At 39.5% G+C, this 576,716-nt stretch overlaps 4 protein-coding genes, 1 long non-coding RNA gene and 1 pseudogene across 24 annotated transcripts; 1 reads left to right on the plus strand and 5 right to left on the minus strand.

Annotated features, from left to right (window-relative positions):
* Nucleotides 1-454: 454 nt before the first annotated feature.
* Nucleotides 455-192,313, minus strand: MYO5A (myosin VA). 4 transcript variants are annotated; one of them, XM_025472761.3, is made up of 41 exons: nucleotides 192,159-192,313; nucleotides 126,325-126,435; nucleotides 122,815-122,986; nucleotides 120,389-120,533; nucleotides 103,296-103,452; nucleotides 97,975-98,118; nucleotides 95,514-95,595; nucleotides 95,053-95,160; nucleotides 93,155-93,261; nucleotides 86,427-86,692; nucleotides 85,309-85,390; nucleotides 80,050-80,190; nucleotides 77,657-77,782; nucleotides 76,298-76,381; nucleotides 73,566-73,727; nucleotides 72,281-72,378; nucleotides 70,122-70,208; nucleotides 69,926-70,034; nucleotides 67,040-67,251; nucleotides 65,968-66,124; nucleotides 61,865-62,104; nucleotides 60,649-60,897; nucleotides 57,260-57,353; nucleotides 54,894-55,042; nucleotides 48,639-48,752; nucleotides 41,686-41,829; nucleotides 41,388-41,441; nucleotides 37,395-37,622; nucleotides 32,301-32,401; nucleotides 29,807-29,887; nucleotides 27,768-27,966; nucleotides 25,400-25,474; nucleotides 24,064-24,157; nucleotides 18,870-19,016; nucleotides 16,693-16,847; nucleotides 14,441-14,530; nucleotides 12,728-12,878; nucleotides 10,109-10,391; nucleotides 8,418-8,592; nucleotides 7,136-7,216; nucleotides 455-6,648 (listed from the first exon to the last, which is right to left on the minus strand). In XM_025472761.3, the coding sequence occupies exons 1-41, from the start codon at nucleotides 192,183-192,185 to the stop codon at nucleotides 6,496-6,498; spliced, it is 5,634 nt and encodes a 1,877-aa protein (XP_025328546.1). In that variant the 5' UTR covers nucleotides 192,186-192,313; the 3' UTR covers nucleotides 455-6,495. The 4 variants fall into 4 exon arrangements, with proteins under 4 accessions (XP_025328546.1, XP_025328550.1, XP_025328549.1 ...); XM_025472765.3 differs by lacking the exon at nucleotides 29,807-29,887; XM_025472764.3 differs by lacking the exon at nucleotides 25,400-25,474.
* Nucleotides 192,314-201,990: 9,677 nt separating this feature from the next.
* Nucleotides 201,991-224,718, minus strand: ARPP19 (cAMP regulated phosphoprotein 19). 7 transcript variants are annotated; one of them, XM_049104243.1, is made up of 5 exons: nucleotides 224,599-224,718; nucleotides 224,350-224,404; nucleotides 215,633-215,725; nucleotides 212,782-212,904; nucleotides 201,991-206,067 (listed from the first exon to the last, which is right to left on the minus strand). In XM_049104243.1, exons 2-5 carry the CDS (start codon nucleotides 224,392-224,394, stop codon nucleotides 205,897-205,899), a joined length of 432 nt encoding a protein of 143 aa, XP_048960200.1. In that variant the 5' UTR covers nucleotides 224,395-224,404; nucleotides 224,599-224,718; the 3' UTR covers nucleotides 201,991-205,896. The 7 variants fall into 7 exon arrangements, with proteins under 7 accessions (XP_048960200.1, XP_025328539.1, XP_025328541.1 ...); XM_025472754.3 differs by lacking the exon at nucleotides 215,633-215,725 and having other exon boundaries at nucleotides 224,599-224,714; XM_025472756.3 differs by lacking the exon at nucleotides 215,633-215,725 and having other exon boundaries at nucleotides 224,604-224,686.
* An 8,320-nt stretch (nucleotides 224,719-233,038) lies between these two features.
* On the minus strand, nucleotides 233,039-354,083 carry ATOSA (atos homolog A). 11 transcript variants are annotated; one of them, XM_035708809.2, is made up of 13 exons: nucleotides 353,862-354,083; nucleotides 317,640-317,756; nucleotides 257,938-258,122; nucleotides 256,438-256,640; nucleotides 256,045-256,170; nucleotides 253,071-254,901; nucleotides 251,193-251,312; nucleotides 248,642-248,721; nucleotides 247,841-247,949; nucleotides 243,311-243,469; nucleotides 238,262-238,330; nucleotides 236,061-236,260; nucleotides 233,039-233,618 (listed from the first exon to the last, which is right to left on the minus strand). In XM_035708809.2, the coding sequence occupies exons 2-13, from the start codon at nucleotides 317,653-317,655 to the stop codon at nucleotides 233,465-233,467; spliced, it is 3,252 nt and encodes a 1,083-aa protein (XP_035564702.1). In that variant the 5' UTR covers nucleotides 317,656-317,756; nucleotides 353,862-354,083; the 3' UTR covers nucleotides 233,039-233,464. The 11 variants fall into 11 exon arrangements, 10 of the variants coding, with proteins under 10 accessions (XP_035564702.1, XP_025328538.1, XP_035564701.1 ...); XM_025472753.3 differs by lacking the exon at nucleotides 353,862-354,083 and adding an exon at nucleotides 319,124-319,242; XM_035708808.2 differs by lacking the exon at nucleotides 353,862-354,083 and adding an exon at nucleotides 318,976-319,090.
* Nucleotides 354,084-393,493: 39,410 nt separating this feature from the next.
* Nucleotides 393,494-436,486, minus strand: ONECUT1 (one cut homeobox 1). The gene is made up of 2 exons (XM_025472746.3): nucleotides 434,896-436,486; nucleotides 393,494-399,190 (listed from the first exon to the last, which is right to left on the minus strand). The coding sequence occupies exons 1-2, from the start codon at nucleotides 435,998-436,000 to the stop codon at nucleotides 398,898-398,900; spliced, it is 1,398 nt and encodes a 465-aa protein (XP_025328531.1). The 5' UTR covers nucleotides 436,001-436,486; the 3' UTR covers nucleotides 393,494-398,897.
* A 65,776-nt stretch (nucleotides 436,487-502,262) lies between these two features.
* Nucleotides 502,263-506,511, minus strand: LOC112675529 (glutathione reductase, mitochondrial-like; annotated as a pseudogene).
* Nucleotides 506,512-507,052: 541 nt separating this feature from the next.
* Nucleotides 507,053-526,396, plus strand: LOC125754047 (uncharacterized). Its single transcript, XR_007407304.1, has 3 exons — nucleotides 507,053-508,371; nucleotides 524,614-524,721; nucleotides 526,056-526,396. It is a non-coding gene; the product is annotated as an uncharacterized LOC125754047 (long non-coding RNA).
* Nucleotides 526,397-576,716: the final 50,320 nt, after the last annotated feature.

Here is a 576,716-nt window from a genome sequence, read left to right on the forward strand (position 1 = left end):
GTAGTTTAAGATTTCTTTTTAAATCCCTGTTAGAAGTGTGTTAAGGGGTGCCTAGGTGGCCCAGTTGGTTGTGTCTGTCTTCGGCTCCGGTCATGGTCTTGGGGTCCTGGGATCCAGCCCAGTGTCCAGCTCCCTGCTCAGCAAGTAGTCTGCTTTTCCCCTCTCCCAGTCCCTACCCCTCCCTCATGCCAGTCCACATGCATGCTCTCCGTCTCAGAAAATTTTTTTAAAAATCTTTTTAAAAAGACTGTTGTTTAAGCTCCAAATTTGGGGATTTTCCAGCTGTTTTTCTAACATTAATACCTAGTTTAATTCTATTGTCATCTGAAAGCAGACACTGTATGTCTCTTAAATATTAAAAGTGTGCTTTTACAGCCCAGAATGTGTTCTACGTTGGTGTGTGTCCTGTGTTCTTTGTGCTGTGAGTTTATTTATAAGACACTAACAAAAATCCTTTATTTCCATATCTTTATTTGAACAATTTTCTATAATAGCTAGGAGAATACAGCATTAATGACACACATTTACTAAGGACAACATTAGACAGCTACAAATTTAGAGCGTAAATGTCGATCTGATATTGTTTTGGTTTTCATCCTAGCACTAGATAACAACTAGTGAAAATGCATGTTTCAAAGGCTCTTGTTGACAGGAGCTGAATTATTAACTTATTTTTTAAAATTCCATGTGAGATATGCTGGGATGGTTTCAGTTTAAAACCAGAGTTGACTGATAATATCTTTCACTTCTCAGTATTTCTGCTTCTTTTCTAATGGATGAATATGTTACCTAAGAACTTTTCAAAGATTAACTGTATCATGTTTTTCTGTGTAGAACAAAATAGAATTCCTTTTCCAGATCCAACAAGGAAAAATATTTGAAAACCTGCAATTTTCAGTTTCACTGTAGTTAAATGGCATATCTGTTTCACAGTAACTTAATAATTAAAGTTAACAATTAAAATACAGTATGTTAAATGTCATGAGCTCATTTCTGTGTAACATTGTTAGAGCAATTTAAATTTTCCAAGGACACAAAAAAGTGAACATTACTCCAGGAGTCCACAAAAATACATAACTAGGAATCATAAATTACAACACACATATCCCACATTTAAGAGAAAAATTCACCATTTGTTGGAAAATATTAAATGACTCAAGTGATTTAGAGAGCCTGAAATGTAGGCTAAACTTTTCTAACATATGGTAACAATAAGATATTTGAAACTGTTAGCTGAAAAATGCATGAAAATGTACTGACCTACCAAGCATTTAATTATACATACCAGTTTCCACTTGAAAAACATTTTTCTTTCAAATATTTCAAGCTGTATCACAATACTAAGGAAACATTAGTCATTTTCCTTCATTTTAGGAAGCTAAAGACATTCATTCAGTTAAGCTAACGAACATTTTCGCTAGACCAAATTATAAAATTAAAAAACATATAAAATGCATTTGACAGCTATTTTACAGAGTACCTTTCAGTTCCTGATCTATTGAGAAATCTGCTGAATATAACTCCAGGTTGATTTAATTTAGGGTAATACAATGGATTAGAACTTACAGAACTCTTCCCAGTTTTCATTCAAACTTTTATATATAGTACAGTACAGGGTTCCTAAAAAACATTCTAAAGCATGTCTATGGAAGGTTTTACAGTTGTACCCTTTACCTGTATTAAGAAAAAGATCAGAGAAAACAAGCCATTTAAGCATTACTAAGAAGCTAACTTATCTCTTTCTTCTATATGTTCATTTGCTTACTTGTGACACAAAGCCCCCCAAATTCAGGAACAGTCTCTCAGCGCGCATTCACTGGCTCTGAGACTGGTGCTGCCTGAGTTCTATTACCTGTTTGGAAATAACAGAAAAGAAAGGAAGGCAAAGTCACAGAAGGAGAGAGTCATGCAGGAAGGGAAGAAGGGAATAGTGGTTGGAGGCCACACCCAACCAAAACCCTCACAAAACCTTGAGAAACACAGCAAGATTATCCTCTCCAGGTAAGTCAGTCCCTTACAGAGGAAAAGTTCCAGAGAACTTAAGGCAGCTCTCAGAGGGAAGGGAGCAGGGGTTAAGGCGGTCCTCACAGCACAGCCTGAGAAGGAATCACAATGCACTTATCCATGAACAGAGGCCACAGCAATACACAGAGCCTCTCTAACATGCATGCACATAGCACACCTCCTAGCTCCGAAGTAAACACTGGCAGCATGCACACACTGTAATGTTCAAACACACTGACTTGTATATGGCTTGCCCAGGGACAGGCCTCAGAAGGTACCTGGGGGTGGGGGTGGGGGGAGGGGGCTTGGCTGCAGGATGCACAGCTCACCTGGTGGCTCTAGTGGTGGCTCTGGGTGTGTGTTGAGAGTGACCTACCTCTTAACTTGTGGGAGGCTTTCACTGCTTCCAGTCAGGTTGAGACAGCCTGCTACTAATTAAAGACCTAAGCACAGAGCACTGTACCCTCTGAGGGAGCTCTGACTCATTATAAAAATCAAACCAGTTATAGCAGGTAACTGACAAGAAGAGAGCCACCAGGCTCTGGGCACTTCATCTCGTTAGCACAAAGAACCTGGAACTTGGCACTTGCTCGGTTCCCATATGCCAGTTGCCAGTTCCGATAAGAAAAAGAAGAAGGAAAAAAACACCTCTTGCTGACCCAGGGCACCCCACAGGTACCAGGAGAAACAGAATGTCACCTGGAGACTTCAGTCTCCTGCCCCCACCTGCCACATTGCCACTGCTGCATGCAGGGAAGTGGCATCGCGGAAGGTTGCGTGACCTCAGCAAGTCGCAGACCTCTTAAGTTATCATCAGCAAGTGACTGTAGTAGCTACCCTTCCTACCTTCCAGTGCTGTTGTGAGGATACAATGAGGTAACAGAGGAAGTGAGCCTAAGAAAAGCATCGCCAGGTGCAAGGTCCTGTTCTGTACTACTTTCAGCAGGAGAATTGAAAGGTCACACACTAATTTTTGCTTTCTGTTTTGTCCTCAACAATTGAAGTTACCCAGAGGATCCTTGTTTATGCCTCCTGGGGAACTCTACATTCTGGTGACTCTGTGTGTAAGTGTGACAGAGACAGAGAGGGAGGGAGGAAGGGAGGGAGGGGGGAGAGAGAAGGAAAAAGAGAAAAATAAAGAAGGCAGGCAGGCAGGCAGGCATATGAATATCGTGTGAGGATTTCTCAGGATAGGACTGGTGCCCCTTTACCTAGGATTACCAGAGGAGTAATTTCTTAAATCACTACATTGAAATTCCAATATTTTCATAGCCTCCCACACGTTAAAAGATCTGATCTATATAACCCATAATGACTCACTCAGAAAGAGCCAATTCTCAATAATCCACTGAAACAAAGGAAATAAAGCAAACCATACAAACTGACCAGAATCCCCAAATTTCCTTTGGTAGGCTTTGGAATATATCTTTTTGTACTTTTGCACTTGACAAAAGAAGTCTCGGTACGTGGAGATTTTCCAAAACTTCCAAAGGAATCTCTTTGTGGATCTTACCTTCCGCTTTATAGTTACTCTCAGGTCAGGGAGACCAAAGCCTTAACCTAAGAAAAGCTACAAGGAAAATTGCTCCTAGTTTTTCAGCCTTGCGTTCCAAGACATGAGCTAAGTACATATGTAAGGTGTGTGGGGAGACTGTTGAGAAGGAGCTATTAAGACAGAACCAGGTTCTTTCAAGATCTTTCTTTGAAATGCTACTATGTGTCCCAGGGGAATTATGAAAAAACAAATTAGTGACAATGTTAAAGAATGTACTGCTGAGTGAGAACAACAAACATTGGCCTGAAGGTAGGCCAGGGTGGCAACCGAGGACTGACTCCATCCACTGCCTTCCACAGCCAGAGTGGGTGAGTAGGCGGCTGGGGAAGGTAGGTTTGAAGCTGGGTGAGAAAGTGTAGTTGGGAGAGAGGGTGAGCTGTCCTCAGAGGGGCTAAAAGAAACCCTAATCTGCAGATTACTGTTGTATCCTCAAGAAAGTAGCAGAGAGTCTTTTACCAGGACTTGGGTTTCCCTGGTTGTAAGGTATTCTTGTTAGGACTAAAGATCTTTAGGCTGCTAGGAGAAATTAGTTCAGATACCCATCTGGGGTCCTGGCTAGCCCTCAGAGGAAACTGGAGCCTGGAATAGTAGAATCTTTGTGTGACCATCACTGACCGGGAGAGATTCTGGCCCAGGTGTGGAAAGGAGGAGGCCCCAGCACTTTCCAGCAGAAAGACAGGAGACAAGAAAGAGACATTTCAGGATACAAGCTGTCAGGGGTAATATAAAGGGCTGCAATGGCAGTAAGAGCTACAGTGTGCTCTTGAAGACATGGCAGGATTGTGTGCACAGGACATGTTGCACAGGGACTAAACTATGGGAGGGCCTGGGGGGAGGATTTCCAGGTCTGAGGTGGAAAGTCTACAGCAGGGTGGCATCTTTTTAGCATCTCCCTTATGCAACAAGTCAGTACTCTGGCACATTCAGTACTAACCAAATGGTTTTAAGAGTTCATTGCTCATTGAAAACCACATTGACAACTGGGGAAAACTAAGAGAGCCTGATTGAATCTCTAGTATTTTTGGTGGATTTTGCAAATAAATAAATGTATCCAAACTGAATACGGTAGTACATGATGCAATAAAAATTACTCAAATGAATTTACTGTCTAAAAGGATGTATGTAAATCATGTACATTTAAGAAAGGTTATGGTTACGTCAACTTGTGATTTTACATTTTATTAATCTCCCAGAATTAAGAGGCAGCAAACACTGCTCTTTCCATTCGAGGGTGAACTCACTGAGTAACTGCATCTAGTTTCTCTATGGTTCAAGTGGCAAGAGGAGAGAATTTTAGATGTGTAAGGGTCCAACCCTCTTATTGTATAAGTGCGGAATGTGAGGTCCAAATAAGTTAACAGACAGTGTTTGTCCTTTAAAAACAATCTTTATCATGATTTGAAACTGTTTGACTTCCATTAATATTGCACGTTTTAATAAGATGTCATTTTTCATAGACGATCTAGCAGTTAAGTTTACATAAATCTATGAGTGTAATTCAGAACCAGAGTTTCTAATGAAAGCTAAGATTTTGCTCTCGTACAACTTGCAAGACTTACTACTGTCTTTCTAGGAATTCCAGGAAAAATTGAGAATATGTTTAATTAGGATTTCAGAATGAAACTTATAGGATCTGGGTCTTAATGAAACAAGTCCTCTGCAAAATTTAGCAATCTTCTTATATTTCTTATATAAGTCTTAAAGTATTCGTAATATGATGCTCCTTAAAGTATCTAGTGGTACCGAGAACATTTATAGAAGTTGCAAAGCCTAAAAAAAAAAAAAAAAAAATGGAACCATAGTATTTGTTATATACCTTCTTTTGCATAATTTATAGGATAATCAAGGTTTTAAGACCTGAATCATGACTATGCTGACAATCTTCTCTAGATAGTAACTGAGATTAATTCTTAATAAATTAAGAAGAAAGAAAACCTGTCAGGGCTGAGAATATGCAGTGCAGGAATCCAATCCGGGAACTAAAAATAAGTCAATTTACAGAACACTGTACCCTGATGTGATATCCACCCAGGGAAAATTAATGAGCACATCAATGTAATACATTCTGAATAAATAATGACATCAACAATAGCCACTTTGTCTAATCCTATCCCTAAATGTCAAACATTTTGTCATATTACTACATGACTTCCCAGTGTCTGCTACTTATGCAGGTGAATCTGTATATACTTGCACATAATCCAGTTAAAACTGATCTGATTGAATTGTAAACAGAGTTGATAAAAGAGAAGCTTATTGTTGTAGTGCCTAATAAGAGTATCGCTTATATATTAAAGAACACAGTATGTAGCAGCAATTTAAAATGCTCAGTAAACTACAGTACAAATGGACTTCTATGCTATATGGCAAACCAACATTCTCTTAATATCTCTATATCATAGTGACACATATAAGAAGTTACTTGACCAATTACTTTATATATTGCCAGTTTATTTCTTTGATCCAGTTTGACAGTATCAACATAATTTATTCCTGAACTGATATGATATGTACTCAATGGCAATTTTTCTTTCAATTCTTCTGGTCCGCGCAGAGAAGGCTCTTTGTTGGTGCCTTCCTAACAACAGCTCATAGCTGGCATTTACATTCTTACCATACCAGTTAGATGCAGTGCTAAGGATTTATAGTAAATGCCGGCAGCTGGTGACATTTTTCCCCCTTCCTTCCATCATTTACCTGCATGTACATACCTTGGGAAACCTAACTGACCCAGGGTGAGTGTTGCTATTAAGGTAACACAGCACAAAGAAGCCTATTGTTCTTTCCATGGTGATGAAAGTACTTAGGGAAATTTCCAGTTAATAAACTCTTGTTTGAAAGATAATCAGTACTTTTTCTTTAAAAATGTCTCTTCAGTAGCTCACTGGAAATAATGGGTTCTTATTGTCAGTGTTTGCCTTGATATCACATCACTTTCAGACCCGTGATATGAATCCCAGGCCCAGGCTGGCTGGGATCTGGATGGTTTCTAGTGCAAGGGAGGATGGGTTAAAAGGAAAGGTGACAGGAAAGATGTGTTTAGCATCCATGAGCAGTTGAGGAGAGTCTTTCCTGTCTCGTAAACGCATCTGAGATAAAAAAAAAAATAAAAACAGAGCATCAGTTCTTTGAATCTATAAAGATTATTTCCCCGCACCAAAAATCTACCAAGTCCTCAACTAATAAAGAATGTTTTCATTTGTTTTAAAATCACTTCATTTTTCTAATAAGCTGTTATCAAAAAATTAATGCATTGTTAAAATTAGAGATAATACAATTTAAAAACACATTTTCTTTCAAACACTATAAAATTTTCATTCAAAAAACCGTGTTTGTGAATCAAAGAAAAAGAAAGCCGGGACACCTGGGTGGCTCAGTGGTTGAGCGTCTGCCTTAGGCAAAGGGAGTGATCCTGGAATTCCCGGATCAAGTCCCACATTGGGCTCCCTGCGGGGTTTCTGCTTCTCCCTCTGCCTATGTCTCTGCCTCTTTCTCTGTGTCTCTTGTGAATAAATAAATAAAATCTTAAAAACAAAAAAACAAAAAAACAAAAAAAGAAAGCCTAGGAGATCTTACCTGTATAGTACGAATAAATGATACAGAGACTCTTTCTTCAAACTCATTAACTGGAGTATACAAATTCAACACTTTGACAATCTGTGAGAAATGAAATGATTAAAGTCTTCAGCATACTATCAAACACACACACTAGGTGCTTACAGTCTGGAAAACTAAAAGGATCTGTGCATACAGTTTATAATTCTACTCAGGGCTGGCTGGGATAAGGAGAGAGAGAGCTGGTCTAAAAAGGCATATTTACCTTTATCATGTGAATTTTTAAAATAGGAATGTATTAATGGAATATTTGAACATTTTAAGAAGCAATATAAATTTGGAAAAATAACCAAACCATACAAAAGAACACAACATGAAGAGTGTCCCCACTCAATCCTCTCAGTCTACCCAAGCAGCAACTGTTTGTTAATAGTGTCCCTCGTTTCCATCTTGCTGCTTTCTATGCATATTTTATGTGTAATCTTTATAAGCTGTTTATAGTATGAGACATGTAAAGACCATTAAGAAAGCCCAGGAGTCGGCAAAGAAATAACTGGCAAAAGAAAAACGGGCATGGTTTATACCAATGCCTTGCCTCATGCTGTTGCCAGCATCCTCAAATTGCCCTTCCCCTCTTTTCACTTCCTTAAATGCAGTGCCCAGCTAATAGGACCTTCCTTGAACAGAGTAATATCTTCTCAGCATTTCCTTTAGACATCTTACTATAGAATGCTGGAACCTCTTATAGTAGAATCAGTTGGGTACACCTCTCTTGCCTACTACACTGGAAAATTCCTTTTAGGCAAGGGCTGTTTCTTATTGTTTGACGTATTTCCCCCAGTAATAGGTATGGTGCCTTGAGATAGGCACTCAATCAGTCATTTATTGAAATGAAGGAACAAGAATCATCTGTCTTAGAACTAGAGAAGTCTAATATCATTCAATTATCAAATAGTATGGAAAATTATTTTTTGGAATACAGGCTCCATAGAACGCAGAGAATGTACACCCCCTGGAAGCAGGGACGTTGTTTTGTTCTTGGTTGCACCTCAGTGCTTGGGAGTGTTATGCAGAACACTGTACACAGTAAGTATTTGCTGAATGTGGACTGTGGATGATTGTGACTCTCACCCAAATTTTTACTTTCTGGTAAAATCTCCTTTAAGATTTGTATAGATATAGGTCTTCTCCAATCACATGAAGTCAGTTCAGAGACAAGAGTCATGACTGAGGGACCTCACTTCCCTAAGTGTCACCCCTTGACAAATACTACACTAACTCTCAGCAGGGAGAGGTGCTTCACCTGGGCAGTGGTTAGAGCACTGCACATGGAACAAATGGCTTCTGCATCATCATCTGTCTTCTTTTTCACTTGCAAAAGCTGAGCAGCCTGAATGAGAGGTTCCAGGGTTTCTTTAGCCCCGCTATTCATCAGATTCTTGTCACGCAGCCATTCTTCCAGTTGACTGACATTGTACCTATGCCAAAAAGAGAAAGAGGGAGAGAATGCAAATTTACAGAATGTTGTCATAAATGTCTTAATTTTTTATGTATGGCTTTGTCAGGAATTTCAGTTAAAATGACAGGCAGTATTTTTGTTCAATTTTCTTAAATCTTACCAGCTGTGCTTAAGGTTTTATTATAGCCATGAGGTTTATAATCATAATTATATAAGAGTAAATGACTAGAGGATATAATTAACTTCAATGGAAAGCAGAAATACAGCCATTACAGCAAAAATTACAAAATAAAACTTGCTGAAAGACAAAATAGAACATAACACGGCCGTGTTATTATGCAGCTGACCAGAAAATGCTTTCTAGCTTGTCTTACAACATCAGAGGAGAGAATCAGTAACCTTTGAGTACTTTTTCCTTCTTATGTCAAAATCCAAGGTAGTCATGAGAAACAAGATCCCCCCACATAGGCCTTGCACTCCAGCCCTCTTTAGGGAAGAGCGTGGGTGATGGAGCTGTGGCCTAAGGAAGCTCAGGGATGGAAGGAGACAAGGTAAGTGGGGGGTGAGGAGCGCTGGGAGAGAAAAGGCCCCAAATATGGAGAGAGATGTGGAGACTACACAGATGCTGAGGTTGTAAGAGGCAGTCAAACAAGTGACAGTGGTTCTCATGCTAACGCACTAAATGGATACACGATCAGAACTTCGCAGTCAGGCAGATAGGAGGCAAGATGATATTACAGTAGGGCTTCACAGGTGTAAACAAACCTTAGAGAAATAAATTCTACTACCAGAGAGGGAAGTATTATCTTTTTAACGTTAACTGTAATGGCTGTGTATCAGAATGAAAAATTTGAAAAGAATGCCAAGGTTTCCTGAGATTTAACTAAAGACTTATGTAGGAGAGATCCTTTTTCCCTCTCTTGGTGAGTATTCTGTTTTAAAACAAATGATTTGCAAAAAAAAAAAAAAAAATCAATTTTATTATGATAATGGGTTATGCCAAGGAGCAGCTGGGCAGACCATTGAGTGCACATTTTCTTAAATGTCAGAGGGGCATGTTTTAAGTTAATAAAGATTCTATTAGACATGCTCTTGTAGCCATGGTACAAAAGGTGTCTTGTCAAAATAAATTTCTAAAAGAAATCAAACATTAGGAGTCTTCATCATAAAGATATCTTGTCAGGTATAATTAAAACACATGCAAGAGGTGAGAAAGCAGCTATCTCAACTCGAAGTACTTTTCATCTGCTCTGTGTCCCCTCAAACAAGCTAGTGTCATGGGGGAGCAGAGTTCCCAAACAGTGGTGGGTAGAATGTGTTGAAAGGCAGTCAGGAGCAATACCGAATGAGAGGGGAGAAGTCCAGCCAGGCAAGAGGAAGCAGCTCCAGGTGTGGGCAGCCCTGGCTGCTTGGCTGCTTGGCAGCAGACCTCAGGTGCGTTGCCCTCAAACAAGCCAGAAGGCCCCTGCTCCTGAAGCCCGGTCAGCGTTTGGGCAGTGAGTGGATGGTGTTGGGAGCTGTGGGCGGCCGCTCACCTGATCTGCATGCCTTTACTCCAGGAGCACATGTCCTTCCGCAGGAGGAGGTTGTTCAGGGTGATGGCCCCGACGATGTAGAACATCTGCTTGACCACCTGCTTGATCAGTTCAGGGTCCATGCCATGCTGACACATGACCGAGTGGAACGAGTTGAGCTGCCGAAGGATGGAGTCCAGTGTGTAGGTGCCCTCATCTGCAATGCTGGAGGTTCGCTTTCTCAGCCCTGTGGGCTTCACCCCAGACACACCCTGGATGGTTTCGTGCTCCAGCATGCCAGACACTGCAGGGGGAGTTCACGTGTTAGGAGATGCCTGTTTCATGCGTACACATGCCTGCTCACACAATGCATGCATTTACTCTCAGACATTCAATTTAGGAAAATAATCTGAGTCTCAAGAGAGGGGAAAACAACTTTCCAAAAAAGGGCTTCCAGATTTTGAATTTTAACGAAGGAATAATTCTTAAATGAAAATATTTATGAAATTAAGAAATCTTAATGGTGCATTTGATAAAATATGAAGCAGCAGCCTTATAATAGCACAAGCCTGGGATATCTTGGGAGGGTTTTTGAGCAAATGCAGCAGTTAGGGAGAGGATAAGTTATTTTCCAGGGATATCTGAGCCCCACAGGCAAACCAAGTAGCAAGACCGGCAGGAGACTGGGCAGTGGTCATGGAGAAGCCTTGGGAGGGGATGGTTGTGTGGGGCTGGAAAATTGGGCCCTTCCTTGCCCTGAGCTTTCCTTGGTAGCAGGGAAGCTTTGGGTTAGCCTTAGCATCCCAGAACTCAGTCTTTTCAAATCTGGGGCACTGCTCCCTCTATTGTGTCCTCACAGTGTTTGACTTTGGCTTATGCCTCCTCCTCCAGGATGGTTATGGGATGATTACTCCCTGGATTGGCAGCCCCTTGAGACCAGGGGCCAGTTCTGATTCGGTTTATATCTCTTATTCATTTTATTTCTCACAGTGCTAACTGCAGCTTCCACAGAACCTCAGGCTGACACAAAACATTGGCAGTTGTTATCAAATGACTGGGAGGTGGGGGTAGTAGTTTACAGTGGGACATCTCAGAGCTAAGCTTACTGTTTAGTCAATAAAAATAGGCAGAAATAACAGAAATATTAGCTGAAGTTGACCTTCTTTGCATCTGTGTAGCTGACCTACGTTGCTTTGAATACACAACCATTAGGGGACAACTGAAAAATTGACCACTGAGGTGGTACCCTGAAGAAATCACTGCCAAGAATCTCCCATGGCTTCCTCAGCCTTTTGTGACTATGGTTGGTTTATTGTGGGCCTGCAATGGAAGATGGGAGTACTAAGGGCAACGAAGAAGTAGAAATGTGGAAGACACACACGTGGAAAAAGAAAGGGTAGCTTGGGAGAAGCCTTAAGTAGCTGCTGATCATTTGCTTGAAGATAACAGAGTTTGGTAACTTAAAGCAAATTTAATTCAATTCATTCAAAATTAGCAACCTGCAATTTATATATGCCTCCTAATTCCTACTTTATATACGCTACACATTCCCAAGGAATATAGGCAGTACAGTACAAAAATACACACCCAGGGTGAGTAGACACATCTAAAGAGAGGTATGTGGACTCACACACCTAGCTGAATACACATATATAGAAATATACATACACGTGCACACCCCAGTCACTTATATCCAATGAGAAACCACTACTTTAAAACCAAATTACCTTTAACAATTCCATAGGGGCCTTGAGATGTAGAACTCATCATGGAGTGTCTGAGACCTATTCTTGTTGCCATGGTACCCCCAACCCTTTTATTGTAGCCTAGCAGGAGAAATGTAAACTCTCCCCAACTTCCTTAGTTTTAGATGGATCCCCCCCAGGAAGCCCTGTGTTAAGAGTTTTCTAGACCAAAGTTTGTTTGTTTATTTATTAAAGATTTTATTTATTTATTCATAAGAGACAGAGAGAGGCAGAGACATAGGCAGAGGGAGAGACAGGCTCCTTGCAGGGAGCCCAATGTGGGACTGGAACCCAATGTGGGACTGGAGCCCAATGTGGGACTCGATCCCAGGACTCCAGGATCACGCTCTGAGCCAAAGGCAGATGCTCAACCCCTGAGCCACCCAGGCGTCCTTAGACCAAAGTTTAAAGTGTTTTTGAGGGGTGCCTGGGTGGCTCAGTCAGTTAAGCATCTGCTTTCGGTTCAGGTCATGATCCCAGAGTCCTGGGATGGAGCCTGCCTCAGGCTCCCTCTACCTGCTGCTCCCCCTGCTTGTGCACGTGAGTGGGCTCTCTCTCTCTCTCGACAAATAAGTAAAATCTTTTTAAAAAATAAAGTGTTTTTGAAAATTGGACAAAGAATGAGGTATATTGCTGGGTATAAAGCATAACCCAATCTCAAGGGAAAGGCATCACACTGGGGAGAGTCACTAGAAACTGCCCTTTCAATCATGTGGAAGCAGTGATTTTGATGTATCCCAATTAGTCATGGCTGGGGTCCTGGGATTCCTCAGCTAATTTCAGGACTGAGTCTTACAACTTTATGTTCTTCATATGAAGATATGCCTCAAAACAAGTGCTGCTGGTGGGCACGTGAGGCAGGCAGACCTTGATGTCGGCCAAGCCCTCGCCTTACCGATCATTGGCTGAAGGATGTTCTCTAACACCCGCACAAGCTGCTGGTAGATCTGAATAGCCAAGTCACTTAGCACCTGCCGGTACTCAGCCAGGTCAAAATTGGTGAGACAGTGTTCATTCTGGCGAGATGTGTTGTGTTTCATAAAGCCCTGGTAGAACCAGAAAGCAAAGTTAATGAGACCCATGTGAAATAAAATGTCTCTTCTAACTCCTTTGTTTATTAGATTCCTTTGCTGTCTTTCCTCTGAAGAGTTTCCATCTGTTCCACGCTTGAATGCCAGATAGTCATTCTCAAATGCTCTGTGTGTTTGTTTCCTTCGTATCCCCCTTCCACTCCTTATTAGTTTTTGAATAACATCTAAACTTGGCAAGCTAGCATTTAAGCCTTTCCAATAGCCATGTCAGTGAAACAATTCGGGGGAACATAATTTGAAAAAAAATTAATGAGTGTTTTCATTCATGATGCAGCAGGTTTACTGCCAAACATCAAGTTATCTAAAGTATTAATCTCTTAACTTCAATTCCATTAAATACAGTCCTATTTATAAATACTGCCTCTGGAGGGCACACATAATCTGAAAATAGACCAAGAGGTTGATCAAAAAATTAAAAAATGCCCTTTATTACATTTCATGGTAATGATACATGATACATGATTTTCCATCCAGGATTAGAATGGAATTTTTTGGTGGTATTAGTTAAAATGGAAAAGCAACTGTACAGGCAGGTACTTTTGTCAGACATTGCCTGCTTGATGGATTCTACCCACAGTCAAGCATCTGCCTCCCTACAAACGACCTAACATGGTCTAGAAGTGGAGACTGACAGGATAACTAATGGCCCCTTACAGCAATTCTAGTCTGTCTGTCCCATGTTCTCACGGGCTGTATCTTACTCATATTTATATTTTCCATCATTTGCCTCTAGCCTCTGGGTGCCTAGAAAATGCTGCTGGTCAGCTTCTCTGCCTGCCTTCCAGGCAAAAAATGGAAGGCATGGGCAGCAGTGGGTAGGGGCACAGGCTGTCAGAGGCAGGCAGGCAGCCCCAGATCCCAGCTCTGCTCCTTCTGACTAAGAGGACCCAGGCAAATTGATGAACTTCACCGAACTTCAGTTTCTTCATCTGTAAAACTGGGTTATAATTTCTATCACAGAGAAGTTGTAAGAATTAAAAATCATAGTGTACAGTTCAGTGCTGTCTGATATTCACTGAGTAGGCCTTAATAAAGAATATTAATATATTACATAGTTTTGAAGTCTATCAAGTACCTGATGAACCTATCACTGCAAATAAAAGCAAAACGGGTTTTTGGACCAATCTAAAGAGATATGCCTCAGCTTAATCACCTTTTATGTTTTATCAAAAGCCAAAATTCTTTAAATAGTTCAATATTTTTCATATCAGTCCCCAAAAAGCCCATTTCCACATACTGACGAGGTTTCATTGCTCATTATAATTCATTAACCAATGCTCACTGTATTTCTGCTATGCTTTCTCATAATACAAACTCTCAGAGGGAAGAAACTATGTTGCTCTCTAGTTCACTGTTTCATAAACAATGGACATCAAACAAAACTATGAGCTTCCAAGCCACTTCTGAATTCAGGTTTCTAAATTAACAAATGGTTAAATGTTTTGTGCTTTAAAATTTTTCCTTAAAGGGGTCAGAGAAAATATATCATGCTGGTTTTGTAATCAAGGTTTTCTCACCTCTTCTCCACTGTACTGCTTCAAACAGTGCAAAAACCGGCATGTGTTAGAGAGCCAGAAGGAGACCGTTTCGAAATCATCACCTCTTTTCTGAAGGAGAGAAAAAGGCTACATTCACTTTCCTTAGGGAGATAACAACCTGAAAGGAACTGAACAGTTACCAGAAGGCCCACTTCTCTCAGTTACATTATAATTACAAAAATAAATCAGACTGCAACTGTAGTCTTACATCATTGCTAGAAAATTTCAACCCCATATTTGTTGGTTGGTTGTTACTTTGCTTGGTATCTATTTTCTTGCCATTAGAAAAAGATGCCCGATCATTCTGCTGGTATTAGCTTAGCCTAAGTCCCTTTCGGCAGAAAACAATTCATTCAACCACAGCTTACCCCACCTCACTTCCCTCAGGGTTACTGAGAGGGTCAGAGGGGACTAAAGCACAAGAGGGAACTATATACCAGGAAGTGCTGAATCCCAGATTAGGTTAGTTGTATCAGTGATACAACTCCTGAACAGAGAATCCGAGGTGGGGTGGAGGAAATCCTGGGCAGAAGAGGAGAGGGGGGAGCTGAATGGCTCTTCGTCAGGACTAGGGTACATGCCAAACAACTGGCTGCTAAATCAAAGGCAAATATACTTCAATTCAGAACTGGGATGAGAGGCAAATTCACATCAATTTTGAAGGGCATCAAGAATGCGTTGTATGCTAGTACCCACTCCTTTTTAATTTTTTACCAAGAATACATGGTATGTCATGAGTATACTATATAATGATCAGTTAAATTAGAGGAATGTCTTCCTGCAATTAGGATGAGAGGGAGAAAACATGATTTGATTTTGCTATCTTCGTAGGAATTGACTTACAAATTAGTAACACTTGCAGGCTAAATGCAATACAGCATCAATATACCAAAAATGAAATGGGTTACATCAGAAGACCTCCAACAATTTTTTAAAAGATTTTATTTATTCATGAGAGACGGGTGAGGGTGCAGAGACACAGGCAGAGGGAGAGGCAGGCTTCATTCAGGGAGCCTGACGCAGGACTCGATCCTGGGTCTCCAGGATCACACCCTGGGCTGAAGGTGGCGCTAAACCACTGAGCCACCCGGGTGCCCCCTCCAACAATTTTTAAGTGTGAAATCTTCAAAAACTCCATGCTTTGGTAACTATCGGGAAACTAACTACATAGAATATCTGCATAGCAGGGACGGAGAACCAGCATTTGTCAAAGGTTCACCACCAGGGGCTGCACAGAGGGTGTGTTTAATGAGAAGAGAACTTCAGGTGGAGAACATGAAAAAGTTCTGGGGGTGGGCAATGATAATGGTTGTACAACAATGAGAATGTACTTAATGTCACAGAAACATGCACTGAAAAAGTGGCGAGGTGGTAAATTTTATGTTTTGTGTATTTTACCACAGTTTTTTAAAAAATAGTTAATGAAAGACATACTAGATTTGAGAACGTCCACTGGGCATGTTAACTATCCACTTATCTCCATCCAAAAAGTTTTCATCCAACTTCAGTTAGATAATCAGAAAGCAAAGTACTCGGAACACATTCTCTTAGCTCCTCACAGAAACGTGTGAGTTAAAGTTAAGTATAATGTTCATTGTTTTTCTAGAGAGGCAAGAGGAGGAGGTGACACAGTGATTACTGAGTTATGCAGGTCTTTCAATTCTATTACATAATTCTGCTGCCTTTTCCAAGCCTTTCCTCTCTGCTTAGTATCTGTTGCTTCTCACATGGAACCAGGCATTTCAGGTAACAAGGAAAATTATGGGGTGAGTTGGAGAATAACAGGAAGAAAAGTTGGAAGAAAAAATTTAATGTTTTATCAGCCATCTCGTTTATGAACAAGCCATGTCATGTTGAACTTACTTAATACCTTTTTAACTTTTTAACTAGAGCATCATATTCCCTATATATATGGACCACACTAAATATTTTTAATTTATTTGTAAGATCTCAAAACAGACTATTTCTATTTTGTTTATGAAGAAATTTACTCTGCAGTTTAATGCAATTATATCAAATTAATTTTAATTACTGTTAAACCTGAGCCCCACTGTACAAGAAGGCATATAGACATGTTGCAAGGAATGTTGTCGACAGTGTAAGTTATCAGTTAAGACTGGAAAGTGTTCACATCTGGCAATTTAGCTCCAATCTAAGAAAGGAAAATATCTTGGTGCAGATTCTGTCATCATTAAGGTTCACTATGAGAATTTTGTGGAACATGAACTGACCTTTAATACTTTTTTGATGCTGTTAATTGTTGATGTTAGCAACGACCTTACTTTCTGATCATCATTCAGGTAGTCAGCATGTCGAACACACATAAATAGGATATACGCTGGTAACCCTGGAATCAAATTGACTGCCACACCACGTGGCTTCAGTTCTGAAAGGGAATGGAGAAAAATAAGCTTATGTAGCATTGAAAATATTCATGAGGAATGCTTTTATGAGATATAAAAGCACAGTTCTCATGAAAGAATTCAATCATTCAGGGTTAATAGGTCATATTAAAAAAACATATTTCAAAAGCTCAACAAGTGGAGAAATTGTTAAGGGTGGGGACATGTGAATCTTACAACTCCCGAATTTTTATCTCTTGCCCGGACTTCTCCCATGAACTCCAGGCTCATGTATCAACTGCCTTCTTGACACCTCTGCTTAAGCATGTCAAATTGAGTCTGTTTCAAACAGAACCACTGATTCCCTATGGAACCTGCTTTTCTAGGAGTTGTCCCCATCTCAGTAAATGGCTGTTCCAGACTTCTGGTTTCTCAGGTTATAAACTCTGTCAGTATCTTTGACTCCTTTGTTTTCTCACACCACATGTCTAATTCAACAATAAATCCTGTTGGCTTTACCTATAAAACACATTCGGAAACTTACTCTACTAGCTACCCTAGAACAGGCCACTATCATCTTCTCCTGGACTATAGTGATGGCTTCCAGACTAGTCTCCCTGATTCATCCTCTGCTCTCCAGTAGCACAGTTTTCACACAATGACTGGATTAATTCTGTACACAAACGCCACTCGTGTTCTGAAACCTTCTAGGCTTCTCTTCTCAGTCATTTATAAAATCAAAAATCTTCACTATGTCTATGTGATCTGGCCCTGCTCCCCTTCCTCAGTTCACAGTGCTCTAGTAACACTTCTCCCTCTCATCCTAATTGCACAGGGCTTACGTACTTACTATTTTCTGTCTAAAATGTTCTTTCTCAGATACCAGGATGATTTGCTTCCTTGCTTCCTTTGATCGCTGTCCAAGGATCAACTTATCAAAGAGAACTTTCTTGACAACTTTATATAAACTAGTTCACTTGCCTTTACTCTTTATCCTTTTACCCCATTATATTGTATTATTTTTTCTCTATTCCCCCCATGCCCCAATGTAATATCTATAAGAATAGGGATCATGAATTACTTTATTCATTACCCAGTACCTAGAAAATGCTCAGCATTTGGTAGGAGCTCACTAAATGTTTACTGAACTGATGAATCTTTGTTAACTCTATGCTTAAAAATCACAGGCTTCTTAACATTTTTGCTAAATGAAGGTCATGTTGAAACCTAAGTGCCTCTGCTCCTATATATAGTACTTGGTTTAATGCCACAAACCCCAGGAATATTAAATCAGGTATAACTGTCAATCGCATTGCTGTCAGCCTACACCTGCTGGGAGGAATGCTACACAAAGGCTGAACACAGAAGTTTTTCCCTTTTTCAGTTCATAACTTTCAGGCTGTGTGCACTCCCAACTCATTTCCCACCCTCCCTTAAAGAGTCTTCTTGCAGAACTAGTGGGCTTACACCCCATCTTGCCCCTATGCTGCTCTGAAATGCTTCTTTCATGTCCATTTCATTTGTCCAGTCCTCTCCCCTTCCATAGCTGGAATCTTTTCCTTAATTCTTTGGTTTCTTCCCTATTACCAAAGTGTTATTCTTGACACATTTAGTTGTGAAAGAAAGCAAGGGAAAAAATGAAACTTAGTAAGTTAAATGGCCCAGAGCAGTGGTGTTCAGCTGTGGCTGCACTTCAGAATTCTCTGAAAGATTGAAAAAAATATATTTGACATGGTCAGGCTCTTCCCTGTAGAGATTCTAATGTAATGAGTCTATGGTAGGGACCATACACCAATACTTCTCAAAAGCTTCCCCAGATATTTTAATTTGTAGCCAGAGTGAAGAAAGTCTGGCTTCAAAGGATCCTTATAGGTAGATCCTACATAAGTCTCCCTGTAGTTTGATAAGGCATGACGTGGTCAGGATGCTACCGCAGAAGGATAATGCAGTTTGCAATGATGACTAAAGAAACCAGTGTTGAGTATCTTAAAAATTAGTGACTAGTCTTTCCCATCACTGACTAGATGCACCAGAAAGACCTTCTATTCCATGCAGAAAATACTTGCCCAGAATCAGGTTCTTGACAAGCTTTTGCTCATCTTCCTTCTTGTATTCCAGCATTCCTTGGAAATCCTTTTCTTTCCTGGGAATGTTAACTGGACGGATAGGTTCATCAATGATCTGTCCTGGGGATATGTTCTCCATCTGGCCCACTTCATGAGAAACAAAAAGGAGAAGAAAATATTTTCCAGGTAGAAAAGATACAAGGGTTCCACATTCCAATAATTTGAAATGAACTCTACAGCAACATAAACTTGACATATTTGCCACTTAATTATTTCCTCTTTAAATACCCTTTTCTCCTAAAATTAGGTGGATAGATGGCAAAATTATATGGTAATGTCACTCCAACAGCCACTAATGCCTGGCTACTATCAACATCAAAGAACCTTACTTGCTGTAAAAACATTTTTTTTTGTAATAAAGTTTCCTTTGTCAAAAGTAAGGTTAAATGTCCCCAAAGTAAGTGGTTTAACTTCTTGGTTAACCAATCAGCATCATCATAATGTTTAAGATATTTAGACTTTAAGTCACAGAAAAACAGTATTCTACAAAGAGGCAGCAAGAGTATCAAAGATTTCCCCTCACTTTGAGCTGTATGAATCCAGTCATTAAAGAAAAAGAACATTTGCTTTAAAATGTATCATTGCAATCAGTTCAAACCACATCAAGATAGCTGGTAGATAAGTATTTCTTCACACTAGTTGATGTGAAATGTATCATTTTTCACAAAGGCCTCATAAGGCAAAGACCTAACTTTCTTCTGCTACCCTTCATTCTCAAAGAAATTATGAACAGATAAAGGCTTTTATTTAATATGATTTCCTAAATATTATTCTGTTTTTTGCTTGTTTGTTTTTAGTCAAGTGCTTTAAGTCTTAACCATGAAGCTGTAACCATTAAAGTACAAGCACTGGTTAATGGCCCTGTGATGTTAAAAATGGTCACTATTGTTAATGGCAAGTGCTAGAGAAGGATTACGCTAAGAATTAAAAGAAAAAGGTCTCCAATTTCATTGCAAAAATTGAGAATTAAATGAGAAATGCAAGGGAAGGTAAGGGAACATAGAGTTATGATGGTGTTTGTGAAAATATATGCTACTAAGCAGGTTTTTAAATTCTTTTACCTATAGGGAGGGGGCAGTTATCTAGGGATAGATTGAGTTGAATCTGTTGCCAGACACAATGCAGATCAGAAGCATTAGAAAGTTTAATGTTGCTGATTCCCCAAGGTATCAGTAGTTCTTCCCCGGTCACTCTGGGTAATTTCCTGTGTTAGTTCTGGGAAGCCAGTTCCGCAGGACAAGGTTATCACGGAGAACACCAATACCTGCCAGTATTCTTGCTTATGTGGCAGAGAGCCAGCCTAGTGCCACCCCGTCCACCTCATGCTGCAGCATCACACACCAGGATTATCAGCGCTGAAAATCACCACCGTCCATCAACACTATAATATCTAAAGAGTGACCACATTGTGACTGGACAAGTCAGGGCTGTGGCGTCTAGTGCTTCATATGCATGGTAAAATATACGTCTCTATACAGGAGACAGGAGATTCAAGCCATTTAGTTTTACAAAGATTACTTCTGGAGTCAGTTTAAAAACAACAACATGAGGATCTCAGAATTAGCAGACAGTGACCTTCACAGCTCATGTACACACTGCATGTAAAGTACAAAAGAGTAAAATCCCTGGCATCCATGTTACTAGTCACTTTGAGCCACAGAAATAATTCTGGGAGGAAATAGAGTCAACATATTTTCTTTATCAATAAAAGTACCTATTTGGACTCTAACCCCAAGAGAATGTTTTAAAGCCCACTGATTTCATCCACTGGTGATGAGATATACCATTATTTTACATAACACTAAAGAAGGAAAAACACTGCCAATTAAAATGCAACCTGTCAATAGTTTCTGAAAGATGCAACTTAATTTAAGATGTTAAAATGTAAAAATTTGAGCACCTCAGAATTTATGAAATATGGTGAATATTTTTACTAGGAGATGTCACATTTTAAAAGAAAGCTTACTTTCTTTTTACAAAACCTTTAACCAAGATATTTTTGGTTCTGCACAAAAATGTCAGAGATGGTTTTCCATATTTTCATTAAAATTTTCTCTCTGCTTTTGAATTGTCTTCAGAGATTTGAGTTTTCAAAAAAAATTCATAGATAAAATATGGATGTCAACTCAACACAATTCTGATTTTTTTAACAAGCCATCTACTAATTAAAATGTCAGTCTTTATGTATGCAGCATCAGGAAATTATAGGGCCTGAAAGAAAGAAGCTGGGACTGCATTTCAGTTTTCAAAGACTCATAAGACCTTAGGGGTCATTTGGTCCAATGTTCTATTACAGACTTTCTTCTAAAAAAACCTGAAGCAATACCTATTTTCATTTTCTGGATTCTTTATATTTGTGGGAAAAATATTCTTGAGCCTTTTTGTCCTGGAAAAGGAAAGGAAATTGGGCGTTTTTAAAAAAATTTAATTTCCCCACTTTGGAACCAGAAAGATCTTGATTTCAGGTTTAATGGAGACAGGTGAATAAATTCCTATAAGTAGAGAGGAAAATTGGAAAATATGACAGTAAGGAGAGAAGTCAGTTGTTCCTAGAGGCTTGGGTTCTAGTTCCAGTTTGGCTACTCACTGGCTGAGACCTTGGCAGTCCCTTATGGTTTCTGGGCCTCTGTTTTTTATGCCTATGAAATAATTAACTGATTTCTAGAATTCTTTTAGGTCTAAATTCCCTGACTTTATGAAAGTTGAGATGGAACACCCACTCCTGGATTAAAATATAGCACAAAGCCGATCAAAATTTGAAACACTCTCTATTTAGCTTTATAATTTCTGCTAAAAATTATATATGTTGGCATTTAAAAAAAAATGAAAGGCTTCACTGGCTTCTAAAAAAGTCTCCTTAATTAAGGGTAGCCCATAGAAGGAGATAAGAATCTTGCTATTTTAAACCAGAAGAATTTAAGTATATTATATTTAGAGAAAAATACAAGAAAACTTAGTTTTTAAAAAGGCTTTTGTTGTAGAAAGTTCCCTGTATTTCTGTATAATGGATGATAAGGAAATAGGAAGACAAAAGTGTTAGAAGAGCTTGTTACCTTAGTCTCTAATTTAGGGGAGGAGTACCCAGCATGAGCCCAAGTCATATACATCTACTTCATTTTATTCTTTAATTTTGTGTTATTTAATTTCAAATATAACTTTTCTTAAGAATATGATGTCCTTTTGTTTAATCTATGAAGTGCCTTCTCAAATGCTACTTATAGGTTTGAGAATACAGCTGGTGAGATAGTTTAATTTATGAGATTGATTTCTGATTGACAATAGCTTAAAATTGCTGACATCTTGAACTGTAACCTATCTCAATTAAAATATATGTATCAAAGAAAGCTGAGTAAAAACTTAAAATAAGTAGCTTTGCTATTTATCAAATTTTACTAATGTATTACAAAGAAATCATTAGAAGTTTAAAAAATAATCTACCAATTAATATCCTTAAAATCAGTTCTTTCAGGCACTCTTGTCTAATTATCATCTTATGATATAATTAAAGTAGAGTTAAGGGCATAAAGGTTTTCTGAATAAATATTTTTTAAAGTTTTATCAATAGACATTATAGTCCATGTGTGTGTCTTGGGAGGTTCAAAGTTTTAGTGTAATATAGGAGTCATGTAATGCTAAAAAGGTTTATAAATTATGACTGCAAAGTAATTTGTCTGATTTCTACAAAAATATTTCAGCATTTGTACATCCAAGAGAGTACATTCAAAGTAAACATCTATGCCATCATTCTAAATATGTTTGGAACTTATTCATTCAACAAACATTTAAGGAATGATTATGATAGGTCAAACACCAAGCTAGGTAATACTGGTGCTATGAAAACAAGAGGAAAAAAGATGTGGACCCTATGTTCAGAAAGCTCATGTCCACTGAGGAAGCCAGTGATTCAAATGGAAAAATTGCTAACTGTGGTCCACAGAGCCATAAAGCCTGTCTCAGTGATCAGGAGAGGCTGCTCTTGAGGATGTGACATATGACTCTGGTCTCAAAGGATGAGCAGGACTTGACCAATTAGGAAGACCAAACAGAAAGGACAGTTGTGACAGACCTTGCATGTTGAGAGAATGAAAACCATACAGAGTTAACATGGTAGATTCTTCCAAACACTCCAAACTATGCAGAGTGACATTGAGAGACTAGATGGGTAGTCAGACTACAGAGTATCATTTTTGGTCAAAAGTGTATAGGTGTGAAGGCAATTCCAAAGAGGGTCTCTAAATCTCTTGAACAATGAGAACGTTGTTGAAATAAACTTAAAACCTGGCTTTATCTCCATTCATTGCTATATATCTGGCAGCTAGGTAAATACTTAGTGAAGGAACCAACACACTAATCCAAAAGACAAGATTCATTTGTATATAATTACAACTGATATTTGATCATTTTTTTCAAGCTGTTTTCCCATTATCATATGTAAATTGTGAAATGTTAAAAAAATCTTATTTCTTTGTAATCATAAATCATTTTTTCTCTTTTTTCTCCATTACATTCTTTGAGGACACAGACTTGTCTTACTCTTCTTAGTATCCCTAATACTAATTGTAATAATAATAATAGTTAAGTTGAAAAAAAATAATAGTTAAGTTGTATACAGCATTTACCATGTGTCAGGGAACACACTAAGTATATTACACACATTAATTCATTTCATCCTTACAAACTGTCAGGTAGATGCCATTTAACATAGATCATTCCCATTTAATAAGTGGGAAAACCAAGGCATAGAGAGGTTCAATAATTTTCCCAATATCTGTGCTCGCTTCGGCAGCACATATACAATAATTTTCCCAATATCAGATGACTAATAGAAGAGTTGGGAGTTGAAGCCAAAAAGCTTGGCACCAAAATCCATGTGCTAAACCTCTATGTTATATTTGCCAAGCCCAGTGTCTGGCACATAGAGGATAGTCACTAGATGCTTGTTGAATGATTTCTCTCTCTTCGTGAAGAACATTTTTCCCTACCTAGCAATGGATATTTCCACTCCACAGAGGTCAGATTTGCTGAAAGTCAATTTTGTTATCATCCCTAATATTCACATGCAAACCTGTTAGACCACTGGCATAGCAATACAAAATCAAGATGCCGCAATTGTTGTAAAAACGTGTTAAAATACCTTCTAGTTCACCAATTTTCTTGGCAAATACTTTCAGTTGTTTTTTCAGTTTCCGAACTGTCTTATCTTGTTTTTCGAGTTGTTCCATCAAGTCCTAAAGATTAAAATGAGAAATATAATAGAAAGATCAAAATAGGCCTTCTATAATGCACAAAAGGAAAGCAGACACAAAATCACAGGAACACTGTTAGTTTTACATAAAAGCTCCAGAAAAGCTCGCTGGTGGAGCCACCACCTGGCTAAAACTGGCAGGCATGGGAAATGCAGCTACAATAAAAGCCAAATGTTAAAATACACACTGCAGTAAAATCCTTTACAGCGTGATGGATAGCGGGCTCACTGGGGAGTCTTTTCCAGTAGACTCCTTGTGGGTAAAACAATTAAATGCTTGTAAAATGTACTGCTTTTTTCAGTAGAATGCTTTCTCTCAAGGGGGAAGAGGCAAAATAAATTTTGACAAGTGCTCAAAAAGTTCTGTGGGAAGTTTTAAGGATGGCTGAACTTAGGTCAGGGCTCTTGGCTGACCCCTGTGTGTGAGAAGCACGGTCTTTGAGACCTACCCTTTGGAAATGTCGAAATTAGTCCTATAACTTAAGAAGTTTGGGGGAAATAAAAGGTAAGTTGAAAAAAAAACACAGAGAAAGGATAAAGAGTGGTCTGCTGACCTAGGTCCAAGTGGCAGGTGGTATAACACACCCATAAAATTTCACAGGCGATATAACTTTGCTTACAGAAAAAAGGGGGGAATTCCAAGTACTTTATATGCAAAAAAAAGGAAGAAGAAAGCCAGTACATTCAAGGGGAGAGGGTAAAAAATGTCTCTGATGGCTAAAATCGCAGACAGAGTTAAGACATCAATAAGTAAGAATAAGTGGGTAACAGCAGACTCAAAGTTTAGGAGCGAAGTCAGTCAGTGCTATGTCTGGTTGCTATGCAGGTAATGGTGCAAATATAATGGTATTTATAAACACAAATACTCATTCACTTTCCAGTTGAGACAGCGCAGATTTAGAAACTAGACTACTGATTCGAAGGAAATAGGTGCTAACATTTCAAAGTGTTCAGTTGTGCTTCTTGGATTTTACTTTATCTTTCCAATCACATTTTGCTTCCATCACACTGTAAGCCTATTGTTAATAACAAACCCAACGTGACAATGGACGCAGGACACTGACAGAGGTGACACCATTGGCTACAAGACAGCTGTGGGGAGAAATAGGTCTCGTGAAAGTTTTTGAAGAGATTCCTGAGGAGGGGTGGGCAGCAGTGTGCTCTTCAGTAATAGAGGCTACAAGTAGCAAGGGAGACAACAGAAATGCACTCTGAGTTTACATACAATCATCCGTTTGTAAAGTGAAATCCGATATGACTGATACTTCTTAGGGTCATCTGCATATAATTCCTCAAAATACTGAAAAAACAGGCACAATGGATATTTGTTTTTCTCTGTGTCTTTGAGGGGAATGTGACCTCTCAGCAAAATAAATTTTAAAATATTTTACAACACAAATAATGACAGTTTATGTTCTCAAAAGGCTGATTTGTCATCTGCCCATTGCCTTCTGATCTTCCCAGTAGAGATGATTCTAATTTTATATAGATACACACATACACATATATTTTCATGTGCTCAAGGGTAACAGGCTATCGCTCAGGTGCCATCATTTAGCAGGCTACACAGAACAGAAAGCTGGTATTTCACTCCTCAGACCTCCTCACAAGTTGTTGTACTTTTTTTTTTCTCCTGTGGCCAGCAGCAGTGACAAGGGTGAGGAGGCAAATAAAATGAAAGTGAAAATTAAGGCAATGTTGGCACTCTTGCCTGAGGGTGAAAAGGCTGGTGAGAAGCTATGTGTCTTCCTTCCATAAAGGCAACATGGGGGAGGCCCATGGAGCATGTTCACAAGTGGAGGAAGGAAAAAAGGCCATCTTCGTGTCTGTGTTGGGAAGTAGGTGGGTAAGTGGGTCATGCAGGATAGAGTTCCCAAGAACACTAAGTGTAGGTCCATTGGGCTTTACCATTCTGTTCAAGTGTTTCAAAGAAATGCACAATTAAGAAATTATATCATGGTTTTGAAAAGTGCATTATTCCCTATACTTAAGTTTGAAACTATTCTCCAGAATTAGTAGTCAGGTACGGAAAGTAGCTGACCTGTAGAGGGTGTCTAAAACTCAGAGAAACTCATTAACTAGACTCTACCCCCCTAAAATTTCAGAGCTTTAATTTACTTTTGTATTAGCTATGAAAAACTGCCAAGAAAATTAATAATGCAGACAAGATTGCAAAATAAATGATTAATCAACTTAGTGAAAAAATTGGGAGTTTGCCATCCAGAAGCATCTTGATTTCATGGTTTCGACTTGTATTTTAACAATCACTTATAAGCACAGAATTTATATACACTGATCAATTGTTATAATTCAGTATATTTATCGATTCTGAGGCATTAAAGCACTGTTAGTTTAATTTAAGCAACAACATACTTGAGAGAATAATGACGTTTCAAAAATATTCCATGATTCAAAACATTTTCCCCCACAAATCTGTGATATTTCAGTCACTATGTAAAGAGTCCGACATATGTTTCTCCCATTCCTACAATGGAGCTTCACATAGCAAGCTGCCTTCAGAGGGACAGAAGGTGAAAAGAATACTTTTGGGTTTTACATCTAATTAATACAAAAGGTGGTTAAATAGAGGACACTAGAAAACGATCTGAAATATAAGTGATCACTAATGGAGTTGATTATAATAATTCAGACCGTTAAATATTCAGAGAAAATCCAAACTATTTTATTAAAGGTCATTAAAACTCTGAATTTAGGAAAAAAAAGAAAGACAAATCAACTATCAGTTCCAAATAGCTTTTCTCAAAACCAGGCTGGCACTACAATATAGTATTTTCTATAGAAATGCAGAATTATAATTTTTCAATGACTTTTAACTTAATATACTTATCAAACCTAAGTAGATTTATGTCTATAATAAAAATTATTTTGTGACAAAAATATTTCAGAACATATTTCCTGCTAAAGAAAGAAAAAGGAGGAATAAGAAATAACTTGGATTCTGTGCCAGCATTCAGAATCTGGCAAGGGAAAAAAAAATCTCCTCATTCACTGCACTTCTGTTAGAATCAAAAGCATACAGACTTAAATCCTGATATCCCTCCACCCTGACCTGGGAGGTCTAGCCAATGTCAACCAAAAGCCACCGCTTGGCTTTGCCAACCACCTTCCCCACCATAACTCCAACCCCTGCCCATCTGCTCGAGATGGAGGCAGGAATGGCCTCGGTGGCTGCCTGGGGACCAAAGATTAAAGCTCATCCCTAGTCTCTACTATGACAACCAAGTAACACAGCTCCTTAAAATGGCAGAGAATCTGCAGCCAAAGGGGAGGAAGCAGGTGAGCCGAGTTCTCAAGGATGTCAAAAGCCCAGCACACAGTTGGGGGAGATCTCCCAGGCTCCCCAAGGGAGGTCTAAGAATGCTCAGACAACCCAGAGCCTTCTGTCAGATACACAACCTGTGCTTGGGACTTTTTCACGTCAACAAACACAATCACATTTTCCTTACTCTGTCTCTGCTATGGAGTGTGGAGCAGCAAGTTTTTTCCCAGCCCATACAGATGTGTCTGACGGAAAGGAAACAAGGCCAGTGCTGCAGGGCCAGGCGCTGCACGCTGAGGAAAGCATGGCTTACCAGGTTTTCGTTAGTCAGCCTGGTGATCTCGTGCTGCAGGCTGGCCTCAATGCGGGCCTCCGGGGGCAGCTGCAGGTTCTGCGCCAGCAGCTGCTGCTGCCGGTTGTTCTCCTCCTTCAGGCTCTGGATCTCCCCACGGAGGGCTTCAGCCTCGTTCTCGTGGCTCCTCTTCTGGGACTGGAGCTGGGATTCCAGGAGCCTGGGGAGAAGTGCACAGGTAGGAGAGGGAGATGGCACCTGTGTCTCTGCTTGCTGGGCATGAGGCTTTATGCTCGCTCGCCAGGGCAGGAAAAGTGGGGAAGCTGTAGTGTCTGTGTAACTTCTGACTTCTTTCAAGTTAAGAAACGCAAACAAGCGAAGTGCTCTCACATTTGCATCTTTCTGAATTATGGAATGCTACAAATATAACATTCTCAAAGGCCCTAAGAAATAGGAAAGTTTAAGCTCTTTTGAAAAGTTTATTAGAAATGGTGACTAAAATAGTCAATTAAAAAAACATACTTTTAATCTGGCTTACACTGTTTACAAACTAGCATTTCAGTTGGCAAAGACAGCATCTTTGCCACAGAATAATTCTGCAGTGTAGGACAAGATTACAAACTCCCTATCTCATTAAATATGCCTGTAAGAATTTCAGTGTTACTAATTTCAGGCAGAGTATGACCAGGGTCCCATTTCTACTTTCAACTCTTATCTCTGAGGGACAGAAAGGCTGGTGTGACTCTGAAATAGATACAGATTTATCCAAATCCACACAGGTCATTCTGAAATTTCACATACGTGTATTTTGTATTTGTCATCTTTTCTCTCTCCCATACACTTCTATATCAATAACATGTGATTTTAGAACATAGATGTTATTTTTTTTGTGATGTGATTTTAGAACATAGATGTTATTTTTTTTTTCATAGATGTTATTAATAGGATGGACAAAGTGGTTGCAGCTTCTCTGAGCAAGCACCCAAGTCAGCTGTGCCTGTAAGCAAACCAGGGCATCGACTGCGGGAGTACCAGGGAGAAACGGCATCCTCCCTTCACCATGCACCCCCACTTCTATATTCACCCCCTTTCCAAACACAAAACAAAGTTATGGTTAGGAATTAACTAACATGAAGAAAGGAAAAACATTCTTTTATTCTAATCCCCTTTGTAATCAACTGCTGGGCAAAAGTTCCTGATGCCATTGCAAGCAAACGGTTAACAGCAGACTAAAAATATTTTAGTGATTATAAAATTTCAAAGACATTTGAACCAATAACACCACAAAGTTAATGATAATGGCTTGTGATTACAACAAAGCAGAATAAGCAGGAGCCCCTTGAACAAATAGCTAAGTATTTTTTAAATTTAATCACTAAAGTGGTATTTTTAATGAGACTTTAAAGATACAAATACCCCAGAGCAGATGAGTATCTGTGTTAGAAACCTATTGCTGTTTCAGTTTTATTTGCTTTCCCCTAAACACATTTAATGTGTTGAGTTATTATTTTGAACTGTAGCAATACAGGAGACCCTTCTGGTTTGTGGTTTCGCACATCTGAATTTCACAATAATCACACAGAATGCCAAATTAGGCACTCAACACTGCAGTTAGGCAGCATGATAACATATATAAGAATACAGTCTCATAGGTGATACTTTCCTTTAGATTGGTCATTATTACAAATAAGAAACTACTAAATAATAGGTATTATTCTTTCCCACCATAGTTTGGGCTCTAATTGAAAGGTTTGTTGTTTTGTTTTGTTATGTTTTCCAATCCCTAGTGATATAGCCAGAAATTTTAGTCTATGAAGAGAAGATCCTTCACTCACAGGCAGCAACTCTTAAATTCACTATCAATCCATTTCAGCTGTAATTGCATCTCTTAGTGGAGAAAATATTTAAGAAGGTACTTGGCTGAATGTTCTACATTTTACTGAAATTTACCCAGGAAGACAACTAATGTATAAGAAACACAGAAATTAAAGTCAGAAGGCCACTGTTAGTAAGAGAAGCAACAAGTTAATAACATTCCATTTTGAGGAGACAAATATAACCTGTTGGCTTGTTTTAACCCTTCATAAACCAGCCACAGCTCTCCATCCTCATTCAACTCATGGCAATCCATAGCAGGTGATCTTCCATGCAAAAGGAACAACAATGCAAAACACAAAGGGATACAGGATGGTCATGAGATGATGATGGTCAAGAGTAGCACGCGGTATTTCAATTTTTCATTAAGGCAATAAGATTGTTTTTATTAATTACAGATGGCGTTAAGACATTATCACAAAAATTACTTTTGGTTAATTTTGTACAAAATGGGTAACATGTAACATCACATGTCAATAAGTAGAAAGAAGAACAAAACAATCAAGGAGCTAGAGCTACTTTTTTCTGTAAAGTAAGAAATGACTGAAAAGGTGAAAAAGAAGTTGTTTTCAACATTTTATTCAGCTAGGAGAGTGATCTTTATGTCACATATTGTATAAGAGACCAAGATCAACCATGATAGTCACACACATATAGAATGAAAACGTCAGCTATTGTCTTCATGTGGCAACCTTCATAGTCCAGTTCAAAATGAAGTTTTAAGTCTTCTGAGTAGAAACTTGTTTTCACTTAATAAAAACCACTTTCCTATTTTTAAAATTGTGTTAAGAAATTCCTATAGGAGTGACTTATAAATAAGAATATGTCCAAAGCTCTCAACTTTTATGATACAACTGTTACAAAGATTTTTTGTGTCAAAATTAATGTTAGATCTGGGGAAACTGCTTTTATATTAAAGATGTGACATATTTTATTAAAAGTATATATAGGGACACCTGGGTAGTGCAGTCAGTTGAATGCTTGACTCTTGATTTCAGCTCAGGTCATGATCCTAAGATCATGAGATCGAGCATGGTGTCAGGTTCCACACTCCACACTCTCTGCTGGGCATGGAGCCTGCTTAAGATTCTCTCTCTCTCTCTGTCCCTTCTCCCACCCCACTCTCTCTCACTCGCTCATATGTGCTCTCTCTCTTAAAAAAATTATAAATAAATAATAATGACAAAGTTGATTACAGGCTTTTTCTATCTGGGGTATAAAAATAATATTTCACAGTATCTGCTATCAGACACTGTTCTATATCCTTCCACATGTATTATTTCATTTAGTTCTACTAACCCACTGGGTATCATTTGCCACATTGCAGACAAAGATACCGAGGCTTAGAGATAAGATACCTTGGAGGCAACACACTGGCAAGTAGCAGAGCCTAGGGCTATCTGACTCCAGAGCCCAGGTTTTTACTCTTCTACAAGACTTTTGTTGATATGAAGTGTACAGAAAGCACATTCCAGAGAATGCTCTTCTATTTACCATCTCCCCCTGGAGAGTTGATCTATTTTCATGGTCTCAATAGTATTTACACTAGTGACTTCAAAATTTATATCTCAGCCCACATACCTCTCTAATTCCAGATCTATATGTTCAACTGCCTAATGGATTTCTCTCTTTGGGTGTCTTCCTAGCTGCTTACATTCACTATTTATAAATCTACTGATTATCTCCACCTTGTGCTTCCCCACACCACAGACCCAGGGTCACAAAAAGCATTACTATATCTAACCAAGTATCCACAGCGGACACTCAAGAGCCACCCTCTATTTAGGATTTTCTATTCCTCACCTACACATCTCAGAAGCCACAAGGCTTTTTGATCTCATCTTATGTATCTTATGTATCTTTCAAAGTGTCCCATTTCTCTCAATCCCAGCTGCCACCAACCAAGTCAAGTCACTGTAATCAGTCATGCAATTACAGAAATAGCTTCCTAACTGGTCTTTATGCCTTCAATATTTTTCTACTATAATCTATTCTCTAACATAAAAGTCTTTGATAAAGTTTCATCATTAAATGGCTGTGCAAACCTTGTACCCTCAGTCAGCCTACCCAAAGCTCTTAGGTGCACAGTGACTGAGCTGCGTGCCATCTGAAACTTCACTTGTGTTTACAGTAAATAGGATAAAACTAGAATTAGGATTTTCTCAAAAGACCTTAGGAAATGTGACAAATATTTGATCTTAAATATCAGAGTCCCATCCTAGAAGTCATAGTACCTTTGTAGAATGATATGGCCAATACTGAGGTGATTCCAGATACTTCACCACTTCTTTCCACACTAAATTTCGTAACTGAGAGCTAAAGTTATCCCTAAAAACTATCCCAACCATCCTGGACAAAAAATGAAAGACTAACCAAGATAGTCCAACAGTGAGCAACTGGTTTTCTTCTCAAGGCTAAGACCCTAAATATACAGAAATATAATCCCTTGATGTAAAATGCATTCCCCTTGACACCTCACATCAATAATGGTACCTTATATTAAAAATGAGATCTTAAATGGGAATATACTGGAAACCTTGAATTCCCCCTGAAGGTTAGCTGATGTCTAATAAAGCAATATATAAACACTTTGACTTACTGCGCAAGAGGCTGGCTTAAAGACTAAAGATATACATGATTAAGATTAAACTAAAATGATTGAAAAAAGAATGGACTTACCTGTTCGTTTCTTTCAAACCAATGTATGCTTGTGCTATTTCACCTTTATCTTTCATTTTTTGTACATCTTCCAAAAGTATTGTAGAATCTGTCATTGTATTCTGAAGGGGAAAATGACACATTTCCACATTAGCAGTCAACTCAAAAGCTTTGGACCAGAGAAAACATTTTTCTTTCCTCCAGAATAGGGAAGTTTACATGCCTTACCACACCTCTCCCAGTAGAGCCCCAGCTCCAGCCCCATATAATAGAGAGGAGGGTCAGGCACAGGCAGTTAAGAGAAAGAGGTGTCTTCAGTCCCTCTATTAAAAGGGTGGTGATATTCTAGAGTACCACTGCCCTGTAAATAAAATCACTGATGGGCAATGTGTGTTTTATATTATGTGGGGTGGGGGAATATATATATATATAAAAGTAGCTCCTTGGTGTCCCTGCCTGGTAATTGTTATTCTTTTTATTTTTTTAAATTTATTTACTCATTAGAGACACACAGAGAGAGGCAGAGACCGAGGGAGGAGCAGGCTTCTCACAGGGAGCCCAATGTGGGACTTGATCCCCAGACCCGCGATCATGCCCTGAACTGAAGGCAGATGCTCAACCTCTGAGCCACTCAGGCGTCCCTTGCCTGGTAATTGTTCTAATGCTATGTTATAATATAAATATATATATTTCAAAGTCTATATATACATATGTGTGTATATACTTTATATATAAAAACATAGATATATTTCCAAGTATACATAAAGCATTAGAAAAATAACCAAGTAAAAACACTGAGCAACTATTTTTTTTATAAGGTTTTATTTACTTATCTGACACAGAGAGAGAGAAAGCACAAACAGGGAGAAGCAGACTCCTAACTGAGCAGGGAGCCTGACTTGAGGCTCAATTCCAGGACCCTGGGATCATGACCTGAGCTGAAGGCAGACGCTTAACCAACTGAGCCACCCAGGTGCCCCGACACTGAGCAACTACTGAATGAAAATAGAACAAAAGCTATTCTTCCTACTACTTCCCATCTAGTTATACTAAAACAAATGCCCCAGTAAAACACTGTGAAGTTTGACATAAAGCTCATTTTTCCATTAAAAATTCTGTACAAAAAAGGTAGATGATATGCTTTAGCAAAATTAGTTTTTTTCTCACACATTTATATATATATAATATATATTATATATATATATTCCCATATAAATGGGAAGAATTTAGCTCTTTGTAAATATCCACCATCTGTTGTTACTCAATTTTTCTTCCCTCTGTTCCATTATAGGATGGTACATAATTTTTTGAAATACATTTCTGGCAGGTCAGCATTACTAATGATTTTGTATGAAAAGCACTTTTCTGCTCACATTTTTACCTCCTTTTTTATTTTTCCTTTTTGGTCAGTCTGACAATCAATGTAATTTCCAAATCTTGCTTCTATTCAGCTACTCTGTCTCTCCTAAACCAGAGCAAGAATAGATTAAGAATTACTGCACTATAGCCTTTAGAGAATAATACATTTTAGAACCTAAGGGCCCATTCTATCTGTCTAAATAGTGTATGTCTGATCTGTTAGTCAATGTTTGTTCGAAAGGCAGGTCTCACAATGAAGTGGACTTAATAGAAAACACTTCAAAAACCATGATCTTAGAGACCAGTTCTGAGATAAGTTCAAGACCAGTTCTTGATCAGAAACATACTTAAAAAAAAAATCCCACTTTTCTCCTAATGCTGTCTTTTTGTGAGCTTATAAATGCATCCTCAAAGACCAAATATAATGGGATCCCTGAGTGGCTCAGCGGGTTTAGTGCCTGCCTTTGGCCTGGGGCATGATCCTGGAGTCCTGGAATTGAGTCCCATGTCAGGCTCCCTGCATGGAGCCTGCTTCTCTCCCTCTGCCTGTGTCTCTGCCTCTCTTGCTCTCTCTCTCTGTGTCTCTCATGAATAAATAAATAAAATCTTTAAAAAAAAAAAAAGAGACCAAATATAATCTGATAAGAGCTTATATTTTACTAAATTTTAAAAATCTTTCCCATAAATGCTACACAGAGCTTTCTTTAGCTATGATTTATATATATTTTAATATATATTTCATAGAAATTTTTTTTATCTTTCTCTGAAAGAAAATTTTTCTATTCTACAATGGGCTATACTCAGATTTTTAACTTTTAAGTAGTAACTCTCAAAGACCCAATCCCAATAGTAAATAATGCTGTATGTATTGTCTGATATCTGAAAACCTGTATGATGTACTTTTGAACTTTAGGTAAATTAGGTAACTTGATCCTATTAACTAGTCTAAAGGAAAGATAAACTTCTTTATATGGTGTTTTCCTTATAGTAAGCAGCCAGGCCTTCCCTTATCTGGCCTACTTTAGCTAAGAAGTAGTGGCTGGAGCATGGGATCAGACTTGGACCACTAGCATTAGGAAATTCCTGACTCACTGCTCAAAGTTTGTCTCCCCTAAGCCAGTTCAGAAGTTTAGAAAGGGCTGCCCCATGTAGGAAAATCCTACCCTTCTCAAGAAAAGTGTGCTTTACTCTTGAGGCTCCTTCTCATCCTTGGCCAACAAATCCACAGCTGCTAGAAAAGAGTGTGGGAAAACCTGTGCTTTTGGGTATGTTCCAAATTAAGGGACTCCCATCCTGGGCCCCTGTGCTGTGGATGGCCTACCACAACTACTATAGTGAGTCGGAGAGCTGACTATGAATTAGAAGTCATGGTGACCTCCCTCTGATCCAGACTGGAGCCTACTATATCTATTAGTTTTCCACTGATAGAGGGCTCAAATAGGAAATTAATTTGTAAATATCAAAACAGACTTGGTGGTCAGAAGCATCAATTGCATATACTGGGGGAATACTTGTATGGTAAAATTTAGGATTAAATAAAAGTATTTACTAAAAGTTTTTTAAAAGTTTTATAATTACCTTGTCATCCTGAAAATCACAAGTCAGCAAGCACAAAAAACAAACAGAGAAAACAATAAACCCTTAGTTCCATAAATAAATCCCATCAATGAACCCCATCATAACAGAAAAGCTAACTGTAAAGACCCAAAAATTAGTATTTGTGGAACCGGCATAAGGTGGACATTAATATATATTTATGTGATAATTCTTAATTTTCAGGAACAAGTGCTTGAGATTCTTTTTGAGTTGCTTTGGTTTTTTAAGTTGTGAGTAGGTGAGAAAATGACCCTCCTGTTAATGTATATGCTGAAAGTCTTATCCTAGGTCTGTGAGAGTTACAGTCAAGCTCTGATAGGAAGTCACTTGTTCAAATGGAGCCTTTCAGAATACTCACAGAGGTGGAGCAGATGAAGTAGACTTGGCTGGGCTGGATTATCACCTACCTCACTGGGTGTCACTCACTACTGTCCTGCAAAGGAGCTGTGAAATGATGAGTCTGTTGGACTGGAAACTGAATGGGATAGACAGCCATGGGTTCGAAAGGTCTCAATCAGCGTCGTGGGCATTTTTCTTAGTAAAGAACAAGCTATTGCCATGTGTAGGCTGAGAGCAGAGGCCTTGGTGAGACAGGACCAGCCAATCTGAGAGGCTAGAGAGGAACTGTAAGCTGGGTGAGTGAGCGCATCTGATACCAGAACCCTGCGCTGTTAACTGGATTGTTTTTTATGTCCCTTGATTCATTTTATTTTTTCCTTTCCCTTAACTTTTACTGAAGTTTCTTGTGAGAATACCACTTTGTCACAAGGGAACCAGAGAAAGGAATTATGATTTTGGACTCTGCTCCAGCTAGCATAAAGAGACAGTCTTCTATCTTAAGGCCCAACCACAGCAGTAGTCATGAAAACCACACTGAGAAAGCCTCAGGAAAGGAGAGACTACAGGGCCAGGCCAAAGGAGAGATTCCCCTTCCAGAATCTCCTCATTTCAGCCCGAATGGGTTTGTGATTTAAAATAAGAAAGCCCATTTCTTTATATAAATCCACTCATTCCTGGGATATTTTTTCCTTTCAAGATTAGTCGCAAATTTCTTGTTTTCAGAATTTGGTATTTTCTGGATCAGTGTCGACCTCAGTATGAGCTATCTTTCTCAAAACCAAATGTTATATGCCAGATTCATTATTTTAACCACATGCAGAACTACCATTTCAAGGAAAGTATTCTCAGATCTTCCAGTTCATTATATATTATAGTCATTTTTTATATGGTATGTCCTGAAGCTGGAATACTTGATTGTCTAATTCTTGGTAACACTTCGTTTGCTGCATGAACATGGATAGGGACACAGGCCAGGTTTTATGATGATTACCCAGAGTCTCTACGATGGCAAATGACAAAAAGGCCCTTTATCACCAACACATGGCAGCAATGGTCTCAAATTACCCGAGCGCAGGAAGAACTTTGAAGGGTTACCTCTACCCTGTGGCATGGGTCCTTTCTGTTGACACTACATGCAGCCCCTCCCCAGTTGAGACAGCTCCCCCTATTAGACAGAACTCCCTAAAATGAGCAGAAATCATCTGCATGGAACTTCTACTCACTGATCTCATTTCTAACCCTTTTATATGTTGTCTTTCCAGTTAAATGGGCTATTTTCAACAAGTAATTTTAAAGTCTTATTTAATGTCTTCTCACACAGCAGGACAATCTATGGATTTTTGTACTTAACAGAATTTTACTTTTTAAAAAAAGTTTACTTATTTGTTTTATTCATTTAAGTAATTTTTATACTTAATGTGGTGTTTGAACTCATGAACCTGAGGTCAAGAATCACATGCTCCTCTGACTGAGCTGGCCAAGAGCTCTGGATTGTACTTTTGATCAAAATTTATCATGGCCAGATTACTACTTAAAGATTAATTTTAAAAGCCCTTTGTTAATGAGTGAGAAATGGGAGATCATTTTGGTTTTCATTTATTTTTTGCTCACTTTAATTGGCATTTATAACAGTTTTAAAGCAACATTGAGATTTTTTTTTTAAAATGACAATATCATTTTTTTGGACAATATCCTTTAAACTAAATGCTAATTAGATAAAAAATGCTCATAAGTGTTTGGTTCATTATAAATTGAAGGGAAAGGATAGAAAGAAAGAGGCCAGTCTCCAGACACCCACTTTGGTCACTCACTCATGCTTACCTTGTGTTGGATGGCCTCCTTCTGGCTCACCAGTTGGGACCTCAAGATGAGGACCTCCTCCTTGCGGACATCAAGCTCCTCACTTACAGAGGTCAGCTGCTCCATGAGGACACGGTAGGCTGGTGCACCTGGAGCAGTCACCTCTGGGGCACTTTTCTCACTAAGGGCCTTGCGAAGTTCATTTAATTCATTTTTCAGTTTTTTGTTTTCTGATTCTAGCTCTTGACGCTGTATGAAGAGACAATAGTTCACTGCTGTTATCCTCAACTTTACACTGGAATGCTCGTGTTCTCCTAAGATGGTAGAATTCTGGTGGGAAAGATCACCAGAGCTACCCTAGTAAACAGCTTTCCAGGCTCTACTGGGAGCTCTGTTCTGCAAATCAAGGAAGCTAACATCAAGTGTAGCTGAGCAAGGCGAATGGCAGTTTGCTTCATCAACCCAGATTCCAGAGCCACATTTATTCTGGGCCTGCCTAGGGTGTGTTCACAGGCCTGGAGAGACTGCTGAGTCCTATGGGGAGAATTTAGCCCATTCCTCAGAAGCCCAGGTTTTCTCTGCAGGTAAATATAAGGCAAGTATGAGGGTTCAGCTGGTCAGGTTATTTCCAATGAATAGTTCAGATGAACAGAACCCTGAAATCTTGAGTAGCATCTTCTTATTTCCTTTGTAAAACAGAATGGAAAGACTATTGAAATCTTAGACTTTTAACTTCTAATAAAAAAATTAACATATCACTTAAACTAATAAAATTCCATTTAGTGTTTTGATGACAACAAACAATGTATTTTTCAAACTACTTTGACATGTGAATGACAGGCTTGTGAAGTTGCTGGCAGAAGTCTTGGGAAGTGGGAGGAAAGGATGGATTCCTTTCCCACCCAGATGGCCAAACTCATCCTTTATCCCTCCATACTTTCACAAACTACCAGACATCCTCATGCCACCAGTTAGCTCTGCTTATGCAAACTTTGCTGAAACAATGGTAATGACAACCCAGAATAGAGTTCTGACGCTAGAATAGAAATGTCTCAGGATACCGGCTGGGAAACGGTAAAGCAGACAGGCCTCTGAAGGCACCATGCTGCCTTGTTTAGCACATTACACAAGGCCTTATGACTGTGGAAGTGAGATACTTTTGGGTATAAGATAAAATATTTTATTGTTTCTTCCAGACAAGCCACCTTGGGTTTGTAGCACCACATCAGACCTCTCAACAGTTATAGTAAAACTATTTATAGTCTTTTTTTCTAGTATAAGAATATATAACCCTTTCTTTCACGTGAATTAATCTATTCTTATGGAAAATGAGTAAGCCTTCCTATCCCCAGTCTCCCACCAACTGATAATCAGATTCATATTGCTCATTTCTGCAACAGAAAACATGAGTGTCTTTACTTGGACACTAAGCTCCGATGCGATGTTTCCCAAACTTTAAAGTGCATCAGAATCACTTGCAGACAGACTGCATGGCCCAACCCCCAGAGTTTCTGGTTCAAAAGGTCTGGTATGAGACCTACAAATGCACATTTCCAACAAGTTACTAGGTGATGCTAATGCTGCTGGCCAAGGGACCGTATTTTGAGAAATACTGAGCTAATATACTTGGGAAATTAGTGATCTGGGCTTAATTTTTTTTTTTTTAATCTAGGCTTCACTTTTAACATATTCCAAAGAATGTCTTATTTGTTCATTTTTGTGAGGCAGGAAGATGGGAAAGAGTTGGAGATGACAGTCCTATTCCCCTTCCATTGGCCTGTGCCATTCCATCTCATCTGATTCTTTTCTTATATGACCCATATCATGAGTTGGTCCTCTAGACAAAAGGTACAGAAGGCATCAGAGAGTCAGAATAATAGAGATGACACTTTGCTGCCACTCTTTTCTTTCTCTGCAAACATAAATATTACCTGAGAAGTACTTTCACTGAAGGAGCAATAGATTTATTCATGTTATAATTTAGAAAGGGTAAAAGGGTTCTCTAGGGTATTTTAAAATAGTGATTTAAATAAAAATTAATTTTCAAACAAGTGACAATAGGAATCAATGCTGTTTTGAAAGTTTCCTTCTGTCTGGAGACCTAAATTCAAGACCAGACTCTGTTAATCTCTTAACTGTTCTCTGCCTCAGTTTAATAATCTTTAAGGAGGAAATAATTTATCTCAGAAGTTTGACAATGATTAAATAAGATAAGGTGCAGGAAAACTTTTCAAACTGTAAAGTAAATACAAGGTATTATTAGTCAAGTGTTTATTAAATGTCAGTGGAAGAGTTCTATCTTTAAGGGAAGGGGTTGATAAGGGAACTGTGGGTTGGACAGGGGTGGAGGACAGGCATTCCCTGTATCAAGCTGCCATGTAGCCTCAAAAGGAAGCAGTAATCAGCAGGTCTGGACCATAAGAAGTGGAAAATCCACAGAAGACAGGGTTCTACTAACACAAATTCACGTAACACTGTTAGGAATTAATATATCAGGACCAGACTTGAAGTAATATTACTAAAAAAAAAAAAATACAAAAATCCTTATAACAGTTTAGGGAGACCCTCAGAATTCTCAAATAGACATAAAAAATTCTCTTTAATGAGTTTTCTTATGCTATTTTGTGGCTTTTCTAATTCTTAGCTTTGGTTATAATCATAAATCTTGCTATAGTTTTCTAGTTATTCCAGACTATTGTTTACAAATGGAGAAAATAGTTAAAAATAAACACAAGCAGAAAATGTCTGAGAAAGATAAATTTAAGACAAATAATGTATTAATAACCTAGAAAAAAGCTGGGGGTGTCTTGATAGCTGATAGCCTGATAGCTCAAACTTCACAGGGCTCAAAAAGTTCTGATTCTGGAAAGCTAAGGAAGGAGCTGAGTGGAGAACAGCCTACTCTGATTTTATTTTTAATTATTTTATTTATTTATTTTTTAAAGTAAACTCTATGCCCACCATGAGGCTCGAATTTATGACCCTGAGATTAAGCGTCACATGCTTTACCAACTGAGCCAGCCAGGTGCACAACCTACTCTGTATCAAGGAATGGGCTCTTGTTTGTTTGTTTTAAACCTAAACTCTTGGGTTACCCAAGATACTTTGTATTTCAGAAACTTCTGTTCCTTCCTAATCAGAGCCTTTTCCTGTTCAACTGCCCAGAGACACATAGTACCTGTTAATCAGACACTGCTTTTAACCATTAAGGAGAAAACTCTCTACCTTCATCTTCCTCCTCCCAACAGTTTCTAAAATAAGTTAGAATACATTTTTACTCTGATACCTAGAAAACTAATACTGAGCTATCTTTCTCTACAAGTGGGGTTTGGTGGTTAGGGCACAGGCTTTGGAGCCAAAGACACCTATGTTCAAATCCTGTTCCTGTCAGTTTCTAGTGGGGTGATCTTAGGGAAGTTACTTATATTTCTTAGCTTCAATTTCCTCATCTGTAAAATGGGAACTAAAATACTTACTTGCAGGATTATTTTAAGAATTAAAGCTGATATGTAAAGTACAGGCATTAAAAAAAATGATGAGAATAATGACAGGAGCCAACATTTGCTGGGTACTTACTATGTGCTGGGCACTATTCTAAACAGTGTACATGAATTACTTCATATAATCTTCATGACAGTCCTATAACATAAATAGTATTATTAACCTCACTCTATAGATGAGAACACTGAGGTATGGAAAACATACATAACTTGCACACAGCTATATGGTGGCAGATCTAACATTTGAACCCAGGCCATCTGACATTAGAATCCATGTCCTTGCCTACCTTCTAGAGCCTCAGATGGCAGCTACTCCTCCTGTTTCTGCTTAGACTGAACTTTAGCTTATAGGAAATAGAATCTATGAAAAGAAATAACATGAAGCTAGAAGTAATTCCTGAATAAGACTGAATTAAGGTGTCCTTAAGGATGTTCTCTGAGAAAAAGAGAAACTCTAAGCAGGTCACTTGCCAAAACAATATATTCAAAGCCTTGGGCTGAAGCTTCCCATTACCTTGAGTGATTCATATTCCAGTTCTGCACCTCTAATTTGTGGTCTTTCTTCTTCCTAGGGAAAATGTAAAGTTAAAAACTTTATAAATAAGTAGTTATACTTTAATTGTCACATTTTTCCTCAGAATATTTCCTTACTCTGCAGAAAACAGTGAGGAAAGTTCAGCCCTCACTACAAGAACCAAATGCTGCTTGGATAAAGTACTTCTGGGCTGAGTTTCCATTAAAGAAGAGAGTGCAGAAAGTCCCACTCAGTGCTTGGTTTGGGCACGGCCCTGGGGTGGGGTAGCACTGCGTACCTTTGCCTTGCTGCGGAGCACCTGCTCCTCCTTGCGGTCCAGCTCATCCTGCATCACCTGCTTCTCCTGCTCCAGCTCTGTGACTCGCTTCTGGAGCTTGAGGAACAATGACATGTCCAGAGGCACCTTCTTCTCACTTGGCTCCTAAACCCCCAAAAATCATAAGATGGTCAAGATGATCCAGAAGATGTACAAGCCAATGAGAAAATAATGAACAGTCCAACAGAAATATAGCAAGCTTATAGAAGAAATATAAATGGCGAAGTAATATACAAATAACACATCCACCCTAGCTAATGAGTAGAGACATGCAAATTAAACAGTGAGGCATTACTTTACCCATCAGATTGGCAAAGACTGGAAAGATCAATAATGCCATGTGTTAGTAACAGCATCTTATATAATACTGGTGGAAGTATAAGTAGGCCTTTTAAGAGGGCAAGTTAGCTGTATTTAATAAAATTTAAATGTGTATACTCCTTAATCTAACAATATACATTTAAGAATTATCCCACAAAAAGTCTTACACAAGTACACAAGAATATGTGGAAAAAGATGTTCATTGCAGCATTTTTTGTAATTGTAAAAAACTGGGGGAAAAAAACCCAAATGTCAGTCAATAGAAGAGCTACTTAAACTGTAGTATAGTCAAGTTAAAATATTTCATAGTTGTTTAAAAAATGAAATAGATATACACAAGTGGGTATGTCCTAGATAAAAGTATTAAGTGAAATATACAAGTTGCAAGGAAGTATTTACACTATGATTTTATTTTTGTTAAAAAAACAAATGCCCATGACTTTTAAATATACCCACCATACAGCATACAACAATCTAGAAGGCCAACAATGGTTATCTTGGAGAATGGGGGGGTACTATGGGAAAGTTTCATTTTCTACTTTACACATTTCTACATTGGAATTGTTTACAATGAGCATGGACTACTTTTCAGGAAAAATGATTTTTGAAAAGGTGAAGTGCTAGCATAAATATACTGAGATCAGACAGAGAAAACTGGAAAACTAAAATATACATAGCCCTTAATAAGGTGAAAAATAACCTAGCAGCATCTGACAAGTATGTCAGTTGGTTCTAGAACAGAAGCATGGTGAGAACTACTAGTGTAAACAGAGATACACTAAAGCTGAGCAAAGGGAAAGAGAAACCACCATCATGGAAGTTGAGACTGCTATAAGTATTATACCTTGCTTACTTCAGGTTTCAACTTTTATTTTTTTTTTATTTTTTTTTGCCCCTATTTTATTTATTTATTTATTTAGTTGATTATAGTAGGAGGTTTGAACTTTTAATGAGGTAAGGAGAGAAAGTTGTGTCATTAGATTTAATGGAAACAATCGTCTCTTTTTGTTAGAGAGAGAACAGCAATAATGAATGGTCAAAGTAAAATTCTTAATTGATTAGTGTGCCTCATATTTCAGATTTTCAATTTTTTAAAAGGCTTTTATTCAGACATAAAAGCAAAATGAGCTTATTTCATTTTAAGAGAGAAGGAGGAGGGTGGACAGAGGGAGAGGGAGAGAGAAAATCTCCACTATGTGTGGAACCTGATGCAGAGCTTGATCTCACAACCCTCATATCATGAAATCAAGAGTCGGACACTTAACTGACTGAGCCACCTGGTGCCCCAAAATAAGCTTTTTATAAAGTTTAGGAAATAAGTACAAAGAAAAAAAAATAAAACCATAATCATACCCCCAGAGAAAACCTACAATTTTGTCCTCCTTTTTTTTAGATTTAAGTAATTGGAATATTTTCATTATAATGTATTGTCTTTTAAATTTAGTATTATATCACAACTTTTCCAAATTTACAATATATTTGGAACCATAATTTTTAATAGCTAAACTGTCATGTGTACCATTATTTACTTAGCTGTTACCTAACTGATGGGCACTGAAGTTGTTTCTAATTTTCTGCTACTGAAATATACTAAAATAAATATCCTAGTACATAAATACCTAAATATTAATGTTTTTAAGCTAAATTAGTTTCCACTTCCATCCAGCAACCACCACTTTGCCTGGAACAACAATGACTGTTATTTAAAAAAAAAAAGGCTCAATTGATAGACCAAAAGTGTGTTTAATTATAGTTTTAATTCACATTTCTTTGCCTTTTGTTGAGGTTGAATACTTTTTATATTTGTTAGCTATCTTTAGTCTTTTGTGAATTCTTGTGCTGAATTCAGTGTTGCTTCAGTTCTAAAAAGACATCTCAGAAGAATCAATTAAACTATGTAATGGGGCATTTATCTGTAGGCTATTGGGGTCATTAACCCACAGACTAGCTAGACCTGGACTGTTTCTTACTGTCCACCCTTGTAATGTTCAACAGTAAGAAAAAGTTTAGGTATAAGATCTTTGCCATAAAGTCTGTCCTGACTGAGCAGAATAGATACAACATCCTGCCTGAATGTAAAATTACTATAGATTTTCATTCATATTAAAACTCATTTCTATACATCCCACAAATATTTGCAGTTCAGCTTATTTACAAGGTAAACATTCTATTCATGTGTTTTTAATGTTTGTTCATCTATTAATGAAGTATGTGTCCCTGAAAATTTTAATTATTTAATCTCTTTTTACGCTATAATAGACTTCACCTCACAACTTCATTCATTGTACCTAAAACGTCACCATTTGGGAATCATCCCTCTCAATCTTGAACAGGCATTTCATTTAAAAGGAATCTTCTCATTAAAATGGGATGGGGTGGGGTGCCTGGGTGGCTCAGTTGGTTAAGCATCCAACTCTTGATTTTGGCTCAGGTCATGATCTCAGGGTTATGAGACTGAGCCGGGTGTCGGGCTCTGTGCTAGGTGTGGAGCCTGCTTATGATTTTCTTTCTCCCTTTCCCTCTGCCCCCCACACAGCCTGGGCTAGTGTCTGCTCGCTCTCATTCTTTAAAAAAACATTAAAAATGGGATGAGGTAACTCTTTAGATATTAGCAAATACTACATAAAGAATTAGTTGACTGCCGGATAAAAGCAAAACCCTGTAGACAGGAATACTAAAATAGGAGATGAAATAATACAAAAAAAATAACATCTGACAACTGCAAAATTGCTTGAGGCACAATGACTGGTAATTATTTAAGGGCGCTCTGCACAGTGCCCATTCTTATCCCTAATGATACATCTAGTTAGAGATACCACTTCTTCTCCATGCCACATGAGCAAGAGGGAATATTGGGCCACCTGGCTGAGACAAGTTTCTGAGGTTTTGCTTTGCTTTCTTTTTGTAGAAAGGACTTTATCATCCATGGCTTTTCTAAAAGAGTGAAGCTTTGAAACTGACCTAAAACATCATGGTCTCTCATCTGAGGAAAATCCGGAAGACAAGAGAATTTATTCACAAAATTACCAGCGTAGATCTGCAATCATTCTGGAATTATTGCTAACAACAGCTGAGAGACGGTTGTGGTGACCTTCTCCCTAGGTTTGACAGGTATGAGGAAGCAGAAGGACGGAAGCAGAACTGGGATAGTTAGTCAGTGACTACTAAGAAAGCTGCACGACAGCAGGGAGAAGCAAAGGTTCCAAAAGAATGCCACTCCAGACCATGAAGATGCTGTGGGTGTGGGAGGGCTGCACAGCAGGTGGAGCTGGCAGGTGAGTTCTCCAGAGGGAAACAGCAATGGAGGTGCCAGCCCAACTTGTGAACAACAAATCACAGGTTTGGCAAAGCTAGAAAGACATCAATACTTTTTTTAACATCAAATTTTGCTATCATTACATGACTGAGGTTGGAATTCCATGTTTCAAAACAGTATGAAAAATTCTTCTCTATTTTAATAAAAAAAGAAGAATCAATTCATAACCAAGAGTGGGCCCATTATTTTCCTGGGACCAGATTCTGAAGGAACTGCTTGGGAATACTATACATAGTAGAAATGCTTCTTTATTTTGTTAGGGGCAATTTGTAAACCTGGCCATTACAGAACTAGTTGCAGTGAGGAATGCAAACCTGGAGGTCAAAAGTAATCAGAAGTGCAAATGCACAGCCATAGTCTTAGTCTGATACTTCTCTCCCATCCAACTTCCTTTCTGATAATCAATCTCTCTTCTTCTATTGCCAGTTTTATAGATTTCTATCTTTCTGATTCTGACCACACCCAATCAAAACTGTAGGATAGTCACTGGAAGCCTATTTATTAGAACAAAAACATGGATTTATTGAATGCTTACTATGTATCAAACATTGTTAAAAGTGCTTTAAAAGAATTATCTCAATCTTCAAAACATCACTCTAAAGTAAGATAATAATCATAGCATATCACTTCATAGGTGAGGAAACTGAGGCACAGAGAGGCTGAGGCTCAGGTTATGGACATAGTTCCAAGGAGGAGAGTTACTGTAGTCTGTCCAATAGTCAAGACAACCCTTCTAACTAGAGCCAGCCACATTTCAGATGCATACACTTAGTAACAAGGAATAATATGACTAGTTCAGTGAAAAGCCTTTCCCATTATTGAGAGATTTCCAGGTGCATGACCTACTGCTGATGGTCAATACATATGAAGGACAATACACAGTATTCCAGATCTGTCTGTGACTTCTGCAGCACAATTCATGCTTCATTATTTAAAAGAGATGAGCAAAATACTATATCCAACTCTAAACTAACTTTTTTTTTTAAGTAGGTGCTATGCCATTGTGGAGCCCAACTCAGGGCTTGGACAAACGATCTTGTGATCAAGACCTGAGCAGAGATCAAGAGTTGGATGCTAACCAACTAAGCCACCCAGATACCCCTAAACTAACTCTTAATTTGAAAAAAGATTCAGTGGAAATATGGGTGAGAATTAGAAACAAAAAGGTTAACTCTCCCCTCAAATCTGTAAGAATTAGGACACAACTTGAAAAGAGTAGAGACCCCAACAAATATCATTACTAGTAAAAATTAGGTAAAGCACAGAGGAGTTTTTGAGGTTAAAAATGTAATGTCCTTAAACAGAACTATCAATAAGAAGCCTCTTTGCCCTAATTCCTTTTTTTTTCCCTAATTCTTTTTTAAAGATTTTGTGTATTTATTTTGGAGACAGAAAGAGAGGAAAGGAGGATAAGCAGGGGTAGGAGCAGAAGGAGAAGGACAAGCAGAGTCCATGCTGAGCACAGAGCCTGATATGGGGCTTGATCCCATGACCTGAGCTGAAATCAAGAGTTGGATACCCAACTGACTAAACCACCCAGGCAACCATGCCCTGAGTTTAATACAAAATACTCTGCAGCAAATACACACTTTTTGTCATGGTTTTCCCCTCCCTTGCAGGAACTGTTCAAGTTGTATTACACTGAAGCCAATAGTTTGTAAACATACTTCCCTCGGACTGCTGGGAGTGAGTGCTCCCATTAAGACCAACTGGATACAATCCTAAAACTTTCATATCCACTGGAGGCTGAGAGGCTATAATTTTGAAATCTTCAAGATCTAACTTGGTGGTAGTCTCCAAAGATGGTTACAAATGATTGCTCCCAACACAACTGTCTTTTCTCCCATCAAGAGATGAAGTCCACTGCCTTTCCCCCAAGTCTGGGCTGGCCTTGTAATTTCCATGACATAGACTGTGGCAGAATTAGCACTGTGCTGGTTCTGGGCCTGGCCCCAAGAGCTCTGGTATCTTTTGCTCTTACACTTTTAGAGTCCATTCAGCATGCCACTGAACAGAGAAGTCACCTGGAGAGGCCCGAGGTTCTCTTCCTTGGGCTGGGATGCAGGGAGGTGCTCCAAGTACCAAGAGTTTACAAACTATTGGCAATACCACGTAAAGCAGAAAAACTGTCCAGTCAAAATCCAAAGAGTTGTGAACATTAATAAATTGCTGTTGCTTGAAACCCCTGCAGTTTGGGATGATTTGTCACAAGCAATGAATAACAGGAACAACCTCTATCCTGCTATATGGTGGCCATAAAACTCTATCAACAGTCTACAGTTTAATGTTAGCAGTAGAGAGAAGCGACACTGCAGCACTACATGTAAAACCCCCGCATGGGAGCAAGTAGAGTATGGAGCGACCCACAGACCAGCCTCAGTTAGAATACTGGCTCAGCCACTGACAAGCTGGGACCTTGGATAAGTTAACTTAGGGTTCTTGAATGTATGATGCCAACTATATGACATTTTTCCTTAAAATAAACAGAATGAGATGGCAGAAACTTTTTATTCCTGAGTAAAACTAAGACAAAGGAAAGAATCATTCAATTTTCTTCACCGTTCAGCCAGAAGCATTCTATTTCCGACTTGGCCATTTTCTCAGAACATAATATAAAAATAGAAGAATTTTGCCTGAATTACCCATTAGTGAAACTAATATCATATTTGAAAAGAAGATCTGAGAATTGGTTTGGGAACAATCTACCTTAAAGTCACTGTACTCTTGGAGTTACAGTAATGTATCATTTTGATATCATACCACATAACACAAACACTAAGGCAGATTTATAAGCTATTTTTCTTGCATTTTTGTGGACAAAAATTAATTGGTAAAAACTATTATCAAACAGAAGCAGCAGTTTTGTTAAACTCTTGGGCACTGGTTATTTATAATTTTCAAGGACAAAAGCCTTACTATTAAAACAATTTACCTCAGTCTGAAATAAATTTATGATGGGTTATGTTTTTTTGTATTAGGACATGTTAAGATGAGAAAGGGAATTACAAAAGGGAAAATCTTGTCATCAATATTACATTAAAAATTAAAATGTCTATTGGCCAAAAAACATATGTAATAAGTTATGTAAGTACATATAAGACAATATATGTAATAATTAATAAGCTAATTAAGCACCCATTGGTGATTTATGAAATATAAAGAGTTTGAAACAACTGTTACATTTATGGGCAATGAGGTCCATTCTGCAATGGAAATGCTTTCTGTTAAGAACAGCATGGTCACATCCTACTTTTAGTGATAGGTATCTAAAATGTACCTCTGTCCTCAAGGGCATATCTTCAGTTTCTGCAATTTCAGAGCTAAAGGTGTATTCAGACTCATTGCTGCTGTGGGTGGAGTCTGTTCTCTTGTGTCCAGGCTTAGGCACGTTCTGCAAGGCAAATAAACCAAGTAGAATTAATACTATATAATTAAACCAGTTATAGCTAAGACAGCATCCACCTTAACTTGGTTCTAACCCTCACTCACTGACTTGTTGCTCTTTTGCCCAAATAGTCTGTTCCATTTTGTCCTTATAAACTCTTACAAAAGGGTTACTTTCTGAGCTCCTCAAAAAAAGAGAAAGATGCGCCAGCAGGGCATGACAAAAATAGTCAAAAAAACCAAGTGCTCAAACAAAAATCACCTGTGATTATTAGCAGAGTCCTCTTTGGGTTTTTTTTTTTTTTTTTTTAAGATTTTATTTATTTGAGAGAGAGAGAGAGAGAGGGACACAGAGAGCATGAGCAGGGGGAGGGGCAGAGGGAGAAGGACAAGCAGACTCCCTGCTGAGCAAGAGAGCCTGATGTGGGGCTCAATCCCAGGACTCTGAGATCATGACCTCAGTTGAAGGCAGATGCTTAATTGACTTTAGTCATCCAGGCAGCCCCCAATTTGGGTTTTTATTTTTTATTATTTTTATTATTTTTAAGATTTTATTTATTTGATGGAATGAATGAGACAGCAGAAGCAGGGGAGCAGCAAAAGGAGAAGGAAAAGCAGGCTCCCCACTGAGAAGACAGCCTGATGTGGGGCTCGATCCCAGGACCCCGAGATCACGACTCAAACCAAAGACAGACATTTAACCAACTGAGCCACTCAGGCGCCCCACTCTTTGGGTTTTTAAAGTTGTGTGTGGCCCATCAAACTGGATGAAGTGTAGGTATAAGAACCTTAGCAACCAAACATTGATTTCAGTGTTGCCATTAAATAAAACTTAATAAAAAAACTCATGAAATATGTTTAATGATAGCATAAGCATTTTACTGCACTGTATTTGAGCATAAATAGAAAAAAAGGGGGGTTCTACATAGGTGATGATAATTTCTGTCACTTTTGGGCATGAAGTTGAATCTCTGGAGTCAGCAATGGGAAGGATGAGCAGTGCAGAGGCAAGAAAGCTGCTCCAAAAACCTTCTGAAGTCCTTGGGTTATTAATTCATGGAATCCAGGTGACATATTTATGACATGTGATACCAATGAAATTAGCATTCAGAAAGCTTATGAAGAAACAAACAATCCAATCATGAAATGGGCAAAAGACATGAACAGAAATCTCACAGAGGAACACTTAAGACATGGCCAACACGCACATAAGAAAATGCTCTGCATCACTTGCCATCAGGGAAATACAAATCAAAACCACAATGAGATACCACCTCACACCAGTGAGAATGGGGAAAATTAACAAGGCAGGAAACCACAAATGTTGGAGAGGATGCGGAGAAAAGGGAACCCTCTTTACACTGTTGGTGGGAATGTGAACTGGTACAGCCACTCTGGAAAACTGTGTGGAGGTTCCTCAAAGAGTTAAAAATAGACCTGCCCTACGACCCAGCAATTGCACTGCTGGGGATTTACCCCAAAGGTACAGATGCAATGAAACGCCGGGACACCTGCACCCCAATGTTTCTAGCAGCAATGTCCACAATAGCCAAACTGTGGAAGGAGCCTCGGTGTCCATCGAAAGATGAATGGATAAAGAAGATGTGGTCTGTGTATACAATGGAATATTACTCAGCCATTGAAATGACAAATACCCATCATTTGCTTCAACGTGGATGGAACTGGAGGGTATTATGCTGAGTGAAGTCAGTCAGTCGGAGAAGGACAAACATTATATGTTCTCATTCATTTGGGGAATATAAATAATAGTGAAAGGGAATAGAAGGGAAGGGAGAAGAAATGGGTAGGAAATATCAGAAAGGGAGACAGAACATAAAGACTCCTAACTCTGGGAAACGAACTAGGGGTAGTGGAAGGGGGGGAGGGCGGGGGGTGGGGGTAAATGGGTGACGGGCACTGAGGGGGGCACTTGACGGGATGAGCACTGGATGTTATTCTGTATGTTGGTAAATTGAACACCAATAAAAAATAAATTTATTAAAAAAATAAATAAAAAAAATAAAAAGAGAAAAAAAAAGAAAACAGAAAAGTTAAATAATTGCAGTCTGTTCCTTTCTGCAGGAGAGGGGGTTAGAGAATGACTTGAAGAAAGAAGGACTAAAAAGGCTGGGTTTTGTGCCCTCGCTCCTAGGGTGCCCCCTGCAAAAAGAGGTGGATAGGTTTAGGGGCCTGCATCTCATAGGGTTACTGATTCTGGAAACTTCAGACAGACCTGTGGAAGCTTTTCTGATCTGCCAATTTCCTTTACTACTTCTCCCAGCTGCAGGAGGAGCCAGAAGTCACAAAGAGCTTCTTTGCTTCTTCCTCTTCCATATCCAGGCCCATCTATATGACCAAAGGAAAGCCAGCATCTAGGAGCAGGTGAAAGACTCCCGGGCCATCCCAACCTGTACTCCCAGTGCATAAGGAAGACCCAAGAGCACCAGAGCTTCTGAAATTACTGAGCAGGCAGGGAGAAATCAACCCACATAAAGTCAAAGGTGCTCAGATTTACTGTTTGCGTACACAGGCAACCTTACTTAAAGTTCCTACCCCAGCCAACAATTGTATGGGAAAGTATTTATTAATAAATTGGTTGTGTCATTATGAGAAATAGGTAGGTCCATATAAATACCCTCAAAAAGGTTTTTAATAAGCTTATTAAAGATGAGTGAGACTTCTATTTTCCCTCATGTATGTGTTACTAAGCGAGAAGTACCTTAAGGTGTGACTAGAAGCAACATTATATATTTGCTATTTATTGTAACTTTGGGATACAGGGTAGTGGTAAAATGTTCTGGGTCTGAAGTAAGAGAGAGCTGGGTAGGAATTCTAGGTGTGCCACTTACTTGCTCCTTACCCAACTTCTCCAGGGCTCAATTTCATTAATGGGGAAAAGGTGAATAATAATATTATCTACCTGATAGGGTTTATGTGAGGGTTAAACTATCAATGTAACAAGGACTCAGTTAATGTTGAGTGATGTTGCCCTAGCATTAGGACCCTGCAGTGATGTAACAACTCCGCTGTGCGCGGCCTTCTGTTCCCCAAGATTTTAGTCCGTATGCCACACAATTACAAGGACAGACATCCTACTTGATCATCAAGTACCCCTTCAAGATCTGCATCTTGTACCTCCTCTTTTAATCTGTTATGTCTCCAATAATTCCTTCTCTTCTTGAATCTGTTTTACTCCCTTTGTCAAGGTTAATGACCCCATTGTTGACATGCTGGACTCCCTCCTTACTTGGGGTGAATCTTCAAACATTTCACAAGCCTGCATTCCTTTGCCTCATTTATCCTTTCACTGTCTGCTTGAATTTCCTTGGCCCTGGATTTAGTGTTTTCTTCCTTGCCTCTACTTTACAACTGAATGTTCATGGGGAAAAATCCTACAACACTTCTTGGTACCAGGGCCAACAAATCTAGTCCTTTGTAATCAGTGGCATTAACTTTGGCCCATGTTATCACATAGATTACCGGGAGTCCTGAGGCAGTCTATTAATTCCCCTCCTTAAAGTTTCCTGACATCCATTTGAGGAATCTATTTACCACAAAATGCTTCTAAGCATTGCCACAGTGAGTGCCGTCTGCAGAAGAGTGTCAATGAAATATTAGCCAAGTACCCATCTATTAGTCTCAAAGTTTCTACCTAAACATTAAAATAGGATATTGCTATTATTTAATTAATCCTAAATTATAAAGTCCATTTTTAAAAATTCTCTGTAATTCTTGGCAAACATTTTCTACAGATTCCAGACTATGTCTGGAGCTAGGAAAGGAGACTTAATGAAGAGCTGAGTAGGAAGCAAGCAGATTCTGATCTTCCTTCCTCTGTTATTTTCCTTTTCTCTCCCTCTGACCATTTTGTTAACCAAGAGGAGTGACAATGAGTCACAGGCATATAGTGGAGAGGATTATAGGCTGAGAAATCAGAAATCAAGCAGCTGAACTGCCCCTGGAACTAGATTATGTCTTTCTTTTTCCACAGCACTGCAGGAACAGAATAGCTAGCAGGCAGAGACTTGCCCAGCAAGAAGGAATAGCCCTGCTAAGTTGCTGGAGGATGGCCATTATTACTGGAGGGTCTTTTCTTTTTTTCTTTTTTTATAAATTTATTTTTTATTGGTGTTCTATTTGCCAACATATAGAATAACACCCAGTGCTCATCCCGTCAGTGCCCACCTCAGTGCCCGTCATTCAGTCACCCTCACCCCCCGCCCACCTCCCCTTCCACCACCCGTAGTTCGTTTCCCAGAGTTAGGAGTCTTTCATGTTCTGTTGGAGGGTCTTTTCTAGACATGGTTACCTCTTTAAGGAGGAGACACATTAATCTCACAGAGATTTCTGGGCATGTTCAGAAAGTGACATATACATGACGTATTTCTCTCGTTTTATTTTCTGAGGTTCATAAGGCATGCAGTTTTGTTTTGTTTTTTACAAGGCATGCAGTATTAAAGAATCCAAGAAATCCTTTAGGAAAAAAATCTGTTTCTCTCTGTTTCAGCTAGTGCTTCCCACATTTATTTGACCCTAATCATTTCTTTGCCCAATACCACTTCTTAATATCCTAAGTAACTCTAGAAACACCTCATGGGACATGAAACTTAGCTCTAACCATAACCAAAGCATAGATTAACCAAAAATGTTGGCAAGGTTATCTGGTAAGAAGAATACACCCAAGAATGGAACTCTGGGGAACATGATATTCAAAGACAGAGGAAAAGGACTCTAGAAAAAGCTAAGAATGGGAGAATGTGAGGGAGGAAAGATTTCAACAAGGCCAAGTGCAGCAGGGAGATCAAGGAAGACAAGACATAATGAGAGTCTTTCTGGTTTGTCAGTAAGAGTAATGGTGACCTACTCCTACTTCTAATTTCACTTTGTCACATATAAATCAGGATAGAGTAACAAGGTTTGAAATAACAGTCCAACTGTGGCATTTAAATTAGCTTTTTAACTTCTTTGAGACTAGTTTCCTCTCTTCCAGATGACAAATTTATTTCATTTCTTTTGTGTTACATAATCTCCTTTATTTTGACTTTTTATTTATTTATTTTTTTTAATTTTTATTTATTTATGATAGGCACACAGTGAGAGAGAGAGAGGCAGAGACACAGGCAGAGGGAGAAGCAGGCTCCATGCACCGGAAGCCCGACGTGGGATTCGATCCCGGGTCTCCAGGATCGCGCCCTGGGCCAAAGGCAGGCACCAAACCGCTGCGCCACCCAGGGATCTGGGATAAATGCCACATTTTAAAAAACATTGTCCAAGGATCAAGATAAAAGCAAAAGTTGAAGCAAATATTCTATGCTACAGATATCAAATTATCTTGTTTTTTATAAGAGGTATTTCAGAGCATTTCTAGCCATCTGTACCATTAGGTTACCTTCAAGGCCGATACTTACAGGGAACAAGAGAGCTAGAGAACTCTTTGTTTCCTGACAGTAGGTTAAGTAAAAGAGAGAGGCTATGTAGAACTATTAAAAATACAAAAGGTAGCTGGTAGATAAAGAAGAGTTCTTGAAATAGATAATTTAATTACAAATAGAAACTGAATTTTCTTTTTGTAGGAATACAACTTTGAAATTATAATAAAAACTAGTAGAGGAAATAATTACATAAATATATGCTTTCTGTGTAAATTTTACATGAAGTCATTCAATACGTAAGACAAAGTCTTTAAAGTGTTTGACTTTACTAAGTATTCATGAATAAAGTCATATGATTCATGGGATTTGCTTTACAACAACTCAATCCATTGGATGAGGTAGGTAGGAGGAATAGAGTAGGGGTAGAAATGTGTTGACCATTTTAAGTGTATAGAAATGCAACTGATTTCTGTGCATTGATTTTATATCCTGGCACACTGCTGAATTCCTGTATGAATTCTAGCAATTTTGGGTGGAGTCTGTGATGTGATGAGCACTGGGTTTTATACAGAACTGATAAATTATTAAATAATACATCTGAAACCAAAAAAAAAAAAAAAAAAAAAGAAAGAAAGAAAAAGAAAAGAAATGTGTTGACCATTTTAGAATTGGGTAATGAGTACATGAAATACATGGGGATTCATTCCACTATTTGCTTTTGTATGTGCTTAAATGTTTTCATTAAAAAAAAAAAAAAAAGCAAATGTTTGACTCACCACCATCAGAGTCATCTCTTCTTTAAGGTCATCATATCGTTCTTCTAAGCGACTAAACTCATTCAGAAGGTTCTGATACCTCAGTCTTTCATCATTAAGATCGAGTTCCAGTTGTTTTGTTTCTTCCACTAACTTTTTCTCCATAGTCTCTGAAAGAAAACAAAAGGGAAAAGCATAACAAAGATGGCTCTACAGAACTCAAGAGTACAAACATGTATGCTGACTTCCAGTTTCTCTACAAAGGGTTTTACTTTTAGCACCATGAACTACAAAGAGAATGTAGAGAAAGAAAACATCATGACAAGAAAATATAATAGTTTGTTAATAACAATCATCTACTGAGGTCTTCCATGTACTATGGATTTAGTGCCATTAGCTCATTCACTGTTTACAGCACATTACAAGCTCCACTACTCATTGTTTAGTATTTTTTATTTCACTATATTTCAGGCTCTTATAAAACTCTTTTGTCCAAATTAGCATACTCTGTCAAAAAGTCAGAGATACTCCTCACATCTCTGAGGGTGGCGACTTCCCAGTGAAACCAGTTGTCCTATGTTCTGTGTCAACTCTCTGCTCCGTCCCCAGGCTGAGATCTTACAATTTTTCTACCATGTCGAATCACCCCCTCTCCAATCACTCCCCCATTTCAAACCAGATAAAGCCCCCATGCCTGGTCATTTGTGTCACTACTTCTCTTGTGTGCTGCTGGGGGCACCCATTTACCATCCCATTCTGCTGTCTCTGTTGCCAGCAGCTTGCATTTGCCTGGGATGTCATCTGGAGACGAGATGAGCCCCTGACTACAGATAAAGCAAAGCAAAGAGCCTCAGATCTCAGCTGTATGTTTTACCTAAATGAGCCAATCAGTCACATTTATAAATGTTAAGCTTCCTAATATTGATAAGGCCCATTTTATTCTCATGTTTTGGAGCTAAATATTAGCTGCCCTGCCTGTTTCGCCTGCTTCACCATTTCTTTCCCTGTCCGCTCCATAAGGGTGTGGGCAGCAAGTATCCTGTCACAACTGCTTCCCTGGTGCCCACCACAGTGTTTCCCTAATGTAGGGCGTCAATAATGTGTAAATGAATGAATGAATTTCTTCTCCTCTAACATTCTATAAATTGCCTTTTATTCTCACCAATTTGCAGAAGCTGCATAAAGCTACCAAGAAATTTTCCCTAGGCAAATCCAATGTTAGCTCTTTGTTCTTGTGATCCAATTTCAAGTATTCTCCTCATTCTGGATCTTCCCATCACATTCTGCATCCTAGCAGCCTCCTTTCCATGATCAATGACTGTTTTTAATATCATTTTTTTTCTAGTTTCTTTTCTCCACCTTATCCCTTACTTGTGGTCATCCCATAAGGCTTAATTCCAGATTTCTTCTCTTTCCATTATTCCCTATAATTGGGAGGGAGAAGGTAGTGGGGGGCAAAAACACAGAGGGCTCTCTTACCATCATAGCTTTAATGGATACCCAAAGGCCTATTTCTTTCTGTCTCTCATCTTTAATCTCAATTTGTTTTCAGGACATCTCTACTTGGAGGCCTACCTGACATCCAAAATTTAACACTGTAACAACTGATCTCATTAATTTTACTCATAAACAGGTACTTCCCCCCCTCAGTTTCCTCATCAGTAATAACACACCATTATTGTTGTAATACCTCATCTCAAAACATCAGGAGATTATTATTCCTTTTCTGAATACCACATCAAAAAGGATAATATTCTGGTGATTTTTTTTTCATAAAAATATATCCTCACTCCAACCCATCTCTTTCTCTCTGTCTTTACCACCAATTACTATAGCTTTGATCTTTGTATCATTTAGCCCACATTTATATATATGTGGACTCCTTGTTAATTATCATCATTCTTATCTATCTCACAACTAGCAAATAGAATAAATATCTACATCTAGTTAGTTCTCTATTAAAAAAAATTAGAGTTGCTTTTTTGGGGGGTGGAAAAGAGTTACTGATCTTGAAAGAATAATAACCATTTTTTTAGCAAAAAATAAATACACATAGACATATACATATTAGCTCACGATTTCTTCCTAGTTCAATAGAATCCTATAAGCTATAACTAATATATCACAAAGAACAAATTAATTTTTAAAAAATTACATAGGATTCTGACTGCACATGAATTCACATTTGTGCAAAGAAAGACCAGATGACAAGTTCACCAACTAAATCAACCAAAATATTTCCAGTGCTTGCCTCTTGGAACTTCATAAATTTACTGATGACAATGTCAACTTTTTAAAATATTTCAGCTCTAAGCAAAGTTGTAACTTCTAAAACCTTGGTCTGCATTTGGCTGGAGTACAGTAGGTTATGCCCACCTGAGCCTTACCTGTCATCTCCTTAGCCTGCTCCACAATAAGATGATTGAGAGCCTCTTTTTCCTGCTTCAGCAAAGTGTTTTCTTCCTTCAGATTTGACACCAGCTATCAAATAAAACAATACACTCAGATGGCAGTAGTAGACAGGGGACGCCCAGTACTGGATATAAAAAGCATACCGCAGGCCCTCCCTACCTCCATGTCTCTGTGCCTCATTTCTTTACCTCGGTCCATGTAGTCAGTTTTTGAACTTGGCTCAAACATTGCCCCCTCCAGAGGGTCTTCCTGGAAACTCTCTCCAATTAGGTATCTCTCCTACAGGACCCTGTATGTGTCTCGTCATAACCCTTATAAATGATTTACTTCTACTTCCCTCAGAAACTAGAAATCTCTGGGAGATGGAGATAATTGCTGTTGTTTTACTTTGTACCTTGAGCATTTAGCAATTGCCTGGCACCTAGTAAGCGTTTGCTCTTGAAGGAATGAAAATGCCTTCTCACCTCAACAGCCTAACACAAAGCTTATGGGTACTCATGATTCAGGTATTAAGAGAGATTAAGGAGGTTAAGAAAGATGTGAAAGGCATTTTGGTTCTGGAATTCACCGAATTCCTTCTGAAGCTCCCTGCTACCTGTCTTGAGAAAGAAAACTGCCCTTTTATCTCCTCTTAAGAGTTTTAGAAGGTTACAAACTAGTCCTTTTAGTCCATGTCTAAGCTCTGGCCTTACAACAGTGTGAAAGTACTTAATGCCACAAAACTGTACACTTAAAAATGGTTAAGGTAGTAAATTTTATGTTATGTATATGTGTATTTTGCCCCCCCAAATCAGACACATACACATGCAAACAAAACATTTCGCCCTTTCACTTTCCAGTTCCCAGTTGGATGAGGATCCCAGGAAGCAAAACTCAAAACCAAAGGTTAACTCTGCAAAGTTTATGGCTTACTCAGTTCACCTATGAAATAAATGTGTGCTTATGATGACTGAAATCTGAATTCCTTTCTCTAAGCATAAATTCAAGGAACTCTTAGAGTGATAGCTTGTTTTCCTTCCCTCCGTCCTTCCTTTTTAAGGTAAGCTCTATGCCCAACATCAGGTTCAAACTATAACCCCAAGATCAAGGGTCACATGTTAATGCAATAGCTTTAATAATAAAGAGAAGGTTATCAGGAGTTCAGAGACAGAGAAAGGGAGCTCTGTGACTAAGGACCCCTAAAGACCAGGGAATTAGATGGGAACACTGTGCCACAGCAGAAGTCGGTCCAGAAGGTATTCTTTCTGATGGCCCAGTCTCTTCCCTCCATACTGAAATAGCCTTAACAGCTGCTCTCACTAGAAAGGGTGGAACTCCTGACATGCTCTTGAGAGAAACTGCTCTTTGTCAGCGGTGTGCAGCCAATAAACTGTGGTGCTTTTACAAAACACATGTGCCTCCCCCATACTTCTAAAGCCTGGGCAGCTATCTTTTTAAAAACTCTTCAGTAGATTCAGATACACACTCCTGGTTACAAAGAAGAGTTCTAGAGTATCTTCTAGGCTCCTTGATCAGAATGGTTGGGAAAGTAGCTTTCCTGACCATAAAGCTGGCTGTCAGAGTGAAATTTTTTTCATTTTTCCCAATTACTATACTCTGCTCAAGAGAATTAATGGTGGTATCTATAGCTGTCTCTGGGAAAAGCAGAAGATAATAAAAGAGAAAGGAAAAATCTGAATCTCTTCAAGTGTGCCATTCTTTCAGACTAGAAAGGTATCAACTTGACTTTGAATAAGAAAAGAGAATACTCCTTTTCTTCTTTTTAAAGATTTTACTTATTTGAGAGAGAGAGAGAGAGAGAGAGACAGAACACAACAGAGAGCACAAGCAGGATGGAATAGCAGAGGGAGAGGGAGAAGCAAGCTCCTCTCTGAGCAGGGAGCCTGACGTGGGACTCCATCCCAAGGAGCCCCTGGGATCATAACCTGAGCCGAAGGCAGACACTTAACTGATTGAGCCACCCAGGTGCCCGAGAAGAGAATACTCCTATCAAGCTTAAATACTCTTAAATACTTCAGATTCCTCTTCAGGAATCTGAGAATCTGAGACTCAAGAATCTATGAAGAGCTTCTGTAGACTCAAGAAATGAAAAAAAGAGTTCTTAAACCTCAAGAGTATCCCTCTGAATGCCTATTTGAATTCTGATGAATAAGCTTACTATGTCAAAATAACATATTAATGCCATTGCTATTTCTGTATATGGAGCCCAGATCTGCTAGAGATACAGGAAGAATTATTAAGACCCTGAACACCATGGGAAAATTGCAATTTTATTAGCTACACTATCCCATCTGAATTGCACCTAAGTGCCTTCTGAGGTTCTCACTGCATACACTGTGTTAATATTCAGAAACCAGTACAGGGGAGCCTTGGTGGTATGGTTGGTTAAGAGTCCGACTCAGTTTGGGCTCAGGTCGTGATCTCAAGGTTGTGAGACTGAGCCCCGCATCAGGCTCCACGCTCAGCCTTCTCCCTCTCTCTCTCCCTCTGCCTCTCACCCTACGCTTGCACACTCTCAAATAAATAAAATTTTATATATATATATATATATATATACACACACACACACACACATATATATATACACACACATATATATATCAGTACAGAAAAAGTACAGGAAATTGGAAGCCTTGCCAGTAGTTACAGCCAATAGTCATCTCTGTTTTCATTTGAAGGTGGTAATACTAGCAGAATTTATGAAAATCTATCACTTTTTTCAAGTAAGCTTTATGTTGAGGTACTTTTATTTTGCTTAAATAACACATTGCATTGGTACTTAAGAACCTTAATGTTTTCTGTACTTAATAAAGTTTTGATGTAAACTTTGATATAAATTTGTAATATAAAATCACCAGTCTATAAGCATTGTTGTTGTTCTATCTGAATACCAGCTCTTGGCTACAATCAGTGTTTCGACATTTGGATTTCTCCCACTTGGACTTCTTACACAGCCTTACTGCAGATTTCCATAAAGATCTGTACTGTACTATCAGCTAGTGACATTTCATTGCTTGACTGACTTCTTACTCATTAACTCTTTTGATGAACAAGATGTCTACACTTCATCCAGATCTATGTATTTAAAGGAAAAGAGGACAGAGTAGGTACTTGGCCATGAATTCTCACAATACTGCTTTGCCTCTGTTCTTACTAGAGTCAAAGGTTCTACTAAAAGACCTACAACTACTCATCCATCATGTGGGAGAAATGCTTGGAAAACACTAACAATGAACAGTAAACAAACTGACATTTGTATTTTACCTTTGATTGAAACCAACCTTGAGCCACATGGGCCAGGTCATGATGACAGCACATTTCCTCTGTGAAAGGAGTAGATGGGGTTATAAAAAAGAGCTCCTACCTGCTCAGTTTCCTGTTTGTATTTATCTGCACGTTCCTCAATAGATTTTTTCTCTGACTGAGTTTGTTCCAGGTCTTTCCGGAGTTTGGCGATTTCTTCCTGCAGACTGAGGACCCGTCCAGTAGCAACCTTAGCCTCCTCCTCACTTAGTTGAAGACGCTCTAAGTCACTTCGTAGTTTCTCAGTCTCTGAGTTATATATTCCTTCCAGAGTAGTCAGTTTCTCCATGAGGCATTTGTAGTCTTTGTTCTTTTAAACACACGCATAAGTAACAATAGGTAAATATATATATCAAATGCATTTTGAGAAAACCATATTTATTCATCATATTCATGCTATATCATCATAGCACTGCTGTAGTATCTAACCAAAATACTAACCACAACCTTTACAATCAATACCCTCATAATGATACAAAAAGGAAACAGGGAGAATTAATTCTGTTTTATATCATGAGCAACATGGATAGGATTCTCTCATGGTCACAAGGTGAGTTACCACAGTGAATTCTTAATTTCCTGATTCTTAAACCAGAAATAGATCTACACTTGCTTTTGAAAATAAATCAGTGTTCTACCAAAAGCCATATGCTAGTCAGGGATTCATAAAAATGATACAATGGCCTCAAAATCACAAGTTACTTACAAAACTCTTTATTACCTCAAAATTCCTCCCACTCCTCCCTCTTCCTGATGAATCCTGCTTTTATTATGTTTTCCCCTCCTCAGTATTTATGTATCGTTAATTAGCATTTTATCATTTTCATGTGCTAAAATATTACTTAGTAACTATCTCTAGGAAATAAAACTAGCCCTGCAAATAGACTATCTGCTTCTCAGAAGCATGGACATCTTCCTACCTCTTTTACCATATCTCAATGTTAAACAACTTATATGTAAAAAAATACTTTATGCAAATGAGTAATGATGATGAAAGAGATTTATAAAGTATAAAGTACAATACGACTCTTGGTCATAAATAACTTGGAGTGCTAATAAATCTGGCTGTATTCCTCAGAATAATTTCCTCCCTTAGTCCTTGCAAGTATAACCTTACCTATGAGCTTGTCACTATTTCCATAATGACATTAGTGTCATTATTATTTTACTTTTTTGCTATGATTGAAAAGTAAAGCCAAAGGCAAACACTGCTGAAATTAATCCCAGTGGAGTTCTTTAGGCATGCCCCATTCTCAGGGCTTTTGAATAAAACACACCTGCTCATCAACTTTGCGCTGCAGCTGCATAATCTTGTTCTCCATGCCGATATGGAGCTTCTTATAGCGCTCAACAGAGCGAGCTTCAATCTTGAGCTTCTTCAACTCGCGCTTGGCCATCATCCGCCGGAAGCAGCACTGCAGGTAGATGATGGCATGCATGCTTCTCTTGTAGCGGGTGCGAGCCAGCCAGCCCCGGACCCACTTCTGAATGATAACTGCTTTGTGCTCACGGAGCATCTGCAGAGAAGGATAAGTACAGGTAATGTCAGACCCTGGACTAGACTCAAGGTTCAACATTATCAACCCACATATGAGGAGGAGAATCCATAAACTGCCTAGGTGGAAAGATACAAAGATTGAACCAACAATACACTATTTGGATTTTACATTTCACAAACTTATGCAGGCACAAAATTTTTATTTTATTTTATTTTATTTTTTAAAGATTTATTTATTTATTTATTTATGAGCGAGCGAGAGAGAGAGAGAGAGAGAGAGAGAGAGAGAGAGATGGGCAGAGACTCAGGCAGAGGGAGAAGTAGGCTCCATGCCTGGAGCCTGATGTGGGACTTGATCCCGGGACTCCAGGATCTCGCCCTGGGCCAAAGGCAGGCACGCCAAACCGCTGAGCCACCCAGGGATCCCCCACAAAATTATTTTAAAAGGCGATTTGAAAAGTAGAATTTAAAATGTGATTTGAGAACCATACAGAAAAATGTTTATTCATGTTATATGTTTACATATGATGATAAGCAGAGTATATACACAGAAGCTGTCTAAATTAAAGGCACTAGAATACTAAAAGGAGAACAATTCTAAAAAGAAAGGAAAAAAAACATTAGGTATCTTATTGGTGTATGATTTTTGTTAGCAACAGATGATCCCCTGTAAAATGAACAGACCTGTGTGGTATTAAAATAAAAGACTGACCCACCACCCTTACTCCTGATACCATATCACTGTTCATTGGGTGTATGCTTGAAGACATGAGGTATGAGTAGTAAGCTGACTATAGAAGCCAACACTAGGGATACTGCAATGTCTACTACTAATTTACTGATTCTTCCTCTAAGAAACAAAAAAATGACACTCTTGTTTGCCATATTTGAGGAACATTATTTTTAAGGATTTCCCATTGCTATTTCAAATGTAGCAGGAATCCACTTATGAAATTAAAGGTGGTAGGGATGGAGCTTTAAAAGAAAAATAAGGGCAGCCCCGGTGGTGCAGTGGTTTAGTGCCACCTGCAGCCCAGGGCGTGATCCTCGAGACCCTGAATCGAGTCCCACGTCAGGCTCTCTGCATGGAGCCTGCTTCTTCCTCTGCTTGTGTCTCTGCCTCTCTCTGTGTCTCTATGAATAAATGTCTATGATTTTATGAAATGACTCTTGTATAACTGATATTTAAATATATGCATTTGATTAAGTATTAGCAATTATGACAAATGGACATAATGTACCTCTCATGAAACTTTTTACATGTAAAAATCTATTCAAATAGTTTAATAAAATCATTAAAAGAACAAATTTGGTTTTTAGACTATTTAACAAAGAAAAAATGTAACATTCTAGAAAAAACATTTAAGAAATAAGTGGCTAAGTCTTTTTTTTTTTTTTAAGTAGCTAAGTCTTACATACAAAAAAAAAAAAAAATCATAGGTGTTTAGGAGACCTTAATCATCTGTTTGGCAATTGAAGGCTGCCCTTTCCAGCTGTTCTCCTAATGCCAAAGCAGCCTTCAGCTTCCACCCAGTGCAGTCACCGTGCATCCTGCTACAGTGAGACCAGCATTCTGAGCTCCCCCTGAATGTCACAGTCCTGAGGGAGCCCTTTGTCTTATCTGGGTGACTAGTGACCAAATGGATAAGAATCCGTGATGGAAACTGAAGGCTTTCAAACTTTAAAACTCAGAACACAGTGGCAAAGCTATTAATACCAGTTTTCCTATGCCATTTCCTTCTCTCCACGTTACTTTGAGCATTGATCCATTTCTGAAATTTCAGTCAAATGGAAACAGTATATAATTAGAGCTTTCACTCCCAAACTCAAGTCCATCAGTGAGTCAAAGAAGTGAATAATACCTGCTCTCCCTTTAAGACCCCCAAATCCCATGAAGGGGAAGCTTGGACTGGACACAGCTAGAAGGAGAACTGACAGGGGTGCTAGTGGCCTGTATGTGAGCTTGTCTCTACCTGCCACCCCCACGTGTCCAGTCACAGTGGGGATTGAGTTGGCCAGAGTCTGTCTCTGCTAAACTGATGGCCTCCTAGCCCAGTTCAAATATTCCTGAGGAAAACAAGAGGGGAACCAGTTTGTTGTATCTAAAAGGTCAAGTTTAATAAGGCTTTTCCCCTCCTTGAAAGCTCATGCCTATACAGAAAAAGCACCAGAAGGTGTGGCAGAGAGAAAGACCCAGAGTAGCTGTCTTCAAATTTTCTTCAAAACATAGCTATAAAATATGCTCATTTAAGCATCAACTTTCCATATTTCTTTGTTGTCTAAAATTATTTCAAAATAAGAGTAAAATAAACACATAAATGAGACTTGGCCACGCCCATGCACTGCTTGTTACCAGAGATATGTCCCTCAAATCACTCTGATGCTCCTTCTAAAGGTGATGCCCACTGAGCTCTAAGATCTAGACTGTATTTCTGACTTATTGAGAATATACCCTAAAGGACAGACTCAAAACCTTGCCAAAGTGAGAGATTAAAATCTTCCATCAAGGAACGCCTAGATAGCTCAGTCAGTTAAACATCTGCCTTCGGCTTAGGTCATGGTCCCAGGGTCTTAGGATTGAGCTCCATCCATGTCGGGCTCTCTGCTCAGTGGGGAGTGAGCTTCTTTCTCCCTCTTCCTCTGCCTGCTGCTCCACCTACCCATGATCTCTCTGTGTCAAATAAATAAATAAAATCTTTATTATAAAAAAAATCTTCCATCAATTAGATCATACACTGTCAGAGGTGAGATTAAGATTAATCTGGTAATCTATTATCTAGTCATTTGATTATTGCTAGATATAAAGATTACTTAAAAATTTCTGGAGCATCATATTCTAGTCAATACAACTTTTAAGCACATTAATGTAATTTATTTCCTTTTCACTATGCTAAATTCTTCTAAAGTTGTTTCATTCTTGGTACAATCTTCTACCCATCTATCATAGTAGTCTACCTATTCAAAACTCATCACAGTCAGCTGAATAAAGGCCCCCAAAGACATCAGATCCTCATCCTTGGAATCTGTAAAGATGATCTTATTTGGGAAAATGGTCTTTGCAGATGTGATTAAATTAAGGGTCTTGGGGAACCTGGGTGGTTCAGTCAGTGAGCTTCCAATTCTTGATTTCAGCTCAGATGGTGATCTTAGGGTTGTGGGGTTGAACCTCACTTTCTGGCTCCATGTTGACTGCAGAATCTGCTTGTCTCTCCCCCTCCCCACGCTTGTGCACGCATTCTCTCTCTCTCCCCCGCCAAATAAAAAATCTTTTAAAAAAATTAAGGATCTTGAGATAGGAGGATTATCATGGATTATCTGGGTGGGCTTCAGATCCATCACAAGCATTCTCATAAGAGATAGACAAAAGAAACAATGTTAGACACACAGAGAAGAAGGTGATATGGAGATGGAGGCAGAGGCTGGAGTGAAGCAGCCACAAACACATGGCTATTGGCAGCTGCCTGGCAAAAGTTGGAAGAGGCAAGAGACAGATTCTCTCCTGGAGCTTCTGGAGAGAGTACAGCCCTGCTGACATCTTGATTTTGGACCAGGGATCCTGATTTTAGACATCTGGCCTCAGAACTTTGAGAGCATAAATTTCTGTTTTTTAAGCTACCAAAAGCTTAAAATTGGTAATTTATTATAACAGCCACAGGAAATTAATATAGTCACTTTTTTTCAAATTACACAGATAAGGGGAGAAAGGTAATTTTTTCTACTATTCTATTAATATATGCATTTAATACTTAAAAATATATTTTAGTTGTTGGTTGTCTCCATTCAGTTCTTATATCCACAGGAACTCCTGTGGTATTTTGTTCAGATGTAGAATTTGATTAATGTTAATGGAATGAATAAACAAAATTGGAAATAATGCCTCACCTTGCGATACCTATTTCTGGCTAAGTAGCCTCGCAAATAAGACTGGAGAACAATAGTGGCCGTTCGTCTGATCTTGTATTTCCTGCGGACTATATACATGCGCCAGTACTTCTGAATAATCGTTGCTGCCTTGGTTCTGCGCAGGAACTTAGCATAGCTGGCCAAAGAAAAGGGTGGTGCATTGTCAGTAATTAGAAAAACCCAAGAGTACATTTTGCAGAAACTTAAAGCACCAATATCTTCAGCATAACAAGTAGTACCTCCATTGTTATAATTCTAATATTACACATGTAAAATCACTTATATTCATATAGCAATTCATAGTTCCCCCAAATATTGTTGCATTCATTATCTGATTTGAGTCTTCCCTGAATAGTAGGATGTCCCATATTACCTGATATTACAAAAAAGATTTACAAAAAAGAAAGTGAAGCTCAGAAGAGTTCTCTCTTTCTAGGACAGTGTTTATTACCTCAGCTGTGTCTCCTTTACATCAGTGACTGGCTATCCACAGTAAGCCCATATTTACTTAGCACCAGCTTTCTTACATCTAGCCATTGCTAATGTGTGATGTTTCTCCATAATCTACCTGTTTGGGCAGAAGTTCTTCATCATTAATTCATCTCTACTGACAGTTCTAAATTAAAATCATCCTCATATGTAATCATACTAGGTATCATTCTCCTCTAGATCTTCTCAGTTAATTGCTCCTGAAAACTCTTCAATGGAATCATTATTAACGAGCACATATTCATGACTGTTTTTAATTTACAGAAGATTTCTTCAAGCCCACATAAAAGTACAAAAAGTTAAAAACACCAAGGACACAAGTAGGCAGTAGTTTGTAATTTTTTGGTAGATGAATCTAAATGATTCATAAGGGTGAGTGAAATTTCCTTCGATTTAATGGTCTTGTGAGTAGATGTTATTCTTTGAAACTAGGAAGACGCAGGGTGTTGCCTTCTCAAATAGGAAGACCACTGAAAACTGTCCTCAGTTGGACAATGAACCAGATGAGCTCTTTGGGCTCCGGGGCCATGAGTCAGGCTGGACAGGCCACCAAGAAACCTACCATCGGGCCTGGTAGCCTCGCACATATCTCTGCACAGTAATGGCCGCCTTCCGCATGCGCAGGTACTTCTTCCGCAGCAGCCACCCTCGGATGGTCTTCTGGATCCGGATGCAGGCAGCCCTCAGCTTATCTGCCCTCAGTTTTTCTAGATAGGCCACTTGACCAGCACGGAAAAAGATCTTTGTCTTACCAAACTGGTATTTGTCCTTGTCCTATGTTTTGGAAGAAATTGTATACTCAGAAGTAGAAATGTTGACCATATAAATGAACTTCTAAAAGAGGAAAAAAATGTCTACAAGCAGAATCAGTAAAGGGATGACTCTATTAACTAAAACTTAGACTACATCACAATTAACTAATAAAGTCAGACTGTTTAATCCTATGCAAGTTGAGCAAATAGAAGGGATTTTAAGGAAAACTGCAGTTTTTAATTAAGAGTTATTTTCCAGAATCATTCTACCTGAAATTATTATCTGAGGCCAAAAACTTGGTTGTGGGTTATAGGCAGTTATTGTTTACATGTTTGCATTTTAAATATCTCAAGGAAATGGAGATGCTGACACTCCCTCTGACTGACTCAGGCTGTAAGCATTACATCAGGCTGTATGTTCCATGAGAAAGCTGAAGGGACAAAAAAACACCAGCATGAAGAGTCAGGCAAGAAGCCACGCACACAAAGTAAGAATTAAACAAGAAACTTGCGTGTTCACATCAGGAGTTAAATTTGCAACAGTTATCTGTTGCTTTTATCAACAATATTTGAAAATAAACACATCTCTATAAATGTATCTAAAATCCTTCTATAAATTTCAAAACTCCTTTTATAGGAACATAATCGCTTATCTTGCTCATTGCCTTTGGATTACAAGCAGAGTCCAACATAAACATGCATGTTATTTTTGGTCTATCACATTCTTATGTACCTCCTCTAGAAGGATGCAGGTTATTAACCATGCTCATATCAAAAGAAGAGTGGAATTTATTTATAATGATCACTACCATGTTCTAAAATTCTAAGGGAAAACAAAGAAAATCACTTTTCAGTGTATATAGTCATCTCCTATCTTGTATACGAACCAGAAAAATCAGAAATCTCCATATATACATAAATCATGTAAAATTATTTTTATTTAAATCAATAAAGTTTACATAGGAAGTCTAGCTGAAGACATAAGCTGAGCTAGAAGGTGGCTCCTCTCTCCCTCTCCTGCCTCAGTTTCCCCACTCCACCCCTGCTCTCCTCTACCATGCAGCCTCCTCTGTCAAACCACCCTGCGCATCCCTGAACCAGGTCTGATGTGGTCTGGGTGACGACGTGGTCTGGGTGTAGGACTGTCCAATTTTGCTTTCTGTTCCCACCTGAATCTAGGTTAAAAAGGAATTGCTCCAAACCCAAAAGCAGGATTCTTTTTACACATTACTAAGAAAGTGGCCTTAGCTCTTCCCAAGAAACCAAAAAATGTTATTACCAAAGAAGAGATATTACATTTAGTTAGTAGTCAGTAATTAAGACTAATTACCTCAAAGTGAGGTAATCTGTTCAAACTATTGTCAAACAAGTGAAAATATTTTTTTAAAATATCTTTCATGAGGGGCAGCCCAGGTGGCTCAGCGGTTTAGTGCCACCTTCGGCCCAGGGCGTGATCCTGGAGACCCAGGATCAAATCCCACATTGGGCTCCCTGCATGGAGCCTGCTTCTCCCTCTGCTTGTGTCTCTGTCTCTGTCTCTCTCTCTCTGTGTCTCTCATGAATAAATAAAGTCTTTTAAAAAAATCTTTCATGCATCTTAAACTCTTCATAAACTATATCATTGGTTCTCAAAATGGAGTCTTCAGATGAGCATCAGCATCACTTAGGAACTTGTTAGAAATCCTTATTATTGGGCCCATCCCAGAACTACAGAATTAAAAATTCTGCAGGAAGGGGGTGCCTGGGTGGCTAGTGGTTGAGCATCTGCCTTTGGCTTAGGCCATGATCCTTGGGTTTTGGGATTGAGTCCCTCATCAGGATCCCCGCATGGAGCCTGCTTCTCCCTCTGCCCATGTCTCTGCCTTTCTCTATGTGTCTCCCATGAATAAATAAATTAAAAAAAAAAAAATTCTGCAGGATGGAACCCAGCAATCTATTTTTTTTTCTCCAGCAATCTATTTTAACAAGCCATCCAGGTGACTGTGATACATTCTGAAATTTTAAAACTCTCTAGTTTGGCATGCATGACTTTTCAAACACCAACCTACATTTTTTAACCATATCCCTACCGTCCCATATACCAATCTTATACTGCAAACAAAACAGTTTACTGTTTTCTGAGCCAACTCTATGCTTTCCTACTTTTTCATACATTGCTCCCTATTAGAATGTCTTTCTACTTTTTTACTATCTTCCCAATTCTTTAAGGCCTGACTCAAAACACACTTCTTCCCTGAAATTATTCCTCCTTCCCATAGCACACATGGCTTTGTCTTCCTCTGATTTCTTTTGTGTGTAATAGACCTTAAGGCATATTATACTTACCTCTAAAATGCATGAATTTCCAAGACAGACTATGTTACCTTGGGGCAAGGCTTATTTTTTCTTAATCACACAGTATATCTGGCCTGATATCTTCTGTAAGTACAAGATGACCTCTAATTGATAATGATCAAACTCTAAACAAGTGTATCTGAGGTCTGGGTCCAGGCCTCACCCTCCTGTTTCCTAACAGTAGACCACCCTCCTCACAAGGGGGCCTAGCATCCTAAGCACAGTATGCCTTCACCTCTAACATAGTATGCAAAATAATCTGCATTAGTAGTTTATGAATTTCCCAGGGGCTTCAAATATTACAATCACAAGGCCTTTGGCCAATACCTGTTCAGGTAAAGGTAAATGGGACTCTTTCTTACCAGTATCAGTTTCTCTAACACATTCTTGCATGTTTGCTTTCTGTCACTCAGCACATCCTTTTGCTTCATTAGGACACGGTAACGGCTGAAAAACTCTTGGTAAGTCCACCTGTATAAAGAAACTCACATCAGCTTACTTGAAGGGGCAAAAATCTCTCCCAGAAGATCCCTCATATTTGAAACCCGCCCAGCTGACCGTGAGGGGAAGCCCGCAGCACTGATGCGGATGGTCTCCAGGACACCGCAGGCTCTCAGCTGCTGTACTGCCCTCTTCTCGTCAAACCTACATGTCAAAGAAAATGGACATCAGTGATATATAAAGAAGCCTGGCTAGAGCCACAAATTACTCTCCTCGGTCCAGAGAGAAAATTCTTTTGTAAGGAGCCAAATGGATAAAATAGAAAACATTCCAAAGTTGGAGCAGATATCAAAATGGAAAACTCTGTGTGACAGTGGGGAAGAGATAATTAGCAGTAAAAATAAAGAGCGGAGCCATAAACATTATTTGTAGTTCATGCCACAAACCTATAAGAAATACCACTGGGCATATTTTTAAAAAACCAAAATTCTTCACTACTTTGCCCATATTCATTAAATGGCTTGGTCTGATAAGTTGTTCTCTTAATCTTTACCTCACCATATATAGCTTCCCTGGAATAAAGACTAGCCAGCTTTGCAGATTCCTCTAAATTAAATATTCAATTATTTGAATTGAATTCAATTATTTGAATTCAATTATTTTTTAATAATTCCATTATTCAATTGAATTTCTTTAAATTCATTCAAATTATTCAATTCAATTGCATTCATTCAATTATTTTTCTTTAAATACTGGTTTTCTAAAAGTTCTATTCAACTTCATGTGTACATACAAAGCATTTAGTGTCCACACCAATACAAATTATTTTTATTTTGTACTATATCTTTTATACTTTGTCTATTTAATGCTAGACAAATAGCATCTTCACATTATACTGACACTAAGAAAAGAAATAGCGAGGCCTGCCCCTTGCTGAATGATCACTCTTGGTACTCTCCCAGTTAAGCCCTGAGCACCCTCTCTGAGCCTTCTGCTGTGCTGTCTTCTCAAGTGTTCTGTTGGCCATAGGTGATGGGGTTGGCTGATGGAAGGTAACAGCCCCTAGGGTTATCCAGAAGAGTGGCCCAGGCTGTGGCAGCTCTTTCTGTCTCCCATTTCCTCCAGAAAGAGCTTCTTGGCTATCAGGAGGCTGTACATCTTTCAGAACTGCCCTGCACCTAAGGCAGAATCTCAGAGGGCGGGATTGGCAGAGCGTAGGAAAATGAATGCTCATACCTTACTGGGTGGGAGTGGGAGCTACAACCTTTGGTAAATGTGCCTCATCTGACCCAAAAATTCCTCTTCTAGAAATATATTATCCTAAGAAGATAATCAGGCAAATATACAAGAACGTTTGGCAAAATATATTTATCATAGCATAGTTGGGATAACCTAAATGGTCATCATTTAGGGAATAATTTGAATAAATGATGTATGTCTATACAGTGAGATACTATATAGTCATTAAAATGATGATGTGGATTTTTATTTACTCACATGTAAAGCGTCCAAGTTTATTAAGTTAAAACCAGATACAAAACAGCAATTACAGCATAAGCCCCTCCCTTTTATTAGTGTCTCTCTTTCTTTCTCTCTTTCTCTCTCTCTCTCTCTCTCACACACACACACACACACACACACACACACAGAAACACAGCAGGGAAGGAAGAGATGTTGGTTGGTTAAGAAGGATTTATGTGAGTGAATATCAGCTTTTTTTCAGGGTATAATGAATTTTTAAAAATTATTTTTATGATATTTTATATTTTTCAAAAACTGTCTTTACAATGCACATGCATTACTTTTAAATTTTGAGAAAAATTTCCATTTTGAATAAAAAAAACTTCCCCCTCACACATGGTGTTCAATGTAGGACAAGACATTTAGTAATAGTAGACAGGCTCTGATGGTTTCAACAGTTGGAAAGTAGCAGGGAGAACACTGAGCCTCCACCAAAGCAGCCTTACCCGACCTGATTCTGGTTTTAACTAATGGCCAAATTAACAAAGCCCCGAGACCTTGAATTAAAGTAAATTCAAAATAGAAAGCAGAACTAGGAATGCTTGGTTGACCTCCACTTTTAAAATCTTCAAAAGGTCAGCTACTAATTTGTTACATATTCTCCAAAGAAAACGAAAAGAGAAAAAAAAAATCTATTAACTAGTGATTTCCCTCTACAAGTCATGAAGATTTATCCAAATATTTTTCCTTCTGTTGGTATGGGAATCCCTATGAAACTTGGACATTTTTTAATTCAGTAGTTGAGAAATGCTTACGTGAAAGGGAACTTGAAGTCATTAGGCTTAATGCAGCGCACGTAGTGAGGGGTAGTGGCATTGAGGGTCTCCATAAGCAGATGAAGGGAGTTTCGGAACTTCATGAAAAACAAAACAAAAGGAGCCATCAAGGTTTTGTCAAAGTTGACGTATAATAACTTAAAGTTTTCCAATGACACTACTGGAGATGATTTTGCCCCCTTTGACCTGACACAACCTCAGAAGTGGGGGTGTTCTAAATAAGAATGTAGGGCTTTAGGTTAAAATTTGCTTAAACTCAGCCATTTATATGCTTATTCTACTAAATATACATTTGTTCTCCTCCCACCACATTTCCCTCATTCCGTTTTTAAAAACTTGTTTTCTTAGAGACATTTTAGGTTCACAGAAAAATTAACTGAAGAGGGATTTTCCATCTGCCCCCTGCCCCCACACAGGCAGCACCTCCCCCATTATCAGTACCCCCAACAGAGGGGCACATTCATTATGGTGGTCTGACAAATCAGTTACCTGAAGTCCATCATTTACATCAAAGTTCAATCCCCCCCTTTATTTAACACAGGCTCCCATAGCTTTCTATCGTGAATGCACAATTCTGACTAAAAATATCACCTTACTTGAAGAATGTTAAGTCCATTTATCGTGTACAGTAGGAATTCTGCTACAAAATACTAAAAACATAGCAGGTGACTTACAAGAGCACAGGAAATGAGCAGGAGGGTGGGAGAGTGCAGCCAGAGTGGGGCTACCATCAGGGACACAGGTTCCAGCCTGGAGGCTGTGCATCTCTATAAGGCCCTGCTTCCTATTTCACCTAGACACACAGTCCCCCACACAGGAAAGCAAGCTGACTGGCTTCCTGTCCAGAGCCCCCAGCCTTGTTCAGGTACTATGCCTGTATGTAGGATTTCCTACTCCCCATAGAGCTGAGGACATCAACAAGAGAGGGCCCTGCTCCTGCACCGAGGGAGCTGGCGCTCTGTACAAACCCACAGAGGGAACAACCAGGGGACAAACTGAAAGCAGCAGTGGTCTGTGAAGGATATATACTACAAGAAGTAAGAGCCAAAGAAAATTATTTGGGGAAAGGCTTCCACAGAGTCATGGGTCTAAAGCTGGGTGGAGAGGAGCAGGAGGGGATGGTGTGACATGTCCTCACAGTAAAAGCTCTATCTAGCCTTTCCCCACCTGAGGACCCCATGTGGGGCTTCAGCTGAGCCTGAAGGGAAGACCTGGGGCTTCCCTGAGGAGAAGGAGCCCTGCCATGGTAGCTCCTTCAACTCACCTGGTGCCCCACAGTTTTCTTGTGTTCTTTGGCTGTCTGGCCTGGTCTGCCTTTGGTGGGCTTTGCAGGAGTGCGGCTAAGGGGCATGCGCCCTGATGAGGTGGCTGATGTTGGACTGATGGCCTTCTCATCATCTTGAAATAATTCTGGTAGCATCTTAAACTGGGTCAGAAACAATAGAAGATAATTACACTCTAAATTAACTCAAATGTAAACCTTCACAGAAGACCTGGAGTCCATACTACTTCCCTTCCTTAAGTAATCCCTTTCAGAGTCTCATTCCAGAAGTAATCAATATCTATCTGTGTTAGGAAACAAAGATATGAGAGGAAGGTGACACAAATGCTACAAAAACATAGGAGGAAAAATTTGGTGATTCTACAGCCATGTTTGGGGAAAACAAAATCAAAACTACTTCACTCAAGCAGCCCCTGTGGCACAGCGGTTTAGCACCGCCTGCAGCCCAGAGTGTGATCCTGAGACCCAGGATCCAGTCCCACATTGGGCTCCCTGCATGGAGCCTGCTTCTTTCTCTGCCTGTGTCTCTGCCTCTGTGTGTGTGTGTGTGTGTGTGTGTGTCTCTCACGAATAAATAAATCTTAAAAAAAAAAAAAAAAACTACTCCACTCACACTGGCAATCCTAATCTACAGAAATGTCCATTACAAACATATTACTGGTCTTGAACTACAATTATTTTATGAGCAAAATACTAATTGAAAGTCTTATTACCTTTCCTCAGGTAAGGTAAAATGCTTTATCATTATGCTTCATTCATCTACCTACTAACACAAATGGTGAGCACCAGCTAAAAAAAACTCACTGAAAAATCTCAGCAAGAAGGGTGTCATGAACTAGTTCTCCAATATTATAAGATTGAAAAATAATCACGAATTAATTTTTGAAAAATAACATAGATTTATAAGGAAAACAATTAAAAGCCCTATTCTTGTCCTGGATGTAACCTTTTATATTTGTTTTCAAGGGATTGATAACTTGATTGCATAATTTCTGCAATCAATTTTGTGTTATACCAGGTTAGCACTATGAGAGACTATTAAAAGATCTGGCATTTAACAAGTAGATGGATGGTATTAGTCAATATGGTTAGGAGAAATTTTATGGAATGAAAGAGACTTCAAACTAACTGACAGGAACATCTTGAAACCTATGTATCTTCAACAGTGACACATTCTGCATAAAATTCTTCAAATTATAATTGCAACTACTAATTATTTGTCTAACAACTTCAGAAATAATTTTCTTAGTAGAGTTCTTTCATTAAAAAACAAAATCAGAGAACTCCATTTGCTCATAATGTGTATATTTAATCATAAGGGTAATTTAAGAAATAACTCATGATGTATAAAACAAATTGTTATACAAACATACCAATAATGGTTGCTTCTACACAAATGAATATATCCCTTTTACAGAAAAAAAATATACATATATCCTAGTTTATTTAGCTGCAAAGAGGAAAACATGTAGTACCACTATCTTGTATTACAAGCTGTGTTCCAAGAGAAAAAATAAGAGTCCCTAATAGATTTGAACCCCAAACCCAAGTTATGTGTATCATGATGCACCATCTCCCCGCTTTAGCTGTAACAATGCTGCATAGACTGCAATCACTCCAAATGATTCCCCAGAACACACAGCTACCTTCTGATAATTAAGGATCTACTAGCCATCAGAAAAGTTAGTCAGAAGAAAGGACTGATTACAAGTGTCTAGGGAATGAGAACTTGAGAATGTTCCATTTAAGCTAAATTGCCTAGGCAGAGTATTAGAATGTTATAGTTTCCATCACTATTCGTAAATAGAAACGATTTATACTCTAACTGAATACAGCACGCTGAGGGACTGGCACCATGAGAGATTTTTCTTTTATACATCATTCCTCCTATAAGCTATAAAGCATTAATGCCCAGTGCTTATGAGTGTAAATAAGAAACTGACTTAGATACCGAACTGACTTTCAGCTCAAGTCATGATCTTAGGGTCCTGGGATCAAGCTCCGTGTCATGCTCCCCACTCATCAAGGAGTCTTTGTCTCCTGCTCCCTCTGCTTCTACCCTACTATCTGTCTCATGCTCTCTCTTTCCCTCTAAAATAAATAAATCTTAGGGCAGCCCGGGTGGCTCAGCGGTTCAGTGCTGCCTTCAGCCCAGGGTGTGATCCTGGGGACCCAGGATGGAGTCCCACATCAGGCTTTCTGCATATGTCTCTGCCTCTCTCTCTCTGTCTTTCATGAATAGAAAAATAAAATCTTTTAAAAAAATAAATCTTAATTAATTAAATGATTAAATGATGCAGCAAAAAACCTGTTTTCTCTCATCATTTTTCACAAAGGCACAAGAAAGTCTACAACCACTGTGGAGATAACAATTTCACATAAAACTCAAAATATTGCACAGTGGTTAAGAGCAAACTCTGAGCAAGTCAGCCTATGTTTTGTCTTGAAAACTTATTAGCTATGAAATCTCTGTCCTTCAGTTCCCTCTTCTGTAAAATGTGATGATAATATCACCTCATTATAAAAATTACATGAGTAACATTCGTAAGGCATTTAAAACAAGAATTGACACACACTGTTATGTATCTGATAAATTAAAAACTAACAGTAAAGCTAATTTTGTTAGAAAACTCATTATTGTTAAAAAGCTAATGTTTAAGTAATTAACACTTTATTGAATATATCCTGATTGAAGAAAGCCTATACACTGTTACCTTGCTTGATTTCAGAACTTTAATTTGTTCTTCAAAAACAGTGTCTTTATTCTTTTCCAGAAAGCCTTCACACTGGTATTCCACCTGAAAACACATGCAAAAATGTTCTTAACTAACAGACTTTTTGAACAGATATTATTATCATCAACAACAAAAGTACGTATTAGGCTCAGGATCCTACTGGCTCTCAGCAAATTGGTATCAATTTTATTCTACGAAACCAGTACCATTCTTGGGAAGAAATACATGAACTCTAGAGTAAAACTCCTCAAATACTGTTTTTCCCTAGGGAAGAGTGGTAGTGCTAATTAGTTATGGTCTGAAAGATCCTCCCAATTCATAGGGAAGCAGACTCATAAGAAGTTGACCCTCTTCTTCCATGCTGGCAGAAGAGAGCTCCTCCGTGGCCAACCCAACGTATCTTCTTGTGACTCACATCACTACCCAGGAAGGGTAGTTCTCTTGGGAGAGAAGACACTAAAGCTAGAGAGAGATCAGAAGGAACAAAGAGCTGTCTGACAGAGGGTTGAGGTGGTACCTGGGTAAATACTGTATGATCTGGTAAGTGAAACTACCTGAGAGTGTACTTCTTGCTTCCAAAACTCCAGTGACTTAGGGCATCTACCACTCAAGTTGCTCCCCAGCCTATAACACAAAGCCCTTAGGTGACCTAATGTCATTCCCAGGTTTCCAGGTAGGATTAAGGAGACTCAGAAGATCCTCAATTCCTGAAGGAAACTCCAGGAAGTTTACCCCCAAAAGCCTACCCACGTTTCCTTTAAATATAAAAAAATATAAATCTCGTAGCTCCTGATTTTCTGAGTACACCACTGAATTCATGAAGTAGCAAGTCTGCATACCCTGTTAGTAGGTACCCAGTACCTCAGCCACAGAGGCTGACACAAGCCCACAGTCTCTATTCTAACCCCTCAAAGACATCAGCAGTCTGAGGCAGTGACCTGCAATTAAACACATTAACATTTTTTTTCACATTAACATTTCTACATTGAAGTATGTAAATATCCAGCATAACTGAGATAAATAGACTATACACAACCTCGTGTTAGTTCAAGTCAGAGATTAGGTTTAGCCATAAAATGAATTATGAAAAGACTTCTTAGTTTTCAGAGTTTCTTGGATTTCAGAATTATAGACGATTGTAGACTCCTATTTATTTCATAATATAATTCTATTTAGGCTAAAGGAAGAGAAAACCAACAAAGCACACTGAAAAATACTTTTCCTATAAGACCATAAAGAATGCAAGTTTCAGCAAAGATAAAAATATCTCGACTATCACTTTTTTCCTTCTTTGAACTTAAATATTCAGAAAGAAAAAAGGTAATAAAGCTTTCTTACTTTGTCAGCAAAATGTTGGATGATGAAAGCTTTGTTTGATAGACGGGGCTTTTCAAAGAGTGCACATTTGTTCAAATGTGTGTTGTACAGTTTTTGGGCCCAAGTGTCATCTGTACCTTTAGGCATCTACATTCAGGGGAGAAAGGAAAAAAAAACAACAATGGAAACAAGGTGAATATTTTTATGAGACTCTTCTGATGAATCAACCAAGGGCCATTTTTTGGCTTTTCTAACAACTTTTTTATTCAATTAGGGACTCATTCCTTCCACATTTCTGCTAGATGCCAAAAATTAATTGCTAATGAAAAGCAAGGATTGAGACCTTCTCATGGGTGACTCAACCCAATCTTTGGGCAACTCAATCTGCCTATACCAGGAATCATCAAATAAATATTCTGTTTTTAAAACAAGAGCCTCGCAAACAAAAAATGAACTATCATGATGTCATGTATTTTTTTTCTAGGTAAGCTATGTGTCCAATGTGGGGCTTGAACTCATGACTCCTGAGATCAAGAATCACATGCTCTACTGACCTTGCCAGGTGCTACATATCACATATTTTTAAAAATTTGTTAAATAAAGGTAACATCTGCAGAGAATGAAATATTTATATAATTCAGAAAGGTTTAAAATGAAGAGTAGGGGCACCTGGGTGGCTCAGTTGTTTACGCATCTGCCTTTGGCTCAGGTCATGATCATGGGGTTCTGGGGTCAAGCCCCACATTGGGTTCCCTGCTCAGCAGAGTCTGCTTCTCCCTCTCTTTCTGCCTCTGCCCCTGACTTGTACTCACTCACTCTGTCACTCAAATAAAGAAAATCTTTTTTTAAAATAAATAAAGAGTAATCTCCTTTCACCATTTCCACCAACTTTTTTATCTTTCTGTCTAGAGGTATGAACACAAGTAGAATCATTCTGTAAGCTCCTTGCACTTTTTTTAAATAGTAGCAGTCTTGTATTTATGGCCATTAAGCTGTACTCATTTTTTGTTCTTATAAAAATGGTCACAAAGGCTTCTTTTACATATATACCTTGGATACTTTTGCAAGTATATTCATAGGGTGAACTCCAGCAGTTCACCATTGTTAGGTGCAAAGGTACCTGTGGTTACAAATTTGATAAATATTGTCAAATCTCCTCAAAATACGTTGTATTAACTCACGCCCTACTATCAATGAATGGTACTATCAAATTTAACCCTACCTATCTGTGGTGTGTGGTGGCTCAGTCAGTTAAATGCCAACTCTTGATTTTTGGCTTAGGTCATGATGTCATGATCCCAGGGGTCCTGGGATTGACCCACTTGTGCTCCACATTCAGCGTGGAGTCTCTTGAGATTCTCTTCCTCTCCCTCTGCTTGTCCTCCCATTCACATGGGCACCTCTCTCTCTCTCTCTCTCAAAATAAGTAAAATCTTAAAAAAAAAAAAAAAAAAAAAAAAACCCTTGCCTATCTGATAGGTAAAAAGCAGTATCCCATTTTTTATTTGAATTACATTTTTATATAATTTCAAGTGAAACTGAACATTACACTCATTCTTAATGTTGTAGGGAATCTGGATGCTTAGGAGGATCAGTCTATGGTAAGTTGTAATTTATGGCATATAAACTAAAGAGGAGTTAAGAAAAAAGATAGGTTATTTGTCTAAGATCACTCAGCAGTAAAGCTGGATATCCATTATTTTCTCAACATGCTGTGTCTTCAAATATTAAAGCTAAAATTCCCTTTCTACCAGATATATTAGTAATAAAGAATAAGCAGTCAATTTAAAAATTATAGATATTTAGAACTATTATTCAAAATATATTTTGTATGATTTCTTGCATATCTTTAAATATATCATACCACTGAACAAAAAAACAGTACCAAATACAAGCATATTGATAACAAAAGTAGCTAACACTGGTGGTAGTTGTGTCTAATGTCAATTTTTCACATAACTTAGAAGCAGGTGAAAAAAGAAAGGAAATTCTCCAAGTTTCTAATTTTTTTAAAAAAAGATATATTTATTTACTTATTTTCGAGAGAGAAGGAGAGTACGAGTGGGGGGGAGGGGCAGAGAGAGGGAGAGAATCCTCAAGTAGACTCCCCGCTGAGCATCAAGCCTGACTTGAGACTCAATCCCAAGGACCCTGAGATTATGACCTGAGCCAAAATCAAGAGTCAGCCACTCAACTAACTGAGCAGCACAGGTGCCTCAAAATTCTCCAGCTTTCAATTGTATTTGGAAACCTTTGGGTCTAGTGACCCTTTGGAATGTAAGTGGGGTGACCTCTCACTTATTGCCACAATGGCACTTCATGGTATACTAACGAACCTCTACTTGAATCCACTAACCTTCTGACCTTGACATAGCTCTTTTGATAGACTAGGTACATCTGCAAATCATATTTACCTTGCATTCTTCATCCAGCAAATCTAAAATGCCCAGTTTAGATTCTATAAGATTAATGCAAGGCTGATTATCATAAAAATCTATGAGTGTCCATGGAATTTGTTCTTTCATATATTCTTCTTGTTCTAATTTGAAGACATGCTGAAATGAAAAAGACAAAAAAGAGCTGGCATTATTGAACAGTACAAGTAATGTTAGTCAAGAAACAACATTTATAGAAAACAACTTAGATTTTCTAAGAGGATATGAACATAATTTGAGATAGTCCATGGCATTCAGCAACCATAATCTTGTGGGAGACACATGATTTACACATGGAGAATAATATAAGAAGCAAATAAAAACCACAGATAGTAAAACCTCAGCTATACAGGATTGTTGGTAAACAAGATTTACTTAGTAAATCTAAGTACATAGATGCATGCGTTAGACAACTGACAAATGTAGCAGTATTTTATATTTTTTTATGTATACATCTAACATTGCACTATATACTTTTTGGCCTCAGATTATTGCACAGTGCTGCTAACGATGCCTTAGCTGGCCTTGAACAACTATGCAGAGCAGATGCACCCTGGACCACTGAACCAAACTGGGTGATGCTTACAGCATAGCAAAAATAATTCTCTTAAGGGACAGTGATGTTGGAAGTTCACGTGCCTCAGAATTAGATAACAGCGTTTTATGTCTGCTTCCATTATCTTCCATAGTCAGGGAATCTTTGGCTCAATTTTCTGGATTCTTCATCCAATGCTACAAGTAGCTGCAAGAAATACCAATTCACTTCTCTTTCTGCTAAATGCTTCTACCACCATCCTCACCATTGCTTCTAATCTCCATTCACTCATTTACGCAAAAATACATATCACCTGTCTACTATGTGCCAGTCACTGCATACAATTAACAAACTAGACATGGGTTCTGCCCGCATGAGTTTGGAGACTAATGGGAAAAACAGACAGAAATAAAATAATCACAAACTGTAGTAATGTTACAGAGGAAAATAATGCAAGCTATGAGAGCAAGAGTCCTCATGAAGTTTAGATATATGGTGGTGAGGGAAAGCTTCCCAGAGGAAAGACTGTATGAAATCAGCTCTGCAGATGAATGGATTTCAAGTTACTCTAGGCAGAAGGGCAATCCAACCACTGATAGAGTTCTTGCTTCAGGCTGCCCAGCCAATGCAGCAACCCACAACTTCTTGTCTCCACAAGATGTTAATGACCTCTACTCATTGTTCTTGGGGATTTCTGTTTTCCTTTGTCTCTTGTGTGTCCTTGTTCTCTCACACATTTTGATGCTTTTTCTGGAAAGAACAGCTCTCTCTATGACCAGACAACTCATATTTTCTAGGACCCCAAGCCCCATGAAACTTAGGTGTCACCAAGATTTCTGATACATATTCTCCTTGTGCACCTGGAACTTTCTCACTTTATTCTGTACTTATTATAATGCCCCTCTTGGCTCATTTGCAGCATTTACCAGCTGCAATAAGCTTTAATAATTAAAAACAAACAAACAAAAGGGTCACCCACATGAATATTTATATCATGCTAACCAGAAAGCAAATTTATTCTGCTCTCTTGATGAATGAGAAGGCAGATAGGGCACCATGTGTCAGCAGGATGCCTTGCCTGATGGCACCAATATTTTACAAAACAATGAGCCTTGTCTTTTTTTAATTCAATAATTTATATGCCGTCACTGACAACAGAAACACTGGTCCAGATTTTGTATGGGCTTGATTCTTACACACATTTCTATGCCTAGGTGGGGAAAGTCCATGAGGCCTCAAAAATTCTGGATACTTAATTGTCAAAAAGACAATGTGGGCACAAGGTTCAACATGGCTAGAGATCCTTGGTCAATCTATAATGCCTCCAAGCACTAAACATGCCAATAACCATTTTGATCATGCCCACTGCCCCACCCATAATCCCTGCCAAGGGACTGGCCCAGAGCAGCCAAGCTCTTTACTATAATACCCCATGTTCCTAGTCACAGCTGGTCAACTGCTAGAGATCTCTGAGAGAAAAGTGAACAAAGTTATGATTCTCTTTCTCAGGTGGAAGAATTTGGAAATGGGCAATTAATAGTGCAAGCTGAAGCCAAAAGAAGTCAAGATGAATGGGGATTTCAAAGAAAATTAAGGGGATGAGAGGAGTAAGCTAACCACTGCTGGGTTCGTAGGAAGCTTGAAGTGAGTGAGAAAGTTGAAACCTTGAGAAAATATATACATAAGCCATATGACAGTAAGAGGGAACAAACACTGTGCAGAGAAAAGATAAGATGCAGTATAGTGTGTGTGTGTGTGTGTGTGTGTGTGTGTGTGTAGAGAGACAGAGACTGAGACAGAGACAGAGAGGAGAAACAGATGGAAAGAGAAACAAGAGAATCAGAAACACACATGCAGAAACATGGGGTCCTTATAAAATAGACAAATTAGCAAGTCCCTAATGAGGCCAGTGTTGGTTCCTTATATTGATAGTCATGTTGTGCCAAAATGTACTTGGAAAGAGCTCAGGTTGTGGCTCTGATTAAAGTATTAAGAAACTCAGTAAAACCTTGAGAAAAGATAATGCTTAATTTAATCTCTGATAGGTTTTTATGTTTCTTTTTTAAATTTTTTAAATTTATTTTTTTATTATAAATTTATTTTTTATTGGTGTTCAATTTGCCAACATATAGAATAACACCCAGTGCTCATCCCATCAAGTGCCCCCCTCAGTGCCCATCACCCAGTCACCCCCACCCCCCGCCCACCTCCCCTTCCACCACCCCTAGTTCCTTTCCCAGAGTTAGGAGTCTCTCATGTTCTGTCTCCCTCCCTGATATTTCCCACTTATTCTTTCTCCTTTCCCCTTTATTCCCTTTCACTATTTTTTATATTCCCCAAATGAATGAGACCATATAATGTTTGTCCTTCTCCGATTAACTTATTTCACTCAGCATAATACCCTCCAGTTCCATCCACATCGAAGCAAATGGTGGGTATTTGTTGTTTCTAATGGCTGAGGAATATTCCATTGTATACATAGACCACATCTTCTTTATCCATTCATCTTTCGATGGACACCGAGGCTCCTTCCACCCAGGGCAATTTACACATTTAATGCAATCTCTATCAAAATACCATAGACTTTCTTCAGACAGTTGGAACAAATTATTTTAAGATTAGTGTGGAATCAGAAAAGACCCTGAATAGCCAGGGGAATTTTATTTTATTTTTTTAAAGATTTATTTATTTATTTATGAGACACAGAGAGAGAGAGGCAGAGACACAGGCAGAGGGAGAAGCAGGCTCCATGCCAGGAGCCCGATGCAGGACTCGATCCTGGGACTCTAGGATGGCGCCCTGGGCCAAAGGCAGGCGCCAAACCACTGAGCCACCCTGGGATCCCCAGCCAGGGGAATTTTAAAAAAGAAAACCATATCTGGGGGCATCACAATGCCAGATTTCAGGTTGTACTACAAAGCTGTGGTCATCAAGACAGTGTGGTACTGGCACAAAAACAGACACATAGATCAATGGAACAGAATAGAGAATCCAGAAGTGGACCCTCAACTTTATGGTCAACTAATATTCGACAAAGCAGGAAAGACTATCCACTGGAAAAAAAGACAGTCTCTTCAATAAATGGTGCTGGGAAAATTGGACATCCACATGCAGAAGCATGAAACTACACCACTCTCTTACACCATACACAAAGATAAACTCAAAATGGATGAAAGATCTAAATGTAAGACAAGATTCTATTTATGTTTCTTATGCAAAGATGAAAAATAGAACAATCACATTTTTATGGAAATAGTCATAAGGCTAAGGTTTGAAGATCACCTCTGCATTATTTCACTGTGTTAAGTAACTTAACTTGCTAAATACAGATGGTTCAAATTTTCATCAGAGTATATGCAGTATTTTTTTTTAAATCAATCAATCAAATGTTTGATGATGACAAGCAACAATCCCTTGTCCCATCCCTCAATCCAGTCTCACTCTCTGGAGGAAACCATTTTTAACTTCCTTAATTATTTCTTACTGATACTTACCTCTAAAGAATATGTGTACTTCCCGTTTTTTAAATTTGTCCATTGGAAACATCATCTATTGATTTCTTGATGAGACAGACGAGGCTAAATTCATATATACCACCTCTCCACTGCCCTTCTGCTTTCCTCCCAATATTATTACTTTTGGTTCTTCTTTTGATTTTTACTAATTTTGTAACTTAAAACTATACCTTTAAACTTCTTTTTCTTTATCATTAACCATGCCACCTGACCTCTCTCTTATTAAGATGAGGATACTAAGGGCTCTTTTCCTATCCTTCAGCTAGCTCTCTTCTCTTCCATCTTCAATTCCTATGGGTGACTTTTTTGTTTTGTTTTTTGGGTGACTTATTTTTAATATCCTCTTCCATCAGTACTAACAACCATCCCAAATCTTGCACTTAGAACTGTGCCTGGCACTTTACATACTCTAACTCATTTACTATATACAACCATATGCAGTAGGTACAATCATTACCCCCATTATACAGATGAAGAGACTAAAGCCCAGGAAAGCCAATTAACCTGTCCAAGGTCCCCTGAATATTCAATGCAGAATGGGATTCCAATCTAAGCAGTTTACTTTTGAAGGTCTGTGTTCCTCACTATTGTAATCTACTGCCTCTCATTTTTAAATATCTTGAAACCCCCCAATACCACGATAACACTTGAAGATACATTATTACTTCACAAGAGCCATTCTCAAAATATGCCCATTGCCATTGTCATGGTGAATGTCTCAGTCTATTGAAAAGAGAATCTGTAAAAGAATATGTAAATAAAATATGCAGAAAAGAGTGTGTGTTCTGATTTTTCATGCTGGCATCTTGCTAATACAGCAAGTGAGTTAAGACAGTCTTAACTCCACAGGGACAATACACTGAAGGATATCCTAAGCTCAAAACTTCATACTGCCTATGTTACTACCCATCACACTTCCTGCTTCCATCACTCAACTTACTTCAACTGAGTTTTTACTATTTTCAGACTGTAATCTGAAAATCATCTTGAATCTTTTCTGGGTCGTAATCATTTCTTTAATATTGCATTAATTTATTAATTGTAAGTTCCTCAACAGCTCAGTTGTTCTAAAGCCTAGACAATTATTGCAATTTACAACCTCATTTCAGAAACCAGACTTTAAACACAGTGTAGGAATTCAAAAGAATAATTTACAGTAGAATATTAGTTAAGAAAGAAAAGTCTTACCATATTGAATTGTTGCTGTAGTTTTTCATTTGCATAATTTATGCAAAACTGTTCAAAACTATTTATCTCAAATGTTTCAAATCTGTAAAACCAAAAACAGTATGTGAAGAGGAGAAAAAGAAATAGCTTTTTTAAATATTCAAAATGTGCCTATTAGAAAAAGAGAAAGAAAGAGAGAGAGAGAGAGAAGAAATTTCCCAACATTGTGAAACTCTCCACATCAGTGAAGGTAAAGGTTTATAAGTCAGTTACATGGAATCTGTATCCAGCAGATAGGCATCAAGCACATAGCAGAAAGGTTTTTTTTAAAGCTCTTTAAAGATGTGTTCAACAGTATGAGTTTTTGAGAGCCAATTCATCTCCAAGTGGGGAACAATCGAATTATGATAAAGCTATTGATCTGGTCAATTTACAGATTCACAGTGTCTACATTCACATAACAGGGAACAGAGAACAGAGATCAAACAGGTTCTTTTGAAAAACTAAACAACAGGGCAGCTCAGGTGGCTCAGCGGTTTAGCGCCACCTTCGGCCCAGGGCGTGATCTTGGAGGCCCAGGGTGAGTCCCGCATTGGGCTCCCTGTATTCAAAAGGAGCCTGCTTCTCCCTCTGCCTGTGTCTCTGCCCCTCTCTCTGTGTCTCTCATGAATGGATAAATAAAATCTTAAAAAAAAAAAAAAAACACTAAACAATAAAAAATTAGACATCAAAAAACAAATGTAGGGGCAGCCCGGGTGGCTCAACGGTTTAGTGCCACCTTCGGCCCAGGGCGTGATCCTGGAGTCCCGGGATCGAGTCCTGCGTTAGGCTTCCTGCATGGAGCCTCTTTCTCCCTCTGCCTGTATCTCTTTCTCTCTCTCTGTATGTCTCATGAATAAATAAAGTCTTAAAACACACACACACACACACACACACACAAATGTATATGAAAGGTATTAACAGTTCAAGTGGGCACCCAGAAAAGGCAACTAGCAAACAAAATAAGGTTTTTAGAAATGCTCTCCTAGTTTTCTTTTCTCTTTACCAGTAGGAGAAAGAATCTAATACACATTTAGAGTTATTAGATAATCTCTAGAAAGAAATGCTCTATGGCAGACCACTAAGCCAAATACACTTACCCGTATATGTCTAGCACTCCGATAAAAGAGTGCTGTTTGACAGCTGAATGGAGGGCCTGATTGACATGATCTACAATCCAGTTAAAGAGCTTGGCATAAATGTGCTTGGCTAAAGCATCACGGGCATTCGTGGCCTGCAGCTTAGAGATTGGTTTGATATATGTCTCTGTGGCGGTAGCCAGTTTCCGATGGCAGAGCCAGTGACACATCTCCTCATAGTCCACGCCCATAAGATCAGAGAAGATGCTGAGGGGTTCATGCTTGGGCTGACAAAAAGAGAGTGGGTTATTTCTTTTGGCCAAATCAATCAAATATTTACTAAATTTACTAAAAAATACTAACAAAGAGGTAACAAAATCCAGAAATTTCTTTGTTATAACTAACACAGTGCTCATGTGAAGTGGTCGGTGATCATAATCATAACTGTCCATTAGACTAACATCCAGGCAGCATTTTATAATCTCTTCTAGGGCTCATTTCACAAGCTACATCTTCCTTTGTCTCTTCACTGTATTTGTTTTTAATCTGTCTTTAGGCTCCTTCAGTTGATCAGAGTATCTGTCAGCTTGTCAACAAGTATTTACTGAATGCCTATGATATGCCAGTAAATAAAACCAGACATGGCCCCTATCTGCCTACAACTTATAGTAACTAGAGGAAATGGATATTAATCAAATGACTGTTCCCTAACCTGTAAAATTACTGCAAAGAAAAAAGGAGCTATACTCCGATTCCATGTGAAAGGAGTGTGCCCTATTCAGGAGGCAGAGGCCAGTTGCCTTGAGAAACAGAGCTGAGATCTGAAGGATAGGAAGGTATTAACTCAGTGAAAGGGGAAGAAAGGGTCTTCAGGCTGAGGGAACAACTGGTATACAAGTCCTGTGGTGGGAGTGAAACTAGTAGTATGAGAGACTAAAGCTGAGTGAGGGAGAAAATATCTGAGATGAAGCCACAGAGACAGGCAGGGTATATACCATGGCTGGTCTTCATCCTGAGAGCAAAGGGAAGCCACTGAAGAGTTTGAAAGAGATAACTTGATAGCTATTTGCATGACTTCTTAGATTAGAATCTCTTTAATGGGGGTGCCTGGGTGGTTCAGTTGGTTAAGCAGCTGATTCTTGGTTTCAGCTCAGGTCATAATCTCACAGTCATGGGATAAAGCTCCATGTTGGGCTCCTGCTCAGTGCAGAGTCTGCTTCAGATTCTTTCTCCCTCCCCCTCTACCCTTCCCTGCTTGCACCCTCTTCCTCAAATAAATAAATAAAATCTGTAAAAAAAAAAAAAAAAAAAGAATACCTTTAATGACTTACATATCTCTATTCCCTATAATGTCTTCCATAGGCCTTGCATTGAGTAGACATTCAACAAATACTGGTTTAATTTAATCCACATGAGTGCATTATATTTTTTAATATCTTCATTCACATGTTTCAATTGAATCTGATGACATTCCTGGGGAACAGGCAGGATGAACATTGCTATCTCTGACTGAAACCCAAGAGGAGAGCTTGGATTTGAAACATCACATGACCAATTTATGTCAGTGTTGTCATTAGAACCTGGGTGCCCTGACACCCTCACCTCCTGACCCTTTCCACTGAGGAAGTTCTTCCTTCATCTTACCTCTTCCCAAATGATCACTTCAGATATAAATCAGCACATTACCAACAGCATGTCACAACTCTCTTAAATAAGCAGCTAATTTCATTCATGTAAATATGAATGATTTGACATCATTTAGAAGTGGATCAGTACTCTCTAAACATATTCTATTTGGGGAACCAGGGTGGCTCAGTGATTGAGCGTCTGTCTGCCTTTGGCTCAGGTTATGATTCTAGGGTCCTGGGATCGAGTTCCAATTTGGGATCCCCGCAGGAAGCCTGCTTCTTTCTCCTTTTGCCTATGTCTCTGCCTCTCTCTCTGTGTCTCTCAGGAATAAATAATAAAATAAAATTAACATACTCTATGTCAATGGCATTACTTTACTATTATATCACGGCTGTAAACTTTTTTGTTCAAATTTTCTGTAACTTTACTTCTATCCCTTTTTATCTGAGAGAAGTCAATAATCTCCCACTATGATAGATCAATTTTTTCTTGTAGTATCTGTTGGTTTTTGCTTTATATATTTTAAGTCTATGCCATTAAGTACATTAAAGTTTAGAACCATTACATCTTCCTGGTGAATATAATCTCTATCATTATATACTACTCTATTTATCTCTACTGCTGCTTTTGGCCCCAAACTTTATTTTGTTCAACATCAATACAGGGTCTGCTAGGTTTTATTGTAGCGATTATGGTATATCTTTTCTAAACTTTTTATTTTAAAACTTTCTATACCTTTATGTTTTAGGAATGCTTATTTCAAAAGCATAGAGCTGCATTCCTAAACCAGTTATCCAGTTGTTATCTAGTAATCTACTTCTATGATTTTAGGAGGAGCAGGGGCTGATGATTTATTTTTTTAACTTTTTCTTCTGAGCTAGTTTTAGACTAACAGAAAAGTTACAAGAGCAGTACAAAGAAGTCCCTTCACCCAAATTCCCTAAATATTAACATTTTACAACACTTGCTTGTATCATTCTCTTTCACATATGTGCACATACACATTAATTTTTAGAACCTTTGAGAGTAGAGTGGGAAAAAAAAAAAAAAAAACCTTTGAAGGTTCCAAGCATGATGCCATTTTAGTCCTAAATATTTTAGTGTGTATCTCCTAAAAACCAGACATTATCTTATATAACTATAATATCATGAAGAAAATTAGAAAATTAGCAATGATACAGCTCTATTACCTAACTTACAGATTTAATTCAATTTTTTTGATTGAGCTAATCAATTTCTGCACAGAGGTGAGGGAGAGATTTTTATAGTCCAGGATCCAGTCTGAGTTCATATACTCCATTGAGTTGCCAGTTTCATTAGCCTCCTTTAATCTCAAGAGGTCTTTGCTCTTTTTTAGTTGTTGTCTTTTGTGTGTGTGTGTGACCTTGATATTTTTGAATAGTATGTCCCTCAGTGTGGGTCTGCATGATGATATCTCATGATTAGATCTGGATCATGCCTTCTTGGCAGGAATACCAGAAAAGTGATGTTGTGATCTCAGTACAACATATTAGAAGTTATATAATGTTGAACAGTCATTTCTCCAAAGACGACATCCTGATGGCCAACAGACACATGAAAAGATGTTCAACACCACTCACCATTAGGGAAATGCTAACTAAAACTATAATGAGATATCACTGCATACCTGTCAGAATAGCTAAAATTAAAATCGTAAGAAACAAAAAGTGCTGGCAAGGATATGGAGAAAAAAGAACCCTTGTACACTGCCAGTGGGAATGCAGCCACTCTGGAAAACAGGATGGAGGTCCCTCAAAAAGTTAAAAAAAGAACTACTCTATGATCCAGTAAGCACATTACTATTTACCCCAAAAGTGGAAAAACACTAATTCGAAAGGATACATGCACCCCTATATTTATTGCAGTATTATTTACAATAGCCAAACTACTTAAAAAGCCTAAGAAACAGACTCTTAACTACTGAGAACAAACTGATGTTATCAGAGGAGAGGTGGGTGAAATAGGTGATGGGGATTAAGGAATGCACTTGCTGTGATGAGCACTAGGCATTGTATGGAAGTGCTGGATCGCTACACTATGCACCTGAAACTAATCTAACACTGTATGGTAACTATACTGGAGTTAAAATAAAAAACTTAAAACATGTTCTTTTTTAAATTTTTTTTAATAATAAATTTATTTTTTATTGGTGTTCAATTTGCCAACATACAGAATAACACCCAGTGCTCATCCCGTCAAGTGCCCCCCTCAGTGCCCGTCATCCATTCACCCCTACCCCCCGCCCTCCTCCCCTTCCACCATCCCTAGTTCATTTCCCAGAGTTAGGAGTCTTCATTCATGTTCTGTCTCCCTTTCTGATATTTCCTACCCATTTCTTCTTCCCTTCCCTTCTATTCCCTTTCACTATTATTTATATTCCCCAAATGAATGAGACCATATAATGTTTGTCCCTCTCCGATTGACTTATTTCACTCAGCATAATACCCTCCAGTTCCATACACGTTGAAGCAAATGGTGGGTATTTGTCATTTCTAATGGCTGAGTAATATTCCATTGTATACATAAACCACATCTTCTTTATCCATTCATCATTCGATGGACACCGAGGCTCCTTCCACAGTTTGGCTATTGTGGACATTGCTGCTATAAACATTGGGGTGCAGGTGTCCTGGCATTTCATTGCATCTGTATCTTTGGGGTAAATCCCCAGCAGTGCAATTGCTGGGTCGTAGGGCAGGTCTATTTTTAACTCTTTGAGGAACCTCCACACAGTTTTCCAGAGTGGCTTAAAACATGTTCACTATAAACTACAAACCAGAGAAATAAATATATTTAAAGGCTTTTTAAAAGCAAACAACAAAAACAACAATAAAAAAAGAAGTTCTATGATGCTGATTGGTCTCACTACTGGTTGCGTCAATTAGAGACACAGAATGTCAAATACAGAAGGGAATGCCTGCCAAGTTTCTCCAATGATAAAGATGACTATCTTTCCCTTTTTAACTACTAAGTATTTGTGGGGAGTTCTGTCTTTTCCAGCCCAATACACCATTCATTATTATTACTATTATTGTTTTAATTAATGATATTTGATCTATTTTGGCACGTGCTTTCCTAGTTTATGAATCCACCATTCATTCTCTCCTTTTAGATCTTGGGTCATTCTCCTTCTGCCTATGTGACTTCTATGCTTCTTCCTTTAATATTTCCTTCAGTGAGGACCTCTTGGTGACAAAATCTCCCAATTTCTTTCTTTTTTTTTAAAGATTTTATTTATTTATTCATGAGAGAATAGAGACAGACCCATTTAAGCTAAGTTTTCTGTATTTAGCTTTCTGGGACCAAGTAGGAACTATAAAATCAGTCTGGGAGTAAGTGTGAGGGTCGGTTGACTATTGTAAATTTTTAGGAACTATTTTCTCCTCCAGTTAGCAACAAGGCTTGCTCAAGCCAGATCAACTTTTCTTTGTACTCTTGGAGTAGGTGGTGGGCAATTTTATGACTAATTTCCCATTTAGGGTCTCAGCTTTAGGCAGTGATTCCTGTTTATATGAGCCCAAGGCTTTGTCTTTTGTACTCTACTTGGCTAAGAAAACCAAAGCTCATGGTCACCAGGTTCAGTAAATGCCCTAACTCCAGGGCTCTACTTCCTATTTTTACTTAGCTTCTGGCCTCTGAGTAGATTTTGCATATTTATTAATTTTTTAAAAATATATAATTTATCATGGGGTGTCTGACTGGCTCAGTCAGCAGAACATGCAACTCTTGATCTCAGGGTTATAAGTTCAAGCTCCACATTAGGTATAGAGATCACTAAAAAACAGAATCTTTAAAATATATATAAGTAGGGGCACCTGGGTGGCTGGCTCAGCAGCTGAGCATCTGCCTTCGGCTCAGGACCTGATCCTGGAATTCTGGGATCAAGTCCTACATAGGGCTCCCCACAGGGGAGCCTGCTTCTCCCTCTGCTCATGTTTCTGCCTCTCTCTCTGTGTCTCTCATGAATAAATATATAAATATTTTAAAATATATATATATTTATATATATATATATATATATATATATATATATATATATATATGTAATTTATCCAGTGTGAAGATCAATCAGAGCACCTAGTCGAAAACTGCTGGAAAAGATAGTCTCATTTTACAGACAAGGAAAGTGAGGTTCAGAGAAGCTAAGTAATTCACCCAAAAATACAGTGAGATTAAACAATAAAGTAGGGATTGAATCCAGGCAGAGACTGAAATGTGCATTTCAAAACTAACATCTCATTTATACAAATTTAAGTCAGTCACAAATTAATCTACATGTAGATCTGCTAAATATCAACTTGGATATCTGAAGAGTGAAAAGAGTGAAAGTCTTTTTTTTTTTTTTTTTTTTGAAACAAATCTTAAGACTTTCCTATCACAATCTTGAGCAAGCAGGATGGAAAAAGAATTACATTAAAACTTCTTCCACTCTAATAAAGTTTAAAAATACCTATATGTATGTATATATGTGTGCGCATGCATATGCATGTGCTTGTTATATTTGATGATGGTGATCAGCAAATATTGCAAATCATAAATGCCCAATGAGGACAATCTGAGACTACCAGGTTTTGTTGCAATTTAAACAAACATTTCATATGGAATTGGGTTTTAATTCTCAGTGTGCAGTTATCGCTATTCATGCAAGAATACGCAAATCTTAGTGAAGATACCCAAGCCCCCAGCCATCTAGTTCCTCTTCTCAGGAGTAACAACTGCTAATAGTTGTTTCAATAAATTTTAAGCCATATGAAAACTCCATAGCTGAAGACACAAAGTTTTCAATATTTGGTACTTGTGCCATGGGCCAAATGAACCCTCCTCCCTAGATGGCCCCAATACAAGTTTCATATTGAATACTTCCCACCTCTGTTCATATGGACCAGACATGTATCCAAGTTTTCTCTTCTCTCTTACCCCTAACACACACAATCACTGTGCACCAGGGATTAGCATCCATATTTTTTACCTTCAGTTCAAGATTCTACTTGGGATAATTTATCTGATAATGTTAGTAGAGAAACTTCAAATATACTGCTTCCTTAAAGAATCAACAAAACTGAAATACAAGCTATCACACTAAGCACATTCTAACTTACAGGTATTGTGCAGCTATCTGAATCCCGAGATGTAAATGCAACATTGCCTAAGTGAAGGATGCCAGCAAGTATTCGGAAAATTCCCATCTGATAAGACTCACTAATTCCTGAAACAACAGAAAAATGAACAAGTGATTACAAACTATTACAGTAGACAATTTTAAACCTGTTGTTAACTCTTGAATATTGCCAGATGTGCAGATGGTACATGCCATAGTTAACAACATTCATCTTTGTTGACATTAACACATAAAACAAGGCAGCATCATGATTGGGAGCATGGGATGCAAGAACTGGGCTCAAGGGCTGGCTTTGCTTCTGACCTGCCATCTTTTAGGTAACATCTGGTTAGGTAACATCACCTTTTTATGTTTCATCTGGTTAGGTAACATCACCTTTTTATGTTTCAGTTTTGAGGTATGAGAAGAGTAGTGACGGTCTCCAAAGGCATCCATGAACATTAATAAGAAAATGCACGTAGTCATGCAATATACTTAGCACACTATGGGACACATAATAAATGCTAAACAAATTATCATACATACACTGGATTTAAGTATTTTCTTAACATTATAACCTTTTCTATTCCAAATGCAAGCTATCGCCCAATAAGGCTATTTTAAGTCAGATTATTTTAATTACTTCTTCTAACTACAGACCAAGTGTAAATTAAAGAGATCGCAAGATTAGAAGAGTTTGGGCTCGTGTTATACCCAGCCTGATGAGGGAATACTGAAATGCAGTACTGGAGCAGCAACTAAAGGACGAGGCAGTATGAGAAAGCTGTACAGCCCTTGGTGTTTTATCAGATCTGGCTTCATTTTTCAACAAGGTAAGAATTTCCTGAATATTAGATATAATTATGTGGAAGTAAAAATAGTAAAATTATTTCCAAATATGTAATCATATACAGGATAATTGAAAGTTGATCTAATAATGAATGTTTTTCCTATCTCCTAATTATGGCTTTTCAAATTTGTAATTTTCTATTTACAAATATATTTAGCCCTAGAAGTATAGCAGTATTTTTTAAACTTAATGTGCAAATGAATCACCAGTGGATCATGTTAATATACAGATTCTGATTCAGTAGGTCTGAGATAAAGCGTAAGTTTCTGAATTTTTGCAAGCTTCATTATGGTCCTGGACCATACTCTAAATAGCAATGCTTTTAAATTAAATTAACCCAACTCATAGTACTTATCAAAATACCATCACATGCTTTTAGTTATTTATATTTTGAGATTGTTAAAATAAATAATTCACCACTAAAAGTTGTACACTGCAGTTCTAAAGACTGATTTACTTGTATGTAGACTCCATATTTTTTAAATCTCAGAAACTAGACAGTGACATCTGAGCCATTTTTAAAACAGTGGAAAAATATACATGTAATACAATGTTTTGTCACTACACCAGCTCAACCATATTTCCCAACGACAAAAGACCAAAACAAATAAACAAACAAAAAACAAAAGTGAAAAAAAAAAAAGCAAAATCCTACAAAATGTGAGCTTGTTCAGGAACCCATTTCATTCAGCCTTAGATGTCAGATTTTGTGAAAATTTAAACAAAAAAATTAGTTCTACCTCCCCTAAGACCCCCAATTTGTTTTAAACAGCTTTACTGAAGGATGATTTGCACACCATAAAATTCACCTGATTTAAGTACAATTCAGTGATTAGTTGTACAACCATTACTACAAACTGAATTTAGAATAGTTCCCATCACCCCAAAATAAAACGTCATGTTCATTTGCTGTCCAAAGGTGTTTTATAAAGAATGAACATTCAATCTCCCAACACTCACCAAGTAATACAAAGCTTAGCCAACATTCCAAAGATTGCTTGAATCAGAGACCTACTGCTCATAAGAGCTCAAAAATAAAATTATGTTACCTAGCAAAGTGCACGCCTGCCTGGTATGTGCCATCTCCTTGGTATCATCAACTCCTTCAATCACGGGACTGCCACCCTGCTTCGTGTAATGAAAGTTATCTGCATTTCCTACAATTAATGAAAATAAAAGATTTGCAGTCTATGAAAAAGCCTTGGCTTCTACCCTTACGTTCACTCTAATGCAGAGGCAGTGATAGCACAGTCACGTGTACTGAGTCTGGAGTTCGACTGCCTGAGTACTCATCAGTCATCTTAAACTCAACTCATGGTCAATTTTGCTCCATGTATGCAGCTATTCACCCCGTCCCCATCCCTAGGTTATCATGAAGCCAACTGCAGACTTCTTATGATTTTACTCATAAATATCTTAGCATGAAATAATCTCCTTTTTAATAGGTTTATGAACTCAGGAATTAACAGAAAGCAGTATCAGAACGATAAATCTAATACCATATTCATACCTAATCGCAGCATTTTAAATTCAGGTAACTTTGCTGAAGCACAAAGCTGATAGAAGATATGATAGTTTCTCTCCTCTTCTGCCTTTGAAATAAGAAGAGTTTTCAATTATAGCATTTTAACCTAAAACTCCGAAAATTCAATCGTAAAATAATTTTTTAAAGATTTATTTATTTGAGAAAGAGAGAGGAAAAAAAGCAGGGGGAGGGGCAGAGGAAGAAAAATCTCAAGCAGACTCCCCACTGAGCAAGAGCCTGACTTGGAGTTGGATCCCAAAACCCTGAGATCATGACCTAAGCCAAAATCAAGAGTCAGACACTTAACCAACTGAGCCACTCAGGCACCTCCATAAAATAAATATTTAATTATCTTGATGCAAGAAGTTGTCCCTTCCCAAATTTTCTAATACAGGTTTATCATCTTATGATTTATTAGCTATGTGCAAATATATATATATATGAATGTGTACCTGTTAGTCACATTCAACAAAAAATATCTGATAATGATGCTTTTGAAGTAAAGAACAGCTTGATATATGCCACTGTCATAAATGATTACCCTTGGGGAAAATTAAAACCATGTTTTTGAAATACAAGTATCCCCTGCTTTTTTTTTTTTAATTTTATTTATTTATTCATGAGAGACACACACAGAGAGAGGGGTGGGGGGCAGAGACAAAGGCAGAGGGAGAAGCAGGCTCCAAGCAGGGAGCCTGACATGGGACTCGATCCCAGGTCTCCAGGATCATGCCCCAGGCTGAAGGCGGCGCTAAATAGCTGAGCCACCTGGCTGCCCTCCCCTGCTTTTCTGAAGTTTGCATTATACCATGTCATTCTAGCAAAAGGCTTACATTAGTACCTGTTTTGCTAACCAAAAGAAATCCAGAGAGTATTTTTTAAAGAAAAGCAAAAAATAGTGTTTAGTGTTTATTTTGTGGAAAGCCACTACAGAGGCAGGACACCCCCAGCAGCAACCATGAGACCACATCTTCGCATCAAGCTGCCATAGCTTTCAACTGTGTCTGTGAGCATCTGTGCTTCATCTTGACTTATTTCGGGTATCTGTTAGCAAGATGTATCCTAAGGTATAAGAAAAACCTAAGGGAGGTTATTTTTGGGGTCTGAGGATGCTCAGAAACTTTCTCATATAAATTAATGGTAATGTTTTTCCTCACTTTATACCATTTCAGCCTATAAAAGGTTTCATAGGACCAATCTACTTCTGGAAAGGGGGATAAACCTGTACTCAATATTTTCTCAGAGTACCACTCAGGTTCATGGTCTTCCTAACACTTTAAATGAAAAAGAATATTCTATCTTTGCCATATGTCAGATCAGATCATCTACTGTGGTTGGTTGTAAGAGATCCACAAACGTTGGGACGCCTGGGTGGCTCAGCAGTTGAGTGTCTGCCTTCAGTTCAGGGCGTGATCCTGGGGTCCTGGGATCAAGTCCCATATCAGGCTTTCTACAATAGAGCCTGCTTCTCCTTCTGCCTATGTCTCTGCTTCTCTCTCTGTCTCTCATGAATAAATAAATAAAATCTTAAAAAAAAAATAAATCATGTACAATTTTAACATAACAGTATTTTCTTTTTTTTCATAACATTATTTTCTGACAGTCCTTTTTCCACATACATACTTTAAAAATGCAACTGTAATAATATTGTTCATACAAAACTGAATCCTTATACTCCACCAATCATATCCTTGAATTCTGCAGTGTATTTATTTAGTTGACTAAAGAACAGTGTGGCCTGAAGGTCAGGTTTGATGCTCAACAGAACCTTATGTCTGGAAAAGGAGATTATTTATCTTCATTACATTATTCTATCTAAATAATAATCAGATTGTAAGAGAGGAGAAAGAAGAAAAGAAGACAAGTAACTAAGTTCAAACTGTAGCTCACTGAAACACATGACCCAATGTCTTCCCTATCAACTGGGAAATACGAGAGTTAAGACTAAACTAGTAACACCTCTTAGGTTGCCTACGTGGCACAGTCAGTTAGACGTCCGACTCTTGGTTTTGGCTCAGATCATGATCTCAGGGTTGTGGGATGGAGACTCATGTCAGCCTGTGCACAGCACTGAATCTGCTTGGCATTTTCTCTCTCCTGCCCCTCCCCCTACTCATGTACACTCTCTAAAATAAATAAATAAATACAATCTCAAAAAAACAAACAGCACCTCTTTTTAACTAAGTTTTTTCTACGACAATCTGCAGGAAAAAGTCAGAACCATTAAACCTAAACCAGTGCCCATTCCCATAGATTATTAGTCTAATAGATACTGCCCTGCCTCTGACAGGTACCAGTTTACGTATTTCTTTCCAAATGCAGTCTGTAGCAATACTGTCATAATATGCTCAAGAGTATCTGCAAATAAAATACATACCAGCAAGCATGAGCTCTGGAATTACATGGCAATCTAACACAAATATATATGTGTACCCGCCCAGCTTACCTGGAACACCACTCTGGATTTCTCTAAAAGGTAAGTTCTCATATTGGCACCAATGATTCGATATCTCTTATCAAAACCAATTTCAATATACTTCCCAAAACGACTGCTATTATCATTCCTGGTTGTCTTAGCATTTCCAATGGACTAAGAAGGGGAAAAAAAATAATATTTTAGAAGTACAGTTCATGACATGACATTTACAGAGTCTGTTCAGGGAGAGAAAGGACACAATGTAACACAGCACTTTAAAACTGATTCTTTTAAGAAGAGAACCAATCTTGCCCCTGCAGGCACCAGTGCATGTATGCTTTGCCCACTGTACAACCACACAGTTACCCACTAATAGTTCATATCTGCCTTCTTATTCTCACACAAACTATCTTCAGACACAGTAAATCTGAGCCCAGTGGCTGGGAGATTTTCACAGTGTTTGTGGTATTGGAACACACTCATTCAGGTCAATAAAAAAGGAAATGGACAGGACTGCCGAAGCATAAGCCCTCTTAGTTACACACTCGGGTTTGCATTTCCTGAGAACTCAGCCTGTTTTATGTAAATAAGCTGGTTAAAACAAATAAATGTCTTTATGGAAATGTTGTTTGATGTTGAATCTCTTTAGCTAGAAGTTTCTATCATCTTATCCTGTGACAACAAAGGCCCAGTTGGGTTAGCAGAATCTTAGTAAGTTTCTGCTCAGGTCAAAGCCATTTTCAGAAAACAGACATAGTAAAATTTGCCTTTGGATTTTGATAGCTGTGTCTAACTTGTAAAACATCTGCTATAGATTTCAGAGAATGTAACTTTCTGGTACATTTTTTATATACTTTTAAAAATTAAATAATGTATATACTACTTATTGACTTAGGTAACAGCCATCTAGAAATTTTTCTTCCAAGGCAAAAAACAAAACAAAACAAAAAAAAAACATGGTGTAGAGAAGTAGTCATATAATATATTGTATTAAATGTTTAATGAAACATTATACATAAGATTACTATAATTTACTTGTGCAAAGCTCCAGACAATTAGGACTAGTATATTGAACTATATTGAAACCATAGCAGAAAGAAAGACAGGAAAATGCTCTGGAGTGTTAAAAAAAAAAAAAGATATGCAAACATAAGTGATGAAAACAATAACCACACAGCCACAAAAAAATCAACTCATCAGATCCTCTGATCAAAGAAAGTATATTTCACTCTCTGAAATACAGGGCAGGTATTGTCCTATTTTGCTCTGGCAGTGAGAACACTGCTACATTTCAGATTAACATTTTAAATGGAAAGAATGACAGAAAGCTATCCTCCCAGCAAAGTAAGAGTAATGTAGCCTTAGACAATTTAACAATACATTTACTTAGATATTCCCGTTCTTTTTTTTTTTTTTAAGATTTTATTTATTTATTCATGAGAGACAGACAGAGAGAGAGAGAGAGAGAGAGAGGGAGGCAGAGACATAGGGAGAAGGAGAAGCAGGCTCCATGCAGGGAGCCTGATGTGGGACTCGATCCCAGGTCTCCAGGATCACACCCCAGGCCGAAGGCAGATGCTTAACCGCTGAACCACCCAGGCATCCCAATTCCCGTTCTTGATATGACAAAAAGTACAACATAAAGTCTCCATATATTCCAATTATTCTTATCTAGAAAAGGAAATTAAAGTACAAGGTTTTCTTTCAACACAGAATATTCTGTCAAAGAGCAGATGAAAAAGATGTAGTAATTGTGGCAGTGGCAGTAATAGTCACCAAGGGTTTATCAGGCACTGTCCTGAGTAACTTCCTGCCAGCAAGTAAGCAAGCTAGCAAAGGGGGGCCACAGCTTCTCCTCCTTCCCTGACTCTATTCCACCTTCCATATGCCACCCCTTTCCTATCTACTCAAGAGTGAAGGTCAGAGTGGTTGAGCTGCCAAAACAATACTACACCCTGTAAGAAGCAACAGTGAGTAGGCCAGGGTTGAAACAGACCCTCCTCTCTGTCTTTGAGTAAAAGGTATTTACATATAGAGCAAAGAATGGTAGAAAGAGCAAATACCTGGGTATTAGACCAGGCCCTCCTACCATCTTGGCAACATTTCATCCTCTGAGGAGCAGTGCCTCCAATTGAAAACTGATTAGTTTAAATGACTCTAGGCAGATGCTTGAGTGGCTCAGCAGTTGAGCATCTGCTTTTGGCTTAGGGCGTGATCCTGAAGTTCCGGGATCGAGTCCCATATCAGGCTCCCTGCATGGAGCCTGCTTCTCCCTCTGCCTCTGTCTCTACCTCTCTCTGTGTGTCTCTCATGAATAAATAAATAAAACATTTTTTAAAATATAGATAAGCTCTAGGTTCCTTTTCAAAACTAGAATTATATGATTATAAGCCTTGAACCTGATAAGGAAAGAAGGTTCTACACATAAACAATACTTTTTGTCCATTCCCCCTAATTGCTCTCTCTGCCTTATAAGTACTGTATTTACAACAGGCTCCCTTGATGCTATTTTCATTTCAATTAGCAAGTAATTGTTAATGAAAAAAGTTTTGTGGTCTTGATTTTACTATTGATTTCAGTGAAGTGTTGTGTGAGTTATTCTTTACTAAAAGCAGATAAAAGTCTTTAACTATGGTTATTAAAGAACTATTAAAACTACTATGCCCCAAGAATCTTTCCCTGTCCCCATCTTTGGATGAAAATTTCCTAGAGGAAAAGGAGAAGAGGAAAACATGATAAAATGAGCAAAAAAGAATCATTCACCTGTGCATCATTCATATTTTGCAAAAGGAGCCTTTGCTAAGGATGAGGATCTTGCTTTCTAAAGGATTGTATACAGATTCCATTAACTACTAGGCTGTGATGTTAACCGTGTAGGGTGCTTATTATCTAGGGAGGAGTTTCAGATCACTGGAGACCTAGATATGTCATTCTGGACAACACAGTAAAGGACTCTGATATAGAGACACAGTCTTGAGGCAGGTTTAAAGTCACAAACATTCTAGGCCACATACTCAGTATTTCATCCATGTCTTCTTCCTATAACTGCAAACCCTTTGTCACCATTCTTCAGTTCCCAATTCTATTCTATTTTTTTTTAAGATTTTATTTATTTATTCATGAGAGACACAGAGAAAGAGGCAGAGACAAGAGACATAGGTAGAGGGATAAGCAGGCTCCCAGTGAGGAACCTAATGCCGGAACTTGATCCCAGGACCTCGGGATCACAACCTGAGCCAAAAGCAGCTGCTCAACCACGAAGCCACCCAGGTACCTCCCTGATTCCATTTTAATCTTTCAAATTGGGATGCTCTCATTTGTGGTTATTGAAAATTAGTTCTCGGGGTGCCTGGGTGGCTCAGTTCGGTTAAGCAGTAACCTTTGGTTCAGGTCATGATCTTGAGGTCCTGGGATGGAGCCCCATACCTAGCTCCTTGCTCAGCAGGGAGTGTGCTTCTCCCTCTCCTTGTGCCCCATCCCCCCGGGGCAAAGTGCTCATGCACACTCTCTCTCAAATAAATAAAATCTTAAAAAAAAAAAAAAAAGAAAGGGAATTAGTTCTCTCTTTGTCAAATTTTCTTAATCCAAATTCCTGTAGAAAAACTATACAACAATATAGAAGCACAACTGATGTCTTTATCTTTTTTTTGTTTATCCTAGAAAATAAGGTAAATTCCTTATAACTACATATTAAAAACTAGTATCAATGGCCATTTTAATCTCTCCTACGAACACAACTAAAATCTGTATTGTAGAAAAACCAAGGTAGTTATTTTTTGAATGAGAATATAGTAAGGTCATAAAATATTCTACTAGACATTCTATAAGATTCATTCCAGGCTTGTATTATTCTATGGTCCAGGGTTAGAAGAGGTGGAATTCCCTGATGCCATCACAACCTAGACTGGAATATTCTAATATTAGGGACTAAGAATTAACTAAACTATTGCCAAATACAGAGAATTTGTCGTTGTGACCAAAAATAGTCAATCTAATGGTAGGAAGCAAAGCCAAGTCCTGTTATTTTCTGACCCAAAACCCAAACTGGCTGTACAGATTAGATTTCCCCAATGCTAACACTGGATTCCAGCACTATATCTGTAGGTTGAATTGTTTCAAAATCTTAATATTTGCTTAAAATGTTGACTACTCTTTTTAGCACAAACCTCTGTTTCCCCCAGTCTCTGCTATTTTAGAAAACTTCTCCAGTTCTCTTTCCAGGGCACCTAGCCCAGGAAGCCTCTTAACTTCCCCAGCAAATCCTGTCCTCTCGGTCCCAAGAACAGAAGTCCTACTGCTCTGGAGGGAAGCCCTGCAGGCAACGGATCACAACACTCTGTTCTGAAGTGTCACACACGGCACTGCAAACCAGGCACAATTACCTCTGGGCTGATTATTGCAAAAACCACTTGTATCCCAGGTACACCAGGCCAGTTCTAAACTCCGTCTGTGTTTGGGGGACAAATAAGGCTTGACAAAGGAAAAACACAGGAATAAAAAATGCTGACTTGAATTTTTAATAAGAATGGTTTGTTTCTCCCTCTCCAAAATAATTTCTCTCCATTATTAATGAGAATTACTTTTCTCCATTTAATGGGACTATTTAGAAAAATGTGACTTTTCTAAAAGCATGTTAATAGACAAATAATTTTCAAGTTACAAATCCTGAAGTACTCAAATTTTCACAAAAACATTTCCACTTTGTATACATATTTTACTTTTGAAAGGACATCCTTTCATAGTCCTTCCTTTCACATGGAATTTATAGCTACTGAATCCCTTTTTCTAACCTAAAGCTGTGTGATGTGCTCCACAGAAACAAGAAGAAAAATGTTTACAAGATCATCATGATTTAAGCCTACAGTTCAAATCTGGAAAAAAAAAGATAGAAACCTACAGCTCAACAGGTTGTACTAAGTATAGAAAATGAAATATGGGCAGAGGGATGATAAAACTCATCATGCTTTAGTGAATCCTATGAACTCAGAACTAGGGGGAAATGAACATACTTCTAGTATAAGGAATAATAGATGAGAGTCAATTAACTGGGAGAATAGAAATTAAGAAATGAAGTACCACTGTCAGTTATTTGGAGACAATTCAGTGGTAGGTTAAAAATGCAGGATTATGAAATTAAGTAGATGCTTCCATAGCTGGGCTTTACTCAAATGTGTATCTTACTGCCTTTCTACTTTTCATAGGTCTCTTCTTACTAATATGCGGAGAGGTATTTTCTTACTTTTAGTGGTTGGGAGAGCCCAGACTTTTAACAATATATACTGTTTCAGTATTTCTTTGAGTAGGTTTCTTAAGAGAATATAGTAAGAAGGCCATGGCTGCTGCTGTCTTACCTCCATGATGGGGTTGGAGGCCAAGACCTTTTCTTCAACATTGGCTTCACTGGCAGAACCACTTACAGTTGCAAAGTATCTCATGGCATACTTAGCTGAGACTGTTTTTCCTGCCCCAGACTCTCCACTTACAATGATGGACTGATTTCGTTCATCTCTGTAAAACAAAGAAGAGTAACTAACAGTGCTGTCCACTCCTGAATGTGACTAACACTATTTCCTCTGTGTTCTCATCAGTGAGCCATGGTGAATTTCTTCTGGTTCATACCTGGAGCAATGTGGAATGATATTTCCTAATAAAAATAACTTCTTGCAAACTAGCAATGGACAGGGAAAAGAAGATATCAAGCATCAAATTAGTGTTACATCTAAGGATGAATCTATAATAGGAGGTCTCTGAATTTTTGTGTGTATATATCTCAAACACATTATTTAATTTCTAGACAATAATTCTGGTATATTACAGTACTGTTGTCAACCACCTCAAAAAAGAAAGGAGCCACAGTTAAGGCATTTAAAAGAAAATCCTATTGAAATAAAATGATAAATTGTCTAGTAGTTAACAGCCCATAAAGTCATGTCTTCCACAAACTCCAGCTCCTACTGAAAGTATCTTCATTAGCAGAAAAGAAATGGTTCGTGTATTTGTTGGCTGACTTGTTCAAATATGTCAGAACTCAAAGACTATCTACTATTCTATCTTTAATTCATTAACACAATGACTCAAAAACTCTAAGTGATATACTTGTTCACAGGACTATCATTTCTTTGGGGATAAGACCTAAGTCATCTTTTTTTTATTAAAGATTTTATTAAAAAATAATAAAGATTTTATTAATTTATTTGAGAGAACAAGGGGCAGGAGGGGGAGAGGCAGATGGAGAGGAAGAAACAGATTCCCCACTGAGCAGGGAGCCTGATATGGGGCTCAATCCCGGAACTCTGGGATCATGACCTGAGCCAAAGGCAGGCACTTAACCCGCTGAGCCTTCCAGGTGACCCCTAAATCATCTTTATATTTAATATCCAGCACCTAGTGCAGAGCCTGACACATCACAAATGCTCAATAAACGTATATTGCTTACAAGTAAATAGAATTTCAATGAGCAAACTAGCCTAAGATTAAATCTGCTTTACTTTTAAAATTTTTATTTATTTATTAGAGAGGGAAAGAGAACAGTAGAGAGAGAGCAAGCACAGGTCCACGGCAGAGGGAGAGGGAGAAGCAGGCTCCCCACTGAGCAGGGAGTCTGACCTGGGGCTTGATCAAGGACCCCAGGATCATGATCTGAGCCGAAGGCAGATGCTTAACCAACTGAGCCACCCAGGCATTCCTAAATCTCTCTGCTTTGACTATGATTTCTAGCAGGACAGAAGTAGGAAATTGCTACTGCCTGAGATGGAACCAGCAATTGGCTTTTCATCAAAATAACTGAACAATAAAACATACATAAAAGTGGTATCATTTGTGCCCTTAATTTACAGAGACTGGATCAGGATGACCTCAAAGGTTTTTAGTGAAACTATCCTCTAAGACCACAAGATGGGGGGGTTATTCTACATTGGTCATCCATCCATGGATGGAACATGGCATAGTGACAGTTCAGGTTGTACAGATGACCAAGAACCTGATCATAAAGTTCTTACATGAGATGTTAAGGAATGTGAAGTTTACCTCAAGGTAACAGAGTGTCTATTAATAGGTAATAGAGTTTTAAACAGAAAATAATACAACCCAATTAGTAAAATCAGTCTGGCAGCAATGTGGAGGATGAGTGGCGAGGGTCCAGATGAAAAATTATGAAAGTTTAAAAAAAAAAAAAAAAAAAAAAAAAGAAAAATTATGAAAGTTTTAACAAAGGTTGTCGCTGTCCTGATTGAGAGCAGTAGATAGCTTTAAGAGATACCAAAGTAGTAGAATCCACAGTACTTGGCAATAAATTTCCAAAGTAGAAATTTAGGACTTTCTTTTTCCCTTGAGAAATGAAGGTTAACTAGATCTTGAAAAATATAGTGAGAGTATACAGTAGCCTGCTCCTGACACTCTGACTCTAATATTGTGGGGAAAATGAGGAGGACCTAGGTGACACACTAAGGAGTGTTTAAATTTTATAGTACAAGCTTGCACATAATCCTTGTTTTTATGAAACAACCTCCTCATACTTACACTCTCATTTTCTTTTTATTTGAATTTCTCAACAGAACTGGACACTCCCATTGCCTCTGTTCATTCATAGCTAATTAAAACATAAATCGTCTAATAAAATAGTTTTTATTGTGGTGCCAGTGTCCTTTCTTTTAGTCATTTAAAACATCCTCTGAAGGGTGCCTGGTTGGCTCAGTCAGTTGAGTATCTAATGCCTTTGGCTCAGGCCAAGATCACAGGGTCCCAGGATTGAGCCCCACTTTGGGCTCCCTGCTTAGTGAGGAGTCTGCTTTTTCTCTCTGCCCCTCACCCCACTCATGCTCTCTTTCTCTCACTCAAATAAATAAAATCTTTAAAAAAAAAAAAAAAGTCCTCAGAATTCACCTTTTTCTATATATTAATCAAGCAGTGATCAGTAGTTTTGGATTCCCTTCTACCAAATGATTAAAAAAATCATCTCTTCCTAATTCCTGCATGATCAGTTCTATCACTATGCCCTGTGTAACACCACTCCTTCCAACAGCAAAAGACGTAAGGAGACTTCCACTAGTCTGATGGAAATATTAATGGGAACCACTATTTAAATTGTGCTGCCCTTAGGCGCCTGGGTGGCTCAGTCACTTATTTGTCTGCCTTTGGCTCAGGCATTGAGCCCCACAGTGCATTCTGGGATCAAGCTCCACAGTGGGTCCACTGCTCAGTGGGGAGTCAGGTTCTTGCTCTTCCTCTCCCTCTGCCCTTCTCTCCGCATTCATGTTCTGTCTCAAATAAATAAAATAAAATATTTTAAAAAACAACACTGTACCGCCTTTAAAAGGCTATTTCAAGTCTTAATATCAAGATGTTGTATCAAAAAATATAAAAATGCATATAGCCCTTTCCTATGATATATGGAAGAAGAAAAATATTAAAGACTACACAGCTTTGAGTAGTTTGTATGACCTCTCTGCTCCACAGTTTTCTCATCTTTAAAATTAAATAGTACCCAAAGTCCTACTCAAATTCTAAAGTATTACAATCTAAATGTCTAACTCTGGAATTGATTTTTCAGATGCTGGATGGACAATAGTTTGCACTCTAAGCTAGGGTAAACTCTTGCAACCAAGAACAATTGGAAAAGGACAGGCCCACAGATACTCAGGTGGTCTTGAGTGGCCATATTTGAAATGGGCAACATTTCTCCTCTGGAGGACTCCTGAATTTAAGATGGCCAAAATCAATAAAGGGTTACAAAGAGTAAAAATGTAAAATAATCAATTCACGTGCTTTTAGCTCAAACATGAGAAGCAGAAATCTTTTTTTATTTATTTATTTTTTAAGATTTTATTTATTTATTCAGAGAGAGAGAGAGAGAGAGAGAGAGGCAGAGACACAGGCAGAGGGAGAAGCAGGCTCCATGCAGGGAGCCGGATGTGGGACTTGATCCCGGGTCTCCAGGACCACACCCCAGGCTGTAGGCAGCGCTAAACCGCTGCGCCACCGGAGCTGCCCAGGAAGTAGAAATCTTTATAAAAAGATTTCATAAAAAGATACAATAAAATCTTCAAAATGTTTTCCAGTCCTACGTAGCCATAGGAAGAAATGCCAAAAAGACAGAACAAGAGCAGAGATAGGTGGAAATGGGGAGCCAAGCAGAGACACAGATGAGAGAAGGACAACAGATAATAAAGACACACAAAGGCAGAACAGAAAGAGTATGACAAAGATGAGGAGAAAACAGAAAAACAACTAGGATAAAAATTTTATGGTTCACACTTGCTTATATTATACACAAAAATAAATTCAAAATGGATTAAAGACTTAAATGTGAGACCTGAAGCCCGAAAATTTCTAGAAGAGAGCATAGGCAATAATCCCTATGACATCAGCCTTAAAAATATTTTTCTAGATATGCCTCCTTTGGCAGGGGAAACAAAAGCAAAATTAAACAATTTTTATTTGTCAAAAGAAAAAACTTTTGCACAACAAAACAAAAAAGACAACCTATTGAATGAAAGAAGAGATTTACAAGTGATATATCCAATAAGGGGTTAATATAGAAATTATTTAAAGAACTTACACAACTCACCACCAAAACCCTCCAAATAATCCAATTTAAAAATGGTCAGAAGCCACAAATAGACATTTTTTTTCAAAGAAGACATCCAGATGGTCAACAGACAAGTGAAAATATGCTTATCATCATCATCAGGGAAATGTAAATCAAAACTACAATGAGAGGGGCACCTGGGTGGCACAGTGGTTGAGCATCTGCCTTTGGCTCAGGTCATTATCCTTGGGGTCCTGGGATCAAGTCCCACATCAGGCTCTCCAAAGGGAGGCTGCTTCTCCCCCTGCCTCTGTCTCTCTCTCCTTTTCTCTCATTAATAAAGTCTAAAAAAAATACAATGAGATATCACCTCACACTTGTCAGAATGGCTAAAATCAAAAACACAAGAAATAAGAAATAAGCATTGGCAAGGATGTAGAAGAAAAGGAACCTTCATGTATCATTGGTGAGAATGCTATCTGGTATGGTTTTCATTTGTGGAAAGAAATATGGAGTTCCTCAAAAAGTTAAAAATAGAATCACCCAAAAACTCCACTACTGGGTATTTAACCAAAGAAAATGAAAACACTAATTTGAAAAGAGATAGACAGATATAAATAGATATATTTACTCCTATGTTTATTGCAGCATTATTTATAATAGCCAAGTTATGGAAATAACCCAAATGTCCATCCACAGATGAATGAATAAAGATGCAGTATATATACACAATGGAATGTTACTCAGCCATAAAAAGAACAAGATCTTTCCATTTGCAACATGGATGGACTTAAAAGGCATAATGCTAAGTGAAATAAATCAATCAGAGAAAGACAAGTACCATGATTTCATTCACATGTGGAATTCAGGAAACAAAATAAAAAGGAACAAAGGAAAAAAGACAAACAGAAAAACTTACTTTTAAATACAGAGAACAAAGTGGTGATTACAAGAGGGGAGGCAGGTGGGGGTTAAATAGGTGAAGGGGATTAATAGTACACTTATCGTAATGAGCACTGAGTAATGTACAGAATTGTTGAAATCATTATATTGTAAACCTAAAACTAATCTAATACTGTATGTTAATTATACTTGAATTTAAAAAAAATTTTAATTTATGGTTCAAAATGAATACCAGAGTCTACTATCTTCTATTCATTTGATCTGTGAGCTTTAGATGGTTACATATATATAAATAATAATTTACTGTTCTTTGAAATTTTGCTTATCTGATCAGCCAATATTTATAATCCTTCAGGTGTTCTTTTCTTATATTACAAGAAAGAACTTTCTACTTTTGGGATATAGCTATCATTTCAAAAGCCTGATAAAACCAAGTTAAAGAAGAGAGATTCTCTACTCTTCATCATGGACAGATCAATCTGGACCATCTTAAGGACGCATGAACCAAACATTTATGATTTCTGGCCAATTCTCTCAAGGGCATCTACAGTAATCCTTTTTTTTTTTTTTAAGATTTTATTGATGTATTCACGAGAGACACAGAAAGAGAAGCAGAGATAGGTAGAGGGAGAAGCAGGCTCCATGCAGGGAGCCCGATATGGGACTCGATCCTGGAACTTCAGGATCACGCCTTGAGCCAAAGGCAGACGCTCAACCGCTGAGCCACTCAGGCGTCCCTCCAGTAATCCTAAATACCTGGATACTGGGTGCCTTGGAGGTAAGCCCTTCTGACCTGTTTTATCAATGGTGGTTCCAGAGGCTCTGATATGAACTAAAAGCCCCCACCTAAAAATATGGCTTCATTCATTCATTCAACATGTAATGAACAGTCACAACGTACCTACTATTTTATGAAGACAAAAGACTCTGAGGTCAAAGCCTATTGACAGAGACTGAAAGTAAAGTTAAAAATGGAGTGAAGTAATTGCTTAAAAAGGAGGTCTAACCAGGATACTATGAAACAAGGAAGGATATGGAATTGGTAGATGTGAGGAAGAGATGTCAGGAAATGCTTTCTTAAAAAGGTGATGCTTTCATTGATATTTACATGATGATAAGGAGAAAACTAGGTTGTATGGAAGAATGCACTAGGAACTACACTATGTAGAGGCACCTGAAACATCAGGAAAAAATTATTCAAGAACAGAATATATGCTCTAGGTTGATGAAAGCAAGGAGTTACACTTTAGTCCATTTTCCTCCTTTGGTACCTGTATATATTCAGTTTCTCTATCTGTATCTATTTGTTCTATCCAGGCTTTTCTTATACCTACTAAGTTTTTATTTTGCATCAGGTGTATTCTTTTACAGATTTTCCTTCTGAACTTTACCGTTTAAAAAAATGTGATCTCTCTAGCTCATCATAGTCATACCAAATACTATTCATATTTTCTAAGACCATCAACTTGCTCTCTGCAAATTTAATGAGCATATTTTCATTCACATCCTGGTCATTCATGACTAAACTAAGTAATGCCAATCTCAGATCTGACTCATGTGGAATACAATTTAAATTTTCACCCATGTTGATGTATTTTTTTAAAGATTTTATTTACTTATTTATTCACAAGAGACACACACACACACACAGAGAGAGAGATAGAGAAGCAGAGACACAGGCAGAGGGACAAGCAGGCTCCATGCAGGGAGCCCAACGTGGGACTTGATCCCAGGTCTCCAGGATCACACTGTGGGCCGAAGGCAGCACTAAACCGCTGAACCACCCAGGCCGCCCGACCCATGTTGATATTGACTCTCTGATAACCACCTACTGGGTGCTGCTGTTTACCTTACTTAAGCATACAAGCACCTACATCTAGTATTTAGTTTATAAGTGAACATCTTTGCATGAAACAAAATCTAGAGTTTTACTTTTTTGCAGGCAATCAATCTGAAATCCAGCATTGCTTCTCCCTATTTGATCCCTTGTTAAAAGGAAAAAATATTAAGTTCATGTGATAAAAGGCTTTCTTCAAAAGCTGTGTTTTTACTGTGATGACTTAAAAATGTGGCTTCACTTGAGACTATAATCCCTATCTCTTTTGTTAAGAGGCATTAAGTTTTTCTACATCATTATCACTCATCAAAATCAAGCTGCTATGCTATGTTTTCATGATTTCTGCTTTTGATCAATCTCAAGAAGAAAAGATTTTTAGTTTTTGTTTTAATTCCAGTTAGTTAACGCACAGTGTTATATTAGTTTCAGGTGTATGATACAGTGATTCAACAGTTCCATACATCACCCCGTACTCATCACAAATTTACTCCTTAATCTCCATCACCTATTTAACCCATCTCCCCACTCCCACCCCTCTGGTAACCATCCGTTTGTTCTCTATATAGTTAAGACTCTGTTTCTTGCTTTGTCTTTCATTTTTTCCCCTTTATTTTTTTTTATTTCTTAAATTCCACATATGAGTGAAAGCATATGGCAACTGTCTTCCTCTGACTTATCTTGCTAAGCATTATACTCTCTAGCTCCATCCATTCAAGAAGAAAAAATTTAAATTCTAAAGTGGACATTAGATAATAAATTAACAATGACAATATTTAGTATTATTTTTCAAGTTAAATATTTCCTATAAAACAATGTGCTGGCAGACTGGTGAAAGCTGTGCTTTAGAGAGGCAGAGAGACCATTCAGGAAATGAAAAGAAACGTTCCCTAAAGATACATGCTAATGCCAGTCAGTTCCTGCTGAGGAAGTAGTCACATGACTATCAAATCTTCTCAGGTCAAATGGACTTCTCTGTTCTATCACTAAGGAGCCTGTAAGATTAAAATAAAGATGCCATAACAGAAATACCCAGTTATATATGTTTAGAACTTTTATAGACTTATATTTACTATGGTTTATTCCTTCTACAACCTTATGGGATAGCTAGCATCCATTAAGTGCCAAATTCATATTTTGAAGAATTCTAAAGAACAATCATATACCAGGTGCCGAGGTAGTCTCAAAGTAAAACTTAGTGGAGTCATGGAAAATAAATAATAAATAAATAAGGATAAAAGAGCACAGAGAAAGATAGTCTAGGCTGAATAAAACGTGCATAAATATAAGTATGCAATGTTAATTTGAGGGAATAGATGTCTCAGAATAGGGGAATAGGGTTGAAAAAAAGAAAAAGAAATGACAAAGAAGAAAAGATTTGGAGTCTCAAAGTTAGAACTACATCTCAGCTCCCAGATACTATTTATTAGCATAATAACCTGAACAAGTTATTTTCCTCAGTTTCCTCACCTGTAAAGCACAGGTGATGATGTCTGCTCCCAGGGATATAATGAAAATTAGAGGTAACATGCCTGACACCATGCTTGCACACAAAGGCATCTAAACATTCTAGCTATTAATTAATAGAAGTTAATCCACCTTTATATATCATACATAAAAATCCTCATCAAGTAGGAGATATTACTTCAAGTCTATTTGCATAAATGGGATACTCGGTACCACGGGGCAGCCAACTCACTGTTGGTAGCAGGAGAGATTTTATAATCTAACAGCCAGCAGGCCAATGAGCCTCAGCACAGTGAAGCATTCAGAGACTGCCTAGCCAAAAGAAAGAAGGAGTCACCCTAAGAAAAGGCCTAGCAATAAGCAGTCAAGAATAATAAACCAGATGAGAGGCTAAAGTGGATGAAAAGAGAATGCAGACATAAGACTTCATAACAATGACTGAGGACAGTAACAGCCTATATTTAAATACTTAGCATTTTTAAAACTGCATACTTTTCAAATTTTTTACTTAAAATGTTATATTCATATTTATATATTTCATATATATTCATATATTCATTTCAGGTGTACAACATAGTGATTCAATAAGTATGTTATGCTGTTCAGAATGCTTTTATTTTTATTCTAAGATTTTAATTATTTATTCATGAGAGACACACAGAGTCAGAAACATAGGCAGAGGGAGAATCAGGCTCACTTCAAGGAGCTCTATGCAGGACTGGATCCCAGGACCCCAGGATCATGACCTGACCCAAATGCAGAGGCTCAACCACTGACCCAACCAGGCGTCCCCAGAGTGCTTTATGTTTAACATCTAGTATAATTTTCACCTGTGAAGTATGCATGACAGGTATTTTTTTTCCCTTGTTGGGGAAAATAATAATATAAAGAGGTCAGATGGCTTAACCAAGGTTAGTGCAGAGATCTATGAATGACATCACATACATCTCCTGGTTTCCAAGAAATTTACTGGGGAAGAATCACTTGTGTCAGCTTTGCTTAGAGGATAGATAACTAAAATGAAACTCCAACTCTTTCTTCTCCCATACTTCAACCCACGTATACAACCTGCTCTTCCTTCAATGTCTTCTGTCTCAATAAATAGCAACTCCCACCTTTCAGGTGCTCAGAACAAATACCTTGCCGCCATCTCTGATTCTCTTTTTCTCTCATACCCTCACATAAGCAAGCCTCTGTCCATTCTTTCTTAAAAATATATCCAGAATCCATTCATCTACTTTTATTTTCTCCATTAATATCTTCTTCAACTAGACAATCACTATTTCTTGCTTGGATCAATACAAATACCTCCTAACTAATCTCCTGGATTCTCCCCTTGTCCCACTATCAACTGTTTCTTTTAATTTTTGCTTTTGTTTGCAAAACCTGTAAACTGAACTCACCTATATGCTTTACTCAGATTCACCAATTGTTTAGGTTTTGCCTGTTTGTTTTCTTAACACCTCTGTTTCTCTTATTTTCATTTTTTCTGAAATATTTAAGAGTGGGTTACAGACATGATGCCTCCTATATAATTTTAGAGTACTATATTTCCTCAGAACAGTGATGCGCTTTTACATATCTACAGTAATCAAAATCAGGAAATGTAACATTGATATAACAGTATTATTTAGTCCACAGTCTATATATTACTATTTTACCAATCATACAGCAATGTTCCCTACATCATTACCTTCCCTCCCTTATCATCATGGATTCAATTCAGAATATTCATTTTAATTGGCATGTATCATTCATATCCTTTAATCATAAACAGTTCCTTAGCCTTTGACTTTTTTTTACTTTTGTAATTTTGAAGAGTATGTACAGATATTTTGTGGAATGCTCCTCATTTTCAGTTTTTCTAGTGTTTCCTCCTGATTAGATTCACGATATGCATTTTTGGCAGCAATTTATGGTCGATTTTTATCATAGCTGCAAGATCAGGCCATTCCTCTGCTCCAAATTCACAACCAGAGAAGTCAAATTTGCTATGATACCCCACATGGCCTTTTAGGGTCCTTGCAGCTGATGATCTCTCTGCCTGGAATATTCTTCCTCAGATATGTAAATTACTTGCTTTATCTTTTCCTTCATGTTATTACTCAAAAGACAGCTTTATTTTTTATGGAGTTAGATAAGTTTGGTATCAAAGTCTCTAAGGAAAAACAAACCTCTGAGGACACCCAGGAAAATAATGAAAAAGAACAAACAAACTATGAGAGAGTTTAATGAAACCAAACATTAAAAAATACTATAAACAGGTGCCTGAGTGGCTTAGTAGTTTAAGTCTCTGATTCTTTTTTTTTTTTTTTAAGATTTTATATATTTATTCATGAGAGACAGAGAGAGAGGCAGAGACATAGGCAGAGGGAGAAGCAGTCTCCCTGCAGGGAGCCTGATGCGAGCGAGACTCGATCCCAGGACTCAGGATCACAACCTGAGCCGAAGGCAGACGCTCAACCACTGAGTCCCCTGGTGCCCCTTACTCTCTGATTCTTAATTGGAGTTCAGGTCTTGATCTTGGGCCTATGAGTTCAAGCCCCACACTGGGCTCCACATTGGGCATGGAGCCTACTCAAAAATAATACTATAAAGCCACTAAAATTAAAACAGTGTGGTACCGGGACATGAATAGATAAAGGGAGGTCAAAGAACAGAGCCAAGAAATTGACCCAAAAATATGAGAAAACCTAGGATATGCTAAGCAGCATCTGAAATAACTGGGACAAAATGGGTTTCTTAATAAGTGATGCTGGGATAACTAGATAGCCATTTGGATAAAAGATAAATTTAGATTCATATCTCATATCATACAAAAGAATAAACTTCAATGGAATCAAGGATCTAAAGGTACATTATAAAATAATACAAAGACTATAAGAAAATATGGATGAATTCTTCTTCTACCCTGGTATAGGGTAAGGTTTTTAACAATGACTTAACATCCAGAGTAATAAAAAAAAAAAAAAAAAAGACTGATAATTTTGCATCAGAAAAAAAAACAGCATAGGAGCACCTGGGTAGCTCAGTGGTTGAGTGTCTGCCTTTGACTCAAGTCATGATCCCGGGGTCCTGGGACTGAGTCCTGAATCATGCTTCCCACAGGGAGCCTACTTCTCCTTCTGCCTACATCTCTTGCCTCTCTGTGTGTGTCTCTCATGAATGAATAAATAAAAGGTTTAAAAAAAAAACAGCAAAACAAAATGTAAAGAAAACTTATAAATCGGGGGGGGGGATATTTGTAATATATACCATAATCAAAGGGCTAATATCCATAATATATCTTTTAAAACTCTTCACATTTGGGATCAAAGGACTAAAAACACAATAGAAAAATTGAAACACACATGAATGGACAATTCACCATTAAGAAACAAACACATTAATAAAATGGTTCTTAAACATATGAAAAGATGTTTAGACTCACTCATATTTAAAGAAATACAAATGAAAACAATATTGAGATACCACTGGAGAGTGAAGAATTAAGAAAGAAAGACTACACGCTTTTTGTTGATGAGGCTATGAAAAAGAAGGGACTGCAGAACAATTGTGGCAGAAATACAAACCAGTACAACTCTTCTAGAGGGAATTTGGTAATACCTACAAAACTACATTTACACCTACATTTTGACCTAGCAATACCACTTTTAGCAACTTACTTGAAGCTACTTTCTAAAAATACAGAAATACATATGTACAAGGTTACTTATTACAGCACTGTTTATAGTTGCAGAATGTTGAAAACAATCTAAATGACCACTTACGAGAAAGTGGGTAAATAAACTAATAAAGTGGGTAAGATAATGGGCAGCCCCGGTGGTCCAGCAGTTTAGCGCTGCCTTTGGCCAGGGCATGATCCTGGAGACCCGGAATCAAGTCCCATGTCGGGCTCCCTGCATGGAGCCTGCTTCTCCCTCTGCCTGTGTCTCTGCCTCTCTCTCTCTTTCTCTTTGCCTCTCATGAATAAATTTTTAAAAATAAATAAGTAAAATATGTTTTAAAAAAAGTGGGTAAAAAAAAAAGTGGGTAAGATAAGAACTAAAGTAACTTTGGAAATCAGAACTTTATATTCCATAAGGCTAAAGACAAAATGAATTGGACACAAATATTGTACTTGAGTGGTAAATTTGCTTTTCACAGGAGTATGGGTTACTATTTCTGAAACTACTTTATGAATATTCTAAGATTCAGCAAAGAAGTAAATATACTGTGGATAATAAGAGCCAGGTTTCTCAAGAACAAAGAAAGGAGATAAAAGGAAAAAGGGAAAGCAAAAATTAAAACTGCGGTGTTTAACTGGAAGTATCAATATGAACTAATGTTTCTTAATATATATACAGATAGACATAAACAGATATAGATGTTTGTGTATGGAAAGATATGCAACTGTCTCATATTTAAAGAAAGGCAATTTAAAACAAAACTAGGATACCATTTCTTACCTGTTGGTGTGGCAAAATTTTAAAAGTAAGACAACACATTCTGTTGATGAGGCTATGGGGAAACGTTTATTTCCTAGGTCTGTATACCGAGCTTAGAAATGATGCCCCAGGGATCCCTGGGTGGCGCAGCGGTTTGGCGCCTGCCTTTGGCCCAGGGCACGATCCTGGAGACCCAGGATCAAATCCACGTCGGGCTCCCGGTGCATGGAGCCTGCTTCTCCCTCTGCCTATGTCTCTGCCTCTCTCTCTCTCTGTGTGTGACTATCATAAATAAATAAAAATTAAAAAAAAAAAACACTTGAAAAGCTTTAAAAAAAAAAAAAAAAGAAAGAAATGATGCCCCAGCAATAATGAGCACACTTAGCAGCAAATCTTGGTTTCTAAGTATACATCCCCTCAAAAAAGGAATCAAGGGTCCTTGAAGAAGTGGCTGATTCCAAGGTAGGGGCAAGGAAATTAGAAAATGAGCTACATGATGCTAGAAAGTAAGGAAAAAAATAAAAAAATAATGGAGGACAGGTGAAGGGACACTTGAAAGAGCTCCCAAAGGCCAAATTTGAGAAAGTTTGAACAAAATAATGAGAGAATAGAGAATAATCCACAGAATAAAATAAATATCTATGAGTCTATATTGATACAAATAAAAAATAAATAAATACTAAATAAATGGAGAAAAGTAATAATTCTCCCTTAGAGTAGAATTACTATTCATACCTGTAGAAGAAATGATGGAAATAGCAAATGACCACTTGACAAACACCACAGTATTAACTGTTGCAGGCAAAACTCATCAATGGATGTTAAAATTAGTAAGTGAAAGTATCATGAGAAACAAGGTGTTTGCATGGTCTCAAAGTATTTTCCCATAATATACTTATTAATTTAAAGTTTAGTAATTATAGTAATCTAGTAGATACTTCCATAACCAAGTGATCAAACTTAACATTCCCAATAACTGGCACCTTATATCTCCTCTGTATGATGAAGGGTACATCATTTCTATAAGATTCCTTACCCAGATGCATTGTTAACCTCAATCTAATCAGGAGAAAACCTTAAACTTTCCAGAGAGGAAGGATTTTTACAGTCTGCCTAATTTTTCTACTGCTGTGTCCCCAGGGCCTACGAGATAACTGGCTAGTATTCTTCCAAAGTGCCCAAGCCATGAAAGAAAAGAGGACTAATGGACAGTCCTAGATTGCAGGAGCCTAAGGAGATAGAACTAAGTGCAAAACATAATTCTAGATTGGATCCTAGACCAGAAAAAGGACATCAGAGGGGAAATGATGAACTGTAAACAAGGTTTTAAGATCACTTAATATTATATTAATGTGAATTTCTTGGTTTCAATGATTGACTATGGCTACATAGCATGTTAACATTTAGGGAAACTGTACGAAAGGGTATATGGTACCTCTGTATACCATTTTTCCAAGCTTTTTGCAAGCTTAGGATTTTTTTTTTTCAGTTTAAAAAAAAAGAGGGGAGGCAGCTTTACAATGAGGCTTTCCCTGAGCCTAGTACATAGGCTTTCTACTAACATTCCTTACCTACTTCCCTAATTTAACTTACCAGAATAGCATTTATTAATATGTGACAACTGTGTATCTTATTTATTTTTATTGTTTATCATGGCTCACTTTGTGAGGTTAAGAATTTTTGTCTATTTTGTCTCATTTGTTTGCTGTCCCCCATATCCAGGACAGTGTCTGGATGGTGTTCAGTGAAGGTCTACTGAACAAGTGACTATATCTTTCCTGAAGATGTACATGGCCTCTGGGAATACTGATAATGTGAAATTCCAGGATTCACATCTGATAAATAAGACACATCTCAACTTGGTGAGGAATAAAGTGACAAGAAAGGATCCTGCAATACCTATCTGGATGCCTAGAAGACACGGTCTATTTAGCTGCTGTAGCACATTTTGTGTGTACAGATTTTTTCATATAAATGGTAAATTTATCAAAACTGATTGAAGCATATTTTAAAATTGCCTTAAAAAAACAAAACTGAGTAAAGGGAAAAGAAACAAGCCAATCTGTAATAAAGAAATTACACTGATTGGCTAAGTCACAGGGGAATGATGAGGGGGGGAAATGTTAGGAAACCAAAGTAAATCTAGGGTTGAAAAGCCAGAAATATTCATATAAATCTAACGCTAGTCTCATGTTTCCTGTACCAAAAATGCTAAGAAGCAAACGTTCATATTTAAGGTCAGTATTTAAAAAAAAAAAAAAAAATAAGGTCAGTATTTTTGAAGAAGTCCTCTAATTCTCTATGAGCAGTATAATATTCATCAGAGACAACTTTTAGGTCCTGGCACTCCATGCAATTCCCTCTCTGCCCAGTAGTTCTCTGGCTGTACTTGTGTGGTGCTAACATTATACTGCAATGCTCCAATACTATACAAGTCAAATACTGGTGGGCTTTCTAAATTTACGGGGAAAACTATGCTGTTAGGGATGCCTGGATGGCTCAGTGGCTGAGTGTCTATCTTCGGCTCAGGGTGTGATCCTGGGTCCGGGCATCAAGTCCCACACTGGACTCCCTGTGAGGAGCCTACTTCTCCCTCTGTCTATGTCTCTGGCTCTCTCTCTGTTCTCTCATAAATAAATTTTAAAATTCTTTCAAAAAAATTATGCCGGGACTCCTGGGTGGCTCAGCAGTTGGGCCTCTGCCTTCAGCTCAGGATGTGATCCCAGAGTTCCAGGACTGAGTCCCACATCAGGCTTCCTGTGGAGAGCCTGTTTCTCCCTCTGCCTACGTCTCTGCCTTCTCTCTGTGTCTCTCATGAATAAATAAATAAAAATTTTTTAAAAATTATACTGATAGATGGAATTTAAAAGCCTAAAAAAGTAACATTTCTGGGGCACTTGGGTGGCTCAGTCAGTTGAGTGACTCTCATTTTGGTTCAGATCATGATCTCGTGGGTCATGGGATCAATCCCCCCCACCCCACCCCGTGCAGCTCCACACTCAGTGAGGTATCTGCTTGAAGATTCTCTCCCACTGCCCCCCTCCCACTGCTTGCACACACGTGCGCTCTCTCTCACAAATCTTTTTTTTTTTTTTTAAGTAACTTTTCTTACATTTTTGTCTCTCGTTCCCATTTGATAACAGAATCTGGTATAATACAGCATGTTATGTAGTACAAAACTATATTTAGTCATTTTATGTTTAATATGATAGTATTTCATAGTGTTAGACTAATGGAATTTGAAAGCTAGTCTTCCTAGTTATGTGGCCTTAGGAAAGTTAAATAACTTCTCAGTGCTTAAGTTTTCTCATTTGTAAAATGAAAATTAATAATAATACCAACCTCAGAAGGTTGCTATGAGAATAAAATTACTTAATGAAATGGAAAGCAATTAAGCAGTGCCTTGCACAGAGTACTTAATAACTGTTAAAAGATTAATAACTTAGCAATTATTAGAAGTAATAGTATTTTATTAATAAAAGGGCATAATGACTTCTATGGACTCTGTCAATGAAATAATTTGAAAATTTTGTCACATGCTGGCCCAATTATGTACAAACACTCTCCCTGGTTGGAAAGGAGAAAATAAAACTTCTGCAGTATTACTTTTCTCTCCACTTCATAAATTCCTTGAGGGTTTTCCACATCACATTTATATATGCTGAGTCTTACCTGAAGAATGGAGAAATGAGTTAAATGTATACTATTCTATACATCCACAGTTTTGATTTACATTACATTATTAAGAGTATGATCTAGTCTTGAAAGTAGCTTTTTTTCTCTGGTTTTCTACTCTTAAAATGTTAGGCTTCCGTGGTTAATATCAAAGACATTTTACTGATGCTCTTCAGGATCACTGGTCTCTAGATCATAAGAGTAACATTATTAAATCAGTTTCCTTGAGGTTTAATTCTCTAACATACTGACAGATTTCTTCTTTTACTTAGGCCTTTTATTTCTAGTCTGCCACTCATTAGCTGAAGGATAGTAGGCACATCACTTAATACCACCAAATCCTTAAGACCTCTCATCTATAAACATAACATCTGTCCTTGCATAGTCACAGGATCAGGAGGAGATTCCAAAGGCAGTTTTTAAAACTGCATATCCTTTTATAAATATGAAGTTATTTTAATAACGCAGACCATCCAAAATAGTCAAGGCTGTTTATTTAATAATAATTTATCAGTTGCTCTTCACTGTATTTTAAAATAACTGTGACTCAGCAAAGAAGAAATTATCACATCTAGTAAGAGTCATGAAAGAATAAATCGAGCTTTCACCAACCTGGCCATTTGCTTGTACGCTTCTTCAGCTACCGCAAAGATATGTGGATCCATATCACCCATATTCTGTCCACTATATGCATTAATAATATCTTCTCCATAAATAGGCAGCTGTTCATAAGGATTTATAGCTACTAGGACTATACCTGTGGGGGGGGTGTAAAAGCAAAAAAAGAAGTCAATGATATATTAATAGACGTATCAAACTTGCTAAAGTGACCACAGTTAACACAAATTTCAATCTCAATTAATCTTGAACAAGTTGTTAAAGATCAAACTATGTTACAGGCTTCGCCTCTGGGCCTATTATACCTTGACCTAACTTAAACACCATTTAATTAATTAATTAATTTATTTATTTATGATAGTCACAGAGAGAGAAAGAGAGAGAGGCAGAGACATAGGCAGGGGGAGAAGCAGGCTCCATGCACCGGGAGCCCGATGTGGGATTCGATCCTGGGTCTCCAGAATCACGCCCTGGGCCAAAGGCAGGCGCCAAACCGCTGCGCCACCCAGGGATCCCTTAAACACCATTTAAACACTGATCTAGGGGCAGCCTGGGTGGCGCAGCGGTTTAGCGCCGCCTGCAGCCCAGGGCGTGATCCTGGAGATCCAGGATCGAGTCCCACGTCTGGCTCCCTGCATGGAGCCTGCTTCTCCCTCTGCCTGTGTCTCTGCCTCTCTCTCTTCTGCTCTGTATCTCTCATGAGTAAATAAAATAAAATAAAATCTTTAAAAAAATAAAAAATAAAAAAATAAACACTGATCTAAACTAAAAATAAAAACTATTTTCATAATATTTAAATAAAAAATTCCACTTCTAGAAATTTATCCAAATGAAATCATATATTCAAGCAAAGATTTTTTTCATAAAGATATTTATCGATATTTATATTTTTACTCAAGAGAGTGAAAAGTAGAAACAAAATATATAATAAAGGAAGAGTAACCAAATATTTTGTTAGACCCGTATGACAGACTATTATACTACTACCACAAATTATGTTTTTAAAGAATATGAAATGTTGTAGGAAAAAATGACATAAAAGTATATACAGACCGATTCCAATTTCATACCTATTTATACTCTCTCACATATGTACAGATACAGGATGTGTTAACATAATACTGGTTATTTTTCAGTAGTAAATTACATGTAGTTATTTTTCCTTTTTTATACTTTTTTTTGTATTTCCTTAAATTTTATAGTAGTTGTATATTAATGAAATCCTTCATTCAACAAATATTTATATAGCTTCAAGTATGTATCAAGTCTTTTCTGAGTGCTAGATTTATAACAATAAATGAAAAAAGACAAATCTTTATCCTCATTGATTGTATATTCTAGTGGGAAATTCAGACAATTAACAAGATAAGAAAAATATATTTTTTTAAGATAAGAAAAATATTATAGGTTAGATAGTAGAAAGGAAAAAGGAGAAAAATTAAACAGAGAAAGAAGATGGAAACTAAGGAGGGGAGAAGGGGCTTATTATGACTTAGATGTGGCAGGCAGGGAAGGCTTCACTGAGAAGGTAATGTATGTGCAAGAAAAAAACAAACAGAAAAGTGAAAATTGAGGAACAGAAATATTTGGTTCATAGACAGGGAAGAAAACAGTATCAAGGATATAAGATGTGTAAGTTCTTTTAAGAAGAGAAGATAGCTGTCTCTGTCCAAAGCAGGGGAGTAAGGAAGAAATAATGAGTGGCTGAGTTGGTCACACGGAGTAAACAGACTTGGAAGGAAATGAATGAAATCCCAGACGTGAGCTCAGGGGAGAATGATCAGGGAAAGAAAGATAGGAAGTCAGTACTGAGAAGAGCCAGGGACAAGAGAAAAATGAAGGTTAAGAAAAAAAAGAGAGAAAGACAAGAAAAGGAAAAGGGGAAAAAACTCAAAAAAGTACACAGTGCTTCACTTCTAAGAGAAAGAAAAAGGATGCTGAGCTGGTTCACTGGCAGCTAATACCACAGCAAGCTGGGGCCCAGGCCAGTGCAGCAAGCAAGAACAGCTACTGTGAGTCGTCAGTCCTGCACTGAGAATAAGAGAACACTAAACTTCTCAAACCTGCACCAGAGATAAGTCTCTGGACATCTACTCTTCAAATAGCAGTTTTCATACGAGATGAAAGTAACTGGCAAACTCACTGAATTTGGCAGACAACTTCTTTAGGAGGAAGAAAAGTCAAAATATGGGCCCAGTTCTGTCTTTTTTCCTGAGCAAAATGACGATAAGTTCAAAGAGCTTATTCAGCACAATATGCAACTAGCTAATGAACATGGGAAGTTTTTTTGATAACTCTGAAGTGATCTTCTCCCTAGGAGGAAATCCAACTGCAGCCTTCTTTCCCCACGCACAATGTTTCCATGGCTATGTCCATCAGAGGACAGAGTTCATTCCACTCAGACAGCAAGACATACTTACCACAATATGTATAAATAAGTTTGGAGTCAATAAAGCGGACTCTGAGATTGTGGAGCACAGCAGGTTCATGAAGATAGCTGAGGGCTGTGAGGTCATTTTCACCCACAAGTATGTCAGGGTTTCTCAAGTGAGGCAGTTCCTTGGTCTTTGGATCTAGACGATACTCCAAATCCTGAAAATGCACAAGAAACAGCATCTGGATAAATCATGGCAATAAAAGTAAAAAGGTCTATGCATTTTGCTTATTTGTTATTCCTGATTTTCTTCTCAGCTATTAAATGCATTCTTTTCCTGGCATCTTCCAAAGCTACAGAAACTGCTGGAAATGGAAGTCTTCTTTTTCACTAGATGTATTAACTTGTATTTATAATTTTTTGCTAATATAGTTTAAGAAGCTTAGACTTTTTTAACCCAGTTACTGAGCCAAAAGTTTTTGCTTTTTTTTTTTTTTTTAGGCAGGCTGCATGATCAGTGTGGAATCCAACACAAGGCTTGAGCTCACTATCCTGAGATCAGACCCGAGGAGAACAGAGTAGGATGTTTAACCAACTAAGCCACCCAGATGCCCCTGAACCAGAACTTTTTAATCTTTCTTTAAATGACCATTTTCTTCCCCATCCCTCACCTGTGACAAGTGAATGAGCACTAAAGAATGGTTAAGAGCTTGGCTCTAGGGCAGCCCCGGTGGCGCAGTGGTTTAGCGCCGCCTGCAGCCCGGGGTGTGATCCTGGAGACCCGGGATGGAGTCCCACATCGGGCTTCCTGCAGGGAGCCTGCTTCTCCCTCTGCCTGTGTCTCTGCCTCTCTCTTCGCTCTCTCTGAATGAATAAATAAATCTTAGAAAAAAAAAAAAAAAAAAAAGAGCTTGGCTCTAGAGTCAGATCAACCTGGGTTCAAATCCAGAAACTGGTACTTCTTTTGTGGTGTTGGGTATGTTACTGAATCTGAATCCTTCATTTGTAGAAAGGGCATAATAGAAATAGCTCACAGGAGTGTGATAAAAATTAAATGAGGCAGTGCACGGCATGTAGTAAGTACTTGGGAACCCTAAGAGGTCCAAGAATCTCCTGAAATTAGGTATAAATGTGTATTTGTCAATATGTATAAATACATATATATATGTGTGTATTATTTTTTGGAAAGACAGTCCTTAGTTTCATTTGATTTTTAATGAGGTAATTGGCTCCAAAAGTTAAGAAGTACTACTCACTTTAAAGCCAAGGTTATACAGCTTTATGGCAAAGCCAGGCATGCAAATTGCTACTCAACTATGCATTAAGGGCAAATAACACCTGACAAGTAAAAAGGGAAAAAAATGAAATTTAATTGTAGAGAATAAACAGCTGGTTTTATAAAAAGTCACTTTTCTTAACATTGCAGAGATACAGAGCTCAAATGTTCAAAACAGGTTGGGATGAACCATGTTAAATGGAGAGGAATTTATCATCTGCCCCTCAACTTCTTCCTGCCTGTTAGGGATATTATGTCCTTTCCCAAAACTGACTAAAACTTGCACTGATCCCTGCAATACACAAAAGCCACTTCTGGCTATGCAACCTCAGGTGGAATTAATGTCTCCAAGCCTTGGCTTCCTTAACAGTTATAATATTACCTACCAACCTATACGATTGTTGTGAGAATTAACCTAAGAAAATATAGCTCACGGTGCCTAATGTGCGTAACACAGAGTAGTTGAATAAATTAATTCTTTAATTTGGCATTCACGGCCCTCCTAATCTGGCCTAATTCTTCCCTGCCTTCTTCCCAACTAATCTTGCCTCTGTTTTGCTCTCTTGAAATTCATCCTCCATGCGACCACCAAGGAGTCCTTTCTAAAACACAAATCCAGCATCCTTCCTCTTTTAAAAATATTATAATCACCTCCCATCACATACCACTTGAAGTCCAAGAGTTTTAGGATGATCCCCAGGTGTGATCTGGTTCCCAGCCCCCAACCTCTTGCCAGTCTTGTATATCCTAACAACATGGAACTTGTGTAGTTCCCCAAATGTACATTACTGTGCATACCTCTCTGCCTTTGCATGTACTTTTCTGGATTCCTGAAATGCACTTCCCCTTGTCTACTCATTCTTCAGACCATGCCTCCCTGAGCCCTTACCTTCACCAGACTGTCTGACCACTCCCCACTCTGTCCTACTTTTGTTCCTTGCTTTTATATCATATGCCATACTATTCATAAATATATCTATTTCTCTTACCTAATATTGATGTCAGAGAGCACCTTTTGCCACTTAACGTGCTATACAGGAAGTACGTTAATATGCAAGCCTAGACCTAGAACACACATCTTTCTAAATCTCTTGCTCCAATCAATTTGTTATATTCACTATCTCCAAAATACATTCCAAACCTCAAAGGGTCTACCCCCTTTCTCTTTGTCAATCCAAATTCTATCTATCTTTTAAGATTCAATGAAAATTGTTCTTTCTTCTTGAAGCCTTCCCTGACAAAGCAGCCCATCATGAAATTTCTCTCTTAGGCATCCTAAAGTCATTATTATCTTTACAACATTGCAGAGTGGTTATGAGCACAAATAATGAAGACAAATTTTCTGCCTTAAAACCCCAGCTTCATCCCTTAATACCTATACAATCTTGAGCAATCCCTCTGAGCCCTCATTTCTTCACTCATAAACTGGTAATAACAGCCCCACTTCATAGGACTGTTGTGAGGATTAAATGAGTTAGAGCAAGTAAAACACCTAGAACTATGCCTACCACATAGTAAGTGTTCAATACATGCTAACTCTCAGGATAGTATTACTCATTTGGTAATAGTTCATCATAATCTTTTGACATCTTTAATACTGTGGTGTTGAACTACTCTTTAGACTCTATGTCTTATGTAACTTTTCATGTATTTGTTCCTAGTTCCCTTGGCTAGACTATAAATTGTTTATGGAAAAATTAATGTCACAAAGTTTTTTAAGAAAATAGTATGGCATGCCTTGTCAAGTGCCGTGGAGAAATAAAAAAAGGTATATAACTAAGATGTGTCTACCCATGCCATGAATGCAGACGGAAAGTACAGAAATTAGAAACACAATTGGTTTTATATTTTTCTAGTTACTGGCAAACTGCTTTATGCATAATAGCTTGTCAGTAAATATTTTTCAAATGATTAGGTCCAGCAAGTATCAAATCTCAGACTGGCTCCTTAAGCAATGTTTTCTTAGTCACTACGAAATTAATGCTAGCCTAAACAAAATAAACAGGTATATTTTTGGGAGGAATAGAAATGAATCTAAACCTAATCATAATAAATTCATAGACCACAATAATGGATTTTTAAAGTTCTGTCATTTTCATTAACCCACTGGTGTAGAAAATTAAATTTACTATTTTGCTACTTTTTTTAAATTTAAGTATAAATATTAGATTAGTTCAAAACGTAACTTCCAGCTGAAGTCAGCTATGCCACAGCAAACTCACACTTTTGAATTCCCTTCACTTTATGCGAATGATAACAAATAAAAGCAAAATTTTTTACCTTTCCTTCCTCAAGGTGAAGCAGGAGGACTTTATCTCCTGGTTTATAATCTTTGAGCAGCTCTGCTGACTTCCAAACTTCCTCAGGATCAGGTATCCAAACTCTGGCAAACTAGAAGACAAACAGAAAAAAAATTAAACTAGCAAATCAATTACTTTATAACAATCTATAAACATTATGGACTTACTTATAATTAGAAACAATTTACAGAAGAATAAATCTTGGCCAATATTAAATTTAATATTTATTTATTTGTTTGTTTATTATGATTTTATTTATTTGACAGAGAGCTAGAAAGAGCCAGAGTACAAGTGGTGGGAATGGCAGAGGGAGAGGGAGGGGAAGAGGCAGGCTCCCTACTGAGCAGGGACCCCGATGCACGATCTCAGGACCTCATGATGGTGACCAGAGCCGAAGGCAGACACCCAACCAAGTCACCCAGGTGCCCTGAAATTTAACTTTTAAATTAGTAGTTGAAAAGTACTTTAGTCCCAGTAGTACCATCATGCCCATATTATTTAAAAAATATGCTCTGCCCGTTACCTGGGTGATGGGCACTGAAGAGAGCACTTGATGGGATGAGCACTGGGTGTTATGTGTTGGCAAACTGAATTTAAATTAAAAAATGTAAAAATAAAATAAAAAAATAAAATTCAGTTGACAATAAATAAATTAAAAATATGCTCTGTACTGTGGTAATAATTTTATACTGCATGTAAGTCAAATCATTCTATTTTACACCTTAAACTTATATAGTGCTGTATGTCAATTCTATCTCAAAAAAATTGGAGGAAAAAAAGTTACTCTGAATAAACAGCTACAATTAAAGTTTGAATTTGCTTTACATAGTAAATGCTACCTGAAAATGTAATTTTAAGTAAAAATGTACAAATAAATCTATTTTTTCACTGAATGTTGAACTTTTAAAAATGTCAAAACATGAATGTGAAGCTCTGGTATTAGTGGCTCTGCCAGCTTCAACAACATAGCTCTCTTTTTATGGCAGGATTTACAATTTGAATCTTTGGTTGTGGTTTTCATCCTGTGTTCTGCAAAGACTTGGTGACTTCTCAAGTATTCCTTAGGGACCATTAAGGTGTGGAAAAGAGGAGAATAAGCTTGTGACCTGGAGCCACAGCTGTTTTATGGACTGGGCATCTGGAATTTCCTTTGAAGAAAGCTCTGCTGCCAATTGAAAAAAAAATTAAGAAAGCAACATTGTCTAGTATTTTGCCTTCATTATTATATAAAGAAAAGTGAAATGGTATATCTGATTAGCAGTAAGTTTGGCTCTCAGAACCTTAATATCATGAAAGAAGTATGGTAATCGGGGATCCCTGGGTAGCGCAGCGGTTTGGCGCCTGCCTTTGGCCCAGGGCGCGATCCTGGAGACCCGGGATCGAATCCCACATCAGGCTCCCGGTGCATGGAGCCTGCTTCTCCCTCTGCCTATGTCTCTGCCTCTCTCTCTCTCTCTCTGTGACTATCATAAATAAATAAAAATTAAAAAAAAAAAAAAGAAGTATGGTAATCAATCATCAGGGCTTCCTGAACCAGCAAATCTTTAGCCTCAACTAGACATTCTCTGGACTTAAGCCAATTTGAGGCTTTGGGTCAATTTTGAAGAAAAAGAAAAATATACATTAACATGAGTGAGTCCTCCAAACACCAAACCGAAGAAATGTTTTATGATTGCTTGGATTCCTCAGGAAGGAATCTCTCTTTATGTACATTAAACCTTGAAGCTCATTTTCAGGAGTATATCACATATAAAAATATCACCACCACCAGCCTTTCTCTATTTTATTTTCTTCAAGCTCTTATTATTACCTGTACTTACTCACTGTTCTATGATTGCTTGTTTATTTTCTTTTTTTATTTCTCCTCCTCCATTTGAATAAAGCTCCATGTCTGCCTTGTTCAATACTACATCAAGTGTCTACGTACATAGCCACTTCACAGCTGGGCACTTAGTATTTAATGGAAGAATCTCAAAATAAAGGGTATCTTCTTAAATTGAATAGAATTTGTATGGTAAAGAAAACTTGTGATTTCTTTACTTTTCTCTTATTATTAGATTTATAAAAACTTGTCTGAACAGTTTGCAAAGAAAGAGTACTGAACTATGTTATAAAGTCTAATTCCCAGGAGTACCATACTGGCATCTTAGCCTTTATTTCAGGCATCTGTAAAATGGGGATTATAGCAGTACTCATTTAGATCATCTCAAGGGCTTTCATACAAAGAAACCTTGTGAAAAGCATAAATCAATATATGCATACAGGTTGAGATTGTTACCAAGTGTATATTCCATAAAAAATGATTACTAATGCTATGTCAAATATGCTACAGAAATTTGTTTTATAATTTCTGTCCCAGATGCACAGTCCATTAGCTGAGTAATAGCTGTTACTAAATTCACTAGAGGTTACTAAACCTTTACTAAAGGTTACTAAAATTTTACTCATTCAAGAAACATTTCTGTGTACCAGCGGCTCCCACTCTGAAGTTCACTTTAGAAAGCCAGTATTTACATAACTTTCTCTGGAAGGATTGACTGGTTCCAGGAGAGATATGCAATATATGAGATTCAGAGACATGAAGTGACCTATCATCTTGACGATGAAAGCACAAAAAGCAAAATGGGTTCAAGTGAATTTGCAGAAGCATGACTGACCTGCTCTAAATATGAGGATATTTTCAACTAAACCTAGAAAGAAACACCTTCCTGTTATTTAACAATACCAAGTTCTGGCTCAGGTTTCCACAAGTGTTTTGGAAACACTTTGAGTGCATACTTTGCCAAAGGCTAGATTTCCAAGAGCTAGCAACACTTAGAGATAGCACAGAGAGGCCAAGACCCTTAACACTCACCACGGGCAAGATATTTAAACATCAAACATCACCCTGATAACCAAATTCCCCATTATCCTATCTCTATCTCTTGGGAAAGTATCCAAGGAGAAATAGGTCAGAACTCCGTCTATTATTACCATTGTCTTTTTATGGTTCTTTTCCATCTTAACCGAGGAGATTGGTGACTCTGCAAAAACAACTATACTGGAACTGGGTCAGTCTGGGAAATAAATAAATAAATATTTTTTCCCAGCAACTTATATACATAAATATAATATATATATATATATATATATACACACACACACACACACATAAAGCATATACATATATGCCTTAGTTGCTGAAAACGAAAGAAATTCCAACCTGACAATGCCCCCTTCTTATTGCCTCTGTCACCTCCAACCCTACCTTCTACTTTTTCCCTAGGTCCCCAGTAAGGATACACATAGCAGCCCTGAGAAATAGGACTGAACTTGTCCAGCCACAGCCAGTGGCAAGAGACTGCCAGAAGACTGCAGCGGGAAGACAAGGCCTCAAGATCTTATGAGAAACCTGGAAATGGAACACGACAGCAAGAGTCAGACAGAGTCAGAAACAGGAGTGGACACACATACCCACTAAGTCTGTTCAGGATTTCCTGGGAAAACAGAGCAGTTAGGAAAAAGATAACCCTAGCCAAAGTGAATCAGACTGGACACAGCTCCCAGCAAGACAAGGGAGGGGCCGATGTCATGCAACTCTGCTGTGTCATCACTAGCTAGTAGAGGGTGAGACTCTCCTGCAAGGCTCCTCATTCCCTTCTCCTACTCACACTACTCTAATTTTGTCCCTCAAAAATCTCATTTATAATACCTCAGACCTTATTTTAGTTATTTATGGATCTATCTACCTCCCACACCAGGTTACATACTCCTTAAGGCCATTTTGGAATCCTCTATAAGGTTGGTCAAGATCCTTGCCCATGGTTGATGAGCAGCACATCTGTGTTGATGTAATTTAAGACAGAGGTAGGATAAGGTATGGAAAAAAGATGGGAGAACTGGGAGGAGAAGCAGCAGAGGCAAACTTCAGAGGCCTACCTCAGGATTTTTCCTGAGGCCACAAAACACAGTTGAGATGGGACAGGAGTCAGAGACCAAGAGAGATCCTTGAAGTAGTAGGCAGAGTAAACATTGCTGTAGGAACCAATAGGAGAAGGGAAAGCAAAAATTTAGTAGGACCTGAGGTACTGTAACCAAAGCCAAAAAACTATAGGAGATGAAGAAAAGATTAAGAGGCTTAAAAGAGATAATATTAAAAGGTAAACATATCAAAGAAGATTTATGACAATTCAAAGGAACACCTCATTAGAAAGGTGAGTAAGGACAAAAGAGAGATGGGCTAAATTTTATGATGATAGGCAAAATCTGAGTAAATAATGCTAGCACAGATTTAAGCTGCATAATAGCTTACAAGGAAAATCAAACCATCTGTCCTTCTGTAGTACAGTTTAGTAGGGCCTGCCTGGCAATGAAGAGGAAATACTGACAGAGTCCAATAGAAGAGTACTGGAGGGATCCCTGGGTGGCGCAGCGGTTTAGCGCCTGCCTTTGGCCCAGGGCGCGATCCTGGAGACCCGGGATCGAATCCCATATCAGGCTCCTGGTGCATGGAGCCTGCTTCTCCCTCTGCCTATGTCTCCGCCTCTCTCTCTCTCTCTCTCTCTCTCTCTCTGTGTGACTATCATAAATAAATAAAAATTAAAAAAAAAAAAGAAGAGCACTGGAAAGGTGGGTTTGGGGGACATGCCTGCACTGGCACTTTCAACGAGGGGCACAGGCAGTGCCAGCTCAGCCTAGCATGGCCCTCCTACCTTCTTAGGGATTACGCCTATCCCTGCAAATGTAAAGAGGTACCAGTCATCTTTCTTTTTGTGTCCTCTTGCAACATTCAAGAGGTTCCTGATTAATGCAGATGACTCACTAGAAATTTCGCTAACTTGCACTTTGTCAGTCAAGGAATTCTGAGGTGTGGGCCCCAAGAGCAGTTTTTCTGAAGCATCAGACACTTTGGGAATAAGACTGACAGCACTAATAGAGCAAATGATCAGTCCCTGGAACCCCCAAAAATCTGACCCATGTGATTCTCTCCCCTCTCCCAAACTCCCACATACATTACTCACTTCTCAGACAGCACATGTGCACATCTTTCCTAGCTCCCCCATTAAACCATAAGCAGCCTGACAACATAGGATCTGCCTTGGTTCCTGAATGTCTACAAAAATGAATGCTTTATGTGACAATTTAAACAAGGCTATGACAAATAATAAGTGTCCTCCTAGGATATGAACTGAAGCAGGAGAAAAATCCTGAATTATCAACAGCCCCTCCTCTAAATTCTATACTAACATTGATACTTACATGGTTACTAAGTAACTCATATAACCCTTAGGGTATGTTTTGGTATAAAAAAAAAAATCTGGCAGCCCCGGTGGTGCAGAAGTTTAGCACCGCCTGCAGCCCAGGGCGTGATCTGGAGACCCTGGATCGAGTCCCACGTCAGGCTCTCTGCGTGGAGCCTGCTTCTCCCTCTGCCTATGTCTCTGCCTCTCTCTCTCTCTGCATCTCTACGAATAAATAAAATCTTTAAAAAATAAAAATAAAAAAAAATCAAGTACTACTACCCTAAAGCACATAATGCACATATATACATATGTATACATACACACACATGCACATATATACATATATTACATATATGTATATTATGCATATAGATTGTGTTCCAGATGGTGGAAATATATATATAGATCTGAAACACAATCCCTCCCTTTTTCAGCCAGCAAACTCCTATTTATCCTTCATGTCTGTGTTAAAGTACCACCCATCTCCTCTTAAAAGCCGTTCCTCACCTTCGGCACTCCATTCTCAATGTCCCCATTACTTCATACAATCTTCACTAGAATTCTTATCCCACTAAATGAAAACTTTGCGTGCCTAATATCGCTTCAGCAACCGTGAGCTCCTTGGAGGTAGGAATATATCTTCTTTATCCTTGTCTCTTCAGCACTTAACACAGGGCCTGCCTATAATAATTTGTGAATGAACCTTTGTTATAAGAATGTTCTTGGCCTCAGACATTGTACCCTAAGACGGTAGACTAAAAGAAATACTAGCAAAAGGTCTCAAAATCTTCTAGAAGGGTCTATAAGTTCCAGAAATAAAGAAAAATGCGAGCAACATTAGATGGTTGAGTTACATAGGAAATCACAATGTGATGATAGAAAGCAAAGAGCCAGGCATGTAGGGAGTAAAGAAGTAATGAAATACTCTTTCTTCTTCCCCATCACACAAACTCATGCCTCCATCCCTTCATGATTCATATGTTTAAAGTGGAAGCTACTCCTCACTTCTAGAACAGACTTCTGCACTCCCAACCCTACCACAGATTCCTCACTCAGAAGGTGAAGGAAGTATTGTGACCACCGCTTCCACCAGCCATCTGCTGGAGCAACAAAGTGGGGGAAACAGACAGGAAGAAAGGTAAACCAGAGTATTACAGCAGGATAAGGGGTCACACTAAAATGGCAGGAAAGAGAAGAGATGGGCTGGGGGTGAACACACGGTGCATCCTGGGTAGGACTGGAAGTGAAGGGCAAACATGTTCTGTGCCCCTGCTGGAGCTCCATAACAATGCTGTTGGTGAGGGAAATGACAAACACCAACCTTGCTTTGTGGAACTTGATGAAGATTGTAAGGAATGAGAGCATTTTTTCTCTGTCAGTAGAGGCCTAGATATTTTACATCTATAATTTCATCCGATCATCACCATAACCTCATTACTAACCCATTTTAACAGATATTGAGGCTCAGACCTTAATAGTAGGTAGAGCTATGATTCAAATCTTTATTCTAAAAGCCAAATGTTCTTTCCACTTTACCATGTTTCCCCCTTGTTAATACAGATCTTATTAAGAAGAAACTCCCCTCCTCCATCCAAAACTGTTTCTCTTGGTATCATACTCAAAAGAGCTATTAAACTGATCCATGTCATCAAGTGAAACTTAAGAATGTCTCATCTAAGATAATGTGTCAAAGCCACAGTAATCAGCATGGCATCCATTCTGCAGTATTCCAACTGGCTCTGACCAGAGACTGAGGCTCTGCCAAAAATAAGTTTAGGAAATAATAGCAAAAAATCATCTGAGGATGCTAAAGACTAAAATTTTAATAGGTGAATGATTCCAGCTTCACTTACTTCTATAAATGAACAAAATGATAAGGTTGATTTATGATTTTTTATTTTTGTTACTCTTGAAGTTACCCAGCATGTGCTGTGAAATGTGCATGGTTTAAAAGTAAATTGAATTTGTCAGTTTCTAGCAGGTATTGAAATTATTTTAAACTTATGAAGAAAATAAGAACTCTTCAAATTATTGGATATGTTTTGTTACCATCAAGAGCAAAACTTAAATAATCTTATTTTTCTAGAATTTTATATGAGATGGCAGAGCTTTGGAATGAATATTTTTAGACACTGTAGTTCTTTAACATCTCTGTAAAGATTATTTTTGGAAGTAGGTCTCACTTTACAAGTGCAGTCTTAATATGTGCATCAAGAAAAAATAACTATTTTCATCTATAATTAGCTAATGGTATTTGAGGATAAATTTTAAATTTTTAAATAAGTAAAATAAAAGTAAAATACAATCACCAACAAAGAAAGGAAACATTGATCATTTTCATCACAAGGCCCTTATTTCGCTATGCTTTGTTTCACTTTCCTGTCTTTTACTTAACTCTTGCAATAATCTTTATAATTGTTATTAAAGAGGTTCCTCATTCAATAAACAGCCTGAGAGAGGTTAAATAACTGGTCCCAAAGTCACTCAGCTAATAAGTGACAGAACAGAGACAGGATTCAAACCCAAGATGATCCTGAAGTTCAAGATGCTTAGAATGTACAAGGAAGAATAAGATCAATGTAATCCAAATAAATCACTTTCTCCTGATTGTGACCAAAGTTGCCCAATTAAGCAAAACTCACACCTTCCTACCATTTTCAACACTTGCTCCCAATTTAGAGACTAGTATACAGGGTCATGTTAAATATGTATAGGCCTCTGGATAGATAGAGGTCTTCCTCCCACACAGAACATCTATCATTTTGATAAATGATTTGGTGCTGAAAGAAGTCATGGATAATTTTTAAATCTCAAGTAAAATGTCTCAAAGAGATAAATTTTGAAGGAATCAGACAGCATATAAACTATATGAGACAATATAGTTAAGTAGACATCGGTATGCAGTTCCCTCCATTTATAACAGGTGGCTCCCTTTGTTTTGCTCCCAGCTTTGGGGACAGACACCTCTGGCTAAGATCATGGTCTGTTGCTAACTTGGGACACATTACAGGTCTTTCATAATCTAGTCCCTGCCAACTTCTCCAGGCTCATCTCTCATCATTCCTGGCTTGTCCTTCAGCCTCTAACAACTGCAAGCACCATGCGGCTCTCCCCTATCTCTTTTACTTCCCAAATCTGGGAAACCCCTCCCCCATCCTCATCAACCACTTCATGCCTATGTGTCCTTTAAGCACCCACCTTTCAGCAGCTTTTGACACTGACCTTAGCGCATACCTGGAACATTTTTTTACTTGGTTTCTGAGATACCCCATCTTCACGGTTCCCTCAAATCATTCTCTATCACTCCTTTTCAGTCTCTTGTGCCAGATCCAGCTTCTCTGTCTTACCTCTAAATACTGGAATTGCCCAGATCCCTGAGCTGGCTCTGTTCTTTCTTCTAATATAGTATTAAGGGTTCAGGCTATAGGACTAGACTATTCGGATGTTATTGTTTACTAGCTCTGAGGTGTTCCTGTGCCTCACTGACAATGAGAGTAACAATAACACCTACTAACTGGAGTTATCATAAGGATTTTTTAAAAACATTTTTATTTATTTACTCATGAGAGACACAGCAAGAGAGAGAGGCAGAGATACAGGTGAGGGAGAAGCAGGCTCCATGCAGGGAGCCTGATGTGAGGCTCGATCCCAGACCCCGAGATCACACCCTGGCCAAAAGGCAGACGCTCAACTGCTGAGCCACCCAGGTGTCCCATATCATAAGGATTAAATCTGTTAATATATGTAAAGTATTCAGAACAGTGTTTAGCACATAGAAGGCAATAAGTATCAGGTATCTTCTTCATTAATATTAATATTATTAGAAATCACCATTTTTATATTTATACTGTATTCCACCCACCTTCATGAGTTTATTTTTTTTATTCCTTCATGAGTTTAAATACCAATTTTTTCCCATATTTCTATCTTCTAGCCCAGTTCTTTCCATTGAACTCCAAATCCACAGACCCATATAACTAGCTAAGATTTCTATTTAGATGTCTTATAGGTATTTAAATTTAACAAGCCCTAAACAGAAGTCTTTGTTTCCACATACTTTTAAATCTGTCCTTCCTGTAGTATTCACATCTCAGTAATAGGCATCTCTACCCAGCTAGTTAGATGCTCTTGGGAGAAAACGGATACTCTCCTACACTCTCCTGCATCAAATCCATCATTAAGTCCTACCTCTAACATACAACTAACTTCAATCCATCTCTCTCCACCTCCACTGCCAACACCCAAGTCCTAGCATCATAATCTTACTCTGATGCTGGAAATACTCTCTTATCAAGTCTCTCCCACATTCCCAATTCAGCAGCCAGAGTAGTCGTTTTTGTTTGTTTGTTTAAGATTTTATTTATTTTTTCATGAGACACACAGAGACAGAGAGACAGAGAGAAAGGCAGAGACACAGGCAGAGGGAGAAGCAGGCCCCATGCAGGGAGCCCAATATGGGACTAGATTCTGGGTCTCCAGGATCATGCCCTGGGCTGAAGGCAGTGCTAAACCGCTGAGCCACCCAGGCTGCCCTAGAGTGGTCGTTTTGAAATGGAAAAATATGCTAATGTCTCACCCTTGCTTAAAACCCTTAATAACTCAGGATAAAGCATTCATATAATCCCCTAAGGTCTTGCATTACTGGGTGCCTATGAGGGCAGGGACTGTATTTATTTTGCTCAAAACTGATACCCAAGGCTAAACATAGTGTCTGATCCGCAATCGACGCCCAACAACCATCTACTGAATAAATGAACATCCTATTTCATCAAATCTAAGACACCATCAATGATAAAATGCATTCCTAATGTGAAAAAACAATGTGTATTTCAAAACTGAGTAAATATATCGGATCATTATTATATACATTGTTCTTACCCATACCTCTGACTTTATGTCTCTGATGTTTTTTTTCTTCTAATTATTAAACCTTTGTCAAAAGAAACTTTTATAACCTTTCTTGAATAAGGCAGACCTTTAAAAATACAACCCACTTTATTTTTTTTTAATTTTTTTATTGGAGTTCAATTTGCCAACATATGGCATAACACCCAGTGCTCATCCCGCCAAGTGCCCCCATCAGTGCCCATCACCCAGTCACTCCAATCCCCCGCCCACCTCCCCTTCCACTACCCCTTGTTCATTTCCCAGAATTAGGTGTCTCTCATGAACAACCCACTCTAAAAACTCAATTTCAGTGTCATGACCTCCAGGAAGCTTTCCTGGACCACCATGTAAAGGCAGGAGCTCCCACTTGGACCATCCACAATATCTGGTTTTTATCTCTATGTACTTGCCACATTCCATTATTATTATATTTATACATGCCCGTCTCTTTAACTAGTTGAAACTTCCTTGAGGACCAGATCTGTGATTTATCCACTGGCTTCGCTTCCATTCCTGGCCCAATAGTTAGCAGATAGATGCTCAAGAAGATGTCTGTTGAGTGAATGAATAAATGAGTAGATGAGTCTGTAGGAGCCACAGAGCTTCCACAGATTGGAAATGTGAAGGAATGTTATGCAGAAAGCCAGTCAAGACAGAAGCAAGAAAGAGATTTGAAAATAATTTAATTAGCTACCCAACTACAAGCATGAGTGGAAAAAAATAACCCAGTCATCCACACTTCAAATTCAAGCTGGTTTGCCCAAATGAAACAACATTTCTCAAAAGGAGGATAGGGATCCCTGGGTGGTGCAGCGGTTTGGCGCCTGCCTTTGGCCCAGGGCGCGATCCTGGAGACCCGGGATCGAATCCCACGTCAGGCTCCTGGTGCATGGAGCCTGCTTTTCCCTCTGCCTATGTCTCTGCCTCTCTCTCTCTGTGACTATCATAAATAAAAAAAATAAAAAAATAAAAAAAAATCAAAAGGAGGATACTTCAAAAACGAAGAGAACATGCTTAAACATGAAGAGCTTCTAAGGTTCATAAAATGTGTTCACATTTATATCTTACGTACTACCTATCCCTCTGCCTGTAGCTTGAGTAGACTTTGATCAACAGAATCCCCATAAAAATTGTTCAAACAAAACCTACAATTTTCATTTTGTAGCATTAATATTTTTAAATGCATATACAACAGGTTAGGCTAATTATATAAGGCCACAGTGTTCATTTGATATATAGAAAGCACAACTAAATGGATGCTAAACACCAACGAGGCAGGTGGCCCCAGAGTTACCCTAAAAGAAGAGGAGAGTTGCACAAGTGATGCTTGTGCCTTCAGCATGATGAGACAACTACTAGAGAACCAAGAAGCAGAAAAAAGTAGATATTGAGGTTATAAAGCACTATCTCAACAATTCCCAAACTTCTAGAGAGAACAAGAGTACACTCTTTTCCCTCAAGTGTGACAGCCCTAAGGTGCAAAATAGTATTACTGAATTGACAAAGAAGACCATCCAAACTGACTGGTTTGAGTTCTCAACAGGACTGAGAGGAACTGATAGGACAAAAGGGATAACAGAAACATCAAAATCAACTTCCGCTAGATTTTAGGTAGAAAACTCTCATAGTTTATGAAAGAAAGGACATCTGTTTTTGAGCAAAAACTACTTCAACTGTATATGCTGAGAGAATATTTTGAAAGATAAATGCAGCACAGGCAAACTGAAGTTCTGACAGAACTTGTGCCTCAGTCTTTTATTCAGATGTCAAGCTGGTATCCTAGCACTGACTTGACCACACCCTTCTAGAAGACTGAGATGAATCTCCCTGTCAATTAGAATTTCTGTCTACGGTAAGTGAGGAAGGATATTCTTTCCTTCTATCCCCCCCACAACCACTGGTTCTCATTTAAAAAAATCCAGGGATCCCTGGGTGGCTCAGCGGTTTAGCGCCTGCCTTTGGCCCAGGGTGTGATCCTGAAGTCCCAGGATCAAGTCCCTCATCAGGCTCCTACATGGAGCCTGCTTCTCCCTCTGGCTGTGTCTCTCATGAATAAATAAATTAAAAAAAAAAAAAAAAAAACATTCATGAGGGGTACCTGGGTGGCTCAGTGGTTGAGTGTCTCTGCCTTTGGCTCAGGTCATGATCCCTGGGTCCTGGGACTGAGTCCTGCATCAGGCTCCCCCTGGGGAGCCGGCTTCTCCCTCTGTCTATGCCTCTGCCTCTCTGTGTCTCTCATGAATAAGTAAATAAAATCCTTAAAAAAAAATCCATGAGTTTATTTCTTAATACACAACTAAAATTTTTGAATATTGCAAAATTATCACACACCTAAAACTGTTTTCATTTTTTATCATACAGAGTTAATTTCCCCTTTCTAATTTTTCCTAATATTCTTATTTAAGTTTTTATTACAGAAAATTTCATTGATATTTTAGTGCTCTTTATACAAAAGAGGTTTTGTCTAGCTAACTCACTGTACAGCCTTCATAAAAGTTACTCTAAATTTACTTAACTTTCAATCTGTATCTGGGATAATCAGCTTCATATATTTATTGTCCATTGTGTAAAAAGTACTTCCTTTTTTTTACCTATAACTACTTCTTTGAGCTGCAAAAAAATGCCTCTGAGTTCTTATTTATGTAATGAAGTCCACGTTGCCCTCTTCATGTGCTTCATAGCTTTCTGAGCTTTCACTAGATAAAAAGTTCATTCTTTATCCTTCCAGATGGAAAGGTTCAATTTTTTTTGAACAGTGCCTCACATCCTCCTACTCATTCTAACATATTTTTAATCTCTTTGAATTTCAATTTTCTCACTTACAAAATAAAGCAATTAGACAATGTAGAATCCAGAGTCAAGGTTAAGAGCATGGGCTTTGGAGTCAGACAGACCCAGTGACTCCAACACTTTGCAATGGCGTCACCTTGAGAAAATTATCCAACTTCCTCTCTCAGGATCCTTATTCATAAAACTGGTTATTAATAATACATATGTCAATAGTCAATGGTACTGTAATTGGGCTGTAGAGTGACAGATAGTAGCTACACTTGTGGTGAGCATAGCATAACACGAAGACTTGTCCAATCACTATGTTGTACACCTGAAACCAATAATGTAACATTGTGTTTTAACTATACTTCAATAAAAATAATATGTACATCAAAGGGTAGTTACCCAGATAAATGAGATAAAGTTTAAAGGCCATAACATGGTATTGTCACTACCCCTATGCCATCCTACCTCCAAATTTAAAGACCTCATTGTGCTTCATCTGTATTCTTTTACTATATCTACAACGCACTGTGTGCTTTAGTTCCTGCCCCCTTGGGTTTAGTATCACCTCACTAGCATCTTCTCAATTCTGAGTTCTCACTGTGTCAGCCTAGGACACCCCCAAACTCTAACTTCAAAGGCTATTACTGAGCCCACTGCCCAGAGCATCCTCCCCTGATCCCCAACTCTCCTTAAGGCTGGTTCCTTCTCACACCTCAGGTCTCAGTTTAAATGTCCCCTTTTCAAAAAAGTCCTCCCTGGCCACCCTGCTTTGTTTTCCTGGGATTATGTGTCTCTCCATCTAGCCTGAAACCCCTGTTAAGAGAAGGGGACACCATTAATTCCTGAATCTAGAACAATACCTGTTAGGCAGTACTAGTTAATAAATATGTGAGGAATCAAAGTGCTCATGATAGTGCTGAAAAAAAAATAGGTTAAGACCAGGATGTGAAAGAACTCACATGCCATGCTAGGCAGTTTGACCTTTATACTGCAGAAGACTGGAATTCATTAAAGGTTTTTAAGCAGAGTAATAAGTGACCAATGTTTCTAATAGCTTAGTTCTAATTGGAAGTTCTTTAAACCTGATTGAAAGAACATCTTGTACAACTTCTGCTTGTGATTAATTATTCTCCCCTCCCCCAATTATGCATGTCTGTAGACAGGATTAATCTAATATACACATAACTGCTTCCAAAACGTCATTCATATTAGACAAATGGGGCTTGCGCTGGAGGGACTGGGAGTCATACAGCCTCATGAATGATGGGAGCTAGAGGGGAGATTCTTGGCCCTGGAAATAAGAGACCTGGGAGTAAAGAGCAGGGAGAGGGTAGGAGCCAGGGTGTAGGGGAGACCCTGTAGTGAGCCAAGTCTGAGGGCAAATGAGCAGGACACCTCATAGGCTGTTGAGTCACCTAAGAAAAAAAATCCTGTTGGCCTGCTTCTGAACTGAAGTGTTTACTCTTGGGCTCCAGGATACCTCCTTATCCTATCAGCCCCTCCTTTTTTTTTTTTTTTAAAGTATCTTTTTACCTGAATTTTAGCTGTTAAAAGGAGCTACAAAAGGTGGCCTAGGCCCTACATTTGGAAGAAAGGATAGCCAAAAAAAAATGTTTACAGAAAATTTAAAAACTTCTGGGTGGCAAAATACATCATAAACAAAGTCAAAATACAAACTGGCCAAAATAATTTGTAACAAACTAATTTCCTTAATTATAAAGAACTCTTACAAATTAAATAAGAAAAAAATAAACAACCCAGTAGCAAAATAGGCAAAAGAAAATAATAGGCAGGGGATCCCTGGGTGGCTCACCGGTTTGGTGCCTGCCTTCGGCCCAGGGTTTGATCCTGGAGTCTCAGGATCGGGTCCCAAGTCAGGCTCCTTGCATGGAGCCTGCTTCTCCCTCTGCCTGTGTCTCTGCCTCTCTCTCTCTCTCTCTCTCTCTCTCGAATAAATAAATAAATAAAATCTTAAAAAAAAAAAAGAATACACAAATCACAGAAGCACCATTAAAAAAAGTTAAACATAAGATGTCCAATCTCATTAATGCTTTAAAAAAATTCAAATTTAAGATACAATTTAAAATTTTGTGTACTGAATTTGAAAAGATTGAAAGGGTTGTTAATATGGGTTGGGAAGAAAGTAGACAATCAGGTGTTTTCATATATTGGTGATGAAGATAAGAAGATGCAATGTTTTTAGAGAGAAACTTGGTAATTTCTTTCACAACATAAAATATATATTTCAGGGATGCATACCAAACTGGGAAGGCGGCAAACTTTTGATTTTGTACTGTATGTATTTCTATATTTCACAATTTTTATATAAAAGTGTTACTTTTTAAATAAAACCAAAAGTTTATAAAATATGCATATCTATGACTCAGAAAATCTATATCTAGATATTTTTCCCATGAGACACTAAAAAAATACACATAATTCTTTCCAAAGTTGTTCTGCAGCATTGTTTGTAAAAGTGAAAAATTTAGAAATGACACAAAGGTTAATATACATCTACATTAATAAAAAGGTTAATATAACTATAGTAATATATAATTAACAGATTAAGGTACATCTATACAATGGAATACTAAAAAAGAATAAAGTAGGTCTATATGCACTGACATGAAAAGATTCTGTTAATTTAAAAAAGGCAAGTTGGGAGCACCTGGATGGCTCAGTGGTTGAGTGTCTGCCTTTCGCTCATGTTGTAATTCTGGGGTCCTGGGATTGAGTCCCACATCGGGCTCCCCGCAGGGAGCCTGCTTCTCCCTTTGCCTCTCTGTGTCTCTCATGAATAAATAAATAAAAATCTTAAAAAAGAAAAAGGCAAGATGCAAAACATCAACATTTTATGATTATATTTGTCCAATAAATATGTGTATATATATATGTATATATATATACACACACACATATAATAGAGTGGCTTGACAGTCACAGATTTGTATTTATGGTTACAATCTTTGTGAACAATGCTGAAAGTCTACAAACACCTGAACATTGATCTTTTTGCCCAGTCATGAATGAGTGACACCCTTTGTGAGACCTCTATGGTGAAGGGAGACCAGAGCTGGACAGTGGGCCTGGCCTTGCCCTGGGCTCTATCTCAGTGTGGTTTTGTTCTTCCCCACTAGTGTGTGTGTATACTTTCTATGTAGGAGAGAGCTGTGAGAGAAAGGCACCTGTTTGCACCTGGTGATGGAAGAGAAGCTTGCGTAGAGGTCTCTGAAATTGACTGTTGTAACCATCCATGGTCTCCTCTACCCCAGTCCCCACACCCCGACCCAAGCCTTGGTCTACAGAGACACAGCTCCTGCCCACCTCTCCAGCTTCATCTCTCCCCATACTCCCACCCCTTGCTTTTTTGTGGTCCAACACCACTGGCCTTCAGTTCTTCAAAACTGCCAGACTCTCTCCAGCACAAGACTTCTCAAAGTCTGTGCCCTCTGCTTGGGATTCTCCCCTCCTTTCATTAACAATTAACGGTGCTCAGCACAGTTACTACATGACATTTTTTTCTCTCTTCCCAGGAAGCTCCAACCTGTCTATTTTTTCATTGTTTCATCTCCATCATCTACACGACAGCCTGGCATACGTATGAATAGTATGTGCATATATGGATGTATAATTATGGACAATACATTAAGCACACAATATAAAAAGTTACCACCAGCAATGAACAAGGGGAATTTGAAATTATAAACACAATACTATTTACCTTAAAAACCCCTCATTTTGAGGTATAAATTGAAACAAGACATGCTAAAGATTTATATGAGGAGAACTACAAAACTCTGGTGAATAAAATCAAAGAACTAAATAGGTAAAAAGGTATTCCACATTCATGATTAGGAAAACTCAATGCTGTCAAGATGCCAGTTCTTCCCAACTTGATCTACAGATTTAATGCCATCCCAATCAAAATCCCAGCAAGTTATTTTATAGATATTGACATACTGATTTTAAAGTTTATGTGGAGGGATCCCTGGGTGGCGCAGTGGTTTGGCGCCTGCCTTTGGCCCAGGGCGCGATCCTGGAGACCCGGGATCGAATCCCACATCGGGCTCCCGGTGCATGGAGCCTGCTTCTCCTTCTGCCTGTGTCTCTGCCTCTCTCTCTCTCTGTGTGTGTGACTATCATAAATAAGTAAAAATTTAAAAAAAAATAAAGTTTATGTGGAGAGACAAAAGACTCCTTTTAGCCAACACAATCCTGAAGAACAAAGTTTGAGGACAGACACTATCTGACTTCCAGACTTTACTATAAAACTATAGTAATCAAGACACTGTGGTATTGGTAAAAGAATAAACAAATAGATCAATGAGACAGAACAGAGAAGCCAGAAATAGATCCACATAAATACAGTAAACTGATGTTTGACAAAGAACATGATAGCGGTAATACAATATAGCCAAAATGGTCTTTTCAGTTAATGGTGCTAGAATAACTGGACATCCACATGCAAAACAAACACACAAACAATCCCTCTCAAAAAAAAAAAAAAAATGGAACGCAGACCTTACAACTTCAGAAAACTAAATTCTAATGGATCACAAATCTAAAATGCAAAGCACAAAACCATGTAACTCCTGGAAAATAACACAGGAGAAAATCTAGTTGACTTTGGGTATGCTGATATCTTTTTAGATACATCGCCAAAGGCATGGCTCATGAAATAAATAATAAGTTGGGCTTCATTAAAATTAAAAATTTCTGCTTTGTAAAGGACTGGGAGAAAATATTTGCAAAAGACACACCTGATAAAGGATTATTATCTAAAATAGACGAACTCTTAAAATTCAACAAGAAACAAACAACCTGATTTAAAAAATAGACCAAAGATCTTAAAAGACACTTCATAAAAGAAGATATACAAATGGCAAATAAGTATATGAAAAGATGCTCCATATCATATAGCATCAGGGAAATGGAAATTAAGACATCAAAGAGATACCACTATATACCTATTAGAATGGCCAAAATTCAGGACATCGTTAAGGATGAGAAGCAACAGAAACTCACACTCATTGCTTGTGGAAACGCAAAATGGTAATAGCGAGTTTGGAAGTCAATCTGGTTGTTTCTTACAAAATGAAACGCATTAAAAAAACACACACACACACATTCTTACCATATGATCCAGCAATCACAAACCTTGGTATTTACACAAAGGAGTTGAAAATTTAGGTCTACACAAAAAACACAGATGTTTATAGTAGCTTTATTCATAATTGCAAAACTTGGAAGCAACCAAGATACCCTTCAGTAGGTGAATGAATAAATAAACTGTGGTACATTCAGACAATGGACTATTATTCAGTGCTAAATAGAAATGAGCTATCAAGCCATGAAAATACATGGAGCAATCTGGAAAAGGCTACACACTCTATGAGTCCAACTATATAACATCCTGAAAAAGGCAAAAGTATGGACAGAGAGAATAAGAATATCAGTGAATGCTGGGGTGACAGTGGGGATGAGCAAGCAGAACACAGATGATTTTCAGGGCAGTGAAAAAACTCTGTGTGATGTAACAATGGCTACATGTCATTACACAATTGTCCATACCTACAGCATGTATAACACCAAGAGTAAACTATGGACTTTTGAGTAATTATGATGTGTCAATGTAGGTACTTCAACTGCACTCTGGTGGATGGGGTGTTGATAATGGGGGAGCCTATACATGTGTGGGAGCTGGGAGTGAGTTATCTCTGTATCTCTCTCTCAATTTTGCTGTGAACCCTAAACTGCTCTTAAAAAAAATAAAGTCCTTTAAAAAAAAAGCCACTTTGTTGAAATTTGTCATTTTATGTATTTATTTTTTAAATTTAAATAATCTCTACACCTAACATGGGGCTCACACTCTTCCAAATGAGCCAGCCAGGTACCCCTGAAATTTGTTATTTTATAAAAATGAGGCCTGTCTCCGTATCAATCACAGAGTTCATTCTAGGATTAATAGCGACTATGACAGGAAAAGAAATGGATTCTTTTAATGTTTTATAGCATGTCCATTTTGTTTTTCATGTGTGAAGAAATAAGAACTAAATACTAATCTCCATGGAAATTTGATTGTCAAACAACTGCAGTCTTTAGCTAAAACTCAAAGAACTTGAACTGCCTCATCTACAATTCAATCTATTTATATTCAGCTTTCAACTCACCCAGGAAACACCTGCAGAATTCAGGAAAACCCCTAGCTATTTCAAACCACAAAGAAAGTGTGAAATTTTAGAACCAGAAGAGAGGTTAAAAATTATTTGGTCCAAACATCTCATTCATAAGCAAACTTTAAGCTCCAAGGGCAATACATCTAGACTGCAAAGCTGGCTCAGGCCAGACCCAGCACCAGGCTCAGAATACCCTGAGCCTCAAGATCTGAGATTCTCTTTGACTCCTCTGGCTCCCTCTCTCTCTGCCTCTCTGTGTCTCTCAGTGTCTCTCTCTCTTTCTCTCTCTCTCTCTTTCTCCCACTCTTTTCCTCCCTTCCTGCCTCCACCTCCTCATTCTGGCTCTCCTTCTCACTGAATCTCTCTTTCTCTCTGAATCAGACCTAATAGATCTGTAAGAAATTGTACAGCTGCACACATAAGGAAAGCAAAATCAAGACTCAACAAAAATTGTATTTCATTGCTGCATAGCTTAGTTTCCCATTCTCTTTTCCTAGTAGAGTAAAGGTTGGAGACTGGTATACAGAGGCCCACAGGAAAACTTTTTCCTTAGCATCATCTCTCCTTAGCTTTAACCGTTAGCTGTGCCCCTAGCACAATTTTGATTGTCCACAGAATTACAAGGTGCCAAACCATGGTTTCCTTTACATATAATTGAATACATTTATTCTAATGTTTCACTCATTCAGCAAGTATTTACAGAGTACCAGTTCTATATTAGACATAGGTCTATCTAGGTCCCAGACAGGTGGACTTATGCTTGGTTTCCCTTATACCCATCCACTTGGGGTATTGGAGGGTCTGTGAGAGCCCTGGCATTTGATTGTGGGCTGGACCACACTACAGATACTCATATTAAGTCTTTAGGGGCAACAGGGTGGTTCAGTGGTTGAGTGTCTGCCTTTGGCTCAGGTCATGACCCCTGGGTCCTGGGATTGAGTCCCACATCAGGCTCCCCATAGGAGGCCTGCTTCTCCCTCTACCTATGTCTCTGCCTCTATGTCTCTCATAATAAATATATAAAATCTTTTTTTTAAAAAAGAAGGTCTTTATAATTATATCCATTGACTGACTTCAGAAGTTGGGACAGCACTACATTCAAGCACATTTCTCCACACTGGCAAAATCCTGGTCAGCCCTCATACAGTAAAAACCAGGTGGTGTGGGATGCCTGGGTGGCTCAGTGGTTGTCTGCCTTCCACTCAGGGTGTGATCCCAGGATGCAGGATGGAGTCCTACATCGGACTCCCTGCATGGAGCCCACTTCTCCCACTGCCTATGTCTCTGCCTCCCTCTCTCTGTGTCTCTCATCAATAAATAAATAAATAAATGTTAAAAAAAAAAAAAAAAACAGGTGGTGTTCCTGTAACTCATGATTAACACATTGTTACAACAGATGCTAAGGTCATCCTTGTTGGAGACTTGGGTAAATGATCTCCAGCAATAAAAAACAATGTTAAATGTAACCAAGGATTGCCTAGAGATTCTACAATATTTTCTATTTGACATGCCATGACTGATTCTATGTAGTTCCACAAGTGTTTACTATATATATATTCTATAACATGCACTGTTCTAAGAACTGCAGAAACAAAAATGAGAAGGTTTTTGTCCCTCCCCCAAGGGCACAGATAGAGTCACTATGAAATGGTAAGTGAAGATATGCATAAGGTGGCATGAGAGCCCAGTAGAGGCAAATATCACCCAGCCTGAGTAAAGAAAAACAGTACAGAGTAGCTTCCCAAAGGAGAGTGTACATAAGTAGGTAACAGAAGGATGAATAGGAGTTAGCCAGGTAAATGGGGGAAGCATGTTCTAGACAGAGACAACATAAGTGAATGAAGATATAAAAGATAATGAAATATTTGTGAGGAATACAAGCAGTTTAGAATTACTATAGCAAGAAATGAGGAAACCAGAGAGATACCCAGAGTTCAGATCATGAAAGGTCTGGCATATGGTAGGTATTCAAGAAGTACTTGATGAAGGAACCATCTAGAACTTTCATCAAGAAAAAGGTATGATGGGGCAGCCCGGGTGGCTCAGCGGTTTAACGCCTCCCTTCAGCCCAGGGCCTGGTCCCTTCGGTTTAACGCCTCCCTTCAGCCCAGGGCCTGGTCCCTGCAGGGAGCCTGCTTTTCCCTCTGTGTCTCTGCCTCTTTGTGTCTCTCATGAATAAATAAATAAAATCTTTAAAAAAAAAAAGAAAGAAAAGAAAAAGGTATGAAGGATGCCTGGGTGGCTCAGCAGTTGAGCATCTGCCTTCAGCTCAGGGCATGGTCCTGGAGTCCTAGGATCGAGTCCCACATCAGGCTCCCTGCATGGAGCCTACTTCTCCCTCTGCCTGTGTCTCTGCCTCTCTCTCTCTGTGTCTCTCTCATGAATGAATAAATAAAATCTTAAAAAAAAAAGGTATGAGTATGCAATTATGCATGTTGGGCATATTTTGTATATTTGTTTTATTAGTGGAAACAGAATATAATACGCCAGTAGAATTATAAGGACATGACACAGTCAGCAAGAATATGGCTCACTCAGCATGATACTTCAAGACGCAGGCATCATAAAGAGGAAGTGGCTGGACAGTTTTGATATTCTTGTGATCACAAGAGAGACGATCCAGGGTGTGTCTGCATAGAAGACACAGGCTGAGATCATATGGGGAAAGAAAAAAGGGGGATGCTCAGAATGTGTGAGTTTCTTGGACATAGCAAACATCTCTTATTTTCTCCCACTGGTCTAGACACAACCAACATAACTAAGCCAAGTCGCTCTGTGACTCCACTTGCTATTCCTTAAGACATCTTAAAGAAGAAACTGAATTGGGAAAGAGTAGAACTCATTCCTCATGTTTATTTTTGTGAGTGGGCTTGAGTCCTTTACTATTGCTGAAAAAGGAAGAGGATACCCAAGGCTAAGAGAAAAGAAAGTTAACATGATCCATACCCTAATAATTCCATACAGAAACACACAGGAACTCTAAGTCAGGGTAGGTTTGCAATAAATATAAGAATATAGAAGGTGAGGCAGGGGCACCTGGGTGGCTCAATGGCTAAGCGTCTGCCTTTAGCTCAGGTCGTGATCCCAGGGTCTTAGGATCAAGTCCCAAATCCTTTTCCCTCTGCTTATGTCTCTGCCTCTCTGTATGTGTCTCTCATGAATAAATAAAATCTTAAAAAAAAAAAAAAGGCAGTAAGGTTAATAAGGGAAGCAGGTTAATAATGAGGTTAAAGAGGGGACTACTGGTCATAAATTCTAAAAACCTTTGTAGAGTAACACCCAACTCAATAAGATGAAATTTCTCTTTGATTTTTTTTTTAAGGATTTTATTTATTTATTCATGAGAGACACAGAGAGAGAGAGGCAGACACACAGGCAGAGGGAGAAGCAGGCCCCACGCAGGGAACTTGATGTGGAACTCAATTCCAGGTCTCCAGGATCACACCCTGGGCTGAAGGTGGCGCTAAACTGAGGAGCCACCAGGGCTGCCCTCCTTGATTTTTTTTTTTTTTGTTCATAGTGTATGTGTGTGTGTGTGTGTGTGTGTATAGTATTTTGTTCGTACATATATGCTATAGTATTTTGTTCATAGTATATATATGAGTAAAAATAGACATATTTTACCTAAAATATATATTTAAAATATACATATAAATATATTTTAATAAAATGTGTTCTATTTATGTTTATATTATACAAATATATATTTACATACAATATAATTGTTTTATTATAATATTAACCATTATATTTTATATTATAAATATATTTATATTATATGTAATATATTTTAAAATAAAAATTCTGTGTATGGAGTCGGAATCAAGGGTATATTGGAACTTTCTGTACTTTCTAAATTCTCCATGAAGCTAAAACTGCTCTAAAATGTAAAATCTGGGTTTTTGTTGTGTTTTTTAAGGAAACTTGTCAAAACACACACACACACACACACACAAAACTTGTCCATTAGTATAGAAGTTGAAGCAGCTCACAGCTGGGAGCCTGAGTCCCCATTCCTAATCTCTTCCTCCTGAGTTGTGACTGATCCATGATGTCCCTAGACCACCCACTGTTTTTTGCTCCTATCAGGCATCAAAGGGCCTATGATTCCAAGTGGTTGTGACTTACTTATGCTCATGTAAGTGAAAGATAGGAAGAGCATATATTAAGAACACAGTGGAAACAAAAGAATAACAAACGAGAGAAGGGGTAGGTTTCGCAGAGGCCACTACTGAAGCATAGCTGATTCTGAGGCAGGGCCAGGAAGCTAAACAATAGGGATCTGCAGCATTTCTAATATGCCAATGCAATGTGTTCATCATTGTACACGTGTCTATACCACACTTCTCTGGTTTATCTTTTCTATCCTTCTCAGTTGCAATTCCCAAAACAAAACATCTGAATGGCTCAGTTAAATACTACTGCCTCTGTTTAGACTGAACTTTTGAGACTAGCCAACATCATAAGACCCTTGCCAGCCTGTGAGTGAGCTAGCCTTGGGTCAGGGCCTCCCCTGATCCAGTCAGCTTGGCCAGAAGAGCTGAATCATGTGGTTCTCAGCAGGAATCCAGAGTGTTGGGGTGGGGTGGAGGGTTAAAGTTATCCTTTGAAGAGACTGTGGGTATGGCAAGCACTGTGAATTTATCTATGATACCCTGATGATGGCAATGTCTTGGCAGAAGTCTCGGGAGTAGAGATGGAAAAAGTCACACCTGCGCAGTATTAGAGACTTAGTAATATAAGAAGCAATGTGTGTGAGGCCTTTAGCAGACAAGAAACACCTAGACAATCCTGAAAAATTCATCCTCAGCACCCAGCATTTTTTTCCTACTTACTCTAATCCCATAACTTAGAAAACATCTGCTACCTTCCCCCCATATCCTATGGTCTGAAGGCATTTTAATTGAGCAAATGACCTTAAAAACACAGTGGCAAGGATCTGAAGGTCCATTCCCTGACCCAAAGAACATTTTCCTTAGCTTATGTCTGTGTCCACATCCTTATCAGAATCCCAACTGTGGCTCTTCAACTTTTATCACACAATCCAGTAACTTGAAAAAAATGACTAATGTCACACTATAGAAATGAGCAATTCTGACCAACAGCCTTGCTTCTGGTGGTGTTAATCCTGTCTAAAAGCAACTGTATGCAGCCCTCTCCCAAAAAGAAAAACACAGGGTTCACTAGAGGGCTGGAAGCCTCCCTAGGAAGTCAGTCAGAATTAGGCTACTTTTTAAACCTCTCTTTAAAGATTGTTAATATACACTGGGATTGTTGAGCTCTGATATACAGACAAGTGAGCTAGGGGGGAAAGTAGCTGACCTATGACACTCCATTTTAATAAAAATTAAATTGATTAAATTCATTCATTAAATGACTAAATAACTATAAAAGCAGAATCAAAAGTATCCTAAAACAATTTTAAGAATTTCACGTGTGCCTCATTTTTACACATTACATTTCCTCAAAAGTATAGCTGAATTAGGATTCAAAGAACTAGAACACAAGAGGCTCTGGATAGTTGAATAGCTAGCTACAGGGGAACACACACTCACACACACACCCCTTCAAGAAAAAAGATGAACCTGTTCCTATAGCTGGAAAGAGAGGAGATGAATATTCAGGGAGAAAGCATCATACTCCCCTAGCTCTTTTTATTACCAGAAAAAGACAGGAAGTAAGTTTTAACCGTGAACACTGTTTCAGTTTTCACAGGCTTTTGCAGATTTAAATATTCCAAAGTGATCGTTGTAAGAAATGCCATGGAATAGAACGTATTTTTATGTTCCTAAATTAATAAAACTTTGTAGACAGAACCAAAAATTGCAGTTATATCCTTATTTCCCCAAATATTTTCTGATTTAATAGTCTTTCTTTAATAAAATGTTCTTTTGAGTGATCATAATAAAGAGACTGAGTTGAATAATTACAAAACTTTTCTCAGCTAAGAAATATCCATCATTAAAAATGATCTTTATTTCTAATCAGTCTTCAACTAACATAGAAGTTCCTAATACTTAAAGTACTTTAAATTACTCCTCCTCTACTAATGATCTGTAAAGATAGCACTGATCTTTAAAAAAGAATAAAATAGCAATGTGTTAGCAATGTGAACAAAGATGCAGGTGATAAATCATTTCGATGTCAAAAATGTTTTGGGTATTGAACTTGAACACAGTAGAGCATATTTTCAAATACTATTGGAAGTAAGGAGACTCCTAGAGAGTTTAAGTTTTGTCACAGGAGTAAAGAAACCAGTTTAGGGATCCCTGGGTGGCTCAGTGGTTTAGCGCCACCTTCAGCCCAGGGCCTGATCCTGGAGTCCCAGGATCGAGTCCCGCATCGGGCTCCCTGCCTGGAGCCTGCTTCTCCCTCTGCCTGTGTCTTTGCCTCTTGCTCTCTCTGTGTCTCTCAAGAATGAATGAATAAAATCTTAAAAAAAAAAAAAAAAAAATTAAAGAAACCAGTTTAAAAGAAATTAGTTGATCTCTAGGGGTGGCTGGATGACTCAGTCAAGCACCCAACTCTCAATTTCAGTTCAGGTCATGATCTCAGGATCATGAGATATAATCCCACACCAGGCTCTGTGCTGAGTATGAAGCCTGGTTGGGATTCTCTCTTTCTCCCTCTGTCTCTTTCTCTCTCTCTCGCTCTCTAATAAATACATAAATCTTTTAAAAAAAAGAAGAAGAAGAAAGAAATCAGTTGATCTCTACATGAAACTTCCTATTGGATCATGAGATACTGAATTCTCAAATAACAAGGTGTCTTTTGGGATGCCTGGACCACTCAGTGGTTGAGCTTCTGCCTTCCACTCAGGGCGTGATCCTGGGGTCCTGGGATCAAGTCCCTCATCAGGCTCCCTGCAGGGAGGCTGCTTCTCCCTCTGCCTGTATCTCTGCCTCTCTCTGTGTGTCTCTGATAAGTAAACAAATAAAATCTTTAGAAGAAGAAAAAGAAAGATTGTTGTCCTGTTTTTTAATATTACGATAACAAAATTGAAATTTCTTAGATATTTCCCACAACAACAAGCAAATCTATCTGTCAGCTCTGAATGTTGTTCTTTTGAAAACACTATGGAAAATTCTTTGGGGTGAACCTTAGAAATGTTTTCAAGAGCCTGGCATTAAGTAGCTATATAAAACTATCTTAAGTTGATAATTGTCACCATAAACAGACAAGAGGGAAGATATAGTCCTACCAACATTTCTATGGTAAATTGATTTTAATTTTTATGAATTGCTTAAATCACATTCTTCTTCTGTATTTTTCTTACTCATTTTCAAATGAAATATTAATTCTATATGTAATCATTTAGTCCCTCTGTTAAGAAGGTTTTGTGTTAAACTGGGGTGGAAGTAAGGGAGAGCGTGGAAAAAAGGAGGACCATGGATGGCATGGTCTATTCCCTGCTTGCCAGAGCCAGGCCTCTTTTCCCGTGAAGGTCAAAGGAGTAAAAGAACCAAGGTCCATTTTGACTTGACAGCCCTATCATTGAGCATTGTACCCCTGTCTTACAGATGAAAAAACTGAGATCAGGTGAGGTAAGGTAGATTGGCCCAGATGACATGGCTAGTTAAGAGGAGGAGCCAGGACCTGACCCAAGTATGTTTAGCCCCAACTTTTGTTCTCTCTCCATTACACCATGCTGTTAGTAGGTTTCTTAACCAACCTCAGGTCAAGTATCACCTTCTGAGAGGCATCCTCTCTATACCAGAAGTTTCATTTTCTTCACATTTTTAAAGAGATTGGAGCCATAAACTGTGAGAGCCTTTTCCAGTTGAAAACAAACAAAAGCGTTTTGCAGATTTTTTTCAAATAGTACCTTAGGTAAAATTCCAGAAATAAGAGAAAAAGGAAATGAATACACAACACAGGCAAAAATAAGGATGACGTTAAAAAGAAAAAAAGAAATTACAGTTTCTTCTTATTGCTTTACTAAATGGCTAGGAGGAGTAGGGGCCGGTTCTAAAGGCCAAGTGTGCACACTTGACTGCCATCATGCCCGTGGAGTCATCAGATGCCCACAATTGAGGCTCTGTAGAAGATTCCCAACAAAGATACACCCCTTTAGGCATGTGGATGAAGTAGAAGACATTCAGAGTTTGAAATGTCATCATGGGGAATGTGGGTTATCTTAAGAAAGTAATATGTTAGTATTTGTGTTATATATGAATGTTTTGTAAATACCTTTACAGAAGACTGTGATAAGAGTTTTTACTTCAATATTTAAAATTTAGGGCCTTGGGGCACCTGGGTGGCTCAGTCGGTTAAGTGTCTGCCTTGGGCTCAAGTCATGATCCCAGCGTTGTAGGATCAAGCCCCGCACTGGGGGGAGGGGATGTTGCTGCTCAGTGGGGGGGCCTGTTTCTCCCCTGCTGCTCCCTCTGACTGAGCTCACTTGCACGCAAGTGCTCGCTCTCTCTCAAATAAAATCTTAAAAAAAAAAAAAAAAAGAGGCTCTCAGAGAGGAGAAATAGGTTAAAAGACACAAAACTATCTGAGGCATGTACAGAACAGTATGCCAAAATGGGTTTTACTCCATGGCTTTTCCTGGTTTCAATTTTGCCTTGTCTTTAACCATCATTTTTGGGTTTCTAGACCCTACATATAGTCTTTGTATGTCCCATATTGAAGGAACTAACTTATGTGCATAGCAAAAGCTCTCAAAACCTCTGGCCCCACTCAATCCTACCCCTCAAAATTACCAAACAGTCCTACTTCAAAGAGCCTGCTGAGATGACCTATCTGGAGCCCACCTTTGGGTTCCAAGAGCACTGGATAATAAGGCAATACAAAGACTAAGAAGAAAACTCTGACCTTGGATGAGGCCTCTGATTCTCTCCCAATTTAATGGTCATGTGTTGCTGAATTCCTAACTTCCATATAGTGCTGCTTCTGTATCAAAAAATTCCCAACTTTACTGGACTTTATTAAATTCTCCAGTTCAAAAAAAAGTAAAGAATTGAAAGAACAATAGATCAGGTGGTTGATCTTGTTACATAATATCTACTAGGACTCAAAATATTGAGGAAGAAAGTAAAAGAGGGAAGGAAGCATTTTTGTAATCTTTCCTGTGAGTTCATCATTGTAGCAGTTTATAAATATTTGTATTTGATATCCGTAAATAATGAGTTCTTGGAAACTACATTCTAACACGGGGTACTAATAAAGCTGTTTTTCCAAAAGAGCAATGCTATAACTGAAGTTTGAGTTCCTAAGTCTTCAGTAGCATATTAATTGCAGATATGCTCAAAGAAATGCCATAGAGTAAATATGTAAAATTATAAAACTCTAAAGCAATTTCAAATATCAAAATTACGCTGCTGATTCTAGTCCAAGGGCTTAAAACAAGATGAACTGATTATATGGTTGACCCTTGAACAAAACAGATTTAAACCGCACAGGTCCACTTGCACATGGATTTTTTTCAATAAATACAGTACTGTAAATATATTTTCTCTTCCTTATGACTTTTTTTTTTTAAAGAGAGAACATGAGCAAGGGGCAGAGAGAGAATCTTAAACAGGCTCCAGCATGGAGCCTGACATGGGGCTCAATCCCACGACCCTGAGATCACAACCTGACACAAAATCAAAGGTCAGACGCTCAACCAACTGAGCCTCCCATGCACATTCCTTATGATTGTCTTAAGAATATTCTCTCTTGACTCCTAACTCTGGGAAACGAACTAGGGGTGGTAGAAAGGGAGGTGGGGCAGGGGGTGGGGGTGACTGGGTGACAGGCATTGAGGGGGGCACTTGATGGGATGACCACTGGGTGTTATTCTAGATGCTGGCAAATTGAACACCAATAAAAAATAAATTCATTAAAAAAAAGAATATTCTCTCTTTTCTCTAGTTTATTGTAAGAATCATTATATAATACACGTAACATACAAAATACGTGTTAATCAACTATTTGTGCTATTGGTAAGGATTCTGGTCAACAGTAGCCTATTAGCAGCTAAGTTTTGGGGGAGGCAAAAATTATGTAGTTGGATTTTTGCCTATGGGGAGAGTCAGCAATACTAACCCCCACAATACTCAAGGGTCAACTGTGCAAGTATCCTATTATAAAGTACAGAAAAAGTACATATTTGATTAGAAACTGGTATGCTTACATTAAGCATATAAACAATAAAATAACTTGGATTTGCCTAAAATACTCCAGAAAGAAAAATAGCTAGGAAAGATAATAATTGAAGCAAGATGTGCAAAATGCTGATATTTGTTGAAACTCTGTGCTTGTGAATTTGTTTTACTATTTTCTTTTATGTTTGAAAACTTTTCATAATAAAGTTTAAGAATCTAACTAAAAATTATAAATAATTACAGCTTAATAAATAGTAAGCATTATTTAACAATTTCTCTTTCTTAAAACTCACACTCTGGTGAAAAATGAGACAGGTCATAACAACTACCCATAGGAGAAGGCATTAAGGCAAGTTTCCCACAGCAAGCAGTTGACAACAGTGTAACTAACTTGAGAGCCCTCCCCTCACCCTTGAGATGATGTACTCACCTATCAGTAAGCCAAGTGTAAAAGTGTAACTGCAGGGAGTGAAGTCAGTCCCTAATCTTATACTACATCTAAAAATTAACTCAAAATGGATCAAAGATCTAAATATAATAGCTAAAACTATAAAAGTTTTAAAAGAAAAGACAGGAGAAAAGAACCCTGACATTGGGTTTGGCCATGATTCCCTGGATATGACTCTAAAAGCCCAAACAACAAAAGAAAAAATAAAGAAATTGGACTACAACAAAATTAAAAACTTCTGTGCATTAAAGTACATAATCAAGAGTGAAAAGGCAACCTGGAGAATGGAAGAAAATATTTGGAAATCATAAATCTACTAAGGGGTTAAAAATCCAGACTATATAAAGAATTCCTATAATTCAACACCAACAAAAATAAACAATGTGACTAAAAAATGGGCAAAGGACTTGAATAGACATTTCTCCAAAGCAGATATACAAATGGCCAACAAACACACGAGAAGATGCTAAACATCATTAACCATTAGAGAAATGCAAATCAAAACCACAATGAGATAATACTTCATACTCATTAGGATGTCTGCTAAAAAACCAGAAAACAACTAGTGTTGGAGAAGATGTGGAGAAACTGAACGCCTGTGCACTGTTGGTGGGAATATAAAATTTCCAGCTGTAATGGAAAACGGTATGGAAGTTCTTTAAAAAAAAATTAAACATAGAATTACCATCCAATCCAGCAATTATATATATATATATATATTTGGATATATATATATATATATATATATATATATATATATATATATACCCAAAAAGAACTGAAAGCAGGGTCTCTAAGAGATATTTGTATGTTCATGTTCATAGCAACATTATTCATAATATCCAGAACTGGAAGTAATACAAATATCCATCAACAGATGAATGGATAAACAAAATGTAGTATATCCATGCAATGAAATATTAATCAGCCTTGAAATGGAAGGAAATTCTAAAACATGCTACACCATGGATGAACCTCAAAGAGTATTATGCTAAGTGAAATAAGCCAGTCACAAAAGAGACAAATACTGTTATGATTCCGCTTACATGAGGTAACTAAAGTAGCCAAATTCATAGACAGAAAGTAGAAAAGCAGTTGCCAGGGGGTAGAAGTAAGGGGAAACAGGAAGTTGTTTAATGGGTAGAGTTTCAGTTTTACAAGACGAAAAGAGTTCCGGAGACTGATTGCACAACATGAATGTACTTAACATTACTGAACTGTACACATAAGATGGGACATTTTATGTTGTGTATTTTATTAAAATTTTTTAAAAATTAAGTGTACATCTGTATTCTAAATATTTATTAAATGCCCTAACACACAGTCCTTTCAAAAAGGCAGATCTCCAAAGATGACCTATGATAACTACATTGGACCCTTGCTGTCAGATTATTCCTATAGAGTTGAAGAAGAATTTAGTAACTCATTAATTAGAATTTAGTTATTGAGATTACTAAGGATTCTGTTGCATAGCGAATTGCTACACGGTAGAGCTTACAGATTTTAGTGGGGTTCTAATGTTTCCTATCTTAAGTTTTAGGGTCCTAAAAAAATAGTAAGATTCACTTTTAAAAACTGTATTTCCACCTACACATAGTATCCAGTCACCACAGAATTGTACCAGCCCTAGATAAAGTCAACTTTAGCTCAGGGAACTCTGCCAGGTTTAATACCTGAAGGACAGGTAAAGAACACTAAGCCATATACTTTTGATTGGATTCTCTAAAGACAGTGAGTCAGGCTCCAAATATCAAAAGATCTAGTCTCATGCTAACGAAAGCAAAGATACTTTCTGTTAGAATTCCTTTTATCCAAGAACCTCAAAGTACTTGGCAAACAATCAAATGGAAATTAAAGCATAGCCTCAGGACACATGAAGGCATTGGCATTCAAACACTCATACAAAAAGCCTCTAGATCCCACTACCAATTTCTAGAAGAACACAGTAAACTACACCATGGCAATATAATCAGCAAAAACCAGACTGGGAAATTCTATAGGACAAATGACCCAGTTTCTTCAACAAATAAATTTCAAGGGAAAAAGAAAAAGAGATGGAAGGGGAGCGTATAGATTGAGATTTAGAGAAATACCAACTCCAACATCTGAACCTTGATAAACCTTGATACAAAAAAATTAAAAAAGATTATGACATGGATGATACAATTGGAAATGCAAACTGACTTGAATATGATGATGTTAAGGAACTAAACTAAAAAGATTATGACATGGATAATACAATTGGAAATGCAAACTGACTTGTATGTGATGATACTAAGGAATTTATGAATATTTTTATGTATAAAATGGTATTGTGGATATTTTAAGTGTTTATGTTAGAGATATTGTTTCAAAGATCTTCATGAACACTCCAAGGTTCAGTGATTTCTTAGAGAAATTTCTCGGAACTCAATATATACTGTACTCAGGCTAGGATTTATTAAAGCAAAAGGACACAGAGCAAAATTAGCAAAGGGAAAAGATACCTAGGGTGAAGTCTAGAGGAAATCAGGTGCAAGCTTCCAGGAGTCTTCTCCCAGTAGAGTCACATAGGATGTGCTTAATTCCCTCAATAACGAGTTCTGAAATGTCATCTACCAGAGACACTCATTACAGTCTTGGTGCCCACCATTTTATTGGAGGCTTGTTACACAGACCCTCTCTGCCTAACATGTACCAAAATTACAGACTCCCAGAAAGAAAGCAATTGTTCAGCACGAACCATGTTGTTAGTACACAAAGTTTAGGGCACAAATGAGCTGCTACAATTAAGGTGGCAAAAGAACCCCCTTGAAATCCAAGTTCCTACATGCTGGCCAAGGGCCAAACTTGAAAGCCAATCTTTGAAAGGACAGCAGTCAGGCTTGAGGGAATAATTCTTCTCTACACAGATACATACTGAAATACTTGGGATGAAATGACAGTATGTCTCAGATTTCCTTCAAAATAACATAAGAGGAAAAAAAATAATATTGGAGGGTGGAACTTGGCATGGATAGAAGATTAGCCATAATTGAATTGCTGAAGCTAGAGGATGGACATGTGGGAACTTATTGTACTGTTTTTCCTACTTTAGTATATGTTTTAGATTTTTCCATAATAAAAAGCTGTGTTTGTTTTCAATCACAGAAGAAAACTCAGAGCCAATGCTTAGGCTGTGAATTAAGAAAATGAGATGGGATGAAAACTGGAGCTTGTAGAATCCTCAGGCTTGTTATCAAGGTCTCAGGAAAGAGATGTTGTCCCCGGTCACATGTGACTAGACTTTGAACTCTGACACTCAAGAGTCAGTTACCATGTTCGGGGAGAAAGGGACACAATGGCAAACTGTATATCAAGCCAAAATTTTGAGAGTGATTTAACTGTAGCCACAGATTAAGTGGCTGGCAAATCTTAAACAATCCATACAGTTTGCAAATCAGATTTCTTATACTTTTAGTCATTAATTACTGAGCCATAAAATAAATATGTAGCCATTTTTTCCCACAACATGTTAGCAAAGAATGGAGAAGGTCTCTTCCATTTCAAAACTGTGTTCTTTAGCAAATAAACATGCTACTTACTCACATATTATGCTCTGGAAAACATTATGCTCCTCGGAGTGACTAAAGCCTTGGCAATAGTTCCAAACACCAGAAATATTGAGCATTCTGACTCACTGCTATACAGCCTCCACAAACATCATTAAATTCTGGTTTACTTAGGTAGGGTATGCAGAAGGTGAGGGAAATATGGGTAAAAATAGATCCTTTCCACTAAAACTAATCTGTATTTAATAATAAATTATTTGTAACACAAATATAATGAAACTATGTTTTAGCTTGCATTATGTAAGGCTGGAAAAAATAACTAAAAGCCCAATGGTGAACTACCCGCATAACAAGTTTCACTGACTGGCCCCTGGCTCCAATACACAATGTGACAACTCAACCTGTAATAGAAAAGAATGAGGAGGGGAGGACCAGCCCAAATCAGCAATACAGACTCATACATCTTCCCTCTCTTACATGAAGAAAACATGCATTCATCACTAAGTGGCGCCATCCCTGGTTCCCAAACAAAAGACATTTTGACTCATCATCAATGACTCATCACCAATAAACATTCCCTATTAGTAGGAATGACTTTCCACTAATTCATCCACACTATAATCCAAATGCTAGTACTACCAAAAAACATAAAATGAAATCTCTAGGCTGGGGATCAGAACAAAGCCTACAGGGGCACCTGGCTGGCTCAGTCAGAAGAACATGTAACTCTTGATCTCGGGGTTGTGAGTTCGAGCCCCATGTTGGATATAGAGATTACTTATATAAATAAACTTGAAAAAAAAAAAAGAATAAAACCTACAAATGAACAAGGAAATGGCCAAGGGTCTCCCTGATTCTGTACTAAAACCCTCAAAGCTTTCCTGACAATGGGAAAACCTATCAACTCCATAAAGCACATCATAATCACTTAGCAGTGAGTTACAAATAAACTGCAGTATTTAGTCAGAGTTCCTTCCAGGTAAGTGTTATCAAGGTAAAACTTACTGTGATTAAACAAAAGATAGAATGTTACTTCTTGTACTGTTTATCCAGGTACTAAGCTCTAGGGAAGTATTAATGAGTCTGCTGAAGTTATACCTAGAAAACCAACTACTGCAGAGACTTTTAAATAAATGTGAAATGTTGACAATTAAATAGCTCTCAATAATATTCAATTGGCAGGATGCCTGGGTGGCTCTGCAGTTGAGCATCTGCCTTCAGCTCAGGGAGTGATCCCGGTCTGGGGATCCAATCCCGTATCGGGCTCCCTGCAAGAAGCCTGCTTCTCCCTTTGTCTATGTCTCTGCTTCTCTCGGTTTCTCATGAATAAATAAATAAAATATTCTTTTAAATATCCAATTGGCAAATCAGTATTCCTTATGTTATTCACAAAAGCCAATGTTAGCCAATAATCCCTGAGATCTATGTATTAAAAGGTATATTTCAGCCCAAAGTACTAAAAAAAATTAAATTGATTTACAAAATGGCTATATTCAACTATCCAGAACACTATTCAGAATAAAAGGCAAAAAAGCCTCTGAGTGTTCAAAAGAGTAGAACCCCTTGCATTCACTAAAGCTTTACTTGAAGGAGAACCCCTTAGAGTTTTCGTTCAGACTCTACCTGTAGTCTTATTTTACAATTTTATCTGTTCCAAGTTCACATCAGTTTAAAGATGGAAAAGTAATACCTAAGTAACAAACTAATTTGAGTTAATTAGGTAGGTGAGGAGGATTTTGAAGCTATGGAGCTCTTCATGAAGCCTAAGGAGAGGAATAGGGCTTCAGAAAGAACTGGAAACAAGGCTCAGAAAGCTAATCAATCCCTCTGTTTCTCATCTCTTGCTCCTCTGTTCACATCTGCAACCTCTGCTTTCTGGGGCCTAGACTGATGAAAGATGCCCTATCACATAACTCCCAAGTTTCAAGTCTATATAGATCTAACCATAGTGAGTAAGCTACCCTTCTCTGGAAAAGTGGCAGGATATGGACACAGAATGGCCAGGGTAGGAGATATTGCCACCCCTGGTCTAGCTGCATGTGCCTGAGGTGAGAAAGGGTATCAAGTTATACAAAATGGCTAGGGATTTAAAGAAGGTTCCCAATCTAGGAACAATCTAGGAAGACTCTCCAAAGAGTATCTTTGCAGATGTGAAGCTGCAAAAATTCTAGGAACTAGAGAGTAGCAAAAAGTCAGATTTTATAGTCTCATAATGAACAGTGCAGGCCCTCTAAAACTTTTGACTTGAGGTAATATGTATTAGCATATAGACAACATCCTACACACTTTAGTAGACTATAAGAGCTTCACAGTACTACTTGCACTATTAGTCACATTTATTATGCTGGCCCATTTACTCATAAGAGTTCAAGTTATATTCAATATCATCTCTTTGAAAAAGAGAGATAATACTTATACTAATGGGATACTTGGAGGAGGACACTGATATACTGCTGAGGGGAGTATAAACTGGTACAGCCTTTTGGGGAAGCAATTTAGCATTATATACAAAGCACCTTAAAAAAATTTAGCAACTCTATCTTTAGGAATTCATACTATGAAAATACTCCAAAATATAAATAAAAATGTATTTAATATTCAAAACACTATTTATAATACTCAAACTATAGAAATAACTTCAATGTCCAGTGATAAAAGTTAAATAAACAATGTTTATTAACCTATACTTATAATCTGAAAAAATAAACTTTAAATAACAAGAAAAAATATTCATGTCATAAATACTGAAAAGGGCTGCACAGATACATATATGAGAGATGCATATATATAAAATATTCTCAACTATATAAAAAAGTATGAACAGAAAAAGCTAGAAAGGGACTGCCATGGTTTGAGTTCCCTAGAAAGCATGTTCTGAGATGGTGATTAATACACAGGCAGTTTATCAGGGAGTGTTCTTGGGATCTACAGCTATAGGAGGAAGGGAAGAAAACATGACTGGGCACAGGGAGAAGCCAAATTGCAATGCAGACCTAACAAAGACCTCAGTCAATTTCATGTGGAGCTATGAAATTGAAATGGCACAGGGAATACTGGGATACTGGATCACCAATACTGGATCACCCAGCCAGGGTAAGCCACCCAGGTGCCAACCCTATTTTTAATAATAGATTTTAGAAAGATTTATATCCAGTATACTTACAATATAAAAAACTAAATTTAAATTTGCCTAATGGCGGTAAGTTAGTATACATAAAATTTAGTTATAGAAAAATATATATACATTAGCTAAGGTTTGGTTAGTTTTAAAATTTAAACAAATTAAAGTGATGTGATGAGTATTATATGTTGGCAAACTGAATTTAAATTTAAAAAAATTGGGGATCCCTGGGTGGCGCAGCGGTTTGGCGCCTGCCTTTGGCCCAGGGCACGATCCTGGAGACCTGGGATCGAATCCCACGTCGGGCTCCCAGTGCATGGAGCCTGCTTCTCCCTCTGCCTATGTCTCTGCCTCTCTCTCTCTCTGTGTGTGTGTGTGACTATCATAAATAAATAAAAATTAAAAAAAATAAAAAATAAATTTAAAAAAATTGGCTCAGTGGTTGAGCATCTGCCTTTGGCTCAGGTCATGATCCTGGGGTCCTGGGATCGAGTCCTGCATTGGGCTCCCTGCAGGGAGCCTGTTTCTCCCTCTGCCTATGTCTCTGCCTCTCTCTCTGTCGCTCATGAAAAAATAAATAAAATCTTTAAAAATAAATACTTATACAAATTCAAATATATATCTAAGACAATTATTTTAAAAAAGCAAAACATGGGGTGCCTGGGTGGCTTGGTTGTTTAAGCATCTGCCTTTGGCTCAGGTCACAATCCCCAAGGTCCTGAGATGAAGCCTGATGCTGGGGGGAGTGGGGGGGGGGGTGCTGCTTCTCCCTCTCCCTCTGCCTGCCACTCCCCCTGCTTGTGGTCTGTCAAATAAATAAATAAAATCTTTGAAAAAATAAAAAAATTAAAAAGCAAAATAACTTTTTCATAAATACATCATAACTCACTACTAGCCAAAATTAAGTTTCCATTTTGCATGCCAAATAGCCAAAAATAACATGAAAATTCTAAAAATATTAGGAAAAAGGAGTTCATTTTAAAAATGGAAAACCTATTTTATAGTTTACTTTACAACCATACACAAATCTGCTGAATTATACATGTTTAGAATGAATCATAAGATAGCTGAAATAAAGTTTTTATAAATTGATATTTTACCTACCAGAATGGTTCTGCAAAATGATTTAAAAGAAAGTTTACATTAAGCCATCTGAAAAATTCCTGCATCTGTATAAGATAAGTACTTAATATATTTATAGAATTGCTTACCAAATGACTTCTGGTTCTAAATAAGATGGAGAAACTTGCATCAGAATAACATTCTCACTGAGAACTAAGAAAGCTAGATAAAAATGCAGACTAAGGTGATGGAGAGCAACCAAAGAATCATGATTTGAGGAGTCAAGATCCTATAGAAAAGGGAAGTGCACTGAGATGAGGCCTACAGTTGCTACTACACCTTTTCCCTCAGGTCATCTGCCAAGCCAACATATAGGGTATGGAGACTGAGTTCCATATGTTGATCCAGAACTTGTGGCAGTCTCACAGGTCTAAAAAGACAAAACTTGGCTGTACCAATACCCTTGAACTCCAAAGTGACAGGGGGCCAGATCCTGGAAAAAAAGTAGTTTCTCACAATTTCCCTTTGGAATATTCTGTCAGTTTCTAAATTGTAGATATGCAGGAAAAGTGGCTGAAAAACTAAGCAAAAAGCAACCATTTAGAAGCTAAACAGCTAAAGAGAAATTATGGCACCTCAAGTAGTAAGGAAACAAAAATTGGAGTTTATGGCTAGGAAGGAAAAAAGGTCTGGGGAATATATCCCAGCTCTCATTTGGTATCCTTAAAACATTATATGTTAAGATTAAAGCCAAACTAGAAATTGACTATCCTTACAAAGCCTGAAACAGTGGAACATCTTAATCCCTAACTGGACAAGACCATCAGTCTGTCTGCCAGGAGAAAATTCAATCATTTCTACAAGAAGATATCACTCAGAGCCTCTATAGAATGTGCTTCATTCAACAAAAAATTGGCAGGCATGCCAGGAGAAAAAAGATGAAATGACCAAAACCCAAGAAAATATACAATGGAAAAGGATCCACCAGGGACCCAGATACTGCAGTGATCAAACAAGAGACTTTAAGAGAACTATGACTGAAATCCAAGCTCATAAATACAGAGAACAGACTGACGATTGCCTGGAGGGAGGCAGAAGAGTAAAATGGGTGAAGGGGATCTAAAGGTACAAACTTACAGTTACAAAATAAATAAGTCATGGGGATGTAATGTACAGCATAGTGACTATAGTTAGTAATACTATATTACATATTTGAAAGTTGCTGAGAGTAGATCCTAAAAGTCCTCATCACAAGAAACAAATTGTAATTGTGCATGGTGATGGATGGTATGTAGGCTTATTGTGGTGATCATTTCCCAATATATACAAATATTGAATCATTACATTGTGTACCTGAAACTAAATGTTATAGGTCAATTATAACTCAATAAAAAATAGTCACTATGTTTAATATAAAGATATGCAAATAGTTGATAACTTTCCCAAAGACCTTGAATATCTTTTTAAAAGCATGTAGAACTTTTAGAACTAAGTAATATAACAACTAAACTTAAGAATCCAGTAGATGAGGGACGCCTGAGTGGCTCAGTGGATGAGCGTCTGTCTTCAGCTCAGGGCATGATCCCAGAGTCCCAGGATCAAGTCCTGCATTGGGCTCCTTGTATGAAGCCTGCTTCTCCATCTGCCTATGTCTCTGCCTCTCTCTGTGTGTCTCTCATGAATAAATAAATAAAATCTTAAAAAAAGAATTCAGTAGATGGACTAAACACAGCAAAAGAGAAGATTTGTGAAGTGAAAGACATCTCAGCAGAAAATAACCATATTGAGCCCAAAATAGATAAGATAAGTAATAGAGAAAAGACAATCAGAGACATATGGTCTAACTTACATATAACTGAGTCCTGAAAGGAAAGAGAGAATAGGACAGAACTAATATCTGAGGAGATACTGGCCATATGTTTTCCCAAATAGATGAAAAACATTAAGCTAGAGCAAGAAATCTTGCTCTAAGGGATCCGTAACAGACTAAATGAAAACCATGTGTGAATACAACATAGCAAACCTGAACACAGAAAACTAAAAACAAAGAGAAAAAGTTACTTAAAAGTAACCAGTGGCAGGTATAATGGAGGGTTGGGATGGCAAGTCTCAATAATTTCAAAGAATGTACACAGATGTCATTTACAGCATTAGTTTTTTTTTTTTTTTTTTTACAGCATTAGTTTTGTTTTAATAATAGGAAACCTAATGAATGTGAGGTATTATCTCAGTGTGGTCTTTCTTAAAGATTTTATTTATTTACTCATGAGAGACACACACAGAGAGAGAGGCAGAGACACACGCAAAGGGAGAAGCAGGCTCCACGCAGGGAGCCTGATGTGGGACTTGATCCCGGGACTCCGGGATCACACCCTGAGCCGAAGGCAGACGCTTAACCACTGAGCCACCCAGGCCATGGAATCATGCCCTGAGCTGAAGGCATATGCCCAATTGCTGAGCCACCCAGGCGTCCCTCTTAGTGCGGTTTTGATTTGCATTTCCCTAATGAGTAATAATGTTGACTATCTTTTCATGTACTTAGTGGTCATTTACATATCTTTTTTGGATAAATGTTTATTCAAATTCTTTGCCTATTTTTTAATCAAGTTGTTTGTTAGCTTATTCAGTTGGGAGAGCTCTTTATGGATTTTCTTTTATTTGTAGATCCTCTTAGTACCCTCCAAATCACACTGGATAGTCAGCCTTCCTCATTCTCTTCCCATACCTGGAAAATGTTCTTTATTCAAATCTAATCCAAGATACTAATTCCAACAATAAAAAAGGATCAAGAATGAAACATCCCTGTTCTGAAAGCAAAGAACAATGCTTAGATATATTATAAATTATTTTAATATATTATATACACTATATATACTTATACACCTTCAGACACCTTTTCCTAACTTAAAAAATGTTTCTTTGAAACATCTTTGTTTACACCACTTTAAAAAGAAAATACTTGTTTTTTCTAATTACAAAAGAAATATATATTGAATATAAAAATCTAAATATTATAGATATGGATAAATTAGAAGGTGAAAGTCTCCCATAACCACACCTCTATAAATAACTGTTTTCAATAATCTAAATAGTCTAGTATAAACTCTTTCAGAACATAGGCATATACATACACATACATGTACATATACTGCCTTTTGCTTTTTTTTTTTACTTAACACCATATCCAGTACATTTTTCATATCAATATGAAATGCTGTTATCTTTTATAATAGCAGCCAAGAAAGTATTTACATATGTAAACTAAAACCAAATTTTTTAAGATTCACAAAATACCAGACAGAATGGATTCTAGTAAGATCAAGAGCTCTCAGGGGTGTCTAGTGGCTCAGCTGGTTAAGCATCTGCCTTCAGCCCCACGTCAGACTCCCTGAGAGGGAGGGAGTCTGCTTCTCCCTCTCCCCCTCCCTTTGCTTGTGCTTTCTCTCTCTCTCTCTCCCTCAAACAAAATCTTTCAAAAAAAGATCAAAAGCATTCACAGTCTAATGTTGAACAGAATGAGGGCTGAGTGGGAAGCCAAGCCTGTGGTTATTCTGTATCTCCTGTGCATAAGGCCTAAATCTAATAGTACCATGGTTGCAGCCTTCTCATACCTGCCCATGGTACTTGTACAAACTCTTTCTCACTCTGTACCAGAAATAACATATTCTCTGGCCATACTGCAACTACAGAAATGTGTGATCAATAAAGCCAGCCATTTCCAAAGCATCTAGTGAGAGAACAATGAAGCTATCAAGCTCGCTGGTCAATGTAAGAGAAAGAAGAACATGTATAGGAGGTTACACGTGTCAGCCTCCATTTAAAGCATAATTCTCTCACTGTCCCATTGATAGACAATATTTTGGCTTATTTATTTCCTCAGTTACACAAAGAGTTAGTGTTTTCTTTTATGATGAGCTTTAAAAAGATGCAAAAGAGGCATTGACTTGGGAGTCTCAGCAAATGATAAAATTTAAATGAGGGCAATTCCTCAATGGAAGATGTCACTATTATGCTAATCTCATTATCTGGTCAAAATTTCTTAATCTTCTAACTACTTTTTTCTACAGAAGTTCTCTGTAGTTTCTCATGTTTTCCTTTCCTTGCCTACTTCTACTTTAAATGTTCACACCAAATGACTAACTTAACAAAAATCTTAACACCACCAGGTAATCTAAAATTTATTAAGACTGGGTTAAGCATCTGGTTGGCATGGCTTTACCATAAACTACAGATAAGAGGTGAGAGACCAAGTGCAAATGAACCCCAAAGGTGAAGGGGCTTTTCATTTCTCTAGGCCTTCAACTGCAGCAGCCACTATAACTCAGCATCTCCTTTGTTTTTTTAATGTCTTGTTCTCTTCTTCACTCATTGAAATTCATGAATGCTGAACTTCAAGATATCCTAGAAACAAGACAGTGTGGAAGACTGGCATGGTCTCTACACACTCATCTCTTAACTAAAATCATCCACCCACTCACCTTCACTCAGACCCAACTATTCCCTTCTTATTCAAACTTCAGTCCTTGTCTCTGCTGTGTTCAGGATTCTAAGCCAGAAGAAAACAAAACTTTGAAAAGCCATAGAAAATGTGGGAAAGGACTCACGAAGTAGCCAGAGAACCTAGAAATTATGACTAGAACTAGGTTATTTGACATTACTAGTCATGGTTTGCAAAGTCAAAAGATTCTCACCTCTCAGATTCTGTCCTATTCTTAGATTATTTGCATTTATTTTGTGTGTAAATAACCCTGTAGATTAGACAAATGTCTCTCAAATTTTTAAAAAATATTTTATTTATATATTGGAGAGAAAGAGAGAGTGACAGAGAGCACAAGTAGGGAGGAGAAGGCGAAACAGGCTTCCCACTGAGCAGGGAGCCAGATGCAGGCCTCAATCCCAAGGACCCTGGGATCATGACCTAAGCCAAAGGCAGATGCTTAACGGACTGAGCCACCTAGGTGCCCCAATGTCTCCCAAATTTATGTTAACTTTATTCATATTAAAGCTGTTACAATTTGTTTAAGTTGGGAATGCTTTCAGCTACAAGGAACAGAAAAGTCTGAGCAAGTAGCTTGAACTGGTAGGACTTTAATAATGTATGAAACAAGAAGTCCAGAGAAGGTTATCCTCAGGGTTGTTCTGACAGCACCATAATATCATTAAGAACTCAGACTCTTGGGATGCCTGGGTACTCAGCAGTTGAGCATCTGTCTTCGGCTCAGGGAATGATCTGGACCAGGGAACAAGTCCTGTATCGGGCTCCCCACATAGAGCCTGCTTCTCCCTCTGCCTGTGTGTCTGTCTCTCTCTGTGTGTGTTTCTCATGAATAAATAAAATAAATAAAATCTTTAAAAAAAAAAAAAAAAGAACCCAGACTCTATCTTTCTGCTATACCATCTTCAGCTTGGCAACTTCATTCTTAGGCATGTTGCCTCATGATTGCAGCTTTGCTGCCACAACTCCATACATCATAGTCCACATTTCAGAATGGAATAAAGAAAAGGATATGCATCCAAACTATTCTCTTGCTTGTTCCTTCTATCAGAAAAGCAATTCTTTCCTTGTACAGGCCCTCCAAAAGATTTCTGGCTATAACACATTAGCCAGAACTGAATTATACGGCTGGCTCTAACTTCAATAAAAGTGAGAAAAGGGCGGGGCCTCTGGGTGGCTCAGTGGGTTAAGCATCTGCCTTCGGCTCTGGTCATGATCTCAGAGTCCTGGGACTGAACCCTGCATCAGGCTCCCTGCTCCCAGGGAACCCGTTTCTCTCTGCTCAGGCTCTCTCTCGTGCCCTCTCTCTCTCTCTCTGTCAAATAAATAAATAAAATATTTTTTTAAAAAATGAGATAAGGGAATATTTGTCTTGTAAACCTCCATACTGACAAAAAAACCTATTGGGACTGGCTTTTGAGATTCGAGAAATAGTTTATGACACATGTTTATATTATGCATAAAGTGCTAGTTACCCAATTACAACAGGACACAGGACCTTTAAGAGCCTTTGTTTAGAATAAGTTCCTCCTTCCAGCAGAAAAAGGGTTGAGAATACTGATGGAGAAATTTAGAAGCGATAGGGATGAAAGCTACAGCTATGTCAGATGATGCTGACAATGTGGAGTTATAGACAGACTGTATGTGAAAGAGAATTGCTAGCCAAACTCTATGGAGGATAAAGGGAAAAGTGTAATAGTGTTCATAATTCATGTCTTGAAACCCTCCAAAAGCATTAAGAGTATGCTAAGAAGAGATCTATTAGGACTATGACTTTTTTTGTAAGCAAGTGAATTTTTTTTTTTTTTTTTTTTTTTTAAGCAAGTGAATTTTTACAAATAATTTAAAATAGACAAGCCAGGGATCCCTGGGTGGCGCAGCGGTTTGGCGCCTGCCTTTGGCTCAGGGCGCGATCCTGGAGACCCGGGATCGAGTCCCACATCGGGCTCCCGGTGCATGGAGCCTGCTTCTCCCTCTGCCTATGTCTCTGCCCCTCTCTCTCTCTCTCTGTGACTATCATAAAATAAAAATTAAAAATTAAAAAAATAAATAAATAAATAAAATAAAATAAAATAAAATAAAATAAAATAGACAAGCCAGCAGGGGCTCCTGGGTGGCTCAGACAGTTAAGCATCAGACTCTTGATTTTGGCTCAGATCATGATCTCAGGGTTGTGAGATCGAGCCCAGCATCAGGCTCTGTACTAAGTATAGAGTCTAGTTGGGATTCTCTCTCCTCCCTCTGCCCTTTCCCACTCACACTTGAGTGCACACTCTCTCTCTTAAAAAGAAAAAAATAGAGAAGCCAATAATACCAACTAAGAGTTAATATTCACAGACTCCATTATGATGTGCCAGTTAGTAAGCTAAGTGCTTTATACATATATGCATGTGTGCTTTACATGTATGTATATATATGTGTGTGTGTATATGTATATATGTATATATGACCTCTCAGCTGCCCTTTGAGGTGAGTACATTTCATTAATTTGTCAGGTCACAGAGGAAGCAGCTCAATCTAAAACAGGAAATCATGCTTTTAACCATATCACATTATTATTTGCTATTTTTTATTTGTTCTCAAGTATTTCCCATTCTTTGTACGTATTTATATGTATTTGTTCTCAAGTATTTCCCATTCTTTGTATGTATTTGTTGTTTAATCATTCAGATTTGTAAAGTTTAACTCTTTTTTTGTTCTTTACATCAAAACATTTATTTTTTGTGTTACAAAAACAAAAATAAATCCAAGCAGGTAAAGAAATAACCATATTGTTTTAAGTGTCCCATTCTGGGTTCTCTGTCCTAGAAATCAGTAAACAGTTCAAGTTTGGGTTGCTTCAACACCTCTTCTGGATTTTATGATGTCTCTATCTTACAACTATATTTCTCTAGTTCAGCTCGTAACTGACTGAAGAAGTCATCCTTTATGTTATCACCATCCCAGTTATCCTTCCAGACATGTGCATCTCCATCTTTTTTTTTTTTTTTTTATGATAGTCACACAGAGAGAGAGAGAGAGGTAGAGACATAGGCAGAGGGAGAAGCAGGCTCCATGCACCGGGAGCGGGCGCATCTCCATCTTTACATAAACCAGCCCAGTCTTTCCCAGGAAACTCCTTGAACTCCTCATTCTCCTCTAAGAGACCCAAGTCTACTCATGCTGCATTTTCTCTGACATGGTGACCCTCCACACCAAAAAACTCTCAGGCCAAGATGATAGTTGGATCTCCCACTTTTCTTCACTGAAGCACAAATGCTGATGCTGCCTCTGAGCATAAACTTTGTTTACATGATGTAAATAGGCTTTTCTCTACTTTCTTTTCATAGTATATCTGGTTCATACAAATTACTATATGGCAAAGCCATTTCAATCACATTTTTCAAAAACCTAAAAAGTCAGGTAATCTGAACAGATTTTATAAGTTTTAGAAATCTAAGATAAAAATTACAACTTGAAAGAACAACCAACCAAAATGGACATCACAACACAAAGACAATGTACAAAGGAACCAAAGTAAAAACATAACCATACATCTATATTCGACCTGCTTATTCTAATGTCTCCTGTTTCATCTACTCTGAGTTTGCTACCTCTAAAGTACAACGGCCAATTATTATTTGTAGACAAGTCACTGGTTCCCTGAGTTACTGGGCTATTTCCCTGCCCCACACATACATGGTAACACACATTTGGGTCTCCCAGTCTCAAACCGCCTTTTTTAAAGTCTTTTTCTTTTCTTTTCTTTTTTCTTTCTTTCTTTCCATTTTGGCTTCCTTTGTTTGCCTTTACATCTTTATTATTATTATTCTAGAAATTTAGCTCCTAAACATGCATTAGACCCTGAGCATACTTTCAACACATAATAAAGTCCAGACCTTTTTGTCAACAAAACCATACATCATATTATATGTTAATTTCTTCTTATTCTCTTTTTATCTACTAAAATTATAAGTAGATTAACTTTCTAGTTTGCTTGAAGGCAGTGTCCTTGAAGGTTAGGTCACAAGATGAATGCTTCTAAATGTTGGACTGGAAAACAAAGACAATCACATATAGCAAAGGATCTTCCCCCTTCTTTCCTGACTGGTTTTCCCTAACTCTAGCTATCTCTGTCCAATAATCCCTCTTTCCTTACTATTTGGAAGACAACAAACACACAGATAAACAAAAAAAAGAGAAAAAAAAACAAAAAAAATCAAACCTCATAATAGCAAGATCAACTGAAGAAAATAATGATGGGAACATACATAGCCTCTTCTTCCCTCCAATAACCCAGCAAGCAACCTGACCTGGTATTTGCCACCCTGCTTGTACACACAAATTTTTGCTTGCTGGGTCAGCTGTATTTAAACTATGACAACTATAAATAAAATAATAAAATAGAGACCATTTTTAGATTCTGACAAAGCCAAAGTTCATGGGGTTGCTCTCTTGAAAACGGTCACTGAAGTCAGAGAACCTCAAGAGAAGGTAAGAAAAAAAATCACTACATGTCCTGAATGATTTATGTTGAAATTAGAAACATCAGATGAGGACTGTAAGATACATCAACAGCTTAAAATGGTCCCAAGTGAACAATCTGTGCAATTCTCCTTCTCTAGTCCTTGGGGAAAAAAAAGTCAAAAAAAAGCTCTAAAGTCTTTTTAAAGAGACTGTTATTCCATTAATTATTTGAGGCAGTTTTTGTTTCACTGGAATTAATGAACATGACCCTTCTTCTTTCAGCTCCAGCTGCATCTGATGTCACTGTGCTACGGCAGGGAAGAATGAAAACCAAAGGCACTGAGTTGACTAAAGTGAAAAGCATGCATAGAAGCAGTTCCAGGGCTGTTCTTGAGACTGTGTTGGCCTATATATTAACCACTTTCCAAATAAACTCAATCTATTGTATTGGTCTATATATTAACCACTTTCCGAATAAACTCAATCTATTTAATTTCATAGTTATAAAACCTTAACTGATGCCCAACAGAAGAAATTTTCAAGCTGGAATCACATATTTTAAAATAAATGGCCTCTACTCATTCAGATTTATTAAATTTCACCATAGTGTAAGACAGTTACCTTATACAAATTCCTGAAAAAAAAAAACAACCAAAAGATAAGCAAGCCAAATAAAAATACAGGGGGACGATCAACTGTTTAAACATAATTATTTTAAGAATCTAGGTTTAATATACAGAATGGTACAGATTACAACCAAGTCTTATAGTTTTGTTAAATTGATACTGCCTTAAATGTCCCCATCACTTAGATTTTCATCAACTCAGATGAGACATCCCAATCCTCACTCTAACCAGTTAAACTGCATACTATAGGTTTTGTCCAGATCCTTGTTAAACATACCATAGTGGAGGCCCCAGCTCCAAAGACAAATGAAATCTCAAACTCCAGCGGGTAGTGATGAAAAAGGAAACTCTGCATGGTCCGCAGATTATTCTAAGACTAAGGCACTGCTCCTGACACAGACTTCGAAAACCCTTGGCCCCAACGAGGTGCCCCTCTGCCCCAGGGGACTGGCTATCTCAAGAACTAGGCCCCTCACATCCCTGGTCAATGTCCCAGACATTTAAGGTAGAAACTCATCATAATAGAAACATTTAATTACAGTATTTGTAAACCAAGGGGGCTTAACTGAAGTAGATTAACCAAAAGACTTCTTTTTGGAGCTTCTAAGAGCTCAATCTTATGTGTCAGAGATTATTTCCCCATTACTTCTCTTGATTTAGTATATGTGTTTTTTCTTGAATAACAATCTCTGCTACATTTTTTCTCCCTTTAGCCTAAGTCAACATTTTCATTTCTGCAGCTAACAGTTTCTGAGTAACCAGGGTATCCTGCCATTAAATACGGATATAGAGGCTTGACAAACCCTGAGAAGCTTTTATTAGTCAGGGATAGTCTCCTCGATTAATAGGAAAAAGCGAGTATATTAATGTGTAGATTACATTAAAATTCATCCTACCTACCATATGGCTTCCAAAATACTGCAGAGGAAGGGATCCACTATCCTCTCAAGTTGGAACTAACCTACAGCTTGATTCACCAGGCCCACAGATTAATAACCATAACCTGTCTACGTCTATAGTTTGGAGAATTTCCTTCTACTGGGCTGTTGTGGTTGGCACACTCCGAGATCTCAAACATTTAAGAATTTATTCCTGAGTGCTTTGATATTCCTGTGGGTTGTTCTTAACACTGACATGATAATCAAGTTTTTGTACCAGTATTGTTATATAGAAAAATGGGATGTTTTGTTAATTATAGCCAAATTCATTAACTACTACAATTGATTTCTTTGTAAAGGAACACACAAAGGCTTTGGGTTCTCTTCAATTTAAAGGTAAACTGTCAAAAAATTGGAGCTTACCATAGTGGACTGGTTGACTAACATTAAGACTAACTCAAGCAATATAACACTCTGAATCCATTAAAAAGATACTGTAAAAAAGTATGTATCGGTATGGGAAAATGTTCCTAACATACTACTTACGGAAAAATATATCACTACAAAATAGTATGCACAAAATAAGTCATTTTGTTGGAGAAAATATACATAGGAAAAAAAGTAGGACATATATCAAAATATTAAGAATATGTGAGGACAGTGAGATTACATGCAATCTTTTGTATTTCTGAATTTTCCAAGGATCTGTACACTGAATATTTATTATTCTTATAGATTTTTTTAACGATTTTTTTGGAAAGGAAAATAGTTCCCAAAGTAATTTTGCAAGTCATTTCTTATACTATTTCACATCTATTATTAGTAAAGGTAATGGAACATCTTTCACCATAGAAGATTCTCAATTTAGTTTTAATATGAGAGGCAGTTTTTCCAGTTGCCTTTAAAAATAGCAAAAAAGATTTACTAGGTCACTTCCATGTGCCAGGTTTTCTCACATATTCTATTAAAAGTGAAACATTAAGGATAGCCAGGGAGAAAATGGCCCACAATGTATCTACAGTAAAACTGTCTTATAATTTTAAAAAGACTCCCCCCACCACCACCACTGAACAAAGAGCTCAAGTCAGCTACCTTTTGCTGAGCATTTATTAGGTGAGGATTCTGGTAAGAGGGAAATATGGTCGACAAAAAGTCCAAAGTCAAGTAAAGTTGGAACACAGGCTCAAGTAGCAAGGTTGGTTCTATGTCCCAGAACAGACTTCCACAGACCACCTGCATCAGAATTCCTTACAGGATTGGTTAAAAATACAGATTCCTGGGGCTCTCAAACCTACTAACTCAGAGTCTCTGGAAGCAAGACTCGGGAATTAACTTTTTTTTTTTTTTTTAATTTATTATTCGAGAGACAGAGAGAGAAAGAGAGAACAGGGATGGAAGGGGGCAGAGTGGAAAGGGAGAGAGAGAGAAACTCAAGAAGACTCTCCACTGAGCATGAAGTCTGACACAGGGCTTGATCCCACAACCTTGAGATCATGACCTGATCAGAAATCAAGACTCCAACATTTAATTGACTAAGCCACCCAGGCCCCCTCAGGAATTTACATTTTAAAAAGCATTCCAGATGGTTGCTACATAAAAAGTCTGAGAAACCCACGTTGTGAAAGATCAAGCCAAGAGAATAGGGCTAGAAAAAGATCAAGAGTCTTAAATGTCAAGATAAGGAATGAGATGATTCCACAGTAGATAAATAGACAGAGGAGGAGGGGCTGGGGACCAGCCAGAGGTTTTTCAGCTGGAGAACAGCATGTTAAGATCTGTGTTTAGGGTTAACACTGCTCATTACAGCCTAAGTTGAAAAAAAGAACTGGAAGCACTGGAGAATTGAGGAAAGTGATCTATAATGATGCATTAAAGCTGACCAAGAGAAGAATAAAATGGTTCGCATCCTGGTACCAAAAAGGGAGATGAAAGAAGAAAGCTCATGAAGAACTACTGACAAATAGTAAGATAATCTGAATGCTGAAATGCTAAAGCCAAAAATTACAGATATGCAGAGGAAGATCTGGAGAAAATTTTCCAATGGTACTTTAACACCACCTAGTTCATTCATTCAGTCAGTCATGGAGGTGTTATTTATTATGTACTAAATACTAGTCTAGATGCTAGGTCAAAAAAACATGAAAACCACTGAATTACATACTTTAAATGAATGAATTGTAATGCACGTAAATGATATCTCAATAAAGTTGTTATTAAAACAAAACAAATGTGATACTTCCCCTCTGCTGGGGAGATAACCACCTGCAATGCACTGTTGTGTCAGGACGGATGTGGACAAAGTGTTCTATAAGAACACACAGGAATATCTTAGACAGACTAAGATCTGAAAGACATAATTCATGAACAGTGGAGAAAGCCAGGCAAGGGGAATGCTGCAAAGCAGGAAGAAGGCAACCTGGAGAGCTCTTGACTTAAACCAAAGATCTGAATGCGAGGAAGGAAAATGAGATAGGAGGCGGCCCAGGGTGAACGTAGATCAGGAAAAGCCCAGTGTATCATGGCCTCACTACTCATGGTGTGGTTGGTCCTCAATCCAGCAGCACTGGTGTCACCTAGGAATTGTTAGAAAGTCTCGGGGCCTCACCACAGACCTACATCAGAATCTCCATTTTAACAACATTTCTAGGCGATTTCAGAAGGACACCAAAGTTTGGAAAGCACCACACTAACATATTTATTCTCAAGACAATATCCTATAGAGAATCACCGAGGAATTTCAAGTCAGAGAGTGGCGTGATCAGATACGCTCATTACATAAAGATCACTCTGGTGGCAGAACAAAAAACAGATTACAAGAGGTAAGCCAAAAATTGCTTAGGATGCTGTTACAGGATCCAAGAAATAATAAGGGTTCAAACAAAGTAAGGATAGTACCAAGAAATGGTAAGTGATTGCGGTGGTAGGCTTAAATAGGAGTAAATCAAAATAATTTCTAAGTTTTAAGTTTGGGTACATGGATGGATGTTGACGCCGTTTACCAGACAGAGAACAATAATAATAATAATTACAGTGGCTAAGATTTCTCAAATATGTATCAGGCATTATGCGAAGTGCTATACATGAACTATGTCACTTAATCCTCTTAACTCAATGAAGTCGATATTACTATTATCCCATCCTATAGCTAGGAAAGTAAGACACAAAGAAGTAGGGTAAAGTGGAATGAAGAGGAAGGGGAGAGATGACAAGTTCAATGTTGAATATGCCAGGTTTGAGGTACCTATAAAGATGTCCATAGGCAGCTTTTTTGCAAGGACAGCAAATAGGTTACAAACAGGGATTTGGAAGTCATCAGCACCAGTTCATACCTAACTCTTCAGGAGCGGATCAGGTCACAGTGGGAGGGAGTGTAGGTTAAGGACAGAGCCTAGGAGCGCCAATATCCAGGAAGTTATAGTAGATGGCTAAGCTTATGAAGAAGACAAAATAGCCAGAGAGAAAGGAAAATGATAGCTACAACCAAATAGCAACAATAATAAGAGCCAACAGTTAAGCTGTATTATGTATCAGTTGCCATTCTAAGCATTTTTATCTATATTAAAAAATTTAATTATTATTAAAACCACTTGAGGTAGGTATTATTTTCCCCATTAAAAAATGAGGAAATTGGGATCCCTGGGTGGCGCAGCGGTTTAGCGCCTGCCTTTGGCCCAGGGCGCGATCCTGGAGACCCAGGATCGAATCCCACATCGGGCTCCCGGTGCATGGAGCCTGCTTCTCCCTCTGCCTGTGTCTCTGCCTCTCTCTCTCTCTCTCTCTCGCTCTCTGATGACTATCATAAATAAATAAATTAATTAAAAATTTAAAAAAAAATGAGGAAATTGAGGCACAGGGAAGTTAAGTAGTTTGGTCAAGTTCACACAGAAAGTCAATAGTGAATCCAGGATTTAAACCAGAGTCCATGCTTGACTGCTGTGATACATTGCCTCTCTTTCAGGCATTGAGAGAGGTGGAAGCCGAGGAAGGAAACAGCTGTAACCAAGTTCTTGGAATAGTGTCTAGTCCATAGTAAGACTTCAGTAAATATTAACTATTGTTATTTGATCATTATATTGCTATGAAGTCATGCATTTATGGAGGCCTGGTTTTTAGAAGAAAACCAATGACAACTAAACAAGTCCTGGTTTTTATTTATTTTTTTTTTTAAATAATTTTTATTTATTTATGACAGTCATCAGAGAGAGAGAGACAGGCAGAGACATAGGCAGAGGGAGAAGCAGGCTCCATGCACCGGAAGCCTGATGTGGGATTCGATCCTGGGTCTCCAGGATCATGCCCTGGGCCAAAGGCAGGCGCCAAACCGCTGCGCTACCCAGGGATCCCAGTCCTGGTTTTTAGAAGAAAAAAAATGACAACTAAAGAAGGTAAAAATCAAGGTTTCATGGAGGAAGAAAGCAAAGAAACTTCCAATGAGGCTAGGGCTTCTACTCGGTTTCCTATGGCCTCAATATCTAAGTTTCCACACAATCAACTTTCAACATTTGTGGCTACTTAGTCCTCCAGCAAGGCTGCTGTACACAGCAATGACCCACAGGCCTCACAAACCTCCAAATACCTTCTGAGTGCCATAAAGATTCCATTCCAGGATGCTATCTTTAACATGGGGTATATTTTGCTCCATTCTACTTGTTTTAAAGCAGGTAATGATGCTGAAGGTCTCTCAGGTTCTTGACTAACCACCGAAAACAAACTCTGACCACTCCGGACAAACAGTAATTTCTTCTAATTAGGAGGATATCTTGTCTATAATAAAATGATAACATATTTTTAGGTAATTTTCTATTTTGTGTGTGAAATTCCTTTTTTTAAGATTTTATTTATTTCAGAGAGAGAGTGCACACAAACAAGCATGAGCATGGGGAGGGGTAGAAGGAGTCCCCACTGAGCAGGGAGCCCTATGCAGACCCTGGGATCATGACCTGGACCAAAGGCAGACCCTTAACTTACTGAGCCACCCATGTACTACCTCAGGTGATTTTTAAATTAAAATTATATTATTTATACTCTTAAAACAATAGCTTTATGGTTGGTTCGCTTGTTTAATTCTAATTCAATAATTCTGTCTGGCCCACATTCCCCCAAAATCAAGGAGAAACAATGAATAAGTAACAATGAGGAAAATGGTCAGGAAAAGGAAATAGTTTAGGTTTTCAAAAGGCTAGGTTTTTTAAACAAATTCATATATTTCTATCTAAGAGGATTTCTCAAAACAAAATAAAGGCACTGGATGGCAGAAAGCATCTCACATACGCGGAACATCTGGTCATTGTAGCCCTGAAGCAATGTACATTAAAAAATGCTATCTTTAAAATGAAATAAATGTGAATACCCTATCCTGCATCAATGCAAATGACAACACTTCTCAGGGAGACTTGAAGTGTAAAATTGACTAATTCAAAGATTTATGTTCAAAGACGTTCACCATACTACCTATCTTATAATAGTGAAAATGCCCAGCAGTAAGTGGAAGATCCAGATGATGGATTATATCTAGACACTGAAAATAATATAAAAAGTTTATATTTAATAACATAAAAATTCTCACAGGGGCACCTGAGTGGCTCAGTTGCTTAAGCATCTGCCTTCAGCATTGGGCTCCCTGCTCAGTGGGAATCTGCTTCTCCCTCCGCCCTTCCCCCTGCTTATTCTCTGTCTCTTAAATGAATAAATAAAATCTTCTTTAAAAAATTAATAAATTAAATTAAATTAATTGGGATGCCTGGGTGGCTCAGCGGTTGAGCATCTGCCTTTGGCTCAGGGCGTGCTCCCAGAGTCCCGGGATCAAGTCCCACATCGGGCTCCCTGCATGGAGCCTGTCTCTCTCTCTCTATGTCTCTCATGAATGAATGAATGAATGAATGAATGAATGAATAAAAAATATATATTCTCGCAATACATATTAAGTTTTAAAAATCATAAAAATTACCATATGAATATAAATGAGAAACTTAAGGAAGTGAACTATAATTAACAGTTATTATCTCTGGGTAGTATTAGTTTATTTTTAATTTTCTTCCTTTATATGTTTCTGTATTTTCCAAATTCTTTGAGATGTATAATTTCTATAAGCAGAAAAAAAAATTACTTAAAAGCTATTTTTTAAAAGTTTTTCCAATAAATTTCTGCCTCTGTTTTTAACTCTTTCCCACTTTTTCTTACCCTAGTCTAAGCCTTAAGGTCTAGGGCAGAGGTTCTCAAGTGGGGACAGAGGGGAGAGGGATTTGGCCCCCCAAGGGATATTTGGCAATGTCTGTAGACACTATGATTGGTGTGGGGATAAGGGATATTACTGGATCTAGCAGATAAAGGTTAGGGATTTCGCTAAAAATCCTACAATACACAGGACAAGCCCACAGAAAGCAAGGATTATCTATCTGCACTATGGCAATAGTGTAGAAGTTGAGAAATCTTGGTCTAAGATGAAAAAAAATTAGTATAAACAGGAAGAGTGGGTTAAAATATAATATTAGGGGCAGCCCTGGTGGCAAAGTGGTTTAGCACCACCTGCAGCCCAGGGTGTGATCCTGGGGACCCGGGATCAAGTCCCACATCAGGCTCCTTTCATGGAGCCTGCTTCTCCCTCTGCCTGTGCTCCGGAGCACAGGGCGCCGGGACACAGCCCAGGATCCGGCCTCTCCCGGGACAGGCAGAGGCCGGGAGGGCCCAGGACAGCAAGGAAGCTCCTGCCCCAGCTGAGCAGATCAGCGGCCCCGCCCCGGAGCCTCCAGGCCCTGCAGACGGAGAGCTCCGGAGTTCCTGCGGGGGCTGAATCCAGGTTTCCAGAGCTGCACCGCCACTGGGGCTGTTCCTCCTGCGGCCTCACGGGGTAAACAACCCCCACTGAGCCCTGCACCAGGAGGGGGCACAGCAGCTCCCCCAACTGCTAACACCTGAAAATCAGCACAACAGGCCCCTCCCCCAGAACACCAGCTAGACGGACAACTTCCAGGAGAAGCCAAGGGACTTAAAGTACACAGAATCAGAAGATACTCCCCGGTGGTTCTTTTTTTGTTTGTTTGTTTTTGTTTTGTTTTTGTTTTATTTTGCTTTTTGATTTGTATCCTTCCCCCACCCCCTTTTTTTCTCCTTTCTTTTTCTTTCTCTTTTTCTTCCCTTTTTTTTTTCGTTTTTTTTTTCTTTTTCTTCCCTTTTTTTTCTCTTTCTCTTTTCTTTCCTTCTTTCTCTCCTCTCTTTTTCTCTTTTTCCCAATACAACTTGCTTTTGGCCACTCTGCACTGAGCAAAATGACTAGAAGGAAAACCTCACCTCAAAAGAAAGAATCAGAAACAGTCCTCTCTCCCACAGAGTTACAAAATCTGGATTACAATTCAATGTCAGAAAGCCAATTCAGAAGCACTATTATACAGCTACTGGTGGCTCTAGAAAAAAGTATAAAGGACTCAAGAGACTTCATGACTGCAGAATTTAGAGCTAATCAGGCAGAAATTAAAAATCAATTGAATGAGATGCAATCCAAACTAGAAGTCCTAACGACGAGGGTTAACGAGGTGGAAGAACGAGTGAGTGACCTAGAAGACAAGTTGATAGCAAAGAGGGAAACTGAGGAAAAAAGAGACAAACAATTAAAAGACCATGAAGATAGATTAAGGGAAATAAACGACAGCCTGAGAAAGAAAAACCTACATTTAATTGGGGTTCCCGAGGGCGCCGAAAGGGACAGAGGGCCAGAATATGTATTTGAACAAATTCTAGCTGAAAACTTTCCTAATCTGGGAAGGGAAACAGGCATTCAGATCCAGGAAATAGAGAGATCCCCCCCTAAAATCAATAAAAACCGTTCAACACCTCGACATTTAATTGTGAAGCTTGCAAATTCCAAAGATAAAGAGAAGATCCTTAAAGCAGCAAGAGACAAGAAATCCCTGACTTTTATGGGGAGGAGTATTAGGGTAACAGCAGACCTCTCCACAGAGACCTGGCAGGCCAGAAAGGGCTGGCAGGATATATTCAGGGTCCTAAATGAGAAGAACATGCAACCAAGAATACTTTATCCAGCAAGGCTCTCATTCAAAATGGAAGGAGAGATAAAGAGCTTCCAAGACAGGCAGCAACTAAAAGAATATGTGACCTCCAAACCAGCTCTGCAAGAAATTTTAAGGGGGCCTCTTAAAATTCCCCTTTAAGAAGAAGTTCAGTGGAACAGTCCACAAATACAAAGACTGAATAGATATCATGATGACACTAAACTCATATCTCTCAATAGTAACTCTGAATGTGAACGGGCTTAATGACCCCATCAAAAGGCGCAGGGTTTCAGACTGGATAAAAAAGCAGGACCCATCTATTTGCTGTCTACAAGAGACTCATTTTAGACAGAAGGACACCTACAGCCTGAAAATAAAAGGTTGGAGAACCATTTACCATTCGAATGGTCCTCAAAAGAAAGCAGGGGTAGCCATCCTTATATCAGATAAACTAAAATTTACCCCAAAGACTGTAGTGAGAGATGAAGAGGGACACTATATCATACTTAAAGGATCTATTCAACAAGAGGACTTAACAATCCTCAATATATATGCTCCGAATGTGGGAGCTGCCAAATATATAAATCAATTATTAACCAAAGTGAAGAAATACTTAGATAATAATACACTTATACTTGGTGACTTCAATCTAGCTCTTTCTATACTCGATAGGTCTTCTAAGCAAAACATCTCCAAAGAAACGAAAGCTTTAAATGATACACTGGACCAGATGGATTTCACAGATATCTACAGAACTTTACATCCAAATTCAACTGAATACACATTCTTCTCAAGCGCACATGGAACTTTCTCCAGAATAGACCACATATTGGGTCACAAATCGGGTCTGAACCGATACCAAAAGATCGGGATTGTCCCCTGCATATTCTCGGACCATAATGCCTTGAAATTAGAACTAAATCACAACAAGAAGTTTGGAAGGACCTCAAACACATGGAGGTTAAGGACCATCCTGCTAAAAGATAAAAGGGTCAACCAAGAAATTAAGGAAGAATTAAAAAGATTCATGGAAACTAATGAGAATGAAGATACAACCGTTCAAAATCTTTGGGATGCAGCAAAAGCAGTCCTAAGGGGGAAATACATCGCAATACAAGCATCTATTCAAAAACTGGAAAGAACTCAAATACAAAAGCTCCCTCTGCCTGTGTCTCAGCCTCTGTGTGTGTGTGTGTGTGTGTGTGTCTCTCATGAATAAATAAATAAAATCTTTAAAAAAATAAAATATAATATAATATAATATTAACTCTAGTGGGTTTAACTTTTCACTTCTATAATAAGATACATATATATATATATATAGAGAGAGAGAGAGATCTATGTAATAGATATATTCTGAATTGATAGATGATTAATCCAGGTTTTGAACCAAATTCCTCATCAAAATATGTATGTCCTGATTTTGTGACAAACATCTCTGGGACTTCTGCTTCCTGTGTGAGCATGATGCTTGTCAAACTAGAAGTGAGGTTTTTCTCAGCGTGAGCATGCAGAGACCAATTCTGGGTAGAAGTTTTTTAAGTATTGCCACAAAAATGTTGTAAAGTGAGGTCAGATCCTTAAAGAAATAGCTGGTCACCTTGCTGTTTATACTCCAGTATGGTAAAATGAAAAATTAAGTTCTAATTGGTCTAGTCTAGACTAAAAAGTAGTCTAACACAAAAATGTTTACTTGCTTAAAACATATAAATACCCCCCTACACAGAAAATAATTTATGTAAACTCATGAGAAATTACTTCCTATTGTGATGTCGGATTCAGGGAATGGTAACACAGCATAAGTACAAGGATCTGAGGAAATGAAGTTCCCTCCTCATTCTAAGTCGTCACTGAGTAACAATTCACTTAATAAGAATTTATTTTATCGCACTTTAGGTGTGTGTGCATACGAGTATGCTTGGTTATAATAAAGCACAAAAGAGCATTAGGGTGAGTAGATGAAATAAAGCAGTAAGGGTGTCAAGAAGTAGATGACAGGTGGAAGGCAAGAGAGCAGGAAAAAAGAGAACTGGAAATGAATCAAACGGGAATAATAAATTTTATAACTTATAATGAAAATGGGGGAAGAGAATAATATATTCAAGCAAAAATATGAAGAAAATGAGGGGAAATAAAGCACTAGGGAAATACAGCTGAAAAAGTTCCAAAGGAAAGGTGACATAGGGTTCATAACCCCCTGATTACGACTAAATGAAAAATATTTTTCAAATCTTCAATTTCTATATGATTTCAGTAACATTTGCTTAAATGGATTCTCCACGGCTCTTTTTTTTTTATTTTTTTAATTCAAAATGATTCTCTAAGGGAAATATATCCAATAACCTTCTGATTATGCAAAAATCTTCCCATTCTTCTGCTTAAAGATCAGAAGAGGAGAGGAGGAATTCAATCGCTTTGTCACTTTGGGTAACTCATTCATGGTGGATATTGACTATTCTTTCCAATCAGCAACAGCTGTCAGCCACCCCACCAGGTCTGAGAACTATCAATCATGATGTCCTGCCTCTGCCTGGTCTCTGAGATGAGCATGACTTGACTGCCTACACAGCACAGTGAAAGGAGAGGACACGTGACCCATAGCAAGGGCAACCAGAATTCTTTCACCAGACTCTCTTCCTCCAGGCCCAGAGCTAGAAGATCATGTGGTCTGCAGGTGCCACTGACCATCTTTTTCACCATGAAAAGAGCTGTCATGTGGACGAAACCAATGGCAGACAGCACAATCTGACATGAGAGCCAGTGACAGCCTCAGAGACCACATTCTAGCCTTGAATCCATAAACCTGGACATTCAGGTCACAGGAGCAAATAAAATCCTTTTTAGTTTTGAGTTGTGTTTCTGTAACCTCCAACAAAAACAGCTCTGGCTGGTAAACTGTTTAACACTGTCAAAGAGATATTTGTTAAGTCGGTATCTCAGAACCACGGTGCATGAATTATCCAGACCCTTTTTATTTACAGTACATCTTAGCTGTCATCATAACTTGAGGTAATACGTTTTATAAATGTAAATACGTAATGTTTAAAGTAGAAATTCATTTTAAATGACACATTCATGCCAAGATCTAATGAGTACCCCTACTAAACTGAGATTTGATATTACATACTTCTGTTATTCTTGATGTTAAATACTTCACCATTTTCCACCTTCACCTTTCTAAATTAGAGTCCTTTCTATCTTCTTTACTATCTGCTTGACCGCCACAATCATTTTATTTCTCCCAGTCTGAAATTCCTCTAGTTTCAGTGCATTTTTATCAAGAAGTAGAAACCCCAACCACACATACAGGATTCCTGGCCAGGAAAATGCAAGCTGTTTTTGGTTTGGTTTTGTTTAGTTTTTAAAGGAGATAGTTTATTGACTACACTGCAAGGGAGGTGGAGGCAGGATAGCAAAGGAGAGGCTGTCTGCCATGAGGCAGTTGGTGTGGAATAGCCCGCAAGGGAACAGCGGGTAGGACAGCAGACGAGAGGCTGGCCACTAGAAAATGCAAGGTTTGTATGAGTGACTACAGGGAGATAAAACTTGTCTTTTCAGCATCCAATTTCTCTCCAGTTCAGCATTGTGCTCATGTTTTTGGCTACAACAGCACATCAGGCCAAAGGATGTAGACAGATGGTCCTCATGAACACTTAGAAGGGGATAATGTACTTCTCCCTTAATTACAACCACGTTTGGAGCCATTATTTTGAAACCAAAACATCATCACACCATCCCTAAGTTCCACAATTGGCAAAAAGCCTCTGTTGTACAAGATGTTTAATGCTGATGGCTACTGGTTTAGGGGACTTCCATCTGAGGAGGGCTTAGAAGCGAAATGGAGAAGGTCCAAGGCATGAAGAAGCCAGGGATGTTTCTGCAATTTCAAAATCTGTTATTACCACAAACCCAGACTGACATTACAACCAAGGTAGATGGAACAGGACAACGGTTAAAAAGCAAAATTGAGTGACGCCAGGGTGGCTCAGTGGTTAAGCATCTGCCTTCAGCTCAGGGCATGATCCTAGAGCCCCAGATCGAGTCCCACATCAGGCTCCCTGCATAGAGCCTGCTTCTCCCTCTGCCTATGTCTCTGCCTCTCTCTCTCTCATGAATAAATAAATAAAATCTTAAAAAAAAAAAAAAAAAAGCAAAATTGATGGATGTCTGAGTGGCTCAGTGGTTGAGCATCTGCCTTTGGCTCAGGTAATGATCCTGAGGTCATGGGATACAGTCCCGCATCGGGCTCCCTACCAAGGGAACCTGCTTCTCCCTCTGCCTATGTTTGTCTCTCTCTCTGTGTCTCTCAAGAATAAATGAATAAAACCTTTAAAAAAAAAAAAAAAGCAAAATTGATCAAAGGGGATTTTAACGCACTAAGGACCTAAGGACCCAAGGCATCAAAAGCAGACAGCATCAGCAAAGGTAAAGGGTAAGTGTGTGAAGGAAAAATTAAATAAACCACCTAAATTGCTCTGCCATCTACTCTCACCTCCTACTGTGAATGAAACTCCACAGGAGGGGCACATGGTGGCTCAGACGGTTAAGCTGCTGCCTTCAGCTTCCATTATGATCCCAAGATCCTGGGATATAGCCCCACACGGAGCTCTCTGCTCAGTGGGGACAAGGAAGGGGGTCTGCTTACCCCCTCTACCCTTCTCCCTCTCGTTCTCTCTCAGATAAATAAAATCTTAAAAAAAAAAAAAAAAAAAAAAAAAAAAACAGGGGACACCTGGGTGGCTCAGTGGTTGAGTATCTGCATTTGGCTCAGGTCATGATCCCGGGGTCATGGAATCCAGTTCTGCATCAGGCTACCCACAGGGAGCCTGCTTCTCCCTCTGCCTAAGTCTCTAACTCTGTGTCTCTCATGAATAAAAAAATAAAATCTTAAAAAACAAAAACAGAAAAAAAGAAATCCACAGGAGAAACACCCCAGCTCAGTCCTCTATATCAAGTATCTCTATTGCTTGGACTAAAGTGAAACCATACTATACATTTTGAAAACAAACAACTCTTCCTGCTGTCCCAGTGGGCAAGCACAACTCTAGTAAACTGGCATTTATTTTTTAAATTATCATTTTAGCTACAAGAAATAAACTGCAGAAGAGAAGAAGCTTAGCATGAAGAACTCCTGAGGACGATGAAAATGTTCTATATCTTGTTTGTGGTAGTAATTACATGACAGAATGTATTTGTCAAAACTCACTAAACTGTATACTTAAGATGAGTGAATTTTTTTACATATAAATTTTACCTAAGTCGATTAGAGAGAGAGAGAGATGGAGCTAGCAGGAAAGAAGAGAAACTCCCCAGGGAGACAAATGCAAAAAGTCTGAGAAGACGCTGTAAGAAGACATGCCAGTAGGGGATGAAATGGGAGGAGTGTGGTTGCCCACATGATGTTTTTACCCAGGGTCAGGCCTTATTCCATAGATCTTCCAGGAGTTTCTACTTCTGACAATTCCTTATACTTCACTAGGAATTGCCTGAAGTAGAGACAATAGATCAAAGTCTATCCTCCCAATGGGTAATGTGCCTCTAGATTCTTCCAATGGAGGCAAAATCCATTATAAAGTTAAAAACAAGCTAAATTACCTTCTGAGATAAGATGTAAGGTAAGAGGGTTTACCTCTCCTCTCCCACACTTCCTGTGTCCAACCGTTTGGACGTTGCAGTTAAATCCAGGAACCCCACTCACAGACCCTGCTCCAGAGTTCCCCTACTTTGAACAGCTAAAAGCACCATGAAGATTTAAACTGTTTATCTGGCAGTGGCAACTCTCATTAAAATTGGAACCTCTCTGTACTCTTTTAGCCACTGGGCAATACACCAGACGTTCACACTTCAAGAAACAGTTAACAAATTTCAAGAGGAAATCATGAGCTTTCCGCTTTGCTCAAGCAGTCTGAAGAAGTATTTCTGAGTAGCTTACAAGTTCCACAGAGTCTGTAAATTCATGATATAATGGGAATTAACTTACAGTTTCCAAAGCTAGAGCTACTGCTGTTAACTTACACTGTTCCCTCTCCATCCCACCCTATATCTAATCTATCACAGAGACCTGTCTCTTGAGTTTGTCCTCTTTCCCACATCATCTGCCTTTGCCTCAGTCTCCCTGACCTGCATCATTTCACCATTTTGTTTCCTGCAACAGTTTCTTTGGCTTCCCTTGGCTCCCAACTCCCCGCTCTATTACTCATCCTGTTCAACATGCCTGAAAATGTGCTTACTTGTTTAACCACTTCTTTATACCCTGCTTCATTCCTGCAAGTAGACTAATCATCCCAGACCATTATTTACAGGAGACAGACTGTTCAGGACATCAGGAGGAAATATAGATGGAAGGGATGTGACAGGATACTTGTGGAAATCAAATATACTTGCTAAACCCCAAATAAGGCACATGATCAAGGATGAGGTTTCCGTCCTGCTTTCAGATGTTGAAAGTAGTCTGAAAAATGTAATTTCAACACCAGAATGTTATAATTTCCAGGATTGATGGTAAAGGGGAAGAGGCATAGAACAAAAAACAGGAACTATCCCGGAAAAAGAATCTAAGCCATATGGCTTCAGTAGGTAGGAATATAGTAGGAAAGGAAGATTACAGACATATCACCTATTGGCCTAAATTGCTGTCTCACCTAAGAAAGTTTACCTGGCTTCTTGAGCAGGGGTTTTAGAAGTTTTTATAGTTACAAAACTCAGCATCCTGATACACAATGGGACTCTTAATTAAACAACTTCAGGGAACCTTGACCATTCTACAGCATTTCCAGTGTTCTCTGCCTTTGGGAAGCTCATGTGAGGACTACCATGCCATTTTATTGCTGCTGGTGATCCATCTAGGCCTAATTAATAAACTCTGCTCCACAAATGCTGAATCCTTTGAAGTTACTGAAAGCATCTATGGTGACATTATGATTCACATATCCACTGGCAAGTCAAGACTAGCAAATATTTTCAAAATCAGAAGCAATGAGATATCTTGGCCATCTTCAATTCTTTTTGGAACAAGCCAGGTGGCTCTAAAAACAAATTGACCCACAACTCTATGAATATACTGAAAACCACTGAATTGTAAACTTTAAATTGGGAATGACATGGTATGTAAATCACATCTCAACAAAGCCTTTATTTTTAAAACCAACAAACATATTTCAACCAAAATGTTAGTTTCCAGAAATGTTATATCCTAGGAACCTAGCTATTGCACTTAAAATGTTTATATTGTGGGAAAACCTTACAAAATGGCAGCCCTGGTAAATTTCTGTGACAAAACCATTATCATTTTACATACAAAGAATAAACTGACCAGTCTCTTTCCTTTCACCTTAATGGAAGCTGATCTATATCACACATCAAAATCTGCCTTTAAACTCTGAATGACATTTTTTTAAAGGGCACTTTTCAGATTTAACCACTTTGTTGAATACCATAATTATGACATGTCACTAACACATCTTTCCTTGTAATCTACTCCAGAATTTCCTTCCCTGTAATCCTCTGTGAGGAAAAAATTCTTGTTTATCCAATGTTTTAATTTCTAATGATTTCCCTCTTCCTCTAATAATCACTACCCAAGCTTTTATCTCTAGAATCATTCCAACCTTCCCCATGTCCCGACCCATTTCCTAATTTCTACTTATAAATACCACACCAGCTGTCTGCCTGCTGTGGAGGTAACAACAGGTTATTTATGCTCCTAGATATTTAAAGTAGGTCAAGAATATAAGAAACAGACTGTGAGCCCTTTGAGGGAAAGGGCTATGGTGTCTTGTTCATTGTTAGAACTTCTCAATATTGGTACACCTGGGTGGCTCAGCAGTTGAGCGTGTCTGCCTTTGGCTCAGGGCGTGATCCTGGGGTTCCGGGATCAAGTCCTACATCAGGCTCCTGCGAAGAGCCTGTCTCTCCCTCTGCTATGTCTCTGCCTCTCTCTCTGTCTCTCATGAATAAATAAATAAATCTTTAAAAGAGAGAGAGAGAGAGAGAGAGAACCTCTCAATATTAAGCACAGTATCTGCACCTGGAAGGCTGTTCAATAAATATTTTGGCCCACCATTAAGCTAAGGCCCATTGACAAAAAGAATTAGTCAGCAACTAGCCAAGTGACCAGATTACACTTAGACATAAATATATTTAGAAGGCAATTTAAGCTCAACTCACTCTTGATGTCTAAACTAGTCTGTTTTCACAATGACAGAAGGTGAATTTTAAGAGTATATGATGAAACTATGAACAAAACCCAAAACCCTGCAATTTAAAAATCACAATATTTTTAAAGTTTTTTCTAAAAAAAAATTATCTTGGGAGGAAAAAAAGCTGACCCAGACCAAGAGCAATTTATCATCCAGTCTTTAGTTAAGCAGCCTACAATTAGGCAGCTCAGGGATGGACTCCTCAAGCTGCACAGGGAAGAGTGGAGGGCTATACAAAGTAAGTAAAGAATGTTTAGCTGAGTGAAGTCAGTCAGTCGGAGAAGGACAAACATCATATGTTCTCATTCATGTGGGGAATATAAATAATAGTGAAAGGGAATAGAAGGGAAGGGAGAAGAAATGTGTGGGAAATATCAGAAAGGGAGACAGAACATAAAGACTCCTAACTCTGGGAAACGAACTAGGGGTGGTGGAAGGGGGGGAGGGCGGGGGGTGGGAGTGATTGGGTGACGGGCACTGGGGGTTATTCTGTATGTTGGTAAATTGAACACCAATAAAAAATAAATTAAAAAAAAAAAAAGAATGTTTACAGACCTGTATCTCATCATGGGAAAGTGTTTCTCAGAGTACCTACTCCACGTGTTCATTATGAGGATTAAATGAGTTAGAGCAGTGCCTGGCACATAGTTAGCACTCTATCAATGTTTATTAATAGAGTAACCAAATCAGTTTCCAATTGCATTCATTCATATATTAGAGGCCAACAACGCCTAAGAAAATTACCAGGTTTACAGAGAAATTCTAACAGTGCAGTCTTTAAATCTATGGCTGGAAAGAAAGGGGTCCTTGAGAATGTTATATGCAAACTCCTCTTCTCATGGTTGAATGAACTAATCATATACCTATTTCTTGAGAAATTCACAGGTTACAAAAGCTTTCCCATCTATTCCTAGATTTGATCCTCACAACAAACAGCCTTGTAAGAGATGCAGAGCGGGTGTAATTAACTCCACTTGCAGATATGAGACAACTGAAGAAGAAGTTAAGTGACTTGCCCAAGGTCACGCAGTAAGGGAAAAAAGGCACCTGGGCTAGAAATCCATATCTTTTTTCTCATGCAGCAATTTAGGGTCACATTTGGAAACCATGATTCTTAAGATCCTAAATGGAGATTCTGCTGCCCATACGCACTTGAAGAGCTAAGCCAATTGTGTTGAGTGAAATGAAAGGAAATTAATAGTTGGCAAAACACCTACGTACGCTGGAGTTACGGTATAATAAAATGCCATGGCTACAACACGTTCACAAAGCATCACAACGCTGCCGGAGACACGTTTTCGGAGGTCTTCAAAGGGACGGTTCTCCGAAATATGCCATTCAGAAATACTGGCGTCGGTATAGGAGAGAAAGGACGCTTCCCTCGAACGCAATCCTGAAGCAGGAGGCTCGCCCGGCGGATGCTGGAGGCATGGAGCCGAACAGGGCTCTAGGGGTTGCACGCAGGTAGCGAACTGCCGGGGACCAGGGGACCGACCCCGGCCCGTGCCCCCGCCCCCCCCGGGAAGCCGGCCGCTCAAGGTGAGACTCGGCGGGCGCGGAGCGCAGGGCTGCAGGCTGGCGGGGAGGCCGGCCGGGCGGACGGCGCCGCAGACCAGCGCCAGACCCTATTTCGAGCGCCGTCCCCGCGGGAGGGCCCATCTGATGTCGCCGACGCAGCCCCGCCCGCAGCCAGGGCTCCTCCCGAAGCCGGCGGGCCGGCAGGGCCCTCGCGCCCCAGGCGCCCCCCGCCCCGCGCCCCAGGGGAAGGCGGCTGCGCGGCAGGGCCCGGGTCCTGGGGCGCGGGGGTGCAGCCGCCCCGCCCGCCCGCCCGCCCGCGGCCCCCTCACCTTTGTGTAGAGCTCGGACGCGGCCATGGCGGGGCCCCGGCGCGAGCCCCCCGCCCGAGCGGAGGCCGCACCTCGCCTGGGCGGCCGCCCGCGCCGACTAGGAAGCGCCCCGGCAGCCGGCGGCAGCGAGCGGGGCCGGGCCGGGCGGGGCGGGGCGGGGCGGGGCGGGGCGCCTCAGGCGCGGGCGGCGCGCGGGGCCCTGCCCATCACGCCCGGGCTCGCCGCCAGCAGGTGCACGCGCTCCGCGTGCTCGGGGTCCTCGGGGTCGCCGCCGCCGCAGCCCCCGGCGCGGCCGCCGATGCCGCCGATGCCGCCGATGCCGCCGCCGCCGCCGCCGCCGCCGCCCTGTGCATTGTGGGAGCGGGAGGAGGCTGCGCTCCTGCGCTGCCACCGCGGCTGCTCCGGGCTCCCTCCGGCCGCGAGCATCCCCGGCCTGCCAGGCTGCGCGGCCGCCGCCTCCTCCCAGAAGCCCGCCCGCCCCGCCCCAGCCCGCCCCGGGGACGCGTCCCCCCTGGGTCGCCCCTCTCCCCTAAGCGGGTCCGGACCGTGCGGAACGCCCCGGCCACCGAGAGGGGCCGCGATAGTTGGTGTCACTGCGTGTGTCCAGGTAAACAGTCTCCAGCTGTCTTCCTATCCTTCCAAGCATTTTTCTTTTTTCTTTTTTTTTTTAAGATTGTATTTATTTGTTCATGAGAATCAGAGAGAGGCAGAGACCTAGGCAGAGGGAGAAGCAGGCTTCCTGCAAGGAGCCTGATGCAGGACTCATCCCAGGACCCCGGCATCCCAACCTCGGCCAGAGGCAGGCACTCAACCCCTGAGCCACCCAGGTGCCCCCCTTCCAAGCACTTCTAGGGAAAGGATCTGGGAGGAGGCTTCCTCGAAGTCTAGGCTTCATAGAACAACCTAGAACTCCAGGAGAGTCCTGTTAGTAGCAGTGGGCTGGGAGCTGAGCAGTGAGGACCAGAAATCTGCCACAGAAGATCACCAAGGTCATCCTGGACACCTAGACAGCTGCCGGGGTATCATTTTTTTAAAACAAGATGCCCCCAGGGGGTAGCCCAGGCGCCCACCTCTCCTAGGCCTATGTGTTTGCAGAGGTACCACTACTCTTCTGCCTCAGTCCTCTTCTTCCACCTGTTTGCCCTAGTGACTATCAGTTTCATGATGCCACTAAAAGCTATCTGGGGGCTACCTGAAAATTGTGGGAGACTTTTGTGGAAAAGTCCATACTGCAAATTAATTCTGTATCAAAAAAAAAATTTAATTCTGTATCCAAAGGTCAAAGGTGGGGGACGCCTGAGTGGCTCAGTCGGCTAAGCATCTGCCTTATACTCTGGTCATGATCTCAGGGTCCTGGGATGGAACCCCTAGTTGGGCTGCCTGCTAAGCCCCAGTCTACTCCCTCTCCCTCTCCCTGTCCCCCACCCCCAACTCATGCTCACTCTATCTTTCAAAATCTTGAAAGAAAAGGAAGTGTCTAAGGAGTCTCAGAAGTAGCTAGCATTCAATCTTGCTGACCATTATCCTTGCACATCAAGCACAAAATGTGGTCTTTCCACCCAGTCCTCATACTCTCTTCACCCTCCACCTGCTCAGCACCCACCCACACTTTCACTCCTGGTTGACTAATCTCATATTTGTTTTATTCCAGCCTCTTTTTAGTGTTCTCTTCTTTCTCATTTCTTTGAACTCCTAACTGCCTATTCTGGCAATCTGGGATGGTTTCTATCTAGACCATGTCTCAAGGCTGGCCCCTTGGTTGTGTGTGTGTGTGTCCTGTACATGTATGTAAAGGAAGACCATTGCTGTGGGGGTTGGGGGGCACTTGGTACCAGTCCTTACTTCCTGAAACTCAAGCCTATCCTTCCTTGCTCATCGCCCACAATCCCCTCAGAGAGGCCATAAGTAATGGCTACAGAGTCCAAAGACCCACAGAATTCTCTGTTCCTTCCAATTCTACAGTCACATCTCTTTCATGTTTCGGGGTCCCACTCATTCTTTATCCAGACATTAAAAGGAAAAATGGGGCAGCTATGACCAGTAAAACAAAAAGACACTGGACTGAGATTTAGAAGGCCTGAATTCTACCCCTTATAATTTCTTCATGCCTTGTGTAAGGGGGTAACCACTGCTTTCTCACCCTCAGATAATACCTCTCGGGACTGTTGGGAAACGCTGATGAAGGAGTTCAGGGCATACACCGGAGGGTATGCTGCTTTGGCATAGAGTTCAGAGGACTTGAAAAACAGCAAATACAAGAGGGGAAAAAAATTACCCTAATTTTCCTTTTTCTTAAAAGCAGGAAACGAAAATCCTATATGAAAGATATCCTCCTTATACCAGAAGAAAAGTAATAGTCTTATCATCAAGGAGAAGCTGAGACCAAGAGAATTCCGCACCAACAGACCTTTGTTAAAATCGTTCTAATCAGGGAGACAATTATAAAGGTAGAAGGTAAAGAGGGCGAATATTTATTTGCTGGGGCTGCCGTAATAAGGTACCACAAACTGTGGCTTAAACTGTAATGTGCTGTATGATCTGGAGGTGCAAAATGTCAGATCAAAGTGTTGGCAGTGTTTGTTCCTTCTGGAAGCTGGAAGGGAGACTCTCTTCCAGGCCTCTCTCCTACATCCTAGGGGTTTGCTAACAGTCTTTGGCATTCATTGGATTCTGCTGCTCACCCCAATCTCAGTCTTCATCTTCCCATGGCATTCTTCCTGTGTGCATATGTATCTGTGTCTAAATTTCACGCTTTTATAAGGACTCAGTCATGTTGGGTTAGGGCCCACCCTAATGACCTCATTCATCTTCACATGATCATCTCCAAAGACCCTATTTCTAATTAAGGTCTCATTCACAGGTACTGGGGGTCGGAAGGACTGATGCATCTTTTGGGGATGGAGAGGGGGGACACAATTCAATCCATAACTGTATGCAATGGACAAAAACTAAACAGAGAAGACAGAATGTGGGAGGCCAGCAATTTTATTTTTAAGATTTTATTTATTTATTCATGAGAGACAGAGAGAGGCAGAGACACAGGCAGAGGGAGAAGCAGGCTCCATGCAGGGAGCCTGATGTGGGACTCGATCCCAGGATTACACCCTGCGTTGAAGGCAGATGCTCAATCGCTGAGCCACCCAGGTGTCCCAAGACCAGTGATTTTAGTAGGGTGGTCATTGCTTTATTCAAATTGAAAAAATAGGGGATCCCTGGGTGGCGTAGCGGTTTAGCGCCTGCCTTTGGCCCAGGGCACGATCCTGGAGACCCGGGATCGAATCCCACATCGGGCTCCTGGTGCATGGAGCCTGCTTCTCCCTCTGCCTGTGTCTCTGCCTCTCTCTCTCTCTCTCTCTCTCTCTGTGACTATCATAAATAAATAAATTAACTTTAAAAAAATACAAATTGAAAAAATAATTTTATGGAGTGACTATTAGGTGCCAGCACTTAAGATAATAAAGATAGAAATGAATGAAATATGGTCCTTGACCTGGGAGAGCTCACTGTAGCGAGTAGCTGCAGGAGGAGGGGAAGGGGCCGTCCATGCAGCATGGTCTGCATGGTCGTAGAAACCATCTTAATTCTTTAAGATTGGCCCAATTCTAGAGACAGAGGCAAAGCACTATGTTATCGGTTAACTAGTTGAATTTACATATGCTAATATTTAGTGTTTCAGAGAATAAGACACTGGGCAAGAGTGATGTTTGAGTGGGTGGGGAAGAATCCTAAATAGCTCACTGAAAGATCTAAATAATGATATGTATGGGAGGCCATTTATTATCAAAGGATGTATAAAGGAAACTAGGCTATGAAGTAGAAAACGGAAAAGTTAAGACTAGATGAAGACTGGGGCACCTGGGTGGCCCAGGCAGGTAAGCGTCTAACTCTTTAGGCTCAGGTCATGATCTCTGGGTTTTTAGATCAAGGTCCACATCACGCTCTGTGCTGAGTGCAGATTCTACTAAAGTTTCTCTCCTTCTTCCCCTCTCTGCTTCTCTCTCTCAAATAAATAAATCTTTAAAAAAAAAAGGATAGCATAAGCCTGACCTACAAGACTTTCAAAAGATAGAAGGCAGGCATCAGGAACTACTGGCTCCCCACTCCTTTGCTTCAATAACTCCAGCCAGTTTTTCTAGCTCCCACCCACCTGTGAATTTAGGCCTAGCCACATTTTAAGGCTCCCAGGGCAAGGAAGATTAAAAGTATAGTACTTAACTCAAAAGGTACAATTATTTTTATTCCCGGTACCTATTACTCTAATTCTAGATTCTAATCTTGTGTGTCCTAAAATATCGATGTAATCTCTGGCTCTTTGTTCCCAGTCTTCTGCCTCTGTCCTGACCACCAGCTATTTGGGCAGCTTTTGCATCCCTATGCCTGGTTGTTTGGTACCCTATTCCCCCATCAGTTGATTCTGCATCTTGAAATGTTTTCTGCTCATGTCCATAGCACTCACCTGCTTCATATTGCCCTGTTCTTCCTGAATTACTTGATTTTAAGGCCTTACTAGCCACTCTCATCCCGTACCTCAACCAACCAGATACACACCTACCTTCCATGGGTAGTGGTGGAAGGTCCTCATTGGTGAAAATGACTTAGATTCAAATGACTTTGATTCTTAACTCCAGTTCTTTTTTTTTTTTTTAAGATTTATTCATTCATGAGGAACACAGAGAGGAGAGAGAGAGAGAGAGAGGCAGAAACACAGGCAGGGGGAGAAGCAGGCTCCATGCAGGGAGTCCCACCTGACGTGGGACTTGATCCCCGGTCTCCAGGATCTCTCCCTGGGCCCAAGGCAGCGCTAAACCGCTGAGCCACCTGGGCTGCCTAACCCCAGTTCTCACTTGGAGTGAGCTACCTAGCCCATGTGAGCTTCCTTTGTTCTTTAAATACACTTGTAGGGGCGGCCCCAGGTGGCTCAGCGGTTTAGCGCCGCCTTCAGCCCAGAGCCTGATCTTGGAGATCCGGGATTGAGTCCCACATCGGGCTCCCTGCATGAAGCCTGCTTCTCCCTCTGCCTGTGTCTGTGCCTCTCTCTCTCTCTCTCTCTCTCTCATGAATAAATAAAATCTTTTTAAAAAATACACTTGTAAAGTCTCAGAAGTTTTAGATTTATAGGAAAAAATTCAAAGATAACACAGCATTCTCATATGCCTTGGGCAGTGGACTGTTTATACTCCTGTCACTATGCCCCCATTTCCACCCCCTCACCCCAGCCTAATCCATCTGTTGAAATCCTAACTCCTAAGATAACATAGTAGGAGGTGGGGCTTTTGGAAGGTGATTAGGTCTGGAACTCTATCTCTAGACCCTGGGATCATGTAGATGCTCAATTGCTGAGCCACCCAGGAGTCCCTCCATTTGATTCTTAAAGAAGTTTCAAATTGAAGCAATGATCCCAATGAAACCACTTTTAAATTTCTAGATCCCTTCTAGATCTCTGTTAATGTAGATACATGCTTTCACGAAGTTGTAAAGACCCTTCTGGATCTCAAAGTTACATTCTCTTCTCTTATACCCTCCAGAATAAAGACCTCACCACTTCTTATGAAATGGGACTAAGGTCATTCAGAGCTCTCCCCTCTCATGTCCCTTTTTCCTCCTGAACTTTAGTCCTTCATTCTGTGACTCTGAAAATGACATGCCAAGGCTGATGTCTTCATACATCCTCTCCATCCTAGTTCTTGCCTTTTTGTCTCCCGCACATCTTTGGTTTTTCTTCTCTACTTTTTGTTTTGCCTCCAACCAAACTCAAATCCTACCTACATTTAAAAGCAACCCCCCCCAAATAAATAAATAAATAAATAAATAAATAAATAAATAAATAAAAATAATAAATAAATAAATAAAAGCAAACCCAAAAACTGTACTATCATTCATGTGCCTCACAGTCTCTCAAAAAACCCACACCCTTACCACTACTTCATCTTTGGTTATCATTGCTCTTCTGTTCCTCAGCCCCATACCCACACACACATACCTTTTTTTTTTTTTTTAAGATTTTATTTATTTATTCATGAGAGACACACACAGAGAGAGGCAGAGACACAGGCAAAGAGAGAAGCAGGCTCCATACAGGGAGCCTCCACACATAACTTCTCTATTGAAACTGTTGTTACATGACCAGGGATACAAAAATCCAAATCTAGCAGGCTTTCCTCAGGTCCCACTCTTCTCATTGCTCTGCTATACTCCACACTTTCTCTTCCTTTTATCGGAACTTTTTCCTCTTTGCTTCTGACACTTCCTTTGGAAACATGAATTCCTATCATCAGCTGGCAATGTTGTAACAAAACAGAGGAGTTACAAGATATGAAACAAGTACAGTGAATAGCTCTTTAAAGTTTACATGTAAACCTAACATATGAGAAAATAATGTGGCAGGAATACTACTACATATGACCATCTTAAATTACCCCAACTGGCAAACACTTGAGCCATAGACCTAAGTTACATACAGGTATTCCAAGACATGTCTTACAAGACAGATATAGTAATTGTCAATTAAAAAAAAAAAAGCTATTATTTTGTCTTTTTAAAGATTTTTATTGTTATTTGACAAAGCGAGAAAGAAAGAGAACGCACATGCAGGAGTGCACAAGCAGGCAGAGGCAGAGGGATAAGCAGGCTCCCCCCTGCCCCCAGAGCACAGAACCCGATGCAGGGCTTAATCCCAGGACCTGAGATCATTACCTGAGCTGAAGGCAGATGCTGAACCAACTAAGTCACCCAGGCACCCCAATAATTTGTCTTCTTTTAGCAAGAACATTCATAGTAATTGGGGCTTCTCATAATATTGATATTAAAGTGGTTGAGAATAACTGAAAACATGAAAAGTGTGTGTTCTACTATATTTTTAAAGATTTTACTTATTTGAGATTGTATGAGTGGGGATTGGGCAGAGTAGGAGAAAGAGAACCTCAAGCATACTGTATGCCAGATGCAGAGTCTACAGGGCAGGGGGCAGGCGGAGGTTGGTCCCAGGACTCTGAGAGCACCATCTGGGCTTAAGTCAGATGCTTAACTGACTGCGCCACCCCGCACCCCTTGTGTTCTCTAACAAACGTAGTCTGGCAGAAAGCTGCCCACTGGTGTGTTGTCCCCCTTTGATCTTTATCCTTGAATCAAAAAATATGGCTGCTCTAAGTGATCATTTCTAAGGGTAGTAACCCTTACCCTTGAATACAGGTTTGAACTGCACAGGTTCACTTATATACATGTGAACTTTTTTCAAAACAGTACTGTAAACGCATTTTCCTTATGATTTTAATAACATTTTCTTTCCCTTCACTTTATTTCTTTTTAAAGATTTATTTATTTATTTATGATAGACATAAAGAGAGAGAGAGAGGCAGAGACACAACACAGGCAGAGGGAGAAGCAGGCTCCATGCCGGGAGCCTGATGTGGGAGTTGATCCCAGGACTCCAGGATCGCGCCCTGGGCCAAAGGCAGGGGCTAAACCACTGAGCCACCCAGGGATCCCCTTTCCCTTCACTTTAAGAATACAGTATGGGGCAGCCCATGTGGCTCAGCGGGTTAGCACTGCCTTCAGCCCAGGGCCTGATCCTGGAGTCCCGGGATCGACTCCCACATCAGGCTCCCTGCATGGAGCCTGCTTCTCTCTCTGCCTGTGTCTCTGCCTCTCTCTCTCACTCTGTCTCTTATGAATGAATAAATAAATAAAAATCTTTAAAAAAAAAGAATACAGTATGTAATACATGTAACATACAAAATGTTAGTCAACTGTTATCAGTAAGATTTCCAGTCAAAAGTAGGCTTAACTTGGAGCACCTGGGTGGCTCAGTCAGTTGTGCAGCCTGCTCTTGATTTTGGGTTGGCTAGGTCATGGTCTCAGAGTCCCGGGATGGAGCTCTGCATGGGGCTTCGGGCTCTGCTTCAGGATTCTCTCTCCCTCTGCCCCTCCTCCGGCGCTCTCTCTCTCTCTCTCTCTCTCTCTAATAAATCTTTAAAAAACTACTGTATTAGTAGTTACATTTTGGAGTCAAAAATTTGTGGACTTTCTATTGTGCAGGGGGGCAAGTGCCTTAATCCTTGCGTTTTCAAAGGTTTCAACCCTTGCAATTTTCTATCTGTAGACAAAACTGTTCCACTGGAAACATTAGCTTGTATGTGAGTTTACAAGAGTCTACAATATACTGATCAGCCTGTTATTGGTAGTAAGGCACTAAAAAATCTTGGATATCACATGGAGAATACTTGCAAGGTTATGATCACAAGAGCAGAGAAGCAGTGAACACTTAATCCATCCCTGCTATGGAAAATCAGGTATACCAACAAGGTTTATGAAAGCAAAGTTCTTTGACACTTCCTCATGCAGAGAAACAGAGTATGAAGACCTAACTCAGTGAAGGAAAGGCTTCCAGAGTTAGAAACACATTCTTTCCCTGCATCCAGTCCTTAACTTGGTTTCCCAATTACACGTCCAACTCAAGTCAGTATTCTGTTTCACTTCGTTCAATAAGCATTTCAGTATGTATAAACTGCTAGGGATACAATAATGAATTAGATCTTCCTCTGAGTAAGCTAAAAGTTGAGCTGAGATCAGAACGAATTAAGAGTCAAGCAAGCTATGAAATCAGGGGAAATGTCTAATGGAAAAGAAATATATCGGGCGGGGGGTGGGGGTGAATGGGTGACGGGCACTGAGGGGGGCACTTGACGGGATGAGCACTGGGTGTTATTCTGTATGTTGGTAAATTGAACACCAATAAAAAATAAATTTATTATAAAAAAAGAGAAATATATCAAATACAGGCAGAAAGAAAGTTGGGACATTTTTAAGTGATAAGAATAGAAACAGAGTAAGGCAGGGATGGGAGCATAACACAGACAAGGTAACAGGAGTGGAAAGTGATGTTAGGAACCAAGTATCCAGCTAAGAAATATTAGCACTATGTGTATAGGGCTAGCAATGGAGAGAGATCGACAAATTCAGTATATTTTTGTGGCTGTTGGTCACAGCCTCGAAGGAATCAAGTATGACTCCAAGGTTGGTTTGAGTACCTGAGTGGGTAAACGCATGGTGGTATCATTTACTGAATTGACGGCTGGGAAGAAAAGGCAACGTTAAGGAGAAAAATCAAGAGTTCCTTCCTTCACATGCTATGCTCTCCAACCAAACTTCCTTTTTCAGTCCACATTTTCCCAAGTCCTTGCCAATTTGAAAATAGTAATCCCTCTACTAAATGTTGTCTCCCTTGCCTGCTGCAACCCCCCTCTCCAAAGTCCCTCCTCTAACACTCCTCCCATTTATCCCCTAAATTGAATTACTTATTCCTCTAGACTGCCCATAACTTTATTTCTTCCTCTCCTAATGAATGTAACACCTTCTATCTAGTGTTAAATGTTATATAATTTTTCAGAATGTAAGCTCCTTGTCTCATCCATCTTTTTATTTCCAACAGTAGGATACTAGAAGTGCTTTGAAGAAGACCCCCAACATGAAGGCAAACAATGTTACCTTCATCACAAAGCCTTAACAAATGTAAGATCGTTAGGATGTCATTTTCATACTTTTTTTTAAAGATTTTATTTATGAGAGACAGAGAGAGGCAGACACAGGCAGATGGGAAAAGCAAGCTCCCTGCAGATAGCCCGATGTGGGACTTGATCCCAGGACCCCAGGATTATAACCTGAGCCGAAAGCAAATGTTCAACCACTGAGACACCCAGGCATCCCTATCATACGTAATTTAAAACAGACAGACTATAACAAAATTCTTTCCGCATATAGTAGTAGCTGAAATCTAAAGATACCAACTTCAGGAAATATTCCTGAAAAACAATGTAAATAAGACAAAAACTGCAAATTAAATGAATAGAAATTAAGTAGATCAATTTATTTTTTTGTATATTTCACAAGTATAATTTTGGAAGGGCTATTTGACAAATTTCAGCATTAACTGCCAACTCTATAGACATGTTCAACAAAAAAGGCATTTACTCTTGGCCCTTTTAATACAGGCAAAGTGTCCTATTGCATCACAAATGAGAGATGTGGTAACAGATCTGAGGGCTTATTAAAAGAAATCAGGTGTTTTTTCCAAACGTTATTTGGTTGATAACATAATACAAACATAACATGAATGGTTTCATGACCACCAGCAATTTGCAGAATAAAACCCGTAAGTCTACCTACTTCAAAGGCCGAAACTAGTGAAACAGTATTAAAATTGGTTTTTAAATCCTTAAATTAACAATCGCAGAATGAGATTTCTTTGATCTCAATTTTGTAAGGTGTGGTGGGGGATTAGGGGGAGAAAGGATATGGGGGGGTGAGAAGACTGGCAGTGCATGCTGAGTTGCAGAGTTGGGACAGCGGCTCAAATTAGTCATCCAGATTAGGATAGTGTTTTAGAAAATTAAACATGTGTCCTAAATGTGGCATACTGAGAAAGACGTTCAAGGATGATAATTCATCAGCCCTAAATACCATTTAATGAAACCCATCTGGAGGCTTAAATGGGGCAGGGTGAAGTAAAATGAGGTGAAAAAGGAAAATGAAAAGTACAAGAAATGTGTTTAATGCTGGGGAGTGTGAAAAGGCCACCAGAGAAACTTCCTTTAGTTGACACTCAAGTGTGCTCTTCCTATAGGCTACCTGCCTCTGGATCACCAAACACCAAATTCACAGCACAATTTAAGCAGAGATTACATTTCAGCTTTGATAAAACTTCACAAGTATGGTTTTGTTACATCAAGTAAAAAGAGCAACTAATTCCAACTTTTGAAGTAAGAACAAGTAGAGAGGCCTCACTCGGCCTGCCGTGATGAATAGTTAAGACTTATTTTTAGGTCAGCAGCACATGAGTATTGAATAACTTGTAAATAGACTGCAAACATGCTGCTGCCAGTTCATCAAAACATTCCAACAATTCTTACTATCCCAACATGCCAAGAACGGTAATTGTTTTAGTGAGATGTAACCTCCAAAAATGAAATGTTTCTCAAAGTGTACCACCAAAGTAGGAGCTACTGGACACAAAACAGGTAATTTATTCCAGACATTAGCGAATTTTCATGAAATATGTTACCCTCAACTTCAGTACACTTCAATATTCATTTGTAATAAATAAGACAATTAAAATTAGCAATTTTTCAAACCACAACTCTGAAATTAGAGAAATGGAGAATTAAACTCATCTAGTCAACATCTTCATTCAAGCAATGGTGAAACAGTCTGCAAATAATGTCAATAAACTGAGAGTTGAGGCAGAACAAAAAAATAGAAAAATTAAAAACCTCTCTATCCCAAGCACCAATAATGGAGGCTAAGCAATTATACCTACAAATTCTTGTTGACAGGTCTTTCCTAAGGAAAATCCTGAGATTTTAAGCACTGTGACTTTACAGAAGGCAGGTTGGTTTAATGAGGAAATTTTTAATAAAAAGACAATCAACAGTATTTTATTTTGGGCACTTACTCAGTATTTCACAGATCCTCAACAAGTTTTGAGGTAGGTTAAATATCAGCATTGTAATTTACAAAATAAAACTTAAGAGGTTTTATCACTTGTTGTAAACTATAGCAGGAATCCTATCATGGTGAAGAATAACATGGTCTCTGTGATCTTTCAGATTAATCATCTCAGATGTGTAAATTTAATGTTGACAGCTTGCAAGTATTCACCAAAAATTTTTTTAAAAAGACAAGATATCACAGAAATTCTACTTTGGGGTATTGCCTACTCTTAAATGGATCCCACAACGATCATACATATTGTGGAATAATCTACTTGCTCCCATCATAAATATGTTTATATATAACTGATCTTTAAAATTACAAACTAGAACATTACTGATTTCATTGCTTTTCTGCCTTTTGGGGTGGGTGGAGCAGGAAGATAATCAGCAAGTCTTACTGAGAGCACTAGGCAGCCTTTAAGCGCAGGTGCTATGCTCAAGGCACCATTTACAATGATTTGGGTCATAGGAAAGCAAGTACACAGATGGAGCCAAGATCTAGAAAAGATGCCTGGATCCAAAAAGAGGCGAGGCCCTGTGCAAGTCAAAGACAAAGAAAAAAATACTATCATCTCAGACTACTGATCTTCATTGTCATGCTATAGCATATCACCTATGGGAAGAACTCTTAAAAGAGCAGTAAATATATCCCAATGAAGTCTGTTAATTAAAATTATTTACTAACTAGATAAACCACAAGTAAGATTAAATTGATTATTTTATTAAAGTGACATCTATAGAAGCAAAATATCTAATATTTTAATGTATGTTCCACCTACCACATAAATGACTCTAAGTGTCACAAGTAGAATTCACTTAGCTTACTTATCAGCTCATCCTGACATGGGTTCCTGGGCCAATCTTCTCAAGTATTTGTTTCAGTATAAAATTCACTTTACTTAAACAAGTGTCAAATATTAGTAATTATACAGGATTAAGAGTGGTTAATTAACAACTGAGAAATTAGAAGAAAAACATTATTCTGTTATAAAATATAGAGCAAATTTTAAGAGTGAGGATATACACTTATGCTTCTGAACAGACTAAACAGCACAGCCGAACACGATCTGAGTCAAAGAGGCAAGAAGAAAAGGAGGGAAGGGCCACAGGAGGCAGAGTATCGAAGCCTTTTATTCTAGTGTCCCCCAAATTGACTGTGGAAGTAAAAAGTTTCTACATTAAAAAAGTTTATATAAATTACATGAATTGCAATTTTCATAAAAGTCAAAATGAAATGTTCTGCATAGGACAAAAGATATGCCTAAGCAACATATCATATCTGCACAAGGCCACTGAATGTCACGGATATTAGTAACAAATGAAAAAGCTTAAGTCTATGACAGACTAAGCAAAAATTTCAGTTTCGTATTCTATAAGCCCAAGATTGTAAACTACTCTTACTATACAAAAGCTCTAATGACATACAGAGTTTTGTGTAGGAACTCTTGTGCTTCTGGTTGGCACATCATCTACTTTTTAGTATGTGAAATTAATACAGACATTTGTGAGAGGTTGTGCAAAACTATTGTATTTACAAAAATGGCACAAAAGTGAATTCAAAAGTTGATGCACATGCACACTTCATTCACATCTTCAACAAAAGATATTCTAACATTATAGAACTGAATAAGAATACTAGCTTCAATGGCAGCTGTTAAGCACTAGAGTCACATTAAGTTACACCAGAATGGGCAAATATTGCCCAAGTAAAATTCTATTGTTAAAGCTGAAACAGGTTTAAGGCCATTCAAGTTCAATCACAGAGATACAAATCTTTCAGAGCCCCATGTACTTTTGTTTAAAGAATGTGACCTTTCTTCCAACTTGTGGTCTTAAACTTCTGTTTTACAAAATCCAAAAGGAAAATACAGAAGAAATCAATACAATAGAGGTTATATTAAATAAGAGTAACATACAAAGCTATAATTAAGATGAATTAAAGAAAGCCAACACATTACAATTGAAAAACTTGTTACTTGTTGAACCAGTCCTACACTAGAAGTTAGGTAATATATACAATTATTTTCAAGTAGATTATGTTGCTCTAACATGTTCTTTTATCAGTGCACTGTTAAACTAATCAAAAAATCTACAAACATATATTCCCTTACAATAGCAGCACACACTACCGCTACCTGCAAAGCTGTCATTCGCAAATGACTTAGTGAATGAAAGGAAATAAAAAGCAGAGAAGTAACATAATAAGGAGAAATAACGGGAATTAGAAGATTCATGCAGTTCAGCTCTTTTAATCAGCCAGCCAGCTTGCTAGCAACAAGGGATGGTTTCCGCTGAGGAAGATCCTGTGGAGTGGGAATGTGGTCACCAGTGACCTCTGTCTTATCCGGAGCTGCAGTAGGAAGCTGCTTGTTCTTCATTTTTGCTTTAGCCATATTGTAATCTCCAGAATCAAAATATTTTTGCTACAAGAAAAAAGAAATTGAGACTGGAATTTAAAACTTTCATATGCAATCACACTGATTTAACATGTACATGTGACCCTATACTGTCAGTATAAAATAAGTTATTCTTAAAAAATTTAAACAAAACATTAATATAGATGAAATAGCAAAGCTTTCATTTACTAACAGAAAAACCAAACTGAAATTCTTGCTTATTCTGAAAATAAAAACAATCCACAACTTGCATCTAAGATGTGCCACGCACTTTCAATTACCTTAATTCAATAACCTTATGTTATTAAAACCATTATTTTATAGCTCCTGTCATCTAGAATGAACGTTTCTGCAAGGGCTTAAAATCATTTCTTTGAATTAGCACAGTTCACTAAAATCAAATTAAGGTTAAAATATAAATGCTAGAGTAACAGAAGAGATAAACTCATTAGAAATTATCACTTAAAATGCACATCCCTATCCTACACTTCTATTTTTCACCTAAAACACTGAATAAGTGCAACTATCACTTTTTAGGCGGAAGGATGAATAAGGTAATGATACCTTTTATCACTAAAATAGAAATTGCAAAGACAGCGAAAGTTTAGTCTTAACATAGCTAAACTACATGAGGTACCTGTTTCAGAGTAAAAACAAATTTGCCTCGTTTTTAATTCCCACCTATCCTGTTTATTAACCTACCTTTACTAAGTGCCTGTTATACATGAGGCACCATGTGAGTCCTGGAGAGATATACAAAGATGCACAACAGTCAGAATCCCAACCATCACACTGTTGTAAGCACACAAGGTGCTATGGGTGCCCAAAGGAAGGTAACCTAACATTTCTAGAGTAGGCAAGAGGAATAATCCAGAAATTAAGAGGAGTGTCTCATGGACAAAAGGTGAGGGGGGAAAAAAAATCTGAGACTTCAGGGGTATCTCATGTGGTAAATAAAGTAGCTGGGAATTCACAGCTTAGTTTAAGATTATTGAGTGGCCTGGGAAAAGGTCTCAATGGCTGCCTCTCCCAAGGGACTATTCTTTTTAATAAGCCAGATCAGGCCTAAAGCCAAAGAGTCTAAAGCTAGAAAACGGTTTTTTATGTGTTACTATATGTATGTAACACACTGAGTAGTAACAAGGAAACTTGGAGCATGTCCTTTTAAGGTTTACTGTAGCTTTTTTCTGCATGTTTTAAAATGCGTACAGTGAAAAATCTCAGGGGCGCCTGGGTGGCTCAGTTGGTTGGGTGTCTGCCTTTGCCTCAGGTCGTGATCCCAGACTCCTGGGATGGAGTCCCACATCCGGTTCCCTGTTCAGAGGGTAGCCTGCTATCCTTTCTGCCCCTTTCCTGCTCAATCTCTCAAATAATTAAATTTTGAAAAAGAAATCTCAGAACTCTGAGTGTCCTATTAGAGTTACTTCTGAAATGTAGTAGCTTCTAGAGGAAAACAAAGCAGACTGCCAAATTCTTTACTGAGTCAAAAGCATAAAATGAGAAATCTAACACACAGTGCACATTTTAAGCATATTTTTCTCAAAGTAATAAAGTCAGTTTCTTATACTTATTGTATAGTAAGCGAAAATTCATCATAAGGGATTCTCACTTACTTGTTAGGCTACTCTGCTTGGGGAAAAGGAATTAAATTTATTTAATGTGGCTAGTGACAAAACTAAAATCAGTGCTAACAATTGAAACTGCTCTAGAGAGAGGAGTGAACTGAATCAGCATTTCTCACCATAAGACAGACATAGGCTAACAAGGCAATATTAGTTGTCTTTAACAACTTAAAAATTTTGAATTTTAAGTGCAAATCTTTAAAAATTAGCAAAACATGTTCTGGATCATCTGGTGACAAACTTATAAAAGCCTCCTCCTACCCAAATTTAGGAGCCACACTTACATCAGTATTTATAATTGCACTGACACTAAGTGATCACCTAAAGTGACAAATTAACTTTTTAAGGCTATTTTACTTAAAACTGAATCCTTGGAGCATCTGGGTGGCTCAGATGGTTAAGTGTCTGTCTGACTCCTTATTTCAGCTCAGGTCATGATACCAGGGTCCTGAGATGGAGCCCTGAGTAGGGCTCTGTGCTCAGTGCAGAGTTTGCTTTTCCTTTCCCTCTGTTCCCCCTCCCCAACATGTTTTCTCTCTCATAAATACATTTAAAAAACTTAAAAAAACTGAATTCTCAGTTTTTCTGGGGCTTCACAAATATGAAAAAATATGGGCCAGACTGTTTCTCGATATCCCTCCCAGTTTTAACAGTCTATATGTCAAAATGTACAAGCCACATTATGAAAAGCTTAAAATAGATGTAATAACTTTAATGAGTACAGTAAAACAGAAAGGGACTATTAGATATAAATATCTAATCAACCTTCCCAAATGAAGAAACTATTTATAACTTAAAAACTAAAACCCAAGGGCACCTGGGTGGCTTAGTGGTTGAGCATCTGCCTTTGGCTCCTGTCGTGATCCCCAAGTCCTGGTGGGATCGAGTCCTGATCAGGCTCCCCCACAGAAAGCCTGTCTCTCCTCTGCCTATGTCTCTGCCTCTCTCTGTGTGTGTCTCATGAACAAATAAATAAAACCTTAAAAAAAAAAAAAAAAAAACAGCCTCTAAAACCCAAGAACCCTGTGATCCAGACATCTAAAAAAAAACGAAACCCTTTTAAAATAGTAAGAAATAATATAGTTGAATATAACTTTATTTCCCTAATATAAAAGTGCTTATTCATTGACATTTTGGTATAATGCAATATCATTCAAGAGTTCCCTTCTCAAATTCTATGTAATTATTTTTTTTTTAACCATTTCTTTTTTTTTTAAGATTTTATTTATTCATGAGAATACACAGAGAGGAGAGAGAGGCAGAGACACAGGCACAGGGAGAAGCAGGCTTCATGCAGGGAGCCTGACGTGGGACTCGATCCAGGGTCTCCAGGATCACACCCTGGGCTGCAGGCGCTAAACCGCTGAGCCACCGGGGCTGCCCCTATGTAATTATTTCTTGATTCAAGTAGCATTTTCTCTTTCCCAACTATTTACTCCAAGATATGTATTTATAAATTCTGACTTGAAGATACTAAAAAGCCATAAATAGTTGAAGCTAGAGGAAAATTATAAAGACAACAGCCCAATTGATGGAAGAAAGCTTGTTCTTGTTGCTGTTTCTTTAAGATTTTATTTATTTATTCATGAAAGACAGAGAGAGGGGCAGAGACATAGGCAGAGAAGCAGGCTCCATGCAGGGAGCCCGATGTGGGACTCAATCCCGGGTCTCCAGGATCACACCCTAGCCAAAGGCAGACAGACACTCAAACACTGAGCCACCCAGGTGTCCCAGGAAGAAAGCTTGTTAACACAAATAAATTATGCTGGAGATTGGTAAAGGAAAAAAGTTTCCTAAACAGTTAATAATCAAATCCAAGTAACAATTTAATAGTCAGAGATGATTATATAATTTATTACATAAACCACACCTAACGGGACTATTTTAAAATTAGATTTGATGCAAATATATTCTACGAAGCTATATTTATAATATAATGAACATCTTTCTCATTCTGCTTTTCTACTTATTCCCTACATTACATTATCTTTATGCTTTTAAATAACCACAAAATATTCTATTTTGTTGACATCACAATTTAACTATTCCTCTGCTGCTGAATACTTTTATTCAAAGTAGCACTCTTGCTACTTCTAATTATAAAGCTGTAAATAGGAGCAGCCCTGGTGGCTCAGCGGTTTAGCGCTGCCTTCAGCCCAAGGGCCTGATCCTGGAGACCAGGGATCGAGTCCTATGTTGGGCTCCCTGCAGGAAGACTGCTTCTCCCTCTACCTCTCTCTGTGTCTCTCATGAATAAATAAATAAAAATCTTTTTAAAAAATAAATTAAAAAAATAAAATAAATAAAATAAAATAAAATAATATAAAATATAAATAAAATAAAATAAAATAAAATAAAATAAAATAAAATAAAATAAAATAAAATAAATAAGAAGCTATAAATAGGGGCGCCTGGGTGGCTCAGCGGTTGAGCATCTGCCTTTGGCTCAGGGTGTGATCCCAGAGTCCCAGGGTCGAGTCCCACATCAGGATCCTTGTATGGAGCCTGCTTCTCCCTCTGCCTGTGTCTCTGCTTCTCTCTCTATCTCATGAATAAATAAAATCTTTAAAAATAAATAAAGCTATAAATATCTTCAAACTTGAAGACGTTTTCCTTATACTGAATCCCTCAAGGGATTATTCAAAGAATATGAACACCTTTATAAATCTTGATCCATATCCCTTCCCACAAGGAGTAATAATTTTAAATGCTCCACTCAACAAAGAGAATATTAACTATATTCAACTTCAACCTCACCAGTATTACTGTAAGTATTTTTCTAATTTTGTTGTATTGTACTATGGTATATGATCTAATGTACATTTCACAGATTTCCATCATGGATAAACATTTTTCTGCACCTGATATTTTTCCTGCTAAAATTCTTTATCTAGGAGCACCTTAATGTTTTTCTTGAGTATCTGAAAAATCCTTTTATGTACTATAGATATTAACTATCATTTTTGTAATAATTTTCCCACTGAATTACTTCTCATGAACACAAGTTTTACTTTTTTTTAAAGATTTTATTTATTTATGAGAGAGAACACGTAGGGCAGGGAGAAGAGGTAGAGGGAGGGCAGCCCTGGTGGCGCAGCGGTTTAGCGCCGCCTGCAGCCCACGGAATGATCTGGAGACCCTGGATCGAGTCCCACATCAGGCTCCCTGCATGGAGCCTGCTTCTCCTTCTGCCTGTGTCTCTGCCTCTCTCTCTCTCTGCATCTCTACGAATAAATAAATGAAATCTTAAAAAAAAAAAAAAAAAAAAAGAGGTAGAGGGAGAAGCAAGCTTCCCACTGAGCAGGGAGCCTGACACAGGTCTCAATCTCAGGACCCTGAGATAATGACCTGAGCCCAAGGCAGACGCTTGCTTAACTGACTGAGCCACTAAGGTGCCCCCAGAAACTTTACCTTTTTATATATTTGGTATAATTCCTACCTGCCTTTGAATTCCTAACTTTGAAATAATATTTCAAAGCTGTGAACATTATTCTTTCATATAAAACAAAAAAAAAAAAAAACCTGTACTTTTTACCACTTTTAAAATTAAGTTTTTATGTATTTATTTTGAATTGCTAGAATTTTTATTAGGCGAGCTTTTTTTTTTTTTTTTTTTAAAGTAACCTCTACCCTCAACATGGGGCTCGAACTCATGACCTGGAGATCAAGAGTCACATGCTGTACAGAATGAGCCAGCCAGGTGCCACATTTACCATACTCTCCCGGTATTAAAACAAAGAACGTATGATTTCACTTACATATGGAATCTAAAAACATTAAACGTGTAAAAACAGCAGAATGTGGTTGCCACAAGCTGAGGGGTGGGGGAAATAGGGAGATACTGGTCAGAAGGCACACACTTTCAATGATAAAACGACTAAGTTCCAGGGACCTAATATACAGTAAGTTAACAATACTGCATTGTATACTTGACAGTTGCTAGGAGTAGAGCTTTAATGTTCTCACGTAACAACAAAATGGTAATTATGTAAGGTAAGGGATGTGTTAACTAACCTTACTAGTAAACATTTCACAACATGTATGTTGTGAAATCATCACACTGTACACCTTAAACTTACACAATATATATGTCAACAGTATCTCAATAAAGCTGGAAAACAATATCCTTTTGCAATTTGAGAAAATAATCATGTATAGCTATGGCCAATACCTATACATATAAACATACACATACACATGGATAGGTGTTGGTTAACCAAACAGCAGATACCAGTATGTTCAAGTGTTCAAGGTATTTACTTAAGGAAAAACATGATTTGGCACCTGATTCAATTAATAATTCTCTTCATCTTTCCCTGTTCCCTGTGTGGTAAATAAAGTTACTTAAAAAAAAAAAAAAAGAAAAGAAAAGATGGAATCCTTTGATTTTTCACAAAGAGGTCAAAAAAGAAAACCTAAGGATCTTGTTCAAGTAGCATTATCTCAATTCAGATCTCATTACTGAGCATTAAATGGTTTCTACCTCACAAAGAATTGGTAAGATTTTGAAAAAATATTTTCAGTAATTTGACCTACTAAAATTACCATGTATAAACTGTATTAGAGTAACTGTAAAATGTATTATGTAAAGGAGATAATAAGCTCTGCTTACATAAGTGATTTCATCCAAATAAAAAATATTTTTAGTCTGGCATGGAAATCATCTTTAAAACAGGTAAAAGTTAAAAAAAATATATGAGTAGAAAGATAAATGCCAGCTTCTGGATAGTCCTAACTTTTGGAAAGAAGGGGAAAGAAGGATATTTACACACATGTGGTAGGTTTCAACTATATCTACAACATTTTCTTTCTTACAAAGATAAAACTGAAGTAAATATGGCAAAATATTAACATATTAAATCTGAGGGGTAGGTACATGGGTTCTGCTATATTATTATCTGCACTTTCCACATGTTTAAAATAGTTTATAGTTAAATAAGTGATGAGTTGTTCATTCTTATACGTATTTATACAATAAAAGGTATAAAATATAGGAAAATTATGTATCTATATATCTGGTAAGATACAGAGTTATGTACACAGACACCCATTTTGTAATCACAATCAGCACACTGAATTCATAGGGTTTAAGCATCTGAAGATCATATAGAGAACTTACCCCTTTCTGCAATCGTTTCCTTAAGAAATCTGAACCTCCAGGCTTTTGTCCCAGATGAGGATACCTTGCTTTTAATTTTGCTTCTTCAGCTTTCTCTGGACTAGTCACTTTATCTTCCATTTCCTGAAATAATTTAAAATAACTTGTCTATTACAATTTACTTATTTAAAACAATTCACCTTTTAATATCTAGATCTGGACTTCAGTTGTCGAATGCCAAATACTGCAGCATCTGACTGAGAAATCAAGCACAGAAGCTTTTAAAACATCTCTGTCTTGTTTTTCAAATGATCCATGTGATAGCTCTATTATAGCTGTGATGCATGTGTACACCCCACACACTGGATAAAAATATCAAGATAACTCAGCTCTGAAGTCTTGCTTGCCATTACTTTCCAGTCATGTATAATACATTTATAGTTAGTCACCTTCCATGGAACTCATCAGTTCTTTGCCTGCATTCAGAGAACCATCTTAATACTCTTAAAACACAAAAAGATCTGTTAATCCAGATTCATGTATGATTGGAAGCACTGAGATTCTTTAATAGGAATTAACAACTTATTTACCAGAAGATTTTCCCTAACTCAATATAGAAGACCTTTTTAAAAAAAATTTTTTTATTTCTCTTAAGTCATCTCTACACCTAACATTGGGCTCAAGCTCACAATCCCAAGATCAAGAGTTGTATGCTCCACCAACTGAGTCAGCCAGCCACCCAGCCTTGGTATTTTTAAAGAGAAGTATCTTTGTCAATCTTCCTATCAGTGTATATTATTCCCTAGTTTCCCCCTGTATTTAATGACAGACCGCTCATACCAAAGGTACCATTCTTCAATGTATCAAAAATGTGTTTTCTAACCAAATGACTGTCAATATTTTAGGACTATTCTCTTTTTTTCTTTTAAAAGATTTTATTTATTTGAGAGAGAGCACCAGCAGGGAGAGGGACAAGCAGACTCCCTGCTGAGCCTGACATGGGGCTCTATCAGGGGACCCTGAGACCATTACCTGAGCTGAAGTCAGATGCTTAACTGAGGCATCCAGGTGCCCTTTTTTTGTTTTGTTTTGTTTTGTTTTTTTGTAAGTAAGCTCTACAACCAACATGGGGCTTGAACTCATAACCCCAAGTTCAAGAGTTGCATGCTTTCCAACTAGGCCAACCAAGTGCCCCAAAGCCTATTCACTCAATTTTTTTGAAAAGCACATTTAATACAAATTTTATGTGATACAGGAGGCTTCATAAACATGAAGACCAAAGATATGTTTAAACCTCATTTTTATACTAGGTTTAATCAAAAGTAGAGAGAAAATGAAAAAAATATGACAGGACAAAAAGGAACATGAGCTGAGAGTGGTAAATGGAGGAAAGGAGCAAGGCTTATTTGTTCAGTCTTCTTTGTGTCCCTCTATCTTTGAAGGTAGGGGAGTTCCTTTCCTCCAGCTATACAGAAGGCACCTCTCATTTGCGGATCTTATTATCTGCTTCAGGGGAAAGCCAAAAGTCCTTTCTGCACATGCTATTTCTCAGATGCCTTCAGCTTATAATATCAAAATCCCAAAGTGCCGTACTTTGGGTAGCATTCTTCCATTTGAAAGTTTCCCAAGAAATTTCATGGTTCAGAAACTGAGGTCAATTATCCCATAACCCAGTGAATCAGTCTCAGTCCTGGGAATAGATCAGTCCTTTCAAATAGTTGTGTCTCATTTCAGGACATGGTGGTTGTACCTACATTAGGTTTTTATACGGTATGATTGCTCATACTACTGGCATTTAAGAAGGGACATTTTTCTTGCACTGACTTTTGTCAGTTTTCCCAAGATCCCAGCTGCAGACTCTAGTGATTGGAGTGTCCTAGTGTCCTTCATGGTCAACAGAAACTACTTGTCAAGTTGAAAAAGGTCCTGTCCCTTCCCATTATTCTTTCTCCTCTTCTCAAGCTCTTCATTCCCCTTCCAAGTGGATCCAATCCCCATCCACAAGGTAGAGCCACAGGACAGAAAGGCTGAGTCCACTAAAACCCACCTCCCCCCTTTTTTAAAGATTTTATTTATTCATGAGACACACACAGAGAGAGAGAGAGAGGCAGACACATAGGCAGAGGAGAAGCAGGCTCCCTGTGGGGAGCCTGATGTGGGACTCGATACCAAGACTCTGGGATCAGGATCTGAGCCAAAGGCAGACAGACACTCAACCACTGAGCCACCCAGGTGCCCCAAACATACTTAACTTTTTTTTTTTTTAAAGATTTTATTTATTCATGAGAAACACAGAGAGAGAGGCAGAGACACAGGCAAAGGGAGAAACTGGGTCCTCATGGGGAGCCTGATATGGGACTCGATCCCTGGATCCCAGGATCTACGACCTGAGCCAAAGGCAGACGCTCAACCATTGAGCCACCCAGGAATCCCAAACCTACTCACTTTTAACAGCAGTCTTGATATAGTCTACTTTTTCCCCCCAAGAACCATACTTTATAGGGGAGCAATGTTTATCACTTTGTGGTAAGTACTGAAGAAGAATCAATCAATCAAGAAAAACAAAGCTGGGATCCCTGGGTGGCGCAGCGGTTTAGCGCCTGCCTTTGGCCCAGGGCGCGATCCTGGAGACCCGGGATCGAATCCCACGTCGGGCTCCTGGTGCATGGAGCCTGCTTCTCCCTCTGCCTATGTCTCTGCCTCTCTCTCTCTCTCTCTCTCTCTGTGACTACCATAAATAAATAAAAAATATTAAAAAAAAAAAAAGAAAAGAAAAACAAAGCTGCCCTGATAGGCAATGCTGGGCAAAGACAAAATGCACTTTCCAGCTAATGAACTCATTTCTGTATGTCAGCCAGGCAAAATCACATACCTTTGCATATCTCAATTCTTCCAGGTTGGGTGCGGGTGACTGGATGACGGGCACTGAGGGGGGCACTTGATGGGATGAGCACTGGGTGTTATTCTAGATGTTGGCATATTGAACACCAATAAAAAATAAATTTATATAAAAAAATTCTTCCAGGTTATTTATGAATGTCAAAAATGAATGAATATCCATAAATGCCAAGCCTTCTGTTCCTATACAGCAAGCAAATCATTTATGCCCAAAATAACTTACGATTTTTCCATCCATTTTCCTCAAAATTGTATTAATGCATGCTTTATAATTAGCTTTGTTGACCTTATACATTGTCAGTATTTCCCTCATCTTGACCAGCTTCCTCATGTGTTACAACATCTCATTTTTAGTCTTGGAATATCTTGAGATTAATGCTGCTGCAGCTGCTGTCAAATATACTTTTTCTATGGGGCCTCCTTTATATTGTGTGCTCCCCCTTCTGCTTCAAGTGCTCTACCTTCCTCCTTTTATGCTACAGTCTCATGTATCTATTTAGATTTTCAGTCTCTTTAAGTGGTCATATCACTCTCTTGATATACACAAAATTCAACTCTGTGTGCTCTGCCAGAGACAGAGCCTCTAAATAGTATCAGTGACTCTGCCAGTCATTCCATTCAAGAAGAGTATGACCCCAAAGAGAGCTCAAATGTGAGGTGTGTGATGCAAACCTGCCATTCCCATAATGATCTCAATCCTGGGGTTCTTTCAGAGTTGAAGTGTATCAGTGTTCCGTTTATTATTCTAGTGTTTAAGAACTCAGCCCCTAGAAATCTACTACACCTCAGCTGTCAATTAACTGAAGAATCAGTCCAGGTATCTGTTCAACCACTAGATTAAAAAAAGTGACATGTCCTATTGAGAACTGATAGGGCTATCTCCACTACGATTGGGACTTCACTGGGGTTCTTCAAGGGTATTTTAGTTACATACAATTTGTTTGATAACTTTAGAATCTAACCCCTATGTAAGGTAGGACTATACTGTATTCATCACCCAAGCTAAAGAAATAATATAAATTTAAGATTACCAATTTAGTGCAGGAAGGTGGGCTAGAGTTTCTCCTTGGTGGTTCAGCTTTCACTGTAGGCATCTGCCACAGGTCCAGCTGTATTCACAGTGGTGCTTCTCAGAGGGAATTGGGAAAAGGAACTTATTCTTGGGTCCCCTGATACAGTTGTTTTATAAATCGGTTAATCTTAAATTTGGATGTTAGTTGAAAAGAACTATAACTTGATTATAGCCTTTGAGTCCTCACACATTCAAACTAAAGGGTATTAACAGTCCTACGTTTCCAATAAAACCATCCAGCTTTCTTGGGCCTGGTAAATAAAGGCTCTTCACTTCCTTTGAGTTGAATTATCAGTTCCCTATATCTAAGAGAAATTCCTTAAAATTTCTAGTATGTGGTAGCAACTTGCCCTAATTTCCTGTGTTTCTGCAGGTTTCCCTAATTTTCAATAAAAGAGGGGAAGAAAGTTGTACACAACATACCACTGTATCTGGCATTCCTGTATTTTCTAAATAAAGAATACATTCTTGTATATGTTTATACATAATACTAAGCATGTTCAATTAAATCAAAATAGTTTATTTTAAATACCGTTTTGGGCAACAGCATCAACAGAAGAAAGTATCATTTAGGTTTGGAATGGATTTATGATATGTGTCCTAGAAAAACAATTTAATCCTTGAACTTTCTTTCCAAATACATAGATAAAAGGACAAGTGTCTGCTAGCTGCAACTCTGTAGCTGGATTCAGAATTTCAGCTGCATTTAACACCAAAAGGGGGAAAAATATGACCAAATCAACATTTCTCAAACACAGTACATCCCATCCAGACATCTAGGATACTTTTCATGGACCATACAGAAACCTTCTTAGCTTGTTGCAAATGTACAGTTATATATTTTCAACTTATCAGTAAGTTGAAATGCTTGGGACTTTCAACCTAGAGTTAAATATAATTAACATGTCAGGTGGCAGACTGTGTCCACTGGCATTCAGCCCATACTCACCCTTCTTTAAAACACTCCCCTAAATCCCTATAGTTAGACGTCAAAAACTGTATTTCCCTGACTGAATTCCTACTAGGTTCTGCTAATGACAATACACCAGCTTAAAAGGCATAGGAGAAAGAATCGACTCTGTTCCTGGTGATGGCCACCAACAACGTGAGGACAAGCAGTAGCCCAAGAGCTTTCACCTCCAGAAACATTTTCCCCCTTTATTCCTCCACCCTTCTAATAATTTGTACCCTAATTCCCTAAACACATCCCTTTCTGTTTCAAATACCAAAAGTGGTTCCTACTCTCCAGATAAAACACTAGTTGATAAAGTCAGGTAAAATAAGCAATTTATCCCTATAGTCATGTTAAAAAAATGCAAAGGACACACAGAATTTGGTGTGATTCCATGTTTCTGTACATCCTTCAAAGTAATTCCTAAACATTTATTTCAGCTAGAATGAAAATAAATCTTGAAAAAGGCTTGAGATACAGGAATAGCAAAGAAATTGGCATACATTAATGTATACTGACAAGTCACTTTGTAATTTCTCCCCAACTTTGCTGAGATATAATTGATGCATTAGCTTTTCAAATTTTAAAGTCTTAATATTGGAGGTTAAATACACAACAAAAGGGGAGCCTAGCTGGCTCAGTCAGTATAGCATGGGACTCTTGATCTCAGGATTGTAGGTTCAAGCCCCATGCTGGGTATACAGATTTACTTAAAAATAGAATCTTGGGCAGCCCGGGTGGCTCAGCGGTTTAGCACCACCTTCAGCCCAGGGCCTGATCCTGGAGACCTGGGATTGAGCCCCACATCCGGCTCCCTGCATGGAGTCTGCTTCTCCCTCTGCCTGTGTCTCTGCCTCTCTCTCTCTCTGTCTCTTGTGAATAAATAAATTAAAAAATCTTAAAAAAAATAGAATCTTAAAAAAAAAAGCCTCAAAATATATAAAGCAAAAGTTGACAGAATTACAGTAACAAGTGACAAGTCTATCAGCATAGGATATTTCAACACACCTTTCAGCAATTGATGGGTGAAAAAGAAAGTCACGATACCAGATTGTATTTCTGCACCCAATAGTTAGGAAATACATGCTCTTAAAAAAAAAAAAAAAAAAAAAAAAGGAAATACATGCTCTTCCCAAGCACAAATGGAAAAGTCTTAACCATTTTCATCCAGACCACCACCTATGACTATAGTTAATAAGATTAAAAGTCAGTAATAAAAAATTTTATATATCCCTACTATTTAGAAATTAAAATACATTATTAAAATGCTTATTAACTCATTAAAACTGCAATGTGTACAAACTTAAAAAATACATTACTGAAATAATTCAAGGTTAAAAGAAATAACAAGAATAAAAAAACACATGGAACTCACTGATAATAAAAAATTCTATACTTACCAAACTTGTGGGATATGACAAATGTCCCTTAGGGGCTTATATTAAAGAAGAAAATGAAAACTCAATGAGTTATGTATCCAACCTTAATAAACAAAGAACAGAACCCAAACAGAATAGGAGAGAAAAAAAGATACAAAAGAGAGGGTCAGCAAAATAGGGGAATGATAAGCTTAGCCAAGAAGTATTTTTAAAGATTCAAATCTGATTTCAAAATTTTATCCTCTAAGATGTTTTTGTATCATACAGTAATTTTACTACTTTGTAGAATAGATACTAGAATGTGAGTGGATTCACTCAGCTCAGCAGTTTCTATGCTGCTAATCCCTTTGGTGGGGAGAAGTATAGAAGGATCAATAGAATTCTGGAGTATTTACTATAGGCTACAAACTGGGAACAGAGAAACCCAGGATTATCATAACAAAGATATACACTTATCATTTACAAAAAAAAATACTTAAGAACACTACTTCAAATGAGGGTTACCCTTTTGGCAAGCACATAAACTTTATCTTCAATGTATACTCTATACCTAGTACACAGCCTAATATTTATTGTGAATACGGTTTTGTGAATTAATCTATTGAAATACATTAGATATCCTTTTTGTAAGTAGGTAGGGCATAAAGTATAAAAACATACAGAAAAAAAGACCAATCAGGGATTATGTAGTCTATCATGGATTGCTAATAAATCTGAATGACTGGTACTACTCTTCAGCCTTCAGCAGAAAAGTTACATAGCAATATCAACAATACAAATCTGATCACTCTAACCAAATTCTCATCTATCTGCTCAGCAATTATGCTCACTGATGCACTGACTGATGAATACACAGGAAAAGATTAACGAAGGCCAACAAATCCTAGAGGATATTGCCAGGGAAGTATCAGTATTGTTATCAACCTCTATGGGAAAACACTGTAGTCCAATTAAATCCTTACTACTTGCCCGGTAGCTGGCACTTAACAGGTGTTCAATAAAAGCCTAATGAACAAACACACTGTTTTTAATAAAGTTAAGAAACTTCCTAAACACCTTACAGTTTTACCATTAGGTTATCTTTTAAGTATTTCATGTTATAGTAGCACAGGTTCAAGAATAAAAGACTAAGAGAGGCAAGCTTAAACACTGTTGTATAGAAGCATACTTGCTAAGATAGCAAAGAGAAACATTTTAAAACTTTTCTGAGGTTTACCTCTAGATTGCTAAGAATTAATGGTTGCACAAACCAGACCACTAGGTTCTGGTTTAAAAATAAAAATTAGGGACACCCGGGTGGCTCAGCGGTTGAGTGGCTGCCTTTGGCCCAGGGCGTGGTCCAGGAGTCTCAGCATCGAGTCCCGCATCGGACTCCTAGTCCGACTCCCTGCATGGAGCCTGCATCTCTGTCTCTCGTGAATTAATATAATAAATATAATATAATATAATATAATATAATATAATATAATATAATATAATATAATATAAATAAAAATTTAAAACACCCTTGAGACTTTTAGTTACCAAAGGCAGTGGTGTAACAGCCCCAACAAATGTCAATATTAACCGCAATTCCTTAAAAACTGGGAAAATAGAAAAGCAATTTGTATCCACTCTTCAACGGTGATATATGAAAGTAATTAACATAATAGTTTTCTTCCTTCTCCACTACTCACAAAAGTACCAAGTGTTATGTTTTAAACTGACAAAAATATTTTAAGTGAGAGCCCTACTTGAGTTAGCTTCTTCCAAGACATCTTACTAACTTAACTTGATGAAATTTGTACTAAAATCTAGAAAACCTGCTATTATGATTTCTTTTAAACTTAAAAACCAGGTATATATGAAAAAATATATACAATCCTCTACTTTCTTTTTTTTTTAATCTTTTTTTAATTTTTTTTAAATTTTTATTTATTTACGATAGTCACAGAGAGAGAGAGGCAGAGACATAGGCAGAGGGAGAAGCAGGCTCCATGCACCGAGAGCCCGATGCGGGATTCGATCCCGGGTCTCCAGGATCGCACCCTGGGCCAAAGGCAGGCGCTAAACCGCTGTGCCACCCAGGGATCCCTAATCCTCTACTTTCATTCAGATTTCCAAAGTGGGTCTAAACAAAGGTTTTCGTATTACTATAGTCTATCCCTCCTCCTACTTTTTTTTTTTTTTTAAGACTTTATTTATTCATGAGGAACACAGAGACAGAGGCAGAGACACAGGCAGAGGGAGAAGCAGGCTCCTTGCAGGGAGCACGACGTGGGACTCAATCCAGGGACTCCAGGATCATGCCCTGGGCCAAAGGCAGGAGCTAAACCACTGAGCCACCCAGGTGTCCAAATCCCTCCCCTTTTTAAACTGCAGTACAACCACTGCCATCTATATTGAAATAGTACTTTGCCAATGGTTTCATATGAAAAATTCTGAGAAAATTTCATTCAACCAATATTTTCTGAATAAAATGAATGGAATGAATCGAGTAAGTTAGATGCTATGTGAGAAAAGATAAAGGAGGGTCCCTGAAATTAAGATGCTCACAATGAAAATAGATTTATGTATTTTAAGTCTCCACATGCCTCTTCTCACCCCAGAACTAGAGCGCACACCTGTCTGACTGAGCTTAGTGTTATTCAAAGTGGAATCACAGGTAACAGATCCAAGAAGTCTCTGCTTAATTTTTAATGTTTTGTTTTCACGTCAGTGATAATCTACAAGAAAAAATATAAGCATACACTAGCACATCTGAAATGCCATCTCATATTTAAGTGCCACATGAGTTCCATGTGAGCTTTCATTTATGACCGAGACTGAGCAGTACTACTCTAATTATCCAAGATAATGAGAAAAGAACAGAGCTCAATTTAAAATGTAATGATGCATTTTTGACCTTAGAGTTAAATGATCACATAGATTACACTTTAAAAAGAACTGAGTCATCATATCACTAGGGGACCATTAACCTGCCATATTGAAGAGTTCCCGCACTTTAACAATTGATACCACATTCTCAATACATTGGAAATTTATTTTCAGCAAAATACCATGACACAATAATTTACACTAATTTTGTTTGTATTTGTTTTTAATTTTTTAAAAAAATGTTTAAAGTAATCTCTACATCCAGTGTGGGGCTCAAACTCACCACTCTGAGATCAAAAGTTGCACGCTCCACCAACTGAGCCTTCCAGGTGCCCGTTTTAATTTTAAAGCAGTATTAAAGAAACAGATGCTTATACTTATTTTCAAGTTCATACATATTTAGTTAATATCCCAATTAAAAAAAGTGGTCTATACAGTTTTCTTCTCTTAATAAGGGGCACTCAGAGAAACAGTGACTTAGCTCTACTCCATGCAGGCTGATCTCTGTTAATTTTTCAGAGGCAATTGGCTAATGTACTATAAAACTATAAAGGTATTTTAGCTGAATACTTTGGCTTTAATTGAAAGGTCAACTGGGTACAGAGAGAATAATCCAGTTTTTTAGGTCATCTAACTATTCTTCCAAATGGAAGAAACAGGTGATTTGGCCCATAGGAACACAGAAGTGACTCTGCACATTCTCATGTTTAGGGATGGTATCCATGCTACAGGCACTTAACATCTACAGCCAATCCCTAATGCAAGAAGGGACACTATATTACCCCTACACTTTGGTATTAATGACAGCAGCCCTAAAACCACAGGACTTGAATTAAAATTTTAATGTAGATATTCATGAAAAGAAAACATTCAAGACATGTTTCATACTATTAAGGGTCAGAACATTAGGCTGTTCCAGGTAAAAGCATTTACATTTTAGAAATCAACACTTTACACTTTGGCAACACACTAACAAATCTCACAAAAGAAAATTACATAGCATACTCTTCTATATCATAAGTCAAAACTGAGGTTGATTTTAGTGTTTAGGACAGAACAGTATAGAGACAATTTGTTGTTTTTTTCCCGGAGTTCTTAAATCCCAAGCAATTATGAACACCACAATAAATATTTTTTAGTTAATAATTGACATTTCATGTTACTGTAATCTTTACACTACGTTTGTGTTTTTTTTGTCCTAAAAGTTCATTTTTGTTAAACATAAAAAATACCCAACACAGCCTTCATCGGAATATTCCCTAATAATATCCTAACTTGGCCTCTTATTTATACTATTGCTTTTTCTTTTTTTTAAAATAATAACAATGTAACAGATCCATCCAACTGAAGAAAACTTAACTTGTAAGAATATATGGAATGGGCTTAGAACACACTAATTAAATTTCCAACCTGATTAGGAGCATGGGTAGAACATTAAGCAGAAGCCCTTACAAAGTCCAAGCATTAGGCCAAATCCTATTTATGATAATGCCTTCTGATTTTTTTTTTTTTCAAGAAAAAGTGCTGGTAATTTTCCATCAACAATTTAAGAAACAAGGTATCCTGGGCCTTTGTAGGGCAGCCACAATTACCTAGGAGGGTAGGGCAACAGGAATAATGGTGGAACAGGCAAGAACTAGCATAGATTAAAAAAAGAAAACCTCAATACTCATAATTTGAAGTATACGGATTTGTGGCGTACCCTCCTACCTCTGAAGGATATTACAGATTCCTGTCTCTACGAAAATCCAGGTCAACTGAGTTGGTAAAATTTTTTAAATGCCAAGCCTTCCATTTCCAGACAAGTACCATATGCGGATCCCAGTGGCTTTACATTTCTGAGCACAGAAGTCACCTAGCTCGTTGAAGCCCCACAACAACCGCATGAAGTATCGCTATTCTTACGTTTACAGATGAGGAGACTGAAAACTAAGGCGTTTAGCGACTGGTGAAGGTCACGGGGCCAACAAGGGTTGGAACCGAACTGCCAACCCAGGTCTGAACTCCCCGCCCAAACACGCGACGACCGCCTCAGGAGTTAAAGGCATGCGGGCAACACCAGGAGTGGCAGAGTTAGTTCTTCACGGGAGAAATACAACTTCCTGCGCAAAGTGAAACTCACGGGGAAACTCAGGTTCCACGCATAAAACCCGCTCGCATGTGCAGTCGAGGGCAAGGAACCACGCGCCCGGCCGAGGGGCGGCGCCGACGTGGACAAGGCTCCCACTCCCACCACGCTGGCGCTGAGCAGCCGGGCCTGCGGGCGGCGGACGCGCGAGAGCCCGGGCCGTGAGGGCCGGCCCCGCCCTCCGCACCAGGCGCCGCCGCCCGACTCCCGGCGGGCGCGCCCCTCCGCACGCGGCCGCAGCAGGCCGCCCCGCAGGCCCGGCCCCCGGCGCGCTCGCTTCTGGGCCTTCCGCGACCACACTCACCTTCTGCTCCTCCGCGGAGGCTGCCTCAGGGACTTCCGCGGACATACTGCTCCTTCTGCAACGACACGCCGGGGAAGATGCGATTACCGGGTGGCCGAGGCCCACCCGCCCCTGCTCTCCCAGCGCCCGCTCGGGCCGCCTCCGCCCGCGAAAATGGCCGTGCCTTATGACGACACGGAGCCCCGCAGCGCTCGGCGACCGCGACCCGCGGCGGCCCGGCCGCCCCTGCCGCGCCGCGCCCCTGCCTACCTTACCCCGCGGCTCCGGCCCTGCGACGCCGAAGCACTTCCTTTCTTCCTTCAAAGGTCGCGGCTCGCGCGTTACCTCACGTCCGCCGGCCAGATGCTTCCTGGGAATTGTAGTTTACAAGCGGAGCCGCCTCTCCTCCCTCCGCCCCGCCCCTTTCCCGCCTGTTCCAGGGACTTCATAATTTCTGCTTTCCCGGACTCGCCCAGTCCGATTCTCGTACTTGTTCTCGCGCTGTAACCGGGCATATTGTCTTTTGCGCGCTCCAAAGCCCTGTGCTGCTCCGTTCCACAATCTCTCCCGGCTCCGCTTTGCCTTCTTAACCATATGCATCTCTCACATCCCCCTCCCTCCCCCCATTCTACATCATCTCAGGCTTTTCTTGAGCCCCTACACTAGGTCAGGTCCACTTCTTTAAATGCTATCACATCTCTGCAGAGTTCTCCAGCAACATACACTGTATCATGAGACATTAATTGCTATTACTATTAATAGAGTAATAATAACAATTCACTGGCCCTTTTCCCGCCCAGATAAGCTACCTTAGGACAGAGACCTCGTCCACATTTGCTTGTATTTCACTCCCAGAGGCCAGCATTGTCCTAGATGTTCAATAAAAATCCCACGAAGAAATTTATGTTCCATTCATTGGTCTACACCCCAGGTCCACTTCCACAACTTTGCTGAAACCCCTGGCAACAAACTCACCCAATGGCCTTCTTAATTACCAAATCTGTTGGCTTTACCTCTAATCCTCATTCTAATAGGCATCTGAGTAGCTACTGGCAGTACTATAAAGGTCATTTCAATGAAGTGTCTCTCAGAAACTTGGAAATAAGATTGACCTCTAAGAGTTAAACTAGTAAAAAGCAATTCTGTGGGAGTTTGGAAACCATCAAAACATTCAATCAGAGTTTCCTAGGAAGAATCTCAGACAGGAAGACTTGCGTTGGGATTGCAACTTGAAAAACCAAGTGTTACACTGCACTCCTTCAGGAGTAAAGAAGGAAGACGCTTGTCAGGCAACCATGTACTTAGAATTCAAGAATTCAAGAAGGCAACTCTTCGACCAAGATATCCTTTAGGAGTGCTTTAAGCTGGGTCAGCTGAGAAATTCATGAGCTTAGCTATTCTCATTCCATAATCACAAAGTAACTTACTGAAATTTTGCCTTTCCTTCATACAGAACTATAGGGAGAAAGGAGAATGTGCTAGTTAGGCTAACAACCATCTAACAGTTGTATTTTTGTTTTAAACACTTTGTTTGTTTGTTTATTTTTAAAGATTTTATTTATTTATTTTAGAGACAGAGAGAGAGAGAACACAAGCAAGGGGAATAGCAGAGGGAGAGGGAGAATCAAGCTCCTCTCTGAGCAGCGACCTCATTGCGGGGCTGGATCCCGGGAGTCTGGGATCATGACCTGAGCCGAAGGTAGACACTTAAGCAACTGAACCACCCAGGTGCCCCAAACAGTTGTATTTTTATTAATAAATTGGCATTCTGGTATATATCCTAAATGAATATATTTGTGACCTCGAGTTAAAATCTGAGACCACATATATAAAAAATCAGTATATGTGATCTTGGATAAAAAGATTCTGTTCCTGAAAGGACACTCACATGAGGGCAAGTTTGAATTTCTGGGAGGCAGACTTTGGCCAATGGGAAACTTACAAAGGTCAGTGCCCCATTGTGGGGGCCTGAGAAGTCATCCTTCCCCAGGTAACACTCCTCTGCATCATTAACCATGTACCTTAATATTTTAAATTGCACGCTGATCACCAACATCCTGTTTTTCAAAATTTATTTCTCTTGACTTCTAGGATACTACACTTTTATTCTTTCCTACTCCTCTGGCTGTTCCTTCTTAATCTCCTTTGTTGAATCATTACCTTACTCTTAATGGGAGGATTTTAACAATTTTGTCCTTGGATCTCCTTCAAGTTTTATACTCTCCAGATCACTTCCACCTCATAGCTTCAACTGCAATTTATATATTCCATATCAGTACTGTCCCACAGAACTTTCTGTGATGATGGAAATAATCTGTGCTATCCAGTACAATTGTCACTAGTCAGGGGCACCTGGGTGGCTCAATCAGTTGAGCCTCTGACTCTTGATCTCAGGTCTTGATCACAGGTTGGTAAGTATAAGCCCTGTGTTGGGCTCCAAACTGGGCATGGAGCCTAGATTAAAACAACAACAACAACAACAACAAAACAACAACAAAACAAAACAAAACAAAACAAAAAATCACAAGAAAGAAACAGACACATGTGGGTGGCCTTGGAAGTTAAAGTGTCCAACTCTTGATTTCTACTCAGATCATGAGGCCTATTTAAGGCTATCTCTCTTCCTCTGGCCCTCCTACCATTCCTCTCTAAAAAATACAAAAAAACAAAAACCAATTGCCTCTAGTTGACCATCAGGCATTACTAATGCTTGATCACTAATGCAACTGAGAAACTGAATTTTAAATTTTATTTAATTTTAATTAAATTGGCCCCAGGGATTAAAATCACTGAGAAACCCTATTAATAGAGATCCTTGTTAGGTGTGGGGCAAGGTTCAAGTATTTATGCTTAACGAAAGCTCCCCCTGGTGATTCTGATCCACACATGCACAAGATTTTTCAGGCTTGGAACTTGGTAGGTATATAAAAGCTTAAAAAAGATCAGCAGTCTTTTAGAGATGTTGGTGCCCTAGCTCAAGAGTTTGTCAAAGTAAAGGAAATGATATCCCACCCTATCCACTCCTCAAGCAGCTGAGAGAGGAACTCCACCTGCATCATTGCTGATATTATAACAAATATCAAGAATAGAATACATTTTCCCTCTACGATGGCTTCAGCTTTTATGGTCCACAGGGGAGGGGACCTCCTCCATGTCACCAGAGGTGCTCACAATTTCTTCAGTCAATCTAAGCTGGGGACCAGGGCATGTTGGGCATGTACCCATGGTCTCGGAGGGGCACTGGATAGTTGTAGGGTGTGGCCTGGTTGATCATGGTGGTGTATTTGGTGAGGGGGCTGATGGTGAGCAGAACTGCAGAGTGGCCCTCAATGGTGAAGGACACAACCAGCACTGGCTCCTTGGCCCAGGCATGCTTGAAGAAAGCAACCAGTCTCCTGGCCATCTTGGTTTCAGTGGTGGCACCAGTCCATTTTTGAAAAAGACTATTTTTAAGGAACCTCTACACCCAACTTGGGGCTCAAACTCACAACCCAAGATCAAAAGTTGCACACTCCACTGACTGAGCCAACCAGGCAGCCCAAGAACAGAATACATTTATGAAATGAAGATATAGGAAGAGCCTGAAAGATCAACTCAGGAAGCCAAGTGACAAACGGAATGCCCAAAACCCTAAGTATAAATCATGAATTCTGTGAGCTAAGCCCTGGAAACAAACATTACCTGAATAAGCAAGTCAGCCAACTGTAAAGAGAGAGAGCAGTTTCAACAACTTGAGTTTTAGAAATGGAACTTAGAAGTTGGAGGATGCCATTCTCTAGGGACAAAGTAAAATGAAAGATCTTTATATAAACTGAAAATACAAATGGGGGTACCTGGGTGGCTCAGTGGTGGAGTGTCTGCCTTTGGCTCAGGTGGTGATCCCAGGGTTCTGGGATCAAGTCCCACATCGGGCTCCCCACAGGGAGTCTGCTTCTCCCTCTGCCTGTGTCTCTGCCTCTCTCTGTCTCTCATGAGTAAATAAACATAATCTTTAAAAAAATACAAACAGGAAGATTTTGAATGAGTTAAAAAGAATAATGAACAGTGGGGTCTGAAAGAGACTCTAGAAATTTTAAACTTTTAAAATTTCTTAAAATGAAGCACCTAGGTAACTCAGTTGGTGAGGCATCTCTTGATTTTGGCTCAGGTGGTGATCTTCGGGTTGTGGGATTGAGCCCCACATCGGGCTCTGCACTGCTCACTGAGCTTGGAGCCTGCTTGAGATACCCTCTCTCTCTCTCTCCCTTTGCCCCTCAACCCTCCCCTCACCCTGCTCTCTCAAAAATAAAATCTCTCAAAATATTTACCACAATGTGTTTCTAAACTTTTCATCAACATTATTTTCATGCCTCCTGACCAAATACTAAATTGAATGGCCTCTGAGCAGCTTTAGGACACTCCTTCCTAAAGTCTTTAGTCTTCCTAAAGTCTAAATTTATAAGCATTGCCTTATAAATCTCACTTATCACATGCAAATTATATTTTATTGGTGAGAATATTGATGAAAAGTATATCTTATGCCAGACCATAATACTAGTGGAACAAGAATGAAAAAGAGGCAAGATGCCTGTGTAGTAGACTGGAAAAGATATAAGCTTTAACTTATATTTTGAATCCTGAGTCTTCTACTGACAGTGAGACCTTGGGCAAACTTTTCAAGCTTCTTTTTCTTTCATTATAGATCTATACTCTCTGCAGTATGGCTCTAAGTATTAAATAAATTGTTTACAGTGCATGGCATATTCATAGTATGAATAGTGCCATATTCATGGCACTCTCTTCCTCTCAGTATCCAAGTTTAAAATACATTCTTTCACCAACTATACCTTAATAAAAATTTTTATAAAGGATATCTTTCCCATAGATGATCCATTATGGAGTGGAATGGGCTGATTCTGATGTATATATATATACTTTTAGGAATTGAGAATGAATTCCTACCATGATGAAAGTCCTTCTTCCTCCCTAGACTGACACTGTATTCCTAGGTCTAGTAAACCACATAGTGTCAAATACAAAATTTTAATATTGACCACCTCTGTAAAGTAATAGCTAAAAGGGTGGACAGAGGAAAGGACTTTCATATTTACTTTACATAATTAGATAGTGTGAAAAAATGACAGTGAACACATATTGCATGAATTTTTTTTAAGATTTTGAGAGAGAAAGTACAGGAGTAAGGGGAGGGAGAAGCAGACTCCCAATCGAGCAGGGAGCCAGACGTGGGGCTTGATCCCAGGACCTAAGGATCATAACTGAGCCAAAGGCAGATGCCCAATGAACTGAGCCACTCAGGTGCCCCTGCATGAGTATTTTAAAATTGAAAAAGAATTACTTTCATTCATGAAACTAATTAGGCAAGAGTGAGAATCCTTAGAATGAAGCTTTGAAGGAGAAATGTTTTCCTTTCTTTCATCCTGGGGGAAAACAGCAGAAGGGAATCTTCTTTTGAATGCCTTCCATTCAGTCCCTATTTCATCACTTACTCTTATCTGATAAGAAAATTTCCAAAGACTTCCTCAGTTTGTTTATGACTTGGAGTTCTTTAAAAAAATAAAAAATAAAAAAAAATATATAATTTATTTATTTTTGTGGGGAGGGACAGAAAGAGAGGAAGAGAGAAACTGAAGCAGACTCCCTGCTGAGTGTGGAGCCTGATGCGGGCCTCCACAGGGAACTTGATCCAACAATCCAGAGATCTTGACCTGAGCCAAAATCAAGAGTCGGTGCGTAAACTGACTGAGACACCCAGGAGGCCCCGGAGTTCCTTTTTAAAGCAAGTTATCAGAATGGCTTCTTTTGTTAATCTGTGAAACTGCTCAGTGATCCTACAATAAGGGAGGAGATCTTTATTATCTGCCACAGGTGAACCGGTTGTCTGTTAGTAGCTTTACCTACAGGCCAACACTCAATTTATGAATACAAAGAGGTGTGACATGGGAAGTGTGGTCAAGGGACGCCTGGGTGGCTCAATGGTTGAGCGTCTGCCTTGGGCTCAGGGCATGATCTCAGAGTCTTGGGATCAAGTCCTGCATCAGGCTCCCTGCATGGAGCCTGCTTCTCCCTCTGCCTATGTCTCTGCCTCTGTGGGTCTCTCATGAATAAATAAATAAAATCTTTTTTTTTTTTTTTTAAGGAAGTGTGGTCAAGTCTCAGCTTGTGAAAAAAGAAGGGCAGGAAAAGAACTATTATGCTAGAATTAGAGCCAGGGCAAGTGAGAGCAGACAGGGGCTGGGTGACATACCTCAATTGGAAAAAACCATGTGTGCATAAGAGGTCCTAAGAAGAGGGATAAAATGTCAGTACATGTTTCCCTTAAACAAACTTGCCAGCAAGAGTACAGGATGCACCCAAATATTTCAATCATCTTCTTGAACTTTTCTTTAAAATACTCAGAAAGTGGCACCTGGGTGGCCCAGTCGGGTAAGTGCCTTTGGCTCAGGTTATGATCCCAGCGTCCTGGGATTGAGCCCCGCATGGGGCTCCCTGTTTAGCAGGATGTCAGCTTCACCCTCTTCCTCTGTGGCTCCCCTTCACTCCTGCACACAACTCTCTCAAATAAAGATGCCTCCAAACATGGAAAACCATGGATTAGAAATTATTCTAGAAGGGTTATAGTGAGGTATCCACATGAAAAAGACACCTGCATGCAATATACATCACTAAATTTTGGATTACTGGAGAGATCAAAGAAACAACAACTTTTTAATTTAAAAAAGACATTTTGAGGGGTACCTGGGTGGCTCAGTGGTTGAGCATCTGCCTTTGGCTCAGGTAGTGGTTCGGGGGTCCTGAGATTGAGTCCCACATCCAGCTCCCCTCAGGGAGCCTGCTTCTCCCTCTGCCTGTGTCTCTGCCTCTCTTTCTAGGTCTTTTATGAATAAATACAATCTTTTTATTTTTTGAAAAGACATCTTGATGATTTAACTGCTTGGTGTTTTCTAAGTTTTATATAGATTTATCAATATTTACTTTGGTCAAATGTGTAAGAAATCCACATACATATATTGGAATGCTTATTTCAAGAATCAAATGACAGAATTTAAGAAGGCATATTATCAATCCATTTTCTCAATCCACAGACCCAGAAAGATTATAGAATTCCTGGAGTCAGTCCTATCAGATACTATTAGAGCTAGGACTACAGTCCAGATGTTTGGGGTCCTAATTCCATGTTTCCACAGCTTGAAAATTAAGAATAAATCTTCATAAATTTGTGCCATTGACTTTTTTTTTTTTAGCTTTATGGAATATCAATAGCTTTCTCTTTTTTAGCTGGTCTTTTAAAGATTTGAGAGAGCAAGCAAGCACATGTGTGCAAGTGGGGGAAGTGGCAGAGGAAGAGAATCTTCAAACAGACTTCCTGCTGAGCACAGAGCCTGATGAGGGGCTGGATCTCAGGAGGCATGAGATCATTACCTGAGCCTCATGAAACCATCACCTGAGCGGAAACCAAGACTCTGACGCTTAACCAGCTGAGCCACCCAGGCGCCCCGCTGGTATCTTAAAAGAAATTTAAAAGAGGCTTCTTGCTGGCCATCCACAACCTACATCTACCTACTCATCACTGGTCAGATTTCCCTTGAATAGTCTATCCATTAGCTGGGTCCCAAACTAAAGACCTTCCACCCTCCCAAATTCCAGAGCACTCACCTGGTCCTTGAGCCCCAGATCTCCTGGTGTGGCCTACTTGTGTGGTACATATTCTCTAACCTGCATTCACAAATTTGTACCAGCATTCCAGTATTTGTGCCTTATTACCTGATGCCCACTGTCCCTGCACAAACATCTACAACCACTCTTTGTTCTAAGGGGAATGGAGGGAGGGCTTTTGATGCATTTAGTCAAGTTCCCTTGCTCAGTGGTTCTTCTCTTCCTTGTTGCCAAATGCCTTCCTTTCATTGTGACCCTGAGCAAGAAAGTGATACATTTCTTTGGAGAAGAAGCTCAAGACATCTTCTCTATTGTCTTGCGAGCTTTAAAGCTAGAATGGAAACTGTCTGATGGCTACCAGGAATTTACTCAATCACATGAATGTCTCATCTAAAAATAAAAGCCAAATACACATTTCTTTGGGTTTTTGCATATATTTACAATATAAATACTAATTTGCTTTCAAAGTACATATTCTTTTTAACAATTTGCAAAAGTTATCTAGCATGGGACAGCAATTTAATGTAAAGCCTCTGTAGGGGATCCCTGGGTGGCGCAGCGGTTTGGCGCCTGCCTTTGGCCCAGGGCGCGATCCTGGAGACCCGGGATCGAATCCCACGTCAGGCTCCCGGTGCATGGAGCCTGCTTCTCCCTCTGCCTGTGTCTCTGCCTCTCTCTCTCTCTCTGTGTGACTATCATAAATAAATAAAAAATTAAAGTATAAAAAAAAAAAAAAAAAAAAAGCCTCTGTAGTAGTAATTAAGGAAAAATAGAATTGTTTGGGGGATAAGAAGTTCTAGAAGGAATATGAATGGGCATAATGATTTGAACTTGCAAAGGGAATGTGAAGCAGTTTAGTCCATACTGCACTGCCAAAACAGCATGTTAAAGGACTAGTATGTGAGGCAGCAACCTGGGTGGCGTGTTGTAAAAACTAAACCTGGGAGATATAAAAGGTACACATGCTTGCATAGTGCGTTAATCTTAAAGAAGCTCAACATTTCATTCTCATTTCCAATAAATTAAATGAATAGTACTTAAAACACATCACACAAAATTAAAGACTTGTGCATATATTTTGGATTTCAACATTAATGTCAAAAATACATAGTATGATTTTACATAGGATTTGTGCTACATTAGAACACTAGAGACAAACATCACTTGAGTATTAAGGAAAACATTAAATATTAAATAACTGAGAAATAAAATGTGTAAACACTAATCTAACTGGGGGGATTTTTGCTATTGCAACACGTCCAATGAAGTGGTTTCAACAGTACAAAAAGGATTATTAGGACATGAGTGTTTCCAGTCTACTTGGAATATGTGGATCTCATTCCAGGAATCCTTTAATAAAAACTGGTCCAGGATAACAGGAGAGGATCCACTCTCCTGGTTGTTAATTGGTACACTCCGTTCTACACTAATTTTTACTTTCAAACTTGGATACTGAGCGAATACTTTAAATTGTCACTCCTTATCAACATCTTGGTGAAAACTGAGGGTTTGTTGGCGATTCAGTGTAAGATTTGAGTTCATATGCAGCACCGCTATCAACTTCCATGGACTTTCTTGAGAACAGGAGCCGTACATCTCTATGGAGGTAGATCTTTCCAGATTTAGAACTCTGGAACCTAAACAAACAAGCAAACAGAAAGATGCATCATTTCAGGGACTGAGTCTTTAAAACAAACAAACTTGAGTAATTAAAATTTCAAAATAGGAAGAATTAGTATTGCTACAATATTAAGAGTAACTCTCTAACAACATATTTATATAGTCTTCTATGGCCAAAGTATGTGCTGGTATTTAAGTGCTTCTTCCTTACTACTCTCTAAACATTCCATACTCCCTTTGCTTTTCATAGTATCAGAGATGTTTCTTTCTATAAGGCTTGCTTGTTTCACACACCATCCTACTTTTCATCCCTGATACCATATCCCGTGCACACTCCCTCATCTACAGTGTCAGGTTTCAGTTCACATCAGTCAATCATACTACATTTGGGCTTTGCAGACCTAGTATCCTCTGGTCACATCCCATTTCATATAATGTGCCCTCTTCCAATTGTGAGTACATTAAAAGGGATTCCATACTTGAAAAGTCACCAGAAAATAATCAAGTACTGAGGAGAATTACTGCTATCATTGGTAATGGCTAGGTAAATAAACCCTAATCATCATTAAAAAGATAAAAGTTTGTAGTGAAATGAAAATGGTTATGAAAACTGTGTATTGAACTGTCTATCCTCCCCTAATATCTATAACATAATACATATAAGCTTATCTGGAAGACGATCAAACATAAAATATACGCTTTAGTGCTAATCTCTCCGGTTTTCCCTTTGCAAAGCAGAAATACTCTTTGGGTTTGCGAATTTTACTTCTAAATTAGCTGAAAAATCTGGTCGTCAGTTATATGTGAGCTGAATGTCAGCTCACTCATTCTGTCTGAATTTTTTCACCTTCTCAATCTGAAGAAAACTGAGACCTTTAGGAAGTATAACATACTTGTACATATATGGTTTATTTCCCAAAGAGGTTTTTTTCCCCAGGATTTAAAGTATTTAATCACTATGTAGGGATTATAAAGGCTGGGGTAGTTGACGTTCGCTTTGGACAATGTTGGTTATGTATGGCTACAGTGGTTAAACTTCAAGAGGAATGGTATCAAATGAACGTTTAGAGAGAGTTGAATCTCATCCTAGATTGGGCTGGGAGCTATCCTTATAGTCTACTATTTCATATCATTTCTCTTTATAAAAGCCTTCCAAATCTGTTTTCAGATTTTCATTCCCACAATCTGTATAACATTTCCCATTAGGCTCATGATAGGTAGGGTAGAATTAGGTTTAAAAACACTGAACCAGTTGAACATGTCCTTAGGATGCAGAACCCCAGCAGAAGACCCCAAGGTAAGAGTACCAATTAAGCACTATGTGAGAATCCATTTATGGGCTTTTTCAAACATGGACTTGAGTGGACAGCTCATTCTTTATTCATTCCAGACACCACACAGCAGATCTACTGAAGGATAGCTGGTGGTCACCATCCACAGCAGATTAAAGAGGTCTGCTGCCTGCAGCCTTGATGAGAGGTGCCTCCTTCTTATGAATAGGGACTTTCGGAGTAAGGAGTTAGGCTAAAATGAATTACTCTCACTGATGTGATTGAGAACTTACTAAGAACAAAGTTATAAGTAAAAGGCTGATACTCAGCTCTCTGTTAAACAATAGATTTGCTCATTGCCTGAGAGCTACTACGATTTCAGGGCCGAAAACCTAACCCTAGAATATTGGCAATTTGGACCCCAAGGGCAAACAATTTCCCACAACCTAGCGCTGTGATTTGGGTAGCAAAAGTTAGAGGAGAAAGTACTTCTGATGGAATTATTAGAATATAAACTCTTTGGGAACTGAGATTTTCACATTGCTGTTTCCTTAATGCCCAGAAGCATATCTGACACATAAATATTTGTTAAATGAATGAAGGTTAAAAACTTCCTTGCCCAATACAGTAGCCACTAGCTACATGTAGCTATTGAGCACTTGAAATGTGGCTAGTTCAAATTGAGTTGTGCTTGTTCATGTAAATCTATACTTGATTTCAAATAGTCTGATAAAAGAAAGTAAAATACCTCATTCATAATTTTTATGTTGATTATATACTCAAATTATAACATTTGGATATGTTGGGTTAAATAAAACATATTACTCTTTCCTTTTTCTTATTACTTTTTTTTAATATGCCTACTAGAAAATACGGAACCACATATGTGGTTCATATTAAAATTCTATTGGTTTTGAAAATGTTTCGACCACCCTAGATATGTCAGCATTTGTTTTCATATAAAATATTTTACATTACATAGCTACAAATGAAAACTCTCCTGATTCAACAAGTAACAATGACTGCAGGAAGATATGCCATGTGTTTTCTGCATCTTGGCATATGAAGAGTTTCCAAATAAAGCAAATTCCAAAGGACACTGGTCTAGTTAGAGTGACAGGTATTACACTAAAATTTTGGAGTTGTTCTTCTGAAGTAACGTATTTTCATATTTATCTGAAACATTACCTCAGATGTATGAGGTAGCGTAATAACCGTTCTTCTGTATGTCGGATGTTCTCTTTATTAACACTTCTCTTCATCTCTTGTTTAACAGGTACAGAAAAAGTTCTTTGTCGTAGGAATGTCTGATGATTGGCTGGCATATCTCGTAAGTCATATATCACAACAAACATCTTCACCACAGTCTTATTAGGATTAAATAAGGTCTAAAGAAACAACATAAAAATCATTCTTTAAAAAGTGACCTGTTGATTTGATGTAAGATGATTGTGCCAATAAAAAAATAGGTTTTTAAATAATAAGTTAATCCCAGTGGATATAATTTTGGGAACTAAAGTTAACATTTTGAAGTTGATGAAGTTATATTCAATATTTTTAAAAAATGGTTTAATTTTTATTTCCCATTATAAAATCCTGTAACAAATAAAAAATTTTAGTCACAAATTTCATATGAGACAACACATAGCTTTTACTCTTTATTCAGATTTTAGGAAATGCTTCCATTAAAGTAAGCAAAATATACTCTTACTGAACACCCAGTTCACTTATTTCAAACATTAGCTTTATTACAGTATATCAACTGCAAAGTGCTCAGAATGTTAATTTTCCTCAAATTTTGATAGTGAGTAAATAGAAAAAATTTAAAATAAAATAGCTAGGTAAAACTAGACTTTTTTGGTATATTAGGTATATATAGTTATATAAAATAAAAAATATGTTCTCAAAAAAGAGAAACTTTATTATTTGGAAATTTTTCCAGGTTTAGAAAATAAAGTTCATTATTTTTAGTTACTAAGGAGGCTGAAAAATACTTAATGTTCTCACAGTTGGATTCATTGCAAAAACTGTAGTGATTACTAAACTTTTAAAAAATCATCAATATCATAATAGACCAAAATATGTATCCTTGGTGAAGACTGAAGTAAATTCAATTGATACTTGGCTATCAATAATTGGAGGAATACTATTTTTTAAAGTACTAATTTTTAAACAAGTCCCCAAGCTGCTGATCTGACTTTAACCAAATTACCAACACATCAATAGGTAACTTGGTGCCCATGCTTTCAGAAGCTCATCCGTGGCACTGGACATCACTCACTGAATCAAAATGAGAAATATATCAATATTATGATCCAACTTTCGAAATCTCGTGAGTCTTAAGATTAAGGCTAATACAGTCAACAACCACAACAACTAGTAAGCCAAGAGTTCAAACCATGTTTATACATAATTAAACCATATAAGGAATGAAAGATAAACCTAAATTTCAGATTTAAAATTAATCATTAAAGTTGCAGTCCTCAAACAGACTCCTTGCTGTATTCAAACAAAGGTGATGAGTAAAAGTGGTCTGGTAAAGCATTGATCACATTGAGGCCAAAAGTCATAAAAAGGTTTACTAAATTAGACCAGATTCCGAGTGTAAGGAACTTAGCTAGACTTTATTTTTTATTATTTATTTTATTTTATTTTTATTTTTTAATTTTGGCTTTATTGAGGTATAACTGAGAAATATCAGATTCTTTTCAGTCTGCAAGAGCCAGCTTTGTAATAGACTTCTGGGCCTGCAGGATTATCCTGGATCTGATTTGGAGATGAACTTAATCACAAACTGGCCTTGATATCAAATAACTCTTCTGAGAATCCAAGACCAATGATGATGAATGATTGCTCTGGGCTAGAGGAATTCTCCTGAGCCAAAACTAGATCAACACCTAGACCAAAAGGAAAGGATGCCTTCTCTGCCCACACATCTGTCAGACTACATTTCTACCTTGTGTAACCATCTTAGTAAATTAACTTAGAAATTATTACACTAGGGATAATATAATTTTGTTCCTGACAAAACAATACTAATATTTGAGGTCTCCTTTTAAATAAGTCAATCTCAATCTGGCTAATTATATTAATAGAAGACACTAGTAATGTTAAATTCTAATTACATTGAAAATAGCTCTATTTAAGTTATGTAAACTGTCATAAACTATTTTTCTAAAGTATTCACCTTCATTAGATTATTTATGCTTTCCTTTTATGAAGGTCCCCAACATGGCCATTCCTGGGGCAGAGCAGGGAAACTCCAAAGAAAGCTGCAGCCCCACTGTTACTTACCAAAGTTGTTGCAGCAGCAGTAGCAGGAGAAAGGGCTAAGTTCTATATGTATGTGAGAGAATGATTATTGCAATTGTAGGCTATAAAACACATACCACTTGTATCGTTCCTGAAGGAGGTACTCGATAACCCCTTTTACCAAGGGACTCTAAAGTAATCACACCCTTGAAAAAAAGAAGACAAATTGAGTACAAACTCAAGCAAATTTATATAAAAGACTAAGAATAATAAATCACATAATTACTAAAATTTTAGAATTCTACTTATATGAAAAAATATTCCCATCAATAGATATATTAAAGGATGTAATAGTGAGGGTCCCACCCAAAAGAAAACAATTTACTGTTCTTCCTGGAGATGTTGCAATAAATAACATATCACAGTGCTTGCAGTTTCTATTAAGATATACAATACAGAAGAAGCTCCTTAACTAAAAAGGAAATAAAGGGAGAAGATAGGTTTATTCCCTTCTATATAACATGGGAAGAGGGAAATGAAGAAGCAACCAATGTATTGTTCTTTGGACATACGAAAAGTCAGGAATGCAGAAGGGCCTAGGTCTCAGCTAACAATGAAGTTAATTCTTCAGTCAGTAAGTTAAATTAAAATATGGATTTTTGACTAAAGACATACCAGCATCATCAGCATCACCTGTAAACTACTGAGAAACACAATTTATGGCTTCTCCCTACACCTATCAAATCAAAGCTGTATTTTAAGATCCCCCAGATGATATTATATATGTACATATGATAAAGTTTGAGAAGCACTACTGTACTATATAGTTTTCTGAGAATAAAATTCTCATCAGTACAGAAGCCCAAACAACGGGAAACAAGCATAAATTAAAATAAGGAAAGCTAGGATTTAATATGTGAAAGTTTCTAGGTAACCATGATGACCAAATGACAGGTGGTAACTATGATATTTAATTCTTAGATAGCTTTAAGAAAGGAAGGCTGATTCACTTGTTTTAACTGGGGTTAACAGTTTTAAGTAGTTAAGTTGAATATTGCATATTCTATATTTCATATCCCATCATTTCATATTGTACATGCCAAAACATGACCTTAAGTAAACGTAAATATAAAATAGGACTGTCCCATCAAACATCTCTGATGGATTTGTAAGACAGATCAAAGTTGAGGGGGGAATAAAGTGCACAAGGGTAAAAAGGAGGGCCAAACTCTGCTATGTGAATCAAGGGCCATCCTCAGACTATTAAATTAGCACATTAATATTACGAAATGTTCACAGAAAAGGGCACTGAAAGGACATAGGTCATTCTTGTCTAATCTGATTTACCACATGGTTATTTAAAGCATGAGAAAAAGCTTTCAACAAACTGTATTCCTAAACAAAAAGAGTCACTGATGAAGCTTAAACAATTTCTCCCTAATAATTTGCTTCATCTGAAAAACAGCTATGATATATAATGCCCCTCTACTTCCTAGTTCCAGAAAAAGTAAGTAAAATATACCCAAATAAAAGCTACTTTATAATCACATTGCTACGTGCAATACATTATTGTTCTTCCTTGCTACCTTCCAGTAAATACATATAAGAAAACTGGTGGGGCAAAACTTCTATAAAGCCTCTACTTATTTCCTTTAATACATACAATTTTAATAGTTTTCAGAACATGGTAATGGTAACTAAAATAAATTTATACAGACAGTATGCACATTTTAAAACCTTATATTTTATGCCAACACTTTACAATCATCTAAGCAATGTAAGATCAGTAGGGGTATTGGCAAATCAGGAATTTTAAACAGAAATTGAGAACTTACTTGGAATTTCATTAAGATTATTATAATTATTATTTATTGTATTTTAATAATTTATTTTAATGGGGCAGCATATTAATGCATCTACCTATTTTATTTTACATAAAGAAGAGAAATACGTTTTCTTCTGGCATTGTAGAATGGAATAGAAGGTTAATATAAACTAAGGTGGGTCAAAATCTCACACAAAAATTCCTCAAATTACTCTGCTATAGAAAATATGAAATAAGTAAAACTGAACAAAGTGTATCTTAATTTGGTGAATTACAAATACAAAAAATAATATGTGATCCTGTTAATAATGATAACTGAAGTTACCACTGGCATATATTCTTTAGACCATTTTACTGGTTTCACCAATTCAGTAATTTCTAAACAGTGAAATATTGCAATGTAGCAGTTGGAGAACTTTTTTTACCACTGATATCCAAGCTGGACAAAGAGATTATGTGACTCTGAGCTAATTTTTAAGGAATTATTTAATGAAAAGTCCTGTACCACTTCTACACCACAAGGACAAAATTTTCTGTGCAAAATTTTACTTTTATGAGTCATTTGTATTATTTGTGAAGAGCGGTCCCAAGGTAAAAAGTAGGAATTTGGTGTTTCAGTTCTGCTGGTCTATGATACACTATCTTATCAAAATGTGATCAGTCCTTTGAAAACATACCAAACTACCAAAATATAAATAAGATTCCCTGAAGAAACAAAATTAAGTTTATTAATTTATAGTAGGAAAGATTCGTGGTCTAAGATTTGAATTAGGTCATTTACAAAAGGAACCCATTCTTTTTTTTTTTTTTTTTTTAAAGGAACCCATTCTTAATGAATAAACTAATCTAGAAAAATTTAATTACATAATGGAAAGTTTATTGAAGAATATTATAGAAAAGCAAGTCAGGGAATCTTAAAGGACAGATTAAGTCAACTCAATAACCTGATTTATACCCTTTCCAATATCAAAAGCTGTAATCATTTGTGTGTACTTTCTGGAGACAAAGTGACAAAACCTTTTATCTCTTAATCCTATGTTTTTAATTTAATTTTTTTAAAAAAGATTTTATTTATTTATTCATAATAGACACAGAGAGAGAGGTAGAAACATAGGCAGAGGGAGAAGCAGGCTCCCTGTGGGAAGCCTGATGTGGGACTTGATCCTAGAACTCTGGAATCATGTCCGGAGCCAAAGGCAGACACTCAACTGCTGAGCCAGGCATCCCAATCTTGTTTTTTAGATGTCAATCAAGGTCAAAGATTAATGCTGTTCTGCTTTTTAAAAGTGTAGTTCAGGGGATCCCTGGGTGGCTCAGCGGTTTAGCACCTGCCTTTGGCCCAGGGTGTGATCCTGAAGTCCCGGGATCGAGTCCTACAGCAGGCTCCCTGCATGGAGCTTGCTTCTCCCTCTGCCTGTGTCTCTGCCTCTCCCTCTCTCTCTCTCTCTCTCTCTGTTTCTCATGAATAAATAAAATCTTTAAAAAAAAGTGTAGTTCAAATTCTCTCTTACTTGTAAACTTCACTTAAAGATATTTATTTGAGCTGATTTCCAGCCATTTACTTTTATCTTGTTTCTAAGCCACCCTACTGGTCAATGGAGACTTTATACGTTATGACAGATTACAATATTGTAGACCTTATATCTCCATTCTGTAATTATTAAGTGCCAATAGAATATGCGAAACTGATGAGACTTATTTATGTCCTGGTAAAGCAAAATGGATACCTTTATAGCTCTATTCTAATATCATAAGCATTTTAGCATAATACATTTATTCTGATACTGAACTTAAGTCAATTGTACATTCCATGTTACTAGTTATCCGATATTAGCTGTTATTTTTTCAAAATCATACTGGAAAAGTGAATATAGCTTTCCATGGAAAATGAATTAACAGGTGGCTCAATTATCACAATTGGACAGGTTTGTGAAGGGGTGGATCTGTTTTTGATAATGCTGTACATCTTTAGGACTATGATCTATGATCCATAAGTGTAAATATTACTGGGGAAAGAAAACTTGAGTAAATGAGCAGACAAAACTGTTTTTCTTTTTTTTTTAAACCAAAGTGTGAAACACTAATCAGGCTCTTAAGTAAAATTTTCAGGGGCACCTGGGTAGCTCAGTCAGTTGAGTGTCTGCCTTCGGATCAGCTCATGGTCCTGGGGTCCTGGGATGGAGCCCAGGATTATGGGGCTCCTTGATCAGCGGGGAATCTCCTTCCCTCTCCCTTTCTACCTCCCCCTGCTTGTACTCATTCTCCCTCTCTCTCTGTCTCTCTCTCTCAAATAAATAAATAAAATCTAAAAAAAATTTTTTTCACCCTTAAAATGGAGTAAGGCTAAAATTACTTTTTTGAGCACACTGGGCCAATAATGAATAGGCTATATTTAGTCCCCCAAAATGTATAATTTCCTTTCCTTTGTTGTTTCTCAATTGCATAGAATCCCTTTTCACAACTTTTAGTCCTTGAAAATCAAGAAGGTTGAAGAGAAGGATCTTAGGAGACGAATCAATAGGACCATGTGGTAAGCTAGGAAATTCAAGTAGCAAGGCCAGAACAGTATAGTTCTGAGACTATAGCAATTTGTGCTTCTCAAAGTAAGATCTAACATGAAAACACAGATCTGACTCTGTATTTGATATCATCACTGTAAACTTCTTATAGACTTGTATCATTAGGCTCTTTTTCCTCTCTGTCCTTTGCAAAGGGCTGATACTAAACACACACTAGGATGCAGTATCATTTTTGCAGTTGAAGGCTTATTTTATCTTCAAGCGATCAGAATTTAAAAATGGGAAAGATGAAATCATAAGATCATAAAGTTCAGAACTGCTCTTACTCTCTCCATTAGAACATTAGTATGGAAACAGAAATAGCTAAGATTAGAAAAAAATCGTCTCAAAACAAATAGGAAAAAGGCGGTGAAAGGATCTGACTGAAGATTTAATTCACCAAATCTTTACCTAGATCTTCCTGAGATGAGGATCACGTGTGAAGATGACACTTGGGGACCAGTGAGCACAGTAAGCACTTGAGAATTTGTGTTAACTCTCAGAGATATGAAATTATAGTGTCACTAATCAAAGTTTTATCATGTTTTCAAATCACATAGAAACAAGTAAGTTTTCAGCAGATCCTCAAATGCCAAAGAGGAAATTTGTTGTTAGAGCTACCTGGAAAAGAAGTTATGAGGCAACATATTGATATTTTAGCCTCTACTCAGCCTTCAGTTTTGTTAGGAAATGCTTAATGTTTTCAAGCATTGCCAGAAAGCAGTCTTAAATCTCTTTGAATTTAAAGACATCTGTCATTAAATTGGTTGATTTTAGCCAACAAAGATTTTTAAAATACTTGCCATATAAGGAGAGGGAGCATTATCATCTGAAACACTGTAGAATGACACTTCGACTGGAAGAGTCAAATGTGTGGGGCAGAAAACACCACTTGCCCCTACCTCAGCAGTAAAACCATCAACAATGCCAAGAGGATCTAACCGATAGTTTAAGACAGATTCCTGGAAGACAAAATAATTTTTAAGAAATAAATTTTAGAAGTTGACACATATTCTTTTTTTTTTTTTTTCATTTAAAGAAATACATTATTATCTTTTCTGGCACTAGAAAATGGTAGCTACTCAAACAATCCAACAATACATTAAAAAAAAATCAGGGGCAGCCCCGGTGGCGGTGGCGCAGCAGCCTGCAGCCTGGGGCGTGATCCTGGGGACCCTGGATGAGTTCCACGTCGGGCTCTCTGGGTGGAGCCTGCTTCTCCCTCTGCCTGTGTCTCGGCCTCTCATTCTCTCTCTGTGTCTCTATGAGTAGATAAATAAAATCTTTAAAAAATTTTTAAAAATAAAAAAATAAAAATAAATAAATCATTCACCACAATCAAGTGGGATTTATTTCAGGGATGCAAGAGTGGGGTTCAGTGTTTGCAAATCAATTAATGTGATATATAACTTCAATAAGAGAAAGGATAAAAACCATATGATCATTTCAATAGATACAGAAAAACCATTTGATAAAGTATAACACCCATTCATGATAAAAGCCCTCGACAAAGTAGGCTTAGAGGGAACACACCTCAACATAATAAAGGTTATCTATGAAAACCCCACAGTGAACACCATGCTTAATGGGGAAAAACTGAGAACTTTTCTCTCCCCAAGGTCAGGAGCAAGACAAGGATATCCACTCTCACCTCTTTTGTTCAACATAGTACTGGAAGTCCTAGCCACAGCAATTAGACAACCAAAAGCATCCAAACTAGTAAGAAAGAAGTAAAACCCTATTTGCAGATGACATGATACTATATATAGAAAACCCTAAAGACTGCATAAAAAAAAACTACTAGAACTGATAAATGAATTCAGTGAAGTCTCAGCACACAAAATCAGTGTGCAGAAATCCGTTGCCATTTCTATACACTAATAATGAAGCAGGAGAAAGAGAAATTAAGAAAACAATCCCATCTACAACTGCACCAAAAATAGTAAGATACCTAGGAATAAGCCTAACCAAAGAGGTAAAAAAGACCATACCCTAAAAACTATAAAATACTGATGAAATTGAGGAGGACACAAAGAAATAAACGGAAAGACTTCCACGCTCATGGAATAGAAGAACAAATATTGTTAAAATGTCTGTACTAGGGGATCCCTTGGTGGCTCAGCGGTTTAGCGCCTGCCTTCGGCCCAGAGCGTGATCCTAGAGTCTAGGGATGGAGTCCCACATCGGGCTCCCTGCATGAAGCCTGCTTCTCCCTCTGCCTGTGTTTCTGCCTCTCTCTCTCTCTCTCTCTCTCTCTCTCTGTCTCTCATGAATAAATAAAATCTTAAAAAAAAAGTCTGTACTAGCCAAAGCAATCTACATATTTAATGCAAATCAAAACACTAACAGCATTTTTCACCAGAACTAGAAAAACAAAAAAACAAAAACAAAAACAAACAAAAAAAAACACCTAAAATTTATATGGAACCCAAAAAGACACCAAATAACCAAAGCAATATTGAAAAAGGAAAGCAAAGCTGGAGACATCACAATTCTAGACTTCAAGTTATATTACAATGCTGTAGTAATCAAAACAATATGGTACTGGCAAAAAACAGATATAATACATCAACAGAACAGAATAGAAAAACCAGAAATCCACAACTATATGGTCAATTAATCTTCAACAAAGTAGGAAAGAATATCCAATGGGGAAAAGTTTCTTCAACAAATGGTGCTGGGAAAACTAGACAGCCACATGCAAAAGAATGAAACTGGATCACTTTCTTACACCATAAACAAAAATAAATTCAGGGGCACCTAGGTGGCTCAGTGGTTGAGCATCTACCTTTGGCTCAGGTTGTGATCCCCAGGTCCTCGGATTGAGTCCCACATCAGGCACCCCACAGTGAGCCTACTTCTTTCCCTCTGCCTATGTCTCTGCCTTTCTTTCTGTATCTCTCATGAATAAATAAATAAAATCTTTATTAGAGAAAATAGATTTAAAAAGTAGATTAAAGACCTAAATGTGAGGTCTGAAGCCATAAAAATTCTAGAAGAGAGCACAGGCAGTAATGTCTCTGACATCAGCCATAATAACATTTTTCTACATATGTTGCCTGAGGCACGGGAAATAAAAGCAAAAATGAACTATTGGGACTACATCAAAATAAAAAGCCTCTGCACAGCAAAGAAAACAATCAACAAAACTAAAAGGCAACCTACTGAATGAGAGAAGATATACGCAAATGACATATGTGATAAAGGGTTAGTATCCAAAAAAATGTAAAGAACTTACACAATCCAACACCCAAAAACTGAATAATCCAATTTAAAAATGGGCAGAAGACATGAACAGACATTTCTTCAAAGAAAACATATAGATGGCCAACAGACAAATGAAAAAATGCTCAACATCATACATCATCAGGGAAATGCAAATTCAAATTACAATGAGAGATCACCTCAGACCTGTCGTAAGAGCTAAAATCAAAAACATAAGAAACAACAAGTGTTGACAAAAACGTGGAGAAAAAGGAACCCTTGTGCACTGTTGGTGAGAACACAAACTGGTGAAGCCACTAGAGAAAACAGTATGGACGTTCTTTACAAAGTTAAAAATAGAATTACCCTATGATCCAGTAATCAAACTACTGGGTATTTACACAAAAAATACAAAAACATTAATTCAAAGGAATACATGCAGCATTTATAACAGCATTATTTACAATAGCCAAATTATGGAAAGAGCCCAAGTGTCCATCAATAGATCAATGGATAAAGATGTTGGGTGTGAGGAATGCTGGGTGGCTCAGCCTGGTTAAGTGCCTGCCTTTGGCTCAGGTCATGATCAGGGGGTCCTGGGATTGAGCCCTGAGTGGGGCTCTTTGCTCCCATTAAAAATTGTATTACCACTTTGTAAAACAGTTTGGCAGTTTCTTAAAAAGTTAAACATAGGGCAGCCCTGGTGGCTCAGCAGTTTGGAACCACCTTTGTCCTGGGGTGTGATCTTGGAGACCCGGGATGGAGTCCCGCATCGGGCTCCCTGCATGGAGCCTGCTTCTCCCTCTGCCTATGTCTCTGCCTCTCTCTCTCTCTCTCTCTCTCTCTGTGTCTCTCATGAATGAATAAATAAAATCTTAAAAAAAAAAAAGTTAAACATATACCTATCATATTACCCAGACATTCCATTCTGGGTAGTTACCCAAGCAAAATGAAAACTTATGTCCACACAAAAATGCATATATGAATATTCACAGCAGGTGTTTTTGTTTGTTTTATTTTTTTTAGAGAGTACACAAATGACGGAGGGGAGAGGGAATAGAAAAGAATCTTAAGCGGGTTCCACGAGGCTCAATCTCATGACCCTGAGATCATGATCTGAGCTGAAATCAAGAATCAAATGCTTAACCAACTGAACTACCCAGGCACCCCTTACAACAGCTTCATTTGTAATAGACCAAAACTGGAAACAACCCAAAGGTCCAAAATCAGGTGAATGAATAAACAAATTGTGGCATATCCATATGGCGACAATAAAAAGAAATAAACTCTTGATACACAGGACAGCTATAAATTAAAAAGGACCTATAAGTTGGACAGTCTCAGAACTTCTCTGTACCTTTTTCCACTGAAGTCGAATGAAAATGTATGTATAACTGTACAAATGTACAAATACATTCCAGTGTACTAATCTTGTAACCATCTTCCCTTTCCTAAGGTTTTTACATGTCAGATGTTCTTTTTTCCCTTCACAAATTTTCTTATAATACAAAGGTTGCAGAACATCTGACACTCAGTGGCCTTATGCAATTTTAAAATACTGTCAGAGAATAGAGAGAGTTCAACATCTCTGAAGTGATATCTTGATCCCAAGTAGGACTATTCTTATTAAATAAAATGGCACATTACTGGAGACCTTTACCCATTCAATTTTTTAAAAATAGTCTTATTTTAGAATAGATTTAGATTTGAAACAAAGTTACAAATATAGTTTAAAGAACTATTTGATTTTGAATATCAACCTTCTTGATCATGAAGGGGGTGTTATCAGCCCACTATTCTCATTCCTGGGTATCAGAGTCAGTACTACCATGTAAGGTGTGGTTAACTCCCTCCTTTAGCCAGAGTAATGGACACCTGACTCCACTTTACGTAAGTCTTCTATCTTCCTCACAAGGTACCCAATTTGAGGATGTCACTGCCAACAATTCTAACTTTACTTCTTACAAAAAGTAAAGGCAAAAGGAAATGAAAAGGAAAGAAGGTGATTTCAAAGCTTTGAAAAATACAATCCATTTATTTACTTCCTTTTCACAAACAAATGACATAAATAACACCCTGGATCTAGGATAAGAAATGTCAACTCTTTAAATAATTCTTAAAAACATTACCTCAAAATTTCCTAAGAGACTAAGACTTGTAATAGGTGGAGCACTAGAACTCAGAAATGGTTTTTCATGAATATCTGGATCATCTTCAATGTTTAAACATGGTCGAGGACTATTAAAAAGAAAATTAACAAACGAACATATTAAACACAACATTTTCTAATTTACCTTTTGTACAAAATTAAATTAGGAGAATTTGATCAATTTCAAATTTACTTAAACTACATGATAAAAAATTAATCCTACCAAATTTTAAGATAGGAAATATCTAGTTTAAAATCCTGATTTGATTTTGTAGTCTGTGTTATAATATTTGACAAAAAATATAAGTAAAACTCTGGAAGGTTCCAGGATTGAATGTATAATTTATCATATAGTGGCATTTACTAGAAATATAATGCAGCCTTCTTTCAGTCTTCATTTTCAGTGAAAAATGAGAATACAAAGGCAAAATTATGTGACTAAAGAAAATAATGAAGGTATTTACTTGTCAACATGGAACACATTTCTAAGGCTTTTTTGCAAAGAAGCATAAGGCAAAGGAGAAGGTGACTGACCAGAAATACTCAAGCCCACTAAGTGTTAAAACCAAAGTGTTTATTATGATGACCAATATAGCTACTCATTGTCTTACTTTCTCCCTTCTTCACCCTTAATAACTGTGTGTGAAATAATATTGAAAATGACAACTAGAAAATAATATTCCTGTTAAAATTGTGATTTTTGTAGAAAATATTTATTCCCCAAGACTAGAAATTAGTGTAGTATTATTTCACATACACAAACGAGTTTTAGAATAAATACCTTCTAGACGATAAGCTTTTCAGATGCAGTAATGAAGAATCCAAATCAAAGCAACCTGATTGTGTCTTTCTTTGAGGAACCTAAGATCAAAATATTCATTTGTGATATTTAAAAACACTGTAATTTTTTTCTTGAATTGATAGAACACTTTTCAAAAGAAAGCTAAGCATATCTGACAAATAATAAAACTTCTCCCAAAACACCTTACTTACAATCATGCTCTGTATTACAAATTGTTCTTATGTTCTCATTTTATTAACTGGTAGGAGAAAACAGATAATTAATAAAAGCACTTTTACCAGGTTTTGACTTTTTAAGAAGCAGAATTTGTTTTTTTCTAAAACCAAATCTTACATGGGATCCTAATATATAAAAAAAGACTTTTATTTTTTACTTTATTATATACAGTTGACCCTTGAACAACACAAGGATTATGAGACACTGACCCTCTGCCCAGGGCAGTTGAAAATTAACATATAAGTTTTGGCTCCCCAAAAACTTTACTAATAGCCTACGGTTGACTGGAAGCCTTACCAGTAACATAAATAGCTGATTAACACACATTTTGTATATTGTTATATACTGTATTATATTCTTAAAGCTAAAGAACATGTTATTAAGAAAATTAGAAGAGAAAATACGTTTACAGAAACAAAACAAAACCCACATATATAAGTGGACCCGTCCAGTTCAAATCTGTGTTGTTCAAGGGTCTACTACACTTCTGTATTTTGTTGGGGGGAATAAAAGATTGATAGCTTTAAAATAAAAAGAAAGAATAATTAAATAGTGACGGGAGCCTGGAGTCCTGCCCAGCTCTACCACTACCCCACTGTACATTTCCAAGAACCCTGGAGTTTCACAGAGAATAGGTCTGAAAAATACTACCCTGGATGTTCAACCACCATTGTATACCATATTACATTTAAGACACCAATCACACCACCATCTAGCTAAAAATATCCTAAAAAATGAAAGATCCAGATATCAAAGGTAAAAACACATGCAACATGCAAATTAGAAAGACTTGTTTTCTAGAATATCATATATGTATCCATGCTATTTTTTGTAGTCAGAGCTCAATGTGAAGTTTTCTATCTAAACTCTCATGTCTTCGCCTGGGTGGCTCAGCAGTTGAATGTCTGCCTTGGCTCAGGGTGTGATCCCGGTCCCGGGATCAAGTGCCACATCGGGCTCTCTGCCAGAAGCCTACCTCTCCTTCTGTCTATGTCTCTGCCTCTCTTTCTGTGTCTCTCATGAATAAATAAATAAAATCTTAGGGAAAAAAACTCTCATGTCTTCAGTTCTGAAAAGTTCTTTACCTTAATTTCTTCTGACACTGCATTTTCCTTCTTCCATCTACTTTTTTGGAATTTGTACTAGACTTACACTAAACATCTCATTTTATCTTCCGTGGCTCTTTTACCTTTTACCATCTCTTTTCCCTTCTGTACTTCCATTCTAAGTGCTTTCTTAATATGTCTCCCATTCACTCAATTGCTCTTCAGCTGATTCTAGGCCACTGTTAATCCATCTGTATTTGTATGCACACGTGTGTATATACAGCAATTAAAATGTTTTTTCATATTTAGAATTTTGATTTAGTTGTTTTAGGTAGGTCAAATGTTTGGCATTATTTTAAATTGTTTAGAATTTAGCTTCTCTAAAATAAATTATAAATTAAAGTTATAAATTTAAATTCTAGATTTCTTATTCAATAATTATTTTTTAATATAGGCCAGATATTGTATGCTTTGAGTTTACTTAAAAAATACAGATAAAACAGCAAAAATTATCTTATGTTTGTAGCAAAATATACGTGTTTTTACTTCTGCTTTGATACTGATCACTTGCCTCAGGTTTAACTGAAACGGCAGGTAGAACAACTACTGACGGCTTACTATGTGTTAGAAATGATACTACTCATCCTCACAACACTAAAGGAGACATTTTCACCCCTTTTTTAATGATGAAGAGACTGAGGCTCAGATTATATTACTCAAATAAGGTCACAAATGTCACACAGGTAGAGTGAAGTCTTTGTAACTCGAAAGCAACACTCTTTTTTTTTTTTTTCCAAAGCAACACTCTTAACCTTCACACTCTGACCTACAAATCTATATGTAAATGTAGAGTGGGGAAATTTATATGTCTTAAAATAAGATGTTGCATGAGTTCCACATCAAAGACAACCAAAAATTTGATTGTCAAATGATCCAGCTGTTGATGTCAACTAGCTTCAGTGTAAAGATAAAAATCTACTTACAAACCCGTTTGACACTAAATATTTCCTTTATATGTAATAATAATTAAAATATTAGACAAAAGACTTTCAGAGAAATTTTATAATCCTAATATTTTTATTCATAATTTTAGCCTTTGCCCATGTTAACACATAGTTATTAAATACATCAAAAAATAAAATGTTTTCTAACTGGAAATTTCTGTTAAAGGTATTTAAATTTTTTCAAACACAATTTGGATAAAATGATCTGTAAACATTTTAGATGTTTCCAATGTTAAATATGGAATAAGAGGAAAAAAACCTTACAGGACTTGAAAGAAGAGGCAATCCAGTTCGAGGATGAAAGGCTCTCGTTGAGATTCCATCTAAGGAATGAAAATTATGTTTCCGCCAGACACTTGAATGTTTCAGTGGTATAGTCTTCTGCTAGGAAAATAATTAGATTTTAATGTTAATATTTAAGTAATTTTTGGTTTTAGTCTTATTCTAATACGTAGTGAGGTATTACATCCTTGGTGGTGAAGATTTAATCAGAAAACAATTTCTAAATTTTTTCTAGGATACTGAATAAATTCAAATATTCTAAAGAAAGTATGTCCAAATATAATTGCCTTATCAATATATGGTCATATTTATAAATACTGAATCTAATATCTGGTAAGCTAACATTTGATATTTTTAATTTGTTAACTAAACAACTACTCACAGGTAGAAAAAATAGAATATTCTAAAATATAAAACTATGTTGATATTAAGAGCCATTCTCAGAGCATATAATTTGGTGGAGCATAACAGAGAAATATAGTAAATGCAAACTTAAAAATATATCTAACGCAGCTGCAGTACCATGTTTTTGAAGTGATACTGGAAACAAGCTAGTCCTTAACAATTAGGCAAGTTTAAGCGCAAAAACCAGAAATTCATGAAAATCCTGGGACGCCTGGGTGGCTCAGTGGTTGAGTGTCTACCTTCAGCTTAGAGCATGATTCCAGAGTCCCGGGATCAAGTCCCACATCAGACTCCCTGCATGGAGCCTGCTTCTCCCTCTCCCTATATCTCTGCCTCTCTCTGTGTTTCTCATGAATAAATAAATAAAATCTTAAAAAAAAAAAATAAAGAAATTCATAAAAATCCAGAAAGACTTATCTACCATTTACTAGCTTTGTGACCTTGGGCAAGATACTTAACTTCTCCAAGCTAAGGGTCCTCTTTTTTAAATTGGAGTTAGTAATAACACCTAACCTCATAGTTTAGTGGAAGGATTAAGTATGCCAACATGTGTAAAATATTCAGAAAAGGGCTTGGGTACTTAGTAAATTTAAGTATAACAATAATTTTCTAAAGTTAAAAATAGTTTGGTAGAAAGGTAAATCAAATGGAAATGACTGAAGTATCTTATTTACATAGTGCATCGAAGGTTTACAAAACTTTTTATTTATTTTTTATTTATTTTTAAAGATTTTATTTATTTATTCATGAGAAACACAGAGAGAGAAACAGAGACACAGGCAGAGGAGAAGCAGGCTCCATGCAGGGAGCCCGATGTGGGACCCAATCCCGGAACTCCTGGGATCACGCCCTGAGCCAAAGGCCGACACTCAACTGCTGAGCCACCCAGGGGTCCCTACAAAATATTTAAAATTTGTTATTTGACTGTCACAACTGAGATAGGCACAAGAGATTTATCATTCTTATTTTAAAGCTGAGGAAACTGAAGTTTTTAAAAGTTACATGACTTAGTGTGACTTAGGGACCAAATTGTGAAGTCAGGACTGGAACCCAACTATTCTGACCAACAGCCTAGTGATTTCACCATAGACATTCCTAAAATCCTTAGCTGAGCAGTGGCATAGCACAATGGGGACACTGTTTTAGGCCAGAGCTGCTAACAAACAATACATTAAGTTAACATGAATTTCATTTCTGATGCCTATTTACTCTCCAGCAATTGTTCAGAATATTGAAACAACCAAAAATGGCAACAGGAAGAATTTACCTAACATTTGCTATTAAGATGGTTATTTTCAAAGGATGTTAATACTACTTTTATTGCAGGTTCATTTTAATAGACTGTGTGTATTATAATTAGTGGGCACCTTGGGCCTTCATAACTAAATTTCCTGTAAAACAAAATTCAAACTATAATAAATGAGAATTATATTTGAAATATTAGATGTTACCTACCAGTGCCTCTGTACTTTTTAATCGTTCACATGTAGACAAACAGTTTTTTATATTCTTTCTCTGAGAACAGTTTTGAAATTTTTCATCAATTGTCTCTTCTTTCTTATCCTGTTCATTTTTTAATTGGTCTGGCTTTTTGCATTTGAAAACTTCATTATTACTGAGATAATTTTCTATACTATTAAGTTGATTATTTTGCTCACATGTTTTGGGCCTTTTAAAGTCTTTATTTGAGCACTTGTTTTCATGTTTGTTCAAATATCCAGACATTTCCAACATAGCAGTTTTTATTTTTGAGTCATTTTTCTTAGAATCCTCAAATTGATCATTGTTAAAAGATTCTGGATTACAATTTTCATTTTTTATTTTTTCTTTATATTTATTTGTACAAATTTGTTTTTCAATATTGTTGCAATTTGAATACTGTTTATCAGTTTCATTGCTAATTTCTTGCTCCTTAAATTGACACTCAGAAAGTGTATTTTCCAATCTGACTGTCAAATCTAAGTTATTTTTTTTGCAGTGAGGCATATTTGAGGGAGTCAATATACCAGCGGTTTTGTTCTGTCTCTCTTGAAATGTATTTTGGATGATTTCACTAGGATTGTCCTGATACAGATTTCTTATTTGAGGTTTCAAAGAGGACTTGACTTTACTATCGCATTTAAAAGAACTCAATGATTTTTTGGGTATTAAGTTTGTCCCTTCACTGCTATCTTCCAAAAAGGAAAATTTTGTATTAGAAATGGAAATGGAAGTGTCATCCTTGTTTTTCTTCAACAAATTTTTATCTTCATACAAACTCCTAAACACCTTAGAAGGAACCGAACTGGAGTCATGCATGTTGAATGACTGCCGGGATAAATGTGATGCTGTTGGATCAATATGCTCCAAGTGTTGAGCAATCCTTGCGATAACATCTTGCCGCTCTTGGAGTAAGGAGCCTATCAAAGGATTAGTCTCACCAACAGACTGACGAGAATAAAGACCATCAGAAATGCCAGTTGCACTTCGAAGAGTTTCTGTTTTTACTTGAATTTTTCCCTCGCTGGTATCTTCTGAGGAGGAAAGCTCCGGACTACCAAAAGAAATGGAGAAAGGTTCTTTACATTTTCTCACGTTTTCATTTTCTTGTGCAACCCGGAAAAGTTTTGAATTAAGTGAACTAGACTCTTGCATATTAAATGGATGTCCAGGAACATGTGAAGTGCTTGGATCACAATGAATCAAATGCTGAGCAATTCTTGCAATAACTTCTTGTCGATCCTGAATTAAAGAACCTATTAAAGGATTAGTCTCACCAACTGATGGCCAGGAACTCTGGTGGCTAGATACACTGGAATCAATCATTGAAAATGATTTTAATGTTCTCACTGGTGTTTCGTGTGACTTTCTATCTCCTCTACCACTGAAGCCCAGAATATTAGCTTGACATGTTCCATAGTCAGATTTATTGCCAGTGCCTGGATACAGTTTGACATTTTTGACAGCTGCAGTATACTCTGAAGTTGTGCCATTTTTTGCGTTTTCAGGTGCCAGGGCCCAAGATTGTTTGCTACACAGACGCTGTGAACTATTTGTACTACATTGTTCAGCTTCATTAGAATTGCGGTGCTGATGGGCTTTAAGTTCATGTTCTTGAATTCTTTTCTCATAAAGGCCAATATTAGTGTGAATACTACAGGTCAACACTGGGTAATTAGATTGTCTGGGCAAGGACTGCACGCTGACTTTCAAGGCCACATTGTGAGAAACATTAGGAACAGGAAACACATGTTCAATTGGAGTCTGTGAAAAATTCCACTGCAGGTCTACATCAGCAGCACTGATTCTAGAATCATACAGAAAAATAGAGAATCAATGGATTATACAATTCATAACATTATAGTATATTATAAAAAATTTTAGGCAGTCATAGACTGATCTTTGTTTGCATTAATTACTATCAAGGCTTTACTTTCAGCTACTTTACCATGCATGTCATTCTGATAAAACCAAATAAAGTACAATAGTTTAGAACAGAGAGTATCTCTTTTTAAGATTTTATTTATTTATTCATGAGAGACACAGAGAGAGAGAGGCAGAGATATAGGTCGAGGGAGAAGCAGGCTCCCCATGGGAAGCCTGATGCAGCACTTGATCCTGGGACCCCTGGATCGTGATCTGAGCTGAAGACAGATGCTTGACCACTGAGCCACCCAGATGCAATACATTTTGAGAGATGTATTTTTTTAAGAATATTAGCCCACATAAGCATTAAAGCTTAAGAATGTTTTTATTATTATTTAAGATTTTATTTATTTATTCATGAGACACACAGAGAGAGAGAGAGAGGTAGAGACTTATGCAGAGAGAGAAGCAGGGTCCATGCAGGGAGCCCGATGTGGGACTCAATCCCAGGACTCCAGGATCATGCCCTGGGCCAAAGGCAGATGCTCAACGCTGAGCCACCCAGGTGTCCCTAAAGCTTAAGAATATTATGAGTTACTTGTCAAAAGAGAAAAAATGGACTTTGTATTTACTACTAAATAAATAGAGTCAGCTAATTCTTTTATACAAGGTGATTAAGAAATGCTCTTCATCTCATGGCCACCTGCCTACAGAGACAATTAGATAGCTGTTCAGCAGCCTGTAAATTTATAGTTTTCAAGATACAAAAATTAAGTAAGTATACCATTATGGAAACTCAGCAGCCCAGAAAGTTTTCTACTGTGTATACACTGGCAGCATTATATCCACTATTGGTTTTGAAAGCTAAAAAATGTTCTGAAAACTATTCTATGCCAAATTTAACCCAAAAAGCAAAACTCATACTGATTCCCATTTAAATTTCTCTAACTTTTGAGAAAAACTTCAGTAAATTTTATCTACTTACATTTAGGAATGAAGGAAATAAACTACTTAAAAGGTAAAATATTCAGTATCTAACCAACATAATTGAATATGCACTGTTCTTATTTTGCCCTAGACATACCTGTAAAGAATATTTCGTGGAATAGCACCATGAGAAACACTCAGCCAAGCACTTAATTGAGAAAAAAACACAAATGAGCGGACAGCCAATAGAAGAGTCTTTTCTTCAATAAATCGATCACCACTCCTAAGGGAAGTAAAAAGTATCATTTAAATGTCAGCAAGTACAAAATGACTGAATTGTAGAAAGATTGAAGCTAAAACATTTAGGATGTGTGCTTTCAAGAGTATAGAAGTGCACTTACTAGTGTTACTTCAAGTCACACAAGTATGAAATGTTTAAATTTTACTACATAAATAGAAGAATTCAATGACATGATATATTATTAAAATAATTTATAGAAAGCAATGGAAAACCTGATCTACCAACAACTTATAACTCTGTGCAACTTACTGTCGAGGAACTGGCTCCAATATCCATCTTTCTAATAATAATGCATCTTGCTTAATTGCAGGATCATTAAGATCAATCCCTTCTGTGGTGGGTCCATCATCACTGTAGCAGCAGTCTGGTAGTAGCATCACTTCCACCATGATTGGAAGGTTGTTCTTCCACAACAATGAGACCTCAGACCTAGTTCTTCTGGCTTGGCGACACTTGAGAGAAAATGAATATAAGCAAAATGTCTTGATGGGCCAAAAATTTCATGTTTAAATTTTAAAATTATAATTGTAAAACAGACAACTCTATGACAAATGAGTTATCAATTGCAGAGCTTTGCTTAGGCTTGTCTATTTAGATTTCATCATTAAATAATGGGTTAACACTAGTGAGTTCTAGAGTGTGAGATGTAGCACTAAACATTTGTGATGCAAATTTTCTTGGAGGGATATTTTTGCTCTATTTTGCAGAAAAATAACTGCCACAACACAAATCTGACAGGCCTTGAGATGGCCCAGCCTAGTATGTAAATTATATCATCATTACAGAAGAAAGATTCATTCTAAGTGGAAAGCAAAATATTAAAAATTAATTTTCATTAAATGATCAAAATAGATAAGATTTAAAAAGTGTAAAATTTGAGGCACCTGGGTGGCTCAGTGACTGAGCATCTGCCTTTGACTTAAGTCATGATCCTGGGGTTCTGGGACCAAGCCTGCATTGGGCTCCCTGCTCAGCAGGGAGTCTGCTTCTTTGTCTCCCTCTGCTCCTCCCCTTCTCTCATGCTCACTCTCTCTCAAATAAATAAAGAAAATCTAAAAAAAAAAAAAAAAAAAAAAAAAGAAGTGTAAAGGGATGTCTGGGTGGCTCAGCAGTTGAGCCATCTACCTTTGGCCCAGGGAGTGATCCTGGAGTCCCAGGATCAAATCCATATCAGGCTCCCTGCTCTCTCTGTGTCTCTCATGAATAAATAAAATCGCAAAAAAAAAAAAAAAAAAGTATAAAATTTAAGACTATATTTAAGAAACAAACTATTAAAAAAAAAAAAAAGAAACAAACTATTGAGAAAAATCCTTATAACAAATTTTACTACCTACCAAAATAAATATTTTTAAACATTATATGATAGTAAAAAATATCTTGACATAGGAAAAAAGAAAGGACTATCAGAGAGAAATTGGCTAATGTGAGGAAAATAATCATGAAGATAATTCTACTAAATAAACACAAAGTCAATAGTAACAATAATTTTAAATCTGGCACGGGAGAAGGCAGGTATGAAATTGGTCGTCAACCTGCAAGCTGATCTGCAAAGGCACCTGCTGTGCTTTCAAGAGCATTAAGATCAAGATTATTAGCCATGGTCCAGAATTAGGATTTTTTTCATTATAGTTTTAACCGATTTTATATTTAAATGTCAACATTATAATTACCACGTACCAAAGATGATGACCGAATTTAAACCAGTTGACATAAAAGATAAATAAAAAATACTCAACACATAATTCTTACCTGAGCCAGCTTGTCACTGCATTCATGTTTGGTAGTTGCTGGGTAACAGGACTGTGCTGGAGGGCAATGGAAACTTTCTGTGCGACCTTTTACAGAACATTCTGGTGTTCGTCCTTCTGTTATTAACAAGGCCAAAGAGACCAAGAACTCCTCTGCATCATATTCAAAATATTCATCTAAAGCATCTGGTACGTAAAAAAAGAAAAAGAGTCTCCAATGTAATGTATTCTTGATAAGAGCTCACCTTTTACGTCAAAAATATCTAATATCACAATCCATATTCAAGTATATTTACTAACAAAGAGGGAAAGGGAAATAAAAATGAGGCAATTAAAATACAGTAAACTCTTGATTCACAAGTTATACAGGGTAAGGAGAGGATGGATTATTCCAAATTTCAGTTAAGACAAAGATGGTTAAAATTACAGCACAAAATTGTTTCTATGTGAACTTCAATTCAAATGTGTAAGAATTCAGGAATACACTTATAATCCTATAGATATTTAGATTTTTGGATGTCAAGTGCAACAGTTTTCATATGTAAAATCCCACCAATAACCAAAAGATTAAAAAGTCTTGTGTCACATTTTTAGCTAAGATGCTTTATTATTATTGTCAAACATTGAAGATGTAAATTCAAATGCATGTTTCTCCCCTCTCCCTTGCTCCTTTCTTATCTATCTAGTTCCTTGTTCTCACAACCCCAGTTCTGTGCTGTGGACATTCAGAGTTATGGAGTCCTTCTCTGCCTATGCTATACCACAGTATTAATTTCAAAAAGAGTAATGCTGTAATTATCCACCAGGCGATGCAGACACAAATTACAACATATAAAGTGTGTTTTTTTGGTTACTGTACAGTTGAGAACAATTTAATCTGTAGCTGTTTTTACTTACTTGCAGTAACTTTTAAATTTCTCATAAATGCTCCAAGTTTGCAAACAAAACACAGTTAAATTTCAAAAGTGTTAACCTGCTACACAGGTTGAACATGTGTGCAAATGCACAAACACAAAATTCAATTTGTTGTGCAATCCAAGTAAACAACATATAACTTAAGTACTTACTACACTTATTCGGTGACGGGGATACAGAGTTGTACTGCATATAGCTCCTGGTTGCAAAAGGTTTTTGATTCACAAATGAGTTAAAAGCCAATAGGAGGGCAGCCCAGGTGGCTCAACAGTGTAGTGCGGCCTTCACCCCAGGGCGTGAGCCTGGAGACTGGGGATGGAGTCCCACATCGGGCTTCCTGCATGGAGCCTGCTTCTCCCTCTGCCTGTGTCTCTGCCTTTCTCTCTCTCTCTCTCTCTCTCTCTCTGTCTCTCATGAATAAATAAATAAAATCTAAAAAAAAACAAAAAACAACAAAAACAAAAAATAAAAGCAAATAGGATACTACAGCATGTGATAAATTCCAATGTTGTTTGGATAACAGTGGTAAAATTTTGCAAAAGAGGTTGGCATTGAAATAAACAAAAAGCAGAATCAGACCTATAAATACAGAGAACAAATTGACTGTTCTCAGAAGGGGTTGGGGGATTGGCAAAATGGGTGAAGGGGAGTGGGGATACAGGCTTCCAGTTATGGAATAAGTCACAGGAATAAAAGTCTCAACACAGGGAATATAGTCAATAATACTGTAATAGTGTTGTATGGTGACAGATGGTAGCTATACTTGTGGTGAGCATAGCATAAACTGAATTGCTATGTTGTACATATGAAACTAATATAACATTGTATGTCAACTATACTGAAAAAAAAAAAGAGGTAGGCACTGAGCAGAAGCAGGAGTTAGAAAATGGAGCTTGAGTAGAAAATTTGTATAGAGAAAGCAAGGAAAAGAAACTGGAGTCAGATGTGAATAGCCTTGAAGGGTATGATGAAGAATGCTTATTTCTAGCTTTAGGAAGGCTTTAAGGAAAAGAAGCAGCCTTAAAAGCTAACTTTATTGAGCTGGTATTTAAAAACCATTCAGAAAAATGTCCCTAAAATGTCCATGTGCAACACATAAAACAACAGCCAACACTTAGTAATATTGTCAGGCATTGTTAGTTCTAAGTACTTTCTATACATTAACTAATTTAATCCACAGAACAGCTCCAAAGGTGAGAAGTGTTAGCACCATTTTGCAGATAACTAACTGAAGCATAGAAAAGTAACTTTCTCAAGATCATCCAGCTAGTAAGTAGCAAAGTCGGAATTTGAATCTACAGAGTCTAGCTCCAGAATCTAGGTCCTTAACCACCCCCCCATACTTGCTTTCTTTCATTGCAACTATAAATATTGCTATGATATATCTTAACATATGTTTGTAAAATAATATATATGCTATATTTTAGTAACACATTTTAGAACATTTATTGTATAGAATTACAGACAATCCTTGATCAACTTATGATTTTTTGACTTGACAATGGTGTGAAAGTGATATATATTCAGTAGAAACCTTACTCTGAATTTTGAACTTTTCCCAGGCTAGCAATGTGGTAGGATATTCTTTTGTGATGCTGGGCAGCTGCAGTGAGCTCCAGCTCCCAGTCAGCCATATGATGGAGGGGGTAAACAACCAATACACTTACAACCATTCTGTACCCGTACAACCATCCTATTTCTCACTTTTAGTACAGTATTCAATAAATTTTACAACATATTCAACACTTTATTATAAAATAGGCTTCGTGTTAGATGACTTTCCCCAGATGCAGGCTAATGTCCTAAGCACATTCAAAGCAGGCTAGGCTAAGCTATTTTGTTTGCTAGCTAAGGAGTAATAAGTGCTTTTTTCACTTAAGATATTTTCAATTTACAATAGGTTTATCAGGACATAACCACTGGAAGTCAAGGAAGATCTGTAGTTTTCAGGAATAGGACTCTAATTTACAATAATGTGCAAACAAGAGAGTAGTCTTAGCTTTCAACTTTCCTCAAGAAATCAATTAGATGGGGGATCCCTGGGTGGCTCAGAGGTTTGGCACCTGCCTTTGGCCCAGGGCGTGATCCTGGAGTCTCAGGATTGAGACCCACGTCAGGCTCCCTGCATGGAGCCTGCTTCTCCCTCTGCCTGTGTCTCTGCCTCTCTCTCTCTCTCTCCCCCTCTCTCCCTCTCTGTCTTTCATGAATAAATAAGTAAAAATCTTTAAATAAAAAAAAAAGAAACCAATTAAGATTAAAAATCAAGGGTCTCCTGTGGTGTCCTTCAGATGGAAGCAAAAGATGTAAAAGATTCTACTCAATCCCCTTCTCTGTTGGTTCTGTGGATTTTCGAGGCTATTTAAGACTTGTCATGGGCTACATGGCATGATTTTGGCTCCTGGGAGATTTCTCTGGGCTCATCCTGTTTCTTCCCCTAAACTTGTCAGGTAATCCTGAAAAGCTAAGAACTGTGGTAGAGCAGTGGCTCCTAATCTATGGAATGCTGAGTGACGACGCCAAGATGACAGCTACTCCATGTGAATAACAAGGATGGTGGACAACCTAAGTAGTAAGTCTCATCTTTATGTGCTACTACTTAAAAAAAAGATCTGTAGTTCATCTGACCTGCTAAGTTTTTTCTTAAGAAAGGGGAAAGGGTGTGGATCCCTGGGTGGCTCAGTGGTTTAGCGCCTGCCTTTGGCCCAGGGCGTGATCCTGGAGTCCCAGGATTGAGTCCCATATCAGGCTCCCTGCATGGAGCCTGCTTCTCCCTCTGCCTGTGTCTCTGCCCCGCTCTCTCTCTTTCTCTCTCTCTCTGTGTGGGTGTGTGTGTCTCATGAATAAGTAAATAAAATCTTAAAAAAAAAAAAAGAAAAGAAAGAAAAGGGAAAGGGCACAAGAGTAGGGAGTATAAGAGTGTTATCCTTATGCCTGCCAAACTATATTTATCACTACAGTCCCAGCAGAGAATGGCTTACACAGTAGGAATCATCAAGTTGATAAAAACTAAACTATTGTGAAAAGTACTTTTGAATAACACAGCATTTGCTAAAACTTGGTTAAGTCATCATCTCCTCAGATGGTAAGGTAAAAAAATTCCAGGGGTGCCTGGCTGGTACAATTGGTAGAGCATATAACTCTTGATCTTGGGGGCATGAGTTCAAGCCCCACATTGGGGGTAGAGCTTACTTTAAAAAAACCATAAAAAGCAAAAAAAAAGCTCTCCAAAATCATGACTGGAGTCTATAATCCTTTGGATAACTAACTGAGCTAGCCAGAGTATTAAATATTTAAATGAAAAATTTGAGGGATCCCTGGGTGGCGCAGCGGTTTGGCGCCTGCCTTTGGCCCGGGGCGTGATCCTGGAGACCCAGGATCGAATCCCACGTCGGGCTCCCGGTGCATGGAGCCTGCTTCTCCCTCTGCCTGTGTCTCTGCCTCTCTCTCTCTCTCTATCATAAATAAAAATTAAAAAAAAAAGAAGAAAAATTTGAAACAAAGATTAGAGATGACAGTAGTTACCTATTAGTTATCTATACAAATATTACATAAGAATTACAAGGGGGCAGCCCCAGTGGCTCAGCGGTTTAGGGCTGCCTTCAGCCCAGGGCGTGATCCTGGAGACCTGAGATGGAGTCTCATGTCAGGCTCCCTGCATGGAGCCTGCTTCTCCCTCTGCCTGTGTATCTGCCTCTCTCTCTCTCTCTCTCTCTCTCTCTCTCTCTGCGTGTGTCTCTCATGAATAAATAAGTAAACAAATCTTAAAAAAAAATTACAAGGAATAGCAGGGATTATACAGTGGTATTATAAAAACTAAAATACTACCTAAATGCATGTGGACTATGTGATGACAGTCTTTAGGAATTTCTCAGGAAAAATTTATGGGTGTCTGAATTTTAAGAAATGAGAATACTAAATCATGGTAGCCATTAGAAAAGTTGTATAGTTAAAATTTCTATAATGTCAATCTCTAAAACACCAGACAGCAGAGTTTACCATAAGGAATATGAATAGTAAATGAGAAATTTGTTATGCTAATGAAAATTCTATAGATATAACCTAATATTTTGAGGACACAGATTATTCCAGATATAAATTATTATCTTAGGGCTTCTGAAAACAATTTGCTTTTACAAAAAGTATTTCATATCTAGACAAATATGGACTGTTGGGGCTTACTAATAGTTTTAGAAGAAACAATTTTAGAAGAAATAATTTATTTGATGTAAAGCATAACATTGAAGAAAACAAAGCATTTATAAATTTTCAAGGTTATAAAGGATGTATCTTTGAAGACTGGTGATTAATGACTCAAAACATAGTTGTAGAGTCCTACCTCTAAGACTTCAATAAGGATTATGACTACATCCCAGTCTGTCTGGGAGCTATGCTGCTCTTGTAGTGGCCTGCACTTCTGGCTCTAGAGTTTAACCATGTTTTTTAAAGTTCCCCATCTGTTCAACAAAAGAGATAAACAATTTGGCCACTGGGAAAACTCTGATCAGAGTGATCCATAGATAAAATGGACTAACTCACATGAGAAGTAAATTCTTTATCATCACCAGTGGTATTCAAGGACAGATTCATAGACACATGCCAGGGGTGGGGGGTGGGGGTTGGAGGGATTTAGATTATCAAGTGGTAGCTCAGTTAGATTTGCAAGAGTTCTTTCCATTCAGAGAGTCTATGAATCTCTGTTATTCAGAAGTTGCTCAAAAACAAAACAAAACAAAACAAAACAAACAAACAAACAAACAAACAAAACCCAGGAGAGAGGCCAAAACCACTACCTCCTTTTCAAGAGACCCTAACTAGGAGCCCATCTGAACCAGTACTCATCACATAGTCATTTAGAACAAAAACCCAGTATGGCTCAAAGCTACTTCAAGACTCTGTCTAGATGTAATGGAAGAAGAATGTCTTACACATCACTGGGCTGTTGTATATGCTGTTCAGTTTACTTTGAAAGCCTGACAAGGTAGTAGAAAGATTCCATGTTTTTCATGGCATGGAATACAATAACAAGAGAAGTAGAACAACCTGGGAGGTGCTGTAAAAATAATGTCCCTGGGGCGCCTGGGTGGCTCAGTCGGTTAAGTGTCTGCCTTTGGCTCAGGTCGTGATCTCAGAGTCCTGGGACTGAGCTCAGCATGGAGCTCCTTGCTCAGCAGGGAGCCTGCTTCTCCCTCTGCCCCTCATCCCGCTTGTCCTCACTCTCTCTTTCTCAAATAAATAAATAAAATAAATAATAAAACATAAAATTTTATTGGATTTAAACTTCCTTTTTAACCTCAAGTTAGGCTCCTATATTTTTTAAAATATTTTATTTGTTTATTTTATACCTGAATTACTACAATAGTATCCTAGCTATGGTTTAGGACTCTAAGTCCCTTTTTACTCACTTTGTACCCTAGTCCAATTAATCTTCCTGAAAAGCCATTCTATTACATGCTTCTCAGCTCAAAGCTTTCTGTGTTTATTTTACTGGCTACCCAACTGCCTGTTGATCCCAAAGTGAATTCTTTAAGTTTGACATTAGGGCCAGAACCACCATACCTGGCTGTGCCCCGCCAGATTCTGAAGTGAATGCTGCCCCTTGGAGATATACAGTGAGGTGACCCTACTTCAGACTCCACCTATGGAGTCTTCATTGTCTCCACTTTTGCTTGTTCATCTCTTTTACTGCTCCTCACATAGTCTCTGTTCCAGCCAAATTGCTCCCTATACCATATTCTACTCATTTCCCTCCTTGTGCCACTGTTGCTTTTTTTTAACCTATAAAACATGGCTTCTTTTTCTCATTTCCAACAAGTCTGAGATTTCTGAAGAGTTTCCCGATTCCCAATTTTTGTCCACAAAAGAGTCCTTCCTAACTCACTTTCACACTGATCTTTCACAGATTTTATACTGTTCCCCAGAATTTACATCTAGGCTATGAATGGTTACTTCAGAGTCCTAGAGCACAGTCCCAAGCTCATGAATTTTACCTCCACATGGCTAAGTTTCACTGTGTTCTATGAACAGACTGTACTGCTAACTTCAGCCAACCTTTGCCCAGACATGGGGCACTTATCACAAATGTGGTCATGAAAAAGGAAAGGATAGTTTAGTGCAAATCAACTTTCAGGAATAACTCAGCATTATATTAGCCCAGCCATTTCTTTATAATAATATTTTTAATATTTCATGGATGAATATCTCCTAATGGATTAAAATCTATATACACCAAAAGGGTTTTGGTATCTCATCTATATGTTCCAATCTCAAAGGTATGTGTTGTATGGCTCTGTTTTGAGTGAGAATTGTAAAGGTTCTTAGAAATCATGTAGCCTAATCTACCTTACTTCCAGATGAAGAAAATAAGACACAAAGATGCCATCTTTCTTGTTCAGAGCTGTATACTATTGGAAATTAGAATCCAGTTTTCTTCATTTCAAGTGCAACTTGATTTACAAACCATAAGAAGTCTTTAAGCAGAGAATAAAAAGCAAAGCTGACTTTAGTGACTAGAGCAAAGAATAGCGGCTGTCACGATAAACAAGCAATTTCCCATGTGCACTTTTATTAATATTATTTACACATAAATATTTTCACTTACAGAATAATTTCTTCACATACAAAAATATTGTTATTAAGCAACAATAAAACATAAAATGAATTTTTAAAAGTCCTCAGTACTCTATTAATAAAAAGGCAAGTGATCTATAAAGAAACTTATAATGGACTTACTTTTAAAAGCAACTTTCTGGACGTGTGTGTGGCTTGATTTCAACCAAATATTTTTGCTATACATCTACATAATACAATAATCACCATAGTGCAAAATTATAATTAAAGCATTGCAATATTCTGAAGTGTCATCTGGAAAACTAAGTCATATATATGTTTTTATAATAATCTATCTTTTCAAAAGTTGGCCATATGTTTTGTCACATAATCCAAGCATCAAATTAAACAAAGATGATTACCAACATCTTGAGTTGTGAAGTATTTTATCAAGTGCTTCTTCCTTTTAATTCTTATGATGAAGCATAGACTAATAGTTAAGAGCATGAACTCTGAGGTCAAGCAACCAGTTCTACTACTTGCTAGTTGTTTGGCTTTCTACAAGTTATATAGCCCCTCTTTGCCTCAGTTTTTCTATTAAATGGGGATGATGATAGTATCAACCTTCAGAAAGTACTTACAAGAAATAAGTAATTTGTTATAATTTTTAGAATATTACATAACACATAGTGATCACTATGGCAGTGTTTGCTAAATTTAAGATAAATACAAATACAATGACACAGGTCTTCCTTTCATTTTAAAGATGTGAAAACTAATTTTGTAAAATCATTTGCCTAAAGTCACATATATATTATCACAAAGTAGAGAATTATCTCTAAAAATCTGCTTACTGCTACCAATAGTTCTTAATTCTCAGTTACAGAAGTTCATATTTATTTTTCATTTCACACAAAAATGACTGAAGAGTCTAACCTACCAACTCAGACAGACATATCTTGAACGATTCCTGGTACTAAATGAATTTGGACTACTCCTTTCCTGACTTGTGTCTTCCCTGTTTAAAGTTCTTTCAATTTAGATATTATGGAAAGGTCTAGATTATGCACTTCTAGAAAGAGCAAGAAGATATCCCACCTAGAAACATTATTCTTATACTGTTTAGCAAAACTGTACAATTACATCTGCTTATAAATAAAGTGTCTCAATGTACTACTGTCTGCATTTAAAAACAGACAAAGGCATCCTGAAACGACCATTCTGGGAAGAATGCAGAGTAGTAGCCATGTAAAATGGTTAAGTCAAGTTAGAATTCACAGGAAGGCAATGGGACGCCTAGGTGGCTCAGTGGTTGAGCGTCTGCCTTTGGCTCAGGGCATGATCCCAGAATCCTCCCCTCGAGGAGCCTGCTTCTCCCTCTGCCTGTGTCTCTGCCTCTCTCTCTGTGTCTGTCTCTCTGGTATGTATCTCTTCCCATGAAAACACTCTGAATCCTATTTTTTGCCACTGATACATAAGGGGCTTCCACCCAGGTGTATTTCCTCTATATTTATTATATGATACGAATTGCTACATGCGATGGTCACCCAAACTAAACCTGACACTTTCACAGTTGCAAAAGAAAAACTCTGAATGAGTTTTGAAAGCACCAAAGAGGGAAGAGAAGCAGGAATTAAAAGGCTTAACAAAAAAATACACTGTTACAAGCAGCATATTCTCTAATGGAGAAGTTGAAAATCTACCAACTTCTTTCTAGTTCCTGATTTCAGTTCAATTTCAACTTAGGTGGGAAGCAAATGCAGAAAAAAATCCGCTTATAAGCTTCATGCATTCCCACTGCAATTCTCACACTACTACGATGGCTGTATATCTCTAGACCATAAGCTCTACATCTGTAGGAGCCAAATATAATATAGTCATCATTCTATTACCAGTGCCTAGGACAGTGCCTGCCATATAGGAGATGCTCAATAAATCTATAAGCAAAATAAAAAAGTGTTTAAGTGTAGCTATTAGCATTTGTAGATCAACAAGATCTATGTTGAAGTATGACAAGCTCTGAAGAATTCAGATATTATAGGAAAGGTAAACTCAAATGATAAGCCCTACAACAAATGGCAGGTTGAAGGTGGTTAGGAATATCAAGAAACGTATGAGAAGTTCTTTCAGTTCTATTTTAACTTCAATTTACGTTTTTTGAAAATCTAACTTATTCACACTAGAATTATAATAAAGAGTTGTTAATTGCCTCTCCCACCACTAAAATTATTATACTTATATATGTTCCTGGACCTTAGTAGTCACTTTTCAAGATAATTTACTTAATTAATTACAACTTGATACCCACTTCTACCATCTGATAGTGTCCTCTCTAAAATACTGAGAGCAGGTAACTTTGAGGGGCAGGTCTCACAGACTTCACACTAAATCTCACAGAAACCAAAGGAAAGGCCGTGGTTCTCTAATCATAAATCCTCTACACTTAATAATTAGCACAACCAGTATAACCAATGGAAATGAACAAAAGGCAGGCTTAGGGATTTGACATGTGAAAATTAGGGTATTTCAATTATTTTCAATGCTTTAAAATGTTTTTCAAATTTTTCTAATGCTACTGCTCATGTCTGTAGACATTTGACTTACAGGAACTAGTATTTTGAAAATTTTATATACATACAAAAACTTAAGATAATTGTGAACAAATCCAACATAAGATATTCACTTAATCATTCTTAGGTATTTTAAGTTTAATAGTATTTTTTTTTAAGATTTTAATTTATTTATTTAAGAGAGAGAGGGAGAGCACAAGCAGGGGCAGCAGCAGAGTGAGCACTAGAGGGAGAGGGAGAAGCAGACTCCTAGCTCAGCAGGGAGCCCAATGTAGGGCTCGATCCTAGGCCTCTGGGGATCATGATCTGAACTGAAGGTAGACACTTAACCGGCTGAGCCAGCCAGGTACCCCAAGTTTAATAGTATTTTATAGAGCACTTTGAACTTTTTGAAACAGAATCTAAATAGTGTTTTTTTAAAAAGTTATTTATTTATTTGATACAGAGATAAAGAGAGCACAATTGGGGACAGAGGTAGAGGAAGAAGCAGGTTGCCTGCTGAGGGACTTGATCCCAGGAGGCTGGCTTGATCATGACCTGAGCCTATGCTTAACCGACTAAGCTACTCAGGCACCCCAGGATCTAAATAATGTTAAAAGCTGAATATTTCTAGTTTCTAGACTAAAAATTACCTTTAAAAATTCTGAAATGTGAGGTATGACAGGCCTTGTGTACCCAGAACTCAGGCCACACTTAGTTTCTTTTTTTTTTTTTTCACACTTAGTTTCAATGTTCTCTAAGTTAATTACAGCCAAGTAATAAAATAAGTAGTAACCGTTTTTCCATCTTTGCAAATATTGCATAATATAAAACAGCAATAACTTACCAAATTGAATTTACCATAGTCATTTACTATAGCAATTAATAATAAAATGTTTTATAGTTTTTAAAAACACTATGATACATTATAGCAAAACCTTAAAAAGGCATACATTTTATATCATTTAAACTGCTCAGATTATATTAAATAGATTAAAAGCCTATATGACCAAAAAAATGGCCTTTATTAGCATTTACATATCTTCCATTAAAATAAAATTTTTTAAAGATTTTATCTATAAAAAAAAGATTTTATTTATTTATTCATGAGAGAGAGAGAGAGAGAGAGGCAGAGACACAGGCAGGAGAAGCAGGCTCCATGCAGGGAGCCCGATGTGGGACTCGATCTCAGGACTCCAGGATCACACCCTGGGCTGAAGGCGGCGCTAAACTGCTGAGCCACCCGGGCTGCCCTCCATTAAAATAATTTTAACTAAAAATGCTACAAAGGCATAAAATAAAATAAACAACTTTTTATAGTAATAAAACAATTAGCAAATTCATAAAAAGCTCAATGTAATTTGTGCAACTTTGTGTTGGCTTTTCCCCTCCAATTGTTAATAAAGATATTTTCTAGGCCACAAAAGAGTAGAGTTCATCAGAGGCTAAGGAAGGTAAAACTTTTATACCATACAACTCTGAAAGGCAATTCTCTTCCCTGAGGACTATAATGGGCAGTCATAACAGATATTTCCTTTCCTTCTTCAATTGCAATTTCCAATTACACAAAGCCTCTAGCTTATAAGTGCCATCTATATTCCCCTCCTGGCTCCTTACTAACTTCACTGTAGTCATTTGTGAGGAGATAAGGGTATTTTTAAGAAACAAACAGAATAAGATAATTAAGATTTGGAATCAAAATACAGAGGAAAAAATAAGAGGAAAGGAATAAAAGGAAACAAAATATATGAGGTGGAAATAACAAGAAAAATAAGAAGGGAGAAAATCTAAAAGAAGAATAAGGAAAACAGTAAGAGTAGAGCTAGAGGAAATTGAACAAATAAAGGGGGAGAAAACTTCTAAGGAAAGCCAATACTCTGTTTCCTAATTGTTCCTCAGACTCTTTTCCCAAACTCCCATCTTTCAAATACTCCAAAGTGGATAAATTGTGGTATATGCATAACAGGACACAATATAACAGTGGACATAAAGTCAAGAACGAGTGATACCTACCAAGTTATAGAAGACTATAACTAGGATGAGTCTATTTACATAAAAGTTTAAAATACAAGTAAAATTAAACAAGATACCTGGCGATTACATACAAATGTGATAAAAGTATAAAGAAGTACAAGGGAATAATTAACACAAAATTCAAAACAGTGGATATTTCAAGTATGAATGGTGGAGCTATAGATGAACAAGGCACACAGTTATCATCACATAAGAGACTGATGAGCTTGTATAGTCACTATGTGAGAAATTGTAACATACATACTCTTTATGTACTCTTTGTACTTAGAAGCAGGCTCCTCGCAGGGAGCCCGATGTAGAACTCAATCCCGGATCCCGGGATCATGCCCTGAGCCAAAGGCAGATGCCCAACCACTGAGCCACCCAGGTATCCCAAAAAATTTCTAATTTTATATGGAAAACTGACATGTGGGAATTCCGCACTATTGTGAGACAGCACTATGTAGTGAAAACTAAGCTGGGATTGGGGTGCCTGGGTGGCTCAGTCAGTTAAGCATCTGACTCTTATAATATCAGCTCAGGTCTTCATCTTAGGGTCATGAGTTCAAGCTCCACATTGGCCTCCATGATGGGTGTGGAACCTACTTTAAAGAAAAAACAAAAACTGGGATTCATATTATCTACATTCTCCCATTATTAACTTCTTTTGTTCTAAGTTTCTTTGACTTTTGTCAGACTACACTACTTCTAAAAAACTCTGCCAGCTTCAGGATTCTTGATGAAAATATTAAGGTGAAGAATCACAGTATAAAAGAAAGGGGAAAAATACTCAATTTCTAGTACTGTTTAACTTTCTATACTATAAAAAGCTGATAAATGCAAATGATAGGACAAATATTTAAACCTAAATTTTGATATATATTATTTCTAGAATAAATTTTACCTCTTTCATGTAACAACCATGCTTTCAAGCAAGACTTATTTTGCATTGAACACCAAAACTGAAAGCTATAACTAATGAAAAGTTCAAAGATTTCCTTGTCATTTGGACAAGTAACTAAAATGTTCTAAAATATAATGCCATCCCAAGTAATTGCATGGCTCACATTTTCTTATGAAACTGAAGAGGCAGCCCTTTGCTTTCAAATTAGCACAATATTTACTTTTGGGGTAAGTAAACATCACTAACTATACAATAGAGCTAGTCTATGCTACAACGAAGTTGTACAACTACCACTCACTTCCTTAGGGTGTTGTTTGCATCTTGTGAGGTAGTCTTCTAGAAGTCACGGGCCTTCATGTTTGTGACAGAACTTAAATCACTTCTATTAGCCAAACTGATTCTCCTTACAAATTATATCATTTAGTGTTTTATATTGTTACCACCTGTCTACCTCCTGAAAACTCCACAATGGCAGGGATTTTGATCAGTTCTGTTGACTGATAATAGACTCAATACCCAAGGACTATGACTAGCACATAAAAGGCACTAAAAAATATTTGTAAATATATTATTTAATTCTCACTTTGAAGAAGCTAATTATAAAAATCAATACCATACCCAGCCAAGGACCATGTTAGTATTTCTTAAATAACATTCCCTTAATTATAAGAAGTTAGCTGTATGGGCAGCCCCGGTGGCGCAGCGGTTTAGTGCCGCCTGCAGCCCAGGGTGTGATCTGGAGACTCTGGATCGAGTCCCACGTCAGGCTCTCTGCATGGAGCCTGCTTCTCCCTCTGCCTGTGTCTCTGCCTCTCTCTCTGCATCTCTATGAATAAATAAATAAAATCTTAAAAAAAAAAAAAAGAAGTTAGCTGTATATCCATTGGTTAAAAATCTTTAAAGCAAAAAGACCAACTCGATCTGAATTTTAGTTCACAAAGTGCTCAAAAGGTACAGTGCTTCAATTTAGTAAGCATAAAATACTGACTGTAACTTAAGCAAGTAGTTTTCATAATTTTTTTTTAAGATTTTATTTATTCATGAGAGACAGAGAGAGAGAGAGGCAGACACACAGGCAGAGGGAGAAGCAGGCTCCATGCAGGGAGCCCAATGTGGGACTCGATCCCGGGACTCCAGGATCATGCCCTGAGCTGAAGGCAGACGCTCAACCACTGAGCCACCCAGGCATCCCTCATAATTATTTCTCTAGTATCTAAGAGAGGATTTATTGTTTGGTAACTATATTGCTCATATCACTTCTTCTGTTAGTTTTACATAAATGATCTTAAAGATTAATTCTGCTAAGGGTTAAATAAGATGCCAAAATTATAACTCATTTTATTTTTAATGATTGTTGAGAGAGAGAGAAAGAGAGAACACGCACGCATGTGAGGGGAGGAGCAGAGGGAGAGGAGGAAAATCCCACCTCCACACTGAGCATGTAGCCTGATGCAGAACTTGATCCCACAACCCTGAGATCACGACCTGAGCTGAAATCAAGAGTTGGACACTCAACGGACTGAGCTACCCAGGTGCCCATATAACTCATTTTCAACCTGAAATATTAAAATTTGATATTCTTTCAATAGCACTGTGATGGTCCTGTAACTGTGGCCTAACTGGAAGAAAAAAATAAGCTTTATGTTCAAGTAGATGCAAGTTCAAATACTGAGTGACTGTAGGCAAGCTGAACTAATAATTCTAATTTCTAGGAAAAAAAAAAAAAGAGACTGCCCTTGATTTGGCATACTTTGCTATGGCAGGAACTGAGATTACATTTCAATTATTATTTAACATTAAACAGCAAACTCAGTGTTAGTTGACAAATATTTAAAAACCCACTATAGGGGCACCTGGGTAGCTCAGTTAGGCATCTGCCTTTCAGCTCGGGTCATGATCCCAGGATCCTGGGATTGAGCCCCACATTGCGCTTCCTGCTCCACAGGAAGCCTGCTTCTGCCTCTTCCTCTGCCATTTCCCCTGCTGATGCTCTCTGGCCTATCTCCATGTCAAATAAATAAACAAAATCTTTTTTAAAAAATTAATAAAATAAAATAAAACCCCACTACAAATGAATGCATTCCTCCTTAAAGTCAGAAGACAAAAAAAAAAAAAAACACACACACAAAAAAAAAAAAAGTCAGAAGACATATCTGGTGAAGTTTTCATATAAAGGATCAGAATATAAATCAAGAAATCATTTAAAAGAAAGAAAGAAAAATTATTGGTTTCATGGGGTATTTCCTTTATAACATATTTGATTCAATGAAACATAAACTCCTCCTAACTTCAGAAATGAAATGAAATTATATACAACACAACTGATGGTCAAAGTAAAAATTAAAATTCATGTAAAGGTTTAAAAACAAAATTGACTTTTTTTTTTTTTTTTAAGAGTTTATTTATTGGAGACAGAGAGAGAGCACAGAAGCAGGAGGGAGGGGCAGAGGAGGAGGGTGAGAAGCAGGCTCTTCACTGAGCAGGGACCCTGCTGTGGGACTTAATCCCAGGACCCTGGGATCATGACCTGAGCCGAAGACAGATGCTTACCCAACTGAGCCACCCAGGTGCCCCCCAAATTGATCTTTAATAAAATAACTATTTCATAACCGTAGTAGGTAAAACATTCACTGTAGAATTTGAAATTCAAAATTTTACCATTTTCACAAAGATAGCAAGATCCAGTGAGTCCAATCCTGGGCAAATTCAGGCATGTTACTTAATTTCTTCATTTATAAAATGGTAAGCCTAAGTGTTAGGGGAAAAAGAACTTTTTACTAGGTTGGGCCTCTGTACACAAGGAAAGCAGGACTTTAGTACAAATCTGATCTTCCCACCAGTGGATATACTGAAAGGGAAACAGCTAATGTCTATTCACCCATTTTACAAATTCTTTCACCAGGCAGATGAGGTGGCTAGGCTGACTGGTTTGATTTTGGTAGTCATTGGGCTATTTCCAATCACAATGGAGTAATAGGGACCTGATTTACCCATACACCCCGAATCACACAAAATACACAAAACAATTGTTTTCAGACCCTACACAAAAGACAGTATAGGACCGTGTTCTCTGAGAGAGAAATAAACAGGTGAGCCCTACAACTGCCCATCCTTACTGTCTCAAGTAAGGTTTCAAGCTGAAGTGTAGAAGAAGGGAAGCCAGACAGAGCCTAAGAGTCTCCCTGAAGAGAGGACAAAAAAATTAGGGGGAAGGGAAGTCCCCTTAGCAATTACAGTAACTATCCTACCACTTTATACAATTGTGATGATCTGAAGTGAGGTATGTCAAACACTGAATCATTAAATTACTCTCACTCAGAATGAAAAAACAGAAAACTTCTGTTCTATGGTATAACTACTTAATAAAGTCAAGGGAAAGGCAAATGGAGAAAATTGAGAGAAGAGTGAGAAATAAAGGGAAAACAAAAATAAAGATGATAAAAACATTTAGAATTCACTAAGTCCAATATTATATCCTACTCCTCCCTACCACTCATGCTCCTCCAATGCCAAATTTGCTCCTCCTTCTTGAGTTCTCCATATAGTCTAACATTTCCCATATTTAATTGGCCAAGCAAAAAACTTGGTAATTGAGTCCTATAAATTATACTTCCTAAAGTAGCTCTAGCCACTTTCTTCCTCCGTCTATGACCTCTGTCAAAATTATTAAGGCCATGCATGATCTCTTATATGGATATTACAACGCCTCTGTGACTGATCTCCCTGCATCTAGTCTCTTACCTTTCCCATCCAGCCCCATCTCCCTTCTTAGAATTCTATCTGAAATATAAATGTGATTATGTTGGCCTAAATCTCTGTAATGGTTCTGTTATTTACAATTTAAAGCCCAAACTATATTAAGTAAGAACCAGTTTAAAAACTACATAATAGAGGCACAGGTGAAACATCCTAACTTCCTCAGGCAGATATTTCTTATTATATGTATTGGTATTAAAACTACTAAGCAGTGATACTCTTGAATAGCTCATTCATTTCTGTACCTTTTATATCAGGATTTTCTATATAAACAATTATGTCACTACAAATAGAATTTTGCTTCTTTCTTTCCAGGCTTTATGCCAATTTTTCTTTCATTATGGCAAAGGCTAGGTAAACAATATGGTATAGAAGTGAGGGGAACTAGGTGGCTCAGTCAGTTGAGCATCTGACTCTTGATTTTTGGCTCAGGTCATGATCGCAGGGTTGTGAGACTGAGCCCTGAATTGGGCTCTGTGCTCAGTGGGGAATCTGCTTGAGGATTTTCTCTCTCTCTCTCTCTCTCTCTCTCTCTCTCTCCCCTTCTCCCTCTGCCCATCCTCACCCCCATCCCATGGGTACGCGCTCTCTCTCTCTCCCTAAAATAAGTAAATCTTTTTAAAAAAAATAATAAAAGAAGTGGCTAGAGTGCATATCTTCTTTCTGATGTTAGCAAAAAAGTATTCAATATTTCACCACTAAATGTGATATTAGGTATAGATTTTTCATAGATGTCCTTTATCAGGTTGAAAAGGCTTATAATAAAGTCATTTTGATTTTATAAATAAGCATGTAAAATAAATCCCTCAAAGAAATGCCATCTTTTACTTAATTTAGAATGCTCCATGAATGCAAAAGAAATTTTTTATGAAGCAAACAACTGTTTGGACAAGAACTGCCAAAAAATATCATTTTTCAATGTATATTACTTACTTTTAGTTAAAAAAAAATAACCATGTTAAAAAATATTTACCTCCTATAAAATGCCAGAAAAAAAATATTCTTATTCACCAAGAGTGAACTCTAATGTAAACTATGGACTTTGGGTGATGATAATATGTCAATATAGGTTCATCTATTATAATAAATATACCACTGTGGCATGTGGTATGAAATGTGGATAGTGGGAGAGCTTGTATATCTGTGGGGACAAGGCATATACGGGAACTTTGTATTTTGTGCTGGTTTATTGTAAAACTAAAACTATTCTAATCAAATAAAGTTTATTAATTAAAAAAAATTACCCATTATAAAATGCTAGAAAAATATTATTTTTTACTTTTTCATTAAGAAAATAAAAATGAGAAATGAAAATAATACATTCACTTATCCCAAAATTGTACTTAAGATGTTTCCCTCTGGAAGCATGAATTACAAAGAATAAAAACAAAAATTATAGAGGGCAACTTCACAAGCAGAAATGATAAGTATCAAAGTTCAGATGAGTCTTTACTGTCCTAGAACAACAACAACAAAATAGCCTCTACACAAACTTATATTAACATAGTTTATATTTACATTAAACATTTTAATGCCTGGTAGGTATGCACATACTTAAGAAGTCTTCAGGGCCTGGATAAAAGAGGTTACTGGAGGAAGGGAGAAATGTTGCCTCTGTAACATTGTTATTGGATTTGCATCACAAGTAAAAAGTTGTTATGTGACTGAAGGAAGGATAGTTCTTATAATAACTGACATTCTGAAGTCTACTGACAATAACCTTGTTACTCATATAATCTCTAGTGCTGAGTTTCTTGGACAAAATTGCCCTGGATTAGGCTATTTAGTATCTATATTAAATTCTATATTTTGAGAATATGCCAGAATAAGAGTCCCCAAGGAGTACAATATGTTGTACAACTATTGCTTTCAACATTCTGTAAATACAGGAGTCTGGAAAATACGAATTTAATGCCAGCTGGATTTCTGTTTATAAAAGCACTTGTCTATAGAAAATAGCTGGAAAACAGTTTATTCCATTTATACTGAAGGAAAGATTGCTGTACACTGCTCTCTGGTCTGTGGTTGGGGATCTACCACGCAGTTTTAACACCAATAGTTATAATTACACCTGATAGTTCTTAAGCTCTTACCATAGTGCCTATATACTTATGAAGTTTTACCTTACTTTATTTTTACAACAATACTAATAATACATTGTTTTACCTCCAAAAATAGGCTGATAATATATTGGTCATCTTGGGTAACAATCACTATTGTCAATTTATCAAAACTAAAATATCAATTTTTTAAGATATCAATTTTAAGACAGAACTATTTTATCTTTCACTAAAAAAGAAAAAAATTTGCTAATTAAACTACAATGCACCATCAGGTACAAGAAACAAACTGATTTCAAAGATTTTGAATGTAGAAAGTGTGCACACTTAAAATCAACCAAATAACTAAAATTACCAGTTTTATCAGATTGATTTAAATGCAATATATATACTTTTTAAGATTATATTTATTTATTCATGAAAGACACAGAGAGAGAGAGAGAGAGAGAGAGAGAGAGGCAGAGACACAGGCAGAGGGAGAAGCAGGCTCCATGCAGGGAGCCCGATGTGGGACTTGATCCCAGGACCCCAGGACCAGGCCCTGGGCTGAAGGTGGCACTAAACTGCTGAGCCAACCGGGCTGCCCTAAATGCAATATATTTTAATAACCCTGAAAACAAATAACTAATTGAATGCTTTCTCAGCCTCTTTCGAAAAGAAATCCAGTCTTTTAAGACAGAAATAATTTATCCAACAAACTTCAATTTGTTCAATTTCAGTTTTTTCCCCCTCAATTCAGAAGGGGGAAAAAAGACACAACTATTGTGCAGGTGTTCATACAAACTGCATTCATACTTTATGCTTACTTAAAATTTTTTTTTTAATTATTTTAGAGAGAGTGTGTGCACACACAAGAGGCAGAGGGAGAGAGAATCTCAGGCAGACTCCAAGCTTAGTGAAGAACTCAACAGGGGCCTTGATCCTACGACCCTGAGATCATGACCTATGCCAAAATGCAGTGTCAGATGCTTAACTAACTGAGCCACTCAGGCACCCCAATGTTTATATATTTCTTTGTGGTTTTTTTTTTTTTGGCTTATATATTTCTAATCAAAATAAAAATACTTCCATCAAAATATGTGTTTAATAATGATTGGTTAGGGATCCCTGGGTGGCGCAGCGGTTTGGCGCCTGCCTTTGGCTTAGGGCGTGATCCTGGAGACCCGGGATCGAGTCCCACGTTGGGCTCCTGGTGCATGGAGCCTGCTTCTCCCTCTGCCTGTGTCTCTGCCTCTCTCTGTGTGTGACTATCATAAAAAAGATAATAATAATAATGATTGGTTAAAGTAAATCTTTAGTGTAATAATGGGGTAAAAAGACTGGATAGTTCTAGTTTTATGGTTAACAGACAATTTGAGTCCTGGTTCTGCTGTTAATAACTATGTAGTCAAGGAAACCTATTTAGTCTTTCTAAACTTCACTTTCCTGAAAAAATGGAGGTAATATCTATCTTACAGTATCACCAATTTCCTGAGGTAACAGTATGTTCTTTAGAATACAGTATCTAGCACAGAATAAACACCATTATGTAATACATAGTTCTACTGATCCTTAATAAGCCAAAGTGCCTGAGAAATTTTCAACAGTCTAGAATCTTGTGGTTTTGAATCCTAGCAGCACATTGAACAAACTGGAGAGTTTTAAAACCAAACAACAGTAACAATAATAAAACAGAAACAAAACTCATGTATCCATTCAATACTAGGTGTTATTTTAAAAGCTCCCTAGGCAATTCTAATGTGCAATGAGGACTGAAAACTACTACTCTAGTTGGAAGCTTAATATCACACAAAGGAAGGAAATGAAGATATTAGTCAAGGGGGCCCAAATAGAGAAAGTCGGGGTGGTACTAGCAAAGCAGAGACACACTTTAATTTATGAACACTGGAGTTGTGTTTTCAGTTATAACCATGAATTTGCATATATCCGTCTGTAATAACTGAGGTAGAGGTGGTTCTCATATGGGATTCTGTGGACATTCTGGGGGCCTGACATCTCTCTCCAAGTTTAACATGTGATTTAGTTTCAGTGAAAACCTCCAAAAATAAGCACAAACTTATTCTGAATCATCTGAGTGGCTAATGATAATTAAAGATTGCCTTATAATTTCAGTTTTTAATTTTTTTTTATTTTTAAAGATTTTATTTGTTTATTCATGAGAGACACAGAGAGAAAGGCAGAGATATAGGCAGAGGGAGAAGCAGGCTCCCTGCAGGGAACTGATGTGGGACTCGATTCCAGGACCAGAGGATCATGGTATGGGCCAAAGGCAAGATGCTCAACCTTTGAGCCACCCAGGTGTCCCAATTTCAGTTTCACATTCATATTTACAACTATAACTTACATTTACAGTTTTGCTAGTCTTTAAATATCATGACTTTAATAGCTCTGGGCTCATTAATAATAATAAAAACAGATGATGCTTTTATATTGTGAGCACAATGTCTCTGTGGCCTATGGTAACAACAAAAATTGACAGAGGGTTATACAACAAGCAGATAGCAAGGTACATACTCAACTCAAAAGATTTGGCCTATAATACCAAGTACTATATCCACATTTTGACTTAAGTTTGTAATATATCATAATCATTTAAAGTGTATTGGTTCTACAGGTTTGCTTTTAGTTTAGTTGTTTGTTTTTCTTTGTAGGATTTTATTTATTTGAGAGAGAAAGAGCACAAGTAGGGGTAGTGGCAGACAGAGAGAGAGGTAGTAGCCAGCTCCATACTGAGCAAGGAGCCTGATGTGGGGCTGCATCCCAGCATCCCGGGATAATGACCCTAGCAGAAGGCAGACACTAAACTGAATGAGCCACCCAGGGATCCCCCTGCTTTTAAGATTTTATTTATTTATTCATGAGAGACACACAGTAGAGAGAGAGACACACACAGGCAGACGGAGAAGCAGGCTACCCATGGGGAGCTCCTCCATGGGGAGCCCGATGTGGGACTCAATCCCAGGACTCCGGGATCATGCCCACATCAGGCTCCTTGCAGGAAGCCTGCTTCTCCCTCTGACTGTGTCTCTACCTCTCTCTCTGTGTCTCTCATGAATAAATAAATAAAATCTTTAAAAAAATTAATAAAAGTAAATAAACTGTTTTTGTTTTATAGTTGTATGAGAGCTATAAGAATAAGGAAATTGTACCAAGTTCATTTTTTTACATTGTAGTAAAAAATAACATGTCAGCTGACTCAAAAAAAAATTTTTTTACTCAAACATTTGTGGGGAGTCTTGGGAGAGAAACTAAATGTATTCAAATCTCAATTCCATTTTGTAATGGGGAGCCTTTAAACTTTTTATAACAAATCCTTTTTTTTATATATAACAAATCTTTAAGATCTCTCTCTATTATCTTGAAGTTAGCAAAAAATCACAAATATCCTTTCTTAAACACATGAAAGAGATCCTAAAACTGAGAAAAGTTCCATCACTAAAGTGATTTTTCTTAACCTGCATCTTAAAGTCCATCTCAAAGTCAAGTTTACATAGATTTTTTAATATTGTAGGCCTAAGAGTTTTAGAATCATTTTAATTGAAGTCAATGCAGCACATTGTTTACATTGTAATTTTTCTGAGTCATTAATACTTTCATGTAGCTCATCTCAATTATTTTCACAAATTCTCTGATGAAACATTAAAGAATGATCAGAAAAAGTCTAGACAGATTATGTGACCATCACAAAATATACAAAAAATCTCTAGAAATAACATATCTTAGTACTTACTTCCCTAGTCTTCGCTCATTGCCGGTACTGGGTCAAATGTAGATCTAACCACCAATTTTTTTTCAACTCTTTTTGGTTAACAATAGAAACAAAGTTCTCACGACACTGGGGTGACTCAGTGGTTGAGTGTCTGCTTCATCTCAGGGCATGATCCTGGAGTCCTTGGATGGAGTCCCACAACAGGCTCCCCTCAAGGGGCCACCCTCTCTCTCTGCCTATGTCTCTGCCTCTCTCTCTGTCCCTCATGAATAAATGAATAAAATCTTAAAAACAAAAAAACCCCACAAAGTTCTCCCAGGTAAAGTCTCTGTAATAATGTCTTTAAGATCTAGAAATGGGCTAATCCTAAATGTCATTATTATATTTGATTATAATTTGAAACCATTAAAAATAGTGTAGTACTTAAAAAACAAAAAAGTCTACTTTTTCACAATTTTACTACTTTTAATAAGAAAATTTTAAGTGATTATACTACTAAATGTGATAGTTAAACTTTTAAACATTGCTGATATGAACACAGAAAGCTGTTACGATGTAGCAAGTAAAAAAAAGGTTGTTGCAGAACACTGCATATAAAAATGCATAACACTGATATACAGCTGATCTTAATTATTTACAGAAAACCCCAAAACATACCAAACTACTTTTTATAGTTAATTCTGGGGGTGTGAGACAGAATTATGGAAAGTCATTTACTTTCTATGATTATGGTTGCCCAATTTAGCAAATAAAAATACAGGATGCTGGTTAAAATTGAATTTCAATATAGAACATATTTACAAAAAAAATATCCATTTATCTGAAAATCAAATTTAACTGGGCATCCCATATTTTGTTAGAAATGTGACTGAATAAGTCTGTTATAGATGGGTACTGTCTGAATTTATATGCTTATAATGTTGCAGGAAGTCAGAAAGGAAAGAATATCCACATTACTAGCTCTGGAGATGGAAGAAGAGACCATGAGCCAAGGAACATGGGAGGCCCTGAGAAGTTCCAAGAGTTAAGGAGACAGATTTTCTGCTAGGGCCTCCGAAAGGAACACAGTCCTTTGGACTCATTTTCAACTTCTGAACTACAGACTTGCAAGACTAGAAATTTGTGTTAAGACATAAAGGTGTAAATTACAGCAGCAATATGATTCTAATACAAGTATCATCTCATATGTATATTTCAAGGTCTTATTCCCAGATTCTGGCTCAGGTAGCTTGCATATTTAACAAGAAAGCTCTATATGCCTCTGATGCAGGTGATCTCTGAAACACACCTTGAAAAACAGCACATCAGATCATATATCAAAATAAATACCTTGCAAAAAAGAGGCACATGTAAACTATGAAGGCACACTTCAGAGATAGTGCAGGTTTAGTTCCAGACCATCACAATAAGGCAAATATCCCAATAAAGTAAGTCAACTAAACTTTTGGGCTTCTCAGAAGTTATGTTTATACCATACTGTAGTCTGTTAAGTGTGTAACAGGTTTACATCTAAAAAAGCAGTGTATACACCTTAATTTAAGAAAACTTTATTAAGGGATCCCTGTGTGGCGCAGCGGTTTGGTGCCTGCCTTTGGCCCAGGGCGCAATCCTGGAGACCCGGGATTGAATCCCACGTCGGGCTCCCGGTGCATGGAGCCTGCTTCTCCCTCTGCCTATGTCTCTCTCTCTCTCTCTCTCTCTCTCTCTGTGTGACTATCATAAATAAATAAAAATTAAAAAAAAAAAAAAAGAAAACTTCATTAAGATGTCGGGGTGGCTCAGTTGGTTAAGCATTTGCCTTTGGCTCAGGTCATGATCCCAGGGTACTGGAATGGAGCCCCTCCATTGGGCTCCCTGCTCAGCAAGGAATCTGATTCTCCTTCTCCCTTTGCCCCTCCCTCTCCACTCATGCTCTGTTTCTCACTTTCTCTCAAATAAATACATAAAATCTTTTAAAATGAATAAATAAGGGTGCCTGGGGCACTCAGTCAGTTAAGCATCTGCCTTCAGCTCATGTCCGATCCCAGGGCCTTGTGATCCAGCCCTGCATTGGGCTCTCTGCTCCACAGGGAGCCTGCTTCTCCCTCTCCCTCTGCCTGCTGTTCCCCCACTTGTGCTTTCTCTACCTGTCAAATAAATAAATACAATCTTTAAAAATACATAAATGAATGAATAAATGAATAAAATAAAAAATACTTTATTGGTAAAAAGTGCTAACCATCACCTGAGTTTTTAGGGAGTTCATCTTTTTGATACTGGAGGGTCTTGCCTCAATGTTAGTGACTGTTGACTGGGGTGTAACTGATGTTGGAGGGCTCTGGCAATTTCTTAAAAATAAGACAATGAACTTTGCCACATCAATAGACTCTTTCCTTTATGAGCAATTTCTCTATAGCACATGATTCTGTTCGATAACATTTTACCCATAGTACTTCTTTTTAAATGAGAGTCAATCTTTTACTAAGCTCATGCTGTATTCTAAATCTTCTGTTGTCATTTCAATAATCTTCCACAAAAATAGATTCCATCTCAAGAAACTACTTTGCTCATCCATAGGAAGCAACTCTTCATGGAAGTTTTATCATGAGATTATAGCAATTTAAATATGATAATAATGAAAAAGTTTGATATATTGCGGGAAAATTACCAAAATATGCCATAGAAATGAAGTGAATAAATACTATTGGAAAGATGGCACCAAGAGACTTGCTCAATGCAAGATTGCCACAAACCTTCAGTTTGTAAAAAAACACAATTATCTGCAAAGCTCATTAAAGTGAAGCACAATGAGGTATGCCTATAATTTTAATATGGAAACTAGTAGAATATTCAACATGTACTTATTTGACCTGTGGAATGAGAACTTTCTCAGCTTGGAAATAGAAAAATATACACAAATGAAAGCAATGTCATATTAAACTGTACAAAACCCAAATAATCTTGAAAAAAAAATACAAGTGGAAATGTTTCTCTAGTATGTTTACAAAGTGTTCTTATTTCTGTTGCATTATTCTATATGCTATTTTAATTAAGCTATTGTTATTTCAAAAATTAAATGAAAAGAGAAAAAGAATTCACATGTGAAATAAAAAGAATAAACACAAAGAATGTTTAATCTCTCCAGAAAGGAAGTTTAATTAAAAAAAATAAAAATTAAAATCATACTGAAAATCCATGTTATAGTTGCGATAATAGGAAACTTTAGAGGCACCTGGGTGGCTCAGTCAGTTGAGCATCTGACTTTGACTCAGGTTGTGATCTCAGGGTCATGGGACAGAGCCTGGTATGGGGCTCCTTGCTCAGCAGGGAGTCTGCTTGTCCCTCTGCCCCTCCCCCTACTTGTGGCTCACCCTCCCAGGTAAATAAAATATTTTTTTTAAAAATAGGAAAGTTAGGGATGCCTGGGTGGCTCAGTGGTTTAGCGCCTGCCTTTGGCCCGGGGCGTGATCCTGGAGTTCTGGGATCAAGTCCCACATCAGGCTCCCTGCATGGAGCCTGTTTCTCCCTCTGTGTTTCTACCTCTCTTTGTGTGTGTCTCTCATGAATAAACAAATAAAATCTTTAAGAAAAAAATAAATATATAAATAAATAAATAAATAAATAAATGAAAGTTAAAAAAATTTTTTTAATTTTCCTATAGAAAATAGTGAGTGATGTCAACATGATAAAATATCCTATAGCTATTAAAATAATTGTATGAAAAAAATAAATAAAATAAAATAAAATAAAATAATTGTATGATATAGGAAAATGTATAAAGTCCATTAAGTTTAATAGCAACATATAAAATTTTATATTTATAATTTTTAATAATTTATAAACTTATACAAAGATGATCCGTATCGATGACAATATAAACAATTTTAAAAACTAAAAATTTTTAATATTTTACTTCTTAAATAAGAGCAATTTAGAAAAAGAGTATCACCTATCTTTTACTTTCACTATCATTTTGGAAAAGAAAAGGCATTTAATAATAAAAGTTGGAAAGCATAGGGGCACCTGTGTGGCTCAGTGGTTGAGCATCTGCATTTGGGTCAGGTCATGATCCTGGGGTCCTGGGATCAAGTCCTGCACTGGGCTCCCCAGAGGGAGCCTGCTTCTCCCCCTGCCTATGTCTCTGCCTCTCTTCTATGTCTCTCATGAATAAATAAAATTTTTAAAAACAAATTGGAAAGCATAATCACAGAAAAGGACAGTCCCCTTGAGAAAGGCTGTCATCTTGCCACAAACAAAGGAAAAGCTAATGCTAGACCAGTATGGGTCTAAGGACAGTCTTTGGGAACCCCCATCATAAGGTACTAAGCTGAAAGCTATCTGACTTCAGTGCCTGTGTTAATAGTAACCAAGAGCCCAGCTAACGAGGTCCTTCCCCTCCCTCTCCACTGCTTCTACCTCAATCAGTCCCAGAAGCTTATCTATTATTTGAGGGAACAATGATGGAAAGGGTAGAGACCAGGTTTCACAAAAGTGGAAAATGGCCAATTCTTAAAAAGGGAGCAAGAGACCAGAAGTCTATGAGAAGGATAGTTTGCCAGAAAAAAAAAAAAATGAGGTGATGTAATAGCACCAAGAAAGAATACCCACCAGCTCTTCTAGTGATTCAACCAGTTGAAGCAGGCAGACAATGCCACCCTTGTAACCATTTATTTGTTCAAATGGATTCATTCATTAACCTCTGCGCAAATGTGGGGAGATCAGTTATTTAGAATGGATATTTACAGTTTAATTGTAAATGTCTTTTGTAAGGATATCACCTCAGTATAAGGTTTGTGAGAAACAATACTCTCTTCTAATTTTTTTCCTCAAAGGCAGTTTCATATTGTTCTATTTCCTCTTTAAAATGGTTAACTCTGCCAAAGGCACTATTCTTTGATAAAGATAATGATCAAGCAGTAGGATTTAATGCTAATGTAATGCTTTTAATTAATGTTTTATTGGATGACTCTGTGGTCATTATCATCAACTTCAGTCAGGCAAGTATAGAATATTTCCTAGAATCAGATTAAACTGGTTTTAGTTCCGCCAATTCACATGCAATTAGAACTATAATCAATTGAACATAGCTATTATGATCAAGCAATTATTTGTTGTTGTATTTTTCCAAAATCATCTGTTTTGAAAATAGACTTACTCATCTCCTTGCACTCCACATTTAACTTATATCTTTCCCCTAAATTTTGGCATCTAAATAACAGAGCTTAATAACATTTATACTTGTAAAGGATCTTGAAATTCACAGATCTCTCAGTAAAACAAAAACCTAATAAAAAAAAAATATTACAGCAACTTGCAGAAAGCATGAAAAAAATCCATGTACTAGAAGCCAGAAGACCTGGATTCTAATTTCAGCTTTGTAATAAACTAGCTCCAAGACCCTGGAAAAGGTCAATTAAACTCTGTGACCCTCAGCAAACTATAAAATCAAGGTGTGTGAAACTAGGTGTCTCCTTCCAACTTAATATCTGACCCTACTTGTGTCCATTTTTCAAATTATAAAACACTATCTCATTTATTGTTAGTACCACTTTGGCCACAAGCACAAACTGATCCTGGTACATATATTCAACCACAAACTAAAAACAGTCATGGGGTTGCTAGCTAGTGAGATCACAAATCTTGTCCCAAGGCCAGCTATTTTTGCCTTTTGTGACTTGAAATCTTAGAATCACCTACACCTTTGTCTTGTTCACAATAAACAGTCAGTGATAAGGCATCACTTCTTCTATTAACAATCTCCCATAACTGATACCTCACCATTCCCAGTTTGGTTGGTGCATCGGATGCATAAAGGAGAATAATGAGAGATGAGGTGAAAAAGAACCCTATCTACCTTTTTTCATCTCTCATTACTACCTTTATGCATCCAACGCCCTGGCCAAACTGATCTACTCATTCTCTCTTAGAGTCACCACAAGATATCCCACCCTCTGCATTTCAATGGATCACTTAGAATTCCTCCTGTTTCCAGCACTGCCCCCTCATGCAGGCCTCACAGCCCTACCTCAGTTATTTTAATCCTTCCCTCCAGCAATGCATCTATATTCTTAAAGCCACATCATAGAAAAACCTTGTGGTAAAGAGGTGATGCATCCGTCTGTGCATCAGGAGAGCACTCCAACTCTCTTAACATTCCTACTGTTTCCTGATCTTCAGACACCTAATTATCAATAATTCTCCCAAATTATAACTAGTGCCTCAAAAATCACAATTTTTTTGAAAACTGCATATTAAAGATTAAAATCTCACCATTTATGTAAGCCTTTTAAAACACTCTTTGGCAGACTTAAAATTTTCTTCATAAAAGTCTTAAATTTCTCTATTGAGTTCATCCAAGATTAGATTTGTTTGTAGTTCTTATGCATGGGATTTTTCTCATTACATTTTTTCCCACTGATTATATTTTCTAACATAATTTCTACTCATATGGGGTAAAAAATTTAACTTTACCACTTAATCAAAATTCTACAGATTAGGGTGCCTGGCTGGCTCAGCTGGCAGAGCATGTGACTCTTAATCTCAAGGTAGTAAATTCAAGCCCCATTCACAGAAAAAGTTCCACAGGTAAAAATTTAGGACAAAAGGTGGAGAGAGGAGTTAAATAGGTGAAGAGCTTATGGTAATGTCCAGAATTGTTGAATCACATATTATATACTTGAAACTAATATAACACTGTATGTTAATTATATGGGAATAATAATGAAAGAAAGAATGAGGGGCACCTGGGTGACTTTAATAGGTTAAGCATCTGACTCTTGATTTCAACTCAGGTCCTGGAATCAAGCCCCAGGTCAGGCTCAGGGCTCAGTGGAGAATCTGAAGATTGTTTCCTGGGATACTTGGGTGGCTCAAGTTGCGGGCCTGCCTTCAGCTCAGGGCCTGATCCTGGAGTCCTGGGATCAAGTCCCACATGGGGCTTCCTGCATGGAGCCTGGTTCTCCCTCTGTCTACGTCTCTGCCTCTCTCTCTGTGTGTCTCTCATGAACAAATAAAATCTTCAAAAAAAAAAAAAAAGAAGATTCTCTCCTTTTCCCTCTGATCCTCCCCCTGCTCATACTCCCTCTCTTTCATATAAATAATCTTTAAAAATAAATAAATATGGTAAAAAAATAATGAGATGATCTCTATTTAAGTTTAAATACATAATTCATCATTGGGTCTTACCCATCTCATTTGATTCCATTATACTTTTCCAGGGCTTTTTATTCTTTTGTAAGAGTTCATTGCACCTTACGCTTTTCCCTTCCTAAAACTTAACACAAATAAAATTAATTATTTTTTTTTTTTTTTTTAACACAAATAAAATTAAATCAGAATTTGTGTCTCTCCTCTAACCCATTAAACTCCACAAGAACAAGTTAGTCCTGTTGCCCAGCCTAGCTGTTTGGCATGAACAAGCACTAGAACATTTGTTCTATTATATGGTCAATGTTCCATTATATCTTGTTTTCTTCTTATTTCAGCTTATTTCTGATTAAAGTGATAAAAGCTTGCTATTACCTTTCAGATAATTATTTTATTCTCTTGGGTTTAATATTTTAATTGCCAACTGGTTTTCTATTTTTTTCAAATTTGAAAATTCAAAGTTGGAAATAAAATTCTACAAATATATCACCTGAAACATTGTGCTAAACCTAGTTAGAATCTCCTTAACTTTGCTTCCTAAAGCAGGTCTTAATTTAGTCAAGAGGGACTAAATTTTGTACTGAAAAAGTTTTGTACTGAAAATGTTTTGTTGGTTTTCATGCCTTTTATGGGTATAATTCTTTTTAAATTTTTTAAAGTAAAAATTTTTAGGTAAACTCTATTCCCAACATGGGACTCAAAATCATGACCCCCAAGATCAAGAGTTGCTCTACCTACTGAGTTGGCCAGGCACCCCAATTTAATTCTCTTAACTGAACAAGGAAACATTTGCTTTCAAAACAATGAAGTTAGATTAGGTAATCACTAAATCTCTAGTCTAGGGCAAAAAACATTTAAACTGTCAAAAATAAGGAAAGAGAGAGAGAGAGCACTTTCTGAGTTCTAATTCCCTTACTGATTATTGGAATTTTGTCCCTTTTCCAGGAATTAATAGAATTCATCATAATAATCTACTGGCTGTTTATATGATAAACTGGGGGCAGCTTAAGCTCCAGAAAAGAAAGTTAAATTTTAAGAAATCTTGAAGACTGGCTACAAGATAAGAATTGAAAAAGAAGTATCTACCTCTCAAAAACATCAGTGAAATCTAGTTCTTCTCTCAAAGGCAATGGGGAGCTCAAGTTGTTGTGCTACCCTCAAGAAGAGGATAGTCTGATAGAGATGCTAGGTATGTCTAATTCATGGTGATGTGATAAATAATAACAGGAGTAGAGTAGGGTACCATGAGAATACTTAGGAAGAAACTCAATCTTGGAAATCAAAGAAAGCTCCCAGAAGACTTGATATTTAAAGTGTAAGAATTAAAACTAGTTGGTGTTATTGAGGAAATTTCCATTTGTCTTGCTTCTTTTAAGTCCAGGTTGCCAGAATTGTGCTTTAAGCCATGCCATCATGGATGCACAGGCACAAACTTAGAGTTATACAAATTTTATTCATTTCCTTTAACTGCACTAACCCTATTTAATTTCTCTGTGTTCTGCATAAACTGTTAGACCTAATTCTTCATCACTGTTCCAGAGTCCAAAAAATCCTCAACTGGCAAATATTGTCCTCTTCCTTGTCCTTTGTGGGAATATTTCTAATTATATGGTATTATCACTCCATACCTCAGAAAAGAATCATGGGAAAAAAGCTGAGAAAATGGTGTCAGAGAAGGAAACAAAGTACCATCTCTCAGAACCACAAATTCCAGATTTCCCTGTACACTCAGATGACCCTGTGCTAAAAAGGCAAAAAAAAATTTTAAATTAACACCTTTATTCTCTAAAACCAAGGTATGTTCAACAGCTTTATTAATCTAAGAGAATTTATGAACTTTAAATATTTTCCTCAAAATCAAATGTGAATATGCATAGATGTGGAGTTTTTTCCTAGTAAGGGGATTCACAGTTTTCAGCAGATTCGCAAAAGTCAGTACCCCAAACTGAGAAACACTGACATAGAGCAATCTCTCTTTTGTTCTTTTTTCTGATTTCTGTGTGGGTTTTTTTTGAGAAAAGCGATTAAAGTAAGTATGTTTTACACTCCTCCCACACACAGCCAAATACACCAATGCAATGGAATTAGGTAAAACCAGGATACTTATTTCTAAAATGGTTCTCCTATCCTTTTTGTCAGTTGCAAAATAATCTCTGGACCCAAAGCAGAAGCTAGCTAGTTGGGTAGTACTACTGAACATATTAACAGTGATAAAATGCAATACATTTGGAAAATATGGTCTTTTCTTTACACTTGTTTATTCTCTAATTCTCCATAAGCTAAACAGTATCTTCAGCAAGTTGGAGAGCTAATCAAGAGAAGTTTATATAGGGATGCCTGGGTGGCTCAGCAGTTGAGCGTCTGCCTTTGTTTCAGGGGGTGACCCCAGGGTCCCGGGATCGAGTCCTACATTGGGCTCCTTGCATGGAGCCCGCTTCTCCTCTGCCTATATCTCTGCCTCTCTCTCTCTGTGTCTCTCATGAGTAAACAAATAAAATCTTAAAAACAAAAACACACGTTTATATAAGAATCACAAAATCTTAGCACTTGATGAAAATATGAAAACCAGGATGGGAATTCAGATTATCTCTCTCTCCTAAAAGAATGTTAAATTATGACCATTCAAAGCAATGAAAAATCTGTAGTCAGTTGAAATTTTGTGTACTTATTAAATTGACTAAAGACCATTTTCTGAACATACTGTCTTGGAAATTTGAGTTTACAAGGTCACCCTTAGCCTAATTCTAGCTGAGGGATTCAAAAGAAAAATCAGAAACAAGTTACTTCCCAGGAAACAAATCCCTAATGCATTTAGCAACTCTAGTCAGTCAGCTCAGCATTTGTGGATACTTATGTGCACATGCATGCACATGTACACACACACACACACACACACACACACACACAAGTTAACACTACATCAAACAGAATACTTTTTTGGTCTTTCCTTCTTTACTTACCTTTCTATTTTACCCATTATTTCCTTCTATTATCTTTCTCCAAAAATGTAGTCATGTACTTCTCTATGAACCCAATGCCCTTTCTTCTGCCCAAATTCCATTTATTTCTATGACTCCCTAGATCATGAAGTATTAGAAAACTGAGAAACCTAGAATTCTATCAACATATGTGAAATTCAGGGGGAAGTCTGAAAAACTACACTTAAAATTCTCAGAACTCAAATATGTACAATAATTTAAAAGACTTTATTATAAAATCTCACGTTTTTGAATGTTAACTCAGTGCCACTAACCTAAGTAGTTTCCTTACATTGTTTCATTTAAATTCCACAATTAGATCTCTTTATGTTAATTGAAACTACTGCTCAAAGAGATGAAATCATGCCCTATATTGCTAACTAATAATAAATCAGGGGTGCCTGGGTGGTTCAGTAGGTTAAGTGTCTGACTATTTTGGCTCAGGTCATGATCTCAGGGTTGTGGGATGTAGTCCCTTGACAGGCTCTACGATCACTGTCGAGTCTGCTTATCTTTCTCCCTCTAATCCTTCCCCTGCTCTCTCTCTCCCCTTTAAGTAAACAAACAAGCAAACAAATAAATAAAGCTTTTAAAAAATAAATCACACAGGATAAGCCACCCCAAATTTGAACCTCTCCGCAAAAAATCTCAAAATATTAAGAAATTAGAAATCAATATTTAGCAATAAAATGTTAAATAACAGAGACATATATAACTGATTGGGAGTTCCCTTTCATACTCAGGATGACAAGAAGCTTCAAGCAAAATCTCAGGCCCAACTACGTATAAACCTTATTTTTTCGAAGCCATTTCGACAAGTTTATCATAAAGCTTATAATTCAAATCCTTTGATGTTCAGAAGTCTTTGAATAAAATTGAGAAGACTAGCAAAGAAGGAACAAGAAGCTATCTCTAGTTTCTCAATTAATGGTCATCATGCTACCACTTTTAACTTAGCCTCATCACAAAGGATTATATAATCAGACTCAAGCAATATTGCAAATGACTAAATTTTTAAAACCTAGATCTTTGATTTTAGATATAGCAACATCTAGAGATCAAAAATATTAATAAGATTTACTATATTCTTGCAAAAGTAACAGAGTATATGCAACAGCATGTCGCTAAATGAAAATGCCTGACAAAAACGTTGTCATGACTAAACTTCCTACTCAGATATGACATCAAACCTTTTTGGGATTCAGAATATGAAAAAATAATGAAATCTGCAAGAAGGAGGCAAAAAAGGGGGGGGACAATAAACAAAACTGTATCATATAGCATTCAAGCACACATATTGGAATCAAACATTTGGAATATTACTTAAAGTAAGAATGATTTAAAAAAAAAAAGATGGGATCCCTGGGTGGCGCAGCGGTTTGGCGCCTGCCTTTGGCCCAGGGCATGATCCTGGAGACCCGGGATCGAATCCCACGTCAGGCTCCCGGTGCGTGGAGCCTGCTTCTCCCTCTGCCTGTGTCTCTGCCTCTCTCTCTTTGTGACTATCATAAATAAAAATTAAAAAAAAAAAAAAAAAAGATTTCACAGAAGATTTGGAGAAAAAAGAAAAACTCAGATTTTCACCCCTTCCTGAGGTTTTAAGTTACAGAATTTTTTTGAACTGCACATGAAACACTATTTACATATTATTGCTTGGTGATTCCAAAATAAACAAAAATAACTTTATTTAAAATAAAATCAAGGGATCCCTGGGTGGCTCAGCGGTTTGGCGCCTGCCTTTGGCCTGGGGTGTGATCCTGGAGTCCTGGGATCGAGTCCCACATTGGGCTCCCTGCACGGAACCTGCTTCTCCCTCTGCCTGTGTGTCTGTCTGTCTGTCTCTCTCTCATTAATAAATAAATAAAATCTTAAAATAAAATAAAATAAAATAAAATAAAATAAAATCAGTTATATCAGTTATTGCACCTGATAAATATTAGTAAGTGGACAAGAGAAAAAAGAAATCACTATTTTCAGGAACTGAACTATTTTTCTACCTTACAAGTACATAAAAGTATAACCAATTTAAAGATCTGAAATAGGGATCCCTGGGTGGCGCAGCGGTTTGGCGCCTGCCTTTGGCCCAGGGCGCGATCCTGGAGACCCGGGATCGAATCCCACGTCGGGCTCCTGGTGCATGGAGCCTGCTTCTCCCTCTGCCTATGTCTCTGCCTCTCTCTCTCTCTCTCTCTCTCTGTGACTATCATAAATAAATAAAAAAAAATTTTTAAAATAAAAATAAAAAAATAAAGATCTGAAATAGAGTAAGACAATAAAAATTATATTGTCAAATAATAAATTCAAAAAGTTGAATGTTACTGTATTTGACCAGACAATAAACATCAACTATTACCCTGAGGTTTTGATACTAGACAGGAACTTTCAGATGTTCCAGTATAAAAAACATCTTTAGGTACTCAGCCCAAGAACAAAACCTGAAATTCTGCCAAGACTATTCCTCCTGCAACACAATGGCAAAGCTTTTATGTGACACACCAGTAGGCTAAACTTTCTTGCCAATATCATGTTCCTTCATCTTTTGCAGCATATGAATAAAACTAGCCTGCTCTTGGGAAGTCTATTAATTCTCAAGAAAGAATCAAGAGGAAAAAATAGCAAATTAATTAAAGCAAAATTTCAGTTTTTGTGGTTCCATATTTCAAAATAAAATTAAAGATTGATGAGAAAGATAGCTCAAGAAAACAGAAACACCTACAATGGTTCCCATGTGGTTAGAGTTATATTTAATGAACTTGAGTCCTATCATCCTCTGCCTCTCAACCCCTGTCCTCTCACAGATCTTCTTTTGCACATGAGTTCTTTATACTGGGGAGGCCATCAAGGTCAAAGAATAGCTCCCTTTATTTTGCTATATAATTTTTCTTAAGGTTTTATTTAAGTAATCTCTACACCTAACGTGGGGCTCAAACTCATGACTCTGAGATCAAGAGTCACATGTTCTTCTAACTGAGCCAGCCAAGTGTCCCTATTATGCTACATTTTTTTATGATAACTCCTATCAAGTTCATGTTTTTTGGCTAAACCTAACATGAAAAAACTAAGAAATGCCAGAGTCTTATTTTAAAGTTTAGTAACAAGCATGTTCATGTGAAATACTATTAATGTTTATGGACAATTTATTTTATAAATTTGCATCTATTATCTGAAGCCTTTAACTTAACACAAATATATGTATCAATAAAAATGATTAGTGATGGGCACCAAAGCATGAGATATCTTTTGAGTTCTCTCCAAAGAAAAGAAATATCCCTCCTCAAATCATGCTAACATTGCCTGCTAAGCCTACTTAATGACAGGTACTTCTTGAAAAGAACAAAACAAATCCCTATAGAAATGAGAAATAAAGCTCTAATTTTAATTTTAAATGTATATTATTCATCAGACATAAATCACTGAGTGAATTAAAAAGCCATTTACAACCAGGTGAAAATGAATAAGCAAAAGAAAATTATTCATCAATGGCAATATGCTATTAGCCTTCTGTCCTGCTTTAATTAATTTAAAAGAATCATTAGCTAAATCAATTATGTAAACTCTATGTGAGACTATGTAAAAAACTTTAAAGATATTTTAAAACTTCCGTATCAGTTGGATAAACTGGTTTTTCCAGGTCCCATAAAACCAAATTGTAACCCATATTCTGTTCAATTATAAAAAAATATTTAATTACTGAGGTTCAATTTAGTAAGATTTTACTATATTTGCAGTTTTCAGACAAGTATAGAATTCTTACATTTAAGAGGCTTACTCTAATTTTATAATACTATCTTAACTATTTGTGGTAATGCTGTCTTAAATATCCTTTATTTTTCCACTTTCCATTTGCACATTTAATAGAACATGACACTGACTTTGCGGTTAGATTAAACTACCATCCTTTATCTGAACTGCACAGAACTAGTCTACAGATCAAATAATTACAGACTGTACAATCTGAAGTAGCATCTTTAGAAATCCTTTATAAAAAAGATAGCACATAAATGTCTTAAACTATGCCAAAATTCTAAGCTAAATTCTGACAATGTCAAATTCAGAAACCATGAAATCAATTAAAAATATGTAACTTATTTTATAAATACATTCTCTTTAACAGCTTTCATTTAAAAAAAAAAAATACCCCCTGCTCCCAAATAACGATTAATGCTTCTGGCTAACCCCCATTCTCTTCCCTGTATTCTCATTTTTACCACATTTTCCCTCTATCATTGTATTTTGGCTTCTTTTCTTCCTACTCATTGTTCAGAGCAGCATTTTAATAATCTTTTAAAGCAAGGCTGTTCAAAGAAAATATGAAGCTAAAGAAAATTCCCTAAGTTCAAGGTTTTTCAGTGAGATCATCTTTCTAGACCTATTTATTAAAAAAATCTATGCAAAGCAAACCCCACCACTGGTAAACAGCTACAGAAAATTGGAAGTTTAAAAATAAAGCCGTTAAAAACACTTCATTACACACCTTCTCTGTGAAGCCCTTTGTTTCCACTGAAAACCATACTGGAATCCTTGTATAAAAGAAGTTGCCTTCTGGCTGTCAATAGCTACACAGTCACTAACTGAGGGATCCAGATGTCTGCAGTGGTTAAAACAAATGTTCAGCGGTGGGTGCTGATTCCGCTTCCCTCTGTGTAAGGTTTTCCACAAAGGCAGCAGAGTAAGAGCGCACATAGCAACAGCCGTCACAGCTGATTGGACGGAGCGCGTGCTCGGCCGCCCCTGCCTGCCGGGTCCGCTACAGCTTCCTGTCTACTTGGCAGCACTATCATGTTGTCTTCGCTCTTCTTACCAACTCAGCTGTGTTTAGGCAACTTGAAAGAACAGTAGAACGAGAATGACAGGAGTATTCTAGCAGAAGCCCCTAAAAAGCGTGTCTCTGGATGTTTTCAGAAGAGAGAAATTCAAAAGGCAAACATTTACTTCAGGCAGTGTTTCACAGAAAACAGGACAAAGGGGTGGTAGAGGAAATCAACTTATTATTTCACCTTTCAAGTAAGGTTCTACCAAGAGAAACCCTCTGAAACCACAGAAATCTAAAAATGTACAATTAGAATAAAACATCAACCTCCATCTACCTATAACAAAGAATTACTTTACAACAGACTTCACAAATTCCTAGAAAAGGACAACCTGTTAGATAGTTAAAATGGAATCGGGCATCAAATAGCCCCTCTCAGATTTACACAGTGCCTTTTAAGGGGTAAGGAAAATTGAGGTTAACAGATTAGAAAAAGACCTAAAAAGGGAAAATAGTTTCGTAACAAACTCTCAGAACAATGAAAATTTAACTAGGTATTTGCATCAAAACATCTTTTTACATAAAATGACATTTAGCCTGAATTAATCTATTTTATCATAAAATTATCTGGAGATATTGAAGGCACAGGAGATTTTCTTCAGGTTTCCAATCCCAGGCTTCAATGTACCAGTCTATACTAACTCCTAAGCTTTAAGAACAACAACCTACAAAGATGTTTTGGGGGAGATAGTGTCAGTGTTAAGAGAAAAACAGATACAAAGGATCAGAAAAATTCCCTTTTAGGGAATATTTCCTCTGAACATCACATAAACTAGGATAGTGTTTCTTAAGCTTTTAAGGCAATTAAACTCTTTTTATTGACATTTTTCCAATAAAATGCATTATTCGCAGTGGCTTTAGGATTTCAGTATGACAGAGGTTTGCAGGCATAGGCAGAGGCTACAGGAGCAGCACTACTGTTTATTACTCGGATCTTTGTTTATCTGGAGTGTCTTGGGGGTAGGGAGCAGAGGCTGATGGAAATTTTGGCTCTATTAAGGCACCCCATGAGCAACATGAGGCTATTTTTAAATGAGAGGCCACAAACACTGCAGTTTCAAATCAGCCCCAGTCCACAAGATTCCTACCCCTGAAAAAGCTTCTAGGATCCCTGCGGTTTTACAGTATACAAGTAAGAGTACAAAGTACAGAACCTGTAAGAGTTAAACATCATTATTACCGTAAAGAAAGAATCAGATCATTGGCTCCACAATTAGCCAGACGGAGAGCTGCTAAGCCCTCTGAGAAATAACAGGAGGGAAGATGTGTTTGGGAGCACAAGAAGCCTGTGAGGTAAGTGACACAGAGAAGAATGGCACAGTGGAGAGAACATTAGTTTGGAGTCAGGCCAACCAACCTGGGTTCAAAACCTGAAACTGAGGGCCGCCTGGGTGGCTCATTGGTTTAGCGCCGCCTTCAGCTCAGAGTGTGATCCTGGAGACCCAGGATCGAGTCCCACATCGGGCTCGGGAGCCCGCTTCTCCCTCTGCCTGTGTCTCAGCCTCTCTCTCTCTGCTTCTCCCTCTGCCTGTGTCTCTGCGCCTCTCTCTCTCTCTCTCTCGGTTTCTCATGAATAAATAAAATATTTAATTAAAAAAACCTGAAACTGCCATTTATAAACAATAATACACAATATGATTTACTAAACTACTTTGAGCTTCTGTTTTCTTATCTGTAAAATAGTCAACTCACAGGTCTATTGTGAAGGCTGAAAGGTGCTGTCTGCCAGACTGGACTTTTGGTTACTAAAGATCCTAAGCTTCTTCAAAACTTGAGAGTTTTTGCAAATACTATTCCTCTTCTACTAGGAGTAGTCTCCCACAATCCCTTCAATTGATAAGTGCCAGCTTAAATTTCTCTTTCCCAGGGCAGCTTTCCTTGATCTAAGACTAGTCTTAGACTCCATGTACCTCCTTAGTACTTAATTCATAGAAGTTAAATAATTATTTGCGAAATGACTGGTTTAATGACATTCTCCTCCAATACCTGTGCTTTAAAGAGAAGTACTAGTTTGTCTACATTATTGCTTACCTAGCACCATATCTGATTTATATCCCAAATAATAGTTGATTTGATTTCAAAATCATGGGAGGTAAACAGAACAAGTATTTTTTTTTTAAAGATTTATTTATTTATGATAGACATAGAGACAGAGACACAGGAGGAGAGAGAAGCAGGCCCATGCCGAAAGCCTGATGTGGGACTCGATCCTGGGACTCCAAGATCGCGCCCTGGGCCAAAGGCAGATGCTAAACCGCTGAGCCACCCAGGGATCCCCCAGAACAAGTATTATTATCTGCATTGTTCAAATAAGAGAATCAGCGCTGAGTTTATTTACTCAAGTCATACATCTAGGAGTCAAAGGAAATAAAAATTTTTTATTAAAGATTTTATTCATTTATTAGAGAGAGAGAGAGAATGAGTGATGGGGAGAGGGAGAGGGAGAGAGAGAAGCAGACTCCATGTGGAGCAGGAAGCCTGATGTGGCGCTGGATCCCAGGAACCATGAGAGATCATGACCTGAGCCAAAGGCAGACGCTTAACGGAGCCACCCAGGGACCCTGAAAAATTTTTTTTAATTTTTTGATGAATAAGTTTGTAATTCAAAACTGATCTCTTCCACTCTCAAAAACATAAAATGAATATATAAAATAAATATATTTAATACCTAAGTTAAATATTATATTAATTTATATATTAAATTACATAATTATATAAATATTATAAATTATATAATTTCTATAAATATAGATATATTTAATACCTAAATTATTTTGGAATATTTCCTTTCAGTTATAACCTTCAAACTTTCTAATTAAAGGCTAATGATAGCCTCTATCTATAATCTAAAACTACTGATTAACATACAAAAAGAACTTATAAAAATTAAATTTAGTCAGGGGCACCTGGGTGGCTCAGTTGGTAGGTGACTATTGATTTCAGCTCAGGTCATGATCTCAGGGTCATAGATCAAGCCCTCCATCAGGCTCGGTGCTAAGTATGGAACTTGCTTAAGATTCTTACCCTCTCCCCCTGTCCTCCCTCCTTAAAAAATTAAATTTAGTTGAAAACATGTCATTATAAATGAATAAAACATAAATAAATAAATAAATAAATAAATAAATAAATAAATAAATAAATAAAATAAAATAAAATAAAATAAAATAAAACATAAGACATGCCACCTTAAAAACTAAAATCCAACAAAGAGAATTAGTTAAGTGTTTCTTCTGGGCTGCCAGTTTTCCAATAAATTTCAAAATGGCACTTTACTTAATTCTGAAGAATGCCTGCTTTTCCCTGCTTTTGTTTATCTTAGTACACAAAGCTATAAATGGGTATGCTGTAAAAGAATGGCATGTTATCTACTTTGTAGGTCTCAAAAGTCTACATGTTAAGAATCTGAATAATATGAAATTCTATACTCAGTGTTAATCCAAGGTTCTCAATTCTCAAACCCCCAATCATGAAAAGCCCTGTTTTTCCCCTGCAACACATATAGCATGGTCATAACTGTGCTCTCCAAATAGATAGCTCAGGAAATAGAAGTTACTTATAATATCCTAATATAAGGAAATAAATTAAAAAGGAGACCTTTCGGGCAGCCCTGGTGGCTCGGAGGTTTAGCACCGCCTTCAGCCCAGGGCGTGATCCTGGAGACCCAGGATCCAGACCCCTGTCAGGCTCCCTGCATGGACCCTGCTTCTCCACCTGCCTGTGTCTCTGCCTCTCTCTCTCTCTCTCTGTCTCTCATGAATAAATAAATAAATAAATCTTTTTTTAAAAAATTAAAATAAAATAAATATAAAATGAAAAATCTCAAACATTAAATGCTTCAGATCATCTGTGCCCTACGTTAGCAGAAATAATTGGGAACAATTTGCTTTTAAGATACTTCAGAGATGGGCAGCCCCAGTGGCACAGCGGTTTAGCACCGCCTGCAGCCCAGGGCATGATCCTGGAGACTCTGGATCGAGTCCCATGTTGGGCTCTCTGCATGGAGCCTACTTCTCTCTCTGCCTCTCTCTCTCTCTGTGTCTCTATGAATAAATAAGTAAAATCTTAAAAAAAAAAAAAAAAGATACTTCAGAGATAATCATGCTAGCTTGGATATATTCTAAACAAAACAATATATAACTATTAGAAAAGATAAAAGAAGGTAATGATTCAACAGTTTTTATATAGGTAGGCCCATGGCTCAGGCATGGTGTTAGTCTCTTTATATATCTATCTTCTGTGACCCAGCAGCAGTTACTATCCCCAAAGAGGAGGAAACTGGCTTGTTACTTGCCCAAGTAACTAGAAGTGGGCAAAGCCAGCATTCAAGTTTAGGTCTTCCTGAATCTAACATGCATGCTCTTAACCAATCCTTCCCTTAACATCTCCTTTCTTTTTCTTTCTTTCCTTTCTTTCTTTTTTTTTTTTAAGATTTTATTTATTTATTCATGAGAGACACAGAGACAGAGAAAGAGGCAGAGACACAGGCAGGGGGAGAAGCAGGCTCTATGCTGGGAGCCCGACATGGGACTCAATCCCGGGTCTCCAGGATCATGCCCTGGGCTGAAGGCAGTGCTAAACCGCTGAGCCAACCGGGCTGCCCCATTTCCTTTCTAATATACATCTCCATAAGGCAAATATGGCATCATACAAGAATAAAATTTAATTATAGAAATCTCAACATTTTCCATTTATTACTCAATAAGTACTCTTACAGCCCCATTATACCTCAGATCTGTCACTGATACATTACCCATAGTACAGGAAAACAGGATTTGACTGCTAAACAGGAAGCTAGGCCATAGGTATGGTGTGATCACTACTACATGAAGACGCAATAAAAGATTCAATCTGTGAAACTTCACTACTTCATGATCATAGATCACATACATCATCCAGAGAAAATAAAAGGAGAAAGAACACTGACCAGGAACCATAGATCTGGGTTCTAATTTAAACTCCACTTCTAATCAATTTTATAATCTTACGTCCTTCTCTGAAATTGCTCATTTCTAAATTAGGAATCCTTTTTTCTTTTCCTTTTTGCCTGCAATGTTGGTTTGTTGTTAGGATCAAATAGCATAGGATAAAAATGGCTTTGAAAACAGCAATGTTCTACACACATAGAATATCACCTTCCCTGGTGGTCTTCTAGGGCATAGCAGTGTAAACACGCTTGCACAAAAATCAACCTCATTACTGGAATGACTCTTTAAAACAGCAAAACAAAATGAGGGAAAGCCAGAGAGTCTAGGAGTTCAAGATCTTTCTACTTAATAAGCTGTGCAAATTGAATTATGTAACCTGAGTCTATTTCTTTCTCTGTAAAAGTGGGAATAATAATTTCTCTAAGAGTTATAAATCACCTAGCCCAGGACTTGGTTCTCAAGCAATTCAAGTCTCCTCTTTCCCTATACAAATATTAGGCCTACAGAATGCACATACATACACACATACACACACAGATAAAGGGCAATTACTATTAATGAATAGTATACTATATTAATAACAAAATGATAAAATTTAAATCTTGACTACTAAAGATTTATGACACTATTTTTTTAAAAGATTTTATTTATTCATGAGAGACACACAGAGAGAGAGGCACAGACACAGGCAGAAGCAGGCTCCATGTAGGGAGCCCGACACGGGACTTGATCCCAGGTGTCCAGGATTACGCCCTGGGCTGAAGGTGGCGCTAAACCGTTGAGCCACGTGGGCTGCCCAACACTGCTTTTTTTTTTTTTTTTTTTTTAATTTATGATAGGAACACAGTGAGAGAGAGAGAGGCAGAGACACAGGCAGAGGGAGAAGCAAGCTTCTTAAGTAATGCTACATTTAACACCACATTTCACAGTTCAATAATTTCCAGTAAAGACTAAATAACTAAAATTTAACATTGTTAATAGTTTTAGAAATTAGGAAACTTATGGTTTTTCTCATTAAATCACTTTTTATTCAAAAACAAAATGTTATACTGTTAGGTCAGTACTGGGATAAATTAAGCCATAATAAGTTAATTAATTTCCACTCACACAAAGATTTCTAGCCACCATTATAGCCGAAATAATTACCCAGTGATTTCTATTCATTATGAAATGGTACAAATTAGCTAAGTGGCCAAACAGCAATCTAAAAATACTGTTTTTAAGAACATTTCTTAAAATTAAAATATTAAAAGTACCTAAGAGACTTAATTGAGTTTCTCATCCTTCAAAAGATTTTGGGTTATGATGACCTAGATTAGCTCCAGGAGCAGAGCCTTGTTTACAAAATCTCAGATCTTGGAGAGAAGAAAATGTTCTAGCCTGTTTTTTGGCATCATTCCTACTACATTGTTTAAAATGAGCTAGAACAGGGGTTATTTATAATCTAAGCTATTGGACAAACACTTTGTCTAATAATATCTTGTACACATACTAGTCTGACTTAATAAGTATGAATATCAGATATAACAATTCACTTTAATATCCTATAATTCTCTTTATAAGTGATTATCATCATTACATAAAACATGTGCCCAGATGCACGTGGGTTCCTCTTTACCTATACCCATTATTTCTTTAAATACAAGTTCTAAAATGCTGTTAATCTCCTGCTGTTATATTATAAAGAATGGTATGTTTAATTCAGTCTTAAAATCTAGAGCAATCATGAATTTTTTATTCTGCTAAAAACCATGTTTTACTAAAAGTATCTCAATGGAAATTAATGTTATCTTACACTCATTTGTCCCTTTGACAATCGAACTTTGTGAAATAAGAATGCTTTATAGATAAAGTGAACCTTAAAGATTAAGGCAGCTGATGGATTACCTAGTTCAATCACCTAAGCCAGGTTTCATTCCTAGTCCTATGTTTTTCTTTTTTCACAACTACCCATCATTGGTACTTTACCTCTACTACTTATGCCAAGTCATACAAATGACAGATTCTATATTATAAATTTTGGACAATGTCAGCAGAAAGCTGGTAAAGTGAAACAGTTATATAGAATTAAATAAACCTCATGTAGCTTTAAGAAAGACAATTGTTAAGTCTGCAAAATTTGCTTGCATTTTTAAAAATTTGCTAATTTCAGACTATTTCATATAGTCTTATTTCCAAATAATATGACTAAACTCTCTGGCTACCTTTAACACCTCGAATGCTAACACATCTAAAACTGAGTTAATTTTCCTCTGAACAGGATTCACCATTATTATCATTTCCAACTCCCTAAGCTTACAAAGTTTGGAAACAATTGAAAATAGCCATTAATTATGTGCTTATTAAATGCCTGGCACAACCACTTTATTCAGGTTGTGTCATTCTAACAAAATCAGGTTATGTCATTATGAGAAACCTATGAAATGAAATTACCTCAATTTCCACCAATGAGGAAACTGAAGCTCAGAGAAGGTAGGTAATTTGATCAAGGTTATACAGAGCAGGTGACAAAATCAGAACCTGAATCCAAGTCTTTCTAGTTCTTCTAAATGTGAAAACAATCCATAGGATTAAAAGTGCTGTCAAATTAATTTAAAGGATTGGAACTATCATTTTCTTTTTAAATAAAATGAGAAAAACAAAATATCAGCTACTACCACAGAACAAGACTAAATAATGACTTCTGTTTAGGGGGACAGAGTGTTAGGTTGGAGCAGCCATCCCAACACTCGGTCTGTAACAGTGGGTTGATAAAAAAATGTTAAAGCCACTTCTCCATGTGATACTCTCTCTCAATTACCACAATCCCCTGCCATGTCCCAAAAGGTATTTGGTTCAACCTTATCACATTCAACCAACATGGACTTTGGAAGTACACATTAAAGGCTGATATTAAGTTTGAGGGGCACCTAGGTGGCTCAGAGGTTGAGCGTTTGTCTTTGGCTCAGGTCGTGATCCTGGGGTCCTGGGATCAAGTCCCACACCAGGTTCCTCACGGGAAGCCTGCCTTTCCCTCTGCCTATGTCTCTGCCTCTCTGTGTCTCTCATGAATGAATAATAAAATCCTTCAAAAATAAAATAAAATAATAAAATAAAATAAAATAAAAAATAAAATAAAATAAAAAATAAAATAAAATAAATAAAATAAAATAAAATAAAATAAAATAAAATAAAATAAAATAAAATAAAGGCTGATATTTTCATTTTACTAAATAGAGTTTTAAAAAGAAGTAGTTGCTGGAGATTTACAATCAAAACTCATACACCTCACGTGCTGCCAGTTCTATAAATCCTTCTTTACTAGGAAATGACACTACACTACCAGAGACACAAATGCTTAGAGATATTTAAAGATTCAGAATGTACAAATTCTGTAATTTATTGTGTATAGCTTTTTGTGGAGAGGTAGACAGTTGTTTTTTTCCCGCATTTAAATGCTACAATCTTTTTTTTTTTTTTTTAAGATTTTATTTATTTATTCATGACAGACACAGAGAGAGAGAGAGAGAGAGGCAGAGACACAGGCAGAGGGAGAAGCAGGCTCCATGCAGGGAGCCTGACGTGGGACTGGATCCCAGGACCCCAGGAACAGGTGCTGGGCTGAAGGCGGTGCTAAACCGGTGGGCCACCAAGGCTGCCCACAATCAATCTTTCAAAGCTGTTAATTTTCAACATTATTTTAGTTAATACAATGATGTCACCCAGAAAGCTGGTGAAAAGTACTTATCATTGACTGCCTCAATAGTTTCTAACCTTTTGGACAAGGAAGGTTTTAGTTATTACACTGACTAGGGGGCAAAATCAAGAAGGCCTCATGAACTGAGCACTTCAACTAAAACTTGCAATTACTGAGAAATAAATTTCCATTCCACATTCTCTAAAACAAATATCTAACACACACACACACACACACACACACAAACACACACTCTATATTCAAACCAAATTTGAGATCACTACAAATAAGAGAGGGTAGTGGGATGTAGGGGCTCTACAGATCTGTGCAGGTATCCTCTGGGCCACGTCCCCTACTCCCCCACCTAAGCCTCTTTCAACACAGCACTGGGTAACTAACCCTCCAGTCTTGATCTGTCTGTTGACTCAGGAAAAAAGTCAGAAAAGACCACAACAAGAGGCCTTTCCAGAGGCCAAGTTAGTTCTTACTCATCATTGCATTTCCAGCACAGCATTCAATGCATATTTCTTTCAGAGAAGGAAAAGGATCCAAATGTCTATAAAGTTTTACTATATTTAACAATAAATTCTAAAAATGATGTTATTTTACCAATGTTATATAATCGTTAATTTATCACAGAAGGCATTTTTCTTAAGAATTCAGATGACTTTGAATAAAAACATTTTGTCAAAATATGTGATTTTGATAAAAACATCTCAGAAATCAAGCATTTCTGAAACAAAGTTCAAGTGTTTTGTACTAAATCCAAGTGAGCATTCATTCCATGTTGTTAATTCCTTGATTTAAACAAGAGTCCACACAAATTATAAAATATTATATGTAATATTCTACAGAACACAGCTGGGGCAAATGATCTACCTCAAGCTATACTTAAGCTATTTTAATACAGAAAGAAATAGGAGTTACAGAGTGTGCTAGTAGAACACCAAAATGGCTAGTAATTAGGGTGACCATAAAATTCTTTGTATAAACAATGACACATTTAGAGTGAAAGAAGACAATTGTGAAATAGGATTAGACAGAGGTAACAGGTATAAACCAGGACCATCCCAGAGAGCATTTTCATCTGATCCACCAGGAAAATATGAATTTCGTGGTAAAATGGTTAACTCAAATTACTTGATTTTTCAAATTACTTTAAATAAAAATGTTTTTATTCCCTGAAACTATTTCAAAATATAAAATTTATATTTTATATTTGAAATAATTTATACTTCAGTTATTCAAATGCTCTTTAAAAAAAAAGTCAACTATGTACAATTCACTGCATCCTACCACACTTCTGTCTGAAAGGAGAAAGGAAAATCCAGTCCTCATCACAAGGCACTGATGGTGATTAAGCATACAATAGGCACTTAAATGTTTTTTCAAGTGTCTGATAAATGTCAACTCCCTACCAACTACTGTCACAGGTGTGAGGGAAGAAGTCAGATATGTCCCAACCCTTGGAGAACAAATATTCTAGTAAAGGAGATTATCTAAAATAAGCAAATGAAGGAAATACAAATTATGGTATATGGGGGATCCCTGGGTGGCTCAGTGGTTTGGTGCCTGCCTTCAGCCCAGGGCGTGATCCTGGAGTCCTGGGATCGAGTCCCACATTGGGTTCCTTGCATGAAGCCTGCTTCTCCCTCTGCCTATGTCCCTGCCTCTCTCTCTCTCTCTCTCTGTGTGTCTTTCATGAATAAATGAATAAAATCTTTTTAAAAAAATTAAGGTATATGTTCTTTCAGCTCCTAAAGCATGCCAGGTTCTTTCTAAATTCAAGATCGTTGCACATACTACTCCTCTGGCCTAGAATGTTCTTTCCCTCAATCCTTACATAATTGCCTCTTTCACATCCTTGCCTTACTTTCCAAGAGGCCTTATTTATTTAATCATCCTAACCAAAGATACTTTTCCCAGCCCTTGGTTAGTCACCCTCTTAGCCCTTGTAGGTTCCTTTGTAGAACATTTACAATATATACCTATTAGGGTGCTTGGGTGGCTCAGTGAGTTAAGCATCTGACTCTTGGTTTCGGCTCAGGTCCTGATCTCAGGGTGGTTGAAATCGAGCGCTGAGTTGAGCTCTGCACTCAGTGCAGAGTCTGTTTGATGATTCTACCCACCCTGAGCCCCTACCTACCTCACACTATCCTCTCTCTCAAATAAGTAAATACATCTTTCTAAAAACTGTACTTATTTTTGAAGAAATGTTAATACATTAATAAGTAACATTTTACCATTTCTTCATAATCAAATACTATTCTAAGCACTTTACATGGATTACTTCATTTAATCACTATGATAGCCCTTTAAGTACTATAGCTAGCCCTGTTTTTCATATGATAAAATTAAAGACAGATTTTTCTCTGTATTTCTAAATAATAAGCTTATACTGCTAATTCATGTTTAAATTTGACATTATCTCTAATTTCATTATATTCTTTTTACCATCCCATTTCAAGGATGAAAGGTCTTTCACTTTGAGTCTATTACCGTTGACTTTCTTCTATTCTATTTGGAGAATAATGTTAATATATAATCACCTAGTCTTTGTTTCTTCCAAGTTCCTTGAGGAAGGCTGATTGATCATTATGTCATTTCTGGTGCAGAACCTAGAGGCAGTTGTGCTCTTGCTAAAGGTAGAAGTACAGACACACTAGACTGACTAGCAGGAAATCTGAGTTTTACTTTCATAGTTGGATAGGTTACTTCTTTTTCTCTGGGTCTTGTTTTCCTACTGTAAAAATGAAAGAGACTCACACTTTGTAATGACCTTTCCAACTCTGATTTCTAGCAACAGCATGATTTTCAAAGTAATTTCAGAATAACAAAAGGATTTTAGTGTCCTGAGCTCTTGGTAATGGAATTTAATCTGTACCACTGTGTAACCTGAGGATTTTTTTTCACTGTTCGCTATTCAGAGTTCCCTGGCAGATACCTGAACTCTGTAACAGAAGCTAAAAGAAAAAGCACAGGTCACAGTTGTTATATACTGGACTGTAGAACTATGCCTCCAGGACCAGCATTTAATGGACAAAATAATTACTCAGATTTGAATACACTTCCTCAAAGGCATAGGTATATTCCTTATCCCAACTTCTAAATGAGTTTTCTAACTTAAGAACACACATTTCAGACAATTTTGAAGGAGTTATGAATGACGGGATCTAAGATTTCCTGCTTTGTGCTTTCTACTAGTAATACATTGAACAAATCCCTCCTATGGCCAAAAAAAATTTTTTTCCTTGAAGCTTTGGTGTAAAAATGTTTATTTTGTTGGGTAGCGGGGAGGAGACATATCCATTCCCTCCTTAACACAGGTAGGAAAGCTTATTCAGTATTGGGGGGGAGGGGGATCTCCTTACTCCCATAGTTCACATGTGGTTGGAAGGTACAAAGGCCTCTAATCCCAGAGTTTATGACGTTTCTGCCAGCAAATGTCTGAAATGAGAGAAAAATTTCCAAATTTATCCTGTTTTTCTCCTATTTGTTATAACACAGAGCTGCTTTAAAATAATGTAGTTTAACTATTCTGACAAAAGAGGATCATAAAACAATAGCTATGACATTGTAATATTATGTACATGTTAATACTCCCAAGAATTTTCATATAAGGGAAAACTAATCCCTCATATATTACAAAGAATGGTAGCAAAGGAAAAAGAAAAAATTAGCCAACAGTAGAGATGAGTGTCAGGTAATTTTTAGAATACCAGGTCATAATATAACTTTGAGAGCTAAAAACTGATTTAAGACTGCCAGATACTCAATAGTAATTCTTTGCTTGCTTACAATGAAATTAAATAATACAAATATACTCTCAAGGGCACCTGGCTGGCTCAGTCAGAGGACTCTTAACCTCAGGGTTGTGAGTTTGAGCCCCATATGGGGTATATAGAGGTTAAATAAATAAAACTTAAAAAAAAAAAGAAATATACTGCCAAATTATTCTTCCAAAAAGTTCTCTTCAATCAGACCAAGCTACTTAATGGTGCCCCTCTATCAAGCGAATGAAGCTCAAACCCCTTAGTGTGACATTCAAAACCCTAATTTTCCTCATTTATAAGTAAGCCCTACAATTCATGTTAGTCTACCTGCTATCCCTTAAACATCTTAATTGCTCAGATTGTCCTCTCTTCCAGTCCTCCCTGCCTAAATCTCTTCCACCTATCTCAAACTCCCACCTATTTATCCCAAACATAACTGTCTTATGTCTTTTAAGGCTCAACACAGCTGTTGCCTCTGATGGATCTGTGCCATGAAATTAATCACTCCAGCTGAAATTCATTATTTCCTACAAAGTCTGATGGTATGCATTTTTACCAGTCAATTATCAAGTGTCTTATGTTTATATAGTTATTTCATTTGATTCTCTAGTAACTTTGAGAAGTGGATATAAATATTCCCAATTAGAAACAAAAGCTGATACTGGAAAATTAATCCGTAGAGTTACAAAACTAACAAGTTCCAGGGGGAAAAATGAATAAAATTTTCCAGTGATAAACACTTTTATGGGGACGCCTGGGTGGCTCAGCAGTTGAGCGTCTGCCTTCAGCTCAGGGCATAATCCTGGGAGCCGGGATGGAGTTCCGCATCGGGTTCCTTGCAAGAAGCCTGCTTCTCCCTCTGCCTGTGTCTCTGCCTCTCTCTCTCTCTCTCTCTCTGTGTGTGTGTGTCTCTCATGAGTAAATAAATAAAAATCTTAAAAAAAAAAAAAAGAAGACTTTTATGGTATATCACAAAGATACTAAAATTCATGCAACACTTAATAATAAGTATTTATTGAGCAGCTACTAAATGTCAAGCATCAGTCCACATATGGGGAAACACAGCAGTGAATAAACATCATTAAGTCCCTACCTTCATGAAGCTTACATTCCTACTAGGGAGAAAAACAAAAAAGTAAATAAATAAATAAATAAATACAGAACATCCAGTCAAGCAGCGATATGAAGAAGAGTAATGCAGTGTACAGAAAAAATAAAAGAGCTGTGCTTTTCATAGGATGGTTGGGAAGGCTTCTTTGAGGAGATGACAACTGAGCACAAAGTCAAATGGAATAAAGGACAGGGTCATGAGACTTGTATTTCATAAGGGGACAGCAAATGTAAAGGCCCCACAATGTCAATATGCTTGTGGTGACTGAAGAAAAAGACCAATGTGCCAAGACTACAGGGATATTAGAATACTAAAAAAAAAAAAAAATGAGATCAGAGAGGTAGCCTGAGGCTTTAGAGTAAAAACATAATTCCTCTCAATTCAAATAATTATTTTCAATCAGAAAAAATCTTGGAATTTCATCAATACTCATTATTCTCTTAAATCTATTTTGTCCAAGTAACTTTTTGTTTAAAGCTAAATAAGGAAAAAAAAATCTGCTAATATCTTAATTGTCCTATATACATGACCTGATTTTTTTTTCCCCAAACAGCAGTACTTCTGTGCACTTCTACCTTTACATATTCTCATGATATGCTCTAAAACCTTTCTAAATGTTGTTCAACATCAGGGTTTAACTTCTTTTCTGTAATAGAAAGCAATTTGACTGAAGACTATATTGGGACAACTTGGGAAATGTGAATCTAAACTGTATATTAGATATTAGCATTATGCCAGTGTTTGATTTCTTGAGTATGATAAATGTACAGCAGGTATGTGGAAGAATGTTCTTACTTTTAGGAGGTACATGCAGTGGTGTGATGGCAAATGTCTAACAACTGGCTCTGGAGAGGGGAAAAAAAACCTGGTTTGTAGTATTGCCAATTTCCATGTTGTAAATGGACACTAATGAGGATTACAAGCAACTAAATTGATACAGAAATGGGAAGAAATGTACATAGTCAGCTTTCACATACTGATACTAGTCAGTTCTATGTTGAAGTACTCAGGGTTGAAGTGTCATGTCTGCAACTCACTCTCAAATTATAAAAACAAAAAATAAAAATGAAAACCCCCCGTGTCTACCTATCTAATCCACCCACTTACCTATTGAAAGATAAAACGAAGGTGGTAAAGTGTTGATAATTAACCTATGAGAAGGTATTTGATTAATCGTATGATTCAACCTTTCTGTGGGTTTAAATTTTTTAAAAATTAGGTATAGGGGCAGCCCAGGTGGCTCAACGGTTTGGCGCCGCCTTCAGCCCAGGGCGTGATCCTGGAGACCTGGGATCGAGTCCCATGTCAGGTTCCCTGCATGGAGCCTGCTTCTCCCTCTGCCTGTGTATCCGCCTCTCTCATGAATTAAAAAAATAAAATAAAATAAAATAATAAAATAAAATAAAATAATAAATAAAATAAAATAATAAAAAATAAAATAAAATAAATAAAATAAAATAAAAAAATAAAATAAATAAAATAGGTATAAATTATAGAGCAAGCAATGTAGGAAGTTTAAAGAAATCCTACATCCAATTCTCTCATGAAATGATTAAGAGTTTTATGCGTCAGTATCCTTTCATCAAGTACACCAAATATGATATAGAACTTTAACCTGAAGTTGTTTTTAAGTATAACACCTCTTGGGACGCCTGGGTGGCTCAGCAGTTGAGTGCCTGCCTTTGGCTCAGGGCGTGATCCTGCAGTTCTGGGATTGAATCCGGCACTGGGCTCCCTGCATAGGGCCTGCTTCTCCCTCTGCCTAAGTCTCTACCCCCTCTCTCTCTCATGAATAAATAAAATCTTAAAAAAAAAAAATAACATCTCTTAAGGAGGGTACTTGTTATGATGAGCACTGGGTGTTATACTATAAGTAATGGATCGCTAAATTCTATTCCTGAAACCAACATTACACTATATGTTAACTAGAATTTAAATAAAAACTTGAGGGGGAAAAAAAGGACAACAAAGGACATCTAATTCAATAAATATAATAGCAGCTAACATTAATTGAACACTTTAGATAGAGTAGTCAGAGAAAGCCTCTGTGAAAAGTGACATTTAAGCCAAGATCAGAAGGATGACAAGGAGCCATCAATTTGATGCATGTAGCAAAAAGCTTTTTAGGCAGAAGGAATAGTCCATATAAGGCCCTGAAAGGTAGTCAAAAACCTACAAGGTAACCTGTAGGGCTGGGCACGGTGAACAAGGAGAAAAAAATGCAAAAGGCCTTATTACAATTTTATGGGAGGAGTATCTTTAATATGAAAAGGAAAATATGAAAAAAAAAAAACCCTCAACTTATATTATAGCAAAGTATCATTAGTATTACACATCAATTGTTGTCTAATATTTTGACTTAATACTGGCATTGTGACCCAGTCTATACTGTTTCAGTTTATTATGAAAAATCTGATAAGATGAATGAACTATTCTGATTTTTCATCCATTTGAGCAAAGACAGAATTAACTATTGACAAATTGACTTTGGTTTACATACTGAAAAAGAAGTACTGTTTCCAGGTACAATAATTCTGCTTTTACACTACAAAAAAAAAGATCAATATTAAGTTAGAATTCTAAGTTTGATATTACCGCGGTTTTTTAATATTACCTCAGTGTTTTTAATACCCTCAGCCTCAAATGGGAAAAAAACATTCCCATAACTAGATACTAGACTGAAAAGAGAAAAAAAAGTAAATATGTAAAATTTTCTTCATTTAATCCTTTTTTTCTATACTTACTTACAATGTAGCATGCTCAGTTTGCATGGGTTTCTTCACTTTTTCAAAAGGAAATCACCTTTTAAGTCATGCTCCCTATACACACCTTAGCCTCTCAAGTATACCTTCCAATTTTTTTTTCTCATGCTTCAAAGAAATGACAGTGTTCCATCCACTGAATCATTTCCTTTTTATTAGATGACTAGCAAAAACAGACAGGGAATGGCTATATCAATCCTGGTAGTATCTAATTTCAGAAGTTCTATCAAGCTAGCAATTATTTAATAGCTACGGACGTATCAAGACCCAAAAGTGTAAATGGATGATAGACCAACCGTAACTTCTGACTTGAAATCACAGTAAGTATATGTGCAGTTGAATTAACTCCTTTCTTTTGTCCTCCCCATCTTTCTCTAAATAACTGACTTTTTAAAGTATGTCTCATAATAACAAAAGCAGTTCAGGTTTGAATGTTTACTATGTACCAGCCACAGTTCTAAGCACCTTAAATACAGTTATTTAATACTAAAAATAACCCTAAGCAAGGTACTACTACTTCCCCATTGTAAAGATGAAGAGAGTGAGGCAAAGAAGGTAAGTTTTCCGAGATCACAATGCTTAACCAGATTTAGTGTTTTCTGGAGGCCAGTTTGGTCCCAGTATCTTATAATAATTTAACATTACTCACTGCTTCCAGTCAGAGGATTAAGAGTATATACTTGAGCCTGCTTCAAAGCTGGCAAGCCCTCTTGTTAGCTGTGTAACCTTGGGTAACTTACCAAATCTCTCTCTGACTCAGTTTCATTGATTTATAAAATGGTGGTGACAAAAGCATCTACTTCCCTGAGCAACTGTGAAGATTAAATGAATTATACATGTAAACTACTTGAAACAGTGCCTGGCACATAGTATACACAACAGTTAGCGGTTATTACTAATATTACCACCACCACCTCCACTTGGGAATTTAATAAAAGGCTGCTCTACTTAATCTAGTCAACATTTCTTTTTTTTTTTTTTTAAGATTTATTTATTTATTTATCATAGACAGAGAGAGAGAGAGAGAGGCAGAGACTCAGGAGGAGGGAGAAGCAGGAGCCTGACGTGGGACTCGATCCCGGGACTCCAGGATCGCGCCCTGGGCCAAAGGCAGGCGCCAAACCGCTGAGCCACCCAGGGACCCCCTAGTCAACATTTCTTTTCCTCAGACATGTCATTTCTGGCTAACAATGAATTATTTTAAGCAAATAAACAAGGCAACTAATTCCCTTGCTACTTTTTTTTCTAGGTCTTACCACGTCTTTCCTCCTATTTCAGTTGCCTAGGAAGCAATTGCCTGAGGTTAACAGGGTTGCCTTAAACCCTAGGTAAATTCATAAACTGCTAACTAACTCTAAAGTGCAATTTATAATACAATAAAAAGGAGAAGAGGGGAGTCTCTTAGTTCATTAGGCTGTAACAAAATACTATAAGGTAAGTGGCTTATAAACAACAGAAACTTATTTCTCACAGTTCTGGAGCCTGGGAGAACCACAAGGCACCAGCAGATTCAGAGTCTGGTGAGAGCTGGCATCCTCATTGATGCCTCTCTTTTCACTGTAACTTCAGATGGTGGAAGAGCTTTCTTGGGCCACTTTTATAAGGGCACTAATGCTATTCATTAGGTCCCCACCCTCATGACCTAATCACCTTTCAAAGGCTCCACCTCCAACCATCATCACTTCATGGTGTTAGGATTTCAACACATGAATTTGGTGGGGGGAGGAGACACAAATATTCAATCTATTATAATAGGAAAAAACTAAGAGAGTACTCCTCTCAGTTTTAACTTTAAAAAACATTTAATCAAAAAAAATAAAATAAAATAAAAAATATTTAATTGGTATTTTGTGGAACAGGTTTTACACTAGTGTTTATTTAAGAATCATAAATGCTATACTATGCATTCAAATATAAATTGAAAGACATGCTTATTAATTTATTGATGATTTACTAGATTTTATAAACCTTAGTCTTTTGTAACTGTTGGATAAGCTCAGATAACATTCTTAGAAATGTCTGATGAAAAAGACATTTGTTTCTAACCAAAGCATAAAGCATTGCAAGCTGACATTTATCTTTTAAATTAAAGAGATTTTTATTCTACTTAGGTTTTCATACAATACCATAAATTTAGAAATACTTCAGAAATACCACACATTTATAACACAAATAATTATTAAATGTTAAAAACATAAAACATTGCCATTGTTTCCATGCAAAAGCCACACTTCAGACTTCTTATACCGGGCATTCAATATCTATCTGGGACCAGGTCCAAACTTTGCATCCTTAGGTATAAGATAGACTAACATTGTTGAACCTCCCAGCTGCCCAGCTCTGGTCAACAGTTAATGCATTTAATAGATTTTTAAAAATCTATTCCCAGAAAGATTAGTCCACTCATTCCACCACTTACATTTTAAGCTAATAAATGATAGTATAAAGAAATTATACATATTATGTAAAGCATCCTTTCATAGCTTTTATATTTTATCAGATGACTATATATTAAGAGCCAATGAAACGTGCTTGAGCCTTAACAGACTGAACTATGAATGCCAAACAAAAGAGTATGAGGTTATTATACATGATAATTTCCTTTCCTCTGTTGAACATTACTTTCTAACTGGCCAACCATCAGGCATCTAAAATGTCTTAACAGGATAAAAGGTACCATTGATTTAAAACCTACTATGTGCTAACCGCTGTCATATTTCATTCTAACAACTATGAGAAATTAGAATTATTCCCATTGTACACAGAACCTGGGACTCTCCGGGATTAAGTAATTTGATGAAGATTACCTAGCTAGCAAGTAATGGAACAAGGATACAAACATAGGTCTGATCCCAAAGCCTGTGCTCATGATAACATCAAAGACTCATCTTTGGCTGCATTGCCCAAGTAATGTTATGTAACTATGTGAAAATAAATTTTTTTTTTTAATTTTAACAGACCCGGGTGGCTCAGTCTGTTAAACATCTGACTCTTGATTTCAGCTCAGGGTTGTGAGATTCAGCCCCCGGTGGGGCTTGGTGCTGGGCTGCTTGGCCTGGGGCCTATTTAAGATTCTCACTGCCTGCCCCTCCCCCACTATTTTTTTTTTTAACCTCAGACTATGGTAAAATACTATTAACTACTGTGAAATGTAGCCATTGTCCTACCTAATAACATCTTAATTATCTGAAAGTACAGTAGGAGCTCTCCTGACTTCCCCCTCATCAGTCAGCAAGATCCTCGAGTGCTTTCCACAGCCTCCAACAAAGCAAACTAGAAGACAACAGCAGCGAATAAGGTACTTTCTAGTTGTCTGCACATTTCTATTTCTACTAGGAGTTGCATGTTTAGACTCAGGTGTTTGTTCTCAAAAGTTGTTTATGCCACCCTATTTATAATTAATTCATTTAAATATCATATAAACCTAAATAAATAAATAAATAAATAAATAAATAAATAAATAAATATCATATAAACCAATGAAATGAGTACAAAAAAATTATTTCTGTGAAAACTGCTAAATGCCTTGGAAAGAACACAGTTGATGAGCACATATATTTACCTCTCCTTCCAAAACAAATTCACTGTTGGCTTCTGTGTACATAAGACACATAAAATTGTGTGAAATTTAACAAATAATTGTAAAATGTTTTTAAAATGTAAAAGATACCATCCTCAGATTGCTCTGCAAAGTCTTATTCCACTTTTAAGAAGTCAAAACTAGAAATCTTAGGTATATATTACTGGTGTGATTTATACAAGAAAGATCATAGGTAACTGAAAAACAAACTCCACCTCCAAGAAGAACGTGGAGCATGGATAAAAGGACAGGGCAAATAATTAAACCCGTTATTTTTATGGTTCCTCACTTAAACCAGACTTTTTAAACTAGCCAACCAGCTGCTTATTTAGAATAAACTCTGGAAACATAGCTGTACCCCGTTAAGCAAATATCTCAGAGTTTCTCTCTACAGTGGAATTCACATACTTTACTCAGAGTTCTGAAAGAAATCTAAAGGGTTCTCCTCCTATTTACTCTTATTTTATAGAGAACTCAGTGTTAAGTGTGGTTACTGAGTAAGTTCTCTAGCCCAGAGACTAAAAGCATTTAAATTAAAAGGATGGAAGAATAAACATTTTAACAACAAAGACTGTTGACAGCATGAGAATTTATAATCAGATCTTACCAAAAAAAAAAAAAAAAAGTTCATAAATTTAAATACCTCTGCAGGGCATTTCTAGATTTTAGAGGTCTATCCACATAACATCATAAAATTGAAAAATATATTTTTGGCACTTAAAAAGTAAAGTTTTAATTATACAGAAAATTCATTGTTTCTTAATCACCAATGTAGAAAAAAATGAGATATTACTGTCATCTAGCTAAGTATTGCCCGTCACTGTGCCTTTCCAACTTCAGTCAAGAAATCAATTCAGTGGGTTGTGATAGCAAATTTTAAAACAGAAAACAGAACAAGACCACACTCACATAATAAGAGTTAAATATGTTTTGTGAAAAGTTCATTTCTGTTTACCTATGCTATTTTGCAAAGTAAAAAATATTACTTAAAGGCTACGGGCCTAAAAACCCATATTATTATTATGAAATATAGTCTTAATACCAAACTTGCAATTCCATCATTTTTACATCATAATGCTAAAGAAAGCTATAATTTTAAGGAGAAAAAAGTCACTTCCTTATGAGTCTTCATGAATAAATGTATTTATTTTCCTTAGTAATCACTATTTATGTATGTGTAAATATAACATATATATGTTTTATTGTGTTTGGTACTAGTTTTGGCTAAAATAGAGACGTGTACAAATATTATTTTTTAAGCTGCTTACAACCTTAAAGCAAATTTTAACAACAAAAAACCCAAAACAAATAGCAACTTTGATTTATTTGCTTGTTTATTCTGACATGCAATTTACTGATCTTGGGGCCATTTTTCCAAAGTCACTGATGTAATCTCAAAGTCTCAACTTGGCATTTTATACAAGCAACCTCCTTAGTAACATTACACTTGGTAGTATTTCATGCATATGTAGCCGATTTTAAGAAACAGCCAAACACTTAAAACTAATTTAAACCATTAACTTAAGAAGGAAGTATGGCTTTCTCCACTTCTTTCTAGTGCCATTTAAATGTATTACCAAAGACGTATTTTAACTAGAGAAGAAAATTTGTCTTTTAATACACTTTTTAAAAAGTATGGAAATATTAACCAGTTTATTACATCTTTTTTAAAAAGAGCCTTTAATTCATAGGAGGATAAATTAACATTTCCAATCCTAAAGCCTCAACTCTGTCATTTAGTCGAGCTCTCTACCAAATACAATAATCCTCTTCTAATAATGTTCCTTGGAATCAAACCTCCATCTGACTGAAAAGCCTTCACGCCTAACTACTTCTATCTTAATAATCTCCTAAACTTGGTCCTTGCCACTAATCAAAGGAAGGTTGATAAATTAGTCTTTATTCCTTTGAAGTCCTTGCAAAACACAGAGTACACATTATTCCCATAAATCCTGAAAATACAAGTTTGGAAAGGAAATGGCACACTTACTTATACTGATATTTACATAAGGCCCTGAAGTACTTTGCAAACTTTTGGTCTGCCTAAAGCAGCTTAAAAAAAAAGGCAATAATCATAATAACATATGTCAACTCTGTCTTCAATTTTCTAGATTTATCAAGTTCGAAATCTCAAGTTGAAAAAGTCTGTAAACTCTAGCTGCGGTTAGATTGACTTTACCTAAAAATAAGTAAGGTAAATCTCAAATGATGTCAACTACTGTGGCAAAAGATACAAATGCTGTTCCTGATCATCATTTTGAGTTACACTAGAGTATCCCTTGAAACTACTAGTTTACAAACATTTTTGAAGAATAAATCCTCCCATCTAGACCCTAACTCTCCTTCGGTGCGCCCTTGTCTATCTCACCAGCTGGAACCTGTAACAGAAACAAGTAGTCATATGTAATAGGCAAAGAATTGATCCTGCCCCAGAATTAGGTTAACACTTCTAAAATGGGGCACAGGGAAAAAAAAAAAAAAAAAAAAATCCTGCTTAAGGAAGTCATTTACCTCGGTCTGGCTTCATTTTCACATTCAATTTCCACCCAGGGTGCTGTGAAATACACTTGTGGGTTCTTTCAACAGGCTTGCCGCTGATGCTGCGGCTACTGCTCCGTTTTCAAAACGCTAAAAGAGACCAAAATAAAATTAATCGAGTCCCGCTCTGACACCCGGACCTTGCAAGTAAACCTCCTGTTAACAGGCCTCTTCCTGGCACTAACTGCGGTGACAGCACCATCGGCAGCTCTAAAAAACAAAAAAAAAAAACAAAAAAAAAAAAAAAAGAGAGAGAGAGAGAGAGAGAGAGGAAAAAAAAAAGGCAAAACTCTGTGCACCGCCTCCCCCATCTCCCCGGGACCGAGCAACCCTCTTCCCCGCCCGAGCGCTCTCCAGGCCAAAGTGTCCTTCCTTGACACAGAGTCTCCGAACCAAAGAAAGGTCTATTTATAACCTGGAGGTACAGGCAAGCGGAGGGGAGGAGGAGGAGGGGGGGGGGGGAAGGTTCAAACAACACAAGCTAACTAACCCCTTTGTAAAAAAAAAAAACCACCGCTGGGAACAGTGGCCCCTCCGCAGTGGCCGGTACGGAGATCCTCGGTCCGGGTGCGCGGGCGCACGAAGCTCTTCAGGACCCCGGCGCCGCGCCGGGAGCTCCGCCCGCCCCGCGGGGCCTCACCTGCGCGATCACCCTCGGGCTAGCCTTCCTGCGGCCGCCGCGGCCGAGTTTACACAATAAAAGGGTCAGAAGGAAACGCGAGTCATCTCCTCGCGCCCAGCCCCCAGCCCCAAACGAACTCTACCGGGCTGTCCCGGGGGCCCCCCGCCAAGCGCCCAGCCCGGCGCGGCCAGGCCGGAGCTCAGCCCCTGCCCCGCGCAGCCCGCCCCCCGCGGCCCCCGCCGTCCCCCCGGGGCCCCGGATTTCCTTCAGCTCCGCCGCCCCGAGCTCAGCGCCGGCCCCGCTCCCCGCCGGAGAGTTGTTTTCATGGCTCCCTCCGCCGACCTCTGCTGACTAACTCGCTCCCGTCTCCCGTCCCCAAGCCTCCTCCTCTTGGCACTTCCCTCCGCCGCTCGCCCGGCGGCTCACATCACACCCCCGCCGCAGACCCGAGGCTCCGAGAGGCGCAGGGCCGGCGAGAGCGGAGCGTGGCGCGCAGCGGCCCCCCGGGCTGCCTCAGAGGACCACGGGGGCCCGAGGGCACCAGCCCCCGCGGCCATCCACCCCCGCCTCGGCCGCCGCCTCGCTCCGCTCCGCTCCCAGCGCCCAGCCCGCCCCCCTGCCCGACTCGCACCCGAGCCCCGCGGCCCCCGGGCTTCGCCCGCCCGTCGCCCCGGCCGGCCCGCTTGCCCCGCGCCTCGGCCAGCTCCTCGCCCGCCCGCTGTCTCTAGCTCTGGCGCCCCAGCTCCCGGTCCCCCTCGCTCGCCCAGCTCTTTCTCCGCTGTTTGCCCTGTCAAAACACTGCCCGGGTCACGTGTCCCAACAACAGCCGACCCACCGCGCGTCACTTCCTCCCCGGCGGCCTCCGCGGCGGGCGCCCGGTTGTTATGGTAACAGCCCGCGCGCCGCAGGGCCCTAGCCCCGGGCCGGGCTCTCGGTGCAGGTGCGGGCGGCGGCGGGGGCGCGGCGGGGGGGCCCGCGGAGCCCCGGAGGCTCGGGAGGCCAGGGACGCTGCGGGCGCGGCGACCGTGCTCCGGGCCCTGCCCGCCCTGGGAGCCCGCTGCGGCGCGACTGGAACCGGGAATCGGCGCTGCGCTATTAGAGCACCGGGTAACTGGGGAGATGTCATCCAGGGCCTGCTCCAGCCGGGGAGGATAATTATAGTCTCCTCCTCCTCCTCCTCCCTTCTCCTCCTCCCTCCTCCCTCCTCCTCCTCCTCCTCCTCCTCCTCCTCCTCCTCCCTCCTCCTCCCTCCTCCTCCCTCCTCCCTCCTCCCTCCTCCCTCCTCCTCCTCCTCCCTCCTCCCCCTCCTCCCTCCTTCCTCCTCCCTCCTCCTCCTCCTCCCTCCTCCCCCTCCTCCCTCCTCCCCCTCCTCCCTCCTCCCTCCTCCCTCCTCCTCCACGGGACGTTGGCTCCCGGCTGCGGCCGAGCCCAAGTGGATTGCAGCACATGGTGGAACCCGGGTCTGAGGTGGCCGAGACAGGGGAGTGGGCAGCCATGCGTCAGCGAGTGACGAGGCAAAGAACAAGAAGCCCCTGTCACCCTACATTTCCCCCAAAATCACTAGAGATTTTAGTAGGATTCGGAACCCAAGCTCCCGAGGTACTCGCTGGGCTAAAAATAACTTTTATAACGTCTGAAACACTGACTCATGGCAGGAGGACACTTTTGACACCGTGTTATTGTTGAGGAGCTGTAATTTTGTTGTCCTATAACAATGTGACATGATGACATTTCGTGTTGTGATTCGTGTCATCACTTAAACAGATGACAAGGATCTGCTGTAATTAAAAAAAAAAAAAAAAGGCAGTCTTAACGAGGGCTGAAGCTATTAGCTACCCAGTTTAGAGACAGTACAGAGGGGGGTTGTGAGCTTAAAACAGAGACAGAGAAGTACAAAATTTGCAAGGCTCTTTGGTTTCATCTGAAAAAGTGGGGTTGTTTTTTTTTTTAGAAATGATTTTGCATGCAAGAATCAAAACAGGAAAGTATTAGCATAGGTTTAAAGATGATTTACTTAAGTCTTTGTACTATTCCATAGTTCCCAAAATCTTACAGTATTACTTTTACATCAGAGAAGTTTTTTTGTAAGTAAAGGATTGGAAATTGCAAAATTTTTTTGCCTCCTGCCTATCAAAAACATGAAATTTCAATGATGAAAAATACTAGTTTTCTAAATGTTTTGATATGTATGGTAAAATTACATGGACAACTGCAGTGATTAATTTTAAGATTGTATCTAACCCAAACAGGGCAGACCATTCAGGAGGGTAACATTTCATTTTCAGGGAAATGTTCTGGTATCATGAAGATAAAACTTCTGTCAAATGGCAACAGTTCCATAATCTATGTAATGGCCACAAATATTAACTCCCAGTGGATCTGACTTAGATATTATTGAATACTGGATTATGTAGTTTCCTTTATGAAATTTTACTTGTTCTACAGTCACTTCTCAATTAACCTTGGTAATGGGAGACAGAAAGAACACTTCCAGATAATCCAAAATCCTAAATTTAGCACAACAGCTGAGACCAGATAACAGCTATTGTAAAAGGCTTAGTGGGTGAACAGATCTGGGAGCTAGATCTGTGATTTAGCTCCTCTTCCTCTGCCTAATTTGCAAAAAGTATAAAGACCAGAAAAATGTTGAGAGTAGAAGCTGAGAATATTGGATAATATGGAGCACAAAGAATAATCATTTTAAATAATTAAGTTTCTATAGCACATGGATAAATGATGATGTCTGAACATTTGTTAGACTAACTTGAAGCTTTTTATTAGGAATCTTGAATCTGTTTAAAAATTGGAGATCATTAGGGCAAATCATTATTCCAATTGTTTCATTCACTTAGAACACACTTACTGAGCACTCACTATTTGCTAGGCACATGCTAGTCTCTCCTTTTTCTTTTTTCAAAGATTTTATTTATTCAGGAGAGACACAGAGAGACAGGCAGAGACATAGGCAGAGGGAGAAGCAGGCTACCTGTGGGGATCCCGATGCAGGACTCCATCCCCAGACCCCCATGCCCTGACCCAAAGGCAGACACTCAACCACTGAGCCACCCAAGCATCCCTACATGCTAGTCTCAATATAAGGTGATGAAAAACAAGGTCACTTCTCTTATGGAGCTTGAAGTACTGACTACTATGTTTGCACAGCTTGGGTCAAGTCACATTTTTCGCCTATGAAAAAGAAGTGTTTTGACTCTAACAAAAGGTAATTTCTTTCTAATTCTAAAGCAATTCTATAATTGTATAAAACATATCCAGAGTGGGTTGGAAATAAGGACCTTTCCACAATGGCAACTCTTTAAGTGTTAGTGATAAATGTGTTTGCACTTTGGGGGCACCCAAGCAAAGCAAACATCAATGGTTCCTACTTGGTGAGAGGTTAAGGGTCGGTGAAGCAAGGAAGTCAAAACAGTTGACAGGAACCTTACCCTCTTTCCGTCTGATTTGCTCTCCATTTTGCTTTCCCCTAGCGTTAGAAGACTTATAATTAACTTCAAAAAAGTTAATTCATCTTCAGCAAGGACATAATCTCCTCAACTTTTACAGGTTCTGTTGAAATAGGCAGCATAGGGGGCAGCCCAGGTGGCTCAGCGGTTTAGCGCCGCCTTCAGCCCAGGGTGTGATCCTGGAGGCCCAGGGTGTGATCCTGGAGACCCCGGATTGGATCGAGTCTCATGTCAGGCTCCCTGCATGGAGCTTGCTTCTCTCTCTCTCTCTCTCTCTCTGTCTCATAAATAAATAAATAAAACCTTTAAAAAAATGAAATAGGCAGCATATAACAAAACTGTGTATTTAATGGAGGTCTTTCTAAGTTCTTTTACTGGCTGAGGTGTTGACGATAACTGGTTTGCTCACTTTATTAATACAAGGCTGTTACTATTACCAAGGTCATGGAACAAGTCCAGCTACCAAAGTGAGGTCCACCAAGCAGAGATGGGTACCTTTTTCTTCTGTTATGTCTAGCACCAAGCAAAGGACCTGGCACAGAGTAGGAGTTCAATACATGTCAAACTTTATATTGACCAATAAAGTTTTCTTGTACCTGTCTGTAAACTATACCCCTAATACTAATTGGCATTTTCTCCTTACTGGGTCAAAGCTAGAGAGTTGGGAAATCAGTGAGTAGCACTGACTTTGTATGTGAAGGATACGTTTTCACTGTCCTTGGGCTGAAGTCTCATAATAGTAGGAACGTGTTGTGGGTTAACTGTGCCCCCCAGAATATTATGTTGAATTCCTAATTCCTGTACTTGTGAATATGACCTTATTTGGAAATGGGGTCTTTGGAGATATAGTTAACATAAAGTCATGCTGTATTGAAGTGGGCCCCTAAATCCAACTTCTAGTTTCTTTATAAAGTGAGAGCAATTTGAAGACAGAGGAGACACAGGGAAGAGGGCCGTGTGACAGAGACTGGAATGATGCAGCTGCAAGCCAAAAGAATATAAAAGATTGCCAGGAGCTACCAGAATCTAGTTAGAGGCAAGTAAGGATCTGCCCTCCCTCCCCCAGAGACTTCATGGAGAGCGTGGCTCTGCCAATGCCTTGATTTCACCCTTTTCACTTTCAGAACTATAAGGGAATAAATTTCAGTTGTCTTAAGCCCCTCAAGTTTACTGTATTTTTGTTACTTGAGCCTTAGGAAACTAATACAGAACTCTAGCAAAGACTATTGCCATACTTTTTTCTTGGCCTGTAAATTGTATTGCTGATATTGCAAGTTTTCTAAAGTTCCAGGTTCTGAATGGTCACCTAAACATGGAAATCTTTTTTATTTTATTTTATTTTATTTTATTTTATTTTATTTTATTTTATTTTATTTATTTTATTATTTTATTCATGAGAGACATACAGAGGCAGAGACATAGGCAGAGGGAGAAGCAGCACCTCACAGGGAGCCTGATGAGGGACTCAATCCAAGGGCTCTGGGATAGTGACCTGAACCAAAGGCAAACAATCACTGAGCCACCCAGGTGCCCCAACATGGGAATCTTTTTTTTTTTTTTCCCCATGGGAATCTTTAATTCCGTAAAAACCACAGTAAATCAGTTGCAAATGTGAAAGAAATTGCTCAAGTACCACAAAAGAACAACTTTGTGTTCTTTCAGCTAAAGGATGATCATGAATAAGTAATTGAGAATCATCAAATGAAAATACACTATTTTAAATATGATGATTGGTAAATCTATTTCATCATCAAGTTTTGTGAAAATAAAGAACGGTAGAATTAATTAAAATGTGGCGATAAAGCTAGTCTTGCATAGTGAGTAAAAAAAAAATGAAGAATTTGTGTACTTTTAGTTCTTGAAGCAACAAGAGGAAAGGCAAGCTATCTTTTCCAAAGCTAACTTGTTTCCAATGGTTCATTAAATTCATTACAGTTCATTTGTTTCTAAGGGAGAAAGATTGGAGCTGTTGCTAAGGTAGATACTGTTTACTAGAAACAATCTTCCACCTTCCCTTAAATTGATTGGCTGGTCTTTTTTTTTTTTTTTAGGCTCCTGTTTGTCTACCTTCTATAACCACAGGTATAAGGAAATGAAAAGTGATTCTTTCTGGTTCCTGTCTGCGAAGTGACTATAGTACTTAGAAATACAAAAGCCTCTAAACTTCCAGCCATGGAAACCCTTAATCAGATATGCTGAGTTGCTAGAGGTCTCTGAGTCATCAAGATTTAAACCTTCACAAAAGTTAATAATTGTTCATTTCTGTAGCAGTAACTGTGCTCAGCACTTCACACATATTATACATTTGATCCTGATACCACCTTCTTATCTTGTGGATTAGGAAATTGAGGCTTAGAGGGGTAACTTTCCTAAGGCTACTGTTAGTAAGTAGAAGAAGTCTGCTTCCTTGATGGGCTCACTTAATGTCTATAACATTATGAAATAGATTAAATTATTCCAAATTTTTCAAATGGGGAAAACGAGGGCTCAGAAACATTGAAAATGGTTGTACATTTAGATTGTAAATTAGTTTATATAAACTTGGGCTCACTGCTTTGAGATACAAGTTCCAAATAGAATGGTTCTGGTTGTTTTATTATATATAAACTCCAAAAGCAAGCAAATAGCCACACAGTTAATAACAGTAGCTAATATTTCTTGAATACTTAAGTGGTAAGTATTATTCTGAATAACTGTATTGAGATTAATTTGTTTAATCCTCACAACATCCCTGTGAAGTATTATTATCCCTATTTTATAATTAAATGAACAGAAAGGAGGCATCTGGGTGGCTCAATTCGGTTAAGCGTCTGCCTTCGGGTGTGGTCATGATCCCAGGGTCCTGGGATCTAGTACCACCTTTGGCTCCTGGCTCAGCGGGAAGTCGCTTCTCCTTCTGCCCCTCCCCCTGCTCATAGTCTCTCTCAAAAATAAATAAGTAAAATAATTAAAAAATAAATTAAAAAAAAGAAGTTAAATGACCTGCCCAAGGTCAAGCAATTAGGAAGTGTCAGACCAGGATTCACACTCAAGAAGCATGACTTTGGGGATACCTGGGTGGCTCAGCAATTGAGCCTTTGGCTCAGAGAGTGATCCCAAAATGCCAGGATCGAGTCCCACATCGGGTTCCCTGCATGGAGCCTGCTTCTCCCTCTGCCTATGCCTCTGCCTCTCTCTCTCTCTCTCTCTCTGTCTCTCATTAATAAATAAATAGAATCTTAAAAAAAAAAAAAAAAGCATGACTTTGGTGCATAAGTTTTTGTTTTGTTTTGTTTTGTTTTATAAATTTATTTTTTATTGGTGTTCAATTCACCAACATACAGAATAACACCCAGTGCTCATCCCGTCAAGTGCCCCCCTCAGTGCCCGTCATCCATTCACCCCTCCCCTCCTCCCCTTCCACCACCCCTAGTTCGTTTCCCAGAGTTAGCAGTCTTTATGTTCTGTCTCCCTTTCTGATATTTCCCACTCATTTTTTCTCCTTTCCCCTTTATTCCCTTTCACTATTTTTTATATTCCCCAAATGAATGAGAACATACAATGTTTGTCCTTCTCTGATTGACTTACTTCACTCAGCATAATACCCTCCAGGTCCATCCACGTTGAAGCAAATGGTGGGTATTTGTCGTTTCTAATGGCTGAGGAATATTCCATTGTATACATAGACCACAGCTTCTTTATCCATTCATCTTTCGATGGACACCGAGGCTCCTTCCACAGTTTGGCTATTGTGGACATTGCTGCTATAAACATCGGGGTGCAGGTGTCCTGGCGTTTCATTGCATTTGTATCTTTGGGGTAAATCCCCAGCAGTGCAATTGCTGGGTCGTAGGGCAGGTCTATTTTTAACTCTTCGAGGAACCTCCACACAGTTTTCCAGAGTGGCTGCACCAGTTCACATTCCCACCAACAGTGTAAGAGGGTTCCCCTTTCTCCGCATCCTCTCCAACATTTGTGGTTTCCTGCCTTGTAAATTTTCCCCATTCTCACTGGTGTGAGGTGGTATCTCATTGAGGTTTTGATTTGTATTTCCCTGATGGCAAGTGATGCGGAGCATTTTCTCATGTGCATGTTGGCCATGTCTATGTCTTCCTCTGTGAGATTTCTGTTCATGTCTTTTGCCCATTTCATGATTGGATTGTTTGTTTCTTTGGTGTTGAGTTTAATAAGTTCTTTATAGATCTTGGAAACTAGCCCTTTATCTGATATGTCATTTGCAAATATCTTCTCCCATTCTGTAGGTTGTCTTTTAGTTTTGTTGACTGTATCCTTTGCTGTGCAAAAGCTTCTTATCTTGATGAAGTCCCAATAGTTCATTTTTGCTTTTGTTTCTTTTGCCTTCGTGGATGTATCTTGCAAGAAGTTACTGTGGCCGAGTTCAAAAAGGGTGTTGCCTGTGTTCTGCTCTAGGACTTTGATGGAATCTTGTCTCACATTTAGATCTTTCATCCATTTTGAGTTTATCTTTGTGTATGGTGAAAGAGAGTGGTCTAGGTGCATAAGTTCTTAATCACTACCTCATATTGGTCCCATTTAGTTTGGTTTTCCACTCAGACCCTGTACTTTCCTGCCTCTGGGCTTTTTCCATGTCCCCCAGCATTGATTCCCTCCCGAAACCTAAACCTTTCTGGACTTTTAGAGCCCAAAGTCTTACCTTACCATGTGTTCTAGAGCCACACTTGGTCTTTTGTCTGAATACATATTTATGATATATTTTTTTAAAGATTTTATTTATTTATTCATGAGAGACACAGAGAGAGAGGCAGAGACACAGGCAGAGGGAGAAGCAGGCTCCATGTAGGGAGCCCGACGTGGGACTCGATCCCGGGTCTGCAGGATCACGCTGTGGACTGAAGGCGGCTCTTAAACCGCTGAGCCACTGGGGCTGCCCCCATATTTATGATCTTAAAACCACATATTCACTTTATCTTTTTAAAGGGCAAAGATGAACTATGAACTCAAGTTCCTTTGTAGTTCTTACGTTGAGCCGTACCAGACTCAGCACAAAGATTCAAGTAATTACTGAAGAATACCTGAAGCCATCACTGTTCTCCAGAAATGCTCCAGCCAGTCAGTAGCCACTAGTCCCATGTGTCTACTGAGCAAATGAAGTGTGGCTGGTGAAACTGAGAAACTGAATTTTTAATTTTAATTAATTAATTTAATGATAGGTTCTTGGTTTCATTATTAGAAAATGAAGCATGGTTGGAACAACTTGAGTATGTGAATCTACTTTTTCCAACTGCAAATTTAAGGAAATTTATAGATCAACTATTTCTAATGAAAATGTAGCACACAAATAGAAATGTGCTGTAAGTATAACACCAGATATCAAAGACTTAGTAGTAAAAAATATAAACCAGGTCGCCTGCATGGCTCAGTGGTTGAGCATCTGCCTTTGGCTCAGAGTGTGATCCCAGAGTCCTAGGATGGACTCCCTTCCAAGAGCCTGCTTCTCCCTGTGCCTATGTCTCTGCCTCTCTCTCATGAATAAATAAATATTTTTTTTTAAAAAACCCCACACATCTCTATTAATACTTTTAAAAGTACTGATTACAGGGGCTCCTGGGTGGCTCAATTGGTTAAGCATCTACCTTCAGCTCCTGGGATCAAGTCCTGCATTGGGCTCCAAGCTCCCAGGGGAACCTGCTTCTCCCTCTGTTTCTGCCTTTCCCCCACCCCTGCCGCTTTCTCTCCGAATAAATAAAAATCTTAACCAGAAAGAAAAAAAGAAAGAAGGAAAGACTGATTACATATTGAAATGATCATATTTTAAATACGATCATATTTAGATATTTTAACAATGTGAAGTTACATATATAGCTCACATAATATTTCTATTAGGACTGCTTTAGAATTTGGTGGCTTAGGGACTACTGGGTGGCTCAGCGGTTGAGCGTCTGCCTTTAGCAGCTCAGGGCACGATCCTGGGGTCTGGGGATCGAGTCCCACATTGGGCTTCCTGTGAGAAGTCTGCTTCTCCCTCTGCTTGTGTCTCCGCCTCTTCTCTCTCTGTGTGTCTCTCATGAATAAATAAAATCTTTTAAAAAAATAGAATTTGGGGGCTTAGCAATAACAACAACACAAAAGACATTTGAAAATCCTCTATTCTCAACCAAGTGGGGCCTTTGAGCAGCGAATTTTCAGATAAGGGAACTTGCCGCTTGCTCTGGTCCCATCAAAAGTTCCACACATCCTAATGAGAGTGCACACATTTGATTTAGTAATTTTCATCAAGCCTGTTAAAGGATCACGCTCAGAGCTACCTACCTTATCCCAAACAGTGTAAGCTATTTTGAGAAGTAGTAATGGGTGAACTTGACTAAACAGTTAAACTCTCCATGAGCTGGTCGAGCCATTAAGTCTACTATAAAGCAAATTACAGATTCTTTACATCTATTCATCAGAATATATTAGTTCATTGCATTTTTTTTTTTTTAGATTTATTAGAGAGAAAGAGAGAGTGGGAGGAGAAACAGAGGGAGAGAATCCTCAAGCAGACCCCTGAATGCAGAGCCTGACATGGGGCTCCGTCCCACCCACCCTAGGGTCATGCCCCCAGCCGAAACCAAGAGGCAGCCGCCCAACCGACTAAGCCACCCAGCTGCCCCACCACCACCCGGTTTATTGCATTCTAAGGAGAATTCTACTATATTCATTTTCATGGTTAAAAAAAAAAAAAGGATCCATACTATTTGACTTGAAAAGTAGATGTAAAGAATAGCAATAATCTCCATTTCAAAATGTGCCTGGTAAACTAAATGATCAGGTATTTCAAGAAATAAAATTTGGAAGCAGAGTGTTATCCTTCAAAAAAGTTTGTAAGAAAAAATCTTTTCTTAGGTTGTATTATCATCTTAGGTTTTTCAGAAACAAAAGGTTGTAAGACTGCACAAAAATAATGCAGAAAATCCCAACTCCTTTTTACAAATGGTAAAACACATAACTGAAACTAAAGTCTTCACAGATACTGGATAGAGCATGATAGAGTAATCTGTTATGTATTTTTAATAAATCAAACTTCCATTGCTTCTGTTGGAACCCAAAAGCTCAGTTCAGCACTAAGAGAATTCTACTAGTTTTCTTTTTCTTTTACAAGCATAAAGAGAGTTCCAGAAGTGATTCCTTTATTTGACTGTTATGTATATCTCAATAATTTCATACTGCCATGCTTCAGAGAGAAGGGAACATTAGCTGCCTCTTTATTCTAAATTGCACAGGCAAAATTCTGTACTTGCAACTCAGTGTAATTGGTCTTTATTTCCAAAATGTCATTTCTGTCTAACATAAGTCTAATTCAATTCAGCGCTCATTGAGCTTTGTATGCCAAATACATTGCTGAGCCCAAGAGAGACAAAGGCCAGAAAAGCTAGTACTTACCATCAAATAATTTTATTAATCTAAAAAGGAGTTACACATGTAAATAAATAACTACAACTTAGTTTTATTACAAGAAAAAAAAATTTCATGCAGAAGGGAAATAGCCCAAAAAGGAAAAGTCTCTTCTCTCTAGGACAAGGAGTTACTAAAGAAGGAAAGGCGAACATATTAGCTATGTTTTGGAGGATGAAGAGGAGCTCACTGGACAGGCGAAATTGGGTGGGATGGCGATGGGGAAGTTGTTCCTAACAGATGAAACAGCTTGTTGCTGAAGCATGATAGAACATACTTTGTTCAAGATGCCATATTAGAAAGTCAGATTTAGGGGCTCCTGGTGGCTCAATTGGTTAAGCATCTATCTTTGGGCCATGATTTCAGGGGCCTGGGATTGAGCCCTGCCTCAGGCTCCCAGCTCAGTGGGGAATCTGCTTCTCCCTCTCCCTTTCCCCTTGCTTGTGCTCTCTGGCTCTATCTCTCCATCAAATAAATAAATAAAATCTCTTAAAAATATAGAGAAAGTCAGATTTAAGGAAGTTAAATGTAAATGATAGGTACAGCATTAGACAAAGGCCTTTGTTTGTTTGTCTTTTGCCATCGGCCCCAATTCTTCATCCTCCACCACAACCCCAATCTCCCTGCTTTTCCCATAAAAGTGCAGTCTCTCTCTCAAAAAAAGGGCAGTCTCTCTCAATAATAAGTCAGAATAAATTTCTCAGCTCCTGGCTCAGTCACACGACTTGCTGTGAAGAAGTGAATGAGACTAAAGTGATAGTTTTGAGCTAGACCTTAAGAGAACTTGGCTGTTTGCTCTCCTGTACCTCTGCCATTAACATAAAAAACACTTGCTAGGGCTAACATGGTGATCCCCGGAGGACGAGAGACAAGTGGAAAGAACTAACCACCTTTCCTGACCCACAGATCAATTCAGCTTTGATTAGTAGAACCACCACAGCCAACTCATATGTCCATTACTGTAAATTTTATTTTATGTCAGCATGTTTTGGAGATGTTTGTTATACCACATTATTGCAGCAATAGCAAACCAATACAGTCCTAGCAGTGAATTTGGATTTTATCATGTGGAAAACTCTAAAAAATTTTAATAAATAATTACATTATTTCAGAAACAATTGGCTTCTGCAACAAAGTGGAAGATGGTGATGGAAAAAGGATGGTGGGAGAGGTGGTAGCAAGAAAGCTATCTCAATGGGCCAACCCCAAGAATATGCAGACCTCAACCAAGGCAATAACAGTGGGAATGGAGTAAGGAAGATACACTGGAGAGAGATTTAGGAGGCAGAAAGGATAGAAATTGGGTAATTGTCTATAGGCAAAAAAAGAAGACAACATTCTTGCCTCCACCATTCCACCCCAACCTGGCTTGGAATAGTTGGTAGATCACCATGTACTAGTAGGAAATACAAAAGAAACATCAGATTGGCTACTGAAGGCTGGGATAAGGGTAGGGAATAGAGTATTGAGTTTTAGACATACTAAGTTTGAAAAACCTGTATCTAGACAAACATTCTGAAGTTAAAGAAAGATTCTGCTCTGGAGCTTGGGGGATGAGGTCTAATCTAGATACATATTACTCTGAAACCATTAGCATACAAATGGTGGCCACTCCATGGGAGTAGATGAAGATACCATGGCATATAAGAAGGAAAGGTACTCAGCAATGTTGGCTGTTGCAGAGAAGTAAAAAAATAAATAAAGGACCGAGAAATACTCTTTTGATTTGGCAATCGTGTCATCCATAAGAGAGGAAACAACTTCAAAACTCTTTATAAATGGACAGAGGTAGCCTGGGCCCAATTGAACTCACTGTGTATTCAGAAAGTACCTCACAATTGGGAATTTCACGGTGTGGTTGCATTGAATCAGATCACTACTTTGCACCAGGTCAGTGTAGCATAATTCTGAGAATAGTCGATAGATTTACCCTGAACACCTATTTTGGGAATTCAACACCATTTGTACTATATCCCAGAAAGGCCATTACCCATGACTTCATGAAGTGTACCAGCAAAATCCAACATGCAGAGATCGCACCAAAATTGTTTTTCTGAGAGTAATGTACTTCAGAAATGTTTTATGATTTATAGGAATGTCACATATGAAAAACAAAACAAAAAACCCAACAAAACAAAATCCTCTCCAGCTCTTATTCATAAGTGCCTGTGTATTGAATTTCTCTTCAATGTGCTCTACATGACATTTTTCCTCTTAGTAAATTATGGCTTATTTCTGTCTCTTCATCAGGATACACTGTGATGATTCTAGGAAATATGACAGGAATTGATGGCTTGTCTAGCAAATGAAATCCACACAGCAAAGATGTGGCAGCATTAAAATAAAATAAAACCAGTATGGCCATTTGTATGGTTAGATATTGATACAAGACAGACCTTGGTTATTGCTTTTATTTATTTATTTTTTTTAAAAATATTTTTTTCTTTATTTATTTATGATAGTCACAGAGAGAGAGAGAGAGAGAGAGGCAGAGACACAGGCAGAGGGAGAAGCAGGCTCCACGCACCGGGAGCCCGACATGGGATTCGATCCCGGATCTCCAGGATCGCGCCCTGGGCCAAAGGCAGGCGCCAAACCACTGCGCCACCCAGGGATCCCTGGTTATTGCTTTTAATAGTACTGTAAGACTAGGCCATACAAGATGACTTAGGGTACCTGTCTCTTCTGTAGTCTTTTTTTTTTTTTTTTTTTTGCCATGTAACCCTACTCCCCTGGCCACAAGTGATTGAATTAAGGATCAATACATGACCTGAAGGCAACTATCTCTAGGCTGGCAAGTGGCCTGTGAAGTTGTTTATCACTAGAGAACTCAGCCCAGAAGTAATACATTATATTGGCTAGTGACTAGCTAATCATACTCTTTATGATGGTGGTGGTAGAAGGGTAGTGATGTGCTTCAGACATAGAGATTTACAGCTGGAACAGACACAGAGGCCTCCCTAATGGTGAGCAATGGAAAAATGAATAACAGACTTCCGGTTCTGAAAGAGCATTAAGTGCTCTTAAACCAAGAACTGCAAGTAGGCTGCTGGAGGTGTTGCCAGTCTTAAATAATGGGAATGATGGTCCATTTTTCTGTGAACCCTTTTTTGAGGCTTTTCTGAGATTTTTTGTTACTGTTATTTTCATGGTTCCATGAATCCTTCCAATAAACCCCTATAACAAAGACAACTCAAACATCTTTGATAGTTACAACTTGAAAGCATCTAATGCAATTTTATATTACTTTCAAATCATGAGTGAAAATGTCAAGATACATCAATGAATTCAATTCCCTACAGATGTTAATTCATTATTCAACTAATAATATGTACTGATTACCTGATATGTGCTAGACATGTACTAGCATTAGGAAATTAGTAGTGAATAAGAGTGACATGACTCCTGCCTGTATGGTGCTATGGTCTAGTCTGAAATACTTAGACCATTCAGGTCTTAATATGTATTATAGGGATGAACCTAAACTTAGTATGTCTCAGAAATTTGTGATCTATAGTTTGCTTTAAATATTCATGGTTTTCCAAATATATTACATTGATAAGGGTATGGCATGTGTTCACACATTAATCTAGAAATACCTACATTTAGAACAAAGTTTAGTTCAGAGTTTTCTAAGATTTACTGTATCTGGAAACAAAGCAAAGGATAGAAAACAGGATTAACAGAACTATAAATTATTAAGTAGGACATGGCCACTGAGTAGAGCCAGAAGCATAGTAACAAGATGAGGCTTGCAGAAGTCAACAGAAAAGAATAAAGTGATGACATCTATATGCCAGCATTTTACAATAGTGCCACCTACAAATGAAAGGGAGTTCTGATGTAAAAAGGCCATTTTTCTTCATCCTCAGGAAAAGATAAACTGAAAATTAATGGCATGGATTGCCCAAGATAACAAGGCTAAAAATAAAGATATAGGTGATTCATTAAGCCAGATTGAAGAAAAATGGAGAAGATGGAATCTGGTGCTTGGTGAAATTGAAATGTCAAGGAATTGACATTGATGTATCCTGCTGGTAACTCAATAGTCAAACAAAAAATTTTAATGCTATAATTCTTAGATCAACTAAAATTAAGAGTGAATGTGTTTCCCGTGAAAATAAGATGGTCCAGTGAGAGTAGAGAGTTTCAGGAACACTGTTAAACTTTTCAAAGTTGCTCAGACTCTCTAAGCTATTGTTTTAGTCAGAGCATCAAGGGATTGATACTCTTATTTATATTCTACCATTCAAATTTTTTATCAGGCTTTTCTTTCCAAGATTCCCAAAGCTCTAAGCACCTGAACTTCTAATTGCAGTATGAGAAAGTCTGATTTCTAGAGGACCACTATAGAAATTATTTCTTGTCTTCAGTTCAATATGTTGCAGTTTAAATATCTGCAGCTCTTTAAGCAACAAGTAGAAATTAGAAAGAGGACATAACTATAGCTACAGAAGATAGTTTTAATTATGACAAAATTGGGAACCCTGGGTGGCGCAGCGGTTTAGCGCCTGCCTTTGGCCCAGGACGCAATCCTGGAGACCCGGGATCGAATCCCACGTCGGGCTCCCGGTGCATGGAGCCTGCTTCTCCCTCTGCCTATGTCTCTCTGCCTCTCTCTCTCTCTGTGTGACTATCATAAATAAATAAAAAATTAAAAAAAATTACGACAAAATTTTATTCACATGATTTTTTGCAAATTTGAAAATTACTCTGAAATGGATTGTCTTATGGAAAATATAAACCATAAAGTGGAGTCAAGAACAGGTAGGTAGAGAACCAGACTAGACTTAATCATCATCTAAGAAATAGAAGAGCCAAAGATCTGTCCTAGAGAGAGATATCAGGCCCGGAAGACTTCAGGAGTTGACATGAGAATTCCACCAAACCATCAAAGAACAGAGGATTTCTTTGTTATACATACTGCCCACAGCAAAAACAAAAGGAAACAAAAAGATAAAGATAAGAAGCTTCCCATTTCATTCTGAGACCAACAATAATCCTGATAACAAACCAAATGGAAAGCATTCCCCCTCCATCAAAAACAAAACAAAAACCCACAAGAAACAAATCATATTTATGAACATAGGAAGTAAAAAACCTCAAATACATACAGTATTAGCACAGAACATGGTAGTATAGTAAAGGATTATTACATCATGACTAAGAGTTTATTGTGGGAATACAGAACAGCTTCAACATTATGATGTCTATGAATACAAATCACCATCCTATCCATTTATAGGAAACATAAACCAAATGATTATGTGAGGTTGAAAAGTACACTTAACAAAATTTAATTCCATTCCTATTAAAATGCCTTAGAAGGACACCTGGGTGGCTCAGCAGTTGAATGTCTGCCTTTGGCTCAGGGCGTGATCCTGGAGTCCAGGTATTGAGTCCCATATTGGGCTCCCTATGAGGAGCCTGTCTCTGCCTCTGTCTCTCTCTCTGAGTCTCTCATGAATAAATAAAATCTTTAAAAAAAATTGAAAAATAAAAGCACCCAAAACCTAATCCACAAATATAATGCAATAGAAACAATTAATGCAATTTACCAAAAGAAAAAAAAATCTAGATTTCATCTATGGCAAAAATCTGTGAATAGTAAAGGTTTTCTGAAAAAGAAAGAAAAATGATAGTAATTGAGATAAATGCAGAGATCAGTGCCAACACACTTTAATTCCTTCTCTCTGACACCTAACACTCCTTTCTTTTGTTCAGCAACTATAAATGAGTTCTCTCAATGAAGTGCACTCACTATATGATGTGACTATGTATTTTGATACATTTCCTTCAAACGTAGATCCTAAATTTTGCAGCTTTTCCCATCAGTCCCTGCACTTCACACTTAGTCTTCCGAGTACATTTTAATATATGATTGCTTAGAATTAAAGCAGATAATTACCCTGTCTCCTTTGACACTCAAGAATTCATAGAATTTGACCTGGTGCCTTTGTGTCAGCTAGAAAATACAAAAACACGAATAATGCTGAAACAAAGCATTTATAACACTCACAAAACTCCACTGTTTTACAGGAGCATGGTTGCCAAAATTAGAAAAATCCACTGTCTTACCAGTTTCCCTGAACACATATATTTTTCCACTTTTAAATTTAATAATTTCTGTGTGTACAAAAGAAATAAAGGAGAGTAGAAAAAGCCATCACCCCAAATAACAAATAATTCAATCAAAAAACAGGCAGAAGACATGAACAGACATTTCTCCAAAGACATACAAATGGCCAACAGACATGAAAAAATGCTCACATCACTTGTCATCAGAGAAATACAATTCAAAACCACAATAGGTATCACCTCACACCAGTCAGAATGGCTAAAATTAACAAGTCAGGAAACAACAGATGTTGGCAAGGATGCAGAGAAAGGGGAACCCTCTTGCACTGTTGCTGGGAATACAAGCTGTTACACCCACTCTGGAAAACCGTATGGAGGTTCCTCAAAAAGTTGAAAATAGAGCTGCCCTATGACCCAGCAATTGCACTACTGGGTATTTACCCCAAAGATACAGATGTAATGAAATGCTGGGACACCTGCACCCCAATGTTTATAGCAGCAATGTCCACAATAACAAAACTATGGAAACAGCTCAGATGTCCATCAACAGATGAATGGATAAAGATGTGGTATATATGTACAATGGAATACTACTCAGTCATCAAAGAAAATGAAATCTTGACATTTGCAATGACGTGGATGGAACTAGAGGGTATTATGCTAAGAAAAATAAGTCAATCAGAGAAAATTATCATCTCACTCATATGTGGAATTTAAGAAAAAAACAGAGGCTCATGGGGGAGGAGAGGAAAAAATAAGATGGAATCAGAGAGGGAGACAAACCTTAAGAGGCTCTTAATCATAGGAAACAAAGTGAGGGGTGCTGGAGGGAAATGGGTGGGGAATGGGCTAACTGAGTGATGGGCATTAAGGAGGGCATGTGATATAATGAGTACTGAGTGTTATATAAGACTGATGAATCACTTCTACCTCTAAACCTAAGAATACACTATATGTTAATTGAATTTAAATAAAGTTTAAAAAAGCTTCTAACAATAGTTAAAAACAAAACAAAAAAAAAAACCCTTAAGTTCAAAAAAACAAAAAGAAGAAAAAAACTAATCACTTCTTTTTTAACTACTTTTTAAACATTAGTTTTCCTCCTAAATATGTCAGTTTCTTCTTTCATCAGTCTACAGGTACTCTCTGGATGGGCTCCAGCTTCAAGTATTTCTCACAAACAGCTTTCAAATCTACAATTCTGTACAAATCACCCTTTCTCCTGAATTCCAGACCACCTAGCTATCTGCATCCACCAGCACAACCCACAGGTTGATTAAATCAATAACATTCTGCTTCATTCCCTAAAATCTTCTGCTCCTCTCCTGCCCTTCCTTTCCTGGAGATGCACCATAATCCCCTATTCATTCAAACAATATTTGCTGAGCACCTGCTGAGCCCCAATCACAGTTCTAGAGGTTTGGCACAACAGGAACCAAAACAAAGGTCCCTGTCTGCAACAGGCTTCTATTCTACTGAGAACAGGTAGGTAACAAACAGAGTAAGTGATCTGGTATGTCAGAAGGCAGGAACAAATAGAACAGAATAAGTGAGACTTGAGGAAGCCTTGCTTGCTTGTGTGCTTGCTTGCTTATTCATTCATTTATAGAGCTAGCACAAGTAGGGGGCAGAGGGAGAGGGAGAAGCAGGCTCCTGGCTGAGCAGGGAGCCCAATGTGGGTCTTGATCCCAGGACCCCCCAATCATGACCAGAGCCAAAGGCAGATGCTCAACCAACTGAGCCACCCAGGTGCCTAAGGAGAGGCTATTTTAAAGAGGGTTGTCAGATACATCTCATTGGTGTAACTTGAAGAAGGTTAAGGAAGTTAGTGTGTGGCTGTCTAAAGAAAGACTGTCTCAGATGAAGGAAGAGTAAGTGCAGATGCCCAAGGCAAGAACATTCTTTTGCACACTTGAGAAGAGCAACTGGCTGCATCATAGTAAATGGGGGAGGCCAGGGAGTTCATGGGGGTGAGAGTAGTAAGAGATGAGAGAGAAGATGGAGGTCCAGGTCACATGGGGCCCTAAGGGCTATTGGGAAGACTTTGACCATTGCATGGCTTTGAACAGAGACATTATGTAATCTTACTTATCTTTGAAAAGTTCACTGACTGCTCTGTTGAAATTAGACCTTAGTGAGGCAAGAACAGACCTCACTAGCTAGTTAGTACACAATTACTACAATCCAGCTAAAAGCTAGTGTAGTTTGGGATGCCATCATCTCTCTTAGCCAAGCTGGGAACCTGAGGGAGTTTCCTCTTAGGCATTCCCTTCTCCCACTTTCCAAACCATCTCCCCACCTGCTTCCAACACACACACCTGGATTTGATTCCAAATATGAGCCACTGCCCTCCGCCTGTTACCTCAGCCTCCATTCAGGCCCATCTGGACCACTGAAATGGCCTAACTGTCCTACCTCTGGCTTATCCTCAGGGTGTCCTTCTAATCACAGGGATCTTAGTCTGAGATGCATACCCAGACTTCACTAGATCTGTGACATTGAGAAAAGTACATTTCTATTTGCACTAATACATCTGACTGAAATTGAGCATTTCCTTTGATTATGAATGTAAGAAACAAACAATAGTATTAGAGGAACTCATGATAGTCATTAATAGAAATTACAGATATTTTCATATCACATTACAGTTGAAACATGTACCTCATCATCTATAATCATTACTTTGAAATTATGATAATTACTAGGTCTTCCGCTAGATCTTTTAAAAATGTACTAATAGAATATCATAATTAAGAAATATTTGTAATTCAACCTGACTGGATTCCTTTTAATTCCTATGTATTCCCAACCGCCACTGCTCCTGGCACTTGGCCTTTTCATTCCTCTGGGCATTTTGCTCCTTACAGTCCCTTTTCCTTTTCCTTTTTTTTTTTTTTTTTTTTTTAAGTAGTCTCCACACCCAACATGGGGCTTGAACTCAGGACCCTGACATCAAGAGTCACATATTCTACTGACTGAGCCAGCCAGGGGCTCTTGTTTCTGTTTCCTGCAAGGCCTACCCACCCATGGAAAATTCCTGCCACATCTTCAAAACTCATCCTTTTCCAGTATTGCCTCCTCTCAAGGCCAAATTAGTTTTCCCTTCATTCACATTTCCAATGCACATTATACATGTCTTTTCACATTCTATGGCAGTCTTGGTTGACTTGCTTGCCTCTCTTGCTCAACAGTAATACCTCATGGGAAGAGACCATCTTAATTACTCTGGAATCTCTAGAAGCCTTTAACAGATACTTCATAAAAATGGCTAGTTGAATTGAACAAAATACCTTTTAAGAAAATTGATCTGCGATCAGGACTTACTTCTTTAATTTATGAGAACATGATGAAATAGGCCAAGATTTTCCCCTCAGTCTTCTGATAGTCCTCAGCTTAAGATCATGAAATTCCATTTACTTATAGATAAATCTGCTTGCAAGTCCCCCACTAGAAGATATTTGTAATATATATATCTGACAAAGGATTCCGAACCACCAAAAAAAGACTCCTACAAATCAATAAGAAAAAGCCAACCAAGTTTTTGGGCAAAAAGCTTGATCAGAAACTTGAAAAGGAGGATAAACACATGGGGAATAAACAGGAGGCAAACTCCAACCGGACCTTATAGGACTCATCAGGGAAATGCAAATTAAGACCACAACAGGAGGGGTGCCTGGGTGGCTCAGTGGTTGAGCATCTGCCTTTGGCTCAGGTCACCATCCCAGGGTCCTGGGATGGAGTCCCTCATTGAGCTTCCTGCAGGGAACCTGCTTTTCCCTCTGCCTCTCTCTGTGTCTCTCATGAATAAATAAAATTGAAAAAAAAATATTTTTTCTATACCCACAATATAGAGAAATTTACCCATGTTTTCTTTAGTATTACTGTGGTTTGACCATTTTACATTTAGATTCCTGGTGCATTTAAACTTTATTCTTGTGTGTTCTGCGAAGAAAGGATCTAATTTATCTTTTTCTAAAGGGCTATCCAGTAGTATTGTGGTATCAACCCACCCTCATTAAAAAAAAATTTTTTTTTACCTCATGATTTGAAAAATCATCTTTATCATATACTTGACTTCCTTACATACTTAGGACTATTCTGGATTTCCCATTCCATTGATCACTTTAATTCCTGTTCCAGTGGCACATGGTTTTAAGAATAAAAGCTTTTTGTATGTTTTACTTATCTAATAGGACTAGTCCCTTCCCCTTATCCCATCACAGGTCTTCCTCTTCAAGCCTTCTAGCTCTTGTTGTGTACTTATTTTCCTACATGAATTCTGGTAGTAACTTATTTAGCTCCAGGGAGAAGAAAAAAACCCCAAACCTTGTTAGTAATTTTACTGGGATCACATTAAATTTATAGAAAGAACTGATATTTTGATGACAATTAAATGTTCTAACCACAAGCAAGGATAATCTTTCCTTTTATTAGAGTTTTCTTTTGTTAAAGAAATAATTATTTGAGGTAAGTATATTAAAAAACTGAACCAGGAATGCCTGGGTGGCTCAGTGGTTGAGCATCTCACTTTGGCCTAGGGAGTGATTCTGGAATCCGAGGAATGAGTCCCACATCGGGCTCCCTGCATGGAGCCCACTTCTTTCTCTGTGTGTCTCTCATGAACAAATATATAAAATCTTTAAAAATAATAACAAATAAAAATTAAATAATAAAAGAGAAATAAATAACTGAACCAGAGATAATTTCCATGGGACAGGTAAAACAAGCACAAAGTCTGTCTTGCTTTCTTCCCAATAAAGGAGAGAAGCAATTCTAAAACAACAATATTATCAATTATCTTTGTGCTCAGGAATTGTAAGCATCTTGGTCTATAGCATTCAATCAGCTAGATATCACTTCTTTGCATGTGCTCTGGGTAAATATGAAGAGTAGTTGCTTCTAGGTATAAATAATAAGCCTAATCACTGTAAGACTTATTTTTGTTGGTTTTTAAAGAGGTCCTGGATCCCCTTGAGAATCTAAAAGCTAGACTCCCTTTCTCCCCAAATACATAAACTCACAACATTTTTCATGTCAAGGAGTGGTGAGAGACTCCCTGAAGCTAAGTCTTGAATGATCGTTTTGAACCTTTGCACTGTGAATTATGTATTACAGGCTTACAAACCTAGTGCTGCATAGGAAATATCCAAGTTTGGGCATTTTACACACTGACTTTATTTACTTTTTTAAAAATTATATTTATTTATTTGACAGAGAGATAAAGTTAGAGAGCACAAGCAGAGGGAATGGCAGAGGAAGAAAGAGAAGCAGGCTCTCCGATGAGCAGGGAGCCTGATGTGGGGCTCGATCCTAGGACCCTGAGATAATGACCTGAGCCAATGGCAGACGCCTAACTGACCAAACCACCCAGGCGCCCCTACACAATGACTTTAATACATGTTTTCATTCTTCCCTATTTCTTCTGAGAGATTTTTAGTTTAACATAATCTGGTTCTGAGCAAGTTTTAATTTGGCACGTATATATAGCCCTTCCAAGAAGATTGTAGTGTTATACCTATAAAAGTAGGAGGAAAAAGAATAGGTATCTACCTTCCTCCCCTGGTAGTTAATCTGATTTCATACCAAAGATCTAAACTTTAGATTCTGAAGGATTTCTATGTTGAGAATAAAGTACTTGATGCTACACCCATACATATTCTGAACACTACAGAAGAGGAAGCTGTGTTTGGGGAAGGCCCATGTCTAGTGTTTAATGTCCTTGAGGTGTGGAAATCTAGAAACTGTAGAGCTGACAATTCGGGGAGACAAAGGCAGGAAGGAAAATGACAGAATTGCTGCTGACATCACTAGTATCCTTCAGAATCTCGAACCCAAAATTCAGATGCAACAGTAGGGGGCAAGAATAAGACACCCTTGGAGTGGGGACATGGGGTGACTGAGTGACAGACAGGTCCTAAGGAAGGCACTTGATGGGATGAGCACTGGGTGTTATAGTATATGTTGGCAAATTGAATTTAAATTTTAAAAATGTACAAATGATCAACCATAAAAAAAAAAAAAAAAAAAGACACCCTTAGAATTCTCAGCCAGGTGATCATAACCTGGGGACATTTCCACTTGATATCACATTCTGAGAACTTGTGTAGTGTGCCTGTGGGGGAGATAAGGCTGTTTACCACCAGTTTGGAATTTTATTCTGAGACAAAGGGAAGCACTTCAGTGGAGCTGCTTTTTGGGTAAGTCATTCTGGCTGCTGGACAGTGGAATCAGGGTGGAGAGATCTAAAGCAAGAAGACGAATTAGGAGACAGGAGACTGTACCAGAGCAACATTGAGGGCCTTACAAGCCAGTGGAGGTAGGTGGAGGTAGGGTAGGGTAGGGTAAGGTTGCATTGGGGGAACCTATCTGGGATGACAAGAATGTGGGAGTGTCAGGCCTTAGAGATGGCACCCTGTGAATCCCTCTCTCTCTTGCCAAATGATCTCCTCCAAAGATATTTTTCCATCCCCTGCAGAAAGGAACAAGATGTTCTTCAGTCCCAAGTGCTAAGGGTGTGAAGACACACATGATAAAGAAGAGAGAACATAGGAAATAGACATGACAGAGGTGTTTGCTAGTGCTCAGGTGGTAATCATATTGGAATATATAAATATATTAAAATCAACATGTTGGGGACGCCTTGGTGGCTCAGCAGTTAAGCATCTGCCTTCAGCTCAGGGCATGATCCTAGAGTCCTGGGATCGGGTCCCACATCAGGCTGTCTGCATGGAGCCCTGCTTCTCCCTCTGCCTGTGTCTCCGCCTATGTGTGTGTGTGTGTGTGTGTATGTGTCTGTATGTCTCATGAATACATAAATAAAATCTTTAAAAAAATAAATCAACATGTTGTACACCTTATACAATGTTATATAACAACTATATTTAAATAAAAATAAACTTTAAAAAATGTACTGAGGCCAATGTTATAACTGTGTTCAGTGATTCTTGAGACACAGGCTTAACTCAGGTTTTCATTGGCCCAAGGCTGGACATGCTTGTGCTAACACTGTGTATTTGTGCAGTGTGTTTTTACTTTCAAAATACTTCAATTTTCATTCTTTTACTCCCCCAAAATAACTTTATTCTTCCCACTGGGTCCACTGTTTGGGACCATATTAAAACCATTTGCCAAATGGTTATGCCATAGTTTGAGTTTCCCAAAGTACTACGGCTTCTGAGGATCTGACCAAGTTTATTATACTTAGTAATAATACATATAGTAAAGTGCATAAAGTCCCTAATCTTAAGCATATAGTTTGAATTTTTACATATGTATAGATAACCACCATTGAGATAAAACTATAGAATATTTCCTGTATCCCATGAGATTCTCTTATGTGCTTCTCATTCTATTTCCTGAAGCATTAATCACTATTTTGATTTTCATAAACACCTTTTACTTTTGCTTGTTCTTAAACTTTATATAAACAGAATTATATACTACAACTGTTTTGTGTCAGGCTTTCATAAACACAGTATCTGACATTTCTCCATCTTGTTGCTAGAGCCAATTATTTCTTTTTTTAATTGATGGGTAGTATTCCATGATATAAATGTGTCACAATTTATTTGTTGATAAACATTTGGGTTGTTCCATCATTTGGATATTATGAATAAAGCTGCTTTGAATATAATGTACAAATGATAGAACATTTGCATTCATTTCTGTTAGAAATAACAATAGAATTGCTGTTTCATAAGCAAATGCACATTTAACCCTAGTAGAAACGAACAAATGATTTTCCAAAGAGTTTATGTCGTTTTGCACCCTCCATTAGCAATATGGAGATCTACATCCTTAAAAAGACTCAATATTTTCAGTCTTCTAAATTTTAGTCTTTCTGGGATGAGAATAGTAGTGTCCTGTTGTGGTCTTTTTTTTTTTTTTTTTTTTTTTTAAGATTTTTAAATCTCTCCTCCCGGAAGCCTGCTGTGGGACTCACTCTCAGGGCCCCAGGATCACAACCTAAGCCAAAGGCAGATGCTTAACCACTGAGCCACCCAGGCGCCCCAGATATCTAAATTTTTCAATCTATTGAGACTTACATTGTGGTCTATATAGTCGTCCTGGAAAGTGTCCTGTGTGCACTTGAGAAGAATGTGTCTTCCATTGTTTTTGGGTAGAGTGTTTTGTATGTGTCTGTTAGGGCTAGTTGGTTCATTGTGTTGAGTCCTTTATTTACTTGAAGAGGAGAAGGGGGTTGTAATGGATGAAGAGTTGGAGATGGAGGAGAGATGGAAGCAATAGGACTAGGGGGAGGACGGATGGAGGGAGCATGATTGGGGAGGAGGATTTAAAGAAAAGCAAGCAACCTCATGGCTTGTCAGGATTCATTTTTTATTTGATGTTGTTACTACTACTACTAATCACCACTATTAATAATAATAATGCAGTTAGCACAAGCTTGGTCCAAAGAAGAAACTTGGTATACAATATTTAGTATTTTCTTTTAAATTGATGTGATGATTTCTTTACACAGAGAATGTGCTCATTCACTGGTTTAACCATTTGTCACACTGTGCTGGGTGATGCTGAGGACACGGTAGTGACCGTGACAGCCCACGTCCCTCATGGGGTTCACCATTTAGTCAGTGGAACCTCCCTGACAGACCTATCCCCAGACAGTAACAACCCAGAGTTGGCAGGGCTGGGATGGGGGAGCATAGTAGGATGGGACAGAAAAAATAAAAACAAAAAAACATACATGAAGATAGAGAGAATAGCACAATGGATACTCATTTACCCATCAGCCCTAGATTCAGGACTTGCAAGATTTTGCTACCCTTGCTTCATCCAATGGAGCAGTACTTATCATCTTTAACATCACACACAAAAATCAACACAAAATGGACCAGGGACCTAAATTAAGACACCATGTAAAAAAACTCCTAGGAAAAAGATAGACAAAACTTCACGAAACTAGATTTGACAGTGATTTCTCAGATATGACATTAAGGCATAGGGAAATAAAGAAAAAATAGAAAAACTGGGTTTCATGAAAATTAAGACACTGTGTGCATTAAAAGATACTATTCACACAGTGAAAAGATAACCCAGAGAATGGAAGAAAATATTTGCAAATCATATATCTAATAAGAGATTAATATCCAAAATATATAGAGATTTTTATAGATATATATACATATAAATATATAGTTTATGAAATATGTCCTATAAGATGTACATTTTTTCACTGTAACATAGAAATTGTAAATAATCGATTAAAGTGCTGCATTTTGATGAATTTTTTCTAGCCATTTTTAAAGAGAAAACTAGGAATCGAGTATTTTGTGTACGGTATGTTTCCTTCCTCCTTCCCTCCCGTCCTCCCTATTTAATTTTCATTTGTCATGAGGTTTTTGGATCTGCCATCGATCTACTGGAGATCATGCCCCACGTCATAGAGAATAAAACTGATGATTGTACCAGTCTTAAATTATTCATGATTCAATAAAATTGATGCTTATTTATTAAAAAAAAAAAAAAAGTCAGGGTGGATGTGGGCCCACATCTTCCTGAAGCCTCAGGAAGGCTATCTATCTATATCTATCTATATAGATATAGATATAAACATATCTTTCATAAACATATATATAGAATTTTAGGAGTTCAACAAAATTCAACAAGAAAAAAACAAAAAACCCAATTCAAAGACTGGGCAAAATACCTGAATAGACATTTCTCCAAAGATGTACAAATGGCCAATAAGCACGTGAAAAGACGCTCAGCATCACTAATCATTAGGGAAAGGCAAATCAAAACCATAATAAGATATCGCCTCACAGCCATTAGACTGGCTACTATCAAAAAAAGATACTTCGTGAAGTGCTGGTTAGGATGTGGAGAAACAGGAACCCTTGTGTACTGTTGGTGAGAAAGTAAAATAGCATAGCTGTTATGGAAAACAGTATAGCAATTCCTGAAAACATTAAAAATAGAATTACCTTATGATCTAGCAATTCCACTTCAGGGTATATAGTCAGAGGAATTGAAAGCAGGGTCTTGGAGAGATCTTTGTACACCTATGTTCTTAGCAGTATTCACAATAGCTAATGTGCAAGCAAACCACGTGCCCATTAATAGATGAATAAACAAAATGTGGCATATCCATACAATGGAATATTATTCCACCTTAAAAGGAAGGAAATTCTGCAACATACTACAACAGGGATGAACTTTGAGGACATCATGCTGAATGAAGGAAGGCAGTAATAAAAAGACAAATACTGTATGATTCCACTGAGGTACTTGGAGTTGTCAACACCATAGACACAGACAGTATAGTGGTAGATGCCAGGGGCTGGTTGCTGGGGACCTGGGGGACAACGTGCTACTGTTTAATGAGTACAGAATCTCAGTTTTATAAGATGAAAGAGTTATTAAAATGGATGATAGTGATGGTTGTGATGGTTGCACAGTTCAAATATATTTAATCCCACTGAACTGTATACTGAAAAATGGTTAAGATGGTAAATTTCATACTATATATATTTTACCATAATAAAAAAAAACCCACTGAATTGTAGATTTTTTTTTGAATTGTAGATTTTAAAGGGTGGATTATATGATAGGTGACTTTTATCAAGACAGCTGTAAATACACTTAAAATGGCCCAGAAGGGAAGACTCTTCCTCACAGCTGATCTTGCTTAATTAAATGTGGAGGCAGTGGTATAAAATTGGAAAATGACCATTTTGCAACCATCGTGGAAAAGATCAGTTTGAACAATCTTAGATTAATGAGAATGGATGCTAAATGTAGGAGAGAAAGCTTGATGAGGAGCAGGGTATTTGGATGAATTAACTGTCTTTTCAAAGACTGTTTATTGATTCCAAGTGTACAAGTAATAAATATACAGAGAAGAAATAAACAATGACTGGGTGGTTAAAATCATTATCACCTAGTAGATGCAGACAAATACCATATGACTCCAGATGTGAATCTGGAGAGAACACAAAATCATCAATCTAATAATCCAGCCAGAGATGTATTATTTGAATTTAATCATGAGGAAATACCAGATGAACCAATTAAAGAACGTATAAAATAAATAATCTACATTCTTAAAAAATGTCAAAGTCGTGAAAGACTAAGGAATTATTCAAGATTAAAGAAGACTAAAGAGACAGGATATAATTTTACGGGGAGAGTAGAATATTATTTGGACAACTGACAAAATTGGAATCAGATTGTTGATTATTTTAACAAGATTAAATTTCTGGAATTTGTTAATTTTATTGTGGTTATTTAAAAGAATATCTTTGTTCTTAGGAAATATACACTGAAAGTGCATGATACTTGCTACGTACTCTCAAATGATCCAGAAAAAAATGAAATAGCACGGAGGGGTGTGAGGCAGAGAGAATGATAATGCAAATGTGGCAAATGTTGAAAAACTGGTGTATCTGGGTACCAGATATACAGAAGTTCTCTGTACTATTCTTACAATGTTTCAGTAAATAAAAGTTTAATAACAGAATGTTTGTAAGAAGTGCTCATTAAAGACACAAAATCGCATTGTTAAATTCATTTGCCTTTCACATGTGAGTCCCAGAGCAGTTTTGTTTAGGATAAACTTTGCCAGGAAAATCTTAGTTGCAACTCACACTATCTCTGTGCCACAGAAACCTTATCAGCAGACAGTGGAAACACCAGGAGGTTTACAGATGTTTTCTGGGACTTCAAGAAAGGAGTGGAGTTACCCTGGGAAAATCGCAGTGACTATCAAATTAGAACAGTAGTAAATAGGACAAAGAAAAATGAACAAATGAAGGGTAGGCTAATCCCTCTGAGCGAAGCTGGGGTCAGTCCCACTTTCAGAAGCTTGGGGACTGTGATTCTACAACCATAACATCCTACTCCTTCTGGAACCTTCTCCTTTCACTGACAGGTGAGGGAATTCAAATTCCTGCTTCCTCAACAGAAAAGGGGGTGGGGAAAAGGAGAAAGACTTTCTTTCAGGTTCCAAACGGTAAATCAAGTATATTTTCTATCCAGCCTCAAGAGTCAAGGCTATCAGATTCCTACCCCCTACCCAAAATAAACTTCTCACCTGAATCTTAATCCTTTGGACAGCAAAGCTTTTCATTTGTGACAAAATCTTCAAATGTGAATAATTGGCCAGGGTAACACAAACATGCAAATGTATTTATGCTAAAGTGTGATCAGTTAATTAATCAGTATAACCCATAATTGTAAAGGACAAACAAAACCAAAACCAAAACAGAAAGGAATTGGGTTTTCTTGTTTTGGAAAAAAGAGGAATTGAGAAAAAGAAAGGGAGACATTCCTGAGATGTAAAGACTGGGAAGAAAGAGGAAAGGAGTAATCCCCACAACCATTATCATTTGCTAGAAAGTTTATCCTCAGATTCCTGGCGAACCACAGCACTTGAGAGGATGGTTGTTGTTAACCAGCAGGGCACACCTGCTTGCAGTGCATGATTTGTGATGTCTGTGGGCAACCCTCTCGGGTTCCCTCCCTCCTCAGGAGCTTTGACTAGCATTTTGCTATTGCTCAAAAAACCTTGCTTTGCTGTCCACAAAAAAAAAAAAAAAAAAAAAAGATTTGTGACGTTTGCTTATCCTACTAATTTCATAACAGAGGTCAGGATTTGGAGGATTTTTCTGAATCAAAGTATGGGTGTTGAAGTTGCCTCCGTTTCTCAGTCTTTGAAGAGGAAATAATTTTATTTTGTAAAATCTACCCCACAAAATTGTTGGGATTGAAGACAGTTTCTGTTAAACTCTTTAAGGAAAGAAATAATATAGCACCAATTCAAAATGATATATTTTTTCTATTCCAGGGCCCTGAGCAAATTCGGCTTTAGCATTTCACTTTAAACCTTGTGTCACTCACCCCAGTATTATCCAATTGTTTGCAGATAGGTAATGTTTTTATTAACACATCATACAAGTCTTCTCCCTTTCTACCTAGCAAAATGGGGTTTCTTGGTTGACTAGTGGTCACAATGTCAAATTCTATGGGGCCCAGCCATGTAACACAATTCCGTGGCGTTGGCTGACAGGAGGTGAGCGTTAGGGACTGGTGACAACTGAGTCAGTGGAGGTAGCATGCTCTGCCAGTTGGCCTTCATGATACAAAACATGTCTAGGCAAGTGGGTCAGTCTTGCCTCCTCCAGATTAGAGGATGTCTAAATTCCCTTTTAGTTCCCAAACCCTGTGATCGATTATTTTGAAATTTTATATTTGGCATGGTAGCTAGCTTGGAGCTCCTTTGTCAGTATTTATTAACCTGCACGGCTCTTGCTGATCATCTATCATTGCAAAATCATTGGACTTTACGTAGTAAAGTGGTTACTACTGAATTGAAAAGTTCACATAACATCTTTCATGTTTTTGCAGAACTTTGCCCCAAAGCTTGAATTCTGCTGTCTCTCTTAAAGGACCAAGCTACTGGTTACAAAATGTCAAGTTATAGATTATTTTTTCACAGTGACCTTTTAACATAACAATGTATACAGGCCTGGTTCACCTCTCCCAAGGTTGCACCAAATCTCTGCTTTATCTCCCTGGAATATTCCAGATCTCTCTTACCTCATCCCATTACAAAGCTGAGCCCTCCATCCAGCTTAATCTCTTCAACCTCTTCACCCCACCACATACCCCCATACACCCTCATCTCCCTTTCACTCCTCCGCTTCTCTGGACACATACCTCCTATCCCTTCTACCAAGGCCAGAAGCATTCTCTGCCACAGAAGACAAAACCGGGGTCTGGAGACAACAGCTAGGCCCATCTAGATTGCTGCTTCTGGTGTAAATAGGCAGAGGGCGGGGTCTGTGGTAGGAGCAGCCAGAAGGAAGTCCCTAAAGGGGGAGGCCTGGGGCCCTGGCTTACTGGAAGAGGGGGCCCTTGGACTGTGACAGCCTGGCCCACCCCAAATAGTTTTGTTGTTAAGGCCTGGTTCCTGATGATACTGCAGTCTGATTCCTTCAACCTACAGTAAAGGAGTTGAGGCTGTTTTTTAATGAGATAATGATAATGATCATGATGTTGAATCAGGTTGATATCTGCCGCACAAGAACTCAGAACTCCAAGTTTCTAGAGCTAGTGAGTGGCCGACCAGCCCCCAGGGTGCTATATTGCTGGCAGCTGATCCCAAAGAAAGGCAGCAGGTGTCCTTAAGTTCAGAATCCTGGTCTGAGAATAGCACCTGAAAGACTGCAGCTGTAACTAGTGAGGTTTCTGTTCCTCATATATGCGCATTTATACGTTATTTTAGGTCCACGACGATGGACAGGCTCCTTTGACTCCTGTTACAGCTTGCTGCTCTGCAGCCCTGGAATCCCATTGTGTTGTGGCTTCCAAGGCCTTTCCTGTTCTGTCCCTGCCAGCATCTCAACTTTATCCCCAGTCACATGACCTCTTCCACTGTGGTCCAGCTACTCTGTGTTCTCAACATATCATATCCTCTAAATAAGCCAAATCCTGCCCTGGGACTTTTGCACTGGTTATACCTGCTGCTGGAACACTCATCCCACTGTTAACTGCTCTTCCCTTTTATAGATATCTGGCTCCTCATCATTCATTAGCTTAGTGATAAGAGTCTTTCTAAGGAATAGCCAAGACTTTCCCCTCAATCACCAGACACTGCTTTGTTTTTTTGTTTTGTTTTTTAATTTTTATTTATTTATGATAGTCACAGAGAGAGAGAGGCAGAGACACAGGCAGAGGGAGAAGCAGGCTCCATGCACCAGGAGCCCGATGTGGGATTCGATCCCGGGTCTCCAGGATCGCGCCCTGGGCCAAAGGCAGGCGCTAAACCGCTGCGCCATCCAGGGATCCCCCACTGCTTTGTTTTCTTCAGAACTATTAGCACTACCTGAAATTATTAAGTGTATTTGTTTACTTGGGTCTTTCTCTCCAGGCCGCTCCCCTCACTAAATTTTAAGTGCCCCAAGGCAGAGTTGGGCCTCTATGTATTGGCCCAGAGTTGGCCTAACGTATTGCTCATAACGTTATCCTACCTCCAAGATTTTTTTTTTGAGATTTTATTTATTTATTTATTCATGAGAGACACAGAGAGAGGCAGAGACACAGGCAGAGGGAGAAGCAGGTTTCATGCAGGGAGCCCAATGTGGGACTCGATCCTGAGGCCCCAGGATCATGCCCTGGGCTGAAGGCAGGTACTAAACTGCTGAGCCAACCTGGCATCCCCCCTCCACCTCCAAGATCAATACCTGACACACAGTAGGTGTTTACTGTATGTGCATGGACTAAATGAGTGGGATACAGTTCATTCATTGACTAAGTATTATTGTAAGTATACTTAATGTGTGCCAGGCACTGTGCTGAATGCAGAGGATACAAGAACAAACAAGACAGGCAAAGCCTCCCCCAAGGAAGCTTCCCATCTAAAAGGGAAGACAATCATTAAAATAATAATCTATTGATTGAAAATATATCTTAAAAAACAATAAACAAGGAAGTGCTTGTTTTTTCACAGGTTACTATGAATGTACATTTCTGAAGTGTTGGTGGGGGAGACAAACTGTTGCTCACAGAACCCAGAATTCTCAGGAATCCAAACCAAATTTATGAAATTGATAAAAGGATTTATCCCTGGAAACTTCATGGGATCCCATAGAGCAAATGACCTATTTCTAGTTCTCAGACTAATTTTTTGCTGAGGAGTCTAATCAAGACTACCCTGTGGCACCAGCATATTTGTCAGGCTCAGTGAGTTTAATTTGAGAATGACCTTTGAATCTATGTTTCAACATCAAAAGAATTCAGATTCTGGGGATGTCCCAGGGCTCTAAGTGTCCTTTGGAGCTTGTAAAAGAGATCTGGTGCAAGGCAGGGATTGCAATGGGCCAATAGGGCTTCCTCAAAAGTTTCAGAAGGGAAGTTGGGACCATGTGACTTTCCCATGGAAGTCACACACTAGTAATTTGGTTGAAAAGCTCCTGTTTTCCCTAGGCCACGTCTCTTCTTCACTCATTTTATCTCTTAGGCTCCTCAAAGCATTTGTTTTCATGAGCTCTGCTTCTAAACGTTGAGTTGCACATGCTGATCGTTTTAGGATTCTAAAATCCCTGGACATTTTCTGTTTAACAATAACTTATGATTTGGAGAAATTCAAATGCTAAATGCTGGTGATTTGGGTACCAAATCTAAACATCTCTAATACAAAGAGGTCCAAGATGCAAGGATGATAAATCTCAAATTCTAAACATTCACGAAATAAAACTTTTAGCACATTCTTTTGAATTTCCTCAGCAGGAACACATTTTATCCATTGCTGATTGTTTAGTTACTATGACTGCCTAATAAACCACCCTGAACTTTTTTTTTAAGAGTTTTTTTTTTAAAGATTCTATTTATTTATTGAGACACAGAGAGAGAGAGAGAGGCAGAGACACAGACAGAGGGAGAAGCAGGCTCCATGCAGAGAGCCTGAGGTGGGACTCGATCCAGGGTCTCCAGGATCACACCCGGGGCTGCAGGCGGCGCTAAACCGCTGCGCCACTGGGGCTGCCCCCACCCTGAACTTAAGGTCATAAAATAATCATTGTATTATGATCACGGATTCTGTGCACTAGGAATTTTGACCCAGCAGAGAGGGGACAGGTTGCCTCTGCTCTGTGATTCTAGGTTTGCAGCTGGGAAGAAGGGTGGAGTGATTCAATGGTTGAAGTTTGGAATATGATGGAGACATCTTTACTCATTTTTTTTTTTAAGATTTTATTTATTTGTTTATGAGAGACACAGAGAAAGAGGCAGAGACACAGGCAGAGGGAGAAGCAGGCTCCATGCAGGGAGCCCAATGTGGGACTCGATCCCAGGACTCCAGGTTTACACCCTGGGGCAAAGGCAGCACTCAACTGCTGAGCCACCCTGGTGTCCCAAGAGACATCTTTACTCATATGTCTGGCAATTGATGTGGGTGATTGACTAGGCACCTACACATGGTCTCTCGATGTGGTCTCTCTGCACATGCTCTTTGGACCTCCTCATAGCATGGTAGCTGGATTCCAAGAATGAGGGTCACAAGAGAGTAAGACACAACAATAGAGTAAGGGTACACAACATAGGGTGCCTGGGTGGCTCAGATGGTTGAGTGTCTGCCTTCAGCTCAGGTCAGGATCTCAGGATCCTGGTATCAAGCCCCACGTCGGGCTCCCGGCTCAGCAAGGAGTCAGCTTCTCCCTCTCCTTCTGCCTTTCTCCCCTGCTCATGCTCTCTCTAACTCTGTCTGAAGCAAATTAAAAAAAAAAAAAATCTTAAAAAAAAAAAGAGTGCCTGACATCTTTATAATCTGGCTCAAGATTTCATTGTAGGAAGAGTTTGTGGGATGGAATTATTGCAGGCATCTTCACAAAATACAGTCTGCCACAGGGATAGATTTGACTTTCAAAAATAGCTAAAAGTCATTGGAGTTAAGTTTGATGAAAAATGTTAATGAGAGGTGCCTGGCTGCCTAGATCAATAGAACATGTGACTCTTGATCTCAGGGTTGTGAGGTCAAGCCCCATGCTGGGTTAGATTTTAAAAATGAGGATTAAATAATTAGAACATTAAATAATAAGAAGACTTCCTTCCGTGGATTACATCCAGTCCAGAATTTTATTTCAACAGACCTCTTGGGGAACCTTTATTTTTTATTTTAATTAATTTATTTTTTAAAGATTTTATTTATCTATTCATGAGAGACACAGAGAGAGACAGGCAGAGACACAGGCAGAGGGAGAAGTAGGCTCCATGCAGGGAGCCTGACGTGGGACTCAATCCCAGGTATCCAGGATCACACCCTGGGCCGAAGGCAGGCACTAAACTGCCAAGCCACCTGGGGCTGCCCTTGGGGAACTTTTAAAACAACCAGTATCATTCCCCCCAATTACCATGACAGATCTGATTAGGCATTGCATTAAGTATATTATCTCCTAGGGGGAGTATTTGAAGACCTGACATGCAGGCAGGTAAATTCTTGCACTTGGGTTTATGAGGGAACAAACAAATAACCTCATCATCTTATATCTCATTTAGCCATCACCAAAAGCTACATTTTGATTTGGGTATAAATTCTGAGGTGCTAGCAACAATCAGTGCATCCCAAATGTTTCCCCAAATGTCTTCCAAAGCTATGTTGCAAGCATTAATTCTTAAGAGGTGAGAAATATTCTTCTGGAGATTAAGAATTAATAATCTCTATAAGTATTAAAGGGTTCTCTACAAAGGAAACTAATTTGATATTGTTTAGCCAAGTGACAAAAACAAACAAAAAAACCCCTTCCCTTTTCAAGAAGATCCTATTAATATCCCTTGGAACAGGAATACTATGGAAAATACTGCCTGTGGCCTTGCCCCTAAAAATGTTTGGAAATAGCAAAAAAAAAGTACTGTTGATTTGCCATTTTCTCCCCAGCATTCACATTTAACTTCTGATTAAACCGGTGCCACTTGATCTGATTAACCTACGAGGATGGAGGACACCCAGGGCCATTTGATAAAGACTCATTAATATAACACAGTGGTACTGCCCAGGTTTGAGAGCCACTTTCACAAGTGTGGAATGCAATCTGGGGTATAGACTGTAAAAGAACCAAAGGGCTGGAAGAAGCCCTAGAGATCATCTACTTTAACTCCTTTATCTTAAAGATGAAAACTGAGGCTTACCTTTATTGGACGACTTCCCCAAGAAACATTCGTCAGTGCCAAACCGGAGCTGGAAGCCAAATGTAGTTTCCTAGAGTAGGTTTTGCAAGTATAAAAAAGCACATGTATGAGTCTTAGAGTAAGCCTGGATCATGTACCTCCTAGAAGCAAAAATTTGGAGTCAGAGCTTAGGATTCTCCGTCATTTATGAGCTAATTTTACGCAACTAACTCCCCTGCTCCAAGCATGTTATCTCATCTATAACTGTGAACGATATTGCACCTAGTTGCCTTACCAGCGTAGTTGTAAGGGTCAAGTGAGGTAATGTACTGCGTGAGGCTTATGCAAATATCGGTGGCAGATTGGTTTGCTTGGTCTCTGCTCATATGTAGTTCTCTGTGTTCCTAGAAATGTGACTCTGGACTCCTCAGTAATTTGATTGGTTTGAGATGTTGATAGACTCCCCAATGCAGTTAGTCATTTAAATTCACTGCTCTCTTTTTTAGCTCTTTGTGAATGACACAAAATAAATAATTGAGGGCAGAGCACAGAAGCACATTTCCAAAGATTATTAGAGATGAAACCCAAGATACCACTGATGTCTCCCCACTGTGCTTTAGGAGCAGGAGACTCTAAGGCTCATCTTGAAAAATTTGGGGCATAGGGAGGCCAGTAAGACAGGCCTTTTGCTAATGCTAATAGGGCTCAGGCAAGAGTAAAAACAGAGGCCCATATACCGTATGTCCCTGAATTCTACAGTATTCTTGCTTCGTGGGGAAGGGTACAGCAAGAAGAGGGCCAAGGCAGGGACCGTCTTGCCTGGGTCTGACCTGACAGTACTATGATTAGAAGTCTCTTACAAAAATGCCAATGAAGGATGACAAAGCTGTGACCAAAGGAATGAAAAGGAGACAGCAATGGGGAAGGTCACATAAAAAAGATTTTGTGATACTTAGAAACTACCAATATATGGGAGAACAAAAAGAAAGGAGGCAACAGAAGATGCCAAATGTTTCAGTCCTGGGTTATCGGTGGGGCCAGGAAGAACCTTCTGATACAGTTAATCTCAGATTTCTGTTAGCATGTACATTTTTCATGACTGAGCAAAATTCTTTCTCAAATATTTTCAGACAGAATTGTCACCCATTCATATGTGTTCAGAATAGTGCAGGTACTTAAGTATTTGCTCTAAGCACCAGATATAAGAACATGTTTGCTCAGAAATTTTTTTTCTTTTTCAGAAATTTTAATAGTAATATCTTAGAGCAACATAGCTCAGAAAAATATGTAATTTCTATTTAAATATTATGTTACCTCAAGTCATGCAAATAAATGTTGGCATAAATGCCTTTATGGTGAAGAATTTGGTCAGCTGCAAAATGGGGCTATTAAAATTGTTTTATCATCAATTTTTAGAATACACTTCTATAGTGGAATGGAGTGAGATTTTACTAAGTCTGAGACCTCAAAACTTTGAGATATGACCTTTCCTATTACAGATCAGTCCAGCTGAATCATAGGTAGAAATATATAGATGGAATATAATTATTCTAATTGGAATATGGCCATGATACCAGCTAGCCAATATTCTGATCATAAAAACAATGGTTATTTTTTTGTCTCATTGCTTTTTATGAGACATTGCAATAATAGTTTGTGCCAAATGACTCTGACAATGTAATAGAATTCTAGAGTTACTGTTCTAAACTTGTAATATAAGAAACACCTGTAATGTAAGAATGTCTTTCTTTAAAGGGATTCCATCAAACATTTGCTTGAAAGATAAAAGTATTTACTCTTATGAAACATCCTATTGATAAATAATAAGTTACAGAAGTCACATTGGTTTTTTTCCTAAAGAAGAGGGAATAACAAATGGTATATTTTTTAAATGGTCCAGTCTTGGGCAGCCCGGGTGGCTCAGGGGTTTGATGCCACGTTCAGCCCAGGGCCTGATCCTGGGGTCCTGGGATCGAGTCCCACATCAGGCTCCCTGCATGGAGCCTGCTTCTCCCTCTGCCTGTGTCTCTGCCTCTTTCTCTCTCTCCTCTCTGCTGTGTTGCTCATAAATAAATAAAATCTTAAAAATAAATAAATAAATAAATAAATAAATAAATAAATAAATAAATGGTCCAGTCTTTCTTAATATTGATAACTATGAAAGGAAACCACTTAAGTGGTTTTAAGTGTATCTTGGGATGAGGGCCCTTAGAGCATTGCAAATACCCTGGTAATCCACAGTGTGCCCCAAATCAGAGCCTGAGGAACAGGGAGCAGAACAGGCTGTAATTTGAGGGTGATTGGGTCCTCATCACCAACTTTAGGTGTTCTCTAGGCCACAGAACACTTTTGACAAACCCCAGATCTCAAATGGGGATGGGGGGTGGTGAAGACTAGGGTAGAGGTAAAAATGGTGGCTTAATCTCTAAGAACATATATCTGAATAGGTTCTTGCTCTTCAAAGGGCACTGAGAAGCAAGGGGGTAGAAGGCTAAGCAATTCTCCCTAAAACACCACTGAAATCTTAGGGACCCAGTCCGTCATGTGCTTCCCCCACTCTTGTTCTGAATCAGTTGAGAAATAGGCATGCAAAACTGGTAGGAATAAAATTACATTTTTTTCATTAATGATAAAGCTGGACTAGAGAACCCTGCTTGTACCTGGGACCAGGTAGGCCTTCAGTTCTACCTGTAGGTAGGGAAAGCTGTTCTGTAGAGCATACTTGACCTGCCTCTGCAGGAAAGGATTTCTACCCTCACTCCCTATCAGACTCAGAGAGAGGCCCAGAGAGACAGCCTCCGGAAGGTAGGCCTGCACCCCCATCCCAGGTCCACTTGCTTCACAGGAACAAAATCAGAGAGGAGGTGCAGGCAGGTCTCAGCTGGAGAGAATGAGCAAGCAGTGTGACCTTTACCCTTCTCCCTGGCCATTTCAGTCACTCCTCCCCAAAAGGCAGAGCTAGAAGCTACTTTCTCACTTTCCTGGAGAGGACAAAGTGTAGGCAGAAGTCACTATTTTAGAGGTCAATGATGGAACATGAGAAGAAGGAGAGAAGGGTTTCCTCAGCTGCCATGTGATTCAGTCTTATCCTAGCAGAAGAACATTCTAGAACAGGTGGGTCCTGGAAGTTATATTTTTACATAAACCCAAGTTTTAATCAGGCCAGAGCTAGGTAACACTCACTCCCTGTGGCTCACGGGTGGGTGAGTCGGGGGAGGCAGATGTAATTTGCAGTTAAGCATTTGCAACTGAAACTCTGAGATCAGTCCTGAAAAGGAGCCAAGGATTGCCTTCTGAGAGCCCTGCGGACTTGTTTGGAGGGAAAAAAAGAATGTGTATTTATTCTTATTTGAAGCTGCTCTGAGGAATGAAAGGTATCTCCCTTCTGGTGCTGTCAGTCAGGGGAAGAACAGCCTGGGGTGGATGTAGGGGTAGGAGGGGGAAACCTCGATATGTGTACGACATGGGTAAGGTTGAGTTCTGGCCAAAGTCTGAAAATTAGGTTCGTCTCTGGTATCCTCGTTCTGCTTTTCGTTTGACCAAAGCCCTCCTGCATGAGTCGCTCATCTTCCCAATGACCACTTAACTTTAACTTCCACTTAAACTTGTCAAGCAAGCATTTCTTCATCCCTTCCAGGGCAGCTCGAGGGTAGATGGTAGGAGAAAAATTAATTAAAATCATGAGCAGTGAAGTGTGAGTCTTGGCCTTCCTTAGCCACCTTGGATGTATTTGTATTTTGAAAGAAAAGACTGGTGTACAGGTATCAATATCTCAGTGGTTTAAATTTCAGGCAGAATTATGAAGCTATTTCCTTGGGAATCAGGGGTGGAATTGTTCCCAGCACTGAGTGGACAATACAGCCTTCTGTGAAAACGTGGCATGAGTAAGGACCAGGCACAGACTCAGCAGAAGTCAAGAAGGATGAAGACAAATGACCATTGGTTGGCATAGAATGAGGTCATTGGGAGCAGAAAGGATTTGGGGAACAGTGGTAGCAGTGATGACAGACAATGATCAGGTAGTATGGATTCAGTTCAGCCAGTAATGTCCAGAATGAAATGTTTTAATTCTCTGGACATCTGCTCTGGTAAGTATACTTTGCCTTTTCTAAGCAAATCACTAGTCTTTTTTTTTTTTTTTTTTTTCCCCAAACCACTAGTCTTGAACAAAGGAAATGCCAATGTATCCCTTTCTAGCTGCGGGACCCATGCTCTACCTTGATGGTGAGATCTGCCCTGGGTCAGCCTCCTCATTCACCCAAATATGTGTTCTATTTATACCCTAAGCAGTCCTTATGCTCAGCCTAACAGGCACCTGACTGATGCCTCCTATCCTTGACACTTCCTTCCTTGCCTCTGGACACACTGTCCTCCCCACCACCCCTTCAAGCCTGTTTGTGCCCCTTCCAAATCCTGCTCATCCTTCAGAGCTGGCTCAGGTTTCCAGACTTTCTTCTCTGGGCAGGTTTTCCTGAGTATCAGTATCCCTTCCCCTTTCTGAGCTTCAAGTAGTATATTAATAATCATAATGGCAATAATTACAGTAATAATAATGATGTCCTACATTTAAGAATTTTTTAAAGTGCTGCCACATTCTTTTTGTTACATGTGTGCATCACAGAATCATTCAACAGATAGTAAGGGATTAATATTATTCCTACCTAAAAACAAAAATAAAACAAAAATCAGGGGAGCCCAGGTGGCTTAGTCAGTTAAGCATCTGCCTTCAGCTCAGGTCATGATCTCAGGATCCTGGGATCAAGTGTTGGGGCTCCCTGCTTGGCATGGAGTCTGCTTCTCCTTCTCCCTCTGCCCCTCCCCTTTGCTATGTGAGCTCTCTCTCTCAAATAAATAAATAAAATCTTAAAAAAAAAATCAATAAGGAAATCGAGGTCCAGAGAGAGTAACTGCATCTTTTAAGGCCACATACCCCAGGGTGCATTGTATCTGCCATTTTGGTCTCTCTCATTTAAGTTACAATTTCTGATTAAATGCTATCTTGCACCGTTTTCAAAATGTTTCCTGTTGCTAGTCTTAGCTCTGTAATGAGATTACACTTTCTTCAAGGCAGGAAAAATATCTTGTGCATTTTGAAATCTTCAGCACCCAGAATTATATGAAGTACACAATTTTGGCTTAAAAAATGATGTATTGATGATGTGGAGGGTTACATATTTGTATTTCTGCACATTGTGAGTGTGGACATTTGAGTTTGCTGGAAGGTATCATGGCTCTGTGATTCCACTGGACCTGATTTCAGGTATTGGAGATCCTGGGGCGCACACACACACACACACACACACACACACACACTGAGGAGAACACTCTACTACTATTAGTACTGGTAGCTACCATTACTGACCTAAAAGATTTCAGTGTTGGTATCAAGATGGGAAGGAATGAAGTATCTTTGTTTAATGTGTCACTTCCCTATATTATTAATTGGGAAATATGTGCCCTGCCTCTATCTGCTTTGAAATTCCTTGCTTCCCTCTCTCCCATCAATAGTGACCTCTGACCTGTGCCAGCTTCAGTAGGGAAGACGGAAAGCACTTGACCTGCTGACTGACACAGCGATAATGCTGGTGAAGAGGGTGAGCAATTGTGCTGGTGACTTTGGCCATCTGAGAAGGAAATCGGGGAAGGCACAAATGCTGTCTCTTTCTCCTGGGGCTTTGCAGAGAAGGATGGTCTATGGGTTATTGTTCTGGCTCAGTGACTGACCCTGGAGAGAGAGGAAAGAGAAGAGAGCCGCACAAGCTCCAAACCAGATTCCTTGAAGGTGAAGCTATGGAAGATCATTGCATTGATAGGATTAGGGAAATTTGGGGTTCAATTCAAGGATAGGCTGATCCCATGTCCCAAGAGTGACGGATCCATTGGTTAATGTATCCACTGGGTTGTTGCCATGTGGATTATGTCTCACAATTAGGGTGTACAGTCTCAAAATACAATGACATCATGAAAATTTGCTTAAATGTACATCTGTAAATAGAGTGGAACATTGCAGTTTCAAAACTTGAAACAAATCCTACCAACTATTGATCATTGTGTAAAAGATTCATCTGAGCCAGCATTCAAGTTCAAGTATACAGACATGCCAGTAAGATTACTGATGCAAAAAATATCAATGCATGCCTCCTGGTTTCTGAATCAATCTTGTGTAGCACTTTTAATAAACATGTAATATCTACTTCATCTCTAAATGATGACATCAAATGTTCCAGGGAACTTGACCTTCTCCAGAGGGAAATGAATCAAACTATGACAATATAATAAATATCTTGAAACAAAAATAAGAAGAGAAATATTTCAAAGTATTTATTATAAAAGAATTATTTCCTTTCCCAGAATTTTGACCCTCTCATTATCAGAGAGATAAGTCCTAGAATTGGCTGTGCAATAAAAACAGAGTAGTTTTAAAATTCTGAGCAAGGAATTTATTTTACACATATTAAAATATAAAATCTTATTAGAGAGCCAAGACTAGCAACAGAAAATAATTAGAAAACAGTGCAAGATAATATTTAATCAGAGGCCAAACTCAAAAATCAAGAGATTAAAGTGGCAGATATAATGCATGGATGGGGGTAATGTATTTTTTTTAATTTATTTTTATTTTTTATTTATTTATAATAGTCACAGAGAGAGAGAGAGAGAGAGAGAGAGGCAGAGACACAGGCAGAGGGAGAAGCAGGCTCCATGCACCGGGAGCCCGACGTGGGACTCGATCCCAGGTCTCCAGGATCGCGCCCTGGGCCAAAGGCAGGCGCCAAACCGCTGCGCCACCCAGGGATCCCAAGATGGGGGTAATGTAGTTGCAATCTAATTCATAATTGAAAATAAAATAGCAAATATTCATATAGTGATAATTACATGCCAGGCACTGCTTAAGTGATTTAAATATATTAATTGATTTGATTCTTATAATCTGCCAATAAGGCTTCATTATACACATTTTACAGATGACAAAAGTGTCACACAGATCAGTTAGGTAATTTGAGCAAGGTCACACAGACAATAAGTAACAGTGCTGAGGATATGACCTCAGGCAGTCTAGTTCTAAGGTCTAAGGTCTTAACCTCATGATAACTCATACTTCTGCTCCTAGTAGTAATAATAGTAACTTTTAAATTCTTATTTCCTATGTTATACCTAAAGTAGAGCTTCAAGTGTTAAGTGAAATATACACATGCATATCACTGGTTTTAGTTTCATAATAAGCCACATCCAGAATATCCCATCTTCCTGTCTCCCAGGCTATAACGGACTGACTATATCAGCACCCGACTCAGTACCCATCTCATGTATATGCCAAACCTCAGCTTCTTTGTAGGTCCACAGCCTATTTGTAGGTCCTCTGCTGCTTCATCAGAAATGTAGGTTGCAGGTGGCCCTGGGTGGTGCAGCAGTTTAGCGCCACCTTCGGCCCAGGGCGTAATCCTGGAGACCCTGGATCGAGTCCCACACTGGGCTCCCTGCATGGAGCCTGCTTCTCCCTCTGCCTGTGTCTCTGCCTCTCTCTCTTTCATGAATAAATAAATAAAATCTTTAAAAAATAAAAGAAACCTAGGTTGCATAGGTGGCTTTAATTTGTGCCAGGGAGACATGACCCACCAACCCAGGCGAACACCTGCTGGGAGGCAGCCGTCTAAAGGCTGGCTGAGACCTTTGGCCAACGCTGTGGTGATTGGGCCAGTCAGATTATCTCCCCTTGAGACTTTAACTGTGAGACAGAGAGCGGATGCTGAATGAGTGGATTGGTGTTGAATTAGAGAGAGAAATGGAGAAAGTAGCGAAGAAGAGTCATGAGGCAATAGAAACCATGAAGAAGCAGGATTCGTGAGGTGGACAGGAGGGAAAGGAGTGAAGTCAGTCCACGGAGGGTGGGAGGGAAAAACCAAGAGACAGCAGGCTCTGAGGAAATTAATCACAAACCTGGCCCCTGAGGAGAACTGCGGCCAAACCCTGAGAGGATACTGGATGACCAGAGCCACGTTTGAAATGTTGAGTGACATTTTCATGAGGCCTGCAATGCAGTTCAGAGCTGGTTCCCAGTCGCCTTTAGGTTTCCATGTATCCTTATAATCTAATCCCGTTCATGGAGATATTTGGATTAATTTCTTGCATTTTGCAACCTGAAAGAATCTCACTAATTCAAGGATTTATAATCCCTTTTCTTCCATATGCTATCACCAAATCCTGTCAAATTTGTTCTCAGATCCCTCTTTCTATACCTACCTCTTGACTGGAGGACCTTAACCCTCCTACCCATATGGCTCCTGACATAGCCTGCTTAAAACTTCAGAAACATAATTTTCTAATTTGTTTAAATATTATTCTGATGAACAATTTCAGTGGGGTTTGCACTCATTTGTTAAAAAAAAAAAAAAAAAAAAAGCCCTGTAAATCAGCCCCTTCTGATTAGTATGCTATCACCACTGATTGAAATCAGAGAACAAGGAACTTTCCTAGGTGAATTTCAATAAAAATCCTTGCATAATGAGTATGTGGGATTGAAGAAATAATGCTTATCACAATTTATAAGCATACTTCTTCCTCTGGGTCTGCTTTACTTCTGTAAAGTATCCTTTATCAGCCATGATAGCCACTAAAACCCAAAGTCAAAATATACCCGTCCTGGAGCACCTGGGTGCTTCAGTGGGTTGAGCATTTGACTTTGGCTCGGGTCATGATCTCAGGGTCCTGGGATCTACCAGTTAGATAAGTTAAATAAGCTTTAAAAATAGTTCTTGGGATACCTGAGTAGCTCAGCGGTTGAGCATATGCCTTCAGCTCAGGGTGTGATCCCAGTTTGGGGATCGAGTCCCATATCGGGCTCCCTGAGAGGAGCCTGCATCTCCCTCTGTCTGTGTCTCTGCACCTCTCTCTGTGTCTCTCATGAATAAATAAAAAAAAATCTTTAAAAAATAAAAATAGTTCTTAATATCTGTTCTTAAAAGCAATAATTAAAAAAACAATAATTTATATATGAGCAATAAGGTTGGCTATGATTCATTATTTTGGAAATCTTGACTTACAAAAGACATTTTTAAAATATTTTATTTATTTATTTGACAGGGAGCACACATGAGTGAGGGAAGGGACAGAGGGAGAGGGAAAAGCAGGCTCCCTGCTGAGCCAAGGATCCCAGGGTCATGAGCCAAAGGCAGATGATTAACCAACTGAGCCACCCAGGCACCCCAGTTCCTAACTTTTAATTTCTCGCCCATAATAGTGTTGTAGACCCTAAAATATACTGGTTGCCCATATTTTAGTTCTGTTTTGTGTTGGACTATAAAGTAGATGCTAACATTCTCATTCTATACCGACAGTTTGTTTAGATGTATCTACATGGTTGTAGTCACTAATTATTCTTTATACCTTCCTTTGCACAATTGTTTCGCAGTTTTTCTGCAGTCTGTGGGTAGTAGGCTTTGCCAGTGGCCCTTCCACATCACCTCAGCACTTAACCATCTCCAAGCTCAGCCAGTTCTGCTTCCAACTCTTAGCATCTGCCTCTCTGCAAGCATCCCCTTTGCTCCTACCAGGTGTAGGTAGGACTGTGAAGGAGTAAGACCTCCTGGGAGCAGCACACATCTGAGTTCTGAAGGGGGTGGTGTATATCCCAGAGCTCCTGCCCTTTGGGTAAGAGAACTCTGACTCCACCCTACACCAGCCCCAGGCTCCAGAGTTCCTCAGTTGGATGAAACTTCAGTTGCTCCTGGTAGTAACTTGCTTGACAATGCATCTCTTCTGGCTTCCTTTACTTTTCTGTCTCACGTCCCTACTTACTTGCCTGCAAGTGTTTCCTGGGGTCACTTCTCAAATAAACTTTCATTTAGTCAATTTACTTTGGGGGGAACCCCAGAGAAGATAAGATCATTTTGAAATTCCCTTATTGCAGGCTTACTGGTGGCAAATTCAGTTTTCATTTATCTGAAAACATCTTCATTTCATTCTTATACTTGCAAAATGTTTTTTTTTTTTCTTTTTAGAAAGAGAGAGAGGCGGAGACACACAGGCAGAGGGAAAAGCAGGCTCCATGCAGAGAGCCCAATGTGGGACTCCATCCTGGAACTCCAGGATCACGCCCTGAGCCAAAGGCAGATGCTCAACCGCTGAGCCATCCAAGCGTCCCTGCAAAATGGTTTTGATGCATACACAGTTCTAGGCTGTTCGCTGTTTTGTCTCCAAGCTTTGAATGTTAATCCACCGTCTACTGCCATTCTGATTACTCTTCCTTTGTATATGATCTGCCTTTTTCTGCCTGAGAAAAGATGTTTTCTTTGTCTCTGGTGTTCTGCGGGTTTCACTACAATGTAACTAGGTTTAGATATTTAAGAAATTATCTTCCTCGGCATAGGTCGTTTTTTGCTATATCTTTAAATTTTTGTCTTTCACCCTTGGGGAAAATCCTCAGCAACGATCTCTTTGAATATTGCCTCTCTTGCATTCTCTCTAATCTCTCCTTCTGAGACTGTAATTAGACTTACGTTAAACATTTTCCTTTTTTTCTATCTTACCTTCTTTGTGCTACATTCTGGTTAATTTCTGAAGCTCTCTTTTTCAGTTAGCCAATTTTTGCTTCAATTGTTTCTAATCTGCTATTTAATCTTTACTGAGTTTTAATTTTTTCTGTATTTATATGTTTTGTTTTAAAAATTCTACATGTATCTTTTTTTTTTTCCAGTTAGCCCCATCATTTTTAAAAGATTTATTTATTTATTTATTAATGAGAGACACAGAGAGAGGTAGAGAGGCACAGGGAGGGGAACAAGCTCCATGCAGGAAGCCTGCCGTAGGACTTGATCCCAGGACTCCAGGATCATGTCCTGAGCCAAAGGCAGACACTCAAGCACTAAGCCACCCAGGCACCCCTAATATCTCTCTTTTTTTAAAAAAAGATTTTTAAAGGCATCCCAATAAATAAAATCTTTAAAAAAATAAAAATAAAAGTTGAAATCACAAAAATGAAAAAAAAAAAGTTGAAAAATGCTGGGGCTGGAACACCTGCCTGGGTGGCTCAGTGGTTGAATGGGAGCCTGCTTTTCCCTCCGCCTATGTCTCTGATTTTATTTCTCTATTCATGAGAGATACAGAGAGAGGCAGAGAGGGAGGGGGCCTGTGAGGAGCCTGCTTCAGTACTGAATCCTGGACCCTGAGATCATGACCCGAGCTGAAGGCGTCCCCCAACTTTTATTTATTTATGATGAAAGACAGTTGAAAGAAAGGCAGGCAGGGACAAGGGAAACCACCCGTAAGAGGACTTTACACCACCCTGGAAGGAGCCCTCCACTCTTTCCCACATGATGGATAGATGACAAAAACCTGATTGGATGACAGGCACAGAGGGGTTAATTAGATAAATATGGGCCTCCAACAGGCCCATAAAAATCCCTAGACGTAGAAACTCCAGTGGCAGCCCTCTTGGGTTCCCTCCCTCTTCAGGACCTTCGTATCTATCACTCAATAAGCTTTGTGCTATCACTCAATAAACTTTGCTTTGCTGCCCACCACTCTTCCTTCGTCTGGCCTACTGCTTCATTCTTTGAAGCAGTGGGGTCAAGAAGGAAAAAGAAATCCTGAAACACTTAGACATTTTATTATTATTATTATTTTATAGTTTTTATTTGGTAATTCTAGGGTTTAAAGTTTGGAAAGTCCTTAACTCTCTTTAAGGCATGACTTATGATGAATGTTTTTGCTGATGTTCTCACTCATGGTGCTTTTTTTCCTTATTGATCTTTGGTAATAAGTGTTTGATCTTAATCTATAGGAACCCTCAGAATCCAAACCGAAGTTGCTGTTTTTTCAGGAGAAACTTTCATTTATAGCTGCATGCAGGGGCCACTACCTTCAGGGACTGTTGGGCCCTTTCCAGAGTCCTTAGCTTAATCTAGAGTGTGAGGTTCATCTTTGTGATCCAAGGCATAGTCTCTTTTATAAGCTAAAATTGTTTCCTCCAAATTCATGTGTTGAAATCCAAATCCCTAGTACCTCAGAATGTATTCAGAGATAAGCTCATTACAGAGGTGATAGAGGTGATAGAGTGAAAATGAGGTGGGTCCCTAATCCAATTAGGGTCAGTCCCTCATGCAATAGGAGTGGTTTCCTTCTCAAGAGGCAAGAGCACAGAGGGGAACATGTGAAAAGGCAGTGAGATTGTGACAATCTTTAAGCCAAGGACAGAGGCCCCAGGGGAATCCAACCCTGTTGGCATCTTGATCTTGGACTTCTAGCCTTCAGAGTTGTGAGAAAATGAATTTCTGTCATTTCAGCCAGCCAGTGTGTGATATTTTGTGATGGCAGCCTAGCCAACTAATACAGGCTCCCTAGTGCAGTTCATTAGGATTTGGCCTCAGGGTAAGTGCAACTTTCCTCCAGTGTGCTTATTATTCACCATCCTGAATAGCTCACATTTTAATCTCTGCCCCTGGGAAATTTCCCTTACTTCCTACAAGCTCACTGATGCAAAGAAAATATGTTTCATTGCAGATCTAGCTGTTTTGCTGGGGTATCTATTCAGAGTATCTAGTCTGCCATGCTGCCAGACATGCTTCAAATTCTATTGCTTTCTTAAGTACCAGTTTAACTCTTCTTTCTTCGTGATATTGTCCTGAGTGACCTTCTCCTATGATATTCCTTTCCCTCCTCAAAATCTTACTATTATACATATATCATTTACTGCCATTCAGTCTACCCTAGAATTAGTCACTGACTTTCCTTGAAAACAGAGGCCAAATCTTACACTTCTCACACAGCTCACAGGCAATCCAAAGCACCATAGGCATGTATTTCAGGTTTATGAAATGAGTGAATATAAACAAAAAACAAAGGACCGAAAACTCTTGTCTGTTAGTACTACACGGAAGAGACTGCATGAACCCTAGAGTTCAGTGTGGCTATTAATGATCCCAACATGTTTTAACTACAAAAACATCACATCTGAGGCCAGATTCACAGAGAGCCCTTGAGGAGTTAGCAAAAAGACCTTCCATTATTGGTCAGAAACATCCCCAAGGGAAATGAAAACTGAAGTGAATCAGATCAGCAATCCTAATTTACTTTGCAAGTCCTGCTCTTCCTGAGAAACAACAAAAGTAATAGAAACTAAATTTATCTTGCACTGCCTCACACCAGAAAGGAAAATACAGTCACCTGTTGTGACTCATGAAGTCTGTTTGGCAATGATTTCTAGATTCCTCTTCCAGTTAAGAAGCAAGGCAGAAGAAGTAAGATTGTTTAGTTAAGTCTATGTGGCTATAGATATTAGACCATAACCACATGGAGGTACGTACAATATAAAGATTTAGTCTGTAAATGAATTCTGATTTTTAAGTTTACTTAAAAATCTTCTGTCAGCTGTGCCATATTGGGGTGCCTGGCTGGCTCAGTCAGAAGAGCATATGACTCCTGATCTTGGAAACATGAGTTCAAGCCCCATATTGGGTGCAGAGATTACTACAAAAACAAATTTTTAAAAATTGTGCCATGTCATATTGTTGAAGGAATAAAAAGGAATTAAGTGGAAAATAAAGATTTAATAGCTATATAACCATATGGTCAGAAATACTTTGTTACTGGATGCCTGGGTGGCTCAGCATTTGAGTGTCTGTCTTTGGCTCAGGGTGTGACCCTGCAGTCCTGGAATCGAGTCCTGCATCGGGTTCCTGGCATTGAGCCTGCTTCTCCTCTGCCTGTCTCTGCCTCTCTCCCTCATGAATAAATAAATAAAATCTTAAAAAAAAAAGAAAAGAAGGGATCCCTGGGTGGCGCAGCGGTTTGGTGCCTGCCTTTGGCCCAGGGCGCGATCCTGGAGACCCGGGATCGAATCCCACGTCGGGCTCCCAGTGCATGGAGCCTGCTTCTCCCTCTGCCTGTGTCTCTGCCTCTCTCTCTCTCTCTGTGACTATCATAAATAAATAAAAATTAAAAAAAAAAGAAAAGGAATATTTTTTATTTTAAAGCTTGATTTTTGTTTGTTATTTATTTATTTAAAGATTTTGTTTATTTATTCGAGAAATTAGACAGAGACAGAGATATGGGAGAGAGCATGAGCGGGGAGAAGAGGGAGAAGCAGCCTCCCCACTATGGGGAAAGGCTGATGCGGGGCTCGATCCCCAGACCCCGGGATCATGACCCCAGCGGAAGGCAGATACCCAACCAACCGAGTCATCCAAGTGCCTCTGTTTTTTATTTGTTTTAAAATAATCTCTACAGCTTACATGGGGCTCAAACTCACAACCTGGAGATCAAGAGTCACACACTCTACCAACTGAGCCAGCCAGATGCCCCTAAGTCTTGATTTTTTTTTAAGATAGATAGATGATAGATAGATGATAGATAGATAGATAGATAGATAGATAGATAGATAGATAGATAGATGATAGATTGAAGACAGAGAGAGAGGCAGAGGGAGAAGCAGGCTCCATGCCAGGAGCCCCATGTAGGACTCCATTCTGGGACTCCAGGATCACCCCATGCCAAAGGCAGGCGCTAAACTGCTGAGCCACCCAGGGATCCCCCCTAAGTCTTGGTTTTTTTTTTTTTTTTAGATTTTTTTTTTATTTATTTATTCATGATAGTCACAGAGAGAGAGAGAGACAGAGAGAGAAGCAGAGCGAGAAGCAGGCTCCATGCACCGGGAGTCCGATGTGGGATTCGATCCCGGGTCTCCAGGATCGCGCCCTGGGCCAAAGGCAGGCGCCAAACCGCTGCGCCACCCAGGGATCCCCTAAGTCTTGATTTTTAAAAAGCTAAGAAAGTGGTGCCTGGGTGGCTCAGTCAGTTCAGCATCTGCCTTCAGCTCAGGTCATGATCCCGAGGTCCTGGAATTAAGTCACACATGGGGCTCCCTGCTCAGCAGGGAGTCTGATTCTCTCTTTGTGCCCCTCTTCCATGCTCTCTCTCTCTTTCAAATAAATAAATAAAATCTTTTTTTTTTAAACCCTAAAAGCTAAGAAAGATGAAAGCTAGGAAGGAGGAGGAGCTGGGAAGGAGAATGGGGTGTCAAATGCAGGGATGTTGCCACCCACTCCTGAGAGGAGTAAGGAATCGAGGCCACTTTGGGGGTGACTCAGGAATCTGGAAGTGACTCTCCTCCCTTACAGCCCCGAGGGGCTTCTGGAGAGGTTCCAAGCAGGCATTTAGAATCTGGAACGAGACAGTCAGCTCTACTGCACTACTCATCCTGCCTGGTACCTGGGGCATTCTGGGTCAGGGGTACGGGAGCGTCCACTTCTTAGCTGTGATCTGAGAGAATGCTAGGCGCAAGCTTATTCTCGCATCAGTGGGAACCCAAAAAGACCCGGACTAAATTTGGTTTAGATATTTCAATGGGCTCCATTTTCTGAAAGGCCATGAAATTAAAAGATCACCTAACCTTATAATCCGAGTTTTGATGGTTTCTATAGATTTATTTTCCTATTGTGTGTGTGTTTGAAACAAACTCACAGCCTGCTTAAATGTATCTTTCTTAATCTTAAGGGAAGGAACAATTACCCACATATGGGCCCAGACTAGTTGCTTTCTAGCCCAGTACTTGCATAGCTGGTGGCTTGGAGGGGTGTATATTTACTTAAGTGATATGTTTGTATCCCTCTTTTGTTAATAAATCGATAAATCAATACCCCTTCATCCTCATTTCATGGAAAAAAAGGCCCCACAATCCCTGAATTTCCTACAAATCTTTTTGTGTAGCACACACCTTTCAACATCTGTCTCCGTCTCACAAAAACATGATCAATTTCCTGTTGACTTGATGTGTCTCATGCACGTGCTATTACATCTGATGACTAATGCACGCCACCTTCTGAAGAGGACCTAAATAGCTTACCTGTAATTCTAGTTCTTTTACAATAGACCCACATCTGGTTTCTCTTCCTGGTCTAGTCTAGTTAAGGCAGGTGATGTGGAGGTAATTTTTCTATCCCCTTCCCTACCCCCAACCCCCACTCCGGGGTGGGGGTGGGGTGAGCTGCCCCTCCCTGCACTGCATTCTGTGTCAGAAACCAAAGAAATATGATATCCAAAGGGTTTCTGGGGAACTGTAACAAATAGTTTTCACTTATTACAGCTTTTATAGTCCAATTCTCCAAGGTGCATAAAACCAGCACATTGAGGTAGGGCAAATGAGTCTAAGTGTTGGATCTCAGCTTTCTTGTCTCATAGTACACCCCAGAGAATACCTGAATCTCTGTGTAAGCCAACACCAAGGTTAAAAATACCTCTCTCTGCTCTGGCTGGGGGAGAGCGGGGCTTCACCTTGGAGAGGAGCGGTTGGGGTCACAGCCACCCCTGCCTGACCAGGGCATCCTGTTTCTGGAGAGCTGCCCAAATACAAGGGTAGCTCACCACATACTTTGCCTAGAAGTGTAGTGGAGACAGTCTTGAGCTGTCACGGAAATTTCAGAAGAATTGAGAGAGGCTTTCTCCTGGGCAAAAATACCTTCCCTATTCTAATAACCAGCCACCTAAAAGTCTATCTCTGATGGATGCCTTTAGCTGATGACATGTGAAATGCAAATCCTCCCAAGAATGGTAACATATATCAATGCATGAAGCAAACAAACAACAACAAAGAAAAACACCTGTAGTTGATGAAAAAGTCATATATGCTAAAAAAAATATTCAGATAGTATGAAAGTCTATACGTTAAAATTAGTCTTCCTCCCACCCCAGACCCTCAGTCCCTCTGCAGTCATGCTCATCGGACTCAGGCAGATGTGAGACAGGTGTCCCCCTATAGCCTCTCCCTTTTAAAAATTTTTTTAAAATTTTATTAATGAGACACAGAGAGAGAGAAAGCGCAGCAGAGACACAGGCAGAGGGAGAAGCAGGCTCCATGCAGGGAGCCCGATGTGGGACTCGATCCTGGGTCTCCAGGATCAGGCCCTGGGCTGAAGGTGGCGCTAAACCGCTGAGCCACCTGGGCTGCCCTATCCTCTCCCTTTGTTTCTTTCTTTTTCTTTTTTAATAATAAATTTATTTTTTATTGGTGTTCAATTTGCCAACACACAGAATAACACCCGGTGCTCATCCTGTCAAGTGCCCCCCTCAAATCAAAACCACAATGAGATACCACCTCACACCAGTGAGAATGGGGAAAATTAACAAGGCAGGAAACCACAAATGTTGGAGAGGATGCAGAAAAGGGAACCCTCTTACACTGTTGGTGGGAATGTGAAATGGTGCAGCCACTCTCCCTTTGTTTCTTATCTACAGTTGTGGCTTGTTATGTCCTTCCAGCCTCCATCTTTTTTTTTTTTTTTTTTTTTTGGTCTCCTTGCTTTCTTTAATGGACTGATTTATTCTGAGGGTAACTTAGTACTTGGAGATGGAGCATATCCTTCCAGCTGTTGCTCCGTGTTCCATGATCATAATAACAGGCCAGAGCTAACCTGTGTTAAGATGATCCAGAGGCTGGAGCACCTGGCTGGCTCAGCTAGAAGAGCATGTGAATCTTGATCTCAGGGTCGTGAGGTCAAGCCCCACATTCAGCATAGAGAGTACTTAAATAAACAAAACTTAAAAAATAAAAAGAAAAGAAAGATAATCCAGAGGTTCCACATTTCCTTGAACAGAAGAAACAGCTGAGATCACTTTAAGGTGGATTGTTGGAGTAGGACACATGTTTGTAGAATAAATTCTTTTTTTTTTAAGATTTTATTTATTCATGAGAGACACACATAGAGGCAGAGACACAGGCAGAGGGAGAAGCAGGTCTCCCACAAGGAACCCGATGTGGGACCCCATTCCGGATCTGGGATCACTGCCTGAGCCGAAGGCAGATGCCCAATTGGTAAGCCACTCAGGTGTCCCTAGAATAAATTTTTTATTCCACAAAATGTGGTAAAATATTTAGAATTTGGGGTAAATTAAATTTTGAAATTAGAAGCTCTTGTAAACTTTGACCATAAGGTAAAACTTTAAAAGTCCAATCTTCGGGCAGCCCAGCTCCCTGCATGGAGCCTGCTTCTCTCTCTGCCTGTGTCTCTGCCTCTCTCTCTCCTCTCTGTGTATTCTCATGAATAAATAAATAAATTCTAAAAAAAAAAAAAAAAGTCCAATCTTCTTCTATTTGGATTTGCTGCAGCTACTCTCAATTTGTCACTTATGGGGTTAGACCTGAGGGAAGTACCAGGCACAGCAGGTACCAAGTAGACAGACTAGGATCAGAAGCAGTGGGATCAGGGCTGTGAATCAGAAAGTGGAAACAGATCTATCTCCCAAGAAAAAAACAGAGGTGTTTCCCATAAAAGAATTAAATATCCTAATTTCTTTTATGTGGATTTCTTCCAAGCCATATCACAGCACACACTTGTGACTTATGAGATTCCAAAGGCAGAATTATAAGAAGACTTTGGTCCATATAATGAATAAATAAGTAGGTTTTGTGTTTCGTGAGACTAAGATAAATGTGGTCTAATTGAACAGTCCCAAATGATATATGTGTGATACTTTATACAATTGTCATTTATGTCACTCAGCATTTCTGTGAACCACTTTCCCATTTTATAAAACAGACTGAGAATTCTGGCACCTTAAAAATGTTTAACCTGAATCTCTGTTTTAGATCTAGCTTCCAGGCTATGGGAAATTTAAGGAATAGAGAAACAAGCTAAACCACATCTGGAAGAAGCCATCAGACACATCCAGGGGGCAGGTGTTCTACAAGTCAACCCATCCCTAGTCCCCCAGGGGTCAGTAGCATGAAAAAAGGAAATGTTGTAGATTAAGAGACAAGAGGGACATGAAAAACAGGTGCGATGTGTGGTCCTGCTCTTGGAGCCTAGTTTATTTATTTGTTTATTTTCAAAAAGATTTTAAAGTAATCTCTACACGCAACCTGGGGCTTAAACTCAAACCCTGAGACCAAGAAATCACATGCTCTACCAATTAAGCCAGCCAGGCGCCCTGCCTCTAGGGCCTACTTTAGAAGAACAACTATAAAGAACATTTTTGACAATTTGAGAAATCTGAATTCCAGCTGGGAATTGTATAGTAAGGCATAAAATCATGTAATTTAATTTGGTCCAATGAGAAAGGTTATTTTCACTATAAAAAATATTCTTATTGTAAAAACATGTATACTGAAGGTAAAAAACAAACTGTGTCGTCACCCAACTCTACCAAACTCCGTTCTTAAAATGAAGGTTACCAGATCAGGGGAGGGTACAGGGCTAGGCTACATTTTTATTTTCCTTCTGGTTAAAACCAAGCGTCCTCATTGACAACTGGAGGGGGGATGGCGGTGAAGTGTGTAGAGAGGAAATTACAGCAAATCAAAATGTTTACACCCATGCACGTCTATCTTGAGTTGCTTCTTTGTGGGCATTGGGTTCTTGTATTAAGTTTTGCATCATCAGCAGAGCGGTGCCTATGTTATGTAAAGCCACGGATTCTTGCATCACAGTATTTCAGCCCTCTTACCCACATCCTGTCGCATTCAGCTGCAGATGTGGGAAGCATCTCCAAAGCAGCATGTAAGGTCTACCCTTGTAGTGGGTCCAGACCAACTACAAGGACCCTGGGTTCGGAAGGAAGACAGATGTAAATCAAGGGGGCCCCTGGGCTGGCTGGTTTGGACTAGACCTTGTGCCTCCCACAGTCACAGCTGCCAGCCGTGGCCCTGACCTGGGCCTGAACCAGACCCTCAGGAACAGCTCCTTTTGGGATGCTTTAAGCTCATCCCTGTCAGTCCTAGGATCTCAGGCCTGGCACCACGGAGGCCTGCTGGGTCTGGCTGATTCTGAAGGCCACGTCCTTCTGGGCATCCAATCTGCTGTTTTGCTGAAGGGGCCAGGAGGGTGGAAAGGAGGGAGCGATGTCTGAGGATGCCAGGCCAGGAGTGTGCACCTGGTCTTTTAATGCTGTGGGAGGGCTCTCTGAGCAGACACCACAATGCCCATCTGTCCATTAGCAGTAGGCTATGGATCAGAAGTGGTAGCAAGGAGATCTTTAAATAGATTTCTTTTTTTGTTTGTTTGGTTTCAGGCCTAGTGATTGAGGTCACTCTGGGAGAAGCTTCAGAAGCAGCAGGAAGCTCTGGTCAGAAGCTTTGGGTTTTACATTTCATAACCATGATTGTTCCTCCCACTTCAATGGAGGGAAGAAAAGTGAGGTGGGTGGAGGAGTGGAATGAGGAACCAAAGTCCTCAGTCTAGGAAACTCAGGATAAAACACTGCAGTGCATATTTCATGCGTCTGAACCACTGGGGGAGGGTTCGCGGACGCACAACTCCCCGTAGACAGGGAATCCTTGGTGCCTACCATGCCCGACCTCCCGGATCCCTGCTACCTTCCATCCCACTTACACGTAGGTAAAAGGCGGGAGCTTGGACCCGGTGTCTGCTCCGTGGAAGGACTGGACTTCTCCAGAGTCTGGGCTTCAAGTCCTCGCTCTGGCACTTGCTGGCTGTGGTGTTTTAAACAATTCTACCTGGGGCTTAGCAATTTAGCAAAGATGGTTGGCATCAAAGGCTGGGTAGCAACCAGGCTTTGATGGGGAGCAGTTGTGGGGTTTGGGAGAGAAGACAGAGGGGAGAGAGAACCATGTGGAGTTTCTTCCAGGTCCACAGCCCTCCCCCCAATTGCTGATAATTGTATTTAAACATTAGTATTATTTTTTTTAAGGATTTAATTTATTTATTCATGAGACACACAGAGAGACACAGAGGCAGAGACACAGGCAGTGGGAGAAGCAGGCTCCATGCGGGGACCCCAGGATCATGCCCTGGACGGAAGGCAGACGCCCAACCGCTGAGCCACCCAGGTGTCCCATATTTGAAAATTATTAAACCTCTTATAATATTAATAATTTATCGTTTCCTTGTAATTCATTCTTTGAAAGTTTAAAAAAATTTGCAAGCCATCCTTTGTTGCTCTTTGACAGTGTGGCCGGCATTAGCGCCCAGTGGCAGCAGTGCCCCAGGCTGGGGCGGGGGGGGGGGGTGGGGTGGGGGTGGGGTAGGGGGTGGGGCAAGGGGGGGGTAGGGCGGGGTGGATAATTTGGCTCCAAGCCTTACCTCACTGTTTACCAATTCTTTCCTCCCCGTCTCATCACTTAAATGCCCATAAAAATGGCATCTCCCTATAGTGACTGTACATCTAAATAATGACAGTGTTACCTTGGCTCCTGGGTTGGGGATGTCTCATTGTTCCACCTCCCTCCTTGCCACCTCAGGCTTCTTCTGGAGTTTTGCTGAAGAGAACCTGGTTGCGTGCTGCCACCTCCTGGCCAAAGTGTGGATAACTAAGGAACTGTGACCAGGAAAATGTCAAAACCTGAGGTTTCCAAGACCTTGCGCGGCGATGTCACTGGGTTGCTGCTTTTCACGTTATTCTGTTACCAACCTGTAAAGCAAAGAAGTCATTCATAACTGACTTGCAGATAAAAAGAACTCTAGAAATAGTTGTTTAAATCAGTGTTTACACTTTTTAGTTGAAATAACTTGAGATTCACAGAAAAGTTGTAAAATAGTACAAAGTTCCATTTACCTTTTACCCAGCTTCCCTTAATTTTAACAGCCTACATAACCATAGTGCCATTATTGAAACTAGAGAATTAACATTGACGCGATACTTTTAGCCCTATTATGGACCTAATTTGCTTTTTGAATGTTTTCGCTCAAATATTCTTTTTTTGTTGTTGTTCTGGGATCCGATTCAGGAGCTCACATTGTCATGTTTCCTTAGTTTTCTCCAACAGTGATAGGTCCTCAGTCTTTCTTGACCTCCACACTTTTGAAGAGTACTGGTCAGTTATGTTGTATAATGTCCCTTAGTTTCTCTGACACTTTCTAATGATTAGATCAAAGAAATCTATTTTTGTCAGTTCATCATCATATAAAGGCATACATGATGTTAATATGACTTAGGAACAGTGATGCTAACTTTCTTCTTCTTCTTCTTCTTCTTCTTCTTCTTCTTCTTCTTCTTCTTCTTCTTTTTCTTCTTCTTCTCCTCCTTCTTCTTCTTCTTTTTAAAGAAGCACAAACTTTTTTTTTTTTTCTTCAAGTAATCTCTACAACCGGCTTGGAGCTCAAACTCTCAACCCCAAGATCTAGAGTCATATGTTCCACAGATTGAGTCAGCCCAGCAATCTGTCATGATACTAACTTTGACTTCTTACTTAAGGAAGTGTCTGTCAGGTTTCCCTGATGTAGAGGTATTATTTTCCTTTTTAAAATTAATAGGTATCTTAAAAAAATTAATAGGTATCTTGTACAATATACTTTGAGATTTTGCACATGTCCTGTTTATCGTACTTTTACTCACTATTAGCCTTCACCAATGGTTGTCACTTGCAGCAACTATTACTGTGATATTTGCCTAGTGCATCTTTCCTACATTTTTAAATTGGAATTCTACTGTAAGGAAGGGCTGTCCCTCCTTCCCTTCCTTTCTTCCTTGTTTCTTCCCTCCCACCTACCTTCCCTTCCCACCCCCTCTTTTTCTTTCTTTCTGCATGGATATCTCATGGATATTTATTTTTTTCTATGGGTTAGAATCCAATGCTATCATTTTTTATTTTCTTGTTCATATGGTCCAAGCTTAGGCTTTTGGGAGCTCCTGTGCCCTCCACATGCACCATAATTTTTTAAATAACAACATTATTGAGATATAACTCACATGCCATAAAATTCATGCTTTTTTAAAAAATTGGAGTTCAATTTGCCAACATACAGCATATCACCCAGTGCTCATCCTGTCAAGTGCCCCCCTTTGTGCCTGTCACCCAGTCACTCCAACCCCTCGCCCACCTCCCTTTCTACTACCCCTTGTTCGTTTCCCAAAGTTAGGAGTCTCTCATGTTCAGTCTCCCTCTCTGATATTTCCCACTTATTTTCTCTCCTTTCCCCTTTATTCTCTTTCACTATTTTTTATATTCCCCAAATGAATAAGACCATATAATGTTTGTCCTTCTCCGATTGACTTATTTCACTCAGCATAATACCCTCCAGTTCCATACACGTCAAAGCAAATGGTGGGTATTTGTCACTTCTAATGGCTGAGTAATATTCCATTGTATACATAGACCACAGCTTCTTTATCCATTCATCTTTCAATGGGCACCAAGGCTCCTTCCACAGTTTGGCTATTGTGGACATTGCTGCTATAAACATCGGGGTGCGGGTGTCCCAGCGTTTCACTGCATCTGTTATCTTCGTGGTAAATCCCCAGCAATGCAATTGCTGGGTCATAGGGCAGATCTATTTTTAACTCTCTGAGGAACCTCCACACAGTTTTCCAGAGTGGCTGTACCAGTTCACATTCCCACCAACGGTGCAAGAGGGTTTCCCTTTCTCCGCATCCTCTCCAACATTTGTTGTCTCCTTTCTTGTTAATGTTCACCATTCTCACTGGTGTGAGGTGGTATCTCATTGTGGTTTTGATTTGTATTTCCCTGATGGCCAGTGATGTGGAGCACTTTCTCATGTGCTTGTTGGCCATGTCTATGTCTTCTTTGGTGAAATTTCTGTTCATGTCTTTTGCCCATTTCATGATTGGATTGTTTTTTTTCTTTGCTGTTGAGTTTAATAAGTTCTTTATAGCTCTTGGATACTAGCCCTTTATCTGATAGGTCATTTGCAAATATCTTCTCCCATTCTGTAGGTTGTCTTTTAGTTTTGTTGACTGTTTCTTTTGCTGTGCAGAAGCTTTTTATCTTGCTTAATTCCCAATAATTAATTTTTGCTTTTGTTTCCCTTGCCTTCATAGATGTATCTTGCAAGAAGTTGCTGTGGCCAAGTTCAAAAAGAGTGTTGCCTGTGTTCTCCTCTAGGATTTCGATGGATTCTTGTTTCACATTTAGATCTTTCATCCATTTTGAGTTTATCTTTGTGTAGGGTGTAAGAGAATGGTCTAGTTTCATTCTTCTGCACGTGGCTGTCCAATTTTCCCAGCACCATTTATTGAAGAGACTTTTTTTCCAGTGGATAGTCTTTCCTGCTTTGTCAAATATTGGTTGACCATAGAGTTGAGGGCCCATTTCTGGGTTCTCTATTCTGTTCCATTGAACTGTGTGTGTCTGTTTTTGTGCCAGTACCACACTGTCTTGATGATCACAGCTTTGTAGTACAACCTGAAATCTGGCATTGTGATGCCCCCAGCTCTGGTTTTCTTTTTTAATATTCCCCTGGCTATTCAGGGTCTTTTCTGATTCCACACAAATCTTAAGATGATTTGTTTCAACTCTCTGAAGAAAGTCCATGGTATTTTGATAGAGATTGGATTAAATGTATAAATTGCCCTGGGTAATATTGACATTTTCACAATATTAATTCTTCCAATCCATGAGCATGGAATATTTTTCCATCTCTTTGTGTCTTCCTCAATTTCTTTCAGAAGTGTTCTGTAGTTTTTAGGGTATAGATCCTTTACCTCTTTGGTTAGGTTTATTCCTAGGTATCTTATGCTTTTGGGTGCAATTGTAAATGGGATTGACTTCTTAATTTCTCTTTCTTCAGTCTCATTCTTAGTGTATAGAAATGCCACTGATTTCTGGGCATTGATTTGGTATCCTGCCACACTGCCGAATTGCTGTATGGGTTCTAGCAATCATGGGGTGGAGTCTTTTGGGTTTTCTAGGTACAGTATCATGTCATCTGCAAAGAGGGAGAGTTTGACTTCTTCTTTGCCAGTTTGAATGCCTTTTATTTCTTTTTGTTGCCTAATTGCTGAGGCTAGGATTTCTAGTACTATGTTGAATAGCAGTGGTGAGAGTGGACATCCCTGTCCTGTTCCTGATCTTAGGGTAAAGGCTCCCAGTGTTTCCCCATTGAGAATGATATTTGCTGTGGGCTTTTTGTAGATGGCTTTTAAGATGCTGAGGAATCTTCCCTCTATCCCTACACTCTGAAGAGTTTTGATCAGGAATGGATGCTGTATTTTGTCAAATGCTTTCTCTGCATCTATTGAGAGGATCATATGGTTCTTGGTTTTTCTCTTGTTGATATGATCTATCACATTGATTGTTTTACGAGTGTTGAACCAGCATCCCAGGGATAAATCCCACGTGGTCATGGTGAATAATCTTCTTAATGTACTATTGGATCCTATTGGCCACTATCTTGTTGAGAATTTTTGCATCTGTGTTTATCAGGGATATTTGTCTATAAATCTCCCCTTTGGTGGGGTGTTTGTCTGATTTGGAAATTAAGGTGATGCTGGCCTCATAGAACGAGTTTGGAAGCATTCCATCCCTTTCTATCTTTCGGAACAGCTTTAGTAGAATAGGTACTATTTCTTCTTCAAGCATTTGATAGAATTCCCCTGGGAAGCCATCTGGCCCTGGACTTTAGTGTCTTGGGAGATTTTTGATACTGTTTCAATTTCCTCCCTGGTTTTTGGCCTGTTCAGGTTTTCTATTTCTTCCTGTTCCATTTTTGGTAATTTGTGGTTTTCCAGAAATGTGTCCATTTCTTCTAGACTGCCTAATATATTGGCATATAGCTGCTCATAATACACTTTAAAAATCATTTGTATTTCCTTGGTATTGGTGGTGATCTCTCCTTTTTCATTCGTGATTTTATTAATTTGAGTCTTTTTTCTTTTGTTTTTAATAAGGCTGGCTAATGATTTATCTATCTTATTAATTCTTTCAAAGAGCCAACTCCCAGTTTTGTTGATCTGTTCCACAGTTCTTCTGGCCTCTGTTTCATTGAGTTCTCCTCGAGTCTTTATTATCTCTCTTCTACTGCTGGGTGTAGGTTTTATTTGCTGTTCTTTCTCCAGTTCCTTTAGGTGTGAGGTTAGCTTGTGTATTTGAGTTTTTTCCAATTTTTTGAGGGATCCTTGTATTGCGATGTATTTCCCTCTCAGGACTGCTTTTGCTGTAATCCCAAAGATTTTGAATGGTTGTATCTTCATTCTCATTAGTTCCCATGAATCTTTTTAATTCTTCTCTAATTTCCTGGTTGACCCATTCATCTTTTAGCAGGATGCTCTTTAACCTCTACGTGTTTGAATTTCTTCCAAATTTCTTCTTCTGATTGAGTTCAAGTTTCAAAGCATCATGGTATGAAAATATGCAGGGGAAAATCCCAATCTTTTAGTATCAGTTAAGACCTGATTTGTGACCCAGTATGTAGTCTATTCTGGAGAAAGTTCCATGTGCACTTGAGAAGGATGTGTATTCAGTTGCATTTGGATGTAAAGTTCTATAGATATCTGTGAAATCCATCTGGTCCAGTGTATCATTTAAAGCTCCTGTGTCTTTGGAGATGTTGTGCTTAGAATATCTGTCATATACAGAAAGCGCTGCATTGAGGTCTCCCAGTATCACTGTATTATTATCTAAGTATGTCTTAACTTTGGTTATTAATTGATTGATATACTTGGCAGCTCCCACATTAGGGGTATAAATATTCAAGGTTGTTAGGTCCTCTTGTTGTTAGATCCTTTAAGTATGATATAGTGTCCCTCTTCATCTCTTACTACAGTCTTTGGGATAAACTTTAATTTATCTGATATGAGGATTGCTACTCCTGCTTCCTTTTGAGGACCATTTGAATGGTTAATGGTTCTCCAACCTTTTATTTTCAGGTTGGAGGTGTCCTTAGGTCTAAAATGAGTCTCTTGTAGACAGAAAATAGATGGGTCTTGTTTTTTTATCCAGTCTGGAACCTTGCACTTTTTGATGGGATCATTAAGCCCATTCACGTTCAGAGTTACTATTGAAAGATATGAATTGTCATCATGATACCTATTCAGTCCCTGTTTTTGTGGATTGTTTCCTTGGACTTCCTCTTTCTTTTACAGAGTCCCCCTTAATATTTCTTGCAGAGCTGGTTGGGTGGTCACATATTCTTTCAGTTTCTGCCTATCTTGGAAGTTCTTTATCTCTCCTTCTATTCTGAATGAGAGGCTTGCTGGATAGAGTATTCTTGGCTGCATGGTCTTCTCATTTGGGACCCTGAATATATCCTGCCAGCCCTTTCTGGCCTGCCAGGTCTCTGTGGAGAGGTCTGCTATTAACCTAATACTTCTCCCCATAAAGGTTAGGGATCTCTTGTGTCTTGCTGCTTTAAGGATCTTCTCTTTATCTTTGGAATTTGCAAGTTTCACTATTAAATGTTGGGGTGTTGAATGGTTTTTATTGATTTTAGGGGGGGATCTCTCTATCTCCTGGATCTGAATGCCTGTTTCTCTCCCCAAGTTAGGGAAGTTCTCAGCTATGATTTGTTCAAATACACTCCTCTGTCCCTTTTGGCGCCCTCTGGAACCCCAATTAAACATAGATTTTTCCTTCTGAGGCTGTCATTTATTTCCCTTAATCTTTCCTCATGATCTATTATTGTTTTTCTCTTGTTTCCTCAGCTTCCTTCCTTGCCACCAACTTGTCTTCTATGTTGCTCACTCATTCTTCTACCTCATTAACCCTCATTGTTAGGATCTCCAGTTTGGACTGCATCTCACTTAATTGATTTTTAATTTCGGCCTGGTTAGATCTAAATTCTGCATTCATGAAGTCTCTTGAATCCTTTATGCATTTTTTCCAGAGCCATCAGTAGCTTTATAATTGTGCTTCTGAATTGGCTTTCTGATATCGAATTGTAATCCAAATTCTGTAACTCTGTGGGAGAGAGTACTGTTTCTGATTCTTTCTTCTGTGGTGAGTCCTTCTTTCTAGTCATTTTGCTCAATGCAGAGTGGCTAAAAACAAGTTGTACTGGAAAAAGGAAAGAAAAAAAAGAAAAAAAGGGAAAAAACAAAAACAAGAACAAAAAACAAAAACAAAAACAAAAACAAACAAACAAACAAACAAACAAAAAAACAAGGAGGGGGATCCTCCAGTTCTATATACTGTAAATCCCTCGACTTCCCCTGGAGTTTTTCCAGTGCTGCTCAGTCCTAAACTTGCTCTTCCCCTGTTCTTCCAGCTGGTCTTCTGGGGAAGGGGCCTGCTGTGCTTATTCTCAGGTGTGTCCACTTGGGGAGCTGCCCCACCCCCTGCCAGGTGCACGGCTCAGTGTGAGCTGTTTATTCTGTGAGGCCCCTGCTCAGTCCCAGGTACAAGGTGACACCAGGAGGAACACCAGTGTCGGCGGCCAGCTCCCCAGCTCTAGAGTCAGCTCTGCAGTAACTACCGCAGCTCCCAGTCCGCAGGGGCCCGGATGCTCCGGGGGCGGGGGCGCTGATCTGCACAGCTTGGGGGAGCCTGGGGCCAGGACCGTCCTCCCTGTTCTGTGCCCTCCTGGCCTCCGCCTGTCCTGGGGGCGTGGGGAGCGCAGGATCCCGGGCTGTGTCCCCCGCGCCCTGGGCTCCCGGGCCTGCGCTGCTGGGATCGCGCTCCTGGGGGCGCAGCCCCCTCCGCCCCAGCCGCCGCGCGAGCTGCTCCCGGCCCTGCCTGGCGCGCACTGCAGCCCTTTACAGCGCTGGGCCCACGGTGTGTGGGGCGCTCTCCCCTGGGGTGCAGGTCCTCTGTTAGTGACCCCGGGCACCTGGGGGCTCCACTGCCCCTCCTGGGATCCTGCCCGAGCTCCCTGGGAGCACCTTTCCGTCCGGGAAGATTGGTAAAGTTCCTGCTTCTCTGGGGCTGCGCCTCCCTGTCCTGTCGTCCCCCGGCCTTAGCCCGGCTCCTGGGGGGCCCCTCCCCCTTGGATGCTTTTTTATTTATTTTTTTTCCATCTTCCTACCTTGTTAGAAGTGCGAACTCTTTTCTCTGTAGCATTCCAGGTGTTCTCTCTTTAAATCTCAGGCCGACTTTGTAGGTTTTCAGAATGATTTGAAAGTTATCTAGGTAAGTTGGTGAGGACAGGTGACTTGGGGACCCTGCTCCTCTGCCATCTTGCCCCGCCTCAAATTCATGCTTTTAAAGTGTACAATCCGATGGTTTGTAGTTTATTCATAAGATTGTGCAACCATTACCACTATCTAATCCTAGGACATTTCTATCACTCCCAAAAGGAACATCATACCTATTAGCAGTTACTGCCCATTTCCCTTTCCCTCAGCCCCTGGCAACCACTAATATCTGCTTTCTTTTTCTATGGACTTGCCTATTCTCAACATTTTAATTTTTTAAAAGATTTTATTTATTTATTTGACAGAAAGAGAGCGAGAGCACACAAGGAAGGGGAGCAGTAGGTGGAGGGAGAGGGAGAAGCAGGTTCCCTGCTGAGCAGGGAGCCTGATGTGGGGCTTGATCCCAGGACCCTGGGATTATGTCTGGAGCTGAAGGCTGATGCTTAACCAACTGAGCTACCCAGATGCCCTGTGCACATTTCATATAGATGGAATTGAAGGGGAGCAGACACCCTAAAATGTGTCACTTTGGCATGTGGATTATTTTGAGCTGAAGTCAATCAAGACTCTGCAGACTCAAGAAAAGCTTTTACCTCTCCCTAAACTACCTAAGAGAATTTAGATAGGAGGCCTGGCTCAGAGAGAGAGAGAGCTATTACCACAAGTCACTTTTTTATTTCAAAGACCTATCTATATGGCAGGGTGAACATCTGATTACCAAACATCTGCTCTGTGAAGCCCCGGGTCCATATCCCATTCCTTTGCTCAGGCTGGCATATAAGCCTCAACTACTCCACTTGCCTTTAAGTCTCCTACCTCTGGGGCTCCCATATATATGAAATTAAATTTGTTTTTCTCCTGTCAATCTGTTTTATTCAATTTAGTTATTAGACCAAAGAACTTAGAAGAATTGGTTCCTCATTCCTTTGTATGGTTGAATCATAGTGCATTATATATAGACATACCACATTTCATTGATCTGATAAACACCTTGTTTCCATTTTTCAGCTATTATGACTAATGCTGTTATGAACATTTGTGCATAGGGGTTTTTTTTGTGCATAGGTTTTTGAGTGAACATGGTTTCAGTTCTTCTGGTTATATACCTACAAATGGTAACTCTATGACTAGCTTTTTGAGGAAATGCCAAATTGTTTTCTGAAGTGGCTGTACCTGTTTACATTCACTTACACCTAGTCATATGTGAGTGTTTCAATTTCTCTACATCCTCACCAATAGTTGTTATGGTCTTTATCATAACCATCTTAGTGGGTATAAAGTTATATTTCCTTGTGATTTTTTTAAAAAGATTTTATTTATTTATTTATGAGAGCCACAGAGAGAGAGAGAGGCAGAGACACAGGCAGAGGGAGAAGCAGGCTCCATGCAGGGAGCCTGATGTGGGACTCGATCCTAGTACTTCGGGATCACGCCCTGGGATGAAGGCAGATGCTCAACCACTGAGCCACCCAGGAGTCCCTTACTTGTGGTTTTGATTTGCATTTACCTAATAACTAATGATGTTGAGCATATTTTCACATGCTTATTTTCCATTTGTATACCTTATTTAATTTTAATTTATTTATGTCATTTTAAATCTTTTTCAATAATGAACTGCAGTTTTTAGCATACAGGTCTGGCATTTCTTTTGTTAAATTTGTTAGTTTTTTATTCTTTTTGATACTAATGGAAATGGGAGTTTTTTTGTTAATTTAATTTTCAGATGATTCATTCTAGTGTGTAGAAATACAATTGATTTTTGTATAATGATCTTGTATCCTGCAACCTTGCTGAGTTTGTTTATCATTTCTAATATTTATAGGTCCCTTAGGATTTTCTGTATACAAAGTCATGTCATCTGTGAATAAAATTTAACTTCTTCCTTTTCAGTATAGACCTTTTTGCTTCTTATCTCTTCCCTAATTGCCCAGATTAGCACCTTCAATACATTTCAGTATAGACATGTTGATAGTGGACATCCTCATCTTGTCCCTGATCTAAGGAGGAAAGCAGTCAATCTTTTGCTATTAAGTATGATGTTAGCAGTGAAGTTTTTCCTTTTTTTTTTTTAAGATTTTATTTATTCATGAGAGACATAGGCAGAGGAAGAAGCAGATTCCCCACAGGGAGCCAGATGTGGGACTTGATCCTAGGACTAGGATCATACCCTGAGCTGAAGGCAGAAAGAAGCTCAACCGCTGAGCCACCCAGGCGTCCCAAGGTTTTTTCCTTTTAAAAAATTTTTTGTTCTTTATTTTTTTAAAGTAGGCTCCATGCCCAGTGTGGAGCCCAATGCGGGGTTTGAACTCATGACCCTGAGATCAAAACCTGAACTGATATCAGACACTTAATTGACTGAGCCATCCAGGTGCCCCAGCAGTGAGTTTTTCATAGATATGTTTTATGTGGTTGAGGAAGCTCCTATTTCTAGTTTCTTGAGCGTTCTTATCATGAAAAGGTATTGAATTTTGAGAAACTTCTTTTTTCTGCATCTATTAAGATGATCATGTGGATTTTGTTCCTTATGGTAGTAATGTGGTACATTATATTAATTGTTATTCAGGGCAGCTTTGGTAGCTCAGTGGTTTGGTGCCACCTTCAGCCCAGGGCGTGATCCTGGAAACCCGGGATTGAGTCTCACGTCGGGCTCCTGCATGGAGCCTGCTTCTCCCTCTGCCTGTGTCTCTGCCTCTCTCTCTCTCTCTGTGTCTCTCATGAATAAATAAAATCTTTAAAAAAAATTGATATTCAGATGTTAAACCAACCTTGTATTCTTAGGATGGATCCCCCTTGATCATGGTGCATCATCCTTTTTGTGTGTTGCTGAATTTAGTTTGCTAGTATGCACGGGGGCTAAAATCATCCCTAGTTGAGAATCACTGTGCTAGGGATACCTGGGTGGCTCAGTGGTTGAGCTTCTGCCTTCAGCTCAGGGTATGATCCTGGGATCCAGGATCAAGTCCCATATTGGACTCCTTGTAGGGAGTCTGCTTCTCCCTCTGCCTGTGTCTCTGTCTCTCTCATGAATAAATAAATAAAATATTAAAAAAATCACTCTGCTAGAGGAAAGACTAAATTATCTTTCTTTTCCCTTTATGGTGAATATTTATATAAGGAGGCAATCTAACATAACAGTATGTAGCCAATGCATTAGTCTGATGGAAGGAGGCTTTATGTAAAGAAATAGCCTCCCCAGACACCTCCTTCTGGTGTGCTCTATATGGCAGCTCTAGATGCTATGGAACTGAGAACAGATGGGCTAATCCTTGAGTCAGGCAGAGACTGAGGAGGCAATCAAATGTTTACATAGGAGGCACCTGGCACATAAGGTAGAATTGCAGTTAAGGAAACAAAAAAGCCTTTTTTTGTGATTGGATGGCTCCCAGGTTGGTCTTCGCTCTTCCCAGAGGATGATAATATACAGATAACCAAGTGTGCCTCGGATGTTCTGGGCATATGTCAGGATATTCTTTGAGCCAGCTGGTTGACTGGGCTTAGCTGGGTTATTACTAGGTGGACGAAGCACACACACTTAAGGTACCAGCAGTGCTGGGGCACCCAAAATGTGAGAACAAATTTTGGAAAGACTATGATGTTTGATCTATTAAGAAAAGCATGGAAGTAGTTATCATAATGGGGGTGGGGTGGGGTGGAGAATGCCTGGGTGGCTCACTGGTTGAGTTTCTGCCTTTGGCTTGGGTTGTGACCCCAAGGTCCTGGGAACAAATCCTGCATCAGGCTCCCCATAGTGAGCCTGCTTCTCCCTCTGCCTCTGCCTGTCTCTGCCTCTCTCTCTGTGTTTCTCATGAACTAATAAATAAAATCTTTAGGGATGCCTGGGTGGCTCAGCAGTTGAGCATCTGCCTTTGGCTCAGGGCGTGATCCTGGGATCCAGGATTGAGTCCTGCACTGGGATCCCTGCAGAGAGCCTGCTTCTCCCTCTACCTATGTCTCTGCCTCTCTGTATGTCTCTCATGAATAAATTAATAAATCTTAAATAAATAAATAAACAAATAAAATATTTTTAAAAAGTAGTTATGGGAAAAATGGAGAATTTGTTTAACTTCCTTCTATGTACTTTAGGTTTAGTATGGTCTTGAGTTTGAATTCTACATCAATGGTATTGGAATTAGGTGAAAGGAGGTACATCATAATCTTTTCAGTGCTTAGTGCCTCTAAAGATCCAGCCCTCTTGGTGGGTTTATCAGAATGTACTCTAGTAGGAAGAGCTTCTGAGTTTTATTCCCTGATTTTACAAAAAAGGAAGCTGAGGCTCAGAAAAGTTAAACCCTTGCTGTATGAAGTGTGGTCTGTGGACAGCATTGCCTGGAAACTCAGGTCTCATCTCAGACTTACTAAATCTAAATATGCATTTTACAAAGATTCTAGGTAGTCTGAGAAGCACTGGATTGAGAGACTTATTGAGAGTCATAGAGATAGCAAAGCCAAAAGTGGGACCTGACTCCTACCTACCTTTTTGATATCACAATTTACTTCTTTTTATTTTGTGTATTCATTAATAAGTTATTGTGGCTATACTTATTTTTTTAAAATATTTTATTTACTTATTCATGAGAGACACAGAGAGAGAGGCAGAGGCAGAGGAAGAAGCAGGCTCCATGCCGGGAGCTTGATATGGGACTTGATCCCGGGTCTCCAGGATCTCGCCCTGGGCCAAAGGCAGGCGCTAAACTGCTGAGCCACCCAGGGATCCCACTATACTTATTTTTAATATATTTGCCTTTTAACCTTTATACTAACACACCACTGTATTGCATTATTAATGTATTTTGAATTTGAATATATACTTACCTTCACCAGTGTGTTGCATATTTTCATATGTTTCATGTTATTAAATTAGAGCCCTTTAATTCCAGCTTGAAGAACTCCTTTTAGCATTTCTTGTAAGGCAGGTTTAGTGATGATCTCCCTCAGCTTTTGTTTGTCTGGGAAAGTTTTCATCTCTCATTTCTGAAGGACAATTTTGCTGGACAGAGTATTCTTGGTTGGCAGACTTTTTTTTTTCTTTCAGCATTGTGAATATATCATCTCATTCTATCCTGGACTGTAAGGTCTCTCCTGAGAAATCTGCTGATAGCCTTATGGGATTTCTCTTGTATGTTACTTCTTTTCTCTTCCTGCTCTACATTTCTCTCTTTATCTTTGATTTTTGGTAGTTTTATTTTAAATGCATCTTGGAGAAGATCTCTTTATATTGAGTTTGTTTGAGGATCCATGAGCTTCATGAACTTGGATATCTAAAATCTCTCCCCAGATTTGGGAAGTTTTCAGCCATTTTTTCTTTGAGTAAGCTTTCTGCCACCTTCTTCCCCTCTTCTCCTTATGGAACTCCAATAACTTACAGACTGTTTCTTTTGATTGAATGCTACAGATCACATAGGATTTCTTCACTCTTCTCCATTCTTTTTTTTTTGTTTTGTTTTGTTGTTGTTTTCCTCTCTGGATAATTTCAAAAGTTTCTGTCTTCTAACACACAGATCTTTTTCTTTCATCTGATCCATTCTGCTGTTGATGATCTCTATTGCATTTTTCATTTCATTCATTATATTCTTCAGCTTCAGAATTTCCATTGTGGATATCTTTTATGGTTTCCATTTCTTTGTTAAACTTCTCATTTTGTTCATGTGTTATTTTCCTAATTACATTGAATTGTCTTTCTATGTTTTCTTATAGCTTTCTAGAAACAGCTATTTAAAAATCTTTCTTGGGTAAATTACAGATTTCCATGACTTTCAGGTAGGTTACTGGAGGATTATCATGATCCTTCAATGATGTCATGTTTCCTTGAATTTTCATATTCCTTCAAGTCTTATATTGCTGTCTTCGGATCTGAAGTTGCAGTCCTTCCCTCCAGTCTTTACTGAATAACTGTGATAGAGAAATACCTTCCCTGAGCCCTGCTAGGGATTCTGAGATTTTCTTAGACCTTCTAAGGATACACCTGCTTCAGGCTTCTTGCTTCCTCATGTGACAGAATTCTTAGGCTCTACAGCCTCTCTTGATCCTTCAGAACACCAGGTTGAGTCTTGATAGCTTCCCTTTTGCTTTCCCAAGGGTGGTACTAAAGTTCAAGTTTGTGGTCTTTCCCTGAACCACAGATTTGAGCTGGTGCAGAATTTCTGTGAGGGCTCATTAGCCATCTGCCAAAGCTCTCTCTCACCTCTACTGGGAGCACACACAGGGAACTGACCATAGGGTGTGTGGTGAGTGGAGGGGTGAGACTTGAGGAGTGCTGGGGGTGCCTATGGCCAGCTGGAGGGATCTCTGGGTGAGGCATTCCCCAGTAGATCATAGGTGAACTTTTGATGGAGTCCATGACATTAGGATCTGTGTCTCTTTAGTGCTCTCTGGGAGCCCTATCTGCCACTGTGCTAGCCACTTCCAGTCCCCCAGTTGCGAGCTCACAATTCATTACTTTTGATGCGGTGAGAAAGAAATGGGTTTCTTTGACCCAGTCCTGTACAGCTATGGAAGCTGGGTGCTTACTTAAGTGTTTTTTACTTTCTACTCGGGGAGAAATCATGGGCTAAGAAGGTCCCTCATGGAGGAAGGGTAATGTAGGTAAAGGCAAACTGTTCCTCCTACCCTCTCCAATGCATACAAATTCTTATGTGTGTGTGTGTGTGTGTGTGTGTATATTTTTTTTCTTTCTTTCTTTTTTTTTTCCTCTAATGGTGTTCTGGAGCCACTGCTGGACTCCTGGATTTCCACAGATTTCTTGTTCATGGGTAATTGTCTAAGGTAGTGTTCTCCAGGGGCTCCTGGACCATGAGCAAGAGGGGCTGGAGTCAGTTCCTGGTCCATTGCTGGGTCCACAGCAGAACAGAAGTCTGTATGCTTAGTACCCTGTGTAAGTGGGCAAGACTACTCCTGAGTCCCTTGGCATATGGTGTTGGATCCCATAGCTCCCAGGAAGGCATTTGTGACTTTGGACGGATATCAAATTGTTGTTGATGTGGATCCCACAAATAAGATGAGCAAGGAACATCTTATTTGGCTAACTTACTGATGTCATTTCCTGGGTGTCAATTTTTCAACAGCTGTTTTCTTAGACTGCTAGTTAAGAAAAGATGCCACATCCAATGACTGAAATTCTTGTTGTTTTGGAGAGTTGGCTTTTTTTTTTTTTTTTGAGAGTTGGCTTTTGACACCTGTTTTCCCATCAAAATGAAAAATCTTAAAGAAGCAGCAAAAGGCAAAAATATTTCTGCTTAATGTTTTCTAAGGAATTGGCTGATGTAATAAATGCTGTGTGGTCCCGACAATGGCTTAACTAAAATTCAAGTGGAGGGAAGTAAACAACTTGGTTGTGGAGATTTCTAGTGGTAACATATTAGGGGGTTGGTGGTGGGAGTAAAGTTTTAAACATCTGAAAAGAGAGTAAGGTGAATTTTCTCCCATCACCTCCTTCATGCTCATGAACACACTGAGTGTATCAAGTTTTCATGAACGTAGTCCCTGAAAGTCCCTGCCTAGTAGGGTGGAAATACAAAAAACTTTGGAAGAAATTGAAACCAATTACATTGCATGGATATTTATTTGCCATCTGCAGTCAGTATGTATGCTATTTTCAGCACTTTAATGAAATAGAAGAGAAATATTGACCCCATCTGGAAGGCTTCCATTTTTGTTCTGGCTTCTCCCCTGGGCTTCATTTACAATGTCTTCTGCAAGTATGCGTAGTTGTCCTAAGTTCTCCCTGTGGAGCTTTCCAAGTCTACCCCAAATAGCTCTACTCTGCCAAAGACTAATATTTGAAGCCTTCCTGGATACAGTGTTTGGGATGCCTCTAAGAGTCTCTTCCTCTTTGTCAGGGTCAAAGTCCACTTGCCATTCAAAAACCATCTTCTAGACAGGATGTTTTTTCCTTTCTGGTGTCCTGGTACTTCGACATTAAACTGGATATCTCTTCAGGATCAACCCACTGGACCACTTGGAAAAGCCCTATTCACATTTTATTCTATATCTTTGTTGCAAATCTCCTACCTTTAGAGAATATAAAGTAATTGCTAGAATATGCCAAGAAAGCAGTCCTGTTCTTATATTGAAAAAATGGAAAACTTGACTTAGAAATTAATTTTTTAACTAGAAAAAATCTGCGTTTTAAGATATTTACCAATAATAAAAATAACTAAAATTTATTAAGGATTTGACATATGCCAGACACTATACTAAGCTTTACTTACTTCTAATTTCTAATCCTCACAGCAACTCTATAATATAGATACTTTTTCCCATTTATGGATGAGGAAACTGAAATTTCAGAAGGTTAAATCGTTGAAATTAAGAATGTGCCCAAGGCCACAAATCTAGTAATCAGAACAGCAGGCATTCCAAACCTAGTTTCCCTTTTCTCTGAACTAGGCCTCTTGATCAATCACTACACTCTATTAAAGAAAAGAAGATCCTAATTCTCTAATTCTTGGTTCTCCCCTACCTCCTGAGCATCATGACCCCCCCACCCCCCCTCCCCCACATACAGTATTTTACTGATGAGGACTTTTAAAGGCCATTCTCTCTAATAATAATTTTTATTTCATATGAAAGTCAATTAGGTTAATATAAATGGCTAACATCTACAATTAGAATGTCCCACTTCCATTTAAAAACAGCCTCCTGGGGCACCTGGCTGGCTTAGTCAATGGAGCATGTGACTCTTGGTCTCAGGGTTGTAAGTTCGGGCCCCTTGTTGGGTATAGAGATTACTTAAAAATAAAAACTTAAAAAAAAAAAAAAAAAAACCACCTCCTGCTTCACTGGAGAACACCATTTTCTTTTTTCTCTTGTAATGAATCTTTCATCAAACCATAAAACTGGCTTGAGTTGTCAAATACATTACCCTTTAAGCTTCATCCTTTCTCCAAAGAAAATCCATGAACTACTTGCTGAGAAATGCAGAGAATAAAAACAAAAGAAGGCAAGAATTGTCTAAATTTAAAGTGCTGGAAAATCCAACATTTTATTTTACTACATTTTGGTGACTACATAAATGCTGAAACATTTTAACACTGAAAAGCATGATGGCATCATCACTTGCTTTTTTTTTTTTTTCTTTTTTGCTTAGCAAACACAGCAGATGATATTGCACGGCATAAAGTGAGAACAGTAGCGAAGCTTAAAAAAAAGTGAAAGAAACCTTAATGCAGTACAGGAGATACTCATAAACAAACCAGAATAATGCCTAATGCATTACACTTTTTGTAGCTACACACAAAAATACAGAAGAAGCATTGGACAGAGAGAAAGAGAGAGAGACAAAATATTAGCGAACAACCATAACTGTGTACAATAATCATTTAGTCTGAAATGTAGATGCAACATAGAAACTACCACGGCTTTCTAATTGACAAAGAAAATGACAGCAACATTTGTCTTTTATCAAAAATCTTCTAAGCCCCTCATGGTTAGGTTTTTAAAGTAATTAATTATTTATGTATTTTTTTTTCATTGCTAAGGAAGAACTCCCTCTGCTCTTGGAAGATTTTCTACTCTACTGATCTTTTTAAAATTTAATTTTAATTTTTTTTTTACCTGATGATTGTCTTAGGCACCCTCCTTACATAATAAACCATCAAGCTAACTTGAACAGGGAAACTGAGTCACACTCAAACAATAGCTAAGGTCAAAGTGTACTGAAAACAGAAGAAGGGGAGAGACAGGTCTAAGTGAGTGACAGATGGGCTGCCTTCTGAGGGGACAAGAAACACAGGAGATATGAAGACAACTACCGAAGCAAGTGGAAGACAATGTTTTAAAGTTTATTTGTTAAAAAATACTTGTCACTTGGTTTAGACGGCAAATCTAAAACGAGCCCACAATGATTATGTAATAAATGCAGAACATACCACAAAAAAATCAAGACTAACACAGAAACAGAAAATATGACCTTGTGAATACAACTCTGTTCAGCGTTTCATTGCTGATGGTAAAAGTCTACTTCCTCAACAATTTTCCTGGGCTTTCTGTAACTCACTGCTCAGCATTTGTATTAAAAACAAATAATTAGTCAATGCTTACCAATGATCCTGCAACTCAGAGCAGATTTATTGCCCTATTAACATACATAACAAGTATAAAAATGTTTCTAAGAAAATGGAACATTTGACCCAAATTCTAAGCCCTCCCTTTCTTTCCCCACCCCTAATACCCCTGCAAAAGAAAATAAGATAAAATTCTTGTGTTGAGAGGAAAAGTATTTACATCTGTGGTTTTATGCCATGTAGTTGAAGCAACTTATTTCAGCAAAATAAAGCAGTGGGCACCGGCGCTTCTGAGGATGCTGCTGATTGGCTGAGATTTGTGCGTGTGTGCTGACCTAAAGCAGGTCCAAGTATCTGAACAGCCTCAATTTAAGGGGGCCTGGGGCAGGGCCCATCTCTGGTTTGGACAGGAAAAGTCACGGGAAGATGAAGAGTGATGAGAGACAAATTGAAAGAGGGCTGAGTTACATTCACTCAGGACTCACATTTGAGGAGAGCTCTTGCCATTCTTGAGGGAGTGGGGCTAGGGCGTGGGGGGTAATTGTAGGTAACAGATTATAAGAAACAGCTGTGGAGAGGAACATGTAACTGTGAAACATCTTCCTTGAGAACTGGGGCCAAGCAATCAAGTCTTGCTTCTTCTATGGGTTGGCCAGACAGGCAGGAGCTGAGCCAGCTGCCTCTCAGCCTTGACTTTCTCTGTAAGTGCACGAAGCCATCATCCTTTCCTCAGCTCTCCAGGAGGAATTGCCCCTCTGCCCTGCCCCTTGCCTTGATGCAGTTCAGAAACTTGGTGAAATTTAGGAGGATTTCCAAATTCAAGTTAGCTTGCCTCTTTGAGTTTTTCTTTTCTTTCTTTCTTTTTTTTTTTTAATACTCTTTACTTCTCATACCCGTGTGAACGGTTAAAAAAAAAAAAAGGTAGCAAAGTATCTCACAAATGCCGGTGCTTTGAAACATTTAAACAACTCTTAAATTCTTTGGAATTTCAGGTCTAACCTGCAAAATAATCTTCTCTAAAAATGAAAAAAAATTAATAAATTAAAGGAAGAACACTAATAATGCCTTTCTCCTTTCTAAGTGACAAAAAGACTACCTTGAAACACTCATTTTGGCATGTACAAGTTTTTTTGAGGGGGGAACCTGGCAGTGTTCACAACACACATTGAAGTGCCTGCTAAGAAAAAGCCAAAGATACACCCTGCAGTTAAGAGAAGCTCTTGCCTTCAGCTTATCTTAGCATCAAGAACAAAAAGATTGTAACATAAAGCTTTGGCCATTTCAATTCTACTATATACACGGTAAAAACTACACAGTCATAAATTAAAGCAGTGATTAAATAAGCTCATATAAAATGTAATTAAATTAAAAAAATCACAGCACATTATAGAGAAAAATAGGAACCAGTTTCACAAAAAAGAGGTTATATATATATATATATATATATATGTTTTTTTTTTACCCTGTGGAAACAAATTAACTACGAAACACAAAAACTTCGTAAGTCACCAACCGTCAAAAATGATAATCATTTCTTATTCCATTCTTGCATTTTTACACCTTTAACCCACCTGGGGAACATTTCCGGAAATTAAGTCTTCCTTGAGCCACAGAGCAGTTCTGCCAAGAAAATAAACCCCAAACCGAAGGGGGGAGGGCGGGGGACATCCCAAACATACAAACTACAAAATAAATAAGAATTATAAAGTTTTTTTTTTAAAGTAACCTTAACAATTATCAAACTAGTAAGTTCTGCCTTATCACATAGACTCTCTATACAACATAACCCTAAAACTTTATTACTATGAGGTATTTGGAGGAATTGGTAAAAGTGATGCACGGCCTGCCTGGCGAAGGGACTCGGGGAGGTGGGGGGACCTCGAGAGGGAACGAGGAGGAGGAGCTTTGGTTTATCAGCAAGAAATTGGGGGGGGGGGAAGTCATCCTTTGGTATCAAAGAAAGTTTCATTGCATGGTTGCACGGAAAAAGCACCACGGTGAATAATTATTCCTTTTTTTTTTTTTTTCATTAGTGGCCTTTCTAAGAGGCTGAGGTATTCAAAGAGTATAAGGTGAGAGGTCAACAGCGGTTTAACACTTTGGTTCAAGCAAGGCACTCGTCCTAGGAGTTTACAAAGTTTGCAACATGTTTGCCTAGAGATTTACAAGGAGAACTAGCAGTAGTAAGAGTAGTTTTTCCTAATGTTGTTGTTGTCATTTCGTATCATTATCATTAAGAATGAAGACAAGTTTACACACTGAGTGAAGAGCGAGGAGGGGGGAGGGGAGGTGGGGGAGGGGAAGGGGTGGAGCTCCCTCTGCAGACCAAGTCCGTGCATGAAAATATCTTTGGTATTCTTTGGTATCATCAATGTGATTAAAATCACCAATGGAAATCGAGTGAGGTAGCGTCTTTGGTTCACACTATAAATAGTAGATCTTTACACTTTTTTTTTTTTTTTTTTTTTTTTTTTTTTAACACATGGAAGTAGCTATTTCTTACCTTCTGCTTCTTTGTCCTTACTATTTAGGAAATAGTTACCAAATGTACTGTAAAGCTAACCACACCACAAGAATAATCCAGAAGGCCAATCGCATCTCAAAATGGCCTCTGGTGTTTGAATGCACCCTAAACAACTAGATAGGAAAGGGAGAAGTGCTTTCTCTTTGTTTGCTAAATGCATAGTTTTCATCCTTTATGTACAAAGAAGGGAGAACCTTTTTAGGGAAAATGCCTTTATAGCTCTTGTGAAAATGTCCTAGGACTCTTTGGTATAGCAAAGTTTGCATTTAACCTGCAAAGACGGATCATTCACCTGGGGTAGCAATGGGAGTGGCATGAGTCCAAAAGGAGCATAGTACTTTTACTTTTTTGTCCTGGAAATGTAATTATGCTTTTTTTTTTTTTTTTCAATGAAGAGTGACCTGTTCAGTTTGAATGCCTGAATTTCTCCACATTCTCTTTGGGTTTAGGGATCTATACCAGCTGCATCCAGGACTAAATACTTAGTTCCTGACATCCAGAATTCATTTACCTACCTGAACACTTACTGAAATCTGGGCTTTTGGAGAGTCCAGATGTCATATCTCCCACGCTCTCTGTCTTTGCCTCCTTTGAGGGAAGCTTGCAGTCATGAGAGGACCTGAATGATGTCTGGTCAAAAACAGTTTAACTTCCATTCTACCAAAAAAAACCCCAAACATGTTATGTGATGTGCAGTGTGGGAAAAAACAAATATACCAATAAAAGTGTGGGATACCTTTTTTGGATGGATTTTGCAAAAGGATTGAGAAATAATGGGTGAGCAAATGGCACGTAATCTGCTCCACTGAATGTGGTAGGTTAAAAAACCTGAGCCATAAATTTATGCTACATGCCAAGTTAGAAGCAATAATCAGTCATACATGAAGTAAGAGTGTATTGCTTGTGAGAAGCTGAGTTTGTCTATTATTATTTCTAAACAGCAAAGGTTGTGAGTATGCTTGAACAGTCTAGTAAAAAAATTGCTTTTCAGGCTCTGATTTGTGCATCTGTTCATGAGAAAATATATCTCTAGGCCCTGAAACTATGTGATGGGTGCAAATTCAATGCTGGTATGAAAATTATCTTTGGTGTTAGCAAGTAGGATCATGGATTATTTTTCAAAAAAACTATTATGATGGGAATATTAGAGATATAGTAATATTCTTTGAGACTGTGTCTACACAGTACCAAAATAATTGGTTGAAAACGTAAAATGCAATTGGATTAACCTGACGGAGTAATATAGCAAAAACAAAACAAAAAGCATGGTGTTTGAACTCAACTTTTGTTTTTCCTGGGGTGCTGAATTTGGTAAGATTGTGTGTAGACACAGCTTGAATTTCCCTGCATTTAAAACTCTCATGTTTTAAATAAATAAGGCTTTCCTCCCTCCTAAATTAGAACTATACAGCTGTACTCCTGGCCCCCTCCATTCTGGAGAGAGAGAAAAAGTTAATTAGTCTTTTCCTTTTGGTTTGTGTCATTGACAAGATCAGATGTTAAGCATCTCTCTAAGGGTAGCCATTGAAATGGTCTCTTTTAATAGTTGAGTTGTAATTGTGCCATGTTTAGAAGGGAAAATTTTAAGCTGGAATTTGGTGTGAGATTAAAAGAAAATACTAAAACAAAATGTGTCAAGGCAAATGCGCTATTTCATTAAAGGAGAAGTATGTGTTGGTTTGCTTTTCTTATTCTATAGCAGACATGAAGGAGATCCCGATGGCTTGTTGCTTTAGCTTCCTCTCCAGGTGCCTGTCTCTTCTAGACCTCTATAGACCTAGATGCTCCTGATTTGACCTTAGGGAGTTAGGTTTTTGTGTCAAGGTGGTTCAAGTTTTTTTTCTTTAGCATTTTAATGAATCTCAATCAACAACTTATTGTGGAGACAACATTTCATTTTATATTTCTAATTAGGTGTGGTAATTAACCAAGAGCACCCAGTTCTTTACCTAATAGTACAAAAGGTATCCACTTCTATGAGTCACAGTTCAATGAATTCAGAGAGAATTTTTCTGAGAAGCAAGTGATTCCCTTAGGTACTACCAATGCAACTGTGTCAGCTTTTTTCTTCCCCCTTGATTTCTCCAGCTGTAGGTAAGTGATTTGGAAAAACAGAAATTGAAAATTTTGTATTTGGAAACTCAGGTCTAGTGTTTTATCTGTTCCTGTTAGAGAGTGGACTTTATGTCAAAAAACTTCCAGCTTAATGCCATAGCAAGAAAGAATGTAGTACACTTTGGAGGCTATGCTTAGTGAAATAAATAGCTTCAAGCCTGTAGAGCCCAAAGTCTTGTCTTCCACTAGAATTCTGTTTTTTTTTTCTATGCTGTTACACCATTTCTCAGTTACATCTGCTAGTTTTATTGATGTCTAAGTCATAAACTATCCGAGACTGGCAATAAAATCAATTTAACTACAAATACTGGACAGTTTATTTTTATAATAATTTGGTCTGTTCACTTTGTGTGTTTACAAAGTATTTTAAAAGGGTATTTGGTGTCAAATGCAAAAAGCAACTTTAAGTCAAATTAACCTAAATATGATATCCTTTATTTAATGGTCTTTTACTAAAAAATAGCATTACTTAGAACAAATTTTCTAATTTAATTACTTGTTCTGTTAAACTTAGTTTTCTAATTTACAAATGGGGTCCTACTTTGGAAGAATCCCCAGGTTTTCTCAGCTATGAATAGACTATGGCATCATGTCTGTGTGTCTATTTAAGTATCATTTATGGATCCCAAAAGGGACTGTGCCATCTGGACGTACATGTACACTACATTGACCTCTCTGTTATGATATTAATTGCTTCCCTGAAGCTACATTCTTTCTTGCCAGTTCTGAAAACTAATATTTCAAATGCTTCCAGAGTCATAAATAATAGTCATGATTCTATGTGGCATGTGTATTACAGCTAGATCAGTTCATACGTATAACTTTACATAGCATCTTGTGTAAAAATAGCTTTGGTTATTAAAATCATTGCAATAAAATACCTGCACTATAATATTGTGTTCTTTGGTACCTAGGTGATTTTTTTTTAAATGGATGGACTCTTGTTTCATTTCTTAAAAAATATCTGAACATTCCTTAACAAACAAAGAGAATGCACTGGTTTAGGTGTCATTCAAATTTTCTTTGCTGGGTTTGAATCTGCATTTAGGTTGCGGGCCTGGCAGGTTCAAACGCTAGGCTAGACGAGTGAAATCACACTCCTATCCAATGAACTCAGACAACCCACACTATGTTGGTTGTACTCCTATAGCACAACCCTTCCTGAAGACCAGCCCTGCCTAAGTCCCTAACCACTGGTGGTGTGTGCATATGTGTGTGTATGTGTGTGTGTGTGTGTGTGTGTATGCACTCACGTACCCACACACAGTACTGAGACACCATACACCTTCATGGCATGGTGGAACAGATGAGAAAGTCTGATCTTAAAAGATGTCCACTCAATGGCTCAAAATCACTATGCTCCAAACCACGAAACAGCCAAGCACAGCGAGAATGATCATGGATTGAAGGTGTGAGATCCAGTGGTGCTTTCCTGCTCATAATTTTTCTTGCCAAGTCGTTGCCCCGCTGAAGTGTGTGTCTCCGAACAAAGTCAGAATGCAGGTGAGCTAAGTCTTTGGTTTCTTTGGACTATAAATAACACTTTTTTTTCTTCTTCAAATATTTCTAAGTATAAACCTGCTATCTTGAGGTCCTGGTCTTTTAAAAATTTTTTTTTTTTTAATTTAAAGCTTTTCCACCGAGGTTTAGTTCGTGGTTATTCCTTCATGCTTTGGTACAAGTGCTTGATGAAGAAGATGAGTTGCCTGAATTGGAGCTGCCCTCGTCCTGCCACTTGTCCAGACTCCTCCTCCTTGCATTCATGAAGAAATTGCTCACGGTGCTCAGCTCCAACCCCAGCTGCTGGGAAATAGTGATTTGCAATTCTTTGGATGGACGCTTATTTTCCTTGAATATTGCATGTAGAGTTCGACGCTGGACATCTGTGAAGACCAACCTGGGCTTTTTGGGTGTGTTGCCTCTATCCTTCCCATGTTCTTGTTCTTTCCTTTTGCAAGCTGCAAAACAAAAACAAAAACAAAAACTCACAGCAGATGTTAGAACAGACTGCCTGGGAGATTCAAGAGAAAAAGGCAGAGCCAGTAATATTTGTTTGCCATTCCTTATGGACCACTTTGTGGCAGATGAGCTCTAATTTTAGCGCCATGGTGGGCTGGGAGGAAGTGTATATAAGGATGGGGAATTCGGAGGAGGTGGGGTTCTCTGAGTCCTGGGGGTGGGTCCTGGCATTGTAAGCATCTGCTCTTTGTCCGTGGTAAGTGGTAAATCTATTACCCCCACCTGGAACTCAGATTGCTCCTCTGCAGAATATAGGGCTCTGGCAAAATACACCTCTTGCATGAATTTTTATATCATCATCTGCGAAATGGATAGAAGAATATGTACCTTGCTGGGTTGTGGTCAGGATATATGAAACAGTATATGCAAAAATTTATGTCAACTGAAATGCTTTGCAAATGCAAAGTCTTACCGCCTAGAAGTGGCTGGAACCCCTCAAAGGCTTTACAGTCTGCTCCTGGTAGAATACTAAGAGCCTAAGAGAGTCTGAAAACAATATAAAAAGGAATTGTAATTGTTATCCTTCTGATCTTTTTTGTTTCCCAGGCAACTCTGTATGTAAGAAAGCCCTGTAGCTAGCATGCTACCAATGCTACCATGCCCGTCAACTAGTCTTCCACTGATGATTCAGTGGACCCTGGACTTTTGGAGGTGTGATGCCCACTTCCTTGCCATCAAGGCTAAACCTGTCACGTTAGGCACATTCCTGTTTGGAGTTTCTCTGTGCCTCCTTTTTGCTCTTCATGAAGGTTTTTCTGCTGGAGTGCCACTCTTCCCCTACCTTATCTCCCACTCAGAAGGCCCATTCCCTGCTCATGCCTTTTGGTCCTGTATCATGTATCATGATTCTTGGCTGCTAGAACTCTTGTGATATATCATCCCAGTGGGGCCCTTGGGCCCCCAGGGTTTGGTGTTGGAATAGGGTTTCTCCTCATCGCAGATGCCAGAGTTCCCCTTTGTAGACTAACAGGGCTCACTAGCTTCCACCTGCCAAGGAGGCACTGAGGGCCGCATTGTTGATACCACTCTTCACCCACTCCTAATGCCCACCATCAATCAATCCCTATAGCCATCCCCAAATAACTATCATCTATATAAAAACGATGCCCTGACTCCAATCAGATTGCTGCCTCTCGGCACCCTACACAGGCACTGTGGAGTAGTCTGTACTATCCTTATTTCTGGATGGCTATGCTCTGATGTGAGCTTCAATCACAGTGAGAGACAGATAGGGCATCTTCCTGGTTGAGATAGAGACTGTTACCCACCCTTCTTTCCCTCCTTCCCTTGCCTTGCCTTTCTTTTCCTTTCTTGGGTTGAGTGGTGCAACAGCCTTCATTGTATCAGTAACACTGATACAGATGTCCCATTCTGGGTCAGGGCTTCCCCCACCCCACCCCATCCTACCCCTTGGTGCTCATCAATCTGGAACTTTGGGGAGGAGGGACAGAATTCCTAAACAGAGCTGGAGAGAGGCAAGTGGAACTATTGAATGTGGGGGTTATCTGGAACCAAGGGTTCAACAAGGTCAGGATGCTTAAATTCTCTGTCCTGATGGGGGCTGGGAACACTTGCATCCTGGGGCCAAGATTTGGCAATACGCTGATTGGGGCTCAAAGCTAGGGTAGGGTGTGGAAAAGCCTTAGTTCAAGGTTCAAGAGAATGCCTTTGTCCCAGATTCCAGCTTTGGGGCTGAGCATGGGAGATGGGTGGGTCCCAGATTGGGAGTGGGGGAATGTCTCTGGGTCCAGTGTTTGAGGTTGACCATGGTTGCTCTGGCTGGGGTAGTCTGGTCCCCTAGGTAATGGGGGCTGGTAGGAGGGAGATCTCAATTTTGGAACTGGGGGGAGGGTCACAGATGTCCTGTGTTTTGAACTGAGAGAACACTGTATCTTAAGGGCTGGGAAAGGGCTCTGGGTCCCTGGTTCAGAGCCAGAGTGGGAGTGACATTCTCTAGGTCTTGGGTACAGATCCCAGACCCCTAAGATCCAGCCTCTTGCTCTTGTCTCAGCACCCCCAGCCACAGCCCCACTGGCATCTGCTTGAGACCAATACTCTCAAACTCTCAATCTTGTTCTCAATCTTTTCTTGAAGTTTTGCAGGTACAGTGAGGTGTGCACCAGAATCAGAAGCCCAGAGACACTGAGCAGGAAGGTGAAAGTGAGGATGAGGAGGCTGATGGCCACTGTGACCAGGTGGCCAGGCAGATAGTGGGTGGCTGCTTGAGTCTCAGCTGAGGGCCACTGTCACTACCTATGCCGGTTGGAGGGTGTGCAGCATGAAGGTGTACCTGCTCCCAGCACATTTCAATCACAGCCAAGCAAGCTCCCTGCCAAGCCCAGAGGCTCCACAAGTCTACCCTCCTAATCGTTCAGCTTGACCATGTCCCTGGCTCTGTTCTTTGTCTGAAGTCCTATCACTCTTTCATATCTCCTCAGACCTCCAGTTGGCTGCCCTGCCTATTACTGTCTCCTGCTCCACCTCCTGCCTCTTTGTATTCTATGTTCTCAGTATCTTACTAGATGGTTCATCAGCTCTGGACAGATGCAGTCTCTGTGCTCTCTTCACATAGTCCTACTCTGCCTGCCCCTATCTTTCATTCTTCATTGCACCTGGATTTTAGAGTTTCCTTAAGGCATTAGCATAAATTAGCTTAGCAGTCAGATCAGATGAGAAGCTAATGGGTGAAAGCTGAAGAAGACACCAGTCTTTGAAGTCCAATCTAGAGGTCTCCAGATTGTTTTTAACCATGTGCTATTTTACTCTTTTCACAGATTTTATGTTTTGTTTATGCTTTGTGATATACATCATATAGTATTAGAGTAACACATGTATATAATTTATAAATAAGTAAAAGTACTTACTGCTTAGTAAAAGATACTTTGAGTATGCACTCCTTAATATTATTTATTTATAAATTATATATATGTGTTACTCTAATACTATATGATGTATATCACAAAGCATAAACAAAACATAAAATCTGTGAAAAGAGTAAAATAAAAAAAAGACACAAATTCTCTTCTACAGATGAATTAGCTTACCTAGGCCCTAGCATGCATTCATCCCAACCAAGTGACCACTGGTCCAATTCCAACCATAGGGAAATATGAGGATAAGAATTTCAGAATGGACATGAAGGGAAAGCTCAGTCATGAAAGAGATATTTTTAGGCCAGTCAGGCCATACGGTACCTTTCGTAACATATCCTGTAGGTCACTGGCTATGCCTCTTCTCAGTATGAGGGGTAGCAACAACATAATGGGAAGTATGTATTAAATGCCCAATCCCTCAGAGCACCAAGCTACATATACTGAACCAGCTGAATTTACCCAAATAGAATTCCTGTTCCTAGGGACCTCTAGCCCTCACTGGGCAACTAGATAAGTCTTTGAAAAAAACAGCTGACTAGACTGAAGGCATCTCTAGTTTGAATTAGCCCATGTAGACCAGCTTTATACAATACTGATGCACATGGTTGATTGATTGATTCATTCACCTTTAAAAATGAGTATGACACAGACTTTGCTCTTAAGGGGGTCAGTCTAATGATCACAGAAGCAAATGACTCTGAATATCAAAAGAGTATACAGGATATTACTTCTGCCTGAGGATATTAAAGAAGGCATCAAAGAGGAGGGGTGCTTACACTGGCCTGAAAAGGATGTATAGGAATTTGCTAATGAGAGAAGTGGGACAAAATCATGCCCAGCAGGAGGAGCAGTGCTCATGAAAGATTGATAAATGTTAGTAGACAAAGATCAGAGTTGAATTATCTTGTTGGTAAGGAGGAGGTTACTGAAAGAGTTTGAGAAAGCGTATAAATTAAATTTAGGTTTAGGAAAACCCTTCCAGTGGTATTGTGGGGGGACAGGATGATATGGTACATCACCCTGGTCCCCTTAGGAGTAAGACACTCATTCCTCCACCTGCTGCAAGAGGTGGTGGCTGGTGGCTCTCAGCTGAAGGCCATTCTGGCAATTGCCCTGGTCATGGGGTGGGGTGAGAGGCTGCCTACATCCTGTGGGAGGGTGAGAGGAGTAGGGGATGGAGCTATGGAGGACGGAGGCTGAAGAGAGTGGGAATGTACCCCCTCCTCCCCAACCCAATGCATCAAGTTGGGACAATTCTGAAGGGTCATCCAGTCCTACAGCATGCTATAGAATTGGTTGAGGCTATTCTTGTAACTGGATCAAAGTTCATCTGCTTCAACCTGGTCGTTTTTCCTCCATTCCCCCAACAGGGGTTATTCTCCATCACTCTGATAACCTGCCTACATGTAAGTCTTAGAAACCCAGAGTCTGTTTCCCAGAAAACCTAAGAAAACCACTGTAGAAAGGACCCCAAATTAGTCAATGACAGTTGAGGGTGGGATACAGAGACTAAATTCAAGAGCTTCTTGGAAGGTAGAATCAAGAGAACTTAACGACAACTTGGCTGGGAGGGTGGAATTCTAAACAACTCCTAGGTTTCTGATTGGAAGGTGGTAATGAGGTCATTAGGGAATGCAGATGGAGAAATGAATTTTATGAGGTCAGTAATCACTTCTATGTGGGACAAACAGCATTTGAAGTGCTTGTTGGACATTCTGTTAAAGATCTCCAATAGGTGGTTGTCCAGTAGACAGCACAACATATGGGGCCTCCATGGAGCTCTGGGGTTGGGACAGGTCTGGGCTAGGTCTATAGACTGGGAAGTTATTAGAGGTCTAGATGGTAAATTACACAGAACATACCTATGGAAAAGTAAGTCACTGAGCATCAGGTGCAGACTCAACTTATTCACCATTCAAAAGGCAGAGTTAGGGATCCCTGGGTGGTGCAGCGGTTTGGCGCCTGCCTTTGGCCCAGGGCGCGATCCTGGAGACCCAGGATCAAATCCCACATTGGGCTCCCGGTGCATGGAGCCTGCTTCTCCCTCTGCCTCTGTCTCTGCCTCTCTCTCTCTCTCTCTCTCTGTGACTATCATAAATAAATAAAAATTAAAAAAAAAAGGCAGAGTTAAGGGAAATCACAAAGAGATATCCATTTTCTACCTAACCAGGCTGTATGTTTGAATGAATTCAATCTGGTCCTTGGCATTTGGCAGACCAAGTGGTCTGAAGCTACTTACAAACCAGCATTTCCCAAATGGTATCAGGGGAGAGGGTTCCTGGAAAACATGGTTTGCAGGTCAAGCACATTTGGAGAAATCTACTGTATATAGCTTCTTCCTCAAAATTCACAACATGTTTTAGCACATGTAATTGTTTCCCAGATTTATTTAACCCTAGAACCCTGTTTGGTAGGGGCTGTCTATTAATAACTCATACAATACTCATGTTGGGCAAGTGCAGTTTGGAAGTTTCTGCCCTGAGCTCTCAAGCATTACAGATGTCATGATGTCAGAGCCTGAGAAGTGAGATTCTCCAGGAGCATGGAACCTGGCTGACTCATGCCATATCTCCAGGGCATCCTGGCATACTGCCTGGCTGTAAGAGGAGCTCATTTACCTGCGTGGGTACTATGGAGGGGTGGCCATGACTCAGTGTATGTGGTATGTCTGGAGAGAACTCTGCAGATGTTGGAGTTGCTGAGTAAGAATGCAGGAATATCAGTAGAATGAAGAGTGGCCTAAAGCTTGCTGAGGGTCACTGGGTGACCTTTACAAAGAGGCTAGGAGGAACAACCCACAGAAATAAAATCATGCATCTAGAAGCTTGTACAGAACTACCATTGTTAGAACTGTCAAGAGAATATGAATGAGAGGAATGCTTTATACATTTTGTCTGGGTGTACAGTTTCCATTAAAAATAGAGAAATATTTATCATAGAACTGGATTATAGGCAAAAAGATTCTTATTGTTTGTGAGAGGGAGTGCTGAAGAAGTAGACGTCCTATCATAAGTCACCTTTATAAAGGTGATACATTTGCTGCAGATATATTTGCAGCACACAGTATGCAGTGGTCTATCCCAGATGGGAGACTTTGATCTTCTCTATGGGTGAGGCCACCCATAGTGAGTACTAAGTGGGAGGTAGAAGTAGGCATGGGAGATGGTAAAAGGCAGATACGACTTTGTGTATCACAAGAATAAACACTATAAAAAATTATTTTTTTATTTTTAAAGGCAGCATATAAAGATATGGGTAAAAGGCAGAGGCTTTCATTTTAGGCCTGGGACCTGTGCTTTGCCCACAGCTGGCAAGACTGAGCCAATCGTATTTCAAGAAATATGAATTCTGGGGCAGCCTGGGTGGCTCAACGGTTTAGCGCCACCTTTGGCCCAGAGCGTGATCCTGGAGGCCTGGGATAGAGTCCCAAGTAGAGCTCCCTGCCTGGAGCCTGCTTCAAATAAATAAAATATTTAAAATTTTTTTCAATTGCTTATTCTCAGTTTTCCTTACTGATCTTGCTGCAGCTCAGTAACAGTTCACAGACCAGCATGTGTGTGCCAACCACATTTTGAGAAACACTGTTCTAAGCAACACCATTCCTGAGAGAAATTCCCTGAATAAAGAATTCCTTAATCAAAGAAGTTAGGGAGAGCCTATAAGTATCACTGCACATTAGTATATCATATTTTGGGAGACCTTGTAAGTATCAGTGCATCTTAACATATTAAAGTCTCTGAGAAGTCCTGCATTAAAGAAGCTTGTTTAATCATTAATTAACTCAGCATTTCTTGAACAGACTCATTGTTCATGGAATACCTTTCAACATCCTGTAGAATTCATATTTTTTAAATATTTTATTTATTCATGAGAGACACAGAGAGAAAGGCAGAGACGCAGGCAGACGGAGGAGAAGCAGACTCCATGCAGGAGCCTGATGCGGGACTCGATCCCAGAACTCCAGGAGGTCCTGAGCTAAAGGCGGATGCTCAACCACTGAGCCACCCAGGCGTCCCAGCAATTGAAATTTTTATGGCAGTTTGATATTGCTGCAATATTCAAGTGTGGGCTTATTATTCAAGTAATGCATTTTTTATTGTATTATCAAGACTATTGCTCCAGAGGTGCCTGGGTGGCTCAGCTGGTTGAGCCTCCAACTCTTGGTTTCAGCTCAGGTCACAATCTTGGGGTTGTGAGATCAAGTCCCTGTTCAGTTCTGTACTAAGTGTGGAATCTACTTGCCCCTCTCCCTCTGTTCCTCCCCCAACTCACACTCTCTCTTTCTCTAAAATAAATAAATAAACAAAATCTTAAAAAAAAAAAAAAAACTATTGTTTCAGGACAGGTGGAAATTAGAAACAGACAGCTAGTTCTTTACTAGTTTAAGAAACCCTGTCTTAGAACATACTTTATAAAACATGGTATACAGTAACATCCAAGAATCAGCTATCAGCCAAGCATTTCTTCATCAGCTTGTATTCATTTTCCTGATTTAGTGACATAAAGGACTTTACAGCATCTAAAGTGCTGATTGAGTTAGGCAAAATCCTGCCAAGAATTTGTCTAGGAACATGTGGGCACAGACTTATTGGCCTGGGAGATATTTATAAAGCTAGATAGATTTATAATACTAGTTTGTAGATGAACCTGGGCTCAGGATGCAGCTCAAGTCCCAGTTCTGTGGCCATAGTTATATGTGTGATCTTGGGCAAGTCCCTCACTTTCTTTGAGCCTTAGTTCATTCAGTGGCAAAACAGAGAACAATGGCCTTCTTTCATCACAGGATATAATTAACAAGGTGATATATGTTGAAGTGATTATCAAAACTATAAATCCTGGGCAGCCCCTGTGGCTCAGCGGTTTAGCGCCGCCTTCAGTCCAGGGCGTGATCCTGGAGACCCGGGATCAAGTCCCACGTCAGGCTCCCTGCATAGAGCCTGTATCTCCCTTTGCCTGTGTCTCTGCCTGTCTCTCTCAGTCTCTCTCTCTCTCTCTCTCTCTCTCTGTGTGTATCTCTCATGAATAAACAAAATCTTAAAAACAAAAACAAAAAAACAAAACTATAAACCCTTAAGAGAGTATTCCAGATATTTGCAAATTAATTTTTTTTAAATTTTTTATTTATTTATGATAGTCACAGAGAGAGAGAGAGAGGCAGAGACACAGGCAGAGACACAGGCAGAGAAGCAGGCTCCATTCACTGGGAGCCCGATGCGGGATTCGATCCCGGGTCTCCAGGATCGCGCCCTGGGCCAAAGGCAAGCGCCAAACCGCTGCGCCACCCAGGGATCCCGCAAATTAATTTTTTATTCCTTCCCTTCTCCTTAGTCACGATACAAGGATAAATATTGAATTTGCACAGTCGGCTGGAATCTTTGCTCTGATTCTAGCCTGTGGCATGATCTTGGACACCTCATTTGCTCTTTTTTTCTGCCTTCTTTAAATGAGCAGACTATGTTTGAAGGCCCCTATGGATGCAAAGCCCTATGAGTCAATAAACACATGGCAGCAGTGTCCCTTCTGGTTTCCAAAGTCTGTTATTGCTGGGCATGGTGGCACATGCCTGTAGTCCTACTAGCTACTTGGGAGGCTGAGGCAGGAGGATCGCTTGAGTCCAGGAGTTTGGGGCTGTAGTGGACTATGCTGATAGGATGTCCACACTAAGTCCGGTATCAATATGGTGACCTCCTGGGAGCAGGAGACCACCAGGTTGCCTAAGGAGGGGTGAACCAGCCCAGGTGGCAAATGGAGCAGGTCCAAAGTCTATTATCACCTCAAAAAATTTCCAAACATAACCTTACTCTGTCTTTTAGAATATACAGCCACGATGTTGACTCTCCTTTTCTTCCACCTTAAGGCTTCTCAAAAAGGGCAAGTAATGGCTCTGTAGCAACATCAGGCAGTGCTGCAAATAATCCCCAACCACGTTTATCTCAATGATGGTGATAAACATAAACTCACATTCCTCATAGTTGCTTCAACTTCTAAAGCTTATGAACTCTGGGGATTAAAGCAGTTACAACAAGCAGTACCACAGACACAAAAAACAGTTAAGCATTTGCCCACTTGGGATTCTGTAGTTCTAAACTACAACTGTAGTTTATATTTTTATTGAGTTGCTACTTTTTCATTACAATTGTAGGGCAATTCATTTAACTTGCTTTCTGACTTCTTGATCATCTGTCCTAGAGTTGGCTGCTTCACATAAAATGAAATTGTGGATTAGGATAAAGCTGTATTCTTGGGGGCAGTAGCTACTGAGAGTATACCGTGGGTCCAGGTAGAGTCACAGTGTACTCTATATTTCCAGTTTATGAGTGAGGAAGCTTTAGTAAAAAGCATTGCACTGGTCATCAGAAGTTTTGGGCTGTGGTTCTAACTGTCATTAATTAGTTGAATGAGTCCGTTAGGGCAGCCAGAGTGGCTCAGTGGTTTAGCGCCACCTTCAGCCCAGGGCATGATCCTGGAGACTCAGGATTGAGTCCCATGTCAGGCTCCCTGCATGGAGCCTGCTTCTCCCTCGGCCTGTGTCTCTGTCTCTCTCTCTCTGTCGCTCATGAATGAATAAATAAATATTAAAAAAAAAAAAAAAGAATGAGTTGGTTAAAGCCCTTAACCAAGCTGGGACCAGGTTCCTCAGCTGTGTACGTATAATGAAAGGACTGGACTAAATAACTTACAGTCCTTTCAAGGTGTAGCTCTATGACTTGATGTGTGTGAATAGCTTTCCAACATCACTCCAGGGGGAAGCAAGCAGCAGGCAGTACAGACCCTGTTCAGGACTACTGGTTTCCACATTATTCATGGGCACCTGGACAAGTGTGAGGGTTGAACTATTTACTTTAGGGAGTAGCTGAGCAATCCTTCCAGTACATGCCCCATCTTTTGTCAGACTGTCCATGTATCACTACTACTTCCATCTTACTCCTGGCAGGCAGAGATGGTCTAGGGGGTGGGGGGCTTAGGGAGAGATCTTTGGGGCAGCGTACCTTCTAATGAGGTAGGAAGGAAAAAATACCTGTGTGTACAGGAAGTAATATTATCAGGTAGGATTGGAAAATTAGACTTCATAAATTGTGTTATTTTTAGACATAATTTATAAAGGTCCTTTAGAAAATTCTAGTTTACCTTAGTTACACTAAGAAGGACTTATGGAGAATATGTATTTTGGAGGGGGTGGATGCATACATAGACAAGTAAAAATCAGGGATGGGGGCTCACTTCTAGGCAATCACCCTATCTGATAGAATAAGATGGGAATGGGGTCAGATGAAGGGCAAATCTTATGTCTGTCACTCTAGAGGCATTACTGAATCCAGCAACTGCTTTATGAGGACATTTAATAGGCGAAAGAAATTTAGGGACATATCCTATTGAGGAGGGCATTTTTCCTTGAGAACCCCAGAGAAGCAGGGTGAAATGACTGAGGGGTCCAGGGAAGAACCAGACCTACGTGATTCAAACCTGATTCATCTGGTGGTCTGAATGTAATGGGTTGAGGGAAGACTGTATGCCTATGGCTCCCCCATTCATACATGGCTTGTGCCCTGTGACCCCTGTGCTATGGCCAATATTTTCTCCCTCCAAACAACAGTCCGAGTGTCCACTTATCTCAACATGATTCCAGGGGAGGTGGTTCAGAGAGAAGTAAAGGGGCAAGCTGAGATTTCCAGGGCACCATGAAACTGTGGCATTTTAATAGGGGCCTGCTAGAGACCCAGTGTCTTTGCCCTAAAGGCCAAGGTTGGTGCTGAAACCTGAAACCTGCTGGGCCAAGTATTCTTGAGTAGGGAAGCCAATGATGCCCCACATCCCTCAGGGGAGGTCCAGCCTGGATTTGGAGGGGGACAGTCCAGGCAGCTGCTAAGGCTCTCTGTCCCTTTGCTGCTGTAGTGACTCCAGGGTCAGGTGGGGGTGCACTGATAACATAAAGGCGCACCCTAAAATTCTACCCAGATTCCTGATGGGCTTGTCAGAGACATCCCTGCACACTCTGCTCAGGGGAGCTCAGGGCTTCAGGGGTAGGGAAGAAAGGATAAAAAAGCAGCTGGGCCAGAATAGGCAAATCCACAAGGACAGAAAATGGGTTGGTGGTTACCTGTGGCTGAGTCGGTAGTGGGAGGAAATGCCAGTAACTCCTCATAGGTGTAGGGTTTCTTTTTTTGGGAGGTGATGACAAGGTTCTAAAATTGTGGTGATTGGGCAGCCCAGGTGGCTCAGAGGTTTAGCGCTGCCTTCGGCCCAGGGCCTGATCCTGGAGACCCGGGATCGAGTCCCATGTCGGGCTCCCTGCATGGAGCCTGCTTCTCCCTCTGCCTGTGTCTCTGCCTCTCTCTCTCTCTCTCTGTCTCTCATGAATAAATAAATAAAATCTTTAAAAAAATAAAAAATAAATAAAATAAAATTGTGATAGTTGCACAGCTCTGGGAGTATACTAAAACTACTGAATGATACACTTTAAGTGGATGAGTTGTATAGTATGTACATTACACCTTAAAAAAATTGTTTACAGAAGAAGTAGCTGGGCATGCACACAGGACGAGTCCTCTGTTCTCACTCTGTCTGCCACTGAAAAGGAACTTCTAACCTGCGGCAAGGAAAAGCAGGGGTCGGCTGTTCATGTTTACTGAGCCCCCAATGACCCTCTCTTGACAGCTAGAGCTGCTTTTCCAAGCAAACTCTACGTGGAGGAGCAAGAATACAAATAAAACAGATTTCAGTAAAACAAGATAGTGATTGTGAGAGATGTAAAATGTGAAACTCTAGAAGTGAACATGGCGGGTTCCTGAGCCCATTTTACAGCCCAACAACCACACTGTGAAGATCAGACAGCTAGTGAAAGGGCCACAACAGTTTCAGGATTATAGCTGAGACTCCAGGAGTGCTGGGTCAATGTTGGTTAAGCAACTGCCTTAGGCTCAGGTCTTGATCAAGCCCCACATAGGGCTCCCTGCTCAGCGGGTAGTCTTCTTCCTCTCTCCACTGCTTGTGTTCTCTCTCTCTAAAATAAATAAATAAAATCTTAAAAAAAAAAAAAAAAAACCCACAACAAACCCAGACATTTCCAGCCCAAAATTATCTATAAAATTCATCCCTGTATCTTGTTTACAGTACTTAAAACATCACCATTTAACCCTCCTATATGTGATGATCCCCACAAAAGTCAAGTGAGGCAGGAGTGGATATTACTTCTTTTTAGATAAAGAAACAATGTCAGAAAGGCTAAGTGACTTGCCTATGGGCACACAGCTGATTGGGTGGGGGACCTTCAACCCACTGTGCCCTGGAGGCAGATGTCATCCCAGTGGATGCATCATGAGCACTTCAAAAATGGTTAAATGGACAGGAACAGCTGGTGAAAGAGAGCCCAGGGAACCTGCAGCCAAGGTGAGCAGAGCAGGAGCAGTTAGCCAGCGGGCAGCAGACCAGTTGTCAGCAGGCCAGTTGTCAGCAGGCCAGTTGTCAGCCAGACCTGTCGAACTGTGGCTGAAAGGATTATACTGAGCCCATCCAGGAAAGTGAGCAGCATGAAAGTTGGACTGGAGGGAGTTTGGGCAGTGTGGGGACAGCACCCCCACACTGGCCTGGGAGAGGAATCTAGTTTCAGTAGGGATGCAGAGGAGCAGGGGACAGTTATCTTCATGTGCATGTGTGCTTTGAGAGGAAGCTACACAAAACTGAGCTGACCAAATGGAAAAAGAAGGATGGGGAGCAGCTAAAGCATGTGCTCCATCAAATTCTGGTTGGAAAAGTCACCCAAACCTCTCACCATCCTGTCTCGTTTGCTTCTTTAACAAAGTCATCTAGGACAGAGACCTGCCTTCCCATGCACCTGCTGCCTGCACTCCTTCTGGAATCAGCATATAAAATATTACCATCAACCTACCTTTTCTAGGTAAAGCTCAATAGTCTGTAGCCCAGGAGGTAAAGCTATTGGACTTTATGATCCAAAGAGGCAGAGGCTGCCTGTGCTTGGGAGGGATGGAACAGGATCAGCTAAAACGTGTGGCTGCTTCCCCTGTGCAAAGCTCCACATATGTATCACCTTACAGAGCCTCTCAACAACTATGGGAGGTAGGTACTACTATTATCTCTAGTTTACAAATGGGCAGCCTGAAGTATGGAGAGGTTCAGGAACTGGCCCAAGGTCACCCTAACAGTAAATGGTGGAGCTGGGACTATAGCCTGTGCAGGAGGGCCTGGTGATGGTATTGGAAGAGATGTGGCTCAGGTATTCCTCGGGCATAGACCAGGAGGACACCAGAGAATCACATCAGCTTTCACTCTCTGTGACCCCTCAAACAGCCCTTTATGTGTGGTTCTAGGCTATCTTAGTTCTCTCCACAATCTTTGTCTTCTCCCTTTGTTCTGTGTTCCTTTTCTTTCTCATTCAGGCTGAACCGGAGTTAGAACGGTGAGCTGAGAATCCTCGCTGAATGCATACATTTTCATATCCCTATTATACTTGTATTATCCTCTTGCTGGCCATTTACACCCACACATTCATTTTCCTGAGCACAAGCTCAAGCTTTTTGACACTCACAGGAAGGAACACCCACTAGTGGACCCTCCCTTCCAGGAATGAACCTCTTTCCCTGCATTGCAGCTTCAAAGAAGCCAGTGGGAAGAGCCACTGCTGCCTCACAGTTGCTTGTTCAGTTAGTAGCAGAAGGTAATGTGGCTCTTCTGAAAGGCTGGCTCAGGAATTCTGATTTTTAAATTCCTAAACTTCTCTTCATGCCTGAACCTTTGGAGTTTTACCATATCTGTATCCCTCATCTTAAAGAGACCCTCAATAGTCTGGACCCCAGTAATTGGAAATGTGATATTGATGCCCTAGTTTTGATGTTGATTCCTCAAAAAATCAAAACAAATGGTAGACCTGATGAATTGCATGCTTATTATGTGTTATTATCTCATACAGGCCTATTGTGCACTACAAGTCTTAGTTTATTGATCCTATTTAATTAATAGCCATGTATAATACTGTATAATATTCATAGCAATTGAAAGTTATAAAATGGAATTCCTTTAAAAATAACCTACAGTTGGGTAGCCCGGGTGGCTCAGTGGTTTAGCATCGCCTTCCGCCCAGGGCCGGATCCTGGAGACACAGGATCGAGTCCCACATCGGGCTCCCTGCATGGAGCCTGCTTCTCCCTCTGCCCGTGTCTCTGCCTCTCTCTCTCCCTCTTTGTGTGTCTGTCATGAATAAATAAAATCTTAAAAAAAAAGAAACATTAAAAAAACCTACAGTTTTGATTTTTTCACTAAGTTATCAGAAATTTTCCGTAATTAATTTCAAATTTCAAATTAGTGGTTTTCCTTATTTGCATTTTTGGAAAGTTGTCTGTAGAGTCGAATTGTAAATGCTATTCTCCCAATGGCATTTTATAATTAGTCTCACAAGGGTCTCCCAAGAGCTTGAAAGGAAAGCTGTCGGTGGCTATTTCAGGACCTTGACACTGACTGCAGCCACCTCTCCCATCTCACTACCTACTATTGCCTACCCACCACCCGTACTGTGTCTCACTGCTCAGAAGTCAGTCCCAGATCCACAATTTCACACCTCTATTTCTCTCACTCCAGTTGTCCCCTCACCCAAAATGTCCTTCCTTTTCTATACAAAAGTTTCCTTATGTAATCAAAATCCAGCTCCAGTATCTCATTTCCTGCTAAGCCTTCTCCATTCCCTCTCCCATCCAAAGAGAATTGTTGTCTCCTATGCTCAGACCACCTCCCCATCAGTTTCCCAGATAATTGTTTACCTACTCATCTCTCTCCCTAGACCATGAGGTCTGTAAGAGCAGACCATGGATTATTTCTTTGGCATATTGAGCATCTTTGTTCGAAAAATAAGTTGGATGTGGCTCCATAGAAAATGAAGATGCCCGAGACACAATTTTTGAAATGTGTACAAGAAATGAAATTGAGATATTTTTAATCCTTTCACTGGAGATATTTTCCATGAGATATTTTTAATCCTTTCACTGGATAATTGTTTTTGAGCAGTTTAATGGTGCTTCAAAAACTGTGGGGGATACTTCTGAGTTGTTATTGAGAAACCAGTGAAAGAGGGGCTGGGCCCCTGGTGAAAAAACTGGTGCTGCCACCACTCCTATGACTGAGTCGGAAGGTAGTTCCAGGACAGTTAGTAAGGAGGCTGAAGTAATAGAGTGGAAGAACAGAAGATGCAGAGGGGCTGGAATTTGGGCTGGGGCATTGAAATAAGCTCTAAACACGGCAATCAGCCTTATCCAGATGAAGTGCCTCGGTGGGGGCAGTTGGTATTAGAGGGCAGAAAGCTACTGTGTCTGTCCTTGCTAAGTCTGGTGATTGGCCCACACATATGCCTTTAGTCAAATACAGGGACGCATGCAGTCAAATCAAGGGATGAGGAACTCAGATGAAGAATGTTTTATATATAAGGTGAAATGAAATATCATTTTGTTTCTTTTTCTTCTGACAACTGCCAAGTCATTGGTTTTTTTGCATAGGACCCCTCTGGGTATTAGTTCCTTGGATCCAGGGGTGAGAGGTATCATTCCTTCTACCCTGGGTTTCCAGGCTGGCATGAGTTCTGCAATAAGGCTGGAAGGACCCTCAGAAGTTCCTAGCCTTGGTTATAAATTGGAATCACCCAAAAAATCTCAAAAACATTGCTTCCTGAGACCCATCTCCAGAGATACTGACTTATTCAGTGTAGCAGAGGTCCAGGCCTGGGATTTTGAAAGTTCTTGAGGTGATTATAACATAGAGCCAGGTTGAGGACCAGTACTCTACATCAGTGCTTCTCAAATTTGCGTGTACAAACTTGAGTCATTTGAACATCTTGTTAAGACAAAGATTCTGATTCAGCTGGGTCAGGTGAAGCCTGACAGTCTGCACATGGAACAGACTCCAGGTGATGGTTCAGGACCCCATTCTGAGGAATCAGGGTCTAGAGTTCAGAGAAGACACTCTAAGCAAGGTGTGGGCCAAATATATCAGCAGCCCCTGGGAACATGAAGAGGACATTTATTCAAAATACATTCCAGAACCCCATCCTCTCCTGACTGAATTAGACTCTCAGAGAGAATGGGATCCACAAACATACATTCTAAACAAACTTCCCAGGTAATTGAGAAGCCCAGTAAAGTTAGAGAGACACTTGCTCCTAGGCCAGTATTTCAGCACTTGCCAAGATCAAAAGAATCACTCTACACACTTGCCAGGAATACCAACCAACTGAATCAGAATTTTAAGAGTGGCCTAGGAATCTGTATTTTAAGAAGAGCACTAGGTGAACCAGTTTGATCTTAGGTTTAGGAAAGCCTATTTGGCAGGATCCTTCATTGGGGCTGGGAAAGGTCTAGGTAGCCCTTCTCCCTTTTTCCACCATGAAACTGTTCCTGTAAAACCCGGCTACAGTGACTGTTGCAGACAGTCTGCAGAGGAAAAGAATTGGGAGGTTAGAGCAGAAGCATCACAGTGTTCAATGCTGGAGGCCGAGGGATTTTGTATTGTGATTTTGTATTGTGATGCATGTATATAAATATGCATACACATATGCATACATATATTTCTTGGAAAGAGGAGGTTAGGTGAGAACAGAATGGAACTGATTAATGGCTGTGAGCTTTTCAGCACTGACGACCCTCCATCTTGAGTGTACTGTCAAATGTCAAATGCAGTGGGGTGCAGGGGTGGCAGATGAGGGATTGGAGTCTACCCCTCTGGAAAGTAATGGTATTTCACACTCACCCACTCTCTGCCTCCTGATTATCCTCCTCCTGGCACCAGGAAGAGAAAATAGAACTGGGGTGTTTATTTTCTTTTACTTTACATGTTCACATCCATGCGGTGACAGAAGAAAACCTCTTGGTTGGCACTGGACGTGTTTTGTGGCTGTTACATTTAGAATACATTTAAAGCACTATGTTACATAATTACACCTGGTTTTGTGCACACACTCATAAGTGTATCATAAACCCAGGCTGCATATTTCCAGCTATGCTTCTCAAACTTTAGCTTTACTCATGAGAGACACAGAGAGCGAGGCAGAGACGTAGGCAGAGGGAGAAGCAGGCTCCATGCAGGGAGCCCCATGTGGGACTCGATCCCAGGACCCCAGGATCATGCCCTGAGCCAAAGGCAGATGCTCAACTGCTGAGCCACCCAGGTGTCCCCTCAAACTTTAGAATCACTTCCAGAGCTTGTAAAAATACAGATTACTGGGCTCCACCTCAGAGCTTCTGAATCAGTAGGACTTCTAACAAGTTCTCAAGTGATGCTGGGGCATAGGTATGGGGGAAGAAATGCAAATGAACCCTACCTAGAATTTGTTATAGCAGGTTTGCTTATTTTATGGGTATGAGTGGAGCAATTTTGAAATTATTTTAGATGTATTATAGGACTGAATAAATTAGCAAGTATGGGTGGTGAAGAGAGAAAGAAAAAGAGAGAGATGTTATGGATGCCAGGGATCTCACTGTAGAGAAGTGGTATACAGACACTTTGTTTCATTGTGCTTTGTGGCTATTCCTTTTTTTTTTTTTAAGATCTTATTTATTCATGACACACACACACACAGAGAGAGAGAGAGGGAGAGAGGCAGAGAGGCAGAGACACAGGAAGAGGGAGAAGCAGGCTCCATGCAGGGAGCCTGACATGGGACTCTATCCCGGCTCTCCAGAATCAGGCCCTGGGCCGAAGGCAGCGCTAAACTGCTGAGCCACCTGGGCTGCCCCCCGCCCTTTTTTTTCTTTACAAGTTGAAGGTTTATGGCAACCCTCACGGAGCAAGTTTATTAGTGCCATTTTTCCAACAGCATTTATTCACTCTGTGTCTCTGTGTCATACTTTGTTAATTCCTAAAATAGTTCAGACTTTTTCATTATTATGTTTGTTATGGCAATCTGTGACCAGTGATTATGACTTGCTAAAGCTCAGATGATGGTTCACATTTTTTAACAATAAAGCATTTTAAATTAAGGTATATATCTTTTATAGACATAATGGTATTCCACACTTAATAATATAGTATAAACATAACTTTTATATACACTAGGAAACCAAATTATTCATTTGACTCATTTTATTGCAATATTTGTCTTATTGCAGTGGTCTGGAACTGAACCTATAATATCTCCAAGGTATGCCTGTACAAATATGGAATGGGAGGAGGCAAGAAGAAATCTTATGAGTATGCATTACAATTAGATATGGAGGTATTGGTGTGAACTGATGATTCAAAAATATGTATATAAGCATGCTATGTGTATGTATATTATGTATGTATGAACATATGTTTATTTGTATATGTGTATATAATGTGCCTACATATATTTCCTGGATTTTTTTTGAGGGAGCCCAAAACAAAGTCACTGTAGCAGCCACACCTAGTGTCCAGGACTTCTTGGTTTCTAATATTATTCTCCACTGTAATATACCAGCACTCATTAAAGTGGCAGATTCTAGGGATGGGACACGATACATAACAGATGAGCCTGACAGATCTTATTATAATGCCAGAAAGTTTAAAAAGGGGGAGGGAGAATGTCCTAAGAACAGAGGGCTATTAAATCTGAGATAACTTGAGCACTGAAATAGGTGAGTACAGTAAGGAATTATAAATCATTTGGGGGGGGGAAGGAATATCTGAATCTACACCAATAATAAACGGATGAATAAACAAAAGAGAAGGGAGGTCTTAACTCATGAAGAAAGCTGAGAGCTGGCAGGACTGCTGGAAACAGAAATTCATTCAGAAACCATTGTGATAAAGACTAGATCAGGCAAGAATCTGTAGAAGCTAAGTCTTAGGGAAATTTTGAAAAGAGATATTTGCATGACCTTAAAGTGTTTCCTCACAGATTGCTTATTAGTTGTAAGAAAAAGAAAACCCCACAACAGTGATTATACACCAGAGAAACTTGGCAACAGCTTGGCTGGGTGATGGAAATGAACTCACCAGTTAAGTGAGGGACAGATAGACTTTGTGGGCCTCTCGACATGAGAACACTCCTCACCCATGCAGTGTTCTGGGTAAGAAAGCATCACCTCAATCCATTCATGAAGAAACATCAGTCAAACACAAAATGAGAAATATCTTTTTTTTTTTAAATGGGGATCGTATGTTTCAAACATGTCAAAGTTATAAAAGGTAAAGAAAGGCTGTGGAGTTGTTTCAAAATAAAGAAAAAAGGAGAAGTGATGACTGAACCCAAGACTGTATCCTGTCTTGGAGAATAATGCTATGTGGGACATTACTGGATCAACTGACAAAAGTGAACTGTAGTTGCATAGGGGCATAGCCCTACTCCTGGAAACATACTCTTAAGTATTTAGGGGAAAAGGACCAGATGTGTGTACGTTACATTCAAACAGTCTATGAAAAACATTTCTCCATATGTGCGTGTATGTATGTGAGAGAGAGAAAGAGAGTGAGCATGAGTGCCTCGGCATGTGTGCTTACCCTTCAGCAAATGGGGTAAGATGTTAACAGTTGGTCGATTGGTCCTGTTAACAATTGGTCCTGTTAACAATATATGGATATTCTTTGTACTATTTTATTTTTGTACCTTTAAAAAATTTTGAAATAATTTCTCCCCAATTTTTACTTACTTATTTTTTAAAAATATTTTAATTTATTTATTTGAGAGAGAGAGAGCATGAGAAAGAGCACAAGCAGGGGAAAGGGGCAGAGGGAGAAGCAGAAGCACTTTCCACTGAGCTGGGAGCCCAATGTAGCACTCCATCCCAGAACCCTGAGATCATGACCTGAGCTGAAGGCAAACACCCAACTGACTGAGCCACCCAAGTGCCCTCTCAAATAAAAATTTTAAAAATCAAACTTTTGGATAATATTTAACGACATTGAGATACCTTCAATAGTAAATTCTCTATCAGCTCAATTTTGTGAAAAATAAAAAGTGTAGATGTATCTTTATCTTTGTACTTTTAAAAAGCTAGAAGGAAACAAATCAACATATACACAGGTATCCTCTATGGATTATGGAATGGATAATTTAATTTTGTTGTATTGTTTATAATGTTTCATATTTTCCAAAGCTTCTACATCTAGCATGTATTACTTTAATAACTAGAGAAAAATTATTTTTGAAGGAGTAAAACAAATGTTCAGTAATGTTTTATGTTTAATGTTTCTGACTGCTGTGTCATTCGTTAGTAATAGCAAAAACAAAACAAAACCAAAACCTCTGAAGTCACTGAAATGTCCAGTGATAGAAAAGGTTGTATCAGTTATGATACTTTTAAATATTATAAAGTCTTAAAAATGTATGCTTATCAATCAATTTATGGACCAACCCAAGTGTCCAAAAATATGTGATTGCATAAGTTACCACATAGATAGAAAGCACAAAATGTATGTTTTCTAAAATAGAGTATTCTAGGAATAGAAGGAACTATCTTTGTCTTTCTCTGTCCATTTCTGCTATCCTGCAAATCATAAATATCTTATCTATTCATATTTGTTAAATGAATAAATGCTAGACATGAGCTATTTGGGAGGGAGAGGGATGATGGAATTATGAGGGATTATTTTATCGTCTCCATTATTCTTTTATGTATATTCAAATGTTCTACCATAAATTTATTATTTTTTATATTTGTTAGAATAAGATTTATTGATATGCTCAGTGCTACCTTGTTAATACTGTCACATTGTCACCATAGCTGAGGTAATAGGGACAGACCCTCTGATCGCCAGCCCTGGGTGCCCACAGGAAGCAGTGTGGGCCCTTGGATGGGAGGCTGGTGGCCTGGTTGGGGGGACATGGTTATTGTGTTGGACTCCTTCCTTTGCACGCTGGGTCCACACTGTCTCAGCCCCATGCCCAATCACACACCAGTGCATACACACTTGTGCCCTAGTCCTGTCGCTCACGCCCATGCACACACCATCTTGTCTCCGGGTAATACGTACACTCAGTAGTTACAGTAATCATAGCAAAATAAAGTACGGGTATGTTGGGACTCAAGGAGAACGTGCATGTTGATTGGATGGAGGGTGGACCCCGGTGCCTCACGCTGACCTGAGCATGGCCCCTTGGGCCGGCAGGCATGGTGCTGTGACCGCCCCAGCACCCTCCCAGCTTGGGACCAGAGCTGTCCTGCCACAGCCGGGCCCTCAGGGCCAGCATCCCAGGCCCAACACAAAATCACCTAAAAAAATAAACTCTTCAGCTTGCAGCCAATGCCTGATGCAGGGTGGCTCTAGGCCTTCTGCAGGGGCTCCACTGGGGTCAAGGCTGGCCCGGGCCCAGCCAGCATCTACCATAAATTTAATAATACAGAATTTTTTATTTTAAAAGTTATAAATAATGTGTATATATCATCCTGTTGAGAAAAGATTAGAAGGATATTCATAAAAAGGGGGAGTTATCTCTGATTGGGAGTGTCATGGGTAAGATTCTTGTCATCCTTTTCCTTGTTTAATATTAATATTTTTACAAAGAATCTTTTTTAGAGCCCTGGAATTATTTTATTTTATTAAATTTTATTTTATTTATTCATGATAGATACAGAGAGAGAGAGAGAGGCAGAGACACAGGCAGAGGGAGAAGCAGGCTCCATGCAGGGAGCCTGATGTGGGACTCCATCCTGGGTCTCCAGGACCAGGCCCTCGGCTGAAGGTGGCGCTAAACCACTGAGCCACCGGGGCTGCCCAGAGCCCTGGAATTAAAAAACAGATTATAAAAAACAAAACAAAACAAAACAAAAAAACGGATTATAAAAATAAGATACAAGGCACTTGGAGATGGTAGGTATGCATCAAATAACAAAAAAGTGTATTTATTAAGGCTATGTCATGACAAAAGCGGGATCTAATAATATACAGTAGAATAACTCATGGAAAAAATTCTACTTTTGTGTTGAAGGTAGTGTTCTAAAATGATATAGCAGTTGTATTCAGGTATTGTATTATTTTAAAGCAAGGATGTTAGGTGGTAGATAGCATATATTTATAAACCATAGACTATCTCTAAAAGATACACAAACTGGTACAAAGTTTACCTCTAGGGGAGGAGAACTGGGAACTGAGGGACTAGATGAGGAGGAGAGCCTGGTTTTCTCTGTATATCTTTATATGTTGTTTAACTTTTAGAACATGATATATACATACTACATACTCAAAAATAAACAATTAAAAATAATTCTAAAAAATTTGGGGCTCATGGGGTAACAACTGTGTAAACTAGATTAGAGACAAGCCAAAGTTTGACTCTGGAATGGGTAGTTCCCATCCCAGACTAATGTGGATGTGACAAAAATCAAGACTTGCCAACACCTATCTGCCCTCCCACATTTCTGTGCTTCTATACCCTCCCCTATTGTCTTTGCTTTTAGACAGAGGGCTCCTGATCTACTATTACAGGGGATTCCTTTTGTTTCTCTACCAGCAGGAACAGATTTGGGGTCTGACACTGGTTCTTCAAGGCTCTTATATACCCAATGGCAGGCAGCTGGTTGGAATGAAAGCACCCATCACTGCCCACCAACACTGGGAAATAAAAACCAGACCTAAAGGACTGAACGCACAATCTTCACCATAGCACGATGCTAACATCATGTCTCCTCCATTAAGTAACATGTTCCTGTGAGGAAGAGGCAATTTACCCCATTTTACATCTCAAATTTGTGTGGATGCTAGAGAGCTCACCTCTCTTAAGAATATGCTTGACAGTTGTGGGCTATTCTGAAATGTTCTATCTTTATATTCACATCAACACAGCTACCCTATGGCTAAAGGTATATCTAAGCACCCAGCTTCCCAAATCAGAACCATATGAGTCAGTTCCTCTCTCACTTTTGCTCTCCACAATGTCTTCTCAATTTTGAGAGATCGATCGCTCAAATTTTGCTCACCCATTTTTTTCAACTCTGTTGACCATGACATACAATCAGACCCTCATAATCTATTTCCACCCTTCCTAGCTAGTTTCTTGTTATTGATAGTCTATTATTTTACTCAAGTTTTCTTTTAAAAGCACACATCTGACAACTTCATTCCACTATATATTATATCTGTATCTGTATATCTGTATATCTATATCTGTAAAAAATAAGTAAATAAAATCTTTAAAAAAGTAAAAGAATCACCTGGGAAGCTTTTTCTTAATTTTTTGTGTGTGTGTGTGTGTGTGTGTGTGTGTGTGTGAAAGAAAGAGCATGAGGGTGGGGGGTGGGGAGAGGGCAGAGAGAGAATCCTCAAGCAGACTCCGTGAGGAGCAAGGCCCCAGGAACTGGAAGTGGGGTTCCATGTGGGGGGCTGGATGGCAGACTGGGGGGGCTCCACACTGGGCTTGAATTGGGGCTTGTCAATCTCATGCCCCATAAGAGCATGGCCCAAGTCAAAACCAAGAGTTGGATGCTCAAGCACCTGAGCCACCTAGGTGCCCCTCACCTGGGAAACTTTTTAACCAATGCACATTTTCTTCCCCCCTTTCTCCACCAATCTGATTTGCTCCCTTGGAGGAATGTAAAATCCTCTGCCCACTCCTCCCCAGCACTAAAAACCACAGCCTTGGAGAACACTTTTGTTACTGATGGGAAGGTATTATGTCACTTAGCTGTGCTAGGGAAGAAACAAGCTTTCAGCTATGTAATAATTCAGATTCTAGAAATCTGCAAAAAATATTTTGGCCAGGACATCCACACATACTGTCATTCTCTCTGCATGGGGGCCTTTTCTTTCATTTCTGACTCCAGTCCTATTCATTTTCCAGATCTTCAAAATTGTCCTTTCATCACATCCCAAACTTCTTTCTTGGGAGTGCTCATGCACACACACACACACACACACACACACACAAAACAATCAAGAAGGAAATGAACAGCTATTTGTTTCTCTTCCCCACTAGACTGTGTGTCCTCAGGGACAAGTCTGCTGTATATGCCATTCCCAGTACTGAGCACATTTAGTGCTGTAGCTGGTGCTCAAAGGAATGAAAAACAAACCCCACTTTCCATATCTAATGAAATTTCCTCTCTCACTTTTTAAAAACTTTTAATTTAAATTTCAGTAGTTAACATACAGTTTAATAGTAGTTTCAGATGTACAATATAGTGATTCAGCACTTCCATACAACACCTGGTGCTCATCACAGCAAGTGCCCTTCTTAATCCCTATCATCTGTTTCACCCATTTCCCCATCTGCCTTCCCTTTCGTAATCATTATTTTTTCTCTAGTTATGAGTCTGTTTCTTGGTTTGCCTCTCTCTTTTTTCTCTCCTTTGCTCATTTGTTCTGTTTCTTAAATTCCACATATGAGTGAGATCATATAGTATTTGTCTTTCTCTGACTGACTTATTTCACTTAGCATAATACTCTCTAACTCCATCCATGTCATTGAAAATGGCAAGATTTCATTCTTTTTTATGGCTGAGTAATATTTCATTGTATGTACATACCACATCTTTTTAAAAATTTTTATTTATTTTTAGAGAGTGCATGAGGAGGGGAGATGCCCAGTATGCCTGGCATGGAGCTTGATCTCATGACCTGAGCTGAATCAAGAGTTGGATGCTTAACCAACTGAGCCACCCAGGTGCCCCCATACCACATCTTCTTTATCTATTGATCAGTCAAAGAATACTTGGGTCATTTCCATAATTTAGCTATTGTATATAATGCTGCTATAAACATCCTCTTTCACTTCTTATGTCCTGTCCACAATTGGTAGAACATAATTTCTAAGAGGGCTGACATGTAGTACATGGCTAGGAACTGTGTACAAATGCTGTGGGGTTTGTTTGGGCCAAGCTGTTTGGATTGGGAAACCAGAGGAAAAAAACAGTCTTTTTCCTCCTCAATGTTAAAATTAAATAGTATTTACCTCCAGGAATAATACATATATTTAATTTTTTTATTTATTTATGATAGTCACACAGAGAGAGAGAGAGAGAGAGAGAGAGGCAGGGACACAGGCCGAGGGAGAAGCAGGCTCCATGCACTGGGAGCCCGACATGGGATTCAATCCCGGGTCTCCAGGATCGCGCCCTGGGCCAAAGGCAGGCGCCAAACCGCTGCGCCACCCAGGGATCTCTAATACATATATTTAAGATAGGAAGCCTAGTAAGAAAATGAACATTTGTGAAGGCAGCATCCAACAAAAGAACTACAATATAACTGCCTTATAAAGCTGCTTATCTTCTGACCTTCCCTTAATAGTACATAGCTATATTCTGGAATGTGAGTTTATTAATTCATTTGTTTTTTTTTTTTAAATAGCTTTACCATGTGCTTATGTATCTCTAAACAATAAATTGTTCAGCACTGCTTGCTTTTGGGCTTTGGAAAAGCAATATTGTTCTTATGAGATCTTCCACAGCTTTTTTTGTTTATTTTATTCAACAGTGTTCTTGAGACTCAACTATGCTGTTGTATATAGCTGTGTTTATTCATTTTCATGGTAGTATGCTACTGCATCATATGAATACATCACAATTTATGCATTCCTTGTCAATGGACATTTGGGATGTTTCTGGCTTCTTTGATCTTAAGAATAATTCTGCTATGGTCTTGTACACATTTCCAGGAGCATCTCTGAGTTTACCTAGGGTATATACCAAAGAGTTAAAACCACTGGATAGGTGTAAGTTCAAGTTTATAAGGCAATACCAAGTTATCTTTTGAAGCAATGGTCCCAATTTACATTCCAGCAGTATATGAATTCCTGTTGATTCAAATCCTCGCAAAAGGCTTGTATTATTAGGACACAGGAATTGTGATCTTAAACTGCAAGATATTTGTGCCAGAAGCCGGCACTCTTGACTGGATGGGCTGCTTTCTCTTGACCATCTGACAGTAGAGCCTGATCTGAGACTTTGCCCAAGAGATGAGCCCCTAGACCTTTCCTTGTTGAATCTGGACTTTGGGACAGAGCACTAATAAAGACAAGAGACTTTACCATGGACACACAGGCATCATAGAAGGCAATCAATCATAGAATAGGACCTAGAAGGACCCTGAGGCCAAATCCTTCATTCTATATTTTAGGAGACTGAGGCCCCAGAAAGGGTAAATGACAAGTTCTCTGAATTAATTAGTACAAGAAGAACGTGCCTCTGGGGCTTTTGATTCTTAGTCCGGGGCTTTTAATTTTAATTTGTTTGTTTTAGTAATGTAAGATGGTATAATATAATCTATTAAGTTAATAATAACTGTAAGTATCCAAATAATTGCCAATTTCTTTTTTAAAGGTAGTGGTTTGACTTATATGACTGATGAACTCAGTAACTTTATCTTCTTTACATATGAAAGAAACAAGGATAATACTGAATTCCAATGGGATAGAGGGGAAAGATGCAATTTCCACATTTATGATTTTGAGTATACAAATTTAATAGTACTAAAAGACACCTATCTCTTGGCAAAAATAATCCTCAATTTTATGACTGACCACCTTTGTCCTCAGATCATCCTCCCCACACCAGGCAAATGCTAAGCACTGCCTTAGGAAGCCATTTTTTCGAGGAAGGCAAACTTCAAATTCAGTTGTTTCAATTCATCTTCTTCTTTCCAGCACTTACAATTTTTTAAAAAAGATTTTATTTATTTATTCATGAGAGACATAGAGGGAGAGAGAGAGAGAGGCAGAGACACAGGCAGTGGGAGAAGCAGGCTCCATGCAGGGAGCCTGATGTGGGACTCAATCCCAGGACTCCAGTATCATGTTCTGAGCCAAAGGCAGATGCTCAAATGCTGAGCCACCCAGGTGTCCCAACCAGCACTTATAATTAAGCCATCAAAGAGGCTGGGAACTGTTTGTGGGCATTACAGTAAAATAGCCTCAGTAACCTAATGGTTTATAATCTCAGATGGCTTTACATGAGCATGCAGAAGAATACTGAATAAGACTTATTTGCACCTGAGATATACTTAGCGGTCTTCAGAGTGTGCATAATAATCAAATGTGGCATGATCCTGTGCAGAGGAATCTGTCCTCCTGCACCAAAGGCAGTAGCAGTGGAACTAGGGAGGCGGGGAGGGACTGCTTACTATGAAGGGTGCTTACATGAAGGGAGGTGGCCTCAGAAACCTTCAGTGGAAATCTTCATTCTGGAGGTGTGTGCTCCAGGAGTTCCCTTCCCAGCCCATCTGACTAGCTCCTCCCTGTGCTGAGCATCCATTTAGCACTTAAAAATATCCTTTAGCACTGAAAAATAACAATGTCTGTAGGCTCACAATAAGGGCTTTCTCTGAAATGCTCCTTTTAAAATGTCATGACAAAACTCAGGAGTTGCTTATTACTTTGGGATGAGGGACATGGAGGGAAAGAACACCATGAAATTTTGCTTGGGATGCTAACCAAACTATTGAGGCGCTCCTGGTTCAGGTTTTCCTCCTAGCAGTCATTTTAATCAGCACTTCCCCTACTTAATGAGCTTGTAGTGCCATTACATAATCACCCGGCTCGGTGGATTAATGATGAAAAGAGGAACTGATTTTTCCAGTTGCATCATTTGAAGTAAATGTTAACTTTCTTTCTGAGTCCTTAGTTAACCGCATTAGTGTGACAAATATGTCTTTGTCTAGCATAAGTAATTAGAATTTAATCACTTTAACTGCATCTTAATTATCCCAAATGAATTGAAAGGACATTTGATAGCAAAGATTAAATTGCCTTAATGAACGATTTTTGTGACTCCATCAATACTTGAATCGCGTTAGCCACTCCTCTCACGCACCTCATCTGCAGTGAGCACGGAGGTCACTAGGTGGCGCGCTTCGCTCGTTTATTTATTTAATTTCCCCTGCCATTGATCTGTTTTAGAAGACAGGAAAGAAAGCGAAAAGCTCATAGTTTATTGTGTTCCTTTGATAACCTCTCTTTGGGACTATGAGATCATCACCAGATGCAAAAACGAAAGTAGTGATTTCAGAAACTGTCGATTCTGAGTACCCTATGGCATATGCGAAGGAAGATGAGAGACATGGATAACTGGAAACACCCAGTGTTTGAGGGAAATTGTAAGTTGTCCTCTGGATGATTGCCAATTTGTGCACAGAGTTTTACTTAAATTATTATTTTTTAGTGTGGAGTCCTAAAACATGAGTAGCAGGCAAGCGTGGAATAGCAATATAGGCACTGATCTGAAGCAAAGAAATGTAATTGCTGTGCAAGTACAGATCTCAGAACACCAATGCCCTGAAAGTATGGGAGGTTTGGGCCTTTGGGCCCTCCTCCAGGCAGGAGTCCCAATGGACCAGTCCTACCCACAGAACACATCTAACCATTGGGTCTTGCCCATCAATAATTGTTTAAGTGAACAAATGGATACGGAGACTCGGGTTCCACGTCTACCTCTCATTCTGCCTTACATTTCCTCTGGCTGCTTCTTAAAAAGAGAGCAATAAGAAGTATCTCTTATAAGTTTTGAGTAAAAAAGAAATAAGTTTCCATATGTAACTTTCCTTGAGAGTCCCAGAGGAAGACTCTCCAATTTCAAGACGTTTATTATGCAGACACTTTCTAGTCAGGTGTTTATGACAGTAAGTCAGACATCTCCACATTCTAGGTCCACTGATCTGGTGGGTCTGTACTAGTAGGCACAGCGTGGAGAGTAAGAGGGTTCTAGGGTTTTGAGCTGGGAAAGATGAGTTCCGGGTACCAGTGCTTTCCAGTTGTGTTACCAGAGATAAGTTATGTAACCTTAATGAACATAGAAACAGGGAAAATAATAGTAATTACCACATAAATTAGTGTCTCCTCAACTCTGCTGCTCATTAAAATCACCGGAGTTCTTAAAAATCCCAATGCCTAGGTCAGTGCCCTGGGTTTTAGCTAGGAATCATATTTGTAAAAATCCCTAAGTTATTCCAACATGGAGTAAGATGTGGGAGTCACTGAAATAGAATATTAAAGGAGAACATTTATGTTCTAGTTCAGTACCTAATGAACATACACAACAGACACAAGCTCCTTCTTATCAAATGCCACGAAAAATTGGATGGGTAGTATTTCAAGGACTGGTTTCTGTTCAGCTGTTGTTTTATCAAATTGTTTCATCTAAAGGAGAAGAAAAATTCTAGAAGCTATTTTTTCCAACTTTATGATAATGTAACATCTTTTGAGAGGAACAATAGATGATTCTATATCAAGACACAGTGGTAAAACATAAATTCCCATGTTTGTATCAAAATCATCAGACTGTCTTATGACTGGTCTAGTCATGTAATCCAATCTTATCACTTCAAGAGGAAATTAAACCTTATTGGTATTAACTTACTTGTCACAAAATAAAAACCTGTGCAAATCTATTGGTAGAAGATAGGGATTTATGATTGTGCAGTAAATTCATACACATTAGAAATCCGCTTTTTCTTTTTACTGAACTGTAGGAGGCTGACACTTTTTATGTAGAAATAAGGTGGTTTTCTTCTCCCAAAGGTGCTTATTCATCTTATTTAAATAGAGACATGATGAAAATAGTATTTAATGAATACTTGTTGAACACTTTTATTCAGAATTATGAGAAATCTATCCTAACTGCCATGACTTCAATAAGACCCTTCTTCTATTTCTACCCTAGGCTGGGGACCATTCCATTTTACCAAAAGTGTGGAAATTCTGCTGTTTTAACTGAAATGAAACTATCCACTTCTCATCCAATCCATCAAGGCTCCTTGGTTGATTTAAAGCATTAAGTTAGTGTTTATTCCAAAATGCAGAGTCCACAAAAAGCACTGAGCACTTACTTGAAGCGCAAGGCTTCTAACTATGGATTTTGAGGAGCAAAACACAGAGAACCTCTTTTTAAATTACCCAACTCCATCAGACTTGAGGATTTTCTTTATTACAAGGAAATCAAGAATAAATTTTACAGTTACACTCTGTAAGAACTATTCCTTCTGAGAACTTTGGGTAGCAATGTCTTTTTGATTAGCTGAATTTGCCATGAATGTGGAAATGATGACATCAAAACAGCTCGTGTAACAACCTTCTTAAAGACCTCGTAGATTAGAGATGACTATAGATTTTCCTCAGCACGGATCAAAGTGACTGAATTGAACGTTTTAGCTTAATGATCCAACCCCTGTCACACCCATAGGGACTCGAATTCCGATTTTTATAAGCAGGTGTGAGCATGTACTCAGACTATACATAGAAAGCTGCGGGAGAGGGAAGAAAAGATCAATCATCTGATCGACGAGGATAGGTTTGATCTTTTTGATTACTTGACTGTGCTGGTGTATATTCCTGGCGGGGCCTCGAGATTTCTCATAAACTTCAGAATATTAGCTGTTAGTTTTTGCTTCCTTAGTACAACTCTTCAAAGGCATCCTACCCACTTTCCAGCAGCGAGGAGACAACGCGACCAGGCAGGCGCTGGCGGGGCCCTGTCCAGGGTCCTGACGGCGCACCAAGGCTCTGGGCTGGTGGGCCTCCGGAGGCCCTTTCACCCACCCCACCCAGAGGACACAAAGCCCTCCAAGCTCAAAGCCTCAGGGCAGCCTCCCTCCCGACTCCCCGACTCCCCGTCAGTTAGCTAGAGGGGGAAACAACAAAACAAAGGAATCACTAATCCAGGTTCCCAGTACTACATCCTCCAGCCGCAACCTCCAACACAGGATTGCCTTCTCTACGCTGACCGTGCTTTGCTCAGATAAAAACATGCCAGCAAAAGTATAATTTGGATAGAAAATCCAAATACACATCTTGTTTAGAGAGGTCAGAGTTGGGGTGTACTTTGGCGGGGGGATGGCAATTTTGTTTCATCAATGGGGTAATACCTAGACATCAGTGAGGACCAAGATAGATTTCTCCTTCCCACCCCTTTTCTATCAAAAAATAACTGTTTTGCTAATCACTAGGACAAGGATGTAAAAACAAAGCCATAGCAAGCATCCCTTTCCTCTCCATAGCATGTTGAACCAAGAGCTTGCTTGGCGGCCGGTGGCAGCCCACAGGGGGCGTGCGGAGCTACTGCAGCACACAGCCCATCAGGCTACTGGGGGAAGGTGAGCCCAATGGAGGGCATCTGGGAGGACAAGATTCCAGCTCCCTGCAGGGCACTGATGATCAAAGCTTGAAGATGAAGAAAGATGCAGCCTGGGCTTTGAGTTGCTTTGCTGCTACAATATAACTGCTTTGTTGGCACAGTCTGTCCCAAGTCTCAAGTGAAACGTAGCTATGGCAGGGCCTGGGTCTCTAGTGACCACTACAGCCCTGGGGCCAGTGGGTCACTCTAACTGACCCTCATCACCTTTTGGGCATTTCCAAGGGGTTTGGGGTTGCACCCACTGGCAGGACAGCCAGCTGTCTTCAGAATGTGGTTATTTGTCTCAGGCAGTCATCCTTCATGTGCTGACACTAGAGTCCCCACACAATAACCACCAGGTCTCCTCAAGCGTCAGAAGCAGGTCTTCCTACTCTCGTCAAACAGTCAACTCCAAACTTCACCATATGCACACTTCTTAACACTAGGCATTCCTTCCTCCCTTCACTGTGGTTTGTGCTCCCTAGTGGGGACTGCAAGAAGGAACTATTGACCCCCAGCCCTCAAGGTGTCAGGCATGGGCTCAGAGAAGGGCCCATGCAGAGTTTTTTGGTGACTGGGGTGAAAATTTTTGGTATCCTGCTGTGCTGGTGTGTGTGTGTGTGTGTGTGTGTGTGTGTGTGTGCTGGGGTGGGGGTGCCCAGCCAACTTCCTGGGCACATGGCCACCATTCACCCTGAGAGGATGAAGATTCTTTGGGACTCTTCCTGATAACTGGCTGCCCCACCACTGCACATTCAGGAGGAGGCCACACCAAGCCTCTGGAGGAGGTGCATCTTCCCCTCCACCCTGGGCAGTCCCTCTGGCTTCTGGGCTGCTAGCTAGCGGATGTGGTTGGCCGCGCCCCACAGGCCCTTTGTTAGAACCGCCCGCTGGGAGCAGCTGCACTGTGTGAGAAGTGGGGCATGAGGGAACCAGTCTACTTGGTGTCTTCTTTTGGGCCCAGGAAACCTTTCAGTTCTGGAGTCCCAAATGCCCAGTTCCGGTTTTTCTCCTGGCTGGGGGGTCTTTGAGATTTGGGGAAGTGAGGTTCCCAAGGCCCAGCACAGCACTCCTTCTTGGCTCACTTGGCCTAGGGAAGGGGGTGGGGAACGGGACAGTTGAAATGTCACCGGCTGGGATAAATATTAACAAAAAGCAAATGGACTTGCGTGGAGGCCAGTTATCAATCAACCAGACCACAAGGCCACTTATGGCAAACACAGTCCAGGTTGGTCCCTGTGAGACTTTCTCATGGTCACCTCCTGGCTGGACATCCCTTCCCCCACTCCCACCCTCTCCCAGGCTCAGGCTCTCCTTCAGGCCATTCTGGGGCAAATTCCGGACAGGAAGGGGGCACAATCCCGGGTATAGGCTCTCCAGTGATGTTTGGAGGTACCCTTCCTTCAGGTACCCTAGGGTTAGAGAGGCCCAGCACCTGCCCCTGCCCAAACCCACTGGGACTTGCCTCCTGCGTTCTGAGGTACTGTGCTGTACTCTGTGGTGGGTGTGTGTTGCAGCCTCTTCAAAGGCTGACAGCTTCCCTACTGTGGCCAAAGCCTTCTGAAATCTTTAATTGAAAACTAATCTCTTCAAGTCTTAATAGATGCCCACGTCAGAGGCCAGGCGCCCACCCACCCATACAGTCCAGCCCATCCACCTCACCTCGGATGAGATGCGGCAGGGAGCCTAGTTGTACTGTACTTTAATGGGGCAGCAGCAAGTATTACACTGAGGGAACACGTATTGATTTTTTTAAAGGTAGTTAATTTAGTGAGAATTTCCTCCTGTCTTCTACCAAGCTGACATAATTTTGTAAGGAGAAGGCACCTCCCCAAGCATGCTGCCCAGTGTGGAGGTTTTGACACCCTGCAACAGGCTTCGTGGCACCTGGTGTAACCAGAAAGAGCATGGAGAAGCCATTCTTCGCCAAGGAGTGAAGGAAACTCCCCAAGGGATAGGGACAAGGTTGAGGGGTCTTTAGTGCAACAGTGAGCCGAACTGCAAGGGGCACCTCTGTAGGTGAAGGCTGAAGGAGAGGAGGTCGAGGCAATGTCCCACAGCCTTGGCCAAAGTAACCTGAAATGCGAGTAAGTCTGCAATTGGATTCGGAGAGTTCAGGAAACAGCCTCACTCCCTCCTTACCCCATCCCCAAAGGAAAATGTTAAAGGACCCACTCAGTGATTTCAGTGATTTTAAAGTAAGTCGTAGTTCCTGCAGGGTAATGGATTGCTCCCAGTTAGGCTCACTCTGCAAGAACTCCCATGCCAGCCTTTCCCACCCTTTCAATTAAGTTAAAGAAAGGAAAATTAAACATTCGACGCTCCATCCGGGTCTTAGGATGCGGATTCCACTTGGGGTTGGGCACCAAAGCTAGCCCTGCTAGAGTCTCTGATTTTCCTTTTTTCTACCCCCAAAAAGTCACGTGCCCCGGGCGACCGTGACTCCCCTTAGGCTGTTGGGTGCCAGACTGTCACCCCTTAGATGACCTCCTGGGTCCAGGGAGTACAGGAGTGCTGGCCCTGGCTGGCAAGCAGCCCACGCCTCCCATAGGAGGGTGGCAGTACTAGTGCTACCCCTTCAAACGGTACTGAGGCGCCCACGCCAGTAGGTCAGAGGGCTCGCGCTGGTCGCGCTAGGCCGGGTTTCCAGGGCTGCCGGTTGTCTCTGAACAGAACCTGTCAGTCTGACTTTCCAGGGCATGACAGGGGGCAGTGGGGAATGGCAGTCATTGAAGTCTCCATCAAGTGCCTTCACTAGGTGTGGGGAGGTGGTAACATACTTCCCTGGGTGGGAAATCCCCCTTCATTTCCACCCCTTACCTCCATTTCTCCCCACCCGACTGGTAAGCCTGTGTGAGCACTGCCTGGGTTCAAGGTTCTGAAGCGGGGCGCTAGACTGAGGTGAGCCAGCCAAAAGGCACTGACTACCTTGGGCGCCGGCAGCTGCGGAGCAGTCGGGGAGAAGGGCATCTGTTTCTCCCACCCCTTCTGGAACTTGAGCTGCCCTTGAGTCTCGGTCAGCTCACAGAGGTGGGACGCGATAGGGTGGATGCACACAGGGCTCGGGAATGGATTCGCGGGAGCCCCAGCGGGCACCTCTGTCAACCTCTCCCTTACCCTTCCTGTCCTATCACCACTTCGCTGACTTCCAGGCATAAGCTGCAACAGCCTGCGTGGGGATTTTGCTTGGAATCGGTAGGCACAGGGCTCGGACTGAAAACTTGGCGGGGCAGAGGCTCCTCCAGGACGGCGCGGGGAGGGAGGCCACCGGCGCCCAGACCCACGGAGTGCTTTGGGGTGGCTTCCGCTCCGGCTCCGGCTCCGGCTCCGGCTTCTGGCTCACTGGCACGCCGGCACCTGCCTCCCTCTAGCTCCTCATTGGCCCGCAAGAGGTGGGGGAGGGGGCTCTCGCCTCTCGCTTTGATTTTAGACTGTGAAACGGCTCAGTGCCCCCGGCTCTGAGCGGATTGACTGTCTCTCATTCTCCAGGGACGAATTAATGGAGAACGATCAGTTAATTAACAAACCCTCATTCCGGCTTTTACCTTTCTCTTCGCCAGGACTCGGGCCAGGGCACCAGGCTGAGGCTGGGGCGGGGGAGTAGCAGGGACCCAGGAGTCAATCAAGTCGGCGGGGTCTCATCAAACCGTGTCCGCCCTCGACTGCCCTTGGCTCTACCTCCCCGAGTGTCCTCTGCCCTCGGGGGTCGCCGAATCAGCTTGAAATCTCTGGTGTGATTCGGCCGGGGCTAAGCGGTCCCCTCGCTAGCTTCCCGGCGCCTCCCTTGCACCTTGGCTTAGAGGGGCTGAGCAGGCGAGGCGCCGGCGGGCTGCTAGCGCCCGCAGACCTTCCCGCTCAACTCGGAAACGCCCGGACCTCGGGGTTTCGGGCCGCGAGACCTCTGCTCACAGACTTGGGGGCCATGTTCACATTCCCATCCCCATGCATGGGGATTCATTCGAAACATCACGCAGAGGAATAAAACGAAATGTGAAGTCGTAAAGGAGTCGGCAGCAAAGGCGGTCCGTGGGCTCAGCCGTAAGCTCCCTGGCTGCTCCGCTGCCCTCACCCTTACCTCGAACCGTCTGCCTTCCTCTCCTTTCCACAGCCGGTTACCACGGCTGAACGCGGGCTAACTCTTAAACAGCTTCGTTGCCAAACACACACCTTCCCGCGGCTTCGGAGCCTTTTACGGAGCCCTCAGAGTGTGCTCCGCATCCCTCCCACCCCTGCCCCGCGCCAATAGAGTGAGCGCGGGAGGGGGTCGCCGCACCAAGTTCAGCCAAACGTGGGCGGGCGGCTCCGTCACTTTCCAACCCAACTCCGGGGTCTACGCCAGGGGTACTAGCTGACAGCATTTGCGCGCAATTGCACACACGCATCGCCTCCCTCTTCCCAAACCCGGAGTGCCTAACTGAGACGCGACACACAGACCGTGTGCCGCCAGGTGCGGGGGTGGGGGGGTGGCTTCTCTTCGCCTCCGGCGGTGACCGCTTCCAGCACCGTCTCCGAGCACACATGCGTCCCCGCACACGCCCAGGCCGTACCACTCAGCTCCCGGAGCCTACCACAGCCCGATGCACTGAGTCCCGGAGGAGGCGGTCTGCTCCTGGCAGCCGTGCGCTGGCTTTTCCAGGCCCGGGGAACTACTCCCCCCGCCTACCCTGAGGGAAAGGAGAACGGAATGATGCGTGCCCAGCTCTCTTTTTCCCTCCTTCCTTCGGTCTCTTCACTTCCCCAATCCCTCATCTCCCCACGCGCCCAGCTCCTTGGCCCGCTCACCTGCTAAGCGGAGCGCAGACATCCGCTGGAACTCCGGCTCCTGCAGCCACTTCCACATCCTCCGGAAGGTCTCCCGGCCGGACTTGAGTTTGCTCCAGGGTTTGGGGTTGCGCAGCAGGTCCGAGAGGGTCCCTTGGGAGCGGCAGAGCACCCTCTGCGCGAAGATGGCCTGTGGGATGCTGTAGCGCTTGAGCTCGGTGGTGATACGCTGCGCCACCTCTTTGGTATTGATCTCTTCCATCTGCCCTGAATTACTTCCATTGCTGACCTGTGCTCCGGTCACCGAAGGGTTGGGCTCCCGGGCCGTGCCCAGGAGCTGCCCGTGGCCCTGGGCGTTCAGGTGGGCGTGGGGGTGGTGCGGAGGAAGGCCGTTTATGGGCACCATGCCGGCCGAGGTGGGCGTGAGGTGCTGCTCCCCGTGACGGCCGAGCATGGCCGGGTGGTGGGCTTCAAAGCCGTTCGGGGTGAGCATCTTGTCAGTGGGCATGGCGGCGCCCGGGTGGGCATAGTGAGGGAGCCCTTGCTGGGAGTTGTGGATGCCGCTGAGACCGGAGCTGGAGAGGGGCGAGAGGCTCTGGCCCATGCCGGCCACGTCCTTGTGGTAGGGGGTATAGAGGTTATTCATAGAGGCCAGCCCGCGCTCGTCCCGCATGAGCGTGAAGCTACCGCTCACGTTGCCCGCCAGGCGCTGGTGGTGGTGCGGATGGTGATGGTGGTGGTGGTGGTGGTGATGGTGAGGGAACTTGTCCGAGACGGTGGAGATGGGCGGCAGCGGCTGCAGAGGGGTTAAGGTGGTGTAGGTGGTGGGCATGCTCATACCTGGGGGAGTCTCGCAGGCCATGGTCATGGTGGGGTGCAGGGGGCCAGCCAGGCTGTGCTCGGGGGCCCGGTGGTGGTGGTGGTAATCGCCGCCGCCGCCGCCGCCGTCCAGCAAGGACGCCATGCCCATGGAACGCGGGTGCGCGGGGGGCAGGTGGCTGCCACGGTGCGCCACGGAGCTTCGCGCGTGGGGACTGCCGCCCAGGAGGTCGGCAGGAGCGGGCACCGGCTCATGGCTCACCCCGTGCAGCTCGCCGATCGCCTCCATGGTCAGCTGCGCGTTCATCGTGATCCGGGCGAGCGGGCGGCGGACACAACATCGATGAGGCCGGGCAGAGGCGGCGAAGGGCGCGCGCAGTCCGGTCTTCACATCGGCTGCTGGCGACTGTCGCCTGCCCGCCTGCCTTCCTCTCGCTCTGGGGCTCTGTCTCCCTTTCTGTATATCTCGCCTTCCCTCTTGCCCCCACCTTCCCCTCTGCGTCCTCGGCTTTTTTTTAAATATTAATTTCCAAAAAGGATCCGTGCCGGTGGGCGAGCGCGGCGCCCCCAGCCCGCCCGCCCCTGGCCCCCTCTCGCCCCTCTCCTTCTTAGGATTCTGAGGCTCCCGGCTCCCCTGACGCAGTCCGCGCGTCTTCCGCGGCTGCTGCTTGCCCGCGCCGCTGGCCAGCTCCAGCCATGGCTCGGTTACTGTTGCAGACTCTGTGGCCGCGGTTCCGCCGCCGCCGCCGCCGCTGCCGCCGCCGCCGCCGCCGCCGCCGCCGCCGCCGCCGCCGCGGCCCGCCCTCACGCCCGCGGGGCTCAGCGCGCAGGCGCGCGGCTCGGCCCCGCCCCCTCAGCCCCCGCGCGCGCGGCCCGTGACGTCCCCGTACGAACGATGCAGGGGGGCCCCGCGCCCTAACAGCGGCGCCGGGTGGCCCTGGGCCGGCGCGCACGTGCGAAGGCCTGGCGGGGAGCGCGACCCGGGGCCGCCAACGCAACCCGCGGAGACTCGCGCGCCTCTCGGCTCTGAGCACCCGCCGGGCTCCGGCTCCCATCCCGGGTGGTGTGCCAAGGCTGCAAAGTCCTCACCCCTCTCTCCAGTTGCTGCCACTCGGTGTCGGCTGCCCGGGGAGCCTCAGCTTGTGTCGTTACTCCTTCCACCCTGACCTACCCAAGCTTTGTTTCCCAAAGGGCTTCCGGGAGCCCCTGCTCTCACCTTCAGGTGCTTGGCTGTTTTGGAGGGAGGAGAAGCAAATATCTTAAATGTCTTGGTCCGCTTGGGGACTGTGGCCCCTTTGCCCACCCTTCCTCCTCCGTGAGCCGGAGAGGGGAACGCTCGTGCCAAGAGTTCTGGCCCCGGCCATACCTCGTAGTCCCCCGCCGCCTGGGTCCTTCTTCGTCGCAGCTGATAATTAAGGCGCCGCGCCGCTCCGCGAGTACCTGGGCGTGTGTGTGTGTGTGTGTGTGTGTGTGTGTGTGTGTGTGTTGGGGGTGGGGAGCGCCCTGGCGGGTTCCCACGCTAACTTCTGGGTGCTGGTGGGGCTCCCGAGGCTTGGGCTGTTCCTGCGGCTTCTCTGTGGCCCTCCTGGTAACGCACCCAGAGGCCGCTGCTTGAGGGAAGGACTGACGCTTGCAGAGTGGACCAGGCGCGCTGCTCTCCGCTTGGCCCGTAGGGACGCCCTCTTCCCGGCGTCCCCGCGAGAAGCCTCCAGATTTGAAAATCAATTCAGCTTTGGGAGTGATTGTCCGCTTCCCACAATCACGCTCCAATCTGGAATCGAACCTGGTCCTTGCGCTCGGTGGGGACGCAAGCGGAGGCCCCCAGTGTGGGACGTACACCCGGCTACCACATGCCGAGGCTTTCTTTCATTGACAAAAGAAAGAAAGAAAAAAAAACCGTAACAAAAGGCAGAGCCGTGTCTGCTTAGGTGCTTTCATCCCTCAGAGAAAGGACAGATGTGCCCATTGTCCAGCCCTTGGCAGTTACGACCCGGTCAGCGCCGAGCCTCAGCCCCGGGCAAGCAGTGGTCACAATGGGGGACAGCCTCTCAGAGCCTGGGTATCGGGACCTGGATGTGGAACAAAGTGTGTGTGGCCTTCGCTGGGCCAAACTTGGACTGTAGGTTCCTTTCCTGAGGCAATTGGAGCCCTCCAGCAGTGTTCCTGCTGAAAATGTTCTTAGGCTCTAGGACAGGCCCCGGTTGGGGTGGTGGGAGTAGTTGGTGGCTAAGTACCCTAGGCAAACACTTGGGCCAGCCAGTCCTTGGGGGACACTTCCCACCAGCTGAGGCATGAGCAGGCTCATCTCTTTATCCAGTTCCCTGGCACAACCAGGGCAACATCATGATCCAGATAGGTCAAGGCCAGTGGGTACAGTCCAATCTGACTTCCTTGAAAGTGGCCATAGAGATGTAACATGTAATAGAGATGTAACATGTGGTCCTGAGATTGGTTAATCTGGCTGGCTTCATCACTGGAGGCATTCCTATCTTGTCCAAATAACGCCCATAGAGGCCCAGGAAATGGGAGTCCATCTCAGTGGACTTAGTGTCTACCTGAACAGTGAACATTTAGGAATTTAAGGCCCCCAAAGAAGAAAAATGGGGGGGGGCACTGACATAAAGGCACTCAGAGAACTACTCTATTTAAACTTATAGGTACATCTAATTATGCATACACATAGACACAAAAGCATAGAACCATTTTCTGCCTAGTGGATCACAACGATATGTTGGTGGAAGCTGCAACCTTGGTTCAGTATTGTTTCTGTTCTCTTTTCTTACAACATAGAGCATGTAGCTCTCACATAAGACCAAACAATGGGTTTCAGGAGTAGGCTACCTGTGAGCTAAAGTGTTGTGCCCCCCCCCAATTTTAATCACCTCTGAAAGGATTGATTTGCCCTTATGACAACTCTCTTCCCAAAAGGCAGTTTGTTAAAAGAAAGAAATAAATACCACCAAGTGCACAAATTGTTCATGGTTTTCTCTTTGTGTAAGTTATTACGGATAACTCCATAATGATGCTCCAGCCCTGATCCTGGAAACCCTCCTTCCTGTGTGGTTCCTGGCTGGGCTGCTGGAGCCTATCTGAAGAGGGCTGAGATCAGGTGAGCTCAACACGGACTCCCCCATGAAAAGGGGGTCTGGTACAGGGTTGGTCCCTAAAGGAGAAGCCAAAGGAGAGATCTATGTTGAGCTAACACGTTTGCAGGACTTGCTTTGGTTTGCAAATCTCCCTAATCTTTCTTGGCTTTCCATGCCTTTCATTACCATTGTTTACCTGTGGTTGATGAAATTGCAGTGATTTTTAAAGAAGCATTATATTCTTATTTACCCTTTTGGAAAATTTTCTTATTACTAGGGATGTGTGATGAGTGGAAAGGATGTTCTTGGGCCTTATGACGAATGTGTGTGTGCGCGTTACGCTAGATGGACTGCCAATTGCTGGAGGGCTGGGATAGCTTTTCATCATTTTATTCCTCTCTTCCTTTCCCCCTTCCAGTGCCAGCACAATGCCTGGTATCCAGCAGGTGCATTATGGGGAATGAAAGAATTAGAGTCCAAGGAGGGAGTCCCTTAAAACTACTTGGTTGATCAGTCTATGTAATTACAGGATGCTGTTCAATTTTTTATAACAGCCAAGAAGTTTGAGGGGAGGGATTATTGTCAGCTGGTTAGATTTTAAGTAGCTGCAGGAAAATTAAAGAAAGAAAAATAGGGTCAGTCACCATCACAAAATAACATTCGTGAATATTTTTAAGAAAACAAGGATTCTAGACTACTTATTTTGTAAATGTTGGGTGGTGGTGGCTGGGCAGGTACAATCCTTCCTGTACTGAGTGGACTAGAGCTTGCCAGGAGACTCCACCATATTTAGAAAAGAGACTGAAAATAAGGTCATTTCTCTAAATGCTGGCCACACAAAGCTCTCAGAAGCTTCCATCAGTTTCAGAGTTCCTTGGGTTAGTTCTTTTTTGTGAGTGATAGAGATGTAATATGTGGTCCTGTCCCAGTTTTCAGTACCATTCCAAAGAAATGTTTCTAGCCCCCCTGAGCCATCAAATGTTTACTTGCTGTTTGTTGACCACACATACAGCAAACCTGGTGTCAGGGCAGATTCCCCCTATTCAGGGCTCCAGGGGGAGGCTGACTCCCTGGCCAGAGTCTCAGAATGGAACTCACCAGAATTTGTGATGCCTGTAGCAAGTCTAGGATTAAACTCCTGGTGAGAGACCATTTCTTTGGTGTCTAGCGATAGTAGAGAATTTGATAACTGTGGGATGAAGGATTTGATCTTGGGTGCTTCCTGACAGCCTCTCCTGTCCTTCTTCACATCTCTGCAGAAATTTTATTCAGAAAATTACTGTTAGTTCAGAATAGAACACCAAAAAATTCAAAGTGATCTGGTGATTGATTCACTATTGGAAATAATTAAAAAAAAATTAGTCAATGGCTTCTCCCCATCCTCTGGGGGACAAGAAAGTGGTAACCAATTATTCTAGCCCTCTTTGGTAGTCTTTGATCTTCTGTTTAGCATATAGTTTTTATTCATCTGTTAGGTTAACTTTTTTCCCTTTTTAAGGAAAAAGGAAACCTAACAACATAAATTACGGCTTTGCCCATGACATAAGTATATATGTGTATGAATAGATATAGATATATAGATATCTATACTATATATAGATATCTGTACTTTTGCAGTCTTTTTGTTTCATTTCTTACCCCTCCCCCCTTTAAATCCCAAAGAGAAGATGCACTGGTGAAGGGTTCATGCCAATGCCTCCTGACGCTGGGTTCTAGAAGATGAGAAGATTGAAGATTGTGTTCTGGTAGATGCGAGAGGCAGCAGTCTCAAAACGTCAGACCCCTCTTCGAGCATCTCGGATTACTACTTCATCTCTTGGGTCATTTAATAAACTAGAGGCGGTTTCTCTTGGGCTTAAATCCATTCCACTTCGGCAATGGCTTTTTAAGGCCTCAGGTCAAGAGCGCTAAAGGGATACGGTGTGTCCTGAGGCGGAGGCTGGAGAGTGGGGGTGATGGTGGTGGTGGGCTGCCAGAAGGATTCAAAGCGTCCTAGTGATGCTCTGGCCAGAAGACCTGGCACTGGACGCAGTCAGCAGTCAGCTCTATTCCAGGAGACTTGGCCTTTTCTCACCAACCTTTCAGTGGATTTTCTTAGTCTTATCTCTATAAGGTTGAAACGTATTACAAAGCAGACCTATAATGGCTGCAGAGGGCGACAATTTTTTTTCAGTTTTGGGGCAATGGCTAAGGCTCCTCTTCCGTTGTCACCCATCTGGGGCTCTGTTTTGGATTAGCCGAATGCAGGTAGAAAGCAGCAGGGCTAGGGGTTAGGGGGACAGAGGCAAATGAGAAAGGTCCCTTGTGGTGCAAGTCAAAGCAACCCGAAGTGAGTAAAACTCAGGACAAAGCGGGCAGGTGGAGGGCAAAGTCGGCTCAGGACGGTCCCCGGGTGCACCGTCCTCCAGCCCTGATGGACACAAGGGCAGAATTCCCAGGTGTCGGTCCAGCCCGTGGAGCCTCAGGCTGGAGAGGCTTGGACCAACCACCCCCGACCGGGCGTAGGTTTCGGGTTCTGCGGTGGGTGGGGCGCACAGCCCACTTGGCAGGCTTTTCCGTAGCCTCGCAGAATAACGTCCACCCAGGCCAGAGAACAGCTGCACTTGGGAAGGAAAACTCTTTAAACAAATCATTTTGGTGTCTAATCAATTAGTGTTTGCGCAGTCAAGTACCATAGATTTAACAGAATAATCGTTACTGCCCTTGTCTTTATTTGACCTGCAGACACCTAGAAGATTTAAAAATGAAACGCCAGTGTTCTGGGCTCTCCACCCCTTGCCTGTGCTTCTCTCCAGGGTCTGGTGGGCCCCTTGCTGGGTCCTTTGTTTTCTCCTGGCCAACTCTTCTCTTTCTTTCCCTTCCTTCGTCTGTCCTTTCCTCTTGACACTTTCCGCACTCTTCTTTCTTTTCTTGCCCACGTGGCTCTGTCCACCTTGCTGGTCTCAGCTTCATGATCCCTTCACTCCAGTGACTGGCAGGAGAACCCATCCTCAGAGTATCCTTTTTGTTCTGGGGGAGCACACCTGCCTTTGGCCCTTAGGGCCCTTGGGGCACAGGAAGGCCCTGGGGGTCCTGTTCATACACTTTAGCTTTGCTGGAGTTCGGAAAAGACCTTCACCTGCGCTGCAGGGCAAGAGTGCTTCTCTGAGACTTGCCACATAAATGTTGAGAGCCTTGGCCCTCAATCCACGAAAACCCGGAGAGAAGGCAGGGCCTGAGACAGGTAGTGTCCCTAGGGATTGGGGTGTGTGTGTGTGTGTGTGTGTGTGTGTGTGTGTGTGTGTGATGTATCCTCTCTCTGTGGTATGCTTTTCTGAGCTGGGTCCTTGCCCAAGGTCCGGGGGTCCCAGTTCGGAGGGTCTGCAGGTGCTTGTCAATAGCTGCTCCTGTGTCTCCCTCTCCACCTAGTGTGTCTTTTTTCAGGCCTAACCTGTGCGTGTATTTGTGTAGGCATGTGGGCTGTGCACCCTGCCAAACCTCCGGCCACCAATGCTGGGATGTGGGAGCCCCTAGCCCTGGGTCAAGACCCAAGAGTGTCGTACGGTTGGTTACCAGGCCCAAGACCTCTGGAGGCAGGGCTAGATGGGACGGGGTTGTAAGGAATTTTGGGGGGATCTGGGTAGTGAAGAACACCTCCACCTCTCATTTTCTCTATTCATCATTTAACCCAAGCAGAGGGTTCAAACCTGACACACATGGGTAGTAGGCTGGTTAAATATAAGGCTGTAATTTTCTAAAAGGGGAAAAAGAATGAATTGGAGGTAAAGCCACCTCCTTCTCCCCACACTGCCAAGCCCCTATGGACTCTGACTGCCCCACCTTAAGCCTGGGTGGTCTTGAGGTCCCTGGAACTGCCTCTTGAGTCTCTGGCACTCACCTGAGAAATTTTGCTCTCAACAATAGATGATTATAATGTACTTGACTAATGCCTGTATTTTCCTGTTTAACATACATTAATCCAAGTAACAAAAAAAAATCAATATTGCTAACAATATTGCAAACAAATCCTAGTTTCTCTCACACAAAAATTGCATCCGATTTCAGTCACTTCTACCCACTTTTTTTTTGTTGTTTCTCCTCACCTACTCTACTTCCTGGCTAACCTGGAATCCAGTTCTGGATTTCAACAGCCTTTCTCTAGAAATCTTGATTTATTATTGTTATTATTATTTACCTTGGGGAAGAACCAGGAACCCTCCAAATCCCAGCCTCCTCTCTTCCAGAGGCCCTTTGAGGACTCTTGAGTTTTCGTCAAACTCTGTCCCTTCTGGTACCAGCGAATGCCCAAAGTCACTGCTCAATACTTTGGATTTTGTTGTTTACCTTCCCTAACAAAAATCCCTATATGGCAGCCCCCAACTCCTCAGAGAACTGGTGTCCATACTGGACTCTCCCGGCCAATCTGCCCCCACCCTTGACACCCGCAGCTAATTGCAGCCAGTGGTTTTTGCTGGGAGATTTTTATGGTTCTTATTATGATTATTTAAAAAAAAATTGGTGTTTTCCACCTGGTAGGAATAAACCGGAGGGGCTAGCTAATGAAGGAACTTAGGTTTGCAAAACACCGTAAATAATTTAGTATTGTATTTCAAGGAAAAAAAATAGCTTTCTTAAATCATCCCCGCAATATAAATTGCAGACTTACAGTATGGTCCTGGTAAGTCTAAATTTTTAAAGGAGCAATATTCAAAGAGACATAGATGTCTGTATTAATTATTTATTCGCCAGTGCCTTCCTTCGTTTCTAACTTATTATTAATTAGGCGCCTCTAGTCTTTCGCAGAGCGCTCCACCGAGCCGGTTGCAGCTTTAAATATGAATTAAAAGCAAATCCAAGCTACTGTAATGCGAAAATTATTCCGTGTCTTGCATGGCAGAGATGAATAGCTGCGTGGATCAATACCGTGAAACTCGGCTCCGAACGACAGGGTTATTGATAGCGTATATTAATGATGTTAATGATGGAAAAAGGAAAACAGCGGCCCACACGACTTAGAAACTTTTTAGCCGCTGAAACCCCGCAATAAAAATGGGTAGGGGGCAGGAATCGGGCTTAAGTGTAATAAGAAAATTATTTATGAATCCGGATAAATGACTTCAGAGTCTTGATGCATTTGAACCTAACGCTCTGGCTCCTGGCGGCCCCGGCTCCAGCTGGGGAGACCGCGAAAACCCCAAGCCGCGGGGAGCTGGGGGTGGGGGGCGTTCCGCCCTCCGCTGCAGCCTCCGGTTGGCCGCCCACCTTCCCCATCCCCGCGGGGTGAGCCCTCTGGGGCGCGGGTTGTAGGCGCTTTTGGAAGTTAGTGGAATGAAGCAGGAGCGAGGCTGATCTCTGCTTTCCCAGAAGGGACCGTGAGGCGGTCGCTGGGGCCCGTCAGCCCCGACTTTGGCCCGATTTCTTCACTGGTACTCTTGGCACCCGCTCCCAGGTCAAATACTTCGGGCTTGAAGGCGGGGGGTGGGGGGGCACCACTAGTCTCATTCGGCACTGTCGCCTTCAGTGCATCTGGCCAAGTCTTTCCGGATGCCCAAAATGCAAACGAGTGGCTCATGCCTGAGAGGAGAGTCGTTTGGATGAAGGGACACTGCTCTCAACGGGGCAGGAAAACTGGGAAGGACGCTTATTCTCGTCCTCCGTGCCTCAGCGGGCTCTTCCCCAGACCCCGGGTGTAACCGGGCCTCAGCGCGCCGCGCAGGGCAGGCGCGGGATCCTGGAGGCTCTCGCTTCCCTGCGCCTGGGGAGGGGAGCGGGCGCTCGGGTTAGGGCCTCGGCTCGCGCACTCGGCCTGGGCGCCGCCCGCCTCCTCCCCGCCGGTCCCAAATATCGACCCGCTTTCCCTTTCTCCCCAGCCGGGGACCAGGGACTGGGAAGTGAAAGGTTAAATACTGACCCTGGAGGACCGCGGGAAAGGTCAAAGCCCGAGGGTCACTCCCAGGCCCGAGGTTCCAGCTCCCTGTGCGGGGCACAGCGCGCCCGGCTCCCTCTCACGGGCTGGGTCTTAGCCCCCTGGAAGCGGTGGCGCGGGAGGGAGGGCGCGGGCTGGGGAGTGGGAGGAGAGGGCGACCCCTCCCTGCAGACTATAAGGGCGTCGATATAGGGGACGCTGCTAGGGTAGTGGGTGGGTCCCCCTGACGTCTCCGTCCTGAGTTTAGTCTTTTGGATTGGAGTAGGAAGTTGGGGAGCTTTTAATTTATGCTTGGGGCTGTCATTTGTTCTCCGTTTCTGGAGGGAGTAGGAGCCACCTGGAGCTGTAGGATGTGTTCCAGGTCAATTACAGTTTCCCTGCCTAGGATGGGGTAATTTTGTATTTTTTCTTTGTTTGTTCTTTTAAATTTTGTTTTTACTCCTTCTTTTTCTTCCTTCCTGTCCTTCACCATCTTTTTCACTAATCCATTTCCTTTTCCTTTCTTTCCCCCTTTCCTTCTTGTTTGTTCTTTCCTCTCCACCTCTCCTTTTTTACTTTCTCCTCCCTTCCTTTTCTTTTTTCTTCCCTCTCCACTTCTTATTGTTTTCTTCTCTGTAGCTTTCCTCCCTCATTTCTTTCCTTCTTCTCTTCCTTCTATAGTTAGGTGGAGGCCTGGCCCACCTCTCTTCACCTCAAGACTTTCTCATGAAAGGTGCCAACTCCATTCTGCACTGAAATCAAATAGTCTTTGTTTTTTAAAAAAGAAAAAGGCAAGTGAACTCCAGAATGCAGAGGAAGCACCCTCTAGGCCCTTTTGCTGTAACTGGTATCCCCTGACGCTTTGGGCTAAGCCTTTGCAGTGGCCCATGTCCAGCTGGCTCAGGGAGCACCCCTTCCCCAGGCTTGGAACTCTGCAAACAGGGACAGTGTGCTCCCCTTGCTAATGCTACTCATGGTGCCATCTGGGCCCAACACATTAACAAGAATCTTGGGTTGTTGTTTTTAGTTTTATTTGACTTTATTTTGGAAAAATTATAGTGAATCTCTGAGGCCATAACTCCTAAAAGCACCAGCTGAGAGCCTTAAATCTATCCTGAGGGTCTAGGAGCAGCCCAGTTGAAACCATTACCAGATAATTAGACAAAAACCAAACTTCCTGCCATTCAGGAAGAGGTGCCTCTCAGCTATCCGGCTTCAAAGTCTACAATCAACTGCATGTTTCAGATTATCACCGGGCTGGGCTGAGTAGATGCAGCGTTATGCCCACACAATCTACCAGCAAGCAGCCATTCTTTGGAAAGGAAACACAACAGACACTGCACAAAAATCACTTGATTCTGGAAAAAATCAATAACGAAATTAGGTTTATTGTCTGCTTATATGATTAAAAATGACAAAGTGTTGCCTTTTATTTTCATAAAAAGACAGAGGGCTGAACAAAATAATTTACTGAGGAGTTCTGCTCCTTTCATTTGCCTAGCAAAACCTGGAAGAGGCTGAAAGGGCAGTTATGATGCTCAGTGTGGGTGCTGGAGACTCCCCGCTCACAGATGAGCTCGCCATCGGAGAAGATGTGTGCTGCTGTGTGTGCAAGGATAATATATTTCCTAATCTCCAGTTTGCAGCAATGCCTGTCCAGCTTCCTCCGTTTTTAGTTCTGCTTCATTCCAAAGAAATGTTGGGCCATTTGTTCCTTGCCCTTAACTTCTTTAACTGAAACCCAGATCCCAGGTCTTGTTCCCCTAAATAACTATAAGGATGACACTCCTTTAGAGGTTACACCATTCTGGCAGCGCCAGAGCCTTTGCCCAGTCAGGGTCTCTCAGATCCCCATCCAGCCACCATGGATCTTCCATCCAAGGAATCACAGCCTCTGGTCCTCCCGTGCCTGTATGCGCTGTGCGTGTGTGTGCCTGACCCTCTTGTGTGTGCTTGGCCGGGATTAGGTTCCCTTCCCCGAAGGCTCACGGGGTTTCCAGAGTCTGGGCAGCAATCAGGAAAATGGGGTTTTGGAAACCTCTGTGGGCTGGATTCTCCAAGTGTGGCGGTGGTGCGCACATTCAAGGAACACGACTGTTTTGGGCACGCACTGGTTATACCAACGCTGAGAGTTATTTATCTACGTTAAGAACAAGAAGAAACACCCCCCCCACCCCAAATTCACCATGTGAATCTTGGCTTAAATTCCGCCCCCCCTCGCCCCCCACCAGCTGCCATCCCCTCATCCCCAGTAGTCCAGTTAGAATCTACCATCATCTCTTAGTTGCTGTTCTTGGGTCAGAGACCAGCGTGCCCAGAACACCCTCCCACTCGTTCACTGCCTTGTTCTAGAACAAAGTGGCTCCCAACCGCGCTAGGGTTCACAGAGCACGGCCTTCGAGAGAGTGTGAATAGCTTCACCGGCACTTAGCACCATTAGGAAAATAACTACTGAGCTAGGTCCTTTAGAGTCTCATGTGCCTTCCGATTTGGAGCTGGCACTCTTTCCGGGGTTGCCTACACCGTGGGCAGGTTTGTTAGAGCCATTAATTGGCTCTCCTTTTATTCTGGAACCGAGAGGACCTATCTCCTATAGGTTTCGGAAATGAAACCCAACCTAACCACCTCTTCTACGGGATCCCCAGGGACATGGCTTCTCCAAGGTCGTCTGGCCTCTTCTTGGGGTCGAGGGCTTAAGGTGGAGCAGGCAGGCGTGGACTGCTTGTTACTTGGAAATCCGACAGGCGCGGCTGGGCGCCGGTATCGGGCTAGCAGTGGTCGAGCCCCACCAGCTTAGCTTTCGCCGGCCGGGTGTCGGGCTCCGCGTCGCTCTCTCCCCTGTCCCGCCGGGCCAACGCACCCTTGAGTCGGGCACCTTTCCCGAACACGTCCAAAGGGAAGAGGAGAGGACGCAGGGGTCCTGAGCAGGCGGGTTCTGAGGAGCCGCCTTAGGGAGGAGGTCCGCGGATGGAGGTTTGGGGCGTCGCGTGTCCTCTGCTGTATGGTAGTTCCAGTTCCTTCCCGTGTCAAGGCTAATTCAGCCACCTACAAACCCGGCTTCTCCATTCCTCTCCGGGTCTTTCTCTCCAACCTCATTTCCCGACTGGCCTCCGTCTCCAGCCTTTAGAGCCCCAGAGCTGCGGGGGGTGAGGGTCAAAGGTCAGACCTTCACTAGGCTTGAGCTTCCACCTGCACCACTGCTGGTGTGGGCGCAGGATTCGCTGGCCTGTCATTCTATTCTGGACGCCCATTGCCAACCGTTAAAGAGAACAGACGCTGATCTCAGAGCTCCCTCCTCCCTTACTTAGCCCTCTCTGATGAGGTGGGGTCTTGGTGTGTGTGGGGGGTCAGTTTAATCTAGGAAATCACATCCAGATCATAAAGTTACTCATCTGGATATTTTAGGAGGTTTATTTTTATTTTGGTGGGGATGGGGAGGTTTAATTATTTCTGCAGGTGTCCAAATTGGGGTGTTTTTTGAGCACAAGATTGGCCACAGGAGCAGGCTTCCATTGCATCATTTCGATTGCCCCAACCCTGGTCAGAGCTGGAAAGAAGTTGCCAGAAGGGATCTAGGAGAGGCAAACGAATGCCTAGCTCTCCAAGTCGGCAGATCTGTTCCAAAGGGGCCGACCTTTTGCTTGAATGGGGGCAAGGTCGGCAGAGTAAAAAGCAGATTTCTATGCATGTTCACGTGGCCCAATGTAATGAACACATCTCCATCAATTCCTGGAGGCAGAGGGCTCAATTTACTTCAGTTTTAGCAGAGCAACGTCCTCAGCCTTAGCTTTGACTGACTATAAAGCAGCGGAGTAGTTAGAATTCTCTCTCCAATGAAAGTGATGGTCAATAGAATTCTCGGTATCAAATGAGCAATAATTTGCTGTGGCTACATGCTGGATAATGAAAGATGTTAGCAGGATCAATAAAAAATGAAAACACTTTTACTTACATCTTGAGTTACTGTTTTAAGAGAGGGAAAGGGATGCAACAAACCCAAAGCTAGGTTCAGAGCCTCCTCACACTCCCCTCAGACACACAAAGCTCTGTCACCACCAGACGGAGGCTCTTTGTAGTCAAGGCCTCTACCTTACTCCCTCTGTGCTCATAGAAGACTAGGTTATTTATATCAAATTAACCCCTGAGAAACCTGTAATTTATTAACTATCAAGACATTAACATTTTCACTTTTTTTTTCTACAGCCAGAAATATATTTTAAATTGTTTTCCACCAGAACTGAAGGTCACCTAATTGGTTGTAGTTTGCCGAAAAAGTAGGAAAGCATCCTAAAGCTGAACTGTCCTTTGAAATTCCTAAAAATAAATGTGCACTTGACCAAGATACCCAGGAGGACCTGTGTTCTTTGGTTGTGCACACACAGGCAAAGGCATAGATTTAATTCTTTTTGATTTGTTACATACAGCCATTAAATCTGGACACTTCAGATCTTAAACTTGCTCTTTCCAGACTATTTAATTCCCTCATCTTCTTTCATAGTCATTTCATCTGTTCAATTTGTTTTCAATTTGCACTGGGTTTATTTGTACCTTCCAGTCTGCTTTTTTCACCATTCAATCCCAAATACTCCCCCTACATATCTGGTCTTTAAGAAACCTATTGTGAAATGATCAGGAAAGCATCCTATATTTTTTAAGTTTTACAAATACTTAAAAAATGAGAAAAATATCCCAAGTGCTCTGCATAAAACAAGTACAACGAAAAAAGCTCATGGACAGTCAGCTTTCAGCAGCAGAACCAATATAAGCAAAGAACATTGGCAAATGCATGTTTGGCTGCTTCTGTGGGTTTAAGAAGCCTACGTTTTCTCATCACTTAAAAAAAAAAAAAACATAAAGAAGGAAAGCGAAAGAAAGAAAGGACACAAATTTAGTTGCCGTTTTTTGCTCTCTGACCAGAAGAGCTGGTTCTGCCACCGAGATAATGGTCAGTGCTGCGATAACAGTGGCCTGTGAACATCTTTAGCAGGTTTGGCCTGGATTTGGAGAGACAACCAAGCAACCTGGGAGATTCAGAAAGCGGGAAGCAGTCTAAGAAAGTGTAGACAAGTTTCATACGGGGGATTTGCCCCCGGTTTGTGAATTCCTCTGGCTCGAGTTCCACAACGCGCACCAATGCAGGTGCGGTTCTGCAGCCGTTCGCTGCTTCGCAGGAGAACCGCGCACAAACCGCAGACAAGCGCTCGCGTACCGGCCACCCAGCTGGGCACGCCGGGATATTTACACCCTGCTTGGGAGGCCTCCTCCCAGCCCTTATTTGCTACTTTAAACTCGCCAGGAGGACCCGTTAGCGGCCGTGGCTGGGAGGGCAGGCGGGAGGGGGGCGCCCCCGCTTGGCTCCCGGGCCGTGACGCGGCTTCTGCCCTCCGCCCTCGGCTCCCACCCCGTGTGGCTACAAGCTCAGCAGTGGACCCGCGTGGCCGGGCCCCTGAAGCCCCTGCCCCGGCCTACCCAGCCCCCCTCCCCCCGCACGCGCCTGTGAGACTGGCTTACCCCGGTGGGCGAGTCGCGGCGCATTAGCGGATTTCATGGCAAGTTGCTTCTGTGACAAGCGATCAGGTTTGCGTTGGAGGATTTGCCCCCTAGGAGGGAGGGAAACGAGAATCAATCTGCATAATTTCAAATGTGAAAGAAATCGGGAAACTGGGGAGCCTAATTTCAGGTGCCCTAATTACCCCCTCCCCCAGAACCTGTAAACCGCCCCACCCGGCTCCCGCATCAATGAACACTAAGAAAAATAATCCGCACAGGTCGCAGGTGATACCTTTTATTGTGCTCATTTTAAAGACGGGGACGAGTTGGCCCCCTCCACGAAGCCTTTCTCGACAGCCTGGCCCGGGGCAGGTGGGTCAGCCAGGCCGCTCCTGGGCCCGCGGATTCCTGCAGGGTCTCGAGGTGAGGGGTGCGAGAAAGAAAGACCTCGGGCTCGGTGCCAAGCGGCCCCCTTTGGCGCGCAGGGTCTGCGCCAGACGCACAAACCCAAATTCCCTCCAGCGCCTTCGGCTCCATCTTTAAATCCAGGCAAAGATCAATTCTCCCTCTCCCTCGCACACACACATTTGCAGCCATAAATAAACAGCTCCCAGCTAAATCAGGAACCGGAGAAGAGAAAGAAAAAGGAAGAACAGAAAAAGGATCAGAACCAGAGCTCGGGTCTCGCTTCTCCCAGCAGCAGGATGGCTCTTTTTGGTCAGGCCAGCCTCGCATTTGGGGTTGCAACTTGCATTTGAATAGCTGCCTGGGCTTGTTATGGACCCGGGAAAGCTCTGAAAGGGAATCACTATGCAAATTGTCCCAGTTACAATCGAAAGGTTCGATCTTCAGGAGCTGCCTGACGGAAGTTGATGTCAGCTATCTGTGCATTAGGGTTGCATTACCGCCTTCGCTGGCCTCCTCACCACCCCCTCTCGCGCCTGCCGGGGATGCTTTTTTTTTTTTTTTTTTTTTTTTGCTTATGTGTATATTTTCCCTCAGTAATTAAAAAAAGGGGGGAAAAGGGCTGAAGGTGGCGGTGTAGCTGGCTCGGGCCTGAGAGGCCCACGGGTGGAGAGGGAGGAGGTGTGGTCGCCCCGGCGGGTAGGAGAAGGGGGGGGGGAAGGTCATTCTTTTGCAGCAGGTGTTGATGGTGTGTCTGAAATCAAACATTTAGAAACGTTTTTTTAGCGCTTTGCAGGACTAGGTGGCGGTGAGGGGTGGGGGCGGAGATGTCTGCCTCCGCCCGCCTGCTTGATCCTACAATGCCGGCTGCAGATCAATACCCGCTCACTGTAATCCCAGTAATTGTAGGACTCGCAGCTTTTATTTAAAAAAAAAAGAGAGAGAGAGAGAGAGAGAGAGAGAGGACACTACGGGTAGTCTGCTGAGGCAGCGCGGCTAGACGTGGTGCCCCCGGGCGCCTTTCTGGGCGCCCATCTTTTACCCTGGAGCCCTCGAAGCTCCCCGCAGTGGGGTGGCTTTAAGATTCCAGCGCGCAGGTATTAGCCTGGGAGGCTGGGGGCCCGCGGAAAGGGCACTCGCTCGAAGGCGCTCCTGGCTACTCGGGGCAGGCCGCGTGCTGCAGGGCTGGCGGCCTGGGATCCGGCTTTTCCCCGGCCTCCTGGCGTGCCCCGGAGGGCAAGCCAGGTCTGGAGATGGCCGTTCTGCGCTTGGACACTGGCGTGTTGGCCTTCGGTGGCAGAGGCTCCACGTTCTGGGCCACGCACGAGATGGTGGAACATGGGCCTTCCCGCAGAGACGGTTTTGCCCTGCGACGGTCGCTTCCCAGGGCTCGAAGCTGGGCCAGGCTGCGAGCTGCCGCGGAGAATGCCCAGTGTGGGCCTACCCTGGGCGCTCTGCCTGGGAAGCTGGCAGGGGCACTAGGATCTGGAGGTTTTCCCCCGCGGCCGCTAAGGCTTTGGTTTCCTTCCTGAGCGCGACCATGACCCACCGACCGCGCAGTGCCCGTGGGCCGGGTGTGTTCCTCAGGGCGCCTGCTGCCTCTGTCACCCGCCCTTTGCTGGCAGAGTCGGGGCAGGACCGCTGGGGCCTGGGGCCGCAGCCCCCGCGCGGCTGGCAGTGCGCAGCTTCTGGCGACCTCGAAGATGACCATCTGTCATTCAATTAAGGTTTCAGGGCAGCTGATGGGGGAGCCAGGGTCAGCGACCCCAGGACAAAACGGCCTGCTGCCTCGCATAGGAGAAGTTCAAATGTTAAATGCAGAACATTGTGCCCTCTCCCAGCCCTGGCCCCCGCCCGGCCGCAGGTCTGGCCGGTGGACAGCAGCGGGGTGAAGGGCAGCGGTCATTAGCACTTAGATTTCAGCTCTGGGCCGGGCTCCTTCTGTTGGGTCATTTTGACCAGAGAACCTTTAACCCTTTCATGCCAGCTCTCCCTCTAGGGAAGGCCTGCTTGTCTGAATGAGGAAAGAAAGAGAGGGATCAGATGCACCCATATAAAGAGGAGTTAAACTCTTTCTGGCCACTTGTCTATTAGAGAAGCAAATCTACAAGATAGAAGGAAAAGTTTCTTATAGCCAAAACAAACTAAAAAGTCTTCATAAAGTTCTATTTTTTTAAAAAAACATTTTATTTATTTGACAGAGAGAGCACAAGCTTGGGGTGGAGGGCAGAGGGACAAGTCGACTCCCGCTGAGGAGGGAGCTGGTTGCAGGCCTCAATCCCTGGAACCCTGGGATCATGACCCCAGAAGAAGTTAGACTCCTCACCGACAGAACCACCCAGGTGCCCCTTATTTTTTAATTTTTAGTTTTGGGTAGGAAGTACATTCATTAAGTGTGATCATGAAGCCACTGGTCTAATGTGGGCAGAATGGGTTTGTAAAAACTCCAGACTTTTCTCCCATAATTATGTTTATCCAAACGTGTGAATGGTGGTGAGCATTAGCCAGCTATAGACAACTTCATTTAAAGTGTTGGTGATGAAAAGTCTCTCTTGCAATCAGCCTCACCTACAATTGAAAATAGGTTGGGTATTTGGCCTTTCCCTTTTGGACTTTCCCATAATAAAATGAGGCAAAAAATTTTTCTTTAAACTAATAGAATTCCGAAAATGCATTCATTAAGCATACACAGGCTGTGGGCATTTAGGTGTTGCTATTATTGGCTTCCTGACACTAGATAGAAGGAAAAGCAGCTGCATACTTAGCCATTTTCAGTGGAAGATCCAACTATTCCTCTCAATTATTAACCATGAAGCCTGAAAACAACTCTATTAGCAAGATATCATTTCAAAGCTTGGAAAACTAGGTTCTTCAGCAGGCTTGTTAGTAATTGAGTAAGGACCCAGTGCTTCTGGCTTCCAGCCCCAGTTCTCAACATTAAACCCTAACTCCTACTTTTTTGGAAGTAACTATCATGAAATCAATTAATCAATCAAACATCCAGCATTGAAGTACCTTAGCAAATTTTTCATTGGATAACAATGAATAATGCATGGCCCTCCAGTATATTGACTGTGGTAAATGGTCTTTAAGGTAAGGTGCTGCAACAAGTACCTTTAAATAAAATCAAAATAAAAAGTTTACCACAATCATAATAAATTGTTCAGTCATCTTCCTATTGACTCACACAGCATCTTTCTTCAGGGGCATTCGGAGTTATTTTTTCCCCCTTACAAACAGACCAGAACAAATTGATGAATTGAGCTTTCACTATGCTAATTTAGACATTATAAATATTTAATTAACATCCCTAATAGCCAGTCATAGTGGGCTCCCACTCTACTTTACACTGTTCTTAATCTAAAGTAAATGCTTTTCCCATTAATAGCTTGATGCCATATTAGCTGCTTCCTCGGTAAAAGGGCCCCATTTAGTCCAAAAGGAGGGGGTCATTGAGTAGTCTGCATTAGACAGAGGTTTCTTCCTGTTTGTAAAGGATCCTGGGAATAGTATCAAGTCTCTACAGATTCTACCTTTCCCAGTTCTTGCTCAAGTGAGATGATCCTAAGAATAGGAACAATGTCTGGATATTATTTTTCTAGACAATGTAACCTTTTTGTGGTTGTACTATAATAAAAACTTATTTTAGTAAGGCTTACATTAAAAGGTGGATTATAGAAAATGGATGACAAATTTCAAACCATGGAATGTACTAGTCTTTTCTACAGAGTGGTGCAGTGAAAAGAATTCTGAACCAAGGGTCAAGTGATCTAAGTTCAAATCCTGTGACACTCACTAGCAGTGGGACTCTTGGGCAAGAGATTTAACCCCTCTGAGATTCAGTTTGCTCTTTTAATGTGTATATAATTAATGTCTGTGCCACAGGGTTGCTTTAAAGATTAAATGAGAGAATAGATGTGAAATTGCATGGCATATAGTAGATAATTAATATTGGGTTAATTCATAAATGACTTCCAAATATTCATTAACCTTTCTGTCCTTTTTATTTATTCTTGTCTTCTCTCAAATATCCTGTTATCATCATCTAACATGATATTTGCAAATGTTTGTCTCATTAATTCTTGGATCTAGTTTCTATAATGTGAATTGGAGAGAGAGTGGGAGGCCAAAATCCTGTTCAGCAAGCGGTGTTAAAACAGATACCAGAATTTAGACTTTTAAAAGCTGTGAGTCACAAACTCTAATCACTGAAATGTCCTTATACAACAGCCCGTGTGTGGTTTAGAAAGACTCCAGAAGCAGCCTTGTATATCCCAGGGGGCAGGAATCAGGCCAGAATGGAGATTTCACGAAATTAGAAACTCTCTGGGCTGATCTAACTCTGGGGCCTGATTCTGCAGATGCTGAACATGAGAGTAAACAGCTGAAGATGGAAAGAGAAGCCTCAATTTAAACTTAAAACACTGGAAAGATAAGCCATCTTATTCTGATAATATTTCCCAAAGAATTTGAAGAAAAAAATGGAATTGACTTATTAGATGTTGCTGGTTGCAGAGACAATAGAAACTCTGAATTATTATTTACCAGCACAAAATAAATACTACCTAATGTAATTTAGACATTAATATTGGCAATTTATTTATCTAGATACAGTAAATATCCTAGTAAAATCACATTATTTTGTTTTTTTGTACAAACAAAATTTCCCTTTTTAGTTTTGGTTAGCAGTGGAAAAGCTCAGAAAGATCAATAGGAGAGGGATGAAAGATTGGCTGAAGATGACTTCCTAAGTAGCAGAGTAGTAGGAGGTATACACAAACACAGCAGAGTCTGGCATCGCTAGTTCACTCTCTCTTCCTTGAACTGCTTTTCCAATTCCTTGCTCTCTCTCTCTCTCCCTCTCTCATTTTTCTTTCTACTGTGTGAAGATTCATTAAAAGAAAGGGAAATGTTTTTGCATGTCCCCTCCCCTTCCCCAGTATTTTATTTTATTATGATTATTAAAGATTTAATTTTTTTTTTTATTTGAGAGAGAGAGAGCAATGGCAGGGGGAAGAGCAGAGGGAGAGGAAGAAGCAGGTTCTTCATTGAGCAGGGAGCCAGACAATGGGGCTCAATCCCAGGACCCTGGGATCATGACCTGAGCTGAAGAAGACACTTAAATCCCTTAACCCACTGAACCACCCAGGTGCCCCTCCCCATCATTTTGTTTTGAGATACCCATGGGAAATGTTTTTGACCAGTGGTTCCCAGGGGTGTGTCCCAGAGTGTTAGTTCTTGAGGACACCTTTCCTTCTAGGGGAATGCTTAGTGTGGGTTTAGCGAACTCTCATTATTCACCTCTTAGGCCTTCTGAGTGAGGACAATGGGCCTGTTGGAGGTAAGCTATGGTGAGTTGTCCCTAAAGCTCCTAGGAACAGGGTAGAAAGTGATTGGCAGTTTGGAAAACATAATGTTTGCACAGCCATCCACCGCCCACTGTGTGCCAGGCACAGGAGTTAAGAGGAAACAGAAAGTGTTTGTTGTTCCTGATCTGAGGGAAGTGAAATATACTTAGATGCTATTTCAGAGATCTGAAGAAAGCTGTGGGAATCAAGAGGATGGGTAGCTGCCTGGGGCAGAGAGTTTGTCACCGAAGGCTTTCCGCAAGGAAGCAAATCTTCAAGCTCAGGAGGAGAAATGGAGTTGAGCAAGTGAAGATGAGGACGTACTGGGGACGCAGAAGCAAAGTGAAATAATATGTGCTAAGGCATTGCAGTCTGAGTGTTCAACCTGGCAGGCATGATGGTGCACAGCTCCAGAAGTCCGCTAGGGCCTGTGAGGGGCCTTTTTGCCAAGTTGGGCTTAAATTTTATACCTTACTCAACAGGGAACCATATAAAATTTTTAAGCAGGCAAATGAGATGATCTGATTTGTTGCTTAGTAAAATAACTGATGGCAGAATGAGGAGGTTGGGGACAGGAAGGCCAATATAAAAATGACAAAAACAGCAAACCAAAACTAGTATTCATACTCTTGGTGCTTATGAAGACTGAATTCCCAAATCTCTGTTTCTTTTAATTTAACCACAGAGAAATCACAGTTTTAAATTTATCTGAAGAGAGTAAATGTGATTATTTTTTCTATTTCCTATTACTTTTGGTTAATTTTGTAAGATTTTTTTTTTAAGATCTTATTATTTATTCATGAGAGACACACACAGAGAGGCAGAGACATAAGCAGAAGAAGAAGCAGGCTCCCCTCAGGGAACCCAATGTGGGACTTCATCCCTGAACTCCAGGATCATGTCCTGAGCCAAAAGCAGAGCTTAACTGCTTAGTCATCCAGGCATCCTTGTAAGTAATACTCTAAGTACTCCATAGCTTTGCCTTTGGACCTTGTTTTCTTTTCAACTTGATTTGCATTTTTGGGGGGGATAACCATTGTTCCTGGACTGGAAGCTTGTCTTCAGTGGTGGTGGAGCTGGTCATATTCAAACAAAACACAAAGCAACTCAGAAAGCCTTAAAGAATAAAATGGATCTTCATTATCTGTCTTCTTGGAAGTGTCTTAAAACCTGCATTGCTCTTTTTATAGATAGCATTCCATATCTTAAATTTCTTAAAGTTCCTCTTTAGACATGTCTTTATTTTTTCTCCCAAAGTTTCTCCTCTTCTTCTTTAGTATTGAAATTCCTATAATGTTGGGTGTAGCAATGTGCCCAGATATGCAACTGTGTCTTCTGGTCTCTCAGTAAAAGGGTAGTGGTCCATGAGAAGTAAGTGGGGGTCTTATAGTGAGACTTTCAGAAAAGTACTTTAAAGGAGGCTGAATCAGCTGGATGTTTGACCTTAGGTCTTGCCCCTTTCTTTTTCCTGATATCTGGATCATGGAGACTTCCTGGTTGGAGCTGCAGCGATCATCTTGCAACTATGAGGCATTTTTCAGGGTAAAAGCTATATGTTAAAAATGGTGTGGCAGAAAGGTAGAAGTAGCCTGGTCCAAAGGACCATGGAATCATCATTCCAGCCCTTAATTGTGTACTTCTGGATTTTTTTCACGAGAGAGAAATAGACCTTTATCATATTTAAGTTAAGATTATTACAGATGTATTACTAGCAGCTGAATGTATTTCTAAGTGATACAACCTCCACAGACCTTGAAAGTAGATTCTAAAATCTGGCAATCCTGGCATGAGTGTATTGACATTATTATCAATCAAAAATATATTTCCTTATTTTCTTGACTTTGACAGTCTGCAACTTGTCATTGCAATGTTGCTTATTTCCCTTGTTGTCCTATTGCTATGAGGGTACATTTTGATTTCTTGTTACTAATCCTATCACTAGTATTTATTCCATGTCCTCCTATTCATATGTTTTCTCTTATTTGTCTGTTTCTCATATGAAATGGCTTTGGATTTCTTGTATTTCTCAACTCAGACTTATTCATTATTGATAGTTGTATGCTTCTAATTACTTTATTAGGTGTTCCAGTTCTCCTCAGTCTTAGGAAAATATATGATTACTAACAAATTAGCACATATAATGAAAAGTATTCTTTTTAAAAATAAAATTTGGTGGCACCTGGTAGCTCAGTGGTTGAGTGTCTGCCTTTGGCTCAGGTCATGATCCTGGGGTTCTGGGATTGAGTCCTGCATCACGCTCCCCGTGGGGAGCCTGCTTCTCCCTCTGCCTATGTCTCTGCCTCTCTCTGTGTCTCTAATAAACAAATAAAATCGTTAAAAAATAAAAATAAATTTTAGCTTTCAAATAAAAATAAATCTTGAACCATACTGATAAAGATATTCCATGTTTTTCTGAGTTTTTAGTTTTGTTTTGAAATGTCAAGGATCCCTAACTAGATTTTTGATGTTAGATAATTACTGATAGTCCTTTAATAATGTTAAATATCTTAAGACTTATTTTTTTTTGCCATAGTGACAATACAAATGCCATTTTGCTCTATAGAGATAATCTGAGTTGGAATCATATCACAATTTTCAGAGACAGAAAATGATGTAAATGTTTAAAACATGGTTCTTTAAATATGAATGTAAGAGATGTGGCATTATAGTTCTTAAGACTTTTTGTAATATCAGGTGGATATTTGATGCTGCCTTAGTTATTACTCTGCAGGATGAATTATAGGCTGAAGTTCATTAGCATTTACTTTACATTTAAGTTAGGTAAATGAGGTAGATATGGCTATTTCCTGCGTTATGACTTTGCATGTTTGTTTCAGTTTTACAACTGTCAAAGAAGAACAATAGTATCTGCCTACTAGTTTCAAATTAAAATCTTTTATTATTTTATTTATTCATTTAAAAATTATTTATTTGGGAGAGAGAGAGAGAGCGAACATAAGTGGACAGAGGGAGAGAAGCAGACTCCTTGCTGAATTTGGAGCCCAATGTGGGGCTTGATCTCACAACCTTGAGATTGTGACCTGAGCTGAAATCAAGAGTTGGGTGCTTAACCAACTGAACCACTCAGGCACTTCTACTTATTTTTTATTTTGTTTTTATTTAAGAGGCACATATAAGGCAGTGCAAATGTTAGGTATGAAAGAAAAAGGACAGAGATAGTATCAGGATAATCCTTTAATTTGGTTGTTGATATAGGTGGTATGCCACCTTCCCTCTGCTCACCCCATCAAAGTTGAAATATATCTTGTTAAAATGGACTAATTTGGTAGTTAAAGAATAGTAGTTGAGTGCTACAGTGGCACAAGACAAGATTGGAGACTTGGAACTCAAAAAAAGAAAAAAAAATTGGAGACTTGGGCAGGGACTGGACCACAAAGGCCCTTTGGGCCAAAATGTTAAAGACCTCTGCATTGTACTTCAAATGCAATGGGAAGCCACTGAAGAATTTTTAACAGAGTGACATGATCTAATTTGTGTTTTAAAAGATTTCTGTGGCTGCTGTATGGGCAATGAATAATAGAGATTGACAAGTGGAAGTGGAAGTTGAAGGGGCTATTGCGGATTCAGGTGAGAGATGATGGTGGCCTAAGGTGGTGGACTAAGGTGGAGAGGAAGAAAAATGAAACTTCTGAATGTTAGTTTTTTTCAAATCTTTCCAAAAAATTGAAGAGGAGGGAACACTTCCAAACTAATTTTATGTGGCCAACATTACCCTGATACCAAAACCAGACAAACAATCAAAAGGAAAGAAAACTATAGGCTAGTATCTCTGATGGACTTTGTGATATTGGGATTTATAATAAGAAATATATATTTGGTCTTGGTCCCATTTCTAACACAGAGCTCCAGAAACCCTGTAATTTCCTAAGTGATGAGAATTGTAAAGGTGTCTTTTGTTACATTAATGAGATGACTTGTGGACCCCACCTAACAATGGGGCCTGGCTGCCAGGAGAATTAACTAGATGATTAGAGGGCTGGAACTTTAAGTCCCACTCCCTATCCTCCAGTCAATGTAGAGGGGTTGGAGGTTGAACCAATCTCCAATGACCAATGATTTAGTCAATTATGCCTAGTAATAGGCCTCCCCTGAAAAGAGAATTCAGAGAACTCCTGGGCTGATGAACACATGGAAGTTCAAGGAGAGTGGCATGGAAACTCTACAGTTTCTCCATACCTTGCTCTATGCATTTCTTCCATCTGGCTGTTCCTGAGTTATATCCTTTTATAATACATAAAACTGATGATACAGAAAGTAATATATTTCTCTGAGTTCTGTGAGCCACTCTAGCAAATTAATCTTACCAAAGGAGGGGAAGTGCTGATTTATAATCAGTTGGTCAGAAGTACAGATAACAACCTGGACTTGTGACTGGCATCTGAAGTCAGAGGGGGGCAGTTTTGTAGGGTTGAACCCTTAACCTGTGGGATCTGATGCTATCTTTGGGTAGATATTAAAATTGAGTTGAATTGTAGGATACCCAGCTAGTATCAGATAATTGTCTGTTGGAGATGTGGGAGGACTCCCTGCTCCACACATGATACTTGGTGACTGGACATCTTTAAAACATAGATGCAAAAATCTTAGACAAAAATACTAGCAACCTGAATTCAACAGCATATTAAAAGGATCATATGCCATGACCAAATGAGATTTATCTCTGGAATGTAAGGATGGTTCAAAATAAATTAATAATAAATTAACAAAATAAATAATATGATATATCACATTTACAGAATAAAGGATAAAAATCACATGATCATCTCAGTTAATACAGGAAAAGCTTTTGATAATATTCAACACATTTTTATGATAAAACCCTCAACAAATAGGAGTAGAGGAGAATTGCCTCAACAAAATAAAGGCCATATATAGAAGGCCCATAGCTAACATCATATCTCAATGGTGAAAAACTGAAAGCTTTTCCAGTAAGATTGGGATTAGGACAAGGATGGTTATTCTCATTATTTCTATTCAAAATATATAGTATTAGAAGTTCTAGCCAGAACAATTAGTCTAGAAAAAGAAATAAAAGGCATCCAAGCTGGAATGGAAGAAGTAAAATTATCCCTGTTTGCAGATGATATGATCTTATATGCAGAAAACCTTAAAGACTCCACTAAATGAAACCTGTTGAAACTAATGAACACATTCAGTAAAGTTTCAGAATACAGTCAACATATAAAAATCAGCTATGTTTCTATACACTAAAAACAAACAAAAGGACTGACTTAGTAAAACAATCCCATTTAGAATAGCATCAAAAGAATACAATACTTAGGAATAAACTTAGCCAAAGAAATGAAGGAATTATATACTGAAAACTACAAAACATTGGTGAAAGAAATCAAAGACACAAATGAATGCAAAGACATTCTATGTTCACAGACAAGAAGACCGAATTTTGTTCTTTTTTTATGAAGGCTTAATATTTTTAAAATATCCATATTACTCAAAGCAATCTGTGATACAATGTGATCCCTATCAAAATCCCAATGGCATTTATTTTCAGAAAGAGAAAAAAACAATTCTAGAAATCATATGGAACCAGAGAAAACTCTAAATAGCCAAATCAATCCTGGAAAAGCAAAGCAAAGCTGAAGGTATTACAGTTCCTAATTTCTTGCTCTCTTTTTTTATAAAAGAATTATTTATTTATTTAACAGAGGGACAGCAAGCACAGCACAGGGAAGGGCAAAGGGAGAGGGAGAAGCAGGCTCCGTGATAAGTAGGGAGCCCAATGCAGGGCTTAGACAAAATAGATGACAGGACCCTGGGATCATGACTTGAGCAGAAGGCAGGTGCTTAACCGATTGAGCCACCCAGGCACCCCACTTCCTGATTTCAATATATATTACAAAGCTCTAGTAATTAAAATAATATGGTACCAACATAAAGACAGATATATAGACCAATTGAACAGGATAGATAGCCCAGAAATAAATCAATGCATATATAGTATGCTCACATATATGAGAGTATATATATATATAGACATGCAATGTCTGACAAGGGTGCCAAGAACACATAATGGGTAAAGAATAGTCTCTTGGATGAATGGCTCTAGGAAAATTGTATATCCACATGCAAAAGAATGAAACTGGACTCTTATTTTAACACCTTACACAAAAATCAACTCAGAATGGGTTAAAGACATAAATGTAAAACCTGAAACTGTAAAACTCTTAGAAGAAAACGCAGGGGACATCTTCATAATTCTGGTCTTGGCAACATTTTCTTTTCTTTTTTTAAAGTTGCTTTGTGGTTACCTTTTTTTTTTTAAAGATTTTATTTATTTATTGATGAGAGACACAGAGAGAGAGAGGCAGAAACATAGGCAGGGAGAGAAGCAGGCTCCCTCTGGGGAGCCTGATGCAGGACTTGATCCCAGGACACCGGGACCACGACCTGCGCCAAAGGCAGATGCTCAACCACTGAGCCACCCAGGTGCCCTTTGGCAACATTTTCATGGATATGACACCAAAAGCATAGGTAACAAAAGTAAAAATAGACAAGTGATACTATATCAAACTAAAAAGTTTCCATATAGCAAAACAAAAGAATGACATAAAAGACAATCATTGGAACGACATAAAAAGACAACTTATGGAATGGGCGAAAATATTTGCAAACCATATATCTTAAAAGAGGTTAATTTCCAAAATATATAAGGAACTGCTACAACTTAATAGTAAAACATTAAAAATGGGCTAAGGATTTAAATAGATATTTCTCCAGAGAAGAAAGACAAATGGCCAACAAGTATACAAAAAGATGCTCAACATTACTAACCATCAGGGAAATGCAAATCAAAACCATGAAATGTAACCTTACACATCTTAGGATAGCTTTTATCTAAAAAAAAGAAGGGTTGGAAAGATTATAGAAAATTTGGACTTCTTGTACAGTTGGTAGGAATGCAAAATGGTGCACCTGCCATGAAAAACAGTTGGAGGTTCCTCAAAGAATTAAAAATAGAACTACTATATCATCTAACAATCCCACTTCTGGGTATTTATCCCAAAGAATGAAGTCAGGATCTTGAAGAGATATTTGCATTTGCAAATATTCATTGCAGCTTTATTCACAATAACCAAGAAGTGGAACAAATATAAATGTCCATTGATAGTTTAATGAATGAAGAAAATGTGGTATATACATACAATGGAATGTTATCCAGCCATAAAAAAGGAGATCTATGTTATAGCGTGAATGAAACTGGAGGCAATTAGCTAAGTGAAATAAGCGGGTCACAGAAGGACAAATACTGTACGATTCCACTTACATGAGATTTTAAAAATAGTTAAACTCATGGAAGCAAAGAATAGTATCATGGTTGCCAGGGGTGGAGGTGGGGAGGGAAAACAGGAGTTGCTAATAACGGGTATAAACTTTCAGTCAAGCAAGATGAACAAGTTCCAGAATGTGCTTTATAACATTGTACCTATAGATAACAATACTGTATCATACACTTAAAAATGTGTCAAAAGGCTAAATTTCGTGATCAGTATTTTTACAAGAAAAATACAAAAAACAGTATAAAATAATGGAATATTATTTAGAAATGGAGTTGATAGCAATTGCAGATAAATTGGAAGTGGAGAGGTGGTAGTGAGGGAAAAGAGTTTAAAAAATAGCTTTTAGGTGTTTGGCTTAAGCAATAAATGGTGGTATGAATTCCTGAGGTAGTGAGTCTGGGTAAAAGCAGACTTTTTTGGAGAGTGGCGAGGGAGGAGGACATAGAGAGCTCCTGTTTTACCTTTTACATTTGAGGGACATTTTATATATGCTCATTTCTTCCTATGACAGATGATAAATACAAGAAAGCCATCATGGATCTGTTCAATGCTTTGAAACTTGTGAAATTGATATATTGAATTATGAAATCATGTGTCTAATTTGTTTTCCTAATGACCCCACATTTAAAATGGTTTGATTATTGTTTTTAAGGATTTTGTTGAAGTGCTGTAATGTGTCAACTTGATCAGATTGTTACAAGGAGGAGAGTGGCCTGCACTTTCAAAACAGAAGTAGGATACTCATGAAAATAATTTGCTGCTGGAATATAACCATGGATTTACTCTTCCCTTATGACTCTGAAGAAGGCAATACTAATGTGCAGTGACAAAGAAATGGTTACCCAAAGTCCTTGGCTATTTATTATAGAGTTTAGGGTCACCTAGGTAGCTCAGCTGGTTAAGTGGTGGATTCTTGATTTCAGTTCAGGTCATGATTTCAGGGTCCTGGGTTTGAGCTCTGTGTTGGGCTCCATGCTCAGTGGGGAGTCTGCTTGAGGATTTTTTCTCTCTCTCCCTCTCCTTCTGCCCAACCCTCTGCTTTCTCTCTCAATTAAATAAATAAATACATCTTTTTTTTTTTTTTTAAGAGCTTATATTAGTCAGGGTAGACTATCTGCTACCTCTGCTAACTAATCTAAAAAATTTTCATGGCTTATCCTAATAAATACTTATTTCTTGTTCAAAAAATATGGATGTTCCTGGTTGATGGGGAGCCTTCACTGTGGTCACTCAGGGATACATGCTCCTCTGTCTTGTTGTTCTCTGATGGAGCCTCTGCATTGGCTTGGGAGCTAGGAAGGGAACGAAGGCCACCCATAGAGGTTTCATGGGTCATGTTCAGGAATGCCTATCACTTTCACCCACATTCCAGTGGCAGCCACACTCAACTGCCCGGGATGATGAGGAATGGAGTTTAGCTTTGTGTTCAGGAGGAAGGGGAACAATGCTGATCACTGCATATAGGTCTCTTGGTTCTGAAAGACTGTATTCTTGAGTTGGCAGTTTATTCTTTGCCCTTTGCTGAGGCTGTCCATGATTTAAAGGAAAGGAGCTAGAGAACACTCCCTCTCACATTTGACAAAGTATCTCTCTAAGGCTGCCTTTTGAAAATAGGAAATTAATCCTTCACTTCTTTTGTTTAATAAAAGTCATTATCTTTACTCCAAAATAAGCTCTTCCATCTGGTTGCCCTCTCTTGCTTTTATAAAATAGCTATTTGCTAAGTCTCTCATTTGTAACATTTTAAATTGGCTAAGTTCAATAATTTTTGACTTACAAAAATGGCGATTTCATATTACTCAAACTAGAAGGAGATACATCTTAAATCCCTTCCTTTCTTTTTCTTTTGACATGAATTGGTCTTCAAGGGTAGGTTATTCTACTTCTGAAATAAGTGGGCAAAGGACTTGAAAAGACATTTCACCAAAGAAGATATACAAATGACCAGAAAGCACATGAAAAAAATGTTCAGCATTCTTAGTCATTAGGGAATCCTAAATTCAAACCACAAAGAGATATCACTTCAACAACTGGGATGGCTATAATAATAAAAAAAAAAGGACTAATGTTCAAGAACATATGGAGAAATTGGCACCCTCATGAACATTGTTGGTAGGAATGCAAAATGGTGCAGCTTCTTTGGAAAATAGTTTGGCGATCTCTGAAAAAGTGTAACATAGATTACCATATGACCCAGCAATTCCAGTTCTAGGTTATCTATCGAAAAGAACTGAAAACACAGGTCCACAAAAAATTCATACATGAATGTGTGCAGTGGTATTATTTGTAATAGCAAAAAAGTAGAAACAACTGAACAGTCTATCAACTTCTTAGTGGATAAATAAAATATCCACACAGTGGTTTATCATTCAGCAATAAGAAGCACAGATACATATTATAACATGCATGAATCTTGAAAACATTAGACTAAGTGAAAGAAGCCAGACACAAAAGGTCATATATTGTATGATTCTGTTTTTATTTTTATTTTTTTAAAAGATTTTATTTACTTATTCATGAGAGACACAGAGAGAGAGAGAGAGAGAGGCAGAGACACAGGCACAGAGGGAAGCAGGCTCCATGCAGGGAGCCCGACATGGGACTCCATCCCAGGTCTCCAGGATCAGGCCCTGGGCTGAAGGCGGCGCTAAACCGCTGAGCCCCCTGGGCTACCCAGATTCCATTTTTATGAAAAATTCAAACTCTACAAATCCACAGAGACAGAATATAGATTAGTGGTTGCCAGGTTAGGGGTAGGAAGGGCTGGGGAGGAACTGCTAATGGGTATGGAGTTTATTTTTGAGGTGATGAAAATATTCTGGAATTAGGTAGTGGTGATGGTTACATAACCTTTTTTTAATAAAGATTTTATTTATTCATTTATTTATTTATTCATGAGAGACACACAGAGAGAAGCAGAGACATAGGCAGAAGGAGAAACAGGCTCCATGCAGGGAGCCCCATACGGGACTTGATCCCAGGACCCCAAGATCATGACCTGAACCAAAAGCAGATAGATACTCAACTGCTGAGCCACCCTGGTGCCCTGGTTACATAACTTTTGCACATAGTAGAAATCACTAATTTGTATACTTCGTAAAGATAGATTTTATGATGTGTGTATGAATTGTATTCAGTAAAAAATTTAAAAAAGAATACATGATATGTATTTTGTAGATAGATAAAATGTCCGAGATAGAAATACAAAAGGATATATGTCTGAGTCTATTTCTGAGTTCTTTATTGTTTCATTGACCTATGTGTCTGTCCTCAGCTAATACCATATTGTTTTGATTACAGTAGCTATATAATAAGTCTTAATATTGGGTAGAATGTTCCTCCCATGATATTCTTCTTTGTCAAGATTTTTAAAAAAGATTTATTAACTTATTTTATAGAAAGAGAGAGAACGAGAGTGAGAGAGAGAGCTCCAGAGAGACAGAGCCAAGGAAGAGAGATAGACAGAACCAGGCAGAGGGTAAGAATCTCAAACAGACTCCCTGCTGTGTGCAGAGCCTGACACAGGCTTGATCCTAAGATCACAACTGGAGCTGAAATCAAGAGTCTGACACACTGAACTGAATGAGCCACCCAGGTGCCCCTTGTGAAGATTTTTATTTTTATTTATTTATTTTTTCAAAGATTTTATTTATTTATTCATTATATATATATATATATATATATATATAGAGAGAGAGAGAGAGAGAGAGAGAGAGAGAGAGAGAGGGAGAGAGAGAGAGAGAGAGAGAGAGAGAGAGAAGAGAGAGAGAGGCAGAGACCCAGGCAGAGGGAGAAGCAGGCTCCACGCAGGGAGCCCGACGTGGGACTCCATCCTGGGTCTCCAGGATCGCGCCCTGGGCCAAAGCCCGGCACCAAACCGCTGAGCCACTCAGGGATCCCCGTGAAGATTTTTAAAACTATTATAGGGCATGTGTTCTTCCATATAAATTTTGGAATAACCTTGTCTTTATCCTCAAAATCTTGTTAGGATTTTGAAAAGAATTGCATTAACCTGTGTATCACTTGGGGAGAATTGACCTCTTTGTTGAGTCTTCCAATTCATAACTATGGCATTTCTTTTTTTTCAGCATTTTTTGAGGTATCATTAACAACAGTGTAAGATATTGAAGTGTACAGCATGATAATTTGATATATGTATACACTGTGAAGGGAATCCCCCATCTAGTTAATTAACACATCCATCACTACACAACACGAATATGTACGTTAATTACTTTTTTGTGATAAAATTTAAGTTCTATTCTCTTAGCAAATTCAATTATATAATACAGTGTTATTAACTATATTCATCAATCTATACATTAGATTCTTAGCCTTCTAAAAACTTACTGCGAAAAGTTTGTACCATTTTACCAAACTCTCCCTATTAATCCCACCCTCAATCCCTGTAGTCATTTTCTATTCTGTTTCTAGGAGTTGGATTTATTTTTTAGATTCCACATATAAGTGATAACATACAATATTTGTCTTTATCTGTTTGGCTTATATCCGCATAATACCTTCAAGATCTATCCATGTTGTCACAAATGACAGAATTTCCTTGTTTCACATGGCTAACATTCCATTGTATGCATATATATATACATACTATTGTATGTATCTTCATTATCTATTCATCTGTTGCTGGACAGTTAGGTTGTTTCAATATCTTGGCTATTGTGAATATGTGGATATATAGATAAATGATTGATTTTTTTTAAAGCAGCGAGAGAAAAGGAATTATATTTATTATTCAGACATGCTGGGCAAAATGAACATTAGAATCAGAAAACAGTGGATTATTGAACCTAGAGCATGAAAATTTCAGGACTTACCCACAATGTAACAATTTATAATTGTATTTAAAACCAAGGCTTTTTTTCTCATAGTGTGAAGAATGTGAGTTACATCTAAAATTATAACATATACTATTAATATTTAATATTATGTATCATTACTTTTATTATTTTAAATTAAAAAATTTAATTTCATTGTAATTAACATACAGTTCTTATATTAATTTCAGGTGTACAATATAGTGATTCAACAATTCTATACATTATTCAGTGCTCATCATGGTAAGTGTACTCCTAATCCTCTTCACCTATTTCAACTATAGCCCACCCCCCACCTCCCCTCTGGGAACCAGCAGTTTGTTCTCTATATTTGAGTGTTTTTCTGTTGTTTCTTTTTTTCCTTGTTCATTTGTTTCTTAAATTCCATATGCAAGTGAAATCATATGGTATTCGTCTTTCTCTGACTTATTTCACTTAGCATTATACTCTTTAGATCTCTCCATGTTGCTGCAAATGGCCAGATTTTATTCTTTTTTTTTGTTTTTATTTTTATTCCAGTATAGTTAACATACGGTGTTATATTAATTGCAGGTGCAGAATATAATGATTCAACAATTCCATACATCACCCAGTGCTCATCACCTATTTCACCCACCCACCCATCCACTTCCCCTTTGGTAACCATTAGTTTGTTCTCTATGGTTAAGAGTCTGTGGGTGCTTGGGTGGCGCAGTAGGCACTTGACCTAGTCTTGGTGCCAGCTGAGGTCATGATCTCAAGATGGTGGAATCCAGCCCCACATTGGGCTCAGAGCTCAGTGTGGAGTCTGCTAAAGTTTCTCTTTTCCCTCTGTCCCTCTCCTCTGCACACTCTCATACACTCTCTCTTTAAAATAAATGAATAAATCTTTTAAAAAAAGATTCTGTTTTTTGGTTTATTTCTCTCTTTTTTCCCTTTGTTCATCTGTTTTGTTCCTTAAATTCCACATGTGAGTGAAATCTTATGGTATTTGTTCTCTGACTGACTTATTTCACTTAGCATTATACTCTGGATCCATCCATGTTGTTGCAAATGGCAAGATTCCATTCTTTTTTATGGTTGAATAATATTCAATATATATTATATATATTATATATATATACCATAAGTTCTTTTTTTTCATAAGCTCTTAATCCATTAATCTATCATTGGGCTCTTTCCATCCCTTTATGGGCTATTTCCATAATTTGGCTATTGTAAATAATGTTGCAATAAACATAAGGGTACATGTATCCCTTTGGATTAGTGTTTTTTTTTTTTTTTTTTGTAAATACCAGTAGTGACATTACTGGATTGTAGGGTAGTTCTATTTTAACTTTTTGAGGAATCTCTATATTGTTTTCCACAGTGACTGCACAATATGCATTCTCACCAAAAGTGCAAGAAGTTTCCTTTCTCTCAACAGTCTCACCAACACTTGCTGTTTCTTGTGTTTTTGATTTTTTCCATTCTGACAAGGGTGAAGTGACATCTTATTGTGGTTCTGACTTGCGTTTCTGTGATTATGAGCAATATTGAGCATCTTTTCATGTGTCTGTTAGCCATGTGGATGTCTTCTTTGGAGAAATGTTTGTTTGTGTCTTCTACCCATTTTTTAGATGGATTATTTGCTTTTTTGGTTTTGAGTTGTATAAGTTCTTTATACATTTTTTTTCTTTACACATTTTGAATACTAACCCTTTATTGGCTTTGTTATTTGCAAATATCTTCTCCCAATCATTTTAGTTTTCCTGGCTGTTTCCTTTGCTGTGCAGAAGTTTTTTTTTTATTTTGATGTAATCCCAATAGTTTATTTTTGCTTTCATTTTGCTTTCCTTTTTTGGAGATGTATCTAGAAAAATGTTGATATCGCTGATGTCAGAGAAAGTACTGCTTGTGTTCTCTTTTAGAATGCTATGTCTCATATTAAGGTTCTTAATCCATTTTGAGTTTATTTCTGTATATGGTATAAGAAAGTAGTTCAGTTTCACTCTTTTGCATGTAGCTGTCCAGTTTTCCCAATATCATTTGTTGAGGAAACTTTTTCCTATTGCATATTCTTAACTCCTTTACTGAAGATTAATTGACCTTACAATTTTGAGTTTATTTCTAAGCTCTCTATTGTGTTCTATTGATGTATGTATCTATTTTTATGCCAGTACTATACTGTTTTGATTACTACAGCTTTGTAATATATCTTGAAATCTGAAATCTGGGATTGTGATGACTCCAGTTTTGTTCTTTTTAAAGATTTCTTTGGTTATTTGGGGTCGTTTGTGGTTCTCTACAAATCTTAGAATTATTTGTTCTATTTTTGTGAAAAATACTGTTGGTATTTTGGTAAGGATTGCATTAAATGTGTAGATTGCTTTGTGTAGTGTAAACATTTATCAACATATGTTCTTTTAATCTATGAGCATGGAATGTCTTCCCATTTATTTTGTCATCTTCATTTCTTTTATTGATGTTTATGGTTCTCAGAGTACAGGTCTTTCACCTCACTGGCTGTGGGTTTTTTTTTATATATGGCCTTTATTATGTTGAAGTATGTCCCTCTAAGCCAGCTTTTGGAGGGTTTCTGTCATGAATGGATGCTGTATTCTATCAAATGCTTTTCCTGCATGTATTGAAATATCTTATGGTTTTTATACTTTTTCTTGTTGATGTGATATATCACATTAATTGATCTGGGAATATTGAACCACTCTTGCATCCCAAGAATAAATTCTACTTCACTGTGGTGAATGATTTTTTAAATGTGTTGTTGGATTTGGTTTGCTAATACTTTCTTGAGAATTTTTGTTTATCAGAGATTTTGGCCTGTAGTTTTCTTTTTCTGTCCTGTCTTTATCTGACGTTGGTATCAGGGTAATGTTGGCCTTGAAGAATGAATTTGGAAGCTTGTCTTTCTCTTCTATTTTTTGGAATAGCTTGAGAAGAATAGGTAATAACTCTTTTTTGAATGTTTGGTAGAATTTACTTGTGAAGCCATCTAGTTATTCCTGGGCTTTTGTTTGTTGGGAGATTTTTTAAAAATAAATTTATTTTTTATTGGTGTTCAATTTGCCAACATACAGAATATCACCCAGTGCTCATCCTGTCAAGTGCCCCCCTCAGTGCCTGTCACCCATTCACCCCCACCCCCCGCCCTCCTCCCCTTCCACCACCCCTAGTTCGTTTCCCAGAGTTAGGAGTCTTTATGTTCTGTCTCCCTTTCTGATATTTCCTACCCATTTCTTCTCCCTTCCCTTCTATTCTGTTGGGAGATTTTTGATTACTGATCCAATTTCACTGTTGGTAATTGGTCTGTTCAAATTCTCTATTTCTTCCTGCTTCGCTTTTGAAATTTAGGAATTTATCCATTTCTTCTAGGTTGTCCAATTTATTGCCATATAATTTTTCATAATATTCTTTTATAATCCTTTGTATTTTTGTGGTGAAAGTTATTTTTCCTCTTTCATTCCTGAAACAAATTTCATTATGTTCTTGTTTATTTGAGATTTATTTCTCTCTTTCCAATCTGTATTTTAAATTTTTTCCCCTTATCCTATTGTATTGCCAGTACTATGCTGAATAAGAGTAGGGAGAGTGGGGGTCTTTATCTTGTTCCTGATCTTATAGAGAAAGGACTCACTCTTCCAACATTACATATATTAGCTGCAGGTTTATTGTAGACACTCTTTATCAAATTGAAATTTAGAAAGTTTTGTTGTGTTAATGTTATAAATATATTTAATTTGATATATTGTCAGTTTTTACTGAAAAGAAGTTGCTTCTATTTACATTCTTATAGAGAATGACTGAAAATATCTTATATTCTTTTCAATTAAATATATTTCTTTAAACTTAATACTCTTCATCAGTCTGATATGTAAAAAATAGTCTCATTGTTAGTCTTTTTTATACTTTTATGTAAGCAAGTTTATTAATTTTTCCTTATGGATTTGGGAATTTATCATATTTACAAAAAGCTTCCTTTATTCTAATTATATAATTTTATAATTTTATTATTTTTTTTATTTTTATTTATGATAGTCACAGAGAGAGAGAGAGAGAGAGAGGCAGAGACACAGGCAGAGGGAGAAGCAGGCTCCATGCACCGGGAGCCCGACGTGGGATTCGATCCCGGGTCTCCAGGATCGCGCCCTGGGCCAAAGGCAGGCGCCAAACCGCTGCGCCACCCAGGGATCCCAATTTTATAATTTTACATGTTATCAGATACTCTTAAGATTTAATTCCTTTTTAGAACTCTGTTAGTACTTTATCAAAAGGTCTTCCTAGACACAGTTAGAATATCTTTGACAAAATGCACTTTCAGTTGCTATGTCTTTATCTTTTTCTACCAGAATAAAAACAATTAGAGTCTGTTTTAATTTCCACCATGAAGAAATTACTCATATTAAAAAATGTCTAAAGTAAATGTAGATAATAATTTATTTATTTTTTAAAAAAGATTTATTTATTTATTCATGAGAGACAGAGAGGGAGAGAGAGAGAGAGAGAGAGAGCGAGCAGAGACATAGGCAGAGGGAGAAGCAGGATCCACGCAGGGAGCCCAATGTGGGACTTAATCTCGGGACTCCAGGATCACACCCTGGGCTGAAGGCAGGGGCTAAACCGCTGAGCCGCCAGGGATTCCCTAGATAATCATTTAGAAAGATATACTGCAGGTGTTGTGAGTGCTGCAGTGTATTATGGTGAAACACAGATTTTGAGCTATAAGACTTAGGTCCAAGTATTGCTTCCACTTCTGGAGTTGTGTGGCTTTAGACAAGTTGCTTAATTCCCTTGGACCTCAATTTTCCCTTTGGAAAATGAAGAAGTTGTACTAATCTCTAAGTTTCCATTTATTCTGCTCATCTTTGAATCTGTGCAGATATGTATTGTTAAATTCTTATGCTTGCAATTAAATGGTATAGAAAATTTGAGCATATTTGTGTTTATCCATTTAATTTGCTGATGTGAAAAAGTTGTACAGTTTTTTTAGATTTAGACAGACATATTTTTCTGTTCTAAATGCCATTATATGGCTAATGCTTTTGCTATCTACTGTTCTTGCAAAATTTGACATGTCAATGCAAAATCAGTAAAACCCACAATTTACATTGCAACTATTTCTCCTTAGCATTTGGACTTGTGTGGAAATAATTTACTTGAAATGCCTGTGTACTTGTGGCTTGGTACTTAGATTGATGAGCTAATCTTCCCAAACACACAGGTTTCCACTGTAGTGTGAAAACATTTGGGCTTCAGTCATCTTACAGAATGTCTTTTATGTAAACCAGCAATAAAGTGCAAGGAAGTAATAATTATTTTACTTGATCACACTGTTTATAACATGAAAATAACGTGGTAGAGGATATGATGGAATTCGTGGAGGTGGGAAGCTTAAGTGGGTACAAATCCTTCAGATGGGTAAAGTTTATTTATGGGAGTAACAGTACACAATTCAGTTTTTACTTCCCCTGAGATTCACAGTGCATTTCTGCTATAATCCTTACAGAATAAGCACCTATGTGGCTCATTCTTGGAGTTTGCCAAATAAACAATCTAGTAACCAAACACCTGTTCTGAAATAGCTCAAAGCCTTTACTTGTAGTTCTCAAAAATGTAGTAGAGATTCACAAATATGGTCCACTGGAAGACTTCTTAAAATCTTCACTCCTTTCCCACCTATTTCTTCATAATTCTCAGCTGGCCATAGGACATTTTGCTCTATAATTTAACTCAAATAGCTTTCTAAATCTAGCTCAATGCTGCTACCTTCCACCTCACTTCCCAAATCCTTATGTAGATTAATCTGTCCTCTTTTGCATTGATGAGGAGGTGAAATTGGGCTGGAAAATGTAGTAGTTTATTTGGCAGGGTAGGGTTAGAGAAAAGGCAATGAGAACAGTTTTGGTTGCATTCTTTAACAATGTAGCATAAACTAGAGGCCTAGTAAAGATTTGTTGAATAAGTAAATGAACTCTGATAATTCTCATATCTCAGAAATTGCCCTACTTAGTTAAAAAGAAAATCTAAGAATATTATGAAATATCAGGTATATCCTGTTATGAAGCTGATGAAAACAGATCTTAAATTAACTCAGCTATAATCTTATCTTGACTGGCATGTTGGAAGATTTTTCTTCTGGAGGTAGGGTATGCAGAATTTCACTAAATTATACCATTTTTCTTCAAGGGGCAGAAATGGAGGGCCTAAATAGTGGCTGAGGTGAACTTATATTGCTTTTATTAAAAATAATTGGAGCCTTCAAATTGAAATACTCACTTATGAATATATCAAAATATGCACATGATCTATAGGAGGAAAACTATAAAACTCTGATGAATAAAATAAAAAAAAACCCTCTAAATAACTGGAGAGATATTCCATGTTTATGGTTAGAAAGATTCAATACTGTCAAGATGTCAGTTCTTCCCAACTTGACCTATAGGTTCATTGCAATCCCAATAAAAATCCCAGCAAATTATTTTGTGGATAATGACAAATTGATTCTAAGGTTTCATAGCAAGGCAAAAGACTCAGAATAGGCAACACAGGGACACCTGGGTGGCTTACTGAGTGTCTGCCTTAGGCTCAAGGAGTGATCCTGGGGTCCTGGGATTGAGTCATGCATCGGGCTCCATGCAGGGAGCCTGCTTCTCCCTCTGCCTATATCTCTGCCTCTCTCTCTGTGTTTCTCATGAATAAATATAAATAAAAATAAATCTTTAGAATAGGCAACGCAATATTGAAGAAGACCAAAGTTGGAGGACTAAAGACTGCCTGACTTCAAACCTATAAAGATAGTGTAGTATTGATGAAAAAAATCACAAATAGATTAATGGACTAGAATAAAGGGTCCAGAAATAGACCCTCATAAATGTAGTCAATGCTGTTTGACAAAGGAGCAAAAGAAGTAGAATGGAGCAAAGATAGTTTCTTCAACAAATGGTGCTGGAAGAACTGGACATCCATATTCAAAAAAATGAATCTAGACACAGACCTTACATCCTTCACATGAATTAATTCAAAATGTATCACAGACCTAAATATAAACTATTATATAATATAAAACCATAAACCCCCTTAGAAGATAACATAGGAGGAAACCTAGATGACTTTGGGTGTAAAGCTGTCTTTGTAGATACACCACCAAAGTATGATCCAAGAAAGAAATAATTGATAAGCTGGACTTCATTAAAATTAAAATTTCTGCTCTGTGAAAGACAGTGCTAGGAGAATGAGAAGATAAAACACAGACTGAGAGAAAATATCTGCAAAATGCATATCTGATACAGGGCTATTATCCAAAATATACAAAGAAAACAAACAACCTTATTAAAAAATGGCTAAAGACCTTAACAGACACCTCATCAAAGATGATACAACAGATGGCAAGTAAGCATATGAACATATATTCCACATCATATGTCATCAGGGAAATGCAAATTAAAATAATGAGATACCCCTATACATTTATTATAACGGCCAAAATCTGGAACACTGACAAAAGCAAATGCTGGAGAGGATGTGGAGCAATAGCAACTCTCTCATTTGTTGCTAATCATAATCCAAAATGGTACAGCCACTTTGAGGACAGCTTGGCAGTTCCTTATAAAACTAAACATATGGGCAGCCCTGGTGGCTCAGCGGTTTAGCGCCGCCTTCAGTCCAGGGTGGGATCCTAGAGACCTAGGATCAAGTCCCATGTCAGGCTCCCTGCATGGAGTGGAGCCTGCTTCTCCCTCTGTCTGTGTCTCTGCCCCCCGCACCCCCCCCCATGTCTCTCTTGCATAAATAAATAAAATCTTAAAAAAAATAAAACTAAACATATTCTTATCATATGATCCAACCATCATGTTCCTTGGTAATTACCCAAAGGAGTTAAAACTTATGTCCATACAAAAACCTACACACAGATATTTATAGCAGCTTTATTCATAATGGCCAAAATTTGGAATCAACTGAGATGTTCTTCAGTAGGTGAATGGGTAAATACAATTTGATACATCTGCATAATGGAATATTATTCAGTACTAAAAAGAAATGAGCTATCAAACCATAAAAAGAGGGCAGCCCGGGTGGCTCAGCGGTTTAGTGCAGCCTTCAGCCCAGGGCGTGATCCTGGAGACCTAGGATCGAGTTCCACGTCAGGCTACCTGCATGGAGCCTGCTTCTCCCTCTGCCTGTGTCTCTGCCTGTGTGTGTGTGTGTGTGTGTGTGTCTCATGAGTAAATAAATAAAAAAAAAACCATAAAAAGACATAAAGGAAACTTAAATACATATTACCAGAGGAAAGAAGCCAATATGGAAAGGCTGCATACTATAGGATCCCAAGTAAAGGACATTATGGAAAAGGCAAAACTACATAGACAGTAAAAAGACCAGAAGTTCAGAGGAGGGAGAAGGATGAATAGGTGAGTAACAGTGTATTTTTCAGATAGTGATACTGCTCTGTATGATACTGTAATGGTGGATATATGTCAGTATACATTTTTCCAAACAGATAGAATGTTCACCACCTAGAGTGATGGTAAACTATGGAATTTGGATGATAACGATGGCTTAGTGTAGGTTCTTCAATTGTAACAAATGTACCACCCTAGGTTGGGGATATTGATAAAGGAACAAACTGTGCTTGATGTGTGGGGAGGGAGTATTTGGGAAATCTCTGTATCTTCGATTCAATTTTTTTTGTGAACCTGAAACTGTTCTAAAAAATAAAGTCTTAAAAATCATGGGAGCCACAGCAATAACTTAATTCTTTTGGTAACGCTCCACCAATGTTTCAGAGACCTTGTATGTAAGATATATCCCCTATCCATCCATCTCTATCTATCTATTCTCTCTCTCTCTCTTTCCATCCATCCATAGGGTGACCAGTTTGTTCCCAGTTTGCCTGGGACTGTCCTGGTTTCAGCACTGAAAATCCTGTATCCCAGGAACCCCTTAGTCCCAGGCAAATTGTAATGATAGGTCACTGTACTTTGTGTATATATGTGTGCATAAGCATATGATCTTTATTCCAAGAGAGTTTTAAAAACACTGCAGACAAGCATTTGTTTTTGTCCACTTTTAACTAATACTGCTTTTTACTGATCTACCCGGGATATAGATTTATATTCTTATGATGTTTAATTTTGCCTCCTATGTTTTCAGTATCTTTTATCATCAAATAACTGCCATTCTTTTCACGACCCTGGGGAATCTCTTGGAGTTTCTCACAGCTCTATGATTTTACCTTTTCAAATACAGTCTATTCAAACTCTGTCATATCTTAATGTCCTTCCTGCCAAGTGTCAGTTACAAAGAGACACCCCTTCCCTTGTAATCACATTTACTTCTCCCTTGCAGACACAGAAATGCTTTCCTGTCTTGTCTTGCTTTTCTTTTCAGTTTTTCACCTTCTTGCCTAACTATTCTTTCTTCCTCCTATGACTGCCCTCCCACTTAGTTATCAATTGTTGTTTTGAATACTTACTCTTCAAAAGCCCTCCATAATAATAGATATTTTGTGAGGTCATGAAGGAAACATTCTGAGATGAGATTAATTTGGATGATTTATTTGAAATTTGTAGTAGGTGAACTGGGCTTTATATTATCCATTAGAAACATTTTTGTCATACTAATTAAAAGCACAAATGGAATGTACAGAGGTGGAAGCAAGAGAAGTGGAAAGAGTATTTAAGAAATAGAATTATATTTTCAAGTTTTATTTTATTTTATTTTATTTTATTTATTTTATTTTATTAAGACTTATTTATTTATTCATGAGAGACAGAGAGAAAGAGAGACATAGGCAGAGGGAGAAGCAGGCTTTTCGCAGGAGCCCGATGTAGGACTCGATCTTGGATCCCAGGATCAAGACCTGAGCTGAAGGGATCCCTGGGTGGCGCAGCGGTTTAGCGCCTGCCTTTGGCCCAGGGCGCGATCCTGGAGACCCGGGATCAAATCCCACGTCGGGCTCCCGGTGCATGGAGCCTGCTTCTCCCTCTGCCTGTGTCTCTGCCTCTCTCTCTCTCTCTGTGTGACTACCATAAATTAAAAAAAAATAAAAGGGCTTAAATTTAACTGAAAAGTTATATAAAATGAGGGAACTAAACCGCACCATTAAAAAAAAAAAAAAAAAAAAAAAAAAAAGACCTGAGCTGAAGGCAGCAGCCCAACCGCTGAGCTACACAGGCATCCCTATATTTTAAAGTTTTAAAAGTCACTTTCATTTAATGTCCACAATAATGTTGTATATAACATTTGTATATCTCTATTAGTACAGATTCAGTGATGCTTCTTAGGTCTATTTCATCATATATATGTACATACACACACACATATATATATGTGCGTGTATATATATATATATACACACACACACATATAAACATATATATACATGCATTTGAAAAAAGAGAATTATATCTAATTATTTCCAAACAAGTCAGAGAAACTTATTTAAAATAAAAACAATATAGCTGAAGTTAATGTATACATATATTAAAAATATAAAGCAGGGTAGGGTATAAAATGAAAAATAAAACTCTCTCCATATACTCCTCACTCCCAGGAATCATTTTCAACACTTTCTCATGTAGTCTTTTATACATTAAAACATTTTTTAGAAACTTCTCGGTTGCTTAGTCAGTGAAACATCTGTCTTTGGCTCAGGTCATGATCCCAGGGTCCTGGGATTGAACCCAGCATCAGGCTTCTTGCTCTGTGGGGAGCCTGCTTCTCCTTTTCCATCTGCCCCTCCCCCTGCTTGTGCTTGCTCTCTCTCTCTCTCTGTCAAATAAATAAATAAACAAACAAATAAATAAATAAATAAAATCTTTAAAAACTTTTAAATTCCCCATATGTGGGCAGGCATATGTTTTTATTTAATCTTATTTTTTACTTTTTAAAATTTAGTCTTATTTTTACTTATTAAAATATTTTTATTGGAATACAGTTGATATACAAGGTTACATTAGTTTCAGGTATGCAACATAGTGATTTAATGTCTCTACATCTTATGCTATGCTCACCACAAGTGTAGACAGATGGTAGCTTTAAAAAGATTTACACAAATAGATTATACTATATGTACTACTCTGAGCCATTTTTTTGTTTCAATTGATAATATGTTTTAGGCATATTTCCATTCCATTTCAACAAGGTCTACTGAATTTTGTCAGGGCTATGAAGTATTTCATTGTGTACCGTGCTATAATTTATGGAATTAAAATTAAGGGATGGATATTTAGTTTTATATATATTTTTGCTATTGTAAGCAATACTGCTCATAGCATTGTGTGTGTGTGTGCGTGTGTGTGTGTGCTTATGTTCCTAGCAGTGGAATTGCAGGGTTAAATAGTATGCACATTGAAAAATTTTAAAATAGATTTACCAAGGGGCACCTGGGTGGCTTAATCAGTTGGGCTTCCAACTGATTTTGGCTCAGGGTATGATCTCAGGCTTGTGGAATGTAGCCCTATGTTGGGCTCCATGTTGGGTGTGGAGTCTGCTTGAGATTCTCTCTCTTCCTCTCCTTCTGCCCCTCCTCCTGTCTCCCCTTCTCTCTCTCCCTCTCTGAAACAAACAGATTCACCAAAATGACCCCACTCCACATGTACAGATTTATCCTTTCTATCAGTGTATGAGAATGTCCATTTGACCTCTCATAAAAAATGTGTGTATGTTGAGTAGAAAAGCTTTCCCTATTGTGGTAAAAATTCAAAGACAGGCATTTTCCTATTATTTTGACTTTTAATCTTTTTTTTTTTAAAGATTTTATTTATTTATTAATGAGATAGAGAGAGAGAGAGAGAGAGAGAGAGAGAGAGGCAGAGAAACAGGCAGAGGGAGAAGCAGGCTCCATGCAGGGAACCTGACATGGGACTTGATCCCAGGTCTCCAGGATCAGGCCCTGGGCTGAAGGCAGTGCTAAACTGCCGAGCCACCTGGGGTGCCACTAATCTTAAAAGCTTTCTTCATTAAGCACTTGCAGCTCCCCATAAAAGTCCCTTTCTCCTCTGTGGTTGACTGGAGACCCCTGAACTGAAGACTGGGCTTCTTGCCTAGTGTCAGTCCCAAGAATAATCCTCTTAAACAAATGGTGGTGATTGGTGGGATGGAGGTGGCTGGGTTCTGGAATGGTGAGAAGTGGTTTTATATCAATTAAGCCTCATAATCTTTGGTTATTCCATAGGAAGTGGAGGTGAGTCATATTATTAGGTTCAGGTTGACAAACTCTGGGTCAATACAAAGCAGTGTGGCTCCAGTATAAACAATAGAACATGGAGAAAGAGCTCAGAGTAGAGTGATAGGAGGTAGAGTCTTCCGTGTATCTTTACATGCACTATATCACTAGATACAGTCAAGAACATTTCAATTCACTAGGTTCTATCTCAGGACAGGGTCTAATTAGTTTTGGAAGGCATCTGGGGCAGGTTGGTGGTGGCCAGAACTGGGCTTTTAGTCTAGAGTGGGTAGGTGAGCACAGGGAATAGACCAGACAAAGCTTCTTTACTGTGCCAGGTACATTGTAGGTCTTTCATATATGTGTGATTAGTTGAATTGAACTCACAGGAGCTACAAATGGCTGTGATGTTCTGAGCCCTGTTATCCAAGCTGACTGAGCACAGGGATCACTCTGAGGAAAGGGGCTCACCAGTTGGGATCCAGAAAGTGTGCCCTGTCACTGTCACGTTGGCTTCACACCTCTATATGCCCATAGTCTCTTTACATAATTCCTGGCTCTGATTGATGCTTCTTTGTTTATAAATAAATTTCATATTTTCCAGGTTATACTTGCTTAGCAAATAGTGAAGACTGGAAAAAAAGAAGAATCTCATATACCATACAGAGGTAGCCATTGTATTGATTGACTATAGTTAATTTTCTTCTCTTTTGTGTAATATATTTATTACTTATTTTAAAATTGTTATGAACAATTTAAGATATACTGAAAGATACAAAAATAATAAAGTCAACACCCAGGTACTCACTACACTGCTTAAGAAATAAAACATTCGTCTATGCTATTGAAACTCCCTTTGTGCTCTTTTCCTGTCATGTTTCTTTCCCTGTCTCTAAGAGATAATTGTTATACTGCCATCTCTTCATATTATTATATTTATGTGCATCTATCATTAAATAATGTAAAATATTACTGTACATAATGCAAGATGTTTTAAGATTCACATAATTATTCTTCTGCAATTTGCATTTGATGCTTAATATTGTTTGTGAGAGTTAGGCATGTTGATGTCTCTAGTTCCTCTATTTTCATTATTTCTACCACTTATTTATTTATCCATTCTCTTATTAGCAATTAGTAAGTTGTTTTCATGTTTCACTACTACAAAAAATAAATTTTTCAGTGTCTGCCTCTTTATGTTCATGTGGAAAGTTTCTGTTGGGTATCTACCCAGGGGAGGAAATCCTTCGATTTTACTAGACATTGCCAATTTATGGTATTGGTTCTCATTATTACCCAGCTTCACCAACATTTACTATTGTCAGACTTTAAATTCTCTGGACCTAATGGTATGAAATGCTATCATACTGTAATTTTTCCTTGCATTTCCCTTAGTGAAATTGAGCCCCCTCCAATTTTTTTCTTTTTTTTTAAGATTTACTTATTTATTTGAGAGAGAGAGTGCAAGAGTGGGGGCAGAGAGGCAAAGGGAGAAAGAGAGAATCCTTAAGCAGAATCCCTGCTGAGCAAGGAGCCTGACTCTGGGCTAGTCTCATGACCCTGAGATCATGATTTGAGCCAAAACCAAGAGTAGGCCACCCAACCAACTGAGCCACACTGAGCACTCTTAGCCCCTTATTTTTATGTGTACATTTTTATATAATTAAGATCATCCTATATATACATACTTTCCACTTGTAATTAAGATATAAGGATTCCTCCTTGTTCTAAATGCTTTTCATAAATAATTTTTAATGGTCATATAATGTTCCAGCATGTACATAGAATAAAACATTTTGCTATTATTAGAAATTCAGGCTGTATCCAGATTTTCACTGCTGTAGATGAGGCTCTGAATGAGTTTGACTAGAAAGCTTTTATGTATTTTGGATGATTTCCTTAGGTTGGCTTTCCAGAAGGTGAATTATTGGGCCAAATGGGTTGTAGGATTCTAGAACTCTTGCTAGTACATTGCCAAATTGCTCTTCAAAAGTCTTATACTAATATTTTTGCTAACTAGCAGTGTACATTTGGAACCTGCAACTTGAAGGGCATTGCTAATGTCTCTTCCCGATTCAGGGGAGAATGGATCCAAATACTTCCTAGGAACAATTCAGAGTCTGTCCTGCACCAGATGACAAAGAAAAGAGATGGGTACTAAAGAAAAGAGTAAGAAGCTAAAATGCTACAAGGTTTCTTGTCTAAAGAAGAGGATTGCTCCTCATGCTTTTCCAGGGAGGACTGACTAGGAAGGAGAGGCAAGGCAAGTAGAGACTAACCTGACACAGCTACTCAGAGAACTCCCTTCTTCTCAGTGTCTTTCTTCTGGTACAGCCCATCTCTGACTTCTCTGCCTTTTTTTTTTTTTTTTTTTAAGTTTTTCAAGTAAATGATAATATCTGCAAATAAAAACATATGGGAGTCAGAAATAACTTTTCAAGAAATTGAGTCTTTTTTTCTTAGAAATAAAATATTATTTCTTAATTGTATATAATACTCAATTATAGTCAACAAATGTTAGGGACCTGCTATATCCCAGACTAGGATAAAATCAATGGTGAACAAAATACATGGTAATAGTTTATTATTGTTGTCATGAATTCTATGATAGTTTATTTAGTGTATACCCTCTACAATACAATAACCATACTGGTTTTAGAGAGTAATGGCTGTCATGTCTATTGTTAGCAATAATACTTAAGATTACTATACCAAATAGAAGTGCCTGAGTTGTTTTGACAAATGTTTTTCTGGGCACTGCTAGAAATGAGGTGTATAGGCAGATATTTTTTCCTGAGTTTCCAGATCTTTCATAGCTGAGCAGGTGTGCCAGATTCCAGATTGGTTGCTTCTTAAAACTGGCATGGTGCCCTGTGGGGCTAATGTGTTCATAATAAGTAGAGCTTCTCTTGAGCACTGGCCCTGCTCCTCATTAGTGTCCCCCAGGATCTGCTGCTGCCACCTCGGGTCTCCATTCTGCCCCCGACATTCCACTGAAAGCCTCCAAGAGTGGGGTTTCAGTGCTGCTCATACATCATAGGTGACTCTTTAAAAAGGGATCTTAAAGATGGCAGGATAATTTAACGGCCACATGTAACATTTGTAGCTGCAGAGGCTAAGATAATGATGAAAGCAATGAAACCTTGGGGTCTGGAGCAGGGTCTTTCCACCAGAGAGGGTGAAGAAGGCACCCTGCAGTCCATGCATGGTGTGGAAGGATTTCTTTTAATTTTTTAATCTTCCTTTGAATGTTCATGTATTTGCTAACAGGTTATGAAAGAAGGATACATAAGTAGCTAAAAAGGGAACTATGGTATTTTGAATTGGTATGATAGAATGGGTGCTTTCATTATATGGGGAAACTAGAAAAGGAAACAGACCTGTGCAAACCTGGCCACACAGCCCAGTCTGTGAACCTCATTGCTACAAATACCATGTTCCAGGTCTTTGTGGAGACGGCTTTCTCAGGCTATATCATACTGTGAACTCTAAGGGCAGTTTTTATGCCTCCTATGCACACATTTCCAACAAGGATTTACAGATATAATTTATGCAATTATAAGATTTAATGAAATACTTATTTCAATGTTTCAGCTTTTGGTATTTAACAATGCTTTTCAATAATAATGGTGGGAAAAATGATTGCTGAGAGCTCACAATGTTAGTGGACTGATTTTCTAAGCTCATAGAATTTAAACGCTCTTGGAAAAAATTTCTCAATATAAAAAATTGTATCTGATCTATTAATTTTATAAGCATATTCATTATTATTACCATTATTAAAACTAATGAATTCAACTTGGCATTGGATCACCATATAATTAGAGGAATAAAATTCTCTCTCTGAATGCTGAACTCATTGGGAATGGGTAATTTGACTACTCTGGCCAGTTCTATTATTAATTTCAGGGTTGTTCAGTTCAGCTTCAATTAAAATCAAACATTTATTTTATTACTTTCAATTTAATTGAATTGAATTGTTATCTTTGAATAAGTAATGTGGATAATATATGCACAAGGTAATATATGCAATAGTAATAAAATTCAAACAGTATAAAATGGTACACAGAGAAAGTAAGGCTCTGTCCCACCGCTGACCCTCTGTATCTGCCCCCTCCTCAACGGCAATCACTTTAACAGCTGTGTGTGTATATGTGTATGTATATGTATCTCTTAAAAAATATATCAGAGGGCAGCCCGGGTGGCTCAGCGGTTTAGTGCCGCCTTCAGCCCAGGGCCTGATCCTGGAGACCCAGGATCGAGTCCCACGTCGGGCCCTCTGCGTGGGGCCTGCTTCTTCCTCTGCCTGTGTCTCTGCCTCTCTCTCTGTCTCTCTGTGTCTCTCATGAATAAATAAATAAAATCTTAAAAAAAAAGTACATCCTTTAAAAAAATATATATATATAAGAAAAATCTATTTTTTTCTCTACATGTCTTCATCCACATCTGATTTTATCTTACATAAATGGCAGTATGGTATAAACATTTTTCTCCATTTGCTTTTTAATTAATATAATATCTTGCTCACAGTTTCATATCTTTTTTGAACAGCTGCCTAGCATTTTACTGTGACCCATTTTAGCTACCATGTGCTAGGCGTTGCTTGGGAAGCAAAGGTGAATATGACATATTTCTCTCTCCCAGGGTTCATGTACTACTGGAAAAGAAGGTATATACCAGGGTAATTATATGAAATACAGGCTGTAGGTATACTGTAAGAATGAGATAAGCAGAGTTGAAAGAATGAACCCATGAGGAAAAGATTAATTCCATTGGGAAGACACAAGAACCGCTCCTGGAATTGGAAGATTTGAACAAGGCATCAAATAATTGAATAATTTGATGGGTGCAGATGTGGGTTAAGGGTCTCTAAGCATGGAGGGGTGGAAAGGTATGCATGCTAAATCTGTTCAGGGGAGAGCAACTGTGTGATATGGTTTGGACATCAGTTTGGTGGTGGTAGTGGGATGTTGGTGGGAGAAAGGGAGTGAGCAATAGAACTTGTTTGGTGCTTTGAATGTTAGAATAAAGAGCAAAGCTGTGTGTGTGTATGTGTGTGCATGTGCAAGCATGTGTAGGCCCAGAGAGGTGGGTGGAAATGAAGAGAGAAGGCTTTTGTGTAGGCTAGATGCAGGGAGAGCCTGGATTTCAGCAAGTTTTGTGGGAGGAAAAGGGAAGAGATGAGTTCCTGAGATATCACAGAGCTAATTTTTCTTATGAATAAAGGTTGGCAGCTTTGTAACATCATTAGCCATTCTAAATCTATTTCCTGATGAACTTGGAGTTTTGAATTTCTAATGAGAGCAATCTGACTGACAGCCCATTTAGGATAATACACCTTAATAGGAAAGTCAAACACACTTACTTTAACAGAGACATGCAACACCACTAATTTGCAGAAGAAAAATAACTGTAGGTTGGCACCCCTTACTATATGCAGCAATCATGGACATGGCTGATTGGAACAGTCACTGAAGAATTGTGTGTATGTGATCCTGTATTGAAACAAGGAGTACACATCTATGGTTAATTGTGCCACTATTGCAAAGGTGATTTTTACAAGCAAAAGTGCTAGAAAACCTTTAAAGGGTAAAAAAATGAAGAAAATAAAATGCTCCAGATAACCTTAAGAGCGACGTATAAATGACACTTTGCAAGCCGACTTCATTAGCCTGTCTCCAGCATGAGTGCTGTGGTGACAAATGGACATTACTTATTTTTCTTCATTATTTGGCATCTCTCACAATTCCAAGTCATTTCTAGAAAGGGGAAACTAGATAACTAGCACGTGAATTTGTCTGTGAAATTCAAATTGACTAGATTCTTAAAACAGCTACTTTTCTTTTCTTTTTTTTAAACTATATCTCTCCTTGCTCTCCAGGGACACATACATGTAGCACAGTAAGTGAAATTAATAACATTTTCTATGTGCCCCTAATAAATAGCTTCTTGCCCTGAGCAAGTGGCTATTTGCAAGGCCTGTCAAATATTTCAAATTACCGGCTGGAGAGATGCTCAGGTGAATGGTCCACTGACTTTGTTTGGCACAAGCCACTTTAAAAGTTCAAAGCGGGGCAGCCCCGGTGGCTTAGCGGCTTAGCGGTTTAGCGGTTTAGCGCCGCCTTCAACCCAGGGTGTGATCCTGGAGACGCGGGATCTAGTCCCACGTCAGGCTCCCAGCATGGAGCCTGCTTCTCCCTCTGTCTCTGTCTCTGTCTCTCTGTCTCTGTCTCTAATAAGTAAATTAAAAATCTTAAAAAAAAATTCAAAGCAAATAGTAAGTCACATAAAAAATTCTGTGAAGTCCTCACCATACATACTCAGGGCTGGGTATTAGAGATTCTGTAACCTGGGAATTGTAACATGTTGAATGTTGATGTTAAATGGGGACGAGTGGCTGGAACCTGGCATCCTTCATGTGCCTTGGATATCAGTATGGCCAGGAGTGGTGAGGGGAAGACACTGGAGTGCACACATTATTGGCTAGATGAGTCACATTGCCCAGCTTCCAAAACAATGCAGAAAGTCCCTCTGCAGTTTCTTTTATCCTAGACCTTTCTCTGAATACCCCTTGTTTGAAGGCTTCTGAAATACTGAATCGATTTCTGCTTCCTCATGATCCAATTGTTCTAGGACTACCCAGAGAGAACTTTAGGATGCATAAGAATCACTTGGGGATGATTTTTCTTTTCTTCTTTTCTTAAGTATGTTTATTATGGAAAAATTTAAATATAATACAACAGTAAACTATAAACTATGTCCTCATCGTCCATTTTCAATATTTTGAAAACATTATTTAGTCTCTCTCCTGCCTTTTTTAAAAAATATTTTATTTATTTATTCATGAGAGACACACGGAGAGAGGCAGAGACATAGGCAGAGGGAGAGGCAGGCTCCCTTTGGGGATCCTGATGTGGGACTCAATCCCCTGACCTGGGATCACACCCTGAGCCAAAGGGAGATGCTCAACTGCTGAACTACTCACGTGTTCCTCTCTCCTGTTTTTTTTTTTTTTTTTAAAGATTTTATTTATTTATTCATAGACACAGAGAGAGAGGTAGAGACACAGACAGAGGGAGGAGCAGGCTCCACGCAGGGAGCCCGACGTGGGACTCGATCCCTGGTCTCCAGGATCACACACCCTAGGCTGTAGGCGGCGCCAAACCGCTGCGCCACCAGGGCTGCCCCCGCTCTTCTGTTTTAATGCAGTAATTTAAAGAAAATCTCAGTCATCATATAATTTTATCTGCATATATGTTAATATTCATCTCAGCCAGATAATAACTTTATTTCTATGCTTTCATGATGTCATATTACACTAACAAAATTAACAATAATTCCCTAAAACATGTTCATATTGTCCTGGTTGTCCTCAAAATGTCTTTTATTTGTTTATTTATTTATTTGAGAGAGAGAGAGCAAGTGAGCAAAGCACAAGCAGGGGGAGGGGCAAAGGGAAAAGCAGGCTCCCTGCTGAGCAGGGAGCCAGACATGGGACTCAATCCTAGGACCCTGGGATCATCACCTGAGCCAAAGGCAGATGGTTAACCGAATGAGCCACCCAGGCACACCCCCAAAATGTCTTGTAAAGGTGGTTTCTACACATTATACATTGCACTAGATTTTACGTTTCTTGAGGATTTTTTTAATCTATGATAGTCGATAGCCATCCCCACACCGCCATCCCATTAAAAAAAAAGTATATAGTACGTATTTGTAAAGAAACCAAATCATTCATCTTACAGAATGTGCCACATTCAGGATTTGGCTGACTGTATCCACACAGTAAATTTTAAATAGTTTGCCTCTATTGCCTGTTAACTGATAGTCACTTTTTTTTTTTAAAGATTTTATTTATTTATTTGAGAGAAAGAGAGAGAGCATGAGAGAGAGAGAGAGAGAGAGAGTGACTAGGACCAGGGGGGAGGGTAGAGGGAGAAGCAGATTTCCCACTGCCCTGGGATCATGAGTTGAGCTGAAGGCAGACACTTAACTGACTGAGCCGCCCAGGCAACTGAGAGTCACTTATATCTGAGACTTATTTAGATTTAGTTCCATTTTGGGGCAAGAATATATAACAAGTGGTGCTGTGTACCTCCTATTATGTCATAGCAAAAGAAGCCCTACACTTAGTTGTGCTAAGATTGATCCATGGGTTCAGATGGTATAGCCCTGAAAGTGCTGATTCATAGGTCCAGCCCAGACCTCTGAATCAGAAGCTCTAAAGAGAACAGCCCAGGTGATTCTGAGACAGGTGACCTATGGGCCAGTAGTGTCTGAGAAACACTATTCTAGAGAGGCATTCTGAGGTGGGAGAAGTTTTGAGAAATAGTATTAATTTTATGTGTCAAATTGACTGGGACATGGGGTACCCAGACTTTTGGTCAAACATTATTTCTGGGTCTGTCAGAGTATTTCTAGATGAGATTAACATTTGAATGGGTAGAATGAGTTATGCATATTGCCCTCCCTCATGAGGGAGGACCTCATCCAATCAAAGATATGAGTAGAACAAATAGGCTGAGGAAGAGGAAACTCCTCTTCCCTGACTGAGCTAGAATGTCAGTCTTTTCCTGCTTTTGGACTCTATTTTTTTTTTTTTAATTATTTATTTATTTATTTATGATAGTCACAGAGAGAGAGAGAGAGAGAGGCAGAGACACAGGCAGAGGGAGAAGCAGGCTCCATGCACCGGGAGCCCGACGTGGGATTCGATACCGGGTCTCCAGGATCGCGCCCTGGGCCAAAGGCAGGTGCCAAACCGCTGCGCCACCCAGGGATCCCTGCTTTTGGACTCTAAACAAAAACTTGACCCTTTGAACCGGCTGGCTTTCAGACTATAAGTTATAGTTAAAACGATTGGTTCTCCTGGATCTCCAGCTTGCCAACTGTAGGTCTTGGGACTTTTCATCTTTCATAATTGAATGATCCAGTTCCTTAAATCTTTCTAACTTATTGGTTCCATTTCTCTGGAGAAACTTGCCTAATACACTGTGCTAAACAATGCAAAATACTGTTTTTACTACAGGACTTCTCAGATTCTTTAATGTATGCTAACATCCATTGTGATTTTCCAAGCAGGGGGATAGTTTGTAGTATTTCCCAGACTAATTTGACGAAGAAACCCTTTGTAGTTATACATACACCTTGCAGGGCTGGTGTTCCACAGAGCGTTATGGTAAACACAGCTTTGGTGTCGTGTAGAATAAACAAACCTCCTTAACTTTCTATCTGCCAGCTCTTCATATATTTGAAGGTAGCAGTTTCTATTCTTGGACGTCTCTTTTTTAGGGTGAATTCCACGTACTTCCAAATTTTCCTCATCTGCTTAGTCCAGCATCTTGTTTCCTTTTTTCTTCCTGGGGTATTCTCCAGTTAGTCAAGGGGGCCTCCTAAATAGTTGTGGTTCTTGTAGGATGTGAGGGCCTTGAATAAGGCCCTGAGAAACAACTGGTGTTCACCTGGTACAGAAAAAGTAGGACCTCTCATTGGTCTGCAAAATAAACTTTTGGTACCTCAAATTATCTGCTCTTTTTAGAACTATCCTTAGAAGTTTCTGCTGCTTCATTTCCTTAAAATGTTTAACAACAAAGAGAATAACTGGTTCATTGAACAGAACCTTTGGGTATGATTTGACCAGGGCTCAAATGGAGAGAGCTGACCTTCCTCCATTTCTTTGCTCTCCTCATTCCCCTATTCTCAGGCAGACTCTCCTTTGGTGGTTACAAGATGGCTGCAGTGACCCCCAGGGCCATGTCCTTCCTTTCTCATTCATGTCTTGCAGAAAAGAGCAGATTCAGCTTCTTGTGAGATTTCCAATCTTTAGATACTTCTTTCTGCTGATACTTTTATCTGGATGGAAACAAATGAGCCTTTCCTCTTCTTTATTTCCCAGTTTGAGTATATATCCAAACACACTGACTGTCGCACATGTTGCAGTGCCTAGAAGCAGCTAAGAGGCCAGAGAAATTCAACATCAGTGGATGGGGAGGGGCTCAAACTGTACCTTGGTTAGCCCCCGGTCTTTGGTAGTTCAATAATTTACCTACCTGCCTCCCCCTTCCCTGACCCTTTTATAGCCGAGGCCAAGACCTTAGGTGATTTTTCAGTGGTTACACAGATAGTTGCAAGGCAGAGCTATGTCAGAAGCTCTCTTCTGCAAAGGCTGGGATTCCCCCACATTATATGGGAAATCCTACTTGCAAACTTTATTTCTTAGGCAAATACTTGAAGGTGTTTTTTATTTTTTAAACTATTAATTTGGGTGAGAGAGGGAAAGTGAACATAAATGTGAAAGAAGGGTAGAGGGAGAAGCAGACCCCTGGCTAAGCAGAGATCCTAATGTGGGGCTCCATCCCAGGTCCTAGTATCGTGACTTGAGCTGAAGGCAGACACTTAACTGACTGAGCCACCCAGGAGCCCTGCTTGAAGGTACTTTTGAATTCTGCAACATTTGAAACTGCTTTCCTTGATTAACTCTGAATATGCTTTTTGTTTTGGAGGCCAGTCAGAAGGGGCAGCAGCTACTACTCATAGCCTGTCTTTGAACTTTGGTTCCAAGAGATGGGGAGCTGCAAGGCTTCCTGAGTGGGCAGGGTTTGTGATCTTGTGAATGGCTTTATATCAAACCTTTAAAAATGACAGAGTTTAGAAATCTCAGTGTAAGAAAACTCTGAGGTGCAATATATAAACAACCATACACACACACACACACACACACACACACATATATATTTATTGGGCAAATAGTATTAAAATGAAAACAATATAATTAAAGTAATACATAATTTTCCTACTCTTTTCAGCTCATCTATTTGATGTATTTCTTGCTCCCTCCTAGGCCCTTTACATACTTATAGAGTAAGAGTTTTGAAGAATGGTCAAGGGTAATGTTTCTAGTATCAGATAGGTCTAGGTTCAAATTCTGGTATAGTCACTTACTAGGTGATTGTAGGCAAACTGACTAAATTTGCACACTTTTGGCTTTGAATATGTAATATGAGAAAACTAACACCACTACTACACATATCAACTGATTTTTGTGTTAATGGGGAAAATGCTTGTAAAGAGTTTAGTACAGTGCATAACCCACATACTATATAGATGTTAACTTTTATACTATTATAATTATGCTTTTTACATAGTTATAATTGTAGCATACATATGTTTTTCTGTGTTCATGTAATATGTGATCAACATGTAACATTTTATCTGAAATAATTAAAAATTTATACAGAAAGAATTTCTTGGGAAATAGAGGATATTTTACTCCTTAGCACTCCAGTCCAAATCTCCTGCCTAGAGGTCACATTTTGAGTTCCTTGCAGCTCTTGATGATCTTGGGTCCACTCACAGCAAGTGGGCAGCAGCTTTTCCTCTCTTTTAGCTGATATAGTGGGGTCAGGATGCATAGAAGCCATCTGTGGCCAGTAGCTTCAGGGAGTAGTGCCTAGCTGATCAGAGCCTTGATCAAGTTGGCCCACTTAGCTTTCTAGAGGGTACCGGCTTTTCCCTTCCCACTGTAGCTGGGTAGGTAAGGTTTTATGGTATATGATAATGGGATCTTGCATTTAGAGTCTCTTTCTGTCTCTGCTATGTCAAGGGGCTGTCTTGAAAGGACAAAAATTCATCTTTAAATAGTAGTACTCCTATGAAGGTAAAAGAGGCATAGAGAGGCAAAGAGAGAATGGACTCCTAGATAATTCCATGATGGCTGGACTAGGGTCTGGCTGGGAAGTTAGGGATAAGAGGAAAGCAGACTATCAACGGTTTGTGCCCTGTTATTCCCTCAGCATCCTTTCTTCTAGAAGATGCTATCTGACACTTAGGAATGTAAGGCCTACCATCTCTCCTCTAGCTTAGCTTCAAAGGCCTAGGCAAAGTGGTCAAGAGGGTAAAACTTGTCTCTCACAATTTCTGGGTCTTGAGGGTGCTCCTTACCTTGCCTCTACCATCTACCAAACAGCCTAGTCATGGAATACTCCGCTATTCCTTAGGCTGTTTAGATTAAACCAAATCTCAGGTGATAGTGATGTAACGTGTTACCCTTTCTGTTTGTAAAGGGTTATTTGGAGAGAGGGGAATCCTTGCTACTCAGAATTAGGACACTTGGATTAAAATCCTGTTAACTAGGAAAGATACTGATCTTGGGCTAAATCTCAATATCTTTTGGCCTCATTTTCTCATATTTGAAGCAAAAAAAACCTTAATCAGATGATCTTAACATCTAGAACTTAGTTTTCTGTATCTGTATGTGTGAAGCAAGTCATGGGGATAGGGTATACTTCTTTTTTTTTTTTTAAATTTTTATTTATTTATGATAGTCACATAGAGAGAGAGAGAGAGAGAGAGAGAGAGAGAGAGAGAGGCAGAGACACAGGCAGAGGGAGAAGCAGGCTCCATGCAGTGGGAGCCCGACGTGGGATTCGATCCGGGTCTCCAGGATCGCGCCCTGGGCCAAAGGCAGGCGCTAAACCACTGCGCCACCCAGGGATTCCCCAGGGTATACTTCTTAATCAATCACTCAATTAATTAAAAAAATTTAATTCCTGTATATTTAACATACAGTGTTATATTAGTTTCAGATGTACGATATAGTACTTCAGCAGTTCTCTACATTACTCAGTGTTCATCATGACAAGTACTTTTAATCCCTTTCACCCATTTCACCAAACCCTACCCACCTTTCCTCTTGTAACCCTCAATTTGTTCTTTATAGTTAAGAGTCTGTTTTTTGGTTTGTCTCTTTCTTTCTTTGTTTGTTAGTTTTGTTTCTTAAATCCCACATATGAATAAAATCATATGGCATTTGTTTATCTCTGCCTGACTTATTTCACTTAACATTATACTCTAGCTCTATCCATGTTGTTGCAAATGGCAAGATTTCATTTTTTTAATGCCTGAGTAATATTCTATTGTACATATACACCACATCTTCTTTATCTACTCTTCTGTTGTTAGACACTTGGGCTGCTTTCTTAGTTTGGCTATTGTCAATAATGCAGCAATAAACACAGGGTGCATATATCTTTGTGATTTAGTGTTTTCATCTTCTTTAGGTAAATACCCAGTAGTGGAATTACTGTGTCATATGGTAGTTCTATTTTTAATCTTTTGAAGAACTTCCATACTGTTTTCTGAGTGGTTATACAAGTTTGCATTCGGGATAGGATATACTTTTGGTATAAGGCCTTTCTGGTACCTTCTAACTAAGTCACAATTTATGCATTCTGTTCCATGTTATTCTCCTGAGATGGACATCAGGAAGTTAGGGAGCTCAGGGTGAGGGCAATGGGTGTCACAGTTATGATCTGTAATCTCTATGGACATCAGCTGGGGACTACGAAATAGATTACTCTTGGAAAGGTATAAGGAACAATCAGAGGAATGAACCACATCCTGTCTCTGCACATAGCATTGTTCTGAGGCAAGGGAACAACATGTGGCTTATCATTTCATATATATGAATTTCCCACATTTCTGTCTGGCCATATTTTTGGGGCTCCCAACTTGACAGGGGTTTCAGGCTGAGTTATCAGGACACAAAACAAGACAAACAAGAAGCAACAGTTGTCCCTGGGAGAGAAAGAATCAATAATCCATAACCAATATTTTTTTCCTGCCAATCTGAATTTGGAAAGAAAGATACAACATGAAATTTTACCTTCATCTCTCAACCAAGCACCACAGACAGAGATCTGGGATAGCTGACTTCCGTAAAAAATTCTTATCCTTTGTTGGCTTCCATGTTTTCCCAGGGTGCTGTCTGCAGGTTCCAGAGTGAGTGGAGTGTCCCAATCAGTCTCATCTTAGTCACCACAAACTACAGAGGAGAAAAAAGAATTCTTCCTCTATGCTTTATACTGAGTGTCTGGCTGAGACCATTTTTTTCCTAGGGTATCTTGTAAATGGATAAGCTTAGCTCAATGGTGGCATCCAAATCAGCAAAGAAGAAGTCAAACTTTTACTCTTTATAGATGATGTGATACTCCTTTGGGTTTTCTAGAAAAAAAAATTGGTTTTCTCTGCCAAAAATTTGCTAGAACTGATAGGAATTCGGCAAAGTCATAGGATATAAAATCAATGCACAGAAGTCAGTTGCATTTTTATACACTAACAATGAAGCAGCAGAAAGAGAAATCAAAGAATCGATCCCTTTTGCAATTGCACCAAAAACCATAAGATACCTGGGAATAAACCTAACCATAGAGAATTAGTTGTATAATGATACGGAAAACTAACTTTGATTCAGGGTTAGGGGAAAGGTTTCACAAAAAGGTGAAACTTAATGGGGTCTTGAAGGCTATGGAGGAGTTCACCAAGTGAACAAGTGTGTAGTGGAGCGGAGAGATATCCATATGTGTGATGGATCTAGCAAGTTTGGAGTGACAGAGTGCATCAGGTATGTGAAGAATGGACTGAGGTATGAAAGATAGGTCAAACCAGGTTCTGAAGAGTTTTGTAATAATACTGAAGTGTTTAGGACTTTAATCTCACCAAAAGCTTCCAATGACATTGCAAACTTCCCAAATAAGAGATACACATAATGAGATCGGAATTTTATTTAAAGCTCAAAATTACATTACCAAAAGAGATAGTGATGTTATTAATAGCTGGCGTTTACTGTACATTTATTGTATAGAGACTTTAAGGCCTTCTGGGAGTCCCAAAGGGACCCAGAGACTGGAAGGAGTATTTATTTGTCCACATGTGGTTTTGCAGGTGATATTAAAGAGTGGTAGGTAGAAGGGTGACCTTGAAGGACCCATGCTTAAGGCTGTTTCCCAGACACAATTCATTCAGAAACTTTTAATACCTAACTCTTCTCTTTTACCTGTCTTATATTAGTAATAGCACAAGGAAATTCTACAGTTTCTCTGTAGATCAGGGGTGAGAATCTGGAGGTCTATTTTAAAACTCCAGAAATAGTCCATATTAAGATGATTAAGAAAGATCTATGAGGCTACCTCCCTTGCTGTAAATTGTGTACTTTATGTTAAAATTGATTACTGCCATCATTCATATGAAAGCTGCTGCTGAGCATCTCCCTGAATCTGCAGCTCATCGGATCACACTGCTATCAGGCTAGCTCTGCAGAATGCACAATTTTGGTTTTCCAGTGTATAATTCAGTGTCAGAAGAGTTTATGTGCTGCTTAAGATCCTGTAGCCTATAGATAGGAAACACATTCCAAATGCAGTAATTATATTTTTAGAGTGCTAGTTCTATGCTATTAAGTCAGAGAGGAAAGTCTGGCAGGATTGGGGACTAGTGCTAAAGACAATAATGTCAATATTCTAGCTAAGAGGTTAGGGTTATGGCAGTGGTCCTCGTATTCAGCAATTGGATACATAGTCCCTTGTGAATTCCATATCTTCTTATCCCTTTTCAGAAAGCAAGGGGATTTAAAAAAGCCTTCTGTTGGGGGAGCACTGGAAATGTAGCAAAGGTTTATGAACGAATACTCTTTTTTAGTTGCTCTTTCTCTGCCTTATCCTTCCTCATTCTTTCATTTCATTTCCATTTCTCTTTGATAAAGAAGAGAAATTTCTCTTTGGGAAGAAGGGGTGCCTAGGTGGCTCAGTAGACTGAACGTCTGATTCTTGGTTTAGTCTCGGGTCATGATATCAAGGTCCTGGGATCAAGCTCCGTGATGAGCCCTGAGTCAGGCTCCATGCTCAGCTTGGAGTCTGCTTGTCCCTCTCCCTCTGCTCCTCCTTATACTTGCTTGATCTCTCTCTCTCTCAGGAATAAATAAATACAATAAAAGAAGTGGGAAGAAAATACCACAATATTAGTAAAAAAAAAAAAATGTAGTTAGGAGACCTGGGTTTTGTTCTGACTTTGGTGTGTGACCTTAATGGAATCAATTTACCTCTCTGAGCCTCCAATTCTGACTCTATAAAATGAAGTGGCTAGACTATGTAGTTATAATATTTTTTGATCTCAACTTCTCTTCCCTTCTATGAAAGAAAGTTGAAATGAAAAAGGCTGGAGGGCATCTGGGTGGCTCAGTGGTTTGAGCATTTACCTTTGGCTCAGGTCGTGATCCCGGGGTCCTGGGATCAAGTCCCACATCAGCCTGCTTTTCCTTCTGCCTGTGTCTCTGTCTCTCTCTGTGTGTCTCTCATGAATAAATAAATAAAATCTCAAAAAGAAAAAGGCTGAGGGATACCAATAGCATGCACTGTTGGTGTTGGGGGTCAGACCTCCTTAGAGTTGGTGATGGGCTCCTTTGTTTTGAGTATCTCCTTTCTTCACTCTGTTTCTCCTTTTACTCTGTTTTTTTCCCCCTGGTTCCCATTGGTGATAAGAACCTTGTAAAAGGGTGTTCTATGGATCATTCTTTAGGCATTTCCCAATCCTAACCTTGTCTATCAAACCTTGACAGTTCTGAGTCCTCTTTCCCTCTCCACACTCTCCCCACCCCGCCCTGAGTACTATCAAGTAAAACAAATGAGATGGATACATGATTTCATAATTATGATGTAAATGACTTATTTTCTGCAGACATCATTTTTTTAGATGCCTGTAGCCTCTTCTATTTAATAACCACCCATTGAGCACCCACTATATACAAAGCCCTCTTTTATTGACAGTGGGGATTTAGATAAATGAGATGTGGACCCTGCCCTCCAGAGTGCACACTTTAGGGAGAAACACATACTACTTTGTGTATGTGTTGTAACCTTGACTGACTGTGATGTAACCTTGTCTGTGAGGAGAAGAGGGAACCCTGTGTTCAGCTGGGTCTTGCTGGTTGATGGGGTGGATTTTGAAAAGCAGCAGTGGGTGGAGGGAAGGGCAGGTCAGTTATAGGACACCTTTAGGATAAAGGCCCATAGCAGGGAGCAACTTAAAATCTGTTTAGTGAAAGACAAGTAGTGTGTGGGTATGATGATTTGGGTGTGAGGACAGAGTTGGAAGATCAGCTGCAGTAGAAGCAGAGTGACTAGGGCTTTGAATGCCATGCTGAATAATCCAGGTAGCATAGTATACTTGGTTGGGAGCTGTTGAAAGTGAGCTAAGGCATGGCATGAGCTGAAGCTCTGTTCTCCCTAGAATGTGTCATGTTGGAGGACTGGGGTGGGAAGTGTAGACTGAGCCATGGTCTATTTGCATAAGAGATCCAGAGTCCTAGATTTCAGGAGGGACACAAGCACTACTTTTTTGTGCAAGATCTGAGAGACATCACCCATAACCCTGTGTAAGTGTGACAGGAATAAGGGACATTGGTAGCCCACGAGTTTGATTTGGAGAACCTAAGAAATGCCTCTGGGGATTCTTGGGATGCTTTGGGAAGAATTAGAAGGGTCTTCAGGTCCTGTAAAGTGGGTGGAAGTGGAGCCAAGTAAATGCTTTTGTGCGGATGTCACTGTCTCACTGGGAAGCTGTGGTTAAGAGAAGAGGAAGGGAGTTTGGAAGGTAATGAACTAGGAAGAAAAGTAGATGACTGAGGACCACGACTTTGTGGAGTCACAGTGGTGGCCCTTCCACACCTCTCATTGTCGGGGTTGGTGTGCTTGTTTGATTTCAGCACAAAGCCAATGCTAACCAGACTCTCCTTCCTTTTATGCCTCTCAAAGTTAGGAGCATGGAGACAAGTACTGTGAGCTCATTGTCACTTCTCACCTGAGCAACACCCTAGGAGATATCCCTGGTCTAGCAGCTTTTTAAAAATTTCTTAGACTCGTCTAAAACCTAGGGATTAGCCAGTAAGCTTCCTCACGTCACAGAAAGAACTAAGGAAGATTTGAAGGAAGAATAGTTGGCCTTTCCACTCTCCTCCTTGGTCTGCTACAGAAACACATCCTGGTGCTCACTTGTCCACCTTTCCCCAGAAACCTGAAGAGTTAGCACAAGGGAAGTGAGAAGACTCTAACTTCCAGATAACCAGAGGGAGATGCACAGCCTCAAAAGGCTGAGGGCTTATTTCAGTCCATGCAGAGTCACCTTTCACATTTCAACGCCCTGGATCTTGTATTCTCGAGGCAGCCCCCTCTCAGATACACTCAACACATCCACTTAAGTAACTCGATTACTCTCGCAGGAGCTTTTACATAATGCACCTCCCATCAGGTGGGGCGCTCAATCATTCAGCACAGGACCCAGCATCTCTCCTCTAATATCACTTTACACACAGCTAATGAACACAGGTTCCCAACAAGTGACTGCACTAGTCAATAAAGGACGGCGCAATCCTACCTGCCCAGGCCGCTGCTGCCGCCGCCTCTGGAACCAATTAGCCCGCTCCTTCCTGGGTGCTGCGGGAATACATTTCCCAAAGTGGTTCTCCTGCTCACCCTGGGGTTATCTTTCTGTCTTCTCTTCTTTGCAGAGGGCATGCAAAACAGGGGAGGCTGTGGCAGTTCCACTGACAAGCTAGACAAGTTAGCGCTGGGAGCTGGGGACGTGATTTAAATTCACCATCCAATTTCATGGTCTTGATCTAAGCAAAGGGGTCCAGGGTGATTTGGGATGTGGGGAAGATGTGAGGAAGCCCCACCATTCCTGATGCTCTAAAAAAGCAAGGAAGCTGCTGGGAGAACAGGCTGGTTTGTACCTCAGACCCTCTCCTTTTCAGGTCTCATGGTTTGAACTGTTACCTGCAGGTACAGATCCAGGAAGAAATAGAAGTGCATGTTCCCCCATTTGCACTTGTCCTTTCTCCTGCTCACCCTAGCCATGAAATCAGTTAGTTGTGAAGGAATGGTCCCTGAACTGCAAGTCAGGATGCACTGACAGTCTCTGGCTGGGTGACTTCAGGTAGGAAAGCTTACCAACTTTTTCATTTGCTCTACTGTGCAATTCCTGCTCTGCCTCTTTCATTAGGCTGCTGAGAGGACCACATGATGAAGTCCCTGTGAAAATACTTTGTAAAAGTAGAGCTCTGCATAGATACACAGTGTTGAGTGCTACTTTAGGGAAGCAATGACTAGAAGTCTAAAGATTAGAACTCTGAGTTATTTTCTGTTCAGCTTTGCTACTTACTATCTCAGGGGCTTTGGATATTATCACTTTACCTACATGGGACTCAGTTTCCTCATTGAGAAATTGGGGAAGGTAAAGCCTGCTTCATAAAATTGTTTGAAAATTAAGAGAGGGGCAGCCCTGGTGGCTCAGCGGTTTAGCGCTGCCTTCAGCCCAGGACGTGATCCTGGAGCCCTGGGATCGAGTCCCACATGAGGCTCCCTGCATGGAGCCTGCTTCTCCCTCTGCCTGTGTCTCTGCCTCTCTCTCTACCTGTGTATTTCATGAATAAATAAATAAAATATTAAAAAACAGGGATCCCTGGGTGGCGCAGCGGTTTGGCGCCTGCCTTTGGCCCAGGGCATGATCCTGGAGACCCGGGATCGAATCCCACATCAGGCTCCCGGTGCATGGAGCCTGCTTCTCCCTCTGCCTGTGTCTCTGCCTCTCTCTCTCTCTCTGTGACTATCATAAAAAAAAAAAAAATTAAATAAAAAACATTTAAAAGAGATAATAGGTATATTTAAACACTGTCGAGTATTGTACAAATGGAAGGGATTGTTATTGCCTATGTTGATTTAATCATGGCCTTAATCCAACTCTCCCAGCTCTTGGGTATTTTATTTGCATTTTACTACTTTCTACCAGTTTTTATGCCACTTTTTCTTTAGTTCAAAAAAAAGTTTTTCCTTTTAGGTTTTCTTTCTTTCTTTCTTTCTTCTTTCTTTCTTTCTTTCTTTCTTTCTTTCTTTCTTTTCTTTCTTCTTTCTTTCTTTCTTTCTTCTTTCTTTCTTTCATTTTTTAAAAAAGATTTTAAATTATTTATTCATGATAGACACAGAGAGAGGCAGAAGCAGAGGCAGAGGAAAAGCAGGCTCCCTTTGAGGAGCCCAATGCAGGACTCAATCCCAGGACCCCAGGATCACAATCTGAGCCAAAGGCAGATGCCCAACCACTGAGCCACCCAAGTGCCCTTCTTTTAGGTCTTGATAAGACAATAAGGTTCTCATACAAAGCCTGCATAGGCCAGGTCTGCATTGGGTTCTTCAATCCCACTGAAAGGACTTGTATACAATCACCGCTTGATGAATGCTGTAGACCCATTGAAGCCACTTGAGCACTCAGGTCCATCTTCTGAGTGTTACCACATTTCCAAGAGGGATGCTAGTGGTCTGATTCAAGGGAAGAAAACAAGTGAGCTCAGAGAGATATTCTTTGGTGATTTCTTCTTTCCTTGATATACTTTTTCTTTGATTCAACAAATGAGTCTGGTTTCCTAAGCTAATTGTGAAAGCCAGTCACTCATAACAAGTTCTCCCCCAGCAAGGCAGTAAAGTCTTTAGTGATGGGGCTTCATCATAACTAATGGAATGAGACAAGAAGAGTTATCTCTTGAACAAAAGTTACAATCTCCATTTCAGTCTAATACAATATCTTAAACTGAAAGATGCAATGAGATACAAATACCTTTGTTTTTTCTGGTTGGAAATAACACTTTTGAAACTTTCGGGTTATAAACCATTGCATTTGTATATAGTTTTTTAAAAAAGATTTTATTTATTTATTCATGAGAGACACACAGAGAGAGGCAGAGACATAGGCAGAAGGAGAATCAGGCTCCCCAGGGGGAGCCTGATGCAGGACTCAATTCCCAGGACTCCAGGATCATGACCTGAGGTGAAGGCAGACACTCAACCACTGAGCCACCAGGTGCCCCTTGTATAGTTTTCAACAGAATGAATTTCCATTGGCATTAGCAATGGTGAGTCTTGGGAATCTTGTACCTGGTGCCTAGAGTACAAACAGCAACTCTCCAGTTCAATCTTATTAATCACTTAGTTTCTATCAGGTGCAAAGTACTGTGCTGAGTTTTGTGAGAGACACAGAGAAGGGGGAGATGTGGTTCCTGCACTCACAAAACTCATATCCACACTGAATCTGAATTACAGGGGAGTAGGGCCTGGAGGTGTGTTCCTTAGCAATTATTAATGAATGCTTTCTTTTAGTATGTGGGGTCCTAGAATCAAACTCCGTAACTTCATGCATCCATGCTTTACTTCTAGAAGTCCAAACCTGAGTCCTGCTTCTCTTCCTGTTTCCTCCACAATGACACTAGCCACAATAATATTTGGCCAGTTTCTGACTTATCAAAGGGATTTCTGTGATGCCTGATAGCATCATTGATGTTGAAAAATCATGGACCAGAGATAGCAGGTGATAGCAGTAAAAGGAGACAGGGATGGTTAGGACAAGGAAGGGAGAAAATGTTAGGATCAAGGTAAATTTCTTTTTGGTTGAAGGTAATTTATGTAGTCCTGATCATTTTAAGAAATTTCTCAAGGCTGTGTTTTTTTTTAATAAATTAATTTTTTATTGGTGTTCAATTTACCAACATACAGAATAACACCCAGTGCTCATCCCGTCAAGTGTCCCCCTCAGTGCCCATCACCCAGTCACCCCCAACCCCCGCCCTCCTCCCCTTCCACCACCCCTAGTTCGTTTCCCAGAGTTAGGAGTCTTTATGTTATGTCTCCCTTTCTGATATTTCCCACACATTTCTTCTCCCTTCCCTTATATTCCCTTTCATTATTATTTATATTCCCCAAATGAATGAGAACATATGTTTGTCCTTCTCCGATTGACTTACTTCACTCAGCATAATACCCTTCAGTTCCATCCACGTTGAAGCAAATGGTGGGTATTTGTCGTTTCTTCAAGGCTGTGTTGATATGTGTGTATATTTCCCCTTTGCCCTCCTTTATCTCTAAAGTCTTCCAAGATGTCACTGGATAGAGGCCTGTAAACGCCCTTGCAGTCACTATTATAAGCTATTAGATCAAGATTGCAGTGATAAATAGATCCAGGTCCAAAGTTATTTCAATGTTTACACAAAGACATAACTTCTTTAATTATGAAAGCCCAACTTACTCAATTCCCTTGAGAGAATTAACAAGGGAAGAGATGCAGTCCAAAGCCAAACCACACTCTGAGTCCTTAATAAAGGCAAGTTTCCATTTGGAGCCAATGGTAGGTCTTCCTCCTTGTGATTAATGTGCAACAAACTGGATTCCTGTACAGTTGATTCTTCATGGTGTGTGTGTGTGTGTGTGTGTGTAGAAGACACTCCACAAGGGGAGAGTAAGAAGTGGTGAGATAAATAAACTTTTGATGAACCCTAACACTATCTGGTAATTACCAGGATGTTGTGCATGGGATGTATGAGGGTTTTTCCAACTATATTTTTTTATTTTAAAAATTTTAACAAAGCATTAGAGTCTGGAAAATATAGCACAGGCCTATTTCATTGAAAGGTTTGCAGTTTACTGTTAAATTAAGTATAGCTAAATGGATATAAAACACATTTGGATTGTGATCCAATCCCCTTGGGCATCTTCAGTGAGAAGGTGGAGGGTGGTGTGTGAAGGATTCAGGAAGGTAGCAGTGATCCAGGCCTTGGCTACCTCCTCCAAATCCCACCTGCATTGCTGCTCAACTGGAGACAGGGGAGAGGTTGTGCTTTCAACGTGCCCAGCCTTAAGTCTGGATTAGTATTTTTTCCTTTTAAACACTTAAAAAATTGACATTTTCAAGTATACACAAAAGTAGAGAGAATAGCTTAATAGGCCCCCATGTTTCTCATTACCCAGCTTCAACAATTACCAACATTTACCAATCTTATTTTATTTATTACAGCCTCCCCCCCCCCATTTTTACATACTTCAAAGCAAATCTCACCATGTTTGGTAAGTTGTTAATACTTCAATGTGAATTCACACTGATAACTTAAAAAAAGTTACATATACCTGATACCATTATCAAATTGAATACAAATTTAATAAATAATATTATCTACTACCTAGTTCATATTCAGTTTTGCTAATTGTCTCCAAAATGTATTTTTCCATTTGATTTTTTCGAATGAGAATTTAAACAAGTTCCAACCAGTGCTTTAGCTGATTCTCTTAAATCTCTTTTAATCTATTCAGTTTCCATGTCATTGATTTGTTGGAGAAATTGGTATTTGTATCCCCAGTGGATAAAAATGGTCTTTGGTAGAAGAAAGACCACTGGATAAAACATCAGGAGACCAATGTTCAAGGTCCAGCTCTGCTAGTAATTATCAGTATGACCTTGGGGTACATAGTTGACCTTCCTAACTCTTAGTTTTCTCATCTAAGAAAAAAAGAGAATTTTGATCAGGTCTATGAGACCCCCTCCCCCTTTAAAAATATTTATTTATTTATTTATTTATTTATTTATTTATTTATTTATTTAAAGATTTTATTTATTTATTCATGACAGACACAGAGGCAGAGACTTAGGCAGAGGGAGAAGCAGACTCCTTGTGGGAGCCTGATGTGGGACTTGATCCCAAGACCCCAATGTCATGACCTGAGCCAAAGGCAGACGCTCAACCACTGAGCCACCCAGGCATCCCTAAATGTTTCTCCTTTATACTTCTGCTCTCAATCTATAAAAATCCACCTCTCATAAGGCCTTAAGCCTATGCAAGGTAGCTCACTGTTAGCATGTAATCTCCAACGTGAAATAATCTTAGAAAATGAACTGTTAGCTATAAATTCATAATAACAAATTTTATAAGAAGAAAAGGCTGTGATTTTATTTTCAGGTTTTTGGAAATAGTTTTCAGGAAAAAAATGACAAGAACACATAAAAAACTTGAAATCATTCATTGAACTATGAACTCTTAACACAGGAAGAGACTTTGAATTCTCCTTCTGAAAGCAGAAACTACTTCCAAAATGTCCCTCACTTAGGAGGGACACATCTTTCCCAAGTGTGATGTACTTCACTTCATAAAAGGAACAATTTTTAATCATTTAAAACAAAAAAAATAAAATAAAATAGGGAAAGTGGGTCTCTCATGTTATATGCTTTTAGAAAAAGTTCACACCTTTGAAGCAGCTTTTCAATATGCAGAGCACAGTACTGGCTTCAAAAGTTAATGTGACTGTGCACTTGCGTTACCTAATATGAAGAGCTGCTGTCAACTTCATCTATAAAAATTAGCAAGTTAAATTCTTTCAAGTACTTTAATTACCTGTACTTCATATAGTCTTATACCTGGGATAAGGCTGAAACAAAAACAAAATAGAACAAAACAAAAAACCAGCTAGCAAAGAGCTGTTAATAAGGAAAAAAACAAAACAAAACAAAACAACTACCTTTAAAATATTGATTACTCTGAGATGCAATCAAATGAAAATCAATCCTGGACGACAAAACACATTTCTAATTCCATACATAAGTTCTATTATGCACCGAAAATTTCCTCTATCAGAATATTCTGATTACAATAAAGAGATACGTAAAATGGGAACAGTTAGAAAACATGATTATTTGGTTCGTTTCAGGTCTACTAGTCCAGCTGCTGGCCATACAAGTCTCTGGGTTTTCAACGAAGTGTGACCAGTTCTTCGGAAGAGGTAGGGTGAATGGCAACCGTGTTGTCAAAGTCAGCTTTGGTCGCTCCCATTTTTACCACAACAGCAAAACCCTGCAGCATTTCATCACACCCAATTCTTTGCATATGGATCCCAACCACCTTTTCCTCCACAGTGGCACAAACCATTTTCATCACACATTTTGTTTTCCTTTTGGTAACTGAATGATACATTGGGGTAAAGGTGGTTGAATAGGTCTTCATATTTTCTTTTCCATATTTATAAATGGCCTCATCTTCTGTGAGTCCCACTGTCCCAATCGGGGCGGGGCTGAAGACGACTGTGGGGATGTTGTCATAGTCTAATTTGGAATCTTCTTTGCATTCAAAAAGTCCATGGGCAAGTTTTCAGCCAGTAGCTATGGCAACTGGAGTGAGAAGAACTTTTCCACACACGTCCCCAACTGCATAGATGCCTTTCACGCTGGTATTCTGGAATTCATCTACTATGATATGACCTTTGTCATCAGTTTGAATCCCCACTTTGTCTAAATTCAGGCTACTGGAGTTTGGGTCCCACCCAATGGCCCACAGCAGGCAGTCAACATCTGGAATCATGGTCAAGGTGGGTTTCCTACCAGGAACTGAAGTAATCATGCACAGTTCCAAGCCTGAGGATGTCTGTTTAACTTCCTTGACCTGCGAGTACTTCAGGATCTCTATGCCGGAATTCTCCAGTTCTTCAGTGCAGTTTGAACTGATAATTGAGTCAAAATTTCTAAGTACCTTATCATGCCAGTGACATCTTTGAGCCCAGAGCGGAAAGAATCCCAGCTATCTCTATAGCAATGTAACCTACACCAACGATGACACTACGGCCAGGCAATTCTTTCAGTTGGAAAAATCCATGACGGGTTATTCCTAGGCTGGCACGAGGGATCTGGCTCTCCTGAGACCGGAGGGGACGCCAACGCCTGTGGCAATCAGGATGTGAGGGGCAGTGTATTTGTTCCCATTGACCTCTATTGTGGGCGCAGAATCACACGTGAATGCCGCATGGCCATGGATGATTTCTATATGGGACTTGGTTAATTATTCTGATAGATGGTTTTCAGGCAACTCACGTCTGCATCACGCTTTTCCTTTATAACCTCCAATTGAATTTACTCTCACAACTTTGAAAGCCGTAATCAACGTAATCATGCATGAATTCATAGTGGACAGCTGTGTTCCACATTACCTTTTTGGGTACACATCCAACATTCACGCATGTGCCGCCCAGTTTGTGGCTCTCCACCACGGCTCTCCGCCCTGCGTGCGCTGGCCAGCCTGCCCGAGCCGCCATCGATCACCAAGTAGTCGAACGAGGCTGCGGCGGTGGGCAGCGGGTGCCGTGCCTGCGGCTCCTGCCTTCACCATTTATTATGTATTTTGAGAGAGAGAGAGAGAGAGATTGAGAGAGAGAGAAAACAAGTAGGAGGGGCAGAGGGAGGGAGGATCCCAAGAAGATTTCGTGCTGAGCATAAAGCCCATCATGGAGCTCGATATCACGACCCTGAGATCATGACCTAAGCCAAATCCAAGAATCAAATGCTTAACTGTGCTATCCAGGATCCCCGAGACTACTTTCTAAACAGCAGAGGAAATAAGACAGAAATGGTTATTATTCTGGGTGTGCCAGACCCTTAAACTCTCAACCTCCCTAAAAGGTAGATATTGTTTCTTCATTTGAGCCTGTAAAAAACTAACCAGCTAAATCCAGTCAGATTTCAAAGAAGATAGACCTTCCTCACTAGCTGTGTCTTCTCCCTTGGAGTCTCTCTGAAACAAAAGGGAAGCACTAGGAGTGGCCCATGCAGTCATTTTCCTTATCTCAACCTTTCCTACCTTGTGGAGCACAACCATTGATTCCTCACCCGTGGGCAGCACATGCCATGTCTGACGTCCCTTCATTCTTCTATAATACATTATGGCCTGAGAAGTTTCCAGGGCACGGAACAGTAGAGTGGGAAGACCTGAGTAATAATGACTCCAACCCCTTATGTTATGAACAGATTCCTCTACCACATCCCGGAAACCTCTTAGCCTCTCGGTGGGGGCAGCTCCTTCCAATTCAGTCTAACCACCAGAGGTCTTCCTTACTTGAGATTTTTCCCTTCTGAAATTCCCTGCTACTTGGACTTTGCTCTGCTTTTTGTCGTTTTGACAATTTTGTTTCATTTAAAAAAAAAATTTATTGATTGATTGATTTGAGAGTGAGGGAGAGTGAAACAGCACAAGTAGGGAGAGCTCCAGAGGTAGAGGGAGAAGCAGACTCCCCACTGAGCAGGGAGCCCAATGTGGGGCTCCATCCCAGCACCCCGGGATTATGATCTGAGCCAAAGGCAGAGGCTCAACCGACTGAGCCACCCAGGCACCCAGTTTTGTTTTTTTTTTTAAAGAAACCGTTTATTTTCCATCAACCTCATTTCCACTTTCTGCTTAAGAGTCTGTGGAAGTGGGGGATCCCTGGGTGGCTCAGAGGTTTGGCGCCTGTCTTCGGCCCAGGGCGTGACCCTGGAGTCCCAGGAGCGGGTCTCACATCGGGCTCCCTGCATGGAGCCTGCTTCTCCCTCTGCCTGTGTCTCTGCCTCTCTCTCTCTCTCTCTTCCTGTCTCTCATGAATAAATAAAATCTTAAAAAAAAATTCTGTGTAAGAACAGTTTAGGAATACTCACTGGTTGTTCCTACTGGTGCAGGGGCCTGGCCTGTGAGGTGGGAGCTGAAGACTTGTCCTCAGTGGTCGGCTGGGCGTTCCAGTCCTCAGGAGGGAACCTTTGAAGGGTCAGAGGGGGCATCTGCACACCTTCAGACCAGCTTGCATCTGCCAGTCGAGAAGCAGTAAATTTGGGAGCTGAAGCAATCCATTCACCCTGAAACTCCACCTGGCACAGCCTTTACAGCAGGGCCCTCCTCTTCCTTTTCAGTTTCCTCAGGATCTCTACAGAAGAGATCCCGCGGGACTTTCAGCGGGAGCGCCTAAGGTGGCGCCACGCATGCGCAGAACGTCCTGCGGGGCTTGACCGCCTGAGTCGCTGGGGGGCTGCCCTGTGGTGGCCTGGGATGGCGCCGCCCTCTTGGCGCTGAGGAGAGTCCGTGTTACACCGGTTAACGTAAGAGCCTCGGTGAGAGGCTGGTGGTCAGCCCGGAGTCAGTAACCAGTGGAAGACCTGGCTCCGGGGAGGCGCTGCCTGGCTCAGTTAATGAGGTTTCCAGGAGTGAAGCGGCCCATGAGAGGGGTGGCTCTGGTGGGAGCCGCAAACTTCGTGTCAGCACGGCCCACTGGCCACTGTTTCTGGAGGATATAACAGTGACATCAGCCAGAAGCTGCCAGCAGAAGCTTCTTTGAGGTCCTCTTCAGATTGATGAGGTAGCGCCATCGCTTTTCCTTTCCTAGATGGACTGATCCATTTGGAAGTCAAATTTGATGCCACCTAAGTGGGTTCCTGTTGCAAGGAGTTTGAGAACAACCTCTTTCATTTGCGGGACATCCAGAGCTCCAGACATCGTGGAAGTTTCTCTTTAATTTATGTAGGAACCCAGAACAGTGCCACATGGACCCCTTTGGTTTTCACACGGCGGCTCTGCAGCTGCTGGAAGACTTGATGGTACTTATTCTTGTCTTCTCTGGCCAAGGCCCTTCAACAAGTACTGTAATGTCAACTCCTCAGTGCCCCAGCTGCTTTCCCCAGGACATGATCCACTGGCTGATATCCCTCGCCAAGTGTGGCTCCTGCAGATGGACACGATATTCCAGGTGGGTGACCAGTGTGGAGCAGGGACTCTCGTTGACCTTGTTCTGTACATTACAGACTCTGTCCCAGGACAGGCAGCTTTCTTCTATAAAGGACAAGAATGTGGCTGGGAGTTGGAATATTGGCGGAGCTCAGAACCAGAGGTGGCCTCTGGGAATGGTTTTCAGGAAGTGAATGAGACTCAAATGAGGTAATGGGTGTAAAAGCCACAGACAAGTATAAAATTCCATGAAAATGTAAGGAGCACAGTACTGTCAGCAGGCTCTTGTGCAATGTAGTAGGGCAGGTGCTAGGAAGCATTGTAATCTGCTCTGGTTCTTATAAGATAGAGCTCCTACAGGGTTTCTTTTTTTCCCCACTCTAATTCTATTTGCTACCTTGGACAAGTCCTTTAAACTTTCGGCTGTGCTTTTTTTGCTGCTTGAGACATTATTTGGCTACTCATGACTGTAAGTCCCTCTTCATGTTTCTTCCAACCCCCTCCTCCCACCCGTACTACTGCTGCAGCCCCAGACCCATAGGCAGTTCTGGAAGGGTGTATCCTAGGAACTGGTAATCTTTATCACCTTTCTGTGACCTCCATGACATGTGGGCCAGAGCATCCATTTGTGGCAGTGCTGTCCTCGTCAGAGTGGAGGAGGGGGTGACTGTTATTAGCCTCTTACCAAATTCCCTTGAGCCCATGTCAGGCTTCCCTGGCCTGTACTCTATACCTTCTCACTCCACCAGCAGTGTGGCATGGGTTGGGGGAGGGATGTAAAATACATACACTACTCTTTTCTCTGGAAAAAGGGTAACCCAGGAAGGTTGAAGTGTCCTTGGGTACACTGCCAAGGCCTGCGTCTCCCACAGCATGGGGTTAGGAGAAGGGAATTGGATTTGCTGGGTGACACCCAGAGGTCAGAGCAACTCATGACGTCCTCCTTCCTGAGCAAATGTGGTGGTTTCAATGGTACCAATGTTGGGAGAGTACTTCCGTGATGCTAGTGTACTCCGTACCTTCTAAATCAGCCAAACTGTCAACATAAATCATCCTTGCTCCAGACATTTGTTTTTTGCCCAACAAAGCCATCAGACTCTCGCCTGAAATTGTACAAGGAAAGTTTAAGACAAGCTCTGGGCAACAAATTCCTTTTCTCCCTGTTTCCTCCCTCTGCTCCTCTTTAGTCGCCATTGTTCAGCAAGGGATTACTGTGCAAACCAGGCAACCTAACCTCTCTTTCACTCAACAAAGAAATTCAGCAATCTCTGAGGCCGTGTCACCTTGCCAGCAGAAACACTGAACGGCAGTAGTGCTGAGAGTCAACACTAATAGCTGACACCAAATTAAACTGCCAGACTCAGTGTGATGTAGCTCTGTCACCTCTTGACACTTCTGATGTGAGTACAGGGGCTTCTGCAGGAAATTCATCAGCTGTAGTTCATGACGCATCATCTTTACATATCTGTCCATCTACATTTGTCAGCAACAGGCAAGTCTCAAATGACTTCAGTGATTGGTATATAGATTGCACTACTTCTAGACATAGTAAACAGGGCTTTAACTCTTGGGGCTCCTTCAGCTCTGCCTTCCTTGCTGACAAGGCCTGGTTACTGGTATTGCCATTCTCCTTGGGGTTTGGGTGGTGATTGACAAAGGCTGATTAAGAAGACCCCCTTTCTTTTCTCCCACTAACCAGGATCTCAGATTTGTTGCAACTTTCCAAGTTAGCTATTCTGTGGATGGATGCACCTGCTCTCTGATGTGCATTTCTAGGATGTCATCTAAAAACTCATATTTACTCGTTAATGGCTTGATTTGCCATTGCTCTGATGGGGAAAATTAGAAATTTAGTACAGGCTTCTCTTGTTAGTCACACTTGTTTGCTTCCCAGTGTAGAATGTCTGATTTTTCCATGCCTTCCAGGCAGATCATTTTAGTATACTAATAGCTGCTAATGTGCCAAGATTAGGGTTTCACTGGCTTACAAATATTTTCAGACCCTTAAAATGCTCACTGGTTGTTACCACTGTAGCAACTTATTTTGCACATTTGTCAACATCATCAAACTCATGTATACTCTGAGGAATAAGTTAAGTAGCTTTACAAGGGGTGCAAATGTGTTTTTTTCCTTGCATGTTTTCCTTCTGTGTTCCTGAAAGAATAGTCTAAAATATATAAACAGTGATGAGGACATGGGAATCTCCAGCTTTTGGTATCTTATTATAAGCTCTATCAAACATTTTTTTGGGGGGGTTCATTTTTTTAGAAGATTATTTATTTAGTCATTCATTCATTCATTCATTCATTCATTCATTCGAAACAGAGAGAGAGAGAGAGAGAGGCAGAGACACAGGCAGAGGGAGAAGCAGGCTCCATGCAGGGAGCCCGATGCGGAACTCGATCCCGGGTCCCCAGGACTATACCCTGGGCCGAAGGCGGCACTAAACCGCTGAGCCACCCAGGCTGCCCCGGGGGGTTCATTTTTAGTAATACCACTTTCAATATGCATTTCTGTTGAATGAAGACTATGCATGTTCACAAACCATGTATATGTATTTATTTTTGTTTTCCTATGGAAAATGAACTTTTCTATGGCAAGGATGATACTTTTTTGTTTTTAATGTTTTGAGAGTAGAGCACTTGATGTTGTTACCTTCGTGACTGGGAAGTGCTGTTACATGCTGGCTCATGAAGGCCATTCTTAGGCCTTGAGTAGGTACTACTACCCCTTAGGTTGTAAGGTCATCTGGTAATTGTTCTGTGTGGCACCCAGTCACTCACTTGAATTTTGGGTTACTGATGAGGTTTATAGTGCATTTGAAGACACCCCTTTGAGGACCTCTCTGCTGGTTGTGGTCAGTTTTGAGGCCTTCTTGAAGATGGCAGGCCTAGAGCACTAACAGGACCTAGTAATCTATCCCCAGGTGGATTTTCTAAGGCAAGTGAAATGCCTGTTTAAATTTCTTGAAATAGTCTGAACTTAACTTTAACATTATCTGGAGTGGGTAGGTAGAGGTGGAGATGATGAATAGAAATGAAATAAGATTTCCTAGGAGTTGATAGTGTTGCAGCTAGGTGTTGGATACATGGGGTTCATTAAACTATTTTCTTTTGTGTATTTTTGAAAACCACCGTAGTACAAAGTTAAAAAATGTTAGATTTCTCAAAATGTTGGATTATGTTTGTGAATTGAAATGACATTTAATCTGTTGTTAATCTTGCATTGTTTAATAGGTGAATTCATGTCAAGCACCTTTAATATTTATTTTATATAAATATTAAGTATTTAACATGGGCTCTGTTTTTTCTTAGTACCTCTTGGACTTCTCTCATTTCACAAAATGACTGGTTTTGGCGTCAGACTTAAGCTTAAGTCAGCTCCCCACTGCCTAAGGAAAGCCTGACATTTGATATACTTACCTAGGGTATTGTCTGGTACTTCAAGAAAATCAGGCTTCTCCCTCCTCACCCTTCACCCTAGAATTCTCATGACAATTGTGGCTGTAGAGAAGAGGCTTGTGGAGAAGGGAGGCAGAGCTCACAAGATTGCATTCACATGAATCCTATTTTTACACATATATCATCCCATTTGAGTTTTATTTCTGTTCTTCAAAGTGCTCTCTTGATTCAGAATGCAAGACACCCATTACCTTTAATAAGGCTGGTCTATACATCAAGGCAGATCATGTCATGTAAAGGTTTATGGCATAACAGTAAGATTAAATATCTAACACAGTTCACATTCCACATGGGTTTCATGACTTAACCAATATTAAGGAGAGCATGCTTAAGATGAATTCACAGAACACAATCTTCGACTGACTAATGCACGAGACTACAGTCCAATACAGCCAAAAGCAGGAACACATTCCTGCTTACTCAGAACCATTGTGGTGAGGTCAAGACCCAGTGTATGGAGCCAGCCTGAGAGGAAACAGTGAGCAAAGTGGCAGAAAGAATTGCTACAAATATAATGTATAACTCATATCTTAGAAACATTTGGAAAGAGTGTGCTTTGAGGGGACATTTCTGTAAAATGATAGGCATCTCAGCAATGAGACAGCAGTAGGAATCAAATCCCCTTTATATGAGTTGGCTCTGCTTAAATATATATTTGAGATGCATATGAAGCATGCAGGTGGTTAGAATAAGTCATGGGGTAAAAACAAATTGAGACTGGCCACTCAAAGCTATGTTTCAGAGGCTGTGACTTGAAGTGGCTGTGACAAACACTTAGCTCATTCAACTGGGGATTATAATGGGAGTGCTGACAACCCTCACTAATTAGGATGCTCTCTGGCAGCCCTGTAATAGCTGCGGGGAGCTGCTGTCAGTAAACGGTGTTATATTCGGGGGTCATTGCATTTGGTGTCTCTCTGTACCGCAGAGACTTCACTTGCCTTGCTCCTAGCAGTCATCTTGCTTCCAGCTCTTCCTCTAACACCCCAAGGATCTCACTGCCCTTCTCCAAGAGACACAAAAGATTCTGAGCTTACCCGCAGTCTCCTCCACAGCGGAGGGTGAAAGATGACACCTGCAAACACACAAACTAATTATAACCCTATTTAGTTCCTGTGGGTGAATCTCTCCGTCCATCCCCTTTGCCCTTTCCCACATTTAAGTCCTATTTGGTGAGGAGGGAAGGATTATTTCTGGAAACCAGCCTTTCCCCTCCAGGTCTCCCCAGCTGCCCAACAGAGGCGAGTCATCCTGTGGTAATTAACAATCTCATCTTGAGGAGTACGTTTTATGGTACTCTTGGTCAGGCAAATTCTAAATTAGCTCAGTTAAAACGGCTCATAAGACACAATGCTGCCATCCCTATTAACTCCTGGACCTCGGCCAATGCACCACACTATTTTGGGAGCTGGGCTTCTGGCAAAAGGAATCATTACCTAGAGTTTATGTGCAGGAGGAGCAGTGTGGAGAACACACAGTCATGGCAGCCTTCTCTCCTTCTGACTTTACTCTTAAGTACTGCAGTGATAAATAAAATGTTAGAAAGCATTGATTGTGGAGAGGGCAGGACACGGGGATGGCGAGGGAGTGCTCAGGGATCTGTCACTGAGGTTACTATGCCTGTCGTCACCCAGGAATGCTGGGGAAGGTCTGCCAGATTTACACTTGGCTTCTTGATGGTCCAGAAGAGGGTGGAAGGGCTTTTCCGGATGCCACCAAGAATGGTTTGACCCTCCCATCTGTATAGAGCTGGATTGAGTGGAGAGAAGCTGGGGGCTCCAGGTTCTTCTCATATAGAACATGACCTTGAGCAAGTCATGTTCTCCTTTTTTGTCCTGCTTCTTTAACTACTAATTGAAGAGGTTGGGCAATATGATCCCTGATGCCCTTCCTATCTCACATCTTGTGACTCCAGAATTCTCTATGAACCTGTGGAGTCCTGCTGGGTTGTTCTCTTGAGTCTCTGAAAATAAATGTGGGCTCTGTGAGCCCAGGTTTGGTGCCCTCTTTATTTAAATCATGGTTGCCTCTGGTTCTGAAAATATATCTTTCTAAGATTTTTCTACTGGAGACTTTTAAATTCTGGGCTCGGAGGGAGCAAGGCATTCAGCATAAAATAACCTGCTGAGTTATGAATGCAAAGAGAGGAAAATTTAACTTTAAAAAGGTATGCAAACAAGCATTTTTTGAAGGTCTTATAATGTAGCAAAGCAGTTTGCCAGGAGCATGTGTGTGTACTGTGGAGATGGGTTCCTGCTATGAACAGGATACTCTTTCTGTCCTTAAGCAGCTTGCGATTTAAGGGAGATCAATAAATAAATAATAAATAAAGGGTGGGGGTTGAGTTTGAGCTGAAGTATACAGCAGAATAACTTGAAACCAGCATGGGAATGGAGGAACAGCTTTTAAAAACATAGTAGTGCTAGGGTCCTACCTAGATCTGTGTGGGGCATTTGGTGGCTCTTGACTCTGGGCACTGGTATCGCTAATGATTCCACCCTTTATTTCTCTGAGTATAATTTGTTAAGCAAGGGAATCTGAGAAACATAATTCAGAGCTTCCTGGACTCTGATATACAGATGGGGATGAGACAATGACCATCAGAGGGGGATGGAAACAGTCCTACAAATGATGAAGAGCTTGCATTGGATCCACAGGGAGAGGAGAAGCCACTTTGACATTTTAAAGTGTGGGCTTGTGTGTTCATCACATCATCAGAAGAAAGAACTTTGGCAGCAGTCAGAAAGTATGATGGGGGAGATGATCATCCAAACAAGAGTTTAATAAACAGATGACAATAGCTTTAGATCACAGAAGATGAGATATACCAGACTTTGTGAAATTCTGAAGCCAAGACATAAAAGAAAAATTATATCCACATTGAAAAATATGTACAATATTTATTTGAAAATAATCATGTACAGATGCAAATACATAAAGTTAAGAAAAAAAAGAAAGATAACAGCTATCATCTACTAAATGTTTATTAAATGTGAGCATGTTTTACTTACTTTACATATTATCTCATTTATTTATTTTGAAAGTTTTTATTTATTTATTGGGACACAGAAGAGAGAGAGAGAGAGGCAGAGACACAAGCAGAGGGAGAAGCAGGCTCCATGCAGTGAGCCTGATGTGGGACTCGATCTTGGGTTTCCAGGATCACACCCTAGGCTGCAGGCAGCGCCAAACCGCTGCGCCATTGGGGCTGCCCATATTATCTCATTTAATCCTTACAGCAGTCCTAAGTAGTAGGTATGGTGCCCCCATATTACAGGTGAAGCAACTAAGCCTAAGAGCTATTACGTGACTTGCCTAAGTTACGAAGTTAACAACTATCAGGTTGTAATTAGGGGAGGGTCATTCCTCAGAGTCTAAGCTTGTCTGATTCCAAGTCTTATTCCCTATGCAGTATAACCTGATTTGTTCATGAAACATTATGCTTCTTGTATTTATAATATTTTCCAGTAATTTCTAAGAAAAATATGAATTTTGAAATATTTTAAGGTCAATGGGTAAAACATTTAAGGTAAGATGTTAATGCAATACGACTGAGACCCAGTGCCCTCCCAATGATTTCTGAAAACCACTGACACAAATGTAATCATCATCATCATAGCTCTTGCCATTAAGTACAAATATCAGAGGACAGACATCCTTTAAGAGCATCCTTTAAAAGGGAGATGAATTTATGCGCCTGAAAGGGGGATGTCATTTTTCCAAGGGAATGAAGGAATTCAGGTGGAGTCTCTCATGTTGAATTTTGATCCAGAGATTTGAAGGAATGTTCCTAACTTCCTCTTTTGCCCTCAAAATTTAGAGAGTAGAAGGGGAACTAGAAGAAACTCTTTTGTTTTTGTTTTTTAGATTTAAATTCAATTAATTAACACATAAAATATTATTGGTTTCAGAGGTAGAGGTCAGTGATTCATCAGTCTTATGTAACACCCAGTGCTGGTTACATCAAGTGTTCTCCTTAATGCCCATCCCCCAGTTGTCCCATCTTTTCACCCCTCTCCCTTCCAGTGACTTTCAGTTTGTTTCCTATGATTGAGAGTCTCATAAGAGACAAACCATAAGGTTTGTTTCCCTCTCTGATTTCATCTTGTTTTATTTTTTCCTCTTTTTCCCTATGATCCTCTGTTTTGAGAAAACTTTTTTGAAAACAAGTGTTTTTGATGCCCATGTAAAATAGAAAGTTTTTTTTTATGTTAAATATAATATTGACATCTTTGTTTCTTCTCAAATTTTTATTTGATTCACACTGACCTGGAAGAAAATGAAAATGATGTTTCCTAATGTTTGGCAATAGATGGCTTTATTATAATAAAGACCATTAAAGGTAAATTCAATGAGAAATGTGTGATTTCAGTTCATTTTCTCTTAAATGACTGAAAAGTTCTTGTATCTCTCTGTAGAACCTTTTTGACATTGGGTGTTGTAGGTTCCTGGAATGATCTACTTTTTTAGGTTGTGCAGAATTTTCTCTCTAGGGACTCGGGAACTAGTTTCTCATTTGAAATGATTTATAGGTACCATTTTTATGAGGATGAGGGAGACCAAATAGCTTCTTTGGGTTTCTTTATGATTTTATTTTATTTTAAAAAGATTTATTTGTTTATTAATTTGAAAGAGAACACAAGTGGGAGGGGCAGAGTGAGTGTGAAAAGGAGAGAGAATCCACACTGAGGGCAGATCCTGAGGTAGGGCTCAATCTCATGACTCTGAGGTCATGACCTGAGCTGAGACCAAGAGCCAGATGCTCAACCGACTCTGACACCCAGGTGCCCCTTTTTATGCTTTTGTAAAGTGATATACCATGTCACACTATGTCCTTTACCATTTATTTTTTCCACTTGTATCAGTTATGAATGCAGGCTTAGTCATGAAAAATTGAATTCACTCTGGCTAATTTAAGCAAGAAAGGGATTGATGTTAAGGATATTAAAGCATAGTGAGAAGAAACACATTTGGGTACAGGATTCTAGGAGGATCACTTACACCCAGGTACAGAAACTGGCCTGATGGGAAAACCCTGAATCTGTTGATCACTACATGGCAGGAAACCAAATTTACTGTGAGTGCTAAGGACACTAGCCCTGATGTCCCTTTTGTGCTGGAAATTCTGCTCTGAACTACTGGAGAGCCTTCATGGGCACTGCTGCCTCCAACCCCAAACACTGTATGCTTCTGGCACTCCTCTCCCTGGGAATAAGGGATATCTTTCTCGGCCTGTCTCTTATATTGAACACTTCCAAAATACACTCTTACCTTTGTGTGCCTGATTGGCAGAGCCTAAACCTCAGGTCTGTGTCCTAGCTGCAAGGGAGTCTGTATATTTGTACTTTGGGGAGATTGAGTTTACAAAGTGGGGATTTCCCCTGACAGAGGAAGTCTATTCAAAAGATAATGGGCCCTGTAAATGTGGCAGATGTCACTATGCCATCCTAGGCAATTTCTTGTTTCCAAGTATATGAGGGAGTGGTACGTGGTCAAGGAAAGATGTGAGGAAACTCATTGAGTGGCTCTGTAGCAGATGTTATGGGCATGGTACCCATATTCATTGGAACTTACCATATTTAGGTGCTGCAGCTCTTCTTACTTCTAATACCTGCATCCCTTTGCGCAGGGTGGGATGCTGGTGGAATTAACATCACTCCAGCAGCTGTCACTCCATCACTGAACCGCAGTGGTAGCGGGCTTGATATTTGACCCTTTATGTCTTCCTTGCCTTCCTGGTCTCTCTTCCTCACTTGCCTACTGGCCTTTGGATCTCAAATATACCACCTGTACCTTGTCTTGGGTCTGCCTCAGGGGGATCCCACACTGAGATGACCTATTTGCCATAGGTATTCTCATGTTTATTAGGAGTTCATTCTTTCAGTACCATCATGCAATCATGTTTAATGAGAAAAGTGGGGCCCAGTTATCAGTGTGGCTTTGATAGAAGGCTTCGTGCCTCCTCACTGTGAAGTGTGTTGTGGGATGGGCTGCTCCCAGTCAGGGCTGTGTCTCTGGGTTTTCAGACTCGGCCACAAAAGCCCTCACAGTTTCTCTTTGCTGCCCCTCAGGGTATTTCAGGTGACAGAAAATCACTGCTGGGACTGTCCTCTTGCACAAATTGCTGCTAAAATACTTTTAAAGGGTTCAACTCACTTCTCTCGGAGCTCCTCTTTGCTCCTTTATGGGTAGCAGAAGACAAAAGAGAGAGGGTGAAATGGAACATTTTTGAGCCCTTACAATGCCAAAAAATGTAAGCTCTCTGCCTCCTAAGACTAGATTCTGTTTCAACAGAGGGAGATAATTTCCACTTGGCTCTACAAGAAGAAATAAAGCAATCACCATTCTGTCAATTTTCTAACTTAAAGCTCTTTCTAGTGATTTCATATCCAGCAGTGCCACTGTTGACAGAGCCCTAGCTGGGCTGAGCTACCTGCAAACCTTTCCAAAGTACCTCAATAGGAGCACTGGTGGGAACTCTTTTCTGAGAGAGCCTGTGTGCTTTGAAAAGATTAGGAAATTTCATACGTAGTTTTTGAACATGGAACTGTACCCCTTCAAAGCATGCTCTTGTAAGAGTGGCTTGAACACATGGAGAAAGATTACTCTTTTCAAAAGGTGCTGTCTTCCCAGGGCCTTGCTCTCTTCTCACTCCAACTGCTGACCCAACTTTCCACCCCTCCATGTATATATGGGCTTCCCATACTACTGCCCCTTTGCTTTTTCCAGATATAAAAGTCAAACACTCCTAACTGCAGTACCTTTTCTCTGAAAACACTTGACCCACAAGATCTACAAACACTCTGTTTTCAAGTTGTGGAAAATGGAGGCACAGAGGAGAGAAGTGATGTCTTTAGAGTTATTCATGCCACAGAGGGAAGGAGAGCTGCCTTGAAAATGCTCCCTTAAGAATTAGACAGAAAAGCTTTTATACCACTTAGTGCTTGAAAAGAACCACTAGAAGGGGCCAGTGTGGAGGGCACTTGAGGACAAATTCAACAAATACCACAGAATATAAGGTTTGTTTTTTATTTGTTTTTTTTCCTTTCTCTAAATTATCCATCAGAAAATAAGGAGTTGTCTACAGTCATCTAATCAGTACCAAATTCTGCTGAGTGCCTACTATGTGCTAGATAATGCCCTAGACCAGGGGTCAGACAACCTTTTCTGCAAAAGGCCAAATAGTAAATATTTTAGTCTTATAAGCCATATGTCCCTCTCTCCTGTTCAACTCTGCCATTACAAAGCAAAAGCAGCCACAGAGTATACAAATGAATAGGTGTGGCTATATTTTGATGAAACTTTGTTTACAAAAGCTTTATTCCCAAATTTGACCCACAGATTTAAAATCTGAATCCTCACCAGTGGGTATTTGTGGCTTGGGATAAACATTCAGCCACAGTATCATGCATGGACTCCAAACAGGCTTGATGAATGAAGATGGTGTGCTCTGAAACTTGTGTGAAGTGACCTAAAAAATGGCTCTAAAAAGACACTTAGATCGAAAAAGCTTATGATAAGTCTGAGTAAAATTACTTCATGTAAAGTGAGATGGTCAAGGAAGAAATATTTGTGAATTGATATTTCTATTTTGATTCTGTAGATGTAATTTAAATATATGTGTGAATAAAATTAAAATACTGTCTAAGTAGAAACTTTATTATTTAATTCACATTCTGGAAATTGTATATTCAAGTTGGCTGAAGCACTTTTGGGGGAAATTTTCTTTGGGGGAAGAGGGAAACTGCCTTCTATTTTCCTTTTCCAAGCTCTCATCATCTCCTCAGTATCTGATTGAGTTTTTCCTGTTCAGACTGTTGCTCTCCCACACCCCACAGTCAGTTTTCTACAAACCTGTGACAGTCACAGTTTTAAGATGGAGATCAGATCACATTACTTTCCTGCTTGGGACCCTCCTATGGCTTCCCACCACATTCAGAATACTGTCCAAAGTCCTTCATAAGGTGCACAAAGGCCACCACAACCTGGCTCTTACCTCCTCCTCCAGCCCAGTTTTCTACTCCATTTCTCCTCCCCTCTCCCTCTGATCCAGCCTCATTTACCTCCTTACTGGTTCCTGACTCAGAGCCTTGTATTTGCCCCCTTTGTGCATGGTGCTTTCTCACTTCCTCCAGGTCCTGCTTGAATCCCACCTCTTTGGAGAGACTTCCCTGACTGTTCCATCTAAAGAAATTCTGAGTCATTATCCATCACCTTAATCTACTTCTTTTTCTTCATAGTGTTTACCTACTCTTTGCCTTTATTATATATATATATATTTGCACATTTGCCAGTCTCCCCCATTGGAATGTAAGCTTTGTGAGGGTTTTGTCTTCTTAAAAAAATGCTAAATTCTTGTTTTAGAACAATGCCTTGCATATTGTAGACAGTCGATGAATATTGAATAAATGAATAAGTGTGTAAATGACTATATGCTATTTATGGAGTACCAGTTATGGGTCAGACATTATCCCTACTTCTTCAGTGTATACTATTATGTAACTTCTCTTGCATATGTTCGTCCATGGGTGATGGACAGTGGACAGAATGAAGAGATCCCACTTTAGTGCAAATAGATTACAAATGTTATTTGAGAGTATAAAATAAATTAAAAGAAAAAAGAATTTTATTTGTCTTGTGAGTCTTCATGTAGCTGTAGTATGGTCTCTGTTTGAACTTGGGTTAAGTCCTGCCTTCTTCAGTTATCTCAGAGCTGATCAGCCTCCCACTCTCTATCCTGGGAATAATAAGAAAATGTATGAGTTCTCTCTTCTCGTGTCTTCCATAGGCAGACCTCTTTTACAGCCTTGTCTGTAGGATAGGGATTCTGTTAATACACTTTTCAGGGATTTTTCCATCAGTTTGGACCTCCAGAATGGCAATTCCACAGTGACTAAGCCTGAAGCCCTAGGATGCCCTCTCCTCTGAAAACCCCTTGGATTGCTAACCTGTGATTCCTAAAACTAATGTTTCCCTGAATGTTTGCTACTCCCTTTTGCTTTAAGACTCAGATGTATGACCTAAATCCACTGACTTATTTTATTTCAAAAAAAATTTTTTTTGGTATCTCTAGTGAAGTGTGCTGATCTGGAGCACCTGGTTGAAAGTTAGGATCTTAGCTACAAATGATCACAGACGCAGAGCTCAAAACTAGCAGATAATTTCTTCTTTATTCTAAAGTATTGTTGGCTAGGTGGCAGAGTCACTTCACAAAGAAGGCAGCACCTGGCACGGTGACCTCTTCATTCAGTGTTTCCTTTCTTCTGCCCCTGTGCTCACTTCATCCTGCTCATCCCAGTGGCAGCTCTTCCTGTTTTACCATTGAACTTTGCTTTCTCCACATTTCACTTTGAATTATCATGTAGTCCCTCCATTGTCTTCTCATTCCCAGGGATTGTTTTGTCACCTTTTAGGTTCATTCAAGTGTTTCATGTTGGGGCTTCCATCTTCCAAATGATGCCTCATGTTCTCCACCTGAGTTGGTACTAATCTTTATTACTCCCAAGTCCGTGAAGGATTTCTTTTACCTCATAGGCCAGGCCACATTCTAATGCTTCCTCTTTCATATTTCTTTGAGAGATTTATTTGTAGGAAGCACATCATTTTGAACTCATTCATTCCTCCTCTAGTGTGAGCTTCAACTGGTAGGAATCTCTAATCCAATTTCTTTTTTAGGTACTCTCAGTAACAAGCCTGCAGGTGAGGTTACTTGATCTTCGCATACAGATACTACTTCTTTTTTTTTTTTTTTTTTTTTTTTTTTTTTTTTTACTACTTCTTTCTTGATTGAGCTCCTAGAAGGTCTGTTTCTGGTGAAGCAAAACTCATCCTGCCATCCTGCTTGTCTCTGGCTCTTGCTAAGGTTTTCCAAGGGAACATTTATGCCTCTGTACCTTCACCAAGATGAGGTGGTGTGGTTATAGAGCAAAGAGATACAACTCTTTTGATTTTAATGCTGACTAGGTTGTTGCCATTCTCTGCCATTTTTGATAGAATGCTTTGGGGGCTGAATTACCTTCTTGGTAAGTGTGCCATCAGAGAGGGCTACATTTGCTAAATGGAGATTCTTTCATTTTAATTTTACTGTTACCTTGGATCTTCCTTAGAGTTTGTTTTAAGAATTATGGATATTGTAGCCATGCTTTTCTTCAGATTTACCATAAGGTGGTAAATACTCCTTGCAAGAAATGTGTGACATGTAGAAATGTATAAAGAAGCACCAATGAAAACAGCCAACAACAATACTCATTCATATCACTTTCCTTATAGGAGTAGATATAAGTACTGGAAGGGATCTTATTCCCTTTCCAGTTAGACTGCTCCTAACTGATACACAAATCTCCTACAGTTTTCCTAGAAAGTGCTGTTCCCAGGGCCTCTGACCTTGCTCTGTGATTTCTTCCCCTCTTCTCTGTAGGTTTAAATCATTCCTTCTCTCAAGTCCCTTTTCTAAAGCCTTACTTAATCCCTTCATGTGGATATATTTGGTTTACTCTTTCATCCATTTATTTATATTCATTTCAGTAGGGTAATACAATGTTTGTGAAAGCTTGATGGTTATTGAAATTTTCCATTTTAAAGATAATAGTTTTCTGGGTTTTTGTTTGTTTTTGCAGGTAGAGATTTTATATTGTGGAAGACAGGAGTACTGTTCTCTTTCTTTCTTTTTCTTTTTTTTAAATAAATTTATTTTTTATTGGTGTTCAATTTACCAACATACAGAATAACACCCAGTGCTCATCCCATCAAGTGCCCCCCTCAGTGCCCGTCACCCATTCACCCCAACCCCCCGCCCTCCTCCCCTTCCACCACCCCTAGTTTGTTTCCCAGAGTTAGGAGTCTTTATGTTCTGTCTCCCTTTCTGATATTTCCCACACATTTCTTCTCCCTTTCCTTATATTCCCTTTCACTATTATTTATATTCCCCAAATGAATGAGAACATATAATGTTTGTCCTTCTCTGATTGACTTACTTCACTCAGCATAATACCCTCCAGTTCCATCCACGTTGCAGCAAATGGTGGGTATTTGTCGTTTCTAATGGCTGAGTAATATTCCATTGTATACATAAACCACATCTTCTTTATCCATTCATCTTTCGATGGACACCGAGGCTCCTTCCACAGTTTGGCTATCGTGGACACAAAAACAGACACATAGATCAATGGAACAGAATAGAGAACCCAGAAGTGGACCCTGAACTTTATGGTCAACTAATATTCGATAAAGGAGGAAAGACTGTCCATTGGAAGAAAGACAGTCTCTTTCTTTTTCTATTGGTCAGAGGACCTTAACATTTCACTATGCTTTTGGTAATGTAAAGGTAAAGGGCAAATCCTTCTTGGAAAGGACAGTTTGAGGTTATGATGAAAGAGCCAAACTCAAAATGATGTAAAATGTTCTTCATTATGACAGAGTTGCAACTCTGCAGAGATTGTTTTGATACTGACTGGGAGATGAAGAAAAGATTTCCTCCTTTAGTTGCAGGGAAGGGGAAGAGATAGACATTGGTTCCAAAGTGACAGCTTCTGTCTATGGAAGTAGTAAGTTGGCTTTGAAATATGGTGGCATATCTATTGGAGTACCATGGAGAGAGAAGCATTCAAAGGCATGGCTCCATAGGCTCTGGGAACAGTAATTGCTCACACCATGTGTTGTGGGTCTTCCCTGTTTTGTAACTCCCCTCAAGGTACACCCAAGCCTTCAATAAAGATCTGCTGAATACAATAGCCGGCCTTAGGCTTGTGTTGGGTGATTAAGGGAGAGTCAGTGTCCACACTTGGGAATAACTGGTACTGAGAGTGCTCAGGTGACCTGGAGAAGTTGGTTATGCCAAGCAGTGAAGTTTAGAGTAGTAATCTAGATCCAGATATGACAAGTTCCAGCCAAGATGACCCCTGGGATACAAATATATCCCTTAGATACCCCTGAAATATCTAGGGAGGGAAACCACAGTAAACACCGTGGACTTTTCAGGAAGCAGTATAAGGTACAGTATAAGGTTGAACAAGAAGTCCACACCATTGTTTTGGAAACAATAGAGACAATAGGAAAGGGCAATCCCAGGACTAGAGAAGGAAGACTTCTTGATTGTACATGTATTCAACAAATATTTGTGAGTACCTATTCTGTGCTATGTAATCCTTGTCCTGATGAAACTCACAATATCACAAAGACGCACTGAATTGTCTTCATAGTAACATGGAAATACAATACAACAAGGCTAATATTGTAATAGAGGTGTATATACAACACCACTTGAGTATAGAGGACAGGCCATCTGACTGCCTAAGAGGGTGGGAAGGCTCAGGAAAAGTTCAAGGAGGAGATGTTTAACCTGAGTTTAAAGGATGAACAGGAGCTTAGACAAAATGGTGAAATGAATTTCAGGGAAAGAGAAGAACATGAACTTATTATCTAGATGTGTGAAAGAGCATGGCTTTTGGGGGAAGTGGAATATTGAGTAGAAAGGAAGGGTAGAAGACCTGATTGGAGTGGGCATCTTGGAAAGGGGACAGATGGGTAAGAAATTATATGACACACTAAGGTCTTTGGATTATATGTACATAATGAGGTAAAGTTTTAAAAATGTATGCCAGGGAGTTACAGGATCAACTATGCCTTTAAAAATAAATAATTCTGTGCTAATATGAAGGATGTCTTAGGTTGAATTCCCTAGAAGCAGAGTCTGAGATGGAGATTCTTATGATTTATTGGAGGAATGCTCTCAGGGGAAAAGTATAAAGGAGTGAGGGAAGTGGGACAGAACAGGGGAAGAAGCTGGACAAAAATGTAATTTCAGGAAGAATCTAACCTCAGCTTGATCTCATGGGGGCTCTGGAGCATGAACTACATCTCAGAAGTTGTCCTTCTGCACCCAAGGGGAAGATGGCATCCTCTGCATCTTCAGGTAAGATGATTTCATCAGCTGTGGATAGTCTTCCAGAAATGGGTATTGGCATGTGTTGTTAGCCACTCAAACCTGTAGTATCTGGGGGACAAGTGCATCAGTTGATAAAGGTGAACTGATGGGAGTCCAAGAGTATTAGCTATAGAAAGTGAGTAAGAGGATCATCCCACTGGAAGTGGAGAACAACTAGAAGTTGTCAGGAAAAGTATAAATTGGGTGGAGAGAGGGACAAGGGTACATTTCAGAGATATCTGTGAGGTAGAATTGATGGAATTTGGTGACCAAATGGATATGATGGTGCTTGAGGAGGAGAGAGGATTCCAGGTGCCCTCTTAGTTTGGGTAAGAGTAACTGGGTGCATATTTTATGGATGCTAATCTCTGACTTGATTATTAAGGGTAGATTTGTCAGTAATGATGCTGAATTTGGATTGCTCTCATTTTATTGGGTTTCTTGCCAAATATCCAGGGAATGATGATCAGTGGATAGGTGGAAATCCATTGCTGTAGCTCAGGGGAGGAAACTGAGCTGGAGAGTTTCAGATGTCATCAGGGAGATCTGGCAATAAAAGCTGGGGGGTGGATGAAATTGCCCAGGGAGAGGAAGACAAGACAGACAATGCTGAAGACAACTCCTGCAGTGCTTTGTACCCACAGAAACTTAGAATATGTTAAATTGAATTTTATATATTAATGAGGTGCTCATTTGAGCTCATAGACTCATTTCCCATCAGATTCTACTGACAAAAAATTAATGGACTGAAAATGACAATTGTCCTTCTTAAAACTGTTGAGTGAGAGACATCACTAGATTATTGGTTTTCTCTTTCTGCTCCCAGCCTGAAGTTTCAACCAGGGGTCTGAGTACTAGGCCCCTGAAATAAGACCTTAAATATTCTTTCCTCTCAGAGGGCTGGCTGTGTGGGCTTCCATATGGGTATGCAGGTATCTCCATGGACCTCCTCCCTCCAGGTACTTCTGAGTATGTCTGAGACAGGGCACCTGAGCAGATCTTTAAAAAGAGGGAGCAATACTTTTATCCACACAGCCCTAGACACCTTAGTCCTGGGGATAATAGGGTAGAAGAAATTTCTTCTACTATCACTACCTTTTATAGACTCCAAGCTTATGGATTCTCAGAGGATTTTTGGGGTGCTACCAGGATGTCCCTTAGTAAGTCAAATGGATAAGGCAAAAAACATCTGGGCCTCAAGCTGTTGATTTGACAAGTCAATATGAAGTGGCATTAGGGTAAAGTTCTGGCAATACCACATGTTTAAGCTATGGAAAGACATATTTCCATGTTGACTCAAAACCCTTGCCTTTTCTTTCTAGTGTATCGAACTACTCTACTGATTGTCCACCTGAGAAGTGATATTGCCTGTAATTTTTGAAGGGTTAACTAATGCTCCTAGAGGATGTGATGGAGGAACAAACACTGTGAACATGTTCAGTGTTACACAGCTCTACCTCAGGCAGCTGACAGATGGTGATTTATACCACAAAGTATTGGCATATTCTTTTTTTTTTTTGTATTGGCATATTCTGATGAAGTATCCTGTTATTGAGACATTTTGGCAGATCTAATATTTCCTTCTCTGTGTAATAGAAACATTTTCATTGACATTCTTAAGTTGTTCTGCTCTATTGTGAAAAAACATCATTTTAAATTTCTATTGAGGTATAATTTACATATAGTAAAATTTGGTAATTCTATCTGTACAGTTTGGTGAATCTTTCCCACAGCAGCTGTCACTCTGGAAACTTTTCTCCTGCCTTTTTTTAAAAAGTAAGCTCTATGTGGAGTCTTTTGGGTTTTCTATATAGAGTATCATGTCGTCTGCAAAGAGTGAAAATTTAATTTCATCTTTGCTGACTTGGATGCCTTTTATTTCTTTTTAAGGAGGGCATTTAATGCAGTAAGCAGTGAGTGTTAATAAGCAACTGATGAACCACTAAACTCTACCCTGAACTAATAATATACTACATGTTAAGTAACTTTAATTTACATTAAAAAAACCCAAACCAAAATCAAACAAACAAAAGATAAGCTCTGTGACCAATGTGGGGCTCAAACTCAGGATCTCAAGATCAAGAATCATGTGCTCTACCTACTGAACCAGCCAGATGCCCCTCCTCTTGCCTCTTATAGTCAATCCCCTCCCCCGACCCCTAGGCCCAGGCAATCGTTGATCTGCTTCTGTCATTATAGTTTCACCTTTTCTGAATTTATTTTTATTTTTTACCTATTCTGGAATATAAAGATGGCAAATATAAAGGGAAAAATTATCTCCTGTTAGGTTAGGTGAAATATTAGCATGACTAATCTTAAGAAAATCTGCAGATACACTGGATTTTATATGCTTATATGGATTATGTCTTTTAGAAAGTAAGCAAAAAAAAAAGAATGGTCCATTCACTAGGATATAGCCTTTGGTCAGAAGAGGAGTAGGCTCTTCCTGTAACCCTGAAGTCAAATGGACAGTTCAGGTTATTATCAGGATAATTCAGGTCAAAAACATCTAGATCATTTGAGCTTCAGTGATTTTTTTTGGATCTGTGCATTCTAGCTTATTGGACTTCCTTACTTAATGAAGTTTGTATAATAACTTGTCTTATGGGGTTCTGGGGCCTAGGGAGGGTGATTACTAACCAAACAGCCAAGCTGGAGATGGAACTACAATCAGTTCCCAACTTCAGTCTCTCAACTTGGGATGTCTTTTAGAAATAGCTCTCTGGGTTGCATGGTATGGTGCCCATAGGACCCCTCTTCCTTCTTCATTTACTTGTTCCTGCAGCACACAGGTGACTGGAACTCTCTCTCATCTCATTCCCACATTTCTGCATCACCCATCATCCAAAGTGTGAATGGAAAGATAGGTGGAGAGAAGGAAAGGGTAATGAGAAGGTGACTCTCTGCCACTTCTCCCCTGCTGAGGCTGTTGTTTTGAGTTCTCAGTTTCATCCTTTCTCTTCAAAGTCTTCTCTGCGGCCAGGTCCTGCTTGGGTTTTCATTCTAGAGTCTCCATCTCTTCCCCTGAGCTTTTGTGATGATGAAATACCCAGGAAAGTTTAAATCCTGGCGGTGCCCCAATCCTTTCAGTGCAGAGAGAATACTTCTGTCTGAACCTGTCTGAGCTAGAGGGAAAAACAGTGTGTTTGTGTGGACTTGGCAGGGAAGGATAGGAAAGAACCAAAGGAATGGATTCATTATGCATGGGTTTTGAGTTAGGCATTGGGCTCTCTAATACGATGTCTCTAGTTCAAGAACAGTCTCTGAATCAGTTATAGGAGGGAGGGTAGCTTGTAAGTATTGTGCTGGCCTTTATTGCTCTTTTATGCAGAGGAATCTGAGGCTCAAAAAAGTTAAGTAACCTGAGATCCCGTAGCTGATAAGTGATGTCTGTTTTCCATCTCTTTTAGCGGAGAGACCCTGTTTGGAAGTTGTAGGTGGAGACCGTTGGAAAGTCACTCTCTAAAGTTCAAAGAATTACAGAAAGAGGGTGAGCAGGCTGTTTGCCTGGGAATTCATGTGAGCACCGGGAACTGCAGCATGTGGAGGCAGCCATATCTTCTCTACCTTTTGCCCTCTGGAGACCTTCTCATTTTCTCAGCTTTCCTCTCATTCTCACCCTAGGAACTGGAGCTGGGGGTTCTGGAGCTGGGGGAGGTGGGCTTCCAGTCCCATTGCCTGGCAGGTAAGGGAGGGCACCCTATCTCACTACTTCTGAGAGCACTATGTTCCTGGGAGCACAGTAGAACCTTGATTCCATTCCCCACGGCATCACTGCGAGGCATATTTATTACCAGCCTCCATAGAATGCAGTGTCTGACTTCTGTTCACACCATCTGAGGTGTTCAGATCACACCTGATGTTTGTTTGTACCCATTGATTCCATTTGCTAGAAATGAAGCCTGGATCATCTGAACACTGAAACATTTCTTACCTTTGTTTCCTTCACTGGCAGAGCTGGGGTGACCTAATCTACATGGCGGTAATATGAAAGGATTACTATCTAACCTGGACCCAAGTGTGATCACTTCCTAAGTTTATTTGATTATATAGTATATTCTCTTATCGTGCTTTGGTGTTGTGATAGGCTGGGACTTCTCAGAGAGTAGGATGGAAGCTGGACAGGCAGGATAGCCCTTTATCATGCTCTCATCCTTCCCCTGGGGTCTGTTGGAGATCAGAGATGGGGAGGAGAGAAATCATACTAGATAGCTGTACCTTCCCTTCTTCCCACGGGTTTAGGAGAATGGAAACTGGGGACCTGAGCAGCAGGATATATATCATGGTTTCGAAATGCTGGAGCAATAGCATTGTCTGGCTCTTAAATATTCCCATATGTTGGTTTCTCTTGCCTTGAAGTTTAGAAAAATATATCACCGGACTGATGGAGGTGTCAGTGGCATTTTCTGAGAGCAGTCACTCTCGTCTGAGAGCCTCCTCCCCTCTTTCATAGGATAGGGCCTGTGCCAGTGCTGGGAAATTCAGGACCTGTATTAGGAAGAGTAAGCAAGGTGTCTGGGGTGCAAGCTTGTGCCCCAGGGGCTTCACTTGCCTCCCTCTATTTTCAGTTTGCTAGAAATTTGTATATCACAGAAATGACCCTCAGGAAACACACACATTTCATTAGGACAGAGAAAGAAAGAGCCCACGGCACTTCACCCCTTTGACAAAGCAGGCTTGTTTTGTTGTCATTGGTATGGAAAATAAACTGTAATCAGCTGTCTTGGGTCTGATTTGAACATATTAGTTTTCCTGAGGGACATGTCAGCAGGTACAACCCACATGCCAGGGACTAAGGAGATAACAGCAACGATGCTAATTTGAAAATACTTCTGTGGCACTTAGCAGGGTGTGATTTTAATTCATTTTTTGTCCCTTGGTAATCATAAAGTGCTTTCAGCCTGTGAATATCCATTTTTGACCAGCATGCTCATACTTCATCTGGGGACCACATTTAATGGCCATGGTGATGATGGGGTTCACAGGGGAATTGTGTAAGGTACAGATATTTGCTTTGTGGAGAGAAACATATCCACTGATACCAATTCACATGGCTATTCTGTGTAAGAGCTGTACATCTGAATAGTTGCCTGTATGCAAGTATCATTTGAACACAACTGCTAATATCTGCATAGCCACTGGGTTTGGTTCAAAGTTTTATTAATGTTTTATTAAAATTGTTTTATTTAAAGGCACCTGAAGCATCTGCCTTCAGCTCAGGTCATGATCTCATGGTCCTGGGATTGAGCACTGCATGGGGCTCCCAGCTGAGTGGGGAGTTTGCTTGTCTCTCTTCCTCTGCCCCTCATTCCACTCATGCTCTCTCTGTCTCACTGTGCTCTCTCTCTTTCTTTCACTCTGCTCTCTTTCTTAAATGAATAAATAAATAAATAATCTTTAAAAAATTGTTTTATTTAATTCTTGGACTAAAGTTACTTAGTGTAATGGAAATAGTATAATCTGTGCTGGATTGCTTGAATTCCATCCTTGCCACTTAACTAGTTGTGTGAACTTGGACAAGTTATTTAATCTCTGAGCCTCAATGTCCTCAATGGTAAAATAGGGATAGTTATGCCTAAGGTAGGGCTATTGGAGGTATTAAATGAGCAATGCACAAACAGCACCTGGTACATAGTGAGAACTCAGTGGGTGTTGGTTCTTTCTTCTCCCTGTTCCAGACTGGGGCCAGTGCTCTTTTCTCTATAGCCTAGCTGTCTCTGACTTGACAATCACTCTAGTTTTGAGGGACTGATTGTATAAATTGTTCTCCCACAGGCCCAAGTATGACAGGGTGATCCCTTTTAGCTGGAAATCTGCTTGGTTTGCAAGTAACCCAGGTTAAATGGTATTATTTGAGATTTTTATATTGAGGTCTAGAGGGCTTGGAAGGTAGTTTGGGCTCAGCCTGGGCACTCCTCCTTGTTGCATTCCTGGGTTGCTTCTCTCCCTCCCTCCAGCAGGTGCCTGTGTTAGACTCACCCAGAGGAGAGGCAAATTGGTTGCCTCTTGTGGCCTCCTTAGTGATTCTTGGTGGCTCCTCACTCTGAATGGACAGTCTCTATTTTTCTTTTCTTTTTTCCCCACATCTTTGCTTCCATCCTCTCTGTTCTTTACCTGGTGTCAGGGAACTTTCAGCTGCTTCTTGAGAGTCCTGCCTTTCCCATGGTGGCCCAACACCCACCAGGACTTGAGAACGTGAGAAGCTAGTTCTGTATACTTCTTATTTTTGTTGCCTCACTTGGGGCTAACCAAAATGGTGTCAAATGATGGGAATCCCCAGCACCATCTCAGGTCCATTACGGATTTATTGTTTAGATTGGAGGAGCCCACATTCCTCAAGCAGACACAGTCTGGCTCTGAGATGACTAGGTACAGAATCAGTGGGTCAGAGTGTCTGTCCTGGCTCAGCCATTTGGTAGCTTGGAGCAACCATGTAGCCTATCTGAGCTTCAGTTTTCCTCATATGTTAAATGAGAAGGGTAGTAACAACTTGACTGACAGGATTTTTTGTTTTAAAGATTTTAATTATTTATTTGACAGAGAGAGAGAGAGCACAAACAGGGGGAAGAGGAGAAGGAGAAGCAGGTGCCCTGCTTAGCAGGGAGCTCGATGCAGGGCTTGATCCCAGGAGCCTTGGGACCATGACCTGAGCTGAAGGCAGACAATCAACTGAGCCACCCAGGTGCCCCTCCCTGACGGGATTTTTATGAATAAAGAAAGCAGGTAGATGAAAAGGCTTTCACACTGAAGAACAGGAAGGCATTAATATTATGGGCCATAGCAGGCTTTCTCAATTGTTCTCACGCCTAGAGGATGAACTTTGGCCAGACATTTCTGGCCCACACTCCCTTGGATGCCAACCTTCTTTCCTCCCTACAGGAATTCTTAGGGAGATCATAGGATCACCTACTGTATTCAGTGGGAATGTAAAGATATGACCACAGACACGTCTCTCTTCATCCTGAATGCCCTCCAGCCTCCATTGGGGAACTACTAGGCAGAGGCTCTTAAAGGTTCTTATTAATAAATTTGGCAGTGACGAAAAGTGCTGCAGGTCATGCTAATTAATGTGTATTAACGTTCCAAACAGATAAAAAACCTGGCTCTTATGGGCAGAGAATCCAGCAAGATCTCTTCTCTCCTTCATTCCACCACCCCTACATTCCCTCCTGTCCTCTCCACTCACACCATCTTCCTCCCAGACTCCCTTCTTTCTCTCTGATGATCACAGCTGCTCCTGACATCCCTGGGGAGAATATAGGAAGTAGGCTCCCTTGCTGCCAAATCCAACTTTTGGGTCATTTATTACTTCAGAAGATACCTTGCTATTAAAGCACTGAGGCTCCTGTTTTCCTTTTTCTTAAGGAACAAATTCCATCATAGTCAAGGCCACACAATTAGGTGTATGGGAGCAGAGCAAACACTTGATAAGACCGACCCTCATTAAGTGGGAGTTCTGAGGGATGCCAGTGATTGCTTCTTGAAGCAGCAGCCAGTGCAGTGTTGGATGTGTTTGTCCCTCCCACCCTTCTTTCCTCTTTCCTTTCATTCTTTCCTCTCTCCCTTCCTTTTTTCCCTTCCTTCTTTCCTGCTGTCTCTCCCCTCACTGCTTCCTGCCAGCAGACATTTCTCCTAAGCACTGAAAACAGAAAAAATTTTGGAAAAATGTAAATGAAGAGCAAGAGGGGATATCCTTTTTTGCCTTTATAAGCATAAAATAACTTAAATAAGGGTCTCTTTGAAAGAAGAAATGTTCAGAAAATGCAAGGTCATTCATTAGATTTTATGTAGTACTCAGTTAAAGCTACTAGAATATTGTGGGTAGCCATAGTTTTTCTTCATAGTATGAAGTATGTCTGCAAAATATACAGTTATTAGTCATACTCTTTTCATTTATTCTTCAAGAATGTTAGAATTAATTTTTATCATTGGGCACAGAGCTCACTAACATGGCCAAAGCAGCAAAGAAATCACTGGCGTACTTTCCCAGGGGACTATTTCCAGACCGCACCTTGACCTCTCTGAGATTTCCATGACTGCTCTGTGCCCTTAATGACTGGTCATCTAGGGATGGGTCAATCAAGTCACACGCTGTCATGGGGGTAAAAGGACAAGCTGAGAAGCCATTTGTATCATTTTACAGAGAACAGGGTTAAAGACGGCAAAGTATGAGGGCTTCTTAAAGACAGCTTGGGGGAGCGTTAGGGCCTGTAAGTATCTGGCTTGGCATATGCCTTGTGACCTCACTAGATGCTATCCCTTCTTTCTACAACAAAGCCCTGTTCTGCTAAACACCACATTTAAAGTAATTAACATGGGTCTTGTATTTTTCATCTGCTTTTGCTCTTTGAGTTACTTTATTTCTGCATTCATGTAGCTCCTGACCTTTTCTTAGGTTTCTTCTCCATTTCTAGGACTAGTCAATGGATGGGACTTCCCTGTTTTGACCTTTGGTACTTCTAGGACTGGCTTGTCCTGTGGGTCGGCCTCGTGTTGATGGTTCTGATCACAAGCGGGTGGTCCAGCCTGACCTGGTTTCCTTGGTAAGCACACCAAAGATGGTACCTTTAGTGTTACCCACTGCATCCACCCGCCCCCCTTTAGTTACTGAAGACCTGCTCATAGTGTCCTTCATAAAGGACTTCAACAATGAGCAATAGTGGGCTGTGTGACTGCTCTTCCGTATTCCAGTTTGCCTTCCACCTTTGTTGCATTTATGTCATACAGGCTCATGAAGTTTAGAGGTTTGCAGTTTCTAGCTCTTCCAGTGCCATTTTGCCTGATAATATCTACTGAGTCAGATCTAACTAATAAGATCTCAAGCTCAAGAAAAATCATAATCTACTCTAATTTGTACCTTTCTCCTGTGGTTTTGCAAGGGGCTCTTAATTAATATGCGAGGAGTTTGTAAATCTGAATTCTCTCATTGCAGATGTGAAGAGCTATAATTTGTAATAACGGAGGTACCTTTCCTCACTTGTCTTGGCCTGGAGTGAAGGGGCTCTGCTGTGATTTATTACCTCACTGCAAAACCTTTGATAAGTGGCTACCAAATAGATCCTCATTACTCAAAACTCTTCCAATTCCTTAAGCTAAAGTTCTTCCCAAACCTCATGCAAGCCACGTATGTTCCAGGGGAAATGAATCAGGGATCTCTTTGCTAAACTATTTTGGCATAAAAAAAATATCATAAATGAGAGAGGAGAAAATCTTGTTTGCTAAAGGGCTGCTGGGTGAACTGCCTCTTGGCCTTTTGATAGCATCTTTGAAATGGAAATGGCCAGCTGCCTGACCTTCTGTTCAGTGACCCTTTTTGTACAAAGTCAAATTGCAGCCGCCTCACAGCAGCAATTCACCTATGGACACAAACAGGATTTCCATTTTTTTCTAACCTTTTTTTTCCTGGTGCATTTGTTACCGTGAACATTTTTTTACTATTCACATAAAAGACATCATGGTTAAAAAAAGGAAGCCCTTTGCATCAAAAGGATTGTAACTCATAAAGATTTCAAAATACTAAGGAAGTGTCTGTCTTTAATTCTGCTCTCTATCTGAGCCTTTACATGTATTGTAATTTGAAGAGGCCAGTGAAAAGACTATATTCTGGAACAGTTTGGGGTTGTTAATGTTCCTATTCTTTTCTTGCATGTGAAGAAATAAAATAGTGTTGATTATATTAAAAAGGGGGAAATTATCTCTGCTTTATCTTGAATAAAGAGAGAAAGGAAAGTTAATTCTGTTTATGTAACTGTGGTGAATCTAAGAAATAAATACCTTTAGGTGCTTTCTGTGGAGCAACGCTGAATTGGAATTAGGAGTCTGTTTTAAAGAGAAACTAGATCCTGGCTATACCTTCTCTTTGGTTTATGTCAAAGTCTGTGGCTAAAGAAGCTATGATGGGGAGAAGGAGGGAGCCCTTTGATCCTCTCCCCTCTTCCTTCTCCTTCTCGAGGCCTTTTTCTGCTCTGAGCTGGCAGTGCAGATCTGCGTATCAACACACTTTACGCTTGGAGTAGGCTTAGGACCCAAGCCCTGTGGAAGCTGCTGGTGTCTGGGTGCTGTCCTGCCTTGGACACTTCCACTAGCAGGACCCCTTTAGGCTGCTTGCTGTTCTGCTAGTGTGGAGAGAGACCTGCCTTATGCCCACTGGAGGCCAGTGAGTGCCTATTCTCTGTGGGAAGGATGGGCAGAGGTTCACTCAGTGGAAAGGGGAAAACCTTCTTTTTCTGGGCTGGTCAGGGAGCTGAAGAAACAAGAGCAGGGCTCACAGGGTTTTGATGGTGATAGTGAGATTCTGATTCAACAAATATTTATCAGGCCTCTGCTGTGAGCCTGACCCATTAGCTAATTCAATCCCAGAAGAGCCCTGGGAAGTCACATCCGGAGAGTGAAAGGAGAAGATTCTGGGGACAGACAATCCTTGGTTTGGATCCTGGCTACTTACTAGCTGTGCGACTGCACACACATTTTTTAACATCTTGAAGTCTCAGTGTATCATTAGTAAACTGAAGGCTAATACTTGTCTCATGTGGCTAATGTGAAGATTAGATGGAATGTCGTATGAAATATTGTCAAGCCCAGAGCTTGGTACATAGTAAGCACTCAGCAAATATTTCCTTTCTTTTTCTTCTTCTCATTTAACAGGCAAGGAAATGAAGGAAATCGCTAGGTTGGGATTTTTTTTAAAGATTTTATTTATTTATTCATGAGAGACAAGAGACAGAGAGAGAGAGAGAGAGAGAAATTGAGAGGCAGAGACACAGGCAGAGGGAGAAGCAGGCTCCATGCAGGGAGCCTGATGCAGGACTCGATCCTGTGTCTCCAGGATCAGGCCCTGGGCTGAAGGCGACGCTAAACTGCTGAGCCACCTGGGCTGCCCTAGATTGGGATTTGAATTGAGGTAGGTTTGTTTGTTTTTTAAACTCTGCAGATGATCCCTGTATACATCAACCCACAGATGATAGCTACTCCCTGTGAAATTTTCATCAAGATTTGAGTTTCTTTTTTTTTTTAATATTTAATTTATTTGAGAGAGAGAGAGAGAACACAAGCAGGGGGAGCAGCAGAGGGAGAGGGAGAAGCAGGCTTGATGTGGGGCTTGATCTCAGGACTGTGGGATCATGATGCGAACCAGAGGGAGACACGCAGCTAACTGAGCCACCCAGGTGCTCCAAGACTTAAGTTTCCAATAAATGTCTTCTACCTTTATTCCTGGTTGAAACTGGGCAAATAATGATTACAGACACACAGACAAAGGGAAAAAGTGAGAGCATTCTCTTCTGTCACCTGTTTCTTGTGGGGACTATTTCCTATACCATATCAGGTTCACACCCTGTCAAAAAAAGAAAATTAAAAAAAAAATCCCTCAAACATACCATATTACAGTAAACTGAAAAATGTCCTTTCTCCTCTTCTAGTTCTTAATCCTTTCACTTTGCTACAATACTTAATCATTTATAAACAGCAACGTGTCGTATTCATACCTAGTTTTACTGAATGCACAACAGTTTTTGGACTCACATCAGAGCATGTGTGACAGTTCAGTCTTTTACTAGCATTATATCATAAGAATTTCAGGTTTCTGCCTAGTCCCATAATTTAATTTTTATGACCCATTTTATCTTATCAAACTTACCCATTTAGGTCCCACATTTGTGTAGGCAATCCACGTGTAGCAAGAAGGTTAAGAACGTTTGCATGAGTGAATACTCCAATCTACCTTTAGCCAATTTAGATATGGTAAAAAAAAGTAGTTCACATAGGGGGCAAAAGGAGCCAGGAGTCTGAAATTTGTGCAAAACCCAAACTGAAATGGCAGGTTTAAGGTTTGGAAAGCTCTAGTTAATCTTTTCCCTTTGCTCTTTTATTTAGCCTCTTTTTTTTTAGCTGACTCCGAGCAGAATAGCAATAAAGACTCCTTGCCTACTGCAGATCCTCAGCAGTATCTAGTGCCAGAAGTCCTGTTTTCATCCGATAACCAGATATCAAAGGGGCTCAAATAGGTTGGGCTGTTCCTGATAGAGATCTGACCTTTCATAGGCCTCACTGAACTAAATCTATGACCCTCGTGAGACAGGGCCATTGTTACTTGGGGAACACAATCTTTCTGATCCCATGCATGTTCCTTGCAGAAAGCAGGTAAGAGTCACACCTTTTGTGTGCTCTTGCTCTGTGTTGAAATCAAATCCCTATGGTTACTTGAGCTTCTATGCCTCTGACTTCATGATGGCAAATCATTTGACAAAAGTAGATTCTGATGTGGGTCTCTGGCAGCTGCCTTTAGAAAGCTGGAAAATGATTTTGAATTTCCACAAATTTGACTGAATTTTCAAAACTCATTTTTCACTTGGACCGTCAGGCCATTTACCAGTCCTTGGATTAACAAAGGCCTGAGTTTATACCATGACTTCTCTTTAGCCCTGCTGGTATTTGGTAGGTTCTCAGTTTTTATATGGTACTTGGTACTTTGATACTTGGTAGGTGCAGCATTTGTTGATTGAGTAAGTGAAAATAGAAATCTGGATGGGGGTTAAATTCATGGATTTGCTAATAGCTCTAACATATTATCATAATTGTGGATTTTCAAGTTTTTGAAAAATCAGAAGTGCTGAAAACTTTTGGGTAGTGTGTGAATTTAGGTCCCTGCCCTGCAACTAACTCCTTTTATAACCTTGAACAAATAGTTTCACCTTGAAAGTCTTCAGTTCTCAAATCTGTTAAATGAGGTCAGCAGTGTTAGTGGACAGGGTAACTATCCAGGTTTTTTTTTTTTTTCCTCTGAGGCCAACACCCTCTCTATCCAGCTTGTTGTATCTTAACACATCTCCACATGGCCATGCAATAGCATTGGATGATCTCCATGTCTCCTCCTAGAGCTAATTTTCTATAATTTCAGGATTCAGTTACTTAGTATCCAGAATATTCTTGGCAAATGCGGCAAAGACAGGTATTCGTAGGTAGGCATTTGGGTAGATGTCAGCCCTGCTGTGGGTGTTGTATACCCAGGCTGGGCTGAGAAAATCAGCTGGTTCTCCCTGCTCTTGGTGATCTTGGGTCAGAGACTTTTGAAACTATGTGAGTGTTCATGCATTGGTTCAATATGCCAGCAAGACTGATTGAAACTATTTTATCTTTCATTTGTATCTGTATTGTGTATCCATCTGCTTCTTTAATACTTTTACTTAGATCTGTAAATCTTTCCCCACAAAAATACAAAACAAAATCTTCAGAATATCTGGTCTTTTCTTGATGGTCACTGTCTTAGTGAATGCCACTACCATCCACTTGGAAGGAAGGCTAAGTGAAGACCCCAGAACCCCGGGCATTATCTTTGATCTCTTCCTAATTCATCAACAAGTTTTCCCCAATTTCTTTTCTCCTTTTTTTTTTCCTGGCCTGGATGGTTGTTTTATTTTTATATTTTTATAGTTTTTAAATCTTAAAATAATTTTTGATTCAAGTATAACTAATATATAGTGTTATATTAGTTTCAGGTATACAATATAATGATTTGACAATTCTGTCCATTACTCCGTGCCCATCAAGATAAATGTACTCTTATTCTCTTTTATCTATTTCACCTAACCCCCTACCCCCTTCCCCTTTGACAACCACTAGTTTTCTCCATATTTAAAGTCTGTTTTTTTTTGTCTCTTTTTTTCTTTGTTTTAAAGTCCATATAAGAGTGGAATCATATGATATTTGTCTTTCTTTGACTTATTTCTGTAGATCCATTCATGTTTTTGCAAATGGCAAGATATCATTTTTTATGGCTGAGTAATATTCCATTACATCTATTTATCTATCTATCTCACATCTTCTTTATCTATTAATCTATGGATGGATACTTGGATTGCTTCCATATCTTATAAATATTACTACCATAAACATAGGGGTGCATATATCTTTTCAAATTAGTGTTCTCATATTCTTTGGGTAAATATCCAGAAGTAGAATTACTGGATCATATGGTAATTCTATTTTTAATTTTTAAAGTAACATCCATACTGTTTTTCACAATGGCTGCACCAGTTTGCATTCCCACCATTAGTGCATGAGGGTTCCTTTTTCTCTACATCTTTGCCAACATTTGTTGCCTGTGTTTTTGATTTAAACCATTCTGATAGGTCTAAGGTATATCCCATTGTGGTTTTGATCTGCATTTCCCTGATGATTAGTGATGTTGAGGTCCTCCCTAAATTTTTAATTTTTAAAATATCTCTGAATTTTCTCCACTTCTCCCAGCCTCTAAAGCTGCCTTCCTAGTCTAAGTTACTACAACTTTTCCCTGAGCACTGCAGTTGACTTGTAACTGGACTTCTGTTCTCAATCTAGTTTCCTGACAGATTTTCCCCATAAGAGAGTTAGTGGAAATGCCTTCAAGATTGGGACTTGATTATGCTGCCTACCCTGCTTAATCCTTTGTGTGGTTAACCAGGGAATTTTGGATAGTGACCAAAATTCTTAACATGTTCTAAAAGCTTTATATAGTCTGGCCATTGTCTGATGATCCCTTGATATCTGTCCTCCATCCCTATGGACTGTCTCATGTGGCATGGTCCTTCCTACAGTGACCATGCTCTCACCCCTTCTCACATCTCAGCTCAAGTGTTCCCACTTCAGTGAAGCCTTGCTGGACTCCTCTCAATCCCAGTATGTCCCTTCATCCTAGGCTATCATAGGAACATGGGCGTTTCCTCTGAAGGACAGATGAAGAAACTGATGCTTAGATTTGTTAATGCATCCAAAGTCAAACAGCTAATTAATGAAACTGGGACCCAGGGTTTCAGAACTGTGGATTCACATTAAGGGCAGAACCAGAATCCAGAACTTTGCTTGATTCTAAATGCTCTACTGCTAAATACTATGCTAGAGATGGGAAATAGGTTTTACCTCATGTAGTAATTTTGATTAATAGTGCTGTGTGCAGTGCTGTGTTGAAAAGGATTCTGATTTTGCATCCTGATGCAGTATGCATATTAATCTACCATGATTAATTAGTGATGCCTGTCATGGGTGAAGGATTGGAGAGAGAAGATATAGAAGAAAGGTTTTTTGCCCCATGCAAATGCTATAATGCACAGTATAATATTGCTCATTTTATCTTTAAAAAAAATCAACAGTAGACCCTTCATGTTAGAAAATCCCCCTTAAGAAGGGGTTAGAGAGCCTTACATTGCTAGGCTTTTGAAGGATGCCAAATAAGAGCTGTGAAACTTCCTCCTATACCTTTCTGGAGTGGTTCCTTTTCCTTTTATTTTCTTTCCTTTCCTTTTTTTCTTTATTTATTTATTCGAGAGAGAAGGCACATACAAGTGGATTGGTGCTGCTGACCATTGTTCTTGCCTCCTGATAGCCACAAGAAAGGGATAGATGCTGCAGCATTCTATTATTCTGGTTCGAGATGCTGTGTTTTGACTCAGGATTCTTGCTGGGGAGGAGCTGGGTTCATGTCCCTTTTTTAAATCCCTTGTGCTTCCACATTTGTATGTAACTTCTAGTCAGTATCTTGTTCTTGGTCTCTAAGTGTTGGTGTGCTCCTGGGCACAGTGTTCAGTTTACTACTCTTTGCTTTACTGTCTACTCTCATTGGTTACCTCATCTAGTCCCATGGCATTTGATGCCATGCATAAGTTGGTGATTTATAATTTGATATCTCTAGCCCCGAGCCCCACATCTCAGATATTTACATTTAAACCATGTCCAACATTTCTATCCAGGTGTCCAACATGACATTTCAGACTTAACATGTCTAGAGCAGAGGCTTTGATTTTACTCCAAATCTGTTTCTTCTCTATTCTTCTGTTCTTAGCATCGTCAGATCATAGATCTGTTTTTCCTTCACATTTCACTTCTAGTCCATCAACAAATCTGTCTGTTCTACCTTCAGAATACACTCCAATTTTGACCAGGTCTCATTACTCACTGCCATCTTAGTCCTGACTTCCTTTATCTCTTATCTAAATTAGCAATAGCCTCTTCACTGATTTTCCTACTTCTATATACATTGGTCTCTATTTTATTTTCCATATGGCTGCCAGATGATCTTTTTTAAAAAAATAGACTTTGCTTTTTAGAGCAGTTTTAAGTCCACAGCTGAGAGGAAGTGAAAGAGATTTTGCATATACCTCTTGTCCCATGCATGTGTAGCCTTCCCTATCATCAACATTCTCTACCAGAATGGATATTTGTTACTATTGATGAACATACATTGGCACATCATTATAGCCCAAAGCCCATTGTTTACATTAGGGCTCTTTCTTGGTGTTGTATATTCTATGGGTTTGGACAAATGTATAAGAACATGTATTTACCATTATAGTATACAAAGTATGGTTTCACTGTTATAAAAATTCTCTGTGCTCTACCTATTCATCCCTCCCTCTCCCCAATCCTCGTTAACCGCTTATCTTCTTACTGTCTCCATAGTTTTGCCTTTTTCAGAATGTCATATAGTTGGAACCATATACTATGCAGCCATTTCAGATTAGCTTCTTTCACTTGTTATACTTCCTCCATGTCCTTTCACGGTTTGATAGTTCACTGTTTTTGGTGCTGAATAATATTCCATTGTCTCAATGTATCACAGTTCATTTGTACATTTACCTACAGAAGGATGTCTTGGTTGCTTCCAAGTTTCGGCCATTATGAATAAAGCTGTTATAACATCTGTGTGCATCTTTTTGTATGGACTAAAGTTTTCAACTTCTTTGGGTAAATAACAAGGAGTATGATTGCTGGACCATATAATGAGTATTTTTAGTTTTGTAATGAACTGCCAAATTGTCTTCCAAAGTGGCTGTGCCATTTTGCATTCCTATTAACAATGAATGACAGTTCTTACTGTTTTACACAGGAAGATCTTTAAGAAATGTAATATAATCATGTCACTCCTGTACTTAAGATTCTGCAAATGGATTCCTATCACACTCAGAGTGAAACTCAAACTCTGTCATAGATTACATGGCCTTAAAAATAATGGTTCTTTTCTACTTCTTTAAATTCTTTTATCCCTCATTTGCTATGTTCCAATAACACCAGTCTTTTCTCACTCCCTTAAGCACACTAAATTCATTATTGCCTCAGGAACTTTGCACGTGCTACTTCCTTTCCCTGACATATTATCTAAAGTAATATGCCAAACCCACCATCTCTTTACTCCCTCTTTTCTTCATGGCACTCATCTCTACTTGAAATTATAGCATATATTCATTTGGTTATTTATTTTAATTGTCTTTCTCCTCCATTACAGTGTAAGCTCTGTGATTTTTTTTTTTAAGATTTTATTTATTTGTTTGAGAGAGATAATGAGAGAGCACAGAGCACAGGAGCAGAGAGAGGGGCAGAAGGAGAAACAGACTTCCTACTAAGCCCAGCGTGGGGCTTGATCCCAGGATCTGGAGATCATGACCTGAGCTGAAGGCAGATGGCAACCAACTGAGCCACCCAGGTGCCCCTCCATAAGAGTTTAATTGCTTTTTCTTTATTACTGTGATGAAGATGTCTTTAAGGTCTAATTGATCTTAAGGTTAAGAGAAACTCTGAGATCTTTTCTTTTTTTAATATTTTGTTTATTTAAAAGAGCACAAGCAGGGGGAGCAGCAGAGGGAGAGGGAGAAGCAGGCTCCCCATTGACTGTACTGAGCCCGATATGGGGCTTGATCCTAGGACCCTGGGATCATGACCTGAGTCAAAGACAGATGTTTAACCGACTGAGCCACCCGGTCATCTGGAGAAACTCTGATATCTAAAACAGATTTTAAGTAGTGGTGCTGAAGTCATTCAAAGCTGAGGAAAGACTGCTGTGAACTTAGGAATTTTATAAAGGAAGGAAGTTATGTTTGGCCTAGAAGGTAGGTAGATTTAATATTTGATCTAACAATAGGTAGGTAGCTTTAATGGTTCTTTTTAAAAAAATTTTATTTATTTATTCATGAGAGATACACACAGAGAGAGGCAGAGACATAGGCAGAGAGAGAAGCAGGCCCCATGCAGGGAGCCTGATGTGGGACTTGATCCCGGGACTCCAGGATCACACCTTGGGCTGAAGGCAGGCACTCAACCGCTGAGCCACCCAGGCGTCCCCTTTAATGGTTCTTAAGAAAGGAATAGCCTAATGAAGATGTACTCTCTGGGAAATTATCTATAGACTTTCTACAAGAATTGAGTTCCCTGATCAGATTTTGGATCACTTTGGGATAGAGCTGTGCTTTTTTTGGATTTGTGTCGAAGCACAGTTTTTAGTATAGTATATGCTAGATGCTAGGGGATTTCCTCATTGGAGGAAACTAGGGAAGAAGTTGAGCTTGAAGGCTTAAGAGGCAGAAGCCCAGCAAGGATTGTCTCGCTTCCACATGTTGTCTCATTGTGAGGTGGGCAGCTCCAGGGTCCTCACTGGCTGGGAGGAAACTGAAGGTGAGGTGGGTTCACGTCTCAAGTTGCAGCTTGAACTTGAATCCAGAGCATCCTGCATTCCACAAGGGCTTGATGCAATAGGACCTGATCTTGCAGCCAACACAAATGCTCAGCACATAGATTTACTTATATGCCAGCCTCCTTCCTGAGATCATAATTACAGCATAATTCAATCTGAAGTTTTCTTTCATAAGGAATTAGTATTCTATTTGGTAGCCACCCAGACTCAAACAGTGAAATCTAACCATCAAAAGCTTGATTGAATGACCCACCTGGAATTGTTTATACTTCATTAACGCTTTTCATAAATCATGAGTTTGACAGGTTACTGGCATGGACTTTCCAAATCTCATAATTGTGTTTTGTTTTTCCCTTGCTTCATCAGTTTCCTTTCAGAGGCTGACAGCTTAGCAAATGTTACGAGAACTACCAGCTACTGCAATGACCACTTCTGGTATGAGCACCTACTATATGCCCAGCACTGCTGTAGGAGTCTGAAGATTTGGGCTGTATGCAGTCTTGGCTCTGCCATGTATTAGCTGATGACCTTAATAGATTTCTGTTGTCATATCTATAAAAAAGTATATGTATATACATATATACATATATATGTGATGGTAACTATTTTGTAAGGCTGGTGTGATGATAACAAGCTAACATGGGTAAAGAATTTAATGCAGTGTCTGACACATAGTAGTTGCTGAATAAATGTTGGTATTTATAGTTGTATTATAAGTAAGTCCCAAGAAGACTTCAGCTTTCAGAGGCTGAAGGGATTGCAAGTGACTGGCTCCTGAGTTGTAGTGTGACAGCTATTATTACCCTTATGTATATCTATAATAGGTGAATTTGGGTGAAGACAAAGAACTTCAGTTGATCAAGTTCATTATTTGAATTCTTTATTTTTTTTAAAAAAAGATTTTATTTATTCATGAGAAACACAGAGAGGGAGAGGGAGAGGCAGAGACACAGACAGAGGGAGAAGTGGGTCCCATGCAGGAAACCTGATGCAGGACTTGATCCCGGGACTCCAGGATCATGCCCTGAGCCAAAGGCAGACGCTCAACCGTTGAGCCACCCAGGTGTCCCTGAATTCTTTGTTTTGATTGGTTGGGAAATCTATCCAAGATTATAGGTTCTAATGGAGGTGTACAGAAGAGTGATATTTTGTACCACTAGAATATAACCTTTATGAAGGCTTGTTTTTGTATTCTCAAAACCTACCCCAGTGGCACTCAACAGATCAACAAGCTTTTAATAATTGTGTGTTGAATGGATGAGTCAATAGAGAAATGAGGCAAAATAGAGGATACTTCCATTGTTTACATTATACATTACTACATATATTTATAAGTGTATATATTTGCTGATTAGAAGACTAATACATGCTTCCTGTAAAAAATTAAGCAATGAAGATATGTAAAGAAAAATATTCCCTTGAAATTCCACCTCTAGTAAGAACTATAGTTAAAGATTTTGGGGGCATCTGGGTAGCTCAGTCGGTTAAGCATCTGCCTTCAACTCAGGTCATGATCCTGGGGTCCTGGGATGGAGCCCTGAATCAGGCTCTCTGCTCATTAAGTCTGTTTCTTCCTCTCCCTTTACCCTTCCCCCTGCTTCTGCTCTCTCTTGCTCTGTTTCTCTGTTTCTCTCTCAAATAAATTAAAATCTTAATAAAAATGATTTTGTGTCTTTTTTCCCTGATTTAAAAAATGCGTATAATAACAAAAATAGGTTCATACTATTCAATCTGTTCTAGAATTCATTTTAAATTTAGATATATTTTAAGAAAAATTTTCTGAATCTGTTCATATAAAATTTTCTTATCAATTTATTTCTCACATAAATTTCTCATATAAATTTCTTTTAAGCATTGCATAGTTTCTATCATATGATTATAACATATAATATTTATCCATTCCCCTCTTGGTGAAAAGTTAGATTGATTATAATTCTTTTCACTGTGCAGTATATTTCAAGAAATGTTCACATACCTATTTTTGTCTTTTTGGGAAAGGAGTTCCATTGAAAAAAGGAATAGTAGTGGAATTGCTAAATGAGAGGATATGTACATTTATAATTTTGATGTCATGTAATATGATTTTACAACTTCCTTTGAATTTGGAAAAGGAGTCTGTGCCAACCCTGCAGTGTCCCTACCTGGAAAACAGGATAAGGTGCTTATCTTAGCCTTCTTTCATTTATATAATAATAAAGGATGCTGGAAGTGGGTTTATAGGATATTTGTAGGCTATGTCTGAAGGAAATTCTTTTATTAGGCAGTTTATCTTCTCTTTGACCATGTAGCTTTATGGGGTACAAGCATACAAAGGGGTGAGGCATGAAGGAGTTGCCCACTCAGGAGTCAAAATAAACAAGCAAGAAGATGAACAAAAGAGTAAATATTTCGTATAAGGTGAGTCAGCCTGGTGGGTGACACATTTCCATGATGTGTCAATATCAGAGTTGGGAAATAGAAAAAAATATTCCTCATTTGTGGGGCAAAGTAGTTATGAACAGAGCCCCCCCTCCTCCCCTCCCAGCATCATTTCCATGTCTGCCCTTGACTCTAGCCCAAGATTGTGAAGTTTTATGTCTGGAAGGATGAATGCTTCTGCAAAATCATTACAAAACTGAACAATAGAGACTTCCTTATTGTTGCAAAGATGGAGTGGGAGAGGAGGAAGGGCTGGAATCAGGACGGCTTTGCAGTGCTGGAAGGGATTTTCAGGGTGATTTAGTGTGGATTGATTTGCAGTTTATTCGGCAGCCATTGTTTGTAATGTGCTTTGCCAGCTCATGTACCCTGGACCTTAATTGTTCTAAATTAAACTATAGGGACCAGACAGCACACATTTCAATCAGAACGACAAAATATTGCACCACATCCCTCAGGGATATGTCAGTCCCTGCTGGGATAGGCTTGTATGCAAGGAAGAGGGAGAAGGAGCTCTCAGAAGGATATTTGATTAGAGTGGAGCAGACTGTTTTATTTGTATATAAAGTGAAGCCCAAGTGTGCTACCCCAACTCAAGTGGGTGCAAATTTGAATAGTCAAAAACAACTGTCATTTGTACTAGTATTTAGGAAATGTAGCCCTGAACTTAATTGCCTTGTATTTTGTCCATTATTGTTGATTTAAAAACATGAGTTGAAGTGATACCTGAGTCTGGGAGAGTTCTGATTACCTGGGAAAAGCTGCAAGGAATTCTCAGGACTTATCACATGCACAGAAGCTCAGTTTTTTTTCTGGCAAGAGAAAAACTGCTCATTTTCCTCTTATTATCCCTTGTTGGGATGTGCTGTTTTAAGTCAATGTGGAGCCTAGGAAATGAGTCTGGATTAGTGGCTTAGGCTGTAGCATTCCTTGTTTGTTTGTTTTTTTTTTTTTTTTTTTTTTTTTTTGTAGCATTCCTTGTTGACCGTAAGGGGGTTACATGATTTTTCACTTCATCACAATCTACCTTAGTCAATTCATTTTTTGGACTTTTACAAATAAAAAAAATAAAGCTAATACAGCACAAACACATAAATTCAAATAATAACAAAAGGCACAAATGAAAACTAAAAGCTAATTCTACTTCCCCTATATTATTCAAATCCCAAAGGTATCCACTGTTGATTTTCTAGTGTCTTTTTTGGGCGTGTAAATGTTTGATAGATAAGGAATCATAGTGAATACATCTATATTGTTATTGATAATGAGTTCTATTCATACTCATTTATTAGTTGTGTTTTTGATTTAACAGCATTTTTTCCAACTTACCACATTGTATAAGCTCCTTTCCAGAAGTAACTCTAACATATTCTTTTTAATGGTCATATAATATTCTGTTCAGTAGACACATGATAATTTGTATTGTCTTTTATTGGTGTGTATTTATTTATGCTTTGTCACTGGAATTATTTTATGATTTTATAAATATATATATATATATTTTTAGATTGGTTATTTATTTATTTATTTATTTATTTTTATTTTTATTTTTATTTTTTTTATTGGTGTTCAATTTACTAACATACAGAATAACACCCAGTGCCCGTCACCCATTCACTCCCACCCCCCGCCCTCCTCCCCTTCTACCACCCCTAGTTCGTTTCCCAGAGTTAGCAGTCTTTACGTTCTGTCTCCCTTTCTGATATTTCCCACCCATTTCTTCTCCCTTCCCTTATATTCCCTTTCACTATTATTTATATTCCCCAAATGAATGAGAACATATAATGTTTGTCCTTCTCCGACTGACTTACTTCACTCAGCATAATACCCTCCAGTTCCATCCACGTTGAAGCAAATGGTGGGTATTTGTCATTTCTAATAGCTGAGTAATATTCCATTGTATACATAAACCACATCTTCTTTATCCATTCATCTTTCGATGGACACCGAGGCTCCTTCCACAGTTTGGCTATCGTGGCCATTGCTGCTAGAAACATCGGGGTGCAGGTGTCCCGGCGTTTCATTGCATTTGTATCTTTGGGGTAAATCCCCAACAGTGCAATTGCTGGGTCGTAGGGCAGGTATATTTTTAACTGTTTGAGGAACCTCCACACAGTTTTCCAGAGTGGCTGCACCAGTTCACATTCCCACCAACAGTGTAAGAGGGTTCCCTTTTCTCCGCATCCTCTCCAACATTTGTTGTTTCCTGCCTTGTTAATTTTCCCCATTCTCACTGGTGTGAGGTAGTATCTCATTGTAGTTTTGATTTGTATTTCCCTGATGGCAAGTGATGCAGAGCATTTTCTCATATGCATGTTGGCCATGTCTATGTCTTCCTCTGTGAGATTTCTGTTCATGTCTTTTGCCCATTTCATGATTGGATTGTTTGTTTCTTTGGTGTTGAGTTTAATAAGTTCTTTATAGATCTTGGAAACTAGCCCTTTATCTGATATGTCATTTGCAACTATCTTCTCCCATTCTGTAGGTTGTCTTTTAGTTTTGTTGACTGTATCCTTTGCTGTGCAAAAGCTTCTTATCTTGATGAAGTCCCAATAGTTCATTTTTGCTTTTGTTTCTTTTGCCTTCGTGGATGTATCTTGCAAGAAGTTACCATGGCCGAGTTCAAAAAGGGTGTTGCCTGTGTTCTTCTCTAGGATTTTGATGGAATCTTGTCTCACATTTAAATCTTTCATCCATTTTGAGTTTATCTTTGTGTATGGTGAAAGAGAGTGGTCTAGTTTCATTCTTCTGCATGTGGATGTCCAATTTTCCCAGCACCATTTATTGAAGAGACTGTCTTTCTTCCAATGGATAGTCTTTCCTCCTTTATCGAATATTAGTTGCCCATAAAGTTCAGGGTCCACTTCTGGATTCTCTATTCTGTTCCACTGATCTGTGTGTCTGTTTTTGTGCCAGTACCACACTGTCTTGATGACCACAGCTTTGTAGTACAACCTGAAATCTGGCATTGTGATGCCCCCAGATATGGTTTTCTTTTTTAAAATTCCCCTGGCTATTCGGGGTCTTTTCTGATTCCACACAAATCTTAAAATAATTTGTTCTAACTCTCTGAAGAAAGTCCATGGTATTTTGATAGGGATTGCATTAAACGTGTATATTGCCCTGGGTAACATTGACATTTTCACAATATTAATTCTGCCAATCCATGAGCATGGAATATTTTTCCATCTCTTTGTGTCTTCCTCAATTTCTTTCAGAAGTGTTCTATAGTTTTGAGGGTATAGATCCTTTACATCTTTGGTGAGGTTTATTCCTAGGTATCTTATGCTTTTGGGTGCAATTGTAAATGGGATTGACTCCTTAATTTCTCTTTCTTTAGTCTCATTGTTTGTGTATAGAAATGCCACTGACTTCTGGGCATTGATTTTGTATCCTGCCACGCTACCGAATTGCTGTATGAGTTCTAGCAATCTTGGGGTGGAGACTTTTGGGTTTTCTATGTAGAGTATCATGTCATCGGCGAAGAGGGAGAGTTTGACTTCTTCTTTGCCAATTTGAATGCCTTTAATGTCTTTTTGTTGTCTGATTGCTGAGGCTAGGACTTCCAGTACTATGTTGAATAGCAGTGGTGAGAGTGGACATCCCTGTCTTGTTCCTGATCTTAGGGGAAAGGCTCCCAGTGCTTCCCCATTGAGAATGATATTTGCTGTGGGCTTTTCATAGATGGCTTTTAAGATGTCGAGGAATGTTCCCTCTATCCCTACACTCTGAAGAGTTTTGATCAGGAATGGATGCTGTATTTTGTCAAATGCTTTCTCTGCATCCAATGAGAGGATCATATGGTTCTTGGTTTTTCTCTTGCTGATATGATGAATCACATTGATTGTTTTACGGGTGTTGAACCAGCCTTGTGTCCCAGGGATAAATCCTACTTGGTCATGGTGAATAATTTTCTTAATGTACTGTTGGATCCTATTGGCCAGTATCTTGTTGAGAATTTTTGCATCCATGTTCATCAGGGATATTGGTCTGTAATTCTCCTTTTTGGCGGGGTCTTTGTCTGGCTTTGGAATTAAGGTGATGCTGGCTTCATAGAACGAATTTGGAAGTACTCCATCTCTTTCTATCTTTCCAAACAGCTTTAGGAGAATAGGTATGATTTCTTCTTTAAACGTTTGATAAAATTCCCCTGGGAAGCCATCTGGCCCTGGACTCTTGTGTCTTGGGAGGTTTTTGATGACTGCTTCAATTTCCTCCTGGTTATTGGCCTGTTCAGGTTTTCTATTTCTTCCTGTTCCAGTTTTGGTAGTTTGTGGCTTTCCAGGAATGCGTCCATTTCTTCTAGATTGCCTAATTTATTGGCGTATAGCTGTTCATAATATGTTTTTAAAATCGTTTGTATTTCCTTGGTGTTGGTAGTGATCTCTCCTTTCTCATTCATGATTTTATTAATTTGAGTCTTCTCTCTCTTCTTTTTAATAAGGCTGGCTAATGGTTTATCTATCTTATTAATTCTTTCAAAGAACCAACTCCTGGTTCTGTTGATCTGTTCCACAGTTCTTCTGGTCTCGATTTCGTTGAGTTCTGCTCGAATCTTTATTAACTCCCTTCTTCTCTTGGGTGTAGGATCTATTTGCTGTTTTTTCTCTAGCTCCTTTATGTGTAAGGTTAGCTTTTGTATTTGAGTTCTTTCCAGTTTTTGAATGGATGCTTGTATTGCGATGTATTTCCCCCTTAGGACTGCTTTTGCTGCATCCCAAAGATTTTGAACGGTTGTATCTTCATTCTCATTAGTTTCCATGAATCTTTTTAATTCTTCCTTAATTTCCTGGTTGACCCTTTTATCTTTTAGCAGGATCGTCCTTAACCTCCATGTGTTTGAGGTCCTTCCAAACTTCTTGTTGTGATTTAGTTCTAATTTCAAGGCATTATGGTCCGAGAATATGCAGGGGACAATCCCAATCTTTTGGTATCGGTTCAGACCCGATTTGTGACCCAATATGTGGTCTATTCTGGAGAAAGTTCCATGTGCGCTTGAGAAGAATGTGTATTCAGTTGAGTTTGGATGTAAAGTTCTGTAGATATCTGTGAAATCCATCTGGTCCAGTGTATCATTTAAAGCTCTCGTTTCTTTGGAGATGTTTTGCTTAGAAGACCTATCGAGTATAGAAAGAGCTAGATTGAAGTCACCAAGTATAAGTGTATTATTATCTAAGTATTTCTTCACTTTGGTTAATAATTGATTTATATATTTGGCAGCTCCCACATTCGGAGCATATATATTGAGGATTGTTAAGTCCTCTTGTTGAATAGATCCTTTAAGTATGATATAGTGTCCCTCTTCATCTCTCACTACAGTCTTTGGGGTAAATTTTAGTTTATCTGATATAAGGATGGCTACCCCTGCTTTCTTTTGAGGACCATTCGAATGGTAAATGGTTCTCCAACCTTTTATTTTCAGGCTGTAGGTGTCCTTCTGTCTAAAATGAGTCTCTTGTAGACAGCAAATAGATGGGTCCTGCTTTTTTATCCAGTCTGAAACCCTGCGCCTTTTGATGGGGTCATTAAGCCCGTTCACATTCAGAGTTACTATTGAGAGATATGAGTTTAGTGTCATCATGATATCTATTCAGTCTTTGTTTTTGTGGACTGTTCCACTGAACTTCTTCTTAAAGGGGAATTTTAAGAGGCCCCCTTAAAATTTCTTGCAGAGCTGGTTTGGAGGTCACATATTCTTTCAGTTGCTGCCTGTCTTGGAAGCTCTTTATCTCTCCTTCCATTTTGAATGAGAGCCTTGCTGGATAAAGTATTCTTGGTTGCATGTTCTTCTCATTTAGGACCCTGAATATATCCTGCCAGCCCTTTCTGGCCTGCCAGGTCTCTGTGGAGAGGTCTGCTGTTACCCTAATACTCCTCCCCATAAAAGTCAGGGATTTCTTGTCTCTTGCTGCTTTAAGGATCTTCTCTTTATCTTTGGAATTTGCAAGCTTCACAATTAAATGTCGAGGTGTTGAACGGTTTTTATTGATTTTAGGGGGGGATCTTTCTATTTCCTGGATCTGAATGCCTGTTTCCCTTCCCAGATTAGGAAAGTTTTCAGCTAGAATTTGTTCAAATACATATTCTGGCCCTCTGTCCCTTTCGGCGCCCTCGGGAACCCCAATTAAATGTAGGTTTTTCTTCCTCAGGCTGTCGTTTATTTCCCTTAATCTATCTTCATGGTCTTTTAATTGTTTGTCTCTTTTTTCCTCAGTTTCCCTCTTTGCTATCAACTTGTCTTCTAGGTCATTCACTCGTTCTTCCACCTCGTTAACCCTCGTCGTTAGGACTTCTAGTTTGGATTGCATCTCATTCAATTGATTTTTAATTTCTGCCTGATTAGCTCTAAATTCTGCAGTCATGAAGTCTCTTGAGTCCTTTATACTTTTTTCTAGAGCCACCAGTAGCTGTATAATAGTGCTTCTGAATTGGCTTTCTGACATTGAATTGTAATCCAGATTTTGTAACTCTATGGGAGAGAGGACTTTTTCTGATTCTTTCTTTTGAGGTGATGTTTTCCTTCTAGTCATTTTGCTCAGTGCAGAGTGGCCAAAAGCAAGTTGTATTGGGAAAAAGAGAAAAAGAGAGGAGAGAAAGAAGGAAAGAAAAGAGAAAGAGAAAAAAAAGGGAAGAAAAAGAAAAAAAAAAACGAAAAAAAAAAAAAAGAAGAAGAAAAAGAGAAAGAAAAAGAAAGGAGAAAAAAAGGGGGTGGGGGAAGGAAACAAATCAAAAAGCAAAACAAAACAAAAACAAAAACAAAAACAAACAAACAAAAAAAGAACCACGGGGGAGTATCTTCTGATTCTGTGTACTTTAAGTCCCTTGGCTTCTCCTGGAAGTTGTCCGTCTAGCTGGTGTTCTGGGGGAGGGGCCTGCTGTGCTGATTTTCAGGTGTTAGCAGTTGGGGGAGCTGCTGTGCCCCTGCCTGGTGCAGGGCTCAGTGGGGGTTGTTTACCCCGTGAGGCCGCAGGAGGAACAGCCCCAGTGGCGGGGCAGCTCTGGAAACCTGGATTCAGCTCCGGCAGGAACTCCGTCTGCAGGGCCTGGAGGCTCCGGGGCGGGGCCGCTGATGTGCTCAGCTGGGGCAGGAGCGTCCTCGCTGTCCTGGGCCCTCCCGGCCTCTGCCTGTCCCGGGGGAGGCGGGATCCTGGGCTGTGTCCCGGCGCCCTGTGCTCCGGAGCCTGCGCTGTTGGATTCGCGCTCCCGGGCCGCGCAGCCCCCTCCGCACGGAGCCTCTTCCTCTGCCCGAGCCCCTCCGAGCTGCTCCCGGGGCCGCGCAGCCCCCTCCGCGGAGCCGCTGCCCGAGCCCCTTCAGCTGCTCCGGGTCCCGCCGGGTCCCGCCGTGCGCGCTGCAGCCCTTAGGGAGCTCGGCGCACTCTCCTGGGTGCGCAGTTGCTGTTACTGTCCCCGGGAGCCCGAGGGCATCCTCGCCCTCCTGGTTCCTGCTCCAACCCCCTGCGAGCCCCTTTCCGCCCGGGAAGGTCGGTGCAGCTCCTGCGTCTCCGGGACGGGGCTCTCCTGTCCTGGGGACACTCGCCCCGGCCTCGGCCCGGCTCCTCGCGGGGCCCCTCCCCCTTGGAGGCTTTTGTTCCTTTATTTCTTTTTCCCCGTCTTCCTACCTTGATAGATGCGCGAACTCTTCTCACTGTAGCATTCCAGCTGGTCTCTCTTTAAATCTCAGGCCGAATTCATAGATTTTCAGGATAATTTGAAGGTTTTCTAGGTAGTTTGGTGGAGACAGGTGATTTGGAGACCCTACTCTTCCGCCATCTTGCTCCTCCCCCCCTTTTATAAATATATTTATTCACAAGACAAATTCTGGCTGTGGTATTGATGGTCAAAAATGTTCATAATTATCACTGTGTTATGTATTGTTAAAGAAAGGTAGAGCAATTCACATGCCTACTAGGAAGATCTGAGAGTGTGTGCTTACCCACAAAGCCACACAATTAAGAAATAGATGCCTTTAGGGCAAAATTAAGACTTACAGACCTTTAATTATTTTGATATCTTTATTAGCCTTAACTCTCATGATCCTGGCCCTTCCCCTCTTTACCATCTGTAACCTTGTGCCTTAGATTTTGCCGCAAGCTAATGTTCTCATTGCTTTTAGGACTATTTTTAAATTTTGCCAATAACGGAGTCCTCCAAGGTGTTGGGCTTAGCTAGTTTTTATTTGTAATGTGACCCAGAAGTGTTGTGGGTTCATTTTTGCTTCTTCTCAGATTTTATGCAATGTCTTTTCTCCTAACTTCTTGATTTGGGCCCCCTCCTGGGGTTATGCATGGTTCTCTGGATGGAATCTGTGCTGTCTCCTTGAAATTGAGTTCATATTGCTATTCCAACAACTTCTGATGGAGCCACAGGCCTTTTGTCAGTTAATTTTAATTTTTACTCAACAAGTCCTGGTTAAGAATGTACTGTGTGCTAGGCAAGGATCCCTTCTCTCTGGGGGATCATGGCTCATCTGGGGAGACAGACATGCAAATAAATAATTATACCCCTGTGGTGAACTCAGGACGTGCTAGAGAGCTTTGCGAGGTCTTTTGGGACCAGAAAAGGGAAAGCACTTAACTCTGCTAAACCAAGCCATGGGAGGCCTCTTGAAGGAGGTGACAATTAAACTGAGACTTAAAAGATCAACCTTTGTTTATTCTCAGTAATTCCATTTCAGGTATATCCTAAAGGAAGTCTTGTATAGGCACACAATAAATACAGGATGGTCATTATAACATTGTTTATAATAGTGCAAAGTTGGAAACAAACTTAATGTCCACGATAGGGAAATGATTAAATGTGGTATAGTCAGATAATGGAGAAAGATTTTGTTTTCAAAACAAGCCAAAGAGATATATATGCATCAGTATGGATTAATCTTGAAAATATGCTGAGTAAAATGAGCAAGTTGCAGGAGGATGAATACAGAATAATGTATATCATTTAAAAACAGAAAAGAAGAACATGGGGTTTAGGGATATGTGCAAGTAGAGTAAAAGAAGAAGTTGTTGGTGGTAAGAATAAATGCTAGCTGGTTGCTTAGTCAGTTATGCTGCCGACTCTTGATTTCAGTTCAGGGTCATGATCTCAGAGTCCTGTGATTGAGCTGGGCATTGGGCTCCCTGCTCAGTGGGGAGTCTGCGTAAGGATTCACACTCTCTCTTTCTCTAAATAAATAAATCTTTTTCAAAAAAGGATAAAAAATAGCCTTGATAAAGTGGTTATCTGCAGTGGGGGCATGCAGAAGGAGAATGGGATTGGGGAAGGAGGAAAAAGGGGTTTTTAAATGTTTCTGTAATGTTTACTTTAAAAAATGATGCAATCATATATGGCAATATGGTCACATCCATTAGATATGAGTAGTGGGTACACTGATGTTCACTTTATTATTCTCTGTATGTTTGAAGAATTTAAAGAATAGTAAATAGGATTTCTGTTGAAGGATAAGTCTGGGCCCTGTGTATTTATTTCAGGAGGTAGTTTGGATATTTGCCATTGTGGGTTAATTTGAGCAGCATTCTTGGAAATGTTTTACAGAAAGGAGAGAGGAAATCTCTCTTTGAGGTAACTCCAAGTGCTTTTAAACTTTGCTTTAGAGATGCCTTGAGATCCTATGGCACCCTTCCATGAGCCATTGCTCAGGTGGGGAGAAGAAGGCATTTACCAGAGCAGATTCTTACATTAATTGTTTGTTAACATGCATATTCATGTAAGACAATCTTTGAACACAGATTCTTAGCCTTAAGAGTTTGAAAACAACTGAGTAGGCAATCCCTTGCCTGGGGTGGTAGTTTTCATCTTTCACCTTTTTACTTTGCAAAAAAGATGCCACTAAGTTTCCATGGGTACACTAAAGGGAAAGGTTGTCTCTCTGTCCCCCTTTCTGATCTTTTTCCAGATTTTGAAATCTCTGCTCTCACTTCTTCTTTGGTCTCTGAGGTCTTTTCTCAGCAACATCTTCAGTGTCTCCATGATTTTCACAATCATGAGGTTCTTTTAGTTTGTGCCCTTGATTCGTCTTGTTTTTCTTTACAACAAACATACAGATTTCCTGGAATCACCCTCTATTACTCTTTTGTTTCAGAGTAATATTTGTTCTTAACATATAAGTTCTTTTTAAAGCTTTGTTGAGAAAATACAAAGAATTGCATACATTTAATATATACATTGTGATGAGCTTGGATATATGCATATATCTGTGATACTATCATTACAACCAAGATATTAAACATATCCATCACCTCCAAAATTTTTCTGTGTTCTGTGTGTGTGTGTGTGTGTGTGTGTGTGTGTGTTTTGGTAAGAACACTTAGAGTGAGATCTATCCTCTTAACATGTTTTAAAGTGTACAGCAGCCTAATTGTTAACTAGAGGTGCCATGTTGCACAGCAGATCTGGACACCTTCACTTCTTGCCATCCTCTGTGCCATCTCCTGTCCCTCTAGAGCTCTGCCTCCAACTATTCTATCTGACCTGAAGACTGATATCCTTGACTCTGGACTCTGGCCCTTGTCCTTTATTTTCTATCAAACACATGCTGAAAAGCAATTTTTCTCTGGCACCATCTTAATAACATGATTATGATCAAGACTATTAACTTGATTCAAAAACTATTAATAATTTCTCATCTTCAAAATTTCTTTTAATAATTGCTTCTACTAGATAGGCTTTTCTGCATAGTTTCTCCTTCTTCCCTTGATCCCTTATTATATCTCTCTCTTAGTCCCCTTGCTACCACCTTTATCTAATACTCAATAATGTGGTCCACTCAACAGGCAGGTTCTTATGTTGTGTTGACAAAGCCCTGTGAATATATTGAGGCTGCTAAACTATACACCAATATTTGTCAAATAATTACCCGGCATACAGAAGATACTGAATTAGTAATTTAATTAAATTATTATTTGCAATTGTCCATTGTACCACTGTGTGCTGTGTGTCCATGTAAATGCAGTGTATCGTGATTGTAATCTCTTTAGTGCAAGAATAGTGGTTGCTGTGTTTCATGGTGCCATTTACTTATGGAGCCTTAATCAATAATCCCAAGTCATGAGAGCAAGTGTTATACGTGAAATTTGTAGACTAGCAAAGTTTTATTGTTCTTTGTGAATCCTGAGAAGCAGTAAGCTCTGGGACCAATTTTTTTTACAGTGGAAATTATGAATATAAAATTTCCTTGGCATAAGAGCTATTTGTCCTCATTTCTCTAATTGATAACGCAAATAAAAATGATTTGGCTACTTTTGAAATTTGCTAAATTTGCAGGATTCTCCATTAAGAATCACTTAGGTTACAAAGAATGCATTATGTATGTTTTCATGTTTATTGACCTTAACACATGGTACCTTGGCTGCCTAGAATAAATCCCTATTGACATGGCTGTTGTTTGGATTAGTAAATTAGGGATTACCAAAACTAACATGGTTTTTACCAGGTACCATGTTGAATAAACTTCAAGGCTAGCATGAATTTCTTAGATGACTTAATGATAAAAACATTTTTCTATAGGTATGTAATGTCAGTTATGAATATACAAATCCCTCTGTCCCTCCTTCTCTCCTTATCTCTATTTTTACTAGACAAGGAGGTACAGTTAGATACCTCTGCTCCTTGTTTTTTAACACTAGTTGTATGGGGCCGCCTGGCCTAGCATGTCCTCTAAAGAAAGTATGATATGAGCATAAAGACCTTGATTATAAATTCATTGTGGATGGATTTAGGAGTTATCTATGCATGCAGTTGTATTCAAACTAATATATGGCAACAGAGAATATTGGAGGTATTTCAAATCTATGATTATAAGCTTATATTCTCCCCAGCCTACTTGTTTATTGAGATATAATGTACAAATCACCCTTTATAGTGTATAGTTCTGCAAATTTTGGCTAATGCATGCATAAGTTATTACTACCACCAATACTAAGGCATAAAACAGTTCCATCATTCCAAAGATTCCTTTATGCCTTTTTATAGTCAAACCCTCCTTGCACACCCAGGCACTTTTAACGAGTGATCTGTTCTTTGACCTCATATTTTGCCTTTTCACGAATGTCATATAAATGGAATCATATAGTCTGTAACCTTTTTTTATTTAGCATATTACATTTGAGGTTCGCTCATGTTCCTGCGTATTAGTTCTTTCCTTTGTATTGCTGTGAGGCATTATTCCATTGTATAAATAAACCAGTTTGTCTATCCATTCAGAAGTTCAATTTTCAGTTAGTGGCAATTATGAATAAAACTACTATGACCAGCCAGGTTTAAGTTTTTGGTGTGAATATACATTTTTATTCATATGGATAATGAAATAGAGTGGGATTGCTTTATCATATGGTAAGGTATATTTAACTTTATAAGAAACAATCAAACTGTTTTTTTTTTTATGTTAACTAACTGGAATTTTTAAAATTTATTTTTTATTGGTGTTCAATTTGCCAACATATAGAATAACACCCAGTGCTCATCCCATCAAGTGCCCCCCTCAGTGCCCGTCACCCTGTCACCCCTACTCCCCGCCCACCTCCCCTTCCACCACCCCTAGTTAGTTTCCCAGAGTTAGGAGTCTCTCATGTTCCATCTCCCTTTTCAAACTGTTTTCTAACTGTTTGTACTGTTTTGCATTCACATCTGTTATATATGAATTGTAGTTATTCTGAATCCTTACCATCATTTAGCATTATCAAATAAAAATATTTCTTAGCTTTTTTGATAGGCACGTAATAGTATCGCATTGTGATTTTCATTTTCCTAACGACTAATGATGTTGAATGTCTTTTAGGGTGTTGATTTGTCACCCCATATATCTTCTTTGGGAAAGTGCTATTTAAATCTTTTGCTCATTTTTAATTGGGTTATTTGTTTTCTTATTCTTAATAAGTTTTGAACTTTTTAAAAAAATATTTTATTTATTTATGAGAGAGAGAGAGAGAGAGAGAGAGAGAGGCAGAGACACAGGCAGAGGGAGAAGCAGGCTCCCTGCAGGGAGCCTGATGTGGGACTCGATTCCGGGTCTCCAGGATCACGCCCTGGGCTGAAGGTGGAGCTAAACTGCTGAGCCACCCAGGCTGCCCAAGTTTTGAAACTTTTTATATTTTCTGTTTACAAGTATTGTATCAGGTATGAGATTTACAAGTACTTTTTTCTCAGTCTGTGGCTTTTTTTTTTTTAATTATGTAACGATGTCTTTTGAAGAGCCAAGATTCTTGATTTTTAAGAAGTTCAACTGATCAACCCTTTTCTATTATGGAGTGTGCTTTTCTGATGTATCTGAGAAACATTTGCCTAACTCAAAGTCACAAAGATATTCTTTCTTGTTTTCTGCTAGAAATTATTTTGGTTTAGGTTTCACAATAATGTCTAATTCATTTTGACTTAATTTTTTCTATGTGGTAGGAGTGTGAATTGAAGTTTAAATTTTTGCCTTTGGTATCCAAATGGTTCAGTATCATTTGTCACAAAGACTATTTTCTCTCGACTAATATTCGATAAAGGAGGAAAGACTATCCACTGGAAGAAGGACAGTCTCTTCAATAAATGGTGCTGGGAAAATTGGACATCCACATGCAGAAGAATGAAACTAGACCACTCTCTTTCACTATACACAAAGATAAACTCAAAATGGATGAAAGATTTAAATGTGAGACAAGATTCCATCAAAATCCTAGAGAAGAACACAGGCAACACCCTTTTTGAACTCGGCCACAGTAACTTCTTGCAAGATACATCCACGAAGGCAAAAGAAACAAAAGCAAAAATGAACTATTGGGACTTCATCAAGATAAGAAGCTTTTGCACAGCAAAGGATACAGTCAACAAAACTAAAAGACAACCTACAGAATGGGAGAAGATAGTTGCAAATGACATATCAGATAAAGGGCTAGTTTCCAAGATCTATAAAGAACTTATTAAACTCAACACCAAAGAAACAAACAATCCAATCATGAAATGGGCAAAAGACATGAAGAGAAATCTCACAGAGGAAGACATAGACATGGCCAACATGCACATGAGAAAATGCTCCGCATCACTTGCCATCAGGGAAATACAAATCCAAACCACAATGAGATACCACCTCACACCAGTGAGAATGGGGCAAATTAACAAGGCAGGAAACCACAAATGTTGGAGAGAATGCGGAGAAAAGGGAACCCTCTTACACTGTTGGTGGGAATGTGAACTGGTGCAGCCACTCTGGAAAACTGTGTGGAGGTTCCTCAAAGAGTTAAAAATAGACCTGCCCTACGACCCAGCAATTGCACTGTTGGGGATTTACCCCAAAGATACAAATGCAATGAAACGCCGGGACACCTGCACCCCGATGTTTCTAGCAGCAATGGCCACGATAGCCAAACTGTGGAAGGAGCCTCGGTGTCCATCGAAAGATGAATGGATAAAGAAGATGTGGTTTATGTATACAATGGAATATTCCTCAGCTATTAGAAATGACAAATACCCACCATTTGCTTCAACGTGAATGGAACTGGAGGGTATTATGCTGAGTGAAGTAAGCCAGTCGGAGAAGGACAAACATTATATGTTCTCATTCATTTGGGGAATATAAATAATAGTGAAAGGGAATATAAGGGAAGGGAGAAGAAATGTGTGGGAAATATCAGAAAGGGAGACAGAACGTAAAGACTGCTAACTCTGGGAAATGAACTAGGGGTGGTAGAAGGGGAGGAGGGCGGGGGGTGGGAGTGAATGGGTGACGGGCACTGGGGGTTATTCTGTATGTTAGTAAACTGAACACCAATAAAAAATAAATTAAAAAAAAAGACTGTATTTTCTCCATTGAATTGCCTTTGTACTTTTGATCATAATCAGTTGACCAAATATGTAGATTATCTATTCTGTCCCATTGTTTACCCTTCTGACAATACTATCCTGTCCAGAATACTGTAGTTTGATAGTATTTCTTGAAATCAGGTAGTGTGAATCTTCCAACATTAAGCATTATTCTTTTTTTTTCAAAATTGTTTTGTCTATACTAGTTCCTTTGCCTTTCCACTTAAATTTTAGAAATAGCTTATCATTTTTACAAAATATCCTGCTGGTATTTTTACTGGACTTGTATTGAATCTATAGATCAGTTTGAGGGGAATTAACATCTTAACAATTTTGAGACTTTCTTTTTTTTAAGATTTTATTTGTTTATTTGAGAGAGAGAGTGAGAGAGTGAGAGAGCGAGCATGAGCTGGGATAGGAGCAGAGGAAGAGGGAGAAGCAGACTTCCTGCTGAGTAGGGAGCCTGACTCAGGGCTCGATACTGGGACGCTGGGATTATGACCGGAGCTGAAGGCAGATGCTTGCTTAATCAACTGAGCCACCCAGATGACCCAATATTGAGACTTTCAATCTGTAAGCACAGTATACCTCTCCATTTATTTGATCTCTTTTTATTTCTTTTATCAGAATTCAATAGTTTTCAGCATACAGATAACTGCACAAATTTTGTTAGATTTATACTTAAGTATTTCATATTTCTTGGGCTATTTTAATGATGCTGTGTCTTAAATTTCAATTTCCAGTGGCTCATTGCTGTTATATAGAAATGCAATGGATTTTTAAAAAAGATTTATTTATTTATTTGAGAGAGAGAGAGAGAGAGAATGGGGGGAATGACAATGACATAGGGAGAAGGAGAGAGAATCCTCAAGCAGACTCCTGCTGGAGCCCAATGTGGGGCTTGATCCCAGGACCCTGAGATTAAGACCTGAGCTGAAACCAAGAGTCAGATGCTTAACCAACTGAACCATCCAGGTGCCCCAACAATTGATTTTAGAAGTTGCTTTTTTAAAATAATAGACTTTAGACTTTATATTTTAGAGCAGTTTTAAATTCACAGCAAATTTGAGAGGAAGGTATGGAGATTCCTCATACCCTCAGTCCCCACAGGTGCAGAGCCTACCTTATTATCAATATCGCCCACCAGAGTGGTAGATTTGTTACAATTTAAGAAGCTACATTGACACATCATTATTATCCAAAGCCCATAGTTTACATTAGGCTAATTCTTGGTGTTTTACATTCTATGTGTTTAGACAAATGTATAATAACATGTATTCCACCATTATAATATTATACAGAGTAGTTTCATTGCCCTAAAAATACATTATACCCCTCTTATTCATTCTTCTCTCTAACCCCTGATAACTGCTGATCTTTTTACTGTCTCCATAGTTTTGCCTTTTCTGGAACATCACATAGTGGGAACCACATACTATGTAGACTCTTCAGATTAGCTTCTTTCACTTTGTATGCATTTCAGTTTCCTCTATGTCTTTTCATGATTCGATAGTTCCTTTTTTAAAGTGCTGAATAATATGCCATTGTCTGGATGTATCACATTTTATTTATCCATTTACCTACTAAAGGACATCTTAGTTGCTTCCAAGTTTTAGCCATTATGAATAAGACTGCTGTAAACATTTGTGTGCAGGTTTTTTTTTATAGACAAAAGTCTTTAACTTCTTTGGGTAAATACCAAGGAGCATGATTGCTGGATTGTATGGAGTATGTTTAGTTTTGTAATGAACTGCCTGTTTTCCAAAGTGGCTGTATCTTTTGCATTTCCTTAGCAATGAATGAGAGTTACTGTTGCTTCACATGCTCACCAGCACTTCATATTGTCAGTGTTCTGGATTTTGGCCATTCTAATAAGTCTGTAATGGAGTTGTAGTAGCTTTTTTGGCAGATTCTTTGGGATATTTCTACATCAACAACTATCATGTTGCCTATAAGGAGAGTGTTTTATTTCTTCTTTTCACATTATGTATGTTTTTATTTATTGTTTTATTGCAGTAGGTAGAAGCTCCAGTATAATATTAAATATGGGTGGAGTGAACTGATAACCTTGCTTTGTTTTCAATCTTAAGGGGAAAAGCATTTAGTCATTCACCATGAAGTATGGTGTTAGCTTTAGGTTTTTTGTAGTTGCTCTTTGTCAGTTTGTGGAAGTTCTCCTCTATTACTAGTTTTCTGAATTCAAAATATTTTAAAAATCAGAAATGGATGTTGCATTTTGTCAAAGGGTGTTTCTACAACTGTTGAGATGGCCATATTGTTTACTTCTTTAATTTGTTGATAAGGTAAACTATTTCAAATGATTTTTGAATGTTTTATCATTCATTCCCTAAGGTGAATCCCACTTGGTTATGATATATTCTTTTTTAAAAATATATTGCTTGGTTAAATTTTAGAGAACACATTGCTGAGAATTTTTGTATCTATGTTCAATGAAGAATATTGGTTAGTACTTCTTTCTCTTTTGAATTCTCCATCTGTTCATGCATACTTTCTACCTTTTATACTTTAGTCTTCAATATATTCATTATAATTATTTCACATTCCATATCTGAAAGTTCTAACATCTGAGTCATAAGCAAGTCTGGTTTTGTTGTTTGCTTGTTCTCTGCATAGTGTATTTTTTGCTTGTTTCTTTATGTGTCTTGCAATTTCTTACTAAATGCTGGACATTTTATACAGGGTCCACTAGAGGCTGAAATAAATATATGAATGGCCAAAATGAGCATACTTCTTTTTAAATATAGGTCCATGTATGTGTGCACATGTGTATGACAATACATCATCAGCTGCAGATTCCTCCAGCATGAATTTGTATTTAGATTGAGGCTAGGTTTCTGGAGTCTTTTTCCCAGTGCCATTGTTCCGACCTTAACTTTAGGCCATCCTGTGAGCCTGCATTTCAGAATTTCTCTCTCATGCTCTTGTTTCTCTGCTGTTGCTTGCCACTTAGTTCTTAATATTGTATTGTAGGAGGTGGGATGAGGAAAGTTCTGTTTTTATGGCTTGCCCTCAATCTTTGGTAGGCTCTGTGCTCCTGGGTCTTGAGGATGGAGCTTCTCAGTAATCTTGTCCCTTCTCAATGTTAAGAACCTTTAATAGTTTGAGCTTTTCATGTTTCCTGCCTCTCTCCCAGAGACAGAAGTTTTTTTCTCTTTTTTTTTTCCCCGAGCTGCAGTGGGTTTTTATCTATGCCCTGAGTATGACTAGACTTGTTCTTTCCCCAAGAGCTTAAAGTTTTTAATCTTTTGGGAAGACTTGTATGTAGGATTTTGTTCTTTCCTGTGGTGGCAACTGGTCTCCACTTTCCAGACCTGTATTTTGCTTTCTCTGGTTTCCCAATCTACTTCCAGTCTTTCTTATGAGCATCCAGGGATGTCTGTGAAAAACCTGTGAATGGGTATGGATTTCCCCGTGTCTGTGGATTTCCCTGTGGCTCCCAGACGTTCTGTAATCTCATCCTGCCTCTCTCACAGCCTTCAGCATTTGGTTCAGAATTTTAGCTCAGTTCTCCTTACTAGCTTGTCTGGTAGCTGTTGTCTGTTCTAGGGCAATCAGCCCTTGTATCCTGTACCTTTTTCAAGGCACTTCTTTCTATAGATTTTGAGCTGATTATTCACCCTGCAACCTCAGCTTTCGTGTGGGTTCAAGGAAAAAAAAATAGGATTTTGACTATTTTCTGGATTTTATGTCGTTGTAAGAGTGGAGACAAAGTTCTTTCCACATTTGTACATCTTAAGTGGAAGCTGGAATTCAGCACATATTTTTGATGAAACTTCAAACCCTCTCCTATATAGCCTGACCTAATTATAATTACTTATATTTACTATAACATTATTTTTAAGAATTTTGTGGCTACCTTGTTAAGAAGCCAGAATTCAACCAATATTTATTCAATACAACAAATATGTATTAAAGAGCAAGTCTATATATACAATGGAATATTACTCAGCCATTAGAAATGATGAATACCCACCATTTGCTTTGACATGGATGGAGCTAGAGGGTATTATGCTGAGTAAAGTAAGTCAATTAGAGAAGGACAATCATTATATGGTTTCACTCATACAGGGAATAATAATAATAGTGAAAGGGATTATAGAGGAAAAGAGAGAAAATAAGTGGGAAAAATTAGAGAGGGTGACAAAACCTGAGAGGCTCCTAACTCTGGGAAACGAACAAGGGGTAATAGAAAGGGAGGTGGGTGGAGGGATGGGGTGATGGGGTGATGGGCACTGGGGGGCACTTGACAAGATGAGCACTGGGTGTTATACTATATGTTGGCAAATTGAACTCCAATAAAAAAAAATATATATAAAAAGAGCAAGTCTATGTCTATTAAAGTATTAAATAGTAGATTTTAACCTGAGCATCATTTCCCTTGGATCGGTAGTAGTTGCCTGAAATGGCAGGTTGAAAAGGACTGTAAGGTAAATTTGATTTTGTGTCTAATTGGTGATGTCTGCCGAGAGCATAAGATGGCCAAGGAAGAGCTCTGGTAGCATATATCAGCTTTCATTGATTAGGTCCTAAAGAAATGGGGAGAGTAGGAGTGAAGGCAGGTAAGAAGTGTTTCAGAGAAGCAATAGATATAGTTCTTAATCAAAGGTGCTTGTAGTTTAGTAGGAGAGGAATGATGTGAGCCGGTGAAACATTTTCAGACATCACACAGTAAAATCTAAACTGTGTAGGTACAGGAAGATGATAGTTTTTGGGAAAGGGATAGGTCTTTGTGGGCTTCAGTGATCTTGGAAGATATGTCCACACAGAAAGAGGGCCCAGAAGACCAGCTATGGCCAAGGGAGTGTGGTCAGTTCTGAAACTGTTGAATTATGGGAGATTGAGTATCTTACAAGTAGAAATGTTATGTGCAGAGGGAAGACTGTGGGAAAGAGGTTTTACTATCATCATCCTCATCACCCTCCTCCTTCTCCTCCTCCTCATCAGAAAACTGATAATTAAAAGCAGTGAGAGGAGAGGAGCTGACAGAGGGAGCAAGTAGATATGGAGAAGAATGAAGAACTGAGGACAGACTAGGGGTTGGGGCAAAGGGAGAGAAATACCCTTAGAAAAGAGGAAGAAGAGTTTCTGGTGAAGGAGATAGCACTGCAACGATAGGAGAGCAGTTGATGTCAGACTCCTTTTCATCCTTCAGAGCCAAGGAGAATCCCTCCTGTGTGGCTTTCTTGATCCCTGGGCAGACTTAGTTGTTCTCTCCTTGGTTCCCTTTGCACTTATTACATTACAATATAGTTAGTCTTCTGTGTGTGTATGTGTATGTGACATTTTATTTTATAAACAAAGACTTGAGCTGTGTCTCATTCACTGCTTCTCATTATTGGCTCATACAGATTTTTGTACACCATCTATGCTCAAGGACTGCTTGTGGAGTTAATTTAGAAGTAACATATCTAGCAAAGGATCAAGAAAAAAAGACTTGGGTTTGACAAGAAATAAGTGAATGGTGACTTTCAAGGGAGCAGTTTTAGGACAGTGATAGAGACTATTCTGAAATTCTAGTTTTGTTCTGGTTCTAGGGCTTTAGAAACCACAGAGATATGGTTACTGCTTTGAATCATCTCACTGCAATCTTTTTATGTAAGCAAAAAATATTCACATCTATTTGAAAAGTGTAGCAATTAAAAATATTAATGGATTTTAAACTTAAGAAAATCTTAGACACAGAGAACATAAAATTTTTTGACATGTTATGAACAATTAAGTAAAAATATTTGCAAATGAATACTCATGCATAACCATGAAAGGTAACATTCTCTGCTGGTTAGAATAAAGTGGCATATAGGGCAGAAAACAAAATGGAATTGAGAAGTAAGTTAAACACAAGAATTTTCTCTACTTTATGGTGGTTGGACTTGAGATGGTGCTTTGGTCAGGATAAACTTTTGGAATTCCTTCAGCTTCTCCCCATATACCAAAACTATTGCCAGAGAAAGCATTTCTCCTGTGAAAGACTATTCCCTGCACTGTTTCCTGGGTTCTATGTACACAACCTCCTCAGCGATGCACTTGGGGATTATCCCCTCTTTCTGGAGCCTGCAATCTTTCCATGTCTCTTGGCTTTTTTCTCTCAAATTCAGACATGTTCAAATTTCTCCCATCTTTAAAACAAAAGCCCAGCCATCTTGGATATTCTCTCCTCCTCCATGTCCTGTCTCTCCTTGTCCTCCTTCCCAGTCAGACTTCTGGAAGGAGTGTCCTACACTCAGTGTCTTCAGTTCTAGAATAATCCCTCCTCACCAAGAAGCAGAAGATCTCATCTATGTAGGATATTAACTTGAGTGAAGACAAGTTACTTGACTGAATAACCTCTTGGGGATGTTTAAACTTCACAGTTAAGTGATGCTAATGTACATAGGAAGGTCAGTGAGACATTTGGTTATTAAATGGCTTTTAAGAGTCCCAACTTAGTTAGCAACAAATAGTCATCACATATATATTAGAATATGAGAGTTCTAAAAATCGAAGCCTTCCTGTTGGTCTAATTTTTAAAAAAGATTTTATTTATTTATTCATTAGAGACACACAGAGAAAGGCAGAGACATAGGCAGAGGGAGAAGCAGGCTCCCCCTGGGAAGCCTGAGGTGGGACTCAATCCCAGGACCCTGGGATTACAACCTGAGCCAAAGACAGACTCAACCACTGAGCTACCCAGGTGCTCCTGTTAGTCTAGTTTTATAATGAAAACATGATCCTAAATTGGGCATTTAGAAAAGTTTGACACCTAATTCAACTGGAAATCACTGTGCTCTAGACACAGGATGGCTTAACAAAAGTGTTGCTGGTTGGGGGCGGGGCAAGATGGTGGAAGAGTAGGGTCCCCAAGTCACCTTTTCCCACCAACTTACCTAGATAACTTTCAAATCATCCTGAAAACCTATGAATTCGGCCTGAGATTTAAAGAGAGAACAGCTGGAATGCTACAGAGAGAAGAGTTTGTGCCTTCCTAACAAGGTAGGAAGAAGGAAAAAAAAGAAAAATAGAATTCTGGGGGAGGGGCCCCGCGAGGAGCCGGGCTAAGGCTGGGTGGTGACAACCTCCAGGACAGGAAAGCTCAGTCTCCGAGAAGTGGGAACTTTAAAAATCTGCACCGGATTCTTCCTGGACAGAAAGGCACTCAGCAGGGAACTCGGGCAGAACCACAGGAGGGGCAGTGGAGCCTCCAGGTTCCTGGGGTCACTAACAGAGGAAGTGCACCAGGGGAGAGCACACCACGGACCGCAGGCCGAGCGCGGTAAAGTGCTGGAGCCCGCCCGGTGGGGCCTTGGGGAGAAGCCAGTCGGTCAGGCGGCTGCTCCAGGCAGAGGGAGCTGCGCCCTGCTGCCTTCGGGAGCCTCGGCCCTGGGAGCGCTATTCCAGCAGCACAGGCCCCGGATCCCAGGGCCTGAGTGGACACAGCTCAGGATCCTGTGCTTCCCCCGGGACAGGTGGAGGGGGGGAGGGCACAGAACAGTGAGGACAGTCCTGCCGCTGGGCGCCCCCAGGCTGTGCAGGTCAGCACCCCCACTGCCCAGGAGCATCCAGGCCAATGCGACTGGGAGACTGTAGTAATTACTGTGGGAGCTGACTCTAGAGCTGGAGAGCTGGCCCTCACCAGTGGTGGTGTTCCTCCTGGTGGCACTCTGTGCCTGGGACGGAGTGGGCCGCCAGGGAACAGGGGCCTCAGGATAAACAGCTCTCACTGAGACGTGCACACACCTGAGAATCAGCACAGCAGGCTCCTCCCCCAGAAGACCAGCTGGAAGGACAGAAGAGCAAGTTCTTGACTGAGCAGCACTGGAAAGCTCCAGGGGAATTCAAGGGATTTACGGTACATAGAACCAGAGGATATCCCTCCTTGTTGTGTTTTTTTTGTTGTTGTTGTTTTTGTTTTTTCTTTTTTTTTCTTACTTTTCCAGTACCACTCGTTTTTAGCCACTCTGCACTGAGCAAAATGACTAGAAAGAAGAACTCACCACAAAAGAAAGAATCAGAAACAGTACTCTTTGCCACAGAATTACAGAATTTGGATTACAATTCAATGTCAGAAAGCCAATTCAGAAGCACAATTATAAAGTTACTGGTGGCTCTGGAAAAAAGCATAAAGAATTCAAGAGACTTCATGACTGCAGAATTTAGATCTAATCAGGCCGAAATTAAAAATCAATTAAATGAGATACAATCCAAATTGGAGGTCCTAACGATGAGGGTTAATGAGGTAAAAGAAAATGTGAGTGACATAGAAGACAAATTGATGACAAGGAAGGAAGCTGAGGAAACAAGAGGAAAGCAACTAAAAGATCATGAGGAAAGGTTAAGGGAAATAAATGACAGCCTCAGAAAAAAAATCTACGTTTAATTGGGGTTCCAGAGGACCCCGAAGGAGACAGAGATAGCATATTTGAACAAATCATAGCTGAGAACTTCCCTAACTTGGGGAGGGAAACAGGCATTCAGATCCAGGAGATAGATACCCCCTAAAATCAATAAAAACCATTCAACACCTGAACACTTAATAGTGAAACTTGCAAATTCCAAAGATAAAGAGACAATCCTTAAAGCAGCAAGACACAAAAGATCCCTAACTTATATGGGGAGAAATATTAGAGTAACAGTGGACCTCTCCACAGAGACCTGGCAGGCCAGAAAGGGCTGGCAGGATATATTCAGGGTCCTAAATGAGAAGAACATGCAGCCAAGAATACTCTATCCAGCAAGGCTCTCACTTAGAATAGAAGGAGAGATAAAGAATTTCCAAGATAGGCAGAAACTGAAAGAATATGTGACCACCAAACCAGCTTTGCAAGAAATGTTAACGGGGACTTTGTAAAAGAAAGAAGTCCAAAGAAACAATCCACAAAACAGGGACTCAATAGTATTATGATGACACTAAATTCATATCTTTCAATAGTAACTCTGAACGTGAATGGGCTTAATGACCCCATCAAAAGGCGCAAGGTTTCAGACTGGATAAAAAAGCAAGACCCATCTATTTGCTGTCTACAAGAGACTCATTTTAAGGACCTAAGGACACCTACAGCCTGAAACTAAAAGGTTGGAGAGCCATTTACCATTCAAGTGGTCCTTAAAAGAGAGCAGGGGTAGCAATCCTCATATCAGATAAATTAAAGTTTATCCCAAAGACTGTAGTAAGAGATGAAGAGGGACACTATATCATACTTAAAGGATCTATCCAACAAGAGGACCTAACAATCATGAATATTTATGCCCCTAATGTGGGAGCTGCCAAGTATATCATTCAATTAATAACCAAAGTAAAGACATACTTAGATAACAATACACTTACACTGGGAGATTTCAACATGGCACTGTCTGCAAATGACAGATATTCTAAGCACAACATCTCCAAAGAAACAAGAGCTTTAAATGATACACTGGACCAAATGGATTTCACAGATATCTACAGAACTTTACATCCAAACGCAACTGAATACACATTCTTCTAAGTGTACATGGAACTTTCCCAGAATAGACTACATACTGGGTCACAAATCAGGTCTTACCCGATACCAAAAGATTGGCATTGTCCCCTGCATATTTTCAGACCTAATGTTTTGAAACTTGAACTCAATCACAAGAAGAAAAGAAGAAATTTGGAAGAAATTCAAACACGTGGAGGTTAAAGAGCATCCTGCTAAAGGATGAATGGGTCAACCAGGAAATTAGAGAAGAATTAAAAAGATTCATGGGAACTAATGAGAATGAAGATACAACCATTCAAAATCTTTGGAATACAGCAAAAGCAGTCCTGAGAGGGAAATGCATCGCAATACAAGGATCCCTCAAAAAATTGGAAAAAACTCAAATACACAAGCTAACCTCACACCTAAAGGAACTGGAGAAAGAACAGCAAATAAAACCTACACCCAGCAGTAGAAGAGAGTTAATAAAGATTCGAGGAGAACTCCATGAAACAGAGGCCAGAAGAACTGTGGAACAGATCAACAAAACTGGGAGTTGGCTCTTTGAAAGAATTAATAAGATAGATAAATCATTAGCCAGCCTTATTAAAAACAAAAAAGACTCAAATTAATAAAATCATGAATGAAAAAGGAGAGATCACCACCAATACCAAGGAAATACAAATGATTTTTAAAGTGTATTATGAGCAGCTATACACCAATAAATTAGGCAATCTAGAAGAAATGGATGCATTTCTGGAAAATCACAAATTACCAAAACTGGAACAGGAAGAAACAGAAAACCTGAACAGGCCAATAACCAGGGAGGAAATTGAAGCAGTCATCAAAAACCTCCCAAGACTCAAAAGTCCAGGGCCAGATGGCTTCCCAGGGGAATTCTATCAAATGTTTAAAGAAGAAACCATACCTATTCTACTAAAGCTGTTTGGAAAGATAGAAAGAGATGGAGTACTTCCAAATTCGTTCTATGAGGCCAGCATCACCTTAATTCCAAAACCAGACAAGGACCCCACCAAAGGGGAGAATTATACACCAATATCTGAACACAGATGCAAAAATTCTCAACAAGATAGTAGCCAATAGGATCCAACAGTACATTAAGATTATTCACCATGACCACGTGGGATTTATCCCTGGGATGCAAGGCTGGTTCAACACTCATCAAACAATCAACGTGATAGATCACATGAACAAGAGAAAAAACAAGAACCATATGATCCTCTCAATAGATGCAGAGAAAGCATTTGACAAAATACAGCATCCATTCCTGATCAAAACTCTTCAGAGTGTAGGGATAGATTGACTGAGAGAAGATTACTCAGCATCTTAAAAGCCATCTACAAAAAACCCACAGCTAATATCATTCTCAATGGGGAAACACTGGGAGCCTTTCCCCTAAGATCAGGAACATGACAGGAATGTCCACTCTCACCACTGCTGAATATTCAACATAGTACTAGAAGTCCTAGCCTCAGCAATCAGGCAACAAAAAGTAATAAAAGGCATTCAAATTGGCAAAGAAGTCAAACTCTCCCTCTTTGCAGATGACATGATACTGTACATAGAAAACCCAAAAGACTCCACCCCAAGCTTGCTAGAATTCATACAGCAATGGCAGTGTGGCAGGATACCAAATCAATGCCCTGAAATCAGTGGCATTTCTATACACTAAGAATGAGACTGAAGAAAGAGAAATTAAGGAGTTAATCCCATTTACAATTTTTTAAAAAGATTTTTTTTTATTTAAATGATAGACATAGAGAGAGAGAGAGAGAGAGAGAGGCAGAGACACAGGAGGAAGGAGAAGCAGGCTCCACGCAGAAGCCCGACGTGGGACTCGATCCCAGTTCTCCAGGATCACGCCCTGGGCTGCAGGCAGCGCTAAACCACTGCGCCACTGGGGCTGCCCAATCCCATTTACAATTGCACCTAAAAGCATAATATACCTAGGAATAAACCTAACCAAAGAGGTAAAGGATCTATACCCTAAAAACTACAGAACACTTCTGAAAGGAAGACACAAAGAGGTGGAAAAATATTCCATGCTCATGGATTGGAAGAATTAATATTGTGAAAATGTCAATATTACCCAGTGCAATTTACACATTTAATGCAATCCCTATCAAAATACAATGGACTTTCTTCAGAGAGTTCTAACAAATAATCTCAAGATTTGTATGGAATCAGAAAAGACCCTGAGCAGCCAGGGGAATATTGAAAAAGAAAATCAGAGCTGGGGCATCTCAATGCCAGATTTCAGGTTGTACTACAAAGCTGTGATCTTCAAGACAGTGTGGTACTGGCACAAAAACAGACACATAGATCAATGGAACAGAATAGAGAACCCAGAAATGGGCCCTCAAGTCTATGGTCAACTAATATTCAACAAAGCAGGAAAGACTATCCACTGGAAAAAGGACAGTCTCTTCAATAAATGGTGCTGGGAAAATTGAACAGCCACGTGCAGAAGAATGAAACTAGACCATTCTCTTACACCCTACAGAAAGATAAAATGGATGAAAGATGTAAATGTGAGACAAGAATCCATCAAAATCCTAGAGGAGAATACAGGCAACACCCTTTTTGAACTTGGCCACAGCAACTTCTTGCAAGATACACCTATGAAGGCAAGGGAAACAAAAGCAAAAATGAACTCTTGGGACTTAATCAAGATAAAAAGCTTCTGCACAGCAAAAGAAACAGCAAAACTAAAAGACAACCTACAGAATGGGAGAAGATATTTGCAAATGACCTATCAGATAAAGGGCTAGTATCCAAGAGCTATAAAGAACTTATTAAACTGAACACCAAAGAAACAAACAATCCAATCATGAAATGGGCAAAAGACATGAACAGATATTTCACCAAAGAAGACACAGACATGGCCAACAAGCACATGAGAAAATGCTCCGCATCCCTGGCCATCAGGAAAATACAAATCAAAACCACAATGAGATACTACCTCACACCAGTGAGAATGGTGAAAATTAACAAGACAGGATACAAAATCAATGCCCTCTCCAATAATGTTGGAGAGGATGTGGAGAAAGGGGAATCCTCTTGCACTGTGGTGGGAATGTGAACTGGTACAGCCACTCAGGAAAACTGTGTGGAGGTTCCTCAAAGAGTTAAAAATATACCTGCCCTATGACCCAGCAATTGCACTGCTGGGGATTTACCCCAAAGATACAGATGTGGTGAAAGACCAAGACACCTGCACCCCAATGTTTATAGCATCAATGTCCACAATAGCCAAACTGTGAAAGGAGCCTTGGTGTGCATCGAAAGATGAATGGATAAAGGAGATGTGGTCTATGTATACAACGGAATATTACTCAGCCATTAGAAATGACAAATACCCACCATTTGCTTCAATGTGGATGGAATTGGAGGGTATTATGCTGAGTCAAGTAAGTCAATTGGAGAAGGACAAACATACGGTCTCATTCATTTGGGGAATATAAAAAATAGTGAAAGGGAATAAAGGGGAAAGGAAAGAAAACGAGTGGGAAATATCAGTGAGGGTGACAGAACATGAGAGACACCTCTCTGGGAAACGGACAAGGGGTGATGGAAAGGGAGGTGGGTGGGGATTTGGGGTGACTGGGTGATGGGCACTGAGGGGGGCACTTGATGGGATGAGCACTGGGTGTTATGCTATATGTTGGCAAATGAACTCCAATAAAAAAATATACAAAAAAAGTGTTGGTGGTTTAAGACAGTTGCAAAACCACAAGAAATTAAAGAATTTGAGAAGCCAAAACTCTTATAAGTTAACTAGGTTTGATGATAGAAACTTATGTAAGGAAATAAATAGAATCTGCATTTGGCTAAATGATAGAATATGATTGAAGGGAAGAAAAATCTGTTTGCCTGGGCTGCTTTCTAATTGGGTTGCTGTTGGAGCTTTGAAGAAGAATCATTTTGTGTTTTTCGAGATCAGAAATCTGTTGCCAGGAAAAAGTTGTCAGGAGAGGGCTCCCATCAGAATATTAGAACCATGGATTCAAAATAATAGGGCTTCAAATTCCTGGTTCCCACTCTATCATCTCTCTCAGATTTGCTGAGATTCCCTGAAGGAAGCAAGATTCACCTTTTACTTTTTCATGTGCATTAGGAATTTCACCAAGAATAACTTTTCTCCTTCTTCTTGCCCAAGTGGGTCAGGGAAATGCAACCAGGCCTTTCTCACAAAATGCTGAAATGTTTCCTGGACTCTAAGAAGCTATTGTTTAAGAAAAACCAAGAAACATATGATCCTCTCATTAGATGCAGAGAAAGCATTTGACAAAATACAGCATCCATTTCTGATCAAAACTCTTCAGAGTGTAGGGATAGAGGGAACATTCCTCGACATCTTAAAAGCCATCTATGAAAAGCCCACAGCAAATATCATTCTCAATGGGGAAGCACTGGGAGCCTTTCCCCTAAGATCAGGAACAAGACAGGGATGTCCACTCTCACCACTGCTATTCAACATAGTACTAGAAGTCCTAGCCTCAGCAATTAGGCAACAAAAAGACATTAAAGGCATTCAAATTTGCAAAGAAGAAGTCAAACTCTCCCTCTTCGCTGATGACATGATACTCTACATAGAAAACCCAAAAGTCTCCACCCCAAGATTGCTAGAACTCATACAGCAATTCGGTAGCGTGGCAGGATACAAAATCAATGCCCAGAAATCAGTGGCATTTCTATACACTAACAATGAGACTGAAGAAAGAGAAATTAAGGAGTCAATCCCATTTACAATTGCACCCAAAAGCATAAGATACCTAGGAATAAACCTAACCAAAGATGTAAAGGATCTATACCCTCAAAACTATAGAACACTTCTGAAAGAAATTGAGGAAGACACAAAGAGATGGAAAAATATTCCATGCTCATGGATTGGCAGAATTAATATTGTGAAAATGTCAATGTTACCCAGGGCAATATACACGTTTAATGCAATCCCTATCAAAGTACCATGGACTTTCTTCAGAGAGTTAGAACAAATTATTTTAAGATTTGTGTGGAATGAGAAAAGACCCCGAATAGCCAGGGGAATTTTAAAAAAGAAAACCATATCTGGGGGCATCACAATGCCAGATTTCAGGTTGTACTACAAAGCTGTGGTCATCAAGACAGTGTGGTACTGGCACAAAAACAGACACATAGATCAGTGGAACAAAATAGAGAACCCAGAAGTGGACCCTGAACTTTATGGTCAACTAATATTCGATAAAGGAGGAAAGACTATCCATTGGAAGAAAGACAGTCTCTTCAATAAATAGTGCTGGGAAAATTGGACATCCACATGCAGAAGAATGAAACTAGACCACTCTCTTTCACCATACACAAAGATAAACTCAAAATGGATGAAAGATTTAAATGTGAGACAAGATTCCATCAAAATCCTAGAGAAGAACACAGGCAACACCCTTTTTGAACTCGGCCACAGTAACTTCTTGCAAGATACATCCACGAAGGCAAAAGAAACAAAAGCAAAAATGAACTATTGGGACTTCATCAAGATAAGAAGCTTTTGCACAGCAAAGGATACAGTCATCAAAACTAAAAGACAACCTACAGAATGGGAGAAGATATTTGCAAATGACATATCAGATAAAGGGCTAGTTTCCAAGATCTATAAAGAACTTATTAAACTCAACACCAAAGAAACAAACAATCCAATCATGAAATGGGCAAAAGACATGAAGAGAAATCTCACAGAGGAAGACATAGACATGGCCAACATGCACATGAGAAAATGCTCCGCATCACTTGCCATCAGGGAAATACAAATCCAAACCACAATGAGATACCACCTCACACCAGTGAGAATGGGGCAAATTAACAAGGCAGGAAACCACAAATGTTGGAGAGAATGCGGAGAAAAGGGAACCCTCTTACACTGTTGGTGGGAATGTGAACTGGTGCAGCCACTCTGGAAAACTGTGTGGAGGTTCCTCAAAGAGTTAAAAATAGACCTGCCCTACGACCCAGCAATTGCACTGTTGGGGATTTACCCCAAAGATACAAATGCAATGAAACGCCGGGACACCTGCACCCCGATGTTTCTAGCAGCAATGGCCACGATAGCCAAACTGTGGAAGGAGCCTCGGTGTCCATCGAAAGATGAATGGATAAAGAAGATGTGGTTTATGTATACAATGGAATATTCCTCAGCTATTAGAAATGACAAATACCCACCATTTGCTTCAACGTGAATGGAACTGGAGGGTATTATGCTGAGTGAAGTAAGTCAGTCAGAGAAGGACAAACATTATATGTTCTCATTCATTTGGGGAATATAAATAATAGTGAAAGGGAATATAAGGGAAGGGAGAAGAAATGTGTGGGAAATATCAGAAAGGGAGACAGAACGTAAAGACTGCTAACTCTGGAAAATGAACTAGGGGTGGTAGAAGGGGAAGAGGGCGGGGGGTGGGAGTGAATGGGTGACGGGCACTGGGGGTTATTCTGTATGTTAGTAAACTGAACACCAATAAAAAATAAATTTAAAAACAAATAAATAAATTTAAATGAAAAAAAATTTTTAAAAATAAAACAAAACATGGGAAAAGAAAAAAAAAAGAAGCTATTGTTTAAAGCTTTGCAAGTTGTAGATTGAACATCATTAGGAGGGTTGAATAACTCCATGATTTAACTATATAGACCATGATCTTTTTGGTGCCCCCAGTGTAATGCAACATAATGGTCTTGCCAAGGGTATGGAATGGAGATTTAGATGGTGGATAAGCTTTTTAGGGACAGGCTGCTGAATATAACTATGAGACAAAGTTCAGGTCGTAATAACTGCTTATAATCTTTTAATTGCCATGTAAAGGAGTTTCAAGGACCCCTAATTAGTTTGATGTGGATATTCCTTCTTAACTCAGATGAAGAAC

Source organism: Canis lupus, chromosome 30, assembly GCF_003254725.2.
Source record: "Canis lupus dingo isolate Sandy chromosome 30, ASM325472v2, whole genome shotgun sequence".
NCBI classification, from domain to species: domain Eukaryota; kingdom Metazoa; phylum Chordata; class Mammalia; order Carnivora; family Canidae; genus Canis; species Canis lupus.

What these genes read in the sequence shown, in the direction of transcription:
- ARPP19 (XM_025472757.3), bottom strand. Translation starts at nt 216,752, where the DNA reads ATGCCTACAGTGAAAGCTGAACCACCAAGGAGAAACTCTAGCCCACCT. An exon ending in CACCTTCCTGCACTAAATTG is followed by an intron (nt 215,726 to 216,689) that starts GTAATCTTAAAT and finishes GCCAACATCTAG; the next exon opens with AATAACACCCAGTGCTCATC. An exon ending in GGAAACGATTGCAGAAAGGG is followed by an intron (nt 206,068 to 212,781) that starts GTAAGTTCTCTA and finishes TTTTTCTTGTAG; the next exon opens with CAAAAATATTTTGATTCTGG.
- ATOSA (XM_025472747.3), bottom strand. Translation starts at nt 259,043, where the DNA reads ATGCAGTACAACTCTGTATCCCCGTCACCGAATAAGTGTA. An exon ending in TTGGAGCCAGTTCCTCGACA is followed by an intron (nt 256,171 to 256,437) that starts GTAAGTTGCACA and finishes TACTTCCCTTAG; the next exon opens with GAGTGGTGATCGATTTATTG. An exon ending in AAAAGCTTATCGTCTAGAAG is followed by an intron (nt 247,950 to 248,641) that starts GTATTTATTCTA and finishes TCTTTTTAATAG; the next exon opens with TCCTCGACCATGTTTAAACA.
- MYO5A (XM_025472761.3), bottom strand. Translation starts at nt 192,185, where the DNA reads ATGGCCGCGTCCGAGCTCTACACAAAG. An exon ending in TGGAATATGAATCACTCAAG is followed by an intron (nt 37,623 to 41,387) that starts GTAATGGGAAGC and finishes CTCTTCATACAG; the next exon opens with CGTCAAGAGCTAGAATCAGA. An exon ending in GAAAATTGGTGAACTAGAAG is followed by an intron (nt 19,017 to 24,063) that starts GTATTTTAACAC and finishes TTTCTCATGAAG; the next exon opens with TGGGCCAGATGGAGAACATA.
- ONECUT1 (XM_025472746.3), bottom strand. Translation starts at nt 436,000, where the DNA reads ATGAACGCGCAGCTGACCATGGAGGCGATCGGCGAGCTGCACGGGGTG. An exon ending in GTCTGCGCTCCGCTTAGCAG is followed by an intron (nt 399,191 to 434,895) that starts GTGAGCGGGCCA and finishes TTTGTTTTGCAG; the next exon opens with CTTGCAAAAGGAAAGAACAA.